Source organism: Sarcophilus harrisii, chromosome 2 (genome assembly GCF_902635505.1).
Source record: "Sarcophilus harrisii chromosome 2, mSarHar1.11, whole genome shotgun sequence".
NCBI classification, from domain to species: Eukaryota; Metazoa; Chordata; class Mammalia; order Dasyuromorphia; family Dasyuridae; genus Sarcophilus; species Sarcophilus harrisii.
The window spans coordinates 323375841-323952556 of NC_045427.1; the positions used below are offsets into that span (position 1 = coordinate 323375841).

General features: G+C 34.6%; 1 protein-coding gene and 2 long non-coding RNA genes across 10 annotated transcripts; 2 read left to right on the plus strand and 1 right to left on the minus strand.

Annotated features, from left to right (window-relative positions):
* The first annotated feature begins 36783 nt into the window (after positions 1 to 36783).
* LOC116421591 lies at positions 36784 to 44000 on the plus strand. The gene is made up of 2 exons (XR_004232036.1): positions 36784 to 37380; positions 43425 to 44000. It is a non-coding gene; the product is annotated as an uncharacterized LOC116421591 (long non-coding RNA).
* Positions 44001 to 52168: 8168 nt separating this feature from the next.
* On the plus strand, positions 52169 to 446354 carry FUT8 (fucosyltransferase 8). Of its 8 annotated transcripts, XM_031952731.1 has the most exons (16): positions 85116 to 85211; positions 86773 to 86839; positions 87263 to 87290; positions 104938 to 105080; positions 121488 to 121576; positions 123612 to 123712; positions 170484 to 170564; positions 212922 to 213363; positions 292015 to 292130; positions 292234 to 292399; positions 318769 to 318883; positions 361117 to 361354; positions 411948 to 412194; positions 415587 to 415763; positions 429038 to 429188; positions 443606 to 446354. In XM_031952731.1, the coding sequence occupies exons 8-16, from the start codon at positions 213161 to 213163 to the stop codon at positions 443921 to 443923; spliced, it is 1731 nt and encodes a 576-aa protein (XP_031808591.1). In that variant the 5' UTR covers positions 85116 to 85211; positions 86773 to 86839; positions 87263 to 87290; positions 104938 to 105080; positions 121488 to 121576; positions 123612 to 123712; positions 170484 to 170564; positions 212922 to 213160; the 3' UTR covers positions 443924 to 446354. The 8 variants fall into 8 exon arrangements, with proteins under 8 accessions (XP_031808593.1, XP_031808595.1, XP_031808591.1 ...); XM_031952737.1 differs by lacking the exon at positions 85116 to 85211 and having other exon boundaries at positions 85938 to 86839; positions 292237 to 292399; XM_031952734.1 differs by lacking the exons at positions 85116 to 85211; positions 121488 to 121576 and having other exon boundaries at positions 85944 to 86839.
* Positions 446355 to 532653: 86299 nt separating this feature from the next.
* Positions 532654 to 551683, minus strand: LOC116421592. Its single transcript, XR_004232037.1, has 3 exons — positions 551593 to 551683; positions 548451 to 548551; positions 532654 to 533310 (listed from the first exon to the last, which is right to left on the minus strand). It is a non-coding gene; the product is annotated as an uncharacterized LOC116421592 (long non-coding RNA).
* Positions 551684 to 576716: the final 25033 nt, after the last annotated feature.

The window sequence follows — 576716 nt, forward strand, 5'->3', positions numbered from 1 at the left end:
GTCTATTGTATTCTTCCTTTTGTCTAGATAGTCTAAGGCTGGCATTGGTCTGGTAGAGAGATAGTTTCTCTGTCTCAGGGTGACAAGATAATGAGGTGACATCAGTCCTTATTGGAAGGGAATATAAAGCTCACTGCCATGATTGTCTTTGGTCTGAGAGAGATGGCCAAGTGACAATCATTTTATTAATAACATGATGGCCTTCTTAATAATTAAATTTTTTAAATGATTAAATTACTCAGAAACTATGTCTCTTAAACATTTTTAAATGCTACATTCCCTCCTTTTCTCCAAGGGAGACTAATTTCTGCCTAATGGGGAACAGAATGTTGGGGCCAGAAGCTTTTTTTTTTTCCTCAAAGAGAGGGATTCCATGTTGTAATCATATTGTTCTATTCCATTAAATATTATTAACATAGGGGATATAATCAGGTTTAATTGAATTTCTGATTATTGTGCCATTAATGGGGGGAAGCCGAACACCAAGCTTTATATCCAAGATCTTGACTTTGTGGACCACTTTCCCATCAAATACCAGTTCCACAATGAACAAATATAGCAAATAGCAAAGAAATCTATTTATCTAAATCATAGCAAAATAGAGATCAGAGAAGGTATACATAAAATATATGTCTAAGAATACAGAGTGAAGGAATTCTCCAGATGGGAGAAAAACCCAGGGGAAACTCCTTAAAGTCTCTAGAGTAGCAAGCTACTATCTCTCATGTTTTCCCAGTCTTTTGCTTCAGCAATATAAAGTGGGGTGCAACCCTTTCATCTTCTTTTTCCAAGTTGGAAGCTAGAAATGACTCAATACTTGAAGACAGCCCCCTTGCTTAGAAAAGGCTGAACCTCTCCCACTCTCAATAGGAAAGAATATTCATCTCTGTCAGAAAAGAGTCTCATAATAATGTTACATCTACATCCAGAACTGGGTCTTCATTGGTGAGTCTCCATTATATAAGTATAATTGAGGCCATCTCTGGGTATGTATAAAACTGACCTTACCACATGTATATGACTTTGTGCTGAGTAAGCTTAGTTCTTTGGGAATCACAAGCTCTTGGTTATTTTAGCAATGAAAGAACTTGGCATTTTGGTATAACAGGGAAATCTGGAGTGCTTTCCTGCTTCCACTCTGTGACAGCAATAGTAATAGGAGTTCTATGTCTGTTAAAACAGAGAGACAGCTTCTGGCTCACTCTCTTCCCTGACTCTTCCATGGTGGCAAATAAACTCTTTCTTACAATAGACTTCCCATAAGTGGGAGGCTAGGGGGGATAGATGACAATATTTCCTCCCACCCAGCATGGCTGCTCCCAGGTAGAATGTAAACTGAATTAGGCAAGTTTATGCTTGGGCTCCTGGCTGCCTTCTCCATTTTGTAATTCTTTTTCCTGAATAGGTAATCACAGAGTGCTCTTGAGTTTGATGTGTCCAGGTTTGGAGGTGACATTGTAAACTGGAGAGGCTCCAAGTCCATCAAATGGAGATGACAAATGGCAGGGGGACTTTCTTCATGGTGGTGGTACCACTTCATGGTGGTAATCTCCCACCAACAGGAGGATTTTCTGTTGATTGGACAGTGCAGAATGAAGTAAAATATGGCCATGTCTATTCAATAGGCTAAAGCTAAAGATTTGTGATTCAACATCCTAAAATAACAACAATAGTAAAATAACAATAATCACTCAATAATATGAGTGATAATAATAATTATTGCTATCATTTAAGTATTGCCTTAAGGTTTGCAAAGCACTTTACAAAACTCTCATTTGATCCTTACAACAACCATAGGAGAGAGTCACTATTATCATCACCATTTTACAGATGAGGGAACTGCCAAAGATAGTGGTTAAATGACTTGACCAGGGTCACACAGCTGAGACATAAATGAAGCTGGATTTGAAGTGAGATTTTCCTGATTCCAGGTCCAGCACTCTATCCACTATACCACCAAACTACTAAAAGTATGGCAGTAGTTCTAATTATTTGTCTTGTGTGCTATGATTCTTTACATCTTTTATCATTTCTCTTGCATGTAGGACATAAACACCTAATATATACATGATTCATAATGTACATGAATATCTTTCTACTTTCCTTTTAGGGAGACCCTAGTTATGAGCTACAACCTGATCTTTAAATAATTTGTCCCCAGGTTATTGAACCAGAGTTTAACAATTCAAAGAATGTAAGAAAAGGGAGCCTCAGCCTACTCTAATTATAGATCAGCTTCCCTGCCTAATTAACTTAGTCTGGACCACATTTATAAAGGTCCAGAGCATAGGAAGATCTTTAGGGAGATGAAAGGGGTACAAAGTTTCATTTCTTAGGCCCAGCTGCAGTTGAAGGATGGAGAATAACATTTTTATTGGTATTCCTTCCTTCAGTCTCTCCCCTCTGTAATCAATCCTTCATACCATTGATAATCTTTCTAATGCACACATTTATTAAATCATTCTTCTATGAAAAGACCATAAGTAGGTCCCTATTAACTGTAAAATAAAAATATTAACTCTTTGTTTCTTTGTTTATCCTAGTGTGAAAGATTCTCCAAAATTTGGATCCCAAATACCTTCCTATTCTTATTTAAGAAAGTTTCTATGTATGTACTTTAGGCTCTAGATAAAATGAACTCTAAGGTATTTTGAAATATCATTTTAACCTCTCCCACCCTCTTGCCCGTTGAAATCCTTGTTCTTTGAAGCCCAGTTGTGTTACCTTCTCCACAATCCTTCTTATTTCACTATTCCACCCCAGTTATTAGATGCATTCTCTGTCTCTCTCTCATCCTCTCTGGAAATCTCCTTTTCATCTTTCTTGTACATTTAATAATTATCAGATGTTGGTTACAAATATTTGTGTATCTATCTTGTAGATAGATATCTTACTCCCCCATTAGAATATAAGATCTTATGAAATAGATTATCATTATTATTAATAAATTATATTTTAAAAATTCAATTGAATCGAATAAGGAAAACCTTTGACGAAAAGGGTTGCTAGCTCCTAAAAGTGGAACCTAAGGGAAGTTTTGAAATTCTCCTTGGTGGGGACCTTTAAAGGGTGAATAATACCTTATGAAAATTGGTTTGTACTCGTATATATAGGGATTTTAAAAAAATCTAATGTGTTCTTTCCTTTCAGTGAAACTAACAGATTCCCTTCCATGCTTTGAGCTTCATTTCCCTCTGTCTATAAGATGAAGGAGCTAGACTAGTTGACATCTAAATTCCCTCTAGCTCTAATTCCTTGTATGTTATATGGAGATGGCAGTCCCTTTTATTCAAATAAGTAATTGAGATTAACCACTATGGAGAACTACAGATTGGGAGATTTTCAAAGGTCCATTCATGGTGTCAAAGAAAAAATAACATATCCTTTGATTGAAGCTCATCTGTGCAGAAATAATTTTAATTAATTTAGCAATTTTCTAAGACATTTCTAGATTGGAGATGTTATGCCATAGTCTCCTTGAATTGTTCTACCTCAGTTTCCCTGCATTAGTTTCTCTGAATTATAATATCTTAATTTCCCTGAGTTAGTATACACTCTTTTTCTGCCCATTAGGCCTGAGATAATTAGGGCTGTCCTAGCCATTCTAACATTCCAAAAGATAAGACTCCAGATGTCCTATCTCAGATAGCTAATGGACATCTTTACCTCTATTTCTTCAGACTTTCTGTCTCTAGCTGGATACCTCCTTAACTCCCAGTTAGTAAGAATTTATAGTTCTTACCCCCAATCTATCAGAACTGAATTTATGGTCCATCCCTGAAAATTCCCCCTTTTTGCCTTCTGCCTTTGTTTTTCTTCTCACTGGAGTCCTATAAAAAATTCACATTCAATATTGGATACTTTGAGACGAGAGTTCGATCCAGTCAATCAATTAAACTCCCCAATAAATAAAATATCAAAAACTCTCTAATCTCTATCTTGCCTCAGTTTCTCCAGCATTACAGAGAGAGAAAGAAAGAAATGTTCAAATTGGAAGTGTCCAATCACAGTTTGGATGCCATGTCCTCCAACCTCTCTACTTCAAGATAATTTTAGTTAAGATTTATAAAAATCTTGAATGAGAAAAATATAATATGTTAAAAATAGCTTAAGATTAACATTCCAGAACAGTTACTACTCAGTTCTTTTCTGGAACATTCTTTTCAAGGATCAAAAAGAGTTTCATTCCTATGATCATGAATAAATGATTGAATGAAGGAATAAAGCATTTAAGTCTTTACTATGTGTAAATCTCTTTTGAGGTATTAGGGATGCAAATAGAAGACAAATCCTGCTTTTAAGGAGTTCACATTCCAACAGGGGAGACACACATATGAAAAGATTCAGCTGTAAATTAATTGGAAAAGTCCCATGGTTTTTCGGATGTAATAGCAAAGCTAATGTTAATTCTTCTTCTTTAATATCATTTCAATTGATAAAATGGTATAAGTTTCAATCAATATCTTAACCTTGAATGTCTTCTTTAGAAAACATCTCTTTAGTGGATCACAGAGCCAATAACATTAGGTAGACAGGAAGTTAATGATTTTTTTTTTTTTTAGATAAAAGCTTAATTTGATTATTGTGATTAATCTGTTTCCCTACAAAAGATCTGGGGTATTTTTGTTTTTCCTGCTTTATTAAGGGGAACAGTACAGAAAGGATTGTAGTCTGGAGAAATATTAATTCTTAATATTTCTAGAGAAATTAACAATACAGAAAGAGCTAGGGCCAAGCCTAAATAAATGCTTAAGCGAGGATGGTGTTTCTGAGGAGTATGTGAATATATTATAGTTTTAAGGAAATGATCCAATTCTGGTCTCTCCTTCCTAATTTCCATTTTTGCTTTTTTGCTCACTAAATGTCTCCTTGGCACTCCCAAGTTCTGCTTATACAAAATTAAACTCATTTTTCCTACCCAAACTGCCACTCCTCCTAATTTTCATTAATGGTCCTATCATCCTCCCAATCATCAGACTTGAATTATCTTTAAGTTATCTTTGACTCTTTCTTTCTTTACTACAATTAATTCTAAAATCCTATCAACTCTGTTGTCAAATTTTCTTTTAACATTGTTCTCTCTTCTCCATTCCCAATATAATCGCCCAAGTTCAAACCCACATTATTTCTGCATTAAAATACAGAAACATTGTGATATATTGATTACGATGTTAAACTTTTAGTTAGAAAGTTGTTTTTCAGTCATTTTCAGTTGTGTTCTCATTGTGTGTGTGTGTGTGTGTGTCCACTTGAGGTTTTCTTGACAAAAATACTAGAATGGGTTTACCATTTCTTTTTCCAACTCATTTTACAAAAAAGGAAATTGAGGCAAATAGGATTAAGTGACTTGCCTAAGGTCACTCAGCTAATAGATATCTGAGGTCAAATTAGAATTGAGGAAGAAAAGTCTTCCTGACTAGAGTTCTATCTACTAAAACTTTAGTCAGGAAAACCTGTCTTCTAAACTTCCTCCCTGTCTGCCCATGAGCAAGTAATCTTATCTTTTTGTTTCCCTATCAGCAAAATGGAGATAATAATGCCTATAACTACATTGTGGGAGTAATATTCTAAGGCAAGCAGCTAAGTCTAGTTTTTCCTTAAGTAATTTTAAAATTATCTAGAGATTTGGGTCATGAATGAGGCTTTCTGATGCCCTAAGTACAAAGTGAGGCTCCTCCCTTGACCTTCAGAGAAGAAGACCACTCCATTCTCAGCCAAAATAATGCTTCATCTTTAATGAATATCTCTTTCTCGTTCTTAATGTCCTTACTCTGTTATAGCTAAGTAAATCTCCCTTTAATGGTGTCTCATTGTGTCTCAAGCAAATCAGAGTTACAAGATCAACTTGAATCAGATCTGGCCCACTATATTTGGCAATAGTTAATCAGATTGGCCTTGCTGAAGGGAAGTAAGGGAGGTATAGAGAATGGGGAGCCCACCTCACTTCTGTGCTTCTGCTTCTGGCAATGATTACCTACCCTGGCTAGGGGATTAAGGAATAAGCTGTTTGTGGGCATTAAGCCAACCAGAGACAGATGTGACTGTGTTTAGCCTCACTCATTTTTTAAGAATAGGGCCCTAAAGATGATCAATAAAAAAAAATCATTGCCTGAATTTATACACTTTTTGTATTGAGGGAAGGAGGGGAGCCCAGAGATCCACTAGCTGCATCGGGCTGGGACTTTTCTCAGGACTAATTTAAGGATCGCCTAAAACCTGCCTTGAAAGCATTGCTTGGGGCTTTTTTAAATAGCGTTTGGGAAGCCATTGGAAACTATGCCATGGGAAATTTGCTAAGTACAAGGTACTGGAGGAGATTTTTGAAAGGACAATAACCTAACCTCAGAACCTAGACTTCTTTTTGAAATTGGAGATATAGACAAATGTGCAATAACAGGGGTGCTCTGCCAGTTTAAAAAGTTGAAAAGAGATAGCTTCTGTTTTTGCTCCAGAATAATGAACTCTTTCTCCTCTCTGTCTCTCCCCTCTCTTTTTTTCCCTCTGTATCTCACTCCCCCAAACCCAAAGGACTATAGGTCACACTCTCCCCCATTGTAGTGGAAATAGCAATTGTTTTCATATGGCAATTAGAACACATGTGCTGGCCTAAACAAGTCTGGTAGTATCTTTTGTTTATATCTCTTTCAGTAAACATGGGTAAGTGATTCTGAACTGGATGTTCTTAGCTATAGCAATAGCCTTCCTTGTGAGTTCTAGGCTTCAAGAATTCCTGAGTCTCTTAGTTAGGGCTGCCTTGAGTAGCAAGAGTTTTCTGCCTGGGAGAACATGATCCCTGACAGGAAGAGCCCAGGCCCAAGCTGGCTAGCAGAAGCCTTTAGGGTTGCCTGAGAGAGACTTTACCTCCTCAGCAGGAGGAGTTAGTCAGGGACCAGGGCAGTGAGACCCTGGCCTTCAGAACTCATAGCGGTCAGTGGGGCCCTGATACAAGCAGATAGTGCCTGGTCTAGCAGAGGGGGTCATGAACAGGCCCCAGCAGAGGGGGGGCAGAATTCAGGTACCACAGCAGCAATAGTTTAGGGGCCAGGAGTCCTCAAACTACCGCCAGTGGGCCAGATGCAGCAGCTGAGGACATTTATCCCCCTCACCCAGGGCTATGAAGTTTCTTTATTTAAAGGCCCACAAAACAAAGGTTTTGTTTTTACTACAATCCAGCCCTCCAACAATCTGAGGGACAGTGAACTGGCCCCCTATTTAAAAAGTTTGAGGACCCTTGAGGTCTAAACTTTAGTCCTTGGAAGGGGAAGTGGTACTCAGGTTCCTAATGGCAGCATCAGGCATTGGGGGCAGAAGCAGCATCTGCAGTTAGGGAGTTACCAGTCTGCTAAGACTGGTAACACAAGGGAACATTGGTTGGTCCAATATAGGTGACCATGCGGGCCTTGACCCTGAGAAAGGCCTCAGTAGGTCCCATTGTCAGCAGAAGAGACATTGGTTCTCAGAGGAACAGGCCCTGGCACAAGAGGGTAGTTAGAGTTGGTGGCGGGGCTCTAACACTGTTGTAGCTACATGGCAGAAGGGCCATGGCTTGAGCCTTGGCATAAAGGTAGCCTCAATCAGCCCTAGCACGGGAGCACAAAGCCCAGCCTCTGCTAAGGCACACGTCTGGCCTGGGTTTGGTAGCAGATCTGGCTGGGAGTATTGTGCTCAGCCTAATACAGGGGCCTTTGGGCCCCAGCATCAGTGAATGGCTAAATGGGAAAAATCATAGGGTCAAAGGCAACCTGGACATCACCCTGGGGTCTAGTGGTATGTGCCAGTATGGGTAGCAGAAAAAGCAGGTTAGGATAGTTTACGTTGTGTGGAACTGATGAGAACCCTCCCATTGCTGACAATAGAGTATATTCTGAGAGATCACTGGGCAATTCTTTCTGGGGATGGTTTGGTGGCTCAAGGCAGAGCCTTTGGGAGATGGCTTGCTTTCTGGTGACATTGGGAGAATAAACTATCTACCAGAACTCTGTGGAAGTAATCTCTCAGCAGAAGTCCCCCTTCTATTCCTCCCTCCCAAAGAGGAAAGATTTGTTATGTTCCTCTCTACAGAGCACCCTGGGAGACTGGTAGTCTGGAGAACCCTGAGTGGATGATACTATTGGGTGACTGTGGTGTCAACACTGGCATTGGGACAGGCTGCATACAAGCTACTTTATTATAGTTGACCTGGATTATTGATGAGGATTGGTCATTATTCATGAAAAGGTCACCATCTGTGCTGTAGCTCTGATGTGCCTTATGCTGCTGTTTTGTTTTTGGGGTTTTTTTTTTTTTTTTTTTTTTGTCTTCACCTCTTTCAATTAGGGGTCTTACCACAAACTGCAAAGATTTGACGTCTCATATCATATGGATCAGATGATTAAGATCTGAGACTCAGTCCTTCCAAAGATAGTCAGGGTGGAGTAGAGCAGGGAGAAGGTAGTTTGAGATTTCTGGTCTTTCATTTCTTTCATATTTGGTTACTCCTTTGGGATACTGGAAGTTTGTTTTTTTTTTTTAACCATCTTTCTGTTTTATTTATTCTTTCCCTTTTTCTGTGCTTCCTATGCCTGGTTTTTTACATTTGTGAAATCAAGGCTTTCCAATAATAGTCCTAAAACTGTCACTTAGGGTCATGATATGATAGGAGCAAAGGTTTAAGGTTCTAGCCCAAGCAGATTAGATTAGTTTTTTCCTTAAAAGGAATTGAAATCATCTTCAAGATTTAATTGACTTACAGAACTAAAGGCTATCATAGAAATAGCTTCCAGGTGCTATAAATGCAAAAAAGTGAGTAAGTCATTTGACTCTTTGATTTTTGAGTGAAAGACCAGCAGCAACATGATGGCCATTAATAAAGACTGAGAAGCTGTGTTTAGCTTCACCAACTCTCCTCTTCCTGCTCTGAATAGCTGTCTGCTTACTAGTAGTAACCTCCTTTTGTAATTTTTGTCAGAAATTATGTCTTCTTCTATTCTCAAAACTGAGTTACCTAATTAGCCAGAATTAAGCTTGGCCTCCTACAAATATCTACTTCACAGGGTTGTTGTGATGGTTGCAAGGGATCAGTGTATGTAAAATGCTTTGTCAACCTTTAGGGGAAAAAGTGATATCCTAGTTTCAACACTTCCTATGAGAGTTTTTAAGCCTCATGAGTTTTCTCATTTCTAAAATGGAAACAAGTATTTATTAAGCTTCTACTATGTGCCAGACGCTGTGCTAAATGCTTTACAAATATTGTTTCATTTGATCCTCACAACAACCCTAAGAGACAGGTGTTATTATTATCTCTCTTACAATTGAGAAAACTAAGGCAGAGATTGTACCTTGCCCAGGGCCACATACCTGGTAAGTGTTTGAAGCTGGTACTCCCAACTCCAGATACAATGCTCTATTAACTGCATCACCACCTGAGCTATCTTTAAAATGGGAGTAGTAAAACTTAGCTTACCTACTCCAATTGATTTTTGCGTAGAAAGCTTTTTTTGGTGAACCTTAAAAAACTCTGAGGATTTAAAAAGTATTAAGATAGTCTCCTAAATGGATTTGCCTCTAATCTCTTCCTATGTTAATCTGTTACTTCAGTAATCTTAGATATCTGGAATGTAAGCCTTGGAAGGAACCTCAGAGGTCATCTAATAACATTTCTAATTCACAGCTCTGATCATGTCATAAACCTGTAAAAAAGTCTTGAATGGCTTCCCATTGCCTGCTACTACTGAACAGAGTCCAAACTTCTTAGCTTGACATTCATGGTTTCTACCGTCTGTCCACAACCTTTCTTTTCAAGCTTATTTCATATTGTTTTCCTTCCTACATACTACCCCAAATGGAGTAATTCCTTTAATTCATCCTGTCCATTTTTTTTCTTGCATTTATGCATTTGGTTTTTATTCTTCTCTTCTCCATTATGTCCTCCCATTAAAAGCCTATCATCCTTCAAGAGATAACTCATATCTTTCCAGTTCTGAGAAAAAGAAATCCAGTTCCTGATCCTTTCAATGTAATTTCTTCATAGATTTAGGGATGGGAAAACATCACAGGCCTTCTAGTCCAATCTTTTCTTTTTACAAATGAGGAAAGTGGGCCTGAGAGAGTTTAATGATTTTTTCAAGGTCGAGTATGAAGTGATAGATTGTGGGATTTGAGCCAGTCTCCTGATTCCCACTCCATTGCTCTTTTCATAGTACTATGCTGTCTTTATCCTTAAACTGTATTTTTCATGTTCAGTCATCATATTCTGATATTTGTTAAAATTATTTATGTATCTGGATTTCCTGTCCTTGACACACTGGACTTTGCCATTTATTTTTGCATTCCTGAACAGAATAATTATTTAATAACTCTTTGAATTAAAAAAATCAGAGGATAGAACCCAACTCTGCTTCTTTAACTCGGAGACCTGTGTAAGAGTCAGGGCCCCATTTGGCTGGAAATGTATTTTAACTTAAATGATCTGCCTGGCAATACAAATTAGCTCCATTGCACCTCCACCTATATAGGTTTATAAGCCTACTTGTCAGCTGTGCCATCACAATTTATAGTGGGTTGTTTCCAGAACCTTAACTCCTCATCTTTCATATCAACAACTGTGATGTATATATAGTAAAATCCTTCTGTGAGGACCAAAGCTGCATTCAGCCCTCTGTCAGATTCTTATCAATGATGCTATTTGCCAAATTATACTCTCCCTTGATCCACATAAAGGCTATCAGTCTAATGTTAGGGGGATCATTGTGTCCTTAAACTCTATGTTTTCATGTAACAATGTCAATCAGCATAGTGCTATCATCATCCCTATTTTGTTTACACAGTTCATTTTCTCTTAAGGTCTCCAATCTCCATAGAAGTATTATTTATTTGCCATGATTAGTAACTGTTATTAGTTGAGTGCCAGTTTGATACATGGTACCATGTTAGATGATATAAATTGACATCACCTGTAAACGTCATTACTCTTTCATTTATTCAACCACAAACATTAATGCAACATAGGTGGCTTATTAGATTGAGTATGGTTCTTGTATTCAGGAGGCCTGGGGTCTAATGTTTATCAGCAGCATGATTCTGGGCAAACCACTTAACTTTTCTCAACCTCTTTTTTCTCTTCTGTAAAATGGTATAATAGTCCCTACTTTGCAGGGTTGCTGTGAGGATCAGATGAGACAGTATATGTAAAGGATATAGAATTGTTTTCCATATGATAATATACAATTTGGCTATCATTATAATAACTGATAACTAAATAGAATGCTAAATGCTAAATAGAATTGGCTATTATTATAATTACAGGTATGAATTCTAACCATTTTGATAGAGTCAAAGAGAACGATCTTTACCATCAAGGCACCTTATTCAATAGAAGGATAAGATATACACAGAAATAATTATACAAAGTAAGATGTTATTTGGGTCATCAAAATATAGTATACCTTGTTATGGAGTGGATTAGACCCTCTCTTCTTTGTTATGGGGACTTGGATATATTCTTTTTTTTACAATTCACCTAGTATTTATTCCTTTTCTAATGTTTTTCTTTTTTATTATTATGAATTTGACAATTATCCACAAATGAGAATATTTCCATATTTTAAAGAACAGAAAAAGACTGTGTACAACACTACAAATATCCATTACATAGAGAGCTTGATTTTTGTTTTACATTCTTTTAAAATTTCACACAGTAGTTCCAACACTACTCTATTTCTCTGTATCCCTTTCCAGACTTCCTTCTGCTTTTTAAAATTTATTTTATAATGCTCTTGTTTTTCTTTTCTTTTCATGTTAGTATCATTCCCTTCCTCTCTCTATTTCTGAAAATACTTATAAATATCTCTACTATTCAAATAAAAACAAAGTTCCTCTCTTGTCCTAAAATCTTAAAAATACTAGTAGCTATCCCCCTTGGAGATTATTTGCTCAACTCTCACTGACATTTGTAGATTGGGCTTCCTAATTTCAGAGTTCTGAGTTTATCTTGTGTGTGATTATCCTCTTAAGGCTAGTTTAGAATTCCCCTCTCCCCCACTTTTTTTTTTAGCAATCAGTCAGTAATTCAGGTTTTCACCAAAGACATTTAATCAAATTTCATAGAAGCCTCACTCTTTCCATGGCAAGGGTGCACTTTCCCTAAATTCACAGTGTGTGTGTGTGTGTGTATGTGTGTGTGTGTGTGTGTGTGTGTGTGTGAGAGAGAGAGTGTGTGTGTGTGTGTGTGTGTGAGAGAGAGTGTGTGTGTGTGTGTGTGTGTGTGTGTAAGAGAGAGAGAGACAGACAGAGAGAGACAGAGGTGGGAGGAGGGAGGAAGGAAAGGAAGGAGAGAGAGAAAGAGAGAACACTGAACATGAAGTTAAAGTATGATAGTAGAAAAGCACATGTATAGGGAATACAGAACTCTAGAACTGTAAGAGTGTGATATAGGACATGACATATGTTGTTGGACTAGTTGTTCCAATGCTTAGAGAGGCTGTTTTTTTGTTTGTTTTGTTTTTCAGGATATAGCATCTCAGGTGGATTGATTGTTTCAACTAGGTTTATTCATCAAAGGGGTAGTTTTCTGCCCTAGATGATTGCATGGCTAATCTCCTGTTAGTCTGGGTCAATCAGATCCCTGGATACCTGCTGGACAGACAGCACTGCTCCTAGACAATGGCTATCAGTCTAGGCCAGGTTCTTATCAGGGTGTGGCATTTTTTTTTAGCTTGGTTGATTTACTACACTCCCTTGACTTTCTTTTTCATGAGAAGCATCAGTCTTTTCCACCTTCAGTCTTTGGTTTGTCTGGGTTACTGTATTTTCTTCAGCTAGAGAGCTACAGGCTCTTTCAGCTAGAATAAAGTCCCTTGATTTGGGATTAGCAGAAACCACTTCTTTTAACTCCCTTAGAATTGATTTGTTAAGGATGTTTGTCACCTCTAGGTAGGCAAAAGGAGAGGCTTTGCTTCTCCTATTTGATAATAAATATTTCCTAGTTCCAGAGTCCCTTCCCTCTGTAGGACATTCCATCTTTCCTAATAGTGATCAATTTTAATTTAGTCAATTGCACTTCCTAAACTCTTTGGGGATCTAATGAAAGTAAATGATAAGGCACAAAGTATAAGAACCATATATTGTCTAGAGTCAAGTTTTCTATCTCATTGGCCTTTCCAGTTGAACTACACAAACTTCTGATACTTTCTGAGATAGAGAATATCTACTTTACATCTGAAGATCTTTCTCTTTACATATCAATCTTACCAACAAACCAGTATAATCAACCAAAAAAAGATTTGTACAGTTTAATGATGTTTTGGGCATATACTTCCAAATTGCTTTCCAGAATACCTGGACCAATTCTATCCTTTCTTTTGGGTTTGATTAATAATATACAGAAGAGCTGTGATTTATGTGAATTTATTTTATATGCAATTACAATTGCATACAATTTATTACAATTAATTTGTAGTTAAGTCCTTAGGGTTCTGTAAGTAAACTACATATCATTTTCAAAAAACAAAAACAACACCTCCAAAAAACAATAATTGTGTTTCTTCTATGCCTATGCTCATCCCTCCAATTTAATTTTCTTTTAAAATTGTTATATTTAGCATTTCTCTCTCAGATAAACCCTTTGGAAATACCCTCTACCCTTTCAGCCTTTTTCTCTGATTTGGTGGCTACTATCAGAACCTCCATTTAAGGAGGATACCCAGAACAGCTCCAACTCATTCCTCTTCAAACTGTACCCCAGAATTCTTCTGCCATACCTGTGCTTAGAGTACCTTTCTCTCTCCTCCTTTTTCTGCTTCCATTTATGTGATGTCTTCTCCATTAAAGTGTAACTCCAATGAGGATAAGGATTGTCTTCCTACTTTATTAGTATTTCTAACACTTAACACAGTGCCTGCACTTTAGTAAATGCTTATTGACTAAGTTAATGCACTGAATTCTAGAAATATATCATGTAGTAATGGTTACCATAATATCCTTGCTTTACCCCTGCTCTTATTGGAAAGGTCTTTAGTCCTTTCCATTACAGAAAATATTAGTACTTGATTGTGGATAGATAGTTGAACATATTAAGTAATGGCACATTTTTGCTTTTTAGTATGCTTTAAAAAAAACATAAACAGGGTATTTTGTTTTAAAAGTTTTTTTCAGGATCTACTGTTATAATCATGCTACTTTTATTGTTTTATCATTAATATGGTTTATTATATAGTTATTTTGCTAATGTTTAACAAATCCTATATTTCTGAAATAAATCCATCTTCGTTATAGAATGTTATTTTTTGAATATGTTGCTATAACCTTTTTGCTAATGTTTTATTCAATATTTTCATCTTAGTATTCTGTAGAAACAAAAGTACATATGGTTTAATGTCAGGAAAACTGGCTTCATTTGACATTCATTGTGTGATCCTGAGCAAGTCACTTTATCTCTTAGTGTACTAGACAACTCTGCAAGGTATAAATCTACTTTGGAAGAGAGTTTCCTTTCCTAGGAATTTCCTATAGTAATGAAATCACAGATCCAATTCTTATCCCCAAACACATATTAGTTATATTGATTTACTGAGGACCATATTTTTCTCAGAGAAAGAGTTGAGTAGAATCCTTCTTTTCTTATTTTTGAAAATCATTTAACATTTAAATGATAACTTCCTAAAATACTTCATTTCTTTACATATTTACTTTATATAGTAATTTTTAAAAAATGACATCACTTATAAATTCTGGTCTTGCTTTTTCTAACCTTGCTTTTTCTTTTTTTCTTTGTAATTCCTTTAAAGCTTATTCAATTGATTAGCCCCCAAGACTGAAATATTTAAATATTTTTATGCTAATTTGTATTTAGTGTTTTCATAAATATTCATTTATTTAATTTATTCATTTGTTAGATTATGATTGGATAAAATAGTCTCTGAGTTCTTTTATTTCCTCTATTGTAATTTTTCTGTTGGATTTTTTAACACTAGCAATTGAACTTTTCTGATTTTATTAAAAATTATATTTGTCCCTTTTTTGTGTGAGGGAATTGGGGTTAAGTGACTTGCCCAGAGTCACACAACTAGTAAGTGTCAAGTGTTTGAGACTTGTTGACTTCAGAGCTGGTATTCTATCCACTGTGCCACCTAGCTGCCCCTATAAAATATATTTTTAAACTTATTTTCTTAGCTTTTTTTTTTAAGTGCTGGACTCCTTTAAAATCTTTGATGTTGTTATCTCACAATGTAGTCCTGAGTTGTATATTCATTTGTGTGTGTGTGTGTGTTAATATAAAAAGGAAAAAAACTTTTCTAGCTTATTGATGAAAATGTCAGTGGGAACAAATCATATGACTTACTGAAATCCAATTAAATCCTAGCAATTGTTTTTCTTTGTCTATATGACCTATTTTTCTATTAATGAAGAAAATGAAATTATGTGCTGATTTGCTTTAAAGTTGTATTAGTTGTCTCATTGTACTTTATGCTCTCCTAGGAAACAACAGGTTGATTATTTGATGATTTGTTTTAATAGCTTTCCAGATATTAAAGTTAGAATGACCTCTAGTTACCAAAATTGCCCTTTTTTCCTTTTTAAAAGATGAGCATTTTATTTACTTTTTCCAGACCTTGAGCATTTCTCATATTCTTCATATTCTCTAGAATACAGTCATTGGGTTCTGTTAAATTGAATACATTCAGTTTATTAAAATATTTTGTCAACTACTTGCTTCTCTACTTGAGTTTGGCTATTCATCTTAAAGCTTATTTATTAAGAATATCAGATAAGAGAACTCCAGAGTTAAAAGAAATCTCAAAGAATTTCTATTCCAACCCACAATTGAACCTTGCAATGTGTCCAGTAAACAGTTACGCAGCTCCTATTTGAAAATCTTCACTGATTAAGAACCTACCACCTCCCAAGATAACTTATTCTACCCTTGAATATTTCTAGTTACTAGGAAGTGGTTCCTTTTTTGGAGCCAGGATCAGCCTTTTTTATACCTTCTCATACTCTGCCATTGAGGTCAAGTAAAATAAGCCAGTTATATAGTTTTCATTACAGACCTTCAAATTCATGATAATCACAATTATATTATTCTCCTTAAATCTTTTTTTCCCTGATTAAATATCTTTATTTCCTTTAACTTGATTACTTATGGTCTTTAGACTTATTATACAAGTCACCTTCCTCTAAGAAACCTAAGAAATATTCTACATGTTCTACATGTAGTCTGACTGGGGTTCAGTACAGTAAGGCTATGTATGGCATTATCTTGTCTGAAAACTACCCCTTTTTTTAAAGGATTCTAAGATTCTATTATTGTTTTGTTGTTTCATCATATAGTTGATTCATACTGAATTAGCAATCTACAACTACATTTCAGATATTTTTTCAAGTAAACCATTTTCCAGTTATGTCTCAATTTTTTTCTACTTTGTGCTTGGTGTTAGGGTAGGACTTTCCATCTTATTTCTCTTAAATTTTAAGCATAATGAGGTACTTTAATAGTAACAACAATCATTAACATTTACATAGTACCTATTATATATATATTATATATACATATATATATAATATATATATAATATATATAACATATACATACATATAAAGTACTAAGTACTTTAAAAAAAACATCATCTCATTTGATTCTCACAACAACCTTGGAAGACAGATACTGTTTTTATTCCTATTTTACAGATGAGGAAGCTGAGGCAAATAGAGATTTAAGTGATTTGTCCAAGGTCACATAGCTACTAAGTGTCTGATACTGGATTTGAACTTAGATCTTCTTGACTCAATTCAGGACTTTATTCATTGTACTTCCTAGCTGCCACATACAAATAATTAGATTTTTATTATCCAACTCTCCTTTTTCAGCTTTGTACCATATACATGCTATATAGCCATTCCATCTGTGTCTATCGAAATTATTGAAAAAATATTGATTATCACAGGAGCAAGGAAACAATTTTGGAGTACTCCCCTAAAGACCTTTCTTCAAAATATTGTCATTCCAGGCACTTAAGAAATTCCAGTTTTAACTACCCATTTAACCATTATCTCTCCTTTTTGTCCACAAGCACTTCATGATAGATTTTGCTAAATGATACATTTATTAAGTGTTTATTATTTGCCAAGTCCTGTGTTGAGCATCATGGATGCAAATAGGAAATAGTGACAATCCCTGCCCTCAAAGAAGTTTCATTTTATAAAAGATTAGCATAGACAGGGCAATATATTTTGGTCTAGGCAATCAGAGATAATAAGTGGAACAATATGGCAGTAGATTGAGATGTTCTTTGAAGTTTTAATTACAATTCTCAGAATAAGGTAGTAGAAAATGGCTAGGGTGAAGAAACATGATTCCAGGAGATTAGTGAGAAGTGAAGAACTCCTGGGCATGGCCTTTAGAAGATTGGTTTAAAAGACCAAGAAGCAGCGGTGACAAGATATGTATAATAGCTGTCTATCAGAAGGTGGATAGCATACTTCTTTTTTAGTCTTCTGGAATTGTAGTTTACCATTTTTCTTTCAAAAATTATTTTTCTTTATAATGTTATCATTGTATTATTCTGGTTCTATTCCCTTCATATTAATTCATATAGGTCTTCCCAGTTTTCTCTAAAACATTTGATACAATATATTCTCTTACATTCATATTTTGTTCAGTCTTTCCCAATAAGTGGTTACTCCTTGAATTTCAGGGTTTTTTGTTTGTTTGTTTGTTTGTTTATTTTGTTTTGTGTTTACTACTACAAAAAGAGCCATAAATATTTTTCTACATGGATGTCTTTGTTCTCTTTCTTTGATCCCTTTAGAGATCAAAGAAGGCATTTGGAGGTCATTGTTGCTGTTCATCCTTTGTTTTCTCAGAGGACCAATGAGATTGTGGGTAATGCACTGACTTGTGAGTGAAGTCCATTTAAGTGAGGCAGAATTGCACACTGTTGTCAGTCTCACTCTCTTCCAAAGTCATTGAAGTCCAGTGATATGACAAAAGTCAAGGTGATTAGCAATGGCTTGGGATTCAGTGGATGATCCTGATATCTTTGACCAAGCTCTAAATGCTGTATAATTCATACTTCTGTACTGACTTTGTGGCTATTGGGCAAATTGTTCTCAATAGTCCATTCTACGGGAAGAAGTCTTCATATGCTTGGGGGTAGACATCCCCCTAACTTACCTACAGGCTTGAGGTCTGTCAGTTAACCTCAATCTGGTTTATAGCCCATCTGTTGAGATGCTTTACCTGGGTATGACCACTGTATATACTATAGCTTCATGGAGCCCTGAAAAAGGCTTAGTAAGTTATCATACTAAAGGTGCTAGTTCTCCCTGAATATTTAATGATATAAACCTAGTAATGGCATCATTGCATCAAAAGGATATGTATACTTTAGAAACTTTGAGAGTATAATTCTAAATTGCTTTCTAGAATGGCTGGACCAATTCACATTTTTATCATTAATGCGCCTCTTTTCTTATAACCCATCTAAGATTTGTCATTTTCCCTCTTTTAAACATCCTTTCCGATCTGATGGGTATGAGAGAGAATCTCAGTGATATTTTTACTTTTCATTTCTCTAATTATTAAAAATTTGGAACATTTTATTCACATGACTGTTGATATTCTGAATTTCTTTGAAAACTTCCTGCTCATATCTTTTGACCTTTTATCTGCTGGCGAATGATTCTTGGAATTTAATAATATATTTTCAATAAAAATCTCTTTGGTTCATTTCAAGTTCTTGATTGAGGTATTCCCCTGTGATTTAGAAAGAGAGCTTCCTTTATTCTGTGTCACTGACTATATAACCTCCCTTGAATAGATCTTGAGCAAATGAAGTTCATAAAGTCTAATCATGCATTTATCATTTGTTAGCTAAGCATAGTTTTAAACTTAGTACCAGATTGTAAGAGACATTAGGTGAACCATAGTGCAAAAATATGTGTTAGCGAAATGGAAATAAACTTTGTAATAGGTGTTATCTCTTAGAGAGAACTAAAATAGCTCTAGTCTTTTCTGCATTGGTTCTACAGGGCTTTTGAATAGTTTACCTCCCTGGTAAAGAAACAGAAGTGCTTACAGCAATAGAAATGGCAGCCTGAATCTTGGGCTCACTTCCTATTTCTCTTTATCAGTTTTACCATGATGAAGTTTATGATTTGGGGGAGGTGAAGGTGGAGAGAGGGTTCTAATTAACTCCATGGTTGAGCCATTTGTACAAGGAAGAAGTGGTAAAGGAGGTGTCTGGTGGTAGCCTTCCTTACCTCTGAGAAACCCCGAGGTCTCCCCTTCTCAAATTGATTCTTTTGAGAAGGCAAACTGGGCCATCTTTTGTCTCAATTCTAACTTAGCTTTTAATCACTGAATGGATGTTGTTTCAGAAAAACTGAGATTCGAGAAAAACCTGAGCTTAAAAAGGTCAAGGTCTCCCTACTGCACCAGGGCCATTGCCAGTTGTGCTGACCTGTGATTTTTCACTGGACTTGGATGATTCTGGAGGAAAGGAGGAAGCTGATAACTTTGTATAACCCTGCCTCATTTAGATCCAATTTACTTAAAAGACAAGCAAGACCTCACCCTCCTGATATCATTGGTGCTCTTTGAGAAGGAAGAAGAACAACAAAAACAACCTTCCCCTCTACATACTGTAACAGTAGCAATATCTCTCTTTGGTAGCAATGGCAGAGCATCTCTCCATGATCTAGAACTAAGACTGTGACTTTGCTCTTTCTAATAGTAGGGAATAATAGGATAACAAATTTAACCTTTCCATCACTGACTTGAGTCCACATATGAGGGTGAATCTTTTGAGGATCAAAATAAGAAACAAAATGAAGACTTCTATTCTGACTATCCAATTTCCAATAAATAATACTTCTTGGTAGCCCCAAAGCACTGCTTTTAAAGCAATGAATTCCTGTTACATTGTTGAGTTTTTAAAATGTAAATTAAATTAAATACAATAGTAACAAAGTTGCCCTATTTGTCTATGTTGCCTTCTGACTGCCTTTATTTCTCTTTGGTATAGATATATTTTAAATGTTTCATTAATATTTCTTTTTTTGGGCATCACTATCACTATTAAACAACTATTTCTTTTTCCATAGAAGCCCTGACCTATCACTAATTAAGCAAGCAAAATATGTCAACATACCTGTCAATGTATATCTTATTTTGCAACTATAGTCCATTATTTGAAGCATGCTTCATTATGTTTTCTGAAATTGATCAGACTTTTTAAGTTTTGAAATTTTTTTTGTATTATTGTCATCAACATATAAATCAGTTACATCTGATATCTACTTTTTGTTTCTTCTTATTTGTCAACTTGCAGTTTTACTGTCCCTTTGGAGCTTTTCTAAAGTTAGTTTTTGTGTTCTTCTGAGGCATTTAAACAATACACCAGTGCCCTAAATTTGTTAAATTATCTTTCCTTTTGTAAATTTCATCTCATTGTTGCTAAATGTGAAGGCTGGGAGGTTTATTTGATTAAAGGTGGAATAAGGTTCACCTGTTGAATTGATGAAGAAAAGGGGGAGTAGTCACTACTTCTTCTGGTCTTCACCTTTATGTGGTATTACTTGCTTTGCTTGGTCATATTTCTTCTTAGAAGAAGAAACTAAGTGGCAAAATGGTTAGACTGCTGAATTTGTAGTATAGAAAACCTAAGTTCAAATCCTGCTTCAAATCCAGCTGGGAGATGCTGGGTAAATCACTTAAGCATTCTCATCTTCTGTTTTATAATCTAGAACATGAGAGTCGGCTTCTAAGATGTCTTGTGTCTTAAAAGCTATAACCTTAAAGGATTTCTCATATACATATACATTCCCACATATACCTTCCCCATATGTTTTATAGCTTAATTATATAATAGCTCATTAAGTATAATTAATTCTCTTTATATTTATTTAAATGTATTTTTTATTTTTTATAAAGCTTTTTCTTTTCAAAACATATGCATAGATTTTTCAACATTCACCCTTGCAAAACTTTGTGTTTCAAAATTTTTTCTCCTTCCCTTCCCCCACTCCTTCCTCTAGAGAGCAAATAATCCAATATATGTTAAACATGTATAATTCTTTTATACATATTTCCACAATTTTCATGCTGCATAAGAAAAATCAGACAAAAGGAAAAAAGTGAGAAGGAAAACAAAATGCAAGCAAACAACAACCAAAAAAAAAAAAAAAAAAGGTGAAAATACTATATTGTGATACACACTCAGTCCCCACAGTCCTCTCTTTGGGTACAGATGACTCTCTCTATCACAAGACCATTGTGGCCTGAATCATCTCCCTCCTGAAAAAAGCCACCTCCATATGATTAATTTTCTAGTCTAGTCTACCTTTATAGAGGAAAATAATGCAGAAAGTATCCTGACCCCCAACAATACCCTATCAACCTAGACATGCTCGTTCTATTTTAGAAATACTGCATTCCTTAAAGGTCCCCATATTCTGAATTTAGTTTAGACATCCAATCAGCATAGCCTAGAATTCCTGAGTTCAAGTGATCCTCCAGCCTCCATCTCCCAAGTAGCTAAGATTATAGACACATGCCACCATGCCCAGTTTGACTTACTCTGAGAACTTTAAAAACAATAGGAAATGAAAGATTTAATTTAAAAAAAGAAGACATCAAACCATTTAAAATCACATAATGAGAGTCATTTTTCAATAAAACATTATTGTTAATGCTAATAATAAAAGGGGCAAACTAAGAAAAAAACAGGAAATGAATATCAATGAAATTCTCTCTTTTATAATTACCTAAGTTCTTTTTTCCCCTTTTTTTTTGAGTAGGCAGACTTTTTATTGTTCATGTTTGAAGTACTGACCTACTAAATGTGGGGCAACTGACCTTCAATATTCAAAAGGGATACAAATTTCTATCTGTAAATTTTCTCTCTTTTGTGCATGAAAATTCAATAATGAATAACTCACAAAATGTCTTACTAAAAGGATAAAATGGGGCCAATTATATTATCCTGTGTTTTAAGTAACTGTGTGTATGCCTCTTACTATTCAGATTAATTTCTGACGTTAGACAAATAATTTAACCTATTTGTATATCATTTGATTCATTAATAAAATGGGGGGAAAGAGACAGATTAAAAAAAGAATAGGTTTGCTGTTCAGGATGATGGGATGATGGATAATGTACAAAAGATAAAGCTGCTCAACTCTTCTCTTGCCCCCACCATAAGGTTGGTTTTTTTCCTGTTTTATTTTTTGATGTTCTAGACTTGAAAAATACCAACAAACATGAAATTTCCACATAGAAATATATTACAAAAGTTCTGGACTCAATTTATCAATTCTTACTTTCAAGTCACCTAAGTTTTTAACCATAGTACCCTGATAAACTTCAGACAAAAGACACATTCTTAGTTTCTCTTCTTGGTCTACATGCACTAATTCTTTTTGCTACTCTATTCTCCATTAATGAAGCATACAGATCAGAAATAGCTATGATCAATCACTTTACGTAACCAACAAGTTCAAACTAATTAAATAGTTTTAACTTTATTACATAAACAGTATTAATGTAACTTTAAAAATCAGAATTATATATTCCTTGAGGGGAGGAGGTGAAGCAAGAGAAAATGGGGAAGAAAGAAAGCAGAAATAGGCAACCATAGTGTTTTTCATTTTAGATCCAGATTTTATTGTGATATTGGCAACAAATATGCCCTCTCTATCTCTAGCTTCTCCAAAACCAAAAGCAAGGTTTAATTTGAATGGCTTACTTTCTCTCATCACTATTCAGTCCAAAATCCCTACCACATAGAACTCTTTTCAACACTCTGCAATCATGCATGTCCTTTCTCTTGGAGATCCTTTCTTCCAGTCTGAGAAGAAAGCAAAATGCTTTCCCTTTAATACGCAGGGTCCCATAGATCCCATTCTGTCCAGAAGAACTTCATCTTCTACTGTGCATTTCTCCATTTAAAAGAGATGTCCAGGTTTACATTCACCTAAAAGCCATTTCTTAGTCCTCATTCTTCTTAGAAATTTTTCTTTTGACATTAATGCATTGTTGGTGGAGTTGTGAAATGATCCACCCATTTTGGAGAGCAATTGGGAACTATGTGCAAAGGGCTCTTCCAGCGGTATTTCTATTGGGCTTATATCACAAAGGGATCTTAAAGGAGGGAAAGGGACTCACATGTGTAAAAGTGTTTGTGGCAGCCCTTTTTGTGTGGCAAGAAACTGGAAATTGAGTGGATGCCCATCAATTGGAGAATGGCTTAATAAATTATGGTATATGAATGCTATGAAAAACTATTGTTCTGTAAGAAACCATCAGTAGGATGATTTCAGAGAGCCTGGAAAGACTTACAGGAACTGATGCTGAGTGAAATGAGCAGAACCAGGGAATCATTGTACACAGCAACAGCAAGATTGTACAATGATCGATTCTGATGGACAGAATTTTTTTCAACAATGAGATGATTCAAACCAGTTCTAACTGTTCAATGATTAAGAGAACCAACTGCACCCAGGGAATTGAGTGTGGACCACAGCATAGCATTCTCACTTCTTCCTTTTTGATCAGATTTTTCTTGTGCAGCAAGATAATTGTATAAATATGTATGTTTATATTCTATTTCCATAATTTTTTTTTTACTATGTTTAACATATATTGGATTACTTGCCACCTATGGGAGGAGGTGGGAGCAAAGGGGGGGAAATTGGAACAAAAGGTTTTGCAAGGGTCATTGTTGAAAAATTATCCTTGCAAATGTTTTGAAAATAAAAAGCTTCAATAATTAAAAAACAAACAAACAAAACTGTGCATACCTTTTGATCTAACAGAGTCACTATTGGGTCTGTACCCCAAATAAATCATAAAAGAGGGAAAAGGACCCACATGTGCAAAAATGTTTGTAGTAGTTCTTTTTGTGGTGGCAATGAATTGGAAAATGAGTATATGCCCATCAAATGGAAGAATGGCTAAGTTATGGTATATGAAAATAATGGAATATTACTGTGCTATAAAAAATGATGAACAGGGGGCAGCTAGGATAGAATGGATAGAGCACCATTCTGAAATCAGGAGGATCTGAGTTCAAATTTGGCCATAGACACTTAACACTTCCTAGCTGCCTGATCCTGGGCAAGTCACTTAACCCCAATTGCCTCAGAGGAAAAAAAAAAGATGAACAGGCTGATTTTAGAAAGGCTTGGAAAGATTTACATGAGTTGATGCTAAGTAAAACAAACAGAACTAGGAAAACAGCAACCACAGTAACGACAAGATTGTGCAATGATCAACTATGACAGACTTGCTTCTTCTCAGTGGTTCGGTAATCCAAGGAAATCCCAATAAATTTTGGATGGAAAGTACCATCTGTATCCAGAGAGAGAAGTATGGAGACTGAAAGTATAGCAACATACCCTATGTTCTCTTTTTTTCTCTCTTCTGTTTTCTTTTTCTCTTGTGGTTTTTCCCTATTGTTCTGATATTCTCTCCCAATATTATTCATAAAGAAATATGTTTTAAAAAATTAACATACATATAATAAAAACAAATGTTGTTTTTAACATATAACTGGCAAAAATTAAAATTTCTCTCTCCCTCTTTATATATAAAGTTTCCCCTTTCTTCTGAATATTTTCTCCTTCAGTTTTCATGAGACTGGTAGGTCATGGTTCTTTACTATCAATATCATCAATTCTTCCCTTTTGCAGGATCATTATCTATATTTTGCCCTACATGTATCCCATAGGGTTCTGTCATAAGCCTTCTCCTCTTTTCATTTTACTGTCTCATAGTAATTCAAACATCATCTCTATATAGAAGCATTCCAAATCTATATATTTAGCCCTTCTTTCTTTTACTCATTGTGCATGTCAAACTTAGTATGTTAAAAAGAGAATGCCTTATCTTCTTCCCCCGCAAATCATGGCTTCCATCTATCTTTTCTGTTCATTATCTAAGATTAAATATAAACTTGTCTGTTTGGCGTTGAGAGCCTTTCATAACCTGACTCAAATCTACCTTTTGACATTTATTATTAGCCCCAGTCTACACTGTATAGCCTAGTCAAATTAGCCTTCCAGGTATTCTCATACTTATATAAAAATGCAACTAAAATATTCAGATGTGAAAATGAAATTAATGTATGATATAACCACTACATAGGTAGTAAAGAAATGGAAGCAAATCAGATATCCATGACTGAAAAATGTCTAAATAAATTACAGTACTTTAACGCAATGGAATATTGCTGTGTTGTGAGAAACAGTGAATACAGTGAATATAGAGAAAAGTGGAAATACTTACATGAACTGATGCAGGGTATAGTAAACAGCTCCAAGAAAGTAATATATACACTGATTACAAAAATCTAAATGAAAATAACCACCACAAAATAATCCAAAGTAAATATTGCAATATTACAAAGAACTAAGTATGGAATCTCTGGGAAATGCCAGAAGAAGGAATAAAAGGAGAAATTTATGGCATGGAGAAACAAAAGAAATCAATAATATATCTCTAAAAAAAGAACCACATAAGAAAGAGGAACAGATTTATAAAGAAATCTTTCCATTAAGTTAAAATCAGAAAATCATTTTTTGTTTTTGTGTTTTGTATAGTGAATAATCTATATACAGAGAAAGAACCACATAAGGAAAGAGGAATAATTTTATACTGAAAAACTTTCTTAACATTTTCCATTGTAACCTGCTATTTAATTGTTTTTCTTCATATTTTTAAATTAAAAAGTATGTTTTTTAAAAAAGAGAAATATTTCTACTTGACTAGTTACATGGATCAAATAAATTGAATAATTATAAGAAACATTATTATTTACAAATATGTACCATCCTCCTGGATATCACAGAAATATTTTATAAAATAAAGTATATTGAATCATATTTTGCTCACCAAAATATTATTTTATGAAAGCACAAAGTTTTTTGCAGTATTGGTAGAAAATATGCTAAAGGTTACTTATTTCACATTTATTTTATCCTTTTTAATGACTATTTTTATATGTTTTATAATATACACATTATAATTTATTGTAAATATAAATGATTTAAAAGTATACATATACTAGAGATGTGCACTTGAAGTTTTTTTTTAATACTAGTAGTAATGAATGATCAAGAAGTTTAGAATCCACTAGTCTCTAAGATTATGTTTGCATGTCTTTACACTGTTTAACTAATTCTTGTTGGTAATGAAAATCTACTTTACTTGGAATCCACCTTCTATCTGTTCATATCTATTTCCTCAAAACATCAGTACTTTGAAATAAGGTTTATCCTCTGGTTTTAAGAGTATTCTTTTACCTTGAAACCTAATTCCAAACCCAGTTACTTCTCCCTATGCTAGTCTATTCAATCCAGTGCCATCCAAAATGTAATACTAATATGTTCTAGTGTATCTGTAAAATTCTCACAAGGGTAACTATAACACTCCATAATTCTCTATACTCTATAACTCTTTTAACTCCAACTTGCCATAACACTAGTTTCAGCTTGGTGAAAGAGGGATTGTCACTTTCCATTAGAATAAAAAACTGTGAATTCTGAAGTTCTGTATAAAATATGATTTCTTTCCAAAAAAAGTGTTTTTCCTGGCAACTGTGCTTACTAAGTCAACTTACTTTTCCCTCTTGGTCTTTAAAGCTGAAAATGGTAAAAGTTATTTTATAACAAATAACTAAAGACTTCACATTTATCCTATCTACTTTAGTAGCTTCCAACTCTCATTTTCATTCCAAAAGAAACTTTACAGTTTTTTTTTTTTTTAATTCTGAAGATTTAAAAGCACATTTACATAGAACATAACAGCTAAAGAAAAAACAAACAAACAGGCCATACAGTGGTTTTCTCAGCTTCCTTTAGAATCTCTAGTTTTTCCACACCCTTTTAAAAGTATGGCAACTAACACTGAACAGAATGCTCCAAGGATCTTAATTATTGAGAAAGGATTTTATTCCTTGGTTTTTGTGTCATGCTACTTTTTTTTTTTTTTCCTGAGGCAATTAGGGTTTAGTGACTTGCCTAGAGTCACACAGCTGGGAACTATTAAGTGTCTGAAGCTGGATTTGTACTCGGGTTCTCCTGACTTCAGGGCCAGTTCTCTATCCACTGTGTCATGATACTTTTAATAGTCAAGTCAGGAGGCATTTAATAAGTACTTATTATGGTGCCAGGTACTGAGTTGTATTAAGTAGTGTTCATATTTTTAACAAGTCTACAACATTGGCTTTTATTCAGTTTTTAGTAAACTTTGACCATCAAATCCTTATCTTCTGTTTTTGTGTGTAATCAGTTCTCTAGAATCACTATTTATATTGTTGAGTGTACCAGCTTGCTTGTAATTTAAAAATTGCTATTAAGTTAAAATATATTCTCTACTTTTTCAAGAACACTTCAAATGATACTTTTTTTTTCTTTCTCTACAGGATCAACTGCTCTTAACATCATGGGATTATGGGTTTAGAGCTGGCAAGGATCTTAGTGGTCAACTGATTGAATCCCTTATTTTATCCAGAGAAAACAAGCTTAGAGAGGTTAGATTACTGATCTAGATCTAGAGATAGTACCTAATGGAAGAGCTGGGAATTTAATTACACTTCTCAGACTCCAAATCCAGCATTCTTCCTACTTGAATAATGGATATCAAGTTTGTTAGTTAACTTCCAATTGACTAGAAATAATGCTCCGACAGAAATGATTTTTAGCTTTATTAAAAACCGAATGATACATTTAGTTTCTAAAAATGTATAAAATGAAATACTTACGACAGAGTAACATAAAGCATGTTATAATACTGTTAATAATATTTCTTTTCTTTCTTTCTTTCTTTCTTTTTTCCCTGCTGAGGCAATTGGGGTTGTGACTTGCCCAGGATCACATAGCTAGGAAGTGTTAAGTGACTGAAAGCAGATTTGAACTCAGATCCTCCTGACTTCAGGACTGGTGCTCTATCCACTGAGCTTAGCTGCCCCCTGTTAATAGTATTTCAAATACCAATAATAAAAAAAATTTTTTTTAATTCAAACTTTATCTAGCTGATACCTAATTCATTATGATATGGAAGTTCAGCCTTGTACACAGTAGGCACTCAAAAATATTTGTTGATTGATTTATTAATCAAACTAGTATAACTTAATTAAAGCCTTTATCCAGGTTTGTCCTAAAGATACTCAATAGTTGTCTTGGGTGTCCAAGTATCACCACCTCCTTTCCTTTTTTTTCCCTTAATTTTCAATAACATACTGTAGTGAGTAACACGTGAAGAAAAAACATGGAACATTAGGCAGAACTGAATTCATTTTGCCTTGGACAGAGATAAGTACTTCTTTTGGGATACCTTTGGCTGCTTCTCTGTTTCAGACTGGAAACAATGAGCACTTTGACAAGTTGGTCCTCTAAATAGCTTTGGAAATCCTTTCACTATTGGCTGAAATGCAATGTTTTCTTGTCCTTAAAATATTAGTAACATGAAGAAATTTAGCTATGTATTTAAGGTGAATTTGCCAGTGCCCTTATTCTTTGCTCTACAGGGCCTGGTACCTTCACACTATTCTCAGAATTAAAACGTTTGGGTTTTGATGAGTCAGAATGGGTATAAAAAACAATTTCTTTTTTTTTTTCGGTTCTGGCCAAAACCTTAAGTCTTCTTCTCCCAGATTGATTTTTTTTTTTTTTTCTTTTTGAGTAGGCAAAGGCATCTTTTGCCTCATTTCTTACCTAGCCTTAAATCACTGTATGAGTATTGCCTCAGACAAATTAAGAGCTGGGAAAGACCTTAGCTTAATAAGACCATGGTCTCCTACTTCATCTGGGGATAGTCCTCCTGATCTATGTCTTGACAGTGGACTGGGTCAAAACTGGAGGAGATAGTGAGGTTGATGACTTTTCACAGCCCCCTTCCCCGCCCGCCCCCCCCCACTTAAATCCAGTTCTCTTGCAAGTCAAGATATCACCCTCCTAATATTATTGGTCCTCTTCTAGAATGAAGCACAGTAGTGTTCCCCAAATGCCCTTCCTTGCAGTGCCAGCCTTTCCTTTTCAGAACAATTGGTTTGGCCAGTGTAGTGGTACATTCCTTCAATCTCTGCTCTCAGGAGAGGCTGAGCACATAGATAGTGCAGAGCCTTCAGTTCTGGGCTTAAGGTGAGAAATACATCTTCCTGAGTTCAATTCTGGCTTCAGATGCTTATTACCTGTGTGACTCTGAGCACTTAACCCTATTCATCTAATCCTAGGACATCCAATTTCCTCATTTGTAAAATGAGCTGGAGAAGAAAATGGCAAACCATTCCAGCCTCTTTGCCAAGTCCAAATGAGTCATGAAGTGTTTGACACAATGGAAACAAAACAACAACAACCAGGTCAAGATCCTTTGAGATTAGGAGTTCTAAACTGATAAAGTGACATGAATCTCTGGAAACAGGACCACAAGGCTAATGAAAGGGTGAATCAGTCCATTTCAGAAATGGACCTAGTCAAAGTTGTGCCAATGAGCAGTAGGTTTGGGCCTGTGAGTGATCACTGCACTTCTAGCTTGGATGATAAGGACAGCTATTCATAAAAACAAAAGTAAAACTCATGGTTCTCTAAACCTCAGCTCCTTAAACAGTGGTTTATGACCTCATATGGGGTCTTGTAATTGAATGTGGGGATTGTCCAATTCTCCCTGTGCAACAAGAAAACTGGTTCTGCACACATACATTATATCTAGGATATACTACGACATATTCAACATATATAAGACTGCTTGCCATCTAGGGGAGGAGGTGGAGGGTGGGAGGGAAAAATCGGAACAGAAGTGAGTGCAAGGGATAATGTAAAAAAATTACCCTGGCATGGGTTCTGTCAATAAAAAGTTGTTATAATAATAAAAAAAAAAAGAATGTGGGTATTGCAATATTATGTTTTTTTTTAAATTAATAAATGTTTGATTTGTATACCTAATTTATAAAAATTTCTCAGGTGAAAAGGGGTGGAAAAAATTTAAGAAGCCTTTCTCTAAATGTTTCTTTCTGTTAAGGAATGGCTAAGTTGTTCCTCTTCAAGTAAAGAGGTAAATGTTACCTCTTTCAAGTAATAATTATTTTTAACAAGGGCTTTTGAAGACAATATCTTAATCTAAAGGAATAGAAGTCTTTCACTACTAGGCACTTCATAAACTGAAAGTAATTTCAGTTACTCAGGTCAATTGTGGAAGTACTTTGGATAAAGCAGACTTTTTTTTTAAGAACAAGGCTTCTTCTTCTTCTTTTTTTTTCCCCCCCCAAAGATATTTGATAGTTTATATATTGATCCATTCTGGCAAAGCTAGTAACATGAAGAAGTTAAACCAAGTCCAGTTATCTTGAGAATATCATCTTTTTTTTTTTTTTTTTTAAAGCTTAATAGTATTCTTGTTAATTATATATAAAGCTAGTTTTCAACATTCATTTTTAAAAAATATGTTAAAGTATATGTTAAATACAATATATGTATATATGTCTATATTTTGCTGCACAAGAAGAATTGGACTTTGAAATAATGTAAAATTAACCTGTGAAGGGAAATCAAAAATGCAGGTAGACAAAAATAGAGGGATTGGGAATTCTATGTAGTAAGAACAAGGCTTCTTAAACTTTTTCACTTGCAACCCATTTTTTTGCCTAAGAAATTTTTTATGAGAGCTCCGGTATATAGGTACATAAAACAGGTATACAAATCAAACATTACTGATGACAAATCATAATTTCATGACCTCCATATTCAGTTATACTATTGCATATGGGATTGCAACACACAATTCAAGAATCTTTGTATTAGAATACCACTTCCTTCCTTCCTCCACATTATATTATGCTGTCTTTTTAATATTGAATTTAGTCATTGCAACAGTCTGATAAAAACAAATAACATTCTGCATTTCTATTTTTTATTTTCCCTGTTTAAAAATCAGTGTTTTCTCCTTTTGTTTCAATTCAACAAAAAATGCTTGTAGTTACTGTTTACATTTCATGAAGACTTGATTGTATAGTTTTATTTTTCTCTAGGCAATGAAGTTAAAGGACTAAAAATGCATTTTTTAGAATAAATAAACACTACATTTCTCCATTAACAGAAATGTAGAAAATAATGGGACCTTAAAAAAAATTCATGTCTTAAAAAAAAAAAAAAAAAAAAAGACATACTTGGGTCCCAGATTTTACATTTGGCTCAGAGGCTAACGACCTGATAAAGTGTTATCTCATAGATCACCAAACCCACTTATAAATTAAAACTTGCATATCCAATATCTCTATGGTCTTCTGAGACTTTCAGCTAAATCTTTAAATGATTATAATTGGGTGGGATTTGAGAAAAGGGGGAAAGGGGAGTTTGAGTTCTCAGAATTGATTAAGTGGTTTGGTTGTAAGCACTTAATCAGCTCATAATAGCATCAGAAAAAAATGCTGAAGGTTTAGAATCAATAGGTTGATACAGCATAATTGTACCTTTTTGAGACAAAGATGAAAGCCTTACTTTTTTTGCCACGAGATGCGAGCTTTATTCTTTATTGTTTCAAGCCATTAATATACACTGAACAATTTCTTGGAACTTGAGTGATGAGAAGAAAAAAAACAAAACACATTTTGGGTTAAATTTTTTAGTTAGCACAATCAGAATGATAGCAAATTGACTCTAAAGGGAGAGGTTTGGGAATTTTTTAAAAAGATGATCTGATCATGAAGAGAAACATGAAGTTTTAAGGTCCTGGTAAATGTTATTTTCTAGTAGAGTTACTTAGATGTCATTTTAAGTGTTGTGATTATTTTTTTGCAAGAGGTGTGGAGGTAGCTAGGTGATACAATAGAAAGCATTCACTGGATTGGGGCCTTGGATATTAGCTATGAGATCCTGATGATGAGGTGGGTGCTGTTGGCAGAGAAAGACTGAAATACTGCCCTGAGGCAAACAGGAAAGGGAACTGATGGGTATTAGTTTAATCTTAGACTCCCACTTTGCTATATCCTGCAGAAAAATGCAATTTATGTTAACCCCCTGAGGCCCACCCTCCGTGAAGTACCTTTCCCTTTTCCCTTTCCACCCTCCACTCCCTTCACTATGGGACTGTATCCAGCCAAGAAATCCTAAATGTCCTTGAGATTGTTTCCCCTTATAAACCTGCTTATGTCCCACACATCTCTTTGGGACTCCCTTGGGTCAGTCACTCACAACACTCTGTCTTTCCCTTCATTCTTCCCCCATGTCATGTGGTATCTCTTGTCTCTTCCCCTTAAGCTCCCTAAGTCTCTTCTCAAACCCTGCTATGCTCTATGGTATCTTTCTCCTCCTTACAGCTAACTCTTTTGGGGTGCTAAAACCCTTTTAGGATTTGGCCTGATAAGATCATGCCCCAATGTCTTGGGGTATTTTTTTTCCTCCTGGCTAATTGTGAGTTCCAATAGGGTACTGGATCATCATTGTTGTTGTTCTTCTTCTTTTTTGGCTGAGGCAATTGGAGTTAAGTGACTTGCTCAAGGTCACTCAGCTAGGCAGTGTTAAGTGTCTGAGGTCAGATTTGAACTCGAATCCTCCTGACTTCAGAGCTGGTGCTCTATCTACTGCACTACCTAGCTGCCCCAGGATCATCATTGTTAAAACCCCTTTCTTGCTAACTATATGCTGATCCACTCTATTTCATATTTACCATTTCTGGTATCTATTGTATCTCTTCATTTTAACCTCTTCTTCTAAAACCTACCTCTTTCCAAAGAGAATGGCCATTGTGAATTCTTCACATGATTGAACTCCAATATTTGGTGCTTCTCCTAAAGCACATCATCTGATGCAACATCATTATAGGGCTCTAAGATTTTTGTAAAGGGCTTTCTTAACAACAGTCCCGTACCCTGTAATCTAGGGACGGTATATTACTATTCTTGTTTTCTAGGTGAAAATTGGGATTGAGAGTGACATCAGCCACATCATGGATCAAGTCAGTTAACCAGCCTGCCTCACTTTCCTCATTTGTAAATAGGGGATGATAACATGTACCTACTTCCCAGGGTTATTATGAAAATAAATGAAATATTTGTAAAATGTAAAAAAAACCCAAAAGTGTTATATAAATTCTAGCTGTTGCTATTATTGTCAGCATGACTGCAGTCATAAGTGGATTTCTTGGACTAAGGACTTCAAAAAACAAATTTGTGCTTAAACATAAGTTTTCTACTGAAGGGACAAGAACTCTGTGTGATTTCAAAACTTCCTCTATCATATCTATGGTGATAGCTTGACACCTTCTTTGCAGCTTATGGTCTTAAAGCCTGTCTAGAACAGAGAAATTAATTGATTTACCCAGAATGTGTCAGAGGTGGGTCTTTAACCCCCATTTCAGTTTTACTCTCTATCCATTATGCTAAACTGTCCCTCTCTTGCTATTGAAAGCATTTTTAAGTGCATTGAATTTGGAAGTGGCTACTAAGTTTTGATAGATAGTTATACAAATCATATGGTAGTAATATTTCTTGTTATAATGGAAAGAGTGCATTTGTAATCAGGAGAGAGACCAAGTTTGAAGCCTTTTTCTGACACTTTTCCTGTTCTGTAAAACAGGGAAGCTAACTGAAGTGTCCAGCAGAGAAATCCAATTTATGTCAAACTCCTGAGGCCCACCCTCTGGGAAGTTCCTTCCCCTTTCCCTCTCCACCCTCTACTCCCTTCACTGTGGAACTATGTCCAGTCACACACAGAGGGTTCAGGTGAGGATTTAATAAGATGATAGATATCTCAGTTCCAAAATATGTAGAGAACTGTATCAAATTTATAAGAATACAAGTCATTCCCCGATTAATAGTCAAAGGATATGAACAATTTTCAGATGATGAAAATAAAGCCATTTATAATCATATGAAAAAATGCTTTAAATCACTATTGATTAGAGAAATGCAAATAAAAACAACTCTGAGATACTACCTCACACCTCTCCAATTGGCTAATATAACAAGAAAAGATAATGATGTTGGAGGGGATATGGGAAAACTGGGACACTGCATTATTGATGGAATTGTGAAATGATCCAACCATTCTGAAGAGCAATCTGGAAGTATGACCAAAGAGCTACAAAACTTTGCAGTATTTTTGATCCAGCAGTATCTCTATTGGGTCTGTATCCCAAGGAAATCAAATGATAAAAAAAGACTCACATGTGCAAAATTGTGACAACAAAGAATTGGAAAATAATTAGCGGCCCATCAATTGGGGCATGCTTAATAAGTTGTGGCATATGAAGGTAATGGTATATTATTGTTCTATAAAAAAGCTGATTTTAGAAAGGTCTGGAAAGATTTACATGAACTGATGCTGAGTGAAACAGGACTATATTATACTTAATAATAGCAAGAATGTGCTATGATCAACTGTGAAAGACTTGGATCTTCTCAGTAGTTCAGTGATCCTAAGCAGTTCCAATAGACTTTGGACAGAAAATGCCATCTGCATTCAGAAAAAAGTGATGTGTATTAAAATAAATTTTAAAAATTAAAAGATAAAATAATGTATATAAAGAACTTTATAAATCTCAAAGGCATACGTGAATTATAGCAACATTCCTCATCACTTTGTCTTCTAATTTGTTTAGAACATGGTAGACATGTTGTTGTTTAACTACTTTTGATTCTTCCTGATATTTCTGTCCACAAGAAGTTCTCCAGCTCATTTTTACAATTGAGGAAACTGAGGCAAACAGTAACTTGCTCAAGGTTAGATTGCTAGGAAGTGACTGAGGCCGGATTTGAACTAAGGAAGAAGAATCTTCCTAACTCTAGCCCCAGCACTTTGTCCACTGCTTCACTTAGCTTGCCAGTTTGTGGCAATATATCTTTCTTCAAAAGTACACTGAGATACTTTAACTGACAAATTTTATCCCGCCTGGAATTTTCCTTGAGAATTTATTTTGTTTGGGTTTCCTTTCAAAAATTAATTCCTCTATTCCATTTCCCCTCCCCTCATCCTCCAACAGTTTGTAAAATATTTTTTTTGAGTAGGAATTTTGTTGTTAAAAAATTAAATAAATTGCTTCCACCTATTAAGTGCTTAATAAATGCTTCATTCGTTCTAAATAACTATACTTGATCGTTTAATTCACAAACAATACACAGGCATGAATCAAATGCTTGTGGAATTGAACCAAGATATAATCCAAGCAAATTTTGTGGGGGAAAATTACCCCCTAAATTTTTAAATGAAGAAAATGAGGCACAGATTGGAAAATTGATTGGAAAATTAATGGCCATTCTCAGAGAGTGTAAAAGAACATGTTTTCGTTTTAGCATTCTAGAGAAGCTATTTTAGATCGAGGCCCTTAATTGCTCTTCCTCAGTTCCATTCTAAAGAATTGTAAATACCTAACACAATTGTGACGTAGGGGCGGGGATTCAGTCTGGCAGCTTATCGTAGCCCCAAGCATCAGCTGCTCTTCGATTCGGCAGTCTCGAAATTTCACCATTCCAGTTCTGACTGTAAATAACCTTGGAGAAATTGCTCCACCTCATAGTAATAACTCATTAAAAATGACTGTAAAATGCAAAATGCTTAGTGAAAGGCGGTGGAGTAAGAGGACAGGGTGTAATTATCACAAAAAAGTTTGGAGAGTGAGTCCAAAACTCTTATCAGGCAGGCTCTGTGATCCCGACGTCCACTCTATCTGAAACCCACCCTATTTTCAAGGATTCCATACAAGACCGTTAACTTCTCTCGGTAACTGCTCTCTGCAGGGTGTCTGAACTGATCAAATCGTGCAGCCTCACATTTTCGAGACATTAATGTCTCGGGGACATGTCATCCTATTCTACAACTCATCCCTGCCCTTCTGGGAATCAAAGATGTTGCGCCCCGGGGCTCGGAGGCAAGAGTTTGGAAAAGGACCACGCTGCTCGGGCCCCTGATTGGGTCTGTGGCGTTCCACTCATACTCTCTCGCTCGTTGATTCGCGGATTCCGCACCCCCTCGCTTTTCGTCTTCTTCCCCTCATTGGGTATTGGCAGTTCCCCTCCTCCAGGCTCTACTCCTTGGATTGGACCGCAGAGGCGGCCCATCAGTCGGCCGGGCTCCGATGCTGCCAACATTTGCTCGCTTCCCTTGCCAGCTTCAGGACTTTTAAATATTTGGGTGGGCGGGGAGCTCTGTAAGAAAAAAGCTGCCCTTTGCTTTAAATGTGCGAGTTGGAGGTCGGGTGGTTTTCACCTTTCCCAGCACGGGAGGTCGCGATGGTCCTGCTCCTTTAAAAGGACTTTTCCTCTGCACAATGGAACAGAGCTTGGGCAGACTGAGTTTTAGATCAGTGGAAAAAGCGATCAGACCATAGGCAGGGAAGGTCGAGCCGTGTTGGGGAAGGCCGGGAGAAGTCTCGCCTAGCAATGCCGGTTGCGAGGTCCAGTGTCCCCACGGGACCGTGCAGCACTGCTCAACGCCAAAGTACCTCAAGCAGCCCAGTACTCCCCGCAGAGCCACTCGGGGATTGCCATGAAGTACCTTTGTTTTCCGATACTGCAGCCTCCCATAGGCGTGTTCTGCCCTGGAAGAAAGAAGCCTTGCTTTTGCCCAGAGCAGCTTTTCTTCACGCTTCCCTTTAAGCCCCGGTATCCAGTGATCCTGGATGAGGATGAGTTCAGCGTTTCCCCTTTACAGCCCGAGTGGGTGTGCATGCGCACGTGTGCGGCTTGATGAACTGCGGAAATATCCTAGCGTCTCGGTGTATTTTCTCCCCTTGGCTTAGATGTGGATGTTCCCGCCGCTACCGCGCCACCCAGGAGTGTGTGTGTGGGGGTAGAGTTAGGAGGGGGAAAAGAGAAGGGGGTGGGGAAAAAGCACTGGCACATGCCAGGGTCGCCGTAGGTGGAGCGGCCGGCGCATGCGCACGCGCACCCTCGCCGGGCCATGAACGCCGAGGGGCGCGCGCCCCTTTCGCGCGCGCATGCTTGCACTATCATAGGCTCCCCCAGCCTGCGTTCTTGTCAAAGCCGCTCCGGCGCGTGCGCGCGTTATCTCCGGCTGACTCGCCTCGGCTTTTTTCCCCCTTCCCCTAGCACTCACAGCCTCTTCAGCCTCCTGCGCTCCACCCCCGCCCCTCGGTCCGTTCCCCTTTCTCCTCCCCCCAGGAATGGGGTTCACGCTGCTCTGGGTCGCGCGCCCAGTGGCTAGCTCGCGCTGTCAGCGTCCGCCCAGCTCGCGCCGCCTCGCGCTCCCCCTCAGTCAGTGGCGCCGAAGGCTCCGTTAAACGGCGGCAGCGGCGGTTCCTGTTTCCGTTTCTTCCTCTCCTCCCCAAGTCGGGAGTAGCATCCTCCTCCACGCCACCATCCCTCCTACTCCTACTCCCCCTTCCCGGGGCAGCGACGGCCGGAGGCGGCTGTGTCTGGAGACGAGCCGCCGGAGTCCTCCTCCCTCCCTCCACGGGTAAGGGGGCGCCGGGGCGTCGCGCGGGGCTGGGGCTGGGGGTCCCCGGCAGTGGGGAAAGCGCGGAGACCCGGGGACCCGGAGGACTTGGGGCCGCTTCTCTCCTCCCAGGCCTGCGACTGCCGCTAAAACAGCGGTTCCCGGAAGAAGCCGGGGAAAGAATTCCCCCTCCCCCTCTTTTCCCCATCCCTCCTGGGACTAGGGGGTAGGGGGCCTGGTGGGGGGGGGCACCCTCGGAGCTCCAGGTGTGGGAGCCCCGGGGTAAGTGGGGCCGGGGCGTCTCCTGCGTGGGGCGGGAGGGGCGCTGTTGCTCTCCTCGGAGGAGCGCATCCTGCCCAGGGGGGCAAAGGAGATGGGTTGGGGGGAGGGAACGCGCGAGCCTTCGGGGGCTCCTCCTTCTCCCACTCAGTTCTCGAACTCCGGCCAGTGGGGATCATCGTGCGCGTTTTGTTAATTAAGTGAATGGAAATGGGGGAAATGAATTTGTACCCAGATCCATCCTGCCCTTCCCCCGAGTGGGGAGGAAGCAAAGAGAATAACCCCTTTCGGGGTTCGGGCTTCTGTAAGAGGAGGTGGGCGCTTTGCTCCTTTTAATGGAGAGGTGGTAGTAACTCGACTCTAAATACTGAAGGACTGGGGGAGTGGGGTGGGGTAGTGGTGGAGACAAGAGTTAATTATCCTTTTCGTGGGGAGGTTTGCCCTTTCTGCGCGTCTGTGCCATGTCCGGTGCATCACCTGTTATTCCCTGACAATTCACTTTGGGGGTTGCAACCTTCTGGCACACTGAACATCAGAAAACTACTGCATAAAAGTACTCTAAAGTTGGACGGCAGTGGCCACATCTGGGTTTAACCTTGATTTTTTTTTTTTTTTTTAAGGGTTGAGATTTCTTTTATATTTGGGCTTAGGAAAATTTTTAAAAAGAGGTAAATACAATTCCATGTACTTTTATTTATTTAAGCCAATTCGGGAGGGTGAAGTCAGAATTTCCGTTCGGCAACTGTAGATATGCAATTGCCAGTTTAAGGTTTCTCAGGACGATTTTTTCGTGGTGTTTTTTACAGTTTAAATCGAAAACTCCTAATTGCTATTTTTTTTTTTTTGCTTAAAAAGTCAATGGATGAAAGAACTAGGTTTCATAATAGATGTATTTTTGTCCCCAGAGATGCTTTTTAAAGTTTGTATATTTGATTTCATGAAATAGTTACACTTCTAAAAAGTATCATGTTGGAAATGTATTATAAAGGCAATTAACTCTAATTACTATAGGGTTATCTATACTTGCTGGGAAAAGTTGTGGTTATCACTTTGGCTAAAATAATATTTCTTCAAAAAGCCATTCCATGAAGTGGACACTAATGCTTCTCTAATCTTTTGTGTTTGTAGCACAACATTTTGAGATTAAAATGTATTTACTTGTGATTCTTGAGGAACTCATTCAATAGCAAGGTTAAGAGAGAATCCATATTTGAAATTGTGAATCATAGAGGCTTAGTTTCTCAAGAATTTAGTAATCAGGAGTGAAAAGGATCTAAAAACTACCAAAGTTGCTTTGGAGGCATAACATTTTCCTTTTGCAGCTTTAAAACTTCAGAATTCTTACATTGAAGAGCTTGCTGAACAGCTGGAAGGAAACTTGCATAGATAGCAGAAACAGATGTAAAAATATTTTCTTTATCTTTGATCAAGCAACGAATTAGTCAAACAAAAGTAGAGTGTTATACAGTGGGATAGAATCTAGTTTATTGGGATAGTGAATTTAGATAAATTTCATTGAAATGTAGAATTATATAAAAATTCTATTTTAAAGTTTTTGTTTTTAACTGAAAAATCATTCTGTAAATGTCCAGATGCATTTTTCTTTGTCATTTCTGTTTAAGATGGATGAGACCATAAGACTCATTCTGATTAATTATGTAATTCTTTGGTACAGTTTTTTCCTCATTAAATTTCAAGCACTTTGATATGATGGTTTTTGAAAAATAATGAATTTTAGTACTTGTCAATGACTTGGTAGAACTAGTGTTTATATCTTAAGTGAAATGCAGTTATAACATTAGTAAGTATGGTCTGGAGGGGGAGCTAGTGCCAAAGCAAATGTATAGCTTAATTTATTCTGGGACTTTTTAAAAGTCTCAAATTTCCTGTGACCAATATTATTATTATTATTATTAAAAGGATGGGGGGAAATTTGCATATATAGTTATTTGTTTATACTAATTAGAAATATTCGAATGTATGAATTGTGTAAAAAAAAATAGAAAAATTTCAATTTATGGCTAAAATTTAGGAAAGCAAATAAAAACAAGTATTTTAATTTCTCACTTAAAATAACTGAATGTGTGATCAAAAACTTAATATATTATCGTGTTTTGTCATTGCCCTTGATGCATTATAGTAGAAACTAACTCTACAAAGAGAAAGGTAATGAGAGAGGTGAAGCTTTTCCAAATCCTTAATGCTTGTTTGTAACCTTTTAAATAATAAATCCCCAATTTTGAAATTTTAACACATGACATAGTTTAGTAGTTCAGAATGTGTATAAGGAAGTGCATTCAATGTGCATAAGTAAATTTGTTTAGTGTTCAGAAACTTTATAGATATTTTTTGATGAGGAATTGGGATGTTCATTGTATCTGGAGAGTAGGGATCCCAAGGTCACTTCTTAACTGCTTCCTCCTGCAATATAGCGCAGTGAGTTAACCAGGTGACCAATTAAATTGTATCAGTACCTTTTGAATATGAAATAAGGTTACTTTGTTATTTTGTATATTTTTATAAACTGTAAGCCAGTTAAGTGTTTGTTCTCTTAATAGTCCAAATTAAAGACTGGAGTCTGGGAGTGATAGCCATCTTAAAAATATTAGAGTATTCATTTAGAAAGGGATGGATTTGAAAGTGTTGGCTGGTCTTCAATAAGCTTATACAAATATATATATATGTGCTTATAAAGTAAAAAAAAATTCTTTGAAAGGTTAACAGTATCTATGGACAACAGAATAATGAGGAATAATTGTATGACATTTTTAATGCCACAAGTTAAACAGTTTTATAAAACGTGCTAGATTTGTCTTACATATCTTTTAGAATAGTTGCTTTGGGTATGTTATACAGTGTGCTCAGTCAATTGATGATCTTTTGAATGCTAAATTTTTTTTTTATTATACCACATTCTTCAAATTGTCAAAAGTGTTGTCTTCATTTTAAATTTATAATCTGTAGTAATAAACAACACTTAAGTTACCTGAATATAATGGATTCAATTTCCCTATTAGGAAACAAACTCAAACATCTTTGAAGAAAAACCATGTCTTAAGAGCCATGACATCATGATGCCTAAAAGCAAAAAAGACTTCTGACATTTATTTGTTTCAGCATTAATGGTGTTTTTTTGACCTTCGAATCTAGATCTAATGACAATTTGAGGTTTTCAGTCAAAATTTAGTGCAGTAGGTGAGGCTGATAAAGGAATAGATCCTGCATCTCCTTTTGGGACTTACTAGTGACTCTGTGCAGTGACTCTGTTTATCATCTGTGCAGTGTGAGATTTTAGTTTCTGCATTCTAGAAGTGATAACTTCCTTGCCTTTAATTAGGCCTTTAATTTCTTGTGCTGCCATTATAAGCTAAAATTTAAGTTGAACTAAAAAGAATTTATGGATAAAAGATATAGCTTTAAATTCTTTTTTTATTTAAATTTTCATTTGCTTTACAGTTAAGTACTTCTATCAGTCTTCTTCTCCCTCCTCCCCCCTTAGGGACACACATGTACACTGCAACCGAAATTAAAACCTTCCACCTTGCCCATACCTTTTTTAAAAAAGGGGAAACAAAGTTAAGCCGTTACCCTTGTGTATGAGTTTTTGGCCCAATGAAAATGTGTTTGTTTTGATGATACTAGAATATACATGCACATAGATAAACGATTAGCCTTAGTTTTAGGGAGAAGAAAAATAAACACATATAACATCATGCAGCTAGTCAGGTTTAATGTGATATTTTTGGACAGTATGTTGAATGTATCATCATCTTTGCAGCAGTTTTTTCTTTTTGGAAAGTATGCCTATATTTTATTTCATATTATGATAGTATTTCCTTTAATATTATGCCAATATTTGTTTGCTATCATATTGAAAATAGTGCATGTATTTTGTGTCCTATTTTTGAGCTTTATAAAAATAGTAGCAACTGTGTACATTGATTTAAGTTTTAAATGGCCACTATTTTCCTATTATAGTCATGGTTAATGGAAAATGTAAATAAAGTTCATAGTTTATAAAATAAGTAATAAAAATGTTGAGGCATTCATCAGTTACAATCATAGATGTGAATAGGAAATTAAGCTGTATTTTTGTTTTCTAATTGGCACTGTCAGAAGCATTTCCTGATGTGAACTTTAAATGGAAAAGCGACCACTTTCTGAATATAATGAATATAAATGAAAGATTTGACTATTTGGAAATAATTCAGACATAAAGACAAGTAAACTGGTCTAATGTATGGGACAATTCCTGCCACTCTCCCTCTCTTTTTAAATGGAAACTACTATTTAAAAAAAATTGTTTCAACTACAGTATGAATAGTAAGGCTTTTTTAAAGTATGATTAAGACTATTAACCAGAATTAAAAGTATAAATTTGCACCAAGCCAGATTTTAGGAAGGACTTCATTACTATCTGTTTTGAATTATGAAATATTTAATCTTTTAGATAGAAAAAATTCTTATGTGAGTTCCAATAAAAGTTATACATATATATGATATATATATTTATTACCTCCTTACATATATGTATACTTTATAGAATGTTGACTACTAAGTGTCCACAAAACTTACTCCAGTTCTGGTGATTTTGGAGGGCAGGGAGTTTGTGATGATGGATGCTGCTTTCAAGTGAGGTAAAATTTGACATGCTAAAACTGAAAACCTGTGGTCTGCCTTAGCTGGAGAGGAAGAGGAGGAGGAGGGGGAGGAGTAAGGAAATGGGGTGAAAAAGTTTCTTCTTTGCTCTAGTTTTCCTTTCTTCTTTCCTCCCTTTCTGTCTTTTTCCTCCTTCTACTTGACCTAGAGTTTTGGAAAAACTACTGGAAGAGATTGAAGATGGGGAGAAGGAGGGATATGCTGTAAGAACCAAAGTCTTAGATGATGGAGGAAGAATGGATGGGCTCAAGGTCATAGGTGGCAAAACCTTAGTAACAAAGAGGGATAGCTTTTCCTTTTATTTGAGTAAGTAAATTTCCTGTACTAAAAATTCCAGTCTTCTTTCTCATTATGGATTTTCCAAAGCTATGTCAGAGGAGCATAAATTCTAGCAAGTGCTATTAAAGCTAAAAAGACTTCAAGAATAGGCCAGGTGATAGTATTTGTCTTTCTTCTAGAACCAGTCTTACTAAGTTCAGAGAGATTGATTATAACAAGGTTGTATTACTTCGTGATGAATTTCCTGCTCCAGCAACTCACTTAATAGAACATTTTACTAAGGCAAAGAGGGGTTATGATCTGCATCAATGGAGAGACTATTCACATTGATCAAATCACTATCTTTTCAATGGAAAATAATGTAGGATTTTAGGAACTTGGAACAATAGATAATTTGAGAGTTAAGGAAAGAGAATTGGAAAGGCCAGAAATTAAAATTCTTGGTAATATCCATACAACTGGGGGCTTAATTTTAGGTGAAATTCTGAGGTAAAAGAGGCATTGATATGCCTTACTTTCATCTCTGAAAAAACACTGCTGATTGGAGCTCTATTTACAAATAAAACTCCACTTAGATGCAGCAAGCCTTAGAAATGTTAATGTTAATCTGGTACTTCTCAGCAGGACAAAAAATACAAAAAATATTCTTAGGATAAGAGGTATGAGGGAGGTGTACCTTTAAGGTTTGAATAAACAGAGACTATTAGGCTATCTTGGATTAAGTCAAAGAAGGGTATGTATACTATTTAAAGAAGCTAAAAATAGGTAAATTGTAGAGAAGCTTTTTAATGGTTTATTAGTGACACGTTTATTTTAATTTAAACACTAACAGAATCATTTTATTATAGTGGCAGAAAGATGTAAGGAAAATGAAATCTCCAAAGAATTCTTCTGTACCTGGAGCAGCTTGGCAGATCTAGAGGAGAGAACCTATCAGCTGTAACTGACTGCAGAGTCCCACCCACAGCAGTGCAGATGGATCTAAAGGAAAGATGATGAATAACCAAAGTTTTTTCAAGGGAAACCACAGGATTCCCTAATCTTCAAGATTACGCACAATTTCTGTAATTCTTGTTTGTAATGGTGGCTTTTGTACCATTTAGTGGCAGGGTATTTTAGTTTGGGGGAATTCTGAAGAGGAAAAAATCTGAAATCGGAAAGAAACAGCAGAATTTATCATTTTACTTTTTTTTTTTTTTGAAAACTTCTTGGACCTCAACAGCTTCATTGTGATATGGAGATTACTCAGAATTCTTGAAGGTTTTGTGTCAGCATACCATAAATGTTGGCCAGCTCACCAAGTTTGAAAGACTTTGAGTATGGCCTTGTCTACAAACTTGTATCTTCTAGCTTAATTTAATTCACAATGGCTTATTGGGGAGTGTGAGGTTGTTCAACTATAGCAAAGATCATTTGGTGAAGAGCATAGAGCATTGTTGTCTATATTGGTGGAAGGATTACCAAAATTTGTGGCTCCTTGAAGTGTTCTTAAAACAACTTTATCATTTCTTGGAGTTTTAAAAATATGACACCAAGCAGTTAAAATGAAGTCTTAGTTTTTATCTTAAGTAATCTACAGCAGTAATTTATTTAATTGTTCTTTTAACAGTGATACTAAATCCTCATATTTATTCGGTACTTTAAGGTGTGAAAAGCACTTTCACAGCTGTGCTGTAAGGTTAATAGTATGAGTATTATTCCCTTTTGACTGAGGAAACTGAGGAAACTTAGAAGGCTACTAATGATACTTGCTCAGGTTCACAGAACCCAAGGGACTCGCTATGCTTCTGAAGGGGTATGATAGAAAGAAACAACAACAGTGAGTCGTGAAGTTTAAGTTCTAGTTCTGACTCTACCAGAAATTACTTATATGATCTAGGATGCAAAAACAAAACCTAGTTACCAGTTTCTCTTTTGTAAAGTACTAAAACTAAATGTCTAGCCATTCCAGATACAAAATTATGTGACTTGAATGGTTTAAAATAAAACAACTTGTCATATCACACCTATTAAACTGGCAAAAATAATTAAAAGCAATAAAATTCAATGTTGGAGCTGTTCTCATGGAACTTTTTGGAAAATGTTTTATTAATATACAATTGTATACAATTGTATATACAATAATATACAATTAATATACAAAAATAATTGTACTCTGACCCAATTAATCCTTTGTTGAATATTGTGCCCTGAAACATCAAAAACCAAACAGTTTTCATAGCATTATAATAAATAATTGCAAAAAACTGAAGAAACATATTTCCAATAATAAGAGAATAATTAAACAAATTGTAGTATATAAATACAGGAATAGTATCATTTGGCTAAATCTCACAATTGTAAGGAATACAAAGTAATCTTAGATCATTATGAAATAATGCAAAATGAAAAAAGCCAAAGTAAAAATGAATGGGTGAAAAAGTCTGATTTTTGGGATCTTAGTAGGAAAGATTGAAAAGCTCTCTTTTCTGTGTTGCAATTAATTTAACTGTAAATGGTTACTAAGCAAATTTAACTGTTGTTTAATATTGTTTTTAACAGATGAATTAAATTTTAAAAACCCTTTACATCTAGCCATTCTGTAACACTTTTCCTTTTTCCTTTTTGGATTGTATTTTACCTTATTAAGTTTTTTTTTGTTGGTCATCTTTTAATTGTCAGATCTCTTAAGAATTAAGTGATAGTTTCCAAACTATGAGGTTGGGAGGGGAGAGAGAAAAAGATGTGAAGTAGAGGCTGAAATAATTGAATGTTTTAAAGTACAACTCTGATGTTGGTATGTCTATTCCACAGAAACAAAGTTAAAATCAAATCTAACAAAACTGAGACTATAAATGAGTAATATCAGAGAGCAAGAATCCATCAGCTCGTGGCCCTTTCTTCACATGTCCTGTCCCCACACATCTGTCTGCTTTTTCTGGGTACTCTGGGTACTGGAAGCTCTAGTGCTAGTTTACTTTGTTTCATTTCCAGGAGAAGGAAGTTCCTGAGTTTTGGAGTGGGTTGGTTATGAATTTAGTTTTTCTCTGTCTCTGATCCCAATTACCTACTTTTATGGCTTTTGTGATTGTTTAAAGATTGGGGGTAACCTTTCTACTACAGTCATGTTCATTCTTTCATCTTTGGGAGGCATTATGGTGCAATGGAGAGAACACTTAATTTGGCATCAGAGGGATTTGAGTTTTTTCAAGCAGAAGTTAAGAGAACTACCGGGCTAGAATATGATAGAGAAACTTTTTTCCAGATAAAGGTTGTGTGTGGTACAGCCTAGAGCCTTTTTCAATTTTGAAATTGTATGATTCTATTTTGTATTTGAATCCCAACTTTACCACTTGCTGTGTGATTGGGCAAGTTATTTAGTCCATCTGGGCCTGTTATCTCATCTAAAATGAAAGGATTACATTAGATGATGTGAAAAGTCCTTTATATCTCTTAAGATCATTAATCTTTTGACATGAAAGTGGCACAATGATTAATGCTTTATTTTATTGTATGTATATCATTTATAAAATTATAATAAACTTAATTTTATGGGAATAAAAATGAACCAAGGAATGTTTATTTTTTTATTTTTATTGTTTTTTTTTTGCTGAGGCGATTGGGGTTAAGTGACTTGCCCAGAGTCACACAGCTAGGAAGGTGTTAAAGTGTTTGAGACCAGATTTGAACTGGGGTCCTCAGGACTGATGGTGTATCTACTGCACCACCTAGCTGCCCCAAGAAATGTTTATTTTATGAAAACCTGGATATTACAATTTTTTTTTCATTTATTTAGTGAAAGTACACATTTGGGAAGCACTGATCTAATACTACTTTTGAATGCTATATAAATTTTATTAGAATTCATTAGAATTTTCAAATGTCTCAAAAAAACAAAACAAAACAAAAAACCGGCATTCTCAAATGAAAAACACATAGCCATTAAGATCAGGCTTAGATGGGAGAAAGTTTTTTTAAGCCTAGCTAATAATAATGAAAAAATGCCATTTCTTTGTAGTGACAACTTCGTAAAAATCCTATTTGATGCAGTAGATAGATCACTCTGGAAATCGGGAAGACTATTCTTTGTGAGTTCAAATCTGCTCTCAGGCACTAGCAGTTTTGACTTTGGGCAAATCACAACTCCAGTTAACCTTAGAATCTTCGTTGTATAAAATGAGCTGGAGAAAGAAATGGCAATTTTTGGTATTTTTGCCAAGAAAACCCCAAATAGGGTGATGAATCAGACATGATTGAACAGCAACAACAAAAAGTTTTATCTTGTTTTTTTTTTTTCCCCCTGTTTTGGTGGGATTGTTCTGTTTGGGAAAATATCAGGCAGCCAAATCATGTCATTATAGAAAGGATTGTAAGATGCAGGACTGGAAGGGGAACTTTTTTACAGAAGAAATTGTCAGAGATGTAATAATCTCATGGACACAAAGGTAGTTAATAAAGCTAGCATTCCAACTTAAGTCTTCTCCAAATTCATTCTCCCCATCTCCCTCCCTCCCCATACTTACTTGCCTTGGGTTGGATTGGACTATGCTTTCCCTGGTTTCCAGGAATGAAAAAGGGTGATTGGTTTTCTAGATCTCTAGGAAATGTGGATCTCTAGGAGATCTCTGAAAATGAAGAAAAAACTTAACTGCATTAGTGGTTTGGAAGTGGGAAAGTATGCTTAAAGGGCAGTTATATATAAATACAATATTAAAAAAGTGACAAGGCTGTAATGAATAAAGAAATTTTACATTGGACAGAAATGTGACTAATAATTCATACCTGAATATAACTTGTACTAGAGACATTGGATGGCTATAAACTACTGAAACTAGATTTTTTTCAATGAATCTAATAGCAAATGATATCTGCTTTTATTAAGTACGTGATATGTGCTAGTCATTTAACCCTGTTTACCTTAGTTCATTTGTAAAATGAGCTGGAGAAGGAAGTGGCAGAATATTCTAGTATCTTTGCCAAGAAAATCTCACAAGAAGTTCAGAAAGATTCAGACATGACTAAAGTGCCTGAACAACAAATGTTCTGGGCACAATGCTTAAAAACCTGGAAATGTAGATACAAGCTTGTCATCAAGCAGCAAGGAGCCTAAATTCTAATGGGGGAAGATGTGCAGGAGACATTTGGTATTCTGGCCAAACATAAATGACCAAGAAATGAGGTGGAGATCTGGAAGAGACCAAGATTGAAATAGGAGGAAGAGGATGTATATTTTGTTCTATGTTAATTTGGAATGTTAGTCTAATGATGGCTGCTATTTTATTGGATAAGAAACAATATTCATTTTTAAATGTGTTTTTTCCTCAAATACTATTACTCAACTTCAGCATATACCTTATGTACCAGACTTGGCTCTGAATTACTTATTTAGAAAAAGAAATTCTTTAAAGGATAAAGATTTGCCACCATTGAGAATATTAATAATAATGCATCAGACTTTTAAAGTAGTTCTAGTTCATTTAATTTTTGATCTGTTTTTGTTTGGACATAGCAAATCCTTCTCAACAAAATACTTAAAATATCTCCTGCCTCCCTAACAAAATCCATTTTTGCAAAATTACTAAGATTTCCAAGGAAAGATCAATGTTTTAAGTGAATAATATGAAATTTAATGTGGTATATTATTTAACTTGGTTTTGTTTTATTGTATATTGCAATCATTACAGTAGTGTGTGACTATTTATAACCCCATTTAGTGTTTTCTTGGCAAAGATATTGGAGTGATTTGCTATTTCCTTCTCCAGATCATTTTGCAGATGAGGAAACTGAGATAACAAGGGCTAAGTGACTTGCCTAGGATAACACGGGTAGAGTCTGAGGCTGGATTTGAGTCAAGTCTATCTATTGTGTCATCTAGTTCCCTGCTTTGCTGTATTCTACATTGGGAGTATTTAGTATATTCTTTGTACTATCACTTCTCCCATATATTAGGATGCAGGCATTTTTATTCTTTATAGGAGTGTCTGGAAAGTTGAGTGTGTGATCAGGAGTAACACCTACTGGGATTGTAGTCTTTGCATAAGACAGTACTTTAAACTGCTTCCCCTTCTTATATTTGGGAGGCTTAGGTTTATCTACTTGAGCACTGCACATAACATGGGAAATTTTCTGAATTCCTTCTCCATTCAAACTATTCACTTAGTGCTTGCTCAGGTTCTATCTCATCTCAGTCTAGGCTTTAAAGAATAAAACCTTTGTTTTAATATTTCATAATTTTATCAAAATGGCTCTTTTTCTCTTTTTCATTAAGTAGTTCATTTCTTACCTATGGAACTCAAAGGGAAATATATTTTCATACAGACTATAAGTATATTAGATGGACAGAATTGGACTCTAAATTTCCTATTGGTTGTGCTTGTTAAGAATTCTTAACTTCATTTTTGCCCAAGCAACAGATTATTTAGATGTTATTTACAAGGAAGAGCTATGAAGTCCTCCAGTATCTGTCATTAAGGAAAGGAATGAAAGGAACAGACAGAAGTGTCTACTTATACCAGGTACTGTGCTAAGTACTTTGCAAATGCTTCATTTTTAAATCTTCAACTGAGAAAGGTAGGTACTGTGGCCCTTATATTACAGTTGAGGAAACTGAGGTATCAGACATATTAACTAGTCTGAGACTGGATTTGAATTCACATCTTCCTAATAGTAGGCTCAGTTCTCTTTCTACTGCAGTATAGTGGGAGGGACAATTGCTTTCTGACTTCTGGTTACTATCTGCCTAAATTTGTAATTTATCCTAGAGGAAATAGGCTGCCACTGGAATCACCATTGTTTTCTGGGGGTCCTTGGAGTTTCTTTTCTCTAAAATCACCTTGATTGCTACTATGAGCATGAAGTTCTCAAGAAATCATATGAATCTGTCAGTTCATTTTAAACTGGCTTCCTGGTTGTCCCACCTGGGTCTCATCTGTGTTTTCTGTAAAGCATTGCATGGTCTTTGTATTAGTTGTCTCAGCATTTCAGGATGTTACATGTTTGTTTTTTTTTTTGTTTTTTTTTTTTCTTTTTAATAATTCCTTTTTCACTAATTCCCTGTGACTACTCAAGCCACGGACAGTAACAATCCTTTTGGTGCTTTCTGGCTAGGAGTAATTTAAAAGAATGATAGATGTGAGGTCCTAATGCTTTCTCTGATTCTTCTTCTTATTCCTCTGCAAACAATGATATCCCCTTAAATTTATCAGTCACTTGCTATCAAAAAGCGTAAGAGACAAAAAAAGAACCAGTCCTTGCTCTCAGGGAACTTCAATTTATACACATAAGGGAAATAACATTAAATAAATATAATTTTCCTACTGTAAGTTGGGAGGAAAGATCTCATGTGGTACTAGAATTTTGAAGGGAGCTCAGAATTCTGTGAGGCAAAGGGAGTTCCTTCTTGGCAGAAAGGACAAAAGCCTTTGTAAAATCACACAGATGGGAAATGGTGCATTGTGAACAAGGAACAGCAGGTAGGCCAGTTTTGCTAGTCTCATAATATATAAAGGGGAGTAATACATAAGCCAGATTGGGAAAGGGTTTAAATGCCAGAGGAGTTTGTAATTTATCCTGGAGGAAATAGGCTGCCACTGGAATTTTTAGAGTAGGAATACAGTGACATGGTTAGAGCTGTTCTTTTAGGATTATCAGTTTAAGCAGCTATGTGGAGTTTGGATTGGAGTGAGGAGACACATGAAGCAGGGACCTATTAGGAAACTATTGTAATTTGTTAAGCTATTCCTTAATTGAGGGGCATATATTTCTACTCATCTTTTTGCTATTATTAATAGTGCTACTATGAGTATTTTTGTGCATATATATCCTTTTCTGTTATCATTAATTTCCTTATAGTTATAAACCAAGTAGTGTGATTGTTGATTCAAAGGATATGGACAATTTAGTAACTTTTCTTGCAACTTCAAAATTATTTTATAAAACATGTCTCTATGACAGCACTTCCAACATCAAAATTCTTTTTTCTGTTTTTAACAATCTGGTGGGTATGAAATTACAGGTTAATTATAGGTTTTATATGCACACATATATGTATGTGTGTACATATTTGATATTTCCCCCTTGAATTGCATGTTAAAACAATTTTAAACTTTTGTTTTAAGTCCAGATTCTGTCTTCTGATTGTAGGAATCTGATAAAGGTTATACATGTGCAATCATGTAAAACATTTCCATATTATTACTTTTTTACAAGAAGGCTAAAACAACAGTAAAAAAGAAAAGTGAAGGATAATGTGCTTCAGTGTACATCAGTCAACATCACTTCTTTTTTTTTGGAGGTAGATAGTATGTTTCATCATAAATCCTTCAGGAATGTCATGAAGTTGTATCTAAATTGTTTTAATTTACATTTTTCTGCGGGTAATTTTGAACAACTTTTCAGATATTTATTACTTGAATTTCTTTTACAAGCTTTTTGTTGATATTCTATTACTGTTTATCAATTAAAAAATAGTGCTTAAGCTTACAGACTTTTGTCAGTCCTCTGTGGGTTTTGGATATCAGACAATGTTAGGTGATGAAAGATTTTTTCCTAATCTATATCTCCTCATAGTGTCCTGTCTTTTATTTCTAGTTTGTGGAGGCTGGTTAAGAATTTCTTTCTATTCATGACTGTGAAAATCTTCCATTCTTTTTATTAAATTTTGTGATGTGACTGTTTATTTGAATTGGTCTGTTTTAAGATTTTAATCTCATTTGTCTGTTAAACTACTATCCAGTTTTCCCCTCATCTTTTTTCCTCCCGCCCTCCTTCCCTTCCTTCCTCCCTCTTTTTCTCCCTCCCTCCCTCCTTTCTTTCCTCTTTCTCTCCCTCTCTCCCTCCCGAGTTTATTTTCCTGGTTTTATTGAATACTTGACTGCTATAGGCATTTGATATTACCTATTTCATTGATCTACTTTTCTATTTTTTATTCTGTTTTAGAAAGTTTTGATAATTATTGCTTAATAATATAGCTTAGGATCTGACTGTTACCTTTATTTAGTTATTTCCTACATTGAAAGATCCCGCTCCAATTTCTTATCTCCTGAATTTTACTTTTTATTTCATCAACTGCCTGTTGCTTTTAAACTCAACATGTCTAAAACAGAACTCTTTATCTCTACTTTTTTCTCCCCTCAGAAAACTCCCCATATTCTTTCCTAACTTCTCTCTTTCTTCTAGTTAGCAAAATGTGTGGTTTTTTTCTTCTCCATCTCTCACATTCATTTGAATTGCCATGTCATGTTGATTCTGCTTTCATAGTATCTCAGATCTATCCCCTAACTATACTGACATGGTTATCATTGCAATTCAGGCCCTCATTATGTCTCATCTGAACTATTTTAGTAGCTTCCTAATTGCTTTCTCTGTTTAGATAATTCCAATATATTCTTAACATAGATGTGAAATGTATAGTTTCCTTTTTTTTTTTTTTTTTTCTTTTTGGGGTGTGTGTGTGTGCTGAGGCTGAGGCAATTGGGGTCAAGTGAGTTGCCCAGGGTCACACAGCTAGGAAGTGTTAAGTGTCTGAGGCAGATTTGAAGTCAGGTCCTCCTGACTTCAGGGCTGGTGCTCTATCCACTGCACCAACTAGCTGCTCCCAAATGTATAGGTTTCAAGTGTAAGACTTACCATATCCTTTTTTTTGATAAAGAAATTCTATTGGTTCTTTCTTGCCTCTAGTATAACATAGAAACTTCTTAGTCTTATAAAGTCCTTCATACTCTGACCCCAACCTCCCTTTCCAGGCTTAGTGCATATTACTGCATCACTTTCCACCTAAACTTCTCTGCTTCCTGTCTCTTAATTAGACATGAGATGTATCTATCCTCCATGCAGGTTAGGCTAGTTTTTCCTTAAAAAGTATAAAACCCAATGTGTTTCTCTCATGGACTTAAGAGTCTTAGTTTATTATCATAATTTTCTTGGTCACCTTGGAGTATAAATTAACCATACTTTTATGCTGAGCTAGTTAAAAAAAACAAACAATGGACAACCCAAACAAAAGAACTTTTGCTCAGTTGAATCAACTCATTTTAAGAATACATATCATTGTTGAATATTCTTCCCTTGTTACACATATGTTATAAATAAATAAATCTCTTTTTGTTAATTTGAATGACCTATAAATGTCTCCAAAGACTGGCCTGACTGTGGCCCAGCCCAGGACAACTGGTATAGGCTTGCAGAATTGGAACAAAAACAACTGGGAATGGATGGACGATTCATCAGAAGGTAAGCCCATACTGACCTTTTGCTTTTGTGATGCTGTTGGTGATGTGTTTAGGAATGGTGCCTGATTATTAATAGATTAGAGAATAAGTTAACAATGGTCATTCAGCAAGTAGAATCCAATGAGTGTATTGCATGTCCTTAAGACCTGTACCTAAGGGCAGCTAAATAGTGTGGTGGAGAGAGCATCAGCCCTGAAGTCAGGAGGACCTGAGTTCAAATTCCATCTCAAATATTTAATACTAGCTATGTGATCCTGGGCAAGTCACTTAATCTCCAGTTGCCTTGCAAAAAAAGGGAAAAGACCTGTACCTTGAAGATAATTGCTGTAAATTCTTTTAGGTCCAGTAGCAGCATTGTATCTGGGTCTGCCAGTCTAGTCATTTAAACTTTGTTTAACTCTGATAGGGAATTTCCTCAGAAAAAAGTTTACCTTTAAAATTCTTGAAGGCATTGAATGTTTGGGGAATGAACATTATTTTCTCTTCACTAACAAGAACAAATACAAAATAATGAGATATCCACTCAAGGCAGGTCACGCATGTGCCCTCTCTTTGTGTTCCTCCTTGCATAGTCTTGGTACGTTAGTGTGGAAGCAGTTTGAGTGAAAGCAAACTGAGAATATAATCTGGGGAAACTTTTCTGGGATGAATTAGGAGTTTATGCTGTGAGTTGTGATCTCTCTGAATAGCCTTAATTGTCCAATAACACTGACCTCTCAGCATACTGTTTGAAAAAGTCTGACCCAGTGTCAGTCTCTTTACAGATTGTCTGCAGATCACTTGAAAAGAGCCAATAACACCATGAAAGCTTAACAAAGAGGAGGAATTTATTAATCAGGAGCTGTACTGAGTGCTTTTACAAATTTTCTTCATATAATCCTCACAACCTTGTGAGGTAGATTCTCTTATTAACCCCATTTTACAGATGAGGAAACTGGCTAACAGAGAATATCAAATGATTTGCCTTAAATCACACTGCTAGTGTGTGAAGCCAGATTTGAATTTGTCTTCCTGACTTCAGCTCAGCACTCCATTCACTGTACCCAACCCAGCTGCTAGGAAGAATAGCAGGCATCTTTTAAAAAAATCATCCTTAGTTTACCCTGCTGTTCCCACAAGAGCTTTAAACTCATAAGACCATTCTAATAGGATCTAGAAGGTTTTTTTCTTTCTTTCTTTCTTTTTTTAAATAAGCTATTGATTTAAAGGTAGAAGTGACCATAGAAGTTATTTTACAACCCGGCAAACTGAGACCTAAAGAAGTCAAGTGACTCTGTGGAGGTAGCAAACAACAGAGTTGAGTGTTGAATCCAGGTTCTCCCTTGAATATCTGAATTAATTGCTAAATAGCTGCGTATTCCAAGATTCTGTGATTGGTAAGGGAAGGTATAGTGATTGTCTCATGAGCTGATTTCTGCCTATGTAAGACAGCAGTACAGAAAAACTGACTGGTTATATGAGTCTTAGTTATGTAAATGAAATTCTTAACTTTTAGTGGATTATTCCTTTTCATCACTATCAACCATCAGCAACCATTTATTAAGCACTAACTCTGTGCCATCCATGTAACTATGTATGATAAGCACTGGGTATAAAAGAAGAGGGAGAGGTCTTTGTGTTATAGCATAGAGCAGAACTTCATAGCCTTTATGGGCTTATGAAATCCTCTTTGGTATTCTTGTGAAGACTGTGGGCTCTGAATAAGGTGGAAAGGGAATATAAGGAATTTTGGGTATAGGGAATATCCAATGAAAAGACCTAGTATATAGTACCTGAAGATGGAGTGTTACATTTGAGGAATACAGATATGTAAAGAGTGTAAAGAATAAGATGGGAGAGTAGGAAGGGTCCAAGTTGTGAAGGGTTTTAAAAAAACAAGTAGAGGATTTGATATATATATATTTGAGCCACTCATTTAACAGTAAGGGGGATGACATGGGCCTATGTATGCTTTAGGAAGATCCTCTCACCTGCTGTTTGGAGCATGGATTGGAGTGGGGAAGGACTTGAGGAAGAGAGACTAATTAGAATGCTGTTATAAGTCAGATATGAAGTGATTCCAAATCTGCACTGGGATGGTGGCTGTGGGAATAATTTATTATGCCCTGCAGAAACCCCAGCTCATGCAACTCCATTTACATATCTATGTTAGATAAGCTAATCTCATATTATTCATAGGTACTGTTGACACAAACAGACGGGTTATTGCCTTTGATTCACACAACAATCCTGTGAAGTTAAAAACTATTTTCTTTATTTTACAGTTGAGAAAAAACCTTGAGGTTAGGTGAGTTACTTCCTCAGTGTTATAGTTAAATGAGATATCTAAGACGATTCAAACTCTGGTGTTCTGATGACATCTGGATGATGTTCAATCCACTGTTTTCCTAATTGCCTCAATAGCTAACATAAAAGACTGAGTTTTGCAAAATGCTTTTTTCATATATTATCTCATCTGATTAGTTTATTAAATAAAGTAGTAAATCAAAAAGATTATTAATAGGTTTTTGACACTTGATTAATGGAAGAGGAGGGACCCTAACTTTCAGTTATGTTTTAGACTAAGCAAGGTTATTTGAATGGGTTTGAACCATGTAGTCTTAAGATCTCTTATAGTTCTAACATCCTGTGTGTATGACTATTAAGTAGATTTGCCCCAGATTGTACCTAGGAAAATTTCATAAGCACAACTATAGCTTTATTTAAAACGTTTTTTGGATAACCTTTTGTTTTTAATATCACCTGTATTTTCTAAGAAATTCATCCCTTCCTTCCCTTTTTAAAGAGACATTCCTAGGAAATAAAAACAATACAACAGAACTAATAAATATGCTGAAAACAGTCAGAATCTGTAAAATCTGTATGCTCTCCCACTCTTCATAGAACAAGGGAAAAGTCATTCTTGTATTTTTTGGGGGGGCAATTTTAGTTATTATAATTTCACATCTTCCATTTTGTTGTTCTTTTCAGTTATGTCATTATCATTGTGTGTATTTAGTTTTCTTGATTCTGCTTAATTCACTTTGTAACAGTTCACAGAAATCTTTCCAGGCTTTTTTCATCATATTCATCATTTCTTACAGCACATGTAAATCTTTAAATCTTTCTGAGTTTAATTTTTCATATATTCATCCTTTGAATAAATCACAAGAATATTTCATTATATTCATATATAACTTATTTTGCCATTCCCCAAGCCCTATATAGGTCTGACTTTAAAATTCAATTTTATTTTTCATTTCTAAATTCTCTCCACATATTGAGAAGGCAAGAAAAATAAAATCCATTGCAAAAATATATAGTCATGCAAAATAAATATTTGTATTCACCATGTCTTCGCTCTCTCTCCTCATCCTGCCCCCTCCCCCAAAAAGAAAATGTTTCATTCTGCAATCTGAATCAATCGGCTTTCTGATTGGAAGTAGATAGCATTTTTTGTCATCCACATTTGGAATTGTGGTTGGTCATTATGTTGATCAGAATTCCTAAGTCTTTCAAAGCTGATTATTTTTATAGTGTTGTTGTTATTGTAAAAATTGTTCTGGTTCTGTTCATATCACTTTGTACTAGTTCATATGTAATCCCATGATTTTCTGAAATTATTTTCTCCATCATTTCGTACAATAATATTCCCTCATGTTTTTATACCATTTCATTATATTATTACATATAATGTAATAATAAATATCATACATTAATTCCCCAATCAATAGGCATTTTCTCAAATTCCAGTTTTTTTTTTTTTTTTGCCACTGCAAAAACAGCTGTTATTATAGAACATTTTTGTACATAATACTTTTTCCTTTGATTTCTTTGGAGATATATAGATTTAGTAGTTGTAGTGCTGGATCAAAGGGTATGTATGCATGTTTCAATACGTTTCTTTTTGTTGGACCAATTTATATCTCCATCAACAGTCTATTAAAGTACCTGCTTTTCTATAATACTTCTAGTGTTTTCTCATTTCCCTTTTGTGACAGTTCAACCAATCTAATGGGTGTGAGATGGTACCTTAGAGTTGTAATTTGCATTTCTTTAATTATTAGTGATTTAGAACACTTTTCACATTATTATTGATAAGCTTGGATTTCTTCCTCAGAAAACTGTCTATTTAAATTCCTTGACTATTTATTACTTAAGAAATAAAGCTCTGACTTGAGAATGAAGATTAAAAGCATTTCTCAAATTTTTTCAACCATAATTCCCTTCCAAAACTGTCTTTCTCTTTGGTATTGAATTTGTCATTTCATTGGTAATGGGCAATTCTGGGGAAAGACTTCTAAATAAGTAGATCAGTACCTGATTTTCAGTTTAAAGTGATTTTCAATTTATTTTTAGAGAGTTGACTGGGAGTGGTTCTCCATAATTATGGAAATATTCTTAGTAATAGGCTGCAGCTGGATCTGAACCTGACTGAGATGGGCTCCATATCTATAATGCTGTTGCTCATATTCCATTTTGTTGTTCATACTTCATTTTTGAAGAGGACAATATGGATGGTGTCTTGATTTGTCTTGAATTGGGTTTAAATGTGGCAGAGTTGTTGCAGACTCGTCAGCCTCACTCTCTTCTTCCAGAGTCATTGAAGACCAGTGTCGAAGTCAGTCATGACTGTGACCTGGAAGTGTAGTAGGTGACCTTGGAGTCTTCAGTGTCTGACTAAGCTCCAAGTGATCCATTCCTGCTTCCTCTACTTTCATGGCCTATGGAACAAATTTTTCTCATCTGCCCATTCTGCCCAAAGAAGCCACATATATATGTGTTGCAGAGAGACAGATTTAGGTTAGATAATGCCATGCTCCTTCTTCCAACACAAAGTTTTATAGAATTAAAAATTATGCTATATTGCCTTTAAGTGAATTTGGGTAGAAAGTTACATGTATTAACATTAACATTAACAGCCAGGAAGTGTTAAGTGTCTGAGTTCACACTTGAACTCAGATCTTCTTGACTTCAGGGCTGGTGTTCTATCCCCTGCACCACCTAGCTGCCTCAGCAATCTTATTTTCAAGGCAACATTGGCCATATACAGTAGCCAACTTGCATCTTTCTCTGGATCAAGAAGAATTTTAATTCTTTAGAAATAGAGATAGTCTTTGATTTTCAGCCTTATAACATTGTATAGGTGTAAATTCCTTGAAGTCAGAAATCCCGTCTTTGCCTCTTTTGTATCCCCAGCATTTAACTCAGTGCTAGGCATATATTAGTGGCTTAATAATGATTGATTAATTTGACCAAGAAAATATTGGTGTTAGAAACAGATGGGGTTTGTTAATAGGTAGGATTTGCCCTTCTCAGTGTCATGGGAGCATTATGCAGTTTACTGTTGTGATTGAGGTTGAGCTTTTCTGATTTAATTTTTGCTACAATTCATTTATCCGTGGAATGTGGGCTTTTAGTGTTCAGTTAAATCATTGTGTGGGTTATCTAGCTGAGTACTATAATCTAGGCATGAGGGATCTTAATTCATAGAGTATAAAGAGGCAATATTGTGTTTTAGATTAATCTCTTTTTTAAAGTAGATTGAGCCTTTGGTTGCAAAGTTTTACATTTTTGGGGAGAGGGGCGGGCAATTGGGGTTAAGTGACTTTCCTAGGATTACACAGCTAGGAAAGTGTCTGAGGTCAGATTTGAACTCAGGTCCTCCTGATTTCAAGGCTGGTATTCTATTCACTGTGCCATGTAGCTGTTCTTACGGTTTTTGATTTATGAAGTATTAGTTTAGTCTTGGAAAATTACAGACATTTATTTTATATCTTTAGTCTCCGAAGCATATTATTTTATTTGAGCCTCAACAACAACCCTGTGAGGTTGATACTACATACATCATTTTACATTTTAATCTAAATCTCATACTTGGACATCAATACTTTAGCTATTTATTCGCTTATTAAGTTGCTTTTTTTTTCCTTTTATATCTCCTACTTAATGCATAGTAGTGAGGGAATTATAGCCTACTCCTTTTATGTCCTTCCCGGTCTTGTCAAAGACCTCTTAATCTTTGGCAGTATTTTCTAGATTCTTTCTGGCAATATCATTTGTGCCTATGTGAATCAACAGAAATGGGTAGTGTTTTGATAGATTTTTGGATGTTCTCTATTATGTCTTGGACAAAGGTCCTGGCAAGACAACAGAGCTCTCTCTTGGTATTATCAGGTTGAAAAATAGCTGCTTTGGTACCCTTGCTCAAGGAGTCACCAGTTACTACAGTTCTTGGCTTCTTCCTCAAAATGATTTCTCCCCTGATAACTTCTGTGGCTCTTTTATATTTTCATTAAAGATAAGAGATCTTTCCCCACTTAGTAGTTAACCATTTAATAAGTTTCTAGTATGTATCAAGCATTGTGCTAAGTGTTGAGAATACAAAAAAGAGGCAAAGGTTGGTTCTTTTCCTCCAGAAACTTAATCTTAATGGGAAACAAATATGTACAAACAAATATGCACATATAATATATTTATACAGAATAAATAAAAACTAATTAAAGTAGGGAAGACGCTAGAATTAAGTGGTTGGGATGGGGAGGTAGGATTTTAGGACCAGCTTCTCCTTTATATCTCTATCTTCTTTAGAGCATCAAATTGAACAGCAGATAAAATAGATCAGAAAATTGTGTAGATATTGTTTATCATGAATTTAAGCAATTATTTAATAAAGTATGTTCCCCCCCTTTTTTTAATTTGAGAAAAAAACAAAACAAAAAGAAAAAGAAATACAAACAAAAGAGAATTTTGTCGTGTGCTCTGCTGAGCACATCATGGAGGATTCCAAATATACAACAAATTACCAGGTCAAGAAAGTATATATATATTAATAAAAAATTATATTTATGAATGACCATTTTTTCTTTACTTCCTTGTAAATTGTTCTTTGCTGTTCACTTTATTTACTTTATTCTTCTTTCCCCCCTTTCATCCCTCCCCATCATTCCTAAGCAAGCTATATTTAAGAAAAGATATATTTGTCTCTCTCTCTATATACATATATGTACATATACACATGTCTTTCTATCCTTGCTGTCTTCTTTAATTAAATTCTGTTTCATAACTTGCTTTGCTATTACTTAACCTCCCTCCACCCAAGGATCCTTCCCTTGTCTTCTCTCCTCACCCTTTGCTTCCCCATCTGCTCATTCTTTCCCCTTTATTTCTTTATAGATTTTGGAGGTTGCTATACTCTTCATGATAGATATATGTTGCCTATTGAATCCATTCTCATTATGAGTAGGTATTCAAAAACTACGCGCCTTCTTCTTCCCTCTATGTCTATCCTTCCTTTGCACCTCATTTGTAAAACATGATTGCTATTTTTACCTTTACTCTGTTAATCTTTCTTTTGAGCTACCCTATTTTTGATGTGAAATATATATGTGTGTGTGTATATATGTATACATACATAAAAACAAATAATTTGTCTATATTTAAACAAGTTTTTCCATGTTAAGTTTCTTAAAATTGATATTTAATATTGGCTCTTATATGTTAAAATTTCTGTTTAAGTTTGAGTTTGGTTGATAGAAAGTCCTGAAAATCTGCAAGGTCGTTGAAAATCCTTTTTTTTTTTTCTCATTCAGCATTATAGATAATTTTGCTGGATAAGATAGTTTTGGCTGCAGGCCTAGTTCTTTTGATTGTCAATAGATAGGATTCCAGGACCTGTGATCTTTTATTGCAGCTGCTAATAAATCTTGTACAATTTTAATTGTTGCTCCAGCATATTTGAAATGTTTTTTTCTTGTTTCTTGCAAAATTTACTCTTTGATCTGGGGTTTTTGAAAATTTGGCACTATTTCTGTGTATTTTCTTCATAGGATCTCTTTGAAGTGGTAATTGGTGGATTTTTTTCTATTTTTACTTTCCCCTCATGTTCTATCATTCCAGGACAATTTTCTTGGATTATTTCCTGCATTATTATATCAAGGTTCTCTTTTTGGTCAGCACTTTCTGGCATTCCAATTATTATATTTTCTCTTCAGATCTATCATTTTTCTTACGTTTCACATTTTCTTCTATTTTATCATTCTTTATAATGTTTTGTTATTTCTTGCTGATAGCATCACTGCCTTCCCCTTTGTCCAATTCTAATTTTTAAAGCATTATTTTTATCTTTGATGAATTTTTTTCTAATTGTTTTTTTTTTTTTTTCCTCCATAAGTTTCTTTTTTTGACTGGTTTTAATTTTTTTCCCCCTGAGGCAGTTGGGATGAAATGACTTGCCTAGGATCATACAGCTAGGAAGTGTTAAGTGTCTAAGATCACATTTGAACTCTAGGCCCTCCTGACTTCAGGGCTGGTGCTCTATCTACTAGTGCTCCACCTAGCTGCTCCGGTTTTAATTTTTTTCTTTAGTTTTTCCTCAGTGTCTTTCATTTGAATTCTATACATTTTCTCTGGGCAGGGAGCCATTTCATGTTACTCTTTGGGGCAGAAGCTTTTTTACTTAAGTGTCTTCCTCTGAAGATGAATTCTGGTCTTCCCTGTTCCCACAGTATATTTCAGTGGTGGGATTCTTTCTTCTTTATGCAAATTTTTTTTTTTTTTTTAAATAAGGGATAGTAGTGTGAACACCTCTGATGATAGAGTGAGGGATGGTGCCTTAAGCTTCTCCTCAACTCTCCTCTCTGACCAGGAACCCCAAACCAAGAGCTCCACTATAGCCATCAATGTCCCTGCCTCAATGCCTCTATACTTAACAGGTGCTAGTTCTTTCCTGCCCAGGGCCTTGTCTCAGAGGCACAGCCTGGGGCCGGGTCTTTCCAGTCAGTTGAGGGTTGCTTCCCTGACTCAGATCCCCAACTCCACAAATAGTATGAGAGGTGAAAGCCTCCGTGCTGAGGCTTCAGCCATACCTCGTTAGCCTTAGCTGTCCCCTTGGTATTTCTGAGCTAGCTGGGAGGTGTTTGTGGGTTAATTCCGGCCTAGGCTTTTTTCTTTAGATCTTCTCAAGTTGTATCTGGAGAACCTCAGTTGTGCTCCAAGCACCCTGAGGCACAAATTTGTTATATTTGTGGGGGAAATGAGGAGAAAATCCCCTAAAGTATGTTATTCTTGTGGAAAAATATGGAGAGATATGGATTGGACAGTAATTATTGGAGTTGGTTGAAAAGCCATACCAAGAGATTGTTAATTATTCCTTGTCAGTTTGGCTGAAAATCTGTAGAGATAGTGTCCCAGGGATCTGTGTTTTAGCCTTGTGGTGTTTAACATTTTTTTATTTTCTTAATATCATTGACTTGGGTAAAGGAGTTTAAGATATGGTCATCAAATTGGCTTTGAGGCATTACAGACATGATTTAGAAGGATCTTGTCAGAGTAGAATATTAAACTAAATCTAACTAATTGAAATACAATATAGTTGAATGTAAAGTCTTCATTGTGTTCAGAAAATTAACCAAGTTTTATGGTATTGGAGCTCAACATGAGTCATCATTGTAATATAACAGCCTGAAAAACACATGGACTGCATTGAGCAGCATAGTTTCCAGGAATAAGGAAGTTTTTTATGTATTGGTTAGACCACAGATGGAGAATTGTTTTTACTGTTGGATATTGATAAGCTGGAGGAGTCAGGATGGTGAAGAATCTTGAGTACATGTTACAAAAAGATCTGTTGAGGAAGTGGGGAAATGACTTGGTGAAGAGAATACTTAGGGGAAATATGACAGGTATGTTGAAATACTTCAGGGACTGTCATATAGAAAAGGAGATTTGACTGGTTCTGTGTTGCTTCCAAGAGCAGCACCAGGAACATTGAATGAAAGTTACAAAGAGGCTTGACATCAGGAAAAGCTGCCTAATAATTACAGTAGTCCAATGGTGGTGCCACTTTCTAGTGGAAAATGTGGGTGCCCCTCTATCCCTAACTGCTCATGCTTGGAGGGCTTCAAGCAGAGATTAAGTAACCACTTGGTGAAATTTTATAGGGAAAATTTCTTTTAGATATGAATTGGACTGCGTGGCTGTCGCAGTCCCTTCCATTGCTGAATTTTGTCATTTTGTAGTAGTTAAGGAGGGTCAGATGTGGCATCTGAATCTTGATCTTTTTTACTGTATGTCTACCATTTCTGTCATTGTGCTGCATAGTTAACTTCAACTTTAAACATTAAGCATTTTACTCTTTACAGAGCATTTTGCAATGCAAATGATGCCAAAATTAAGTTAGGGTAGATAGATAAAATATTAATTATCTTACAATATGCTAAGCACTCTACTGAGGGGTAGGATGATGTAATGTATATGATATAACAATATAACCAATCTATAATAATATAGGCATTAATTATTATATTAATATGGCTGTCTCTACCCTGAAAAAGCTGATATTTTTGTGGGGGAAGGCAGTATATAAAGGCAACATGATAAGGACATACATACATAGTGGAAGAGACCTGGATCTGGGTAATATGATCACCCATCAGGGCTGGATGACCTTGGGGCAGAGTCTTAGGCTGACCCAGTGGTTTCTGAGTTCCTGTTAGTTCCAACTATAGGCTGATTTAACACATTGACATACATAAAGTGGTCCTCAGTTCATGAGGAGTGATGGGGAGAGTCATTTGTGACAGTGGGAACCAGGGAAACTACCTGGAGGCTTCTGGAACATGAGTTATTTGGAGAATTCACTCTCAGGGAAAAGAAAAGACCTCTTCCTGTATTTTACCACTTTGCAAGTGAGATGGAAAGAATTGTTTTTAAGCAATTCTTTTACCTTCTACTTTCATTTGTGGTTGAGTAGAAGTAACTCTAACGAGTTATAGGCTGCAGCTTCCTAATTTCTAAAAAGAGGAATTCAATCAAACCTCAGATACTTTGTAGCTGTGGGGCTCTGTGCAGATAATTCACCCTGTTTTCCTCAGTTTCCTTAAGATATAAAAAGAGGGATTTGGACTTACAAACCTTAGAATAAAAAGGGAATTTAATAGGACCTATGAAGCGCCTTTAGAGCTTGTAATCCTATCTGCCATAGGATTAGAGAACTCTGATTTATTTAGAGAGAGCTTACTCTTTGAAGCAGTAAAACTTGGGTTCAAGTTCCATATGTGACTCGTATTGGCTATTTGACACTCATTTATAAATACACATAAATATGTGTGTATGTATGTGTGTATTTCCAGTTACATGTAAAATAATTTTTTTAACATTTGTTTTTTAAAATTTTGAGTTCCAGATTCTCTCCTGTCCCTTCCTCCTCATTCCCCACTGAAAAGGCTCATGTGAAGTTACACAAAAATTTCCGTATAAGTCATGTTGCTAAAGAAAACATCTCCCAATGCCCTAGAAAAGTTGTAGAGAAGTCCCATACGACTTTGCTTTTGCTAGTGACATCACAGGTCTACAACCTGTGATGTCACCTTTAATGTTTATGTGCCACAAACACTCTACTTATTTTTATTTTCTGATGCTGGGGTGAGGGGAACTATTGGCATGAGGGGGAATTCCCAAACCCTGAAATAAATGAGGTCTTCCACATAGAAGGTAACATATTTACACATGAATGTTAGAGGTTTTAGAGTTTCTAGTTGTGTGTGTTACTAGTTTCTAGTGCATTGTGCTGCTTCTGGGGTTGGACCTGAATTTGAAATCCCCTTTCATTTTGCTACTTGTGTGACTTTGGACAAAACACACTATCACTTTGGGTCTCCTCATCTATAAAATGAAGAACCCCTTTCATCTCTAGATCTGTGATATGTTGTGTCATATAAAAGTCATTAAAATTATGAATAAATGTAATTAAGACATACAGGAGTAAACGAAGAAAGAGGTATTAGCTCTTAGTTGATTTTTTTGGTGTCTTTTTGTTAAAACAAAAGAAAAGAAATTTCTTGTGATTAGATTAGGAATAGATAACAAGATATTTTTAGAGACTAGAGACCATGCTTCACTTCCATCCAGTTATCTGCAAAGCCCATCAATAGGGCTGACTTCTTAAATATCTCACTATTCCTGTGAAGCCCTAAAGCAGAAATGGCTTAGTAGCTATACCTCTCCTATTATACATAGTTTCTTATTCTTGAAATGTAAGCTTCTTGAGGGCAGAGTCTCATTTTTGTATTTGTATTCCCAGGCACTTAGCTCAGTGAATGATTCATAGTTAGCTTAATAATTAACATTTGAGTAAATTATTTTTCTTTCATAAATTCATCCATTGAGAGATCTTTACAGGTATTTACTATTTTATAGTTCTATATTCTTTTTCATTTAGAGGCAACAAGAAGACAGTAAACAGAGTGCTAAACATGGAGTCAAGAAGCCTTGTGTTCAGTTATGGCCTCAAACACTTACTTATTAGCTGTGTAATGCTGGGCAAGTCATGGAACCTCTGTTTGTCTTAATTTCCTCAATTATAAAATGGGAATAATAATGTCATCTTCCTCCCGGGATTGTTGGGAAAATAAAATGAGATAATTGTAAAGCATTTAGCACAGTGCCTCTACACAGTGCTTTTGCGCTTGCGCTCTCGCGCGCTCTCTCTCTCTCTCTCTCTCTCGTGCGCTCTCTCGCTCTCCCTCTCTCTCTCGCGCTCTCTCTGTGTATATATGATTTCTTTTCTGCCTCCTTTGTTTGCATTATGAAATCTTATTTTAATGTCTGTGTCTTCTTAGATTTAATTTAACTTTTTCTTACCTCAATTTCCTCATTTATAAAATGAAGTCTTTTATTAAATGATAACTAAAGTTCTTTGTAATCTATCACATTTTGTTCTGTATATCCCTATAATTAAGGGAAATGATAAACATTTATTAAGAGCTAACTCTGTACCAGGTAGGTCAGATCTGATAGAATATAGATGCCAGTTGAACTATAGTTAACTATACAGTTTGCTGAATTTACATGAATACTTTTATATAGTGAGCATTTTGTGTTTATTTTTTAACATGTTTTTTGGCTAGGAGAGCAAGATATATGAAAATACAATTTATGCCATTACTAAAGAAGAATTTGACCCAAACTTTGGTTTGTGGTAGGTCATGTAGCTCAATATAAAAAGGAACTTAACATTGTGAGCTGTCCAGGAATGAAATGGTCAGTCTTGTGAGGTTATAAATTCTGTGTCAGTAGAATCAGTTGTAAGATTGGGGGTTTTGTAGAGGGGCATATACTTTGGGTAGGAATTGGAATGTTTGATCTCTAAGATTCCTTCTGATTCTTAGATTATGTGAAAAATGTATATTCACAAAAAAGAAATATACTGGAAAATCAAGGTTATTTTGGTGGAAGTCTCACTGAACTTGAAGAAAAGTAGCTATTTCCTTAAGTTTCTTCTTTCTTTCTACATTTAAAGAGTTATAAAAACCTTCAATTTAGTAGAAAGTCAGATTTATTCAAGTACATTCTGTGCTGACTGAATTTAAAGTATCTTTGAATTTTTCATTAGTTTGTGAAACTAATTTAAAATCTGAAGTGCAGGCACTGTTTTTGAAAAGGCATCCAGCAAGCCATTTTATTCCATTAATTGGCTAAGTGACTAATGGAGTATGCTAGTCCAAACAAATGAAGTCCTCTTATGAAGAGGATTAAATGTAATAATGACTTATATAAAATTAAAAAAAAAATGATTGCCCACCATTTACTATTTTGAACTTTTAAAAAGATAACATAAGGAACCTTTTACCTTTGATATTTGAGTCATCATATGTTAGTCATCATATATGAAAACATCCTTTCCTTAGGAGGAGAATGCATTATACTAATAATGGACATAGCATTGAATTTGGAGTCAGAAGACCTAGGTTTAGATTTGGACATTGACTCTAGCTGTATGTCCATGAGTAAGTCACTTAGCTGCAGTTTCTCATCTGCAAAATAGAAATTTATTTTAAAAAATTTTCTTTTTTCATTATGAACTTCACAATCAGCATTTCAGTATACAGATAAGAGCAAAAAAGATTGTATATGAATTAGGAACTTTTTTACATAGTTCATTTTTAAAAGTGAATATTAAATTTGAGGTAGTAACACAATTTTGACTCCTTCTAAACTTTGAAATTTTCCTTCCCGCCCTTCCTGTCTTTTTACTTTCTTTTTCCTCTCATTTTTCTCCTTCCTTTAGTCTTCTCTTTCCACTCTCTATCTCCCTCACCCATTCTCTTTTCCCTTGATTTTTAGTTCCTATAGCTCTCCTGTGTAAGATAAGAATTCTTTTATGCATGACTGTTCCTAAAAGTAAGAACTAGTATACCCCTCCTAACTGCTGGTAATGAAAACACCTGCCTTCTATTGTTATAAGGATACAGACGTGGAACTGTACTTGTCTTTATTATATGCTCAAAGTTCCTCTGCTGCTTTTGGGGTGTAGTGTCTTATATGTGTATTCAAATAGATCTGAAATCTTATTGAGGTGGGGCCTCTCCCCATGTTACATATTGCAGCTCATCTATACCTTTTTATCCTAGTTACCTACTGTCTAGGCCATCCCATAGTGCTTTCTCTGCCAATCCATCCTATGTTCTAGACATTGTCTTCTTGATTTCAAGGTGTTAAGTAGGTACCAATAGAACATGATCCATCTGAAAATATGAAACAGGAAACTGTCAGCTGTTCTTAGTATGTGCTTATGCATCCTGGTGCCTTGGGTCATTACTGCTTCCAAGGAATGAGGTGGGTGTATGTTTGAGACCATATTTTTCAATCCTTAAGCTTCCTCCCACTTTTCTTTGCAATAAAATACCCTCTTTTATTTATTTATTTTTTATTATAACTTTTTATTGACAGAATCCATGCCAGGGTAATTTTTTTTACAACATTATCCCTTGCACTCACTTCTGTTCCGATTTTTCCCTCCCACCCTCCACCCCCTCCCCTAGATGGCAAGCAGTCCTATATATGTTGAATATGTCCTAGTATGTGCAGATCCAAACAGTTTTCTTGTTGCACAGGGAGAATTGGATTCAGAAGGTAGAAATAACCCGGGAAGAAAAACAAAAATGCAAACAGTTTACATTCATTTCCCAGTGTTTTTTTCTTTGGGTGTAGCTGCTTCTGTCCATCATTGATCAATTGAAACTGAATTTTAGGTCTCTTTGTCAAAGAAATCCACTTCCATCAGATTACATCTTCATATGGTATCGTTGTTGACGTATATAATGAACTCTTGGTTCTGCTCATTTCACTTAGCATCAGTTCATGTAATTCTCTCCAAGCTTCTCTGTATTCATCTTGCTGGTCGTTTCTTATAGAACAATAATATTCCATAACATTCATATACCACAATTTACCCAACCATTCTCCAATTGATGGGCATCCACTCAGTTTCCAGCTTCTAGCCACTACATACAGGGCTGCCACAAACATTTGGCACATACTGGTCCCTTTCCCTTCTTTAGTATTTCCTTGGGGTATAAGCCCAGTAGAAACACTGATGGATCAAAGGGTATGCACAGTTTGATAAGTTTTGGGGCATAATTCCAGATTGCTCTCCAGAATGGTTGGATTCGTTCATAGCTCCACCAACAATGTATCAGTGTCCCAGTTTTCCCACATCCCCTCCAACACTCATCATTATTTTTTCCTGTCATCTTAGCCAATCTGACAGGTGTGTAGTGGTATCTCAGAGTTGTCTTAATTTGCATTTCTCTGATTAATAATGATTTGGAACACTCTTTCATATGAGTGGTAATGATTTCAATTTCATCATCTGAAAATTGTCTGTTCATATCCTTTGACCATTTATCAATTGGAGAATGGCTTGGTTTCTTATAAATTAGAGTCAGCTCTCTATATATTTTGGAAATGAGGCCTTTATCAGAACCTTTAACTGTGAAGATGTTTTCCCAGTTTGTTGCTTCCCTTCTAATCTTGTTTACATTAGTTTTGTTTGTACAGAAGCCTTTTAATTTGATGTATTCAAAATTTTCTATTTTGTGATTAATAATGGTCTCTAGTTCGTCTTTAGTCACAAATTTCTTCCTCTTCCCCAAGTCAAAATACCCTCTTTTATAGAGATGAATGAGGTTGCATTATTTGAGTGCTATCATGTTCTTTATCTTTCTTTGTTTTTCCCTGTTTTCCTATTGCTTTAGATTAGAAAAATGTTCTCCTTATTTCCATGCCTGACCCCTCCATTTGTATGTTCTGCCTGGTCTTTTCCAGTTTTCATATTTCATCAGATCCCTCTCTTGTATTTTTCATGTCTCTTCACTGTATCTTTTCTTTTGCCTACAGAGGCCTCCTTTGTCCTTAAATATCCTCCCTAAACCCTGTTTATCCCTTCGTGTACCTTCTATGTCCTTTTTCATCAGACTAAAGGTTTTTCTCCACCAACCATTCATTCCTTAATCTTCTTGAAGTCTTGCTTTTTACCTTTGCAAGTATACTGAAACTTCTTTCTCATACCTTGGTCTACATTTTTCTTTATGTTGCTGTTTCCATGTTGACTATTTTCTTGAATATTTTTCTTTACTGTAACACTCTTCTATGTCTCCTATCTCCTCTGAGAATTCTTTTCTTTTCTGTCCATTAAATACAGCCATTTCTGAGAGTACAGATCAGTACAGATATATAATATACGTCTTTTCTTCTTTGGAAATCTCCTTCCTTGGCTTTAGCTGTTACTCTTTGCAGTTAAATTCAAATATGTAGGTTCTAATCTCTGTTTTCTAGATCCAGTTTTCCAACAATGTATGTAGATATTTACACTTTAATTTAATCTCAAACTCAACCTGCAAAATTCTACATTGTTATCTTCCTCCAAAATCTTTCTCTTGATGTATCTATATGTATTAATGGCACTATCCTGAATGTCTCCTGGGGTAGTATCCTCTGCCTTTGACTCTTTTTATTTTCGTTTGTCTCTTTTTCTCATTAAATTACTTAGTCCTTTTTTTAAAAGCAGTTTAGTTATTGTAATTGTTTCCTTTCTATTCCTGGTTTCTCTGCCTCTTGTCTATCCCCATTTCGATCTGTTATAATACTGCTTGAAGTCATAAGACTTTATATCTGGAATGAAGTTTATTTTATTTTATTTGCAATCTTTAAAGCTTTTTATTTTCAAAGCACATGTATAGATAATTTTCAACATTTACCCTTGCAAAACCTTAATGTTTCAAATTTTTTTCTCCTTCCCTTAGCCTCCTCTCCTAGTTGGCAAGTAATCTAATATATGTTAAACATGTGCAATTCTTCTATACATATTTCCACAATTATATTGCTGCACAAGAAAAATCAGATTAAAAAGGAAAAAAAAATGAGAAAGAATATAATGCTAGGAAACAATTACAAAAAGAGGGAAAATACTATGTTGTGATCCCCACAATCCTCTTTCTGGGTGTAGATGGCTCTCTCTCTATCTCAAAGTCATTGGAACTGGCCTGAATCATCTCATTGTTGAAAAGAGTCTATCACAGCTGATCATCATATAATCTTGCTTTTGCTGTGTATAATGATCTCCTGGTTCTGCTCATTTCACTTAGTATTAATTTACGTGTCTCCAAGATTCTCTAAAATCATCCTATGGAATGTTGTACAGGACAATAATATTCCATAGATTCATATACCCACACTTATTTAGCCATCTCCCAATTGATGGACATCCCATTCCATTTTGGAATAAATTTTGAAAGAATGTCTAGGTATAATCCTTGTGTTAGGAGAAATATCCTGACTACTCCCCACATTCAAACCAACATTTAGAGGACTGAAATGAAATCATGGTGTTGAAGGGAAGGTATAGTTTGACAGATTGGTAGACCAATATGAACTCAGAATGTTCTACTAGAGGTTGGACACATATAGTCCATATCAATATCTGGAGTGGAGATGTCTCTAAAGTTGTGTTATCTCAGATTTCTTTTGCGTTCCTGCAGTTTGGAATTGTCTTGAATTACTGTATTGCTGGGGATAGATAAGTTATTCATAGTTTATCATATAATATTTCTGTGTACAATGTTCTTCTGGTTTTGCTTATTTCACTTTGCATCAGTTTATGCAAGTTTTTTGAGGTTTTTCTGGGAGCTTAGTATTCTATCACAATCATATCACAGTTCAACCACTCACCAATGGATGAGCATCCCTTTAATTTCCATTTCTCACAAAAAGCTGCTATAATATTTTTGTATTTTCCTCTTTTTTTTTTTTTAAATTTCTTGGAGATATAGAACTAGTAGTGTGATTGATGAATGAAAGAGTATGGATGGTTTTATACATACTTTGGACATAGTTTCAAATTGTTCTTCAGAATGGTTGAATCTATTCAAAACTCCACAGATAGTGCATTATTGTCTCACTATTTCTACCTCTGTTTATCATTCTCTCATTGTTATGGGCCAGAACTCAGAACTTAAAACAAGAATGCTTACAAGGTACTAAGTGGAATTGAAGATACAATGGTTATCTAGTGTAGCATGATTCAGTATGATTGATTTAATCTTATAACAAATAATGATATATAATGATTGGTTTATACTCAGTGTGGAGATATAAGCAGGGACTGAGAACCAAAGAGGACAAGCGCACTATAGAAGCTCTTCGAGACAAGGAGACAAGAAATCATTACACCTTCAGTCAGGCTCTTGGTGGCTGGCCTGGCCTGCATTTTCCCCACTGAGACCAAGGCTGGTCTAAAAGGCTCTCCAGAAAGCTGCCCAGGCCCAGGAAGGAGATAATAAAGGATATGGACTTTTAACACCTGGCTTTCCTTGTGGTGATTACTTGAACTGAAAAGAAGGTTGCTTCCAGAAGTCCCCAAGAAACCTGAACCAGAGAACATTATATCTCATCTTTCATCCTGTCTATTATTTTTTTTTTTAATTTAATAGCCTTTTATTTACAGGTTATATGTATGAGTAACTTTACAGCATTAACAATTGCCAAACCTCTTGTTCCAATTTTTCACCTCTTACCCCCCCACCCCCTCCCCCAGATGGCAGGATGACCAGTAGATGTTAAATATATTAAAATATAAATTAGATACACAATAAGTATACATGACCAAACTGTTATTTTGCTGTACAAAAAGAATCAGACTCTGAAATATTGTACAATTAGCTTGTGAAGGAAATCAAAAATGCAGGTGGGCATAAATATAGGGGTTGGGAATTCAATGTAATGGTTTTTAGTCATCACCCAGAGTTCTTTCTCTGGGCATAGCTGGTTCAGTTCATTACTGCTCCATTGGAAATGATTTGGTTGATCTCATTGCTGAGGATGGCCAGGTCCATCAGAACTGGTCATCATATAGAATTGTTGTTGAAGTATATAATGATCTCCTGGTCCTGCTCATTTCACTCAGCATCAGTTGGTGTAAGTCTCTCCAGGCCTTTCTGAAATCATCCTGTTGGTCATTTCTTACAGAGCAATAATATTCCATAATATTCATATACCACAATTTATTCAGCCATTCTCCAACTGATGGGCATCCACTCAGTTTCCAGTTTCTAGCCACTACAAAGAGGGCTGCCACAAACATTCGTGCACATACAAGTCCCTTTCCCTTCTTTATGATCTCTTTGGGATATAAGCCCAGTAGTAACCCTGCTGGATCAAAGGGTATGCACAGTTTGATAACTTTTTGAGCATAGTTCCAAATTGCTCTCCAGAATGGTTGGATTCGTTCACAACTCCACCAACAATGCATCACTGTCCCAGTTTTCCCGCATCCCCTCCAACACTCATCATTATTTTTTCCTGTCATCTTAGCCAATCTGACACATCCTGTCTATTCTTAAAGGTGATTTGCTTCTACCACTTTCCTTAATCTGGTATGCCTTCTGTTACTCCTTTCCCTTTTTCTTCTCCCCTTGCCCTCTTAATTTCCAGTAGGTTAGAATATATTTTTATATTCAAGTGTGTATGTTATTCCCTCTTTGAGCCAATTTTGATAAGAGTAAAGTTAAAATTCCCTGCCCTGCAAATCAACAGGAATTCTTGAAAAATTAATTTCTTCTATATCCATTTTTCCTTTTTCTGGGAAGGTGATTATTGGTTGTCATCCTAACACTTTTCATATTCCAGTCCTCTAATCATTTAATGTATTATCTACTAGGTTTGTGTTAGTCTAACAAGAGTCCATAATATTTGAATTATTTCTTTTTGGGTGCTTGCAATATTTTCCCCTTGAGCTAGGAGCTTTGGAATTTGGCTATCATATTCCCAGAGTTTTCATTTGGGAATCTGTTTTCAAGAGGTGATAGTGGATTTTTTCAGCTTCTGTTTCTAGAGTATCTGGTTTTCCTGGATAATTTTTTGAAAGATGATGTTTAGGCTCTTTTGAAAAAAAATTTTTTTTTTTTAAATCATGGTCTTCAGGTAGTCCAATAATTCTCTCCTGGATTTATTTACCAGGTAAGTTGTTTTTCCAATGAGATATTTATCATTTTTTCAAGTTCTTTCATTCTCTTGATTTTATTTTATTGTGTTTTGATGTCTCATGGAAGCTTTAACTTTTGGTTGCCCAATTCTAATTTTTAAGGAATTATTTTTTCACTGAGTTTTTGTTAACTTCTTTTTCATTTGGCCAATTGTACTTTGAAAAGTTTTTCTTTTTATTGGATTTTATTGGCTTTGTATCCTATTTTACCATTTTACTTGGTTGCCTTTTAAGGTGTTTTCTTCACTGTGCGTGTGTGTGTGTGTGTGTGTGTGTGTGTGTGTGTGTGTGTATACGTACTCCAGCCTCCTGTAAGTAAGCTGTTGATTCTTTTTTTCATGTTTTTTTTCCCACTTTCATCTCTCCCTCCCCCATTTTTCTCCATCTCTTTTGATTTTTAATACTCCTTTTTGAGCTCTTCCTAGAATTCTTTTTTTTGAGGGGGGGGAAGAGAGGGAATAATGTCTGAGACCAGTTCACATTTTTCTTTGAGATTCTGGATGTAGAATTTGACTTTATTAGAGTTTGCATTTTGAGCTTCCTCCTCACCATAGTAATTTTTAATGGTCATGTTCTTGTTATTGTTTGTTCATTTTCTCAGCCTGTTTATGTTAAAGCTAAACTTTGCTCCTAGGGTGAAGGGGGGGGCGGCGGGGTACTGTTTCAAGTTTCAGATTTTTTGTATGCTGTTTTTAGAGGTAGGTGTGGGGTTTGTAAGTTTTGAGTTCTTCCAAAGTGGTATGAACTAAGGAGATAGGTTTACTATTTTGCTGGCCTGTGCTTTGGTTTGTGAGCAACAAAATGCCCTGGCCTTTTCTCTCCTGTAACTGTGACCAAAGTCCCTGCTGCATTGCAGTTACAAGGTCTAGTATGCTAGTCTCTTTGCCTTGGGGCTGGGATTGAGATTTGGAACCAAGATCTGAGTATGGGCATTGCTGAGTCATGCATGCAGTACCATCAAAGGGACCCCTATAATCTCTGCCTGATCAGGTTTCTGACCTTCTACTGTCTATAGATTGAGAGCTCTGGCAAATGATTTGAGTCACTCTCAAGGCTTACTGCTAATTTGGCCTGTGCCACCCCAGTGTGACAGATCTTTCCTGCCAAACTTTTTTTTTTGCCAATACACCTTTCCCAATAAATTCTCTTAAAGAATGTCAAAATGCTTTGTTTTTGTTATTCCATTTTCAAAAACCTTTATTTGATAGACATGAGGGTATTATTTCTTGGCATGATATTAAAGATTGTTAGTAATCTGGCCTGAGCTCTTAACCATTTCAGCTTTTTTCATTATTTATCTTTATGTAGCCTAAGTTCCAGCTAACCTAAAATACTTCTTACCTCAGCAAGTCTGTATTTTCTCCTTTTTTAAAAGTTGTCTGCAACGACTTTTCTCCCATCTTTATTTTCTTTTTGTTATTAAAGCTTTTATTTTCAAAACATATGCATAGATAATTTTCAACATTTACCCTTGCAAAACCTTGTGTTCCAAATTTTTTCCCCTCCTTTCCCCTTGTCCCCTCCCCTAGACGGCAAGTAATACAATATATGTTAAATATGTGCAAATTTTTCTATGTGTTTCCACAATTATCATGTTGTACTTGAAAAATCAGATCAAAAAAAGAAAAAAAATGAGGAAAAAAAACCAAAATGTAAGAAAACAATAAAAATGTAAAAATACTATGTTGTGATCCACACTCGGTTCCCATAGTCCTCTCTCCGGTCCAGATGGCTCTCTCCATCACAAGACCATTGGAACTGGTCTGAATCACCTCATTCTTGAAAAGAGCCACGTCCATCCGATTTGATCATTGTATATATAGTCTTGTTGACGTGTATAATGATCTCCTAGTTCTATTCACTTCCCTTAGCATCAGTTCATGTCTCTCCAGGTCTCTCTAAAATCAATTTCCTTATACAAGAATAATATTGTATAATATTAATAGACCATAACTTAGTCATTCTTCAATTGATGGGTATCCATTCACTTTCCATTTTCTAGCCACTACAAAGAGGGCTGCCACAAACATTTTGGCACATACGGGTCCCTTTCTCTTCTTTCAGATCTAAGCCCAGTAGAAACACTGTTGGATCAAAGGGTATGCACAGTTTGATAGTCTTTTGAGCATAGTTACAAATTACTGTCCAGAATGATTGGATCAGTTTACAACTCCACCAATAATGAATGTATTAGTGTCCCAGTTTTCCCACATTTTTGCAACATTCATCATCTTTTCCTGTCAACTTAGCCAATCTGAAAGATGAAAAATTCTTCCATTTATGTCATTTCATTCATTTTGTATAATGTTTGCCTGGTTCTGTTATTTTATTGTCTATTAATTTATGTAAGAAGCCTTCCCATGCTTCTGAATTTTTTTTATTATTTATTAAACATAATTATATTCCATTGCATTTATCTATTACAAATCGTTTAGTATTTTTCTAGTTGGTGAACATGTACTTGGTTTTCAGTTCTTTGCTACTATGAAAAGTATTGGTATATAAATATTTTGATGTATTTCATTTTGTTTTTGACCACCTTGGAATCGCCTTGAAATAGCTGCCTAGTGGTGAAATTTCTTCCATCATAGTATGGATATTTTAGTCACTTTGAAAAAAAAGTCTTAATTCCCAATTGCTTTCTAGAATGCTTGGATCAATTCAGAACACTATTCTTGTCTTTTTGTAAATGAACTTTTTTTTCCAAAAAGGTCTTTTTTGGTCTTCTCATAAAATTTGCGCAGTAATTGTGGTATGAATTGTCTGCTTTTGATGGTGATGGTTATGATTTGTAATTCCCAGAGCAGTTGATGAAATCATATAAAGCAGCAAGTAACAGATGCATAGGAAGTTAATGTGTTAAAGGAAATGTGAAGATACATATATGTTGCTTTTCTTTTAAGAGGTGTGAAGTGGATTCTTCAGAGGGGGCAGCTTGCTATTGGATGATGAAATCTTGGCCCTGTCTCTGATGGCCTTTACAAAATAAGCTGACCAATCATGACTGACAGTTGAGAAAGAGGAACTTAAGGAGGATGACTCAAACAGTTTAGGGAAGAGGTAGCTATGAAAGACAAAATTTTGTTTTGTTTTTTCTTTTACTTTTCTACCAGAAGCTCTAGTGAATAAAATATATAGCATTTACTTTCTGGAGCTTGCCTATCATTTCCCAATATATGGCTACCCTCTTTGTTTCTAGTTCTTTGTGATTAAACTTTAACTTTTTACTAAAAGCATTCTTTGGTTGATTTTATATGGTTGCAACTTACTGGATACCTTGATAATAATACTTCATGGATTTCATAAGTGACTCAAAAGGAAAGTTGAAAGACAAGTTGCAGCCTTTTTACATCTACCACATCAGTAAAAACTCACACTTGTTAAGTATTGAGGAAAAAAAACATATTAAAGACCAGAAAAAATTGGGTTGACATCTAGTTAGAGTGAAGACAGATACTACATAGGCGGATTGTCCAATTGTACTTGTAGCCATAAAAATAATCTTAGATGAGCCAGTCAATGCTTAGGTAGTGTATTGGGTAGATCTTATATGGAAGTTTTGCAAGAAAGATATTGAAAAACATTACTCAGCATGAGGTGTGACTTGTTTGCCTTTTGCACTGGTTAAATTTTTATTAAAATAAAAATCTTAAGAACAAAGGGATCAGTGAAGTAAAACTGAAAAATCCATTGTAAAGAAAGAAAATTTGAGTAGTCTTTTTACTAAACCCTAGTACATTTGTTGCTTTTGTTTATGCCCCACCCTCCACATTCATTTAAAAAGATTGGCGAGAAAATAGAAAAAAACAAATTTTTGTCTCTCATTTAAAATAACTCAATAGCCATTTAGCAGAAATTTCTTTTTTATTCTGTTAATCCATTATATTTCAGTGCTTAAAGAATTTTCCTAATGAGTTCAAGGTGTTATATTTTAATAACATTTGTACTTTTCAACCTTAAAAACTAGTAGGGAAGAAGAACTGGAAAGAAACCAGATCAAGGAAGAAAATGGGATTAGGGAATAAGAAATTAAAATACCAATAACATTTTCTGCTACTATTCCAGCTGCTTTACTGAACAAGGTAGTACTTTATTGAAACTGACTCTTTTTCTTAAAATAGTAGCTGAAAAATATTTTAGTTAAGAGGTATGTCTCTGATTATTTGAATGCTTGATTCCATTTACAAAATTTTTATGCTGGAATATTTTTATTTTTGTGTGTGCCCAGTTTGTTCATAGCCTGATATCTTCCATATAGTGAAATTGTTAGGCATAGCTGGTAGAATTATCTAATCTTTGATTACAATATAAACGTCCTGAATTTTTTTTTTTTTTTAAATGGAATAACTCCTGGACCAGAATGCATTTAGAGCTGAATACAAACCTTAATTGTCATGTAGTTTATTTTCCTGATTTTGGAAGTGGGGAAACTGAGGTGCATAGATGTAAAGAGACTTGCCAAAGACTATAGACATGAATTATAAAGTCCCAAGATTTGAAATCAAGTTTTCTAACCCCCAATCTAGTACTTTTTATGCAGGATATAAGTGGTGGGTCAGATCTGTGGGAGTGGGTTGTTACAGGCCAATTAGATTATGGAAGATATAATAATAGTATGATATCTTACATTTTTGTAGTGTAGATGTTTCAAAATTCTGCATATTTATTATTTCATTTAAGTGTACCTTTTGTTCCCTTAAAATATAGGGAGATAAAATTGTAATTGTCAGTAAGCAAGTATTGTGCCAGGAACTGTGTTAAAAACTCTGGTCCTTCCCCTCTAGGGACTTGCATTCTAATGGAGGAGACCACATAATTATGTAGATACAAAAATTAAAAGTATTAAAGTTAATGTGAGAGGGAAAGTACTGGTGGGTGAGGGAGTTTCTTTCCTAATGGGTTGTTGAGAGACCAGAAAAGGCCTCTTCTATAAGGTAGGATTTGAACTGAATTTTGAAGGAAACCAGGGAAGATAGTAAGCAGAAATGAGTAGGCAGAAGCTTCCAGTTAAAAGACACAGATGGATGAAAACTGGAGTTTTGTGCTTTTATAAATTCTGAAATCTAATCAAGGCTAATATGACAGGACGTAGACCATTTCTTCTTATTTTGGCATTAATGTTCTAAATGTTTTCTTCTGTTCTTCCCCCTCATCCCCTCTTCCTTTTCTTTTTCCTTTTTGGTAGAAACTCTGAATTTACTTTGTACATCTTTATAATTACAAACCAAGCTTTAAATCTCAAAATGTTATTCTGAAATGAGGTTAATTTTTTTTACTTATTTTTATAGCTTTTTATTTACAAGTTATATGCATGGGTAATTTTACAGATAGCAGGTTGACCAATACATGTTAAATATGTTAAAGTATAAATTAAATACAATATAAATATACGTGTCCAAACAATTATTTTGCTGTACAAAAAGAATCAGACTTTGAAATAGTGTACAATTAGCCTGTGAAGGAAATAAAAAATGCAGGTGGACAAAAATAGAGGGATTTGGGAATTCTATGTAGTGGTTCATAGTCATCTCCCAGAATTCTTTCGCTGGGTGTAGCTGGTTCAATTCATTACTGCTCTATTGGAACTGATTTGGTTCATCTCATTGCTGAAGATGACCTCTTAGCTTGAATATTAAGTAACCATGTTGATGCTGTCCATTCATTTTAATGACTCCATGAAAATATGAGGGAGAGAGAAAACTTACAGATGGCAAAAAGAAAAAGGTAGAGTGCGAGTAAGATTGTTACCTTATGGGTTCCGTTAGAATTTGATGTGCAATTTAGATTTGAGAGAGATTATGGTTAATTGACTGCTTCCTACAATGCAGCCTAATGAAATTAATTGGAACCCTAGTTTGTAGAGTGTAGTGTGCTATTACCAGTCACTTCTATTTTATGGGTGTGAGATACTAAAATAATATAATAAATTTGCAAAATTGGACTGAGACCAAAGCAAAATGAACATTATTTTTTTATTAAAGCTTTTTATTTTCAAAATATATGCATGGATAGATTTTGACATTCACCCCTACAAAACCCTGCATTCTAATTTTTTCTCTCCCTTGCCCCATCCTTTCCCTCTATTGGCAAATGATCCAATATATGTTGAACATGTGCAATTCCTCTAAACATATTTCCACAAATATCATTCTGCTCCAGAAAATTCAGATCAAAAAGAAAAAAAAATGAGAAAGAAAACAAAATGCAAGCAAACAACAACAAAAAGAGTGAAAATACTATTTTGCGGTCCACATTCAGTTCCCACTGTCTTTTCTCTGGGTGCAAATGTCTTTCTTCATCACAAGACCTTTGGAACTGGTCTGAATCACCTCCTTGTTGACTAGAGCCACATCCATCAGAATTAATCATATATAATCTTGCTGATCTCTTGGTTTTACTCACTTCACTTAGCATCAGTTCATGTAGGTCTCCTCAGGCCTCATTGAAATCATCCTGCTGATTATTTCCTGTGGAACAGTAATATTCCATAACAATCATATACCATAACTTTGAACAGACTTTTAAAAATATTGTTAGTAATTTTCAATCATGGTAATACTATTTGAAATGCTAGTTTAAACAGAATAAACTGAAAGAATTTGTGTGATGGAAATCTAATTTTAAGATAGCAATAACAAAAAACAGTTCTTAACCTTGTTTCATATACTTTAAATTCTAGCTCATATATAGTGGGTTTGGAAATATATAATTATGTGTGTCAAAGAAATTGGAAGCTGACATAGAAGTTTTGTGGAAACACCATTAAGAAAGAAGATAGTAGGAAACAGTGGAAAAAGCCCTGGATCTTGAATTAGAGCACTTGACTTGGATTCAACTCTCACCTGCCATCACTGCTCTTTATGAATTTGGAGAGGTTGCTTACCCACCTTGGACCTTGGTTTCTTCATCTGTAAATTGAAGAGGTTGGACGAGATCACATCTAGACTCCCTCTAGCTAAATATCTATAATTATACTATGAACCAAATTATACTATGAATGAATGATCCTCTCTGCCATTCAGCAACAATTTCTTAAAAGATATAGAAATAGAAAGGAATGGGGAAAGGAGAGATGGTTTAGGGGGCAAAGCTTAAGGCCAGCTCAGAGTGATTTTATTGTAGTGATAGTAGAGTAATTGAGGTTTTGTCAGCATGTCAGTTACTTTCTCTCTTTTAAACTAACCTTTAGTTTATGATGTGGAACTGCTTAGGAATTGTTATTATTTCTTTTTTATGTTCTTGTGTCCTCTATATTGTATTTTTTAAAATATATATTGTTATCCTGTTTTTTTACATCATCAGTTTTTCCTCCATATCCTTTCTCTCCCACAGACTGATCCTATATAATAAATACTATTTTTTGAAACAGTAGAAAAGAAAAATAAGAAGGGATAGCCAAACCAATTGATCAGTATATTGAAAAAGTCTGATGTAATTCTTGTTTAAACTCCATTTATTCTGTATATAGCATCTCCCATAGTAGATGCTTAAAATAGTAGATACGTAAAGAATTTTATTGTTTTGATTGACTTAACACCTGTGTACCTCCTATCTCCACAAAAGGCCTTCATGCCCTACCATGGCCTAGATACTAGTGGAACACTATCTCTGTAAATCCTCACATGTCCCACTTGACCAGCCCATCTTCTTTTTTGGACATATAATTCTTTGATGACATCCTTGACTCCTTTTACTTGGAGTTTCTTTCTAGTTATGCTTTGCTTCCTGCTTACATTCACCATTCTGTTACCTTCTATGTGATCATCTGTAGTTCTCTGGAGGAATTGGAGTTTCATATTTTGCAGCCACTATGGGAAGCTTTGAAGGTTAGTAAAAGTTTTTAGGAATTTCTTGGAAATACTTTATTCAGTTTTTTGCCCTGTTCAGTTCTGGGCCTCCCTTATTATATATACATATTCACACATAATGTTGAATAAGTTTCACAGGAACTTCCTACAGAAGTTACTGAAATTTTTAGCAAGCATTTCCATTAATTATTTAATGATTCTTTTACACATAAGCTTCTGGATCTGCCATTAAGGCAACGTAATATAATGAGAATAGCAGTGATTTCAATAGTTGGGAGACTTGAGATATATTGTAATAGGTGTCTTGTTTTTAAACTATAAATCACTTTGTAAACATGGATTTCTAACACAGTAGAGATTTAATATATGGACAGTTTTTGATTACTTGCACTAATAAAGAGGAACAGTAGTAATAATCTATAAACAAATACAATGGGATACATTGTATTCTGTAATTCTTTAGTTTTTTGCCTCTTGTATCTAGCAGTTAGGCTCTCAGTAAATATTGATAAATTTATTCTTTGTGGCTCTTACCTCCTCATATGATTTAGTTACATAATTATATTTTGCTTACCTAATTATAAAATCTCTTCCAAGAAGACAAGATAACAAAAAGCCAACAAAAAAAGTCTGAGAACGTCAGGTGAAATCAAAATATTAAGCAGCTAAGAATGAAGAATTTATTATGGATAATCAATTCATACTTAAGTGTTTACATATGTAAATGGAATAGGAATCCAGAAATTCCAAGATTACCAACATTACCTTTTTCAACTCAAATTTCTTCTCCAATTTGGTAGATCCCTTCTCCTTTCCAGAAACAGATCAGCCATTTGTTAGAATAGAAAGCATGAGTTCTTAGCCATCTCTACCTTGTCCCTAGAGTAGGATACTTTTCAGAATAAGGGTAGTTTCAACCATAATAAATTATTAGCTATTGTGTAAATAAAGTGAGACGAGGAGTCTTACAAACTCTTACTGCTGGGAGGCATTTTTTAACAGGGCCACAGATTTCCCTTCTCCTCCTCTCTCCCCCTACCCCTCTTTTCCTCTCCCTCCCCTTCTTCCTTCCTTTCCTCCTTTCCCTCCCCTCCTGTCTTCAGTGAGCTTCTGTTCTAATAGAAGGAGGCATCTTCATAGCATTATAGATTTACAGCTGGAAAGGACCTTTAAAGACAATTCCACCTTCCTCATTTTACTGATGAGAGAGTAATCTCTTATTGCTAGAGATACCTTTGCTTAGGTCATAGAGGTAATGTTGGAGGTAGGATTTGAACACAGGTTTTCCAGATTCCCAAGGATGAACCCTATCTATTAGGTTGCCCTGCTTCTCATTATACAGTTATTCCTTCCACATCATGGAAGTTAGGGGCAGACTGTCCTCTGCAATCTGGAAAATCTGTATAAAATTTTTTGGCTCTTTCTTCATACCAATTTTTTTCTTTTATCAGGTATTTATGGTACCTTATTAAACTAACCCTTGCCTGGAAGCTTAGATAACTTACCCTGGGGCCCAAAAGGAAAACTGCTATTTCATCATAGCCTGCATGACTAAGTTAGTTTAAATGTTGGGGTGGCACTTCATCTAGTCTTAGGAAAATTATCTTTAGGATCGAGAGGTTAAGTGATCTGTGCAGGACTCACTAGTCTGTATATGTCAGAGACTAACCCTGGTAAACATTTAAGTAACACTCTATTAGGGTATAGGTAGCAAAGAAGAGCAATTAGCAAATTCATGAATGAATTTTGTGCTTACTTTTCAGAAGAGGAATTGTTAGTTTAAGTAATGCTTTTTGCTCAATATTTGCCCATAGATTTTATTGTATGTGTGAAATCGGTGAGTGAAGTTGACTTCTTAATGTGAAATATAAACTTTGACATTTTCACTATTCTTAGGAAATTAAAATGCTATTAAACTTGTTATTGGGTACAGCTTGCCTACAAAGCAAAACACAAAATAACTTACAGAAAAGTGAGGCATAACTAAAAAGACAATTTATTATTGAAATAACTTTTTCCTTATAGATAATATGCCTAGTTATGGCCTACTCATGTATGCATATTTGTATATGACATTGTACAAGGTACTACATATATTTTTTAAAAATTGACTTCTTGGAGGAGTAGGATAATGGCTTACTATACAGTATTTCAAAACTCTTTATTTTAGTTTTATCACAGCCTTGAATGCTTTTAGTAAATAGAACAATTTTTCCCCCATCATGGAGAGTGGCATTATAGAGAATTTGCCTCGGAATCTGGAAACATTCGGGTTTGAATCCTACCTCTATCCCTTACAAGTTGAGTGATCAAATCATCATCTCCATGAACCTTTTTTCTTTATCTATAAAATGGGATTAAGAATATTTGTAGGACCGAAATCTCAAACTTGTGTGTGAGATATCATGCCTGCTACATAGTAGGTGCTTAATAAATGTTTATTGATTATTTATTCCAAAACTGGTTCCTTTCATGACTCCCTGGTTTTTGCTGTTATCTCTTGCAGGTGCAATTAATTAATGTCTCGATTAGAGGAAACACTTTGCTTTGCTTTGGTCCCTGACTCCCCAAACTCTTTCTTGACCTTGGGAAGGAAACTTCCTTTTCAGTTCCTTTTTTATTCATTGTCTTTCCTCATGGATGTAATTCTTGAGGGTAGGAACTAGGAACAAATGTCTTGCTTGATCTGTTTATTTCTGCTATTATTAAAAATGGTATTCTTATTTAATAAAGACATAATTTGAATTCTATTTTGTTTGGGTTTTGGCTGAAATTAAGAATAAAAATAGTAATTGCTTTAAGATGAGAAAACAGGCTTCAAGATAATAAATTATTTTAATTTAAATTGTTTTATATATATATGTATATATATGTGTGTGTGTGTATATATATATATATATACATATATATATATATATATATATATTTATAATATAAAGCAATTTTTTTACAGTGACCAAATGAGGTAGGTTGTGCCAAGTCTAAGAGAGGTTAAGTGACTTTCATAAAAGGTCATTCAGCTATTAAATAGCAAATTTCTAACTTGTAAATCTTTTGATTTCAAAACCTGTTCTCATTCCATTATAGTGTAGATTGTTCTTGACCTGTGATCCATGAACCTTCTTTTAAAAATAATTTTAAAACCAAATTTCAATATAGTTTCCTTTTGCCAGGACAAAAGGTGCCTTCACTAGACAAAAGATGCCATGATTCCTCTCCCTCCCCAAAATGGAAAATCCTCTCTTTTATGTATCTTCAGGTGACTCTGGGATCATTTCTCTCCATTGTTTAAATTGCAGAGCTTTCTGCCTGCAAGGTTATAAAGGGAATGTTGGCTACAATGAAGACTTCCTTCAGGCTCAGGAATCAAGACACTGCCATTTTGTCACAGATGATGGTGATAATGCTGGTGATGGTTGTGGTGTTCTCTTCTTTTTTATATACTTGTTCTCTCTGGGAGCAGGTTTCTTGGGGAGTTAGCCCTAGTATCAGTTCAGATCAATAATCACCCCAAATGCAGCCAGGAATTAAAGTATAGTCTTTTATTGTCTCTTCCAAAATCTTATCTCCTTCACTTGGGTCTTTGCTAATTTTCTTTTTCTTTTTCTTTTTTTTTTTTTTTGAAAATTTTCAATTAAAGAATGTTGGCTTTATTTCAGTATTTCTCAAAATGAAAAAAAAAACACACATTAGACAGACAAATTTTTCAAGATAAAAACTAAGAGTATATATATGCAAATCTTTGCAAATCATGGTATGAGGAAAATACATATGACAGGTTTATAGATACTATATATGTAATTAAGACCCTTTAATATTGCTTGATTATTTTGGGTAGAATGAATCATAATTTACATCTCATTATTTTTCATTGTAAACAATGACATTAAACTATGAACGAAGATAAAAATATGTATTAGAGAAACAAATTTTAAATGGTTTCATATATTACTGGCTTGATCCTCAAATTGGTTTACCTGGAGGAGATTTTTTTTTTTTTTTATTATAGTAACTTGTTAATGACAGAATCCATGCCAGGGTAATTTTTTTTTTTTACAACATTATCCCTTGCACTCACTAATGTTCCGATTTTTCCCTCCCACCCTCCACCCCCTCCCCTAGATGGCAAGCATTGGCTAGTTTTCTGGAGGCCTTCTCTCTCCTTGGTTCCAAGAGCTCTTACTACTAGTCCTTTGCCTCTGCTCCCTTCAGCCTCCAGCCAGCACAAAGATGGAATGAATCTGTCTTGCCTCCAAGATAGGACTTCTGCTGAACTAACCGACTGGCTCACTGAAGCTCTTTTTATGCCCGGTGTAAAAGGTTGACTCCTCCTCCGAGAGTGGGATTATGGGTTTCTGACTTGTGAATCTCTTACTGAATACTAACTTGTGAATCTCCCAAAAGTGTGAACTCCAATGAGTACTTAAATACATTAATGAGCTAGAGGATTTGCTAAGTACCATGATAAATTAGGCAACTAACTTATCACTTTGTAAGGATTTGCTCTAAGGTGTGAACCAATAAGCATTGTATCAATTCCATTGAGTTAACACTAGGATTCTCCCTTGAGTTATCACCTTGTTTCAAGTTAACACTAGGATTCTAACAGGTGGTGATAATAACAGTAGAACCTAGAATTTATGTAGCAATTAAGATGTGAAAAATACTTTACAATTATTACTTCATTTGATCCTTACAACAATTCTGTGTATGGTAGGTTGCTATTAACCCCATTTTATAGATTAGTAAAGTGAGGCTAAAAAAGTTCAGTGACTTGCTGAGGGTCACACAACTAGTAAGGCAGATTTTGAACTCGGCTCTTGACAAGATACCAAATCCATTCCATGCTGTTTCAGGTTTACTCCTGTTTTTCAATTCCCACTACTTCTAAAGTCCTCTTACTCCTAGGCCCATCATTGAGGAAGGTTGAGGGTACTGATGAAGAGGTTAGGCAGGAATGGGTGCAGTTCCTTATCTCCCAAGACCTGAGTTCTGAGCCAATGAATTAGCTTTAAACCCAAAGGCTATGGTTAAAAAAAAAAAAAAAAAAAAAAAAACTTTATTGTTAAAGAAACAACAAGAGGGATTCTCTTTGTGGACATATTCTCAAGGGAGATTTCAAAAGGTCATTTTTTGGAGATCCATTTTATATATGATTCTAAGGGAAGGCTCAAGTAAATGTGAAATTTTGCCTGGGGTTGTAACTTCCCCCAAGAAAGCTTATCTTGCTCTGAGAGGATGTGAGACCATTTGGATTTGTTACAGGGCTCACTCAGGTCATACAGAGTTCACTTTCATTGTCATAATCCTGCCTCTTCAGAGTACCATCCCATTGCTCTGAAGGCTGATGAACAAATGTAGGGAGCTAGATATCTGAAAATATCTTTACAAAAGTACTGAAGAAAGAAATTCAGTAATACCCTATTGCATCTATGAAAGCCTTCTGTATCCTGCTGCCAATTTACCTTTGTAGATTTTATTCTATGTTAATCACTCTTCTTTCCTTTCTGTGTTCCAGGCAACCTGGACTACTAATTGTCCTGAACCTGGCATTTTGGCTCTTGTTTTTGACAGATTTTCTGTGACTAAAAATTTCTCCCATCCTCTTGTATCTCTGCTTTCCAGTCTCAGCTTAGTCTCTCTTATAGAGACTCGATTTTTTAAATTCTTAGTTTGTTGTTTCTTTGTTCTTTTATAATCAATAAATATTAGTGTGAATTGTTGAAGTGTTTGGCCAGTTTGTGAAATTAAAGTTACTGAAATATTTTGCTTTTTTGTGTCCTTTGTTTAATGGTGATTGTAGGGTTTTGGGGCACTTCAATACATATGTAAATGTAGCTTTTGGGCAAATTTCTACTATAAAGTGGTCATTTTCTTATAGAACATGGGCAAATCTGGAATGAAAACAGCAGAAGAATTCTAAGACTTCACCATGTATTGGCTTGCAGGTAAATTTTGATTTCCGGATATGGTTTTGACTTCTTAACCTGGGCCTTAGAATGAGGAGTAACACTTACATAATATTGCAGAAAGTTGTATGATTAAACAGATATCTAAGAAGGAGCTTTCTAATAGTAGAGTATTATTATTAAGGTGTGAGATTAAGATGTGAGAGAATAAGAAAATCTTAATGATTTCAAATATTGAGGTACATGAACATTCTTAACCCAGTAGTTGCCATTGCAGAGAGCAAAAATAGTTCAGACAAGTTGCTCAGAGGTACAGTCTTATTAAGACCTTGCAATATCTGATTGTGCCTATATAATAAACTCTCTTTTTTGTAACTTTTTTAGTTTGGTCCTTAAGTGAGGACTTTTCTTCATCTACACAGGTACTATATATTTTATTTTTATTTGCTCCCTTTTTTTCAGACTGTCATCTCTACCAAAGAATCAAAAGGTGTCAAGTTTGTCATTTTGGATCTTTACTTTCTCATTTCTACATACAGCTAAGTATGGCAAAATTCCAAAATATCTAAATATCCAAAATAAATGACATCTCTTAGCATTTCTGCCTTTTCAGTATCTCTCCCAAATGGTGTCTTCTCTCAATTCATATAGCTACCATCTTATTTTAGGTCCTTGATTATTGCAACAATGTCCTAAAGTTATTCTCTGTGCTTCAAGTCTCCTCTCCACTTTGTCCATCCCATGTACTCTTGCCAGTAATTTTCCTGTGCATATTCCTGTGCCATGTTATTCCTTTACTTGGCAAACTCCAGTAGCTTCCTATTGATCCTAAATAAAATGTATATCCCTCCTGTTTTGTTTTTAAAATCCTATACAACATGGCTCCAACTTTCCAGCCTCATTGGATATTAATTACCCCTTCCTTCCCTCTGTAGTCTAGATAAACTTGGTGTTTTCTTGGTTTCTCATTTATGACATTCCCATATTTGGTCTCTGTTTTTTTGTACTGGCTGTTGCTGATATCTGGAATGTACTATTCATATTACTCATTCTTCTTTCCTTACTGTATTCCAATCAACCTGGTCTACTAATTTTCCTGAACCTGACCTCATAGATTCCCTTTCTTCCCTTAGGATGCAACTCAAGTAGCATCTTCTTTAACTTCCTGCTACCTTGTGATGGTATTCAGTCAATATGATGTTTTTTGAGTGGTCTAGAGGTTAGTGGCAATACAAGAATTGCTAAGAATCCCCTTTAAATCAGCCGCGGGTTTTAGGAGTGAAAGAACTCACTCATTCCCGAATTATTAGTTGCAAAATGAAAACTTGTTGGGTAGAAATCAGTTTACCAAGAGACTGATTTCTATAGTGGCAGATCTATTGGAAAATGGAGTTTTACACTAAGAGAATGCAGTTCTCAGTGGACAAAAGGGTCCTGATTGCTGAGTGAGCTATATGGGTCCATCTGCCAAAGACCTTCAGTGAAGGAAGCTTTGGTCTTAGTGGGGACTGGGACAACCTGAGCAGGTCAGACCCAGTGGGGGCTGGGACAGCCCAATCTTCTATTGGAATTAACAACACTTCAAAAGGGTGCTTTTTGACCAGGATTTCTAATTGAATCAAAGGCTCTGGCATCCTGGAAAGATATCTTATCTAGGGGGTTATGCCTTCCCCAGGAGGAGCTGAGAATCTGAAAGGGTTAATGTTACTTGAAAGATTTAGTTTTGTGTATATTTCTATAGTATGAAATGAGGAGGAATGGCTATATATTTGAAAAACATCTGTTTCTTCAGGAAAATACATTTTAGTAATTCTAGCTGATCTAAGAAGCAGTCAAATATATTCTTATAATATGGGGCCAGTTTTTATCCACTATTTGTTACTCAGACTTTCTATTAACTATTTAGTCTTTCTGATACTTAAGAAAGAATCAATTCTATAGTGACCCCTTTTCACTGATGGTACTTTGTTTCTGGTCTCTGTTTCATTGGGATATCTGGTCAGGGATCTGAAATATACCCAAATTGGATTGCTTGTCTTCTGAATCTCACTGTTCATATTCTACACTTTGCACAATTCCTAGCACATGGTTGGATCTTACTTATTGATATTACTTGATGCTTATTACCAAACTTTGTTACCCAGATTTGTAACCTATGTCATCCTTAACTTCTCACTTTTATCCCACATATTCAATAAATGAATTTTGAAACCTCATTTTTCTTTCCCCCCCCAAATTTATTTATTTTTTATTAAAACTTTTAATTTACAAAACATATGCATAGGTAATTTTTCAACATTGACCCTTGCCAAGTTTTCTCTTCCAAATTATTCCATCCTTCCATCCAGCTCCTCCCCAGATGTCTGATAGTCAGTACATGTTAAATCCAGTATATGTATGCATACTTATGCAATTATCTTGCTGCACAAGAAAAATCTGATCAAGAAGGAAAAAAAAAATGGGAAAGAAAACAAAATGAAACAACAACAGAATGAGTGAAAATGCTATGTTGTGGTTCATACTTAGTTCCCACAATCCTCTCTCTGGTTGTAGATGGCTCTCTTCATTACTGAACAATTGGAACTGGTTTGAATCATTGCATTTTTGGAAAGAGTCATGTTCATCAGAATTGATCGTTGTATAATATTGATATTGTTATGTACAATAATCTGGTTCTGCTCATTTCATTTAGCATTAGTTATGTAAGTCTCTCTAAGCTTCTCTGAAATCATCCTGCTGGTCATTTCTTACAGATCAGTAATATACCATAACATTCATATGCTATAACTTATTCAGCCATTCTCCAATTGATGGGCATCCACTCAGTTTCCAGTTTCTTGTCACTACAAAAAGGGCTGCCACAAACATTTTTGCATATGTGGGTCCCTTTCCCTATTTTAAGATCTCTTTGATTCTTTCTCCTCCATAGATCTGAGAGCTAAACTATTCTATTTCTTCTAATTTATTTATAATATAATTATGTGTAGATCATGAACCCATTTTGACCTTGTGCCTACTTTTTGCCATACTAGTTTCAAATTTTCTCAGGTGTTTTTGTCAGATAGTGAATTCTTATCCCAAAAGCTGAGGTCTTCAGGTTTGTCAAATACTAGATTGTTATAGTCACTGACTATTTAGTCCTGTGAACCTAACCTATTCCACTGATTAACTACTCTATTTCTTAGCTAGTACCAAATGGTTTTGATGACTGCTGTTTTATAAGATAGTTTTAGATCTGTAGGCTACCTTTATTTGGATTTTTTTTATTAGAAATCATTTTTCAAGATATTATACTTTCCATAATAGAAATTCTTGAAGGAAAAGTGCAACAAGTTTAAGACTTTCCATGTTAAATAGTGAATGAGAATGGTGTATGGGACAGTGTCAGAATGTAATTGACTACAAGTGTGAAACAGATACATATTTAAGTAACGTGATATGTAACAATTTTAGTGTAATAGTTTATACCTCAATCTAATGTATATGTTTGTAACCTTTTGTGTATATATAGTAAATTCTGAGAGAGAGTGTGTCTATAGAAGATGAAATTCAATCTTGGTGTCAGAAGACCTTGGGTTCATTTCATGTTCTTGATATGTGCTGTGTGACTATGGATGAATCAATTGCCTTCTCAGAGACCCATCAACAATAACTATAAATTAAAGAAGTTATCTTAGTTTATATTGGCTTTCATACATACATACAAATTGGATTTGTTTGAAGGCAATAATATTTGATATTCTGATATGTCTCTTATAAGCAGTAGCTTTGGCAGTATTGACAAAGTTTGTATTTTGCTGGTTCCTTTCTCAGTAAGTCTAGGTGTTAGTACCATTGTTTTCTTCTGGTTAAAACCAACTTTACTGAAAAGGTCTGAAGTGTCAGTTATTGATAATAGATTAAAATGTGACTGCTTTCAAGATAAATAATCTACATTTCTACAAGGGTCTTAGTATTGTGCTCACACTAAAATTTTTACAGTTCATCAGATACTGGCTTTTAAAAATTAGGTCTCACACATTTGGCTGCTGTCATTAAGGACATTTATTTAGGCAAAATAACAAGAGAGACAGGCTTAGAGGAACAGGTTTGCTTTGAGTGCTAGCTTTGGATCCAAAATGACCTAGATTCTCAAATTTTCCAGACTGGCAAAAACTGGCAGGGGGATCTTGCTTCTTAGTGTGCTAGACAACTCTTTAAGAATGTAAATTTGTAATGGGCTGAAACTGAGCAGATGCACTGAAATCCAAGCACTTAAGGCTAATTATCAAATGGACAATACTCTATTAGCATTTAGTTAGAAAATGGCCTGTCCCACCATTCTGTGTGGCTGGATCTGTTGGTGTATAGGGAGGTGAGGAGGAGGGGAAAAAAGAGGTGGAGTAAGAAAGCCAACATGACTCCTGGCCTGATTCAGGTAGCCATTCCTCTCACTTTGTGTGGCCGTCCACAAAGAATAAAGATCAAGAACTTTTGCTTATCCTGACTCTGACTGATTCTAAAATATCCTGGGTGCTAACACGGCCATCACATAAGTTGACAATTTATTTATTTATTTATTTTTATTTAATAGCCTTTAATTTACAGGATATATACATGGGTAACTTTACAGCATTAACAATTGCCAAACCTCTTGTTCCAATTTTTCACCTCTTACCCCCACCCTCCCTAAATGGCAGGATGACCAGTAGATGTTAAATATATTAAAATATAACTTAGATACACAATAAGTATACATGACCAAAACATTATTTTGCTGTACAAAAAGAATCAGACTCTGAATTATTGTACAATTAGCTTGTGAAGGAAATCAAAGATGCAGGTGTGCATAAATATAGGGACTGGGAATTCAATGTAATGGTTTTTAGTCATCTCCCAGAGTTCTTTTTCTGGGTATAGCTAGTTCAGTTCATTACTGCTCCATTAGAAATGATTTGGTTGATCTCGTTGCTGAGGATGGCTTGATCCATCAGGACTGGTCATCATCTAGTATTGTTGTTGAAGTATATAATGATCTCCTGGTCCTGCTCATTTCACTTAGCATCAGTTCGTGTAAGTCTCTCCAGGCCTTTCTGAAATCATCCTGTTGGTCATTTCTTACAGAACAGTAATATTCCATAATTTTCATATACCACAATTTATTCAGCCATTCTCCAACTGATGGACATCCATTCAGTTTCCAGTTTCTAGCCACTACAAAAGGGCTGCCACAAACATTCGTGCACATACAGGTCCCTTTCCTTCTTTATAATCTCTTTGGGATATAATCCCAGTAGTAACACTGTTGGATTAAAAGGGTATGCACAGTTTGATAACTTTTTGAGCAGAGTTCCAAACTACTCTCCAAAATGGTTGGATTGTTCACAACTCCACCAACAATGAATCAATGTCCCAGTTTTCCCACATCCCTCCAACAATCATCATTATTTTTTCCTGTCATCTTAGCCAATCTGACAGGTGTGTAGTGGTATCTTAGAGTTGTCTTAATTTGCATTTCTCTGATTAATAATGACTTGGAGCATCTTTTTATATGACTAGAAATAGTTTCAATTTCTTCATCTGAGAATTGTCTGTTCATATCCTTTGACCATTTTTCAATTGGAGAATGGCTTGATTTTTATAAATTAGAGTTAATTCTCTATATATTTTGGAAATGAGGCCTTTATCAGAACCTTTGACTGTAAAAATATTTTCCCAGTTTATTGCTTCCCTTCTAATCTTGTCTGCATAAGTTTTGTTTGTACAAAAACTTTTCAGTTTGGTATAATCGAAATTTTCTATTTTGTGATCAGTAATGATCTCTAGTTCTGCTTTGGTCATAAAAACCTCCCCTTCCACAGGTCTGAGAGGTAAACTATCCTATGTTCCTCTAATTTATTAATAATTTCATTCTTTATGCCTAGGTCATGAACCCATTTTGACCTTATCTTGGTGTATGCGTTAAGTATGGATCAATGCCTAGTTTCTGCCATATTAGTTTCCAATTTTCCCAGCAATTTTTATCAAACAGTAAGTTCTTATCCCAAAAGCTGGGATCTTTGGGTTTGTCAAAGACTAGGTTGCTATATTTGTTGACTGTTTTATCCCTTGAACCTAATCTATTCCACTGATGAACTAATCTATTCCTTAGCCAATACCAAATAGTTTTGGTAACTGCTGCTCTATAGTATAGTTTTAGATCTGGTACAGCTAAGCCACCATCATTTGATTTTTTTTTCATTAATTCCCTTGAAATTCTTGACCTTTGTTTTTCCATATGAACTTTGTTGTTATTTTTTCTAGGTCATTAAAATAGTTTTTTGGGAGTCTGATTGGTATAGCGCTAAATAAGTAGATTAGTTTAGGTAATATTGTCATCTTTATTATATTTGCTCGCCCTATCCAAGAGCATTTAATATTTTTCCAATTGGTTAGATCAGACTTAATTTGTGTGAAAAGTGGTCTGTAATTTTGCTCATAAAGTTTCTGATTTTCCCTTGGCAGATAGATTCCTAAATATTTTATATTATCAGTAGTTAAGTTGACAATTTAAAGTGCAAGTTTGAATGGGTAGAAAGAGTTGCCATTTCTGGTAATTCCCTATAGGTCTAGTACCTATGCTTGTTATTTATTTCACAACCAGATACTACTGATAGATTAGAATCCATTTCTCACTTTGTTGGTCAATCATTTTTCTTATCCCCATCTCTTTGTGACTTCATTTGGGATTTTTTTTAGTAAAGATATTGGAATGTTTTGACATTTTCTTCTCCATCTCCTTTTATAGATGAAGAAACTGAATCAAAAGGGGTTTAAGTGAAATGTCCAAGGTTTCATAGCTAAGAAATATCTGAGGCCAGATGTGAACTTAGAAAGATATCTTCCCAATTCTAGGCCTGGAACTCTATCCACTGTACACCTAGCTCCTCTAATTTCTTTGTTACTGTAGTTAAATGAAAGATTGAAATTTTTTTGTTAATAATATTTTTAAAATGCATATTTTGTCATAATTTCTTAGAGGCAGAATGGAGTAGTAGGGAAAAGCCTGAGTTGAGTTAGTAAGCCTTGGATTTATTCTGTTTTGAACTTGTACTTTCTATGCATGTGATCTGTGGTGAAGCCACTTAACTTCTTAGTGGCCTTGATAACTCTTTAATACTCCAGTTTTAGATGAGGTTCCACACCAGGAGTTTCCTGAACTGAAATCTTAGATATAACCTCCCTTCCCCCCCCCCCACCCCCCCACCCCCCAAAAAAAGATCAACACACAACAAACACCTTTTGACTTCTGTTGTCATATACAGGTATTCAAATATCTGAATAAGATCATAAGAAAAAATAAATCAATAAGTCAAACAAATTTGTGTGATTTTTTTAGATGCCTTTAATCTGTTATTTTTTTATTGTTAATTTTTTAAAAGTAATTTTGAAAGATCTTCATGTGTCTATGTGTGTATATACATATGCACACATACAGATATACATATATTTAATTGTATCCACTAGCAGTTGTAATTCTTTTTCTATTCTTTTTGAAGTTTATATGTATTGTGAATTTGTTATTGTTGCTTTTGTTTAAACACATAATTGTGGTCAATGTTTATGTATATAATTATTTGGCCTTTTTGTATCATTTCATATAAATCTTTATATTTCTTTGAATATTTTATATTTATCATACTTAAAACCTAATAATAGGCTATTATTATAGTTCATATAACACAACTTGTTCAGCCATTATTCTTCTGACAGTTTCCTTCCAGTTTTTTTAAACTATTAAAAATAGTGCTGCTAGACTTCTTCCTACTCATTTATAATCCATTTAGTGGATAGGCCTAATAGTGGGATTAATGGGTCAAAGGTGACATTTTGGTCATTATTATTGTATATTTCCAAATTGCTTTCCAAAAAGGTTTGACTAATTCATTTTTCAGTGATTACAATTATATTACAATTAATGTAATAAATAGTGTCTGTTTCTACTGCATTGGGTCCAGACAATAATTTTATTTTTAATTTTGACAATTTGATGGGGGCCAGGTGGAATCTTAGTGTTTTAATCTGAATTTTTGATTTTCAATGATTTTGAACATTTTTTTATATGATTATTTGCTATGTTCTTGTTTGGTTTTCTGGAGGTCTTGGGACCAGTCTTCATTTCAGCAGATTAATCATCACAAGAATAGCCAGGTGTTAAAATCCAAATTCTTTATTGAATCCTTCAAAATCTAGTTTCCTTGCCTGGGGCCCTGGCTAGTTTTCTTGAGGCCTTTCAGACAGGCCTTGGTCTCTGTGGAGAAATGCAGGAGGCCAGCCACCAGGGTGCTGTGAGATGAAGTGAATGAATCTGGCTCTGCCTCTCTTCTGAGTCTGTGTCTAGCCCTTCTGAGTCTCTGAGCCCTTCTGAGTCTGTCTCTTGCTTTCAGTCCCAGCTTATATACTCTACATTGAGAATAAACCAATCATTATATCACTAGGAAACCATTATTTGTTGTAAGATTAAATCAATCATACTGAATTTAGAGAAGTATTAATCACCATGCTAAACTAGATAACCTTCATCAATTCCACTGATTTAACACCTTGTAAGAATCTTCTGAAACAAGTTTCAGAGTTCAGACCCATAACAATTATTGGTAAGTTCCCTTTCAAAAATTGTTCATCTTACTTATCAATTAGATATCACTTCCTTATAAATTTTAGATATTCATCTTTTATCAGAAGTATTTGATGTGAAGATTTCCCTGTCTCAGTTATTTTTCTCATTAGACTAGGTACTTTTTTTTGTTGTGCGGAAACTCTTTGTCTTTTTTTATGTCCTATAACATCCTCTTAGTCATGGCTTAAACTCTGTATTATTTACTAAATTGAACTTGTAGGATAATAGTGTGAGATTAAATTCTAAGAACTCATTAATTCTACAAATAAACTCCATGTATACTTTGAAACTTGGTTACTTCATTGTAAAGATGAGAATAATAGGATAGTAAGAAATTTGATGCAATGAATTAGTAATAAGAATTGAGAAGCCACTACTGACATTGTACATATGATGAATCATGAATATTGTCTTTAAGAAAAAAATTGCTTGTTGTTGGATATGGCAAACATAAAAAGAACATTGCATTTTAGTGGATAGGAAGTATATTGTTACTGACATAGAAGTCATTCCTCTATCAATTTTGTATGTACATTTAGAACACTGATTACACTAATAATGAGGAAAAAAAACCCCATGATATGCAAATGAAATAACTCTATTTGTACCTGACTTTCAACTCTTACTTGTTATGAAAAATGGAATATAGGTAGGAGGAGGACATGAATTTCGTATAAAAATTGAATCCCATAAGTCAGTGATTATAAGGAGACCAAAGCTTAGAAAGCTTCAGAATAACTTCTTCAACTTCTCCACCAAGCATAGAGATAGCAGCCAAAGGCAACACCAATTTATAATGCAAACTTCCTTGTAAAATCTTACAGAGAAAGAGGATGAAAGATTATTAGTGGTATTACCTCATAAAACAGATGCAGAACACAGTTAAACTTGTAGAAAGTAAGCTTAGAGAGAACCAGCTCGGCAAAGTCACTTAAGGTTGTGTAAGTGTTGGTGTATGTAGAACAAAAATTAGAAATTTTATTTAAAAAATTAAGAAAATCTTTTTAAATGTATGTTTTTTTCCTTCTTAAACCATTGAGTAGTGGAGCCAACACATTTCGATTTTAAATATCAGTTTCAAATGATCATAGGAGAAGTAGAAGTAGAACTAAAGAGAACAAAGTTGGGAAATGTATTTGAATCAGATCAAGTATATTTAGAGATTCTTTGTTTGAGGCGATATTTGCGAGTGTGAGGTATTATTCGTAAAGTACTTGAAGGAGGTAGAGACAAAGTTACATAAAAAATCTTGGACCTCACAAATATTGAGAAAAGGTAAAAGGAAATCATGTTAGGAGCTATACACCATTTGTGCTTATTTTCTCTTTTATGTAAGATTTTTATGATCCCAATAACAATAGGTTGTAGTTACATAGTACTTTAAGATTTGCACAGCACTTAATATTTTATCATTTTATCCTCATTACCCTTGTAGGCGGGTGTTATTTTCATCTCCATTTTATAGGTAAGGAAACTGAGGCAAGAAAAGGTCAAATAAGTTGTTCAGGATTACACAGCTAGCAAGTGCCTGAAGTTGAATTTAAACTGGAATTTTCTTGGCTCCAGGTCTAATATTTTATCCACTGAACCATCTGTCTAAGGTGTCTCTGTATTGGAGGCATTGTTGATAGTGGTATTAATAGGAAAGAAATAGGCTTTCACAAAGTGATATTCCACAGAAGAATACATATTTACCTTCATAAAGTTGCCTGACAATGAAAAAACATTTGGTTTATAAAGCTAGTAACTGCTTAAAAGATTCACTTCCAACAAGGTCTCTCATATAGCCATCGAAATTGTCAGATTCCATGAAAGATACAACAGAGATGACTTTGTTCTAGCCTATGATCAATAAGATCAAATGTGACCAAGAGCTGAATGCTCATCAGATGTGTTTGCCATGTTGCAGATGGGATAAATTGCAAATCCCTCCAAATTGAGGAGGGATTCTTTATTTAAGATAAGGTCCTCTATTGCTCCCATTTGAGGATGTGCTCATTGCTTCAAGTATTTCGAACATTGTAGATCCTACTATGAGGTCCAAAAACTAGTCAGAGAGTAGTTGGATAAAGAATTGGGACCAAACATTTATTCAGGAAAAACAAATGGATAAAGTATGTCTGATTTTGATGTAAAGTTAGATGCAACCTTTAGAGCTTGTCTGTAAGTGTGTGTGTGGGGGAGGTGGTAGTTGGGGTTAGGAGTGTGGTGTGATATGTTAAAGTGATGGAGATTTATATAGATTGTACATCTAATTGTATGTTGTAATCAAGGCAAAAGGTATATATTTATTTTAGCTTGATATCCCATGAACAGTGAATTGGGCTCACAATTGTAAAAAAAAAAAAAAAAAAAAAAAAAAAGAGAGAGAGAGGAAGAGACTGGGTTAAATTGTCTTGGGAAACCTCAAACTTCTCCCAGAAACAAAGAAAACAACAACAAAAAGTATTTTTGAAAAGAATCCAGAAATTTTAAGAACTTGAAACAGTATAGAACTTTTATCTGAGGGCATAATTTAATTTTAAAATTAACTCAAAAATAATAAAAATAGGGGAAGATGCTCTACTAAAAAGGATACTGATGAGAAATGACCATAGTGGGTTCCCCCCCCCCCAACTGATGTGAGATATCATTTTTCAAATTTTATAATGGTATAAAGTAACAAAGATGAGGAATTCAGTTAAGACAGAAGTGTAGAACTTATAGAAGAGGATTCTAGTCACAAAAATAGACTTTCACTAATGTGGAGTAAAAATGATATTTCCAAAATATGATTGTTTTACATGGATTGCCATGGAAAGGCCTTGTAATTTTTTGGTCCATTCTTTGAAACAGTGGTTGGTTTAGAAAAGAGAGAGATGAATACTGATAATAGAAAAAAGTCAAAACATTAGTAAGTAATGCTTTGGCTTGTTGGAGGATATTTTTGGTGACTGTCATATGACATTCTTCTTCAGTTTGAAGACTGATTATGGAAGGTGGAAAGCTGATGATTACCTTGACTAACTTTTTGTGAGCTTGCCCCTAAACTGTGTTTTTATTTTATTACTTCTGTCTGTAGGCTTAAAGGTAAGAGAGTAATAAAACTGAAATGGCGAAGTCATGATTCAAATATAACTTGAGATTGTTTCAGTAGAATATTACTTGGAAATGTATCATTGTAGAAAAGGAAAACTTGAAATGGATCAGAAAATAAGATAGGTGATGTTGGGTGACAGGATCACTAACTGGGAGAGCCTATCATATTTCCATGGCTGCTGAAGACAATTTTTACTTAAGCCTCCAACAAAAGTTGTCCATTTTGCTTCTCTGCTCCTCATTCTAAGTAGATATTTCAACTTTGGACCATCTACCATGAGTTCCCTTTGTTTCTCTCCCCCACATTCAACAATCTCCCTACCCCCCCAGCCCTTGTCTCAGTGAAGGAATACAGCTTCCCTTTTGCTGAAACCCTTTTCCCATGTCCTTAAGCCTCTTTCCAACTCCTGGTGAATTTTCAGTGATAGTTCTTTACTCCTTCTCCTAGGTCTTCCCTTCCCTTTCCTAATCCTGCTGTTATCTCCTCAATGTGTCATCCTAAATTCTCTCCTCATCTCCATAGGCAGAATTCTAGAAAAGTTAATCTGAAGTCATTCCTCAATTCTTTGTAGTTTGACTTCTGCTACTACTTGATATTAAAGTTGACTTGAAAATCACTACTAATCTAGTCACTATATCCAAGTGGCGTTTTTTGAATTCTTATCTACTTAGAACACTAATAATTGTTGGCCTACCCTCTAGTTCTTGTTATTTCCTTTTAGTTTATAATGTTTATACTTTCCCGGGTCCTTCCCTATCTTTCTTTGCTGTTTGCTAAGATGGTTTTTCTTTATTCCACTATTTCAGAGATATGCCCCAAATTTTGTCTCTCCTCATCTTTTCTTAGAGATGAGGCACAGGGCATGAGGGAGTACATCACAGAATTGGGGGACCCCATTTGCAAAGCTTTAGGGAGAAGAAGTGGAATGTCTTATATGGAAAACAGGTAGTTAGGGGTCCTAACAGATCTAAATTTGAATTTTTCCATCCTAGATATTTATCAGCTTTGTGACCCTAGCCAAGTCATCCCACCTCTCTCAGTTCCTGTTACTATATTTGTGAAATGAGAATAGCATTTATAATACCTGCTTTATTGGGTTGTTGTGGAGTTTGAGTAGAACAGACTTTGAAAGCCTTAAAGCCTGTGAGACAGTAGGCATAGCCAAGGAGAGGGCACCTCAGTTAGGGATAGTAATGAAGGAAGAAAAAAGGGAGGAAATAAACATTAGTTTAATATTATTTATTTTTTATTTTATAAGACATTCTGCTAAGTGCTTTCAGATATTTATCTCATTTATTTGCAATAACCTTGAGAGACAGGTGATAGTATTATCCTCATTTTATAGTTGAGGAAACGGGGCAAGCAGTGTTTTGAGAATAGCTTTCTAACTCCAGTCCCAAGGTTACATAGGCAGCTTATGATGAGAGTAGTCAGAAAGTAGGAGATAGGGAAGAAGAAAGATTCTGATTTAAGGAAGAGATGACATAATGTAGAGGGAACCCTAGATATAACAAAAATGGGGCAAAAGGAGTATTTCAAATTTTACATCAAAAAGGGCTCAATAAATGGTAGAAAAATAACTTTTAAGCATTTTAACATTAAGCAAGAATTAATTTTTTAAAATGATTGTTTCTTTGGATTATAAGTAATAAAATCATTTCTCAAACAGCATCAGAAAACATATAGAAACTTAACAAATGGTAAACTTGGGGTCTTGCATTTAATTGTCAGCATTTTTCAGTGTTCATGAACATTTATTAACATTGTTTGACACTGTTGTCTAAACTAAATGGTTTATATATTTAAATAAACTAAACTAAATGGTTTATATATTGTTTTTTTCCTTTTGTGAGGCAATTGGGATTAAGTGACTTGTCTAAGGTCATACAGCTAGGAAGTACTAAGTACTAAGTGTCTAAGGCTGAATTTAAACTCAGGTCTTCCCAACTACAGGGCCAGTGCTCTATATATTGTGCCATCTATCTGACCTAGTTGAATGAATTTTAAATAAAAGATTTTTAAAAGATATCAGAACTCACTATTTGACAAAAACTGCTGGGAAAATGGAAACAAGTATGGCAGAAACTAGGGTACTGACCCACACCTAACTGTGTGCCAAGATAAGGTCGAAATGGGTTCATGATCTAGACATAAAGAATGATATTATAAACAAATTAAAACAAAGGATAGTTTACCTCTCAAATTTGTAGAGGAGGAAGGAATTTCTTTTCAAAGAAGAACTGGAGATCATTATTAATCAAAAAATAGATGATTTTGATTATATTAAGTTAAAAAGTTTTTCCACAAACAAAACTAATGCAGATAAGATTAGAAGGGAAGCAATAAATTGGGAAAACATTTTTATATTCAAAGATTCTGAAAAAGGCCTTATTTCTTAAATGAGCAAAACCAGGAGGTCATTGTAAATGGTAACAAGAAGATCATATGTTGATCGATTCTGATGGACATGGCTCTCTTCAACAAATAGATGATTCAAACCAGTTTCAGTTGTTCAGTGATGGAGCGCCATCTACATTCAGAGGACTGTGAGAACTGAGTATTGGATCACAACATAGTATTTTCACTCTTTTTGTTGTTTGCTTGCCTTTTATTTTGCTTCTTTTTATCTCTTGTGCAGCACTATAATTGTATAAATGTGTATATAAACATGTATTTCTACTATGTTTAACATATATTGGACTATTTGCCATCTAGGGGAGAGCATGGAGGAAGCGGGGGGAAATTGGAACACAGGGTTTGCAAGAGCTAATGTTGAAGAATTGACTACATATATGTTTTGAAAAATAAAAAGCTTTAGTTAAAGACATCAGATATCCTTAATCTAATTTAAATCAGGGAGTCATACATCTAAGGCATGCAGCATCCTGGTAATAGATAGAAAGGATAAATATCTAATTTTGAAATAATTATATATTAGCATTTCACAAGCTCTTTCAAAAAACTTTTATGGATATTATAGATGGTATAAGAAAATTTCCTATGCTAGGAATATTTTTGCTTTAAAAATATTAAATAGAAATTAAGTTATTTCAAGAATTTGCGATTTCATCTGTGTTAAAATTACTACAGTATGGCTACAACTTAGAAGTTTTAGAGTTGTTGCTTAAAGAGTAGAAAAGAATAGACATATCTGTGGTTCTGTGGTTTGATATGTGGTTCTAAGTTTGATAATGCCTGTGTCCAGGCTTTCTGTCATGTTTGGAATGATCACTTTCTTCCTCACCTTTGTATGTTAGTATTCCCATAAAAGCTTTGCCCAGGTATCATCTCTTATATTTTTAAATACTATTTTATTTTTCCAAATACATGTAAAGATAGTTTTCAGCGGTCACCTTTGTAAAACCTTATGTTCTGAATTCCCTCCTCCTACCTCAAGAGAGCAAGCAATCTGATATAGGTTAAATGTGGTTTTTCTAAACATATTTCTATATTCATCACACTATGCAAGAAAAATCAGATCAAAATGGGAGGAGAAAAAAAAAAAAAAAGAAAAGAAAAGCAAACTAAAAAAAAGTGAAAATTCTATGCTTTTATCCACATTCGATCTCCTTAGTTATCTCTCTGGATGTGAATGGCACTTTTCATCCCAAGTCTATTGGAATTGCTCAATATCATCTCTTAGATGTGACCTTTCCTGATTCCCCCCAGCTACCACTGGAGGCCCTCTTTATACCCGGTATCCCCAGGTACTATTAGTATAGTAGTGTTTTACTGTTCAGATATATCCAACTCTGTGAAAAACATTATGCTCCAAAGCATGGGAAAAAAGCACACAGCCTTGTTTCACTCCATTGGTGACTGGGAAAGCATGAGAGCATTGTCCATTGTTCAGAACCCACACAAGCATGCCATTATGAAATTGACAGTATCATGAAACCTAGACGGTATATCAGCACCATGCTAGGGAACTCAATTCCCTCCATATGAATTGTCTTAAGAAGATTCTGAAGATTACTGGCAAGAGAAGGTGCCAGACACACTGAGGTCCTTTTTTGAACTAAACTACCAAGCATTCTAACTTCTGCAGAGAGCACAATTCCATTGGGTGGGCCATACTGTCCAATTGCCAAATGTATGCTTGCCAAAAAAATTATTTTATGGAGAACTAACACAGGACAAGCACTCACAAAGTGGTAAGAAAAAGTGATATGGTGACACTCAAGATCTCTCTTAAGAAGTTTAGAATCGATTGGCATAGGACCACCCAACATGGCATGCCTTCATTAGAAAAGGTATGAGCACAGCAGAATAGAATTAGCCCAAAAGAAACGAAAGGTGCACATAGGAGAAGCCACCTCAAATGTTCACATGCATTATTTGTGTCTGATCTGTGGCAGAGCATTCTAAGTTCGTATTGGTTTGATCAGCCATAATCAGACACATTGTAACTTGACTTTAACATAATGGTGTCTTTTGGTTCTCTTCAAGAACAAAGGACAGCAACCAATTCTGGGACCCCATTTGGGGTTTTCTTGGCAAAGATGTGGAGTGGTTTACCATTTCTTTCTTCAGCTCATTTTACAGATGAGAAAATTGAGGCAAACAAGGTTAAGTCACTTGCCAAGAGTCACATAGCTAGGAAGTGTATGAGATTGCATTTGATTTCAGGAAATTGAGCCTATTTGACTGTAGGTACAGCACTATGCTGAGCTATGCCACCTAGTTGCCCTAGATGCAGTGCTCTAATACTTGTTCAGTAAATGCTTAATGATTGAACTATCAGTAGAATTTGAACCTAGGTTTTTCTGATTCTTAGTGTAGTTTGATTCAGTGTCCATAAGAAGGAAAAAATAGATTGTGGAACCATAAAGGTTGTAGAATCATGGAGGCATGTAAGGAATTTGAGAGAGATCATGTGAAGAGATTAGCTTGCCTTGGGTCATAGACCCCTTTGGCATTCTGTTAAAGCCTATGGATTCTTTCTCAGAATAATGCTTTTAAATGCATAAATAAAATATAGAATCATGAAGGAAATTAATTAAATTGAGAATTGTTAAAATACAAAAAAAAAAAAAAAAAAAATTATGGGTCCCAGGTTAAGATCCCCTGATCTAATCAGTTCCTCTCAGAGTTTAAAGGAAGAAAGTTAGGCCCAGAAGTTTTCACTCTCTGATGGCCAATTATTGATTGTAGTGAGATAATGGAGAGCTAGAATTAAGAGGTAGCATTGAACCCAGGAGCTCTGACTATAGAAATCATACTTTCCACTAAACCTTGGATTGTATGAGGTTTTTTTAATCCTCTGGAGGCGTAAATGAAAATTGATTGTAGCCAGCATCATTTCATTTACAGGATTATCATTTTAAAGATAGTTTAACAATTTGTGAAATAGAAGAAAATATGCAAAATTAAAGCTCTTGAACAATTTTTAAAAAATCATATAGTTTCTTTTTTTTCCAATTATATGAGAAGGCATTTGCAAAGCTGAGTTAGCAAAAGTGTTTTGGGATTAAGTCTACTATATAGTGCTAATAATACAAATGCCTTCCATTAAATTTGCAAAACTTTTATGTATAATTTTTTTCCTTTTTTTAGGTATAATTTTGCCAGAAGTTTACTCGTTGAGATGATAGTTTCCTGTTAATTTAAAGTTTATTTAGTTTTGGGAATAGTTATCAGTTTACTTCCTCTCTTGCCCCTTCAGTTTACTTCCTCTCTTGACCCATAACTTGACAAGAGAAAGGGGATGAGTGGGAGGGAGGAAGTCATAAACAAAGAGGTGTCAGGAGTGCATTTTTTTTTTTTCTTTGTTTGCAGTCTTTAAGACATCTTGGCCTCCTTATTCTCAGTCCATATATCTAATCAATTGCCATGTATCGTGGATTCTACTCTCACAGTCTCTCTAAGCATTTCTCCACTCATGTCTTATCATCATATTTCAGGCCCTTTCATCTGGGCTTGTAAATAACCTAACTGATCTCCCTGTTTCAGGTATTTGCTTTCTTCATTCTATTCTTTACACATCTGCTGAAGTGTTGTTCCTAAAAGGCAAGAATGACAAATATAATTTTCTTTGGTATTTAAAGCCCTTTACAATCTGGCTCCAGCTTACTTTTCTAGTTTTATACATTATTCCTCCTCACATATGCCACACCTTGCCTTCTTCCCATATTTCAATTCTGTTACTTTTTACAGATTGTTACCCTATGCTTGGAAGGCATACCTTTCTTACTTCCACCTCTTAGAATTCCTAGGAAGTTCAAAAGCCACTAGACTTGAGGTTTTTCTTGATATGCTCAAAATTAATTTGCACTTAAAAATACATACACATACTCATATGCATGTATATATGTATTTGTATGTGTGTGTGTATATGTGTATGTGTGTGTGTGTGTGTATGTGTATATATATATATATATGCATTGTAAGTATACAATTGTTTCTGCTTTATTCTCCAAGAGAACCAATGATATCATGAGATGATTACTTGACTGGCATGTAAATTGGATTTAAGTGAAGCAGAGTTGCTCAAAGTTGTCATCCTCCCTCTGTCTTCCAGCATCATTGAAAACCAGTGATGGCCCAGAATTCAGTGGATGATTGTAAGTGTCTGATTTCTTACCAAGCTCTAAACACTCCACAGCACATGTTTTAGCCACTTTCGTGGCCTTTGAAACAGATTGTTCTCATTTGCCCATTCCATTCTAGGGAAGTCTTTACTTGTGTGGGCTACACAACCCCCTAATTCACTGAGGACTTTGTCGGTTACTCTGAACCTGGTATAGGCTGTCTGTTCTGACATGGCTTTACCCCCTCCAGAGTGTAGCCTCTATATAGACTATGATTTTTTGGATCCACAGGTGAGAACTGAGTTATTAATAGCTGGAAGATGAGCAGCCCTGTAAAGGGCTTGGCAAGCCTTCACACTAGACCCATTAGTCCTCCTTGAACACCCTATACATATTTATTATTTGCTTGTTGACTGAAGCGACTTTTACTCAGTCACACAGACTTCAGATAGCAGAGCAGGAATTCAAATTTTTTAACTTCTGACTTTGAATCCAAAGTACCCTTCTGAGACCTCAAGTGAAAGTGGGGATTGCTTCTAACTCTATCCTCTCAGATTGTTGAATGCTGGGAGAGTGGAACAAATAGTGGTTAAATTGAATTATTTGCTATATCTATTAAGTAAATACATAAATTTTATGTCACTGAAAACAGAAATTCTTTCTTTCTTTCTTTCTTTCTTTCTTTCTTTCTTTCTTTCTTTCTTTCTTTCTTTCTTTCCTTTCCTTCCTTTCCTTCCTTTCTCTTTCCTTTCTCTTTCCTTTCTCTTTCCTTTCTCTTTCCTTTCTCTTTCCTTTCTCTTTCCTTTTTCCTTTCTTTCTTTCCTTTCTTTCTATAACTTTTCATTGACAGAATCCATGCCAGGGTAATTTTTTTTTTTTTTTAACAACATTATCCCTTGCACTCACTTCTGTTCCAATTTTTCCCTCCCACCCTCCACCCCTTCCCCTAGATGGCAAGCAGTCCTATATATGTTGAATATGTCCTAGTATATCCTAGATACAATGTATGTGTACAGATCCAAACAGTTTTCTTGTTGCACAGGGAGAATTGGATTTAGAAGGTAAAAATAACCCGGGAAGAAAAACAAAAATGCAAATAGTTTACATTCATTTCCCAGTGTTTTTTCTTTGAGTATAGCTACTTCTGTCTGTCATTGATCAATTGAAACTGAATTAGGTCTCTTTGTCAAAGAAATCCACTTCCATCAGATTACATCTTCATACAGGTATTGTTGTTGACGTATATAATGATCTCTTGGTTCTGCTCATTTTACTTAGCATCAGTTCATGTAATTCTCTCCAAGCCTCTCTGAAAACAGAAATTCTTAAGAGGATTTAAATATTTACTGGTTAAATATCTAACTTGGTGGAGTCCCAAAGAAGAGATGAAAAAAAGTTTGTTTTTTTTGCTTGATATGTTGGTTGATTTTGATGATTTTACCCCCTTCTTTCTTACTCTTTGTTATGAGAGATGGCTTTCTGGGTTGAGGTGAGGAGAGGTATATATTTGGAAATAAGGGTCATATAAAAGCAACCTGTCAATAAATTTTTTGTTTTAGTTAAAAAATTGGTGGAGGTAGGGCTTGAACTTGACAGTCTTGACTCCTAGACTGATGCTTTTTTTCTCACTGTAAAATGCTGCATCAGCTTAAGAATAAGTGACCCAGATTTTAATGAATTCATCTCTTCTTTGTGGAATGATTCAGTTTAATAAAAGCAAAATGATAACTTATCAGGATAGAATATTGACTCTTTAGAAAACTTAGGTTCCAGTTTCTCCTCTGAAATTCACTCCTGGGTGGTTCACTTAATTTCTCTAGGTACACATTTGAAAAATGAGGAGTTTGACTTTGAGGTTTCTTTCAGCTATAGTATTGTCCAGTGAATCAGCTTAAAAAAAAGTTTTTTCAAAATATGCTAAACAAATAATACTTGAAAAGAATGTTTGATTTGTTAAAGTAACATCCTTATTTAAAAGCTCTGACTTGAGAGGAATCAATACTTTAACAGCTTTTAGTCTAAATGCTTAGTTTTAAAAAGGATTAATCTGCACATCTCATCATAATTAGAAAGAAAGCATAATATGGCCTTTGTAGTAATAGATCACATTTGTATAACCTTTTGTGGATTATATAAAATAGCTCATTAGTCACAGCAACTCTGAAAAGTAGTTTTATTATTCCCATTAAAATTTTAAAAAATAGTTAAATTGTATTTCCATATTATCCTATCAACTTTCTCCCTTCCCCATAAAAAACAAACAAACAAATAAAACTTTTGTTAACAAGCATGCATTTTCAGGTGATATAATTCCTACATGGACCGCGTCCCAAATATGTGTATATAGTTCTGCATCTTGAGTAGGATCTCAGGAGGTGGGCAGCATGTATCATTATTAAGCCTCTGGAATAATGGTTGGGCATTGTATTGATCAAAGTTCTTAAATCTTTCATTTTTGTTTGTCTTTGTAAAGTTATTATATATATTGTTCTCCTGGAGGATTTCAGAAAGGCCCGGAGAGACTTACATGAACTGATACTGAGTGAAATGAGCAGGACCAGGAGATCATTATATACTTTAACAACAATACTATATGATGATCAGTTCTGATGGATGTGACTCTCTTCAACAATGAGATGAACCAAATCAGTTCCATTTGCTCAATAATGAATAGAACCAGTTACACCCAGGGAAAGAACTCTGGGAAATGAGTGTGAACCACTATATAGCATTTCCAATCACTCTATTTTTGTCTGCTTGCAGTTTTGATTTCCTTCTCAGGTTAATTTTACATTATTTCAAAGTCTGATTCTTCTTGTGCAGCAAAATAACTATGTGGATATGTATACATATATTGTATTTAACATGTATTTTAACATTTAACATGTATTGGTCTACCTCCCATCTGGGAGAGGGAGTAGGGGAAGAAGAGGAAAATTTGGAACAAAAGGTTTGCAAGGGTCAATGCTGAAAAATTACCATGCATTTATCTTGTAAATAAAAAGCTATAATAAAAAATGGTTCTCCTGGTCTTGCTCACTTTCAGTATCATATATTCATCATAACAGTCTTCTCAAGTTTCTTTGAAACTGTCTTTTTTCATTTCTTTCATCACAGTACTCTAATATTCCATTACATTCATATGTTGTAATTTTATTTAGTAGTCATTCTCCATCTGAGAATGATACTCCCTTGATTTCTCATTCTTTACACTACAAAAAGAGGCGCTCTAAATATTTTCGTAAAGGGTGTGTCCTTTTCTTCTTTCACTGGTTTCAGGGAATTGACTTTTTTAGAGGTATCACTGGGCCAAAATATTAGCCCTAATTTGCATGAAAAGAAACTAAAGTTCACAGAACTTAAGGGACTTTTTACGTGGTTGTTTTAGATAACTTCAGGATTTGAAACCAGGTCTTCTGTTCTCTTGTTCCCTTCAGGATTACCCTTCACTAACAATATATACTTACTCCTGTGATTTGTATTTTCAGGTATAAGTCCAGAAATGAGAACATATATATATAAAATATATTTTGCTCAAACAATCAAATCTTTGTGTAATATTTATAACAAATTCAAATTTCTTCAACATAGCCAAATTATACTGATGGAATCTGTTTAGTCATACCTATATTCATTTTATTTGTTAGACATATAACTGTAGGTTTATATTAGTTGGCTAGTTGACTCATCTTGGAGTCAGGAAGACCCAAGTTCAAATCCAGCCTTAGCTCTATTAACTGTGTGACCCTGGGGAAGTCCCTTAACTTTTGTTTGCTTCAGTTTCCTCAGATGTAAAATAAAGACACTTACCTCCAAGGTCATTGTAAGGTTAAAAATGGGAAAAAAATTTTCAAATCTTAAGATGCTATTTAAATACTGTCTTATTCTTAGCTATTATTAATTTCCATAAGTCAAAATGACCACATTATTATCTTATGTCTTATGAAAATCTGGTAAAATATTAATTATTGATAATGTGAAAAAGCTGTTATAGTTCGAGGTAATTAAGGATCTTTTACATAGATTTATTGTCAAGAGAAAATAGAATTTTAAAACTTTCTACGTAGTCTTTATTTTTGAATCTTGTTTCGGTTAAAATTAGTGTTTTTATCAGAAAACTGATTTTCATTTGAATGTAACTATTTTGTTTAGACACTTTCTGTTTTATAGTGTGAAATAAATGAAAATATGATTTGATTTGCAGAAATCTACTTTATAGCCATCTTGTATGATATAGTCTGTTCTGTAAAGTTAAACTTCTCCATCTGTGATTTCCTTAAATGTTAATGAACATACATTCCCATTGGATACACACAAAAATAATGTGCAATTTTTACATTTGCTAATGAATAATTTTTTGCATTTGTAATCTGCCAAATATAAAGTTAATGATTATTTTTGGCTTATCTTCATTTAAGATTCTTTTGAATGATGCTTGAAGTCTGTTATGTGGAATGCAGTAGGGTTGAAGTATCATTTCTAAGATATTTTTCCTCCTAATTTCCTAACCACTATATTCTATTTTTTTGTGTGCTTCTGAAAAACCTGTGAAAAACTTGTGAAAGTTCCATAGTGAACTGCACTCACCCTTCATCCTTTAAGTGAATTGTTAATCTCTGTTACTTAGAGAAGCAAAGAGTGTTAGGAAGAATAAGATTTGCCTATTGCTGTCTTAAGTAGGTTCAAAAGAGGAGCTATTCCAATTTTTTGAGGAATATTTGGGGTTTTAAGCAACTTGGGTTAATATTAACATTATTTATTACTGATTTAGTGTTAATGGGAGAAATAACCTGGAAAATTTTTCACTGGGAAGGGTGAGAGGAAGGGGAAAAGACTCATAGATATGTGTGATCAAACCATTGAAAGACCCAGGAAAAAATGACAAAATTTGTAGAAGAAAGTACTAGCTTATAAAATTATCTATTGGCAACCAACATAATAGTTCCAAATAAATCCTTTGTTTGCCATTCTCTATTTTGCTGGGATGGTAGTTTACCTTGGCTGGGACTTTTTTAGTCTTATCTTGTCTGTTCTATTTCTATGCAAAAGAACCTGAGTTTTTCTTGATGTGTCTGGAGAAGTCCACCTGTCAATTATAGATATTTTATAGATATTGTATAGATATTTTATTATTGTTGCAGTAATGAAGAGATAAATAGGTACCAGGAGTGGTAAATATGAAATAGATTTGGGAGAGCAATAGATTATAAAAGAATATTATATAAAATTACAGTTGAATTGACCTGAAGAAATCAAGTCAGGCATTCATCACAGGGTATAAAAGTTTGCTAGTTTTTTTTTTGTGAGTAGCATTCAGGAGTTAGCAAGGAAAGTAGTTTTTACCAATTAGCAAGAAGAAACTCAAGTTCTTTAGTGGAACTCACAGTTAACCAGAAAGAAGATGCTATTAAAGGGAATAAGACAAGTTGGGAGTATGCCATTGCCTGGCAGTCTAAATCTATAGAACAGTTTAGATCACTAACCACAGAATGGGATTAACAAGGGAAGGGGTTACACTATTTACTGGTTTATCACCTTAAAAGAATTAGCTCTAACAAGGAAGAAAGATACTGTGAGGCAATGGGGTGAAAGGATGAGAAGAAAGACACCATGAGGGGAGATGCCGGGGCAGGCTGATAGTAAAAAGGATTTAGTAAAGATCTACATCATAAGCAGCTGTTTTACAGAAATAGATCCTTGGGGTTTGATGTTACAACAGCTTTCTGATTAGATATCAGAAGGTAAGGTTTTTAAAGACCTGGGATGGGAAGTCCAGTTGAACAAAAGACCTAGTTAAAAACAAAAGATTCACTTAATCCTATCTGTGCTTCAGATTTGCTTTGCTAAAGCCCTTCTGACTACCCAGGAATCATATCTGTGGCTCATACTTATAAACCATTTACAATTTACTACAGGTGAATGCATATTTGCCTACATTGAGATATACTTTAGATATGTTACATTGTCATAAATACACACGATCATAGATTTAAAGGTAGAATAAAATTTGGAATTTTTGTTGAATTCACCTTCATTTGCTTTGCTTTTACTTAGCAGATGGAAAAAATTTTGACTTAATATTTAGCTCAGGATCACACAGTTAATAGAGTTAGGATTTGAACTAAACTCCAAATCCAATGCACTTTCTACAATGTTAGGCTATTAAGAATCTCTAGATTATTTGGATTATAATATATGTGGATCATTCATCCTATCAATTAACCTCAGTATATTGTATAATTTAATTTAATACAGGTAGATTTCATTTCATGAAATTAAGGTATTCTGAAAAAAAAGCTGTGCTAATTGAATCATTGTTTCATATGCCTCGGGGAACTGGTTTTGAAATAAATGATTTTATAAAGCAAAGATTCCTCTTTTTAAATCTAATAACCATCCTCTAATGTGTCATATGTCTAATTAGTTTTTTTCTAATAAAGCAACTGAATAATTTTTGCCCCCTTTGAGTCTTCAGTATTCTTATTTGTCTCAGTAAAATTGTTGTGCAGCAGACTCTATATTCACTGTATACTTCAGTTATTTCCTTTTATTTGAATCAATCTGTTGACAACCGAAAACAGTAAGATAGTGAAAATGAAAATGGAAAAGAGCAAGCCTAGAAATTTGTCTTCTCTGGAGAAAGGAGAAGATGGCTTTTGTGCAGAGTATTACAGGATAAAAAGGGATACCTGCAAACTCAGTTTGACCATAGTGTATGTTATTAATTTTCCCTTGCTTATCATCTTTGATTTTTTTTCCCCTTTAGGTAGGCCCTCTTGTTCGTCTAACTCATTGTGTTAAGGAATTTTATTGGTCTGTTTTAGTGTATACATAGAACTTTCAATGAAGGGTCAAGGGGCTTCATTTTATAAACGACTTACCTGGCATGAATTCTTTTGGAAAGCAGGGGAGGGAAAAAAAAAAAAAAGAGAGACAGAGATAGAGAGGGAGAGGCAGGCAGGGAAGGAGAGTGCTGAGCACTGGAATGCAAAAGGATGTAAAGACAATTCTTGTTTTCAAGGAACTCAAAAACTTGTCTAATGAGGCAAGACTATATGAAAATTGTATACAGACAAGACACATGAGAAAAAAAATGGAAATAATCAAAGGAGAAGGCACTAACATTAGGGATGTTGGGTAAAGATGGTATAGAAGATGGTATTTTAGGGCTTGACTAAGGCCAGTAACTGGGAGATAAAGAAAGAGAGAATTCCTGGGATGGAGGACAATTCGTGAAAATTCTTGGAATTGAGAGATGGTATCTTGTTCCAGGATCAGCAAAGGTAGCCTGTGTTTTATTAGATCACAGAGTGCATGGGAGTAAGATGTAAGAATATTGTAAAGGTAGGAAGGGGGGCCAGGTTAATGAAGTTTTTTGAATGCCATTAGACTTTATTGAATAGTGGAGTGACATAGTTAGACCTTGTGATGCAGAAAAACCATTCAAGAAAGCTACAGCAGTAGACCAGATGAGAGGTGGTAAGGTCCTGTACCTGAGTGTTACTCTGACAATGTCAGAGTAAAGATGTTACAGAGGTAAAAATCATAGACCTTGTCTAGAGCTATGGTAAAGAGTAAGCATTTAGCCAACATCTAGATTGTAATGGGGTATGCTCAACATACATACTCAACAGGGAGGAAGAGCTATGGTAAAGAGTAAGCATTTAGCCAACATCTAGATTGTAATGGGGTATGCTCAACATACATACTCAACAGGGTGGAAACTGGGAGGATAGTGGTACCCTTGACAGTAACAGGTTTTCTAAAGTGGGAGATTTGGGGGAGGCAAAGATAAAATGAATTCTGTTTTGAATTTGTTGAGTTTGAGATACCTAAGAGACATCTTGTTGGTGAAATGTAATTCTTATTCAGAGAGAGATCTAAACATAACATTTTATTATTAATTTTTTTAAATTAGAGCTTTTTATTGAAAGAACATATGCATGGGTAATTTTTACAACATTGTCTCTTGCTCTCACTTCTGTTCCAACTTTTCCCTTCCCTCCCTCCATCTTCTCCCCTAGATGGCAGGCAGTCTCATACATGTTAAACATGTTAAAATATAACATAGATACAATATACGTGTGCAGATCTGTTCAGTTCTCGTGTTGTACAAGAAAAATTGGATTCAGAAGGTAAAAATAATCAGAGAAGAAAAACAAAAATGCAAGTAGTCCACATTCATTTCCCAGTGTTCCTTTTCGGGATGTAGCTGATTCGGTCCATCATTAATTATTTGGAACTGAATTGGATCTTCTCTTTGTTGAAGATATCCACTTGCATCAGAATTGATCCTCATACAGTATTTTTGTTGAAGTGTATGATGATCTCCTGGCTCTGCTCATTTCACTTAGCATCACTTCATGTAAGTCTCACCAAGCCTCTCTATATTCATCGGCTGATCATTTCTTACAGAACAATAATATCCCATAACATTCATATACCACAATTTACCCAACCATTCTCCAATTGATGGGCATCCATTCATTTTCCAGTTTCTAGCCACTACAAAAAGAGCTGCCACAAACATTCTTGCACATGCAGATCCCTTTCCCTTATTTAGTATCTCTTTCGGATATAAACCCAGTAGAAACACTGCTTGATCAAAGGGTATGCACAGTTTGATAACTTTTTGAGTATAGTTCCAAATTGCTCTCAAGAACGTCTGGATCCATTCACAACTTCACCAACAATACATCAGTGACCCAGTTCTCCTGTATCCCCTCCAATATTCGTCACTTTCTTTTCCTGTCATCTTAGCCCATCTGACAGGTTATCTGAGTTGTCTTAATTTGCATTTCTCTGATCAATAGTGATTTGAAACACCCTTTCATATGAGTAGAAATAGTTTCAATTTCATCATCTGAAAATTGTTCATATCCTTTGACCATTTATCAATTGGAGAATGGCTATAGAGTCAATTCTTTATATATTTTAGAAATGAAGCCTTTATCAGAATCTTTAACTGTAAAAATGTTTTCGCAGTTTACTAATAATCTTGTTTACGTAAGTTTTGTTTGTACAAAAGCTTTTTTTTTTTATATTATTATTATTTTTTTAATAGCCTTTTATTTACAGGATTTATACATGGGTAACTTTACAGCATTAACAATTGCCAAACCTCTTGTTCCAATTTTTCACCTCTTACCTCCCCCCACCCCCTCCCCTAGATGGCAGGATGACCATGTACAAAAGCTTTTTAACAATATAATCAAAGTTTTCTATTTTGTGATCAATCATGATCTCTAGTTCTTCTTTGGTCACAAATTCCTCTTCCACAAGTCTGAGAGATAAACTGGCTCCTCTAATTTGTTTATAATCTCGTTCTTTATGCTTAAATCATGAACCCATTTTGATCTCTTGGTGTACGGTGTTAAATGTGGGTCCATGCCTAGTTTCTGCCATACTAATTTCCAGTTTTCTTAGCAGTTTTTGTCAAATAGTGAATTCTTATCCCAAAAGTTAGGATCTCTGGCTTTGTTCAAACACTAGATTGCTATAGTTAATGACTATTTTGTTCTGTAAGCCTAACCTATTCCACTGATCAATTAGTCTATTTCTTCTTAGCCAATACTAAATGGTTTTGGTGATTGCTGCTTTATAATATACATTAGTTTTAGATCAGGTACAGTTAGGCCACCTTCATTTGAGTTTTTTTTTTTTTTTTCATTAGTTCCCTTGAAATTCTTGACTTTTTATTCTTCCATATAAATTTTGTTGTTATTTTTTCTAGGTCATTAAAATAGTTTCTTGGGAGTCTGATTGTTATAGCACTAAATAAATAGATTAGTTTGGGTTGTATTGTCATTTTTATTATATTTGCTTGGTTTATCCAAGAACACTTAATATTTTTCCAGTTGTTTAAATCTGATTTTATTTGTGTGGACAGTGTTTTGTAATTTTGCTCATATAATTCCTGACTTTCCTTTGGCAGATAGATTCCCAAATATTTTATGCTATCAACAGTTATTTTGAATAGAATTTCTCTTTGTATCTCTTGCTGTTTGATTTTGTTGGTGATGTATAAAAATGCTGAGGATTTATGTGGATTTATTTTGTACCCTGCAATTTTGCTAAAGTTGTGGATTATTTCTAATAGCATTTTAGTAGAATTTCTGGGGTTCTCAAAGTATACCATCATATGATCTGCAAAGAGTGATAATTTGGTTTCCTCATTATTGATTCTAATGCCTTTAATCTTTGTCTCAACTCTTATTGCCGAAGATAGCATTTCTAATAAAATATTGAATAGTAATGGTGATAGTGGGCAACCTTGTTTCACTCCTGATCTTAGTGGGAATGGCTTCAGTTTATTCCCATTACATATGATGCTTACTGATGATTTTAAATAGACACTCCTGACTATTTTAAGGAAAAGTCCATTTATTCCTATACTCTCAAGTGTTTTTATTATGAATGAATGTTGGATTTTATCAATCTGTCTACTGAGATGATCATGTGGTTTTTGTTAATTTGGTTATTGATATATAGTCAATTATGCTAATAGTTTTCTTAATATTGAACCAGCCTTGCATTCCTGGTATAAATCCTACTTGGTCATGTTGTATTATCCTGGGGATGATTTTCTGTAATTTTTTTGCTAATATTTTTTGAATCAATATTCATTAGGGAGATTGGTCTATAGTTTTCTATATCTGTTTTCAACCTACCTGGTTTAGGTGTCAGTACCATGTCTGTATCATAAAAGGAATTTAGTAGGACTCCTTAAATCCCTATTTTTTCAAATAGTTTATATAGCATTGGACTTGATTGTTCTTTAAATATTTGGTAGAATTCACATGTAAATCCATCTTGTCCTAGGGATTTTTTCTTAGGGAGTTGATTAATAGCTTATTTTTTCTAAAATGGGACTGTTTAACCAATTTACTTCTTCCTCTGTTAATCTGGGCAAGCTATATTTTTGAAGGTATTCTTCCATTTCATTTAAGTTACCAAATTTATTGGCATAAAGGTTGGCAAAGTAACTCCTAATTATTATTCTAATTTCCTCTTCATTAGTGGAGAGTTCTCCCTTTTCATTTTTAAGACTAACAATTTGATTTTCCTCTTAACTTTTTCTAATCAAATTTACTAAGGGTTTATCTATTTTGTTGGTTTTTTTCATAGAACCAACTCTTAGTTTTATTTATTCAGTAGTTTTTTTAGTTTCAATTTTATTAATCTCTCCTCTTATTTTTAGAGTTTCAAGTTTAGTGTTTGGGGGTTTTTAATTTGTTCCTTTTCTACCTTTTTTAGTTGCAAGCCCAATTCGTTGACTTTCTCTTTCTCTATTTTATGCAAGTAGGCCTCTAGAAATATAAAATTTCCCCTTATTACTGCTTTGGCTGCATCCCACACATTTTGCTATGATGTCTCATTATTGTCATTTTCTTGGGTGAAATTATTAATGATGTCTATGATTTGCTGTTTTACCCAATCATTCTTTAGGATGAGCATATTTAGTTTCCAATTATTTTTTGGTCTATTCTCCCGTGGCTTTTTATTGAATGTAATTTTCATTGCATCATGATCTGAAACAGATGCATTTACTATTTCTGCCTTTCTGCATTTGAGTTAGAAGTTTTTATGTCGTAATATATGATCAATTTTTATATAGATTCCATGAACTGCTGAGAAGAAAGTGTACCCTTTTCTGTCTCCATTTAATTTTCTCCAAGGATCTATCATACCTAACTTTTCTAGTATTCTATTTACCTCTTTGAATTGTTTTCTTATTTATTTTGTGGTTTGATTTATCTAATTCTGAGAGTGTAAGGTTGAGATCTCCCACTATTATAGATTTGCTGTCTGTTTCTTCTTGAAGCTCTCTTAATTTTTCATTTAAGAATTTAGATGCTACACAACTTGGTGCATATATGCTTAATATTGATATTGCTTCATTATTTATTGTTATCCCAGAACTCTGAAACAAAGATTCTTACAAGGTGTTAAGTCAGTGGAATTGATAAAGACAATGGTGAGTTCAGTACATGTATTTAGTACTTACTATAGTTCTACAAGATTCACACCTATGATAAGAGAGCATATAAGCTTGGACAAACTCAACTAGAATCAGAAGTAGAGAAGATAGAGACCGTGGTAGTGTTCCTCCTATCTCCCCCACAGAAACCAAGACACATTCAGGAGGACCTCAAGAAAGCTGGCCTGGGCCCCAGGCAAGGAGATAGTAAAGGATTTGGACTTTAACACCTGGCTGCACTTGTGGTGATTACTGAACTGAAATGAAGGCTGCTCCCAGAGAACCCAAGAAAATCGAATCAAAGAGAACATTACAATCTATGCTACCCTTTAACAAGATATAGTGCTCTTCCTTATCTCTTTTAATTAGATCGATTTTTGCTTTTGCTTGATCTGAGATCAGGATGGCTTACCCTGGCTTTTTTGATTTCATCTGAAGCATAGTAGATTCTGCTTCAGCCTTTTATCTTTACTCTATATGTATCGCCCTGTTTCAAGTGTGTTTCCTGTAAACAACATATTGTAGGATTCTGGCTTTTAATCTAGTCTGCTATCTGCTTCTGCTTTATGGGGGAGTTTACCCCATTCATTTATGGTTAAAATTACTAATTCTATATTTTTTGCCATCTTGTTAGCCCCTGATTATGCTTTTCTCCTTTCCTTCCCCCTTAACCGCCTTCCCAGTATCATACTTGTGAGCACCACTTGCCTCTCACAGCCCTCCCTTTTTAGGATCCCTCCTCTCACCTTAAAGTTCTTCCCCTTTTCTTACCCCTTTTCCTCACAATTTCTGTATTCTATTCTGCTTAGATTACTCTTCCCCCTCCCACTTTTCAATGAGGTGGGAGAAGTTTCTCTGTAAATCAAATGTCTAATATTTTTCTCTTTAAGCCAATTCTGATGAGAGTAAGATACACACTATGTTCATCCCCCTCCCTATAATAGGTTTCCTTTGCCTCTTTGTGAGATGTATTACCCCCACCTTACCCTTTTTCTGGTTCTATCTCTAGTTTTTTTATTATAACTGTAAAACCAAATTATACATGTGTTCTTTATGTATATTTATAGTGGAAATATATTTCTCAAGATTTATTTTTAGCTTTTTATGTTTCTCTTGAGTCCTATATTTGGAGATCAAACTTTTTGTTTCGTTCCAGTTTTTCCATCAGAAATAGATGAAATTCACCTATTTCATTGAATCTTCTTTCCTGGAAAAAAAAAATGCTAATTTTGGCGGGGTAAGTTATTCTTGGCTACATAGCAAGTTCCTTAACCTTTTGGAATATCAGATTCCAGGCCCTTCGATCCTTTAATGTGGATGCTGCTAGATCCTGAGTAATCCTTATTGTGGCTCCTCTATATTTGAATTTTTTTTTTCTGTCTAGCTGCTTGTGGTATTTTTTCTTGGTCTGATAGTTCTGGAATTTAGCCACAATATTTCTTGGAGTTTTGATTTTGTGGTTTCTTTTAGTAGGTGATTGATGAATTCTTTCAATGTCTATTTTACCCTTTGTTTTGGACAGTTCTCATTGATGATTTACTGAAAAATAGTGTCTAGGCTCTTTTTTTCATCATAATTTTCAGGAATTCCAATAATTCTCAGATTATCTCTCCTAGATCTATTTTCCAGGTCTATTGTTTTCCCAGGTAGGTACTTAACGTTTTTTCCAGGTCTGTTGTTTTCCCAAGTAGGTATTTAACATTTATTTCCATTGTTTCTTTTTTTTTTTTTTTTTTTTTTTTGTTTTTACTTGACTGGTTCTTGGTGTCTCCTCGAGTCATTCATTTCTATTTGTTCAATTCTGATTTTTAACGAATTATTTTCTTCATTTACTTTTTAAAATTTATTTTTGTAATTGTCCAATTGAGTTTTTAAGTGAGTTGTTTTGTTCTATAGAATTTTTTTCCATTTCGCCAATTTTATTTTTTAGAGAGCTATTTTCTTTTTCCAATTCACTAATTCTATTTTCCTTGGAATTGTTTATCTTTTCCAATTCACTAATTCTGTTTTTCAGGGATTTGATTTTTTTGTCCACTCTTATCTTTAAATGAGTGGGATGACTTATCCAGACCTTCTTGCCAAGCTTCCCTTTCCTTTCCCCATTTTTCTTCTAGCTCTCTTGTAAGAGACTTTTAAATTTCTTCTATGAGAGTCTTGTGTGGTGGCAACCAGATAACATCCCTCTTTGAGGATTCTTCTGGAGACAGTCTGTTTTTAGTCTTCTTAGGATTTGAAGTCTGCTGTCTATATAGAAGCTATTAGTAATTAGAGCGCACCTTAATTTTTTGCTCATTTTGACAAAAAAGAATCGAAGAAAACAAACAAACAAACAAAAAGCAAATGCAGTCTGCCTTTTGGGCAGTATGGTATTACCAAGCTTCTTCTGCAGACTACAGGAAGTAACAGTGAGGCAGCAGTGGAATGACAAATGGCTGTGCTGCCTGCACAGCGGCCACTCTCTGAGAGCATGCTGATTCACTCTGGGTGTGGTCAGGTCCCGAGAGACCCCAGTGTTTCGGTATTGAAGTCTTTACCCCCTGTGTTTATTGCTTCTCTGCTGATCTACTGGCTTTCTGCCAGGGCAAAGAAGCTCGTACTGGGTGAAGTTCTCCCCGCAACTTTTCCTCCTGCTGGGAGTACATTCCGCCCCACTCCAGTCTGCTCAGTGTGAGTTCGTCTTCCATGCTCTCGCTGCCTGCCTGCAGTCTGCACATGGTCTAACCATCCCTGCCCATAAGCCAAAACAGACTTTTTCTGACGAATTTTGAGGATATCTTCTGTTGGTAATGTATTTGTGGGTTTTTTCAATCAAGCACTAATTCCAAGGCCATATCATGAAAAGTATTCTGAGGGCAAGAAGGAGCCTAGATAGATATGCGTGTGTCCTCTCCGCCATCTTGGCTGGAAGTCTCGATCTGAACACATTATTTTGGGAATTATTTGAACAGAGATGATTCAAGTCCATGGGAATTGATGAGATCACTAAGTGATAATAGTTTAGAGTGAAAAGAGATCAAAACCTGGAGGACACCGATAGTTTGATAGGCTGAGTAGAATGTAGAACTAGTAAAGGACCACTAAGAAGTAATCAGCCAGGAGACCAGCATGTCATAAGAACCTGGAAAAGATAAATTATCCAGGAGGAGATAATATTATGAGATGTTACTGAAAAGGTAAGAAGCCTCAAGATAGATTTTATTGATAACTTTTAAGGGATCACTTTCAGTTTGAGTTCAGAAGTCAAATTTCAAAGGATTTAGAAAAGAATGAGACATGAAGAAGCAGAGGGATTTCATGTAGAAAACTTTCTCAAGGAGTTTAGGCTAGAAGAGGGAAGGATACAAGATAATAGCTTGTCAAGATGGTTACCTCAAAAGAGGATTTTTTTTTTTAAGGTTGGGGAAGACATGGTATGCTGGTAGGCAATAAGGAACCAATCATTATATAGGGATAGATTGAAGAATAGAGAAAGTATGTAAAAATGGGAATAATCTGCTATAAAAGATGAGAAGGAATCAAGATTGACTGTTGGCAAGGAGAGAAAGGTCACCTCTGACATGAATAAAGGAGAAAATAGTGTGAGAAGAAGAGAGAAAGGAGAAGCTCCCTGCAAATGTGAGAAATGAAGAGATTGTTATGAAAGGCTTGAAGAGACACAAAAGCAGTGGTTATGAAGAGTGGGGTGGTGAATTCCTGTTGATTATATTGCAAATGATAATGATTTGGAATATTTCTTGAAAATATGATATATAATGCGGCCAGATTAGCTGAGTTGGCAGAAATAGAGGAATGGCTGGCTGAGAAGGCAATTCATCCTGAAGAAAAAAAAAATCAGAACACAGTTATTATCCAAGAGAAAGTAGTTGAAACATGGTTGTATTGAAGGAGTCCTGAAGTGGTCTTGTTATATGTAAGTTTACTAAGTATTGTGAAACTGAATTATTTTTCTGAATATCATTTTATAGATTGGAAAAGTAATCATTGTAAACATTGAATTGCTTAGAGTTCATCTGGAAATAGGCATTCTGAAGACACCTCCATTTCTTAAAGCTAGTGGGGGGGAGGGGAGGTATTTAAGGAAGAAAAGTGGGGGGGAAATGTAAAAAAAATTAATTGACTGGAAGCAAATTTCTTTTTATTGAAAAGTTTTAAAAACAGACTTGCTAACTGCTACTTCTTACTTAAATGTAACTCTCAGAGATAATTTGTTTAGCATGTTTAGGCATAGGGCAAAATTTCTTAACAATGATGAGGACTTTCTTAGGAAGTAATGAATAATCAGCTCATGGTAGACTCATATGGCATATCAAAGTTGGAAGAAACCTTAAAGGTTATCTAATCTAGTTTACTAGTCAGTGCATGAATCCCCTCTACTATAGCATAACATTGAATTATTGAAAGTATTATCATTTCCAGACATGTTTCTCTTTTTATCCCAATTGACTTATGTATCCTTCCAGACTATGAGAGAGCATTCCTATAGACATTTTAAAACAGTCATCATGGGAAACTCTAGTCCTGAGTCCTGTATTGTCCTGATTGGTTGAAGGTATGAGCCCAAACTCAACTTGTTTAGTATATCTAACTGGTCTCAGCCTTGCCTTTTTTTTTTTTTTTTTTTTTTTGCCACTCTTCTGTTTGCCATTTCCCCTGTGTTTATATTAACATTCCTTTCCCTGCTCCCACCACCACCACCCATGTTTCCAATTTTTCTCTGGGATCATGAATCAGTTAAATCATTATCACCATTTCTATTGGAAAAGATGTGTAAGTCAACTTCTTTTTAAGTGGCCCAAACACCATTCTCTGACTACTTACATACTATATATACTTTTTAATATACATACATATGTATATATTTATGTACTTATATGTTATATGAGATGTCTCAAAAATTTTAGTGTAAGATTCAGTAGCTTAAAACTGAAGACTTTTGAAAGTCAATTTTGGAATTGCCTTTTAGTTACTAAAATTAGCAATGAGTAAAGGCATAAGTGGTGACAGACAAGTATTGTCCAGTAAGTAATTGATCATAAGACTCTTAGAACTGAAAGGACATCTAAGAATCATTTAGTCCAGGCTTCTTTACAAACAGAAAAATCCAGAGGAATGAAGTGCCTGATTTATGTAAAGGCACTTAGGGAATTAGTGGCAAACCTTGGACTAGAACCCATGATTTTTAATTCATTATTCTCTTTGATTCCTGAAAGACAAGTAGACAAAACCATTTATTAATAGTACCTGATAGATACTAAACTCTGTGCTGGAAAGACAAGAGTCTTCTGAATAGCATACTGCAAACCCAAGCTGAAAAGCAGTCATATCATATACCAATCTAGATTTTGTTATTTAAAATTTGAAGGTGGTTTTTTTTCCCCCTCCTTTCTGGATGATGTCTCTAAAAGATGACTTCCCAATGAGTTGCCTGAAACACAGTCTTTTGTTTAATTCCAGTGGGTCCCTGTTGAGTCTAGAGTCAAACATTATTTCATATTTACTTCATCCTTTTAAAATTTCTGCTTATAAAATTCCATAATGCACACAATAATTATTAGAACTATAGCTGGAAAAGTTGATTCTATTATCAGTTCATGGGCAGGAAAAAGATATATTTTTTTTTTTTTTCTTTTTGGATTTACAGGCCTGTATTTGAGAGGTCATTTGGGTCATATATATTTTAATGAGTCATATTTGTTATTAGAAAGAGCTCCTGGGGCAGCTAGGTGGTACAGTAGATAGAGCACCAGCCCTGAAGTCAGGAGGACCTGAGTTCAAATCTGGTCTTAGACACTTAATATTTCCTAGCTGTGTGACCCTGGGTAAGTCACTTAACCCCAATTGCCTCAACAAAAAAAAAAGAAAGAAAGAAAGAAAGAGTTCCTATCTTTTAATATCATGGAGTCGCCATCGTGAAGTTTTTGCCAAGTCTCTTTCTCTAGTTGGACATTTTCACTGACTTCTTGTTTTTGGCTTGGGGAAATTAAAATAACATTGAAGCTTTTCATAAAAACTAATTTTTCCAAATGTCTTTTAAGTAAAACAGTTCATAGAATTCATAGAGCAATGTAGTTACTTAGAGACGATTTATTCAATAAGCAGGTTAAAGGTGCTACAGTGAGTGTCCAGCAGTCTGCTAAAATATGGCTATATAGTAAAAGTTCATAATGATTGGTTGCTTTTCTGGGTGAAAAGGTAAGATCTCAATTCTAGGCAATTAAGGAAAGCAAATTACAACGGAAAAACAAAGGTAGAAGAAACAAAGGGATTTGCTTGTTTTTTTTCCTTAAAAGTTTTATAGATTTGTATTTGACCTGTGAAGGACAGTGATATAGAGTGGTGGTCTTTGAAGGTAATTTGGTAAATAAAGGTTCTTTCTTTGCTAGAAGATTAAAAAAAAATTCTTGATAGAAAAGCATAGTTTATGTCAAGGTGATAAAGTTGCCCTCATTGTTACGGTAAAAATTTATTGTGTGCTTCAGCAAAAATAATAGGAATTGAAGGCTGGGTTTTCATTAGATATAAACCAAAATTATTTGAAATGTGAAGAGAGTACTAAATTTTGGTATTTTTTTTTTTCCTTCCAGATCACTGCTTTGGTCAAATCTAAAGAAGGCACATATGATTTTGATTGTTTCTGTTTCTGAGAAAAATAATCAAATTTTCCAGCACCCCGAAACAAATCCAGGTTAGTATATATATTTGGAGCTTTTTTTCTTTTGAGAGTCTATAAAGCTGAAAGAGTGCTTAATCAATGCATGTGCCAAATGTAGTTGAATGATACAAGTTGAACTGCTTTTTGTTTGTTGTTCTGTTGAATTATCGCAAGCATTTACTCACTTTATGCTATAGTCATGTCTCCTTTTCTACATGGATAGTTTTCCAACGGAATTAAAGTAATCCCTGAACCAGACCTATACCCTAGACTATTGTTGTTTTTTTAGATGAATAATATATACTTTACAGTGTATTATACTAATTTAAATTTAGATGTAGGATTTGCATGAATAGCCAGCATACTTGGGACTTTTGACAGCATCTATTCTACACTTTGTATCAAATATTAGCTTAGTTGATCTTTAAGACTGACATTTTTAACACTTGACTTTTGTTTTTAGATTTTAAGTATCATGCTTGGAATTTGTTATTCTTTCTCTTCTGGTATTAAAATAGGAATTTTGTGTTCTCAAATTAAAAGGCTTTTTTTAAAAAACTCATTTTAAAAAATACAGCATTCAGATTTCTAAAGTGGAAAAAGAACAATTATTAGACAGTTAAAATACTAAAAGATTAGGTGAAATATATATACAGAAATAAACATGGTTTTAAATGCCTTTTCTTGAAATTTTGTGCTGGTATTAAAATTTTTTACCAGATGAGTTCAAAAGAGAAACCTGAAATATAGAGAAAAATTTACATTTTGACATTTGTTGTTTCCAATATTCAGTGCTTTATAAAACCCTGCAAATGGTGAGAATCCTGTTACCTTTATGTAGGATAGTTTTTTGGGAGAAAAAAGATTGTTTTTAGAATTGACTACTTGGATTGAAAATACAGAATGTCCTTCTTTCTTGGAAGAAATTGTGGTCCAAAGAGGAAGCTCTGAGAAACCATTTGGGTTAGTTTTCTTTAACCAGATGAAATATTTTTGAGATATTATATTTTTTAAAAAAAGTCTTTTGCTTTGATATCAAAGCTAAAAAAAAAAAAAACTCGATAAAAAACTTTAACTTTGTCTTGCCCAATTTTTCTAAGTGTTTTTATTTCTACTATACTCTTTTCAAATATTTCTTTAGATAAGTAGGATGGATTCATTTAATTTTAAAGAGTAGCTTCTGAAATAAAACATTTGCAGAAAGAATAAAGAAATTTGAAAAATGTTCTTGAGGGGAGCCATGACCATTTTTCATGGACAGATGCCCAGACACTGATGTGTTGAATGTTATGAATTCATCATAGTTTAAAGAAAGCTTTTAAGGCTATATAAGCTTGCTTTGCCTATATTTTCTAAAAGTCACATGTATTTTTCTAACTTTTTAACATAACATAAAAGACATAGCCAGAAGCAAATTCCTAGGGAAAACTTAACAATATGGAAAAATAGATTCTCCTTACAGAAGAAAATAACTTAGGCATGCTAGAGTAACAGATGAACTTGCTATGGTTCTATAATAATTTTCATGCATGTGATTCCTTAAACAGCTTTATGATAAGCATCATAGTTTGGTTTTCTTCAAAGAACCTAATAAAGTGTTATTTCCTAAGTATATATTTAGCAAATGTCTCTTGAATGAATGAATGAATTGTACTACTTGGACCACTTTGGAAACTAGGAAAAGCAACATAAAACCTGATTGTCCCAACAGTTACCAAAATTAATATTTAAGCTTTGAATTTTCAGAAAACTTCTGAATGGTATCAAGTGAAATCCAACAAAACTGTATAGATTGGTATTGTTATCATATAATTTTGAAGCTGATTGGAGAATTAGAGATTGTTGAGTCTGATTCTTCCATGTTATAGTTGCATAAATTGAAGCTCTACTATGGCCAAGCTGATGTTAAAATCCAGGAATCATAACTCTCAAACCAGTAAGAACCATTTTCCACTGAACTATTACCTCTTCATCTTGTGTCTAATGCTTTTTTCATTGGTGTAGAGATTCAAAGTTAAATTGCTTATCTTACAATAAGTTCTCTCAGTGATATTTAAATTTATTAAATATATTAAAATAGATACAAATATATTCATGATTCTTTAAAAGACAGTGTTCTGAGGTTGAGTGGCTAATTTGAATTGTTCATTTTTCTTGGATTTGTTAATTTTTAAGACTTGGCAGTTTAATGTTTTGGTAGGCTACTCTTTTAAAGTAAATTATAGCATTTTAATAAGAACTTTTACTATACATACTTTTGAAAAAGTATATGGTTCATCCTTGAGGAAGGAGGGAATATGTCTTGGATGCTGGTGGGAGAGGACTGTGAGAAGATCTAAACAAGATGGATAATGTTAGTGACAAAAGGATCATTTGGGTGAAGGTAATATTTTTCTGTAGGCAGCTTGAATGGAACACCTTATACTGAAGACAGTGGGCAGATGTTTAGAGTTTTCTGAAAGTAGTCAGATTTTGATCACCAATGATGGCAAGGGTGGGAACTAAAGAGATCTAGGGTGAAGGGAGAATCTTAACCATTTCACAAGTGTCCCTTTCTACAGAGATAATGGATTAGAGAAAAATCTACAGATGCATTTTTAGGATTTTCCCCGTTATTGATTAGACAATTTTGTCTAAATATATTTGTATGTCTACATTATTTGTTATAAGGGAGTCTTCTCTGGGAAAAGGGAGGAAAAATGAGTTAGTGAGCTGTAATTGACAGTGAAAAAAGTTATGAAAAAAAGGTATATTCTTTTGAATTAATTAAACTTTACCAAAGACCATTAAGTAGTTATACTAATGTTTGATACTGGTTTTTCTGGGTCCCCCCACCCTGGCAATTGCGGTTAAGTGACTTGCTCAGGGTCACACACCTAGAAAGTGTTAAGTGTCTGAGACCAAATTTGAACTCAGGCTCTCCTGACTTCAGAGCTGGTGCTCTATCTACTGCACCACCTTAGTTGCCCCTTGTTACTGTTTTCAATAAAACATTTCTTGATACAGAAATATTTATGTCTATGGTTTGGAGGGGTGGTATAGAGATAAGGAGAGAAGGGTGGTTGTAAAGAGGAAAGAGCAGAAAATTAAAAAATTGCAAACCCTTTGATCCAGAATTTTTAATGCTAAGAATATATCCCAAAAAAGTCAGTAATAAAAAGGCCCCATATATACTATTTATATAGCATATCATTCTATAGTAGCAAAGAACAAGAAACAAAATACATGCTTATTGATTGGGAAATGGTTAAACAATTTGTGGTGAATGAATGTAATCGAATATTATTGTGTTTTAAGGAATATGGAATATTACTTATATAAGAAATGGAAAAAAGCATTCTAAGAAAAATGGAAAGAATTATAAATTGCACAGTGCCCAGTGAACTAAGTAGAATCAGGACAACAATATAAACAATGAAGAGAGTAGTGTAAATGGAAAGAAGAACAACAAAACAATCTACATGAAACATATGAAATTATAATGACCATGTTGGGCCCTGAAGCAGAAACATGAGATTGTAGCTCCTTTTTTTTGTAGAGGGTTGGGGATCATTGGTGTGGAATAGTCAGTCTTGGTTGCTGTATTTGTTAAGTTGGTTGAGTTTTTGATTTGTATTAGAAAATATCCTGGGAGGGAGACAGAGAAGGTGGAAATGCAAGTGCTACAAAAAACAAAAGCTATCAAAAATTTGAAAGTATTGTTGATTTTAAGTCATTAATTTAAGACAGTTCCTTGAAGTAATGTTAGAATCATATGAAAAGAAGATAATGAATACATATTGATATTGTGATTTTTTTTTTTTAGTATAGGGAATTTGAGGGTAAGAAAATACACTCTCCTGTATCTTTGCAATATAAGGTCCTCGCTTCTTGGAACATTGAAAAGTTGAGTGATTTACCTGAGATAACATAGCCAACATGTGTCAAAATTTGAGAGACATGATTTCTGTATAATTTAATAGTTTTATTAATACAATTCTGGCATTTGAATAAAAGCATTTGGTCATCTTTTTCTTGAATCCAAAGACTCTCCTAGCAGCAGGTTCATTGTCTTTGTGCCCTTCAAAGAGTAGGTGTTCCCCCCAAGGTTAGCATTCAATTCTGATTGGCTAATAATGAATGAAAGGTGTGCTTTAAAAAAAAGTAATGAACTTTCTCCAGTGTGGGGCTGAGAGAAAAATCATCTCACTTTTGGCCATTGTATGCAGATCATCCAACCTTGTTTGAATGGAATTCACTGTAGAGTAGAGATTCCTTGTAAGGTTGAGTGAGGTCCGATAGAAGAGGTTAGCTCAGAGATTGAGATTTTGAAATGAGGTTGGAGAAAAGGGAGCACTCTGAATTTCCCTAAATCATTCTTTTTGAATTTCTCTCACATGTCTTCCTGGCTTTGTCTCTACTATACCATTCCCATTCTATATTATGTTATTAGGGTCATTTAATAAGTTACCATTTTATGTTTATTTGTAGCTCGAAAGCAGTGGCCATTTTCTCTTTTTTTATTTTGAGCTAAATTGAGTCTACTGTGTTGACAATAAATACTGGGAAAGAAAATCAGTCACCAAATTTATTAAGTTGCTCCTATTTAAAGAGTACTTGTTTAAGGTGCTGGGGTGGGGAAAAGGAAAGAAAATAAAACCCCAAAATACAGTCCTTGACTTCAAGTGGCTTATAGTGTAATAGAAGAAAAAGTCAGCAACACAAATACCTATAATAAACAGTATTACAAAATAAGTACACTTAAGAGCAAAACAAAATTTTTTTGAGATCTGAAGGGAAACATTTTGGGGGGTCATACAATTAGAAAATAGTCTGGAAACTTCAGAGCTATATTTGAAGTTTTTTTTTTTTTTTTTTTTCTAGCAGGACTGCAGAAATTAGGAAGAATAGAGTAGGTTGCAGGAGAGTGGGATGGGAAGTAGGAAGGAAACTCTGTGGCTGGGGTCCAAGAACCTCTAAATAGGGCTCTCTTGCTTTTAGATATTAGCTGTGTAGGTATTTTGAAAGACTATGACTCAACTGAAACCATTTCAAATTAAGCAGTTTATTTGAGCTTGCCTCTGATCCATTTTTGTCACCATGTAACATCTTTCACTGATTGCAACACACAAACTCTCTCTAATGCTCTTAGAAATATATACTCTACCTTAAAAAGAAGGTATTTTTAGAACTATACAGAGTAAGAGGGGGAAAAAAAGCTACTTTAATGGAATGTATAGTGTCACTCCCTTTCAATAGCATTTCCTTTTCTGGTGGCATGTAAATCACTGGAAATAAACTGTCAGAAGGGGAAGTAATAGGGCAAGTTTGAGAAGCAAGAGGTAGCAAAGAAGAGTCCCATTTTAGGTTGATGTTTACCAAGAGGACCTTTTCAGGTTTTATTCTTAGTGATATTTGGAACCATCCTATAATTAGAAGTTAAATTGGAGGGATTCTCCAATCAGCTAATCAAGTGAGAATGTTTTGCCACAGTTCTCAGTTTCCATAATTCTCCTGACTCAGTCCTGAATCAGTTTCCCTGCTTCTCAGTCCTACAAAACCTCTCCTTCCTCTTTATCAGAATATTTGATAAGGATAAAAGATCTTATATTTTAGTATATCAGAATGTCTCTCCCTATCCCAAGCTATCAGAATGTCAGATACCATCATATCAAGATGCCTTTCCCCATCTCTGGGGTTCCTCCCCCCATGCCCTGTCAGAATTGTATTGTCAGAGTCCTGTTCCCACTCTCAGCACCCTGACTCCGCCCCTGCCTCAGTCTATCCCAAGTCTGGGCCATGTGTATATATGTCATTGAGAACTCTCATTATTTGCTGGATTCTTGGAGACGATAATCTCATTCAGCCCTGGTTCCAAACCATAGATCCATTTGGTCCCAGTATATCTCTCCCATTTAATAAATTATTAAATACTCTCTAATCTTTATCTTGCTCAGTTTCTCCGGCATTACAAGGAGAATTGAGTTTTAATCATTCTTGTCTGTGCTGAAACCCTTTTTTTGGGGATTAAAATTCATCTACTAACTAGCTTAAAAAAACCTAAAACCTCTGGATCTTAGTTTATGGATTTCTAAAATGAGGGGACAGAGATGATCTTCAAGGTTCTCTACAGTTTTATGATTATGTAAATATTTATCAAGTACCTAATATGTGGTTAGTATTATGAGAATTAGAAGAGGGTTTAGTTTCCATATAGTTACAATTTTTGAAACTTAATGAAATTTAAAATTAGAAAAATAAATTGATACTTAAGAAATGGAGGCTAGTGATGCTAGGACACTGAACAAGGAAATAAAAAATAATAAAAAAGGAATGTAATGGGGTGGGAGACTCTGACTTGAAAAAGAAAGTAAAATGAAATGGTAGAGAACCATTTGAAGGGTGGTGGTGCAGATGTAATCAGAGAAGAGGAGATCAGAGGAGGAGACTTAGACTCCTGGCAAATTAGACTCTTCAGATAGAGTAGTATTCCATCAGTAAGGGAATCAAGGAAAGAACTGAACTATGACCAAATGAGATCACCAAAGGAAGAGTAATGATATAATGAGATTCACATTCACATGGGGAGGATTAATACAATCCTGATGGGTTGTGACCTCTGGTACTGAGCCATTGGGGCTTCAAGAAATGGACTTGCATTTCAAGGGAAGGACTTGCCTTTCAGGTATAAAAAAGGACAAGTATTCATTCCAAGAGTTTCTATTCAATAGTTTAACTTACCTCTGCAGTTGTGTAATTTAAAGGCTTTTAACTTTTCCATTCCCAAATCCAGTGGAATTATTTCTCACAGTATCATTTTAATTCTAGTAGAATATATAAAAGAAATTTTGATCTAATGGAGGAGACAAAACTAAAGATATATGAAACAATTCAAAGATTGATTATAACTACATAAGGAGTTCAAAAAAGAAAGATGTTGTTTTGAGCTGTAGTAGCCCAAAAATCTTCATGGAGCAAGCGAAACATAAATATGGCTTCGAATTTGTATAGGTAAATAGAGCTTTTCAGAGGGAGGAAGCACCATTAGCATAGTTTGGTTAATGGAAGAAGGGAAATTGACAGTGAAGACATAGGTATAGATGAAATGGAGAACAAATGTAAGGGGAGTAATGAGAAGTAAATTTGACTTTATAGGTTGGAACTAGTCTAGTGATCATGAATCATGGAGGGCCTTGCAAACTCTTTCATATGGCAGGAAACAGGAAGACATTGCAGATTTTTGGAGTGACATGATCAGTGCTGTGCTTTTGGAATTTTTACATTATTAAAAGGGAGTCTGGTAGAGACAAGGAATTAAATATTTTGAGGCCAAGCTTAAGAAAAGGCTGCACTAGGGTGTTGTGACAGTGAGAATAAAGAGGAATCAGCAATTCCAAGAAATTTTTAAAGGAATAAACCAATCATGGCTGACATATTCATATTGCTAGTTGTATACAACACAGTGGCTTTCCTTTCCCCCTTTTCTCCCACCTCCCTCTTTTAAAATCATCAAGTTCCTCCCTTGATGTCAAGATTAGAAAGTATTATATGAAATTTACAGATGTCTTGAAACTGGTAGTATAGTTATTATGGTGGATGACAATTTGGAATCTAGCAGTATTTTGGCAATTTGGGATGCTTTGATGGTATAAATGGGGAAACACTACACAGAGTTTCAGAGAGTCAGGGATATAATGGGGAAAGCATGTCCAGATAACAATTTTTGACAGGAACTTGGTTTAGTGCATTGCAAGCTTACATAAAACTTATCATTTTCGTTGTGATGTGTCAGACTGAATGGCCTGTATGATTTTAGGCTGCTTTTATAGAAACATTTTAACCTTAGAAAAGATGTTCTAGCTCACTTATGTTCTGTTCTTGAGACTAGATCCTAGAGTACTGGATTCACAAGATAGATTATACCACCACATTTTGTGAAGAGAATTTACCAAGTGAATATGTGTAGAGAAGGTTGAATATGATGATTGAAGGGACAAAAAACCATGACTTCTAAGGTTTGGTTGAAAAAACCGATTACATTTAAGATGAAAGTGGAGACTTGGGAGCAAGAGTAGAAGGAAGGAAGGAAGGAATCGAGTTCAAATATTTATCATGTGAAAGAGATGTTATATATTGTTTTTCTGTTTTATAAGACAACACTAAGGACAATGGGTTGGAAATTGAAGATCTTGGCTTGATACAAAGAAAAAACTCTGTAATTATTAGGGTAGTCCAAAAGTAGAATGTGTTGCCTAGGAGTTTGAATTTCCTTTCTTTGGAAGTCAACTGGAAGCTATGTAACCTACTTGCAGAGATGTAATAATAAAGTCTGTTGTTAAATTTTCAGTGTGAGCATTTATGACTTAGAAATCAAGACTTGATTTATTGTTTTGTTGAATGCCTAGACTAAAGTGACAGAGAATATTTTAATAAAGCAGCTTAAATTTAAAAGTATGTTGTGGATACATTTCCCACCTCTCTTCCCCTGGAGTCCATTGTTAAATATTTATCTGCATACCACTACTCCAGTTAGGAGGAGGATTCTTGGTTGAGGTATGAGATGATTTATTTTATTTATGATTGTATTTATAGAAGATGAATTAGAAGAGGAAATCCAAACAGATTCTCATTATTTTGCTGACAGGTGTTTAAAGAGGATACTTATAATTCTTTTGAGTGTTTAAAAAAAATCAGTGCAGATTCTTATAGACTTGTACTTAATAGAGTCTATGCTGGTTTTCTGCATTCACATATAAAAATAGACGCTGTAATCATTTGAATCCTTTGTTCACCACTTTAAAATAATGTGAGGTCAATTAGAGAGTAGGATACTTTGTTTATAATTTTTCTACCTTATTCCATTTTGTCTCCAAAATATTTTTTATTTTTTTCCTTTATAATATTTATAGACTTCCAATTTAGTAGTAGCATGTTTGCTTTCTTTGTCAACTCATTAGTTATTAAGTGTATTAGTTTTGATCCTTGTATTTGATTTGCTATATATAATTTTTTGGTTTTGATTAGATTATTTGTAAGAATAACATTCTTCAGACCAGTTAATTTAAAGTTAGCAAAATGTGCAATTGCCATAGCCCCAAATCACTCTAGAAAATAGCTAATTAGCAGAATAATAGAGCTACCATTTCACTGTCTTTATATTTCTCTATCATGTCACTTGTTAGTCTTGTGTAGGACAATAGCGACCACTAAAACAATCAGAAGTCCTAGTATGAGTATAGGAAGAAGTTTCTTTCTTGTGAGAAAAGTGCACAGCCTCCAACACACAAAGCATGGTTTTAGAGAGAGAAACCTATCCATGCAAAGGGCATTCCCTTTTTTATTCTCTATCTCGAGCTTTTCCTCCTCAACCCCCTGACTCCTTTCTACATTGCCTAGAGTTTCTAAAGCAGTTTCTAAAAAATGAGGTGAGTAAGCTTGAGGCTCTCAAATGCTTAACAGAGTAGATGTTTCCCACTCAAATCTGTCCTCATTTCCTAGGAACTTCCATTCTAGAAGGGGAAGGTAACAGTGGAAATCCGATAGGCAAAGAACAAAAGATTCTTTTCAAATTTCATACTACCACTATGATTACAAAACCCAATCCCAGCCCCCAAGGAGCTTCCATTCTTATATTTTCTCAGGCCACTCTGGTTATTCCTTGATGCCCTGTGGGTTTCAGTTTTCCAAATTTGTTTCATTTCTCCACAATTTAATTTCATAACTGTGAAACCAAAAAAATCCATCTTTCACATTGTCTTGGAGAATTCTTAACCAAGAATGTTAATTCTTAGATGAATATCATGGGACCAGAATCTTACAGATTCTAATCAAGGGGTGAGTTTATTTCTATGGAATATAAATATAAAGTTTTTAATGCAGACTGTTTCATTTTAGTCTTTGTATCTTCCTTGCCTCAGCAAAGTGACTACTAGTTGAGCTCTTTTAGAAATGCATGTTGATAATTTTGAGATTTAACTTCCTTAGATTTTGCTAAAATCATTGTCTTTTAACTATTCCCAAAGGGTCTGCTAATGAATTTTTGTTACTATTTAGGTCCATGAAATATCCCTTTGATAGTCTGATTAAAACAAGTGTGTGTGTGTGTGTGTGTGTGTGTGTGTGTGTGTGTAAAAACCTGTTCAGTTCTAATTTTAGTTCTTTGGCACATCAATTGTTCTTTTGAAATATTTGTAATACTTGACCTGGAATCCTAGAAATCTAGCCATCACATTACTGGGTGAATTAAATTTGGGTTTTCCTACATGGAGTTGTCTTGTAGTCTTTTACTGTCCACTTTGCACTTTTGAATCCAGTGCTTTTAGACAAATTTCATTTATGTATTTTGTTTCATTGTAGGTTTTTTTTTCCTTTGCTGGGAAACAAATGAGTTTTATGTTATCTTGCTGAGAGCTGTCTACCAAATAAATTGTTGTTGATTGTAGCTATCTAATTTATTCTTTTGAGTTTTGTTATATTCTGATTTTGCCCTTGTTTGCTTTCTTGTTGTCATTGAATTTTTGAGTTCTGTTTCTTCAATTCTTTGCTTCAGGGTGACCACTGCTTTCTTAAGGATTTCTAGCTGCTGTTTCCGGTTGTCTTTCAGAGCAAGTGTCTAACAAATCTTATAAATTATTCTCAGAACTGACCTGCTAGTTTTTGCTTTCTTCTATTTTCTTCTGTACAATTTAAAACTGTTTTTAATGGTTTTTTAAATTAGTATTGTTTACCCTTCTTAACTTCATAACTTCTTCCCTCAATTAAAAAACTGAAAGAAAAGGAAAAATTAGAATAAATAGCTATGAAAAATGAAGCTATAAAATGGTTTTCTACAAAAATATATCTACACCTTGAGTCTGTCATCTCTCTGTTGGAGGGTGGATAACATCATCATTATCCTCTGGAGACATCATTGATTATTGATTGTATTAATCAGAATTATTAAATCCTTCAAAGTTGTTTATCTTACAGTGTCATCCTTGTATAAGTTTTTCTCCCTAGTTTTCTTTACTATATTCTGCTTTTATTGATTATTTCTTGAGATTCTCTTGTCATTTCTTATGGAACAAAAATCATACTCCATTATATTCACATACCACAGATTTTTCAGCCATTTCCCATGGATAGAAATCTCAATAATAGAGTATAGTTTTTGGTTGCCTTTTTTCCTTTTAATATCTCTTCCAGGTTCAATCACATATTCTTTATTATGGACATTAGTGGTAATAGACATGATGTATGACCGATCAATGTATACATAGGTGCTACAGTATTTGAAGTTTCCTGAAGGCTCCATCCAGGTCTGTCAGTGTCAACATAGTAAAATGTCTTATGTGAGTGACATGATAGGGATGCAGTAGCCCATGAATTTAAGAACCATACTTGCCTCAAGTCTTCACCATGCACTTGTTGGTTCAAAAAAGTCTTCAGGGCTTCTGAAGACAGTATTCATCTCATACTAGATAGCCATAGAATGAGAAGTCATCTATTTCTGGTTTATTCCTATAACGGTAAAAAATTTTGTCATCAAGCACCAAAATGCAGAAATGGGACTTTGATTATTTTCTTTATACAGTATACAGTATTATGATTATACAGTATTCTTTGACTATGGTAAAATGATAGCCCATGGAAACGATGCCATCAAATAATGTACCTGCAAGGAGAACATTAATGAAGGGAATTTAAATAATCTTGATCAGAATATGGTTACTGGCTGAGAAACCAAACAAACCTTGATTGTTGTGAGCTCATGATTGCCATACCCAGTGGCAAAATCTAGTTCAGTTAACTACTTCTTTTCAACTTAATGGTGCTAAAAAAAAAAAGTGAGTAAAGTTAGATTATGCTGAAAATATTAGCAGTACTGATGAAATGGGTAGGTGCTACAGTTTCCTGGCCTTACATGTATTGATTTTTGGAATATTTATCCAAATAAAAATATTTGGAATACTTTTAATGTTGTATTATAGGGGAAAGAGAAAACATACAAAATGCTAATGCTACTAAACATTGTATGATCAGAATTAATAGATAAATTGTGGCAATTGACAGCATATATTTAATGATACATAAGTTTTTTAAAATTTTGAAATTATATTTTAATAATATTATTTTTCCAATTACATGTAAATTTGGTTTCCAACATTCATTTTTATAAGATTTTTTTCCTCTTTCTATTTTCTAACTTTTCCTCTCCCCAAGACAGCAAGTAATTTAATATAGGTTACATGTAAAATTATTTTAAACATATTTCCATATGAATCATGTTGGGAAAGAAAAATCAGAACAAAAGGAAAAACCACAAGAAAGAAAAAAACAAAACAAAGTGAAAATAGTACGTTTCAGTTTACAGTTCGTCTCCATAATTTTCTTTCTGGATGTAGATGGCATTTTCCATTTCAGTTCTGTTGGCATTTTCTTGGATTGCTAAGAAGAGCTAAGTCTGTCATAGCTGATCATCACACACAGTCTTACTGTTGGAAGGTTTTTTATTTTTGTCTTTTGGTGAGGAGAGGATTATGTAATTTTAGATAGTATATTTGTGAAGACAATGCCTAGAAGAATATAACATTTACTTCACAGAATTGTGAGACTCAAATGAAATAACATATGTAAAGTACTTTGTAAATCTTCAAATGTATTGTAAATAGTAACTATTATAATTTAAAAAAAGATTTAAAGATATGATTTGTCATAGGGGGTTTTCTGGGAAGGTTTGAGGGAGAATAGCTATTATGATATAAGAAACAAAAGATTGATTAAAAAAACTTAGTAAAAAATAAGACAATGCCTACTATATGTTTGTTTCATAATAGCCTTTATGTAATCAGCATTTAAAAATGTAAGCTCGTTGGGTTCAAAAATCTGATAATCAATTTTTATCACAAATCTTTACTATAATATCAAATTAAGACTTAGTAATAATTATAATCTTGCAAATTCAAAATTAATTTTGATTAATATAGTAATCTTAGCAGATTTATAAAAGTTATGAATAAAATTAAACTTTTTGAAATATTAAAATACTATTACCATTGTGACCACCACATCTTAAAAGGCAGGATATTTTGCAATTAAAGATGTTTTTCAGATCAGACTTGTATCTCTACATTCAGAAGATGAGGAAGGATTGTCCTAGAAATGCCTTTGTAGTGGTAATGCCATTAAAATAAGAATGTTCCTTCAGACTAAGAAATTTGGTGCCCATATACTTGGAATTAGTGAGCCTGGAGGTGATTTTAGAAGACTTAAGAAACCTATAACTAGATATGAATATATACTGGAGAAGAGTAATGTCTTTTATTAGTAGATAGCAAGAAGTTGGTTCCCAGAATTCACTCAGTAGAAAAACTGCCTTTTACCTAGCTAAGTCAGCAATCTACTATATGCTAGTCAGGTTGTTAAACACTGAGGATATAAAGAAAGATAAAATAGTCCTCACTTCAAGGAGGGTCACAAACTTAAGAGAAAGGCAACCAATAAATGACTATGTATAAAGATAGAGTGAGGCTGAATTGGAGTAGTCTCAGAAGGAGGGCATTAGCTTTAAGGGGGACTGAGGTTAAGGTTATTATAAAAGGTGGGCTTTTAGATAGGGCCTGAAGTAAGGTAGGGAAGCCAGGAGCCACACAATGTCAAGAAATAGAATTCTAGCTATAAGCTACAAACAGTGAAAATTCCTCAAGTTGGAGGATAAAGTATTTAATGTGAGGAACAGTAAGGATGTCACTGCTTAGATGGGAGTGTGGGACGGGTGCTATACTTCCTTACCCAAATTAACTAATCAGAGACATCTTCAGATACAAAGGATTTAACTTCCTCCAATTGAGGTATCCCTATAAACTTCTTGGAAATATAAATAACAGGTACAATACCAATCAGGGGCTTCAGGTCCATATAAAAACAAAAAAATCTTTCAAACAGTTGTACATACCCTATCAAATCAGGTTGCTCTAGCTACTTCAAGAAAGCTTTATATCACATTTGTTATCATCTTCATTAAACAAGGAGACCATTATACACTTAAATAAATATTAAATAATTTGCTGAAGACAGATGGAGATCTTAGTAGAAATAATCATTTTCAGAAACTTGCAGTTCCAACAAACCTCTTAAAAGTTTCTTGGATTGCTAAGCAGTGGAATCTCTTGATACAGCATCAAAAATGACCTTGCCTTAAAGCAGCCACAGACATGAAAAATAAAATCAAATATTCCGTTATTAACACCATGTAAATGTAGGCTGTTCCTTTAAGCAATAAAAGCAATTAATGTTTCAACCAGCAGGGAGAAGGGGGGAGCACCAAAGAGTGTAGATTTTTCTAACTTTTAAGAAACAGCCACACCCAGAGGGGAGGAGGATGAGTACAATCTTCACCTTTCCAAGCCAGTCTTTCCTTTCCCTCTTTCCCCCACTCCACCAATTTTCTCGACCCCACTTCTCACAGCTTTTTAGGGTGCCAAGTTCCCCCAAGCATTCAACCTGCCAGACAAGACATGCCCCAACCTCATGGGCTGTCTCCTTTCCTCTGGAAAATGGCAAGTTCCATTAGGAGCTTGTTCCTTTTCATAATAAATTTACATTTTACCAAAGATAATGGCCAATGTGAATTCCCGACATGACAGAATGCCAATTTTGTTGCCTGTTATCTTAATCTGGTGCCTACCTAAACCATGTAATATCTAATAATTTTTAGGTCTCAATATTACAACAAAGAACTCAAATAATTTAGTTAGCAAATTCAGTTTTTATAAGTGGTAGTCAAATAAACATAACCTATCACAAAAATTGATAGGAATCTCATGTAATTTACAGTCATTTCCAATTTTAACATACACACCAATTAAAAAACCAATACTTTACCTCGTGATATTCAGACTAGATGTTCCACATTCATACTATCAATTACTTTTTGCAAATCAGTTTTTCTTGTGCCTTGTCTTTAAAATTACCTCTTTTCCCCTCCCCCAACCTTTAAGATTCACAATTAAATAACTTTGGACCAAATTTCATAAAACATATATATATTCAGCAGAGCTGATAAAATTTTAAAGCATAGCTCATAATTTTTACAAATTACACAATATACATTCATTATCTAATTGTGGGCACTTTTGCTCTGAAGATTAGACTTGGACTGGTCCCTCCCCTTGATGATCCCAGGGTCCCCTATTAGGGCCACCCCTTGATGTTGAATCTCTATGGAGAGGGGATTCAATCTCATGGTTTGAGTTCCTGTAATACATAGAGTTGACCTCTCGACTCAGACCATCAAGCCCAGAAGAAGTCTCCCCCTTCCCTCAGTCAGCCACGGTGTTGTTTATCAGGACTTCCTTCTGGCTCTCCCTTACGCTGGATCGCCAAGCCTTGATGATCCCAGGACCCAGTTCCACCTAAAGACAACCCAAGGACACAGACAATGCTCTGGGGAGAGCAGCTCCACTGCTTCTTCCCCTTCTACTCTTGGATTATACACGCATAAGTTCCCTGACTGGCCACTTGTCCTCAAGCTTCTTCTTTGGGGCCCTGTTTGTTTTTGGACTTCTCTCTTCAGGTTTATGCTCCACAGAGAGGGAGACTTAAGAGTCTGATCTCAAGGATGGTCAGAGAAAACCCAACCTGGCGCCTGCCTTGAATCGGAACCTCAGTCATCTCTCTGGAAAGTCACAGATCTTGGATGAGCCCCCATCAACTGTGTGGGATGAGTACTAGACCCCCTTCCTCAAATTAATTAATCAGAGACATCTTCAGGTACAAAGAGAAGACATTTATTTAGTCCCTGTAGGGAGGGGCCCAGTCATGCACCTGGGAGGCATCTCAGCTCCCAACATGTGCTTGACCTGACAAGCCAGAAACAGTAAAGCTGGTTAAATAGCAAAAGACCCAAGTCTTTTCATTGGATTGACTAAAAGGAAGTGGTCATCAATGTTGTCTGCTTCCTGTGGGTCATGTCACTTCTTGTCCTAGAGATCATGTGACTTCCTGCAACTTAGGCCTAAGGTCTGACCCACTCTCTCGCATAGACTTTTGGAGAAAAGTTTACCTGGTTGTTTTATTATTCAGAAGTAAGGTGTAAAATTTAGGGAAAGAGAGCAGATTATAAAGGGCTTTGAAAGGATTTATTTATTTATTATGGAAGTAATCAGGATCCACTAGAGCTTATTAAGTAGAATGAATGACATGGTTACATTTGTACGTTGGAAACATCTATTTGACAATTGCATGGAAGAAGGACTGGAACAGGGAAAGCCAGCTAGCTGAGTATTGCAGTTAATCTAGGAATGAGGTTATGAAAGGCCTGTCAGGGTGGAGGCAGTGTTAGGAGAAAAGGTGTGTGTGGACACACGTCTGTCTATATATGTGTTGTTTGCATATATACACATTCACATGTATGTGAGAAATGTGAAGGTAAAATGGACAGAATATGTCAGCAGATTAGTTAAAAAGTAGTGAGAATGGCATCTAGCTTGTGAGCCTCAGTGTCTAGGAGGAAAGAAGGAAGAGGAGAGGGTTTTGATGGAAATTATTCAGTTTTGAACATGTTGAGTTTGAAATGTCTGTGGGACATTCAGTTTGAGGGGACAGTCAACAAAGCATTTATTAAGCACTTATTATATACCAGACTAGGGCTGCAAAACAAAACAAAAGAAAAAAATGAAATAATCATTGCCCCCCAGAAGTATACTTTTGAGGGAGACAACATGCACATGCATAAGAAATGCACATATACACATGTACATATATTCAAATACATATATAGAATATATAAAATATATGCAGAAAATATAAAAAATGAAAGATAATTGGGGGGAGATCATTAAGGTCTGGTGAGGTCATGAAAATCTCCTGGTAGAAAGTACTTGTTTGTAGTATAAAATTTTTTTTGGGGGAAAAAAGCTTTTTGCTCTTATTCATGAAGAAAATAAAATTCTAACAAGAAGCAGTGAGATGGGAATGCATTTTATCAATGGTGGTAGCTAGTGCAAGGGCATTAAATAAGAGAGCAATGTGTGAGCACCATCTAGGAAAGCCAGTTTGATTGAAATATACATTAATTTTTGCTTTTCTAAGTAGTACATTTTAATTAATCCATGTGAAATTTAATGTTTGCCTTGCTTGGAAAACTTATGTATTAAACAGTTAATTTTTTTTCTTCTTTGAATCCTGTATAAGGTATAACTTTTAGATATTTGAGCAGGCTACCTACTTTTTTTATTCTCTGTGCTGGAAGACTTAAACTTCTTCTTAAATTACTTCTGCTTGGGAAAATTTTGTCCTCAGCTCACAATAGTTAAATGTTTTAAGGCTAACACAGTGGGTTGGAGCCAGATTGTGAAGGACTTTAAAACTCAGAGGAATTTTATGTTTTCTGTTAGAAGTCCTAGAAAACCACTGGAGTTCACTGAATGGAGAAGTGACATGACTAGACTACACTTTAGGAAAATCACTTTGGCAGCTATGTAGAGGACTGAGTGGAGAGGAGAGACACAAGCAAGGAGGCGAGATAGGTTCACTGTTAAGGCTCTGCTATTTTAGTGGTGGGTTCTTTTTTATTTATCCTTGTGGGAGTGAAGGTCTGATTTGTGTTTTTGCTCCTAGGTAAAAGTTTTGGTTTCAAATTAAAGTTCCTGTTTTTTTTTTTCCCCTTAATATGTCTTTTGCTTTTTAATATGCCTTTTGCTTTTGCTTTTATAAAGAGTTACATGTAGTCTCTTCCAACATTGATTAGTTAGCTAAGATATGAAGACCAGTGTATTTTTCAAAATCGAAGAAAGGGAGCCATGCGTATATTTGTTAGAACAGCTGTACTTAAATAGAATGCCACAGAGCTTTTAATTTCCTCTAAAAGAACTGTAATTCTTAATCACGTGAAGTTACTGTGATTGACTCAAGGGATTAGAAATGAGTGATGAAGCTCTCCTTTTTGTTATTGATTTTAAAACTATCTGATATATATATAGGAATGAACAATAATTGAGAACTGCTGTCTGATATGACAAAATGCATTTTGTGGTGATTGCTACTCTACCTGCATCCTAGATGGAATAGCCAACATTGAAGAGGCCAAGGTGGACAAGCTCCCATTTCTCTAGCAAAAATAGAAAAGTAGAGCCATTTTGGGGGGGCGGGGGGGAAGTAATTTGGAGTAACCTTGAGGTGGCTTTTGAGGCTGTATATTCATTTAATACTGTAATTATAGACCAATTATGTAAACATTTTCAAGGATACAGATCCTTGAGGTTTACAGGATACAGATGAGGTTTTCTTTAATATAAGAACCAATTAATGCCATGTATATATCACATTTATGAAATAAATTAGTTATGTTCAGATCTTACTTGCAATGGCATCCATATATCACCTAAAAAAATGGAATTGGCTGAACTTTTTAAAGCACATCAAAAGAAAACACACTACCAAACAATCCCAATTAAGTAACCTTAGGTACAGAGGAAATCTTAAGAACATAATAAGATCATTTTAGAACATTATTATAAAAAGAAGTTTTGGGCTTTCAAGTGGTGATAAAGATCACTCACTATATCTTGCTTTGGGAGAAACAAGTTAGACTGGCCCCTATGAGATAGCAATTAAAGAGCTAAGTTTGTAGTATTCTTTTTCCATATGCAGGCTCACATTTCAAGGAAGCATGGTTTCAATTTTTTAAAAATTGTTTCAATACCTTATAATTTTGTGATTTAGTTTTGCATTTTAAGAAATACATTGTTGGCATTTATGATGCCAAAGTAGATAAGAAGGTTGAGCTTGGGGTCAGGATGACGTTGTTTTAGAAGTGTTCATAGACACTAGCTGTGCAATTGTGGACAAGTTCTTTTCTTTTTTTGTGTGTGATTTCTTTGTGATACAGATCCAGTAGAGATATTTCTGGATCACAGGATATTCTGTCTCAATCCTTATGGACAAATAGAGTTCGTGACTAAACAACATCATGACATCAATGCATAGAGGATAAAAAAACTAAACTCAAAATCTGAAAATCCTGGGTCCTAGTGCTGCCTCTGACACATAATGGATGTATGACCCTAGAAGTCACTTAATGCCTTAGTGTCCAGAGTAACTCTCTTAGAATATATGTATTCTTTTTTTTTTTTTTAAAGGCAATTCTTTGTCCCAAGTTCTAGTCTATACAAGCTTCTTTTAAATCATTTCTTAGGGGCAGATCTGATGTTGCCATCCTATTATTTCAAGTTCCACTTTGAGATGAAATGAGGCACTCATAAGTCATTTAAGAGTTAATAAAAGGAGATTTACTTAGCCCTAAAATAGATAGAACATGTAACAAGAACACAGGAGCCTTTACTTTTTATAGATGAAGTTCTTCTTATCTTTGTATAATGAGTCTGGTCACCAGGGCAGTGAATTATGAATTATGTTGTCTTCAGATAGCTACTATTTTGGAGAAGTCCCAGTTTCGGGTGGGTAAGACTTTTTAAGTCCTTAAGTAAAACAGGATCCAACTTCAGGGGAAGTAAAGATTAAGTCAGGACCTGGGAATTACTGTCGTCTCTTAGGAAAATAAATTTCTTGTTGTTTTTTTGGGAGGATAAGAGGAGCACCTGATAGCTTTTGGTCCTATCATACCATTCCTTTCATTTTTCATTTCTTACAGTACATTTGTGTGCCTTAATTTGTTCAACTACTCCATAATTAATAGGTATTAGTTTCTAAATTATTGCTATAATGAAAAGGGGTGTGGTGTGTGTGTGTATGTATGTGTATATCTATATCTTTCTATTCGTATCTCTGTCTCTATTTAGTTTATACAAATGCATCCTTTCACATTTTCTTTCATCTCTGGGATTAGAACTAATTAATAATGGGTCAAAAGTATTCACAATTTAGTGACTATTGGGACATAGTTCCGAATTGCTGTAATTGCAAGACCAACTTTTGGAGCTTCACCAACAATACATTAAATATCTTTTTTCCCCTCCAATAATCATCATTTTTATTTGTCAATTTCATTGTTGTGAGGTTAGAAGCACAGAGTTATTTTAAATTGTCTTTCTCTAATTTTTAGTAATTTAGAGTGTTTTTTAATTTAATCTTTGATATCTTTTTTTGAAAACCACTTGTTTATATCCTTGAATTATTCTTCCATTGAGGCATATTCCTTTCTTGTATATTTGAATCAACTTATTATGAGACCCAATCAGGAAAAAACAAAAGCCTTCACTGAATTTTTTCCTCGTTTAACTTTGTTCCTTTTCATTTTAACTGCATTGGTTTTGATTTTGACAAACCTCTTTAATTTTATGGAATCAAAATTGTCTATTTCTTGTTTGGTCAATAACTCTATTACTGACTGGAATTAAATTGATGAAATTAAATTTGAAGACATAGCCCCAGAGTAAGAAACAAAATGAATTAAGTGTTGCATACAATACTGAAGCCTGCATGTCATAAACACTTTATTCAAGAAGAGAATTGGCAGGGACACCAAGTAATAGCATGAAAAATAAAAATGAAATTATATCTTGATAGAAGATAAATGGTTGCCCATGTGGAAATTATTTCTGAATCAACTATTGTGGCACAGTCAGAGCACTGATTTATTAAAGCAAATATCAAAATCATTACCAAATTAGAACAAAAATTGTCTGTGTGCCATTTGACGCTTACATGTAATTGATGCTAAAAAAAAAAAATATGGAAAATTGGTACACAGATATTAATGCAGATTACAACCATTTCCAAGGAAATTTAACAAATACTAGTGGATTGTCAATTGTCAAATGACTTTAAAACCACTTCAGCTCTTGATCATCTTTTCAAATAGGAAGTATCATGAAAAAAGCAAGAAGCGATAGAAGGGAAAAAGACTCTATAGAAAGCTTGGCAGGAGATCCAATTAAGTTTTATCATTTGATTGACATTTAATGAATTAAAAATGGATGATCACAAATGGACTAAAAAAAGATTAATATGAAAAGCTATTATTTTCATCAAAATTAGTTGAACCAATATAACTTGTTCATTCACTTTATAGTCTTCTATCCTTTTCTGTTGATTCTAGCAGGACATGTGATACAAAGAATATCTGATCGTCTGGTTTGGTTTTAACTATATGCTACAAAATTCTTCTCTCCTTCCCTGCCTACTCCTTTTCTTTCTTTCCTCTTTCTCTTTTCCCTTTCCTTCCTTTTTTCTTCCCTCCCCCATCTCCCAATTTTTTTTTTTTTTTTGGTGGCCTTTACTTATAGGTGAGGATGATGATTTGATCACAATTTGATGTGATATTCTTACCATTATAAGGTCCTATTTAGCCACAAGGAGATCTGTTTTCTTCTATAAATATGCATGGTATTTGGAATTAAATTATTCTCATCTTCGTTTAGTGCCCAAATCCTATTATTATATGCTAGTTTGCCCTTGGTTCCTAAGCTAATCACCACTTGGGTTTTTATTCTGTGATTGCATTGGTTAATGAAAACATTGACTTATTAAAATATTTGGAACCTGTGAATAATTGCCAAGACACTATATTGAAATTCAATGATACATTCATTCTTCAGAAAGTAGTTGAAAAGTTTTCATTTTTTGGTTTGTTTTTGGTTTTTGTGTGTGTTGTTGTTTTTGGTAGTCTTGCTCAGGAGATCTTTGCACTTCTAAATGCCCTTTAAAAAATCAGAATAATACATGGGCTATCATCCATATTGGAAATAGTTATGGCAGATGTATTCTAAATATTTTGAATATTTTAAGAAAATTATGTACACAGGTATGTACACAGTTTTGATATGAATCTATTTTATCTAAATCTCAATTATTTATAATAACTCATACTATATGAAATTATTTTAGACTGTTTTCCTTAAATGTAGGGGAATTCTGGGTGTGAAAACACACATACACACACATAAGCCATTTTGACTTTATTTATACAAGAAAAAAAAAGATGTCATGACAATAGAGAAGAATAAAATATGAGTTTCAGCATGAGTGCTTAAAAAGTCAGTGTTACTGTTAAAGTACAGTTGTTTTTAAAGACATTTATTTTTGTGCATTTATTTGATGCATTTTTTATGACATTTATTTCTGAGTTTTTTTCTTCTTATTGCCATGATCTAGTGTGCTTTTCCCTGTAATAAATATTTTTAAAAGAATTTGTTCTTTAAAACTGGACATCAAGACATGTCTCATAGCATATATAACAATAAGATCCCACTATCATAGAATTATAGATTGTTACTTAAGCAGTAATGACAGGAAGGTACAGATATCTCAGCTTTTTTCAGGGCCAAACTTGGTCATTATAATTATATAATATAATAAACATACAGTCACTTCATTCTTCTTCTTGCATTGCTCTTTTTACTTATGCTGTATTTCTGTTTGAGCCATTAGCTCATATGTTCTCATTTTTCTTCTAGTTCTTCACATTTTTTTCTTATTTAGTAATCTTCTTTTATATTTGTATAACAATTCATTTAGCTATTCTACAATTGATGAACACCTGTTTTGATCCTTGTTTTTTAGTACAATAAATGTGCTATGTATATTTTTATTATTATATTTCAGGTGTCAACCAAGATAGACATAGAAGACTGGATTGGAAATCAGAAAAACCTGAGTACAAATTCAGTCTTAGATATCGGACCTATCACTTAGCCCTTTTTAACTCAGTTTCCTCATCTATCAAATGGGGACAAAATAGCACTTACCTATCAGCGTTGCTGAAGGGTAAAATGAGTTAATACTTGTAATGCTTTTTGCAAACCTTAATGTTTTATATAAATGCTAGCTATTATTAATGATCTCCTTGGAGCATTATACTTAAAAAGATCTCTGGGTTAAAGGGTGTAAACATTTTAGTCACTTTTTAGAGTTCTTCCAAATGCTTTCCAGAATGGCTAGCTCAACTCTCAATTCCATCAACAATGTATTTATAAGGAATATATTTCCTTTTAAAGGAATCCAATAAAAGGATGATTTAAAATGCTTCTTGTTCCCCACCCTTTAAACTACTAAGTTAGAAGCAAAGGAAAGATAAAAGACTTGCATCATTTAATAGCTACATAGGCAGAATGGTTTAAAATATGGAGAATTTCTTTCTGTTATTCAGTAGTTCATTAAACCTGTGTTTTTTTTGCATATGATTGAGTCGTTCCAAGAAAAGCTTCAGAACAGCTGTAATTACAGCTGCAGATTTAGTCAAAATAGGAGGTTTTAAGGTCTCTTTACTTCCCTTTTACATTGCTTTTCCTCACCTAAAGTGAAGAAAATATAGTTGTGAAAGTTTTGGTACATTCAGGATTCCTGAAACTCAAGTGCCACATGTGCAGGAACATGCAGATTATTGACAGTGATTGATTGTGCTAGACCATCTTCAAACTGTGCATGGTGAGATGATTTTTGTACTCATCTCCAAAATGAGTTCCAATCTTGTGTATTCTGAATGCATGTGCATTCCAAACAAAATTTGATGATTTAATCAAAGTTCAGGCATTTGTTCCTACTTGTGATCTACTTAAATCTACTTAAAGGAACAATATTTTTTAAGACTAAATTTGGATCTATTTTGAAGTTGCTACTATCTGATCTAAAATGGTTGCAGATGCTTTTCTATTTTTACTTTTTAGATTTGTTTCTTCATATCTGTTGGTAAGAATTTTTATTTAAAATAAGTGGTATCATCTTGCCTAGGTAGCCAACTGGGTGATCCTTCTGACTGATTCATAAAACAAGCTCCAAGAGATATGATAAATCACGCATTAACTATGTAACAGTGTTAAATACCATGAGTTGAAGCATGATGCCTGGCAGCCTATGGCCTGGTTTTCAATATATAATAAGCCTAGGGCTTATAAAAGAAAATAATAAGCCTTAGCGCTTATAAAAAAAAAAGTTTCCCAACTGACCAGTTCTAGTTGGGTTTCCTATGGAGCAGCTCTGCATCAGTCATGGTCTTTGTGGAGAATAAAGGACAAACAACAATCTCTGTGAGCAGAGGTGGAAGCTGTGGGTATTTAATTAAAAGGAGTATATATGAGCAATTGGGGTGGCAGAGTGGACTCGGGAAGACTCTTCTTTCTGAGTTTAAATCTGGCCTCAGGCACTTCCTGCTATGTGAGTTTGGGCAGGTCACTTAACCCTGTTTTGCTTCAGTTTCTTCATCTGTAAAATGAGCTGGGGAAGGAAATGAAAAACCATGCCAGCATTATCTTTGCCAGGAATGTCTCAAATGTTGTCATGAAGAGTTGGATGCGATTGCAATGACTGAACATTTACAGCGTTATTGTCTATAATGTTTTGCTTGCCTGCCTTCTTTACTTTGCATCATTTCATGTCTTTCATTCCTGTTTTCACTGTCATGATTTTCTTATGTTACAAAAATACTCATTTATATTACCCTATTAAAACTTGATTAGCCATTTCCTAATTGATGATCATCTACTTTGTTTTTAGTTCTTTGCTTCCACAAAACATGGTGATATATATATATATATATATATAATATTGATTTATAACGAGCCCTTTTATTTTGCCATCAGCCTCCTGGCACAGTGGTATTTCTGAGTCACAGAGTATATATATTTTTGTCATGTGTGATTCAAATTGTTTTACAGAATGATTATATATCCTTCATAGCCCACTAAAATTCCTGTTTGTCCTTACCAGTTTACTTGATATGAAATGAAACCTCAAAATTATTTTAATTTGCATTTTTCTAATTATTAGTGATTTGAAACAATTATATAATTGTGTGTAGGCATTTTTTTTAAACAAGTTTATAATTTTTCTTTTGAAAGCTATTCCTTTTGAGAAACTTTTTATTTTTAGAGTAATTGATATCCTTTGACCACTAAACTATTGAAGAAATGGCTTTTGGTCTTATATTTTGCTGTTGGTTTCTTATGTATTTTGGGAAATAGATTTTTATCAGAGATATTTAATATTAAATTATTTCCCAGTTGACTGCTTCCTTTCCTATTTGCTTTAATTTTGTCAAGCAGAATCTTTAAAATTTTATGTTATCAAAATTATCCATTTTATCTTTTATAATTGTCCTGTTCCTTTTTAAACAACCCATCCCTTAGCCAAAGCTGTTTTCTAATATTTTTAATCTTTAATCAGACTCTGTATTTAGTTTGACTATATTACTGTATATGATATAAAAACCTATTTTTCCAGACTTCTTTGCTGTTTTCTCCACAATTCTTGTCAAATAATTTCTTTTCTTAACAATTTTTTTAAAATTTTGAACATGAGGTTATTGAATTCAGTTATTTCTGTTTCATTATAATTTTCCTTCACATAGTTATTGTTTCTATGATTTATTCTTTAACCCCTTATCATTTAGGATTTCATTGTTAAATCTCCATTTGGTTCTGTGAGTTCAGTTATTTCTGCCTCTTCCTTGTCTGGTCTATTCCATTGATCTTTTCTTTATCTTTAATTCGGTAACAAGTAGTTTTGATAGTTACTATTTTACATTAGTGTTTGGAGTCTGGAAGTTGTAATATCCCCTTTTATTTACTATTTTTAAAATTAAGTTCTTTTGATTTTCTTGATCTTATATTCTTCCAAATGGATTTTATTATTATTTTGCTTTGCAGTGGCTTTTTGATAATCTGCTTATTGGTATAATACTAAATCTGCCTGTTAACTTCAGTTGTTTGTCATTTTTATTATGTTGGCATGATCTAGCCATGAGCAGTGAATATTTAAGTTGGTTTTTATTTTTTTAAAGACTACTTTGTATATATATCTATGCAAACCTATAGAATGTTGTGGTGGATTGATTCTCAGATATGGTGCAGTAGTAGTATTAAGTGGTAGTAGTACTTAATTGGAATGAAACTTTTTTTTCTATTATTGCTTCCCAGATTTTGTTATTGTTAGATAAAATGGTGTTGATTTAGGGTGTTCTGCTTTGTGTGCTACAGCTTCATTGAAGAGATTGAACTAGTAGGCACTTTAGCGGCATAGTGCATAAATATAATCAGAATTCAAATCCTGCTTTAGATATTGACTGTGTCTTTAAACAAGTAACCTGACCACACTGTTAGACTCAGTTTCTTAATTTTTGAAATGTGAGTGATACTAATACATACATATATATATATGTGTGTGTGTGTGTGTGTGTGTGTATCTCATAGGATTATTGTAAAGATTAAATGAAATATGCAAATCATTTTGCAATCCTTAAACTTTATATTATTTTTATAATTACATTAATTTTATCATTGTGATGTTTTAAGTAAATTCATATGTCAGCAATTAGGGATAGTTTTCCCTTTTTTGGGAAGTATCCTTATGCCTTCGATATTTTTGTTATGCTGTTGCCAACATTTCCAGAACTATGTTAAATGAGAATGATAACTTTGCTTTACTTTTTTATTGATTGGAAAAGTTTCTAATGCAAAGGGTGGTGAATTTTTTGTTTTTTTGTCTCATGCACCTCTTTGACAGTCTGGTGATGCCCAAGGATACTTTAGAATATTTTTTAAAATTCGTTAAATAAAAGGGAAAAAAAAGAAATAAAATTATATTGAGATACAGTTATCACAGTATTTAAAAAGAAACATGTTCATGGATCCAAGTTAAGAATCCCTGATCTATTATTTTCCCATCGTAAATGTCCTTTCTTTTTTAAGATATTTTTTCTCATTAAAAAAGATTCCTCAATGTTTGTGCTTCATAATTTTCTTAAAAAGCATCATTTGAGTGTTATTCTTTGTCAAAGACTATTTCTGCATTTCTTGATATAGTCATGTGAATTTTCTTTTTCAGGATGATTAATTGTATTGATTTTTAATGCTGAGTCATCATCTTACACATCACTGATATAAATTCATGTTGATAAATTGAATTTTAAAACTAATTTTATTTTTTTAAATTAATTTCTATAATCTTAGGATATTATTTTAAATATTTGAATGAATATATATATATATATATATAATCTGTTATGGTTCAAACTGCACTGAGACCTTAAAGATAATCTATATTTACAAGTAATAGACCAATATTACAATATAGAATATAGATTTATACTTGTCTTTCTTTGTTTTAATTTTCCCTTGTTTAGATATTTGGGCTGTATTTTTCTCATAATAGAAGTCGGTAATAATTTTTAAAATTTTTTGAAATTAATTTTATTTTATCCTAGATATTAACTATTCATTAAAATTTGAGACTTAAGATTTTGGGATAAGAATTCATTATCTGGTAAAAACTGTTGAGAAAATTGGAAAGCAGTATCGCAAAAATTGGACATAAGCCTTCTACCATTTAACAAGATGTAAGTCAAAATAGATGCATTATCTAGATATAAAAAGAGATAATTTCAAGAAATTTGAAGGATATGCAATACATTGCTTATCAGACTTAGGGGTAGGTGAACACTTTATGGATAAATAAGAGAGTGTCACATGAATAATTTCAATTACATTAAAACATATGTTTATGTATAATACATATGTATAAATAACATACATATATGTATAAATAGCAAATTTATATAATTTTATGCAATTAAAACAACTATAGCCAAGATTAAAGGGAAAGAAAGAAAAGTGGGAAAAATTTTTATAAATATTTTTTTCAGATAAAGATCTTATATCTTAAATATATATATAGAACTATCAATCTATAAACAAGAACAAAAAGAAATTACTTTCTTATATATTTAAAAGGAATAGCCAATTGTACATAATAGATTTTCAGTTTCATGTGTAATTATCTTTTTCATTAGTAATTATATTATTTTATGGAAATACTTTATTCCATATAGTAAAAATAAAATTAAAATAAAAAAAATTGATAAAATTCTCCTGTAAATTCATCTGGATCTGACTTCCCTCTGTCCTTCACTTCCTTTTAGAGTTACTTTAGGGTTAGTTCAATTTCCCTTTTCTGGGTTAGAGATTGAAGTAACTAATAATATCTAGTGAATTTTTCCTTATTTAAAAACAAACAAAATCATCATTGTGGTATTCAGTGTCGAAAACTGTTTTGATTTTATTTCTGTCTATTACTTTATATTGATGTTTCCATATTTCCTTGTTCTCATATTTATAGTTTGAACCCTGTAAGAGAAGTCAACAGCATGACGTAGTCTAATAGAAAGCATGTCTTGAAATCTGGAGGATGTGAGCTCATGACCAACCCCTGATATATATTGCCTTTATAATTCTGGCAGGAGTTTATCACATGTTCAGAGAGGATCCCTTTTTAGTATATAAATTGCTGAGTAACTGCTAATCTAGATTCCTCATCATCTCTCACTCCCTATATAAACTGTTGTCAAGGCTTGTTGATTTTACCTTTGTAACATCTCAAATTTTTTCCCTTCTACTGATATCACCTTGCTTTTTGATTATTGATTGCAGTTGTTTGCAAGTCTTTCCCCACTTTGTCAAGTCAGTCCTCCATTCAGCCACTATAGGGATTTTCCTAAAATTCTTGTCTAATCATATCACTTCTTTTGTTCCTTACTTTCCCCCCACATCCCTAAGCCAAATTTAATAACCTCTAATGGATTCTTAGTTTTTCTAGGAGCAAATCTAAAATTCCCTGGTATTTTTGCAAAATCCATCCCCTTCCTACATTTCTAGTCTTCTTTTACTTATACTTTTTTACTTTCTTTTATCCACAGACACTGGCCTTTTGGTTATTCTATGAACAAGACATTTTATTTCTTGGCTATAGCATTTTCTCTGACTGTTTCCTCATTACTAGAACATTCTCTCTTATACTCCACTCCAGCAATGGACCTCACTAGTTACTTTTAACCTCCAATCAAAATCCTACTTCTGAAGGAAACTCTCCCTAACTCCTCTTAATTCCCTCTTTTAATTATTTCCTTTTTGTTTTTTATATGTGGCCTTTTTTTGTATATATTTATTTGCATGTCATCTCCTGTAATGTTCTGGTTAGCTTTCCGGAGACTTTGGTACCAGCCTCACCAGGAGAATAGTCAGGAACAAAGTCCAAAGTCTTTATTATCTCTTTCACGGTCTGTCTCCTTTGCCTGGGGCTGGGCTAGCTTTCTGGGGGATCTTCTGATGGGCCTTGGTCTCAGTGGAGAAGTGGAGGACAGGTCAGCCACCACTAAGGTCTCTTTTTTCAAGTTTCTTTGAGTCCTCCAGCCTCCAGTCCTCTGTCTTCTCTATCTCTTAGTCTCTCCTTTAGGTCTGACTCTGACCTCATAAACACTCTATTATAATTAAATCCATTCATCATACTGAGTATAAGCCAATCATTATATCACAAGGGAACCATTATTTGTTGTAAGATTAGATCAATCATACTGAACTTAGAGAACTATTAATCACCATGCTAAATTAGATAACCATTGTTTTATCAATTCCACTGAGTTAATACCTTGTTGTAAGAATCCTTGCCTCAAGTATATTTCTATAGAGTTCTGGCTCATTACAATCTCCATAATTAGATTGTAAGCTCTTTGAAAACAGGAATTGTCTTTTGCCTCTTTTTGTGTCTTCAACACTTATCACAGTATTTGGCACATAGTAGAAATATAATAAATGCTTGTTAAATTGAATTGTTGGAGTTTTCCTCATTGGGATTTCCCTATATCAGTGATATTACAAATCTGGTTTAAAAAATGGCACTATAATATTCTCTTGCATCAATATGCTATCATGTATTCAATTATTTTTAAGTCATGAGATACATGTTATTCCCAATTTTCTTGCTATTATAAAATAAGCAATAATGAATAATTTTGTACACATTGACCTTTTATCCTTTTAAATGATTTTTGAGGACAAATCAAAACTTGATAAAAAATACCACTCAGTAGTCATTTCCAACTTGGTTACTGCTGCCTCCCACCAAAAGATTTACAAGTATTTCTTCTGAGTCAGTAAATGGAAATGCATAAATTATTTGTGACTTATGCTTTAATAGTATTGTTTGGATGTAGTTCCATAAATCTTCCAAAGTAATTAGGAGTTTGGAGAAGAATTGGAGTGTAACTGAAAAGCTGATGATTTAACCAGTTAATAAAACATAATTACTATAGCTCAACCTCAAGAGATGAAATTATAATAATCAAGAATAAGCACAGGTTAATGAATGAACTGCTTTGTATTAATGATGGCTCTGACAAAAGAGTATTTAATATTTAAGCAGTGTTGAGTTTTTTCAACTCATTTTACAATTTTTAATTAGGTTTTTGTTGTTGTTCAGCCATTTTAATTGTCTTCAACTCTTTGTAATTCCATTTGGGGCTTTCTCTGAGAAGGATACTGAAGTGGTTTGCCATTTCCTTCTGTTGCTCACTTTACAGATGACAAACTGAGGCAAACAGGGATAAGTGACTTGCTTAGGTAGATCACATAGGTAGAAGTGTCTGATATCACATTGGAATTCCGATCCTACTAACTCCAAGACTAAGGCTCTGTCATCTGCACCATCTAGCTATCTGAATTAGGTACTCTCTATAATATCCCTATAAAATAGTTGATTGATAATATTATTCTTTTATTAGTAAGTAACGAGAGGATGATTAAGTAAAGCTGTCTGAAGTCACAGAATAATCCGGGTATTTTCAGTCCCTCTTTTTATCCTTCATAGATGACATATATGAGTTACATAACTCTGTTATGAGACACTGTATCTGATAGGCCATAAGGGACCAACTCATGTCATTAGTCCAATTCGTAGTCCATATAGTTAATTTTTTCCCCATCCACAGAACCTAGGAATTAATAAATGTTTCAAAATGCTCTATGATGTTTTCTCTGAAGCATCTGAAGAAAATTTGAGCATAACCTTTTTGTGCTACCCAAATTGTAATTTTTAAAAAGATAACTCTTTGTTGTATTAAAAAGTTTCTCATTGTCTAGTCTTGATAGACTATAACGAAAACTCTTATTATTGAAAAAGTACATGCAATCCTGATTTTTAGAAGGAATTTTAATTTTGTACTAGCAATCTCAAAAGACTAATATTAAGTGGAGAATTGGGAAAATAGGACATTATTAATTATTTACAATATAATGTTGTATTTCAAAACACATCACAAAACCTTTTTCTAAACCAGCATTTCTCAGTGGAAGAGTGATACTTTACAGAATTATTATGCCTCTATTTTACAAAGGGAAAACATCACAAATTAAATGTATTATGTGAAATTCAGTGTTATAAAATGATTATCATCGTGATAAAACTTAGTATTTATATTGTGTTTTAAAGTTTGAAAAACCCTTTACAAATATTATCTCAATTTATCCTTACTTGAAAGTAGGTGTTATGATTTCCCTTCTTTTACAAATAAGGAGTTAACTGAGGTAGAGTTTCAGTGATCTGACCAGGGTCATATGCTAGTGAGTGAAACTAAATTTGAACTCAGATTCTTTCTTGCATATTCTTCTCATATTTCCTTTTACATATATGGTAAAATACCTCCCTACATTGCAGAGAGAAATCACAGAATGAGAGGTCTTCTTATGAAGGTACTTGCAATATGAAAATATGGTGAAGGAACTGAAAATGTTTAATCTGTAGATGAGCCTTATGGTGGACATAACTGTCTTAATATATTTGAGGGACTACCCCTTAGAAGGAAAATTAAATTTGGGTCTAGTTGGGATAGACAACAAAAGTAGGAACAAGTAGAACTTGAAAATTGGGGTCTGATAAAAGGAAAATATTCTTAGTTGGTAGAATTATCTAAAAGTAGAATGGACTGCTTGTATGAGAGCAGGTTTTTCCTCTTTGGGAAATCTGGGTTAACTTCTCTCTACTGAATGGTGCTGGCTGTATAAACTCTTCTTGATGCCTGCTTGTCATTTATGTTGTAGAGAAATTCTTTTTGAAGTTTGGGATAAACTTTAGATGAAGTTCTGCATTCTGTTCTAATAGTGAAATTTTGTAATTTTTCTGCAGGCCCATTAAGAATGGGTAAAAGAATCATTTCTGAAATTTCCTCTTGAAAGTCAAAATTTAAACATGAGCCTAATGTATAGAAGTTTTAGAGAAACAGAGTGGAGTTTAACAATTAGATTGTAGTTTTCACAATATCCAACTGAGGAACTGATATCCTTATAAAGTACTTAGATTCCTATAACTAGAAGTACCCAGGAGGGCCTTCTCAGCTTCCAGTGATCTTTAAAAAAAGAGTTTCTCTGGTGGATGTGAAGTCTGAAGATCTGATGCTAAGCTATTATGATATTACCAAATTACAGGATTTTAGAATTGGATGGGATCTTAACTAGCTAGTGCAGTTTGTCCTCAAACGTAATCAACTATACCATAATAATAAATGATCATCTAGGCTCTGTTTGAAGATCTCCAATAAAAAGGAATCCACTATTTCCAAAGCCCTTTGATTCTTCAATGACTTATTGGTAGGATTTTTTCTTAACATAAAAGTAAAATCACCTCTTTGCAATTTCTAACCTCTGAGGCCAAACAGAACAAATCTATCATATTCCATGTGACAGTGATGAAATTCAAGACATCTATAAGTCATGGAGTAGTCTGTAAAGAATTACTGCCACAACATTTAAATTGTTTCTTTCTGGCTGTTTGTTATATTTTCTTCTTGACCTTGAAACTCAAATTTGCCTTTAGTGTTCCTGGAATCTCTTTCAGGAGATGATAGATGCATTCTTTTTAATTTTTTCCCCTGAGACATTTGGGGTTAAGTGACTTGTCCAGGGTCACATAGCTAGGTAGTGTTAAGTGTCTGAGGTCAAATTTGAACTCAGATCCTTCTGACTTCAGGGCTGGTGCTCTATCCACTGTGCCACCTAGCTGCCTCGCATTTTTAAAATTAATATTTTATTTTCTGGTTCTAAAATATTAGGGCAGTTTTCTTTGATAACTTCTTGGAAAATGATGTCTAGCCTCTTTTTTTTTTTGATCAATTAGTTATTCTTAAACTCTTAAATTAACTCTCCTTTATCTGTTTTTCAAGTTAGTTGTTTTCCCAATGTCTATTTTGCTTTTAAGGAGTTCCCTTCAGTGAATTTTTGTATCTCTTTCTACTATTTGTCTAATTCTGCTTTCGAGGTGTGTTTTTTTTTTTTTTTCCTTTTTTGGGGTGTGTGTCTTTTTTTTTTTTAAACTAAGCTGTTAAGATGCTCCAAATCATTATTAATCAGAGAAATGCAAATTAAGACAACTCTAAGATACCACTATATACCTGTCAGATTGGCTAAGATGACAGGAAAAAATAATGATGATTGTTGGAGGGGATGCGGGAAAACTGGGACATTGATGCATTGTTGTTGGTGGAATTGTGAATGAATCCAACCATTCTGGAGAGTAGTTTGGAACTATGCTCAAAAAGTTATCAAACTGTGCATACCCTTTGATCCAGCAGTGTTACTACTGGGCTTATATCCCAAAGAGATTATAAAGAAGGGAAAGGGACCTGTATGTGCACGAATGTTTGTGGCAGCCCTCTTTGTAGTGGCTAGAAACTGGAAACTGAATGGATGCCCATCAGTTGGAGAATGGCTGAATAAATTGTGGTATATGAATATTATGGAATATTATTGCTCTGTAAGAAATGACCAACAGGATGATTTCAGAAAGGCCTGGAGAGACTTACACCAACTAATGCTGAGTGAAATGAGCAGGACCAGGAGATCATTATATACTTCAACAGCAATACTATATGATGACCAGTTCTGATGGACCTGGCCATCCTCAGCTACAAGATCAACCAAATCATTTCCAATGGAGCAGTAATGAACTGAACCAGCTACGCCCAGAGAAAGAACTCTGGGTGATGACTAAAAACCATTACATTGAATTCCCAATCCCTATATTTATGCACACATGCATTTTTGATTTCCTTCACAAGCTAATTGTACAATATTTCAGAGTCTGATTCTTTTTGTACAGCAAAATAACGTTTTGGTCATGTATACTTATTGTGTATCTAATTTATATTTTAATATATTTAACATCTACTGGTCATCCTGCCATCTAGGGGAGGGGGGTGGGAGGTAAGAGGTGAAAAATTGGAACAAGAGGTTTGGCAGTTGTTAATGCTATAAAGTTACCCATGCATATAACCTGTAAATAAAAGGCTATTAAATAAAAAATAAAAAAAAAATAAACTAAGCTGTTGCCTCTTTTTTCATAATTTTCTTGTATCATTCTCATTTTCTTTCCCCCAACTTTTCCTCTACTTTTGTTATTTAATTTTTCTTCCAGGAATTCCTGTTGGTTTTGTATCTAATAAATTTTTTTATTTGAGTTTTTTTTTAGGGTTTTTGTTTTTGATATTTGGCATGTTATAAGTTTTTGTCTTGATCTTTCCTGTTACTAGAATTCCTATACTATAGCTTTTTAAATTGAGTTTTTTTTGATGATTTGCTTTTTTTTTTTTTTTTAACAACTTATTTCTTGACTTTGAACTTTGTTAAAAGTTAACTTTTAAATTTGGCTCTACTCTCAAGGTAGAGAGGGTACTGTCTCGGGCTTCAAGTTCTGGTTCTGCTGTTTCAGAGTCAGTTCTGGATATCTGTGAGTTTTCAGTGCACCAAAATGGGTTTAATCCAAAGAGAGATGTAGTCACTGCTTTTCTTTCTTTTGGTCTGTACTTTACACCCTTTGCAGTGACAAATGATACTGCTCCTCTTAACCCAGGAACCAGAGCTCCTCTTCTTCTTGGATCACAAGTGTTTAGTGTCTTTTTAGCCCTGAAACTTTAACTTGGGTACAATAGGATTCTGTCCTCAGGTCCATCAAAGAGTTCCTTCTATCTGACCAGTTTTCTGACTTCCTTATAAACTCTGGACTGAGAGCTCCTAAAGCTGCTGTTTCCACTCTTGCAGCTGTATCCAAAACCCACTTCTTGTGCTTCAGGCCATCCCTGATCCTGAACTCACAGATCTCTTCTGCCCTAAGTTGTTTTGGGGCAGGAAAAATATATCATTCTCTCCTTTTGTTGGCTCTGCCTCTCCAGAATTTGATTGGAGTTATTATTTGAAAGTTGTTTGGAGGAGAATGTTGCCAGAGTTCAGCCAAATTGCTGCCTGATGAAGTTCTCTATTTTTGCTCAGTTCTTTCTTTGTGTGCTCAAGACCTAGCACGGTGTCTGCATATAGTAGATGCTTAGTAAGTTGTTATTGGTTAAAAGTCGAGATCATTGGGTTGAACCTGATAAGATGATTGAAACTTAGTGGTCTTGACATTTTGGTTCATAAATACAAGTTGGGGGAAACCCAGATCCATGGCAGTTGTTCTGAAAAATGCTTGAAAGTTTTAATGGAATGCAAAACAGTTTGTGTCGCAACCAAAGAAATGAATAGAATTTTTCAGTACATGAAAAGGAGAACAGTTTCCATCAATTCTGAGGTGATAATCCTATGGTATTTTGCTCTCACTAACTTCATCTGGAATACAACATTCATATGCTGCAGAGTATCCAAAGCCAGATTGTGAAGGACTCAGCTCATTTCAGATGCAAGATGAGTTGAAGGAAATGTATTGTTTTAGTCTAGAGAAGGGGAGTCTCTCTATAAGTATTTGAATGACTTATGTGGAGGAGAGATTAGTTTTTTTCTTTAGCTCTTGTGGGTAAAACCAAGAAGCTTAGAGGTGGTTGCCAAGAGGCAACTTGAGGTTCTAGATCAGAAAAAAACTTTGTAATCTTTAGAATTATTGATTTATGGATGAGCTGCCTTCTAATAGAGGCTGAATGACTGCTTATCCTTTTTTGATGTTACAGTGGAGGATTCCTTTTGTCCATGGGCTTCAGTTCTATGCTGATGCTATGATTCTCTGTAATTTAGTATAAAAATCTGAGTTTTTATCCAAGACTTAAGAATCCAGTTTCACTTTTACTGTTGATCAGCTATTGTGGTAGGCGTTTCTTTGGTGGTAATAATACCTTACATTTACATAATATTTTAAGGTTTCCAAAACAATTTACATAGTTTCTCATTTAGTCCTCACTTGTCCTGGTATTATTCCCCCTATTTTACATATGAGGTGACTGAGCCTAAGGATGTTCTAGGTTGCAGAGCTCTCAAATGTTTGAGCTAGGGGCTGTTGGGGATAAAATTTAAAATATTCTTACTCCAACCTCTCTTTAGGAAATGGGCATCTTGATAGTCCCATTTTACTGAGGAGAAAGTTTTTATTTTGGGATGTTATGATCTTCTTAAGATCCCTTAGTTTATGAATTCAGTTCATTAAGACAAAGAAAAGCATTCTAATTCTACAGCCAGTTATCTTCATAGTATGTCAGTGTTCTGTAGCCTATTAATAGTTTCTTGTGCCCGCTAGTAATGAAGCTGGAGACATCAACAGTTTTAAAAGAACAAGTTCCAGATAAAGGGATAGTTAATAAGCAGGAAGGGAAGTCTGCTCTAATACATGGATATAGGTAGCAGGCCATCCATCATTAATGAGTTTGTTTTGGTTTCAGTATCTTTGAAACAAAATGTAGCCATTTTGAGTGATGGTAAGAATTCTTGTACTTTTATCTTGTATTCAGTGGGGAGCCCTAAAATTTTTTCAGCTGGGAAGTTCAAATCAGAATTGCCCAGAGTTACAGCTAGTAAATGTTTGAAGTAACTAGAAAGCTGGTCTCAAAACCAAGAAGATTTGGGTTGCTCCAGATATATGGGATATGTTATTGGGAAAGGAGAAAGCAAGAAACCAGACTAATTAGGAAGTTCTTCCAGTAGTCTAAGTGAGAGTTGATTAGTATCTGAACTAGATCAGTGTTTGAGTCCAAAGTGAGGGGAGGATGTGTGAGAGAATGCCAAGACAGATTCAACAGTAAGTGGAAACTTTAAATGAGGTCAGAGAAAAGAGTCCAGGAGAAATTTGAACTTTTGAGCCTGATTGATTTGTGTGATAGAAGATAGGGCAGGCTTGGGGGGAAGATGGCAAATTGATGTTTTTGGCCAAATTATAACAAATTTATGTAGTATTTGCTACTGTAATAGTGTAATCTACTATCAGTATAAGTATAGGTAAATTATGTTATCCACTCTCTACCTCAGTTTATTCATCTGTAACATGATGAGGTTGCATTAAATGATTTCTGATAATCCTTGTAGCTCTAAAATTCCCTTATTCCATGATTTTTTTTTAATCTGGCAGTCACTAGAAGTCTGGAAAAGAAGATGACTTGGAATAAATCTTGATAGGGAGAATGTGTGGGACACAAGTGCTAGACTCTCTTACTCAAATTGACTACTCAGAGGCATCTTCAGATACAAAAAGGAAGCATTTATTTGGCCCTTGCAAGGAGAAGTACAAACCACACCAACTGAGCAGACCTCCAAACATACCAACTGAGCAGACCCAGAGCCTTTCAGCTCCCATCTCCCAGCATTGTGCCTGGCCTGGCAAGCCAGAAAGTAAATTTGGTTAAATAGCAAAAAACTTGGGTTCATTGGATGTACTGAAAAAGAAGTAACCATTGACCAGTAGTCAGCAATGCTGTCTACTTCCTGTGGGTCATATAACTTTCTGAAGTTTAGACCAAGGGTCTGACCTTTCCTGCCCTACAGACCCCTGAAAATCATGTGATAAACCTGCAGGCCTATGGTCTGACTCGCTCCATCTCATAGACTTTTTGAGAAATCTTCACCTAGTCCCATTCACTCCCTCCTCTTTATTTCATACATTTGAAGATTTATCACATCAGTCTTGATATATTTCTTCCACTAGGACATCCTTTTTATCTAGGCCTTCAGGCTTGTTCTCTTCAGTATCAATTGTAACCCACCCTCTACCATTTAGAATCAACACTCCCCCCCCCCCCCCCCCCCCCCCCCCCCCCCCCCATCAGTGGAAGTTTTCAGGAATCAGAGACCCACTTTCACCAACTCCCACTATTTGTCTTGGAAACCTTGTCATCATAGACCAACACACTGGCTTCTGGCAGCCATAGAACTATGGCACTGTTGGGGCCCCGGGGCTCAGGGCCATTATTCCATCCTTCCCACTTCAAGCAGTCCAGACTCAGATTCATTTGCGACAAAGGGACAAAGATATCATTTTCTGGAGCTGCTTGAGGCTGATAAGGGATATAGAGCCAGCCCTGCCCAGTGGGGTCCAGACAGAGAAGGGGAGACAAGTGCCTTGTAGGTGGAGTCAGCAACATCTGGAACTGTCAGAATCAGGTCTCCGGTGAATTCAGGCTGACCAAGTTGTTGGAATTTTACGACTTGGAGTCTGGAAGAAGTAACTCTCACAAGCAGATTAAAAATGCAAGGACTAAATGTGAGCAAAAAAAGAAGAATGAACAAAAGTGGAGTTAGTATGAGGATTACTAGGGACAGTGACCAGGAACCCCACCCAGAGGAAGGATGGGGGGGGGAGGGGAAGGGAAGATGAGGCTATCATGAATCTTTCATCTAGACAGCTTTTCCTAGGATAAATACCAAAGAATATTTTCCCCATATTCTTGCTTTTGTTTGCTTAAAGGAGTAGGGACAATGGGTGGGAACATTGTGGCCTTAAGTGAGTATGTTCTCCTTTAGTAAAAACTCTAGGGTCTTTATGTTCCAGTGCCTGCTTCGACTGTTGAAGATGCCAAAAGGAGAAGGAATGATGGCAGTAGCAGTCAGGAACTCATTTATTCGGGGAAATGCTATATCAGGGGCTCCAATTATTAGTGGCACTAATCAGTTACCGAAACCCCCAATCATAATGGGTATCACTATAAAGAAAATTATTACAAAGGCATGAGCTGTGATGATAACGTTGTAGATTTGATCATTGCTGATTAGAGTTCCAGATTGGCCAGCAAGTCTTACAAGGGAAGGCTTTTGCCCAGTTAGTACAGATGTCAAATACAAACCAAAAGCAGTTTGAAGCCTTTGCCAGAGGGCATATGTGTAGGACTTTTGAACCACCTTTTCAGAATTTAACTACCTGGGAGTTATATGAGGGAATGCAGGAGTCAAGAGTTGGGGAATTAAAGGAGCCATGGTCAGGGACAAACAGAAAGCAGCAGGGCAGTTGAAGCTGCAACCTGTTTCCCTTGGCCCGAAGTGAATTCTCCTTTCTTTACAAAACATAAAAGAAAGCTCTCTAGGTCTATGGACCTAAGGTCTGATCTTTCCTGCCCTACAGACCTCTGAGAATAAGTCATGGGACTTCCTGAAACTTAGGCCTAGAATCTGACCCACTCCATCTCATAGACTTTTTGAGAAATCTTCACCTGGTCCCATTCAGGAATGTGTTAGACTGTTGATTCTTCCTCATGAAAATATAGCAGTTTTCCTAGGGAGCATCTTCTTTCTCTTCATGATTAAAAAACAATTCTGCATTTTAGAAAATATTCATTGATGATACTCTTAATTTTTTTAATGTTTTGAGGACACATTAGATGAATAGCTCTGGATTAACTACATTGTGGAAAGGGAATGACATTAATTGAAAATGCATAAATTTATCATCTTTATATGTAATTGGATTTTTATTTTAATGTTCTAATCTAATACTAATACTAATTAGTATTAACATTTTATAAGTTAAACAGGATTGGTGATATGGAAGGTGTGCTGACTGTTTAATAGTATAGCATGCATTTGGTGGTGATCCAAATGAGAAGGAGGAAAGGGGAAAGGAAGAAGCATTTATTAAGTACCTACTACATGCCAGACTCTGTGTTACAATGTTTTACAAATAAAATGATCTCATTTGCTCCTCTCAACAGTCTGGCAGAGTAGCTGCTGTTTTCTCCATATGCAGGTAAAGAAACTGAAATGACCAGGTTAAATGAATTGCCCACTTAGTAAATGTTTGAAGCTGGATTTTAACTCAGGTCTTCCTGACTCTGAGTATAGAATTCCAGCCACTGCATCACCCAGCTGCCATATGAAATGAAGAATTGACCAATAATCAAGGAGAGGTTGTATGTTATAGTAGCTAGAGAAAGCTGGTGTCAAAGCCAAGATCTTGGTTCAAGGATTGCTTCCAACTATATTGGGATATGGATCCTGGAAAAAGTCTCAACTTTTAGATCCTCTGCACAATTCTCAAGACTCTTAAAGTGCCAAGAAGATACTGACCTGACATTTGTAGGAGGAATTTTCTTACTTGGAAATTCCCTTTGCTTTTGAAATCACTGTTACAGCCCCTTTTCCTGTAACTAACAGAATGATTACTTTAAAGATGAATGAAATTTGCATTTAGGTTGGGTTATTTTATAAGTCTCATAAATTTATGAGTCATTTAATAAAAGAATCATAATTAAAGCTTTCAGGAGTGGTAATGTTAGTCAAGGAACATATATATTTTGTGTTTTCTATGTTGCCTGTGAACCGCTGTGTGCCCCTATTATTTAGTTAATTTAAACTTCTGCTCATACATTGTTTCACATAGGCTACTTAAAAATAAAACAAAAAGGGACCCACAGTACTTTCTGTATTATCAGCTATGGAAACAATAACTAATTCAAATCCAACTTGTAGATTTATATATTTTTAAAACTAAAGTTTGTAAAGACTCTATATAACATCTATCATCTATATAGAACTTTAAGATTTTCATAATATTTTTATATTTTATATTTGCTTAATTATTTTATATTTGCTTTTGTAAATATAAGCTCATTTTATCCTCGAAACAATCATGGGAGGGTTGGTACTGTTACTCTTCCCATTATATAAATGGTGAAGCTAAGGCAGGCAGAGGTCAAGTGAGTTATTCAGGATCAGACAGCTAAGCAGTCTGAGTCTGGATTTGAAATCAGGTCTTTCTATTGTTCTCTCTCCATTCTCCACTAACCCCACTTCGAATTTCAACACTCGAGCTACTACATCCCTTAGTTCTCTTTAGTCCACTAGTGTATTGTACCTTCACATTGGTAACTGTGAAGGGTTAAACAGCTGTCTATGTCTAAAGCTTTGCATTTACTTCCTCGGAAACAGTTCCTACATCCTTTTTTCAGAATTCATGAAGTATTGTAGTTTCAGTACTTTTAAAAGAAGCATGCTTGGACTATGTGCAGATAAAATGCCATTGTAATTGTTGCTCTACTGTGAAATACATAGAAGATGTAATTCTGCATATTTTAAACTCAGTTTATTTTCCAAGTACAATGATGCTCTTTATCTCTGAGAACTTTGTTGTATCATGCTATTCTGAATTCACATGAATTATTGAAATCTCTAGTGTGGGCCTGTTAGAGGCAACCACTACCTGACAGTTTCATTTGAAATCTGTCTCAACATTTTCAGAAACAACATTTAGATCTGATTGGAATTGGAATTCCCAAGTCTCTAATAACAAAAAAGTATAGATTTATGACTGGGGAAGGGAGAGAAGGGTAAATGGTGCTGGAGAAGGAGAATACAATGGTTGAGTAGGGACTTGGTTCTGTCATCTTGAGCAAAAAATCCTTCATATTTCTGGAGTTTTTTAGTGTTTTTTTGTTTTTTTTTTTCCTGACTATAAATGGAGCATAATATCGTTAAATAAGAGAAGGAAAACCAAGAACTCTTGGGAAAAATTAATCTGTTAAAATTCTTGAGACATTTCTTTAAAAACACACAAAAAAGAAAGAAATATGGTTCTTTTCCTTCTTTCTTTTTTCCCCTCTCCTATTCCCGCTCAGAGTTTTCTTGTTGGTCTTGATCACATTGTTCAGAACTTTAAAAATCTATTATTTAGAAATTTAATAGAAGCCCTAGAATTGGGACCCCTTTTGTGCCACTGTCATCATTGTCCCAATTTATGAAACTCACAAATTTTGTGCCAATAGTGGAGTGGTTGTTGAAGCCTTGTCTATCTACTTTATGATAGTTTTTTTTAAGTAAAGGAACCCCAACCAAAAAAAAAAAAAATTCTTTCCTGTTATCATTTTCATTACTGACAATTATAATTTTCTTCTTGAATGATTTCCAAACTGTTTGGAGATTCAATTTGTAGTGATCTCTCTACCCACTCAATGAAATTGTATTCTACTTTAGTACATTCTGACAATGGCTTTTAAAAGTGAAAAATCAGCTAATTGAAACTGCAGTACAACCTAAATCAGAAGGAAGTAATTTTCTATTCTGGAATTATCTAAGATACCTGTATGAAAGCCTTTTCCAAAGAATTAGGAAACCTTTAAATGATATTAAAGATTTAACAATAGTGTGTTAATTACCTACATGAGCAATACATTTTTTCATACTTTTCTCTGTTTTGTTTTTCATTTTAAACCCATTTTCTGTATGAAGTTAGAGCACACGTGGTCAAACATCTTTTCTATCTTCAGACAGTCATTAAGTTGTTAAGCAGCTTTTTAAAAAAATAAGTAATTTTAATTATTTTAATTTTGCCTGCTTTTGATCCTTTTAATCTCTGGCACTCTTGATCTTGACCTTATTTATCCTTGTCTTTCTTGAAAAGGTGGAGATCTAAAAAAATAATAGTAAAATTTTTGCCTTAAATTTAAATTTAATTAGGCCTGCTTCAGTGAAGATAAGATGATCTTTTAAGAGCCCTTTCACCTTCTAAATTCTTCATTCTGTAATTTTAAACAAAAGTATTATTTTTAATGTCTTATTTTGTATTATTCTAAATATTTTCCAGTAAGGAATAATTTTTTTGCTGTTGTTTTAGCTCCAGGCTTAATAAGATATTCTACCTTCTTATTCTATTCTATTCTGTTTATAGCTGACTCAACTTGTGGCCCATATTGACCCTCAGGTTTTTAGTGGAGTTACTTGTGTCTTGCTGTTCAGTCCCTGGTTTGTTGGGAAATTATTGGGAAATACCTTGTATTTTTACCCATTAGATATTATCACCTATTTGAAATAGATTTTGGTCAAATAATTTTGAATTCTATTCTATGCAATCATAGCTTTATGATCTTGTTATACTTTTTAGTTAATTTGGTAGGTGAGGATTCAGGGAAATCTAAGGTTATATGCCTTTTGTACCTCTGATAGTCTCAGGTCATATTAATAAAATCTTGGACCTAATTGGGGTTCTCAATATATGAAGAATTCTCCTGTTTATTTTCCCCTATTAATTTTAGATTACTTGCGATGCTATCTCTAAACACAAAAATCAATGTGGAACTTTTTTCCCGGACAGAAATCCTATTGGATTCTTTATGCTTGTATCTGATCATATCTGTCAGTCAAACAATTAGTAAGTCAACATTTATAAAGTATCTACTGTGTATCAGGCACTATTTTGTTTTTGGGCATTCTAGGTATTTAGCAAACACTGATTTTATTTTGCCCAGAATAAAGATCAGATTACTTAATCTAGCATTGAAGACATTTCATAATCTTGTTTTTCCCTTTTATCCTTATCTATAATAATAATTATAATAGTGTTTATGTGGTACTTTAAAGTTTACCAAGCACTCTGTATATATTATTTCATTTGAGCTTCACAACATCTTGTAAAGTAGTTACTGTTATACCTATTTTACAGATAGAAGAACTGAGGTAGAAAGAGGTTGAGTAAATCCGAGGCTGGATTTGAATTCATATCTTCTTAATTTCACTTTATCTTCTGTCTTCATATGCTTTCAGGGTGTTCTCTTCCATATAACTTGTGCTCCAGAGAAATTGAATTTTGTATTTTCTGTATTTTTTTTTTTTTTTTCATTGTTAAAACCATATTTCTTGTTCCTGAGATGCGCTCCCTACCATTCTAATAAGGCAGGTAGGTGGTGCAGTGTATAGAGTGACAGTAGAGAGCTGTATGATCCTGGGCAAACCCCATATCCCTCTCTGCCTCAGTTTCCTCATCTATAAAAATGAACTGGAGAAAGAAATGCAAACTACCCTAGAATCTTTGCCAAGGTGACGAAAAATTGGACAGAACTGAACAATAGCCACCATCCTAATTTATGCCAATTGAAATTCATTCCATCTTTACAACTCAGCTCAAATATCCCATTGACATTTTCCTTGATTTCTGTCCCATATATTCTAGTTATCCAGTTTCATTGAGCTGTTTCTTTCCTTTAAAGCAGTATAATCACCTTGTAATTACTTTGTGTTCTGTTTTGTGTGATTGTTACTTGTGTATATGAAATGCATTCTAATTTTTGGAATATACAAAAAGGCAGTAACTAAGTCTACTTGCTCTTGTTTTCTCTCCCAGCCCAGAGGCTCAGTGCTTTGCATGAAGTAGAGCTTAATAAATGCTTATTGAAATGGAAGTAAGTTAGGAGGTGTTTCTCACTATTTTTTTTTTTCTTTTCTGTATTTACCCCCCTGGTTTGGACAAAAATTCCTTTTCTTTGCAAAATTTTCAAAACACTCTGCTTGTAGGCAAACTGTTAGAGAAATTACTTAACACCTTTTGAAATGTTTGTGTATCTTTGTTAGTCTAAAAAAACCTCTCTAAAGGCAACCAAATTGAGTCAGATTTCTTATTAGACAGAATCATGTGTGGGTTCTCTGTCTCCCCCAGCTGTAACAAGTCTCAAAAGGACTTGTTTGTACTGATTGATATTCTCTGGGTAAGATCTGTTTGGTGAAGTTGCTACTCCAAGAGAGCTGTGGAGCAGGGCAACTAGCTCATTTAGATTTTCCATCATAAGCTTCACAGAATAGTGCAAATATCCTTTAATGATAGGATCCATCATCATTTTCAGTAGAGCTTTAAATTTCTTCTTAATGTCCAAATAACAAGATAGTCCATATGATCATTACTGCTTCAGTTTGTCTGATTAGGGCTCATATCAGTGGTGGCAAAATTGAAGTCATGATATTCTTGAAAATTCATTGAGAATTTCAGATTTATGGATATCAAAGCAATACCTGTTCTTCAAAAGCCCACTCTATATATCACCATTTAAAAATGTAACAAAAAATAACCTTTCCATATCACCCCAGTAAGTAGACATTTAAATTTTTACTTTACTGAGCCATCTACACCCAGAGAGAGGGCTGTGGGAACTGAGTGTGGATCACAACCTAGCATTTTCACTCTTTTTGTTGTTGTTTGCTTGCATTTTGTTTACTTATTTTTTTCCCTTTTTGATCTGACTTTTCTTGTGCAGCAAGATTATTGTATAAATATGTATATATGTATTGGACTTAACATATTTTAACATGTTTAATATATATTGGAGTACTTGCCATCTAGGGGAGGGAGCAGGAGGAAGGAGGGGAAAATTTGAAACACAAGGTTTTGTAAGAGTCACTGTTGAAAAACTATCCATGCATATGTTTTGAAAATAAAAAGCTTTAATAAAAAAAGATAAACAAAAAAAAATAAAGTTTTTCTTACTTTTGTACTTTTTGTATATATGCACTGTATACCTACCGTAGACTGACCCTGAAGTTAGGAAGACTTGAGTTCAGATCCAGAGATAGATACTTCCTAGCTGTGTGACCCTGGGCAAAGAAATCTAAGTTTAAGTCATGACCCTGAAACATACTATATGCTTGATTTAGGTAAGAGACTTAACTTTTCTCCCCAAGCCACTAATACTATAAGTTTTAGACAAATCTTAGACAAGTAGCAATAAATCCTTATCAGCAGAGGGAATTTACACATCATAGAGTAAATACTATGGAGAAATAATAGATCTCCTCCCCACCCTTCCACTCCCCCACAAAAGAAAAAAAAATTAATCATATGATCACTAATAATATTAGCAATTTACAAGTAATACCTTAGCAAGGTTTATAAGGTGGAAAGAGCTTGGAGGATGAACAATTGCCAAATTAATACATTGAAACATTTTACCTTAATAATATATTCAAAAGCTAATTATTTGTGTACTTTAAGGAACTTAGAAACTGATTTCATAAAGTAATTATTTAATTTGATTAAGTGATAGGTGATATACATAATGAAGTCATAAGAAGCTTTCCTAAGCAAACTAAAAAAAATTTTTTTCCTAATGGAACCTTCAACAAAGTCCTTATTTATAAAGTTATTAATAGTTCTTATTGAACTTCAGATGTCTTTCCTTTAACACAGACAATGGTATCTCACTATATTAATATTAAATGTTCAGTTGCTGAAATGTGCTAAAATGTACTTTGTCCCTTCATCTTTTGTATTTAGTATATCAACCTAGAATTTCATGTGCCCTATTCTCTTAATTGATATGGTTTTTATACATCCTTATCTTCAACCTAACATTTTAATACATAAAGTTGTTAGCTGCTGTTTGGTAGTTTAAAATAAGGAATGTTGGTGATTTAGGAGATTCCTAGAAAAGGTAAGCAAATTAGATTTTGGAATTAAAGCATTTTGATTGGCATATACAACTCTGTGCCTGCACATAAACACCCATGCTTGAATATTTATAGAAGATAATCTGTCAAAATTGCTGTTATTTTAATTTGCTAAGCTTGGCTGATTGCTGCAGTCGTGTGGTAGTTGAATTCTAGATGAGGATGTATTCTACCCTGGAACATGCTTTTTGTCCTTTAAAGCCACCTGAATGTGTTGCACTCTCACTATGAAGCCTGCCTTAATAAAGCTTCGTGTTATTTGGTTTTGTTTTAGATAAACTTTTGTTTATCTTCGTGTTATTTGGTTTTGTTTTAGATAAACTTTTTTTGTTAAACGAGAGAGAATAGGTTCTTCCTTCTCTAGATAATTTATTTCAAAAGCTTCAGAAAATCTTTTCTAATAAAGAAAATATCCTTCCAGGGTTGAAGCCTGGGAAGATCTTATATGGCTTACAAATTTCATGCAATTTTTTTTTTAGTTTGTGGGTTCAGTTATGATGATGATTAATAACAATAATAATAATTTTGGTGATTTGCATATATATATATATCGAAAGCTTTTTGGAAGGGGTCACAAGGTTCTACGTTACTTCTTTGATGCTGAAGTTTCAGTTTTGACAGGTGTATTTGTAACAAAGAAAATATGGTTCTACAGATAACTTTCTTCCTTTGTTTCTTCCCTTTTTGAACAGTTGATAATTTCAGTGACTCAGAAAGACCCTCTGAAAACATTTTGTGGTGGTAGTAGTATCTTGCTTATGAAGGAAAGAAAGGTAAGTCAGATTTTAAATTACAACAAAGAATTTAAGTGCTAGTCCCTATGAAATATAGAATGAATAACATTTTAAAACTTTTGACAGTAATAATAAAAATAATATTTATTTACGTAGTGTTTTTATCTTCAGAGAATTTTGTGTCACAAATATATTTTTTTTTGGGGGGGGGATTGGTTTTTGAAAGGTTTCTGTAAACTATTTGTTATTTTCTTGATTTTATAGTCAGCAACTTTTTCAGTCATATAGAACTTTGACATGGAGGACTTCTAGTTTATTACTTTTCCTTTCTATCTAATGTGTTTTAAGTATCTTCCTATTTGAAGGGGATGTTATGATAATACATTTTATTTATTTGTGTGTATATATAGTTACATATACACAATATTTTTCCTTTTTTTAAAATATTGCTTATCATTTACAATCTAGTTTCTTAAACTATGACTTTACTATATTTTCTTTCCTGGTCACTCTTATGTTATAGCTCAGTTGTCCTTACTCATTTTCATATCTCTGATTGGATGGAATAAGACCAGACTTCTGATTTCATTAATTTTTAGGGAACTCCCTCTACTGTCTTAACAATTTCCTGAGGCACTGAGAAGTGGTTTATGAGCTGTATGTGTCAATTGAACTTGGGTCTTCATGGCATTAAGGCCAACTTTCTATCTACTAATCCTCTATATCCCTAATTATTCTAGCACTAAGACATACTCCTAATAATACAAACCTATGGACCCCATCATCTTTTGCTCATCTTCCTTGGAAGATAAAAACCATAATAGTAGCCCTTCTTCCCATTTTGTTTCCTTCACTGAGATTGTGAGCTAGCTTATTAATAATCCCTCAAAATATTATCATAAACCCTAGTTTGGAAATCTACTTATTATCTAAGGATTACATACATAAGAATTCAGAACGCTCTGTAGACTATATTTAAACAGAAAAAATTAAAGTGTCTATTAATAATATTCACACCAACATTAGTATATATATATATTATTATATGATTTTTTTAATTGTTTGTTTTTTAAGGCCCTGGTTCTTTGACCTCTGTTCAGAATTTAATTTCAGACTTATCAATTAACTTTAGACTTACTAATTTCATACTACTTTCATATACCAAATATTTTACTTAAAACACAAATATAATGTGAGTCAATACCTCAAAAATAATGAACTATTTTTGGCACTTCATTGGGAAAAGTTTAGTATATTTCTTACTCACATTACCCAAACACCCACATAGAATGCGCAGAGAAAATTTATTTTGTTTTAAAGCAAATTAGTTACAATAAAAGTTAATCTCTTATTTATAACAGATGTTGCTGTGTCATACAGATGTCAAATCTCACTTAAAAGTTTTGTATGGTCAGATGTTTCTTTATATTGAAGAAGTAGTTCTAATTTATGAATAAAAAAATCTTTTAATTTTGGGATGAGATTTTTTTTTAAAAGAATTTAATAAATAAGTTTATTAAGAGCGTATTATGTGCAAAGTATTATTCTAAGTGATGGGGCAAATATGGAAAATTGTGACAGTCCCTGTTCTCAGTGCACTTATATTCTAATTAGGAAATTTAATGCCTGTAAGAAGGGTTTCTGATGCAGGACAGATGGAAAGCCCTAGAGATTCTTAGGCTGTAGGGGCAGGCAAAGATGGTAAAAGCCTACTAACCTATCATCTTGTTGGAAAGGATTTCACTTGTTGACTCCTTGTTCATCCAAATGATATGACTATCCAAATCCACTTTGCTGGAGAGGAAGAAAAGGTCAAGAGATGGTCTAAGATAAAAATACTTTATAGCTGACTCATTTTAGGAATAAGTTAGTTTAATTTATTTAGGAATTTGAGTAGTAAACTTAATATGACACTTGCAACAAGTCACTTACAAATAATAACTTTTTATAAAGCATTTAAGAAAATTTATGAGTTTATTTTGGAAATGGACTTTTAAAAAATATCCTGTGGTGATCCTAAAATATTTGTTCATCAGATTTCATTGCTTCAGAAAGAGAAGATGAAATAAATTTTTGATATGTTTTTGCATTATTTGTATGGGTAAACTCTGTTATAAGTTATGCTTTTTGAAATTGCTATGCTAAATTAAAGCCTTTTAAAATTTCTAATTACTAATAATATCTTAGTAAACATCACAGGTTAAAAATGAAATATGGAATTTTTGTGGGTAGGGTTTAAGTTCTAAACAAGTAATTAAGAATCAAATAGAATAAGAAAAATGAAGACTACACTTCAAGAATACTACAGTTCCTAATCTTTATTCCATATGTAGACTTATGACACTTTGTGGTCTTTTGATGACTGTGGATAAAGATCACAAACAGTTGAGAAAGGTGTTTTAGAAAGAATTGATAAAACTGATACAAGAAAATTGGAACTGGCTTTAGAAAGCCTTATGGAAGTAGAAGATAGAAGGTAATGAGAACTCATTGTTAAGCTAAAGGAATGGAGATATAGAGGAATTAAATAATAGCTTTCTTCTGACAATTATTTCTAATTTTATAAATAACTTCGCTGTGACTAGTTGCTTAAATGTTGTCTCCTCCATTACACTATGAACTCCTTGAGAACAGGAGCCATCATTTACCTTTCTTCTTATCTCTTGCACTTAGCACATTGCCTGATATATAATAGTTTAATAAGTGTTTATCAAGTGACTGACTGAAGTGAACACTGAACTTGTAGGTAGAAGAACTAAGCTTGATTCTGCTGCCTACTAATTCTGTTATACAGCTTTATATTCATTACTTGCCTCAGTTTTCCTAGCTAAAAAATGGTTATAATAAGAGTACCTACCTCCTAGGATTGTTATGGGGATCAAATGAAAAGATAAGAGTAAAGGGCTTAGCTTAGTGCCTGGCACATAGTAATTTCTATCAACTGTTAGCTATTGTTTTTATTACCATATTGAATATTATTATTAGACTCCTTGCTAGACATTTAAGAAGTGAACTAAAACCTTATGACATATCAGAGCCCACGAGGAGTCTTATTCAGCCATACTCAGCATCTGAAAAAGGGACTTATTACAAATTGGATTAATAGTTTTCTATAACTAATGGGACAGCATTTCTTTGTTTTTGCCATTTGAAAAGGTTTAGTAAGGTGATTGCTGAGGTTCCTTTCATTTTTAGATCTCTGGTCCTGTTTGTCCTGTAATGTGAACAAATTGTTTCACAATTTGGTGACCTGTTTTCTCCCCTCCTTATATTTTCCTTTTTTTTGCCTTCTTTTGTAAAAATCTCAGTTTTGTGAAGTTGTGAGAATATTTTATTTCCTTTTATTATTCAGGATCAGTCCTTCAGCAATTTTTTGGCTAAATAAATCTATTTTTAAAATTAGGTTTACCTAACAAAAGCTAAGTCCTAGTATATAAAAATTTACTTATGAGCTGTAAACATTCCTTATGTTGGATGGATTCCTAGCACATGAACTAATGGACAATGTGTAAATGTGTAAATTCTCACGTTAATTCATGTTGTTTGTTACATTACTACTAGCCTGTGTTATATTGCTATGTGCTTATGTATTGATGGATTTATGTATACCTTGTTTCAAATGAGCCCCTTTAGAAACCTCCTAATCTGATTTGATTTTCTATATCCTTTGGTATTTTCATCTCCCTTCCTGAGATGTCAGAGAAGGCATGATCACCTTTTTGGAATTTTGGAATTCTTACCTCCTTAAGAAGTCACCTATGTTCTAAATCAAAAGAAAGGGGGAGATGTTGGAATCTTTACAAAGTGTTAAGACATTGGAGTTGATTTGATCTTAGAAGAAGATATTTTGGGCCAGAACTTGAAACTAGGTACTAAGTGGAACTGATTGAACAATGCTTGTGTTCACACCTTTAGAGAGCTCATAAGTATCTAAGTACTCAATGGAGTTCACACGTGTAGGGCTTAGTCCGAATTCACACCTCCCTTGAAGTTCTTAGGGCCAGAGAGTACTCTGGGAGATAACCCAGAATCCCTCTCCCTCCAGAAGGTAGAGTTAACCTTTGGGAGATCACATAAATATAGGGAGTTTTTGAAGCTTGAACTTACTTCTTCTGGTGGAACTGACTGGAAGTACAGAGAGATTCATTGCATCTTCCAACTTGGTGCTGGCTGGAGGCTGAAGAAAGCAGAGGCAGAAGCCAAGCACAAAGCTGCAAGATCTCTTGGAGCCAGGCAGAGAGATAGACCTCAACTAACCGGGCTAATTTAGAAGGAGAAATAAACGTTTGCACTTTTATCAGCTGGTTGCGATTTTGGAGTAATTATTTATTTCAATTGAGACTAAGGCTGCCTTCACACCTTAGATAAGAATCCTGAGTAAAGAACTTCTTGGCGCTATATAAATCCTCTTCCTCACTTGGCCTATTTATGAATCCTCTAAAATGTAGTTTAATCTCTAACTTAGTTTACCTACAGAATGAGTCTATTTGTAGAGATTTGTTTTGTTAGGAAATGTATGAGATTTTAACTTTTTAAGTAAGTTCAGTTTTTATCACACTAAAAGAATTCTGGGATTATAATACACAAATAAGATGAATGGTAAATTAAATGTGATAAGGGGAAAAAAGGAATTGTGACAAAATGTTATAAAGAAGAGGAATGTCAAATCACTTTGAGTGGGGATGATTAAGTAAGGCTTTACAAAGAACTTTGCATCTTAGCTGTACTTTGAGAAAACAAAAAGATTTTAATAGATGATGGAAGTGTGGAAGGAAAGTGGTGAGGGAACAAACAGTACATTCTACACAGAAGGTAACCACCTTGATATGGGAGACAACAACACTAGCAGCTAGTAAAAACAGTTTGGCTGAAATGTAAAATGCTCCAAGGAAATAATACTGCTAAGATATTTTGGTGACTTTTTTGGGGAGGACCTTCAACCAATCTAAGGAATTTGTACTTTATCATATGCAGGTTATTTTGACCATCTAACTCCCTTTGCAGGAGGAAGCTTCTTTTGGCAAGGATACTTCTTGCACAGCCAAATGCTTAGAAAATTCTTCCTATATGCATTGTATTCTCTTTTTTACCTCTCACTCTTGCTTCAGTCCTTATGACTCAAATGAAACTTTCTCCAGTGTAATATTTTTCTCTAAAATATAATCTTCTCTCATTGGGGTTTCCTTGGGGTCTCTGGAGGCAGCCTTCATTTCAGTTCAGTAATCATAAGGGCAACCAGGGATTAAGGTCCAAATCCTATATTGTTTCCTTCAAAGTCTTGTCTCTTTTCCTGGGGCCGGGTTAGCTTTAATAGAGGCCTATCTCTCTCCTTGGTTCTGAGAGCTCCTGCTGCTAGTCCTTTGCCTCTGCCAGCTTCTGCCTCCAGCCAGCACAAAGGTGGAAGATGGAATGAATCTGTCTCATCCTCCAAGAGCATCTGTCCTTTCTGGTCCTGAGAGCTCCTCCTTATATGCTCTACACTGAGTATACACCAATCATTATATCACTAGAAAACCATTATTTGTTTTAGGATTAAATCAATGCTAAACTAGATTTAACCGCTGTCTCCTCACTTCCACTTAATTAGGACCTTTCAAGTTCTAGCCCATAACATCTCCTGCTTTCTTTTGTTTTTAGAACATGGGTGGTCATGATCTCCCTACTTTTCAAGGAGGTGAGAACCCCAAAAAGGAAGGTGATCACACCTTCCCTGAATGCTCAAAAAAGGGGTGAAAATACCACAAAAGGAGGTGATCACACCCTTCCTGACCTCTCAGGGAGAGGAAAACACCAAAGGAAATGGGAAATCAAATCAGATTAATGGGTTTCTGAAGGGGCTCACTCTTAAAACCATCAATATGAGAAGTATTACACATAATTACATAAATTACATAAGCACACAGGCTAATAGTGATGTAACAAATTACATGAATCAAAATGAGGATTTATATATGTCCATAAGTGCGATGATCGTGTTAGCACCCTGGATACCTTAGAATCAGCCAGACTCAGGATAAGCAAAAATCCTTGGTTTTTATTCTTGGTCTTTAGAGGTAGGATTGAATTGGATGGAAGCAGAATCTCCACAACCTTCCTTCATTCGTCTCCCACTCAGAAGTGACTCTGGTTAGTCTTACTCCACCCCCTAGTCCCTCCTAAATTCTCTGTATACCCCAATTATCGAGCCAGCACAGAATAGTGGGAAGGGCCATTTTCCAAGCATATGCTTAAAGAATATTGTCTAGTCGATAATTAGCCTTAAGTGCTTGGTTGTCCGACCTCAGTACATCCACTCAAGAGTTTCAGTCCTTTACACATAAGTCCTAGAAATAGTCCAAAAGGAATCTATTGTCCATTAGTTCATGTTCCAGGAATCCAATAATTCCTGCAAGTTTTGAAATCCTGCAATAGTTTCATCTTGTGTTAGGGAATCCAATGATTCCTGCAGATTTTGTTCTTAGGTCTTCTTTGTTTCCAGATTTTTCTCTTTTCCTGTCTCTCTCTGATGGACAAGGCAAATACAGCTCGTTGGCACTCATCTGATTTCTTCTTCATCTGTAGAAGTACAAGCAAACCCTCTTCCCCAAGCAGTTATCTTGTCCCCTCTATTTACTACTTTTAGATTTCTCCTCATCACCTGGGAATTACCTTGGAGCTGCTCGAACTGGACACTGCCCTTATATTCTCTCCAATTGTAATCCCTAGCACTAGGAAACCATTATTTGTTGTAGGATTAAATCAATGCTAAACTAGATGGGAGACTATCTGATTGCTTTTTTGCTGATTGATCACATCAAAAGTCCTGACCTTCTAAAGACTCTGGGTGTAAACTCAGAAGCCATCATGTCCCACCTGTCTTTTGTAAGATATCTTGGGGCTGGGGCCTTGCCTCTCGATTCCCTGGGTCAATCTACATTCTGAGACCCGGTGAAATTTGTCCTGGGATCTGAACTGCTTCACAGTTTGGTGACCTGTCTTCTCCTCTCCTTATAGTTTCCTTCTTTTTGCCCTTTCTGTTATCTAATTGCCTTTTGGCTGATTGATCATGTTCAGATCATTCAATTAATATTGGATTTCTAAAGATTCTCTGGGTGTAACCTCAGCTGCTATCATGCCCCACGTGGGGCCCTGAAGCTGGGCTCTGCCTCTCATTCTCTGGGTCAATCTACATTCTGAGGCCCAGTGGAAGCCTCAGTTGCATTTTGGACATAGGGTTTTAGGTCTTCTCTTACCCTGTCTTCTCACTCTATCTCTGTACCTACACTGGGCTCTCAGATGTCCAACTTTTCCACACTGAAAACATCGATGACTCTCTCTAGAAGTCCCTTGCCAAGAGGGATCCTGTCTTCCCATGTTCATCGTAGTCTGGGTATAATAAGCATTTGTGCCCACTGGGGCACAGAATCTTATGATCTCCTCTAAAGGAGCATCTTTGTGTAGTCCCCATATAATTCTTCTGCAAACTTTATTAGCATTTTTCTTAGCCAGTTGTCTGATCATTATTTCTGTAGCTGCATTTTCTCCAAAAGTTCTTGTGACAGCTGTTTGCAAACTTCCCACAAAATCTGCAAAGGGTTCATTGGGACCTTGCTCTATTTGTGTGAAGGTTTCCCCTCGATCTCTCCCTGGAAGGGTACCCCAAGCTTTTATAGCAGCAGCAGCAATTTGTTCATATGTGCCTATGGGGTAATTAATCTGTGATGAATTCTTTGCATACTGACCTTCATTTGCTAGTTGGTCAAAGGTGATTTGTACATTAATTACGGTTTGCTTATTGGGTTGAGTTTTAATCCTACATAATTCATGATACTCCAAAAGCCACAACAAGTTTTGTCCAGATTCTAAACATGTCCTTGCTATGAATTTCTAATCACAAGGAGTTAAGATTTCATAAGCCAAATTATCTAGTAACATCTTAACATAAGATGATGTTGCCCCATAAAGAGTGCAACCTTTTTTTCAAATCCTTAATTTTTTCCAAATCAAAAGGAGTGTATCTTCTCCTTTTTTGACCTGAAGAGTCAAGCTCTTCAATTACAGGGCATACATTTGTTTTTAAATCAGATATATCCCATTTTTCTCTCTTAGACTTTTGTAATGCCTTTTGTAATCTTGTCATAGGCTGCTTCATAGGTGGTGCTGATTGTATTACTGCCTCTCCCCCTCCTCCTTTTCCTTCCACCCATGAAGGGTTAATTGAGGGAAGTAGGTCAGGGGATGGGGAATGACCTAATTTCTCCTGCTGTGAAGCACCACACTTAAAATTGTACTTAACTTCATTCTTATCTGATTCTTCATCCTTTTCACTAGTTTATTTGAATTCTTTCCCTCCTGCTCTTTCTTCTTTTTCCTTATTCTATAACTTAATAATTATAACTATTATAATTACCTAAAGCAAGTTGTATTAAGTTGTATGTATAAAGTTTATCTTTGGAAGTTGAGTCAGGTCCATTTTCATTGTATAATTGATATAGTTGCTCTCCTACTAATTTCCACTCCTCTAGATCCAATTCTTTTTCCATAGAGAACCAAGGAGATGTGTACTGTACAGTTTTTAAAAGATCAATGATTTGCTCCCACGTTACAATTAAAACTTGATTTTTTTTTTATCAGTCTGACCAAGCTTTCGACACATTTTCCTTGAAGAGGAAAAGAAGACTGTTTTCTAAACATCTGTTCCATTTTAGCTGAAATATTACTTTAGCCCTTAACAAAGTTTTCTTGTTGTACTCACCCTAATTTCTGGATCACAGATGAAGGTTCTTGGTCCCACATTCTGGAGCCAAAATGTACTATTCTTTAAGATGTAATGATCTCTGGGAGCAAGTTTCTTGGGGGGTTTCTGGGAGCAGCCTTCGTTTCAGTTCAGTAATCACAAGTGCAGCCAGGGTTTAAAGTCCAAATCCTTTATCATCTCCTTCAAAGTCTTGTCTCTTTTCCTGGGGCCCGGTTAACTTTAATAGAGGCCTATCTCTCTCCTTGGTTCCAAGAGCTCCTGCACTAGTCCTTTGCTTCTGCTAGCTTCTGCCTCTAGCTTCCTCCAAATGTCTCCAAATCCAAAGGTTTGTGCTTCAGCCTCCAGCCAGCACAAAGGTAGAAGATGGAATGAATCTGTCTGAGCCTCCAAGAGCTTCTAGTGCACCTGTCCTTTCTGGTCCTGAGAGTTCTTCCCTTATATGTTCCACACTGAGTATACACCAATCAATATATCACTAGGAAACTATTATTTGTTGTACGATTAAATCATTGCTAAACTAAATTAATCACTGTCTCCTAAATTCCGCTTACTTAGCATCTTGTTTCAAGTTCTGGCCCATAACACTGAACATAACCATATGTTCAGTTATGATTATTCATTTTTTCTCTTTGTTCATCCTTCTTGTCCTCTCTGCAGCATTTAACACTAATAACTATTCATATTTTATAATACTGCCTTGTCTTATCTCACTTTTTTTTTATGTCTTTGGGACATATTCTTATCCATTATGGGTCTTTTACAAAGTTTTATTCTAGTTACTTCCTCCCTGCTTCCTTCTGTCCTTTTCCTTCTCTCTTTTCCCTTTTCTCTATCATTTCCTCTTTCTATTCCTCCTTCCTCCCAATATCTCAGTAGTTCCCATGAATATACTTATCATCTCTATGTGCTTGAATCTTAAGATTTGTGTACTGTATCTGGCTATTCTCACCAGCTATTTGTAGTATATATATCCTATTGGGTTTATCTTAGATATACTAAATGCAGAATACCTAAAACTAACCTCTTTTCCCCTCTACTTTCCTTATCCCATTTTCATCCAAAATTCTCTATTTTTGTATTGACTGCCCATATTTTTGATCCCTCTTCTCTTTCCCTTGTATCTAAATAGTTTTCAAGTTTTACTGATTCTATTTCTATAAAATTTCTCTCATTTCTTCTTTTTCCCTCTATAACTACCACTTCTGAGGTTTGTCTCTCAGCACATGGATTGTTATACAATCTTTCCCTTTTCCAATTCATTTTCAAAACACTTGCTAAAATCATCTTTCCAATACACAGGTCTTTTCATGTCATTCTCTTCTCCTACTGAGAAATCTTCAGTGGTTCTACATTGCTTCTAGATTAAGATAGAAAGTCTCTACATTGACATTTAAAGTTATTAATATTATGCCAAAGTTTGGATTTTCAGAGGAGGGATTCCATATCTGATGTAATGAGAGTTGGAGTCTGAATGACTAGTCGTCTTCTTTGTCTGAAGATCCTAACACTCAAGCTAGGATTCTATAGCCTGACTACTCCAGGAATCTGGCTATATTCTTGTCACTTGTATGACAATAATCCCAAAATGTATACATTTTTTCTCTTCCTTGCTTTTCTGCTCACTTTTCTTTTTCACTCAAACATTAAGTGCCTAATAAATAACTTATTGCTTTTAGCAGTATCAGTCATTTTTCATTTTCTTTTGAAATCTAAATCCCCCAAAGCAGCAAAAATGGATTGGGACATTATCCTTCCATCTTCTATATGTATCTTTAAAACCACCTTAGTTGGTGTGTATCTTGAAGCAACTTTCTTTTTTTCTTTTCATTGTAATGTGGCACTTAAAATAATTTCAAGAGACATCATTTCTGGATAATTCAATCTTTTTATTAATAGGGCCAGTACTTTCATAATAAAAGAATGGTCATTTGGTAGTCTCTCTTAGACCAAAGATTCATCATAGTAGTGGATTCACAGTTTATATGCCCTTCCAAAGAATTGATGTTTCTTAGGGGTGTCAATCAACTGGTTGGTTAACACAGTAGGAGGTTGGCTATATTAAATTGAGGATCATATCATCTGTCTTGAAAGAAAGAAAGAAAGAAAGAAAGAATTAATATATTTCCATACTTGTCTGAGCTAACACAGTGAGCAGAAATGAAACTGTTAACCAAAATTTAGAATTTCTTTTACTGTCTGATTAGATCTTTGCTTGGGTAAATCTTATTTCTCCACACTGAATAAAATAAGTAGTTATTAAATAAAAGAGAGAAATAGTCATTTTTCACAGTGATTATTTTTCTTTGAGGACAATTAGGTTGTTTAGGAGAGCCTTTATATGTGTGTGTGTGTGTGTGTGTGTATGTGTATAAGTATACATACATGTCTTTCTTGTAATGAGAGACTTTGAGCTAGATGCTGAATTTATTGAGGAAAGAAAGACTGTCTTGTGGTTCAATAGTTAACAACCGTCAAATCTTGACTGATTGATAAATATGGATTGAATGAATATCAAAGGAAATGACATTACTGGAGTTAAGGTGGCAAAAGGAAAATGGACGGTAGAGGTCAATGTGGATCAGAGTTTTCTCATAATAACTAGTGAGTCAGGGCTATGAGTGAAATACAAATACTCCTGGAAAGGGTATCCTGGGAAGTTCTTTCTTTGGATGAAGGCTAGGACTCATGTGTGCCAGAAAATGGAAGGAGAGAGAATACAAAAGGTTTAAGATGAAACCACCCAGATAACAGTGGAATCTTCATTGGAATGTAAGAGGGACCGGGTTGAGAATAATGGAATTAAGGAAGTGGGCATTGAACAATGGGGAAGGGACTTTGTATAGTAATTGTGAGGGCTTGAGAACTTTTGGTGTAGGGAGTGTCATTGAGGAATGACCTCAAGTGACTGTCAATGAGTCCATTGAGGGATTAGGTTGTTCTACATTCTTCTTTGAAGTTTTGACTTATGATAAGTGCTTAGCACAGTGTCTGGTTCATAATAGGCACTTAATAAATGTTTATTGATTGGTTGATTATTTGGGCCCCTTTGATGTCCAGGAAGCCTGATGCCCAGTAAGCAAGAGCAGGTGAAGATACAACCTGGAAAAGCCAGGAATTGGCTGTCCAGAATGGCTTCTAAATTACTGGAAAGGACACTGGGATAAAAATAGAAGCTAGAGGCCTAAGGCTGGGAGTTGAATTGATCCTGTACTTCATGAAAAGTATCAGGGGTGAGGAATTCACTGGTAGAAGAGATGAATGCTGAGTGACGCATTCCCTTGGAATGACGCATTCCCTTGGAAGTCTCAGGGATAAAGTCAGAAGCCATAGACAGACTGTTTCTGGTGTGACACAGAATAATTTTTAAAGTCTGAAAAAGGATGAAGGCAGATGCCGCAGAAAGGTGACTTGGATTCTTGCCTGCCACAGGGTGCCATCTCTGGGCACCCAGGATGGAGGTTTGGGGAAGAGGTAGTTAACTTGGGAAAGTTGCTTTCCTTTTGGCTTGCATGTCTTCTCTTGTTATGGAAAAGTTACACCATTTGTGATACTGGTATGTTGAGCTAACTCTACTTGGACCAGTAGTTTAGGTGATAGGTATGACTGTTCATTTTAGAAAGAATAATTCTGTTTAGGTTGCTATGACAAATTACCCAGGTATATAGAGAAAATAAAGTTCCAGAACATTTATTTAATACTTATCTGCCTTCTGAGGCAGACCAGTACTCTCCTGAATTTAGAAATAGTTAGGGCAAAGTCGTGGCACAGCAATGCTGTTCTCTTTGTGGTATCTCCTCCAGTTTGGCCCTTTTAGCAAACAGTGAATGGTTACTGGTAACTTAGCTGTGTGGATGGGCCAGTGGGATTTTGATAACTGGAGTTTTATGATAGAAGATAAAACTGCAAGGAAGTCTGGGAGTATGATTCTGGTAAAAAAATAAATTGGCAGATTGGGAAAATCAGGACATGAATATTAGGCTGTGGTAAAATGGAGAGATTTAGATATCAGTAATCTTCAGATATGGGAAGATTAGAACTTTGGTGTGCTAATGACTGGTTGACTTGACTGGGCAGCTAAAATTAACTTTTGTAAGGTGTAAGTTTTGCATCTTTCAAGAAATCAACAATTCCTTTTTTTCCTAGATGCCTTTGAGGATGGGGTTACCATTTAGTCTTGGCCATACATACCATTGATATATTTCAGTTGTCTAGTTTCTAGGGATTCCAGGGCAGTGGTTTGAGTGAGTGGTATAAATATTATGGTTAGAATTGCATCTAAAACTCATTCTTTTTAATCTACATTGGGGATATAGACATTTGTGACATGTAGAAAAGAACATTTTTATATTCCTGAAAACAGAATTTCTTGATACTTTAGGAATATAAATAATCACTAAAATTGTAAAAACATTGCATAAGTAAATGGAAAACAAACAATGTATTCGAAAGATTTTTCTGCCTGTTGCCAGCTTGATTAATGTTAAGAGGAGTGGCCTTACAGCATTTTCTTTTGTTGATTTAAGGAGAGCTTCTCTTTAATACATTTTTAGCAAAGTAAGTCAGTTCATTCACTAGGATACCATTTACAATCACAAAAGCCCTAGATTATCTGTATATATTTTATGAACAATGATACAGAATTTTAGGGAATACTTAATGGAGTATTAAATTCCTTCTGGAAGTATCTTTTGTATTCTTGTAAATTGCCAGAAGTAGGCAGTAGTTATCTATTTTGACTAGCATTGGGAGATTCTGTATGAAGTGAGATAGCATATAAAGATAATCTATAAAACACTGTTAACCCTACATGCTACAAGCAATGAGCTATTCTTCTAAAGTTTGCCATTTCTTCTTACTTTCAGTTGACAGTAATGATGAAAATACCACTTGTCTGAAGTCTTCAGATTCCTGCTGAAGATTTCATACCCCTGGGGAATTTTTTTTTAACATTTGTTCTTGAAGTGTTGTATGTCCTCAGGTGAATTATAGCAGTAGCTACACCTTTGAAAAGTATTAGAAAATTCTTTACTAATGTTATTGATGCAGAGTACTAAATTTCAAGAAAGTCTCTACAGACTAGTATTTGTAGTTGATCTTTGCTCTAGAAGCAGCATTATCAAAATTTAAACTAAAGGAAAACAACAACAACAACAATCTTCTCTTTCTTCACTGTACTGTTTATAATGGTCTATTTTGCAATAAAAAAATTAAGTTCACAATAAAATATGGACCAAGCCAGTCAGATATTTTTGTGTATGTCTCTCCTTTTGGAGGAAGCTGATGGTTTTAGTTGTATTTCACTTAGGGGATACTGTCTGGCAGAAATATAATTACAAATTTAATGTTGTATTGTTATTTGTCATTTATTAAGGATCCATCATATGCTCTGAATTATTTGAATTTATAAAAATGATCTGATTTTGTAAAATTTTTCTGATGTTGAGGAGTTGCCTTATACTTAAAAGCAGTTTTTGTTCCTTCTCATAGGCTGCTAGTAAGTCACCTATTGGTAATAAAGCCTCCCTATAAAAGACTGCCATTTAATCACCACAAGTCAACATCTTTATTTATTGTTGATACTAAGAAGTGACAACCTTGTAAGGTAGGATCATCTGAGCACCTGCCAAACAACAGGACACATATAGTGAATGCTGAAAATTATTAGCATAGATGGGAAGCAGGAAGCAAACAAACAGGAACATGCTATCTAGAGGTCATGATTGGTGAAATTAGGTATGCAATTCTCAGAGGGACGGAAAGAAACTTCTTCCAGGAAAGAATGGGTCCAGAATTCATCAATAATAATCTTTGGCCCCCCAAAAGTTACTTTGATGCCAGGCTTTATTTTATCTGGCTATCTTTTAAAGAAGAATTTCTTTTATATTTATTTTTCGATGCTTTTTGTTTATATCACTTAAATTTCTGAATATATTTCTCTTCCATTCCCTATCCATCAAAACTTTATAACAAAGATTTAAAAGAAAGCAGGGGAAAAAAACCCTCTTCTTAAAATTCTTCACTCCCGATTTTCTGACTTTGTTCTCTTTGGGTTCTCTTTCTGTCCATCTTCTTGTGTGGTTCAGAAAATAATGAGGGGTCACCATTAAAAAAAAAAAAAGCTGGAGAGATCTCTAGGAGCAAAACAAAAGTTCACTGTACATTCTTGTGAGAATTGGGGTCCCTCCTGCGAGCAAGCAGTGAAAGGGAGGAGGCACCTTTTGGGGTAGGTTTTACACTTTAAATAATTCCTAATGCAATCACCCTTCCCACCACTGACCATCATCCTCATTGGCTGAGGGTCTTACATTCTAAACTCGGGAACTACTGAAGAAATTAAACGACCAATAAGTACATAATTGCCTATATTTGATTGAAATAGGGAGAAAATGATGTCATGGGAGTATAGCAGAAAAGGGACTTTAAGTATGCCCTTGAATCAATACTCAAAAGACCTTCAGGCCTACTCAAACACTGAAGTAGATGAACCTTTATTCGATTTTCACAACTATCCTGAGAGATCTCACCTCATTTCATTCATTCTCAATCTCCTTTCTTGTATCTTTATCTAACATACTCCTGGTAAAAAGTGTCCTAGATCTTTCTCTCTTTAATATTTCACTTGGTGACCTTATAAAGTCTCATAGATAAAATTATTATCTCTATGCTGATGATTCTCAGGCCCCTTAATTCTCTGCTGATTTTCAGTTTTGCATATTCACCTGCCTATTATATCTTAAATTGGATGTCTTAAAGACATCTTAAAACTCAGCATGTTCAAAACTCCAAGGCTTCCTTATCCCTTTTAGGATCAAATCCTCTGTTGGTGTGCTATGCCTTTCACAACCTATTCCACCCCATAATTCACTTTTTTCTTATACCTTATTTCCCTTCCCACCTCCCCCATGTCATTTTTGATCTGGTGGTACTGGCCTCCTTGCTGTTCCTTAAACAAGACATTTCATCTTTGGACTTTGTGTTGTCATTGGCTGACTGTCTCCCTACTTTATCTTGTTTGTATACAATTATTTGCATGTTGTTCCTCTCAGTGCATTGTAAACTGTTTACAATTAGGGAACAGCTTGACCTTTATATTCCCAGCACACTAACTAACACATGGTAGATATTTAATATTTATTGATTGACAGAGATATAGTGTTTTATTGCTTCAGTGAAAGAAGGGAGGTATATTTTCTTAAATATTCCCTATGACATTATAAATACACAGTATTCAGCTTGTTTTATTGTTCTCAGCATTTAAATTGTTGTGGCCATTATATACTTTTCCTGGTTCTGCCTTAATTTGCTGTATATCAGTTCATATAAGTTTCCCATGCTTCTCTGGATTTTTCAAAGTATTTTTAAAAAAATGATTCATTAATGTTCTGTTATAATCGTGAACTACAATTTGTTTAGCCATTTCCCTAATCATTGGACTTGTACTTGGTTTCCAGTTGTTGTGTAGCAGAATTTGTTAAGCTCAATTGATATTTAAAATTAAATATATTGCCAATCTTATGAGTACACTTAACCATTTTTTGCCTTTGAAATCTCTATGTTATTGACTCCGCACTCCTGAGATTCACTCCTTTTTTATACCTACCTTTGTGCACCTTCCTTTAAGATTCATGAAGGTGCTCCATTGCCTAGAGTTTTTGCCTGGTAGCTTATCTTGTATCTGTCTTACATTCATGTATTTATATGCATGTTCTCCCTTAGATCCCCACCTCTACTTCCACTCTTACCCTTAGAAGTAAGCTTCTTGAGGATGGTCATTGTTTTGCCTTTGTTTTTAAATATCCTGAGCTCTTAGATTCTAAAATACAGGAAAAAGTTTTAACATTTAGCTTAAAATTAACAAAGCTGCTTAATTTTATGTCCTAAGTTTGCAGATAAGCAAAGTGCTTATGTTAATAAGAGTATATCACTATTCTTGTCCTCCTACTCTGCTGGGTAAATTTTAATATATGTAGTTGCCATATGATTACCAAAATTGAATGGAATAAAAAAGATTTAGGAAACTTGCTTGTCACTTCTGTTGACAGTTTGTTGCTTTTATTAGACATTTATTAGGCCTCTAAAGTATGCTATACACAGGAGAGAACGTGTAAAAGAACAGTCCTTGTCCTTGAGGAATAAGATATTCCCTAATAGTTTTAAAAACAATGGTAGTACAATTGTTACAAAAGCTTCTGCTTAGGAAATGGAGTTGGACTTACAGCTCTAACATTAGGAAATGGCATATAGATATGTTAATGCAGACATTTGAGTATTTGGACCATGAGACAAATAGAATATTTTGCAAATTAAAATAAATTTACTAAAAATGTTGCTAAAATCCATGTTCATCTGTTTTTTGTTTTTATTTTTTTTGGGGGGGGAGAGGGAAAGAGGTATTAAGTGACTTGATAGGCTTTTCCTAGGTCCATTTCTATTAATTGAATATTAAGGAAATATTGATCAAAGTTTGATTGGTCAGTTTCTTCAGAAATATAAATTCCTTTATATTGAAAATTTTGTTTTTTAAACAAGCAAGCAAAAAATCTAAATAAAAAGCAGTAACCTGCAAACAAACTTATGGGACTTTGTATAACAGCATAAAGGAATATAACTTCTTTATACTGAAAGGAAACATTGTACTTTAAGCAAAACAAAAATAGCAACAAGCATGCAAACACATGTAAGGGTTTTTTTTTTTTGTAGAAAATAATCTTTTTTAAGACAAGAAATTATATATATAACCGTTCTGAATCGCCACACATGATATTCAGTGTACATTTTGCAGGACTTTTTATTGTTATTTGTATGTGTTGTAATCTTTTATTGGAATTATGGATAAAATTTAATTTAATGGTATAGATAGGAAATAAGATATGTATATTTAATAACATAAATAGCAATTATTTGTTGACAAAGGAGTGGAAGGCCTTTGATTCTCACTTTTTATAAGGCATCTGAAATCTTGTTTTGAAGTATAACCTTCTTAGATATTGAGATGAAATCTCTGAATTATTTGGGGTTTCTTCACCTATTGCTTTGTAGAGTATAATAATACATGTTGTATTTGGAGTCAGGAGATCTAGTTTTGAATCTTATCTCAGACACGTCTAAAGGATTTGTTTCAGTATCCTGGAAGTTTTTTTTTTATATATGTGGGCAATAATCTATTATTTCAGTTATGTAATTGTTTGATTATATATGCCTGGTGACAAATTATATCATTTATAACATTTCTTTGCACAGGTTTCAGTGTCAACCAATTTTGATTCTTTAGAGCCAAATAGTATCTGCTTTGCTTTCAATTCCTGGTGATTACTTACCATAGGGCCTAGGTCATAGGATTACTAAATTCTTGTTGACAACTGGAATAAGTCTGGCATTAAAGAATTTCAGTGCCACAAGAAATGATTAAGTACTATAATATGTAATAGGTCATATGTTAAGTATTAGGTGCTAAGAATATAAAAATAAAGAATCCCTCTGCTGAGGACCTTACTTTCTACTGGAGGTATAGAAACATTTACTTTACTGAATTGCTAGGTGGTAAAGTGGGTAGAACTCTAGGTTGTGGTCGGGAAGAACTGAGTTCACATCTAGGCCCCTATACTATGTAATCTTGGGCAAGTCACCTAAAGTGCTATTTGCCTCATAATGCCTGCTCCGCCTTTTCCCCCTGTTTCTTGTGAGGGTCAAATGAATAATAATTGTAAAGTGCTTTGCATTGTGCTGACCTCTGATAAGTGAAGGGGTTATTCAGTTCAGAGCTGTGATTTTACTGATTTGAGAAACTTCTTGCTGGTAAAACTCTCCATCTTTGTAGATCAGCAGTTCATCAGTAACTTTTTGTCATACAGAGTATGAATGAGTATGTAAACCATGGCAAAGATGGATAAGGAGAATTATAATTGGTTTGGGTCAGGCTATAAATGGTTAAGGTTTACCAATCAAAAAACCACATAGGCTAGAGTAGACTGTAGACTACAGGTACTATTTCTGTGATCATAGGCACTTATCCTTAAATACACAGAATTCTGGTTCAATCTACCCTTTCCTTATGGGAAAGGATATATCACCCAGTTTCAGCTTGGCTGTTTGTATTTTTAATTTGAAATCCTTGGTCACTGAAGAACTAGTGGATAGTAGAGGAAATAAATCATATTCTTCATTTTTGCTATAAATGAGACTACAAAAAGGAAGAAGTCTTTTACTCTTTGGAGAGATAAAGAAAAGGAATTGTCAAGAGTGTATTTTATCACATGATGAGAAGCAAAAAGAAACATAATTTCACAGGCTATTTGATCATCACATATAATATTAGTAATCTATATTGGTAAATTAAAACAAAACAAACCAAAAGTCCCCAAAACAAAAAAAGATAATTGCCACTTGTTCACTAAATTACTGGGGTTAAAGCAATAAAGAAATTCTTTGAAGAACTTGATAATATCTATCTCCTACCCTTCAAATAAAATCAGCAAATACTTTGAAACTTGATGACTTCTTTGAAAAGGTGGAAAAAGGTAAGGATGGGAAGGAGAAGCATGGTTCAGGAAAAATAAGATGCAAGAGATTAAGACTTTTGCATTGTATAGATTAATTTTCTATGAAATGAACAATCCCTTGAAAAAAAGATTTGGCAGATCCTAGACATTCCAAGCAACAAATTAAACCATAAAGAATGGAAGGAAGTATTTCAAACAGGAAAAGTTGTTGTTATTGGTATAGGAGTTACCTTGAATATCTGTATACAGACTGTTAAAATGTCACAATTAAGATCAGAATTTATAAAATAAAACAAGAAAAAGAAAAAAGTATATAGCTAAAATTATTTAATCCTGATTTATTTAAACGATTTGAAAATTTAAAGAATGGGAAATGGACAACAGAAATAACTTTACCACCAGCTATAAAATTTTAATTCAGAAGGTTAACCAATATAAATTAATTGCTTCAAAAAGGAGATCAAAAGAACTATGCAACAACTTAATATCAGCATATATCTGATTCAGATGGAGCCAAATGGACAGAGATGATTGTGAAAGATCAATACCAGTTTAAAATATAAACTTGCCTACAAAATCTTAAGGATGATGGACAATTACAAGAAATATCTTTTTTATAAAACAGAGAGAAGCCCTGGATTAATAAGCCAGTTTACATAAAATTTAGCAAGATATCCAAATCAGCAGTCATCTTAAAACCATTCAAGGATGAAAATGATAGAAGAAAAGCATATAGAAGAGAAATAGAAGAGATTTATTTAAAAAAATTTTCACTAAACTATTTTCTCCATCAAGGGTAATGAAAACATCACATTAGGCCATTAACATCACAGTCTTTGAGATGTTTGTAAAGAAGGTTGGAAGTCATAAAAGAAAACAAAGATGGGAAAAGTAATCTTATTAGACCAAGAATATATAGAAAAATTCTGTACTAGAGGCAATATGATTGTAAGACTATTTGGGGAACTGATGTATAAGAAGAGATGAAGGTTCCTGAACTATGGGGAAAAAATTTATAGCTGAATAATTAGTAAGGAGAAAAAATGACTTTAAAAAAATGTTTTATCTTTAACTCTTTATAAGAGTTATCCATATATGAATTGAGGATTTCTTTATTAAGGATATTAGTAAGGAATAAGCAGGCTTTTCCAAGTAATATTCATCAGTGGACAACAGCTTTACTATTTTTCAACTCACTGAAAGATGTAGAGAACACAAACTCTTACTTGTATGTATTGTTTGTTGATTGCATAAGAGCATTTGACTTAATAGGATAAATATTAATAGGTGTTTTTACTTCAAGATATCTGTAATTCATACATGGTTTTGTTAGGATGCCTTACAAAATAAAGCAATAAATATAACTTGGCTAAAAAAGAATTAATTGACCTTTTGATAGTAAAAGAGGAAGCAAAAAAATTTTTAATGTATGTTCACCAAAGGTATTTGTAACTGTGAAAAAGAGGATCCAACAGAGAAGCCAAGTGGAAAAGGGTTCTCTTTTCATAGAAAAATCTTTTAGATGCTTGCTGTTTGTTTACCTTTGTCATTGCATCAAGCCTCAGGAACTTCCAAGTTGCCTGCAAGAAATCAGTAATCACTTAAAGAAGTCATCCTACACCCCTCCCTCAACTTGTGGATTAATGTTGTTTATTACCTAGATTCAACAGTTATTTGACCGGATACCTTGCAGAAGATGTCTATCATTACATGTCTCTGGGACTGACAGTACAGGTGGACTCCAATATGGATTTAGATTTGAAAATGAGGGAACCATTGGAAAGTTAAAAAGATATTTTAATCACCACACACTTTCCAAAAAAGCAAAAACATACTTTTAGTACTAACATTTTCAAGTTTTGATGTATAAAACAGCAAGACGTGGAACACAACTATCTCCAAAGAATTAAAAATGAATAACTACCAAAGGATAATAAATAGACAGGTACATGGTAGATGAATAGAGCATTAAAGTTCATCAGAGTATAGGTAGTTCTTACTGTTAGTGTTTATATTATTGTTTTCATCATTTATTCTCACTATTCTATTTTCCTCATGCTGTTTTACATCATATATTTTTTCATGTTTACTAGAATTTGCCTTATATATTTTTTTTACTGTAATTAGTATTTTCCTTTTGTTTCTAGTTTCATTTTTTCAGATCATGCTCCTATGAGTATTTTGTTATTTAATTTTTTTCCCTTAAATCTCCTTGGATAATATATTGTTATCTGTAGTTCAGAAGATATTGAATGTTAGTCATTTTTCACATCTAATTCCGAATTGTTCAGAATGGGTTGATTAATTTGCAATTCAATATTATTAGTATTAATAGTGAGCCTCCCTTTCTATAGTTCCTCAAACATTAATTTCTTCCTCCTTTTAAAAATAAGTTTTGCTATTTGAAATGTGTGAAATGAGTCTTTGGAATTGTTTTAATTTTATTTTCATATGCAAATTTTGGAAGCAGTCTTTCATATGGATGTTCATTTGCATTTCTTCTGGAAACATTTTGTTCCCACAAAGTCATTCTATAATTTAGATATTTTTGTCTGTTCTCCATATATCTTGAGTATCAATACTTTTCTCAGAATATTGAATGCAAATATTTTCTCTTATTCTAGTTGCATTGATTTCATTCATGCACAAGTTAGAAGATTTTATGGAATTTAAAATACCTGTTGCTAGCCTTTTCTAGAAGTTTGTTGAAAGGGAGAACAAACGGTTTTGGTTTTAGGATGCTAAGTCAGAAGATAAGGAAGGGGAACTATTGGATGATTAAAGAAGGCGGCTTTTGGTGAAGAACCTAGAAAGGATGTTAGACTAGAGACATAAGTTGAATGATTGACTCTGACAAGGAGGAAGACCATTTTCCTCAGAATGGGAGATGGGGTAGAGGAGTTATGAAATATAAAAAAGGAATAAAGAGAAAGCTTGCTAAGAATATCTTTGTGTCTTGTTCATAAATTCATGGGTTTTTGGCTGAAACTAAGCATGGGTGATAGTGTATAGATTAAAAAAAGTTGTTAACAGGGGCAGCTAGGTGGCACAGTGGATAGAGGACCAGCCCTTAGATCAGGAGGACCTGAGTTCAAATCTGGTCTCACACAATACTTCCTTTTTTTTTTTTTTTTTTATTTAATAGCCTTTAATTTACAGGATATATACATGGGTAACTTTACAGCATTAACAATTGCCAAACCTCTTGTTCCAATTTTTCACCTCTTACCCCCCCCAACCCCTCCCCTAAATGGCAGGATGACCAGTAGATGTTAAATATATTAAAATATAACTTAGATACACAATAAGTATACATGACCAAAACATTATTTTGCTGTACAAAAAGAATCAGACTCTGAATTATTGTACAATTAGCTTGTGAAGGAAATCAAAGATGCAGGTGTGCATAAATATAGGGACTGGGAATTCAATGTAATGGTTTTTAGTCATCTCCCAGAGTTATTTTTCTGGGCATAGCTAGTTCAGTTCATTACTGCTCCATTAGAAATGATTTGGTTGATCTCGTTGCTGAGGATGGCTTGATCCATCAGGACTGGTCATCATCTAGTATTGTTGTTGAAGTATATAATGATCTCCTGGTCCTGCTCATTTCACTTAGCATCAGTTCGTCACACAATACTTCCTAACCATGTGACCCTGGGCAAGTCACTTAACCCCAATCACCTTAGCAAAAAAAAAAAAAAAAAGAAAAAAAAGTTGTAATATTGTTTGAGAAAAAATAATGAGTTACAAATTAAGGAAGAATAAAAGTATTTTAAAGCCGTGAGGGTCCAGTTACAATGTTTTTTGTAAAAGTTGATAGGGCTTTTTGACTTCCTCATAAGCAACAAATAAGAATCAAGAAATTGGAGGATGTAAGGTATCAAAGACTTTGTAATTGAACTGATTAGTTGCATGGTCATGAATTTGAAGTGGGGTAGGTCATGTCAAACCAGGAGTGATGGACTGGGAGAAAAAGAAGGGTTGGGGTGATTGGTATAATGTGCTTTAAAAACAGAAGGAATATAGATTTGTGGCCTACTGTATATATAACTGATCAAAAATTGGCTTTTCCTGTCTCTGGTTAAAAAAAAAAGAAAAGAATAGCTGTCCTATATTATCTTCTCTCACTTGCAGTCTTGAAGTAAATAAGAACTGTTCCCTCATTATCACTGTCTAAGGGTATTCATTGTACTACCTCGTTATCTCTTGTGAATATGATTCTGTTTTCATTTTGATAATGTGGAGTGTTTAAGGAGGACTAGCATCTCTGGGTGTGAAGGCTTACTGAATCCTTTTCAGGGCTGCTCATCCATTTTTGGCATTGATACCTGATGCTCAGTTTTCACCTGTGATTCCAAGAAGCTCTAGCATGCACAGCAGGCACTCCCCTGTAAACGGTCTTGGCAGTTGGCAGGTTGAGGGTAACTGCTGAGCCTCAAGCCCTTTGGTGATTTAAGTGGTGTCTACACCAAGCATGTGAAGACTTCTGCCTGGCATAATAGGCAAATGAAAATAATTTGTTCCAGCACCCATGAAGGCAACTGAAGTAAACACTGTGGAGTGCTTAGAGCTTGGTCAGACTTTGAAGATGCCAGAGTCATCTACTACACACACGTAGTCATCAGTTGGCCTGATATTTTTGTCTTTGGACTTTGCTCACTTAAAATTCTTTTCATTTATCAGTCAAGAGACATCAACCCATGATTTTCTTGATTCTTTTTAAAAACAAAGGATAAACAACAGCAAGAAGGAAGGCAAGTGCTGTTTCTTGTTGATTTATTGATTGAAGTATCTGTATCACGTGGAAAGAGTATACATCTTTTAAAGAAGATTGCATTGGATTAAACACATTTATATGGAATAATGTTGCAAAAATGATAGGGTGAAATTTGATTATAATAATGTTAGCTTTGAGCAGTGAGTTAAAAAATTAACATTTCTTTTCAGGTTTAATGGAACATTTAGAAAGCAATAGGATCAAGGATTTTGCTTTTAGCAAAGCAGCAAATAGGACCAGTAAGTTGCATTGTTTTTGTAAGGGATCTTTTTTCCAACCAAAAAAAGAACAACAAAACCAAAAACTTTTGAAAGATTAATAGAATCATACTTTGAATATTTTAGTAAAATTGGGAACATTTGTGAACAAAATTTATATGAGAGCATCAGAAATTATAAAATGCATTTTGTTTTATAGTGTGGAGCAATGGACTGATGGAATATAATTTTTGTAGTCTGGAAAAAAAGTTAATGGAAGATTGAATTGTTCTAGTTATATAAGTTATTCAAATGGTTGAACTTCATGATCTCTAAGGTTGCTTCCAGGTCTAAATCTATGATTCTTTGCATAGGGGAGAGAAGAAATTATTGTCTTTGTCTGAGAATTATGAGCTAAAAATAGGAAATATTTCACATAAAATTTCCGGAGCCATGTAGTGAATACTACAAAAATGGAAATAAATGGGCACGTGGATATGTTAACCTCATTTTGAGATTAAAAACTAAGTCTCAGGGTGGGCTTAAAATTGAGGAAAAGGATTCTGTTGGTGTGGGTCAGGAATAACCAATCTTTGGAAACCTTTGTTTGTTCTCTGATCTCTGAGAGCATAAAAACAAAATATGAGCTCTAGATAAAACAGATAAATGCTTCTAAACCTCATATTTCTCTCCCTGTTATATTGTAAGGTCAGAAAAGTCTATCACTGCTCTAGGGGAAATTTCAGAGATGAAATGCTTTTGCTCATTTTTTTTGAATGTTATTCCATTAAATGAAATCTTATTGGGGTGGGCAAGTGTGAGAGTTGTGTTTCCTTTTAGGATTAAAGACTTTTCTGTGATTTGGTTCTCATAGGTTTTGTAACCCTTGTGTTCATTATATTTGAAAATGACTTAAAGCAGGCACTTTAGTTTGATCAGCCACATAGACTCAAATTAGTGTGCCTGAAATTCCCCAAACTCTTCTGGTTGTGGAAACTGATTTTTGAGCAAGGCAGCCTTAATTTCAACTGTATCAAATAAATAAATAAATAAATTTAATTTAATTTAATTTAATAGCATTAAATAAAGTAAACTCTTCTGTCATAATAAGACAACCAAAAAGGGAATGCTTTTAGTAAATAGGAGTGTGCCTCTAGATTTAGCTATTTTAGCTCTTTATCAAACCAATTGAAAAAAAAATTGTTTAAAGATTTAGCCAGAAAAGAAGGTGCTTTGGGATGATGTAAGATACTTTACGAAGAATTTTTTGGAGTATGAAAACTTTAAGAAAAATATCCAGCACCTGAGAGATCATTATATTGTATGATCTAAAGATGCCATATTTCTTACTGAGAATGTCCTGCAGAGAACAGAACTACAATGCATGATGAAGGGTAAAAATCAACATTTTTATACACATGAAATGATTCCATTGACAATGATCATTGCAATTATTTGGTTGATTTGAGACCGAGTGTGATCTATAGGATTTCGAATATAATCTATAAAAGGAGGTTGTATCTCCTGGGACAAATGTTGAAAAATATTAATCTTATCACTCATAGAGAAATGATTTATTAATCCCAGTCACAGAAAACAAATTAATCTATGACTTGGGTAATCCTTCCCCCAAAGTTTTGTTTGCTCATTTATTCCAGGTTCCCCTCCCCCCCCCTATAATAATTGTAGAAGAGTGCACATTTTTTTTTTTTTTTTAAGAAATAGTTTTAAAAGAAATGCTAAGATTAGCAACTTGACTGTACTTTGTAAATTAGATTTATGTTTAGGATATACTGAAAAAATTATCAGTTTGAAGTTCTTAATCCCTTTATTTTACAAGGAAATGAAAATAATAAAAAATTTTACATGTAACACCAAAAAAGCTGCATTTTTAAAAATACTATTATCACTGATTGTACTTATTTGTGATTTCAGCAGTGTTTGCTCCCTCCAGTGGTGGAGATTGCAACTATCCACACCTTGTTTTACAAGTGTAATCCTTTTTTGTCTTGTGTCCTTCAGAAAGTTTTCACAAGAAATCCACTTGTTATGCTTGGTGGGAGACTTAGTTTAATATTCTTGACATCAAGCCACCATTCAACAAGTATTTACTAAACATGGACTTAGGCACTGTGCTTGATGTTGGGGAATAAAGTACAAAGAATGAAACCATCTCTGTTCTCAAGGAGGTTACAGTCTAATGGGGGAGAAAACAAACACATAGAAAAATATATGTAGCATATTGCTCTGTACAGGAGGACAAGTGCTTAATAAATATCTGCCAGATTGTTTTTGAATATAATTGGCAATATTACTAAATGTAACTGTGGATCCTTCAAGTATATTTACCTGATGAAGATAGGCCTTATTAGTTACTAAATGTACCATGCTGTGTTTTGGTTTCTTTAAAAATTAAAGTTTGCCCAAGGGAAGGAATTTTGTTTGACTTTGACCATTTTCTGTGCATTAAAGGAAATTAAAATAGTATATTAATCAATTAGGATTATTGTATAGGATTCAATATTTATGCCAGTATTTTTTTTTTTTTTTTGGTTATTTGTAATTTTGTTTAAACTTTTGAGTGAATTATTTGGTAAAGGGAGAATTTTAAAGGAGGGGATTATATGCCCAATGTATTCTATTAAGGTGCGTATAAATGCATTTAAAGAGCATACTATTCATCAAATATTTAAAAACTACTTGTCTTGATCTCCTTAGTTAATCAACTAATTACTTTATTCAGATAATGGCACCAAATTTAAGGCTGAAGTTTCATTGGACTTAGGAAAAAAAAGGGATAAAAAGCAATAATAGCATGGTGTGGTATGGTGAACTGAAGTGAGCCAGATGAAATAATCTTGTAGAAACCAAAAATTGCTTCATAACTAATGAGATTAATTTCTAACATATAGACTGGTTTCAGTGCAACACTATAATATTTTGTAGTATTAACTCAAAATACCAGACCATTTAATTTCATGTGCTCATATAGTATTATTTTAATGGAAATACAAGTATAGAGCAATTGGATGCATGCTTAGCTGATGTGCAAAACTGTTGAAATCAGATTTTATTAACCTAGTATGCACTATAGGAAGTATTTTGGGGGATAATTTGCTCGAGTCAGTTTCATTGACTAATTTTTGCCCAAATATAATGACATTATTGTGTTTTTAGGTCTCCAACCCTTCTTATATTTTTATGTGAGCTAATAAATTAACTTATTTGCTTTTGAGAAGACATTTCTTGATCTTAAGTCAAGATCTTAGTCAGATTTTGACAAAATATTTACAAGAACTCAGTCACAGAACATTGATGAAAGGCCAGTTTCATGAAAATGTTCCTTTTTTGCAAGTCTTTTTAGTCATACATTTATTAAAACTTTGATTTATAGATATATTTGAAGGACTTAAAAGTATTTTCATTTAAGTACTCTTATAGTATTGAGGATTAATGATTATTTTTAATTAATATTTTGATACATTGAGAATTAATTTTTTCTTCTGAAAGCAAATCCCCAGAAATAAGTCTTTGCCTTCTTTGTGTTTTATGATGTAATTTGTCCTTGTTCAATGTTGGCATTCAACATATATTTGCCGAATACATGAATTACTGCTTTTTTATACTGTTGTTATTTTATAGAGTACCAAATTTAGAATCAGTGAAATCTGTTTGAAACATATCTGAAGCTCTGTGATACTTCCCATCACTTAACAAATGGCTTAATCTCTCTGGGTCTCAATTTCCTCATTTGTAATGTAATTTAGTGTGACTCACTAATCTCTAAGGTCTCATTTCATCTCTAAATCCTGTATTTAATTCAAGGAATAGTATCTAATCATTATTCTTTTGTTCTCACTTCTGATAGTTAATATAATAGATTTATTGTAGGATTTTAACTTTTAAAGTACAAAGCTGTATTGTATGCAGTTTATATATTTTGTTGATTCTTTTGGGGGAAGGAAGGTAGGTTGCCATAATAAGTAATTCTATTTTTTTTTTTACTGAGGCAATTGGGGTTAACTGATTTGCCCAAGGTCACACAGTTAAGAAGTGTCTGAGACCAGATTTGAACTCACATTCTTCTGACTTCAGGGCTGGTGCACTATCCACTATCCACTATCCACTATCCACTCTCCACTTTATCCACTAGCTGCCCCCATTATAGTAATTCTTATGATTATTTCTTTTAAGTTGTCTAAAGATTCTATTGAGAATCTCACTGTAATATCTCTGTGGCTTATTAGCAATACCTCTTCAAATGTCTTAGCTCTAGGCCCCAATTCTCCCTGCCTCTGTGATTCTGGTTATCTTTATTATAAAGCTTTATTTAGTGATTATATGATTGCTTAGTTTGAGTTCTTGGTTTAACTTCAACTTTTTGGTTTCAACAAGAATATAATGTAGTATTAGTAAATGATGATAATTAATAGCTAAAAATTTTAAAGCTCCTGAAAGGTTTACCAATCTCTTTACATATATTATCTCATTTTATCCTCCCCACAGCCCTGTCCTTATCTGAGAATGTTTAATTTATTAAACACAGTTAACTCTTGCATTGATAAAGGTATCAGTTTCTCTTTTTGAGATTGCAGAAAACCTCACAGGCTTATAGCACTTTACCATTTGTCTTCCTTCTCTCTCTCTCTCTCTCTCTCTCTCTCTCTCTCTCTCTCTCTCTCTCTCTCTCTCTCTCTTTTTCCTTTTGCTACATTTAGTGTTTACTAAGATCTCATTCCTCTTACTGTGACTTTAAAGGCCCTTTCTTTTTCAGAATCAAAGATAAAAAAAAGTATGAAAAAATATTTATGTTCTAAGTGTGGTTTCTAGCCGGTCTAGGTATAATATTTATCTAATATCTTCCTTCAGCCAGTTTTAATTAATTCAACCATCAGCATAGGTTATTCATATGTTGCTTTTGTTTATCTCCCTCATAATATGTATTTTCCTATTAAATAAAAGCTAATTATTTGTGATGGAGTTTATTATAAACCTCTGTGAAAAAAATTCTTGCAGTTGGAATTGATTTGATTATATCTGCTGAATAGGGACTTCTTAAATTTGTTGTAATGTATCTTTTCATTAAAAATAAGACTATTATGATATAGCTTAAATAATCCTATCCTCTTGAAACGGCATCTAAATGTCTTAATTCTGTCATTTAATGATTTATTAACTAGTTTTTATTTACATCTTATATTAAATTTACAGAGCCTTGTGTGGTTTAAACTGCACTAACACTTTTAAATATTTGCTTAAAGTTAATTAGACTTTTAGTATAATATAAACATAATATCTGAAATCTCATTTTATTCAGGTGTTTTTATTTGCTTTTCCAGCTACATTTCAGGATAATAAATTTTTGTAGTTGTGTTTCTCTTACCCCCTTAGGTGACCTTAGGTCACTCTAACCTCAACTTGCCTTAGTTTCATTAACTGTAAAATGGGTGTTGTAATTGTATTGGAGGGTATTGTGAAGATAATATTAAAAAACTGTTTTTAACGCACTTAGCATAGAGTCTGGCTTATAGTAGGCTCTTAAGAAATGTTCCCCCCCCCCCCTTTCCTTTAAAATAATATAAAATACATCAAAAAGCAAGTATCTGATAATAAGAATCTTTATCATGTTAACGTTGTCCCCTTATTGTTAAATATATCTCCTTTCCTTTATGGATTATATTGTGGGATATAGGAGGATGGGGAGGAAGAGAATCTGAAGAGAATGAAATTTGACTGGATGGAGCCTCCTAGTTCCAGGCATGGTAACTATTGGTAAAGCTAGATACCCTTGTTCTTGAGATCCAATTGCCTTCTTCCCAGACCCTTTTCTCTATTTTTCAAAAGGTGAATCTTGGAGTAGATGTGGTAGCAATTTTCAAAATATAATAGGAGCCTTGTCTTACTTCATTTAACTTACCTCCTTGCCCTCACCTTTTGGGGAGGGGCCAGTAAGGTCAGAACTATTTTCATAATCATACTAATATGTTTTAATTTCTAATGTGATAATCATTGATAGATCTAACCTACATAAACAAAAACTTTGGGGGGAGGGGAGTAATACTTAACAATTTTTAAGAGTATCAGTTCCTAAAACCAAGTGTTTGATAAGATGGCTTCCTGAAACAGAGTGAAGTCATATGGAGAGGGGAGCAGATTATAAGCAAAGCAATATTTAGGAGCTGCTAGGTAGCGCAGTGGATAGAGCACCAGCCCTGTGTTCAGGAGGATCTGAGTTCAAATGTGGCCTCAGGCACTTAACACCTCCAACTGTGTGACCCTGGGCAAGTCACTTAACCCCAATTGCCTCAGCCAAAAAAAAACAAGAGTAGCACTATTTACAGGTCAGGAAGGCATAGGAATGTTGATGTTAAGATTCCTGAAACTGGATTTGAGTGTTAATTGGCTTGAGGGCCCCTACCTTTTCTTTTAAAAACTATTTTGTTAAACATGAGGTCACATGAAACATTTCCATATTTGCCATGTAGCCCAAAAAAAAAAAGGCAAGCATAAAATAAAACAATAAAGATAAGACATTTTTAAAAGTTCAATCTTTATTTAAATAGTTTATTAGTTTTCTCTAGATGTAGATAGCTTTTTTCATCCTAAATCTTTTGGAATTATGATTGATCATTGTATTGTTGAGAATAGCTAAGTTATTCATAGTAGATTTAATACTGCTTATATATATATAGTTCTGTTTCTGTTCACTTTGCTTTGCATAAGTTCATATAAATCTTCCCAGGTTTTTCTGAAATAATCTTGTTTATCATTTTTTACAGCACAATAGTATATTCCATCACAATCATTAATCACAATTTATTCAGCCATTTTCAAATTGATGGACATCTTCCAAATCTTTGCCACAATTCCCAATATAGTTGTGAAAGAAACCTGTGTTAGAGAAATCTGCGTTTCCCATTTCTGATTTTTCTCCTTATTTTGACTGCATTAGTTTTCTTTGTAGAAAAAAAAAGGGGGGGCTCTTAATTTCAAAATTCTTTTTTGCTTTCCATATATATATATATATATATATATATAATATAGAAGCAATTGGGTTTAAGTGACTTGCCCAGGGTCACATAGCTAGGAAGTATTTATTAGGTGTCTAAGACCAGGATTGAATTCAGGTCCTCCCTGACTTCAGGGCTGGTGCTCTATCCGTGGCACCATCTAGCTTCCCTTTTCCTTTCTATATTGTTATTTGTCTCATTTGGTCATAAACTTCCCTTTTCTATAGATCTGGCAGGTACATTTTCCCATGTTTCCCTAATTTGCTTATTCTATCCCCTATGTCAAAATGAATTTTGCATTTTGACCTTATCTTGATGTACAGTATGAGGTATGGATCTATGCCTAGTTTTTGCCAAACTGCTTTCAGTTTTTTCCTCATGTTGAATTACCCTAAAAATTTTTCACTTATCAAATACTAGTCATTTATTGTTGTTATGTATTGTGTGCCTAATCTATTTCCTTGATCTATTGCTGTTTCTTAATTAGTAACAGATTGTTTTGATAATTATACCACTTTGTAATATAGTTTGAAATCTGGTACTGTTAGTCTGCCTGCCTTAACATTTTCTTTCATTGATTCCTTGATATTCTTGATATTTTATTCCAGAGGAATTTAATTACTGTTTTTTTTTTAGCTGTATAAAATAATTGTTTGATAGTTTGATTGGCATGGCACTTTATGGTGCCTTGATAGAATTCTCATTTTTATTATATTGGCTTGACCTTACCCATGAGTAATTAATAATTTTTCAGTTGTTTAGATTGGTCTTTATTTTTGTGAAAAGTGTTTTATAATTGTGTCCATATAATCCATGCTTTTGTCCTGGCTGGTAATCTCCCAAGTATATTATATTGTTTACAGTAATTTAAAGTGAAATTTCTCTTTTTGAAATTTCTTCCTGCTGGGTTCCTGCCTTGCTTTTTCTAGGTTAAGCAGAACCTGGAGTTCCTTTAGGGGAAACTACTGGGCATGAGGGAAAGTCTCTGAGTAATAGGTAATAGTAATAGGTACTAGTAATAGACAAGAATCTTCAAATTTACATCTTGAAATTACTTCATGTAAACTTTATATTTGTGTGTGACAGGAAGCTAGGTGGCCCATGGCTTGGAAGCAGGAAGTCCTGAGTACTGATATTGGCTAGCTGTGTAATTCTTAGCAAATCACTTAATCTATATACTTCAGTTTCATAATCTTTAATAGTAATAACACCCATCTTACAGGGTCATTGTGAGGATCAAATGAGGCCTTAGCACAGCACATAGTATTGTATATACCTCCCACAGAACATAAGTTCTTTAGGACAGACAGTTTAATTTTTGGCTTTTCATCTTTAGTTCTGAGCATAGTGCCTAGCACTTTTTTTTTGGTGGTTCTTCAATCATTTGTCAGATATTTCTAATTCTTTGTTGGGGTTTTCTTGGCAAAACCACTGGGGTGGTTGTTCATTTCCTTCTTCAGCTCACAACTTTAAAATGACTTGCCCAGCTGAGTGAGTATCAAAGGCTGGATTTGAATTTAGGTCTTCTTGACTCTTAAGTACAGCAATTGTGCTTTATTGTTTAGCCAAGAAAATCTAAGTCATTTGTTTCTATGTCATATCATGATTTTTCTTTGAAAGTGGAATCAGTAAATAGTTCTTTCCTTGTAAAAGTGAAGAAAGAAGAATATTGCTGGATGATTGAATTACATGGGAGTATGTTTCATAAAGGAAAAGGAGGAATAGAATCCACTATTGTCAGATTTCACGACTGAGATGGCATTCAAGTACATATGTTATGTCACCATCTCTTTGAATTGTTCTACATCAGCTTCCTTAATTGTTCTGCCTCAGTCCCCTTAGTTGTAAAACCTGCTCTGGTTCATTAAGACTGAGGACCATTTGCTCTAAGGTTATAAATTGTCAATGTGAAACTCAAGATGAGGGTGAGATCAGACTTTCTGGCTTCTAACTCCTTCTGCCCTCAAGAATTTATGACACTACCCCCTCTAAAATATTCCAAAAGATAAGACTATTCCGGATACCTCATTGACATCTTTACTTGTGTTTATTCAGACATTGAGACTCTGGCTTCCAGTCCCGTCCCCCCTCTCCCCCCTCATCCCCCCCCACCTCTCAATGTTCTGACTCCACCCCTGCCTTGGTCTACTCCTGTAGCTGAGGGATGTGGCTATATATGTCATTGAGAACTCACATGCACCACTGGATACTTTGAGACGAGAGTCCTGTCCAGTCAATTATACTCTCCAATTAATAAAATATTAAAAATTCTCTAATCTCTAGCTTGCCTCAGTTTCTCAGGCATTACACATATAAGTTAGGATAAGAAGAAATTGTTCCAGAGGATGTTTTGTTCACAAATCTACAAACCAGGTAGTGTTGTCCCGGGGGAGTTGTTAATCTAGGTCTATTAAGGCTCAGGGTAATTGGTGTGGCATATCACAGCAACACCAAGCTGCAGTAGGTGGTTTCTGTGCAGTGCTGGACCTATAATCACACCATTTCAGTTTGGTTGGAAAAGGCTTACGAGTTTGTGTTCATCTGGGATAGTCCTTAGAATCGTGGTTTTACTTGCTTATCACGATGAGGCCTTAATTGTGAAGAGAAGAAATATATTTCAAATATAATAAACTATTAAAAATATTGATGTATTTTAAACAAAGTTGCTTCCCAATATAGCAATTCATTTTGTTTAAATTTTTTTCTTCATGAACTTAATATATATGAACAAATAGGATTATTTCACTAGGCAAGAACAACATAAAAATGATAGTATTCACTCTGTATTGTGAAACAGGGAATGTCTCTTGCATTATTCTTTTAAAACTAGTTAAATTTGACTAGATAAAACATCCTCTTGCTCATTTCTGTGCATTTATAAAAAAAAGTTTTTCCCTCTTTTCCTTCCCTTCCTCCCTCTTTCCTGCCTTCTGTTTCTCCTTCCTTTTCCAATTTGATTGTTGATGATTTGCAATTGTTCTTCTGAAAACTGCCTGTTTGTTTCTTCTGATTATCTATTAGCCTATTATAGGATGAAATTATATGAAGAAGGCCCTGGATATCCAAAAATGCTTTGAACAGTGGTGTTACTATTACATTAAATGTAGAGCCTCTTAAATTATAAGGCACAATAGCACTTTTAGGTATATTCACTTATAAATTAGCATATTCTGCTAATTCTACTGGCCCTAAACTAGTTCCTCTCCTTAATCCCCAGTTACATTACATGATACAACCTTACCTAGTACATGCTGAGGTTTTCAACATATATTCCCATCTTGTCAGTAGTTGTAACAAAAGAAAACACTTTTCATATTCTTTGCTGTTGCTGTTTTCTGAAATTGACTGCTTTAACCTTGGATTCCAGTCTCTTTTACTTATTTGGAAGAGCTAGTTTTGCATGTTTTGCTAGTTTTGCCTTTCAAAAGGCTTGGCCAGAGCTTTCTTAATATCTCATGTAGGAGGCAGCTAGGTGGTGCAGTAGATAGAGCACCAGCCCTGAAGTCAGGAGGACCTGGTTCAAATCTGGTCTCAGACACTTATCTCTTACTATCTGTGTGACCTTGGGCAAGTGACCCCAATTGCCTCAGCAAAAAAAAAGAAAATCTCATGTCTTGGGAAAGTACATGTCTTTTGAGCACTTTTTCCTGTTCTACAGAAGTCTATCAACTCTAGGCAACTTGGAAACATTGCTTTTGCAGTATTTCCATCAATAAGTAAAACCATAGAGTTTTGTCATAGACTAAATACTACATCATTTTAGTCAGTCTAATGGTATCCATCTGTTCTGTAGGTACTGCTTCCTCAATTCATACAATCAAAAGCAACCTTTATTATTGTAATTAAGAATTAGAGAGAGATTTTTTCTTTCTAATAATAATAATGTATTGAAAAACTTGACATATCTGCCCTTTTAAACTGCCAGCACAACTAAAGGCTCTTCTTTTATATCCTGTATTTCTTTGCCTTGCTTTCCCACCAGTTTTGTGTTATGTCAGTAGCTGAATCTTGAAGAGTACATTATAAGCAATATCGCCTAATTCCTCTACTTTTTAAATTGCACTGGCTTTTCCAAAACTCCTACTTCGTACAGATTAGGCTGGTATTCCTTTAAAAAGATATTGAAAATATCCTCAAGTTTCAGTTGACCCAGAGGACTAAATATTCAAATCATCAGCCTCACTAGCCAATCTACAGGAGTCAAGAACTCCTTGCCTCTGGTTTTCTGACCATCCTGGATAGCATGAGGACTTAGAAAAGCTTCATTCTACAGAATGAATGCTACAGAATGAAATGCTAGTTTTATTGAATATCTTTTCCATATTAGACATAAGTAGATCTTCTCTGTCTGTCCCTTCCTCCCTCCCTCCCTCCTTCTGTCCATCTTTTCCTTCCATCTTTCACTTTGGGAATGATAATTTTACTTATTCCCTTTTTTGATAGTGGCGGATTTATTAACAATTGTTCAGGAATTCCACTTGTTATTTGATTAATATAATGAATGCATCTTATTTCCTTTTTACCTAACACTGCAATTTTCAGCTGTCCCACACTGGACATGGGGCAGTATCCCTTCATTATCACCCTAAACTAAACTAACAGCCCTTGATGAGTGTCAGGCTCTGCCATTGAATTGAGCTCTATTCTGTAGTAATTGGGTAACCACAGTGTCTAAATGTAACACAATACATTTTGACATTTAGACACTAGTTTATACTTGCTCATTTTGTGTCGTTGCTAGAATTTGAACAAGAAAAAAAATTAAAAGTCCTTGCCAAATTGGAGTCTAGAGCTTAAGAAAAAGGATTAAGAAATGATAACTCATGGGTCTCTGAAGTCCTTGTTAAAGATAGTTTGAACTTGATCTATTGATATCACCTGGGTCAGAAATGTAATGGATTTTTCTGCTCTGAAGACTTGTGGATAGGGCTCTCATAGAGAAACACACCATACTCAATTACTGCTCCCCCTCCCCCTCCTCTCTCTCCCCCTTTTTCTTCCCCCCCTCTCCCCTTCTCTGATCCTCTATACCCCTATTTCCTAGCTCTTCTCCCTCTTCTCTCTTCTTCCTCCCTCCTTCTCTCTCTCCCCACCTTCTCCCCTTCTCTCTTTCCCCTTCTCCCTCTACCCCCCTTCTTTCCCTCTCTCTCTCATTCCTCCCTCCACCCCAACCATTTGAATTAGTCCCTGACAGAAATGTAACTGCTCCCCACATAGTATTGAGGGTTAATCCTTTGCCTCTTTGATCCCCACATAATACACAATTTCAACTTGGAAGGAGCGAGATTCAGCTTCTATTCAGTACAGAGTCTATTCCATAACCAGCACCCCAAAAAATAGAACTCACAGGAAAACATATGAAACACAGGTTTTCTGATTGTCTTAAAAACTTGTGAAAGCAGTTATCCTTTCTGACCCCTTTCTGTGTGGAAAAGGGAATAAATGTCCTCGGGGGAGGGAGTGCAGGGGGGTTTTCATTCTCTGAAAACCAGAGGAAGTTCATTTGGGTTTTGCTGGAACAAATGAATGGGAAGGTCCTTGACTCTTAAACTGTGACTTCAGGGAAATTGGAGAGAAGACTGCCTTATTACTCTAGTTTTTTACCCTCTTCATTGTCATCTGAAGATAATTTTGCTTCTGTCACTATCAATCAAATTGATCCCTGCCTCCTAGCTATTGTTATGCCTTGAAGTCCCCTTTCAGACATTAATCCCTTCACTGCACCTCAGGCTTTTTTTTTTTTTTTTTTTTTTTTTTTTTTTTTACTGCCTCTTAGGGGAATCAGTTACTTCTTGTTTGGATGTTCTTCATCTTTGCTTTAGGAAAGTGCTTTTTTAGATTTAGACCTTTTAGACCTTCCAGGCTGTAGGTCTCTTGACAGTTTTCATGACTATAGATTTATATAGGAAGGAATAGAAGCAATTTAGTACAACCATTTCATTTTACAAGTAAGAAAACCAATTCTTAATTAAGTTTACAGAGGTAGTAGTGACCTGCTGGTATTCAAACTCAGTTTCTCTGACATAAAATCCACCTCAGTTTTTCTATAAACCATACTGTCCCCTTTGCTGCTTAATGTCCTTAGTCCTCAGATAAATTCTTAATTTTCTCTTTAGTGTCTGGCAGACTGTATAGTGTATCCTATTCTTCAGGTCTTTTTTGTTTTCCTGCCCCAAAGACAGGAAAGTCATTTCTTTCCACAGTGGGTCTCCAGCCCTAATTTCTGTCTGGCATACTGAGAGTGACTTTTCTTTTACTTCATCCCAATGAAGTACAAACTAAAAACCAAGGCAAATTAGAAGAAGGTAGAGTACTGTCCTAAAGTACCTGAAATTAAGGTACACATCTTACACTAAATATATCTAAAACTGAACTAATCTCTCCTTTCTCCATATCCTTTTCTCTATTACTTTACAGAGTAACACTATCTCTCAGGTTTACAACTTAGGAGTCATCAACTCCTCCTCTCCCTACCCCCATCTAAACTATTGCCAAAGCCTTTTGATTTTATCTAAGAAATAAATAACACTTACACACACACCCTTTTTTCCTCCCAACATTGCCACCACTAGTATAAGCCTACATAAACTCATGCTTGGCATATTTAATCTAGTGGGGATCTGACTGCCTCTAGTCTTTCCTTACTCCAATTCATCCTCCATTCAGCCACTGTGTGATTTTCGTAAAGTACCTTCCTACTTAGTAAATCTAGTGGCTTTCTATAACTACTAGGTGCAAATAAATATGTTTACATTCAAAGCTCTCCATTATCTAAACACATTCTGATGAAGATCTCCAGATGAAGGGGGACAGTAATTCCTAGTTCATAAGGCTCAAGGCATATGTACTGAAGTCACAATGGCCTTCTCTTTTGCTGAAAGGTACTTTTTTATTCAGGAGAAAAGATCATGGACAAAATCCAAAGATGATTTTGTGACATACTTTTGAGGGAAAGTACTTTCATAAGGGGGAAATAAAGGTGGGATCTAGAAAGTGACAAGAATATGTATGGAGATACTGAGATTGTCTTAAAGATATTAGGAAGACAGTCTGTGAAAACTGAGTTCCTATCAAGGTTGTCTGAGAAAATTGACTTTTCAGCTTGGCTATTTTAAAAATGCTTATAAGCAAGTCTGGGAGAATTAACTTTTTTCAGTTATGCTTGATAGAGTTCACATCACGACTTTCTTAACCATGGTAATAATAATTTTTAAAACTGTGGTAATAGGACAGTTTGGATAGCTGATCCTTTTGTGTAGTGATTATGGTTAGTAATGGGAGTGGGCTGGGCTTTTTGCAATTTTTGACTAGGGAACATACTAAGCTGGTTTTAGAGTTCACATCAATGCTACCTTTCCAATCTTCTTATACCTTACTCTTTGCTGTGTACTCTGATTCAGTTACTAGCTTTCCAGCTGTTGTACAAACATGACACTACATCTTTGATGAAGCTTGAGCATTTTCTCTGGCATTCCTCCCTACTTGGAATAATCTCCTTTCACTCTGCCTGCTGACCTCCTTGGCTTCCTTTACTTGCTAACTAAAATCCCACCTTTAATTGGAAGTCTTTTCCCTTTTAATTCTAATGCTTTCTTTTCCTTGTCTGCTTGTTGTTTCCCCCACTATATTATGAACTTCTTGAGGACTTGGACTCTTGCTTGTGAGTGGTGGTATAGGGTATAACCCCCCAATGCTTAGCAGTCTCTGGCACATAGTAGGTGCTTAATAAATGTTTATTGATTAATTCATTCTTCATCATTGATTCTTTCAGCAGCCATTGTGCTCTGCCAGGCATATTGTCTTAAAATTTCTAGAGATCTTTAGGTTATATCTGAAACTGTTATAGGGAAAAACACAAGCAATGAATTGTTCCTTAGCTTTCCTTTGGTCTCAGCAAAGCTCTTTGTTATGTAGTATGCAGTAGGTGGGAAGTATAAATCTACAAATTTCAAAACATTAGGTAAATATGAATAATTATTAAACATAGAAATAGTATGCTTATTTGGTCTTGCAATGGTGAGTTGTTTTTTTTTTAATTTGGAAAATGACTTTCTTTTGTTAAAAGTAATTTTTTCATTTATCACACTTTGTGATGTCTTTTTTTTAAAACATATATTTGATTGCTTTTTCTCCTATTGAATTACAAACTCTTTGAGGGGATTTTTATTTTGTTCTTTTTATATCCCTAGAGTTTAGCAGTTTCTGCTATATAATAGGTGCTTAAGAAAAGTTTATTTACTGACTGGATTATATGTCATGAGATTTACATTTAGGAAGTCACTTTTAGGTGGGAAGGGGGACCATGCTAAGATTCTTTAGAAATGACATTTTCCTCAGTTTCACATTTCTCTCTCTCTCTTATTTAGCCTTGTCATTTCATTTTATCCTGACATTTGAAAAGGAAAATAAAGCCTAAGCAGGAAATATTTTTCCTTAAAGGCTACAATATTGTAGTTTAAGAAATGGAAAATAATGCCAACAAATAGAATTGGCACATATATTGTATCTCTAATTTCTAACTCATGTGACAGATCATGAAACACCTGTGCTTCTTATACAATATGATAATTTACCAAGTCTCAGTATTTTTGCTGGTATTTTTTGTTTCTTTTGTTTTGTCTTGTTCAGTTTCTAAAATCCACTGGTGTCAATTTAAACTAAATTCTGTAGGCCTAATTTTATGGCTCTGTAAACTCCTGTCTCTAAGTGTCTTCTTGTATGTTTTGCCTCTAGCGTTGCAAATTTATGGCTGCTGTGTATCATTGTAATTCTAAGTAAAATGTTACTGCACACACTTTTATTGCTCTTTATTTAAATAGTCCTTTAAGCTTTCCTTTGTTTTTGGAGGGAATTATGGGTTTCACTCAATGTTGATTTGTAGGCTTGCTGCCTTCAAAAGAAAAGAAGGCAGGGTTTTTTGAAGGGCTCTTTGTACAGCATGCTATTTTATAATGGTGAGTTGAAGGGACATTATGACAGGAATTTCAGAATGTCCTATGAACTTATAAAAACCACAGATACTAATGCGTTGCATGTTAAATGATCCTGTTAATGTTGACTGTTTGAAGCACATTCATTTATTAGAATATATTTCAAAGTGTTAATTTTCTCTTTGTTGTTGGGAAATCTTAAAAGGTCCACATTAGGTCAATTGGGGATTCAAAAGGAGATTAAAAAGACTTCACTTAGCAAGGGAACTGATAGGACAGGTAAAGAGTAGTGAAAGAAGAGTTGAACAAATAAGATAAAGTTAATAAAAGCAGCTGGACATAATTAAAGGTTATTTAATAAAAAACCAGAGAAAAGATACCAAACTTTCCAAGCATGCCTGGTTGCTTATTTGGGCCTCCTTTAGTTTCTTATTTAAGTGGGTATAAATTTATTCAATTCCAGTACTAGAGATAAAGTACTTAAGACTTTAAAAATGCTTAATGCAGCTAAATAACATAATGGATAAAATGTCTGAAAAGAATGAATCCAGAAGAGTTCAATTACTGCTTCAGATACTTAACTAGCTATGTGACCACTGGGAAAATTTCTTAAATCTTTCTGAGCTTTATTTTTTTCACCTGTAAAATGGGGATAATAATAGCACCTACTTCATAAGTTGTAATAAGAATCAAATCATTAATGTAAAGCATTTTGAAAAAGAAAAAATTTTCCTACCCTAATTTCTTGTTTTAAGTGTAATTCAGAAACTTAGTTCTAAAGTAGAAAAAGAGAAGTCCTGGAATACTAATTTTTTAAACCTTATTTATTATGTCAGCTCTTTCACCTAGGCACCTCTTCTCTCCCCCCTCCCCTTTTTTTTTCCTGAGGCAATTGGAGTTAAGTGACTTGCCCAGGGTCACACAGCTAGGAATTGTTAAGTGTCTGAGGTCTGATTTGAACTGGGGTCCTTCTGAAAGGGCTGGTGCTCTATCTACTGCACCACCTAATTGCCCCTCACCTAGGCCTTTTTAAAAATTAAAAAAAATTTTTTTTTAACCTAATCATTAAGTTTATCCTTCTGTTACATTCTGTTGTAATATAAATGTAATAAAGTATCAAAAAAGCAAAGTTTAATTTATTGTCCTTTTGGTCACCATTTTCAGAAAAAGATATATGACTTGACATACAGCTTTCTCCCTGTATCTGCAATATTCATGTAATTTTAAAAATTGTCTTTCGTTACTCACTGTCCTTAAAGGGAAAATTTTTGGGTTACCCAAATTATTTCTAAACCATATCAAGTGAAATTGAAAATGCAGTCAGTTCAAAAGGTGCAAAGGCAAAGGTACATATTTTTGTTTTAAATGAGGGAAACTCATCTTGTTTTAGGAGGATCCTCTACTAGGGCTATTCAGTTGACCTTAGCTTCTGTTATTGGGAGAGGTATTTGCCACCTTCTTAATTTCTGTTGTAGCCCCTGACTCACTAGCATGTACTTTATTGTGAAAGTAGCAACCTGCATATAGTCTGCTGAGATAAATACTGTCTATTGTCTAGTAAACTGGGATAAAGGGTCTAAGAGATGGGATTGAAGAGTTGTAGTCATTTACTACTAATGATGTTTTTATTTCTTTTGAAGATAAATAGGAAATAGTACAAAATATGTAGAAGAGGGCATTTTCTGGTTATTATTCTCCACCAAGATAAAAATCTTGTCATCTTCATGTATACAGAGAATGACAGTACTAAGAAGAAAAAAGGGTGATGATGTCTGTGTCCTTTTTAGACCTAGAGCTAATTGTGTTGTTATCTGGGACAGATTGAACTAGTATACAGAGCTGACTTGCTGTGGATACCAAAAACTTTTCCATTTTACTTGCTACACATAGATAGTAACATTATCCTTAGTTTTTCTGATTATACAGTCACCATTGTCTTTCTATTAAATCAGTTTCTTAATTTGAACTACAAAGATAAACCATAAATAGATTTCAGGGAGTCCATGAACTACTATCTTTTAAAATATTTTATGACGTATTTCAATATAATTGTTTTCCTTTGTATCCCTTTGTATTTGTTATTTAAAAAATTGTCTGAGATTGTGATCTGTGAGTTTTTCACCAGACTTCCAAAGGCCTCTAAGATTTAAAAACATTTAATAATTCCTTATTTAAGATCAATACATTCTGTTATCCATAAACTTGCATCATTTCATTAAATTCATTTCTTATTTTTTCCACAGAATGTAAAATCCAAGGACTTGAAAAGAAGGCTTCCTACTCGTAACATTGGAAGGATTTCTGAAAGAAATTGCTCACGCACTCTCGACAGATACTAATTTGTTTGAAGCATCATGTGTTGAAATTAAAAAAAAAAAAAAAAAGGGAGCCAACCCACCTTTGTGCTATCTTCCAAGTCACCATGTTGTTTGTAGCTCTTTGAGCTCTAGGCAAGCAAAAGGAGAGAGTTGAGAACCTGAAAATGAGGCCATGGACTGGCTCCTGGCGTTGGATTATGCTCATTCTTTTTGCTTGGGGGACTTTGTTGTTTTACATAGGTGGACACTTGGTAAGGGACAATGATCATCCTGATCATTCTAGTAGAGAACTCTCCAAGATATTGGCAAAGCTCGAACGCTTAAAACAACAGAATGAAGACTTGAGGCGGATGGCAGAGTCTCTCAGGTAGGTTTCTATAAATGGTTAGGAAAAAAGAAAAAAAATGTGATAGACTTTTCTGGTATAATGTTTCAGTTAGTTCTTGTAAAATATATATGTTATTTCATTTTTGGCAAAAATTAAAATATGTTACTAAGCCACCTTTGGTAATGATGATTCCTGTGTATGCTTTTCATATGTAAAACAGGTATGATTAAAAAAAAATTGGTCATTTTTTTAAATGCATGAGAGTTCAGTTTATATCAGTACTTGAATAAACAATTGAATGAAGAAGTATGCATCTTTAGTTTATGGAGTATGTATTTGAATGGACTGCCTTCAGAGCTGGTGTCTTAAGGCCATATCTTGAATGGACACTGTAGATGGAAATAAATTGGCTCTGAATTAAATAGGAATAGGACCCAGTGGCTGAATTGTATTTAGACTATTGCATGGTGTTTTCATTTCCCCAAACCTCTTCCTGAAGCAAAATCTCATCTTATTAATGATATTCTACATTTGACACATTTTATCTCTGAAACTCTGAAAAAGTTCTTTGGAACTAACCCAATTCCCCTCCCCCGCCAAAAAAAATTACTTAGGTTTCCAATAACCTATTCAATCCTTTAAGACTTAAAATGTTGCATATTGGGTACTAATATTTATTGACAGAAGGTGGTTCCTTATTGGTGGCACAGACATGGTCAATTTGGTATCTTGCCCCACTCCCTAAAAAAAAAATATCTACCAGTTCTGCAACTGATGATAGTCTATGAATAATGTAATACCACAGTTTCTGAAGGTGTAAAATTGAAGGGTGCCTAAAATGCAATGAAGAGAAGCACTGTCCAAACTCAGCTGTCCAAAAGTATTGAATTTTTTGAAGTGGCAAACATTTATTAAGCACTTAATGTATTCCCAACATTTTACTAAGTGCTGGGGATATAAAGGAAGATAAAAGACAGTCTCTACGGACAAAGAACTCACAATCTTATCCCCATAAGTACAAAATATGTAGAAGAGGTCTAAAAAGGAACACATAAAAACACATAACACATAAAAAGAAGCTGAAAAGTTAGAGGATAGGGAGAGGATGCAGGGGCATGATGAAGTTTTATAGTCAAGGGAGGAAATGATAAGGTGGTTGCAGATTACCTTCCTTAAATGGTAACTGTGGGAAGAGCTCTCTTTTGTTCATAGTCTAAGGGAGGGTAGGACCCCAGAGACTGGGTTACTGAGGAAATATGAATTTTAAAGGTGATATGTCATCTTGCAAGTTAATGAATTTCTGGAGATTATAAAGTCTAGGAGAGCATTTGGGTAGGAATTTAAATGCAACTGAAATATCATGTATTTTTTGCCCCTGGAAAAAATTGTTTACGTTAAAAGTCAAAAAAAGTGAGACTAACACAAGAGATTCATCTTCAGTGGATTAGTGAAGTGGAAGGAATCCTGGGTTTGCACTCGAATGACCTAGGTTTGAATCTTGATTCTATCACTTGCTGCCTGTGTAACTTTAGGCTAGCAAATTAGCCTTCCTATGCTTCATCTGTTTCTTCTTCTGAAAAAACCCCCAACAGGGTTGGAGTAGATGTCCTCTGCTGATTCTTTCCAATTCTATAGCTATAGCCTGCAGTTATTATTTATTATTAGTATTAAAAAAGTTAAGTCCCTTGATATCAAATTTGATTGAGGAATAAGGTGGCTATATGAAAATTTTTCAGAGAACATTAGTTCTTTTACTTAAAAAAGTAAGCAAAGACAAACCATGTCTATGATATTAAAAGGACTACTCATATTGCATAAGATTGCTTATGTAATTACTAAGTGTAAAAAGCCTCATTAGGAAGGAGAAATTGCTATCTATAACTATTGATATGGTTGAAATGATGCTTAGCAAATTACATGCAAAAGCTCTTGGAATGGTTCCACTTGGGGAATGGGCCAGGGAGAGAAGAGAAATGCTTACGTATCTGAAGACCTTTGCAATAGATTGAGAAGTTAAATTCTTATTTTGCATTACATGTGAAAAAAGCAACAGATGTAGTTAAAGATGTTCATTTGATTGCATATATGCTACGTTAAGACTGATTTTTAAGGAAATTATTTCTTTTAAAATCTTTGGCAGTGCCATATCAAAAAATTGTTATAATTGACATATTTTAAAAAATAAAAATGTTATAATGTGGGACTGACCTATGGAACTCAATCATTATAAGGATAAAATCCCATTGAAAAGAAGAATCTTTGCAAAATTGTACAATGATATATGGGGGATTAAGATAGCTTTCATGTGCCAAAGTATTTGAAGTGTGTTTGAGTTAGAAAACAAAATTTTGTCACTTTTATAGATTATAACAAATATTAAATATTCATCTTATAACAAAGATTTTCCCCTGAATCTTAGGTGTTTAGTGGATATTTGTGAAAATCATGTAAGATCCTCAAATTCACTTTCTGATCTAGAAAGACAAAGTTACATGTTTGTCATAGATAAATGTGACACAACTTATCACATCTGTATACATTGAAATAAACACAACTGAAAATCTCATGTTTTGGTAGATGAAGGAAGTTCTCAAAGGAAGTGCTACCAGTTTTGCTTCCACTTGTAATATTTGTGTGAAATAGAGTTTTTTGTTATAGCTTTTTAAAAATAAAGCAACATTCTTTAAAATATTGATTTATTAATGAACTAAATTAAGACTACTTATTGAACAATTGAAATGAGAGCTCTGTGAATTACAGGAATTTATAAATGAGATTTGATCAATTTCTTTTCTCCATTTTAGCTCCTAATCGATGGCAAATGACTTTCCATATGTGTCATTATGTGGTAATTCAGCATCTGAATTAGAAAAGGAAAAAAAGGAGAAAACCCATACTTCAGATATATTTGTCCAAATGCAGATTATTATATGATTTTTTTATAGTTATCTAAAGTTCGAGGTCTGATGCTAAAGACCTTTAAAATCTGTATCCATATTGGGTAATTTGGCAGTTCCCCAGATTGTTGTTTGGTAACAGTAAAGGCTTTCCTTTCTTGTTCAGGAAAAATGTCAGCTCTGAAATGTGTTAGAGAAACTTTTTTTTGGAGGCTGAGTATTCCAGGAGTGATAATTAGTGGGGAGCCAGATATTATCTGCTTTGTGTTTCCAAGTCCAAACTTTTAGGATTTTTTTATATGTATTAACTAGTTTATGGGGAATGCAAGTATGAAGATGAAATGTTTTCAAATTTATTTCATAGTTACTTATCTATAACGTAGATAAAGGGTCTTATCTATAATGTAAGGTGTTATGGTGCTATTTGGACCCAGATAGACACTTTAGCTGTAAAATCATTAAGAAAAAAGTGGGAGATGTTTTTGAATACTTTTATGAGTGAAAGCAAAACAGAGAAACACAACAAAAAATACTAACCAGTTGATATGAGTGTGAATTTTTCCTACCCTCTTTTAAAGTTCCACTCTTTTCATAGCCAAACTCCTTGAAAAAACAGTTTATACTTTCTCTTCTCTCACTTAATCCTCAGCCCTTTGCTTAGATTGACTTCTGACCTCATTCAACAGAAACTGCTTTCTTCAAACCAAATCCCTTAATTACCCAAACTTTTTTTTTTTCCTGTCTTTATCCCTATTAACCTTCCTATTGTTTTTGTCTATCCTCTCCTTCTGAATATTCTTTCTTTAGGATTTTTTGACTTTAATGTCTCCTGTTTGACCTCTCCTCTTAATGTTTGACCTCTCTTCACTCTCATTTGATGGCTCTATTCATATTATGCCCTCTATGGTGTTTCTCATGGTTTATGTTCTAGGCTCTCTTTTCTTTTTTTTCCTTTTTTAAAATTTATTTATTTATTTTAAATAACTTTTTATTGACAGAACCCATGCCAGGGTAATTTTTTACAACATTATCCCTTGTACTCACTTCTGTTCCAATTTTTCCCCTCCCTCCCTCCACCCCCCCCCCCAGATGGCAAGCAGTCCTATACATGTTAAATAGGTTACAGTAGATCTTAGATACAATATATGTGTGTAGAACCGAACAGTTCTCTTGTTGCTCAGGGAGAATTGGATTTGGAAGGTATAAATAACCCGGGAAGAAGAACAAAAATGCAAGCAGTTTACATTCATTTCCTAGTGTTCTTTCTTTGGGTGTAGCTGCTTCTGTCCATTCTTGATCATTTGAAACTGAGCTAGATCTTCTCTTTGTCGAAGAAATCCACTTCCATCAGAATACATCTTCATACAGTATTGTTGTTGAGGTATATAATGATCTCCTGGTTCTGCTCATTTCACTCAGCATCAGTTCATGTAAGTCTCGCCAATCCTCTCTGTATACATCCTGCTGGTCGTTTCTTACAGAACAATAATATTCCATAACATTCATATACCACAATTTACTCAACCATTCTCCAATTGATGGGCATCCATTCATTTTTCAGCTTCTAGCCACTACGAACAGGGCTGCCACAAACATTTTGGCACATACAGATCCTCTCTTTTCTCTCTACATTTTCTGGTGACTTCATGTTGCTCCCATGAGCTTAATTACCATCCCCTTGTAGACTATTCCCAGATCTATGTAAACAACTCATATTTCTCATGAGCTTCAGTCTAATATTACTTAACTTGTCTATTGCAGTGCACATTTCATATTGGATGTTCCTTAGACTTATGAACTCAACCTATCTAAAATATAACTCATGATTATTTCTCCAAAACTTTCTCCTTTTCCAAATTCCCCTATTTCTATTGAAGGCACCACCATTCTCCCAGTCTCCTAGTTTTATGACTTCCATGTTATCCTTGATCTTTATGGTCACTTACTCTATAGTTCCAATCTTTTGCCAAATCTTGATGTTTATAACTCCTTAGCATCTTTGATATCTGTCCTTGCAATTCAGATGACTTTAGAAACGCCGCTGCCAAGCAATCTGATGAAGTTTGGATTTTTAAAATTTATATTTACCCAGGTAAAAGGTTGGAAAGGTTCCAGATTGACATTAGCACTTGAAAAAAAGAAGGACATTTTATTTGACAATGAGCCTGAAATCTCTTGAATCTGACAGTATCAAAATCACAGCAATGATATTAGTCAACTATGTCCTACCATAATGGAGGAAATTGTCCCTGCAGGTTCCTATTTTGAGTGTTTCGTTATAGGAATGTATTCTCTGTGGGAGAATCCATAGGACATTGACTAAGGTATTAAGATTACATCAGAAAACCTGAAGGACCTGAAGATATTTATTTTGAACAGGAAAAGACCTGGTTTTGAGAGTCTAGGTTAAAGATGATCTTTGTATTCAAAGACTTTGTATAATTACTGGAAAAAAAAGAATTAAGTTTGTTGTCAGAACTGACCTGGTGGCAAAATTAGAATTCCAAATTGATAGAATTAGGATTCATGTGAACAATGCAGTTGAATAATTTAGTTTTTGGAGGAGACTGTTGAGTAGCTGGGAGAAGAGGAATCATCAAGACCTAAATTTAAATGTAGGGAATTCCCACTTTGAAAAACATAGATCTGCAACTGTTCTTCAGCTTTGTAGAGCTTTAGGGGACAAAAGTTAACAAATATACCCACATATGCACATATGTATTTTTATATATTTATATACATCTCAGAAGTATGACTTAAATCCAGTTCTTAATCATTTCAAGGCCAGCTCTCTTTCTTAACAAGCATTTCTCAAAATGGAACTGGGTACTTTGAGAGGGTAGTAGTAGATTAGTGTATTCTCTTTGGATAGGGAGTCTTCAAATACCAGAGTACTTGTACTGTTTGTTTTCTGTGGATTTTTTTTTTTCCAGGTGTTCATCTAGTAGATGGAGTCAAAGATTCCTTCCAACTTCCGGATTCTGACACAATCAGTTAGATCTATTCATTTCATTCAAATCAATAAGCATTTATTGAATCCTAACTTTGTGTCAGGCACTGTGCTTGGGATGCAAATACAAAAACCAAACAGTCCCTCTTGTCTAGGAACTTAATGTTCTAGTTTGGAGTGATTGGGCAAGAAACATGTATCCTGATAAGTACAGTCATTCATTCACATTCACGGTTTTGGTTATTTTGGGGTTGGGCATTGATAATTAAATAGGAACTTTTGAATATTTTCAGCTTACTATAAAAAATTGCAATTGACCTACATATGTAAAGAAAAAAACCTAATAAGGCATAAATACATAAATATCATATGTCATTAATCTGTTTTGTTTATAACCAGTAATATCTTGTTAAAAGTTTCAGTGGATTAAAGAAATACAGGTTACACATTCTATTTGGGAATGCCTTCTTTTTGTCTTTCTACCATCCAGACTCAGTTACACGATTTTCTTCGGCAGTAGTCATTCATTATATGTTGCACTTTTCATACTAGAAGAAAATTCTGTTGAAACAGTTGCTGCAGCTACATTAGTTAGCTGCAAGGCCTCTGCATAGTGTGTGAGATACTTCTCTCGGATAGAAACTGCAGCTTTTTTTTATGAGTGAAGTATGTTGTTTTACTTGTTTTTGTGTTAAATAAACACAATCAGAATCATTAAAAATGAAGTTTTGGGGTGGGCCCTAGAGTTATTCATGGTTCTTACATTCATGGGGATTCAGCACTCAACCCTTGTGAATGTTGAGGGACAATTGTAAATACAAAATAATTTTTGTGTGAGGTGGATCTTACTAAGCTCTAAGGACTCTGAAAGACTCCCTGTAGGAGACTATATTTAACCTGTATTTTGAAAGAAAATAAGGATTCTGATAGCAATGGGAAGGGAGAACAATCCAGGCCTGAGGTACAACCTGTACAAAGTCACAAAGACAAGAAATGGAATTATTTTTAATGAGGAACAGTGGGTAGATTGGTTATGGAAAACTAAGCAATGTGAATCTGAATTTTCAAATATTTGGTTTGTAGACCTTTTAAGACAACTTGACAGTATAGATAGAGTTCTGTTGATGACTAAGTTAAAATTGCCCCTCTGACTATTTCAGGCCTGGCAAATCATCAAACCTCATGTTTCATTATCTGCAAATTGTGAGTAATACTACCTGTAATTGTTTTGAAGTTCCAGTGAGATATAAAGGATTTTGTAAACCTCAAAATGACATTAATAAAGAAAAGCATTTTTGTATTGTTTATAATATTGCCTATTATGTTTGTGATCCAAATTGTGAAAGATCAGCACAGTAATGTTTTTGGTATTAGCTCTGTAATGTCAGACATAGTGACACCAGTGAGAAGGAAGTAGTTAAATTTTAGTAAGTCTTGGATGTATAGAAACCAAAGAAAAATGAATGACTAAAGCTATGGCCCCCTATAGTATCAGGTGTTAAGAGCATTATCAAGAAATTGTCTTTAAGCTGAACATCCCCATTTATTTTCAGAGTGATAAAGAGTTGAAGTTCTAGGTTCCTGTGTCACAAAAGCTTTTATATTTCATAGGCTTTCTCTTTCCCACCCCCCCACCCCCCTTTCTGCTAAACTGATTTTGCTTCCTGTTAATCTAAGCTGTTGAACAGTTGTTCACTTTGCTGCTAGTTCTCATTGTACTCATGATACATGATTTTCTTGATTTCAGGTAATTTGTTTTCTCTTGCATGGAGGAAATCATGTCTTTAATCTGGGTCCTCCTTTTCTCAGAAAGATCCTTTGTGCTTTATGAATTTAAATCTAATTTAGCATTTTTTTTTCAGTCTAATAAGAAGATAAAATTTCAGCTCTTAGATTAAGTTACTTTATATGGGACATTGATACAGAAACATTTAGAACCAAGGTACCTTGTTGTATGATAATTTGTAATAATATCTGCTAATAAAATAGATCAGAAGTACTTAATGTAGGATTTCCTTTGTAATCCTGTGTATTTTATGCATTTAAAAACATTCTGAGAAGTTGGTCCATAGTATTCACCAGAATGACAAATGAGAGCCCATGTCACCAAAAAAAAATGTTAAAAAGCTTTGGTATAGAGGACTGCAAATGGACTCTGATGATACATATTAAGTTCATACTTTTAGGAAATTATAATGTTAATGGTTTCCCATATTATGTTATCTTAAAATTCTCAGTTACTTGACTCCATCCACTTTCCAGATAGGGTTATGATTTATTTTTTTCTTTTACCAAGTATGGCTTTAGAAAAGCCTGATGTTTAACATAATTTCATATATATATAATGAGCATCATACTTCATTTCTCAATGAGTACAGTAAGCCAGAAGGAGGGAAAGGAAATAGAAAAGGTTAAAAGCCACTAGTTTGAAAGGAAGAAGGGGGAAACATGACTACTGTTCGTATTGGTTCTATGACTTTTTACTGAATCATAATTCTTCCTAACATTTTTGGTACTTTTTTTTACCTTGTGTTTTTCTGGTAGTAACGATTGAGTAAGCCAAAGTATAAAGATGATATCAGATAATGGTAGAACTATGTTAGAATGCTAATTGATCTATCTGTAGTTCATTTTTCGGTTAAATCTATATGTACTAAAAATATGAATCTGGAAGTTTGAAGCATTTTTTTTCTTTTGAGATTTGGGATGTTAATTTTAAAAAGCAAGCATTTTGTTGACATTGTTACAAATTTAGGAAAATAATTTTAAATTATATTTTTCTTGAGGGAAACAAATATGAAAGCTTCATATTGAATAAAATACTAAGGTTTTTTATTTGTTTTTGGTAGGGTGGGCTTTTAGATTTTATTTTTTTTTGTAGCTATACTTTGCTGTTTTGCTTTATTAAATGCATTGTCTTTGTAAAAGATGGTAATCATATGATTACTGGGTTAATTATATTTGCTTTTATCAGAACTTTTCTTTTTTAAGATGGCATTTAAAAATCTTTATATATATATATATATATTTTTTTTTTAACTTGAGGGCTATTTGATTTGGGGGAAGTGAGTATATCTTGTTGCTAACTAGTCTTCTAATTCCCTTAAGGGACATTACCTGAGGTCACATATCATAAAGGGGAAGAGCTAAGATTTGCATGCAAGTCATATAGTAATTATAGAAATTAAGTAGCATGAACCCTATTCTTTATTGAGTCAACAGCAGAAGCAGGAATATAATCTTATTATCCTATGGTAGTTTATACATGTTATCTTTTTTTTTTTTTTTTTAAATCCTCTTCAATATTTTTTTCTTGCATAGCCCATCCATTATGTCTTGGCAACCTGGATAATAGGATCATCAAGCTGTAACAAATTCCAGAGTATTCTACTTTGAATTAAAATAAATGATTTTGTTTCCTGCTTTTCTGAGAAGATGAAGGCTTCAACTTTATTTCCTTCCATTTTAGTTTCAGTAGTTTTGGCCAACCTCTCCTCCTCCTTTCCTGTCTGTGAACAAATGATATCCTTCTTTACACCCTTCATTTTACTTCTGCCTTGGCTCTTCTGGGATATTCTCTTTCTCTCTCATCTTCACTTTTCCCCATTCTACTGATGCCTTCTTTTTGGTTTATGTTATTATTTGTCCTCTCTTATTCTAATTGAGACAAAACAAAGATTCAAACCTTTTTCTTGACCTTCTTTTCTTCATTACTTTCTTAAGGCTTTACAACTTTGTTTTCTTTATATCTTACTGTTGATACTATTACCCCAAAGTTCATCATCAGTCTCTTGGTTTGTAAATCTGGTACCCTTGTTTGGTTCACAATTTTTTTTTAAACTTCCATGAAACATTTGACCACCATTTATTTTCTTAAAACTCACCGCTCCTTTGACTTCTGTAACATTACTTTCTTGATTATTCTATTTAACAGATTTTTTTTTTCTTCTTTTGCTTTTTAACCCCTTGAATATGGGCTGCCTTTTTTTTTTTTTTAAAGCATCTTGTCTCTTTTAGCTGTCTCTTCTGATTCTCTATACCTTTGGTTTTCATCTCATGAATTTATATCTTTTCTTTTGAATTTTCCACTAAACTTGTGATTTGCATATCCCCGGGATTACAAAAATCTTAGATTTGGGAATGACCTTGAAGGTCTGGCAAGTATCTTCAGAAAAATGTGTGTGTGTGTGTGTGTGTGTGTGTGTGTGTATGCACATATAAAAGAATTGTAATGAAAATATTCATTCTTTTTAGAGGATTTTTTTTTGGGGGGGAGTGTGGTTATAGTTAAAAAATATAAATTAGCTCCCATTCATTCTCATATATTAATTTGCATCTCATGGTAGAAGTGGGATCTTTAACATCAGTTCACTTTGGGGCCAATGTCTTCTGCAAGATACATTTTGTCTAATTTATTATAGAGAGCAATATTATTCAGAGTAAGAATTGGGATTTTTAATTGAAGATGGGTGGTTATTTTTATTACAAATAATTCCAAACAATATGTAAGAGTTAACATTTCTTTTTTCTTGGTTCTAGTTTGTTGTTCCCATTGTTAAAGCTAATAAAAACTAAACAGCAAGACCATTTTTCATATGCATTTCAGCTTCTTTGTGTGATAGGAGTACAGATTCATTGGTTGTTTTGCACTCTAGTCCTGCATTGGTACCTACTTTTTGCATGACTTATAGGTATTTCAAACTCTGACATGTCCCAAACATTATTGATTTTCCCCAAGCTTTCTCTTTCTAACTTTGCCTTTATTGTTGAGGACATCATCATCCTCTCAATAACCTACACTTAAAAGTGGCATCCTTAACTTTTCATTCCCACTAACTCCCCATTCTGTTGTCATATCTTGTAATGTCTACCTTCACAAGCACCCTTGTACATCTCCTTCTCTCCACTTAAATCTAGTATAGACTCTTTAGTCCCTCCTTTGTATCGCTGCTAAAGTGATTTCTCTAAAGCACAGGTCACTTCTTCCTCCCCCAATACTCAGTAAATTACAGTGGCTTCTTTTTTTCTTTAGGATCAAATATAAAGCTTGGTATTTCAAGCCATTCACAAATTGCCCCGTTCCCATCTTTATTTATACCCAGCCATACATCCTATAATGCAGCTTATACTAGCCTACTTGTTATTCCTCATACAAATAATCCATCCTGCAACTCAGTACCTTTACTCTAGTTATATGTCATCCCTAGAATGCTTTCCTTCCTCATCTCTGCCCCTTATTTTGCCTAATTTCCGTCAAGACTCACCTCAAATCCCACTTTTTATAGCCAGTTTTTCTTTGTTCTATTCCTTTTTATTATTTCTCCTCTCTCTTCTCTTCCTCCCTTCCCCCATCCAAGTTAGTAGTTTTCCCTCTGCTCTGAAAAGCTTTCTTATCTTTATACCTGATTATTTTAATATTTGCCTTCTCTTAGTATGTGAGCCCCTGGAAGCCAAAGATTAACCCTAAATCATCTCTCTTCTCTCCCTCTCCCAAACCCCCAATATTTGTTTATTTTAGCATTATTTTCAAATTTTCAGTTCCATACCTTCTATCCCCTTTCCCACCCACTAAAAAGGCAAGTGATACAGTATCAGTACATGTAAAATCCTGCAAAACCTATTTCCATATTAGCCATACAGGAATTAATTTTGCCTTTCTTTGTATCATCAGTTCATAGAACAATGTTTGACACATGCTTAATATTTGTTTTTTGACTGACTTACTCTATATAGGAATTATTAATATACATTGATAATTTTGCTACTTCATATTGCCTTGTTGACTTCCCTTGAGGAATGGCATTACCAAAACTTTTGGTAATGACTGCAAAATAAAAAGCGATTTGTGACATCATTGAACCTTCTACAATCATTTCTTGATCTCTACTATACGCAAGTCATGATTTCTGCCTTGAAGGATCTTGTGCTCTGTTTTCTCTATCATATGGGAATTTAATACACAGTCAGGGGAGGGTTAGTCTAGTAATCTTGGACAATTGAACCACATGTGTTATGATGCTGTCATGATTTTTATTAAGGATTAGTTTTGTGAATTCATTGGTATAGAGAACACCCAGCAAGGAAACTTCCTTTACCAATTGAGATTGACAGCTACCAATATATTCTTAGAGCAAGGCCTGGTTTTTGCTTTTTTTTTTTTCTATATTTCCAAGCTTTAAATAGTGTTTGGAACACATTAGAATAGCTTGTTGGCCCAGGGTAGAGAGAAGTTGGGCTTGGAATCAGGAAGCTTTGAGTTCAAATTTGACCTTGGGTACTTATTAGCTAGGTGACCATTAGGGAAGTCAACTTACAAATCTGCCTTAGTTTACTCAATGGTAAAACGAGGACCATAATATCACCTACTTTACAGGGTTGTTAAAAGGTCAAATACTTTACAAAGAGCCTGGCATATAGTGGTTGATTAATAAATGCTTATAATTTTCCTTCATCCTTTGAAGTGCTTAATAAATGTTTGCTGATAGATTGATTTATAACTAGGGAGTTAAGTGACTTGGCCATGCAAGCCAATGTATGTGAGAATTGGAACATAAACATACATCTCTGATTCTGAGGCAAGCTCATTACTGACAACAGCTTCTACTATCAAGGTACTGGAAACTAAGCAGTCAAGTCATTCTTGGAATACAGTGTAACTTGTAATAATAAAGGTTATGAGAAAAATAATGACTATTTTGGTGAAATAAGGCAAATGTTTTCTCCCTCACAAAATTAAAATTGTATTTAAGACATATCCCAGCTATATGAATGTAAATGAATATTTTCTTATAGTCAAAGGCACATCAGGATTTGTATACCATTCCTGCTCCAGATGGAGCACATTGGAACTTCCTGGCAGCTTGTGAAAACATCCTTGCAGGTGGTTTTCCTCTCAGCATGAATTTTCTCCCTCTGCTTGTCTTCTAAGCATGCCCTTTCTGGGTCTTTGCACTAGTGCAGAGCTGGCTTTTGAATACATGGACTTAGCTAGAAGGAGTAAAAGAGATTACATTTACTTTCTTTGTGTCTAGACTGAAGTCCTCTTAATGATCCTTTATTCCTCAGAAGTACATTTTTGAGGGTAGAATATTTCAATATCATTTAACAAGCTCTCCCAAAATGTAGCATAATTATTTTTCTAAATCATTTTCTAAACTTAATTCCTGGCAAAAGAATCACCTCTTTTTTCATGTCTAGTTTACTTAAAACCACATTTAGACCTAACACAAAATCATAAAATCATAGATTTGAGCCAGAAAAAATGCTAGGTCCAGGATAGGTTACTTAACTTCTTTTTTGCCTTAGTTGCCTCAATTGTAAAACATCTAAACTATCAAACTTTGCCTCAGTACTGTTGTGAGGATCAAATGAAATGATGTTTGTAAAAAGTGTTGTGTTTGTGCTAGTATTTGGCACATAATAGATGCTATATAAATGCTAATTCCTTTCCCTTCTTTTTCCCTTTCCCTTTCCCCTTCTTGTATTTTACAGACAAGAACCCCCCTAAAATTCTTGTACACATATAGTAAATGGCAAAACTGACTGAAAATTGCAGTCAGAGTAGAAATTTTCTTAAAGTGAAATTGGGTGACGTGGTGGATAGTTTATTGTCCTTTCATCTCAAAGAGGACCAAAATGACATCACTGTGTCACTATGTGTCTGACTGTGGCTGATCAGACCAACACAAGCTCAGAGTGCTCTGCCACAGGACAGACACAAATAGTCCATATGAACATTGGGACTGGCTTCTTTAATTTTGCACATCTCACATTTCTTTTGTACTAATTCAATTCTTTTTGCTTATAGAGCACAGAGTCTTCTCTTATGAGGGCATGCCATGATGAGGTTCTCTGCCAATTGTCTCCATGTCATACAACTGATTCTAAAGTTCTTAAGAGATACCTTGAGAGTGTCCTTGTATTGCCCTTTCTGATTACCTTGTGAGTTCTTGCCCTGTATGAGTTCTTTTAGCATTTGAACAACGTGGTGGCCAGCCCAACAGAATTGTGCTCTCTGCAGTAGAGTTGGAATGCTTGGCAAATTATGTCTAGAAAGGCTATCTTATCTTTAGAATCTTCCTAAAGACAATTCAAGTGGAAACTTAATTTCCAGGCATGGCACTGGTGTGCTGTGCAGGTTTCACAGGCATACAACAATGAGCTCAGCACAACTACTTTGTAGACCTGCAGAGTCATAGTCAGTCTAATCCATCTCCTCTCCCACACTTTCCTTCGGAGGCTCCTAAAGACTGAGCTGGCTCTGGCAATGCATGTGTCATTCTTATGCATGTCAATGTGGACATTTCTGGAAAGTATATTGCCAGAGTAAGTGAACTTATCCATAGCATTCAGAACTTCATTTACTGTAACTGGTAGTTCTACACGTGGATTGTGTGGTGTTGGCTGATAGAGGATTTGTGTTTTCCTGGTGTTAATTTTTAGGCCAAAATTAGCACTAACAGGAGAGAATTGATTCATAGTTGCATCTCATCTTCAGAGGCTACACTGAGTGACTTAGGAAGTTGTTAGTTTACATATTCCTTTAAGGAAGGTGGAAGGCCACTTATTGGAATTGTGGAGGGGATTCCTGTTAATGTATGGATTGGAGCAGAGATAGACTTCTTAAAACTTTATCCATTCATGACCCTTTTTCACCAGAGAAATTTTTACCTGGGTATATAGGTATATAAAACAGGTATACAAATCAAACCTTTACTGATAATCATAATTTCATGACCCCAATATTCAGTTATAAGACTCTATGTTTCATGACGCACAATTTAAGAAGCTGGGTACTAGATGACCTTCAGAAGTTATGTGGTAGTGAGTAGAGCACGGGAATTGGAAGCCAGATGATCTGGATTTGAACTCAGCTCTTCAGGAGTGGGAACTGTTTGATATTCTATACTCATAACCTCATGCTTTCATGTTTCTTGTGTGAATGAGTGGAAAATTGGAAATTATATCCAGGATATTCACTTTGAAACATTTTTTTGTGCAGAGTAATGATAGCAGCTATAATTGACAATTAACAGCTGACAAAGGTATTTTATATAAATTATCTCTTTTGAGGATCATGATAATTTTATGAAAAAAAGCAGTGAAAATTCTGTTGTTTCTGTTATATATATGTAGAATCTGAGGAGAGAAAGTAGATAATACAATTAGTAAGTGACTGCCACAAGGTTGGGTTGTTTGATTCCAAATTCAATTTCCTGCTCATCAGACTACTAGTCAGTCATGCACATTTACACTGGGGTGCAGAGTTAAACTTACCACTAGATAGATGCATAATAATTTTGTGACTGTAATTCAGCAAATCTTAATATTACCCTCTGATTTTATTTGGATTTGTTGGCCTATGTTTCCTGAGTCAAACTTCTTCCCAGACTTAACATTGTGATTTTTATGATGTAGGTAATGAAATTTTCTCTATAATTATTAGTACTACATAAAGGCTTTTGCTGAAATTGTGTCTTTTTCTGTTGTGAAGGATTTTAAGATACAGTATTGTTTCCATGGGAACACGTATCATATCGCCATAACATTCAGTACTGTGCCCATATATTTATAACTAAGTGTAGGCCTTAATAAATGCATAATGTCTTTTAGGCAGCTTCAGACCATATTGAAATTTTTTTAGATTGCTGGTCATAAGTCATCAAGAAAAGAAAAGAAACCCAGAACCAAATTAAATTCATGAAACCTGTACAATTTCACCAATTTCAGTGAAATATATCTATTTTCATCATCAAGTTGAACTACTAAGGAACTTCATATCCATCCTCAGATACCTAACACTTTCTAGCTATGTGCGTGGGCAAGTCATTTAACTCCAATTGCCTCACCAAAAATCCTCAAAAACCAAAACAAAAAACTTCATATGCTGCAGTTTACTTGGAGGTGTTAGCTTCCGTTCCTATCCATCCATCTTCAGAAACATAAATGACAGAATATCTTAGAATAACTAGTACAACCAAAGTTAGTTAATTATTAGGAAAACCATAAAGTAATAACAAAAACAATAAAAACCACATGATTATACTAATAAATTCATGAAATGATGTTGACAAAATTAATTTAATGTTATTTAGCACAAAAATGAATATGTATAAACTATTTCTTTTTTCTCAGTATGGTAAAACCATATTATCTAAAAACCTGGAGCCACTATTATCTGTAATGCAGAAATGCTAAGGACCTTTCCAGGAAGGTCAGGGTTAAAGCAAGGATATTCAGGTATCACTGTTATTTTGATATAGTCCTAGAAATGCTTAGTATAAATAAATAGAAAATAAGTGTAGAAAAAAAGGAAACAAAATTATACTTGGGTGGTTGGTTTTGTTTTGTTTTGTTTTTTGGCTAATGTGATAGTTAAGTCAGTATAAGTTCACATAAAAATCAATTGAACAATTAAAAACTTCACTGAAATGGTAGAATATAAAAAGAAGGAAATAAAAATCAGCCAAGAAAAAGTTCCATTCAAAATAATTGTAGAGTGTAGAAAAGATTTTGATACCCACTTACTATGTGAATACAAGATAATGTGCTCTACTGATGGAAAAAAAAGACTTTAAATAGATATACTCTAAATCACTATTCATTAAAGAAATGCAAATTAAAACAACTCTGAGGAACTACCCCACACCTATCAGATTGGCTAAGACTGTGATTAAGAATTTCCCATTGGTTTTCTTGGATGTAGTCTGAACTGGGCTGCACACCTCTTTCACCACAGTGAAATTGAACCTTCTTGAAGTCTTTTCCCCCTATTTTGAGCTGAAAAATTGTTTCATTCCATCTCTTCATAGATTGGCATTTCAGAAGCCTGGTTTGCTTCAAGAGTGTCATAATCAAGGGGCAGCTAGATGGCATAACAGATAGAGTGCCAGCCCTGAACTCAGGAGGACCAGAGTTCAAATTCTCCCTTACACTTAAGGCTTCCTAGCTGTGTGACCCTGGGTAAGTCACTTAATCCCAATTACCTCAGCCAAAAAAAAAAAGTTTTGTAACTGATAGGAGTCAGTGCTTCAAGCTTTCTTTGCTATTGCCCCTTCCCACCCCAGCTGCCCAGTACCTCATCATCATGATCATTTAAAAATGCACAGAAAACTTAAAAAAAAAAAGGAACACATTAATGAAAACATAAATAAGTGAATCTTTAATATGATAAGCAATATCCATCTAAAACTAAAAGAATGCAAAACCCATAGTGGAGAAATACTAGAGACGTTTGCATTAAGATCAGGAGTAACGCAGGGATGTCCTTAATGTGTGACAAAAAACTAGAAAGGCTAGCTACTACAGTTAAAACAAGATAATGAAATTAAAGGAATAAGAATAGGCAAGGGAAAAACAATTATTCCTATTTTCAGAATGTGTGATGGCTTATTAAAAGAATAGTACCTTAAATATCTAAATAAAATTTAATTGAAGCAATAAATTTTGTGACACATCAAATTTTGTATATTACTTGTAAAATCTAGCATAAAGAGAAAAAATTAACTCAGAATAACTACAGAATTTACAAAATATTTGGAATTCCATTTACACAAGGTACATATCTATACATATATGTATAAATATAAAGTACTGTCTCTTATGAATGTGGATATTTCATTTACTGAAGAGTGTGTGGGGTGATATTCATGTGAGAACAGCAGTTTGACACGCTCCTGAAAACCTTAGCTGTTCAACTAAAAATACTTAGAGGACCCATTCTAAAGCAATTCATAGAAAGGAGTTCATCTACTGATGTACTGATACATCTTACTTAATGATTTTTAGGGTTTTGTAGAATCTAGATAAGAAAATATAAATCAGGTGATTTCTTGCAATCTAGGAGATGAATAGATAAGTGGTGTTGGGTGGTAAATTCTTAATACAAAGTTTATTTTTTGATTTCCTCTCAAGACAGAGATGAATCAATAAACATAAGCACATCCTATTTTGAGACAGAACAACTCATAAACTAAGCATAAGAAATGATCAGATGAGTGAGGAGCTTTAAGAGTTGAGTGGATCTTAAGCCTGAGAAATGAATGTGAGAAGACAGTTACATTGGCTTACACCAGCTGGTGTCAATGACCTGAAGAAGACTTCTCTTTATTGCACTTGTTTAATGAGACTCATACATAATATCTTCTCCTCTGAAGGGGGAGCAATAACACAAGTCTAGACACAATTGGGGGTGGTGGTGGCAGAAAGCATTCCCTAGGGCATCCCAGGAACTTTTCCTTTAGCCAATTAAAGGCTAAGTAATTAAAGGCTCTGTAGTGGTGTATTCCCGGTCAGAGGGGTGTGCCTGCCTCTCTTAAGAATAGAAGGCTGCTTCCTTTAGTTTCTCAGTCATCCAGTAAAACATCACAGACTTGAAATTGAGTCTGGGATCTTGTTTTAACACCAATAGTTGTTAGCTGATGTGACAAAGGACTAACCCTCAAAGGAAGAGATTATGCCATTGACTGGTTGACTAAACCCTGAAGGGCATTTAGCATCCTAAATGACCTGAGGAAGGAGAGTGTCTGTAGTATGAGCTGATCTTTTACAGGGGAAATACCACTTAGGAAGTTGACATCATAACTGGGCTTTCTGATTGGTTACAGTAATTGTGGGATTATGATGATTTTTTTTTTTTAATGCAAAGAATTCAGTTTAGAATTCTGCTAGACATCTCCACCTGGAGTGGGGCTGTAGTAAAAATTCACTTGAACCAAAAAGGCCTCTTACAATCCTATCCTCCTTGGCTCAGGGAGTAGCTTGGCTTTCTGATTGTATATGATAACTTAGGCTTTCTCTGTCATTGCCCACTAACTACCAAACACCTCATCAAAAATATACTATAACAGTAATTATAGCATTTGGTACTGGCTAAAAAATGGAAAAGCTAATTAATAGAATATATTACTCAGATGAAGCCAATGGCTTTTCTTTAAAAAAAAAAAAAAAAGCTGAAATGATCAGCAGAGAGAAAACTAAACCCATTTGCCATGCAGTCAGTAGCAGGTTCTTGTTTCCAAGGGAGTAGAACACTGCTTATTTTGTCCTTAATTCTAATCTTTTCTGCACAAATTTGCATAACTGACTCTCTTTTCTTTTTTTGTACTCTCTCCCCATCCCATCCCAATTACTTGGTTTGTCTTATCAGAGATTGTATAGGTAGATTTCTTGACTTGGAATTGGGAAGAATGGGTTCAAATTCTATTCATTAGTTATGTAATATAGAAAGTCACTTATTGTTTCCGATCTCCATTCTTTCATCTATTAGATGTTAAATTGTTATGAGTATCAAATGAGCTAATATATGTAGTGAAGAATACTGTGTAGCTTTTGCAGGCATCTGGGTACTACTTAGAGTCAGAAAGAACTGAGTTGAAATCTGGTCCCAGACATTTATTAGTCATGTGATCCTGGGCAGATCACTTTCCTCAACTTAAAATGAAGTTAATAATAGCATCTGTTTTACAGAATTCAAATGAGATGGCATGGCAAAGTGTTTAGCACAGTGCCTAGTACAGAGTAGGTGTCATATTAATACTTATTTCTTTTTTCTTTCTATTCCCCTTCCTTTCTCATTGGGTTTTCCCCTTTCTCATCATAGGGATATATAAATGTCAGCTATTATTATTTATAGCCTTCCTTGAAGGGCCCTGGAATTATGACATTTCTCTTGACAGCATATATAAAATATAAATGTATATTATATTCTCAGGGTTTTTTAAAAAACTATCTTTTTAGAGCTAGTTTCCATTGTAATTGGTTAAAGTGGAGAAATGGAAGGAACCAAGAAATCAAAACTGTCAATAACAGTTATTCTATGTATGAATCAAATATGCAGACATGGAGTTGAAACATAAACTATTAACACAGGTTATTAACAAGAACTGGAATTTTAAAATCTAGACATAACTTCCTTCAACTTCGTCTTTAACTCATTTTCTCTCCCTTTACTCATAATAAATAAGCTTCCTCTTTTATTTTTTTGTAGATCCAAAGACACTTGTTTTTATTGCTTTTGTTTAGTTGTTTTCATCATGTCTGATTCTTTGTGACCCCTTTTGGGTGGTGTTTTTTTGTTTGTTTTTTTGGAGGGGGAAAGATACTGGAATGGTTTGCCATTTTCTTCTCCAGATTATTTATAGATAAGGAAACTGAGATGAACAGTGACTTGCCCAGGGTCACACAGCTAGTGTCTTAAGCCAGATTTAAACTCAGGCCTTCTTGACTTCAGGCCAGGACTCTATTGCTGCCTCACTAGCTTCTCCGAGTCTTTTGAGCTATTCTTTTTTTCTCTTAGTTTAAATTCTCCTGTTCTGATTTTGTCCTGAAAGAAGTTGCATTTTAGGGAGGGGATGGGGGAAAAGAAGGGAAAATTTGGAACACAAGGTTTTGCAAGGGTCAATGTTGAAAAATTACTCATGCATATGTTTTGAAATATAAAAAGTTTTAATAAAAAATTAAAAAAAGATGTTAATCACACACACAAAAAGAAAGAAGTTTCATTTTAATGGGAATAAATAGGGAGTGGTAAATGGAAGATGATCTACTGGGATGTGAAGGCTATGGCCGTTATGAGAATGTTCATCATTAAGTGGAGGGTGCCACTCTTTCCAGTGGAGGTTGGAGTTAGGGCTTGGAGGAAGTACAAAATAAGATGGAAGGACCAGGTCATTTAAGTTGGATGGGCAGTTCTCTTCCCTCAGAAGTAGGAGATGAAGTTTTCTGCATTTAATGGGTAGAAGATGCTCTACAAGTATTCAAAGTCAGTGAGATGTAAAGGGTTGGACCAAATGTGAAAATGCTTCTTGTTCTGGAAACTTACAGAGATAGGTTGTTAGCAGTAAGAGAGAAGATCAACAAGTTTCATCCAGGAAGACTAGTTGGTCTTCATCAATCTGGGGAATAGGTCCCAGGACAGAAGTTTCTCCTGGAGCAGGAAGAGAATGGAAGAGATGACTAGAGGGTCTGAAATGAAGTGAAGCATGACTGGGGCTTTTTCCTGAAATAGTGATCCTTAAAAGACAATCATACTCTAGAGCAGTGGTTCTCAAACTTTTGTTCTCAGTATCTTCATGTTGTTAAAAACTATCGAGGATCTGTTGAGTTTTTGTTCACATGGGTTATATTTATAGCTATTTGCTATATTAGAAATAAAAAATAATTTTGAATTTGTAGACCCTCTGTAAGGATTTCAGAGACCCCAACAATTCATTGGACTACACTTTGAGGACTACTGCGTCTAGAGAGTAGGAGAGAAATTTAAAATAAAAATTAGGTGGGGTAAACCTTCATACCTCATCTGTCACTTCCTGGCTGTCTCCTTTCTATTCCATATCCTTGGTCATTCTTACACTAGAACCTTTTGTTCTTCTGTCCCAATGTCACCTGCTTTACTAAGTGAGCTAGCTTCCCTTAATTTTTCCTCCTTTTTCACCTATATCACTATTCATTTTCTGCAATTACAGCAAACTTCTAATTTATTTAGAAGATTAAGGACATAGTCACTTAAGCGTTACCTCAGCTTCTTTGCCTTTCCTTGCCTCAAAAAATTCATTTTGTCCCCATCCCCTCTCTACTCTTTTACAAGAATTTTTGCCTCACAGACTATAGATTCTTTTTTTAGGCTCCTGATACAACTGTCTGTCTTTAGAGCTTAGCTACTTAAAACCCCTGGATGTATAATCTTTTATTTTTTATCTTGAGTTGTGACCAAGCTTCCCCTATTTCCTTTTAAAAAAAGGGAACACTTCCTTAAATATTACACTTCCCTCCCCATTTATATTAAAAGCTTCATAACTATACAATTAAATTTGTTTAAAGAAAACATTAACCTGTGCTATGCCATGACTCTGGCTATTTAAAACATTAATTAAAGTATTTTTAAATGGTGTCACATGCCACCTGAAACTTGCAAATTGAACATTATCAGCAAAGGAATTCTACTGTAGCTAGTAGAAAACAACAGTAATTTAAAAGCTAATAAATTGCCCCCAAAGCATTTTTGTGTATTTGCTTTTAAAGTTTTTAATAATCCTTACTCTCATGTAAGCTATAATATTATTAATTAATTCAGGCCATTTATAAACTGGTTCTGTATCTGTGAATATTTATGCATGACTGAAATCAGAGGTTCCTTGACATTGTTTCAGTAACCTGGAGCTGTACTGTTATCTCTTTGAGTTCTCATCTTTTTTGTTTATACAATGAAACTCTTGGTAAATAAGAAGTACTTCAATTTAGGCTGTTCCCTTCTATTACAGGCCCCTCTTATTCAACTGCCTATAAATCATAGTTTCATTGACCATATGGTGTGACTCCCTCTTTTCCCATGATCCTGCTATCAAGACAATTGCCACTCTTCATTAAGCCACAGCACAAAAATCATTTATTATAGTTTCCAAAATTGTTGTCATGACCAGGCCCCCAATACCAAATTTTCTCTTCCTTCTCTACAAATAATATTACTTCCAGAATTCCCTTTTCCCATATCTGCTCTGTGTGACTAATATATCAATCAGGTTTTCTCTTAACACTTCCAGGACCAAAATTTTCACCACCACTCTGTGAATACCCAATCTAAAGTTTTCTCTACTACTCCCCAAACTTTAGATTTCTTACATTTCTTAACACAGTTAAAACATTTCTTTTACTTCTTGTATTATGATGGCGTGCTATCATAACATCATATGTAATAACTATGCATAATATAAATGTGTCAACAATATTGTAATCATGAAGTATAAAAATAAACAAAGCTTTCCTCTTTAAAACCAAACTACCTGTATACAGTTATTTCAGTATTATCTTGTATTCCTTAAAAGTAATTTCTGAGGTGATGTTTTTCATTATTTTTTTTTTTTTAATTTCTTCCAGTAAGCCATTGAGCACCAGGTTTTTTATTTTATTTTATTTTATTTTTATTTATTTATTTAATAGCCTTTTATTTACAGGTTATATGCATGGGTAACTTTACAGCATTAACAATTGCCAAACCTCTTGTTCCAATTTTTCATCTCTTACCCCCCACCTCCTCCCCCAGATGGCAGGATGACCAGTAGATGTTAAATATATTAAAATATAAATTAGATACACAATAAGTATACGTGACCAAACCGTTATTTTGCTGTACAAAAAGAATCAGACTCTGAAATATTATACAATTAGCTTGTGAAGGAAATCAAAAATGCAGGTGGGCATAAATATAGGGATTTGGGAGTTCAATGTAATGGTTTTTAGTCATCACCCAGAGTTCTTTCTCTGGGCGTAGCTTGTTCAGTTCATTACTGCTCCATTGGAAATGATTTGGTTGATCTCCTTGCTGAGGATGGATGGCCAGGTCCATCAGAACTGGTCATCATATAGTATTGTTGTTGAAGTATGATCTCCTGGTCCTGGTCATTTCACTCAGCATCAGTTCGTGTAAGTCTCTCCAGGCCTTTCTGAAATCATCCTGTTGGTCATTTCTTACAGAACAATAATATTCCATAATATTCATATACCACAATTTATTCAGCCATTCTCCAACTGATGGGCATCCATTCAGTTTCCAGTTTCTAGCCACTACAAAGAGGGCTGCCACAAACATTCGGAGCACTAGGTTTTTTAGATTCTTCACTGTCTAGTTACCCTTTGGTTGACTCATGAGACTAAGGAGATCTCACAGGAAGCAATAGTATTTCTAACTACTGCTTAGATAACACTATTTTTCAGCCTAATCTGCTCATCTTTCTAACTTTACTCTTTGTCTCTGATACCAATTACTTATTACTCTCCCATGTTCATAATTTTGGGATTACTTTTGGCTCTTCTCTCTTTTTTACTCTCTTTCCCCATCAATTATTAAAGCCTGCTGATTTTACTTCTGTCACATCTTTTATATCTTTCTCTCCTTTTCTATTCCTTATTACCACACTTGTCCAAGCCCTTAAAGCTACCATTAAAATTTTTTCTTTTTGAGATCTTCCTGTTTTGTTTTGTTTTTTCTTCCACTAGTTGATTCTTTGAACTGCTTTTATTTTTTGGCCTCAAACTCTCCCATTTAATAGGCAGAGTAGTACACAGGCAAGGAACTTTTCTTTCTGCATCACAGAACAGTTTATAACTCTTGAGAGACTATTTCTTTATGAGCTAATTTTATCAGGTTTACTTACACAGAAGTTATTTTTCTATTCTTTTAAGCAACTGACCTCTTCGCCATTCCTTATTATACTTATGCCATTCCTCTCTGTTCAAAAATCATTTGTCTCCCTATTGATTATCAAGTACATTAACAATTTCTATATGCCCTTCATAATCTTTTTGCTTTATGTCCTTCATAATCTTTTTGCTATTCAAAATAACCTGTACTCTTATCTCTATGTGGGAAGTAAAAATTAGCAGCTAATTGAAGGGAAATTTTATATAGTACCCATGATGTTATTGGTTTTTATAGTAACATTATTCATATTTCTCAGTTTTGTCATCTGAATTATTGCCTATAAAACATGACTTCTAGTGTTCTTCCTTTTGGAATTTCTGAGAGAGAAAAAAAATTATCAGTTTAAGTTCACATACTGATATCAGATAAAACCCCTTTAAAAATTTTGCATGTACTCTGATCAGATTCACTAAAAAGTACTTTTTAGAAATATTTTTAAGAAATGAGAGAAGCAAGGAAAATAGCAAAAGATTGTCTCTAACAAAAAAAGAAGGGAAGAGTTAGCCTTACTGGGTAGATTTAGCTAAATATCCTGTGACTATTAAAAGTAGTGTGCCATAATTAAAATCGATAGTGAAGCCTTTTCAGGTCCCTTGTAGGAATAGGATTTATAAAATAATCAAAAATGGGAAGAATGTTTCATCTGATTGTGCACTGTGAATGATAAAGGCAATATATCCAGATGATAACTGATACAATTCAGTGAAACTGAATTTCAAAAAGCATAGGTTGTAGGGAAAGCTTGTATGGAAGACTGATTATTGTTTAAGGGTTTAAGAGTGATTAATAGGCAGAAGAAAGAAAAACATAAATAGCTACATTTTTAGATGTGCTTATTAGAAAGAATTCAAGATAAATATCACATTCAAATTAAAAAAAACTTTTTAATTCAAAGTTACATTAAGATTTTAGGAGAAGATTATTTTATGAATATGAAATAATAAATTTGGAGACAGCTAACTTGTTAGCATTTGGATAAAAGAATTTGGAAAAGTCATATGTAGGAAAAAATGGGTGCCATAGTATTTCCATGGCTCCACAAGCCACTTAAAGTTTTTTTAAAAATTCCTTTATTAACATTTATTGAAGAACAAATATACTAGATGTAGTTCAAGACAGTGTATATACATCATGCCATTCAATCAAGTAAGGTTAGCAGAAAAAGAACTTCTTTGGAACCGGAATGTCTGGGGAAGATGGAGTAAAATAAAAGAAAATACTTTACTTTTCTTCTTTTTAAAAAAAAAATAACTTTTTATTTTTCAAAATACTTGCAAAGATAATTTTCAACATTCACTTTTTTTTTTTTTTTAATTTAATAGCCTTTTATTTACAGGATATACATGGGTAACTTTACAGCATTAACAATTGCCAAACCTCTTGTTCCAATTTTTCACCTCTTAACCCCCCCACCCCCTCCCCTAAATGGCAGGATGACCAGTAGATTCAACATTCACTTCTACAAAACCTTGTATTCCAAGTTTTTCTCCTTCCCTTCCCTTAGATAGCCAGTAATCCAAAATAGGTTAAACATATTCACTTCTTTTAAACATTGCCACGTTTGTCATGCTGCACAGGAAAAATCAGATCAAAAGAGGAAAAAATGAGAAGGAAAAAAACAAGCAAGCAAACAACAACCACCATCACAAAGGGGAAAATACTATGTTGTGATCTGCATTCAGTCCCTATAGTTCTTTCTCTGGATGATTCTCTACATCACAAGTCTATTGGAATTGGCCTGAATCACCTTCTTGTTGAAAAGAGCCAAATCCATTGGTTGATCATCACATAATCTTCTTGTTGCTGTATACAATGGAGAATACTTTTCTTATGAACAAACAACTTTTTTTTTTCCCTGATAAGAGTGAGGAGGTAATTGAAATCATAATGACATTATGAACAAATGTACATTTAAAAAAAAATAAACGAAATTCTAAAAAAATTATCTTTTAGTTTAAAAAAGTATGGGTAAAGATGGAAGACATTTGAAAACGATTTATCTCTCAATAAATATTCATAGATTTAAAAAAATGTGAAAGTTTTATGAGTTCCAAAAAATAGCATATGGTTTGTGGTTTATCAATATCTTGTGATTTTTAAAAAATTATTTGTAATTGATAACAATAGTAAAAGAGTATTCTATTTTGATCAGTTTGTTTTCATTCTTTTTTTTTTCCTACTTTTTTTTTTTTAGTCATTAATCATAATGTGGGGCTTTCAAAGAAGCGGTTAATCTCAAAAACAAAAAAAGTATATAAAAAATTAAATGTTTTAAGGAAGATGAGTTAAAATAAAATGTGAATTTGAAAGCTGGAGTGAACATTGCTGCCATAGCACATTTTCATTCCTGTTTATTACTTTCCATCAAATAATTTGGTTTTTAAATGGTTAAACTATTTATTGGCTTATCACCTAAAGAGGAAATCAAATTGCACTAGGATTAATCTTCTAATAGCTGTTGTTATATAACGTGTTTAGTGAATTTGGGAATCAATCTTGTTAACTACAAATCAGTCAGCTTCTATTAGTTAATCTTGCAGGTAGTAAAGAAATGAATATTTATAAGCTATATATAAGGTGTTATAATTATTGTGCTCTCAATAATGGTATTAGTGAGCTTGGGCTTATTTCTACTTTAAATGTGTTATGTTGTTTCCTAGGAGCCTGTGACAATGTATTTAGTACTACTAATAATAATTTGAATCTACCTAATTATGTCAATTCAGCAAACATTTATCCATCACCTATGATAAGCTAAGTACAGTCCTAAGCACTGGGGAAGAAACAAAGACAAAAACAAATCAATTAACTAATATTAAAGAGCAGCCTATATTTGATTAGAGTAGGCAGCATAGATATATGTCTGTGAACATTTTTGTCTGTGTATGTGCATGTGCATCATATTCAGACTACCTCTGAAGTCTACCATCCAAGGATATACAGAAGAACTATGTAAGTACAACTATAAGCATAGTTTCTGAATAGTTCTGAATTCTGAATAGACCTGAATAGTTTCTTTTAAAAAAATTTGCTCACGAGTAAGATGAGACAGTATAATAAAAATATTGTTAACCAAATTATTGATAGAGAAATGTAAATTAAAGCAGTCCTGAGATTCTACCTCATATCTATTTGGAAAAGTTGAAAAAAAGCAAAATGCTAAAAGTTACATTGAGGTATTGTTGATAATAAATGGCTTCACCCCAATCTGGGAAGCAATTTGTAACTAATTTATATACAAAATACTACTAAACATTGTTTTCCCTTTTCAATGCCATTAAAGCTTCTTTGTCTACAAAAATATTAATAGCAGCTCTTTCTGTGGTGGAAAGAAATGAGACACTAAAAAAGTAATGCACAATTGAAGAATGGCTGAATGAGTTGTGTATAGGACATTATATATTACTGTGTTATAAGCATTAAGGAGGTAGATATGGATGACACTGAGTTTGTAAGGAAAGTAAAGGAAGCAGAACTGGAACATCAAATTAAAATGTAACAACTTTGAAGATTTATAAATTGTTGTAGAGAAGAACACTTTATACAGTAATAATGTAAAAGCAAATAACTTTGAAGGATGTTAAGAGCTGTAATCAGTAATTCATGATCCCAGAGAACTGATGTTGAAACTGTCCAGGAAAAAAGTATGTTACATGATGTGTCACTGTCAGAATTTGTCAGTTAGTTGCCTGATTTTAAAAATAGTATGAAGTTTATATTTGATATAAACTCTGTAAAGGAGAAAATATTCACAGTTTCAGAGACATATAAATCTATTTGCTAGGCATTGAGAATCATTAATATTGGGAAATCATTTTTAGTAATTGATAACTAGCCAATTAATAGTGACTTTAAATGTGATAAGATTCTAATTGTAACAAGAACATTATGTAAGTAGGTAGTACAGAGAAACTAAAACAAAAAAGACTGATTTGGCCAATTTGCCTTTAGGATATGGGGTATAGAAATATTTAGCTATGCTTATGAATGAAATTGGATTGAAGACTGATCTTAGAGATAGGATAATTTGGGTTCATGTTTTACATTTGATATAACTTTTTGACAAAAGGCAATTAATTTCACCTCAGTGATTTCAGTCAAGTGTTTTAAAATTATTAGATTAGTCACTGGTCTGAATTAGTGGAAGGAGTTTTCACACTGCAAATACCCCACATAGATGAAATTATTCCTCTTCCTCCCTTCATTGCAACATTCCTCACCCCCATCTGTAGTAAGATAAAAGGGTAACATAAAACTTTTAAAAGTAAGTATATGCAACCCAACAGAAAAATCTTAACAGTGAAATTTTCTAAAAATTCTTAGGAAATAAGTTCTTTTAGGGGGGGAAATCTCTTAAGTGTAGTTTTCTTAAATGTGATTATTCCCAGTCTCAAATTCATTTGTTTTATAAAGTTTTTATTTAAAATGTATTGCGATTGATTGTGTGATTAAAAACCACTAATCTAGAATATTTTGGAAAATGAAATTTTATCATTTTCAAACACATATAATAATTAGGAAATTATACAGAAAATGCTAGGTCTACTTTAATGTTTAAATGGCCATAGTGTGCCATCAAGAGCACTGTTAGTCTTGAAAACCTGGCTTTGAATTTTGAATAGTTTTGAATAAGCCTATTGCTTATGCTTCTATATAATCTTGATCAAATCAATCAATTATTAAATACAAGATGCCTCAAGTCTTTGTTCAGTTTTAAGCTTTAATAGATAATGCATGACACAGACTTGGTACTGAATAAGTGCAGCATCTCCCAAAAATTTTAGTATATTTTAAAATAATTTTTTCAAAGCACTATGCTAGTCTGGATTTACAGTTAAAAGAAATTAAATATTTCCTGTACACAGGAAGTTTACATTCTAATGAAGGAGTTAACAGGTACAATAAAAACGTATACTTCATAAATATAAAACTAATAAGTAGAAATATATACAAAGTAGTTAAATATAAGGTAATTTGGGAGGGAGGGAACTAGTAGTTGGATAGGGAGATTCAAGTAAGGCTTCATGTAGAGGTGGTTCATGGTAGAGGTAAAGTAATAGAAGGATTCTGTTAGAGGTAAAGAGGGTGAATTGTAATGTTTGGGCTAAATTTCTGGGAAGGGCCTTGGTCTCAGCAGGATAGACACCATGAGAATGGACAAGAATAGAGTCCAAAGCCTTTACTGTCTCTTATACAGTCTGTGTCTGTCATAGTCTGATCCAGTCTCCTCCAGCAGTCTGCCAGTCTGACTTCTGTCTGACTTCCTGTCCCCAGTTCTTATATACCCTATTACAATTACATCATTACAGCATACTGAATATGTGTGAACCATCAGAAATAGTGAAGTCTGGAAGAGTTGAGTCTTTAGAGAGAAAAGTTTTGGGTTTAGTTTTGGTTAAACATTGTGAATTTAAAATGGTATATTTAACTTGAAATCTCCATCAGGAAATTGGTGCTGTGAGATTTGTTCCTAGGGAGTAACTGGAGTTGGATATGTAAAGCTGTGAGTCTTCTGCAAGAGATGATAGTTGAACCCAAAGGAGTTGATAAGATTTCCGATAGAGCCTTAGAACAGAACTTTGGGGCAATACCCACAGTTAGAGAGAGAGTGATATGGTTGGTGAGTCTGCAGAAGAGACAGAAAAAGTCAGGAGGAAGAATATAGGTAGGAGTCTTAGCTAAAAGCAAACATAGGGAGGAGAGAATATCTTGGAGATGTTGGTCAGTGAAGCACAGAGATTGAGAAAGATCAACATTGATAAGTTTTGGCAACAAAGAGATCATTGGAAAGTTTTCAAGAACCCTTTTACTTGAGCAATGAAATTGAAGTGTAGAGTAATGAAAAATGACTGAGAAAAAAAAAAGTAAAACTATATGATAGTAGAGTGAAATTCTAGTGAAAAAAAATTTTTTTAAGAATTGGGGAGACTTGAATATCTTTAGAGGCAGTAGAGAAGGAGCCACTTAATATGGAAAGGTTGAAAATTCTTAAGAACGAGTGAGGATGATGTATGCAGTCTCCTGGAGAAGTTGGCAGAGAATGGAATCGAGAACAGTTGTCAGTGGGTTTTCCTTGGCCAGGACAGACTACCTTTTTGTCACATCAGGCAATGTTGAAGTGAAAATGTATCAAGTTTATCAGCAAAGTAAGAGACAAAGTCCTCACTTGACAGGAAAGGGAAGGTACATTAAGTTTAAGGATGAAAGAAAAGGTTCAATGTAGATTCTGTGGGGAGTGAAATCAGGAATCAGAGGAATAAAAGGATTGCCCTGGCCCAATTGAAATTGAATAATACGAATCCATAATATTCCCAGTCATCAAGGTTGTGAGACTTCTAGCTCTGTTTAATTAAGTCTTGGGTGGAAGCAGAGGGTAACCCAGAACTGATATGTGTCAAGAGGAGAGTAGTGATTGGACAAGGGGGCAAAATTACAATGGAGCAAGGAGTACAAGGGCAGAGGATATTGTTAAATTGAAATGGTTAAATTGGGGTGATATTGGAAACATTTATGAGTAGTGGCAGTTTGTTGTATGCGTTCATTGCTGTGTGTGGCTGAGGTGGAGAGAAATTGAAATTCTTTAAGCTACTTAGACCTTAGTTTCCTCATTTATAAAATAAGGACCTTGGACCGGACTCCTTCAGGTTCTAATTTTAATCATGTAAGGCAGCTAAGCAGCACACTGGATGGAATTTGAAACTTAGAGTGAGGAAAACCTTGTTTTGAATCCTCATATACTTAATAGCTGTTTAACCATGGCTAGATCATTTTTAGTCTTCTGTGTCTCAGTTTCTTCATCTATAAAATAGAGAAGATAATAGTATTATCTACTCTTCAAAGTAATGAAAATCAAATTAGTTATCATGTGAAATATTTTGGAAATTTAAAAATGCTATGTATAGTTATTAGTACGTTAATTATATAATAATGTGTCAGTTTTACTAATTCTAACAAACAGCTCATTTGCATGCCAACAAAAATAATACATAAAATTTCTTTTAAAAGTTTATAGATTACATAAGTGTTCTACAGATTTTCTTTTGTCAGTTTGTTTAGTGTATGCTTTTTTTCATAGTGCAGTGATAATCTTCAAATCAAATTAAGTTGAATTATAATTCCCAGATCAGGAAAATCCAAATCATTATTATTTTTTTGTTACTGTGCTTGCTTCATTTAGGAGATCTTTTGTGTTCCCACTGGATAGAAGGCAAGAAATTCTAGTAATAGGACTTAACTGGAGAAAAGATTTCATAATCATTACCATGTTTTTGCTCCTGCATATATCATGGGAGTCTTTTCTCTTGTTTAAGGTTTTTACATGAATGACACTAGTAAATTAGTAGCATTTAAGAGCCATTTAGCTATGCAAAGTAAGACAAGGATAATGGCTAAACTAAACTTTGAAATTATACTTGATTTGGTATCAAAGTGACATAGAATAAACCTTTTGCTTTCTTGTCAAATTCCTTAAATTTAAAAAAAAAATTGCAATCAGCATTCTGTTTGGTGCTCAGTAATATGGGTCAGTAATAATTAAGGGGTGATAAGTCTTTGTTTTCTAGACTGTGGAACTTAACTAATCTATGAGGGAATAAATTAATTCTACATACCAAAGAATTCTCTCATAACTACTGAAATTTAATCATCTTCCTTTTGTCCTTTTTAAGATCATTTGTTTAAGATCATTGACTTATACAAGTTTTTGCTCAGAAATTTCCATCATTTTGAATGCAACTCAGAGCAAAAGTAATTCTTTTAAAAGGTTTCCAAGAGTTGATGAATAAATTTAAAAATGAATTGTGTGAATAACTGATTTAAATGTGACATAACATTAGCTCTTGTTTGAAATATGAAAACATACCTTGAAACTGAACTTAGGAAGACACAGTTGAATTCATCTGGTATGTCTATATGAATCTGGCCATACTCAGAAAAGATCATCTAGGGCATATTGTCCATTTCCCTAATTTTATAGAACAGGAAATTTTATCTATCTGTCTATTTTTTTTTTTTTTTTTGCTGAGCAATTGGAGTGAAATGACTTGTCCAGGGTCACACAGTTAGAAAGTTGTAAGTGTGAGACTAGATTTGAATTTAGGTCCTCCTGACTTCAGTGCTGGTGCTCTATCCACTGTGTCACCTAGCTGCCCTAGAACAGGAAATTTTATATAAATCCTTGCTTGAGAACTGGGATTCAAATTCAGGCCTTTTGATTCCAAGATTAGAAAGTCAAGTTCAGCTCTTTTTCTCTCCTACCAATCATTGATGAAAATAGACTAGTTTTATTAGACGTGGGCTTAGATTTACTATATTTCTCTTCTCTCTATGGTTGGATATAGAAATAGATAAGTCCATTACTCATTACTAAATATAGAGGAATTTGCTGGTCTTAACTTCTATGATTTTTTTCATGATTGTGCAAATCTGATTCAAAAGTATACTTTTTGCTGCAAAGTGACTATCCTTTTATTATGTTCTTGGGGTCTTCAAAACTGAGTCAAAACGAGATTCTTTCCTCTCCCCCCAAATCTATCACCATCTACCCCATTACATCTCCACCTTGCAAAATCCTAGAATCACTTGGTAATAGACAGGGTTGTCTACATTTGTTTTAAGAGTGCATCGTTATAATTTAAAAAAACAAGAGTGCACTGATGAATTCTCAAATCATATTATTCCCTGAATGTAGGTCAGTGTTTGGATGAACTATCTGGCTAAATGGTGAATTTTTATACTGACATGAAGACTAAACATAATGAAAATTCTAAACAACATATATTCTTGCACATTCAAATAGAATGAAATATTTGATAGCACTACAGATTTTCTTTAGGCTTCAGTATTTTCATCTACAGTGAATTTCTGCTTAGAACATTGATGTCCCCCCTCCCTCCCCTTCACTTCCTTGTCATTTGCTGGAAGTGGGTTTCAAAACAATTTTTTTTTTTTTTTTAAAGATTTGTATCATATGCTTTAGGGCAAAGGATAATAATGTTTCCCTTCACCTCCTTCTGCCAATCCATCTGTCTAGAAAGAAAGCACAGAAGGATGCATTCCTGTCTCTTTATTTTAGAATTTTTTTTAATTGGACACATTAAAAAAATAGGGCTTTCTCTTTATAGTATTGCATTATAAGCAATTGAAAGAAAGTAGAAAGTGTTTTGTTGATGTTTAAGAAAGAGAGAGGAGGGAATGCTAGATTATCATTTTGTGAATATAAGTTCTCCATCACTATTGGATATACTGGAGTTGGTTTTCTATTATTTCCAGCAATTGTAGTTTTAAATGAGAGCTGGGCTTTCCCATTGTAAGGGGAGGTAGGTATGCATAGAAATGGTGTTCTGGATCTAGGGAGGTAAATTAATATTTAGTTTTTATTTGCACAAGAGATTTTTCAGATAGGTAAGAGGTGTGTGGTCCTAGTTGAGAAAATTTTTAGAAAACTTAAAGCTTTGAACTTAAACTCCCTGGTACTAGCAATTGTTATTACTTAGTTGGCCAAAAAAATACTATATAGGAAAATACAGGCCTGGCTTTGAAAAGATTAACTACTCAGTTCTTGATAACCCATACTGCTTAATTCTCTAGGGCTTTATAGGGCTTAATTAGCATTAGTAGCTTTATGTCCTTGAATAAAAGACTGTGTTAGAGATAACTATTTCTGATTTCCTAAACTGATTAGCATTTTTTTATTGCCAATCAAAGTAGGAGAAAGAGAAGAACCTGATTTGAATTTGGGCCCTTCATCTCAAATAAGTATTGCTTTAAGCTGAAATGTTTTATAAAGTCATCCCCTCTTTAGTATCCCAGATGAAAATTAGTTGTTGCCTTTCTCCTAAACTACTTTGGTACATTAAGCAGGACAAATGTGCATCATTACAATAGTCATTCTTTTTGGTGTCATGTATAATCTAGTAGCTGCACATATTAATGATTAGGTTAGCACTGCAGGCAAGTCATAGATTGATTATAACAATTCTTTGCATGACTTGGTTGTGATTAAAAAGGAGGTGTAAGATCTGTAACAAGACAATAAAATGTTAAAAAAAAAAATCAGCCATAAACAAAGGTCATTGTCTCTAGATTTCACCTCCTAATTTCTCAAGAAGATTAGAGCAGCTCATTAAAAGAAGGATTAATTATGTCCATGCAGCCTTCTCTGTAACTTTGTGCATTTAGCAGCCATATGTGTAATTGGTTGATTGCCAGATTTATTTTAAAGATGCAAGAGGTAATAATGCCTTCCTTCTTTGTGAAGTGATGATATTGGATTAGATGATCTGTCTGATCCCTTGGATGTGTGTGTGGATTTTTTCCTGTCTTTTTTAATTGTATTTTTTCTCTGTTTGGAAACAAACTATCTTATTATTTAAGAGATTATCTTGAAGTACAGAATTTATATACAAATTTTAGGTTTGAGCACTGCCTGTGAAGAAGACAATATCATTATGAGTCATGATTTCTTAGTTTTCTTCTCCACATAAGAAATTAACCCCCTATAGAAGAAGTAATTTTATGCTGTGTTGTTTTTGAGAGTGTAAATCTTCACCAAAAACTATTATACCTTTGTGACGATGTGTACAGTGCCATGGTGAGCCTGTCCAGTCAACTGCCTGCAAATACATGAAGGGTCTGTGATTATCATAGTGTGAACTCCTTTAACAAGTAGAAATTACAATCTCTAATTTAATAGATCAATCTTAGGGAGTTTTCTGTGACATAAAAATTAAAGGAATTGTTGATACTATGTTGAAAACACCAAAATATATTTCCTTAGAAGTCATATACAGTTGTCCTCCATATTTGCAACCTTGATAAGATAGGGCTGTTTCTTAGCTTCTTTTAAATAACCCACATGAATCAGTTCTCCACTAGAGTATTTAAACAATCTGCTTCATTTGGTTTGTTTAGCCTATATTAACTTTTAGGGGTAATTATACCTACTTTTTAAAAATTTGTCCCAAATCTACATCTCTTTTAAACTTCAAATAGTGCCTAACAATCTTTTTTAAATATTCCTGGATTTAATAACTAAATCTTTGTATATGCTATATCTATATGCTTGTATAATTTCATAGACTCTAACCATAACTTTTCTTTGTCAAAATAAGTGGCTTGACCAGAGTATGTGCTCAAGAAATCTAGTGGAATCTTCAATTGGAAATTATCTACGATAAAGGGAGGAAAAGCAATTTTTTTCCTTCATCAATCACTCTGTATTATGAATGATAACCAGGTTATATTATAGATAATATATATTTTTAAAACTAGCATAGCATAGGCTATAAAAAGACTGTTGCAGTTAATTATTTTAAAAACTTTTAATACGGTGTCCTCAAGATCTTTTCTGTTTAAGCTACATAATTCCATGCAAAGGATGTTGCCTTAGCACACAGGATCTAATAGAGGGCTCTTGACCATGCTTTGAGAATAATTGATCTAGCTATCCTTGAAGACCCCTATCATCATGAAGTCCCAACCTCCTCACATAGCTCAGTTGACCTTTTCCCATAAGTTTAACAGTCCTGATCGTGCAATGGACTTAAAGTTATAAAAAAGCTATAAAACCTATAAAAGTCTGATGTCAACTCTGCCATTCCCTTTGTGATTTTGGGCAAATCATTTGATCTCTGTTGGTCTCATTTTTCTTCTGACAAGTACTATTCAATTAGATGACCTCTCTGCTTCCTTCTAACTCTAAATATCTGATCTTATGATCAGTGATTGACTTCTTTCTCAGAGGGATGAGGAAGAGCTATCAAAATCCTGAGGGAACCAAGCAACCAAGTCTGAGTTATTATAAATACCCAAATTAACTACAAAGATCCTATCAAAGAAGATCCTGTTTGAATTTAGAAAATGTACATTCATACTCATAGACACGTACATTCACATATGTGTATTATCCATATTTGTGTATGTCTGTATACACATACACACATAGAAATTTGTGTCTAATGGTAGCCATTTCAAATTATGGGGTGAACAGAGGAAGGGGAAAATCACCTGGTAACTTTGTTGTATATAAAAAAGAGACCCTGTAGTAAATAGATACATGAAATTGTATTTAAGATGATAGTTCAGCAACTTTTATTTTCATCTTTCCTATCTTTTTTTTCCCGTTTGTAAACAAATCAAAAAGTGAAAGAATGACTTTTGTCATTGTCAGCATAATTGGAAGAATTGACTTGGTAGAGATTTCCACAGGCAGTTTTAAAGCAATTTGAAGTGAATTCAGGCCATTTTATTTTATTTTATTTTTTGAGAAATATGTCTTGCTTTTTTTTTTTTTTTTTGAGTAAGGACAAGTTTTTGAAGATCATTTGTCTGGTCATTTTGCTGCCTTTGAAAAAGAAAGAAACTGTCTTCTTCAGTTATCATCACATCCACACTAATGGATCTTCTGCTCTTATTAACAGCATCCTTAGCTTTAATTGACATGAACCAGTTTTAAAATGGCCTGACTGAATTTCCTAATCACTTTTGTTGTTTTATATGGTCAACACAGCTTTATGTTTTAACCCAAAAGTTGACCAGTTCAGACATACATTGTTGAATATGATCCTGAATCTACAAAATCAAACATTTTTCATTCTCTAGAAGTCAACATTTTTATTTATACTGCATTGTTGTTTTATATGGTCAACACAGCTTTATGTTTTAACCCAAAAGTTGACCAATTCAGACATACATTGTTGAATATGATCCTGAATCTACAAAATCAAACATTTTTCATTCTCTAGAAGTCAACATTTTTATTTATACTGCATTTTAACCATTTGTAGAGCTTTTTCCTTTTAGTCTTTTACCTTCTGGAAATTGTTTGCAGATTGAATACTATGTATAATACAGTAACATTTTATTTTGCTTGACAAATAATTTATCCAAATGAGTTATTGTTCTTCAAATTAATCTATTTGGGAGACTGGTAGAGAGGCAATACAGCATAGTAGAACCTAGTCAGTAAGATTTGGCTTCAAATTATTTCTCTGTTAGATTCCAGGTGCACGAATATGGACAAATTATATAATCAGTGAGTATTTCAAGCAGGTCTCGAAGCCTTTAAATTGCAGAAAAGCTGCTGATCTATATTGGTGAAGGACATTTCCTCACAGGGAGCATCCTGATTAAATTGTTGGTTTGAACAATAATTAAATATTCAAATAGTTTGTCATCACTAAAAACATTTGCGGAAATACCTATTTTCTAATTTCCTTTAGAGAGTTTTTGTTAAATAAGAAAATAAGAATCATTATTTTATTGTCATAGAATGCTTTTCCACAGTCAATTTTCCCTTCCAATCCTCACTTTTTAACAGTGTTTATCCATCTCTATTCCTTTGCATCCAACTAGCAATCATTTTGCTTTGGACTAGGGGCACAAGACGCTTTAGGAGAGGGATAAAAGAGAAAGAGAAACAGAAAGATTGGGGATCTTAGTGAGGAGTCAGGAGGACCTTATTTGGAGTATGCCGCTTAAGTAGATTAACTGACTTAATTTCATGTTTATGCTGTCTATTTTTTTTCATAATATGGATATAATTAGCTTAGCATTGCAGGATGCCTATATGTTCTCTGATTTACTTGGAAAATTGCATTGTTTATATTTCCTGTGAGGGGAAAATTTTTCTTTTGTTCAGTTTATACTAATAATCGAAGCAGCCTTGTCGTAGTAGATTGACAACTAGCCATGGAGTCCAGAAGTCCTGGATTCAAATACATTCTTTTTCATATACTAGCTGTATATTTTGAGGCATATCACTATCAGTAATCAGAAATCAGGTTCAGGCCCTGCTTGTCAGCAAAACTCACAGATTTAACAGATCTAAATTAAAATGTAATGGGGAAATGTTTAATAAATAAATAAAAAGATCCAGCACAGATCATAGTAATTTGTAGTTTTCTAAGTCAGTTGTAGGTTTCAGGGATCTCTTTTTAAGTATGACACCACTGCTCTACACAGCTCTAAAAGACTATAACTTACAGAACAGGTGCTAATTTCCATTTATTAGGCAATTCTGTATATATAGGTTACAGATCTGGTTTAAAAAAATGCTGCCCTTCAAGATATTAAGAGTTTGGTAGATTGATATCTACATATTCTATATATGTTACAGTTCTTTTAAATTAAATTTATTTTCATTTTGTGTTTTCTTTTATTGTTATTGTTGTAGCACATAGCAATATGGATGTTTTGTGTAGCTTTATGTTTTTATACTGCTACTATATCTTTTCCTTTACTCCTAACTGGGATTAATTTTGCTTTGAAGCTGTTAATTAACTCAATTTTGTTGCCAAAGCTTCTAGTGTTTTCCCATTGTAACCAATGAATAACTCTTAATTTTAAATATATAATTTTTATAATATAGTATAAAAGAAGAACCTATGCATGCCTGTGATTTTTAATAGTTTTTTTTTTTTAATGTAGGTGCATATTACAAAAGGCTTTCCCCCCTTTTTTCTCTATCTGTTCAGTCATGTTTGCTTTTCCTTCCCTCTTTCCCTTCCTCCCTTTCTCTCTCCCTCCCTCCCTCCCTTCCTTTGTGCCTTCTTCCTTCCATCCATTGGTTATTTGATTGTAATGTTAAATCATCCTTGCATCTGTAATATAAATCCTAATGGTCATATTGTATTATTTTCTAGATACAGTTCTGTAGTGTCTCAGAGAGAATTTTATTTAATATTTTTGCATCAATAATTGTTAACAAAATTGATTTCTGCTTATTTTCCTCTACTGTTGTCTCTCCCTTGTGCCATAATATAACAATATTTATGGTTTTGATTTGGTAGAATATTGTATGTATTTTGGAAAATAATTTTATATAAGTAGTCATTTTTCTTTAAATGTTGGATAATAATGTATTTGTGAAATATGTATGGTTCATATATTTTTATATTCCTCATCTCATTCCCCAGCAACTCATTTATAATTTGTTAGATTTCTTGTTCCCAAAATTGGGCTTTTGAAGCTTTCTGATTCTTTTTTTTCTCTTTAATTTGGACATTTTATATTTCTATAGCTACTCATAATTTTCCTTTGAATTTTCAGTTTTTCTTGCATTTAATTTTAACTAGTATTCTCTGATCATACCCTCCTACTTCTTTGCTTTTGTTTTCTTTGCTGAATACTATCTAATTTGTTATTTCCCAAGTCTCTGGCTTGGATTCCCTTCTTTTTTTGTCTGAATACTCTTGCTCTTAATGACCATATCTATTCCCATGTGTTTAATTGTTATCTCTCTGTAAAGATGATTCCTTCATCTTTATATCCATTTCTTTTTCTCCCATGAACTTCATTCATCCATCATTAGATAGCTATCTAGGTATATTTCCAAAATATACCTACTGAATTTTGGCCATTAGGCTTATTCTTATCTATATCCCACCATAACTTTGGTCTTGTCCCTATTCTCCTGCCTTTCTGCCTTATATTTGTATCCACCGTGCTTAATTCTTAGTGGAATAACTAGGTTGTTAAGTGGGTAAAGCATAGAAGTCAGAAAGAATGAGTTTAAATATGCCATTAGACACTTAGTAGTTGTGTTGCCCTGGACTAATCATGTATCCTTCCTTTGCCTCGGTTACCTTATCTGTAAAATGGAAATAATAATAGCAGCTAATTCCCACAGTTATTGTGAATATCCAATAAAATAATATTTGTAACATTCTTAGTACAGGACAGCACATAGTAGGATAAATTGTAAGCTATTATCTTATTATTCTTTTCACAGTACCTGGTATATGGTAACAACTTAATAAATGTATTATCATTCATTCATTCTCACTTAAATATCTTAGTCTCAGCATATCCAAGTAGAATCCCTCTTCCTCTCCACCTCAACCCATTCTTTAGAACTTACCTATTTACACAGGCACCATTATTTCATATTCACCACTTTAGTTTAGACCCTTATTATATGTCATTTGAAATATTGAAATGACTTACTAATTGGTCACTCTGTGTCATCTCCCCACTTCAGTACATTCTCCATATATAGTTGTCATTAAGGACAGATCCAACTATGTCATTCCCAACTTGATTAATTTCAGTGGCTCCCTATTGCCTCAAAGATAAATCATAAATTTTTCTGTCTCTATTAAAAAAAAATCTTCACCTATCGACCCCAGCTTCATTATATAAGGATTCTGAATTACTTCTTATTTATTTATTTGCTCAAGTATTTAACCTCTTTTCTGACTCTTTCCTGCACATGTCTCCTACAGAAGCCAAAAGTATAATCCCCTTTTAAACTAAAAAAAACAAAAACAAAAATAGGATTTGTGAGAAATGGACTGGCTGCCATTTCCCCCAAGTGCAATACTGTATAAGGTATTAAGAATGAAGGTTAACAATGAGACAACCACATTCTTGAACATGTTCCTTCCTCTACTTGAAGAAACTACAGTACCTCCAGATTATATATATAGGATGTAGAATGCATATTAAAGAGGCATTTCTTGGATTGTCTGTTCTGTCTTTTCCCCTAAACTTAAAATGCATCTACTTTATAGGTATTTTCTGTGTGCCTTTTTCGTTGTAGATATGTTATTTGCCTATTAGAATCTATGTTCCTAAAATAGTGATTGTTTTTAACTTTTTCTTTGCATTCTTTGTCTTAGCTTGTTTATTGATTGAAGCACATCATCATTACAATTGCTATGATAGTATTAGGATTTACAAAAGAATCAGAGATGTGTAATCTCATTTTAGCCACTAATTTATATATATATATATATATATATATAATTTGATTTTATGTACTTTTTCTTGAACAAAGAGCTGATATATTTTTAAGTTGTGATGAAGTGAGAGGTATAAATAAATCATAATAGGGTTAAATCATAGGAGACTATGCTTACCACTTAATGTATTTTAATTTTTTTGTTGTTTAAATGAAAAAATTGATAAGGAAAAGATCCAAATTTTTTATAAAAATTAAAAGGGTCTATAAGAAAAATGTAAAAGCATGTTCAATTTATTTTAAGATATGGATTTTTTCTTTTATATAATTAGGAAGCTAATTTTATATTCCTCTTAAAATGTTCTCATCAGGAGCACCGGAAGTTTTTTTAATCATTTCCAGGTTAATATAGGCATAGAACATTTTGCCAAACAATAACCAAGTGATTCAATGTGAAATAGTAAAGAAATTTAGGTGGGAGTGATAACAATATTCATAAATGGGTTAGAATTCAGCTTAAAAACTCGAGTGAAAAGATTCCATAAAAATTAAATAGCAAATGATTAGAGTATAAAGACTGTGGATTCACATAATATACACTTTGGTTGAATGCTATATTCTGTTTATTATTAATAAATATTCAGTTAGTACTTTTTGTTGCATTCTTCACTAATCAAAGCCACATATCCATAGAAAGAATCTGAAAGGTTCAGATATTATCAGGGACTTACAGTTCAGGAAATTAAAATTTTAAATTTAATTTTAATCTAATTAATTTTTAATTAATGAATTTTACAATCATAGGTACAGAGTTTTTCTTTTATAAAGAACAGGAAAGAAAACTGTTTAGGGGCCTGGATTTCTGCTTATCTTGTCTTATAAAAAGGAATGTATACCTCCCCCATTTGCCATATAGATATGCATGCATATGTGTATATGTATATATATGAAGGTAAACATATGTGAGTATGTGCATACATACTATATATTTGTTTTATAAGGTAGTAACACAATTGCTATATATGTCCTCTTACATTCCTTTTTCTTACATACATTTTTTTTGTTGTTGTTGTTAAGGCAATTGGGGTTAAGTAACTTGCCCAGGATCACACAGTTAGAAAGTGTTAGGTGTCTGAGGCCAGATTTGAACACAGGTCCTCCTGACTTTAGGGCTGGTGCTCTATTTACTGAGTCACCTAGCTGCCCTTTATACATTTAAAACAATATTTTAGTATTGCTAATTTTATGCCCCTACATATCTTTCACTACCTAATAATCCAATCTCATCCCCTCATTCTTGACTAGAAACTCTCCCTTGTAACAAATATGTATAAAGTATGCAAAATATAATAAATTATCCATTTCTGAGAATTTATGTGTGATTCAGGAAGGAAATTTTAAAGAATAGTGAAGAGTCAAGCTCTAAAACTTCTAAAAGTTGTAGACATTTGGAATGTCTCTTTCTGATTTTGTTACTATTATAGAGAAATCTATATAATCTGTGGATTTATTTTGGTTATTTGGTTTCATACTGGTTATCATACTGAAATTATTAATGAAATTACCTAGGCTTGATTGATGATATTTGCCCTGATTCTCAGGGGTTTTCTATTATCTGATTTGCAAATAGGGATAGTTTTTTTTTTTTTCCTTTCTGCTAATTTTCTTTATGCCTGTGGTTTTGTTTTATTAGTGCTATAACTATTGTTTTAGAACTATGCCAAATAAAAGGAAAGTGGGTATTTTTGCTTTATCCCAGTTCTGTTTTAAAAGCTTCTAATGTTTACTTATTGCAATTGATTGGTTACTTTTTGTTTTATATAACCCACTACTTGTGCAAAGAAGGAAAGTAGTCACATTTTCTTATCTTTGTAGTCTTGATATCTTTATATCACACCTGTCCTCTAATTTGTCTTTGATCTGACTGTCAAAGTGATTGTCCTAAAACTCAGGTCGGTCATATGTCTTCTCAGTAAACTCCAATGGTTTTCTGTTATCTGTAAGAGAAAATATTATAAAGGGCTGAAACTATGAAAAGGTCTACTTGAATCAGACAACCGCGCACTTAAGGCTAATCACCTATTTGAAAATGACTCTATTGGCAATATGTTTGGATAAATGGCCCTTCTTACTGTTTGCTGCTGGCTCAATGTTTGATGTTAAGATAATCGTAGGCAAGGATTAGAGGGTGGGGTGAGACAGCCAGAGTCACTTGGCAGTAGGAAGAGGAGAAGAAAAGTTGAGATTCTGGACTCTAGAATCCAGAAGAGATCTTTTGCAAAACTCCTGACATTTTGCCTGCTTCTATCATTCCTTCTCCTTAAAGACTAAGGACTTTTATTTATCCTGACTCTGGCTGATCCTGAAATCTCTAGGAGCTAGCTTGGACTTAACAAAATATAAATTTCTTAGTTTTTCAGGATATGACCACTTTTTTTTTTTCTTTCTAATTTTTTTTCAACTAGAATCACATCTGTGCATTCTTTGATTATAGCCCTACTATACCACTAGCTGTTCTTTGGACCCATTACTCTATCTCTCAGGCTACCTGCTTTTGTACAAACTATTTGCTGTTCCTAAGGATGCATTCTCTTCTAAATCCCACTTTTTAGTTTTCCTGAATAATTTCAAGACTCAACTTAAATCCTACTTCCTGAAGCAGCTTTTTCCTGGCAATAACTCCTAGTGCCTAATCCCTTTTGAGATTTACCTCCTGTCAATTTTGTGTATGTTTATATGTTGTCCCCTCCATTTCAGGAGGGCAAGCACTACCTTTACTTTTTTTGATATTCTTAGTACTACTTAGACCCTGATATAATGATGTCATTTTGGACTTCTTTCAGCACAAATCATAACAGTCAACTTACTTGGAAACAAAGCCTATTAAGGCTTAATAAATGCTTGTTGATTTCTTGATTGATTAATAGAAAGAAAAATAGTAAAGGTCCTGGAAATAAGATAATAAAATATTATCCTCCACTCACAGTGCACAGGTGTGATACTTTCAAAACAGAATATTGTACTCATTTGCAATTGTAGTCTTTAAATTGAACATTTTAATCTTAAGGGAGAGTTCACTATTTAGAATGAAAAGGGAACAGCTGCGATATAAAGAAGCATTTTAAAAAAGTAAATATATGTATGTACACACATATTTTATGTTTGATTCTATGTAGAATACAGGTACATTTGATCACATATAATGTAGGAATTCTATTTTTGGTCATGCAAATTTTATGTATATGAGTGTGTGTATATATATATATATATATATATATATATATATATATATATATATATATATGTGTGTGTGTGTGTGTGTGTGTGTGTGTCTAGAAAGTTTTTTAAAAAGTCAATGATATTACTAAAAGTGTAGTTTTTATAGCCTCATTCTAGATCCAATTAACCTAAATCATTGAAATTTGATAAGTATTATTTTTAATTAAAAGAGTATTGGTCTTTCCCTTTGTGTCAGAACTACAGAGAATGAGAACATGAGTTGCTGTTGTGGCTTGCTTTTCACATTAAACCAAAAAAAAAAAAAATTTCCATTTTTTAAAAGCACTAATTACTGATTGTATAGCTATGAAAGACTGCCAGTTTGAAACTAAGTAGAATTTTTGTGTATTGTTTATCAAAGAACTCAGAAGAACAATTTATTTATCTACCCTCTTTTCTCTCTTTTATTTGTTTCAACCTAAACCAATTTTTTTGGGTGACTGATACATAATTATGACTTTCTTTGTCCTTTAAAGTATTTTTCGGTTCAAACAAGATCATTGGGATTAGAAAATATATTTATCTCATAACAATGTAAATGTAGTTTGTGTAATGACCTTACAAATTGATGATATGGAATGTAAAGCCTTTGTTAGGAAAAGTGGGGTTTAATTCTAGTCTCATTCAGTTTTGGACTTTGGGTTTATATATAAATGTACAAAAAGATGAATATATGAGCATACATATCTAAATTGAAATGTTATAACTTTGATGAATTGTGAATTAACTATAGATCTGCTATAATATCATTTTTATTCATTCCCTCTGTGAATATACATATTGTGATGAACAATATGCACACTTTATTAATCATTGCTTTGACAACAGATCATATTTAGATAGAGTTTTCTGTCTCTATAATATATATGATTTTACTTCTGAGGCTCTTAATTCATCTCTGGTAGCCTATTGTTCTAGAGAAAGACTAATCCTTTTTCTCTTACAAGATCCGTTATTTCAATAACATTGAAATCGTACCTCTTACCCCTCTCAAACTCAACATATCTAAAACAGACCTCATTTTCTTACCCTTACCTTTTCCTGCTCCTAACCCGCCTCCATGCTCCCCAGACCACCTGTCTTCTGGACTTCCTAATTTCTGTTGAGGAATTAACTCTTCTTCAGGTCACCTCGTCATTCCTCTTACCCAATCTTGTTTCTATTTTTACAACCTCTCATTCATTTTATTCTGTCTACTCACATAGCTGCTACCTTAACTTTGACCCATTTTTTTTATCCATCTTGCACTATTATAATATCCTAATTCATTTGGTATTCCCATTTCAAGTTTTTCCCTTCTAATTTTGAGCTAGTCTGGGCTAACTAGTGTATACAGTTAAGTCATAGCAACTTCAAGTTAAATCTTAGTAGCTTACAACACCTTTGTATAGATGCATCTTACACACAGACACACACAGAAACACACACACACACACACCAGAGTTAAATGAAAGGAAGAATAATAATAAATATGTTTTTTTTATACATTTTTGTGTTTGTGTGTGTGTGTATCTATATCTATGTCTATATCTTCCACCCACATACCACATCCCTTGACAGCCAATGAGAGAGAGGGGAAGGAATAGAAAAGATGTGGAAATGATTAACAATAGAGAATAAGACAAGGGGCACAAAACCTGGGTTGGAGTCCTTGCTAGATTTTTTTTTCCTAGTTCTGTAATTTTGGGGAAGTCCAAGAACTAAACCTAATCGTAACCCTAACCTTGACTGACTCTCAGTTTTCCTCATCTGCCATTTATGGTGCTGACTTTTTTCAGGTATAATTTGCTAAATGTTGATATTTTTGAAAACTATGTAAATCAGATTTGTTCAAAGCAAGTTCAGTAAGTCACTTTTTGGGGGTGGGATGGAGAGGAAATGAGGCAAGCAGGATTAAATGACTTGCCAAGAGACACACAGCTAGTTATTGTCAGGTGCTTGGAAACAGGATTGAGCTCAGATTCTCTTGATTCCAATGCCAATGCTTTATCCATTGCACTACTTAACTGTCCCATTAAATTACTTAAAAAAAATACTTATGTGCAATCTGCTGTTCTGGACATGTGACTGGACAAAATAATCCCTTCCCTTGCAGAATTTTGCCCTATTGCCACATATTGTAATTATAAAAGGGGGAAAAGGAGGGGAGCAAACATTAAGTTCTTGCTATGTTCTAGACACTGTGCTAATCACTGTTTAGATATCTCATTCAGTTTTAAATTTCAGTTAATTTTTTTTCTTGGCCATGAATTCTAATATAGGTGATGTTCTTTCTCATGAAGTTAATGATTCATTAAGTAATATGTTTGTTAAAATAAATCTAGATGAATTGTGTTTTATGTAATCTTTGATTCTTCTTAATTTATTCAACTTTGTTTTTTCTAGAATCTAATCTGACATACCAAGGATTTAATAAGTATCTATATTATGTAAGACCCCTGCCTAGCACTAGGGATAAAAAGATATAAATGCAATATAGTCCTTGCTTTTGATGAGTTTGCATTCTAATAGGGGAATATAAAGTGAAGAGATAAGTACATTCATATGTATTCATAATAATTTGAGGTAGGAGGAAAAAACCAAAAACTAGTAAGGTTTCTTATAAGAAAGGAAAGGTTTCCAGAGAGATTATGAATGAGTGAATCCTTGACAAAATTTGGAGATTCTTAGAAATGTGAAAAGAAAGGATCATAATTCATAGAAAAGAGAAAAGGACCCAGTTTGAGGCAGCCCCTTTTGTAGTGGAAAGAAACTGGAAAATGGATGGATATCCATCAATTGGGCAATGGCTGAATAAGTTATGGTATATGAATATAATGTATTCTATAAGAAACGATCAGCAGGATGATTTCAAAGATGCCTGGAGAGACTTACATGAACTGATGTTAAATGAAGTGAACAGAACCAGGAGATCATCTTACATAGCAACAGCAAGATTATACGATGATCAATTCTGATGGACATGACTCTTTTTATCAATGAGGTGATTCTGGCCAGTTCCAATGGTCTTGTAATAAAGAAAGCCATCTGCACCCAAGAGAGAAGACTGTGGGAACTGATTGTGGGTCACAACATAGTATTTTCACTTTTTTTTGGTTGTTATTTGCTTGCTTTTTGTCTTTTTTTTCATCCTCCCCTTTTTGATTTATATTTCTTGTGCAGCAAGATAATTATGGAAATATGTATGGAAGAAAGGTACATATTTAATATATATTAGGTTGCTTTCTATCTAGGAGAGGGAGTGGGGGTTAGGAAAGGAGAAAAAAATTTGGAACACAAGGTTTTGCAAAGATGAACGTTGAAAACTGCATGTTTTTTGAAAATAAAAAGCTTTAAAAATAAAAAAAAAAGAAAGGATCATATTCTAGGAATGAGTAACACTATAAACTTATTTAGAGATTTCTAAAATTCTTTATTTGAATCCCTAATGCCTGATACATAGTATCTATTTCATAAATAAATCACTGATTATTGTTAATTGATGGGTGGAGGTATTAAATTTTGGAGAACAGCATATCACCCACTCTGAATATAAACAGAGACAGAAAGGCAGAAGAGGTAGCATGAAGGAAGAAAGTTCTCAAATACCAAGCAGAGGAGCTCATATTTTATTGTAGAGGCAATGGGGAATCACTGAGGATCCTTGAGCAGCAGAGTGATAGGAATGGCTGGTATCATTGCTGTGTAGTAAAACGTTTTTAAAAATTGGTTTACCGAATTGTTATCATGTTGACTTTCAACAAATATTTATTGAATATCTACTTTTCTCCTATGACAGGCACTCAGGAAGATATAAAAATGAAAGAAGCATAATTCTATTTCCTTAGCTTCTCCCATCTCAAGTGAATATCATTATCTAAGCAGCTAATCAGTACAGAAGATACACTGGAATTAGGAATACAGAGAAGTGGTAGTTTTCCTTTGCATTTCAGTTACTGAAGATTTGTAAACAGGGCAGTTTCATATAGAATTGCTCCTATTACATCTGTGCTCTTTTTGTCACACCACTTGAGAATTAATTTTGAAATAAGACTGGCCTTAGTGGGTGTAAGGCTTCAAAATAGATTATTATGGGGATTTTCTTCTTATTTCTGCTCATTTTTCTGTTCTTCTTTCCTCTGCCACGCCAAAAACTTCATTCCTTGAATTCAATTTGAAAGTAAATGCAAATTTAGAAAATGTAATATTATGACTAGTTCCATATGTCCTTTTATTGAAAACGAAAGAAGGAAGTTGCAAGTAAATGAAAATTTGACTCAACTTTTCTTTGAAGAAACAAATAAATGAGTTTCTTAAGGATGGTCTTATTATGCATCCAAAGGCAAGAAGATCTATTATGGGAACATTTGGGCATGTTGTAATACAAGATTTATAAGCATTTGAAAAAAGATGAATGTAAAAATAATTATAGATTCTTGCCAAGATTTCTTGTAGGAAATGAAGAGGCCCTCTAAATCAATACATAATTTGCTAATTCCATGCAAAAGTAGAAAGGTGGAGGAAAAAATATTAGAACCTTTGGATTAGTAAAAAGGAATGAGATATAGGCCAAAGACTTGTAGCCTCACACCTGTATACTTTTCACAAAAGAATTGACAGACTTTGAATATAGTGAGTATCATGTTTTTAAAAATGAAAACTCGTACCCAGGCTCTGGCATCAGAGAGATGTATTTATATCTAGTCTTGGTAACTTTGATGATGTTGGGAAAAGTTCTGTTCCCCCATGTATCTAATGAAGATGTGGAACTTTAATGTCTCCCCAATTTTCAACCTATTATCCTGTTTGATGACAGTGGAAACCCAAATGATTTTTAAGAGTCTTTTAGATTCTTTTAGATTTTAGATTTTTTTTTTCCTCAATGCTATTATTTTAGGTCACTAACAATCTTTGATATCCATAAAACTATTCTTCTTTTAAGTTCCAATTTGCAATAAAAGTAAAAAGGCAAATTTAATTTATGAAAAAAACAAAACAATGAAAATTCACTCCATTTTAACCAGCAGGATTTAAATTATTGCTGCTGTATCATTCTTAATTAGTTGTCCGTAATATCAACTAATAAAATGAAGGGAAGTATTTCAAGATTAAATGAAGGTTAATGAAACCTTGCCAATAAATCTATTTAAACAAAGTTAACTTGCAGCAATATAAGGATAAAAATTAAAGTAGAACAATAAACAGAAATAGGAGAACAAGAGGAAAGATCTATAAAGTTCATTTAGTTTTTATAATTTTTTTTTTACTTTCACAGATTCTAAGATGTCATCTCTTGATAGGGTGGAAAAAGTAACTAGTGCTATTGGAGATGTGGATGGATCCAACCTTTCTAGAAAGGAATTCAGAAGATTGCCAAACTGTAAATACCCTTAATGCTCTGACCCAATTATATTACTTTTATTCTTCCTTATATCTCAGAGAAAATTTTTTAAAAAGGCATAGATATATACGAAAATATTTGTAGCAGCTTTTGTTAAGGTACCTAAAATAGGTAATGAAGGATTTGTCCCTATATTTTGGGTATGACTAAAGAAATTGTGTTATGTATTTATGAAAGAATATTATTCCATAAAAATTATGAAATGGACAATTTCAGAGCAAATTGGAAAGATACCTATGAACTTATATAAAGTAAAGTGAGCAGAACTAGGAGAGCAATTTATGTAATGATAATCTTAGAGAAAAACCACTTTTGAAAGACTTCAGAACTCTGATCGGCACAATGGCCACATGAACTCAAAAGATTGAAGAAGAAATATGCCCCTCAATTCCTGATATAGAGATGGTTAACTTAAAATACTGTATGACACATACATTTTAAAACAATTTAAAAAAAATTAAAAAAACATTAAAAAATATAAAATATGTTAATGGGGCAGTCTGTTTTTGTCAGACTGTGGAAATAGGTATTTTCATTTTTAAAATTTCTTTATTTGGCAGATATAGAAGGAATAATATGATTTAGACTGCTTGTTAATTGAAAAGTAAAAAAAAAACATTTAAACATTTAAAAATGTTTAAAATAACTGGGTTAAATCAAATGTACTTAATAGAGACTGAGCTATGCTGGACGTTATGCATCTATAAGATAATTGAGAAATCAAATTATGAAGTACTTGAAGACAGTATGGAAAAGACATTTCTGAACCTATTAATAAAAAAGAAAAAGCATCTACATATAACTAAATCATTTAGTGGGCTTTGTAATTAGCATGATGGCAAAGTAGTTTCTCTCTGTGTTTGTTTTTGTTTTTATTTTTGCCTTTCTTTACAGTCCAAAAACCTTATGTAAAGGAATTATACATCTGATATAATCTAAATAAAGCTAAATCTACAAGATAAGAAGATAGATACATTGTATAAGATTAAGTACCTTACAATTGAGTGTTACATTGCTATTAAGTGATACCTGAAGAAAACAATTATTAGACACTCAGAAAGTAGAAGATAGTGAATTCCTGGAAGGGCATGGACAAGAATCACAGAGGATAGGACATCATGAACTAGTTCCAATCTGATTCATTGAAGATTACATCCTAATTGAATAACTCACAGAACCCTTGGGATATTTGAACATTTTTATTCTGGGTAAATAATATAACTGAAAATACAGGAAGCCATTCATTTGAATAAAATGATTTTGATATTCCCACATGAAGAGACCTTATCTTCTAATTTGACAGACTCTTGCAAGACTTCACCATTAAATGTAATTATGCTTTGCGTTTGTGCCTGAGATATTTTAGTCTCATGAGTGGCCACTTAAAATGCCAACTAAAGTAATGAACATCTGTGAATCTTTGAGTAGAATTCCTATTTTTAACCGGTTCAGCTCATATTTAGCAATATATTTTTATTCTAATAGCATGGCAGTACAATGCCACCATTACATATTATCTGTGAAAGTCTCAAAACTACTTTTATTGGTTCTATTTCAGCACCTCAACATAGTTCATATCTTCAAAAAGAGAGAAGAGATAATTCAATCTGATATTTTTGTAGCTGTGCCATATACATGATAACCACAGGTTAAAAGAAAAATGGCATTATATAGTGGTTATAAAAATCACCATATTTTTATTTAAAGATTTTCTTGCTATCTAGTTAAAAACATTGGATTCTTCTATGATCTTTTTTTTTTCTTTCTCTGTTTAGTTTCTTTTTTTAAGGGAAGAAGTCTCATTTACTAGGATTTTATTAATATTAGTGATGACATATTTATTCATTCCTCCCCTATCTCCCACCCTATGCCCTTAATTTTTTTTTTTTCTTTTCTATATCCTTTTCTGGTATTAGAGACCTCATGTGTCTTATGTAGTTTAACAGAATTTTTTTTTTTTTAAATTGGGCAATTTGTATAGCCTCAGTATTAATTGTATATATTCCTTTAACATTTTAAAAAATAACTGATTGAAAAAAAGCATTGAGTATCTATTAGCCAGGTACCGTACTTATATAAAAGTGAGAAAGTCCCTGCTTTTAAAGAATTTACAGTCTAAAAGTAAGTGACTATATATATATATATATATATATATATATATATATATATACTGGGGTTCTGAGAAAGGTGGTCCCCTCTTTCTTTCTCCAGGTTGTCTCAGGAATGCTGAGTAGAGCTGTTGCCATGTTTTTTCTCAGAAGTAATGATAATATTGATTTGATTATACTCAAAACGAGCTAGAATGGGGTGAGAAGACAAGTATATGTGTAGTTGCATCAAAGGAGTTAGAAAGATGTCCAGAATAAATGGATATGAAGCAAGATCTGGAGTGAACTAATTATAATGGGATGGGTGAATTTGTATTCATTTATTCCATGCTTAAGACAATTCAGTCCTGGGGTGGAATTTCAAAGTTTTCCTCTAGTAAAGTTTCTGAATGTCTGGTGTTGAAGCTCTTCTTCCAAGTGGAAAGAAAGGAATAATGGCAAGGCAGAAATTGTAAGTTTTGGGGGTTAGATGAATTTTCCATAAATGTCTAGATCATGGTTATTTTCAGTTAATGTTTCTTTTATGGCTTATTCCAAATTTTTTTTTTTTTTTTACATTGGATTATTTAAGCTCTCTTGCTTATGTTCTCTCTCTTTTTAAAATTAAAGCTTTTTATTCACAAAACATATGCATGGGGAATTTTTCCAACATTGACCCCTGCATAGCCCCCTGCTGCAAATCTCCTCCCCCTTCCACCTCCTCCCATCTTGCTGGCAGTCCAATACATGCCAAATATGCCGAAATACATGACAGATCCAATATGTGTATACATATTCACACAGCCATCTGGTTGTGCAAGAAAAATCAGATTAAGAAGGAAGAAAAAGAAAAACTGAGAAAAAAGAAACAAAATGCAAGCAAATAATAACAGAGAGAGTGAGAATGCTATGCTGTCTTCTGCCCTGTGTTTCCATGGTTCTCTCTCTGGATGTAAATGGTTCTCTTCATCACTATACAAGTGGAACTGGTCCGAATTATCTCCATGTTGAAGAGAGCCACATCCATCAGAATTGAACATCGTATAATCTTGTTGTTGCTATATATAATGATCTCCTGGTTCTGCTCATTTCACTTAGCATCAGTTCATGTTGGTCTCTCCAGTCCTCTGAAATCATCCTGCTGGTCATTTCTTATAGAACAATAGTATTCCATAGCATTCATATACCATAATTTATTAAGCCATTCTTCAATTGATGGGCATCCATTCAGTTTCCAGTTTCTAGCCACTAAAAAAGGGTTGCCACAAACATTTTTGTACGTGTGGGTCCCTTTTCCTCTTTTAAGATCTCTTTGGGATATAATCCCAATAGACACATTGCTGGATCAAAGGGTATGCACAGTTTGATAATTTTTTGAGCATAATTCCAAACTGATGTGTAATAAGAATGCTGATGATTTATATGGATGGTTGGATTCGTTCACAGTTCCACTGACAATGTATCAGTGTCCCAGTTTTCCCACATCCCCTCCAACATGCGTCATTATCTTTTCCTGTTATCTTAGCCAACTTGACAGGTATGTAGTGATATCTCAGAGTTGTCTTAATTTGCATTTCTCTGATCAATAGTGATTTGGAACACCTTTTCATGTGGCTAAAAATAGTTTCAGTTCCTTCATCTGAAAATTGTCTGTTCATAACTTTTGACCATTTATCAATTGGAGAATGGCTTGAACTGTTATAAATTTGAATCAATTCTCTATGTATTTTAGAAATGAGGCCTTTATCATATCCTTTGGATGTAAAAATGTTTTCCCAGTTTATTGCTTCCCTTGTAATCTTGTCTGCATTAGTTTTGTTTGTACAAAAGCTTTTTAACTTAATATAATCAAAATTATCTATTTTATGATCAATAATGATCTCTCGTTCTTTTTTGGTCACAAATTCCTTCCTCCTCCACAAATCTGAGAGGTAAATTATCCTATGTTCTTCTAATTTGTTTATAGTATCATTATGTCTAAATCATGAACCCATTTCAATCTTATCTTGGTATGCAATGTTAGGTGTGGGACTCTACCTACTTTTCTGCCATACTAGTTTCCAGTTTTCCCAGCAATTTTTGTCACTTAGTGAATTCTTATCCCCAAAAGTGGGGCTTTTTGGTTTGTCAGATACTAGATTGCTATGGTCATTGGCTATTTTAAATAGTTCTGTGAGCCTAACCAATTCCACTGATCAACTAGTGTATTTCTTAGCCAGTACCAAATAGTTTTGATGACCGCTTCTTTATAATATAATTTTAGGGGCCACCTTCCTTCATTTGCTTTTATCTTCATTTTATCTTTTTTATCTTCATTAATTCCTTTGAAATTCTTGACCTTTTGTTCTTCCATATGAATTTTGTTATTTTTTCTAGTTCAGTAAAATAGTGTTTTAGGAGTTTGATTGTTATAGCACTAATAAATAGATTATTTTAGGGAGTATTGCCATCTTTATTATATTTGTTCGATCTATCCAGGAAAACTTGATATTTTTCCAATTGCTTAGATCTGACTTTATTTGTGTGGAAAGTGTTTTGTAGTTTTGCTTATATAGTTCCTGACTTTCCTTGGCAGATAAATTCCCAAATGTTTTATATTATCAACAGTTATTTTAAATGAAATTTCTCTTTGTATCTCTTGCTGTTGGAATTTGTTAGTGATTTATAATAAAAATGCTGATGATTTATGTGGATTTATTTTGTATTCTGCAACTTTGGTGAAGTTGTGGATTATTTCTAATAGCTTTTTAGTTGATTCATTGGAGTTCTCTAAATATACCATCATATCATCTGCAAAGAGTGATAATTTGATTTCCTCATTACTTACTCTAATTCCTTTAATCTCTTTTTCTTCTCTTATTGCCAAGGCTAGTATTTCTAATACAATATTGAATAGCAGTGGTGATAGTGGGCAACCTTGTTTCACCCCTGATCTTATTGGGAATGGTTCTAGTTTATCCCCATTATATATAATGCTTGCTGATCATTTTAAATAGAGGCTACTGACTATTTTAAGGAAAAGTCCATTTATTCCTATGCTCTCTAGTGTTTTTTATAGAAATGGGTGTTGGATTTTATCAAATGCTTTTTCTGCACCTATTGAGATAATCATATGGTTTTTGTTAATTTGGTTATTGATATAGTCAATTATGTTAATAGTTTTCCTAATATTGAACCAACCTTGCATTCCTAGTATAAATCCTACTTGGTTGTAGTGTATTATCCTGGAAATGATTATCTGTAATCTCTTTGCTAATATTATGTTTAAGATTTTTGCATCAATATTCATTAGGAAGATTTGTCTATCATTTTCTTTCTCTGTTTTTGTCCTACCTGGTTTAGGTATCAGTACCATGTCTGTATCATAAAAGGAGTTTGGTAGGAGTCCTTCATTCCCTATTTTTTCAAATAGTTTATATAATGTTGGAGTTAATTGTTCTTTAAATATTTGACAGAATTCACATGTAAATCCATCTGGGCCTGGGGCAGTTAATTAATAGCTTGTTCTATTTCATTTTCTAAAATGGGACTATTTAATTTATTTCCTTTTATGTTATTCTAGGCAGTCTATATTTTTGTAGGTAATATCTCCATTTCACTTAGGTTGTCAAATTTATTGACATAAAGTTGGACAAAGTAACTCCTGATAATTGCTCTAATTTCCTCTTCATTGGTGGATAGTTCTCCCTTTTCATTTTTGAGACTAACAATTTGATTTTCCTCTTAGCTTTTTCTAATCAAATTAACTAAAGGTTATTTTGTTGTTGTTGTTGTTTTTTTTTCCATAAAACCATCTCTTAGTTTTATTTATTCAATAGTTTTTTTTTAGTTTCAGTTTTATTGATCTCTCCTTTTATTTTTAGAATTTCAAGTTTGGTATTTGATTGGGGGTTTTTAATTTGTTCTTTTTCTAGCTTTCTTAGTTGCAAGCCCAATTTATTGATCTTCTCTTTCTCTATTTTATGCAAGTAAGCTTCCGAAGATATAAAATTACCTTTATCACTGCTTGGCTGCATCCCACAAATTTTGGTATGTTGTCTAATTATTGTCATTCTCTTGGATGAAATTATTGATTGTGTCTATGATTGCTGTTTCACTCATTTATTCTTTAGGATGAGATTATTATTATATTATTATTTAGTTTCCAATTTCTTATTTGGTCTATTTTCCCCTGGCCCTTTATAGAATAATTTTTATTGCATTGTGATCTGAAAAAAATGCATTTACTCTTTTTGCCTTTCTGTATTTGATTTTGAGGTCTTTATGTTATAATATATGGTCAATTTTTGTATCGGTTCCATGAACTGCCAAGAAGAAAGTATACTCCTTTTTGTCTCCATTCAATTTTCTCCAAAGATCTAGTTTTTCTAGTATTCTATTTACCTCTTTAACTTCTTTCTTATTTATTTTATGTTTTGATTTATCTAGTTCTGAGAGAGCAAGGTTGAGATCTCCCACTATTATAGTTTTGCTATCTATTTCTTTTTGCAACTCTCTTAACTTCTCCTTTAGGAATTTAGATGCTATACCACTTGTTACATATATGATTAATATTGATATTGCTTCATTATCTATGGTACCCTTTCACAAGATATCAGTTCCTTCCTTATCTCTTTTAATCAATTCACATTTTGCTTTTGCTTGATCTGAGATCAAGATGGCTACCCCTGCTTTTTTTTTTTTTTTTTTAACTTCACCTGAAGCATAATAGCTTCTACTCTAGCCTTTTACTTTTACTCTGTATGTATTATTATTCTTTAAATGTATTTCTTGTAAACAACATATTGTAGGATTCTCGCTCTTGCTATCTGCTTACGTTTTATGGGAGAGTTCACCCCATTCACATTTATAGTTAAAATTACTAATTCTGTATTTCTTGCTGTTTTATTAATCCCAAATTATACTTTTCTCTTTCCTTTTCCCCTTTCCCTTCTCCCTAGTATTTTACTTATGAGCACTACTTCCGTCAAGCAGTCCTCCCCCTTCAGAGACCTTCCCCCTTTCTTATACCTTTCCCCTACTATTTCTCTTTTCCCTTCTATTTAGTCTACCCCTTCCCTTTTGTCCGAATTTCCCCTCCCACTTTTCTATAAGATGAGAAATGTTTCTCAGTGAAACCAAATATATCTGCTATTCTTTCTTTGGGCCAAATCTGATGAAGAGTAAGATTCATACAATATTCATCACCCTCCCTTCTTTCCCTCAATTATAATATATATTCTTTGCCTCTTCCTGGGATGTAATTTCCCTCATTTTACCTCCACTTTCCCCTGCTTTTTCTGTTACAATCCTCTTTGCATCTCTAATTTCTTTTTTATATTATAACAGTAAAATCAGATTATACATGTATTCTCAATGTATACCTATAACAGAAATACAGTTTTCAAGAGTTTTTTATTTTTCTTTTTAACTTTTTGTGTTTCTCTTGAGTTCTATATTTGGAGGTCAAATTTTTTGTTTAGCTCTGTCTTTTCATCAAAAATACATACAATTCACCAGTTTCTTTGAATATCCATCTTCTTCCCTGAAGGAAAATGCTCAATTTAGCAATAATTTATTCTTGGCTCCATTCCAAGATCCTTCACCTTTTGGAATAGCAGATTGTAGACTTTTTGATCCTTTGAAGTGGAAACTGCTAGATCCTGAGTAATCCTTATTGTGGCTCCTCAGTATTTGAATGGTTTCTTTTTGGCTGCTTGTAATATTTTTTCCTTGGTCTAATAGTTCAGAAATATAGCCATCATATTCCTTGGGGTTTTAATTTTGGGGTTTCTTTCTGGAGGTGTTTGGTGAATTCTTTCAATGGTCATTTTATCTTCTGTTGTTTGTATGATATCTTGGCAGTTCTCTTTGATGATTTCCTGAATGATAGTGTCTAGGCTCTCTTTTTTTTTTCATCACATATTTCAGAATCCAATAATCCTTAGATTGTCTCTTCTAGATCTATTTTCCAGGTCGGTTGTTTTCCCCAGTAGGTATTTTACTTTTTTTTATATTTTTTCTTTTTGGTTTTTGCTTGATTGATTCTTGTTGTCTTATTAAGTCATTCATTTCTATTTGTTCAGTTCTGAATTTTAGTGTGTTAGTTTCTTCATTTACTTTTTTTTTTTTTTTTTTTTTTTTTTTTTTTTTTTTTTTTTTTTTACTTCTTTTTGTTTTTGTCCAATTGAATTTTTGAATGAGTTGTTTTGTTCTATGGAATTTTTTTCCATTTCACAAATTCTGTTTTTTAGGGAGTTATTTTCGTTTTCCATTTCACAAATTCTGTTTTTTAAGAAGTTATTTTCTTTTTCTTCTTCATAAATTGTTTTTCTGGGACTTGCTTTCTTTTTCCATTTTATCAAATCTATCTTATATGTTCTTCTGAGTTATATGCTTTTTCCATTTCACTATGTCTATTTTGTGTTGCCTTTTCCAAACTCTCTTTCATTTCCTTTCCCCATTTTTCTTCTAGCTCTCTTTTAAGATCCTTTTTAATGTTCTTCTAGGAGAGCCTTGTGTGATAGGGATAAGGTTATATCACCTTTTGGAGCTTCATCTGGAGACAGTCTGCCTTTAGTGTCCTTAGGGTTTGAAATCTGTTCTTGTCTTTCACCATAAAAGCTGTCAATTGTTAGAGTCCTCTTTACTTTTTTACTTATTTTTCTTTTTTAAGTTAAGGTCTGCCTTTAGGAAGGGAGAGGTTTTCCAAGCAACTGTAGCTACACTGGGTCAGTGCTGATTCACTGTTGGTGCTGGCTTTGCCATGTGGAGTTGTCAGCAATGCCCTGGGGCTCTGTGCTGTCTGCCTTGGTGTTTGTGGTCAGAATCTGCTCAGGCACCCTGAGATTGCATTGCTCCAGGATTCTGAGGTGTCTGTGCTGGCATTTGTGGTCAGCTGCCCGAGCCTCACTGTCTCTCTCTGGCTTCCCATTGAAACAGACCTTCTCTGGTCTGCTTCCTCCACTGAGACTGCGCTTCCTCCACTGAGACTGCTCTCCCTCTGGGCTCTGCAGCCTGGTGTTTGTGGTCAGCTGTTTGTGTTTCGTTGCTTCTCTCCTGTTTCTGATTGAAACAAATCTTTCCTGGTCTGTTTCCTCCCATAAATTCTCTGCCCCGGGACTCTGAGCTGTCTGCGCTGGCATTTGTACTGGTTGCCCTGGCTGCCTCCCCCTCATTTCCAATTGAAACAGACCTTTTTTGGTGATGCTTAAAATTATCTTCTGCTCATAATTTGTTCCCTCATGTATTCCCTCATGTTCTCAAGTATTCCTTCATGTTCTCTTCAATTTGGACATTATAACAATAACAACCATAATTAACATTTATATTGTACTTTAGTATTTGTAAAGTACTTTATAAACATTATTTTATTTTATTTTGTCATTGCAACAACCATGGGAAATAAATGCTATTAGTTGGTCCCATTTTACAAATAAGTAAATTGAGGCAGATATGTGGTAAGTTATTAGCTATGAGTCACATAATTAATAAATGCCTGAGAATCAGGTCTTCCGTATTTCTGGTTTAGCACTCTATCCACCGAGCCAACTATATAATATTTCTAGAAATTTTTAAAATTTTGCTGCCATATATTGTGTATCATGGGTTATTAAAAGTCCTTTTATTTCTCTTTTTGTATTGTCACCTTTTATTTTTGAGAATTGAGTTTTCTTTTTAAATCCTATTACAAACTTTTTGATTTTTCTTAATTTTTTCAAAGAAAGCAAATTTTAGATTTTTCCTAGTCTTTTTGTTTTCCATTTTCTTTTTTCCACTGATTTAAAGATCTTTATTTTTGTTCTTAGTTTGTTATTTTAAAAACTACACACTCAGTTTACTAGTTCTCATTTTCTTTTATAATGTAAACTTTCAGACAGGGTTTTTTGTTTGTTTGTTTGTTTTTTGTTTTGTTTTTTGGAGTCTTGCTTTACCCATATTCAAAAAAATGTGATGTTTTATCCAGTCTTTCCTTTTCACTTAATATTAATTGCTTCTTTGATTTGTTCACTAATTTCATTATTGCATCTTCATTCAATATTGAATCATTTGCTTTGATCTTGATATTTTTAAAATTTAGATCAAATGTATAAAGTATATATTCAGTATTTATGCTGTTATTTATGTTTCACAATCTTCCCAAGGATTTGCAATTCTTGTAGACAGTTCAAATCCTAGGAGTCTGTTTCCAAATATTTCCAAATGTTTCAAATGTTGCCTCATGTCCCCCAGAGTTTTGTTTTAGGAAAAATCTCCTAAATATTACTCTTGTCTAGATCTCATATGAAGTATTGGAAAGTATTGATGATAAGTACTTGTGACATGGATGAAGAACTAGCACGAGAAGTAGATGAATTGTCAGGAAGGAAGAGAAATGTAGGGAGCAGTTTTAAGTAAACAGAGAGCGTTGTCAATGTTTAGGAGGAGAGAGTAATCAATAGCATCAGATAATTTTAGAGAGTTCAAGAAGGATGAGAAAAGACCACTTGTTAAGAGATCATTGGTAACTTTGGAGGGAGCAGTTTCAGTTAATGATTAGTTCAGAAATCTTAGAACTTTATAGGAGAGTGACAGGAAAATAAATGGGAACACCTAATGTCAGTGTCTTGCTAAAAGATTTTAGCTAAGGAGAAGAGAGAGATACGAGGCAGTAGTAGCTAGCAAGATTATTGAATTGGGTGGAAGTTTTTTAAAAATGGGATTTAGGCATAGTTGTGGGCAGAGGGGAAGGAGGCTGTTTGCTATAATAGATGGAAGAGGATGGGATCAAGGCTGCCTGTCGATTAGTCAGCCTTGGCAAGGAGAAGGGCTCCTTTTTATGAGACAGGTGAAAAAGAACTAGTAGGTAGGAATGAATGAGCTGAGAAGTGAAGAATAAGGAGCATTTGACAAATGATCTTGGGATTTTGGAGTAATATGAAGCAGAAACCTTAGCAGAGAGGTTGTATGTGTGTATCTTGGGAAGTTTTAGGAGAGATGAGAAACTTTGAAACAGCTGCTGTGTGCAGTTGGATGATGAATTGATTAGGAAAGAGTAGAATATTAGATAACAAATTTATAGTGGATATAATCAGCATGGTTATATTTTCATAGGTTCTGTTTCTGTAGTATTTGCAGTATTTGAGAATGGGAGTTAAGGAGATGAATGAGAAGAGTTAAGTTAGGAATGGAATTTGGCATGGAGTTATTGGTAATTGATAAGGATTAAAGCATTCTAGATTAGAGAAAATTGGAGAATTGATTTGGTTTTCTAAAATGACAAGATATGGAAAGTTAGAAGAAGGTTCCTTGGTGCTGGAGTGATAGAAAAGAGGGTGTTGGGGGTGTTTGCCTTGGTAGGCTTTAGGAGAGAATAGAATCAGCTGTTCTGTCCAGGGGTCTAGTGAGTTTATTAGGAAGGAGGAGGGTGATTGCCAGTGAGGTGGAGTAAAATTAGGGGTCTTGGGGAAGATGAGCCACCTGATTGGTGTCCACAAAGCATAGGATTAGAAGGAAGAATAAAAGACTTTGAACAAATAAAAGAATTTCTGAGTTTCTGAACCTGAAGTGGAATCCTTGTGAGTGGTGGCAAAGTCCAGGGTGTGACTATCTCTATGTCTAGCTGAGGTAGAGTAGAGGAATAGGCTGTGTTAATTGACTGAAAGACTTGAGAATTTAGGATATTTGAGGAAGCATCAGAATTTATGCTCAAGCCTCCTTAGTTTGAGTGAAGGAGTTGAGTGTGGGAGTCTGTGAGCCAGGAGTTGAACTCATTGAGGAAGAGAGGTGTCTCTAAAGCTCATCATGGCCATTTTCAAAGGAGAACTTGACGCCAAGTGATAGAGACAAAAGAAATGAGATGCCAATTGAGAGCAAGGAGACTTCTACTTACCTACCAGTGACTTGGGCACAAGGGACTTATATAGAAGCCTCTTCTTTGGGGAGTTTGAGTCTTTGTGGTCCCATTTGTTTTTTTTTTTTTTGGCAAAGTGGTTTGCCATTTTCTTCTCTGGCTCATTTTGCAGATGAGAAAATTGAGGCAAACAGGGATAAATGACCTGTCCAAGTTCACAAAGCTAGTGTATGTCTGAGGCCAGATTTGAACTCAGGAAGTTGAGTCTTCCTTTCTCTAAGGCTGGCACACTGTCTATTGCCCCACCTGGCCACCAGAAATGGTCTTAGAGAGAATGCAATGTCTTCAGGAGGATGCCGGGTCTCAGTGCCAGGAGATGGAAGTATCAAAAGAAAAGGTTTAGGATATTTATTTAGTATCCACAAGCACAGTGTTTAAGGGGGTAGCTAAGTCTGACCTGAGTGGTGAAAATGGTAAGGGAATGGGAGTAAAGGAGGATGGGGAATGGAGTTTGTACATTGGCAACTAGGTTCAGAATAACTAAGAAGGGGGATATGAATGTTCTAACTATTGAGGAGCAAGTTGAGACAAAAAATAGTGGTTGGAGAGAGGCCTGTTGAGGGAGAAACTTGATTAAAACATTTCAGAATCTTTCTGGTGGCTTAGGAGAGGGGAGTACTGGGCTGGCCTTGGTTGGAGGGATATCCAAGAAGCAGCTAAGAGTTGGATTTTGTCTGGCAAGGTAGTGGGCTTGAATCGGAGATTTCCCTTCTTGTGGGACAAAGTAAGATTCAATGATGGTAATTTCTGAGGGGACTTGACAGGATCTGCCTCACAAGTAGGTCTAAAGCACAAACCTATATCTTTGTTTGGTTCTGGTGGCTTGAGGCTGGAGACTGAACTTTAGGTAGGTATTGCAGTTGTTGGATATTATTTCATGAGGTTTTTACTTTGTCATATTTTTCTTTCATACCTTATAGATTCAATTTTAGTTGTATATTTCTTCCCTTCCCCCACTCTCCTTTTTAAAAAACTTATAGATTTTGAAGTTAGACATGTTTGCAAACAGCCCCTGCTCCATCCCTCTAATCACGTAATTCATGTGAACCTGTTTTTGATTAGTTGTTAAAACAGTTTTGTGAGACAAGATCTACATTTGTCTGGGAGATTTGTACAATTATCTCATTTGATCCTAGAAGTCACAGTTTTTCATTCTCTGGCAGAAAATAAGTAATTTATTATTTTTTACATTCTCCTGAGGTCTCTACATCTGCTCCTGAATTCCCTAGAACATTGGTGCTTATGCTTTGGTGTCAAAAGGGCAGTTTCTTAACTGAATAAAGATTTTGGTCAGATGTTTTATTCAGCTGATATTTGTTGTTGAAATATACATTAAATACCTTAGGAACTCAGGGACATTGTTTCCTTTTCAATAAAGAGCAGAGGTCATCTTCTGGAACCCCTTATGATTTATGGGTTCATGGTTTTTCCTTCCAAATTTATTCTGAGTGCTGTATCAGTGCTTATAATTAGTAGTGCTACAGACATATCACCAATTTCCCTCTTTAACTTTAATTTCTTAAAATAATAATCTCTTTCTTTCTACTTCTTCTAATTATATCAGGGAGACTGCCTTCAGTCTTTATGTTTACATGGCTTATATTAAGAATTTTATACTTATAGAGTGCAGGTGATATTTTGATATCATTGGAATAAGATTACATGAAGTAAACTAAATTTTTTCAGTGGGGCTACATAATAAATAGCTCAATGACTCCCTTATATGTTAACTGGCAAATTAGATGTTTTGACTTAATTTCTTTTTCAAGAAGCTTTTTTTTTTTTTAAGTATTATTTTATTGGTAGCACATTCTAAGTAGAAAACATTTTTATCTGTGGAAATCAAATCCTCTCCACTGTCACCATGCTTAGATTTAGTTTGTGTATTTCTGCAAATAAACTATGAGAAAGGAACTGAGTCAGACTTAGAAACAACAAAAACAATACATATGTTTTGAGTACTTTCATGCAGCCTTTTAAATAACTGCCATATTAATAATAAATTCCTTTTTTTATACCTTGGTTTTTTTTTTGGGGGGGTCTCAAAACCTCATTAACCAATATTTTTCATTATGAACTTTTATGATTTTTTTCATGTGTGACATGAAGACTTAAGTGATCTTTCTAAAATATATGAACATGTAATTGTTTTCTATTTAGAAAAGTCACTAGTTTCATTATCCTTTTATAAAGATATGTGATGCTTTCTATTTAAAAACATAGGATCAAACTTTGATGGATGTGGCTCTTTTCAACATTACAGTGATTTTAATTTTTAATGGACTTGTGATGGAGAGAACCATCTGCAAGAGTGGAGACTGCATGTGGATCGCAACATAATATTTTCACTTTTTTTTTGTTTTGTTTGCTTGCTTGCTTTTTCTTTCTCAATTTTTTCCCCTTTTGATCTGATTTTTCTTGTGCAACATGATAATTGTGGAAATATGTATAATTGCACATGTTTAGCTCATTGGGGAGCAATGGGAAAAGGGAGGGGAAAATTTGAACACAAGATTTTGCAAAAGTAGATGTTGAAAACTATCTTTGCATGTTTTTTGAAAATAAAAAACTTTTTTTTTTTTTTTTTAAAGAAAATGATCAGACTTAGTTTTCAGATGATGCTGGCAAAGGGTTTTACTTACTAGTCATCCATGTACCAATGGGAAGCATTTGAAATGAGAATTATTATTATTATTATTTTTGCTTTTTATTTTTATTTTTTATTGTTAAAGCTTTTTATTTACAAAGCCATATGCATGGGTAATTTTTCCAACATTGACCTTTGCATAACTTTTTGTTCCAAATTCTCCCCTTCTCCCCTAACCCCCTCCCCTAGCTGGCAGGTAGTTTAATACATATTAAATATGTTGAAATACATGTTAGATCCAATATGTTTATACATATTTACACAGTTATCTGATCGCACAAGAAAAATCAAATCAAGAAGGAAGAAAAAGAAAAAGTGCAAGTAAATAGCAACAGAGAGAGTGGGAATGCTATGTTGTTTCCACCCTCTGTTCCCATGGTTCTCTCTCTGCATGTAAATGGTTCTCTTCATCATTGCACAAGTGGAACTGGTTTTACTTTTCTGTTGTCTCATTTTTTCCCTTTTTGATCAGATTTTCTTTATGCAACATGATAATAGAAGAAATATGTATAGAAGAGCTGCATATGTATAACATATATTGGATTACTTGTCATCTAGAGGAGGGGATGGGGAAGAGGGAAAAAATTTGGAAGACGAGGTTTCGCAAGGATGAATGTTGAAAGTTATCTATGCATATGTTTTGAAAGTAAAAAGCTTTAATAATTAAAAAAAAAAACTAATATGTGGGGACTGTCTTGAAAGTCCTAGAGTAAAATATCCATATTAATTGGTGGGCGGTTTGCCCATTAAAGGTTTCCCTTTGTGACTATGCAGTGGTATACAAAAGAAAGCATCTTTAAGATCTAAAGTAGAAAACCAAATTATTATTATATCATTATATATATTATTATAAAGTTATATATTTTTTCTTTCTATAGTTTAGTAACTAACAATTGAAGCTATTTTTTATTTAGAATGTTTAGCAGAACCTACTGCCCATAATGGTACTTAATTTTTATTTTTACTTTTGATTCATATTTATTATGATTTTCTTCCTGTGTCCAGATATCTCTGTACAGATCATAATTGAGCTTTTAATTGCCATCAAGTTATCATTGTAATTCAAACTTCCTTTTAATTTCTTTTGTCATTTCCTGATTTTGATCTGCTGATTTGCATTTCTTGAATATCTGTAAGCTTGTCAGTGTCTTGCAAGTCTTGCCTGCTTTGTAGCAACTTAACTGCATTTTTCTTTGCATGTCTGTAACATTTTACTTTGCATTTCTTCACATTTCCTCTTCTTTTTATATTTTGTTTTAATTTCTCCTTTTCCATGTTTGCCTTGTATATACAGTAATATACTTTACTTTGTATTGCATTAATAATTATCTCTGTTTTCTTAATATATCAATTTGCTTGGGCTCTGACTATGTTTATCTTCCTTTAGCTTCATATGTGATTTATATTTTGCGATATATTTCATTGCGCATTTTTTAAAATTTCTAGTTGAAGCCTAGATTTTTAAACAGTTTCCTTCTTTATATTGAATCCCCTTGTTACTTAAACAATTATAGTGACCCCATATGTATACATTTTCCTATTTCCTAAAAAATTAAATTAAGCAAAAAAAATTTTTTTTTGAACTGCCTCATATATACAAGTGAAACTTTGTCCACTAAAACATGAAGTTTATTGGCTTTAAAAATTCTGCATAGAATTCTTTCCTAAAAAGAATTGGACATTCTTTTTAGTTTTAAAAATATTCCTTAGGATATGAAACCTTGCTTTTTCCAAAATATCTTCTTCCCTTAGAGCTGTTTTCTGAGGGTTAAAAGAACTTAGTCTTTATTTTGGAAGGGAGAAATTTAAGGAGCAAAAATCTATTATATGGAAGAGGTTAATTTAAATTCTTCTTGCTTGGATTTAAATATTAAATCAGCAGTATTTATTTATTTTTAATAATAACTATTTTCAAAATATATGCAAACATTGTTTTCAATATCTACCCTTACAAAACCTTGTATTCCAATTTTTTCTCCTCCCTTCTAATCCCCCCTCCTCTAGACAACAAGCAGTTCAATATATGTGAAACATGTGCAATTCTTCTGTACATATTTCCACATTTATTATGCTTCACAAGAAGAATCGGATCAACAAAAGAAAAAATAAGGGAAAAAAGGCAAGCATACGATAACAAAAAGGTGAAAATACTATGTTGTAATCCACATTCAGTCCCTGTTGTCTTCCTTCTAGATGCAGATCTCTCTCTCTCTATCACAAGTCTATTGGAATTGGCCTGAATCATTTCATATTGAAAAGAGCCATGAGTTGATAATCGCATAATTTTCTTGTTGTTGTGAACAATGATCTCCTGGTTCTGCTCTGAATTTCACTTAGCATCAGTTCATGTAAGTCTCTCCAGGACTCTTTGAAATCATCCTGCTGGTCGTTTCTTACAGAACAACAATTTTCCATAACATTCATATACCACAACTTATTCAGCCGTTCTTTAACTGATGGGCATCCACTCAGTTTCCAGTTTCTTGCCACTTATGAAAAGGCCTGCCACAAACATTTTTGCATATATATTGATCCCCTTTCCTTTTTTATGATCTCTTTGGGATTCAGACCCAGCTGGATCAGTGGGTATGCACAGTTTGATAGCCCTTTTGACATCATTCCAAATTGCTGTGCAGAATGTTTGGATCAGTTCATAATTCAACCAACAATGTATTAGTGTCCCAGTTTTCCCACAACCCCTCCATTATTTATCATTACTTTTTCCTGTCATTTTAGCCAATCTGAGAGGTGTGTAGTGTTAGTTCAGAATTATCTTAATTTAAATTTATCTGATTAATAGTAAATCAGCAATATTTATTAAATACCTGCTGTGTGCTAGGATCAAGAGATACAAATACAAAGAATGAAATAATCCTTACTTGTAGTAACGATAGATGAACTTACGTATAGCTAAGAAAAGTGGTAAAGCACTTTCCCAACTTAACCCCCAGAATATATCTTTATTAAATAGGAGATTGTAAATAAAGTCATTAAAGGGTTTGAGGAAACTCTTGTATCTCATTATCTGCAAAAGAGAAAAGTAGAAATAAGCTAGTTGCAAGTATATTTCAATTTCTTACATTCCATTTTAATAATCCATAGTAAATTCAGTGAAACTTTACTATGAAATTCCCCATGAAACACAAAATCCAGTAGAATTTTTAGGTTCCTGTTTCCAAGATAATATTTGATTTGATTCTTGTATTTTCTTTTTCTATATAATTATCAACTCTTGAATAGGAAAAGAGGATTTTTACCTCTTAACAATTTTTATGACTTTTCTTCCTGACTCCTGATTGACCAGATAAAGAAAAGGGCAGAGATCTCAACTTAAATTGATTCTGAATTGTCTCTTTTCTCATTTAAGGGTACTCAGAGATGAAAAAACCAAGCACTCTTGCCAATATTGAATTATCTATACAATCACAAAGACAAACCTAATAGTTAAATTTTCCTGGGATCCATTCCAGTTTTGGCTCAGGTACCACAACATTAATTATTTGGGCTTTTTTTCTGTCCTTTGTCACAGATAGTTAACTCTTTCTCTCCACCTCCCCTTCCCCAATTTTAGGCTACTGAAACTTGCTGCCTCTCCCCTTAATCCCACTTTACTTTTTTTTATAGTGCACTTTTTATCCAGCACACAAGATTATTTCTGGTCTTCCTGAGTATAAAAATTCTGCTTCTCCATAGATCCTAGAATGATAGTGGCTGTGCATAAAAGTAACCCAGTTTGTCTTTGGAGGATACCAGTGAATCTGTACAAGGCCACTCTTTACAGGATTGTCTTAGATCTTCCAAAAGTAAAGTGGGAAAAAATCCAACAGAAATACTCAGTGCTTACAGGGGTTAAAAATGATACAAATAGAATCTGACTGTCTCCAACATAGTTTCCACTTCTCATTGTAAGAAACAAGATATCTTACCAAGAATTCTACTGATGAATGCAGGAAATATTTATTTTACATTCTTGCAAGAATAGGTGCCTAGATTAGTAGATTCACTTTTGCTAAGCAACTCCAACATCTACTTTCTTAAAATTAGGGTGGTCTACAATAGATATGACAGACACCAAAGCCAGGGAAATAGACCAATAATATGGTATAAAAATTTCAGGCAGCCAAAGCTAGTAGCCAGAACTGAAAGAGTACCTCCTCTTCTCTCCCTTGCAAAATGAGAGCCCATGATTGTTGATGCAAAACTCTGATGCCAGTTATTAGAGATAGATACAATGTGAGGTTTTTGTATCTGAAACTCTCTTACACTAGAGCCAGCTAATAGGAAACAGTTAAAGATCAGTCTTCAAAAAAAGATATGTCAATTTTCAGATGATAAAATTGAAATCATTACTACTCATATGAAAGTGTTCCAAATCATTATTAATCAGAGAAATGCAAATTAAGACAATCTGAGATACCACTACACACCTGTCAGATTGGCTAAGATGACAGGAAAAAATAATGATGATTGTTGGAGGGGATGCGGGAAAACTGGGACACTGATACATTGTTGATGGAGTTGTGAACGAATCCAACCATTGTGGAGAGCAATCTGGAATTATGCCCAAAAAGTTATCAAACTGTGCATACCCTTTGATCTAGTGTTTCTACTGGGCTTATATCCCAAGGAGATACTAAAGAAGGGAAAGGAACCAGTATGTGCCAAAATGTTTGTGGCAGCCCTATTTGTAGTGGCTAGAAGCTGGAAACTGAGTGGATGCCCATCAATTGGAGAATGGATGGGTAAATTGTGGTATATGAATGTTATGGAATATTATTGTTCTGTAAGAAATGACCAGCAAGATGAATACAGAGAAGCTTGGAAAGAATTACATGAACTGATGCTAAGTGAAATGAGCAGAACCAAGAGATCATTATATACATCAACAACGATACTGTATGAAGATGTAATCTGATGGAAGTGGATTTCTTTGACAAAGAGACCTAATTCGATTTCAATTGATCAATGATGGACAGAAGCAGCTACACCCAAAGAAAAAAACACTGGGAAATGAATGTAAACTGTTTGCATTTTTGTTTTTCTTCTTGGGTTATTTCTACCTTCTGAATCCAATTCTCCCTGTGCAACAAGAAAACTGTTTGAATCTGCACACATACATTGTGTCTAGGATATACTAAGAGATATTCAACATATATAGGACTGCTTGCCATCTAGGGGAGGGGGTGGAGGGTGGGAGGGAAAAATCGGAACAGAGTACAAGGGATAATGTTGTAAAAAAATTACCCTGGCATGGATTCTGTCAATAAAAAGTTACTATAAAAAGAAAAAGTTATGTCAAATATAAATTAAATAGTTTAATTTAGAGAAGATGGAGACATGAATGTTCATTCAATAGGATAAAAATGCCTATAGGACATCTACTTCAACATGTTTCATAGATAGTTGGTAATGTAGGGCTAGAGCTTAGGAGAGACAGTAGGGCTGAATATATAAATCTGGGAGTTATCAACCTGAAATGATTTCCATGTGAGGTGATGAAATCACCAAGAGAGTATGTGTAGAGAGAGAAGAGAAAAGCCAGGACAAAACCTTTGCCAAGGGAGCAAGATATGGATTATGAACCACTAGTGATCAGACAGACTTGGTAAAAGAACCAAGAATCAGTAGTGACACAAAAGCAGAAGAGAGAATATTGAGGAGCAAGTAGGCCTTGATCTCCTGCATTGGGGAAGGGGGGTTGATTTCTAGATGATTCCTAGATTCTTTCTAGCCTCTTATTCAATAATTTGCTTGACCACAGCATCATGAGTATTCATCTCTGTTTTATCTGCTAAATCAATGGTTCTCAAACTTTTTTGGACTCAGAACCCCTTTTAAATTCTTAAAAATTATTGAGGAACCCAGAGATAAAGGTTTTTATCCATCAGTATTTAATATATTACAAATGAAATTGGATAAAATATTAAAATATTTTATCTTAAAGTAATATAATCCATTCCATGCTAAATGAGATTAACAATTTTATCAAAAAAAATTTTTCCAAAGCAAAAAAATTGATGAGTGATGTTGTTTTACATATTTTTACACATCTCCTTAATTTCTCTCTTAATAGAACACAGCTGGATTCTCTTATCTTCTGCACATATTCTGCTTCTTTTTGTAATATGTTGTTTTAAAATTTATAAAGAAAATCTAGTTTCACACAGAAAAGTATTTGGGAAGGGATATTTTAGTAGGAAGGTAGCTTTATTTTATTTATTTTTTTTTTTCAGTTCTTTTTTTTTTTATTTTTTATTTAATAGCCTTTTATTTACAGGATATATACATGGGTAACTTTACAGCATTAACAATTGCCAAACCTCTTGTTCCAATTTTTCACCTCTTACCCCCACCCCCACCCCCTCCCCTAGATGGCAGGATGACCATTAGATGTTAAATACATTAAAATATAAATTAGATACACAATAAGGATACATGACCAAAACGTTATTTTGCTGTACAAAAAGAATCAGACTCTGAAATATTGTACAATTAGCTTGTGAAGGAAATCAAAAATGCAGGTGTGCATAAATATAGGGATTGGGAATTCAATGTAATGGTTTTTAGTCATCTCCCAGAGTTCTTTTTCTGGGTATAGCTAGTTCAGTTCATTACTGCTCCATTAGAAATGATTTGGTTGATCTCGTTGCTGAGGATGGCCTGGTCCATCAGAACTGGTCATCATATAGTATTGTTGTTGAAGTATATAATGATCTCCTGGTCCTGCTCATTTCACTCAGCATCAGTTCGTGTAAGTCTCTCCAGGCCTTTCTGAAATCATCCTGTTGGTCATTTCTTACAGAACAGTAATATTCCATAATTTTCATATACCACAATTTATTCAGCCATTCTCCAACTGATGGACATCCATTCAGTTTCCAGTTTCTAGCCACTACAAAAAGGGCTGCCACAAACATTCGTGCACATACAGGTCCCTTTCCCTTCTTTATAATCTCTTTGGGATATAATCCCAGTAGTAACACTGCTGGATCAAAGGGTATGCACAGTTTGATAACTTTTTGAGCATAGTTCCAAACTACTCTCCAAAATGGTTGGATTCGTTCACAACTCCACCAACAATCAATGTCCCAGTTTTCCCGCATCCCCTCCAACAATCATCATTATTTTTTCCTGTCATCTTAGCCAATCTGACAATCTGACAGGTGGGTAATGGTATCTTAGAGTTGTCTTAATTTGCATTTCTCTGATTAATAATGACTTGGAGCATCTTTTCATATGACTAGAAATAGTTTCAATTTCTTTATCTGAGAATTGTCTGTTCATATCCTTTGACCATTTTTCAATTGGAGAGTGGCTTGATTTTTTATAAATTAGAGTTAATTCTCTATATATTTTGGAAATGAGGCTTTTATCAGAACCTTTGACTGTAAAAATATTTTTCCAGTTTATTGCTTCCCTTCTAATCTTGTCTGCATTAGTTTTGTTTGTACAAAAATTTTTCAGTTTGGTATAATCGAAATTTTCTATTTTGTGATCAGTAATGATCTCTAGTTCTGCTTTGGTCATAAAGACCTTCCCGGAAGGTAGCTTTATAGTATTGTTTTGGTAATATTTTTTGCTGTCACAAATCCCATACAAAAGCTTTGGTGACTCCCAGAGATCTCTAGACCACACTTTGAGAACCACTGTGTTAGGCTGAAATAGCCGGCTGAAATTCCACTGCTTGTGGTATTTTATTGTTTTGCCAGTCTCCTGAAACACAGAAGAACTAGGTGAAATCTTTCACTTCCTAGCTATGCTGATATTCACTCTCTTTTTCTTAATAACTCTCTTCTCTTTAAGATTTCATGACACTATTCTCTTCTTGTTTTCCTCTGTCTCCTTTGCTGGATTTCTTCAGTATCATGTCCAGAAAGACAAAAGTCTTTGTCTTGAATCTTCTTCTCTTTTCCCTCCATATTCATTTTATCAACTTCAACTGTCATTTTTATATGCAAATGATTCTTAAATTTACATGTCCAGTTCTTATTTCTTTGCTGACCTTCACTTCTTTAGCTATCTTCAACTATCTCAAACTACGTCCTATAAATATCCTAAAGTAAACATGCCCCAAACTGAGCTACTTATCTTTCCCTCTTTTCTAACTTATTACTGTTGAAGGATATCATCATCTGCTGAGTCCCTAGGTTTTAAAACTTTACCATCTTCTACTCTTTACTTTCCTCACCACTACTACCTCCCACCTTTTTTCTAATTAGTCCTCTTATTTCTACTGACATTACATTTTTAAAAGTATGCTCATTTCACTCCTCAGACACTGTAACCTAGCCAATAGGGGCACCTTCCCCCTAGACTACTACAATAACCAGCTAATTGCCCTGCCTCAAGTCCCCTTCCCATCCCAATTAATGCTCCACTTATCTGTCACATTGATTTTCCTAAAATATAAGTGTGACTATATCATTCCCCTGTTCAACTCCAATGGCTCCCAGTTATTTCTAGGATAAAACATATATAGAGTCATCTGTTTAGCTTTTCCTTTGAGATTGTTCCCAATTTTTTGTATGTAGGGTTTTTTGTTTTGTTTTGATTTTGCTCTTATCTCTACCATTAAACTCTGAACATGAACACCTTGATGTCTGGGATTTTTTTTTATTTTTTATTTTTGGTATCCTTTGCACTTTAACAGTGTCTGGCCCATTTGTTTAAATAATGTCTAACTTTTGTTATATTAATATTAGTGCCTAATGTAGTATCATCTGTACCCACCAGGCACCTGCCATATATTTATTGAATTGAACTGAATGTATTTTGAAAATCTGAGCATTTATATTATGAATCCATTTGTATCTTAAGGAGTTTTCCATCTTTTTCCTATTAGAATCATGTTTGAATCACTTATACCACTAGAATTGTCTTCCCTTGTAAAACCTCAGTTGATAATTTTCCCTGAAATTTTTGAAATCACCTTTCTTCTGAAGGTATTTGTCATATACGTCTATGTATTCCTTCTTGGCTCATATGAATTATGATGCTTAACCTTTCTATCTGTTTGACTTGTGTAAAATGGGAAAAATAAATAAAATATTCTACTGTTTGTTTTATTGAAAAGCAATGTGATTAAGTAAATAAGTCAACAAACAGAGGTGGAAGGATTTTGAATCCAGAAGAAAAAGGAGGAGAGCTTTCATAAATTCCAGTTGGCAGTAATATTTATTAAAGCATTTCTCTATTAAGTAGACATTACAACAGTGTTTTCTATTTCACTGATGAGATTGAAGTATAAAGGCTGCTTACTACATGTGTAATCTGTAACCTAACTTAAATGTCACTCTTCTTTTCTGAAACATTATGTCATGAATAGTGACCGTGTTTCCTGGCATTTAAGCTGCCAGTATTTTTATTAGTTTTTAAATAAAATAGGCAGCTAGGTGGTATAGTGGATATAGGTCTGGAATAAGAAAAACTCTTCTTAGTGAGTTCAAATCCAGCCTCAGACACTAATTGACTGTGTGATCCTGGGTATCCACTTAACTCTATTTGTCTCAGTTTCCTCATCTATAAGATGAGTTTGAGAAGGAAATGGCAAACACTCCATATATATGTGAAAAAAAAAAACCCAAATTGGAGTCAGGAAGAGATAGAAAGAACCAATAGAAACTAAGCAACAACATAAATAAGGTGGATTTACCACGTAATATTTTTATTTTAATTCTATTAGAGAATTTAAGGTAGCTGATGTAAAAGGATAGTCTTTGGATTTAGAAATGTGTACATAGTTTCTAATATTTCCTCCGCCTTCAACAAGTTGTTTAATTTTCACAAGTCACTTAACATCCTTGCATCTAATTTCCTCTTCTGTAAAATGAGAGGGACTGGATGATCCCTTCCAGCTCTAAAAGTTTTCAATTTTATGGTTATGCAAGAGTGTTCTGCTTGGCTGATGTCTTTCCATATCAGTCGATCTTCTAGTATTGAGATTAGGATAAACAAATTACATTAATCCTTTTTCTTCCCCCATTTCCCTCCCTTCCTCCCAAAATCTTGTAATCATTCTTCAGCACTCCTTGAAATAACACAGCTGAAAACGATAAGTGTATTGGGGAGTTGCATCTAGAGGCAGTGATTCTCTTTTTCTGCCCCCTAGCTGAGGCAGATGGGTGTCCTGTAGATAGAGTTTGGGGCTTGGAGCAGGAAAATCTAGGTTCAAATTCAATTCCAAATACTTCCCTGTATTTGGGTAAGTCATTTAATCCTATCTGCCTCAGTTTCTTCAACTGTGAAATAGGGATAACAGCATCTACTTTGAAGGGTTGTTATGAGAATCAAACGAAACATTTGCAAAGTATGGCATAAAAGAGCTGATATAAAAATGCTTATTACCTTCCTTTTATTTTCTTCCCTGCTTTCTCCTGTATTTTTTTTTTTTAAACCATCCATGATGGGAAGTATGGTATGGGACTTTAGCTGTTGAAAAGAAGAGCAAGGACATTGATCAGTAGTCAATCAACTGTTAATAAGTTGATTGATAAGATCAAGTTGATAAGATTTATGTCATCTTATATAGATATATCTTTATATATTATATAGAACTCACATGATAAGAAGGAGGGATGAAATGTGGCAACAAAAAGGAAGTGTTCATCAGGAAATATCTTCTGCTCAAGACCTCTTTTTGCCCAAGAAATTTTTATGTAGCTTTGGCTTTATGGGTATGTAAAATAAAGAAAGAAATCAAACATTTACTTATAATAAAGCATAGATTTATTTTAAAACAATTTTTGGCATACATGTAATTTTACCATTTATTAAAGGCAAAAGCAAATTTGCATACTGATGAAATAGATGTACTTATTTTTATTTTTACATAAATCTTGGCAAGATATTTAATACGTTTTGCTGTCAATTTTTCTTGAGATCCCCACATTCAATTACATGACTCTGTAAGGGGTTGTGACCCACAGTTTAAGAAGGTTTGCCCTGGGGCAGTTAGGTGGCACAGGGGATAGAGTACTACCCCTGAACATTGGATTACTTGCTGTGATGGGGGGAGGGAGGAGGAAGGAGAAGAGGGAGAAAAATCTGAAGCACAAGGTTTTACAAAAGTGAATGTTGAAAACTTTCTTTGCACATATTTGGAAAAATAAAGTACTATTTAAAAAAAAAAAGGAGAGAGAGTTCTGTGTTCAAATCCTACCTTCAACACTGTGACCATAGACAAATTGCTTAATTTCTGAATTCACTTTTTTCTTTTGCAAAAGAAAATGTTTGGCTTAGGGGTCCTCCAAGGACCTTTTCCCACCTATATCTAGAATTCTTTGGTTGGTCTTATTTAATGCCCCCATACAGGATGAGTGGAATGGATACTAAAGCAAGCTGAAAAATCCCTTTTCTAAATCACCTTTTTTTTTGTTTGTTTTTACTTAAAAGTTTCAGATGCACAACTGCTTAATAGGTGTTTTTTATTATATATTTTAAAAATGATTATGGATTCTATTCTAAGAATATAACATGGTAACATACCTATAGACAATTGATTCCATTATTTGGTAGTCCTTTGTGAGGAGAACTTTGGAAATAGAGCATGTTCAAAGAAAGAGATAGGAGCTCAAAAGCTGATTCTAACTAGAGAAATCCTCAATAATTGAAACCCTTTATTTGGACAGCCATCCAAAGAGAGGTAGAGTATAAGATGGAAGGTCTTCTCTAAGAATAAGGAAAACATTGATGTTTTTTAGCATTCATACTCAACCAGATAAAGCCCCCTATACCTCTACTATTTAAATGGGGATGTACCAGTAATTGATCCCTCTTGTTGAACAAGACTAAAGTAGTAGCTATCAGTGCTCATATAGAATTAAAATTTCCAGATGGAGGAAAAAGTTCTTAGTTGGATTCTTGGTATACGCTGATCCCGTAAGCTTTCCAAAATAAATAAATAAATAAATAAATAAAAAATAAAAAAAAAAGCCCTTACGTATTGGATATCCTCCTACATAGGAGGGCTGTGTATATACAAGAGTGTAATTATAGTTATTTGAAGGATATGGTGGTCAATGCAGGAGATAGGAAAATGAAAAGAAAAGATGTCAGCAGAAATTTAAGAAAATTTAACTATAATATGCCAACCCCTTTTCCTTTCTCCCTCTTTCCCCCAACATACACACACATAGAGTCATCAACTTTTATATATGCTTAAGACAGTTGTCCTCAAACTATGGCCCGCGGGCCAGATGCAGCAGTTGGGGACGATTATCCCCCTCACCCAGGGCTATGAAGTTTCTTTATTTAAAGGCCCATAAAACAAAGTTTTTGTTTTTACTATAGTCTGGCCCCTCAACAGTCTGAGGAACAGTGAACTGGCCCTCTATTTAAAAAGTTTGAGGACGCCTGGAAGATATGTATCATTTTAATGGCTTTTTAAATATGGATTAATCTAAAGTTAGATTGGATAGATTTTTTTTTATCATATAGAAAAGCCAATGTGGCTTTTCTATATATTAAGGTTAGACATAAATACTTGATGGAAATTGATTGCTAAGATCCTACTTACTATATGTCCATTTTGTCCCTGATTTTATCCTATCAGTTTATGATGAAATAAGGGAAAAAGAGACCATGGAAGTAACCTTCCTGCTGTCTTCATTTTTGCAACAATAAAGTGTGTTCTCAGATCCATGATTTTGACATCTCTATCATAGAGCTGACTGCTGCTAAAATAAACTTAAGGGATGTGATTTTTATTTTGCTTTCAAATCATTTTCCAGAAACTGCCCATCCAATTCAAAAAGAGATTAAGATCTGATTTTTCTTTTTTTTTTTTTTTTTTGCAGCCTTAACAGTGGTATACTAGGAGATGCCTCATTTATGAGTATATATATGTTTATGGCCATAAATTGGGTAATTGTGCACCTAAGTGCTCCATTCCTTGTATCATTACCCAGCTTGTGCATATACAAATGAAGGCTTTTTCATGTACCTTCTGCAGTTTGGGACACTTATGATTTAAAGAGAAAGCAATATGTTTTTCTTCTGGTAGCTGGTTATTTTTTATTCATGCATCTGTTCCTGGTCAGTGATAATATGTAACAAGTTAGAGGAAAAATATAAAATATATCCACTAATGGTGCCTTAACTGTTTAAAAAAATAGCCATCTGCTTTGCTGAACAGATGTTCCTACGTGGCCCAGGTACTTAATAGTTCTTTCTGCTTGTTTGGCTACATAAGAAATATTGAAAAAGCTATAAGAGTTTTGTTATCTTTTTAAGCCTTTGATTAGAAATTTGGAAGTTTCCAAGTAACTAAAATAAAATATTTTCCTTAACCTAATGATGGTGAAAGATTGATACATTTTATATCCAATTTTCCTTTGTAAAGTGACTAGCCAGTAATTCAATGAATTTGGAAGCCACTTTTTGTATTAATCAATTAAATAATATGCTAAGGTAACTTATTATGGAATTACAACCTAATGTCAATTTGTTGGGTAGTCACCAAGTGAAAACCACTCTTTTCTTACTTAGTAACTTCTCTATTTTGTTTAATTGGGTATTTCTTTATTATTTTGAACAGGTAATGACATATAATATTGGACTGTGATGGAGAGTCCCAATTTAAAAGTGGGGGAATGGTTGAAAATGGAAAATGAAAAAAAATCAAATACTTATCTGATGATGTGAAACTAGGAATGGGTTCTGCTTGTAAATGTAGTTACTATACATTCCATAATCACTGCATTTATTTGTTGCAAAAAGGCTGTTGAACCCAATCTTATACCTTAGTATAGTTTTGGAACCTTCCTTATCACATTCATATCAGACTAATTTGGGTTCTCCTTGCTATGTTATATTTAAAAGGGATGTATTGCATCCATTTTCCATATTTCTGTGTTCTCTTGAGCAATTATTTAACTTGTTGACTCATTTGTTAATGGGCCTTACAAATTTTTGTCCCACTGGATTTTGATAGTATTGATTATTTTATGTAAAATTCTTCAACATTTCCTAAAGGACAAAAGCTAGTTTAAATTAAAGCAGGCATTATTAGAGTTATGCTAGAATAGTAGCTTTGAATTGAGTTCCATTTATAGATGTGTGAAAGATATTTAATACTGACAGAGACTTTTGCCTTCTTATCTATCCTGATTTTATTTCTTATCACATTCACATTTAGACAATGAAAGTAATTGCCTCTGCTGAGCACAAACTGGCTATTAGATTATAACAGTACACTAACACTTTTGGTTTTTACTGGTATAGTTAGCGTTCTCATTTTACCGACTTAACTGACTTCAGGAGAGATTAATGATGGTGTCATATTTCTAGTGAGAATCTGCATCAAAATTTGGATCCATATCTTCTTGACTTTATGCCCGCTTCTTTCTCACTAGTCCATCTTATTTCTGGATCCTCATGGTTAATTCAGAATTGTATATGACCTCTGGGAGAATGGATGTGTTAGACTGGGGTGGGTGGGAAGAAAGATAGTCAAAGCAGTTCTTTGGGAATAGCGAAAAAGTTGAAAATTATTCTTTGCTTCTTTAAGAACACAACTGTATTATGATATTCCTTTCTATTCTTGCTCCTAATGTTTTTTACCTAAGAAGAGAGAAATTTATTTGCAGTTTTTATTGTGCTGTTTGATATAGTGATTTTCAGTTATTAATAACGCTTAGCAAATATGAATGTATTGTTGCATAATTTGTTATCTAAATGAGTATATTTTGTTTCTTATCCTGTAGGATACCAGAAGGTCCCATGGAGCAGGGACCAGCTGCAGGAAGGGTACGTGCTTTAGAAGAACAGCTTTTAAAAGCCAAAGAACAGATAGAAAATTACAAGAAGCAAACCAGAAATGGTTGGTGACTATACCATTTTTAATTTTTGCTTTATCACAAATATTTGAAATTTTCTGCTCAGCCAAGTTTTGGAAATGCTGATATTCTTATGCTCTTCAATAGCAGGTCTAGGAAAGGATCATGAAATACTGAGGAGGAGGATTGAAAATGGAGCAAAGGAGCTCTGGTTTTTTCTCCAGAGTGAATTGAAGAAATTGAAAAATTTAGAAGGAAGTCAACTCCAAAGACATGTGGATGAATTTCTATTTGATTTGGGTCATCAGGAAAGGTACTCTTATTTTTTTTTTCTGGTTTTGAAAAGACTGATCTCAGAATGGAACACAAATATTATTGTATATTAAGAGTCCATGTTTGGGATAATGACATCATTGATTTTATATTTCATTTCAATAGAATATGCTATATGAATTAAACATAGCATAGGAAAAAATTTTAAACTATAGTTCTTAAAATCTTTTAAAAGTTAATTGCTCATGTTGTTGATGGTAATAATTAACATTTTTCTTTTAAAATTCATTTAAAATCTCTTTTTCATAAGGGTTTATATTAGAATTCTTACAAGGTGCTAAGTCAGTGGAATTGATAGAGACAATGGTTGTTTAGCAGGGTGCTTAACAGTTTTCTAGATGTACTTAGTACTTACTACAGTTACTCAAGATGAATCTTTAAGAGAGCATATATAAGCGAGGAGCTTCAAGCAGGATTGACTCCCGGAAAGTCACAAGCCAGAGATGGCAGTCAGGCAGAATGAAGGAAGACAGAGAAGTGGTGGCAATCTGTCCCGTGGAGAACATTGAAACCAAGATCTGGAAGGCCTCCAGAAAACTAGCCGAGCCCCAATTGAAGGAGATAAGATTTTGGAAGAGACAATAAAGGATTTGGACTTTTAACTCCTGGCTGCCTTTGGGGTATTTACTGAAGTGAAACTAAGGCTGCCTCCAGAAGCTCCCTGAGAAATCTGCTCTCAGAAAACATTATATTTTAGAAAAGAGAATATTTCAGGTTTAATTTTAAAAGAATGCTATTTTTGTTGGATTATAGTACTTTTCAGTATTTACTGACAATGAAATTTTTTTAAAAGAAATATTAAAAATTTGAAAATAGCTTTTGGTTGCTAATTAAAAGTTAATGGCAGATTTTGAATTTAAAAATTCCCACAGCATTCTATTAATGACCTTTCTCTTTCTATGGTAAAAATTGAAACTAGTTATTAATGACTATTTAAATATGATTCTTATTTGCTATTCATGTAGGTAAAAAATAACAAAATTTATCTTGCACATTATTTTTAAAACAAAATAAATCTATTATCCATCATAAATACAGTGATGCTTGCCTTGGACCTCTTATTTTCAAAAGGCTATATTCCCAGTAGTATTCTAATAATAATTATTTTCTTATTAGTGAACAGTAAAAGAAATGTTGTATTTTCACTTCATACTCTTGTGAAGGAGGAAAAGCACTTTTTTTTTTGAAAAGCACTTTTCTAAACAAGAGAGCCATATATACTAATGTCCACAATAATATTATTAGAAATTTAAGAAAACATTTTCTTGTTTTAATAGGAAAGGGAAAAAAAGAATCGTTATTTCATGGACATTTTTTCTTAGTGCTAATAATTCTGCAGGATTATTATTAAAATGAGAATTTCAAATGGATTTAAATTAATTTCAGTAAATATTTTCTATATGTCTGATGAATGAAGCCCTGGTGCAGTGGAGGCAATGCTGGATTTGGAATTAGAGAAATTAAATTTGAATCTCTGTTCTACTCCTGGTATCTGTGCATCCTTAGACAAATTATTTAACTTCTGGTTCTCAGTTTCTTCATCTGTAAAGGAAAGACATTGAACTAGATGATCTCTTAAGTTCTCTTTTAGCTTGAAAATTGTGATCATTTTTCAAGGTAGCTGGTAGTACAGTAACTTAGGGTAATAGGCCTGGAACCAGCAAAACCTGAGCTTAAATCCAACCTTCAAACACTTGCTGATTGGTCTTCAAGAAGTTACTCTTTGCTTTAGTTTCAACTCTAAAATGAGGTTAAGAATATCTCCTACTTTACAGGATTCTTTTGAGCACTGAAGGAAATCATATTGTAAAAGGCACTTAATGCACTTCCTGGCATATAGTAGGCACTATATATACCTATTAGCTAGATATTATCATCTTATCCTAATATATGTGTTCCCTGAAACATTTTAGAGTTGATTGTGTAACATGGGAGACTGACACAGGACCACCCAGCATATTGTGCTTTCATCAAAGAAGGTAGATGAGCAAAGTGGAATTGAAGTAGCTCAGAAGAAACAGGAGATGTAGAAATTTAGACCTGTGGCAGAGTATTCCAAGCTCATACTGGTCTGATTAGCCACAATTACACAGACTGTTACTTGACTCTAACAAAGTAATATCATTTTGGGCCTTTTCAATAATGAAGAACAACAACCAACTAATATTTGTGAGGCACCATGCTAGGCATGGGATTTAGACATATGATTATGAGAGGTGTAGCATGAAAACTAAACAGCACACTTGAAAAAGCCAGAAAAGCCTGAATTAACATCTAGCTTCAGAGACTTATTAGCTGTGTGACTCAGGGTAAATCGTTTTACTTTTGTGTCCTTTAGTTTCCCCTTCTGGAAAAGGAGAACATTCAGTGACCAATAAAGTTCCTTTCAGTTCTAAATCTATGGTAATGTCACATATTAGAAAAGTTTAATTTAAATTCTTAGCACTACTTTTATTCTATATCTATAGCACAGTACAACTGGTAACAGACTTTTCCATACCTGTAATACTCTTTCAGGATATCATACAAGAGCTGAACAAGTTTTCAGCAAGGACATTCATAGAAGAATTCTTGCTCTTGTTCTGATTTTTATGTTGAATTTTCAACTTGAAAGTTAGTGGTATGATAAATTTGTTTATACTTTTTGTCTAATTCCAAAAATTTGGTTGTTCATTTTAGGTTTTTGATATAAGAGGAAACATTTTTTAAAGAATTGTCATGGGGAGGGGAGAGAGAAAAATTTGGAACACAGGGTATTGCAAAAATGAATGATGAAAACTATTTTTGTATGTATTTGGAAAAATAAAAAGCTGTTATAAAAATAATCATGTATTTGATTTAGTAACTATTATCTAACACCTTTATTTGGCATTCAAAACTGCAATGAACTGGCTTTCTCCTACCTTTCTTGTTTTCATGCACTCTATTCTCCTTCATGTATTCTGTGATCCAGTGTTTCTGGGCTCCCTGCTGTTCCTCACATGAGATATCCATCTCTTGATTGCAGATACTTTTATTGGCTGTTCCTCCATTCGTGGAATTTTCTCCCTTCTTTACTCCTTCTCCAGGATTCCCTGGCTCTTTCAAGTTCTATCTTCTGGAAGAAGCCATTTTCATTCCCCTTTAGTGCTGGAGTCTTCCCTCTCTTTATTGTCTACAGTTTATGATATCTATCTATCTATATTTTATGTTTATATTTTTCCCCATTAGACTCTGAGAGCCTTGAGATCGGGAATGGGGTTTTTTGCCTTTTTTTTTTTTTTTTTTTTTTTGTAGGCACTTGAGTGGTTTTTTACTTAACTTGACATAAATAAACTTGTATCATATGCAGGTACCTATCTTTATGCATCACTTCAAAGTTGATAGAGGTGTTACCAGTTTTGTAAATTTAATCAAGTTGAAAGGCACTAGGGAAGCTCATCAAAGAAAAGCTTTGGAGAATTCTTTTTCAAAAAGAATCTAGTTTACTTCCAACTCTGTATATGAAGGACCACCAAGGTGATGGAGTTGATAAAATACCTGAGCTAGAATGAGGAAGACTGAACTCCTCATTTCAGATCTAGCATCATATATTGCTTTGTGGTCCTGAGGAAGTCACTTAAGCTTGTTTTCCTTTGTTTCCTCATCTGTAAGGTAAGCTGGAGAAGGAAATAGAAGACCATTCCAGTATGCCTGCCAAGAAAACCCCATATAAGTTTACAGAGTCAGATATGACTGAAAATACTGACCAACAAAAATCTGCATGTGTAGCTCTCCGTAAAACCAGGATCATTTTTAATGTTTTCATTATGATAGAAGATATCTCTCATTCTCAAGCTTTCTGTATTCCATGATGCCAAACATTTTTGATCCAGTTCTTTTTCAATTTTGAAGTGATGGACTCAGAAGGTTTTCATAAGAAACTTGCCTAAAGGGGAGGGAAGAGCAATGCAACCCTATTAGAATGTCCATTGTCATCTTTATTGCTTTTCTTTTTAGGGTAATAATGATCTTGATCTCTGAAATCATGTACATTTATTGAATAAAAAAATCCATATTAATATTTTAGTCTTCCACTTGATTCACTATTTTTTTTTTTACCACTCATCATATCTTTATCAGAATTAATTATAGTTAATTTTGACCAGTTCTTTAAATTTGACCAGTTCTTTCTTTTAAACAAAACATATAATGGGACAAAAAGTAATTTACACCAAGAGTCTCAAAAGACCTATTACAGTCAAGGGGGGAGCGGGGTGAAGGAGGAGGACGAGCATTGTCTGAAGCTTGATCTCATCAGTTTTGGCTCTAAGAAGGAATAAGTTAATTATTCACTTGGGTATAAAAATTTATCCAGTCCTATAAATAGGAGGAGAAAGAGGAAGGGTTAATAGAAGACAAGGTAGTGGGTGGAGTGAGTTTTAAAAAACCACTATTAAGAGGAGGGAGGAGGAGTGATAGGAGATAAGGTAGTAGGTGGGATGGGTAAAAAAAATACAGAACTAAGGACAGGGTGGAAAGAGAACAAAAGTTTATATAGGGGAGAAAATAGAATGGAAGGAAATACAGAACTGGTAATCATAACTGTTAATGTGACTGGGAAGAACTCTCCTATAAAACAAAAGCAAATAGAATGGATTAAAAAACAGAATCCTACAATATGTTGTTTACAAGAAACATATTTGACATAGACACATACAGAGCAAAGGTAAAAGGCTGGAACAGAATTTATTATGCTTCAGATAAAGTTTAAAAAAAAAAGCAAGGGTAGCAATTCTGATCTCAGATAAAGCAAAAGTAAAAATAGATCTTATTAAAAAGATGAGGGAAAATACATCTTGATAAAGAGTGCCATAAACAATGAAGTAATAACAATACCCAAATGTGTATGTACAAAATGATAGAGCAGGGAAATTCCTAGAGAAGATTTTAAGCCAGTTACAGGAAGAACTTAGAGAGCAAAATTATTTTAGTGGGGGACCATCAACCTTTCCCTCTCAGAATCAGACAAATCTAATCACAAACAAGAAACTAAGAAGGTTAATAGGATCCTAGAAAACCTAGATATGATAAACCTGTGGAGAAAATTGAATAGGGACAGAAAGGAATACACCTTTTTCTCAGCAGTAAATGGCATCTACACAAAAACCTCACAATCAAGTACAAAAAAGCAGAAATAGTAAGTGCTTTCTTTTCAAATCACAATGCAATAAAAATTATATTCAATAAAAGAGCAGAGATATAGCTCTAGTAATGATATTGCTTGGTCATAGGATATACATGGTTTTATAACCCTTTGGGTATAGTTCCAAATTGATCTCCAGAATGATTGAACCAGTATACTGCTACACCAACAGTACATTCTTATCTTAAATTTTCTACATCCTTTCCAACATTTGTCATTTTCCTTGTCTGTCATATAAGTCAATATGATAGGTATGAGGTAATAGCTTGGTTGTTTTAATTTGTGTTTCTCTGTTCAGTAGTGATTTAGTACATTTTTTCATATAATAACTTTGATTATTTTATCTGAAAAACTACTCATATCCTTTGACTGAGGAATGACTTGTTTCTATAAATTTGCTCGAGTTCTTTATTGAGAGATGAGGTCTTTATCAGAGAAATTTTCAAAAAATTTTTTTCACTTATGATTACTGTGTTTTCCTGTTTATACACCACTCTTTTCTCCTTTTAAACTGTCTTCTCAAAAGTATTTTGTTTTTAATTTTATCTCTCCCAATTTACCTTCTTAAAAAAAAATCAGTCTCTCCTCTCTTTACCTTTCTTTTATTCCCTTCCTTTTTTTTTTTTTTTTTTTTTTTTTTTTTTTTTTTTCTAGATGGTAACTTAAATTTCTATACCCAACTGAGTTGGGTATGTTATTCCCTCTTTGAGCTAATTCTAGTAAGAGTAAAGTTCAAGTATTAACACTCTTCCCACTTTCCCCCTTTATTATAAAAGCTGTTTAGTGACTCTTTTACGTGAGAAAATTTGTCCCATTCTACCTCTTCTTTTTCCTTAGTGGGTTTCTCTTTCTTTTTCTTTTCTTTCTTTTTTTTTAGATATGACATCATATTTAATTAATACTCTTGCCCTCTGCCTTTGTATATCCCAATAATGAGAGTTAAGAGTTATAAGTGTCATCTTCCTGTGTGGGGAGTTTTGCTTGTTTGAATCCCTTAACCATTTCATTTTCCTTTTTACTTTTTTATGCTTCTCTTGAATTTGTATTTGAGTCTGTATTTTTCTTCACTCTTTTCATCAGAAATACTTGCAGATTTTTTATTTCATGAAATGTCCGTTTTCCTCTCTGTAGGATCTTAGTTGTAATCCTAGCCTTTTTGCCTTTCAAAATTGAGGCCCTCTTTTTCTTTGATATAGAAACTATTAAGTCTTATGTTAGTTATCCTGACTGTGGCTCCACAATATTTGAATTGTTTTTTTCTGACTACTTGTAGTATTTTCTTCTTGACCTTAAACTCTGGAATTTGGCTGCAATATTCCTGGGAGTTTTTATTTGGAGATCTCTTTCAGAAGAGAATTACTAGATTCTTTCATTTCTTTTAGCCCTCTGGTTCTAGAATATCAGGGCAGTTTTTCTTGATAATTTCTTGAAAGATGACAATAGCTTTCTTTCTTTTGATCATGGGTTTCAGATAGTCCAGTAATTCTTAAATTATTTCTCCTGGGTTTGTTTTCTAAGTCAGTTATTTATAGAATGAAATATTTTATATTTTATTCAATTTTTTTTGTTTTTTTTTTATATTGTTTGATAATTCCACTTGCTCAATTCTAATTTTTTTTAATAACTTTTTGTTGACAGAACCCATGCCAGGGTAATTTTTTCCAACATTATCCCTTGCACTCACTTCTGTTCCGATTTTTCCCCTCCCTCCCTCCACCCCCTCCCCCAGATGGCAAGCAGTCCTATACACGTTAAATAGGTTACAGTAGATCTTAGATACAATATATGTGTGCAGAACTGAACAGTTCTCTTGTTGCTCAGGGAGAATTGGATTTAGAAGGTATAAATAACCCGGGAAGAAGAACAAAAATGCAAGCAGTTTACATTCACATCCTCCCATCCTTCTATCAGAATACATCCTCATACAGCATTGTTGAGGTATATAATGATCTCCTGGTTCTGCTCATTTCACTCAGCATCAGTTCATATAAGTCTTGCCAATCCTCTCTGTATTCACTCAATTCTAATTTTTAAGGAATTATTTTCTATGTGAGTTTTTGTATATCCTTTTCCATTTGGCCAATTCTGCTTTTGGTCTTTTAAAAGGATTTTTTTCCTTCACTGAATTTCCCCCACCCCCGTTTTCATTTGATCAGTTCTGCTTTTTAAAGTTTTCTCTTTCAGTAATTTTTTGTATATTTTTGTCCATTTGGCCATTTCTGCTTTTCAAGGCATTTTTCATTTTATTGAATTGTTGTACCTTTTTTATCACTGGCCTATTTTAAAAAGACATTATTTGCTTCAGGATTTTTTTTGTGTGTGTGTGCATTCTTTATTGCTGACTCTTTTTTCATGATTTTTTTATACTACTCTCATTTTTTCTACCTCTTTTACTTGATATTTAAAAAACTTTTTGAGCTATTTATTGCATGGTCTCAGAACAATTCATATATTTTTTTGAAGCCTTAAATGTAGCTTTTTGACTTTTTTGTCTCCTTTTGAGTTTATCTTCCATGTCAGGCTATTAACTTTCTATAGTCAGAATTTTTTTCTGCTGTGATCATTTTTCCAGTCTACATCTTGACTTTTAACACTATGCTATCATGAGGCTCTGCTTTAAAGATGGAGGGAACACTGTCCCAAAGCTTCATATTTTTTGTGCAGCTGTTTCAAGGGATGATTTGGAGGACCTGTCAGTTTTTGGTTCTTCTTAGGTGGTGGATTCTAGGGAGAGGTATGTTTACTACTTTCCTGGCCTGGGCTCTGATCTGTGAATGTTCATAAGCACTCTATTCTGCCCTGGAGCTCTCACCAGCTCCCCTATGGCCAGAAGCTACGATGGACTAGTGCTCCTTCTTGCCCTAGGCCTGAGACCCAGATTGATTATGAGCAATGAAATGGTCCTGCCACCTGTGACCTCCTTGTGATCAGTGGTCTGACCCCCTGTGGGGGTTTAGTACCTCCTTAGTACCTCCGGCTGGTTTGTTAGGCACAGCATGTGCTGGACTGTGTTCCACTATCACACTAATGTAGTAGATCTTTCCTGCCAGCCTTCTAAGTTGTCTTTAGCTGAAAAATTATTTGACACTGTCCTTTTGTGGGTTCTGCCATGCCACATTTTGTTTTGAGACATTTTGTAAGGTTATTTGAAGGGTTTTGGAGAGAGCTCAGGCAAATCCCCTATTTCTTCATGTCTTCCATCTTGGTTACATCCCCATTATTTGTGTTTTAAAACAGAGATTGACAAAGTATGACCAGAGGGTCAAATTCAGTCTATCCCCCTCTTTTTTCTATGACCGTCAAGCCAGGAATGACCTTTATATTTTAAGATAGAACAGAACTTTATTTTTAAATATGAAAACTTAGCTTGTGAGTGGTATAAAAGAAAAAAAACATCTATCTATACCCATGAGTACCCATTTAATCCAACTCAGCAATAATTGCTAACAGCTCAATATAGTATCTAGTATGCACTACCCATGAATGTGGCATATCTTCAATCCTCTCATGATGGGAAAAGTAAACTGAAGTGAGGACAGCAAAACTTATTTATAATATTCAATCATCATAGAATAAAGTTATTTGAAAATAGAGGTTGGCAAATTACAGCACACAAGTCAAATCCCATCCAATACCTGTTTTTTATACCACTCACAAGCTAAGTTTTCATATTACTTGAATAAGGGAATGATAAAGCTCTTTGCAGGTGTTTTTCTTCATTCAGAATAGCAGATGGAATCATTTACGAAGTTTTCTTGCCTTCTTCTAAGTCATTTGTCCCTAGACTAGTGACATTGTGGGGAATATAGAAATATATGAATTCCTTAGATAATCTCATGTCAGTTATCAAGAGTAGGATCAAATGAAAACCCATGGAGTTGCCCACACCATTCTGTCTAGTTATTATCAAACAGTATCAAAATCTGAAGCAGGAAGGTGGTGAGCCAAAAGATTTTTTTTTCATAATGGAGGATATTGAAGTACCATGCTATATGAACTCTCCTTATAACAACCCTAGTGGTCCATAAGGAAGGCAAATAGCACCTCCTGGATCACATTGGACTAGAAGAAAGTTAAAAAAGTTGTCAACTCACTGTTACAAACATTTCACAAATGATCAATGTAGCCTAATTTTCAGGATTTAATGTTATGATATAACCTTGATATAGGATATCAACTCTTAGTCAGTATTTTTATTTTTATTTTTTTGCTGTATTTCCATGGCTAAGGTTAATAGAAAGCAGTTTCCTTTATCTAAGAAGAAGTCTTCACTATACATCATCACAATATTCCCTAGGGCTGCCTGAACTCTAATGGAGTCCTAAAAAAGAATTCCCTTCTTGAGGGCATTTATATACTCCACTAGATTGACTAGGGTAAGTAGCACTCCAGTGGCAGAAAATCCTGCATTGGATGGAGGCCCATGTGAGGGTCAAATGTCAGGAAATTATTTCAGCCTCCTTAAAGGGTTTTTATTTGACTCTCCCCTTGATAACGAGCATAGAGATTACCCAAAGGCCTCATATAGGCACCATGTCCCTCCACCATAGTGCACTCCATTCCCAGAATACAGTCATTATAACCATGACCCTCACAATGTGGTCTTCCTTCATTTAATCATCAGTTCATCAGAAATTTTTCATGAAACAAACTGTTGTCATCTGTGTTGCTGTTGGAGTTTCTTTCATATAAAGTAATTTGGCTGCCATTTATTTGGAACTCCTCCCTCCCTCGCCACTCCTCCTAAGTCACTTTGACTTGGTCACATGCCTCTTGTCCCTTTGAGGCCCTATTGCATGGCCTGAGAGGGACTGATCCCCGACAGCTGCCAAGTATACAGAGTTTAGGTGATTTAGGATTGCCAGGGTGCGGAGGAGCATTTAGTTTGGACAGAGAAGAAGAACCAACCTTCCTTGCCCTGATCCTGGCTATCATAATAGAGTTTTACTAGTATCCATCTAATCTGGCCAATGATTGATTGCTTCCTTATCAAGCTGCGTTCTAAGAGCCTCATCCAGATTCCCCTGCTACTTCCCACTTAGGGGAGGGCAGCATGTACTTCTCTTCCTTCTGTCTCAATAGTATCTACCTCAACACTTAGCTCAGTGCCTGATACATAGCAAACACTTAAATGTTTATTGATTTTATAATTTTATTGATAACTCTGCTTAGTTGGTCACTGCTATTCTATGCCTATACTTCTTTGTTATGGGAGGTTGTTGGGTAATGTGGGATTTGATGCTTTCTTCATTCTTTCTATTATCCTTATTTGTATCTTTCCATTTTTCTCTTTGACTGGTCAAAGATTTTTCTTGTGACATCCAAAGTATCCTTGCCATGGCCTGTTATGTCTAACTGTGCAGTCTTCCTGTCTTACACATTTGTATTGTACCTTCCTCATTTCTATTGTGAGGTGAGTAATGATGCCTTTTTGATCCAATCCTTCTATGGCTGCCAGATATAATAGGCTGGGCCTAATCCAACTGATAGTTCAGTTTCTTCACTGGAAATGATACACTCAAAAGTTAACAAAAGTAGGTATCCTTAGCCATGGCATACAATAAATGGATACAGCTCTTGTTCAAACTTCTTCATCTCTCTGCAGACATGATTATGTGGGGATGAACATCCACCAGGTCTGAAGGGCCCTACTTTTTAATGAGGTAACCTCTTTTATGCCTTTAGGAAATTGGGAAGCAGCATCAAAAACTTGAAAGTTTTGCCTCTGGGCCAATAAAGTTTCATAACAGTTTTTTTATCTTTTGGGGGAAAACCTGCCTTGCCTTCGATATTGGGTGGCAGATATCACAGAAATGTTACTACAAAGTTGAGTTTATTAGCAGTTTCATTCATCAAAGTGAGCTTTTTTCCCCCAGTGGTCATTAAATAATTTATATTTCTACTTTTGAAACTTATTCATATTCTTTATCTTTTGTGGAATATTACTCATAAATTTTAACTGCTTTTAAAAAATGTTTTTCATACATATTTACCATAAGCATTGCTCTAATAATCTGTTATTTTTCTTTTTTAATATATTGGATTTTGGATTTATTCTAATCCTGTGAAACACATTTACCATATTTTTAAAATCTGCTTAAGTGGGAAAAATAATCATTACCCATCCACTTACTGTGATACTTTGTTGAATCTCTGATCTCATTTATGCAGGTGAATAATAATGGTAACGTTAGCAAGCATTTTTATAATTCTTCAAGGTTTGCCAAGCACTTCACAAATACTTTCTCATTTGATTCATACCAAATCCTTGGGAGGTTGGTACTATTATTATCTCCATTTTACAGACAAGGAAACTGAGGTAGACAAGTTAAGTGGCTTGCCCTTAGCCACAAACCAGTTTAGTGTGTATTTGAACATTTGTATTCCTGATTCTGGGTCCAGTGCTGATTCTATCACTCTCCCTAGCTGCCTCTAAAAAAACTTCTCCATTTAAGAATGCCAGTCACATTTCTTTTCTCTCTTTTCTTTGTCCATATCATCCTGTAAAATTTTAGTATTTGGGTTGCAAGCAATACAACCATCATGCTTGAAGGATTTCTCTAGATCTCTTGCTAATATTGTTGAATATTTGAACGTATCTTAGGTAGTTTAGACATGTTCTACCTAACCAATTTTTTTTTCTAACCAAATATTTTTCAAAAAAATAATAAACGAAAAGTAAGTAGTGAAATCTTATATTCTTAGCTCTTTCAAATTGGTTCTATGATTGTTGCAACATGATGTCCTGTTGAATTCCATTTGCAAAACCTTATCTCTTCTCTTCTTGTTCCTTCACCAAGGATGACCTCAATATTACTGTCTTTTAGAGATAGGAAAGTGGATATATGAATTATTTTAACATGCCAATTGTTATGTATAAAAACCAGTGTTATTAATGAAAAAGTTGATCAGTATCTTATTCAGTAATAATAACACCCATGATTATTTACAGGTGGTTTATCTCCTCTCCTCATTCAAAAATCCTTTCAATTATATAACCCCAGTACCCTTAAAAATCATTTTCCCCAACCTCTTCTGTGTATGTTTGATCTAGGCTAGGTGCTATGACAGTGAGCAATGTGACAAGTGTTTTCTTTAACATCTCAGATCTGTCCTACAGCAAACATATCTAGGGTTGTGATATTTGAATCCAATTGTGACTTCTCCTTTGCCATTCATGAAGAAAATAATTTCTTATACAAATAGTAATGGATATTTTATACTTTGGAGTAGTAAGCTTTTGTTTGTTTTTAGTCTGTTTGTTGTCCTTTCAGCTTATTTTTAAGTGCTCTTGGAATTTTTTGACTCAATTGGATCTCTTATATTGTGCTTTCCTGACTCTAGGCGTAGCACACTCTTTGTTATATGCACTTCCCCTAAAAATGTATAGCTTTCATTTACATAATCATAGATTAAAAGTATATGATGTGCTTCATATATACATGCATATCAACTCATTTGATCTTCATAATCAACATCTGAAATTCATAGTGTAAGTATTATCATCTCTATTTATAAATGGGTTAACTAGGTGGTTCGATGGATGGCAAGTTGAAGTCAGGAAGTCACGTGCATTTAAACAAAACAAAACCAAAAAAATTTTTTTTAGTGAATTACAGACACTCAAACATTAATGGTTAAAAAAAAAAAACTGAACATGTTCTGAATAATCTTCCCTATGAAAAATCGATTATTGTGGGCAAAAAGAGAAAATGCAAGGCCCTTACTTCTTGTATGAGCAGTCATATTGCCATCTCTGTGAGCCTCTGTTTCATCTGTCAAATGAGGATAATAATACTTGATTATTTCACAAGGTTGGGAGTAAAATTATTTTGTCAATCCTAGAGTTCTTTATAAATTTGTTATTTTATACTTTTAATCACTTTTCTCCTTCCCTAGACATTTCCATTATCAGATCAAAAAAATCAAATAAATAAATAAAAACCATTACTCTACCATATACTCTTCTTTTAGTGGAGAATAGATATAAAATTTATTCATTTTTTCCATGTTTGAATAGTCAATGACAAATGGGTCTAAAGACTAAAGTATAAAGACCCTCTGGCTCTTTTTAGGATCTTAAGAAAAAATAAATTAAGGACTGAGATTTTTATAATTGAATATTTGACCTGGCAAAGTGTCCCTCCTCTGTGATTTAGCCAGGCTACATTATGAGAAAATGATTACAAGGTGAATTAAACAGAGATTTCTATAATTGGTTTGCCTGTAGATGAAGCCCTATCTGGATCCACTGTGCATTAACTGTTTCTGCTTTCTTCAATTTGCCTTTAATACCCTAATCCAGAGGCTAGTATAACCCTCAGGCCAAATCCAAACCTGTTTTTGTATAGCCTTTGAGCCAAGAATGGTCTTTTTAAATTAAATAATGTATTCTTGCCTAATTAAATCATATTAACACCTAAAATGCCTTTGACATTTGTTTCCACATTTTATATTTGATATAGAAATGTTACATGACTTGTGCAGGGTTACCCAAACATTTAAATCCTTTTTAAGAGTATGAAAATGATCATTGATCTGTATTTGTTTACACAGAAGATGTAAGATGAAGACAGAAAAAAATACCTAGAACACCTTAAAAAATAGTCATAGATTTGCTGTGCTAACTTCTGCCCAGAATGAAGTCGGTGACCTTGGCCTTTATAACTGAAAATCTGTTTTCACTTTGTCTGAGGCCTTGCACATGAGATGACTAAGGGCTAGGTAGCAATTGAGACAAAAGATAGTCCATTTTACTGACACAAATATTTCACTCTGGGATGGTTAGATGATCCAAGTTTCTGGCCAGAACAGAAAACAATTGCTATTTATACTCATTTGAAGCCATCAAAACCTAAACAATGAACCACTGAGTCTTGGGTATTGGTGTTTTTGGTCCTCTTAAGGAAGGAAGAAGAAGAAGAAGAAGAAGAACAACAACAACAACAAAAAAAAAAAAAAACCAAAAAAACTCTAATGAAAGACTAACTGAGCAGTTTGTTGTAAAGTACAATGTGCCAAAATAATGATATAACAGTTTTCTTACACAAACATCTAGAAGCATCACATCCTTAAGGAGGTTAAAACAAATATTGTTCTTTTTTAGAAGGCAGGGGTCTGTCAGGGAGTTATGTATCAAGAAAATGAATGTCCATAATATTAAATATTAAAATATTACCATACCAACTAGAACAGCTGGGTGGCACAGTGGATAAAGCTATTATTGGGCCTAGAATCAGGAAGTTTTATTTATCTTCGTTAATTTAAATCTAGCCTCAGACACTAATCAGTTGTGTGATCCTATGCAAGTGGCTTTATCCTGTTTTCTTCACTTTCTTCAATTGTAAAATAAGTTGGAGAAAGAAATAGCAAACCACTCCAGTACCTTTGTCAAGAAAACCCCAAATGGAGTTTGGGCACAACTAAATAGCCACCATACCAACTACTTAGATTTGGCAAGAAGGAAATTTTCTTTGCAGGCTCAAGAAATTAAATTTTGATATGGTAACAGCCCCCAATGAAGATAATCACTAACCTTATAATGATTGTATTAGCCCGAGTACAGTAGTAACAACATAAACAAAATAATTAGTCGGCTTATTATTGATTGTCATTTTATGGGGTTTGTTTTATATACAGAAGGAAAAGAAGCTGTTTTTATTTGGGTATTTGAAGATGTTTTTTGTCTGTGATAAATTTCTGGTGTCATGTGATTCAGAAGGGCAATACTTGAATCAGCAAGATTGGTGTTGCTTGTGGCCAATTCTTCACTAATATTTTCATTTTCAATAAAATACTACACTTGAAATGAAAAGAATCCATTTTCTTAATTCAGTGTTACATTATTTTTTTGTGCATTTTCTCAAAGTGCTTATCTAAACCTGTGGGGTTTTTTTATCCTTAGATGTTAGCTTTGTTTCCTGAAGTAAATAATTAATAGGAAGTATTTTCACCACCATAAAGCTTTATATATATATGTAAACTATCATTTTCTTTTTCAAAAATAAGTTTTTTTATTGATGGTTTATTATTTTACATGAACATAGTTTCCTCCAGTATTTCCTCCTTAAGATCTATCCCATTTATCAAATAATATTTTCAAAGACAACAAAAGGAAAAAAAGAAAAGATATTATGTTCATTTTCTAGAAAAATCAAAACTCCTGAAATAGATTGTTAGTTGTAATAACAATTGACATAAAAAAGTATATGATTCTTAAGGCCTGGAAAGATATATCTAATGTGAATTCAGTTACTGACTTAGATAATATATATTAAGTAATTTCATATCCCATTCTTGTTACATAAACATAAAATCTTAGAATCATCTTTGAATTTACTCTCTTCCTCAACAGATACTTCAAATCAGTTGCCATCATGCTTCATCATTCCTTGTTTTGAAGCATCTCTCAAATTTGCTCATTCTCAATCCCCTCAATCACTACTACCCCTGGTGCAAATCCTAATGACTCCTTTTTGCAACAGCTCCTTGCCGATCTCTCTTAACTTCTTTTTGCCTTATTTCTGCATTCTATCTAACTTTTTTTTAGTATTGTTGATTTCTTTTGTTTTGATGTCACAATCATTTCTAGATCTCTTATTTCTTCTTTTCCCTTTCCCCATCTCTCCCTCCAATGAATTTTCCTTAACAAAGAAAAAAATACTTCAATCAACCCAGTTGACAGTAATAAATTCTGGTAGTTTATGTGGCATATACCATATACAAAGCAGGGGATAGATAGCTATATTTCTCTGTTTCTTCTCTTGAGTTAAGCTTGATCATTATAATAACATCATTCACCTTCATGTTTATGGTCTTTTCATTTACAGTATTGTAATCTTTTTGTATATTTTGTATATTGTATATTTTTATATTGTATATTTTTTTGTATATTTTCCTAGTATTGCTTTACTTCAGTGTTCTTCTTATCTCTTGTTTCTTATGATTTGATATTATAACAAACATGGACTTTCCATTTATGTGTATTTGGTTATTATTACTCTTTTTGAAATAAACAAATACTAATTTCTCCCTTTGTGCTTTTATCAAGATATTTAACCTGTCTTTAATATCGTTCTCATATGCTTTAAATATTCAAATCTTGACTATTCAAGACTTTAATTCAAATAAACAAATATTAATTAAGCCTTTCTGGGGATGCAAAAATAAAGGCAAAACTGTTTTTATCTTAGTAGTCTTACATTTTAATGGGCAATGTTGTAAAGGTACTCAGATATATAAAGCCAAGATCTTTGAGGGAATACAAGTAAGGAGATCAAGAAAGGTTTCTAGTAGGAAACTCTTGATTTATTCATAAAGCAGCTAAAAAAAAATTAAGACCTGCATTTGATAAGAGAATCAATTCTAGACACTAAAGAGGAGAGTAGCCTATGCAAAAGCTTATTGTGTAATGCAAAATTTTAGGGAATAACATCTAGACCATATTGTAGAGTGAAAGAAAATAATCTGACTATTTATAAGGGTAGGTGAATATAGGCTTGTGAAGGATTTTAAATGCCTAGAGGAAAAACTGGCATTTTATCCCAGGGCTATAGTGAAGTAATGAAAATTCTTGAGTAGGAGAGTGCTGTGATAAGACTTAAAATTAAAAAAAATGATTTAAGAAGTTGTGCAGCAGATGGATTAACGAGGATAGAGACTTTAGGAAGGGAACTAATCAAGAAGTTGATACAATAGATTCAGTGAAATGTAATGAAGACCTAAAGTAGCATTTTTGCTGTATGACTATAGAGGAGATGAAGTTAATGATGTTGTAGGCATTGAATGAAGATTTAGCACTTGTTTGGATATGAGTCAACCTTTACAGCCCTATTTTAAGTCCTCGAATGCACTCTCAACTACTGTAGCCTCTATTGACACCTTTCATCTTTGAATCCCTACAACTTAGTGGCTGTAGTAGCTTTAATCGGTGTGAGAATTCCTTTAATTGTTGGCCATATCAACATGAGTCCATATAGTACATCGAGATAAGCTCTGGACTAAGATTCACAAGATGGGTTTCAGTCCTGGTTCTGCCATTCAGTAAATATTTAGGCTAATCACTTATGAACTTTAGTTTTCATATTGTAAAGTAGGGTAATAATACCTTCCTAGATACTTCAAGAGGTAATGTAGTAGTGGTTAGAGAACTAATGTTAAAGTCAGTAAGATCTGTTCAGGTCCAGTCTCTGACAGACTAACTAAATATGATCATAGAAAAGTTACTTATGTTCTCATTTCCTTACCCCTAGGCATCTCCTTAAGATTCCACATAGTGATCTTAAACTATGCTTAGGAACGTCATATATGCTATAGGAATTATGCCATTTTGTATTCAAGAAAGAAGTTTCTATTCCAGAAATTTAAGTCTGCTTCTGTTCTGTTCTCTCTGTGGAGAAAAAACATTCACCTTAAAAAATGTGTTTTGCAGCATATGAGGATCATATGAACCATGAAACTATAGAATCACCTACAAACATAAGCATTTAAGAGGTGTCAACTTTTTCCCCCACAGGTATCCATGGCTTTATTCCTCCTAAGTAAGCACACATACACACACACACACACAGCACAGTGGGCAGGATAGTAGTATAATCGCATAGTGGTCTTTATTAGAGCCTTTCTGGGCTGGATTGTTTTGAGGAACTGAGAGTTTATAGGAATCTGTCCGAGATAGTTTTCTGACACAGCAGGGGAAGTCTGGGTTCAATATGTCAATATTGTAAGTAACTTCAGATTCATGAATACTACAAGAAACTTGTGATACGCCCAGCAAGAAATACTCTGTTTCGAACAGATCCAGCCTGGAGAGCAATTTGGAACTATGCTCAAAAAGTTCCTCCTCTCCCTCTTCCTCCTCCTCCTCCTCCTCCTCCTCCATAAATAACTGTATAAATGTGTATGCATATATTGGATTTAACATATATTTCTACCATGTTTAACATATATTGGACTACTTTCCATCTAGGGGAGGGTGTGGGGGAAAGGAGGGAAAATTAGAACACAAGGTTTTGCTAGAGCTAATGTTAAAGAATTGTCCATGCATATGTTTTGAAAAATAAAAAGCTTTAATAAAAAATGAATAAAATGAGAAATTAGATTTTAAAAAAGAAATATTCAGTTTTAATCCAATTCACAGGTCAGTCCATCCTCTGAATAGAAAGGGAGCTTCAGCAAGTGATTAGTAAAGTCTTTAACCATTCCATCTTCACAGAGGACTTCAGTTAGGTCTTGCTGAAGTTAATAACTTCACCCATATAATGATTCACATCTGTGAATCCCCAACAAGTAGTCATCTGCCTGCCAAGCAGATGAACACATGCACATTGTTGTCTCCTTTGTTAAAATCCCTAGTGGCTTAAGGAGAGCAGGAAACTAAAGTTTTTTGCTTTTCTAACTAAAATTACACTGTACAGATTCTTAACTTAGAATAAGAAATAAGAAAAATATTATTAATCATTGCATTTTTCCTCTTCTTTACTTACCTTGTTTATAGATGGTAAAAAAAAAAAATGGAAATAAAGTTGTTAGTGAATAATGTGAACGCATTAAACAAATGCTTAAAATGCAGCACTTGCTAACGACTCTATTGTGTCAAGCCACTGTGTAGAGTTAGTCTGTTGTTAATTTAGGCATGCACAGTAAAAACTTGGCCTGAGAATTCTGAACTGTGGCAGCGATTTTTAATGTGCATGTGTTTTTTATTATTAATGGTGTTACTTTTTTCAGTTGGGCTATTACAAGGCATTATGTATTAGCTATGGACAATGTAATAGTTTTACTTGATGTATAAATATAATAGTTCATTTTCGCTCTTGAGAGGTAAATGTAGAACTGAAAATTAATAATACTGTAAAGTATTCCCTTTAGTAAATGAATTACTCTGTAGCTTAAAAAAGTAGGGATTTAGAAATACTTAGTCTACATTGGTATAATAGAATAGATTGTCATTGATCTTAGGAAATAAGGCTGTGTTGACAACACACAATGGCTGATCATTTCTATGTTTTTAATAACAATTACTCTATTTAGCTTTTCTGTCTTCCAGAGTTCTTAAGAGGATTGAGTTAGTATGTTTAAAGGATTTTGCAAACCTTAAATGAATGAATTGCATATGTATATGTATATTTCAAAATGTCTGGCCTGGAATCAGGAAGACTCTCATCTTCCTGAATCCAGATTTGGCCCTATGTCCTTTATAGCTGTGTGAACTTGGGCAAGACACAACCCTGTTTACCTCAGTTCATCATCTGTACAATGATTTGGAAAAGGAATGGCAAACCTCTCCATTATTTATGATAAGAAAACCCCAATTGGGTGGACATATGAAGAGTTAGACATGATTGAAAACAGCTGAACAAAATCATATATTTAAATTGTATATTATACATAATATATATTACATGCTATATATTGTATAACATCTTATATATCATGTCATGTGTATATTATATGTAATAACATATCTATATAGTCCTCTTAGGAAATGTTTATAGTGAGTCACACTTAACAACATTGGGAATAGGAATCTATTAATATTCAACTTACAGACTAATCAGAAATTCTTGGAGGAATAGAAAATTTTAATTATAACAATTCCTGGTGATGGTACCAGCTTTTATGGTTTAATGAGAATCTTTTTTTTTACATGAGAAGGGGGTGATTATGGAAGCAGTAGTTTCTCTTTATTTGGCTATTTATATACTCGTGAATGGCCTTTGAAAGAGGGCTAATAGATTGCCTTGGGCTAATTATTTTAGTGACTTGTGTGGCAGAGGGGTGGGGTGGGTTGGGGTGATTTGTTTTTTAGACTACTTTAGGCCTCTAGTTCATACTTGGTTTCCACCTTCATCTTGGCCCTTTGAACATCATCTGTATTGATTTTGAGAGTGAGAGAATGAAAACTAAATGGTAAAGTGGTTTAAAAAAAAAAAAAACTGACCTTGGAGTTAGGAAGAAACTGAGTTAATATCCTGCCTCGGACTTTGGGATCTTGGATACATCACTTACTTATAGTGTTTCAGTTTGCTCATCTGTAAAATGGGATGAAGGTTAGATTCAGTTGGCCTCATTGAATGCCTTTTCTAGTGCTGATTCTGAAGGAAACTGGTGGAGAGCTCTGGCAATAACCTGGCTTTTCTCTGCCATTTTGGCTTTGCCTCTCCCCAAAGTCTGTTCCAAATCTAAATCTGATTCTCCATCAATAGAGAAATCGGCAGTAACTCCAAAATTCTATAGATTTGTTATGTTGAGAATCTTTATTCATAGGATCCCAAACCTTTAATCTCCATGGTGATCTTCCCTTATTACCAATCATCATCTCTTATGTGTTTTCAATTTCTGCCTCTCTGATATTATCCTCCACTCATTTCAGAAACATCTGTGCTAAAAATATGACTAATATGGAAATGTTTTACATGATTGCACATGTATAAAATATATCAGATTGTTTACCATTTCAGGAAAGAAGAAAAAGGAAAGGAGCAAGAGCTAGAATTCAGAACTCAAAACTTTAAAAAAATAGTTTTAAAAATGTTTTTACATTTTATTGGAGGGAGGGCATAATAAAATAATATATATAAAAATCCAAAGAACAAGAAGAAAAATAAAATTCTCGACCTACCTTACCTTACTTCCTCAAGCTATTCTCATATATTTTTCCCCTTAAAATTTTACAAAAGAGTATTCTAGTTTTCTACTCCTGACTTCTAATTTCATAATTCAAATTTCATAATAGTTTCTTCACTAATTTACTAAAACAGTTGTTTCAAAGGACTTTGTAATCCAGTCCTCCTTCCACTAGTTATCCTTCTTAATTGTGGCGATTGACCTTGTTGAACACTTCTTTCTTCCTGATACTTTCCTTTCATGGTTCTCCTTCTGTCTGTCAGATTACTCTTCTGTTTCCTCTGCAGTTTTCTTTATCTTCTTCTACATGCCAGTGAATTTAGGGTTACCCAGTGTTCTGTCTTAAGCTTTCTTTTTTGTCCTGCCAATACACCCCTTCTCTCGGCTATCTTAATCCCTATGACTTCATATATGACATATTTGTCATCCCCAGATGAGTCCTAAATTCTTTTTTCTACATAAGCTTTTCTCCAAGTCTCCTGTTCTGTGTTTTAAATCACTTATAATAAACTTGAATTCTCCTCATTCATGTCTAAAACTAAACTCTTTGGTAATAGAGAACTTTTCTTCCAAAAACTGAACTCCCCTTAATTTTTCTATTTCTATTAGTGGCACTATCATGTTCTTAATCATATATTCAGTAATCTTAGCTGCCTCATCAACTCTATCCCCCCCCCCCCCCCCACACACACACACACAACATACTTCAGTCAATAAGTTAAAAGCCCTCTTGATCCTACTTTTTCAGTATCTCTCACTCCCTAGGTTAGGCACTTTTGTTAATCTCATCTGGTCTTCCTGCCTATGACTGTCCCCAGTAGAATTCATTCTTCACAATGCTCTCTCAGGAATATTCCCAATACTATTTTTCATCTCTTGTTTTCATTCTCCTTTATTCTGCTGCTGCCCTTGCTTATGTAGTACCCCATACCTAAAAGAAGCTCCCTCTGCATTTCTATCTGTTGAAATCCCTCTTTGCCTTCCATCTTTTGAAATTCTTTTTTTTTTTTCTTATTCCAGTGCCCAAGTCAGATAACAGCCTTTCAGTTTCTCTTGTTGAAAGTAAAGAAATCTCTTCCTCTTCAAATTTCTATTCATGTTTTACTCCTTTGTACTAGTTGCATACCCTGATGTGTTGCCAATTATATTGTGTATATGTACTCCTCACTCTTCTGTCCTGAATTAGATTGCAAGCTTTTTTGAAAGTGTTTTGGAAAAAGCATTTGATGTTGTATGGCCCTGATCAGCTATTTGATTTTCAGCAAATTAAATCAGCTCTGTGGACGTCAGTTGCCTTCTAAAATGAAGATGTGAAACATGTGGTCCACAGAACTCTCAAATGTTTACTGAACCAGATTTTAATGTTAGTGGGATATATTTAACAAAATAAACAAAACCTCAATAAAATAGAGAAAATATTACATTTTATGAGATGAACCAAATCAGTTCCAATACAGCAGTAATGAAATGAATAAGTTACACCCAGGGAAAGAACTCTGGGAGATAACCATGAACCACTACATAGAATTCCCAATCCCTCTATTTTTGTCTGCCTGCATTTTTTATTTCCTTCACAGCCTAATTGTACACTATTTCAAAATCCGACTCTTTTTATATAGCAAAATAACTGTTTGGACATGTATACATATGTTGTATTGAATTTATACTTTAACATATTTAACATGTATTGGTCAACCTGCCATCTGGGGGAAAGGATGGGGGAAAGGAGGGAAAAAGTTGGAACAAAAGGACTTGCAAATGTCAATGCTGAAAAATTACCTAAGCATTTATCTTGTAAATAAAAAGCTATAATTAAAAAAAAATCAGTAAAAAGGAAAAAAAGAAAATATTGCATTTTAAATCTGAGTTCATATGTAGCCTGCAAGAATCCCTTTATACCAATTAATGGTCTCCATATCTGTTTGAGTTTGACACCCCTGCTCTAGGTGAACTTTTAAGGTACTTTCCAGCTTTACATCTGTGATTTTATTATCTTATATTAAAAATGCGTAATCTGTATCTTCCAAATAGAAGGAATTTCTATCATTTAAAAAATAAATTTTTTAACATGTCTGTGTTACAATTGTTGATGCTGTGTAATATATAGCTGGAGTGTAAGGGGTAAATTGGTGTTTGAATACGGGAAGGGGAAAAAATATCAATTAATTTCCAGAAGTCTTTTCTTTTTTCTTTTGACTCTTACCAGCATGCTTTTTTGTCTTTCTTAAATGAAAACGTCAGAGACATATTCATATTGGGTGGTATAAGTCAAAAAAGAACATCATTTCTAAAAAATCATCTCTGAAGTTTATGTTGCTAGTGTAATTTATGTTATACTGTGTGTTGATTAGATGCCAAGTCTTTCACGAGTTCAAACCAAGTCAAATGTGGAGAAGTTTCTCATAAAATCTGTAGTTAACCTCCTTTCACGTAAGTCAAGAAAACCCTAGAAAAACTGGCATTTGATTTGTTTTGCTTTCCCAAGGGTCTTCAGCTTCCTATCACTACTCATTCTAACAAGTTCTTGAATATAGGACAGATTTTGTCATACTTTCCAAAAATACAAAACGGGTTTGTGCCTGCGTACTTTAACCATTAGAAACCTTCCTCACTTTTGAGAGAAACCCTCTCTCTCTTTTGGTGGGTCTTTTCTCCCCATGACTAAATATGGTGCCAGCAGAGGGTCATAGATTAAAACAGGTCCAACCCCTTCATTTTGCAGATGTGGACATTAAGACCCAGAGAGGTTTGATGACTTGTTCAAAGTTAACACGGGTAGTAGAAGATGGCAAAATCTAGTATTCAAACCCATCTTCTCTGAGATGGGTCCAAAATTCACAACTCTTTCTACTGCACCAACTTCTCTCATTAAAGTCTGGGCTGTACCCTACTGCATGGATTTCTTTAGTACAACAAAGACAAGGTCTACAGGTTTTCTCCTTTCCTTTGTGGTCCTTTGTCTTGTTATTCTCTGAGGCACAGTTTTCTGGCCACATTGGTCTCTCCACTACTATCTAGGACAAGATTCACAGGTTCTAACTTCCCCATTGTATCCCCTTCACTTTTGTCAATATCTCCATTTAGCACCAGTTCCTTAAGGCATGTTGTTCCCTCTGAGACTATATGGATGCACAGGAGTATCTCTAGATCCCTGCACAGTTCATTGTATCAATCTCTTTTTCATGGTTTCCATCCTTATTTATGCCATCTAATCACCAAAGATTTATTTAGCTTTTACTGTGTGCCATACACTGGTTTAATTCCTGGGGATACAAAGAAAGGCAAAAACACAAAGGAACATTTGTAAATAAAGGTGGGAAACTGCATCAATTAAGTAAATATATATAGAGAGAGAGTAGAAAGAAGGTAGCATTGTGAGGGGAGGCTCAAGTTTGTAGGAAGACAAGAAGGCCTTCTGCGGGTAATATTTGTTTTATATCTTGAAAGAATCTAGAGATGTCAGGAAGCAGAAGATGAGAAAGGATTTCAATCACGAGGAACAACCACTGTCAAGGCATAGAGATGGAAGATAGAGTGTTTTGTGTAAGGAACTAGTGTGTAAGTATCCAAAAACAAATGGCTTTGTGCTCCAGGAATGAAGAGAGAGGAAGGGCTTGCCCAAAGAAGACAGAAAGCTTACCTGTAAGTTTCTTTGAGTTATTGTGCAGTCACTTCAGTCATGTCCAATTCTTTGTGAGAACATTGGGGTTTTTTTGGAAAGGGTACTGGAGTGGTACATTTCCTTCACCAGTTCATTTTACGGATGAGAAACTGAGGCAAACAGGATTATGTGACTAGGCCAGATTTGAACTCAAAGACATGATCTTCCTGATTTTCAGATCTAGTACCCTAATTAGCTGCCCCTTAAGCCTCTTACCCTACTTTATTTCTTGAAATTCTTCCTGACTTTAAGAGTGAGTGTGTGTGTGTGTGTGTGCATAGACACATTTTATTCTCAACTTAATAAATCCCAAATAAAATGGGCATTTCCAGAAAAAGCTACAAGAATAGTAAATATATTTTTGCCTCATTTTCCCAAAGTAAGGCTAGTATCATTGTCTCCTTAGAGTACCACTGAGGGCTTGGAGTGTCTCTTTTCTAATACCATTGACTTACGCCTCCATTCTGGTGTGGTCCTTCCCAACCAATTCCATTTAACCAGTTAACATAAATTAGCATTTATATTTGCTTATAAGATATATCAAGAATATAAGTGCTAACATTTCCCCTCAACACCTCAGTGATTCATTCTCCATTATTCCACTTTGGTTTCTGGGGTAGAGTGGGATCAGGTTTAATGCAATTTCTAAAGTTCATTAAAAATTTAATGAGTTCTAAAGGCAGTATCTCTGCTGGATGAGTTCTTGTCTCAGGTAGCAGTGATTTGAGCCCCCAAATTTTCTGCTGCTTGTTCCTCACGACATCCATATTTTGCTGGCTGAAAAAACAAATGTAGACTCCATTTCTTTACTGCTGGTCCTTGGATGGTTAAGTCTCCTGTATTTTGGAAGTGTATAAGTTGTAGTCATTTCCAGTCTTGTTCCTCTGAGATAAAAAAAAACCAATGTCCCATGTCTGCCTCAAAGGGGGAGGGTTTACATCCTCTTCCTTTACAACATAATTTCTTGCTGGAATGCCATCAGTCTAGAAGAAGTTACATGACAAGGTTGAAACCAAGTTGACTGATGTTTTTTAAATGTCTGTCTCCTTTCTACTTTCAACTATGTAGCTGGACCGCCTCAGAGAGACCCCTCATCACTACTTGGTTGGTAGACCAGAACAAGTAACTATCTTCTCAAGATCCAGATCTCTCCAAGGTGCTTCCATCACATAGCATCATGACCATCCCCAGAAGCAGATTTCTCTGCATCTTTCATGTGGGGAAATTGCTCACAGGCATTCTACAAACACTCATAAAAACTGTACTCTTTGACTAGTCCCTGTTACATATGACACTACAATTCTCTGTTGAGTATTAGTTAATTTCTAAGTATATGACAAATTCAATATAAAAATTCAACCTATAATTTTGCTATCTTGCTTGTCGTTTGTGCCTCAGTGTTTTTGTATACAATTTAAGATGATTTAGATGTCTCAAAATCAGTACATTAAATTGAATCCAAATATAGAGTCAAATATAGAAAAAACTTTTCCTTTTTCATATTTCTCTAGCTACTCATGGTGGCTAAATAACAGCATGGATGTGAAAAGCTGGGAAACCATGCTTTTATAATATAGAAATAGGTACTATTTGAAGGTTCATTTATTAATGAAAATATTTTTGTGTCTTTTCTACATTGGGATAACACCTATGCAGTAGACTGTTTCCTGAATCAAGGACAGATGTTTGCTGTAATAATAAGACTTCTTTAGGTGTGAATGTCACAGTAGGTAACAATAGCCCATAGTCTCATTGAAAAAATGTAATAAATATCAATCACCATAAGATGTTTAGTGTATTTGTGTAATTGGAAACTCTAATTCCATTTATGAATTTTACCAAGATTTCTGATCTGCTATCCTTGAATTAGATTTCTGTTGTTACCTTCTTTTTATAGGTCAATAATGACAGATCTGTACTACCTCAGTCAAGCAGATGGAGCAGGTGATTGGCGAGAAAGAGAAGCCAAAGATCTGACAGAGCTAGTCCAGAGGAGAATAACATATCTTCAGGTAAGGTTAGGTTAAGCAGTAAGCTTGAATTAAGAGGAAGAATAACATTGCAAAAAGAGGTTGTTTAAGAAACATTTTAGGTCAGAAAATTATAAGAACAGGAATAATTGGTGATGAATGAATGAAATGAATGACTTAATGAAGCTCTAGTGATACAGATATAAAAACAAAACATTCCCTGCCCTCAAGGAGCTTATATCCTAATAAGAAGAGCCAACACATGTAGTGGGATTAGTGTATGGTATTTTTCTTAATCAAATGTCTGATTCCCACTATTTTGGCTTTCTAACAGAGTAGACTAATAACTGAAAAGAATAACTGTATTAAATTTGTACTGATAATCTCCCTTCCCTCTCCTTTTGAACACCTTTTTATATGGCTGTAGACAGCATAGTTTTATCATGGACAGTGATCTTTTTTTACTTTCTAAGATTGAGGAATGTTAAAATAAAATGATCCTCTTATATATATGTATATGTCAGGGTACAGATTTTCCTACAGTGAAACTAGGAAAGATAGAAAGTCACATTTTTAAGGAGACTATTAAGAATCATACTGATCTAGTTTTGTTCTCTTTTTCTCATGGCCATTCATCAGAGGTGTCTCTAGAATGAGAAACACTTCACCTCCCGTAGGGTAGAGGTAATTATCCCTTATCAACGAGATACTCATTCAATGAACTCTAAACAGCTGGTAGTACAGAACCATCTTCTTCATTTAAAATGGAAATAGCTCTGTTTTCTGAGCATTTTCCATTTCCATTCTGGTCATTAAATTTTATCCCATAAAATTATTATCTTTAAGCTATGATCTGGTCACACTCTAATCCCCACCTCTCACCCCCCACTATAGCATGTGCTTACCACCTGCTTCAGTTAGTTTCTCTGTTTTTCCTCCTGATTTTAAGTGGCCAAATGTTCTTAACTCAAGTGCTAATTCTTACATATGATTGCTGATGATTATTGTTTCATATTAGAGTATATATTCATATGCTTATGAATTCCTTTGAGGATTTTATTCTAGAAGTTAAAAATAAATCTTTTAAATTGCTCTAGTGAATTTGACCTTATGTTATTTTTTTACTTTTAATTTCAGTCTTACCACTGACCTTCCACAAATCCTCATTTTATTCAGTTTTCAGTGTGAATCATTTTTGTGTATTGAGAAAGATTTTTCTACTTTTATGATGAAAAAAATATTTTTTTCAAAAGAACTTTAACTGTGTGACCTTTTTGGTTCTAAATAAGAGAGTTCTTTTCTATTTTTTTTAAAGAGGACAGAAATCTTACAGAAAAAACTTATCTAGAAAAATATTTTTCCTTCAATTATTTTATATGTTCATAGCCTGTTTTCCCTGCTGGAGTTTACAGATTTCTTGGGAATGGAAAACAGTTCCACAATTTAAAATTCAATTGTAGTCATTAGGATAAAAATATTCAAGATTAAAGATTTTACTCCTAAGATAAAAAGGTGACAGTTACTTATATTTTATTGTTCTGGGCCATGCTGAGTCAATAAAAATTTATTAAGCACCTAATTTGTACTAGGTACTGTGCTAAGCCTTAGGATTACAAAAAAAGAAGAAAAAGAACTGCCTCTGAGGAATTTACAATCTTACAAGCTAGATAACAAGCAACCAAATCTATACAAGCTAACAAAGCCATTGTTTGCTTGGATATGTAATTTATTTTATGATCAAGTAGAAGGAAATTGAGATGATATTTCTCACTTACAGTTTCTTAATATAACTTTGTATGAAGTTTGGTTTGGGGCTAACATGCTTTTTTCACAAACTATGATCTAGCCAAAGTGAACTCCTAGTTATCTTGTGATCTTGGCCCTATTACTTTTTGCCTCCATGGATTTGTACAATCCCCTTTTCTCATGTTTGAGATGCACCTCTCCATCTCTATTTGTTCAAGACTTGCCCCAAGCACTAGATATTTGATAAATTCTTCTGTAGTCCCCATAGTTATTAGTGTTTTTTCCCTCTTTAATTGCCTCTCTCTATATATCATATATCTTAAATTCCCCAAGTAGAAAATAGGTCCTTTCTGAGTAAGGACCATTTCATTGTACTTTTCCTGGACCCAGGACCGTACCTAGAAGTCCATTTTCCATCTGCTTAGAGAAGGAGAGAGGTTTCTATCTCTTTGTTGGTCTATTATTTGCTTCTGTTTGATAATCATTTGAAAAAAAAAAAAAGATAAGCATTTATATAGCACCTAGAATGTGCCAAGCACTTTTCACAAATATCTTATTTGATCCTCACAAAAACCCTGTGAAATAGTTGACATTATTATTCCCATTTCTCCGTTGAGGAAACCAAGACAAATAGAGGTTAAATATCTTGCTTAAGGTCACACACTTGTCTCAGTTCAGATTTGAACTCATATCTTATTGATTCTATGCCAGCCTTCTATCTGCTGTGCAACCAGGACCCTCTACTACTCCCCATCCCCTTGTATCAGATAAGAGAATAAAGTGCCTTTCTTTTCAAGAGATAAAAAAGCTGTAGAGCAGGTAATTGAACAGTTAGAGTCATTAATTGAATGGCTAGATTCAAAAGATGAATCATTAATGATTTAAGGTCACCTTAGCAGATGGTCTTCGGTAAAGTGTCTCAGAGATCTTGTCTGGTTCTATGCTGTTTTAAATTTTTTATTTATTTATTTTATTTATTATTTTTTATTATTATTTATATATATATTATATAAATATAAAATATATATTATATATAAATATAAAATATATAAAATAAAAAATATAAATAAAATTTATATTATTTATATATAAATAATAAATTATATTATTATTTAAATTATTTTAAAAAATTTAAATTTTAGATAAAGGCGTAGATGGGATGCTCATAATATTTGCATATATCACAGATGCAAAGGATTGATAATAACATCGGAAGACAGAAACAGAATCCAAAAGGATCTTTAAAGACTGAAGCATTGAGCTGAATCTAATAAGATAAAATTCAGTGAGGATAAATGGAAAGTCTCGCACTTCATTTCAAGAAAATTAACTTCATAAGTACAGGTTTGGGGGTCATAGACAATAATTTGTCTGAGCTTTAGTGAACTGCAAGCTCCAGCGTAAGTATGGAGCAGCATTCAAAAATGCAAATGTGAACTTGGGCAGAATTAAACATGGATAGATACCAGGAATAAGGAAAATGATAGTGCCAGTGTCCCCAGCTCTTGTCAGACCTCATCTGGTAGATTCCATTCAATTGGTAGCACTATGGTTGAAGCAAGACATTGATGAGCTTTGGGGCAACCAGAATGATAAGGGCATTGTGTTCATGTCAGATGGTGTGATCACTTGAGGGAACTGGAGATGTTCAAGCTGGAGAAGACAAGATTCAGTGTGGTCTAAAGATATTTCAAAGTTTGTCATGAGATTAGACTTAGCTGGTTTGGCCATAGAGGTGAGAACCAGGAAGTTTCAAAGAGATCCATTTAGTCTTGTTTTCAGGAAATCTTTGCTTCTGTGAATTGAGTTAAATTGTTCTTAAGTGAAACATCCTTGCAAATTTGAGATTTATACAATTTAGATTATGAAACAGAGATCAACAATAACATTTAAAGACAAGTATCAGGACACTAGGCAATGAAATTGTAAAAGGACAAGCAATATTATACTAATACTAAAAGGCTAGGGAGGTATCAGAGCTGTCTCACATAACAGAAATATCTCACTTAACATAACATAACATAACATAACATAACATAACATAACATAACATAACATAACATAACATAACATAACAACTATGTTAAGTATGAGTCCTGATTCTTTTCCTCAGTAAGTTATATTTGAGCAGTGCTATTTGTGGCCAGATCTTATTAGCTCTAGCCAAAAGCTCAAACCATTTTATTTTATTTATTTATTTTTTTTTGTTTAAAATAAGTTAGCTTCTTTCAAAATTTTTAGTGCTACCTTTTGGTTTTTTATATCATTTTCATTTTCAAATTGATCCTTTTCCTGTGCCCTTCTCTCGTAGCACAGAATGGAAAAAAAAGAGAGATAAATTCAACAAAATTAACTAACACATAACTAGTGTATGCAGTATTCTATACCTAGAGAATCATCATATCATAGATTGAGAGCTGTAAAGATTTTAGCAGCCATCTAATTCAGCCCTCTCATTTTACAGATGAGGAAACTGAGAGAGGGATTGAGTGATTTAGGCAGTGTCACAGAGGTGGTGTCAGAGTTAAAATTTGAATTCAGGTTTTCTAGACTCCAAGCCAATGATGTAACCTTGCATCATACTTTAGTTGCTCCTATGTCTCCAAAAAGTGGGCAGCCATTCATTCATTCATTTCTTGTTTCTTTTTCAAGGACAAACTCAGTCAATTAGTGATTCAGCTTTCATTTAATATTTCTTGTTTTCCATGTTCTATATATGTGACTCCATCAATTCAGAAAAATCTTTCCAGATTTCTCTGTATCATTCTTATTCATCCCTTTTTTTATAGCACAGAAATAATCCATTACATTCAGTTATAACAATTTGTTTCAATTAGCCATTTATTAAATGTTGACACATGGCTTACTGTGTACCAGACCCCATTGTATTGGAAGACCAGTCAGTAGGGAGAATTGCAAGGTCCAACAGTCTGGAGAGTATAACATAACAGTGTCAAGTGAAAGCTTTGGGATCTGCACAATAACCATTCTTAATACTGCCCTTTTGCCATAATGGGAAACTACAAAAGGTAGTTACCTGCTGCCCTCCTCTTTAATTTGCACTTGCAAATCAGAAGCAGTCACTACCATTCTTTAGTATATATGTTTCCATCTGGATGATGACAATCCATTTTTTAAAAATTATCTTTTTTTAACAATTAAAGCTTTTTATTTACAAAACCTATACATGGGTAATTTTTCAACATTGATCCTTGCAAAAAACTTTCTGTTCCAAATTTTTCCCTCCTTCCCCCCACTCCCTTCCCTAGATAGCAGGTAGTCCAGTACATGTTAAAATATATGTCAAATGATATACATACACATATTTTTATACATATATACATACATACATATTTATACACTTATCTTGCTACACAAGAAAAATTGGATTAAGAAGAAGAAAAAAACCTGAGAAAGAAAACAAAATACAAGCAAACAGTAACAGAGTGAAAATGCTATGTTGAACCACACTCAGTTCTCACAGTCCTCTCTCTGGGTGTCTATGTCACTTTACATCACTGAATAATTGGAACTGGCAATCCAATTTTGTTAACTAGAAAAAGTGTTTTCTGAAGTTCCAAAATCTAAATATAATCCATATACTATATACTATATACTATATATATATATATATATACTATATACTATATACTATAATCCTATATACTACAATGAGGTAGAAAAAAGCAGGGCTAATTCTGAGAGAAAGTTTTAGGGAAAATTTGTTTAGACATTGAGGTGGCTCTTATATTCTGAGCAGTTTTAATATTTTTACCAAAATATATTACTTTCACTAATTTCTTATAAAAGTCAAAAATAATTTTTGAAAATGAGGAAATTGAAGCCGACAAACTAGGATTAGGGAAAGAAACTCATTCCCCTATCCTGGTAAATTATGTCCTTCCCTCATTAAAGCCACATGCACAGTGTGGAACCTTTACTTCTGCATACCATTTAATTTAGTCAAATATAAATTATATCTTTCCTTTCCTAACCTTCTTTGTTGGCACAATGTGTTGGAAAACAAGTCATTTCCCTTCTGAAAATCTGTTTCTAATTTCTAGCCTTTCTTCCCCATGGCTCAGACACCTGTTTCAGCAAATGATACTGATATGCTTGACTTCCCATATTGTGCATTTATCAGGAAGAACCAAAGTAGGCCCAGTTAGAGATATTTTACCATATTGCCTCAGCAAAATCTACTTGGTCATTGTCAAAATATAAGCTGATGCTTAATATTCAATAAAGAAAACATAATCACACTGTGAGAAATAAGAAGGCCTGGATTGATTTGTATGATGGGGAGATGGGTAACCCAGAAACAGTTTTGTCATGAGCATTGCAGGAGTTTCTCAGAAATTCAAAAATATGGGCTCATTCCTAATCTTGCTTTTATGTGTTTCTACATTGGTTCATCTTCATTCACTTTCACAATTTTCAGATAAAAAATAAAACTGGTTAAAATCTAGCTTCTTTTTCACAGTATAAGAAACTTGTCTCAGAAGAATTTGTATCTGTAGACTTTCAGAATGTTTCAAAAAAGGAAAAATGTAAACATATGCATTGGAATTCAAAAATTCAGAATTTTCTTTTTCTCTTCTATACTTACTACCTGATTAGGTTGGTAGAATGCATATCTCATTGGGCTTCATTTTTTTATATAGAATAATAATATTCCTAGATTTGTAGAGATATTTTCTGGATGGATGAGGGAATTTTGACAGTGTGCTTAGAAATGCTTTGAAAGGTACATTGGAAATATGAAGAAGTAATTTGCTTTTAAGAATGGAATAATGAACAACAGCATACTAAGGGTGCATGTCTTTAATAATATCTTAAATCTTCTTGGCATGTTTTTGCCATCTAAATGGCCTATTTACATCACTTTTAAATAATTCAAACTACTCCACAGTTTATTTTAGATGATTATTTAAGGATTCAAGGTAGATGATCCATAAGATTTCTAATTTTGTCAAATTTTCACTACTAAAGATAATTTTTCCTTTCATAGTTCATCATTGTCATTAAAAAGTATGTTCAATTCAAAAATCATTGTTTGAAAAATGAAATGAAGGAGTTGAAATACTGTGGCCTCTGAGGTCTCTTCCAGTTCTAGTTCTTTTTTTTTTTTTTTTTTTTTTATTATAGTAACTTTTCATTGACAGAATCCATGCCAGGGTAATTTTTTTTTTTTTAAATATTATCCCTTCCACTCACTTCTGTTCATGTTTTTCCCTCTCACCCTCCATCCCCTCCCCTAGATGGCAAGCAGTCCTATATATGTTGAATATGTCCTAGTATATTCTTGATACAATGTATGTGTGCAGATCCAAACAGTTTTCTTGTTGCACAGGGAGAATTGGATTCAGAAGGTAAAAATAACCCGGGAAGAAAAACAAAAATGCAAACAGTTTACATTCATTTCCCAGGTGTTTTTTCTTTGGGTGTGCTGCTTCTATCCATCATTGATCAATTGAAACTGAATTAGGTCTCTTTGTCAAAGAAATCCACTTCCATCAGATTACATCTTCATACAATGTCGTTGTTGGCGTATATAATGATCTCTTGGTTCTGCTCATTTCATTAGCATCAGTTCATTAATTCTTCCCAACCTCTTGTAGTCATCCTGCTGGTCATTTCTTACAGAAAATAATATTCCATAACATTCATATACCACAATTTACCCAACCATTCTCATTGATGGGCATCCACTCAATTTCCAGCTTCTAGCCACTACAAACAGGGCTGCCACAAACATTTTGGCACATACTGGTCCCTTTCCCTTCTTTAGTATCTCCTTGGGGTATAAGCCCAGTAGAAACAATTGCTGGATAAAAGGGTATGCAGTTTGATAACTTTTTGGGCATAATTCCAGATTGCTCTCCAGAATGGTTGGATTTGTTCACAACTCCATCAACAATGTATCAGTGTCCCAGTTTTCCCGCATCCCCTCCAACAATCATCATTATTTTTTCCTGTCATCTAGCCAATCTGACAGGTGTGTAGTGGTATCTCAGATTGTCTTAATTTGCATTTCTCTGATTAATAATGATTTGGAACACTCTTTCATATGAGTGGTAATGATTTCAATTTCATCATCTGAAAATTGTCTGTTCACATCCTTTGACCATTTATCAATTGGAGAATGGCTTGGTTTCTTAGAATTGGAGTCAGTTCTCTATATATTTTGGAAATGAGGCCTTTATCAGAATCTTTAACTGTGAAGATGTTTTGGTTTGTTGCTTCCTTCTAATCTTGTTTACATTAGTTTTGTTTTGTACAGAAGCTTTTTAATTTGATGCAATCAAAATTTTCTATTTTGTGATCAATAATGGTCTCTAGTTGTCTTTAGTCCAAATTTCTTCCTCCTCCCACAAGTCTGAGAGATAAACTATCCTATGTTCCTCCACTTTGTTTATAATCTTGTTCTTTATGTCTAAATCATGGACCCATTTTGATCTTATCTTGGTATAAGGTGTTAAATGTGGGTCCATGCCTAATTTCTGCCATACTAATTTCCAGCTATCCCAGCAGTTTTTGTCAAATAATGAATTCTTATCTCAAAAGTTAGGATCTTTGAGTTTGTCAAACACTAAATTGCTATAGTTGACTATTCTGTCTTGTAACCTAACCTGTTCCACTGATCAACTAATCTATTTTTTAGCCAATACCAAATGGTTTTGGTGACTGCTTCTTTATAATATAGTTTTAGATCAGGTACAGCTAGGCCACCTTCATTTGATTTTTTTTTCATTAATTCTTTTGAGATTCTTGACCTTTTATTATTCCATATGAACTTTGTTATTTTTTCTAGATCATTAAAATATTTTCTTGGAAGTCTGATTGGTATAGCACTAAATAAATAGATTAGTTTAGGGAGTATTGTCATCTTTATTATATTAGCTTGACCTATCCAGGAGCACTTAATATTTTTCCAATTGTTTAAGTCTGACTTTATTTGTGTGGAAAGTTTTTTGTAATTTTGCTCATATAATTCCTGACTTTCCTTTGGTAGATAAGATTCCAAATATTTTATGTTGTTGACAGTTATTCTGAATGAATTTCTCTTTGTATCTCTTGCTGTTGGATTTGTTGGTGATGTTATAAAATGTTGGGATTTATGGGGATTTATTTTATAACCTGCAACTTTGCTTAAGTTATGGATTATTTCTAATAGCTTTTTAGTAGAATCTCTGGGGTTCTCTAAGTATACCATCATATTATCTGCAAAGAGTAATAGTTTGGTTTCCTCACTGCCTATTCTGATTCCTTTAATCTTTTCTGACTCTTTTGCGAGGCTAGTGTTTCTAATACAATATTGAATAATAATGGTGACAGTGGGCAACCTTGCTTTACTCCAGATCTTACTGGGAACGATTCCAGTTTTTCCCCATTGCATATGATGCTTACTGATGGTTTTAAATATATGCTCCTGACTATTTTAAGAAAAAGTTCATTTATTCCTATACTCTCAAGTGTTTTTATTAGGAATGGATGTTGGATTTTATCAACTGCTTTTTCTGCATCTATTGAGATGATCATGGTTTTGTTAGTTTGCTTATTGATGAGTCAATTAGCTAATAGTTTTCTAATATTGAACCACCTACGATTCCTGGTATAAATCCTACTTGGTCATAGTGTATTATCCGGGAATGATTTTCTGTAATCTTTTTGCTAATATTTTATTTAAGATTTTACCATCGATATTCATTGAGATTGGTCTATAATTTTCTTTCTCTGTTTTCAACCTACCTGGTTTAGGTATCAGTACCATGTCTGTGTTGTAAAAGGGTTTGTAGGACTCCTTAATCCCTATTTTTCAAATAGTTTATATAGCATTAGGTTATTGTTCTTTAAATGTTTGGTAGAATTCACATTAAATCCATCTGGTCCTGGGGATTTTCTTAGCCGAGTTGGTTAATAAAGCTTGTTCTATTTCTTTTCTAAGATGGGACTGCCAGGATATTTACTTCTCACTCTGTTCACCTGGGCAAGCAATATTTTTGAAGCTATTCTTCCATTTCATTTAAGTTTAATTTATTGCCATAAAAGTTGGGCAAAGTAATTCCTAATTATTGCTCTAATTTCCTCTTCATTAGTAGAGTTCTCCCTTTTCATTTTTAAGACTAACAATTTGATTTTCCTCTTTCCTTTTTTTAATCAGATTTACTAAGAGTTTGTTTTGTTGGTTTTTTCATAGAACCAACTCTTAGTTTTATTAATTAATTTGATAGTTTTTTTACTTTCAATTTTATTGATCTCTCCTTTTATTTTTAGAATTTCAAGTTTAGTGTTTCCTGGGGTTTTAATTTGTTCCTTTTCTAGCATTTTTTAGTTTGCAAGCCAATTCGTTGACCTTCTCTTTCTCTATTTTTAGAAGTAGGCCTCTAGGATATAAATTTCCCCTTTTACCGCTTTGGCTGCATCCCACAATTTTGGTATGATGTCTCATTATTGTCATTTTCTTGGGTGAAGTTATTAATTATGTCTATGATTTGCTGTTTCACACAATCATTCTTTAGTATGAGATAATTTAGTTTCCAATTATTTTTTGTTGTACTTTCCCCTGGCTTTTTGTTGAGTGTAATTTTTATTGCATCGTGGTCTGAAAAGGATGCATTTACTATTTCTGCCTTACTGCATTTGAGGTTTGAGGTTTTATGTCCTAATTATGGTCTATTTTGTATAGGTTCCATGAACTGCTGAAAAGAAAGTGTCTCCTTTCTGTCTCCATTTGTTTTCTCAGAGGGTCTATCATATCTAACTTTCTAGTATTCTATTTACCTCTTTGACTTCTTTCTTATTTATTTTGTGGTTTGGATTTATCTAATTCTAGGAGTGCAAGGTTGAGATCTCCCACTATTATAGTTTGCTATCTTTTTCTTCTTGCAGCTCTCTTAATTTCTCTTTAAAATTTAGATGCTACACCACTTGCTGCATATATGTTTAATATTGATATTGCTTCATTATTTACTACCCTTTAGCAAGATAAGTGCCCTTCCTTATCTCTTTTAATTAGATCAATTTTTGTTTTTGCTTGATCTAGATCGGATGGCTACCTTTTTGACTCTACCTGAAGCATAGTAGATTTTGCTCCATCCTTTTACACTTTTATTCTGCATGTTCTCCTGCTTCAGGTTTTTCCTGTAAACAACATATTGTAGGATTCTGGCTTTTAATCCATTCTGCTAATTGCTTCCTCTTTATGGGAGTTTACCCTTTCATGTATGGTTAAAATTACCAATTCTTCGTACTTGCCATCTTGTCTCCTGTTTATCTTTCTCCTTTCCTCCTTACCCCTTCCAGTATTAACTTGTGGCCCTTGCTTCTCCAGCCCTCCCTTTAGTACCTCCTCCTCACTGGTTCCTCCCCTACCTCCTTTCCCTCCGGTTCTGTATTCCTTCTGCTAGCTTATTCCTTCCTTTCACTTTTCCTTCTCCTTTCAATGGATGGAGATTTCCTCCCCGTGAATGTCTAAAATTTTTTTCTCTTAAAGTCAATTCTTTGGCGGTAAAATACCCTATATTCATCCCCTCCATTCTTTCTCTCGAATTGGTTTCCTTTGCCTCTTTGTGAGATAAGTACCCCCATTTTACCCTTTTTCTGATACAATGTCCTTTCCACCTCTAATTTCTAGAACAAGGTATACATGTATTTTTTATATATCTTTACAGCAGAAATATAGTTCTCAAGATTTCTTTTTACCTTTATAGGTTTTTTTTTTTTTTTTTTGAGTTCTATATTTGCAGTTCAAACTTCTTGTTAAGTTCTGGTTTTTTCACCAAAAATAGGTGAAATTGACTTATTTCGTTGAATGACCATCTTCTTCCCTGGAAAAAGATGCTCATTTTGGCTGGGAGGTTATTTTGGTTGCATACCGAGTTCCTTAGCCTTTTGGAATATCATATTCCAGGCCCTTGATCTTTAATGTGGATGCTGCTAGATCTTGGTGATCCTTATTGTGGCTCCCTCTATATTTGAATTGGTTTTCTAGCCGCTTGGAGTATTTTTCCTTTGTTTGAGGGTTCTGGATTTGACTATATTTCTTGGTGTTTTGATTTTAGGATCCCTTTCAGTGGGTGATCGATGAATCCGTTCAATGCCTATTTTACCCTCTGTTTCTATGACTTCTGGGCAGTTCTCTTTGATAATTTCCTGGAAAACAGTGTCCAGGCTCTTTTTTTTATCATATTTTTCTGGGAGTCCAATAATTCTCAGATTGTCTCTCCTGGACCTATTTTCCAGGTCTGTTGTTTTCCCAAGAAGGTATTTCACATTTTTCTCCACATTTTTCTCTTTGATTTTCTTGGTTTTGCTTGACTGATTCTTCTTGTCTCCTCGAGTCATTCAATTCCATTTGTTCTATTCTGATTTTCAATGAAGTGTTTTCTTCCTCCACTTTTTTTTATATCTTTTTCTAATTGTCCAATTTGTTCTATGGAATGTTTTTCTATTTTTGCCAATTTTATTTTTACAGAGCTATTTTCTGTTTCAGTTCACTAATCCTATTTTCAAGGTTTGATTCCTTTATCCACTCTGTCTTTTAAATGAGTGGAATGACTTCTCCAGTCTCTCTTGCCAAGTCTCCCTCTCCTTTTCCCATTTTTCTTCTCCTCTCTTGTGAGAGCCTTTTTAATTTCTTCTATGAGATTCGTCTGTGCTGAGGCACAGATGATCTCCTCCTGTGGGGCTTCACCTGGAGATAATCTGTTTTTAGTCTCCTCAGGGTTTAGAGTCTGTTCTCTGTCTGTATAAAAGCTGTCAATCATTAAAGTCCTTTTTAACTTTTTGCTCATTTTGTCAGAGAAGAATCAGAGACAAACCAGCAAAGAAAAAAAGAAAAAACCCCAAATGGAATCTGCTTTTTGGGGGGAGGGGCTGGGTGGTGTTACCGAGCTTCCTCTACAGACTGCGGGGGCAGCAGCGAGGCACTAGCAGGACTGTGCTGCATCTGGGCTCTGAGACTCTGAGAGCGTGCTGAGATGCTGTGGGGGAGGGGTGGCCAGGTCCCAAGGAACTCCAGCTGTTTGGGGTTGTATTCTTCACCCCCAGTGTTTTTAGCTTCTCTGCTGGGCTACTGACTTACTGCCAGGGCAAAGTATCCAATCCTGTAGCAAAGCTCTCCCTGCAGAGAAGGCTGAGATTACATCCCAACCCCTCCGGTCTGCTCGGCTGTGAGCTGCCTGCTGAGCTCTTGCTGCCGTTGCCCTCAGCCTGTGCCCGATCTAAAACTGTCCCACCCTCGAGAAAAAACAGACTTTTCCTGGCCAATGTCAAGGATGTCTTCTCTTGGTAACAATTTGTGGGGTTTTTTTTCAGTCAGGCATAAATCCAGAGGCTTGTAATGAGATGGATTCTGAGAGAAAACGAGGAGCTTACACAGCTGTGTGTCTCCCCTCTGCTATCTTGGCTGGAAGTCCCCCAGTTCTAGTTCTAATGCTGAGAAGATGCAAAGTTTAGAGAGGGGAAGTAAAGATCCTGTCCTCATGGAATTATATATGAGAAAATCACATAAACATGTATAATTTAAATATCATGTATATTAAAAGCAAATAACACACTTTATATGGCTTGAATGGAAGTGAAAGCCAGTTCATATTTAGGGAAATCAAGAAAGCCTTTGTCTAAGAGGAATAATTTGAATTGGGCTTTAAAAGAAAGGTTTGAAATTAAGCAGGTTAAATTCTAGACATTGGGAACAACTGGTTTTGGTCCCTCTTTTTTTGTTCTCTGTTCACACCATACTGTTAACTGTGTATATCCCCGTCTACTCTGTGCTGGACCTCCATTTCTAGGTCTGTATTCTGTCAATGATTTCACCAGCCCTCATGGGTTTCCTTATTATTTCAGCACAGGTTATTCCCAGATCTCTATGTCTATCCTTAATCTTTTTGTTGAGCTCCTGTCTTACATTACTAACTCACTATGTGGACACCCTCCATTCTTTCCAACTTCTCAGTCATTCAGGGTCACCTTGTTTTCTTTCTTGACTCCTCACTTTCATCTACTTGAATATCTATTCTAATGGCAGATTTTGTCATTTTTATCTTTAAAGCATTTCTCATATACCTCTCCTACTCTTTTTTTTTTTGGTCGGCAATTGGGGTCAAGTGTCTTACCCATGGTCATACAGCTAGGAAATGTTCAAGTGTCTGAGGTCGAATTTGAATTCAGGTCCTCCTGACTTCAGGGCTGGTGCTTTATCCACTGGGCCACCTAGTTGCCCCATCTCCTCTTCTTTAGTCTCACAACCACTACTCCTTTTGAGGCTCTCATCAGTTCTCATTATTGAAATAGGCTCTTAATTAGTCTCAGGTTTGTTAATATTCCAATAATCCTAGTAGCTCTCATTCACCTAGAGAATAAAATATGAAGTCCTTTGTCATTTAAAACTTTTGGCCCCTTTCAGACTTTCTAATATTCTTACATTTTACTTGTCTTCTTGCATTCTACGATCTTACTTGCTATTAACTCAGACAGGATGCTCTGTCTCCTGTGACCCATACCTTTTCAATGGCTGTTTGAAATTCTCTCCCCTTCCTACTTCTCATTAGAATCTCCAGCTTCTTGAAAGACTCAACTCAAGTCTCTAATAGATTTTCCTGTTCCACACAGATGCTTAGTGCCATTCCATCTAAAGTTCCTTCTACCTACTTAGTATATGTTTTGTCATGAACCTGAGAGTCATTGTGGCTTGAAAAAGGTCCAAGGAATAATCGATAAAGTGTTTGCTGCTTAGCAGCTCCAAGAGAAGTGCCTGGAGCAGAACAGAGGCTGTACATATTTGCTGATCTGACCAAGGCCTTTAATACTGTCAATCATAAGGACTTGTAGAAGATCCTGACAAAATTTGGTTGCCCAGAGAAGTTCAATAGTTTTGCAACTCTGACAGTGGCCTGCTTGCATAAGTCTGGGAAGGCAATGTTCTTGTACTTTCCCAGTCACTAATGGGAGTAAAACCGGGCTGTGTACTTGCTTCTATGATTTTTAGCATGCTGCTTTCAGCAGTGTTGTTGGATGCCTTTAATGAAAACAAAAATGGCATCAGTGACCAATAAAAGCACAAATTTGCGATGTTTGATTGTAGATTACTCAACTTGAAAAAATTATAAGTCAAGAGTAATGTGGAGGAAGAGTTGGCACACGACTTTCACAGGTGATTTTGCACTCAGTGCAGCCTCTGAGGTTCAGATGCAACATAGTATGAATCAATTCTCTGCTGCTTGTATTAATTTTGGGCTGACAATTAATATCAAAACAGAAGTTTTTCATTAGCCTACAGCATACCAATCATACGGAGAACCATCAGTTATAACAAATGAAGAAATTTGAATGCTTTGGATAAGTTCACTTATCATTGCAGTATACTTTCCAGGTATGTATACATCAAAAGTGAGGTTAACACATATATTACCAAAGCTCACTTTTCGGGAGGCTTTGAAGGAAAGTGTGGGGGAGAAGAGATATTAGGATGCCTACTAAAGTGAAGGTCTATAGAATCATTGTGCTGAACTCATTTGTTCTTTGCTATACAAACTGGACAGTATACCAGTGCCATGCTAAGAAATTTGAATTTCTTCCATCTGAATTGTCTTAGGAAGATTCTGAAAATCACTTGAAAAAATAAAGTACTGGACACTGAGATCCTTTCTCAAGCTGAACTGCCAAGCACTCAAAACTCTATTGCAGAAGGCACATTTCGAATGGGCTGGCCACATAGTTGCTGTGCCAAATATACATTTGCCTAAAGGACTGTTTTATAAAGAACTCGGAAGGCAAGTGTTCGCATGGAGATCACAAGTACACTCTTAAGTTCTCTCAGAAGAATTTTGGAATTGATTGTGAGATATAGGAAACACTGGCACAGTACCATCCAGCATGCCATGCTCATGAAAGAAAGCCTTGTCCTTTATGAGCAAAGCAAAATTTCAGTATTTTGAAAGAAATATGTGATTTGCAAATTTAGAGATTTCTCCACTCTAGCAGTTGATATATCTTATTTGTGCCTGACCTGTGATAGAGTCTTCCCAGCTCATATTGGACTGATCAGCCACAATTTGACATACTGAACCTTGACCTGACATAATGATGTTATTTTGGTCTTTTTTTGAGCACGAAGGACAACCAGCCATATATTTTGTATGACTTTATTGATTTTTATATGTCCCAAAAGTCTTAGTGAAGCTTTATGTTATTATATTTGTGCTAAGCAATGAGGATATAAATACAAAGTGAAATAGTCCTTGCCCTCAGGACATGTTGTAACAGAGTGCTGAGCAGGAAGTAATATTTTTGTTTGTGTAAGTCACAAAGTAGTGAATGGAACAGAAAGGCAGTCATATTACTTGACTTTTCCAGAAGTAGTGGTAGTACTGATTCTCAGAGTAAGAGGGCTGGAAGGTGAGAAAATGGCTGTGGTGAAAGCAGGGTCCATTCTAGGGCTAGCACCAGTCAGACTAGCCTGGCCTCTGAACTGGAATTTTGGAATTTTTTGGTGAGCTCTAAGATCCCTTCTATCTCTGTTGCAAGCTAATGTTTAGATCTTTATGAAAAAATTTGGACACAGATGAGGTACTATACATACAATGTTTGAAGGAATTACCACCTTGATTTGAAGACAGAATACTTACTTTAGGATGGGGAGCTTTTAAAGGAAAAAAATGTGGAATCCAGGTAAATAAATCAGTTGACTTTGTCTTGTTCTCAAAGAGGGTCATAGGATTGGATCTGTCTCTAATCTTGTCTTACAGAACATGTAGATCTCTAGCATTGATTATTTTCACACTTACTGAGTTTTCACTCTCTGCTGAAGCTGTTTGACTCCTGTAGTCATTGTGCTGCTAATAGAAATAGTGAAGTAAGAATACTGAACCAAGTCTAGGAGGGAAATATAATAAACTGATGTTTGGATTGTTGAACTTCAGACCACACTGGTACATCAGTTGGAAATGCCCTAAAGAAAGATTAGAGGACCACTAAATTTTAAAGTTCAAGGGGATCTTGGTGACTAGTCCTTTTTTGTATATGGATGGATGAATGAATGAAAAAATATTTACTCCTCTTTAAGTTTACTATTTGCCAAGTACTGAGAATAACATTGGGAATCCAAATAATAAAAGCTATATTTTGAGCCTGTTCTTTCAAGGAATTTAATTGAATCTAATTCAATTAATTCAAGGAATCCAATTGAAAAAGACAATACTTAAAAGTAAGTTCAGCTGTTAGACAAATGAAAAGTCCCAGAGTACCGAGTGGGGCAGATGTCAACCCTCAGACTTCTGTAGGTCATATCAGAACCAGGCAACTGCAAGGAAAATGAAAAGGCACACTAATCTTTTATCTCAAAAGAAGGAATAGAGATGTTTATTTAGATCTCATCCAAATCCTGTGATTTGAACAATCAACCAGTGAAGGGGAGGGAAAAGGAAGGATGGAGAATATACATGGTATCCCCAAAGTCTTAGTACAGTTTGCAGCTTTTAGGACTAGAAAACTACATTTAAAACTTTTGGGATACTTTTATTATGTGATCATGAAGAAATCATTCAGCTTCTCAGAACCTCAGTTTACTTTCCTCTAAAATGAGGAGAGTGACAACTTTAATACGTCGCTCATAGGATGATTAGGAGGCTTTCATGTGTAAAGTGGGGAGTACTTGCAGTGGAATTTAATGCTTGTTGACTAGTAGTAAGAACAGTTTTTAGGATGGAGGAGAATATAGAAAGAGCAGGAAAATTTCCAAAGTAACTATTTGACTGGTCTCAAACATTTGAACCACTGAAAGCTAGTTTAGGTCCACATTATACTTGAGAAGAAGGGTTAGTCACATCCTAAATTGGATTTGGATGTCCAAAAGCAATAAATAATACTAGCATTCAGTAGGACACAGTTGCTCATTATATTTCTATTTGATAAATGAGGACTATGTATTTCCCAAGATTTCTTTCAATTAATTTTTTTTTTTTTTAAATCATGTTTGAGGATTAAGAAAACAAAAGGGACTTAATTACAGGTCTTCTAAACTCTAAGTCTAGTACTCCCATTTGCTTTGCCATGCTGCCTGTCTGTTATCACCAGCAATCAAAGAATAGTAGAATTTCAGAAGTAGAATTTTCCTATCAGGAAAGGTAAACCTTATTTTCAAGAAGAAAAAATTGAAAAACACCAAAGATTACATGACCAATCATTTGAAATAGATAGTCATGTAATGTTCTAATCATGCACTGTAAAGAAAACTTTTAGCACACCTTTACTGTATCTTTAATGAGACTAACACTAATATGTTGGCTATAATAAGCATTTATAAAATATTTAATTAATTTTTCTAGGTGCCTTAGATCTTTTTAGGTAAGAGGAATGAGTTAGATTGCTCGTAGCTCATCAAAAGCAGTCCAGAGAAATTTGAATTCTTGCTTTTTTTCATAAATTCCTTAGTAGGAAGTAGGCAGATGGATTTAGAATAATTTAGTAAACATTAAAATTTACAATAAAATGGACATTGACAATTTAGAACAATCTAGAGTTGGGATTTTTTTTCCTTTCAAAAATATCCATTGTGGCAGGTTGAAAAGGTTCAGTCTTTTGAACATAATTAATCAAAGAAGACCAATTAAATAAAAGGACACAAAAAAGATTAGGTAATCTGATTTCTAATTGGAGGAAAGATTGTGATTGCTACTTGACAAGTTTGAGGGTTAAAATGAACAGGTATAGGAGAGGAGTCCCATTTTCCTCTCCCCTCCCCCAGGTGATTATAAACAGTCAAAAAAAAAAAAAATGAAAACAGTGACTTGTCAATACAGGATCAGTTTTCAGATAAGATGTATGGGTTGATAGAGATTTACAATTGTAAGAAAACTCCTTATATTAGTTTTTGAAACTGATTAGATTTCTGGTCAGCCTAACCAAGGTCCTTATTAAAGCTCTCTAAACAGCAGGTTAAGTTGGTCTAGCCTCCCAGCCATACAGAAATAGGATCAAACAATATAATAGGCTTTTTTCCTAATTTCCACAATTGAATGCAGTTTTCTCACAACACAGAATTTAGACTAAATCCGTAAATGAATGAAAGAGAAACTGAACTAGCTGTAAAGTTTATACATAAAATGGAGTCAGTGTAGTTCACTCAATTCCTATAATTAACCACTTGCTGTCCTAATTCCTTCAGTTTCCCCATTATAATAGCTAAACATTTCAAGGCTCAGAGGGAAAAAAAAAAATTAGTTGTTTCAGGGGAGTGTGTGTGTGTGTGTGTGTGTGTGTGTGTGTGTGTATACATACACATATCTATACCTGTATATATTTTTATATTAGCCTTGCTTTTGTCTATTGGGGCTGGGGCCAGAATTTGTATCTTTTACGTCATCAATATCCAGGATAAACTTGAAGGGAAAAAAAAAGATATAAAATGACAACATTGAGATTTGTGAAAGGGAAAAATACATTTTTGTGTTTTACCAATTTAGATAGTATGAAATTTTCTGAAGTTATTGGATATAAGCAGATGTCAGCTGATAGCGTCATCTTTATTTCCTCACTTGCATGTCCTTGTATGGGGTTTTTCCTGTAAATAGGAGTAAATCGGTAAAGGCCACAAGAGCTGTTCATTTGATTAGGGAGCAATGAGAAAGACTTCACAATGTTTACATCTCAAAAAAGTGAGATCTCCCAATTTTTGAGATGATTTCTTCTTGAGTATCATCATTTGGAATACTGTTAAATGATATTGAGTACTAACATATAGAATATGCAGATTCAAATCTATTCTCTGACACATTGTTATCCTTGGGAAAGTCACATAAACTTTCAGTAGGGAATTTTATATAACTATAAATGATGAAAGAATTAATGTTATGTGTAATGTTCTCTTCTCTAAAATATGATCGTTCTCTGGGAGGTTTCTTGGGGAGCTTCTGGAGGCAGCCTTAGTTTCAGTTCTGAGTAATAATCACCTCAAATTGTAGCCAAGGATTAAAATCCAAATCCTTTATTGTCTCCTTCAAAATAGCCCAGTTAGTTTTCTTAGAAGCCCATCTCTCTCCTTAGTTCCAAGAGCTCCTGTTGCTAGTCCTTTGCCTCTGCCAGCTTCAGCCTCCACCTCTCTCTGAATCCAAAGTCTCTAGTCAGCAGAAAGGTAGAAGTTGGAATATCAAATGGATCTGACGCTTCCTTTGAGAGAGTGGGCTTGTGGGAGCTGTGATTTGTGAATCTCCTCCACTGAATCCTGACTTGTATACACGCATGTATATGAATATAAACAAATATACATACATGCACACACATGTGCAGTTATTTCATTCATCTGCATAAAATAGTCCCCAAAACCTTAAATATAAAATAATAGGCTAAAAAGGTTCCTTCAAGCATTTTCTATCTCAACCCTTTCAGAAAGATGAGAAGAGAGAGAATATACTAAGAAACTATGTGGGAGAACAATCTAAAACTTTTTATTTTATAAAAATAAAAATTATCAATAAAATAAAATTTATTAAAAATAAGAAAATTAAAACCATACAGGGGAAGGGTGAATCCTGTGTCATTGCTGTCATCCTATTTTTTGAAGATGCTTTTCCTAAGTCTTTGAAAGACTATATTTCAAATTTTATTTATTTTTGAGTTTGATCAATTAATTAATTCATTTTTAACTTTTATAGCTTTTTATTTTCAAAACATATGCACAGATAATTTGACAACATAGCTTTGTGTTTTAGATTTTATCCTCCTTTACTCTATCCCCTCTCCTACATGGCAAACAATCCAGTATATATTAAACATATTAAAATGTATTTCAAATTCAATATATATAAACACATTTATACAATTCTCTTGCTGCACAAGAAAAATCAGATCAAAAAAAGAAAGTAAATGAGTAGAATGCAAGCGAACAGCAAAAAAGAGTGAGAATGTTATGTTGTGGTCCATATTCAGTTCCCACAGTCTTCTCTCAGGGTGTAGATGGCTCTCTTTATCATAAGATTATTGAAAATGGCCAGAAACATCTCATTGTTGAAGAGAGCCATGTTCATCAGAATTGAGCAAGACTATAGTCTTGTTGCAATGTATAATAATCTCCTGGTTCTGTTCATTTCACTTAATATCAGTTCATGTATGTCTCTCCAGACCTCTCTGAAATCATCTTGTTGGTCGTTTCTTACAGAACAATAATATTCCATAACATTCATATACTATAACTTATTCAGCCATTCTCCAACTGATGGGCATCCATTCAGTTTTGTTTTTTGCCACTACGAATGGGGCTGCCACAAACATTTTTATACACGTAGGTCCCTTTCCCTCCTTTAATATCTCTTTGGGATATAGGCCCCCCAAAAAAACACTGCTGGATAATTTTTTGAATATAGTTCCAAATTGCTCTCCAGAATGGTTGGATTCATTCACAGTTCCACCAACAATGTATTAGTGTCTCAGTTTTCCCACATCCCCTCCAACATTCGTCCTTGTCTTTTCCTGTCATTTTAGCCAATCTGAGAGGTACATAATGGTATCTCAGAGTTGTATTAATTTGCATTTCTCTGATAGTGACTTAGAGCACTTTCTCATACAATTAGAAATAGTTTTAATTTCTTCATCTGAAAATAGTCTTTTCATATCCTTTGACCATTTATCAATTGGAGAATGACTCAAATTTATAAGAATTCAAGCCAATTCTCTATATATTTTAGAAATGAGGCCTTTATCAGAGCTTTTAGTGTAAAAATGGTTTCCCAATTTATTGCTTCCCTTCTGATCTTGTCTGCATGAGTTTTGTTTGTACAAAATTATCTATCTGGTGTTCGATTATGAATTCCAGTTCTTTGGACACAAATTCCTTCTCCACAAATCTGAGAGGTAACCTACCCTATGTTCTTCTAATTTGCTTATAATATCACTCTTTATATCTAAGTCATGAACCCATTTAGATCTTATATGCTGTTAGGTGAGTCAAGCCCTAATTTCTTCCATACTAGTTTCCAATTTTCCCAGCAGTTTCTGTCAAATAGTGAGTTCTTATCCCCAAAGTTGGGATCTTTAGGTTTTTCAAACACTAGGTTGCTATAGTTATTGACTATTTTGTCCTGTGATCCTAACCTATTCTGGTGATCTACTATTCTGTTTCTTATCCAGTACCAAATGGTTTTGATGACCACTGCTTTATAATATAGCTTAAAGTCTGGCACCCCTTGAAATTCTTGACCTTCTGTTCTTACAAATGAAATTTGTTGTTATTTTTTTTAGATCTGTAAAATACTTTCTTGGGAGTTTGATTGGTTATGGCATTAAATAAGAAGATTAATTTAGGTAGTATTGTCATTTTTATTATATTTGCTTGGCCTACCCATGAGCACTTGATATTTTTCTAACTAATTAGATCTGACTTTGTGTGGAAAGTGTTTTGTAGTCATGTTCAAATAGTTCCTGACTTTTTCTTGGTCAGATAGAATCCCAAATATTTTATACTATTGACAGTTATTTTGAATGTAATTTCTTTTTATATCTCTTGCTGCTGGACTTTGTTGGTAATGTATAAAAATTCTGATGATTTATGTGGATTTATTTTGTATCCTGCAACTTGCTAAAGTTGTGAATTGTTTTTAATAATTTTTGGTTGATTCTCTAGGGTTCTGTAAGTATACTATCATATTATTTGCAAAGAATGATAATTTGTTGTCCTCATGCCCTACCCTAATTCCTTTAATCTCTTTTTCTTATTGCCAAAGCTAACATTTCTAATGCAGTATTGAATAGAAATGGTGATAGTAAACAGCTTTGTTTTACTCCTGATCTTATTGGGAATGGTTCTAGTTTGCCCCCATTACATATGATGCTTGCTGATGTTTTTAAATAGATGCTACTGATCATTTTAAGGAAAAGTCCATTTATTCCGATACTCTCTAATGTTTTTAATAGGAATGGGTGTTGGATTTTGCTTTTTCTGCATCTATTGAGATAATCATGATTTCTGTTAGTTTGGTTATTGATATAGTTAATTATGCTAATAGTTTTCCTAATATTGAACCAGCCTTACATTCCTGGTATAAATCCTATTTGGTCATAGTGTATTATACTGGAAATGACTTTCTGTAATCTCGTTGCTAATATTTTATTTAAGATTTTTTTGCATCAATATTCATTAGAGAAATTAGTCTATAATTTTCTGTCTTCACCCTAACTGCTTTAACTATCAGCACCATATCTGTGTTGTAAAATGAATTTGGAAGGACTCCTTTCCCTATTTTTTCAAATCATTTATATAGTATTGGAATTAATTGTTCTTTAAATGTTTGGTAGAATTGACATGTAAATCCATCTGGTCCTGGAGGTCTTTTCTTAGGGAGTTGATTAATAGCTTGTTCTATTTCTTTTTCTAAAATAGGACTATTTAAATAATTTATTTCCTCTTTTGTTAATCATGTCAATCTATATTTTTTGTAGATATTCCTCCATTTCATTTAGATTATCAAATTTATTGGCATATATTTGGGCAAAATAATTCCTAATTATTGCTCTAATTTCCTCTTCATTTTTGAGACTAACAATTTGATTTTCTTCTTTCCTTTTTTGAGTCAAATTAAGTAAAAGTTTATTTTATTTTTTTTCCATAAAACCAACTCTTAGTTTTATTTATTAATTCAAAAGTTTTCTATTTTTCAGTTTTATTAATCTCCCCTTTTATTTTCAGAATTTCAAATTTGGTATTTAATTGAGGGTTTTTAATTTGTTCTTTTTCTAGCTTTTTTAGTTGCAAGCCCAATTTATTGATCTTCTCTTTCTCTATTTTATGCAAGTAAGCCTCTAGAGATATAAAATTTCCCCTAATTACTGCTTTGGCTGCATCCTACAAATTTTGGTATGTTGTCTAATTATTGTCATTCTCTTGGATAAAATTATTGATTGTGTTTATGATTTGCTGTTTCATCCATTTATTCTTTAGAATGAGATTATTTAATTTTCAATTTCTTATTTGGTCTATTTTTACCTGGCCTTTTATTGAATAATTTTTATTGCATCGTGATCTGAAAAAATGCATTTACTATTTCTCCCTTTCTGCATTTGATTTTGAGGTTTATATGCCCTAATACATGGTCAATTTTTGTATAGGTTCCATGTATGGTGTTCTTTTTCTTTAAAATATAAGATCGTTCTCTCTGGGAGAGAGGCTTTCTTGGGGAGGTTTTCTGGAGGCAGCTTTAGTTTCAGTTACAATCAATAATTACTCTAAAATGCAGCCAGCTGGTAGAAATGCAAACGTTTATTTTCTCCTTCCAAAATAGCCTGGTTAGCTCAGAGGCCTATCTCTCTGCTTGGTTCTAAGAGCTCTTTCAGCTTTGTCCTTGGCTTCTGCCTCTGCTTTCTTCAACCTCCAGCCAGTACCAAGATGGAAAATGCAATGAATCTCTCTTGCCTGTGAGAGAAGGCTTGTAAGCTTCCTCCTAGAGTGCTCCTCTCCGACCCCTGGGAATGTTTGCAAGTAACTCTCTTGAAGCTCTAAGAGCTTCCTCTATATATATGATCTCCCAAAGGTTAACTCCTCCTCTGAGAGAATGGGATTATGGGTTATCTCCCAGAGTGCTCTCTGGCCCTAAGACCTTCAAGGGAGGTGTGAATTCATAAAGTTACAAAGTTAACTTTTGTTAATCTCCCATACTTGTGAACTCCAATGAGTACTTAAATACTTATTATATGAGCTCTCTAAAGGTGTGAACACAAGCATCGTTTCTATGAGTTGTACTTAGTACCTTCTTTCAAGTTCTGGCCCAAAATATCTCCATCTAAGATCAAATCAATCATATTGAACCATGCTAAATTAGATAATTATTGTCTCTATCAACTCTAATGGCTTAACAGTTTGTAAAGATTCCAACACCATGAACCACTGAGAAAAAAACTGTACTACTTTCTGTCTCCATTTGTTTTTTCAAAGATCTACCATACCTAACTTTTCTAACATTTTGTTTACCTTCTTAATTTCTCTCATTTATTTTGTGATTTAATTTATCTAGTTCTGAGAGAGCAAAGTTGAGATCCCTCACTAGTATCGTTTTGCTGTCTCTTTCTTCTTGCATCTCTTTCAACTTCTTCTCTAGGAATTTGGATACACCAGTTGGTGTAATTATGTTTAGAATTGATATTGCTTCATTATCTGTAGTACCCTAAAGGGTAAGATATAATTTCCTTCCTTATCTCTTTTAATTAGACCTATCTTTGCTTTTACTGAATCTGAGATCAAATATCCCTGCTTTTTTTATTTCACCTGAAGCATAATAGATTCTGCCCCAGACGTTTACCTTCACTTTGTATGTATTGCTGTGCTTTAAATGTGTTTCTTTTAAATAGCATATTGTAGGATTCTGGCTTTTAATCCAGGCCATTTTATAGGAGAATTTATCCCATTCACATTCCAGTTAAAATAATTCTATATTTCATGCCATCTTATTTATCCTAATTTATGCTTTTCTCTTTCCTTTCCACCTTCCCTCTTCCCTTGTATTTTGCTTTTGATGACCACCTCCCTCAAATTGTCCTACCCCTTTACAGCTTCTCCCCCTTTTTTATATTTGTCCCCTAATTCATTTGTTTTCCCTTCTATTAGTCATTCCTTTCCCTTTTCCACTTTTCCTTCCCACTTCCCTATAAGGTGGGACAAGTTTCTGTGAAATCAAATATGTTTGATGTTCTTTGAGATTTCTTTGTGCGATGTAATTTCTCTTATTTGGCCTCCTTTTTCCTCTCTTTCCAGTATGATCCCCTTTCTACCTCTAATTTCTTTTTAATATTATCATAATAAAATCAAATTATACCCACACTCTCCAAGTATACTCATAACAAAAATATAGTTCTCCAGAGTTCTTTCCTTTTTACCTTTTTATACTTCTCTTGAGTTCTGTATAACTCAAACTGTAAATTTGTTTTCATTTCTGGTTTTTTCATTAGAGATAAGTGAAACTCACCTATATCATTGAATGTCCATCTTTTTCCCTGAAAGATAATGCTCATTTTAGTTAGATAGCTTATTCTTGGCTGTAATCCAAGTTCCTTTGCTTTTAGGAATACCAGATTCAGGCCCTTCGATCCTTTAAGGTAGAAGCAGCTAGGTCTTGGGTAATCCTATTTGTGGCTCCTCAGTATTTAACTTGTTTCTTTCTGACTGCTTGCAATATCTTTTCCTTGGTGTGATAGCTCTGAAATTTTGTCCACAATATTCCTTGGGGATTTAATTTTGGGGTCTCTTTCAGGAGGTGATCAGTGAATTCTTTCAATGGGTATTTTACCTTCTGATTCTAAGATTTCAGGGCCATTTTCCCTTATGATTTCCTGTAAAATAATGTCTAGGTTTTTAAAATTTTTTTATTTTATTATTATTTTTTTAATCATGGCTTTCAGGAAGTCCAGTAATCTTTAGATTATCTCTTCTAGATCTATTTTCCAGGTCAGTTTTTCTTCTATTTTTTCTTTTCTTTTTTTTTTGTTTTTTTTTGTTTTTGTTTTTGTTTGACTGATTCTTGAAGTTCTATTGTCATTCACTTCCATTTGTTCAATTCTAATTTTTAGTATATTATTTTCTTAAGTTACCTTTTTTTTTTTAAGGTCTTTTTGTATTTGGTCAATTGAGTTGTTTTGTTCATTGAATATTTTTCATGTTTCACCAATTTTGTTTTTCAGTGAATTGGTGTCTTTTCCATATCTATTTTGTAAGGCATTCTTTCTTACAATGATCTCATTTCCTTTCCCCATTTTTCTTCTAACTCCCATTTTTCTTCTAACTCCCATTTTTCTTCTAACTCCCATTTTTCTTCTAACTCTCTTTTAAGATCCTTTTTGCAGTCTTCCAAGAAAGCCTTGTGAAAAAAAGGTACCAGCTCATGTCTCTCTTTGGGGCTTTTTCTGGAGTTGCTTTGCCTTTAGGAACCTCAGGATTTGAGGTCTGTTCTCTCTCTCCATAAAAGCTATCTATGGTGAAAGTTCTTTTTATTTATTTATTTTTTTTTTTAGAGCTTGAGGTCTGTTCAGTTCAAAGGGGCAACAGCTGCTTTAGTTTGCCCTGTGGAGTTCTGCTGATTGATTTCCAGTGCTGGGTAATGGTACCTAGGTCCAGAGTTCTTCCCAGGCTCAGTGGTTCACAATTTGCCTTTTGTAGCAAATCTGCCAAACCACATGTTTGCAATCAGGACAGAGGGCCTAAGAGGCTCACAGAAGATTCCCAGGTGGGTGGAAGCTACAATGCTCTGACGCTCTGTTCCAGCTTCTTGCCCCGTCTCCCTGTGCTGCTGTCTGGGCTCCACAGACTATCCCCCTGCCCGTTTGAAAACAGAACTGTTCTGAAGTTCTTCCAAGGTATCTTTTTCTAGAAATGTGTTGTATTCCAAATGTTTGTGGGTTTTTTTTGTCTCTAAAACAAATTCAAAGGCTTGATCTACTGTTGATTTGAGAGAAAGTCAGAGGAGATCACAAAGTTTTGTCTGCTCTCCACCATCTTGGCTCTGTCCCCTCAAAATTTATTTAATGGGAGATAATATAGGAAAGGCACTAAAATTAAAAAGGGAATCAGTAAGGGTTTCTCATAGAAGGTGAAATTTGAAGGAAGTCTAGGAAGACTGCAGGCAGAAATGAAGAGGGAAAGATTTTCAGGCATGTGGGGTATCTGGTGAAATTGCCTGGAGTTGGGAAGTGGAGGTTCTTTTGCAAAGAATAGCCAGAAGGGCTTTGTCACTGGATTGCTGAGTTTCCTATGCTGATGATCTCACTGGTCTTCATTCCACTCACCCTGATTAGCATTTCAAAGTTTGAAGCCTCATCCAAATCTATAAATCTCAGAGAATATGATTTGTTTAATGATTAAGAAGGAAATGACAGAGAATACAAGGTAAATTGTTAATAAGGAAATCCTATGTGGAATCCCAAGTTTTCAGCAGATTCTTATCTCTCAGAATCTGTTTTAGTGAAAGTTACTGGAAATGATTTGTTTGCTCTTAGCTTTAGAAGAAGCTGGATAATTTAATAGTGAAAGATGGTAGAATTATTTGTTAAACATAAAAATCAAAAGTTCAGCTATATATATTATCTATGAGACATAGATATCTTCTAAATTGAAGGAAATACCGTTTTTTATGTAATTCTAATAAAGCCTATCAACAAACATTCAAGAACCAACTTGTGCTTAGTGTTACAGAAACAAAGAATAAAGACAATCTGCCCTCAAGGAGTTCAAACTTTAATGGGAGAAGCCAGCATGTAAAAAGGATCTTAAATATGAAAGGCAACAGTCATAACTGGAATATTCTGTTTACTATGGTTCCTACCACTGAATCCTCCCTGTATTTCTAGTTGCAACCCAATTTCATTACAGTGCATAATTTTTTGATATATTTATATAATTTCTTTGTGACTGTTTTATTTGAGTCAGTTTTTTTACTAGTAACATCTATTTGGAGTTTTCTCTAATTCTTTCTCTTTATTCCTTCCTAATTTGTGAAGTATTATTGAGTATTATTCAATTTTTCTATGACTTTAAAAGTTTAGTTTAGGTAGGCTAATAATTTGAACTAATCACATTTTTTCCTATAAGAACTAATTTATAACTTTCTCAATTTCTTTTCCTAAAATAGAAGTATTAAGGGTTTTTTTTAAATGACTCCTTAAGTACTTGTAATACTGCATTTCAAATCTTATAAATTTTCAGCTATTTAATGCATATATATCTAGTGTCTATAATGTTGCTCATTTGTCATCATGCTAACTACTTTAATATTTCAAAGGGCATATATTTCTGCAATTAATCCCATAAGGCAAAGCATCCAATTTCAAAATTTTTAATACCAAGAACAAAGTTGTGTCATCTCAGATTGTGAATGGAAAACATAAGGTAATAAGACTTATTTGGAAAATTATATTCTAGTAAAATCTCCTTTAAGGAGAATATAGAACTTAAATCAGTATAATAAACAGAAGAAATCTATTAGGAAGACCTTTACTTACTCCCTGAATTAACACTAGGCATGTGCTGCTCATACCAAATACAGATAAAACTTAACTTACTTTGAAACAGTAAGTATAAACTTAATCTTTGCCTGCCTTCATACTAACAGAGAATAAACCTATTTCCACTGACAAAATCTATTTCTTTCTTTCATTCGCTTTACTCTGTTACAAGGAAATGATATTTTTTGCAGAAGGGAGAAAGGGAGGTGAAGAGAGTAAGGTATGAAGAAATAAAGGAAAGAGAGACAGGGTTGAAAAGAATATTATTTTCATGACAAAACTGAACTTTCTCAATTCAAGTAACATTTTTCTAATAAAAGAACACATAGTTATGTCAAAAAGGCACATGTGTGCATGGTTTGTTTTTTTTTTTTTTTGGTTGCTGTTAAACCATTTCTTTGATCTGTTAGTTTCAAAGTAGGAAAGTTTTATGGTCTCCAACTATCATTATGTTTTGTCTTTTGTGGTTCTGTTTAGACTGTCTCTTACAATTTTAACCTGTAAATTATTTGATACATGAATTAGGAATTGCTGCAATTTATTATTTTTTCTTTATTATATTCTAATTTGTCTCTTTAAATTTTTATTCCACTTTTTCAAACACTGTCACTGCCATTCAGGCTCTCCTTTACCCTCCACTCTCCCACCCCTCTTAGAGTTGCATGATATATTTTAAAAATTGTTTTTATGTTCAGTTCCAAAATTCTCTTCCTCTCTTCCCCTTCCCTTCCTCTTAACCCCACATTGAATAAGCAAAACAACAACAACAACAACAAAAACCAGTACAAATGTGAATAGTTATATAAAATAATTATCTGTATTCGCCTAGTTATTCATCTCAGAAAAAAAGCAAGAAAAACAAGTAGAAGAAAATACACTTCATTTTGCACTCTGAGGGCTGTTAGTTTTCTATCAATAGGTGAATAGCACTTTTCATCATGAATTCTTCATAATTTTGGTTAGTTATTGTGTGATCAAACTTACTAAGTCTTTCACAGTTGATTATTGTTATAATTTTGCTGTATATTGTTCAACTTGTTCTGCTCATTTCATTTTGTGCCAGCTCATGCAAGTCTTCCCAGATTTGTTCTGAAACTTATTCCCATCATCATTTCTTAGAATTTGATAGCATTCTATTATATTCATGAACCAAAATTTGCTCACCTGTTGATGAAGATTACCTCAATTTCCATTCTTTGCCATCATAGAAAGGGCTGTTACAATTTTTTTTAACATGTGCATTCCTTTTTCTTTAGTCTTTTGAGGTATAGATCTTTTAGTAGTATCACTTAGGTCAAAGGGTATGCATAGTGAAATAGATTTTTTTAAAAATATATTTCATTCAGCACTTCTGGTGTGGTGGTGTAGATTTTTCTTCTGGTTTTGCCCACTTCATTTTGTATTAGTTCTGTTTTCCTAACTTTCTCTGAATCCCTTTCATATTTTCATGGTATGTGATGATATTCCATTACATCAGGGGCTCCTAATCTTTTTTGTGTCATGGACTCCTTTGACAGTTTGGTAAAGTTCAGTACAGTTTTTAAATGTACAAAAGAAAATGCAAAATAGTACTGAAGAAGCCAGTTATATTGAAATGCAGTTACCAAAACAAAACAAAAATTAATCAAATCAGATATTAATAAATATTAAAAATAAATTCGTGGATCCTCTAAAATTCATGGAGTCTTTATTGTGTGAATATAATTTCTCAGTTAAAAATCCCTGTATTACATTTACACATTATAATCATATACTAATTAAAATGCATCTCTCGGTTTTTAGTGCTTTGTTACAATAAAAATTGGTATTAATAATATTTTTGTATGTATATGTCCTTCCCTTTTTCTTTTATGTTTATGGACCATATATTACCTATGGTATTGCTGGGCTATATTGTATGCATAGTTTAGTGGCTGCCTTCCAGAATGGCTGAACCAGCTCATTTTACCTCAGAGATAAGGCCAGTAGTATTATCTATTCTCCCGTTTAACCTCCAACAATTATCATTTTCCTTTTTGTTATCTTTACCAATTCATTTGAGATAGAACCTCAAAGTTGTTTTAATTTAACTTTCTCTTTTTATGAATAATTTCTTCATATGGATGAATGTCTAATTCTTCTTTGTTTGGTCTGTTGTATTGATATACTTTTTCTAAATTTTAATTGGTACCAAATGGTTTTCATTGCTATTGTTTTATAACATAATTTGAGTTAATGAACTATTATTCATTTCCATTCATTCCTACTTTTTGTACTATATTCTTTTAAATTAATTTTCTCTGTCTCAGTCAAATATTACTTTGGTGATTATTCTAGCACTAAATCCATAAATTAATTGTAATGTTATTTTAATGTTTATCATATTTGATATGACCCAACCATTAGTATGAATTTTCCTCTAATTATTTAAGTTTTGTTCTTCATTTGTTCAAGAAGCATTTTGTAACTATTTTTACAAGTATATTTTGGAAGATTGAATCCCAGATGTTTTATGCATTTTGTGAGGAGTTTTTGAGTGGAATTTTCTTTTCTATATTTACTGCCTGGATTTTATTATTTTTGTGTAATAATTCTGTTGATTTTGGGGAGTTTTTAATTTGTAATCTGATAATTTTTGTAAGCTATTAATGTCAAAATTAGTTGTTATTGGGTTTCTTTATTTTTCCTTTTTTACTAATTAGGATTTTCTAAGTAAATCGCATGTAGACAGAAAGTAGAAACAGTTTTATCTCCTCTTTAGCAGTTTTCTTTGCCTTTTAATTTTGTTATTGAGACCATTTCTAAAAATTGTCAAATAACAGCAGGGAAATGGCACATTCTTGTTTTAGTTCTTTAATCACTGAAAGCTTCTGTTGTTTCTCCATTGCATTGCTAAGGTTCTTAGATGTTTTTATCCTTTAAAAAAAGATTTCTTTATGTCTGTATTTTATAGGATTTGTAGAATAAATCAGTGTTATACTTTACCAAAGATTTTCTGCATCTATTAATATAAATATTGTTTTGTATGCTATTATTTCTAATATGATTAAGTGAGATAGGGACTACACTTGTGATTTCAGAGGTATAGGTACTTCTCAGGTTAAGAATCTTAACTGGCCCTCTGTGCAACATTTAGACTTAGAAAAGGGATATGTATAGTAGTGATGACAAGTTCAAGTAGAATAAGGGCCACCAATTCATGCATAACAGTCTCTATAGTTCTCAATCTGAGGCCCACATATTTATATTATCTATGTTTTATGATTTTATTTATTTTATTAAATATTTCTTAATTATATTTGGGTCTGGGTCAGGCTATACTTATCAGTGTTGTTGCCAGTATGTTGTGGACTGCAGACATGTTTCTCTAATACCTCTGGCCTAGAGCACTGAGAAATGAAGTAGTGACTTCACTTGTATCACACTGCCTGTATGTATATTAATTATGTTCATTGTTTTTGTAAGGTTGAATCATTCTCACATTCTTAGTATTGACCCAACTTGATCTTAATGGATCATTTGGATCCATTAATATTTTAATGGATATTTTAAAAATAAAATGCAGTGGTCTTTTTGCAAGTATTTAATTTAAAAATTTTAGGTTTTTTAATTTTAGGTTCATTAAGGCTTTTGGTCCTTTGTTTGCTTTCTTTGCTTTAGCTTTTTCCCTATTTCGGTATTGAACTAAACTTATGTGATAAAAGAAATTTGAAGATTCCTTTCCGAACTTTGGATAATAATTTACATTACCCTTTAAACTAATTACCCTTCATTACCCTTTAAAAGTTTGATAGGATTTTCTAAATTTCTATGAACCAAACTCCTTTCACCTTCAAACCCAATAGTTTCTGCAAATTAATTAAATTTCATTTTCTGAAATTGTATTATTTATTATATGTTACATTTGTATTGAATCATTAATATTATAATACTAGCTAATTTACTATAATATTATATTAATTTTTATTTGACCTTTGGCTTATTTGAGTTTCAGAAGTATTCTTATTCTCCTGACACATAACTGTGAAATATATGACTAAGCTATAAGTCCTGAATTGACATTTCAGTAATTCTGCCCCGCCTCAAAAAGATAGTGGTTGGCTTGTCTGGTAATCACCAAATCAATAATGAGTTATTCTTTAAATCCTTGGGACATATTGGGATACAATATTATTCTCTATAATTAATTAATTGAATTTAGTAGTTGTTGTTTGCTGAATGTTAATGGATTTTTTTTTCCCAGAGGTAAAAGCTATGAATGTTTTGTATAAAGTACACAAGCATATATGTGACCGATATTTGGAAGTATCATCAGTATTCTTACATTGTTAATAAATGTGTGATACCTTCTATTAAAAGATATGAGAGCACAGTTGTATCAGACAGGAAGCTAGTAAAGTGCTTTGCTAGTAAATCATGCACTTCTGTGAATCACTTGATCAAACACTTTTTTATGAATTTTACTTAGTCCTGCTATTATGCCATTTTCCAAAAAAAGGTAGTTTTAGTTATTTCCTTTAATATTATTATTCTATTTATTATTTTGATAGTACTCAGGATTTTTTATTTCACATTTGGTTCAACTTGCACTCATTATATTGCGTTTATTTTGAGTATAGAACCAGAAGTCTTCCATACCTTTCTTCTTTGTTTTTTTCTCTTTCTTTTCACATTAGTTTGCTTCACAAGAGTAATAGTTTTTGATTGATATTGAAATTTTTTTGTCCTTTGTTCTATTTTGATTCTTAAGTCACGTTAACTTTTGGGCTTTTTTTTTTTAGTTGCTGATTAAATATATCAAGAATTTCTGTTATGCTTTAATTTTCTGTATTTTCCCTATGTTTATTTTTATTTTTTTATTTTTTGAGTTGTTTGGTGTTCAATTTTCTAATGCAACCTGGATAAATATTATAATCTTCTAGTGTTTTTCTCTGTGTTTTCAGTCATTTTCTCAAGTTGTTTCTGCCATGTGACCTATCACATTTATCCTTAGGAATATGATTAAATAATTCCACCTTTTCTTCTGGCTTTCTTAACCATAGCATTTGTTGCAAGATATACCATTATATCTAGGTCATAAAATGTTTTTACATTATATTAATAATAAGCTGGTAGAGTTTGTTTTTCATGTATCCAAAGGGAACAAAAAAGATCATCTTTTGGCACAATAGCGAGATACACATAGAGAGTAAATATTATGTTATCATTAGAGAACAGGAAAAGTACGTAAAAGATATCATCTGATAGGATAGATAAGAAGAGGACCAGTTAGATAGGAAGGTAAATAAGAGATGGCTTATGTATTCCATTGGTAGTTTTGGAATGTCATGAAAACTAGAGAAAGGCCCCTAATATGTTGGTTGTATCTCCTGTGAAGGATTTAGGAGAGGACAGAGGCAGAAGTTATGTATATGAGAGAGTGTTTATAAGTTGTAATCTGTACCATCAGAAGTACCTACATTGATGAAATCTTGTTGGAGTCCTGCTCCAGTAGTGATGAAGGATGAGGGCCAGACAAAAGAATGTCTTATGCAATCTTCAAATTTATTGGTCAGAGAAACATACACACACACACACAAATACATATACACATACATATATACATATGTGTGTATGTACGCATGATTCCAGTGCCTATAGAGTCAATACATTGATATTTCTGTATCCCCTCTAACAAACCCAATGTACCGAGATGCAAATGGTTAGGTCAGGATTTTGGCCACTTCTACAGAAATGTAAATAGTTGTGATAGAATCAAAGCAAAATTATCATACCAGTGTCCTCAAGTACGTTTCTCCCAAATGCCTATAGTCTCCATTAAAGGCTGCTTTTCCTGTCCTAAGTTCAAAGGTATGTCTTTGATCTCTTATATAGCTGAGTTTGCATTTTGCTTCAGTCACCAGGATCTTTATCTATGTGTTAAATAGGTCTTTCTCCACTATTGTTTATTGGAAGGGAAATTGGTAAGCTAGGTTAGTCTAAGTTGCAAAACCTGAAATGGACACTTACCTCCTGGCTCTCTACAAAAATCTCACTGAAACTGTCATGCTCTATCAAGGTTTTTGACTTGAGTATCTTTGTCCAGTAATGGCAGTGGCTGAATTTAACTTTGGCTTTATTGTTTGTTGGAATTTTTGAATCAAAAATAATTGTAAATATAGTTGAAAAATACCAGGCAAGTGTCATTTTTGCTGTGGAGCAAAAAAGTCAGTAATAAAGAATAAGACAATTACAATGATTCAAATCTTAGGTTCCAAGCCCAGTTTTTACCTATTTTGAGTACTTTTCATTTTGAGAAAGGAGTATTTAGGCATCTATGGCATTCCACCTCAGATGGCTCTATATTTCTGTTGTGAGTAAAGGGATTCTTGTATTTGCTATGTAAAATGGTGATTTAGAACCTTTTTGAAGTCAGTAGTGAGTATTTTAGATCTTTAACTTCATGTATTTGTCCAAAGAGTCATGGAAACAGGCCCAAGGGTCATAAACCTGAGGAAAAACTTTGTGCTCACAGAGAGAAGCTTTCTATGGATTTGTGTGAAACTTCTTTTTGTCTCCATTAAAATAAGAATAAAAGAAATGGGTTGATTGTGTCTTATTCTCACCCTGGATTGTGTAAAACAGGGTTTCTTAAATTGAGATTTGTCAATTTTTTTTTTTTTTGAAGAATTACCAGTTCAATATAGATTATAAATCTCATTTATTATATTTTATTTATTTTAAAATATTATAATGAAATTATCTGTCTTCACCAGATTGCCATGGGACCCATGACATATAAAAAGATCAAGAACCCTTTGTTCTAAAACATTCCTAAGTTCTGACAATATTCAGGGAAGAAGATCTAAGGGAAAGCATTTTCCATAGATGGTTTACAGTGTCCTAATTTTTTAAATCTAACAAATGTACTGATTTATGGATCTTAAATATAAACAGTCCCTCTTTTTCTTCAATCTGCTTACTGTAATTTTGGGGTAATTTTGTGGGTATATTTACTGCCAATTCTTTCATGTCTTACATTAAAGTTTTTTTTTTTTTTTTTTTTTTTTTTTAAGGCTTCTAGGCAAGTATTTTAAAAACACAATTGAGATTATTAAGTTAAGATGTCTGGTACAGTTACTTGCAGCTTTAAGTTTCTCTTTCCAAATTGTAAAATATGTTAGGATTTTTATCGACTTGGTTGCATGTGCAGTTGTTTTAAAGTACCAGGCTGTCTAAATAATAAAGTCAGCACATTGTATCGCTTGATATGTTTTCTTCTCATTTGAGTTCTATATTTGAGTCTTAAAGAAAAGCCCAGAGAAGGAGATTTCCTAAAGTATTTGGGTATAGTATATTTGGTCCTGTGCTATTGTACCACATTTTCCGCTTGTAAAAAATGTTTCTGCCTTATGGGTGGAAAGGACATTGAGATAACATCTTGACTTTAGTATGAAAACATTGTTTCTTAGTTTGAGACAATAATTTCCTCTTAGGTTTTAAAAAATAGGGATGCTATATTTAACTTTTCTTATGTGGCTGTGAACTTCACCCAGAGCCTAAAAAGCTTAATTACTTCTTAACAATATCTTATTCTCTTATTTGCTTCATTACCTTCTTTGCTGCATTCTTTTAGATAATTTCAGAAATAATAAAAACATTTTTTCTAGGAAAGTGAAATGGTTATGTTTTTAAAAATCTGTCTTTTATTACCAGTACAAAGTTGAATGTTGTAAATCCTCTTGAATAAGTAAAATTGAAAAGTATTTAATTTTGTAAATAGAGAAATTCTAGGTGATAGTTGAATCTAATAATTTTTTATTAAACATTTTTTTATTCCATTGTCTATTGGAAACAAGAACTATCAATAATCAAACCCTTCACATAATCTGTAGGCAGTTGTTATATAATGGGGCCAATTAATTCACTTCATTAAATAACCTTAGTGTAAGGCTATTATGTAAATCCTAATAGTTCAGTATACCATCCCTTTTTATTCTTCTTTCATGGAAAGGGCTATAGGTCAGTGGAAAGAGGAATGAACTTGTAGAAGTTGTAGGCTCTACTTCTATGCCTGTGAGCAGGCTATTTAACTTTTCTCATTTTCTCTTCATCTATAGCTGATTGAACTAGAAATATAAGGTCTTCTCAACTCTAACAATTTTTTATTTTAAAATCCAGCTAGAATAAATAAAAAGTATTACTTATCAGTTCAGAAGATCAACTGTACCAAGTATAGAACAGGAGAGGCCAAAGTAGACAGCATTTTTTTTTTTTTTTTGAAAAGGACTTAGACATTTATTGAACTGTAAATCAGATTTTAATTTTGTAGTTTAAAATGCTTATATGAATTTGGATAGATATTAAAAGAAGCATAAAATTAAGAATAGGGGTCAATATGGCTCACTGTTTTCGGTTCTCATCAGATCACATCTGAAGTATTGTATTTATTTTATTCTAAGTACCATATTTTGGTAAGGAAATTGGTAAATTTGATAAAGGAGGACAACTAAGATATTATGAAACGATTCACTAAAGGAACTAGAAATATTTGGGATAAGAAAAGACTTAGAAGAGACATGGGTACCATCTTCACATCTTTGAAAGTTGTCATCTGGAAAAGACCTTGCACTTGTTTCATTAGGCCCCAAAGAACAGAATGAGAAATTTTACAGAAGTATTCTTAGAACTGTCTAAAAGTGAAATGAGACAACTCCTCAAATAGGATCTGGAAGTTGGAATTACTTAATAAGGAGCTATTACAGGGGGGATTTATGCATCAAATATAGATTGGACTAAAATATATCTGATACATCTTTTCAGCTCAGAGAATCTATAACTCTTTGTGTATGAGTCTTTTGTTTACTGTTGTATCATCATACCCAACACTACACAACCAGAGCACACAAATGAAGTCCCAGGATATGTGTAATAACCAGTCTCTCCCACTCAGAGTTAGTCTTTGAGGAAATGAAGTTAAATATATAATTCTTTATAATTATCTCACTCATGTTTCCACCTGGTTACACATTCACCATCTATTAGTATTAGATTTTTAATTCATAGAATGTTAGATGTAAAAAGAACCATGGGGAAGTACCCAGGAAAACCCCTTCTGTATTGTATGATTAAAGAAACTGAGGCTTAAAACAGGAAGAAAACCACTTGTTCAATGAATAGAATAAATAACAAATTTGTACAAATATGGGGAAATTATTATGTAATAATACAAAGTACAGAGTTTATATTTGATATAAACTTGGTAGCTGTTAGGATTTTTACAAGGTGCTAAGTCAATGTAATTGATAGAGACAATGCTTATGTACTTAGTTCACACTTTCAAGAGAGTTCACATATTGGTTCATACATTAGAGTTCATACCTTTGGAGAGCGTATATAAGCCAGGAATCTCAACTAGGATTGACTTCCGGAGATTCACAAGTCTGGGAGATTCACAAGTCAGGATTCAGTTGGGAGATTCACAAGTTCAGTGGAGGAGATTCACAAGTCTTAAGAGGAGCTCCCATAAACCCAGAGAAAGCCCACAATCCCACTCTGGGAGGAGGAGTCGATTTATTCCATATATATCACCTTTGTGTGGGCTGGAGGCTTTGGATTAGGAGAGAAAAGAGAGGCTGAAACTGGAAGAGGCAAAAGACTAGCAACAGGAGCTCTTAGAACCAAGGAGAGAGATAGGCCTCAAAGAAAACTAACTGGACTATTTTGGAAGAGACAATAAAGGACCTGAATTTTTAATAGCTGGCTGCATTTGAGGTGCTTATTACTTGGAACTGAAACTAAGGCTGCCTCTAGAAGCTCCCCAAGAAATCTGCTACCAGAGAATGATTATACTTTAGAGAAGAGAACACTACAGGTAGCAGTGGATAGAGCAATAGGCCTGAAGTCAGAAAGATGTGACTTGGACAAAGTTATTTAAACTTTGTTTGCCTTAGTTTCCTCTGCTCTAAAATGGGGATGATAGTTACACTTACCTCTCAGGTCTTTGAGATGACCAAATTAGATGATATAATGCCTGGAGCAAAGTAGGCTCTATGTAAATAATAATTATTGTTACCACTTTGGACATTATTAGATCTTTCTCTCTGACAGTTCTTAAAAGATTGTAGGCCCTGAGAGATTTTCTTTGTTCTCTCATGGTTATTTGCCAGTTTTAAAAAGTGATTTATAAACCCTATCTATATTCACAGCCAAATAGCAGTAGCTGTGTCTACTGTCTCTGGGCAAGTGACCTAAGTTATTCAGTGCCCCCAGACAATGTTCCAAGACAATAGGTTATTTAGGAAGTGCAGTGCTTCTCGTTGGTAGTTTCTTATACCAGTGAAATCATAGGTTCAGATCTCCTAAATACTACCAAAATACTTTAACAATTTCTATCTCATAGTCATATAATGTAAATTATGTCTGCCAGTTTACTTTAACTTACTATTCTTCAATGAAGAGATTTAGTAGATTATGAACAGAGGAATAGGGCATATCACATAGTTTTCTAAAATATTGAATGCTGTGGTGTTTCTACCAAAAGAAATCTGATTTCATTTCATAGATGATTTCGCCCTTAATATGACTTCCATTTAGGGGCAAATTACTTGCAAGATAATTCTCAATGAAAGAAAATGTGTCTTCAAGTTTTGTTTTGTTTTTTAAAGCAGGCTCATTTTTGGGAACTTGAAGGTATCAGAAAACAATAACTTGTATAGCGTCTTTAAAGTGATTTAAGAAGAAAGGTGATAATGATACTTATATAGAATGAAATGCTATAGCTACTTGTTAAAACATTGCTCCACATGATCTTTTCTGGATTTAATATGTGAGAGTTTCCTCATGTGTCTCCTCAAATAAAGTCACTATAATTCAGTAAAAGTCACACATAATAAAGATATTTCATGCCTAGGTGTTAGTCTTGTCTGCCAACATCAACATCATAAAGGAGTTCTGTCGTACTATTGGGTATGGGTACAACTAACTACCATGGAGTGCCTCTCCACTTAAGAGCTTGAAGCAATTTCAGACGTATCCTGAGATATGACATACTATGCCCATGAAGAAATAGAGGCAGATATTTTTATTTCCACTCTATACATTAATAAACTGGTCATAGAGAAGTTGTGTATTCTTTCTTTCCAATGGAACAAACTTTGTTTTGTTCATCTGAGCTCTCCCTTTTGAAACAATGCTTTTCATTTAGATCAGAAGCATGCAGTGTTTGATTTTTCCAGATATATTAATTCTGAATTAACCTTGTCTTATGTTAGTGTTAATACACACACCCAAACATATACACTCATATGCACCATACACACTCCTTTTCTGGTCAAGGTCTTATGTGTTCTCTGTACTTTTAAAATACTACTCTGATAGTAAATTGGATTGTACTTTTGAGTTCTTTTATTTGTGGTTATCAATCTAAGCAGCTCCTTATTTCCTTTTTCTCTTATCATGAGCTCTATGCCTTGAAGGCTTCTATTTGTTTATCTTATACTTTTAGATCTTTTTCATTCCTGAATCAAATATAATGGAATTTCCCCTCCTTCAATGTTACCTATGGTGCTGGAGAGCAAAATCACATATTGAATGAGAGTGTCTTTGAGATACATTTAGATTATATTAAATTTTATTTTATCTAATATTCCTTTTCCCATCTTTCTCTTAGCCCCAAACCCTTGTAACAAAAGTACTGTAATCTAATTAAATTCTTATTATAAAATATGCTATATGCATTCTTTCCAAATGGATGTGTGATAGTTTTTATGAAAAAAATAGAAAAATAAAGTGAAAGATATAAAGCTGCTGAAGTTTTCTGGTCAGATAGCTTTATTCAATTTAATAATGGAAGTCGCAACATTTTTGTTCTTTTTCTTTTTTTTCCATTGTAAGGGACATTTCCTTTTGAATACATATAACAATTTAACTCAGAGCAGTACTATATTTCAAATCACATAAAATCTAATAAATGTTAGTGTTCTATATACTCTTGATAATCTAAATAGCTAATAAAACTTTGAATGCTTGACAATGCTATTTATTCCTAGAATCACTGTTTGATAGGGAACAAAGAATTAATGGTGCATTGCTCATCACTGCCATCTCTCCATTCTCACAAAGCATATACCCTCCTTTCCCCTCTTTGATGCATCTATAGCAGCTGGGAAGGATTGCATGCCATTTGCCTCAGTGAGAAGCCTCAGATGAGTTCTAACAGACTTTTCAGAGGCATAAGCAAAAGAAATCAGCAACTCTCGGTACTTGATCTGGAATAAATCAAATCTGGCTGAAACTTATCTGGGCAGTCCCTTGGGATCATTCAAAGCTCCTGACTTCTAAAAGGTTATTGATGATATTTTCTGAGTATGTTCTTAGAAACATCCTTCTAGCAGGATCACATTTGAATTTGTAAAGCACCTCCAGTTATTTGTATTGCATTTTTATCTTGAATTTTCTCTCCAACTCATGTTTTAGTTTCATATCATTACGTAAGCTCAGCATCTTTGGCCTCTACTTGACAACATTGATAAAACATCCTTTGGAAAGTAGGTGCACACTTGAAGTCTGAGTGTCTAGTTTACCTTAAATCCACACAAAACTGCTGCTTGATATATTGAAGACAAATTTTTGGCATTTCTAACCATATCCACTTTTATTTTCTTCTGAGGCAAAACAGGTTGGAGGAAACTCAGGGTAAAGATCTCAGGAAAGAACAGAGTTGTACTTAAGGAACAACGATACCTCAGGATATTTGACAAAAGTAGAAACATTAAGACAACATTAAAACTAAAAGGAAAAAGATAATTTCCACGTCAGTTAGCCCCATTGTGCCCCCTGTTAAGTAATCTCCAGTGTTTTAATCACATTTAGCCTCTTTTTAATAGCAATTTAATCATTTAAAAAATAATTCCCCAAATTAAAACATGGCATAACACTTTCTTATGAGAGCTAAGACAAAACATACTTTGTATAATGAAAGTCGTTAGCAAAAACTCAGTGAAGAGTGGCAGCAGATAGGACAACTCTGACATCACTGAGGGTTTCTGATTAGAATGTCAGCTTCTGCCTGGTAGCTTTGTCTTTCCGTGTTTTAAATGTTGATTTTGCTTGTGACATTTAGAGTTCTGGTCTCACATTTGTAGTATGTAGAGTTCTGGTTTCATGTAAGTTGTAAGGAAAATTTGAGCCTTTTCACTGAAGGAAAGTTCAGAGCATTGAGATGCTGCCAAAGTAAATCAAGTAATCACTTCATTAAGCTTTTTTCTTCATGATATACACAATTTTGAGTTCAAAGATGATCACATTTGTATGTTCTGACAGATACAAAGCAAAAGAGTAATTTAAAATGCCAATTGTTTTATTTTATATTTGTTCAGTGAAGTATGTGAAATAACTGTCCTTTTTCACTACTATCTTACCAAGAATATACATAAATTTTCACCGAGTGAAAGCCTGCTCCTTTGTTTAATGGCCAATATATTGGAATAGTCATAACTTACATGTGATTTAAGACCCTTGTCATTTTTTCACTTAGAGAAATAAGTCTCTCTATATAAATTGTCTCCAGCTTTACTTCTTTCTTCCACTCCCAGAACCCCAAGGATTGCAGAAAAGCCAAGAAGCTTGTGTGTAATATCAACAAAGGCTGTGGCTATGGCTGTCAACTCCACCATGTTGTCTACTGCTTCATGATTGCATATGGCACTCAAAGAACTCTCATTTTGGAATCCCATAACTGGCGTTATGCTACTGGTGGATGGGAGACTGTATTTAGACCTGTGAGTGAGACATGCACAGATAGAACAGGCACTACTACTGGACACTGGACAGGTAAGAATTCAAGAGGTATTTATTTTCTGAAGTTGGTAGTTTGTACAGCACTGAAGATCTCAGGATCGAATCATTAAATTTCCAAATCTTCAGACGTTTCTTTAGAGCTTTTAAAAAATATTACAGTTCTCTTTCGTCTGTGCTCTAAAGTGACAAGCATTTCTTATGTGAACCAAATTTGAAGAGTATTGAATTTTATAGTTTGATATCCACATTTTTATGTGGAATCAAACATTCCTAATAGCCTTTCTGGAAGTAATAGATTATTTCAGTGCCAGCGAAATTGCACAATGTATAGAATACTGAACTTGAGTCAGGAAGGCCTGAGTTCAAATCCAACTCCAGACATTTATTAGCTATGTGTCCCTAATCAAATCACTTAGTTTGGGACTGCTCCAGTTTCCTCATCAACAGAATGAGGGTAATGATTGCATTTATCTCCTAGGGTTGTTGTAAGAATAAATATTTGCAAAACATTTTTCAATCCTTAAATATAAATACCAGCTATTATGTGTAACTTTGCCCATCTGTAAAACTTCAATTAATATATATATATATTTTTAATATTGGAGTTTTAAAGAAATGTCATTATTAAAATGAAACCACCAAATAATTCCCACAAAGCTAATGTGATACCCTTTTCTTCCAAGATAATGCATTGTACTTGGAATTGGAAGAAATCTTTCTGATCTGTAGCTTACTGATATTGACCATATCCCTAAAATAAGATCTCTTTAAAAAAAAAAAAAAAAGAAAAAGAAAAACCAGATATAACCCAACGAATAATACCAAATATGGGGTATATGGGTGTGGGTGAGTGTGTTGTTAAATTATCCATTTTGCTTCTATGGCTTCATTTGAAAAATTGAAATCATTTTGTCTTGTCACAGTTTTCATAAAGCTTAATTATGTAATGTTTGTAAATAGCTTTGAGCTTCTCTGAGATGGGTGCTAGAGCAATACAAAGCATTTTCTTGTAAGGTAGTTTTTAATCAGTGCTTAGGAAGATTTAGCATCTATTCAGCAATTGGTTCTTAAAGTTCTTCTCATATTTTAAAACAAGCTTCTTCCCTAAAAATCAGAACTAATCTTTAGTTCCAAGGATACATCTCCTGTAGATCAGGCTGGCTGCTTATCATCAACTGGTGCTATCAGATTGGGTATCAAGGTTTTGAAGATGCTAAATCTGTCAGCTAAGAGAGGCAGCTCTTCTTGACTCCCTGTGGCTAACTTTTTCATTTTGTAGACTATATCCAATTTCAAGGTTCTGTGAATGTGAAACTATACAATCAGACTGGCACAAATACTGCTGTATTTCACTGCTTCTAGTAAAATCTGAGTTTTTAGTTGGTAATCACTTGTTAGGAAAAAAAAAAGGTATAATGAATAGATCATAATCTATGCTCCAATCTATTTTTAATTGAGGCACTAGTTTTCAATTTTCTCATTGTCCTTATTTATTGTACATTTGGGAATGATTATGGTAGTGGAAGATTCAGAAATTTAAATTTGTCAGAAGTTCACAGGGCCAGGATCATCTCAATTACTTTTTTCTCCTTTGTCACTTTGAAGATGAGAAAATGGAAGCCCAGGAAGTGAAATGGTTTTCTTGAAGTCACTTGGGATGATTAATGGCAGAATCATGACTCCTCCAGAAGTGGTCAGAACCACATCTCTGGTTCCTACTTCTTCCATTTCATGCTGCTTTGTGTGTAAATACAGATTGACAAATGAAACAATTGCAAGTTTTTTAAGTTCCGACTCTGGTAGTTATGTCACAATTATAGATTCCCCAAATTGGAAGGATCCTCAGAGGGTCATTTTGTCCTGTTTGTCCTCTAGTCAACTCATTTGCCTCCATAGGCTTCAATTTCTTCATCTTTAAAATGGAGATAATTAGATTAATTTAAAATGGAGATAATTCCTAATACTCAAATTGCCTACCTTGAATTGTTGTTGAGGGAAAGATCTTGCAAATTGCTATACAAATATGAGTTATTATTAGAATATAAGAAAGGAGTTAGCCTATTTTGAAAACTAGTCATGTGTAATTGTTACTAAAATTTTCCATCTCTTCTACTCTTTCTATCTCCTCCTAATAAGCCTATCTTATATTTAGTATTCACATGTTCAAACATTTTATTTCAAATCTGCATGAAGCTGAACAGATATTTTAGTTAATCAGCCACAAAAGGAAAGTTGCCATTAGTGCATCTGCATCCATTCTCTCTGTCACTTACATTCATTTTCCAGGGTTGTAAAGGACCCATTTCATGAGTAAGTTGCAACCAATGGCACAGAAGTATTGTTTATAGTAAATTGTATGCTTTTTAATCACTTCAGGTACTCTTTAAAATCGTGCATTTATTTTCATGTTTTTAAATTGAATTGCCTTTCTTAGATACTTTTAATTTATTCAGATTTAGTTTATAGAGAACATTGTAACTGAACTGATACAGACTGTTACTTATTGTCAGAATTTTTCTTTGAGTTTAAGTGATTTTTGCTTTTAAAACAATGGGTACTTTCTTTTGTTGTTAACTTGTAATGTATATTTTTGTTATTTATACATGTATATTTTATATATGCATATTTTTATTTTTTAGTAGTTTTTTCTTTTTTTTTTAGAATTAAGGAAAAGAATGAAGACCAGTAACCACTTTGACATTAATCTTTTAGTTAGGCATAAAGTAACTACATCTGTTATTGTTCTGACTTGTGCAAAGAATCATGGGATAATTCCCTCGGCATCACTGCCATGAATTGTTATTGTTCCTATATATTTAACATGATATGGCTGCAAATAGAATTTAGTGATTCCAACTCAAAACTGTCACTTGTACAATCTTGGAGTGCATAGTTGATGATTTCAGTGATGACATCACACCTTATGGCAGGTTTGATTCTGTTTTTCCTTCATTATTTTATATTTTTTCTGGAACTATATTCTTAGGGTAAGCATTTTGGCTTAAGCAAAATATGAAAGATCATGCTTTCAGTAAAAAACAACAAAAATCCTTTCAACATTGAAAATGTCATGTCTGTTCCCAACAGATGCATGTTCTAAAGAGGTTGACAAAACAATCTATTTATTTTGCTAAACAGAGCCAAAATGTTTCCTAAACTTAAGCTAAAAGGTTAAAAAGCTCCTAATTCTTCTCTTAAGAATGGTATTTTATAATATTTTAGAATGTTAATTTGGCCTGGGTGTTTGAAGATTTTAATAAATGCATTTTTCTATTGGATTTCTCTTGAATTAAATATACTGAGTTTTTAAAAAGTTGTTTCTAAATATAACTTTCAAAATGATTTGATAGGGAGGGGGTGGGGAAATCTGCCAGTTGAAAGATGCAGTGATCAATATACTCCAAGCTAGATTATCCTTTAACTAAATTTTCACATCTGTACTATTTCTTTTTCTTGAAAAAAGTAGACAGTTCAGTTACCTTAGTGTAGCTAAACCAGTTTGATGTTTTTATTTTTGTGTGTTTGTTTTTTCTACCCTTTGTGACTAGCCTTCTTTGATTGATATCCTGTTTGGCTAACAGCTAGAACTGAATCACAATGTCTAGGACTTCTCTTTTTAAGTGGAATTGGTGGTTATATTAATTATAGTAGAAGAGGTTTGTTGTTGTTTTTTCCATTGAGATGTGTTTAATATAAATACCATGATTACATAGCCATCTGCTATATTTCCATAATCAGACTGCATCTTTGGACTCTATGAGCCTTTCATGACCTAAAGAGAGGGAAACAATTGAATACAGAAGCATTTATAGACCAAACTATTCTCTTACACTCTAAAATAGTTTTTTCATTAGAATAGATAAATTTCTTCCTTCCTTTTCATTTGCTTCCCCTTTAGAAAGAAAAAAGATTTATATCCATGATTCACAGAGTGACCTTATAACATCAAAGGTGCATCTTTGCCTGAGATGAGGAAAAAGTAAGTTCCAGGAATGTTGGGGACAGCAAATGAAAATGCCTGAATTCTGGAGATGGGGAGTACCACATGTGGAGAAACTGCAGGGATCATTGAATTCTAGGGTTTAGTAGTGTGGGGAAGAATTGAGATGTGAGAAGACTGGAAAGAAAGGAACCTGGCTACCAACCAGAGTACTATTTTGGATGTGGCCATAGGAGTTGATTGAATAGGGAGGCAGCATGGCTAGACCTAGCACATTTTTGGAATAGACCAGGCATAATCTGATGAAGGCCTATACCAGCCTAATAGCAGTGTTAGAGGAGGTAAAGGGGCTTATAAAAGAAATACTTTGAAGATAGAAATGACATGACCTGGAAAGTGATTGGATATGGAGGTGAGAAGGATTGCCCTTTTTAAATGAATGCCTAGTTGAGACCCAGAAGTGCAATTTCATGATTCTTTTCAGCTTTGCCCAACAGAGTGAAGAGAAGAAAAGTTATCCTCCAGGGGCTGAGACTTGGCAAGCTAACATATTTGATTAAAGGGACAAGGGACTCAAGAGGACAGTGGAGTTGAACTTGTTCCCCAAGGGTCAAGATGGGGAAGGGAGGACAGTGTAGCAAGTGTCTTGATGGAAGATTTGGGAAAGATCTAAGAGTGGAGGCTTTAGATTTTACAATTAGGATGAAGAACAGGTTTAGGGGTTGCAAAGCAGAGAGTGAAGGGGGAGGATAACAGATTATGATCAGAGGAAGAAAATTTGGAGTTCATCAACATGGAAGTGTGTGATGACCACATATTTTAAAATGAGCCGGAGTCAGGAATTCAGGTTAAGGGAAAATCCTTGATCTTTATTCTTTGTGGAAGTGAAGGGGAATGGCAATACAAAGTGAGAGCAGTCACAACAGGAACCCGGCCAGCAGTGCTTCTGCCTCTCTCACTCCACCCACCAAATCTTCTGTATGTCATTTCCTATACAACACATCAAAACTTGCACAGAGGGTAGGCGGGACCGTTCTTTCTCCAATCATATATTAATAGAGTATCGTCCAATTGCTATTCAGCCTCACATGCTTGGGACCTCAGTGCAATGACTCAAGAGCTTTATGGATGATATCATGATCAAGGATATGATCATCTTTGTATATATCGAGGGAGATGAGTTGGTAAAAGGAAGTCATAAGCTTATATACGCATCCTCTTTTCTGTTATTTTAATGTTGAAATGCCCATGTTTGTTGATCTTTGTTCAGTTCATAAGTAAAAAGGATTTTAAAAATAATTTCTTTCATGTTTATAAGCCATTCTTTCCAAGAAATAAAAGAAAATGAACTGAGGGGTAAAGAGAACATCAAGGGACAAAAAATAGTCCTGAGGGGCTAAAGATTTAAGGGGAGTTTAAGGAATCAGGAGAATAGGAAGAAGAGCTGAATTAATAATCTATGGACTTGGACGAAAACTTTTTATGTCAATTATCTCTGATAAGGACTTGATCTCCAAAATATCTAGAGTATCAGTACAAGTCTTAATACTTATAGGATAGGGAAAAACTGTAGATGTTAATAAATGCTTTTCAAAAAAAAAAAAGGAAGAATTGCAAATAATCATGTGAGTTATGGGTTTGAATCACAAAAACGAAAAGGGAAGATGTCTTTTACTATAGACATTCTTTGATATCGAGATCTTGTTCTTTCTTTCCTCCCCTACTCACTTTTTATTTGCCAGGTTGCCCTGAATCTCTTAAGGGTATTGGTGAATTGCAGCCTTTATTAGTCCAAAATAATTGGCATCTTGCTTCCCAGAGGTCAGCTTACACTGCCACTTTATTAATGTGGAAGGCTATTAATTTGAATTATGTTTCTGAACTTCCTTTTATGTGAATGAAGAATTGGCTTAGAGTGTGTCTACAGTACCAACAAAATCTTTCATGGCTTGCTTTTTGGTGGTAGTGTTTTGGGTGGTTTTTTTTTTTCAGGTGGAAGGGGAATTTGCTTTGATTTTGAATTTTCTGTCAAAAATTATTGTCTAATGATCAGTAGTCAGCCATTTAGTCTCTGCTTGAACACTTGTACCAATGGGGAACTCAACACTTCATTCAGTTTTTGGTCAGCTTTCAGTGTTTTTTGGCATCATCTGAAGCTTGCCTCTTAACAACTTCTACCAGCATAGGATTCTGCCACCCAGAGGTCAGTGGAAATCTACTCTTTCTTTGACATATCAGCCCTTCAGATACTTGAAGGCAGCTATCATGTTTTTTCTCTCTATCAAACATCCCTAGCTCCCTCAACCTGTCTCCATATGATATATACTCAAGGCCCATCACCACTTTTGATTACTTTTCGTATAGCACTCTCAGATTAGCTATCCTCTTTGATCCACAGTACCCAGAAAAAAATACATTTCTTCATGTACAAAAGGGTAGAGAATAAAATACCTTCCTGTTTCTAGAAACTATTCTTACTGTGTCACATCACAATACTTACTCACTGAACTTAGAATCCACTGAACATGCAGATCTTTTTTTGAAACCACTGCTTTCTCAACATAGTTCCCTCTCTCTTATACTCAAGAAGTTGATTATTTATACCCCAGTTTAAGATTTTACATTGAATCTATTGATTTTCATCTTATTAAATTCAGTCCAGTGTTCTTAATAACCTGTAAAGATCCTTTTGGATATCAACTCAATCATTTATTGTGTTAACCCTGCTTTTCAGAGTTGATTCATCTTTAAAATTTGATAAGCATTCTATTGTCTATGCCTTTATTAGATATTAGAATCATGAATAAAAATGTTACAACAACATAGGGCCAAAAACAGCTCTTTTGATCCTTTTTACATGCCTTGTAATCTCTTTTGATGCTTTCAGGATGGTAATTGAATACTTAAAGTAGTGACTAAAATGATGAACTGATTGGGGCAGATTAAGGTTGGGTGGAGTGGAGAGTGACAAAATCAAAGAAAATTCTACTTATTGATATGAATTTGAGCGAGATCAGAGCTGCTTTAGTTCTAGAGCTTGAAGGCTCATTGTGGGTCTATCTAGTCCAAATATGTTACAGATGATGAAACTGAGCCCGCAAGAAATTAGGAGGCATGCTCAGTCATACAAAGAGGAAATACACAGTTTAGTATTTGGACACAGCTTTCAAACTCTATATTCTTATTTCCAGGGGACCACACTGCTACTAAAATTTTTTGTTTTACGATTTTTTTTTTTTTAAAGTGAACATTTTAATTAGTATGACATGAAGATGTTGACAAGTGTGAGTGAACTTTGAATTGGAGTTTTCTGTCTAGTTCTCTCCCTCTCCCCTGGAATTTAAAAAAGAGGAAACATTTGATCATAGAATTTCAGAACTGAAAGAGAAAGGGCTAAACCTCTCATTTTAAAGATGAGAAACTCTAAGCCCAGAGAAAGGTTAAGTGACTTGAGAGTACAGAAAGTAATAAAGATACTCTAGATATCTCTTGTTACTTTTTTAAGAAACTTGTTATAATAATGAAATTCTAAGACTCTTCATTTCCTAAATCATTTTTAATACAGGTATACAAGGATTTTTCCTTATCTATAAAACTGAATTCTTGTATATGTATATTTCATTATCTCAGAATCATAACATTTTAGAGCTTGAAAGAAACTTAAATGTCTAGTTTGACTCCACTTAACAGATGAGGAAAAGGCATATCAGAACTATGGCAAAATTATGTCTATGCAGCCCAGATTTCCTGCCTCCTAAATGCAATCACTTCATCTGACCATACTTTAGAGATGAGTATATGAATAGTCTGTATTTCCAAATGGGGCATGGCTCTAAGCCACGGTTTAATATTTGATTATAATATTGCCTCAAGGTGATTCAGATAACTCTGGCAAAAGTTTTAGCCTTTAGAGTCAAGGTTTTGGAAGGATTATTGTCTGTGTAGAGATGTGATAGTAAAAAAGATCTAACAATCACCTGGGGTTTAAAGTGGGAGAGGAGGAAAACACAGAATGTGTGAGAGGGAGGCAGAAAATCTATCAGTGGCACACTTTCAAGTTTTATAAAAATTTTATAAGAATTTTCTAAAAATTGCCAAAAAAAATATCAAGTCTTGATTTGTAGGATTTTCTGGTTTCCAAGGTTCACACTGAAAATTTAATAATTATGGCATGTCTTTCTTCACAAATAATTGTATCAATAAAAAATATAAAGTAATACTTACTAATTAACCTTTTGGAGTAGAACACTATATTACTACTTGATAATTCAATATCAAGTGAAAAAATTATGGCTTTGTTTTAATTATATAATATTAACATAAAAAATTATCATTTCTCTGAAGAACTCAATCTTTTCATACTTATTATCTCAGCAACCTTGTGAAGGCTGTAAAGTATAGTATTTATGTACTCCAAAGTGTCTTTTAAAGAAATAAAAATGTTGTCCAAATAAAATTCATTTTAGAACAGAATTTTTTTTTATTCACTCAAAGTAGTTCTTTAATCAATATTTATAGCATTCAAATGAGTATTTAGTGTGAGAAAATGAGCAATATGCATCAGTAATGGCAACATCAATTATTCAAGTAAAAACAACAACAACAACAAAAAATATTTAGAACAGAATTTCTTAAATGAGGGCCTGTGAATTTGTGTATCTTAAAAAATGTTTGTTTATTATATGCCAGTATTAATTGATACCCCTTGTAACCTCTATTTTATGCATTTAAAAATATTATTTCCCGTTGAGGTCTAAAGACTTCCCCAGACTGCCAAAGAAGGGTTCATGGCACGCAAAAAAACTTAAGAACCCCTGCTTAAGAAAAAGAATTATAACCTATCTTTTTTTTGTTGTTTTTCTTCTTTGCATTACATATAAGCTTATTTACCCTTCTTGTACCATTTTTACCTATTTTCTACCAAAGTATTCTATATGGAGTCCACCAATGTTCTTGGAGGTCTTTCTTTTTTCCAATATTGCAAGGATACCCTAGATGTCCATTTGTTATTAAAGAAGGAGTGTGTGTGTGTGTATGTATAATAAATGTTAATAATTGAATGAATGGATCCATATCTTCAGGATTCAAATTCACTAGGGCTTAGTAGACTAACCTATCAAATTAGAAATTTAATCTGTTGATATAAAAGGAAGGCTCCTTCCTAAAAATCTTTTTTTTTTTTAATATACTGTTCATTTTATTTGGACAGATAACGGTTTTATCTTCATAAAATGCCCAGCTGATATGTTCATGAACCAGTTTAGGTCTTTATACAGTTTTGGAATTTGCTTTTATGAATAATAAGCATAAAAATATAAGTTAGCACTAATTATGAATCTTTATAGTGATATTTTTCTGGCTTTTTGGTTGATTAGGCTTTGGCAGAATGAGTTCAGAAAGTAGCAGTGTATAGTTACAGTAAAAGTCAGTGTATAACAAAAATGGTTTAGAAATTTTCTTAGGTGTGTATATAATTTATATAGCATTTATATAACAATAACTAACATTTATATAGCAGTTTAAAGTTTGCAAAGTGTTTTTATATAACTTTATCCTTACCCCAACCTTGAAAAGTAGGGTCTATTATTGTCCTCTTATTATAATATACCCAATAGGATATATTATAAATGAGAAAACTAAGAAAGGCAGAGGTTGTGACTTTCCCAGAGTCACACACAGTAAGTATCTAAAGTAAGATTTGAGATTTAAGTCTTTCTGATTCCAGGGGCAGAATTATAAAAAAATATAAATTTAGAAACTAATTATAAACAGTCTGCAGATGTAATCTGTTATCATCACCATTATCATGCTTTGGTTCTTAATGGGGGGGAGGTGGTGTTCATAGCTGCCTTGATCACTTGCTTGGAAAATAGAGTTTTTATAAATATAGGTTTACATTATTTCCTGACATAAATATGTTCCTGCAAAGTTGTAAGTTGCTTTTTTTTTTTTTTTTTTTAATCAAGTTATATTTTACATGGTCAATGATAGTTGACTATTAAAATAGGGTTCCTTCCTTGATTCTCCCTCATAATCTTTTTCATTATGGTAATCACTGTTTTATAATGTGAATTTGTTACCTCTTTATTTCATTTTCAGATTTGGATTTTTTTCTTCCCATTTCATTTTATTTTCTTTCTTTTTCTATTCATGCTTATGTTTATCTTTGAGCTTCTCTTGACTTTCAAATTCAGAGTTAAAATATTTCAGCAGCTTTTTAGTAATGGATCCTCATATGATGAAAATTTAGTAGTATTTTAGGCCTTCTTCAAGTTCAGAGTTCAAGTTCAAAAAGTTTGCTTTTTGCCAGGCAGCAAAGGTGGTTGAATGGAGAGAAGGCTGGCCCTGCATTTGGGAGGATCTGAGTTCAAATTTGGCCTCAAGACACTTAACAGGAATCCAAGTCACTTAGCTCCATTTGCCTCATTTTCCTCATCTCACAAAATGAGCTAGAGAAGTAAATGCAAACCATTTCAGTATCCTTGTCAACCAGAGTCTGATATGACTAATTGAATTAAAGAATGATTTATATGAATAAATTTAATAATACAAATGATTATTTCAATTCAACATTTAAGCATCTACTATGTCCAGTGAAATACCCTTATCTCCTGTGCACTGGAGATACAAATATAAACAGTACATGACTTTTGGACGTGGTTTTTACAACTTATTAGAAAAATATGACAAATAACTATGGTGTGTGTGTGTGTGTGTACAGACGGAGAGTTTTTGAAAGAGAGGAGGAGAAAAGACATTTGTCTTAATCATATGATAGAAGAGATCCAAGAAAGAGAAAATCAACAATTCTTTGTTTTTGGTGGTTATCATTTATTTTAAACTTGAATACAAAATTAAAAAAAACAATATCATGTACACAGCAGAACACAAGAGGATTCAAAATAAAGCAATATATTTCCCTTTTAAGAAAACATACAATAAGTGCTATATGTAATTTTCATAACTGTCCAGCTTTTCTTTGCTTCCTTGTAAATTATCTTTTTTCTCTGATGTGCAGTTTTTACTTCATTTTTCTCCTTCCTTCCTAACCTACTCAAAGAAGTTCATAGTTAGGCATGTGCGCATGAGTGTGTGTGTGTGTGTATGGACATTTTATTAATTTACACCCCCCCCCCATATCTACAACCATATACCTACGTATACATTTATATCTATAAACATACACATATATACACTTGTCCATATATGTAAGACCATATTATGCTTGTTTCTATTTGTCATCTGTTTCTTTGGAGGCATCTTCTTTCATAATTCCAAATCTTCCTATGTTTTTATAAATTAACCAGCTTATTATTTTCTAGATCACAACAATATTTCAGTCTAGTCATAGTCTGAGAGATTGTCTATAAAATCCTCCCCCCGTTGTTTTTAACTGAATCAGAAAAAAAGTGTTTTCGTAATTTTATTGGAATAGCATTACATAAATAGATCAGTTTGGTAAAATTGTCATTTAAAAAGTGTATACACACACACACTTTACAACCCATGACCAATAAATATTCAGTTATTTAGATCTATCTTTATTTCAATAAAAACTGTTTTATGTTTATATTTATGTGTGGTAAATTCATCCTATTCATCCTATTCACATTCCAAGGTATAATTACTTGTATAGTTTCCTCCTTCCTATTTTCCTTGTCTTCTGTTCTTAACCTATTCTTGTCCCTCCTAACTCTTCTTACTGTCTTGTCCTCCTATTCCTAAACATACCCAACCCTTTAAGAATCCCTCCCTTATCCTCTTCCCACTCTATCCCCTTGCCCTATTAAAATTAGCAGTTCTTGATATTCATGTGAATGCAGATAAAAAGGCTAAGAAGAAATTAAAACTAGCAAGGGATCACTTGAATGGTAAAATAGTTAAGTCTCAGTAGTCAGTCAATAGTTTATCTCTTTATCACATGGTTAACTACCCAGAATCAATTACAGAATGTCAATACATGCTTCAGATTGGTGATCAGATTTTACGTTACATGCATTCCTTATTATGATTCCTTTCTTTTTTTAATTGAAGCTTTTTATTTTCAAAACACATGCATAGATGATTTTCAACACTCACACTTGCAAAACCTTGTGTTCCAAATTTTTTCTCTCTTTGTTCCCTCTCCCTCCTTCCCTACATGGCAAGCAATCCAATATATGTTAAGCCTGTGCAGTTCTTGTATACTTATTTCCATAGATGTCATGCTGCACAAGAGAAATCATATCAAAAAGGAAAAAATTGAGAAAGAAAACAAAATGCAAACAAACAACGAAGAGTAAGAAACACTATATTGTGAACCACACTCATTCCCCATAGTCTTCTCTCAGAGTACAGATGACTCTTTTCATCACAGTACCTTTGGAACAGTCCTGAATCATTTCATTGTTGAAGAGAGCCATTCCATCAGAATTGATCATTGTATAATCTTAGTGTTGCTGTGTACAATGTTCTCCTGGTTCTGCTCATTTCACTGAACAGTTCACGTAAGTCTCTCCAGGCTTCTCTGAAATCATCCTCCTCATCATTTCTTATAGAACAGTAACATTCCATAACATTTATATACTATAACTTATTCAGCTATTCTCCAACTGATGAGCATTCACTCAATTTCAGTTTCTTGCCATTTCAAAAAGGGCTGCCACAAAAAAATTTGCACATGTGTTTCCCTTTGCCCCCTTTATGATCTCTTTGGGATAGAAGCTTAGTAGAAACACTATTGGATCAAAGGGTATGCACAGTTTGGTAGCCCTTTGGGCACATTTCCATATTGTTCTCCAGAATGATTGGATCATTTCACAACTCCAGCAACAATGTATTAGAAAAGAAATCCTTTCTGGAAGTAGGTTCCTTATTTTCCAGTGGGCTAGTAGCAGGCAGAGTACTCCTGTACCAGAAACTTAGCTAACCCTATTCATATTTAGGGTCTCAGATGTCCTGAAAAACACCATGTTAAAAAGCACCAGAACTAGTACCAAGGTGCTCTTTGCTGCTGGAGTAAATTGAAAGGGTGAATTTTTACTGTGAAGAGCACATTAGCACCCTGGATACTTTAGAATCAGCCAGAATCAGGATAAGAAAAAGTCCTTGATCTTTATTCTTTGTGGACATGAGAGGAATGGCCGCATGAATCTGGCCAGGAGTCACTCTGCTTTCTTACTCCACCCTCCAATCCCTCCTCCTAGTCTCTCTATACACCAACAGATCCAGCCTGCACAGAATGGTGGGGCCGGCATTTTCCAAGCAATAGAGTGTCATTTAATAAGTAATTGGCCTTAAGTGCTCGGTTACCCCACCTAAGAGTGAGCTGCTGCCCAGAAATATAGAAGTCATAACCTATAAGACATATGATGGAGATTTCACATTCAACATACTGGCTACATTTTGATTAGATACTAAAGAAAGATTTTTCTTTTTGGCTTAGGTTAGAAGACTATTAACAGTTTAGGTAAGATTTCCCCAATCTCCTTTAGGATGAATTCAACGGGAGACCTTTTTTTTAAAGCACTGAATGAGGATGTCCTCCAGGCAACAGCACCTAGCATCCCCATTTTGTGCTATGGCCCTAGCAACTTAAACTCCCAAGAATTGAGCATATTGCATATACTGTGTTATGAAAAACAAATTGATTCTGGGCTTCACTTTTCTTACCTGTAAAAAAGAGTTGGACTATGTGCGTCCTAAGAATTTCTTCCAGCTCTGAATACTGTACTCCTAAATCAGAGGTTCCTTTTGCGTGTGTGTGTGTGTGTGATTGATAATCAGATGGACTGCTTCTTAGAAGAATACTTCTTAAATAATTGAAGAAAATACTGGATTTCTATTAGAGGTAGCAACAAAGCAAGATGTTTAAAAAAAAAAAAAAAAACGTAGAGGAACTGATCACCTGACTATTGAATGCCATAATTTTCTCATTTGGACCCCACAAAAAACATATTTTCGATGTCAGCTGCACAAATAGTAAAGGAAACAAGGAAGAGCCTGAGGAACTAAATAAATTGCAGGCTTTCCCTGAAAAAAAAAAAATACAAATGAGAAAGAAAAAGGAGAATAAAAGAAATACAGAAAAGAGAAATTTTAAATTGAAAAAAGTTCTTATGAAAAAGACATTTCAAAATAAAAGGAGCAGAAATCCCAAAAAAATAAAAAGGGAGAAACAAAAAAGGAAACCATGAAAAGAAAAAAAGAAGCAGGAAAAAAAAAGGGAAAACATTCTTCATTTTCTATCATTCAGATTATCCCAGTAATAACTGAAATCTCTGTAGGCCATACTAATGACAATTTATATTTAAAAGGTGAACTTAATTCAGTAATTATGCTTTGCATTAAATTCATATTCTTCCAGGCAAGCATTCCAACATTGTTCTTGACGTGCCCAGGTTTTGTCTATAAAGTAATAAGAAGAATCATCATAAGACTTTTAGTTCAGTCTATTTTATTTTATTTTTTCCTTTAATATTACTTACTTTAAAAATTAATTGTAGTTTTCATAAGAAGGAATCAAACCATTATTAGTTAGATGAAAAAAAGCTCTAAGTCACTATTGATTAGAAAAATAAAAATTAAAACAATTCCAAAGTATTATCTCACACCTATCAGATGGGCTAACATGACAGAAAAGATGAAGGATAGTATAAATATCATGAAGGTAGAATCACATATATGGCAACTAATTGAGACAGCAAGGCAAGAGGCTTTACTTGGTTGAGTACACAGATGATGATACCCACCCTCAGTGAGGGTATCCCCTTCGATATAGAGGTTTGAGAAAGAAGATGATCAGTTCCATTTTGAATTTAGTTAGTTTCAGATACCAGTAGAACAATAAGCAGGTTTTTTTCAACAAAGGGGAAAAAATCCAATAAGAAATTGGAAATGGAAGAACTGTTTCAGAAGAAAGATTAGATGTGTGTGTATATGTGTGGATGTGTGTGTGTATATGTGTGTATATATATATACACACACACACACCTGTAGGAGCCCTCTTCATAGGGTGCTATTTGAACTCATAGCAATTGAGTTAGAGTTAAGCCCTAAGGGTTAGAGGAAAGCTCTTGTCATGGAAGACAAGGAATGAAAGAGTGTTCAAGATTGTGAGGGGTGGTTCCTAATGGTTAAAAACAAAAGAGAAGTTCAGGAAAATGAAGACTGAGAAAAAGCAGTCAAATGGTAAGAAGATTTGGAAGGACAGGTTTATTACAGTGGTGTGGTCAGACGCAGAATGCTGAAGGTAGAGATGAATGTGGAGACAGAATGGATGGTTTTTTTTGTAGGAGGTTGTTAATGAAAGAGAAGAGAGATGAAGCATACCTCAATATAACAATAGAATCAGGTGAAAATTTTAAGACATGTTAAAGCATGTCTTTAGGCAGTAAAAAACGGAGTAAACAGCTTAGGAGAAATTGCTGAAAAGAGGAAGAACAAGGAGGAAAAAGGGGGAGGGGAGAGTTACAGAGTATAGGTGATGACCCTCATTTCCTTGATTTTCTCAGTAAAGTAAGACATAAAGTTATGTATGAGCCAGAGATGATTGGAAAGTGACAAAAATCTTGAAAGAGGAAAAAGTTTAAAATAGCTACTTCATGAAAAATGTTGGAGGGACATACAGAAGTTAAGGATACTGATAGAAGTGAAATTAAAGAATATGATTTTCAGGTTAAAGAATCTGAAAAATGTGATAAATGACAAATGAAATCCTCAATATAAATAGTTTTCTCCAAAGACAGTGTGTGTTTAAAATGTGCAAGTGCAAGTAATGAAGCAAAACATTGGTTGTATAACAAAAGTAATTACATTTTGTTTGGTTATAAATCATGTTTTAAGAAATAAAACCCTACTAGTAAATGGTCAGGTATTTCTTGTGCTAATAATATCATCAGGAGCCTTGAAAAATCAGTGTGATATCTGGGTCTAATGTAGTTTCTAAAAATGCATATCTGTGGCTCAGTGGAGCCCAGCACATTATCTCTTTGCAGTCAGCACCTCTTTTACATACTTGGGGATGTTGAGACAAAAATGAAATGGTCTCTAATCTCTGGAAGCTTACATTCTTTATGTCAAGGGAGACATGTACATTACAATCTTATATTGGGTAGGCATAAAATGAATAAATATGAGGTAATTTAGGGAAAAGCACTAGCTTTCCTACAAGAAGGAAAGGCTTCTTGTACAAAGTGCCAGTTGAGGTGAATTTTAAAGGAAACTAGGGATTACAAGAGCTAGAGGTGAGAAAGAAGAACATTCTAGGCATGAGAAATAACCAGCCTGAAGAAGAAAGGAGAAATTAAGTGTTATGTTTACAGAATCACAAATAGACCAGTATGGCCAGATTGTAGAGTGTTTAATGGGAAATCACATATAAGAAAAGTGAAAAAGAAGGGAGGAGCCAGATTGTGAAAAGCTGTACATGCTAGACAGTGGACTTTGTATTTGATGTAGAAGACAATAGTGAACTACTGGAAAATTCTAGACAGGAAGACAGAATTGAGTCATTGGGTTGCTATTGTATAACAGCACGAAAGATACTATACAGTAAAGAGTTGATGATAATAGTGGCTGAGTAGAGAGAACAGGATATATGTAGGCAAAAAAATTGTGGAAATATAAACAAGGTAATTTATTGGATTGGGGGGAATATAACAGTGAAAAGGTAAGGATGATGCTGAGCTTACAGATCTGAATAACTTGAAGGATGATGCTACCTTTAGCAGTAACAAGGAAGTTTGGAAGAAAAAGAAGAATGAGTTTTGTTTTTGATGTACTGGGTTTGAGATGCTTCTAGAATGTTCACTTCAAAATCTTCTGTCAGTACTTTGTGAGCTTAGGAGGGAGACTAGAACTGGATACAGATGTAGGAGTCATCTATGTAGCAATTGTTATTGTATTTATGACAGCTGATGAGAGTAAGGTTCCTTCACTCATCATTTTCTCCCCCTCTTCCCTTCTACTTTTTTTTTTTACCCCCTTTTTTTATGGTAGATAATTTGTACCATTCCACTTTTCCCTTTCCCTTTCTCCCAGTACATTCCTATCTCACCCCTTAATTTCATCATTTAAAAAAAAATAATAATATCCCTTCACATTCAACTCATATCTGTCTCCCATGTCTATATATAGTCTTCCTAATTGCTATAATAAAATGTTTTATTGAGTTACAAGTACCATCCTCCCATGTAGGAGATATCACCCTCCCATGTAAACAGATAAATTCTATTAAGTCCCTGATTACTTCTGTATGCTTCTCCAGAGTCCTGTCTTTGAAAATCACATTTTTCGTTCAGCTCTGGTCTTTTCATCACAAATGCTATAAAATCCTCTATTTCATTGAATGACCACTTTTTCTTCTGGAGGATTATACTCAGTTTTGCTGGACAGGTGATTCTTGGTTGCTATTCTAGCTCCATTGTTCTCTACAATATCATTATTCCAAGCCCTCCAGTTGTTTTCATGTAGAAGCTGCTAAATCTTATGTTATCTTGACTGTGGCTCAAGTATACTTGAATTGTTTCTCTCTGGATGCTTGCAATATTTTCTCCTTGACCTAGGAGTTCCAGAATTTGGTTATAATATTCCTGGGAGTTTTTATTTTGTGATCGCTTTCAGGAGGTGATCAGTGGATTCTTTCAATTTCTATTTTACTCTCTGGTTCTAGAATATTAATTCTTTTTTTTAATTAATTAATTTATTTTTTAATAGCCTTTTATTTACAGGATATATGCATGGGTAACTTTACAGCATTAACAATTGCCAAACTTCTTGTTCCAATTTTTCACCTCTTACCCCCCCCCCTCCCCTAGATGGCAGGATGACCAGTAGATGTTAAATATATTAAAATATAAATTAGATACACAATAAGTATACATGACCAAAACGTTATTTTGCTGTACAAAAAGAATCAGACTCTGAAATATTGTACAATTAGCTTGTGAAGGAAATCAAAAATGCAGGTGTGCATAAATATAGGGATTGGGAATTCAATGTAATGGTTTTTAGTCATCCTCCCAGAGTTCTTTTTCTGGGCATAGCTGATTCAGTTCATTACTGCTCCTTTGGAAATGATTTGGTTGATCTCGTTGCTGAGGATGGCCTGGTCCATCAGAACTGGTCATCATATAGTATTGTTGTTGAAGTATATAATGATCTCCTGGTCCTGCTCATTTCACTCAGCATCAGTTCGTGTAAGTCTCTCCAGGCCTTTCTGAAATTATCCTGTTGGTCATTTCTTACAAAACAGTAATATTCCATAATATTCATATACCATAATTTATTCAGCCAGTCTCCAACTGATGGACATCCATTCAGTTTCCAGTTTTTAGCCACTACAAAAAGGGCTGCCACAAACATTCGTGTACATACAGGTCCCTTTCCCTTCTTTATAATCTCTTTGGGATATAATCCCAGTAGTAACACTGCTGGATCAAAGGGTATGCACAGTTTGATAACTTTTTGAGCATAGTTCCAAACTACTCTCCAAAATGGTTGGATTCGTTCACAACTCCACCAACAATGCATCAATGTCCCAGTTTTCCCGCATCCCCTCCAACAATCATCATTGTTTTTTCCTGTCATCTTAGCCAATCTGACAGGTGTGTAGTGGTATCTTAGAGTTGTCTTAATTTGCATTAGAATATTAATTCTTGATAATTTCTTGAAAGATGATGTCCAGGTCCTTTTTTTGATTATGACTTTAAGGTAGACCAAGAACTGAGATAGAAAGAAACTGAGATATTCCACAAAATAACTGGTAAGATCCTTCAAACCAGTTCAGTATACATTTTGATAATTACACAACATCATTGCAAACAGAGGAATAGGGAAAAATGCTTTTAAAAAGAGCAAATCTGACTTAGATTTGAAAAATGTAAAGGCCTAAAGCATTTGCACTACTCAGACACATTACTCTTGTATATCACAGAGTAATATGCAGAGAAAATGCAGAAGCTACATCACTAGGAAGCAACAAGGAAACAAAAGAATCAAGGAAGGAAATCAGAAAATATCCGGTCACTACATGAAAGTCATTTCAAAATTGTGAGTCAGTTTGCAGAGTTCAAAATATCATTTAGAAGGATAAATATGAAAAAATACTGCAAACACCTATAACAGTTTCAACCTGACTTAATTAGGATAGTCTTGGAGGCAGGATATAAAGTAGGGAACAGTAAAAAAGAAAAAGGTACTGATTTTCATTATGGGTGTATGTGATTTTTTTTTTTTTTTTTTTTTAAGCACAAAAATTTAGCATGTGTTAAGAAGTTGCCATAGGCTAAGAGAGCCTCCTCACCTTGCCCAAAAGATACTTGACTTCCTTGATGAGCAGAGTGAGAGGACAGCCAAAAAATACTTGAGTTTGGAATGAAACTTGTAAAACATTTTAATTTAAAACACTTTTCATTGTAAAGGAAGATAGCATAAGGTTTCATGCAACATTTAAAGTGAACAAAAACAATTTGTCAAATGTGACATTATGACTCAAGTGAACCACATCATCCCGAGGGAAAACTGCAGGAATAGGCAAGTTGATCAGAAATGAAGTAAATTTATTAATTGATAAATTGCTACATTTGAACCTTAATGTCTTACTATCGTAAAAAAATTTTTTTAAATCACTTATGATCAATCTTCAATGAAAATTGTTTAGATTTCAGGACCAAATGTGTCCTTTCCACAATTCACAAAAGAAAATCTAAATTAATACTACCTTTATGTGCTTTGAACCATAAGAGTAGTTCCTTAAAATTCTTGATGTAAGGAAAATTATGCTAATTATTTATGTTGAAATCTGGAACTTCCTCTAGGCTCACTTTATATCCATGTTATTTAGCTTAGTTTTTCAAAGACAATTCTGATTTATGATTACTGGAGAAAACATTTTATGACTTTTATTGTTACTATGATTTTAATCACAGAAAGAAACATAGAACTCAGAAATTTTACTTCTAGTTCTTCTCTTGACTCACTGAGACAGATTTTTCAACTAATCTGTGTTTTTCCCTGTTCTTGGATTGTTGTATTATCTTGGATTATTATATTGCTGAGAATAAAAGCACAAAAGTGCTTCACAATCATATGTCACAAATTATTCAGCCATTCCTTAAAAGATGGACATCCCTTCATTTCTTAAAAGATGGACATCCCTTTTTAATTCTTTGCCACCACAAAAGGAGCTGCTATAAATATTTTTTTTACAAATAGGTTCTCCCCTTCTTTTTTTAAAAAAGATTTAAATTTTTTTTTTTAAATGTCGTCTTTGGGAATCGTTCCAGATTGCTTTCTAGAATGGTAAGATTAGTTCACAGTTCCATTAATGGTGTATTAATATTCTGATTTTTTCCACATCCCTTCCAACAGTTATGTTCCTTTTCTCTCTTATAAGCTAATCTGATGGTTGTGAGGTGGTACTTCAGAGGTGTTTTAATTTTACATTTCTCTAATTAATAGTGATTTAGAGCTTTTTTTTTTTCCTCTCCACAAGACTATAGATAGCTTTGATTTCTTCCTTTGAAAACTGCCTGTTCATATTTATCTTTTGACCATTTATTACTGGGGGCGTGATTTGTATTCTTTTAAATTTTACTCCATTCTCTCTATATTTGAGTAATAAGGCCATTTTCAGAAATACTTGCTGTCAAAAATTATTTTTCCTTGCTTTCTGCTTTCCTTCTAATCTTGATTGCATTGGTTTTGGTTTTTGCAGAACCAATAATTAAAATATGATCAAAATTATCAATATATGCCTGGGTTTTATTTATTTATTTATTTATTTGGTTGGTTGTTTGTCTGTCTGTTTGCAGAGCATATGCATGAGTAATTTTTCCAACATTGACCCTTGCAAAACCTTTTGTTCCAGATTTTCCCCATTTCCCCCTACCCTATCCCCTAGCTGGCAGGGTAGTGCAATACATGTTAACATATTTATACAGTTATCTTGCTGCACAAGAAAAATCAAATCAAGAAGGAAGGAAAAAAAAACTGAAAAAGAAAACAAAATGCAAGCAAATAACAGAGAGAGTGAGAATGCTATGTTATGTTCCATACTCTGTACCCACAGTTTTGTCTCTGGGTGTGGATGGCTCTCTTCATCACTGAACAAGTGGAACTGATTTAAATCCTCCCATCGTTGAAGAGAGCCATGGCCATCAGAATTGATCTTCTTATAGTCTTGTTGCTGTGTATAATGATCTCTTGGTTCTGCTCATTTTTACTTAGCATCAGTTACATGACTGGTTTTTAATGGAATTGTTCATTTTTATTGAATTCAGTGCTTTTCTTCTACAAGTTCACTAACTCTTATTATATTCAAAAATTTTATATATTCTCTGATCTGTTGTTTATAGATGTCATCAAATCTCTTCCTTTTTTTGAAGATTTGGACAATATTCTTTAGAAACTCTCATTCTCTCAAAACTTGAAGAAATTACTAAGAGAAATTGAGTAATCTCATTTCCACTAATAACAGACTTTTGAATAACTTGCATGATCATTTGCCTAGGCCAGTAATAAATCATTACAAGGTACTCATATCTCCTTACTTATTTTCAATTTCAGGTTACTGTTTAGTCATTTTTTCCCTGCCCTTTCTAAGCTAAGAATCATTTTTCTTGGCAGAAAAAAACAGAAGGGAATAAGAATTAGACTGTTCCACCTCTCCAACATCAGTTATCATTGTCATACATAGGTATCCTATGCAATGATTCTCTTTTCTTTTCCCCTTAGTATTTCTTACTGGACCCAGCTCATTACTTTTAGCAATACAAGTGCTAATCTTAGAGAACTCTGACACACTTTGTTTTCATTCTCCTTGACATCCTTATCTTGATTCTATTTTCTTCACATAGTTTTAAAATGTAGGTTGATCAATAAGCTTTCTGTGCTTTTATGCAGGTCTCTTTTATGCTTTATTGATGGCTTGCTCTTTTACAGTATGGTTGTTTCCCAATATGTCCCTTCATTTATCCTTCCCTTTGTTAAACAAAAATGGTGGTGAAGATAATCATGTCTAATGACATGTGTTATTCTATTCCATAGTCTTTTACTTGTTTATGTAGAGTGTAAAACATATATCATTTGTTTTCCAGTACTAAGATTAGTCAGTTAATCTGAGTTCAGCTGCCTTTTGGTGTTGTTACCTTTCATATTATTGTAATCTTTGTGCATATTGTTTCCATATCCCTTAGAATGCATATCAGATTATAAAAAACTTTCCTCTTCATTTCTATTGCAGAATTCCAATTTGGGGTGATCATTTCCCCACCAACCAAACTCTCTGGTTGCCATCACTTGTACTTCAACAACCAGACTGTCAGAATCTGGTCCAGTTCCTCTTAGTGCTGCTTCTATCTTTAGAAGTTATTATTTAGATAAACCTATAGTTTATATAGTTTATAGCTTCTCTGGCTTGGAGCAGAGAACAAACTCAAGAGGTCCAGACAATTGAAATCCCTTTAAGTATTTATCACCATCCTTCATATTAAGCTTGTAGTCTTTTCCCCGCACTCTTAATCTGCTTTATTCTGTCTAGGTGACCTGTATGTACTCCCAATGACAATGTGACTTTGTTTTTTGCTTCTGTTGGTCTTCACTCAAATGTTTTCCACCATGGTTTTCCCTCTGGTTCCTGGATTTTTCCTCACATGATTATATCATGTTGATACACAATGCTATCTTTTATTTTTGTTTTTCCTTCTGAATTTGTTATAGGTTCCATTTTACTCAATCTTAATAATACTTAAAAGCCAAACTTGCCTCTTTGTATTGAGATTGTAAAATATTCTTACTTGTTAAATAAACTTTTGCATTCAGTTCTGCCCCTAAATTCCAGTCTTTATTGCTAGGTCCCACCTAACTGCTAACAAACCTTTCTCCTGCCAAGCACTAGACTTGTCCACTATGATCTATCTGGCTACCAAGGCATTCATATTGTGCTTCCTGCTTGATCTCTCCCTGATGCTAATTGCTCACCTTACCCTGTTCTCCCCTCTCTCCCCACATTCCCATTTTACTGAATGTTGCTGAATCCTTACTTGCTTATTTTCCTTGCTTCACTCTATGTTTAATTTCTAGCTCCTGACTAACCCTGGTCTGGTTGTTCAGAAGACATAATTCTGACATATTCTATGTACCCATAATCTACATCCAAAATTAATTTATGGTTATCATAAATTTTTTACAACTGTCATGGATATTTGACTTCTATGATGTTGTAAAATAGGCCTCTTAGGGGGATTTGATAAAGCACTTGAAGGAACTAAGTATACTGGGAAGTATGTATATACTAGTTTGTATATTCACTTAGAAATAATATTAAATAGAGGATTGGTGTCACTTTGGAAGAAAACACAAATGATGTCTTAAAGTTCTAAATTAATTTAAGATTTCTATCAGGTACCTAGGGAATCAACAGACATGTTCTTAAAAGCCTTAAGGTTATAATAAGCTAAGGAGTTGCTAGATAGAAGTAAACTTGAATTATTGGTGACAAGTACAAGGAAGATAAATAAAAACAAATTGCCCAATCATAAGAAGCTGGCTCAGTGTGGAGATTTGTCTTATTTGGTTATATATAGTGATTGCAGGGGGGGTTGTTTTCTCTTTTTTGTTCAGTGTGATTGGGGTGGGAGGAGAAGAAGGGAGTTATTGAGAGGTTGCCTCCTCCACCCCACCAAAATAAAGAAACTTTTTTTAATGTAGAGGAGAGAATGGAAGGAAAAGAGAAGTAGGATAGCTTTGAAAATTACATGTTGAATTTCTAATTTATTTGAAAGAAAAAGCAAGCTCTGCATTAGGAATCAATAAACTGCAGTAGTTTTTTTTTTTTTTTTTCCAGAAGGTAATCTAAAAATGGTCTTACATTTTGAAACAAAGTTATATTGTATTTTAAAATGTGAAAAACATTCTTGGCTCATGATCTGACAAAATAATGAGTGGCCAGATTTGGTTCTAGGGCTATGGTTTACCAACTGGTGCCTTAAATAAGAGTGTTGTGAAGTTTTATATTTCTTCTTTTCTACTTTGTACATGAAATGCCCGTTTTATTTCATGTCAAATACAAAATTATTTTTCTAATAAGGGGGTTGGTGTAGATTACTTCTCTTATAAAAAAAGATCATTGGCTAAGTAATCGAATCTAAGAAAAAATCAAAGGGGATGCAAGTAGCATTAAATAAGAATCAACAGTAGTAGTACAATTTTACTGTTTAGTTTAGTCTGACTCTTTATGACACCATTTGGGATGTTCTTGGCAAATATATTGGAATCATTTTCTCTTTCCTTGGGCAAACAAGTGGTAAGTGATTTGCCCAGGATTACATAGCTACTAAGTGTCTGAGACCAGAAAAATCTTCCTGACTTTAGGCCTGATTCTCTATCCATTGCACTACCTAGCTCTCCTGTGTTAATTTTAAAATAATGTAAGCCAACTGTTGAACAAATATTTACTACCAGTGGTACAATTTCCACGTCATTATTCAAACTAAATTCTCTTACCTCAAAAGACTGAGAATATAATTTCAGACATAGATCTATGAAGTCCATAAAAAGCAAAATCTAAGACTCCTCCATCATCAAACTTCAGTAGTTGTATTGTTACCATGGGATCAGAGAAGAGGTTATGGTAAGTTGGTTAGATGGCCAGCCTAGCTTAATTTCTGAGTATTCATTTTAGGCTACAATATTTTTAAAATATTCTCCTTAAATAGAACTCATATTTTAGATTCATACTTGACTGCCCTTGGAGAGGAAAAACTGAAGACAGATGTTTACATTCACAATTACTTGATTTTTTTTTTTAATCAGGAATTTATAGGGATTTTTTGTGTACTTTTTATAACACATTAACAGTAATTTAAGAAAACTAGCAAATGATAGCAAACATGATTTTTTTAGGAAAGCTCACAAAAGTAGACAGCTAACTTAGAATTTTAAGTTGTATTTTTAATTAAATCGAGGAATTGTTGTGGCTCTGTTTATAGAGTTGCAAGGATATGCGTCATATGATATATAAAATATACATAAAAAACCATGCCAAAAATATAAAATGGTAAATGCTGTTCTTAAGGAGTGTCACAGTTAATTAAATGTGTTGGTTTTTAAAGCAATTTGAAAATGCTAATATGCAGTGGAATAGCTGCTGAATACTTAATCCCATGGCTGACTGAATTCAAGTTGTGAAAGGTCAAAAGAAAAGGTAAATTTCTCTTTCTGATTAGAAAGTTATTTTACCTCTTAGATTTCACATCTGAAGACATGAGTCCAAGTCCTAGCCCTGACTAAACCACTTAATCTTTCTAAACACTTCAGTTCCCTCATTTTTTTTATTGTTGTTGAGACAACTGGGGTTAAGTGACTTGCCCAGGATCACACAGCTAGGAAGTGTTAAGTGTCCGAGGTCAGATTTGAACTCGGGTCCTCCTGACTTCAGGGCTGGTGCTCTATCCACAGTGCCACCTAGCTGCCCCTGTTCCCTCATTTTTAAGATAGAGGTAATACTGCTCTCTAGTTACTGTTATACTACTAATATTACTAATAATATGCTGCTACTTTTGTAGTATGATATGATAATACTGATATGTACTATTTTATAAAGTTGTTCAAATAAAACTCTGTGTGTGTGTGTGTGTGTAATATCCTTTTGCAAGGTGTAAAGTGCTATTTAAATAGCAACTCATTTATGTGTCTATATTGAACTTATTTTCCTCACAAAGTAACTTCATTAGATAAGCAATCTTAAGTGTCATTGATCCCATTTTACAGGAAGGAAGATGATGCCAAAAGAAACCATCCTTCTGGTTTTATAATTTGTATATGGCCTTGTTTATTATGGAAAAAACAGTGTTTTAATTTATGGTAATTTTTTATTCTTATAATAACTTCTTTGAAAAAAAGAAAATTAAATGTCCTCTGAATAGTCTTAGTTCTCACTTCCCACTGAACTATTTGATATGTATATGGACAAATTATCAGTCTCTATTCCCTGATAGTCTGTACCTTTAAAATTCAAAATAAATAGTTCTCATTTTAATGAAATGTTTATGGGATAATTTTCCTTTGCCTAAATGGAAAGATATAGACACAGAATAATGCTTTTCCCTTTTTGTTTTTCAATGGTAGCAGTGTTTGGATTGCTGTGCTCTTACATCAAAATAGCCATTAACCTGCCTTTTCTGTGGCTTGAAAAGACAATCGCTAATGCACATTTAACTTTATAATTGTAATGTCTGTTTTACTGTACCTGTATCTATCCATCTTTCTCTCTCTTTTTTAATCAGAATTATTTATTCCAGTGAATACTAGGTTACATTTCTATAGTGTTATATGGTTTTAAACCAATTTTGCATATATTATATCATTTAATCCTCAAAACCGGCTTGTAAAATAGGTAATGAAAGCAATTTTATTTTAATGTCTTTTATAGATGAGGAACCTGAGACTCAGGACACTTAGAGGACTTGTCTGAGATTATTCTACTAATTAGTGACAAAGCTGAACTTGGGACCCAGATCATTTAAACTTTAACCCAATTCTTTTTCCACTATACCATCTTTCTGTAGTCATGCATACATTCATAAGCTTTTATTGGAAATAATTATCTTGTTAAACTGTTTTTAATAAACATTTTTTACAAATAAATAGGCTCAATGAAATTATATGACTAGCCCTCTATTAATAGGTAGCAGGACAAAGATTTCACATTGGGACCTCTAACTCTTTATCCAGTGCTCATTTCACTAGCCATGCAGGGTCATGGCATATCCTCCTATGGATAATGTAAAGGTTGATGATATAAGTGCAGTCTTACTTTTGAAATTATAAAATTATTTGAATGTCTCCTTTTCTAAGAAATGTTTTGGGATGGTAGAAATGGTGGTGAAGAGAAGTAGCTCTTCTCACTTACATGGATCAAGTATTTGTTGTTGAGAGGTATGTACAACTTCAACATCTTCTTTGGAAATATCTTTCCCATAGACAGTTGTATGGAGAAATCAAAGGAAAATCTTCCTGATTTTTTTTCATGTTTAGGAAGACAGTTTAGGAAAGATTTTTACGTGACTAAAGAATATAAACAGTTAGTTCTCGAAATAAAAATTATAACCTATTAACAATATTTTAAAAATGAATAATCACAAGAGACGCAAATCAAAAAAAAACCCTGAGATTTTACCTTATACACAACAAACTGGCAGAGATGACAAAAGATAGAAAATAAGCAGTTTTGAAGTAGCAGAAAGAAAGGAATATTAATACATGATTGGCTAATCTGGGAATTTGTCCAACCACTCTGTAATTATTTTGAAATTATGCAAATAAGTTGACTAAAATGTCTATACCTTTTGACACAAATATATTATTGCATATAACTCAAAGAAACTAAGAATAGAAAAAAAAAAGCCTCATATATACCAAAATATTTATAGCAGCTCTTTTTGTGGTAGCAAAGATTAGGAAAAGTAGACATCCATAAACTAGGGAAATGGATAAATACATTGCAGCATATGAAGGTTATGGATATTACTCTGCTGTAAGAAATGACAACCATGATGAATATTTATGCTAACTTAAACTATGCAAATCAAGTGAAGTTAAGATGAACTTGAAAAACAGTTTTCACGGTGTCTACAAGGTATATGAAAAGAACAACCATCACAAAACAATTTACAATGAATATTATAAAATTAAGAAGTTAGCCTTCCCAAATGAGAGAACAACCCCATTCTACTCCTTTGCAGAGATCACTGCAAATAGCTTCAGATTTTTTAAATATATTAATTGATTTTCCTGAATATTTTCTTTATTTTTATTTTAAAAAATTATTTATTATAAGAAATGTCTTTCTGGGAAGAAGAGGGGAAGAGGATACAAGGGCAGATTTAGAAAAAGATCATTAAAAAAATTCCATGTTAAAAAAAAATTTACTTTATAAACATGGCAGGATAGGTAACATGTCATTAAGAAAAAAGTTTTGATTTTAAAATCAGAAGTGATATTGGTTAAAAAAATCTGAGTTCAAGTGCTTCCTTTAGACCTCTAGTAGTTTTGTCCAATTATGTCATCTGTAAAATTATGACCAATAAGAGCACTAGGTTACCTCCCAGGGTTGTGAGAATAAAAATGAAATATCAATAAAAAGTGTTTTTCAAACCTTTAAGTACTATATAAATGCTAACTATCATCATGTTATCTGTAAAATGAGATAATAACACACCTTTCTCACAAAGTTTTTATGAACCAAATAAAATAATATAAGTAAAGTGCTTTGGAGATCTTAAAACCACATAGGAAAAAAAAACTACTACATGCAGCGGGAGCTTTAGAAAACTTTTCATTCAAACTGGAAATTCTTTACATTGTCTATAGGAGGAAACCTTAGCCAAAATGTCCATTCTTGGAAAAGGTTTCTTACAGGATAAAAACAAAGAATTGAATTGTAAAGGAATTCAATTCTTCCACTTAAAAGATGATATGATTGTCCTTGTTGATATTATTGCCCTATAAGCAAAAGGATGTGCTTAATTTGGGCATGCTTTGGAAGAAATTTAAAAGTTCCTTATCTCTGCTTGTGATGATTAAAACCAGGCAAGAACAGCTTCAAGAATAATATACTTAAATGGTGGTTCACAAAATACAGATACTAGCATGCACAATTTATAGAAAACCACCTTTGTGAATATGTGGAGTACCAATTTCTATTTTATCGAGGAAAAGGAAGTGTTGCCTCCTATCCAGTAAGTGTACCAAAAGGTCCTTTACAGAAAAGTCTCATTCCACTGTGGAAGATTTCTTACCCTCAAAGCAAAAAGAGAATCCCTAACTCCTCCCCCAGGCTACTTCCTTTTAAAACTAAATTTTATTTCTCTTTCATTCAAACACTCCCTTCTTCCCAATTTACCCATTTCTGCCAAAGGTACTACCACCCTTCCAGTCTCATGGAGTTCTAACTTCAGTGTTTTTCTAAACTTGTTACTTTCTCTCACCTCTTATATCAAATATGTTGCTACATCTTGCCATATCTGCCTCTACATGTTAGCTCTAGACTCTCTTTTCTGTTTGCCATAGCTTTCTTCCTAGTTCAAGACCTTATTGTCTTTGCTTTGTATTATTATGCCTCCTAAATGGTCTTCCTGCCTAAAATCTTTGCCTGTTCCAGTTCATTATCCACAAGTGATTTCCCTTACACATAGATCTGACCATGTGACTCCTTTACTCATTCAGTTCCAATGGCTTCTTACTGCCTTTTGGTTAAAGTATACATTTCCTTAGTTGTTTTTTTAACAGCTCTCTACATCCAGATGCCAACTTATCTTTCCAGGATATAAGACATTTCTCCCTCCTGCATTCTGTGATCTAATCACATTCACTTCTTAGTTCAGAACTCACAACCTTTAGCTCATCTACATTCTTTCCTGCTGACTTTCCTTCAAGAATGAAATGTATTTCCCCTTCATGTCTTCCTCTTTTCCCTCAAGATGAGGCTCAGATGTTACTTCCTACATAAAGCCTTTCCTGACTTCCTCCAACTGCTACTACTTTGTATTGATTCTCCTTATATTCTATATAAATCCATAAGTACTTCTTGTCCTAAAGTGTTGTTAGCTACTTGGGAACAAGGATTTTTTTATTTGTTTTGTTTGTATCCCCAAAGCCTACTGTGCTTGGTACATAGTAGATCCTTAATAAATGCCTTATGATTTATCATTTTTTTACTGAGGAAGATACTAAGGTATACAAAACATGGCCCCTCGCCCCATGACCATATCCATGCATATATTAATATCATTAGTGTTTATTATGAACTTAGTGTATGCCAGCCCCTATGGTCAGCATTAAAAAAAAAAAAATTGGAGACAGAGCTCACATTTTAATTAGGGAAGTTATGAAATAAAAGAGTTTACTAGAAAGATCCCAGATGTCTTAAGGATGCTTTGGTGGTCTAGAAATTATAAATCCAGAGATCCCTAGATTGTTTCTGTTATCCAGTCATTTTTCAATCAAATCTGACTTATTGTGACCATATGTGGGGTCACAATTCAGTGTCACAAAGATACTGGAATGGTTTGTCATTTCCTTCTTATTTTACAAATGAGAAAATGATGGCAGGGTAGCCAATGCTAGTTTGAAATAAATATGTGATAAATTCACAGTGGCCATTCTCCATAGAGTTTAGCAGACTAATGAGTTATAAGAAAGAAAAAAAAAGATGCCATTAAAGAGAAGACACTACAAGAGAGACAGACAGACATTTTTATAGGGCAAATATAATCTTGGGGATTTGTCAGGGGAGGACAGGAAGTACCAGCGAACAATTTGGTAGCTCACAGAAAAGCATCAAGGAGCCACATGAAATGCTCCCAGACCAAGTCCCAAGACGCTCTAAAGATGTGCTAATCATTATTTCAAAGGTTGTTTACAGATGCCCAGAGCTTTGAGGGATAGACAATAAAAGTAAATAAAGAGTTACATCTTTACCAATCACTATAATAGCCAGATGTACTTCTTTCTTACAAAGGAAGAGAGGAAAGTCAAAGTCCACACCAGAAACTGGCAAACAAGGTTAAGTGATTTGCTTGGTGTCATACAATTATCATCTGAAGCTAGATTTGAACTTAGGAAGATGAGTCTTCCTGACTACAGGTCCAGTACTCAATCTGTTGTATATTACAGTGCTAAGAGAGGGACTACAGGGCATAGACAAAGAGTAAAAGATGGTAAATAACCCGGTGGAACTCTTACTGGAAGGGACTTGGTGATTCTCATTCTATCTAAGCTGTGGGAGATGTCAAGCAACAAGGAAATGTGGATAGTCACCCAGGAGTTTGAGTACTTCCCTTGCCCTGAGACATCCCAGAGCTCCTCCAAGGTGGCAGGGAGAGCCAGGAGGAGGGAAGCTGCTGCCATCAAAGGTAATCTCATTTCTTATCTTGCTCTTTCACCCAAGCTGCCTGACTCCTCAGATTTTTTCTGATGGGTAAAGAACCCCTAGGACTTGCCAGCTGCCCTATTACTGCTGCTGTCCTGCCTCTACCGTCTTCTGTCCCTCAGCCCTGTCACCTCTACAACCTACTTTTGGCCTTTGCTACGTGCTCTTCACTTGATCTGGTTTGATTTTGATTGTTTTGATGATTTGTGTCTTCCAATTTTCATGTAAGTTTCTTGACAACATCGACTATAAATTTTTCTAATTTATCTCCAGTACTTAGCAGTGTTTGGCATATAATGCTTATTAATACTTCTTCATCCATTTATTACATTCACAGAGTTTCACTTTTCAATAAATTTGTTAGGAATTCAGACTTTGTTTTTATCCCATGAAGATAATGCCATGATGTTTGTCTCTCCCTTATGGCTGGTGTTATTTTGATTTTAAAGGAATTGCATATTTGCTTTTAGGTTCAATTTTTTTTTTCCTATTAAAATTTTAAATATATCCTTATCACCTTCCACCACAAAGCCACCTGTTCTGAATCCATTTTTTAAAATTAGTCTAATATGAAATAAATCTCTTGCCCAATCAGGTTGGATTAAAAGAAAATATGCATTATTACAGTGGAACCTGATCAATCTATTTATGGGCCTAAATTAATGGCTTTGATACTTTTTAATAGATTTGTTGTATTGCATCCAGATCATTCTGGATAAAAGATGAGCATTCATTAAAAGCTGTGTGTTTTTTTTTTTTTTGTTTGTTTGTTTGTTTTTGTAGAAAGCAGCCTGTGGCCAAGATTAATGGAAGAAGGATACAACTTTTAATACAACAAATTCCTTCTGTTACAAAGTTTTAAAAATTATATTTGTGAAGGAATATTTTGTGTGTTTATTATAAACTAGAATATTGGAAAAGTCTGCTTTCTACTTATATCCAATTAGAATACTCAACTATTGACTATAAAATTAACAATTATTAGATACTAGACTTGAAAAAAAACCTGAAGAAGTAAATTCACTCACACTAAGTTTCTCCTCTAGTAGGAGTTTTAGTTAGCTTATGATTCATACTTAATTTAATTTAGCTTTTTTTCCCCAGCTAACTCTTACATTTGAACTGATTATACCTGATCAGGCCCTTGATTTAATAATGTCCTTTTTTGTCTTCCAAATTTGTAGTGTTTGGTCTTAGTTAATTGATTTGGGGACCTCTTTGAAAACTCTCATCTCATTCCTCTCTTTCTCAAAGAAAAAAAAAAATCTTACAATTTTCCCCATTTTAGATAATCCTTAGCAGGTTATTTGGTATCATACTTTTCAGCTTTAAAGATCCTGGCCTATGTGCCTTCACTTTATTCATTCATTGTCCTCATGAAACAGTTCTTATGAGTTAGAAATAGCATTATCTTTAGTTTGTATGAGAAGAACAGGAAAAATTTCTCTCAAGAGAAGAGAGAGGGGAAGATAGGTTAGAGATTTTCCAGGAAAATCAGTGTCAGAAACTTTCGTTTTCTTAAATCTTAGCATCAAATTGGCTATGACTTATATTCTAGAGCCACCAAACTTATCCATTTAATTTGATACTCCCTGTTTGTAATCCATATGATTCTTATCACTTACTGCCCTGCATACTTAGTTATCTTTTCATGTATACATACATGCATTATCATCTCAACTAGAAAGTAAGCTCTTTGATGACTGAAACTAATTATAATTATATCCTAATTATTATTTTTATGGTTATATGCTTTATGACTAGGATAGTAACTTGTATAACAATAGATATTCCATAAATAATTGTTGAATAATAAACTGACTTTTAAAAATTGGTATTTAAGGTAAAAAAAAAAAAAAAACCCAAATTAGCTCTAAGAAGTTTAATTATTTACTTATTACTGCAGTGTGAATCTGACCTATCCCTTTCAAGAGCACAGGTCCCTGAATCTTGAATAATCTATAGAAATGGTTTACAGAATTATTTTAAAACAAACTATGTGGGATAGTAGCAACCACTAAAAGAGTCAGAAATCTGAGTATGAGTGCAGTAAAAAGTTTCTCTCATGAGAAAGGATGTGCAGTCTCTAACACACAAAGCATGATTTGAGAGAGAGACACACACATCCAGGCAAAGGGTTTTTTTAAATTCCCTAACATGTACCCATCCCAAACCTCCAGTTTTTTCCCCAATTGGCTGGGGTTTCTAAGGTGCAGTTTCTGAAAATGAGGTAAGAAATCTTGAGGCTCTCAAATGCTTAACAGAATCCAGTCCCTGCCCCCAAGGAGTTTACATTCTGACATTCTTTTGGGGGAAGACAACTAACCCCCACCCTTGTTTATTCTTTGATGTCCTTGTGGGTTTCAGTTTTCTAATATGTTTCATTTCTCCAATTTAATTTTCATAACTGTGGAAACCAAATGCCCGTCTATTTCTTACACAACCAAGAGGCATTTTAACTTTTCCAAGGCAGCAAGCAAAGGTAATAAAGTACACAAGGATACCTATGATTTCTATAAATGTTTGCTTACATGCATCAGGTACAATAGAGCTGATAAAATATACCAACATTTCTACACTGCTTTAAGCAGTGTACAAAGTACAGAGCACTTTAAAAAGTCCTACAAAATAGCATAATCCCCATTTTAAAGAAGAGGAACTATTAGGGAAGTAATATATCTAAATACACAAGTTGGGGCATAGTAGTTAGAGCACCAGGCCTGGAGTCAGGAAGATATGAATTCAAATGTATCCTCAAACAATAAATATGTGACCCTGAGCAAGTCACTTAACTCTGTTTGCCTCAGCTGTATCATCTACAAAATGAGGTAGAAAAGAAATAGTAATCCACTACAGTATCTTTGTCAAGAATATCCCAAATGGAGTTAAAAAGAATCAGATATAACTGAAGCAAGAATAACCCAAGTGATTAAATAAAGGTTTTTAAAAATAAGATCTGTCTCTTTTTTTTTTTTTTTTTTTTTTTCAAAACAATGATGTCTTTGGTGTTGGTAGCACCATCATTTCCAAATATATCCTTTCCTTCCAGTAATTCTGTTCCTTATAACAGAGAATTCAAATAAAATAGAAACATTTTTAGCAGAATTAACCATAGAATGTACTGTCTGATACAGGCATACATCAGAGATAAAAACATTCACACGATTTTTTGGATTCCCAATGTATATAAAAGTTATGTTTACATTTTACTGTAATGTCTTAAGTGCACAATAGTATTAAATCTTTAAAAAAAAAATACCTTAATTAAAATTACTTCTTTGCTAAAAAAAAAAAAAAAAAAAATTCTATCACCTGAATTTTCATCGAGGTATAATCTTTTTGCTGGTAGAAGGTGTTGCCTTGATCTTAGAATTACTCACTGTTTAGGGGTGATGGTTGTTGAAGATTGAAGGGGCTGTGGCAGTTTAAAAAAAAAAAAAAAAGACAACAATTAAGTTTACCACATCAATTGCCTCTTGCTTTCCTGAAAGGTTTTCTTTAGCATATGATGCTGTTTGATTGCATTTTACCCCTAGTAGAACTTCTTTCACAATTGGAGTCAGTCTTCTCAAATCCTGCCACTGCTTTATTAATTAAGTTTAGGTAATAGTCTTCAATTTGTTCTGTTTCAGGGAATAAGGAGATCCAAGCAAAGAGCCAATTATTGGAGTAGTCCGAACACACAATATTTGTCAATTGTTTTCTCTTTTCTATGGGTTCAGTTCCTGATGCCACAAAACAATTACTATAGTAGCATCACAGATCATCAATATAATAATAATCAAAAAGTTTGAAATATTGTGAGAATTACCAAAATGTAACACAAAGACAGTGATGAGCATATACTGTTGAAAAAAATAGTGTCGATAGTTTTGCTTGATTCAGAATTATCAGAAATCTTTTTTTTTTTTTTATTTAATAGCCTTTTATTTACAGGTTATATGCATGGGTAACTTTATAGAATTAACAATTGTCAAACCTCTTGTTCCAATTTTTCACCTCTTACCCCCCCACCCCTCCCCTAGATGGCAGGATGACCAGTAGATGTTAAATACATTAAAATATAAATTAGATACACAATAAGTATACATGACCAAAACGTTATTTTGCTGTACAAAAAGAATCAGACTCTGAAATATTGTACAATTAGCTTGTGAAGGAAATCAAAAATGCATGTGTGCATAAATATAGGGATTGGGAATTCAATGTAATGGTTTTTAGTCATCTCCCAGAGTTCTTTTTCTGGGCATAGCTGGTTCAGTTCATTACTGCTCCATTGGAAATGATTTGGTTGATCTCGTTGCTGAGGATGGCCTGGTCCATCAGAACTGGTCATCATATAGTATTGTTGTTGAAGTATATAATGATCTCCTGGTCCTGCTCATTTTACTCAGCATCAGTTCGTGTAAGTCTCTCCAGGCCTTTCATTATCAGAAATCTTTAATTTTTTAAAAAAAAAATAAACAACAAAACAAAGTCAAGAACAATAAAATGAGGCATACCTGCAGTTACTGTACTGTATCATGCTCATAATTTCCCACTACTGCACACAAAAGTGAGAAATACATTTTCTTTTGGAGCCAGATTTGTTCATTATAGTTACCATAATGATCATTATGATTTTGTAGTTTTCAGTTTGGTTTTGTTTTCTTTATCATTATTGTTCTTCGGTCATTGATTATGGGACACATACACTCTGTTGCTTTATATGTCTTTTTCATTTTAGACCTATTGTACATAATTTCACTTGAAACTTTCTTGACTTCATTTTACATTTTTATTCCCTTGTTTGTCTTTTCCCTTTAAAAAAACTAGCTTCTCTGTTTTTATTTTACTTTTTGAAATATCTTAATTTTTCTAATTAGAAACATTTTTAACATTTGCTTCTTAATATTTTGAGTTCCAGATTTTCTCCCTCCCTTCTCTCTTCTCTCCTCAATGAAAATTTAAAGTTTGATTTGATTTGTATTCAGGCACCATCAGTTCTTTCTCTGAAGGTGTATGGCATTTTTCTTCATAAATTCTTCAAATTGCCTAGGATCATTGTATTGCTGAAAATAGCTAAGTCATTCACACTTGACCATCATATAACCTTACTATTAACTGTGTATTTTATTGCTTATGTCAAAAGACATACATTTTTTATAACATTTTGGACATAGTTCTAAATTGCTTTCCAGAAGGTTTGGATCAATTCACGACTTCACCAACAGTGCTTTAGTATTACAATTTTCCTACATCCTCCTGAATATTGGTTATTTTCCTATTCTGTCATTTATGCCAATCTGATAGGTATGAAGTGATAGCTTAACATTGTTTTAATTTGCATTTCTCTATTCAGCGGGGATTTAAGAATATTTTTTTTCATATGCCTATAGATAGCTTTGATTTCTTCATCTGACAACTGCCTGTCTTTGCTCATTTGTGGAATGAATTGTATTCTAATAAATTTGATTGTTCTTAATATGTTTGAGAAATAAGGCCCTATCAGAGAAACTTGTTGGAAAGTTGGAAAAATTTTTCACAATTATGATTATTGTGTATTTCCCTCTATCCCATTTTCCCCATTTATCCTTTTTCTTCTTAATTCCCCCCTACTACTTTTCAAAAGTGTTTTGTTTTTGATTATCACCTCATCCAATCCAGCTCCTTTCTATTAACCTCTTTCCCCTTCTTGTATTGTAAAAAAATTATTTTAAAAAGGAATCCTCCTCCTCCTACTTTTCTATAGGGTAAGACAGATTCCTGTTACCAACTGATTGAGGATGTTATTCCCTCTTTGAGCCAATTTCAATAAAAATAAAGTTCAAACATTTGCCACCATTACTCTCCACCTTCCCCTTCCCTGTAAAAGCTCTTTTGCACCTCTTTTATGTAATATATTTATGCCAAAATACTTTTCCTTTCCCTCTTTGCCCATTGCATCCATTTTTCTCACTCCTTGAATTTTTTAAAAATATCATTCCATCATAGTCAACTCACACCTATGCTCTTTATCTCTATAGGTGTTTTCTAACTACCCTAACATTGATAACATTCTTAAGGGTTAACAAATATCATCTTCCCATCTAGGAATGTTAGCAGCTTCACCTTATCAACTCCCTTATGATTTCTTTTTCCTGTTTACCTTTTTATGCTTCTCTTGAGTTTGTATTTGAAAATCAGATTTGCTATCCTGCTCTAGTCTTTTCATCAGAAATACTTGAATTTTTTTTTCTTCATGAAATGTCTGGTTTTTTCCCTGTGAAGGATCATTTTGTTGGTGGGTAATTCTTGACTCAAAGATGCTAACTTCTTTACCCTTCAGAATATTATATTCGAAGCCCTCCAGACCTTTGTTGTAGAAGTTTCTACATTATACTATCCTGACTGTGGCACCACGACATTTAAATTGTTTGTGCCTGTGTATGTATGACACACTTCCCTCACTGTGGCACTCTGAAATTTGACTATAATATTCCTAGGAATTTTCATTTGACAATCTCTTTCTGGAGTTGATTGGTGGATTCCTTGAGTTATTGTTTTATCCTCTATTTCTAGAATAGCAGAGCAGTTGATAATTTCTTGAAAGATGATGTCTAGGCTCTGCCCTTTGTCCCTCCTTTACATGTTTAGCCTTATGGCAACTCTTGAATAAATGGATCCCCTACATTTTGTAGCTGTTTATGCCTTTTCTTTTCTTTTCTTTTTTTCTTCTTTCTTTTCTTTTTTTTTTTTTTTAATAATTATAACTTTTTATTGACAGAACCCATGCCAGGGTAATTTTTTTACAATATTATCCCTTGCACTCACTTCTGTTCCGCTTTTTCCCCCTCCGTCCTTGCTCCCCCTCCCCCAGATGGCAAGCAGTCCTATACATGTTAAATGTCACAGTATATCCTAGATACAATATATATTGCAGAACCGAACAGGTCTCTTGTTCCACAGGAAGAATTGGATTCAGAAGGTAAAAATAACCCGGGAAGAAAAACAAAAATGCAAACAGTTTACATTCATTTCCCAGTGTTCTTTCTTTGGGTGTAGCTGCTTCTGTCCATCATTGATCAATTGAAACTGAGTTAGATCTTCTCTTTGTCAAAGAAATCCACTTCCATCAGAATACATCCTCATACAGTATCGTTGTTGAAGTATATGATGATCTCCTGGTTCTGCTCATTTTATTTAGCATCAGTTCATGTAAGTCTCTCCAAGCCTCTCTGTATTCATCCTGCTGCTCATTTCTTACAGAATAATAATATTTCATAACATTCATATACCATAATTTACCCAGCCATTCTCCAATTGATGGGCATCCATTCATTTTCCAGTTTCTAGCCACTACAAACAGGGCTGCCACAAACATTTTGGCACATACAGGTCCCTTTCCCTTCTTTAGTATCTCTTTGGGGTATAAGCCCAGTAGTAGCACTGCTGGGTCAAAGGGTATGCACAGTTTGATAACTCTTGGGGCATAATTTCAGATTGCTCTCCAGAATGGTTGGATTCGTTCACAACTCCACCAACAGTGCATCAGTGTCCGTTTACCCACCTCATATTTATGCCTTTTCACTTATTTTAAACTTCCTATTTTTTTCTAAAAGAGAATTGATCATTCTGGGATTTGGGTAAGAAGTCCTTGCTTATTGTGTCCTATTTAGAGGCAGCTCAGTAACATAGTGGGTAGAGATTCTGGGCCTGAAGTGAGGAAGTCTTGAGTTCATATTTAGCCTTCTACATCCTAACTATGGGATGATCATTTTTGATGGACATGGCTCTCTTCATCTGTGATGGACATGGCATCTCAACAATGAGATGATTCAAACCAGTTCACATCAGTGATGAAGAGAGCCATCAGCACCCAGAGAGGCCTGTGGGAACTCAGTGTGTACCACAACATAGCTTGATCCAATTTTTCTATGTGACCCTGGATGAGTAATTTCACAATCTGTGTTTTCTTTAGTTTTTCCTAATATAGGGATGATAACACTTACCTCCCAGAGTTTTTGTAAAGATCAAATGAGATCATATTTATAAAGCATTCAGCATAGTGCCAGGCACATAGTAGGCACCATTAATATACAAATTTAGCTGGTAACATAAGTACTGTGTTTATAAAGGAAAAATGAACAGAGGACTATGGTCGAATCCAAAGACCTTAGATCTGTTTTTGACTTGATATGTAACTTTGTTTAGGTTACATACTCACAGTGTTGAAAGGACCCCAGGCAAAGCTGGAGTAGCTTGAACTAACTCTGGAGAGCCAATTATTAAATTTTCTGTGTATTTACACATTTGAAATCAGCAAAAGTTATGAATCATAGTTTGAGTTATCATTTTGTTGTTTGCCTAGAGAATGTTAGTAATTCAGATTAAATTCAACAGTGCAGCATGAATACATTTCATCTCCTGGCAACTTGGGTGTTAAATGTTTATGAGCATACCTGTGGGGATTTCAAAGATCATTTGGCCCACCCAAAGCACTTAATGTTTTTATGCCCAACTAGCCTTAGGAGAAATAAAGGATAGCAATACCTATTCTCTTTCAAAGATTTGTGATCTTAGAGATTTTGAACAAATTGCCTTCTCAGTTTTCATCTCATTTTTTTCCTCCTTTGGACCATTTTTTCTCCCATTATGTCAATGAAAATTGCCTCATAAGTGTATGTATTCTTCACTCCAGTTCACTGACTTAATAGAATAGAATAGAATAGATGTCCTAATCAACACCAATAGTTCCACCTGAGATATTTTAGGAATCCAAAGGAGGGGACTCAAATTATAATCCAATAGAATATCTATATAATCGGGCCACGTGTTTTATATTTATTTCCTGATTTTTTTTTACATATTGTAAAAATATTATATTGTACTAAATTTCAGACTTTGTCCTCAAGCACAATTTACAGAAGATCAAACTCCTCTAGTCTTTATTAGAAAATGTCATCTGCTTATCACTAATAATGTTATTTAAAAGATTAAAGGAAAAATTGTTTTAAGTAGAAAACCTGCTCTTATATCTAATAGTTGAAAATTTATATATAAATGGATTAGCTACAATGAATTATGATAGGTTGAATATATATTTCTTTTTTATAGCTTTTTATTGACAAAACATATGCATGGGTAATTTTTCAACGTTGATCCTTACAAAAAACTTATGTTCCAGCTTTTCCCTACCCTCCCTCTACCCCCTCTTCTAGATAGCAGGCAGTCTCATACAAGTTAAATATGTTAAATACATTTAATAATGTAATACATGTTAATTATTAAGTAATACATGTTAAATTATTTGTCAGTCAACAATGTCTACTGTGTACTAAATATACTGTTACCTTCTCAGTTTCCCAAGGCATCTTTTCTAAGACGTAAGTTACAGATGAATCATAAATCTGTGTCAGTAAAGGGAATTTCCATGCTAGGAATTCCCAATATTGGTAACCTTACAAATTCATTCAGATAGCACTTCATGAAACTGTTCAATGGAGGATGTTGCAATTGGCTGGAATCACAGATATTTTGAAATACTGAATTAGAAAGCAGAACCAGGAGATCATCATACATCCCAACAATAAGATATGGGATGATCATTTTTGATGGATATGGCTCTCTTCAACAATGAGATGATTCAAACCAGTTCAAATCAGTGATAAAGAGAGCCATCTACACCCAGAGAGGTCTGTGAGAATTCAGTGTTCATCACAACATAGCTTGATCCAATTTTTCTTGTGCAGCAAGATAACTGTATAAATATGGTTTATATATAAATGTGTATTATATATATATATATATATATATATATATATATATATATTGAATTTAACCTATATTTTTAACATTTAACATGTATTGTACCTACCTGCCATCTAGGGGAGGCAGTGTGGGGAAGGAGGGGAAAATTTGGAACAGAAGGCCTTGTAAAGGTCAATGTTGAAAAATTACCCATGCATATGTTTTATAAATCAAAAGCTATAATAAAATAAATTATAAAAAATTATAAAGCAGCATACAGGTACAAAAGAGTATCTTCATTTTCAAACAGTATTTATCAAAAAATGTTTCTCAATTTACATTCAGTATTCTTTCTTAATTCTCGTAGCTTTCCTAGTCATGTTTCCTTTCTCATTCTAGGTAATACTTTATATGAGGTATCCCAAAAGATTTAATGTACTTTAATCCTTTTTAAAATCTTTTTTAAAACAGTATTTCTGTCCCCCTACATTTGTTTCACCTCTTATCCTTTCTACGAATTTCAACTAATTGAACTTGATTAAGCCACCACAACAAAAAGGCAAACTGTGAAAAGTATATTTTTGTATGTTTGTAATGTTTCTCTAAGCTGTGCTGCCTGTAGCTATGGATTGTAAACTAGTGGAAGCAGGCTTTGGCAACCTTGTAAGGTATTCATGCCAGTCTGGAAGGCAGAAGAAGATGTGTGAAGCAGGTGCCAATTTGCCAGCAGCCCTGACGACAACAGCTGTGACTTGGCACTAAAAACCAGTCTCTTTTACTGTCTTCTTCCTTCCAAAACAGAGGTGGGGGCAGATGGAGAAGAGCTCAAAGGAGCTGGGCATGTAGAATCGTGGTGGGGAGCAGGCAGGATATCGGCCTGACTGGTATAGCCACGTGGGTCACTGCTTAGGGGGACCCGGCCCGTCAGCCAGCTGTGGGGTCTGTGGGACCGCTGACCCCACATCTCCATTTTAGGTTCATTTTATATGGTTTACACAGCACAGTCATAGCAGGTTTAATATGATAGAAATGAAACATATGCACAAAATACTTATTACATCTTCCAATGCTCTCATCCCAAAGATGTCATTGTTCCTGAGTCTCTTTCTCTTTGTGTGATTTTTTATTATTTTCTTTCCTTAGTGTTGTCAAGATTTTAGGGAGATATTTGGTCAGATATCTTAACTGTTTTTAGTATGAGGCTTTAAAGTCAGTATTGTCCCAAGTAATTAATGATAATTTGTGAATCAAAAAAAAAGATAAAATTAGCATTTAGTTTAAAACTCCCATATCAACATAATCCTTTATGGTACACCTAGTGCCAATAATTTTTCTGCCTCTCAGTGACCTGTGACAAAGGTGGGAAGACTTTAGATAACAAATGACTGTCCTAGTTTATTCTCTCTTTTTTATTCAGGAAGAGCTGACCCATAATAAAGGAGCAAGAGGAAAGAGAAAACATTCACTTAGATATGCCCCCATACCATTGTTTATTGGGAGTTTTTATTAAATTAAGACTGCCATCCCCCCTGTCCTTCCTCTCCCCCCGACTCCCATCCGCAGCCTTCAACTCCTTTCTGTTCATCTACGTTGTTGTATCTTGCCAGTGGGGGTGGAGGGGAGGGAAGGGAGGAGGCTGCTTCTGGCTCTGTCAGGACCAGAAGGGGAGCTTGAGTAAAGAGGAGGGGCTGTTAAGAGAAAGAACTAAAATTTTAAAAGTTCCCCAAGCCTCTTGCCATAGGCTGGGATGGCTTTCTTCCATGAGATTAAGCCAAGTGATTGTTGGCAATCTCCCCGTTATAAGCAAGCTGTCTAGTGGAACAAGAGGCTTGGCAGAGTAACTTTTATATTTTAAAGTAAAATATTCAAATTGGGTTCAGAAGCCTTAAGAATGGCTGCAAGAAACCGCCTTTTTAGCTACACAAAGCAAAGCAGACCTCCTGGGCTAGTTTCTTTTGACACAGCCCTACTTTACCCTGGCCTGGATAACGCACCAAGATAATCACACATTGTGCATTTGTCATTTTCTTAGCACACTCTCCAGAGTGGAGAGAATATCATTGAGGTCAGTGAACCATGAACCCAATGTCTCTGCATTGCATTTTCACTTGCCAGCAAGAATAGAAAGCCCCTCATGAGGATTCTGCTGTTGCTCCCACTGGGTCATATGCTAATTCTTAAGAATGTTGCAAATACTGCACTGTGTTTCATGTGATTGAATTGAGAACTTCTCACTTGATTGGGTAAAGGCTTCAAACTGGTGGTAATAGCTTTTTGGGTTGTTTTTTAAGTACAACAGTGATAGAATTCATATCTTCAGCAGCCACATCAAATAAAAAATAAAAGAAGTGTGGTCCAGATGTACCCCTTCAAGTAATGTTTCCATCTCCATATTTTAAATAACTATTAGATAATTAAAATATCAATATATGATAGCATGTAGATGATTGCCAACAAGGTAGCAATTTGTCAAAAAACCATGCGATATGTTTGATAGGGAGGTTTCTTCCCAATTTCTTTAAGATATTTCCTTGGGGTCTAGGAGGTTAATTTTTTTTTTTCATAATGATGCTGTAGATATTTTAACTTATTATAGTTTATGCATATATAAATATGTATGTATGTCTGCACACATATATCTCATGTACAAGAAAGCTCTTAGGAGAAGGTCCTGAGCAATTTTTTTTGTGAGTATAAAGGGTTCTTGAAACCAAACAGTTTGCGCATTAAAAGCTTTAATGTTGGGAGTATTTTAGGTTAATTTCTTTAGCTTGGGGATAGTAATCATCATTTTTATCCCAAGAGAAATTAAAATTATTTATTCAGAGGTCAGCATATTTTGCAACCAGTCCATTTCATTTATTTATATACATGACTAAAGCTAACGTTCTGCCTCTTCTAGGAATTTTCTGTTAGAGTTTTTCTAGTTAAATTCTAAAATTCTAAGAATATCAGAATCTTAAGAAAACTTGAAGATTATCAATCCCAATTACATATGAGGAAATCAAGGTCAAGAAAGGAAGAAGGACATTCTCAAGATGACACAGCTAGTTAGTTTTAGAACTTAAAAATAGAATTCTTTCCTCTAAGTTAACAAACTATCATCTTAATCTTAATGTCTACCAGACATTAGACATTTTTCTACAGTAAAAACCATTTTTTAACTCATGATTCATTCAAAAATAGGTGGCAGGCCAGATTTGTCCTGTATCCTCAAGTTTGCCCTAACCTGCTGTAGTCTGTGGTAATGTCACCAAATACAAGAAAATGTTGCCAAGTGATCAGTCAGTTACATGGGGAAGTGATGCAAAATGGTTATTTATATCACATATAATGTAAATGCTGCTAATTTCAGAGAAGTATATTATTTATACTATTTAGGACAAGCATTCTTAACCTTGAGTCCTGTTACTATTATCTTTAGTAACTTAATTAGTAATTCCCAATGGGAGGAGGGAATAAAATCAAGCAAACTTCACTGTTGTATCAGAACTTCTAAAAAAAGGTTGACAGTCAACTTGTTCATTTTGGGGGGGTTGAACAAAAGCTGCCTGTTAGTGAAGAAGAATAATTAGGAGAAAATTATATCCTGAAAATCTAGAGAGAAAAAATCAGGAATAAAGAGCAATTTAGTGGTGTTAGAAACAGTTGAAAGATCAAGGACAATGTAGACTGAAAAAAGGGCCATCATCTTTTTCCCCCCTCTATGTGTTAAGGAAATACTTGTTTTATTTAGAAAAAAAGACAGAAAAGACAAATAAAACAAAATATCGTTTTATGTCCAGTAGTACATCAGGGAGGATTCAAAATGTGTAACAATAAAGTTCCCTTTAAAGGAAGCATATATAATAATAGAAGAGATCATATCCATGACTATCTCTCTTTTCTTTGCTTCCTTGTAGGTTATTCTTTTATTCTCTGATGTGTGTTTTTTACTTTATTCTTTTTTTTCCCCTTTTTATTTCCCTACTTCTCCAAAGCAGGCTGCACTTAAGCATGGATATATAGATATATGTATGGATATACATATACATCTATACTAAACACATATATGCCTACATGCACACACATATGCAGACATGCATCTAAAGCAATATTAACATGGCTGACATAATATACATTTCTCTTTTGACTGGTTCTTTGAGATTAGTGATTATTAGCTCTACTTTTTTTCTAATAAATTCTATTCCTAATTTTTGTTATAGTGTTTATGAAAATCTCTTATTTCCTTTAAATTTTTTTTTATTTTATTTGAAAAAAGGAAAAGCAAAAAAAATACAAAACAAAAGAGAAGAGCAGAACATTAGGGAGGATTCAAAGTATATAACAACAAAATACCAGATCAAGAAAGTATATGTATTAGTAAAAGAAATTATATTCATGAATGAATTTTTTTCTTTACTTCCTTATAAATTGTTCTTTGGTTCTCTGTTGTGCATCTTACTTACTTTATTCTTTTTTCCCCCTTTCATCCCTCTCATCATTCTAAAGCAAGCTACAGTTAAGACAAGATATATTTATGTATACATATATAAATATACACACATATGTCTTTTCTATCCTTGCTGCCTCTTTAAGTTCTGCTCCATAATTTGCATTGCTATTACTTAACCTCCCCCCCACCCAAGGATCCCTCTCTTGTCTCATTCTTTGCTTCCCCATCCGCTCATCCCTTCCCCCTTCTTTCTTCATAGATTTATGAGAGTGCTTTCCCCTTCATGGTATATATGGTAGTGTTGCCTATTGTATGCATTCCCAAAGTGAGAAGGTTTTCAGAACTATAAGCCCTCTTCCCCAGTTTAATACCTCTGTATCTATTCTTGTTCTGTACCTCATTTGTATAATATGATTGCTATTTTTACCTTAACTCTGCCAATCTTTCCTTTGAACTACCCTATTTTTGATGTGAATCTTAAAACATATAGGATACATATATTTTAAAACATAAATAATTTGTCCATGTTTAAACAGTTTGTCCATGGTAAGTTCCTTAAAATTGATCTTTCATATTGGTTCTTATATGTTAAATTTTCTTTTATGTTTGGGTTTGGTTGACAGGCCTAAAAATCTGCAAGTTCATTGACTGTCTATTTTTTTCCTCATTCAAAATTATACATAATTTTGCTGGATATGATATTTTTGGCTGCAGGCTTAGTTCTTTTGATTGTCAGTAGATATGATTCCATGACCTGTGGTCTTTTATTGTAGCTACTGATAAGTCTTGTAAAATTCAAATTGTAGCTCCAGCATATTTGAATTGTTTTTTTCTTGTTTCTTGCAGAATTTTCTCTTTGATTTGGGGGTTTTGAAATTTGGCAATAATATTCCTATGTATTCCACAGAAGATCTCTTTGAGATGGTGATCAGTGAATTTTTTCATTTCTATTTTCCCCTCATGTTCTATCACTCCAGGACAATTTTCTTGGATTATTTCCCTCATTATTGTATCAAAATTCTCTCTTTGGTCAGAACTTTCTGGCAGTCTGATTATTTTATTTTCTCTTTTTGACTGGTTCTCCAGATCTGTTGTTTTTCTTACAAAATATTTCACATTTTTGTTCTATTTTCTCATTCTTTATAATCTGTTTTGTTATTTCTTGGTCTCATAGCTTCACTGACTTTCCCTTGACCAATTATAATTTTCAAAGAATTATTTTCACTTTTGAGACTCTTAAAAATCTCCTTTTCTAGTTGGTTAACATTTTTTTTCATAATCTTGTTTTTCTTGGGATGGTTTTTATTTTTATTTTTTTATTTTTCCCCAATGATTCTCATTTGATTTCTAAATTCTTTTTAGGTAAATGTGTAAATATCAAAGAAGAAAGTACAAGAAATTGGACCATTTACAGCAAAACCAGCAAGCTCAAGTAGAGAAAGAGATAATTTCTCTTTAGAAATTAGAGCAGAACACAGAAGCACATTCTCCATATTAGTAAATCCTTTGAAAAAGAAAATAAAAAAAACACAAAAGTACAGAGATAGGAGGAAAGATATCTAAAGATGTAGATAACATAAAGATTGTAAGTTTTCCAGAAAAAAAAGAACTAAATATACTTAAACAATAATATAGAAAAATTGTTGAAAAATATTGGCAGCTGATATCAAAATTCAGATCAGCAAGCACCAATGAAAGAAACCCTAAGTTTAATCACCAAGAAACATTATGGCCAAACATTATGGTACATCATCAAAATATAAATATTCCAGGCAGAGGGGGAAAGCAGCAACTTCAAAATCCAAATAGAAAAAAATCGTAGTAGTATGGGATTATTCTACATTTATACAAAAAAAAAAAAAAGGAACTGTTTGGACCAATTTGTGATTCAAAAAATAGCATCCCACAAAGTAGAATCTAAACATCAAAAAAAGTAGATTTTTAGTAGAAGTGAAGAATTAAAATAATTTCTTCCAGATAATCAAAAATAGGTGAGATACTCAAAATGTGAGCTAACAAAAATGCAGAAAGTTTATACTTCCAAATAGTAATGAAAAACAAACAAAAAAATGACATCTTTATTTTCACTTCTTGATCTCTACTGTGACATGAATGTATTATGGAGGAATACTTCTGTTTGTTGTCATTGGACTAATAAAAATTGTAAGAAGACAAAATACAATGACTTATAGCTGAATTCTCCTGCATGTATTTTGTTAGTATGTAAACTTTTTAAGAACATGAGTTATTTGCACATAGCAATTGCTTAACCAGTGCTCTCTTATTTATTCATTTAAAAAACCAGGTGGAAGAAGCAAACAAATATTTTAAAGTAAAAATCATGCTTCATGATTAATACATTAACATGGTAGGGTCATACAAAAGATTTTATCTCAGATGTGGAAAGAAGGTAGAATGGACCAAGAAATGATTGATCAGGATTCAGATAGAAAGCTACAGAAAAGGAGTCCAATTTCGCCCCTTTTCTTGAGATAAAAAGGAAAACAAAAGAAATATACAAAACTGAGTGCAGGTATAGTATGGTCAGCAGAAAGGGTGTGATGAGTCTGTGTTTTGTAGTAACTGTAGAAGCAGAAGGTGCAAAGACAACTTACTATGAATATTGCTCTGTAGTGTAGAGAGAGGGTCATAGGAGCAGCTTCTACCAGAAAGGGTCATTGATCTCTACATTTAATCCATTTCAATATCTTGTTTATCTATGGTACAAAAAACTTTTTTCCCCTCTTTTTTTCCAGTGAGTTAGGGAGGATAGAAGATAGGTTTCTGTAATTATTTTTTAAATATAAATAAATTTATATATTTTATATATATCTAATTATGATATATATTAGAGATATATACATATATCTAAAAATATATAGATATATATGTAGAAATCACATAGAGATGTGAAATGCATTTTCACATGAGATTACCATATTCTTAGTTTTCTTCCATTATTTCACTTTGTTTATAAGAGAGTTCCCACAAAATTTAAAGTAATCTTTAAGCGTATATATAATAATGAAACATATCAAGAAAACAAAAAAACAACAACAATAACAACAAAAAGCAGAATGAGTAATAAGTAAAAACAAAAAGAATGGGACTTCTTACCTCAGGTAGGGTCACATATGTCTTCCCACTTCATCTTATTGCCTCCCATTGATAATTAGCATTCCTGGGAACTGATTCTAGAGATTCCTAGAAAGGAGTGAAGAGTTGGGGGAGGGGGAAATGTAAATACTTTTCACAAAATAGTATTTTAAATTAATATCACTAAAAGAGAAGAATACATGAGGTTGTGGGAGAGAGGCAGGGAAGATTAAAAATAATACTTTTATCTGAACTAGAAAAAAGAGGATATATGAATTATAGGTAGTATAGCAGTTTAACATCAGGAAAATAAATCAAGCTAGCCATAAATGAATTGCTCTCCTACAAAATGCATAAAATCTCTAGCATCCTATTAAGAGATACCTGAAGTTTTTATAAATGGCATTAAAAGTCTTTACAGAAATTGAGGCTTAAATAAATGAAAAAAAAAATCAGTGATTATAATTGGACCGTCCCAATATGATGGAAATGACAATGCTATCTAAATTAAATTTCATAATTAGTATCATACCAAAAAATTGCCAAGGAGATATTTTTTTAAAACTAGACAAAATAATTGCAGAATTCATTTGGGAAAAAGTGAATCTCACTAGATCTAGAAAGATCTAGAATCTCAAGGTTAAAAATGAAAAAAATACAAATAAAGGAAATATAGCAGACTTCAAAAACAGCATTTTTTTAAAAGTAGATTATTGGAACATACTGGGGATAAGCAAGAAACACCTTTATAAAGTTTGATAAACACAAGAATATAAATTACTAGGGAAATCTTTCCCTTTTTACAAGAACTGTTCAGCAAAAATTACTTTGTCTAAAAACCCATATAGTATTCTACAATAAGCTTAAGTTGGATATGTGACCCAAATATAAGAGTTCATACCGTTAAAAAAAAAAAATAGAAGCAAGAGATTATACTTCTTTCACATACGCAGGTATGGGAATTTTTTTTCTCTATAACAAATTCTAATATTTATTTTGTTTTTGACATCACTATCATTTCTCAAGATATCCTTCCCTTACTTTCCTGAGAGTAATTCTTTGTAAGAGAGATCCTCATAGAAGCAAACTGATAGACACATCAAACAGATCCATCAGTATATAGCATGTCTTGCACTCAAAGGCCACTCCCCCTACAAAGAAGAATTTATAAGCAGAGATATCTCCACATCCCAGTTACTGTCCATCTTTCTTCCAAAACTCAAGGATGATTCTAGTTATAGTAACTGGGGGAAAAAAAAAAAATACATGTGCATGTGTGTGCGTGCGTTTGTGTATGTGTGTTAACTTTTATTAAATTGTCCTAATTACAGCTTCTCATCTAATACATGTACCAAGCAGTTTTTTTCTTTGACTAGTGAACTGTGCAATACCAGTGATAAATTCTTGTCACTTGCCTTTTATTGATGAAACAAATGTCATGTTTCTAAGGCCTTATTTACAAGAGTCCTGAAATTCTGGAACATGAGTGAAAATATTAAGTAGATAATTTTAATTCCTAGTTTTACAAAGCATTATTTCTTTTAGCCAAACCATTTCCTTGACTGACCATATTGGTGAATCATTGGATATTCTTCAAAACATTTTTCAAATGTATAGATAAAGGGAATTTGAAGCCTGTGCTTTATTTTGATGGAAAATCCATTTTAAATATCAAGGTTTATTTGACACAAATGCTTTCTTTCATTAATGGTTCAATGATTAACTGTGATTCTAATTCATTATGCAGAATGACAACATCGTAACTGAAATTATTTCATCTGCTCAGGTTAATATCTTTAGTTACTGAAAATTTAATTCAGTACATTTGGTACTCTAAATCTATTGTCTTTGTTTCTTCTGGTTATTATTCTTACAGTTTTAATATGTAATACCAAACTCTGGGGACGTTGGCTGCTCATTTTAACTTGGATTTGCTTAACATTATGTTATAAAAATTCATTGTGTTGCAGTACCTTTAATAGCATATAAGGGCTAACAGCTGAAAGAAGTAATGTACTACAAAAGGAATATCTCATTTCTATCCTAACTTTCAAATGTCAGGCAGATCAATACACATCAACACTGATTTTATTGTTTTCATTAAAGACCGATTTGTGCAAAAATGAGTCTCTTTGGGTACTGAGATAATTCAGGATTATCCAGTTGTTTTTTAGGAAAATAATTTTTCCTTTAAAAAGAGGCAGATGCTTGGCTTACAATTGGAACCATTAGGCAGTTCCAGACAGTAATGATTTGCAAGAATCACTATTCTCTTTGCTTCCCATTTTCTAGTTTTAAAGCTTCTTACTCTGATAAATTGTAGACTAGTGAGAATGCTCATTTTCATGTTTCAAAAACAGGAACAACAAAAAAAACCCAACACCTTGCAAAGTTCTCTGTCCCCCCCCTGGAAATATGTGAATATTCTTATTGGCCATTTTGAATATTCAGTACAAGCTTCAGAATGTGTCTTGGAGTAAGTCACTAATATGGCATGCCCATTAAGATTTATTGTACATATGGTCTTCTCTTGTAGGTGAGATAAATGACCAAAACATTCAGGTGGTAGAGCTTCCCATTGTTGACAGCCTTCATCCACGGCCACCTTATTTACCACTGGCTGTTCCAGAAGACCTTGCAGATCGACTAGTGCGGGTCCATGGAGATCCTGCTGTATGGTGGGTTTCCCAGTTTGTCAAATACTTAATCCGTCCACAGCCTTGGTTAGAAAAGGAAATTGAAGAGGCCACCAAAAAGCTTGGTTTCAAGCATCCAGTTATCGGGTAAGAATCTGATTTGCTTGTTTCATATCTTAAACTGTATCAGAATTTACAGTGATTGGGGGGATGTCTCGTGCCTTTCAATAACTACCAAGAAATTTGTATCATGCACATGATCACCCTTGAAATAACCGTGCACCCCCTGCATGTTCCTAGAACAGCTGAGATGTTCATTCTTAACTTTGAACTGGCACTAGAACTAGAATGGCCCATATAGTTAGAATTTTTTCCCTTAACTAAAGAAATTAGTCAGGAATATTTTGTTCTGTGGGATAAATTGTGAAATCAGCCTTAATCTAATGGGGCCATGGAGTAAAGTTGTAATCTTTATAACATTTCTTTAACAAGTTAATCAGAGGATCGGAATTTATATCTTCACTTTGTAACTTTGGGCAAATCTCCCAGCTTCTAAATGGGGACTAGATGGTCTATGAGGTTCTATCTCACCCTAGATCTGGGTTCTCTGGTAATGACCTTGTATTTCCCTCTACCCAAATACATAGGCCTACTTGCCCTTGCTCTCAGCTCCCATCTCCTGTCAATGCTTGTGTTCTCCCTATCTCAGTCCTGGACGGCTTTTTCTTCATCACCTCTGACTTTTAGTTGCCCTGGCTTTCCAAAAATCTCAGCTCATGTCTTAACTTTTTAAAGAGATCTTCATGAATCCTCCTTAGCTGCTATTGACACCTTTACTGAAATTACCTCCCATCTACTCAGTCTTTATATGTGACTAGTTATTTACATATCTCCACCATTAGACTGTGATCTTGAGAACAGAAACTGGTTTTACTTTCTATCCCCAGCCCTTAACATGATATCTAGGACACAGTAAGCAATTAATCAGTGCTTTAAAAAAATTATGGTGGTTTGATATTGTTAATATTCTGTTTTATGATCCTTATAAAGAGATTGCTTAAAGGAAGAGACACGGTTGAGTAATGTAAAAAATAAGTTATTCTAGTTACATTAAAAAAATTCTCTAGAGTACTCTCAGATTCACCACATGTACCTTTACTTAACATTATGCTTATGTTAAGGTAGAAGTGTCAAGAAATTTTATAAGCAAGAAGAATCCTAATGAAGATCTTAGAATTGGAATGTCAAAGATATAGCCTAAAGCAGGATCTGACCTACATAAGGTTATTATTTGTTCAGTGGCACATTTCTTTAATAAAAATAACTTAAATTCAATTCATAGACTCATAGATTTAGAACTAGAAGGGAACCTTAAAGATCATTTAGTCAACCCTCTGTTTTCTAACAGGTAATAATTTATATATTTTCTAAAATGCAAATTTGCCCCAGTATTTGTTCTAAAATATAAATTCAATTGAACCTATTACCTGCCCTAGAGATGTATATGGACACCCTTAACCAATATATTGGTTTCCATTTTCTCATGTAAAGTAACCAATGTCATATCAAAGTCAGATTCCTTCTTTCTTTGCTCTCAATGCCATTTCATCATTTCAATTTCTTCTTCCTCTCCTTCTTGCACATTATAAAGAAATCCTACAAAAGAACAGCCCAAAAAATGTATAATCATTAAGTATTGAGAATTACCCACTCTCTAAGTTTTCTTTAGTTTCTGAAAACCAGGTAAAAGAAGCTTTATTGCTTCCAGGCCAGAATTCAAGGAAAAATAATGATAAAGCATCACTCCCCAGTACAAAGTGCTGTGAGCCACTGTAAATGAGGAGACAGTGATATTAGGCTTAAAAGTTAGTATAATTGAAAAGTTACAGCATTTAGAAATTGAAGTTATTTATTTAAATATAAATAATTTAAAAGCAAATTTCACTGGTTGTACTGGTGTTTAATTTATAAAGTTTATCATGAATCACTTAATCTAAAACCTAAGGCTGGCATTATATGCAGTAGGGGAAACAATAGAAAATTTCCTAGTAAGTATAGGAAAGCAAAGATATACCTTTTTCCTGCTATTTTGGCTATGATTCTAGTGAAAGCAAAAAAGACAAGTGAAAGACATTAAAGGCCTAAAAATGGACAAAGAAGAGATAAAAACCACCATTAGTTACTAATGACATAATTTACACAAAAAACCTCAACAAAAATCAACAAAACGGTTAACTGAGATGATAGTTTCACTCAATTAGCAAGGTACAAAATAAACTCATGAAAACCAATACTATTTCTTTGTAACAATTAATGAAACCTAGCATGAAATAATTGAAAGGGAAATCCCATTCAAAGTAACTTAAAAATGCATACAATACCTGAGAGTCACTTTCTCTTTCAAGACATATTCAAAGCTTGGATAGAAAAACTTGTGTAGGTATTTAAAAACTCCATAAAGAAATTAAAAATGACATAAATGATTGAAGTGTTCATGGCCTGGGGTATGTCCAAATGACAAAAAAAATTATGTTACTACATAAAATGATTTATAGATTTACTAACTTAGTGTTATATTGATTAAACTACCAAGAGATTTCTTACATATCAAGATAAAATAATACCAACATAGAAAATAGTAATGAAGGAAGAATAGAACTTGCACCTTAAACTACAGAACAGCAATGAACAACACTTTTTGATAGTAGTTTGAAAATAGAAAAACACATCAGTGGAAAAGACTAGATGAGAAAGAATTAGAAACAACTGAATTCAACAAATCAGCATTGCATTAATCTGAGAAAATAAATTACTTGAGAAAGACTTCCCTAAAGAAGTTTGGCCAAAATTAGATTTAGTTCAGTATCTAATATTTTATGCCACAATAAGCTCAAGATAGATATGGGACTGGAATATTAAAGCTCACACCATAAAATATTTAGAAGAGAAACTATATCAGGTGAGTACCTTTCATATCTATGGTTAGAGCTTATTCTTAACCAAATAAAGAACACAGGTGATCACAAAAGATAAAATAAATAGTTTTGATTTTATGAGACTGAAAAATTTCTGCACTAATGCAGTCAATACAACTAGGATTAGAAAGAAAGTTGTTGATCTAGGGGAAAAAATCTTTCTGGCAAATACCTCCGAAAAATGTTGGATATCAACAAATATATAAAATGAAAAGCTCTTTTCTCAGTAGATATGTAGACAAATAATTTTTAAAAGCTTGTAAGAGAATAGCAAGCTATTAAGTATGTGAAAGATTGCTTCAAATAACTAAAAATAGAAATAAAAATCAAAATAAGAGACTTCCAACTGATACGGTTCTTATTCATCAATTAATTTTTCTGCCAGAAAGCATTTTATGGCATGAATTCTTCTCCCATGGTCCATCTTTCATTTCAGATAGCTATTTTTCAGTGTTCTTTGCAAGTGTTGAGAGAGCAGTGTGTTGGAGCTCTAATATGAATTGCATTTTAAGTTCCCAATAAACCTGATTATTAGAGTCTGTGTTCCCTCTTTTGTTTCCCTAGAGTTCATGTCCGACGTACAGATAAAGTGGGGACAGAAGCTGCATTCCATCCCATTGAGGAATACATGGTGCATGTTGAAGAGCATTTCCAGCTTCTTGAACGCAGAATGCATGTAGATAAAAAAAGAGTTTATTTGGCCACAGATGATCCCTCCTTACTGAAGGAAGCAAAGTCCAAGTAAGTTAAACAAGCTGAGATTTCAAATGATGGTATTTATGTGCAAATGGTTTTTCCATTTGAAAAGAAACTTCATTCTTGAATGTTAATTTTTAAAAAGCATATGTGTACACATATATTTACTTGGGTCTTTATCAGTAATATATAATACTTGCAGTTAAAAATCTAAAATATATTAGTTGTGTACTAATTGTTGTATACTAATCATCACCCAAAGAATTTAAGTACTTACCTAGATTGTATACTGAGTTGTGGATTAATCATCATCAAAATGTACTTATCTAAACATGACTTAGTTGCTGTATACACATAGTTAAATATCCACTTCCTGCTTTAGTAACTTCATTTCTTAGAAATTTAACATGGAAAGTCAGATATTCGGCCATTTTAGTTAAGAAAATATTCATCTTATATACAAACCTTTCATGTACGGTGGTCTGTTCAGAGAAAAGGAAAGAAAAGATTTGTGTATTTTATAGTTTGGTGGAGAAGGCAATCGATGTATATAATCAAATATCTTATGAAAAAGTTTTAATTATTTCAGAAACAATTATGATAAGTGGCTAATTTGGGGGAAGACTTGTAGGTTACTTTCACATTATTTATGAATTGCAAAGTTGGATGGGATCTTAGAGATCTTCTGGTATAACTCGCATGTGAACAAGAATCTCCTTTACATGATACCTGAAAAGTGGTTAACTAGACTTTGCTTGAAGATCTTCATTGAAGAATAAACCATTACATGAAGTAGCCTGCTACTTTTGAGGGGCTCTGATGGTTATGCAGGCTTTTCTTGTATCAAACCTATATTTGCTTTTTTTTTTTTTTTTTTTTGCAAGTTTTAGCCATTGTTTTTCATTCTTTGACTTTGAAACCCAAGCAAAACAAATCTAATCTTTCCTCACAAAAGCCCTTCAGACACTTGAAAACAGTTATCTTTTATGTATTTTTTCCCTTTCAGCTTAAAATTCCTTGTTCATTCACCTGCTGAATCATATCAAATCACACAATATGAGTTAGAAAGCTCAAGTTCTCTTGACAAAATATTGTATGCAGTTCAATTTACTTCATGTACTTGAAACTAAAGAAACAGAATTTGTAATTATACAATTAATTCAGACTAGCCTTACATCCTTCTACATATTACTCCCAAATTAGTGAGTTGGATTTTGTTTTTAATGTAATTTTTAAAAGTTATTTGATTTTGAGGAGTTGGGAGAAGGAATACAAATAGGATATGATGTTATAAGGATCAATGTGCCATTCATTTAATGAATGGTTATGAGAGGCAAATAACAGAGACAGTAAGTTGAAGTGACCTATTTGTGCTTGCCATCTAGGGGAGGGGGTGGAGGGTGGGAGGGAAAAATCGGAACAGAAGTGAGTGCAAGGGATAATGTAAAAAAAAATTACCCTGGCATGGGTTCTGTCAATAAAAAGTTACTATAATAAAAAAAAAAGAAAGAAAGAAATAGAAGTGACCTATTTGCATATAGCAAAGGGCATCTCCCTTCTGAACTTTGGTCATTCATGATTGGTACTTTGGCCAGTCAAAGTGTTCTGGCTGTCAGGGAGAGAAATGACTTTGAAAGAAGAACTTGGTACCTTGACTTATTCTTCTTACCTGTCTGAACTTCATTGTAGATTGACTCTTGATCTGGACAGCTTGATTTTTGGAAAAAGAAGAATGACTCATTTTACAGCCAGCCAGTGACTTGCTGTCATATAATTCCATCAAGTTGACTAAAGTACTTTTTCACACCTCCTAAAGGAAAACAAAAGTGCTATGTTTTATTAGGGTTATTTATATATGGGTTTCTTTCTCCTCTGGTTTAGGGATTAAGACCATATTTATATCATAGAAAGAATTCCAAAATTTTTCAATTTTTGCAAAAAGCTTATGTGCTATTGGAATCAGTTGTTCTTTGAATGATAAAATCTATCTGGTACTAGGTTTTTGTTTTTTTGTTTTTTTTTTGTTCTTTAGTAGTTTATTTTTATATTCTCAACTTCTTTTGCTAAGATTGAGTTACTTAAGTTTACTATTTTACTGTTATTCTGAGTGTCTTATATTTTCTAGACGTGTATCCGTTTCATTTAAATTGCCAATCTAGGGCAAAAGTGGGCAAATCATTTTTGGGCAAAATAGTTTTTAATAATTTCCTTCATCTTTTGCTATAATTTTGCTGTTTTCATTTCTAACATTGACCATTTGGTTTTCTTTTCTTTTTAAATCAGATTGACTAATGATTTATTTGCTTTTTAAATTTTTTTATTTATTCTTATTTTGTTTTCAATTTTGCTAATTTCAGAATTTATTTTGTATTTAGTTGGAGTTTTTTTTAATTATGTTGGTTTTCTAGGTTTTTTTTTTTAAGTTATAATTTAGCAAGTGTTTTCTTCACAGCAGTCCTGAAGGTAGATGGTAGAAAATTTTGTAAAAATTTGTAGAGATGAGTTTTACAGATAAGAAAACTGAGTCTCTGAAATGTCGATTACTTTGCCTGTGGCTAGTAAGTGGTAAGCTAGGACTAAAACCGAGGTCTTCTCACTTTGATTTGTGTATTTTTATTGCCATATATAAGTATCACAGGATTAGATATTTAGGGCTAATGGGACCTTAATGATCAAGACCAATCCATCATAGTATAGATGAGAATGCTGAAGCTTAGAAAATTTGTAATTTTCTCAACACAACACAATCTGTAAGTGTCTGAGGTGGCATTTGAACCCTGTTTTCCTGACTCCATGTCTAATGCTTGGTCTAATATTTTTTTTGTCATATAAGTGATAACCACAGCAAACAATGTATTATCCCAGTAGTTATAAACCTGTTGTATGGGAAATTTTTGTAAATATAATTTTTTTTTATTTCATTCAGTTCTGTTACAGGAGGGAAGGAACAATATCCTGTCACCCTTCATTTTAAGACAGATTAGATTTATATATTGCTGGATACTATTCAATTAATTTATATAGGCTCTATCTAGTGTCCTGTGATTGCAGCACAATTGCACAATGTAATTGCAGCACATTAATGACAGAATTTACTTTAATTGTGAGAAGAGTAAAGCTAGAGTCTTCCCTTTTTTGTCACTAGTGTAGCAATTTTCAGAACATTTCTCCATACTTAAATATGATAGAGCGATTTCACGATACTTCCCATTCTTCCTTTTATATTTTCCTGAGTGTTAGTTTTGTCAGTCTCCTCCAAGGTTTCAATTCTTTTTCCTTTATTCCTCATTTTCTAGTTAAATGTTTTGTAGCGCTGGTTTAAGTTTCTCAGGAAAATTGATATAGGTAAATCTAAGACAACAAATCATGATTTTGACCTTCAGTTTTGGAGTGCTGTCCTTTCACATGCTATCCAAGGCCAGGGAACCAGAGGAACAAATACATAATGAGTATCATAGCCCCTGAAAATTCATAAGCAAACACATTATATTTTATTGTTCAAACTCATTTATGTGACACCAAAAATAAGATTTTTGGAAAGGGATAAAGTTTTATCTCGTACAGACTTTATATAATTGGTTGCTAAGTGGAGATGAGCAGATGATATTTTATGGATGGAAAGCCTTAGGATTCTCGTTGTTAGCAATTGCTATTGTTAGAGAAGCGGTTTCAGCTTGGTTATGTTGATGACTTATAGCTGTACCTAATCTGGATAAGTGGTTCTTATATACAACAGTAGTAAAGTTGTTTAAAAACCAGTCCAAAAAATGAATCAAACCTAATCCTTTTAAGGTTATACAGGAAAATACTGCCTCCCAAAATTGTGTGATCACTAGAAAAATTACAAGTTGTCTTTTCATCTCATATGAATCAGTTTGCCATAGTGGCAAAAGTACTGCTTATATGTTCAGCTTTTATCTTTGAAGAAAAAAAGAGCATTTTCATACTGATTTCCATAGTGCCTACTATGTGTCAGGCTCTCTACCAAGCAATTTTTATAAATATCTTATTTGATCCTTTTGAAGTAGGTGCATTTTACAGTTGAGGAAATAGGTAAATAGCAGTTAAGTAATTTGCCCAGTCACACAGCTAATTAAGTGTTTGAGATCAGATTTGAGCTCGGGTCTTCCTAACTCTACACTGAATGTTCTCTCTTTTCTGTCACCAGTTCCCCCAATAGCATTTTTTAGGTTCTTCTTTGAAATAAGAAAATTATCTATTCTACCCTATCACATAGGGTCCTTTTGAGGATGAAATGAGATAATGTATTTAAAAATGTTTTTCAAATTTTAAAAGAGTAATTATGATGATAATTATTGATATATTAAATTGTTAACTACTATTACTAAAATGCCCTGGATAGTGATGATTTGTGATGATTTGCTAAACAATGGATATGAGGTATGAATACACATGAAAGTAGATTCGTACAATTGTGTGATAATAGGAAAGAAAATATAAACTTATCTCCTGGTTTTAAGAATTTCTCTTTTTGAAGTGTCTAAGCACCTAGTTTAGAAGTTTGGAGTTAAGAATTGTAAAAAAAAAAAAAAAAACAAAAAAAAACAAACAAAAAATTATGCTGAAACATCTTATAAATAGAGCCATAGAAATGAGCAGAATTCAAAGGACTGTGCTAATTTTAATAGATACTTGATTTTTTTTTTATCATATAGAATTGCAAAATAGGACTAATCAAACTGTTTTCATTTTACAAGTTTAAGCTAGTTCTTTGGATTGGAGAGGAGGGAAATTTATTTAAATTGAGAAAAAAAAGATGGTTTGCAGTCTTTGTTGCTTTGTGTTATGTGAAACATCCTTAAATTACAGGGATACCTTACCTAACATCATTCCATGGTTTTGTGAAAACACAGTAGGAGAAACAACATTTTAGGTGACAGTTCCCATAAAAATGATGCTATAAGTAAATAATTGACCAAATGACGTTACTGTGGACTTAATGGCTTTAGGAAGTTTGATTATAATGTATTAAAAATCTTATCATAAAATGACAAATGTTAGTCAGGGCAACTTAGGTAAAATATGCACAGAAAATGATTTCTATGTGGCATATGTTTTTGCAAAAAACAAAACACTTCCAAATCATTATTTCATAACAAAATTCAGACTATTGAATATTGCCACTTGGAGGCAAGAAATCCTCCTCTCCTATCATTCCTTTACTTTGGTTCTTCTCCCTTGTCATTTTAAAGAAGTCAGCGTCTCCTATTGAATCACTTCCAGTTTGCTGAATTCTGATCTTCTAATCATGTACTTCAATTAATTTGGTGACCAGATAGATCCCAAGTGATTTTAGTGTCATCTTTTCAAAGGTTTCATCATACCCCCTTCTTTTTGGCTTCACTTAGTACCTAAACTCAACTAGCAAGATTAATATTTATTCTAGGAAGGAGATGCTATAACTTCTCTTAGTAACCAATTCCAGTGTGTCTAACAACCTCCCTTTCATATTTATTTAGAGCTGTTTCAGCCCCATTCCTGAGTATGCAGCTTCACAGGGACCATATTAAAAACTTTCCTGGCTGTTTTCTTTTCAGAACAAGTGTGACATTTCCTTCATCTCCCAAAGTCTGAGCTATAGTGAGCAAAATGTCAAAAAATAATGAGGCCAAATGGAGCTATACAATGAATGCCAGTCTAAAGCAATGCTCAAAGGCTTTACCTTTGCAGCCATTATCACTGAGAGGCAATGGGGAGAAAGCTCATCAATGGTAGTGAAATGGACAGAATACTAAAGTCATTGTTAAGGGATGAGACCAAACTCAGGTAGTTAAGCTTCATCCTGAAAGTAAATAAAGTAAACACCTTTACAAGCTGAATTAACTTTTTTAAATCTATAAGGCATAGTCCTATAAATGACTGCTCCAGGTTTACTGAATGATAGTTAATATAGTTTCCAAAAATGTTTCATTACTTCAGCGGCCTATTTGAGTTTGAATGAGAGATACTCAGAGCAAAATGAGAAATTTTGGTTCACTGTGTTTCCATTAGCATTGTTGTGCTAGCTGTAAAACTTTTTAATACCTGGCCAACAGTTGTGGTGAACCTTGAGTGTAGCTGGATGATTCAGCACTGAAATGGTGGACAGCACCAAGCAGCTCATCACTGAGTTGCAATGAAAGGTGTTACCAGGGATATTCAAGGAGTTGGTAGCAGGTGGTATTTTCCCATCCATTCAATTTAATTAGGCTGTCCCACTTCTTTGCATTTTTGGCATGCTGCATTGTCCCAAATGCTAGAGACCCAGTTAAGTCTGGGCATAAAAAGGGGTCATTGTTTTGATTTCCCTAAGCAAACATCCTATGAAACCTCTAAGGTTTCTCTATATCTTTTTAGTTGACCCATAGGGAAGTGGTAGAGTTTCTGTCTGCCTTCCACAAGTGTCTGGTGTCAAATATTAGGCACATGGTCATGGGGTCTATAATGAGAAGTGTTTTCAGAGAGCTTACTACAACTAATTAGTAAATTGTAAAATGTCATAATGGATTCATAAAATATAACCCCAGCTTAAAATTTGGGGTTTTGCAAATCCCATTTGCAGATATGGGATTTAAACCTAGGTCCATCAACTTCAGTTCCTGGATTCTTTCCACTGTATTAACTGTACTAAACTTTTCTTTTAAAGCATTAAGGTACTAAAAGAAAATTACTTACTCAAATAAGGTGAAAAGGCTAGCTTTTAGAGATTACTCCTGCAGAAAGATAGAAGAATAGCCCTTTTATTTTTTGGCAAAGGAGACTTCAATGAATTATATATTTGGCATCCCATTAATTTTTCTTTAATGTTCCAGTTAATCTCAACTGATGAATTGAAAGATAGCTTATTGATTTTTTTTAAGAAGTTAAGTTTATTTATTTTTATTATTATTATAGCTTTTTATTGACAACATGCATGGGTAATTTTTCAACATTGACCCTTGCAAACACTTCTGTTCCAACTTTTCCCCTCCTTCTCTCCACCCCCTCCCCTAGAGAGCAGGCAGTCCCATACATGTTAAAGTATATGTTAAGTACAATATATGTATACATACTTATACAGTTATCTTGTTGCACAAGAAAATTCAAATTTAGAAAGAAGGTAAAAATAATCTGGGAAGAAAAACAAAAATGCAAGCAAACAACAGTAGAAAGAGTGCAAATGCTATGTTGTGGTCCACACCCACCCATGTTGTGGGTGTAACTGGTTCGTTCATCACTGATAAATTGAAACTGATTGGGATCCTCTCATTACCGAGGATAGCCATTTCCATCAGAATGGATCCTCATATAGTATTGTTGTTGAAGTATATAATGATCTCCTGGTTCTATTCATTTCATTTAGTATCAGTTCATGTAAGCCTCTCCAAGCCTCTCTGTATTCTTCCTGCTGATCATTTCTTACAGAACAATAATATTCCATAACATATATGAATATACCATACTTTACTCAGCCATTCTCCAATTGATGGGCATCCATTCAATTTCCAGTTTCTATGACTTATTGATTATTGAATATCAAGATTAAAATCTTTCTTTGTTGGTGGAAAAGATACAGCCTTGCTAATGGAGAATGCCAGAGACATTCCATCCCAAAAGTCATTGTGATGCCAGAGAAACTGAGGCAAGATAGAGATTAGAGGTTGTTAATATTTTATTAGAGGGAGAGTTTATTAGAGGGAATCCAGAGAGCTGGATTCCAGAGACTCTTATAGGACTCCAGCAATCAGGGAAACAAAGGCAAGGTGGGAGTAGAGCACTGGTGAGTGGGAAGTTCCAAGAAAGAACCATAAATTCAGTTGTGACCGGTTAGGGGTGAAGAAGGATCATAAATTCTAGGAGCCAGCATATGAGGCAGAAGATACCCAAATATTGAGATAAGCAAACTGGAGTTTTATGACTCTGGAATGCTAGTGGTCAGGGCTCCCAGCCCTAATTATCTTAGTTCTAATGGCCAGGAAGAGGGGTTGCCACCAGGGACACTGAGGCAGAACAATTTAGGGAAACTGAAGCAGAACAATTCAGGGAAACTGAGGCATAACATTCTATACTCTCTCTTCTGAAAATTCTAATCATTGAATTATCTTGGAGGGTCTCAGCACCATGATTTTGACCAACCCTATTTGGAGCAGATAAAACAAAATAAAATTAGAAAAATGCAAGGATAAGTCTCTCTCTGATAACCTCAGGGTTAACAGCAGTACAAAGGCTTCCTGTAGCAAGCATGTCAGGTCCTCTGAAGTTCTGAAGCACTATCTCAGCCAGGGAATCTAGCTTGAGATGTGAGTTCTACAGTCCTTTGTGTACTTAACTCAGGATCTGTTTATAGAGCAGCAGCAGTGCTCAAGACAGTTTGTGCTAGCCTATCCTGGGGGATAGGGAGTGGAGTCACTACAAGGCTGTCCAAGACTTTAAGGGAGAAGGATAAGGCTTGAACAATTGTCCCCTTGTCCCCACCTAGAAGAACAGACAGACTAGCAAACATTGCTACAGAAAGGATCCAGATTCCTTAGCAGAGTATGCACAGTTAGATCATCAAGGCAGGCAAACCATGAACTTTTAGAGGCCTTATACCAAGGTGCAACACCCTCTGAGAATGCTGAAATACTAATTAAGGAAATGGGATTACAGGACTTGAGAAGTGGATCAGAGAGACTGCCAGTCACAAGATGCTTGTACCTTGGAGATTTCCAAGGATGATTTCTTGTAATTCCTAAAAACAGGCAATCAGAAAATAGTCCCAAAAGCTGAGTCTGCCAGGGCAATCCCAACAGAATAAGGGGTTTCAAAATTAAAGCATAACCAGCAATCACAGTCCAGTTAAGGTTTAAATAATAAACCAAGCAGGCAGTAAAGACAAAAAGGGACTGCTAGAAAGACTTCCAATTTGAATTGGGTGGGGGGGGTGGAGAGGGGGATAGAGGTGTCTGAGGCCAAGTGAATAGGAAACTAGTGGCAATTGGAGTTCCCATTCTTTCAGGTACCTTTGGAAAAAATCCACCAGCTTTCCTGGTCCCTATATCTTTTATCCTCCCCTTTTATTTTATCAAAGAGATCATCCACGGAGGAGTAAATAAATAGTCAAGTAGCATCCCACATACAAGTCCTGAAAGTTAATTAAAATTCTTGTACATAACAGACTAGTATAGCAGGATTTTTCTACTCTGGAATTTATCTAGAGATCCCCAAACAATTACATGTTCTGAAGGAAACATTGTGCTCAATTAGATAATGCAGATAACAGCAACAGTTACCCAAACCCAACATTTTTCATCCCAAATCCTAAACACACAGTAATAGAGGATACATACAAGATTTTACAATAATACACAATAAGGGGACCTAGTCAGAATTTAACAGTCATTCATCAATCATTTTCAGTTCCTTCCAAATCAAGTGAGGCTCAAAGACCATTAGGGGCAGGGGTTACATCTATTGCAAAAGTGCTTCCTGCTGAGATGGGTGAAGACTGAAATCCTATTCCAGGGAGTGGGGTGGGTGTCACAAAAGCAATAAGTGAGCTGATCCAGGTCCCAGAAGCAGGTCAATAAATATAGCTGTAATTTGACCAAAATTTAGAATAGAAAACAAATCTAACAAAGAAAGGTTAGAACAGTCTAAGATAGAAAGACTGGTTCAGAAGGACTGCTACAAAATGTAGAGAAGCCAATATAGACTGGCCAGCAGATTCCCATGTAAGGAAACAAGTTTGCCTCACAGGACAAACGGTTGTCAATCCCAATAAACAAAATAGCAATTAGGTCTTACAGACAACTATGCCAATTGTCTCTCATTATTTCAGAAACCTTTTAAGACCTGAATATAGACACAAATATCTAGTAACTGATAGATGACCAGGCTAAATACTCACCTGCCTAAGTTTTTAGGATGTAATGATTACAGATAGTCAGATTGGAAACAGCAAGGTATGACATAATTGAATTGCATTAATGGTTTCTATTCATTATTGTTTCTGATCATAGAAATCAGTCACAAGACGAAAAAGCAAGGATATGACTATATCATATTATAATCAGTCAAAACTGATTCTTCAGTATATACAGGACACAGGATAAAGTAGCCTTAACTCAGTTTTACTTCGGGTAATTGTCCCAGTACTTTCAGAAGATGGAGCTTTAAAACTCCCAAGTAATATTAGCTATAGACCCAAGAAATTTTACCTTCAATAACAAATCCCATTAACCAAAGCTTCAGATGAATTCTAAACAGATATTTACCATGACCTTATATTGATAAGTCAGAGATTTGTCCCAGAAAGTTCATAACTTATCTTTCATATTTAAGTAGATGTTTTATAAGGTGAACATTATGCAAATCATTTTGCTATAAAATGCCCAATACATAGAAAAATAGGAAATTTAGGAAATTGCCTGTTGTCTATAACAGAAACATATTCAAAAGGACAAAGGAAAAAACTATCATTCCAGAGGCCCTTTAATGGGCACAACCTCAAGATGACTCAATACAATCTATTTAAACTCATACAGAATATTCTAATTCCACATAAAAGAATCTGAAAGATTCTTTAAAAATATCAATTAAACTTTTGGAAACAGTGCTGCCAAATTATAGATCACATTTGTTATCATATCCCTTAAACAAGGAGACCATTATGCACCTAAAAAAACAGTCAATTAATACCATGTAAAAGCAGACTATCCCTTTTAAATAATAAAAAATGCTCTCTGCATCAGAGAGCCAGCGAGTTTATCTCGATTTCCAAAGAAGCAGCCGAAAGCAGTTGGGGGAGGAAAGGTGAGTAAAATTTTCACATTTGAAACCAAAAGATCCTTTGCTGTTTTTCCTTCTCCCTCTCAACTTCTCTTTATAATTAAGATAAATGGCAAGTTGATTAAAAGACCTGCTTTTCTTTTTTTCTCTCTCAACATCCTCTTTCCCTTTGTGACATGCTTTTCCCTTCTTTTCTCTCTCTCCAATTTCCTTCCTGATACTCTCTCCCCCTTCTCTCTCTTCCTTCATGAAATAATTCAAACTGTCAATTGTTTCTACAAATCAGTCTTTCTTATCCTGTTTCTTTAAATCATCATCTTTTCTCCTTTCCTTTTCTTTCAAACTTTTAAGATTTCCAATATAGTGAACAACTCAATAATTCCATAAAATTCACATATATGTTCAGCAGAGCTGACAAAATTTAAAGCATTTCTTATAACACATATAAATTACCCAATATATGTTTCAGAAGGTAACATATTTCATCTAATTAGGAAGTATGTGACTTCTTCAAGTGAATTATCAAAACTTTGTGCAGCTTTTTAAAAGTTTTTTTTTTCTTTCAGTAATAAAGGTTCAGTATTCAAGTTCCTAAGATCTTATACTCAGAATAAACAAATCTAGCATGTACAAGGCAACAGTAATTATTTCCCACAATTTCAGAATTACAGTACCACTTTTAAAAAAAATTAAGTTCCCAAAATCAGTAGACCAATAAGCTAAAAGGATATGGCCTTTTCCCACCTAAATAAGTTTCCTAAATTCCTAATCAAATGTTGCAAACAAACTGAATTACCATTTGGTTGTATGTATGGGTGGGTATATATATACATATACATATACATATACATATACATATACATATACATATACATATACATATACATATACATATCTCAGAAACTTTTTTTTCTGCCTGAGTTTTTTTTAAAGGAATTAGCATCTATCTCTTTTGTTAGCTCTCTTACCTTTCCCCCAGGCAGAGCTGCAACTTACATCAGATAAGGGTTTATTGCCCTCTTTCTTTTCTTCTACCAGCAGGCTTTTCTGCCAGAATTTTAAAAGTAGCCAAGCTTTTCTGTTCCTTTTACTTTCAAATTAGTGCAAACAGATTAAGAAGTTAAAAATCACAAGCAGTTTTTTTTTTTTTTATGCTAAACGCCTTTGCAACATTGAAATGACCAATTGCCAGATTTCTCAATCATTGTTCTTAAAACTTAACAGACCTCTTTAAATCAACAAAATAGACCGACAAGTCACAAATACTGAGTACACAGACACAACATTTAACACATAACAAGCTAGGGGCAAGCTCTTGATACCTCAGAAATGCCATGAGGGGAGTTTCAGGTGGACAATCTCTACCTCTCAGAAATTCAAATGGAGCCTTTTAAACAGGTTTCCAAACTCCAGTTTGGTGCGTTCTTTGCCTTCATAGAGAGTGCCCAGATGTAAAAAATACCCAGAACCAAATTGTGTCCTAAGATATCCAGAGTTGTGCTAACAGTGCGGCCACATAGTAATTTTAAAAAGCACCCAGATTTATTGTCCAAAGACATTCAGTCCAGACATGTGTCTTAATAGACACCAAGAACAGAGGGCACCATGCAGCATCCTATTGGTACCTCCCAGATTATTTACGGTTTATCAACCTATCTTTTGGGGACCCAATTATGTTAGAAAAACAGAATAGAACAGAAAAAACAACATACTCTCCTGTTGCCTAAATAGAAGTATCTACAATGAGCCTTGCCAGAGCCCAAAATTTCTCTCTTCATGGGAACTCTGCAACAAGGCAGAGGGCTAGTCTCCTCAAACAAAGAGCCAAGTCTCAGTTGCTCCAGGGCTCCAGGCAGAGACCCAATCTCTAATCCTGCTCTCATATCTCATGGGGAGCCTCTAAAATGTAATGCCAGAGAAACTGAGGCAAGATAGAGATTAGAGAGTTTTTTATATTTTATTAGAGTGAGAGATGGATTAAGGGCAAAACAGGATCCATGTTGAGCCCAGCTGGCTGAATTGGACTCTTGTCTCAAAGTATCCAGCAGCAAATGAGAGATTCTAGGGATTCTTATAAGACTCCGGCAGTCAGGGAAATGAAGGCAAGGTCAGGGTAGAGCATTGATGAGTGGGAAATTCCAGTTCAGTTCTGACAGGTTGGGGATGAAGAAGGATCATAAGTTCTAGGAGCCAAGATGTCTGAGTCAGAAGATATAGCAAATATAGCAAACTAGAGTTTTATAACTCTTTGGAATGCTCCCAGCCCTAATTATATCAGTTTTAATGGCCAGAAAGGGAGGTTGCCACCAGGGACACTGAGGCAGAACAATTCAGGGATACTGAAGGAGGGAAACTGAGGCAGAACATCATAAGAATTTGCTTTTTTAAAAAAAGACATTGTGAGCTTTAAAATAACATGGAAGCTCCTTGAGGGGCTATTTAACTTTTTTATCCCCTGCAACCAAGATAGTTCTTTGCACAAAGTAGGTGACTTATTAAATGTTTGTTGATTCATTGCACTGAATTTGAAAATAACTAATCAGTATATTTGTGCTATATTTTTTTTTCAGGTACCCAAATTATGAATTTATCAGTGATAACTCCATATCCTGGTCAGCTGGACTACATAATCGATACACAGAAAATTCCCTACGAGGTGTGATTTTGGATATACACTTTCTGTCACAGGCAGATTTCCTAGTCTGTACATTTTCATCCCAGGTAAGTAGCAAAGGAACATTTCTAAATGCCCAATGCATTATGACAGATTGGTTTATTTTTATTTTTGCTTAATGCTGGTTATTGTGATTCAAATATAGTTTTCCTGATCAGTAATGATCTTCTATGGAAGAATGAAAAGATTCAATAAAATTTGAGAGCATTGTATTGGGTATTGTAGTCATTTTGCAACCAGTAGCTGAATATTCTTCTGTCAAAGTTAGTCATTATGTAATGATTAAAATATTTAGTTTGTTTAAAGAATTTAACAAAAGCAGCAAGTAATTAAGTACATTTTATTCTTTTTTTTTTTTAATGCAGTCAATATATAACTATCTTTTCCCACACATCAGCATACTGATACTGGAAAGTTTTACTAAAATTTTGCTTAAGAACAAAAAAAAAAAAAAACCAGACACAATTTTTCAAGTCAATTATATTACTTGGTGACAAGAAACTGTAGGTTAAATTTAAATAATACCCACAACCATCCATTTAGTTTAGTTAATGCACATAATTATGTTTACAAGTTTGATTTGTTTTGGTTTGGGGAGATTAGATCAGGCTTGAATAGTCAGTGGCAATTTCAGTTTAATGGTAGTTATTGAGGGCTTTATTTTATTTTATCACTACATATGTCATATTTATTTGTTCTTACTTCATCCATTCAACAGGCAGTTAATAAGGTCCTACTAGATGCCCTAGAGCCCAGCTTCTTAAACTGTGGTTCGTGACCTCATATAGGGTCTCATAACTGAATGTGGGGGTCACAAAAATTTTATTTATTAGCAGTAAATATCAGATTTGTATGCCTATTTTATATACTATATACTATATATTATTGAATGAAAAGGGGTTGTGAGTAAAAAAAAAAATAAGTCCTTCTGTAGAAGAGTTCAAAAGAAGTCCCTTGTTCTTTTATGGCGTTTATAATAAAATCAGTGTGCATATATGAAACAACAGAATAAGAATTAACACATGAACAAGTGTATTTAAATGTATCATCTGAATAGAGAAGAGTTCTAGAATATCAATGTTGGGTTTCTGACTCTGAGAGAGAGTGTTCCAGAAAATGTATATGGTAAGAACTGCTAAGGTGAAATTAATGTACCTGTTCAAAATCTCCCTTAGCTCTAGTATGGTTATGTCTAATTCTAGGATAGATTCTGAGATAACAAAGACAAAACTATTCAAAGTCTTCCTCCCCACTAGCCTTTCTTTCTCATCCCCCTACCTTGTGCCTCCCCCCCCCCCTTTTTTTTTTAAACAGTGCCTTACTTAGGCTTTTCCTAGATAGATATAGGTTTTTTTTCTGTTCCTATAGCCCTGGCTCAGTCCACATAGATCACAATATGTCAGAAGAGACAAAATACAATTAAGAGTATGTTGACTTTTGACATTTTATTCGCATCTAGGACAAAAAAGAATTTTGTTCTTCCTTTTAAATTCTGTTTTATACTATAATATCCCCTCTTGTTGAAGTATTTGGAGCCTGAAGAAGCAATAAGAATAAGATGGAGATCGCAGGTTATGCAAAAGTAAAAGTTGTGTTATTTCTGATACTAGAATAGTAGAATCCTACTAGAAATTAGAATACTGATACTTGGGAATTCAAACTAGATTCAATAACAATGAAGTAAAACATTATTCAATCAAATAAAAACTTTAAACCAACATTTAAAAAATTTTGTAAAACTAAAAATGGACTCAGAGAGTACTTTGAAGTGTTTAGGTTGAAGTTCAGAGTAAAAACTCAACACTAAGTTATTGTAGCACCCAGAGACAATGGACTTATATTTGTTAACTTTTTATTTTTATTCAAAGATTTACTTCCTGTCTTCTTGTTACCAAATTAAAAAAAATAAATAAAAGTTTGGGGCAGCTAGTGGATAGAGTACCAGCCCTGAAATTAGAAGGATCTGAGTTCAAATCTGGCCCCATATACTTAACGCGTCCTATGTGTGTGACCCTGGGCAAGTCACTTAACCCAATTGCCTCAACAACAAATGAATGAGAATAAATGAATGTGGTACACAATTGAAAAATTTCCTAGTAACAATAAGGATTCCTGATTAATAGTGATTCTTCCATAGTATATTGGAAAGAGTACTTTATTTAGGGTCAAAGAACTTGGGTTCAGAATTTAGCTGTGCTCTTGTGACCCTGAGTATGTCATTTAAATTAGATTGGATTAGGGAAGAGGTAGATAGCAATAATCTGTAGGAAAACTGATGAAAGGTTGAAATAAGATGATAATTTTATGAATAGAGAAAATAGGAGATGATATGCAGTTAGAATCAAGATTTGGCAACCAATTGGAAATGTATAATAAGGAAAAGTGAGAAAGAAAGGATAATGCCAATTTTGTGAACCTGGAAGACGAACTATGGTGGTGCTTTTGAAAGAAATAAGATTTAGAATATCGTTGGGGTTAGAGGAAAAAGATAGACTTTATTTTGAGGACATCCAGTGTGAAATATCCAATTGAAGATTTGGGATAGAAATTCAAGGGGAAAAATTGAGACTAGATTTATTTGGAGTCAATGATTTAGAGATGGTAATCCAGTAGAAACTAATAAGGACACCAAGAGAATGTAGAAAGAAGAGATTTAGGACATACCCTTGGGCAATTTCTGTATTAGGGGATTGCAATCTGAATGATGAGCCAGAAAAGGAGAAGGAGAAAGATCAGTTTTGATAAGAAAATCTAGAAATGATAGAGATTGTAAAAAGTTGGAGAGTTAGTTTTAAGTGAGGAAGCTGAGGAAGCAAGCATAGATAGCTTTGTTTTGGCATTTAACTGACAGAGATTAGTAATGTGTGGCAGGATCTTGAGGAGCTAGTAGAATTTAGTGAGTTTTTTTAAAGAATGGATTGGAGGAGTTGGTCATTAATTAAACATTAGAAAGAAGTGATGATAGTTTACAGTCTGTTGGAGTCAACAGAAAGGGTTGGGGATCAAGGGCCATTGTCAGAGATTAAGGGAACTGTAGGAGGTGTCAAAGGAGTTAGATATTAAGTGAGCAGAAGCTAACAGCAAAGAATCACCCCAAGTTACAACCCATTAAGTCAGGATTGTGTCCTGTTTTCATGGGCAACCTGGCTATGCTTTCAATAGCATAAATAGCACACTTATTTCTAACAGAGATGTCACACTATATGTGACTAATCTTAATCTGAATCAGATGTTTACTTAGGGGCCACAGATGGTAAGACCAAGACTTGTATTTATTTCATTACAGACAGATGCTCAGCTTAGGAATTTCCACTTTTGTAGAGATCATAAAACTACATTGAAATGTTTATGTAAATTGAAGGCTTCACAAAGAGAGGACAAGAGGTTCTCAGTAAAGTGAACTCTGGAGGGTTAGAACAAACATTCTCTGAATCTATACAGATCCTTATTCTTTGGAGTAAAGAACACCGTAACACATGGGCAATAATCTCATCAGTACTCTATATCCCTCAGAGATATAGAAAACATGCCTTCTCCCTCTTTGAGCAAAACAAGGGTAAGGCAAACAGCACAAAGATTCCATTTGGAGAACGAAGTGGAAGGTTAGATACCATTTAATTGAGTCCAGTGCCTTTATTTTATGGATGAGGAAACTGAGTCCCCCTGAAGTGAGAGGAACTCATATGAAATCACACATGAGTAGCAGAGTCCAAGTTCATCCCTGTGCTCTTTGAATTTAAACCTACTTTTCTCTCTACCACACTATGCCATGCAGGATGGGTTGGATCACTCAGTGAATCTAGAACCCATTTTCCCTGACTTTCAGGGCTGAGGAATCTTCCTTGTCCTGATTGTCTTTGGGAGTTCTCATTGAGCCAATCTTCAGGAGTGAAATTCAGCCTCTGCAGAAGATCTGCTTTTTTTTAGTGTTTTTCTGAAATAGAGACACATCTGTGTTTTATCATCTGACAATATTTTTCCTGTTACCACTTACTGTGTGCCTAGCGGTATGCTAAAAAGGATATAGTACCATGTCAACACAGGATGAAATAAAACAGGCGCCACGCAGTTACAGAGAGTCTCAGCTTTTGAAACTCCAATTTGCCCCCTCTCAACAATGTCACCTGTCAAAATCAAACCTTGCCTAGTGTTGGCATCAGCTGGACAGGCAAGCTATTTACATTTGTAAGGAGAAGGCTGGGAGAAGAAACCAGAGGTAATTAAACACAGCAGCTTTGTTTTGTTTTGTTTTTCATGGGTGATTTTTAGTAGAGCCTTCAAGAAAAGCAGTTTCTGGAATTTACACTAACTTGTTACACCTCTATGATTAAGAAGGAGACTTTTAGTTTTTGTTTCTGGTTATTTGAACAATTATGCTTGGATCTTAATTTTTGATTAATAACTGTGGGGTGCATAGTGGCTGTGAATTAGCATTTCCCTGTAGGGCTGGCTTTTTGTACAGGTGTAGTGCCAACCACCTATATAATCCCAACCTCTCTAACCCTCAAAATCTCAAGGCTTTAAATTTTTATGACTGCCTTAAGCATCCAAAATTTTCAGTTGTTCATTCCATCAGATGAGGCTTTAAATGCCCCTGTTAAAATATGAAGGTTACTTGGGGAGGGTAACATACTTTCATGTGTGTTAAAAATTGTCAGCTATCATTTGGTGCATACCTAGTATTTATCAGGTACTGTGCCAAATGCTGGATAGTTTAATTTAATTTATTATACTTACCCTAGCAAAAGGAAATAGAATGAACAAGGTTTGATCAGAAGCAGGGGATCAGAAAATATCTGGACTATATGGCACTCCTGGGGCAGATATGCTGAATCAGTATACCTTGACTTCATGTTATGATGACCAGGGTCCACATTAGAACACATAGAATAAAGATTACAAGGATTTAAAGCTGGATTCATGACTGAGAAACTAGATCACTTTATAGCTCTTGAGTTGATAATTTTTAACAGTATGGCATTCATTATTTTCTTTATAGTGAATCAGCAGAACATCAGGCAAAACCATAATCAAATGTATTTTGAGTGCTAAATATAAATGAGTTTGGATTATCAGCATTTTATGACTTTACTCCCTCTCATCTATTAATTCAAATAAGTTGGAAATTATTTTATAAATGTAGTTCACTTTATTATAGTAATGATATTATTATATATGGTATGCTACACATCTTAAAACCAAATTCTGGCTAAATTTATAGTAGCCTGATTCTCATCATAATGAATTAATGATAAAATGAAAGAATGAAAGTGTTAAGCACTTATTTTGTTCAGAGCACTATCCATACTAAGTACTGAGGATACAAATAGTCAAATAAAACTGTGCCAGTTCTCAAGGAGGTTATATTCTAATAAAGTAATACAGTACAAAAGGTGTTCCAACTTCAGGAAAGAGAAATGCCCAGTGTTCCTTAGACCACTCACAATCAAAAGTTGGTATTTCTTCTTTAATGTCATTCCTTTGATAAAACTATTTCTGGAATAGAACTGACAGTGCCATAGACTTATAAATTATAGAGAGGACTTGAGAATTAAATGGAGTTGAAAAGAAATTTAGAATACTAAGAGAAAAATCATCTCCTATTAGTATACTTTCTAAAAAATAGAATGGATTGGTCAGCTCTATGATAATTTTATGAGGCAACAGGAATATTAGAACAAAGCCAAAAGGAAGTCAATGGAAGAAAATATAAGGTACCTATAATAAAAAAAAAAAAAAAAACTGACTTAGAAAGTAGATCTAGGAAAGCTCATTTAACAACCATAAAACGCTAAAATACCTGATTAAATAAAAACTTGGCACCCTATTTCAGGAAATCAAAAAAAGAAAAAGAAAAGAAAAGGGCAAAATAAAAATAGAAAGACTAGAAGGATAGAAAAGAAAGAACCACAGGCAATAAACTGAATATTTTTCTTCAAACAAAATCAGTTTAGTCAAAGCTTGAAGAAAAAGAGTTAACATCTTTGCAGCAAATATATTTGATAAATATCTGATATCCAAAATATTTAAGAAACTAATATAAATATATAGGAATAAAAATTTACTCCTTTTCATTTAAGGATATGAACAGAAAGTTCTCAAATGAAAAAGGTAAGCTGTTGAAAAATCATATGTACAAATGCTCCCAGTCACAAGTAAGAGAAATATAAATTGAAATAATTGTGAGGTGACATCTCATACCCATTGATTGGCAAAGATAACCAAAAAGGATAATAGTTATTGAAGGGGGACAGGCATGTCAATATACTATGGATGGAGCTGTGAATTGATCCAACCATTCTGGAAAGGAATTTGTTATTCTACTCACTAAGTTATTAAGTTGTATATATCTTCTAAACTAGCAATAACACTATAAGGTATATATTCCAAAGAGATCTAATAAAGAGAGGAAGGACCTATATCAGAAAAAATATTTATAACATCTCATTTTATTGTAGCAAGGAACTGAAAACAAAATGGTGATCATCATTTGGGGATCAATTGAATAAATTATATCATTTGAACATAATACAATTGGACTGTAAGAAGTGATGGAAGGTATGGATCCAGAGAAGCTTATAATAATACAGAGTGAAGTGAAAAGAATCAGTAGAACAATATATTTAATGGTTGCAGTATTTCAAAAGAAATACAAATCTGAAAGACTTAACTCTGATCAGTGCAAAGGTCCATTACAGTTTCAGAAGATTGTCAATGAATCATGCTTCTTATCTCTCTTGACATAGATTATTAATTGGTGATATAGAATGAGACATAGATTTTCAGACTTCACCACTATGGATTTATTTCTCTTGACTATCTTTTTTTCTTAAACAAGGGAAAGACTTTATTTTTGTTGAGGGAGAAAGTTGTAGGGATATATGAAAGGAAGTAACAGTAACTTCCTTCTCCTCTTCCCTGCCCCCCTAAAAAGAAAGAAGTGTCAATAAAATATTGTTTAAAATATTAGAAGAGAAGCAGTGTTCAACTGCCAAGTTTCACATGTATTTTTCTTAGTAATAATAGCTTCTTATTTTTCAAAATAATTGCAAAGATAATTTTCACCATTCATCCTTGTAAGCAAACAACAACAAAAAAGGTAAAAATACTATGTTTTGAACCATATTCAGTCCCTGTAGTTCCCTTTCTGGGTGCAGATGGCTCTCTTCATCATAAGTCTGTTAGAACTGGCCTGAATCACCTCATTGTTGAAAAGAGCCACGTCCATCACAGGTAAACATCACATAATCTTGTTGCAGTGTACAGTGTTCTTGATTCTGCTCACTTCACTCAGTATTAGTTCATATAAATCTTATCTAGGCTTTTCTGAAATCAGCTTGCTCATCATTTCTTATAGACCAATAATATTCATATACCATAACTTATTCAGCCATTCCTCAACTGAGAGGTGTTCACTCAATTTCTGGTTCCTTGTCACTACAAAAAAAGTAGTTTGGAGCTACTACAAATATTTTTGCACATATGGGACCTTTTCCCTCCTTTATGATCTCTTTGGGATATAGACACAATAGTGACACTACTGGGTCAAAGGGTATACTCAGTTTTATAGTCCTTTGGACATAATTCCAAATTGCTTTTCAGAATGTTTTTTATCATTTCACAACTCTACCAACAATGCATTAGTGTCCCAATTTTCCTGCATCCCCTCTGACATTCATTATTATCTTTTCCTGTCCTCTTAGCCAATCTGAGATGTGTGTAGTGGTACCTCAGAGTTATCTTAATTTGCATTTCTCTGATCAATAGTGATTTATAACATTTTTTCATATGATCAGAAATGGCTTTAATTTCTTTATCTGAAAATTGTCTGTTCATATCCTTTGACCTTTACCAATTGGAGAATGGTTTGAATTCTTATAAATTTGAGTCAGTTCTCTCTATATATTTTAGAAATAAGGCCTTTATCTGAAACTCTGGATATAATTACCACCCTCCCCCCCGCCCCCCATTTTCTGCCTTTTAATCTTTGCTGCGTTGGTTTTATTTGTACAAAAAAAAAAAACATTTAATTTAATAATCAAAATTATCCACTTTGCATTTCAAAATGTTTTCTAGTTCTTCTTTGGCCATAAATTCCTTTATTCTCCACAAATTTGAGAAGTAGACTATCCCTTGTTCTCCTAATTTGCTTAGAGGATCACCTTTTATATCTAAATCATGCACTCATTTTGACTTTATCTTGTTATAGGATGTTAGGTGTTGGTCAATGCCTAGTTTCTGCCATATTATTTTCCAATTTTTGCAGCAATTTTTGTTAAATAACAAGTCTTATCCCAGAAGCTGGAGTCTTTGGATTTATCAAATACTAGGTTACCATAGTAATTGAGCATTGTGTCTTGTAAATCTAACCTATTTCACTGATTCATTGCTGTATTTTTTTAGCAAGTACCAAATGGTTTTGATGACCACTGCTTTATAATATAATTTTAGGTCAGCTGGGCTACCATCCTTTGCATTTTTGTCATTAATTCTCTTGAAATTCTTGACTTTTTGTCTTGGCACTTTGATTGGTATGGTCCTGAATAAGTAGATTAACTTAAGTAGAATTGTCATTTTTATTATATTATCCTGGCCTACTTATAAGCACTTGATATTCTTCCAGTTGTTTAGATATAACTATTTGTGTGAAAAATGTTTTGTAATTGTGTCCATATAGTTCATGACTGTGTCTTAGCAGGTAGACTCTCAAAGTTTTATATTATCTATAATTATTTTAAATGGTATTTCTCCATTTCTTACTGCTTAACTTTGTTGGTAACATATTATAAATGTCTATGATTTATGTGGGTTTATTTTATATCATCTTTGCTAAAGTTGTTGTTTCTAGTAGTTTTTACTTGATTCTCTAGGATTCTTTAAGTATACCATCATATCATTTGCAAAGAGTGATAATCTTATTTCTTCATTACCTACTCTAATTCCTTCAATTTCTTTTTCTTCTCTTATTGATAAAGTTAACATTTTTAGTACAGTACTGAATAGTCGTAGTGATAATGGGCAACCTTGTTTCACCTCTGATCTTATTGGGAATGCTTCTACTTTATACCCGTCACATATAATGCTTGTTGATGATTTTAGATAGATACTACTTATCATTTTAAGGAAAATTACATTTATTCCTATATACTCTGGTGTTTTTAAATAGGAATGGGTGTTGGATTTTTGTCAAATACTTTTTATGCATCTATTGATATAATCATGTGATTTGTTAGTTTGGTTATTGAAACAATGAATTATGCTAATAGTTTTCCTGATGTTAAACCAGCCTGGTATAAATCCTACTTGGTCATAGTGTATTATTCTGGTGATAAGTTGCTATAATCTTTTTGCTATTATATACTTTAAGATTTTCCCATCAATATTAATTAGGGAAGTTGGTCTATAATTTTTTTTTCTGTTTTGACCCTTCCTGGTTTAGGTATCAATACCATATCTGTGTCATAGAAGTCATAGTAGGACTCTTTTCCCACTATTTTTACAAATAGTTTATATAGTATTGGGATTAATTGTTCTTTAAATGTTTGGTAGAATTCACTTGTGAATCAATCCATCTATTATATTCTGTATTAAACTAAATATATCTTATATTATCTCTTTGAGCCAAATTCAATGAGATTAATGTTCACACAGTGCTAATCCTCCTCCCTTCTTTCCTTCAGTTGTAATAGATCATTTTTGCCTCTTCATTTGATATAATTTACCCTATTTTATCTCCCCTTTCCTCTTCTTCCAGTACAATCCCTTTTCTACCCCTTAGTTTCTTTTTTTATATTATCACAATTAAGTTAGATTATACCTGTATCTTCTAAGTATTCCCCTAACAAAGAAACAGTTCTCAAGAGTTATCATCATCTTCCCATATAGGGATGTAAACTTTTAACTTTTAAAAAACATAGTGGTTTTTTCCCTTACCTTTTTTAACCGTTTATGTTTCTCTTGAGTTATGTATTTGAAGATCAGATTTTCTGTTCAGCTCTGGTCTTTTCACAAAAAATGATTGAAAATTCCCCTATTTCATTGAATGTTCCTCTTTTCCCTCAAAAGATAATGCTTAGATTTGTGGGTAGTTGATTCTTGGTTGTAATCCAAACTCCTTTGCCTTCCAGAATATCATATACCAGTCCCTTTAATTCTTTAAAGTTGAAGCTCCTGGACACTGGGGAATCCTGATTGATATGCTTGCAGTATTTTCTCCCTGATCTGATAATTCCGGAATTTAACTACAATATTCCTTGGAGTTTTCATTTTGGTGTCTCTTTCAGAAGGTGATTGGTAGATTCTTTCAATAGCTATTTTACCCTCTGGTTCTAGGACATCAGGGCAGTTTTTAATGATTTCTTGAAAGATGATGTCTAGATTCTTTTTTTCATCATGGCTTTCAAGGAGTCCAGTAATTCTTAGATGTATTTTCCAGATCAGTTATTTTTCCAATGAGGTATTTTTACATTTTCTTCTGTTTTCATTTTTTTTTGGTTTTGTTTGACTGATTCTTGATGTCTCATTGAGTCATTCACTTCCATTTGCCCAATTCAATTAGCTTTTTTTTTTAACCTTTTGCATTTTGCCAATTGTACTTTTAAAAGATTTGTTAGTGGATTTTTTTTTTCCATTTTGTCAGTTCTGTTTTTAAAGTGTTGTTTTCTTTTCTCCATTTTACCAAATCTATTTTTTAAAAAGTTGTCTTCAGTGCGCATATATATATATATATATATATATATATATTTTTTTTTTTTTCCCTTTTCACCAAATGTATTTTTTCAGGATTTACTCTAATTTCTATGGTTCCTTTCCCAAACTTTCCTGCAAAGCTCTCGATTTTTTTCCTCCATTTTTCTTCTAACTTCCCTTTTCTTCTACTCTCTTTTAAGATCCTTTTTGAACTCTCCCAAGAGAGCCTTCTGAGCTTGGGACCAGTTCATATCCTTCTTTGAGGCTTCACCTGCATGTGTTTTGCCATTGTTGTCCTCTTCTGGGTTGTGTTCTGGTCTTTCCTGTCTCCATAGTAGCTCTCTGTGGTCATAGCTCATTTTGTTTTTTTAAAGGTTGAGGTCTGCTCCTAAAGCACAGGAGAAATTGGCCGGAGCTTCCTTCAGAGGGCAACAGGGGCTCCTCACTGCCAGTGCTGCAGGCTTCCCCCCTGCACTGGATGCGTCTGGCCAACCCTCACCTGTTATGTGGGGTTCACAGACATATTTGCCTTCTGTAGTTGTGCTGGAGGTCTCACAGCTTGTCTGCCAACTCACTGCCCTGAATCATGACAGTGTGGACCAGCATGCTGCTGTATTTTGGCTTAGAGCCTCCCATTAGATTCCCTCACTCTCCGCTCTAGGCCACTCTGTGCCAGGCACACACTGGGCTTTGTTTCCCCTGCCCAATTGAGAGAGACCTTTCCTGAAGTCCTTTTTGAGGTACTTTATGCTGGAAAATTGTTGCAACTCTGAATATTTGTGGATTCTGTCACTCTAAAATTCAATCAAAGACTTGATCTGGTGTTGAATCTGAGGGAAGCTCAGGCAAAGTCCTGACTACTCTCTGCCATCTTGGCCTCCACCTACATATATTTAAAAAAAATCTATATGTAATAGAAAATCATAGTTTCATATACAGTCCTCTTTTTCTATCCTTAGTATATAGAAATATTCATATTTGTCAAGTTCCTAAGCAAAAATAATAATAATGAGTCTGCTGCCAAATTAATTTAATGAAAATATGTATCCTACCATGTTACTACTGTTCAGAAATCTCTCTCTATGAAGCCTTCTCTCAATTCTTCTTACAACTTATCTTGTGTACACTTAAATATGTGTTTGAGTTATAGCCTTTCATTGGAATGTTCATCGAGAAACAGGCACTGTGACGAGGACTACTATTATTTTCTCCTCTTCCTCCTTTTTTTCCACCTCCTTCTTTTCTTCTTCATTTTCCCTCCTTCTTAGTATAATTCCTTAATTAATTTAATTAAATTGTTTTAAGAACTTGTACCAAGTGTTAAAGTTTTAGAAATATGCAGGATATGATGAGATGGTTGTAGCACATAGGCACTTAATAAATGTTTATTGACTTATTGATAGTCTGGATAAAATTGATACTGATTGGGTTTTGTACTTCAGCTGTGTTGGGTTGTTTTGTGTTTTTGTCATGCTATATTTTATTAACAATTTTATCATCATACTTGATTTGAACATTTTTTATCTACAGGCCTGGGGCATGTTTTGAAATAAATAAACTGTCTTGATGCTAGCAGCCTCTCTGGTCTGTGTCCTTTCCCTACCATAATATTTTCTTCTGATGTTTCCCAGATTTTTCTCTCTATAAAAGTTTTTCCTCAGGAAAGAACTTGAAATTGCTTTATATCAGGGGGTATGGAGGAACCTTTGTATTCTGTATTTTAGTCAAAATATATCATAGTCTGTTGGCTAATACACAAGCAGTCCCATTTAGAGAACAAGCAAACAGGCAGTTTATTCTATTAACTGAAATTTTCTGTCCCTCAAGTGATCTCTATATTTTATAATAGTTCTAAAACAAAAGATAAAAGTCTGTAGCAAAGTAAAACATAGATATGTGGTTGGGGAAAGGGGAAAGGATTTACCAGACAGAATAATAGTAACATTAATATTGGCATGTTTCTGAAAAATTTCTCCCTGAATCCAATTACATTCTTTTTTATTACTCTTTCATTCTGGTTAAAAATGAACAAAGAGTTATTTCTTTTTAATTGAATTAAATAGAAACATTGTTATTCCTGAGCTGGTATCCATAAATAAGAAAAACTTTCTAATCCTGATTTCAGAGAATCAAGATCCTTTCGTGGAATTAATTCTGTTCAAAGAAGACTAATTAAGTCTTTGATTCAAATAAAACCAAGTTTAGGAGATCATGTTAATTCTTTTATTATTATTATTTTTAACATTCATTTTCTAAAATTGAATTTCAAATTCTCTCCCTCTTTCAAGCTCCTCTTCCACCCATTATACATGTGAAATCATTTAAAACGTGCATGTTATTTCTTAATATTTTGTAGCACTGCCAACCAAGGTTTCAATGCACTATGTGTCCATAATACTATGCTATAAATGAATTATAATAATAATAGTTGGCATTTATATGATGCTTTAAAGTTTGCAGACCATTTTAATTATTGCTATCTCACTTGGTCTTCATGATAATCTTGTGAGGTAGATAATATTATATAAATGAAGAAACTGAGGAAAGTGAGGACATAGAGGTTAAGTGCCCAACCAGAGTCAAGCAGCTTCTAAGTACCAGGGGCTGGATTCTAATTAGATCTCTTCCTGACTCCAGGGATGGGCTACCGTCCCCTTTCCACAGCACAACATAGCTGCCTATCACATATTAAACTGCTCTCTCTCCCAGCAGAATTTAACAGACGGAAAAGATCTTGAGCTCAAAGAATGGGGTTTCAGCTGCAAAGTGAAAGATGTAGTTCTGAAAGGGGTGAGGCAGGGGGCTTTTATCATCAAAGGGCTGCTTGGCTTGCCATTAGGTAGCCTATCTGGAGCCCAGCTTTGTTGGTCAGCCATCCAGCCATGTCCCCAGGGTCTGTGTGTGAATGTTGTCCGCAAAGATACTGGAGGAGTTTGCCATTTCTTCTCCAAAGGATTAAGACAGACAGCATTAAGTGACTTGCTCAGGGTCTCACAGCAAGGGAGTGTCTAAACCAGATTTGAACTCAAGTCTTCCTGACCTCCAGGCCCCGTGTGCTCTCTGTCCATTGAGTTATCTAGTTGCCTCATTCAACCCTACCTAAGATTATTTCATGGGCAATGGTATGTAGTGGTATGATAGAGTCAAATGCCAGGCCTGGAGTCAAGAAAGATTAATATTCCTGAGTTCAGATTTGCCCTTAGACACTGACTAGCAATGTGACCTTGGGCAAATCAGGTACCTGTTTGCCTCAGTTTCTTCATCTGTAAAATGGAGAAGGAAATGACAAACCATTTCCAAGAAAACTTCAAATGAGATCACGAAAAAGTCAGACAAGACTGAAAAACAACTGAACAATATATATACATACTCTTTTTCATGCTCATAACTATTTTCCTCAGGTGCATTGTAGAAGCACTGTTTTGTTATCATTTTTGTAGACAAGGATACAAGTCAGTGAGGTAAAAATCAAACAATCAGTAGGGATTTATTAATAAGCACATATTAAATATGTGCCAGGCACTGGAGATACAAAAAAAAAAAAAAAAAAAAAAAACCCAAAGACAGTTCCTGCCCTCAAGGAACATACAGTCTAATGCATTGGAAAACTATAAAATCATTTGCTATATCATAATAGACCAGATTTATGGCATACTTCTTAAACCAAAATCTAGGTTTGCTAATCCAAACCTCTTCCAAGCTGATGGTTTTCCTTGAGTGGCTGTCTCTGACTTGTACTACTCTATACTAATGGTTCTTTTCCTTCTTTTCCAAGGTCTGTCGAGTTGCCTATGAAATCATGCAGACACTCCATCCAGATGCTTCTGCCTACTTCCATTCTTTGGATGACATTTATTATTTTGGGGGCCAGAATGCCCACAACCAGATTGCTGTTTATGCTCACCAACCACGAACTGCTGATGAAATCCCTATGGACCCTGGAGATGTTATTGGTGTGGCTGGAAACCATTGGGATGGCTATTCTAAAGGTGTCAATAGAAAACTAGGGAGAACAGGCTTGTACCCTTCCTATAAAGTGAAGGAGAAAATAGAGACAGTCAAATACCCCACATACCCGGAAGCTGAGAAATAGACTTGCAGGCAAGGAAATGGACGAAACTCACTCGGTTCGAACTGTTTTGAGCCAAACAGCATACTAACTAAATTTTGAATTTACGTTTTAACTCAGAGTTAAACAAATGAAAAAGCCTTCAGGACTGAGACTGAATGAACAGCTTAAAACGGTTGGATGAACCATCGCTGGATTTCCTCCTTAATGAACACATTTTGTTACAATGCACTTGCCCCTGTGCGCAGACCAATAGCCTACTCACATGCAAACAGTTGTTTTTTTTCCCTTGCCCCTTCTTTCAAGGTTTCATCCCCGTCATTCATCACCAAGTGAGCATTTGGCCTACACTGTCTCTGTCATTAATTGACTATAATTCTGACTTTTTAACACTGCCACGTTATGTAATTTGAGTGACATGAACATATTTTATATGTGTGAGATTTCAAACATGGTGCCTATATTTGAGAGATCTATGTGACCTGTTCAGAAGAATCAAACTTTACCCCGTCTCTTGGTGGGGGAAGAGTTGGTTCTTAACTTTTGGTGGTGCCATGACCACCAAACCTGCTCCGACCAACAGATTCAGAATGAGAATTCGATGTTCTTTTCTTTAAATTTTTTTTAAGTAATTGCATTGATTCATCACATCATTAATAAGTGAAGGATACATCTGAAAATAAACTATTCACCCTCCATTAGGAACTTTTGTAAAACAATGCCATGAACAAATTCTTTAGTACTTAATGTTTCTGGACATTGTCTTTGATAACAAAAAATAAATTTAAAAAATAGAAGTTTTGTAATTTCTTTTCATATTTCTGGTCAGTAAGAGAACTGGCCATCAGCATTACAATGAAAGAATACAGTAAAATGGAAGATAATGTTAAAAGGAGGAAGGGCTGGAGTTTTGTAGCTTTTTCCTCATGCCTATCTTCAATTTCTCTTACTTTTTCTCATAAAAAAATCTTTAGGGATCAATTAGACATCCCTATGTGATCCCTAAATACAACCGCCATGTTTTGAGAAGCAAGGCTAAGTTTACCCATGTTCTTATTATAAAGTTGCTCAGAACTTTTTTTATCCTAACTTTTTTTGAGGGAGAAGTTGGTGGGACAAGGTGTTAAAATAAGGAAGGGCTGGAGTTACAGCAAGAATTTAGTTTAGTATGATATAGAAAACTTGAATGAACTAATTTTCCTTTACCACCAGAGAGGGAAAACTAAAGTGAAAATGATTCCAGGTTCAGTTATGTTTATAATTACTGGAATTTTATGTATTGTATATATGTTTGTGAAGTCATAAATATCATCAATATATGTCTTGTTGGATCAGATACCTTAGTGGGTGTGCCTGAGAAGAATTTTGTACTCCTTGGCCAGCTTCTGAGAAGAGGATAACTTTAGATGTCCACTGACTAAACATGGGAAGCTGTGATTTCCATTATCTCCCACAGTATATGAAATGTGTTATCATCAATAAAGCAATTTTTATTGGTGGTGAAGAGGGATAATAAGAGTCTACAAAACTAAGTTGAGTCCAATAAGTCCCTCTAAATTCTGTATTTACTATCTCAAAATCAAAAGAAATTTCAAGGGATAGAAATTAATAAATTCTTTCTGGACATCTTTAAAAAGTCACCATTCTTTAAAAAAAAAAAAAAGTATACTTCACTTGTGTGTAATGAATTTGTTGCAAGTATCTTTTTAGGGACTTTTTCTGGTATATATCCAGGTTGCAAATGAAAAATCTGAATGTTTTGGAGGATGATAACAGATTTCATGTTAAGTATCAGAGAATTCAGTCAGAAAAGAATTTTATTGTATCTTTTCTCTCCCCTTGCCTTTCCTCTTCTCATCTTCTTTGTTTAAAGAATGCCAGGTGAACAGTATAGATTGGCATTTTGTCTATAACTTGGAATTCTAAGAATTAGTCTTAGAAACTTATCTAGAGTACTGAAAGTTTAAATGACTTTTCCACGCTCACACGTTGTGTGAAAGTCAAAATCAGAACTTGGACCAGATCTTCCTGATTCCAAGATCAGTCCCCTTAGGTCATGATGTCTCTGATAGTCATTCTCTTGGAGCTGCACTAAAACAAAATGAAAGGACTGTGTGCATTCTTTTTTCCAATTGCCTGACAATGTTTTTAGCCCTCAAGCCCAACAAGTGCAAAAAAAAAAAAAAAAAACAATTGTTGACAACTTTACAGTTACTAATTTTAAATGTTTGTTTTGATAGAAATGAAAATTGAATGTTAGAACTCTACCCTGATGTAATTTGGAATTTGTAAGTCTTTAGACCGTATAATTGTCTGACCTGTCATTAAGTTTGAGTTAGACGAAACCTGCAGGAAGAATACTGTGAGATTAACTTATTTAAATCAGAGCACTGGGCTAGATGTCAGGAGATCTGGGTTCAAATTTCTGAATGCCACATTAAATGCGTGAACTTGAGGAAGTTTCTCCTCTTTGAGTTTGTTTCTCTATCCATAAAATGTAGGGCTTGTACTAAATTATTTCTAACAACTTTTCTAATCATTAGGGAATAAAATTTTTGGATGCTTGTTTTGAAATAATATCTGGACTCCACACACAGTTTAAATCATGTACATGATTTGCTCTCCACAGCATCATTTTACAGATGAAAAAACTGAAGCAGCCAAGGTTAGGTGACTTGCTCATAATCCCTTCCCTCAGAAGGAGAATAGTGAATGTGCCACAGAAATAGCTGAAATGAAATGACTGGTGTATTCATAAGGATGGCCCCTGACACCACAAGACTTCTACCAACCATGTTTATCTTTATCTTGCTCATGCTGGTGTTTTCTGAAGCAACTAAAGACTACTTGCCCTAGATTGGTGCATTTATAAAAATTGCCACTTCCTTTGTCTTTCTCATCAATCCCATTTCCCAGGTTGTGATTACATATACAGTTCATATCTCAGCCCCAAAGCAAGACTGGCATCCAAGGGGAATAATGAAGCAAGAGCAGATGTCTCCTGGTTTTGGATTTTGTTTAATCAGTAGTGTGGAGGCTGTTCATAAATGGTGTAGTTAGAAGTGGGTGTGACCTTGTGTCTGGTCCTTGACATCTAGGCTCAGCCATAATCCTAACTAAAAGGCCAGTTTGAGCACAAATGACATGGCAGCGTCCAGAGAGTAAGCGTGGCAGTTTTGTCAGGCAGCTGCCAACTGCATGCTGGGGGTAAGGTGCAGATTCGGAGGGGAAGAAGCAGAAATTGGTTTGACTCTAGGAAGGTTTAGGAGTAACTCAGGGATGGAGAGATGGAGGCCGGAATCAATGTAGGCAATAGGAAGAGAGAGGAAATGTTATAAGCAACAAAGTCCTTCATTATGGATTAGAAACAGAAGATGAACAGTGAAGAGTCAAAAATGGCTTTAAAACATTTAGTCAGGATACAGAAAGTGGGTCTCACCAATGCAAAAATGGGGTCAGGGCAAGGGAAAGATGTATTTTGCTACTCAATTTTGAGGTGACAGTGGGACATCAAAGTGGATCACAAAGACCTGAGTTCAGATCTTGCCTTAAGCACAAGTTTGAACCAGTTGTTTAACTTCTCTCTGTCCTCAGATTCCTCTGTAAAAATGAGGGAGTTGTAGTTCATGGTGTCCAAGGTCTCAATCTGTCTATGATGTCTATGATATAACAGTATCTATGATACTTTTTCTCCTATTCTACCTATATGGGGCAGCTATGTAAATAGTAGGTAGATATAGATACAGATAGATATAACACACACATGTATACCATGTACATGTTATACATATGCAATATGTATTATATGTGTACATGTGTACATATAACAGTGCACCATGTATTATGTGTGTATATGTGTATGGATGTCTGTGTATACACACAGGGTACAGCATATAGAATTCTAGGCCTGGAGTTGGGAAAACTCATTTTCCTGAGTTAAAATTCAGCCTCAGACTATTACTAGCTGTGTGACCCTAAGCAAGTCACTTAACCCTGTTTGCCCTCAATTTCCTAATCTGCAAAATGAGCTGGAGGAGGAAATGGCAAACCACTCCAGCCAAGAAAACCCTAACTAGGGTCTCGAAGAGTCAGGCACAGTCATAACAAATGAGCAATAACATATTGGACTATATTAATGGAAAGCATAAACAGCCACACAGATGAAAAGAAAAATGCATGCAAACATTCTAGGCTAACTATATGCAGGGATATAAAATGGATAATAGGGTAGGCTTGATCCTATCTTTTTGTGTTTGTATTCCCAGCGCTTAGGAAGCCCTTAATAAATACTAAATGACTTGTTGGCTTGAGTATGACAGACTTTTTTTTTTTTTTTAAATTTATTTAATAGCCTTTTATTTACAGGTTATATGCATGGGTAACTTTACAGCATTAACAATTGCTAAACTTTTTGTTCCAATTTTTCACCTCTTACCCCCCCACCCCCTCCCCTAGATTGCAGGATGACTAGTAGATGTTAAATACATTAAAATATAAATTAGATACACTATAAGTATACATGACCAAAACATTATTTTGCTGTACAAAAAGAATCAGACTTTGAAATATTGTACAATTAGCTTGTGAAGGAAATAAAAAATGCAGGTGGGCATAAATATAGGGATTGGGAATTCAATGTAATGGTTTTTAGTCATCTCCCAGAGTTCTTTCTCTGGGCGTAGCTGGTTTAGTTCATTACTGCTCCATTGGAAATGATTTGGTTGATCTCGTTGCTGAGGATGGCCAGGTCCATCAGAACTGGTCATCATATAATATTGTTGTTGAAGTATATAATGATCTCCTGGTCCTGCTCATTTCACTCAGCATTAGTTCATGTAAGTCTCTCCAGGCCTTTCTGAAATCATCCTGTTGGTCATTTCTGACAGAACAGTAATATTCCATAATATTCATATACCACAATTTATTCAGCCATTCTCCAATTGATGGGCATCCACTCAGTTTCCAGTTTCTGGCCACTACAAAAAGGGCTGCCACAAACATTCGTGCACATACAGGTCCCTTTCCCTTCTTTATAATCTCTTTGGGATATAAGCCCAATAGTAACACTGCTGGATGAAAGGGTATGCACAGTTTGATAACTTTTTGAGCATAGTTCCAAACTGCTCTCCAGAATGGTTGGATTCGTTCACAACTCCACCAACAATGCATCAATGTCCCAGTTTTCCCACATCCCCTCCAACAATCATCATTATTTTTTCCTGTCATCTTAGCCAATCTGACAGGGGTGTGTAATGGTATCTTAGAGTTGTCTTAATTTGCATTTCTCTGATTAATAATGAGTTGGAGCATCTTTTCATATGACTAGAAATAGTTTCAATTTCTACATCTGAGAATTGTCTGTTCATATCCTTTGGCCATTTTTCAATTGGAGAATGGCTTGATTTTTTATAAATTAGAGTTAATTCTCTATGTATTTTGGAAATGAGGCCTTTATCAGAACCTTTGACTGTAAAAATATTTTCCCAGTTTATTGCTTCCCTTCTAATCTTGTCTGCATTAGTTTTGTTTGTACAAAAACTTTTCAGTTTGGTATAATCGAAATTTTCTATTTTGTGATCAGTAATGATCTCTAGTTCTGCTTTGGTCATAAAGTCCTTCCCCTTCCACAGGTCTGAGAGGTAAACTATCCTGTGTTCCTCTAATTTATTAATAATTTCATTCTTTATGCCTAGGTCATGAACCCATTTTGACCTTATCTTGGTGTACAGTGTTAAGTGTGGATCAATGCCTAGTTTCTGCCATATTAGTTTCCAATTTTCCCAGCAATTTTTATCAAACAGTAAGTTCTTATCCCAAAAGCTGGGGTCTTTGGGTTTGTCAAAGACTAGGTTGCTATATTTGTTGATTGTTTTATCCCTTGAACCTAACCTATTCCACTGATCAACTAATCTATTCCTTAGCCAATACCAAATGGTTTTGGTAACTGCTCCTCTATAATGTAATTTTAGATCTGGTACAGCTAAGCCACCTTCATTTGATTTTTTTTTCATTAATTCCCTTGAAATTCTTGACTTTTTGTTTTTCCATATCAATTTTGTTGTTATTTTTTCTAGGTCATTAAAATAGTTTTTTGGGAGTCTGATTGGTATAGCGCTAAATAAATAGATTAGGTAATATTGTCATCTTTATTATATTTGCTCGCCCTATCCAAGAGCATTTAATATTTTTCCAATTGGTTAGATCAGACTTAATTTGTGTGAAAAGTGGTCTGTAATTTTGCTCATAAAGTTTCTGATTTTCCCTTGGCAGATAAGATTCCTAAATATTTTATATTATCAGTAGTTACTTTAAATGGAATTTCTCTTTGTAACTCTGACTGTTGGATTTTGTTAGTGATATATAAGAATGCTGATGACTTATGTGGGTTTATTTTATAACCAGCAACTTTGCTAAAGTTGTGGATTATTTCTAATAACTTTTTAGTAGAATCTCTGGGGTTCTCTAAATATACCATCATGTCGTCGGCAGAGTGATAATTTGGTTTCCTCATTGCCTATTCTTATTCCTTTAATCTCTTTCTCAGCTCTTATTGCCAAAGCTAGCTTTTCTAATACAATATTAAATAGTAACGGTGATAGTGGGCAACCTTGTTTCACTCCAGATCTTATTGGGAATGGTTGCAGTTTGTCTCCATTACATATGATGCTTACTGATGGTTTTAAATAGATGCTGCTGATTATTTTAAGGAAGAGTCCATTTATTCCTATACTCTCAAGTGTTTTTAATAGGAATGGATGCTGGATTTTGTCAAATGCTTTTTCTGCATCTATTGAGATGATCATATGGTTTTTGTTAATTTGGTTATTAATATGGCCAATTATATTGATAGTTTTCCTAATATTGAACCAGTCCTGCATTCCTGGTATAAATCCTACTTGATCATAATGTATTATCCTGGAGATGATTTTCTGTAGTCTTTTTGCTAATATCTTATTTAAGATTTTAGCATCAATATTCATTAGGGAGATTGGTCTATAATTTTCTTTCTCTGTTTTCAACCTACCTGGTTTAGGTATCAGTACCATGTGAGTATGACAGACCTTAAAGAAACTCTAGCTTTCTTAGCACAGTTAGCAAGCATCACTGTTGCTACAAACTGTGCACTTGGGGCTTTAGCCCATCTGCCAGGAAAGGGAAGAACACATTCTAGAGATTTCCTATGCCCATTGACTATTTTTACTTTGCTGCCTCAAAGCTGTTCTAGGCCACTTATTTGCAAGGCCATCCTAACCAACTAGTTATTTTTCATAGCCACCATGTCATCCTGGGCCACTTTCAGCTTGTCTAACCATATCCTCTGCCCCACCAAAACTTCACTTCTTCAAGGAAGAAAGGAATGGAATAAGTATTTTTTGTTCTGTGTTCAGTTATTTTTCAGTCATGTCCAATTGTGCATGATCCCATTTGGAGTTTTCTTGGTGAAGATACTAGAGTGGTTTGCCATTTGCCTTTCCAATTCATTTTATAGTTGAAGAAACTGAGGCAGAAGTCTTGCACGGGGTCGCACAGCTCACTTGAAAGATGAGTCTTCCTAATTCCAGGCTGGCATTCTAAAAGCATTTATATAATGCCTTCCTTTTCCAGGCACTTTTGCTAAAGCATTTTACAAATATCTCATTAAATGTTCACAATAACCCAAGGAGGTAGATGCTGCTTTTATCTTCATTTTACAGCTGAAGATACTAAGACAAATGGCAGTTAAATGACTTGTCCAGGCTCATATAGCTAGTAAGGATTTGAGGTAAAATTTGAATTCAGCTCTTTCTAATGGAAGAAAGTCCAAGAGCAAAATTACAGGAATTTGATATTTTTCACAACAGGGATGGCTTCCAAAAAAAAAAAAAAAAAAACTAAACAAAATTAGAGAACCAAATGATTAGTGCTGTTCTTGGGAATCGTACTGTTCTTATTAAATTTGAGAAAATTTAGAAGCTACTAATGCAACAGGTTCCTTTATGGAATCATATCCACATGACCCAGGTCCCATGCTTTTCTGTGCTTCAGACAAACTTGAAAAGCTAGAATTACCTCTACTATACCACTGACCTTCATTGGAGTCTTCCCTCCAAGGCCAGTGTCAGAAAAGACCTTGGAGCATCCAGATTATTGTGATTACTATTTTATCCTCTGAGAGAAAGAGGTCATTGTATATTCATTATGCAGATAACATTCATCTGATCATTAATTGTTAGTTGTTATTAAGCATCCCCAAGTGTTTTTCTCCCTTTTTTGGCACCTTGTTTTCTTTTGCAAGTACTATATTGTCTATGGGTAAATCTCACTTAGCTAGAGATTGAGCCTGGGCATGGGTAGAGCTACTTAACCCTTTTCTGGCAGGCCAACTGCCTTATTTTTCTTCTGTGCTCCCTGGAGGCCATGCAGTAACTGGGATTGATGAGGCTTTAAGTCTTCCATGTATGACTTGGGGAGTAGTGAATAGATAACTTTGCAGTGGATGAGACCTTGATTTATTCCAGACAGACTCAGGGAATTTCTCTTCCTAAACCATGTACACATGCCTGTGGCTTGTTTCAGTCAACAGCCAATTTCTCAGACCAGAGACAGTTCTTTAAAAAAAAAAGAGGCATAGGTGAGACAGGGAGCCTAAAGACAATTACATCTAAATCCAGCCAGAGCTGCCATGATCTGTGTAATTGCCCCTCTCTTGAGTTTTTGCATTTTCCAGCGGTTCACACAAGTTCACTGACTTTGGTTCCATAGCTCTTGTCCAACTATTCTTAAGAGAGCTATAGATCTTTTATATTTGAGTTCTGGCGGCTATACCTCAGCATGTCAACTATTCTTGAGCAGGATGACCCATGGCCTTACCATTTCATTTCTTGTCCTATGGACTCTTCTATCTTATGTCTATATCTTGATTTACTTAGATTGCATATTGTTTAATAAAATACATTGTAAATCTTAAATTGAAAATCTTCAAGGTCTCTGTAAATGGAAGCTGCTGTCTTTATTATTTCATAATTGGCCTTATTACCATATTAAAGTGAGGTCCATCTGCTATTCTTAGTGAACTACTTTTGTTTGTAAAGTGTGGGGACTAGACCTTGTGAATAATCATGAAAGATTTTCAAGTACTTCACAAATAATCACCATTCAACCCCCTGTGTAAGTGGGGAATCTAGACCTAGCAAAGTAAATGATTAAATCTTATAGGTAAATAGAAATTCCAGACGACAGTAAACAGAATGACCTCAAAAATACCTGAGAATTAATTGAAGGAATTGAGGGCGTTTAACCTGGAGAAGTTTAAGGAGGGATATGGCAACTGTCATCAAGTATTTGAAGAGATGTCATGTGGAAAAGGGATTAATCTTGTTCTTCTTGGCACTTTCAGGCACAATTAGGAGCAAGAGGCAGAAATTGCAGAGAGGCAAGTTTGGATTTGATATAAAAAACAATTTTGTAGCAATCAGAGCTATTCAAAAGTAGAATGGCTAGCTTAGGTCATGGTGGAATGAATGGGAAGGTAATGTGTTCCTCTTCCCTAGGAAGCTTTCTATTCAATATACCCTTGAGGATTGTTGACTATAAGGTTTTTAAAGTCCCTTCCAATTATAATATTCTGTCTCGGGCTCAAATCACTCTTGCCAGAGTGTTGTGTTTTTTTGGCTTTGTTTTAAACCAATGACTTTCATTTTTATATCACCTTTGTTTCTGAATTTGTCTCTCCTATCTATCACCAAAGAAAGAAAGACTATATTGTCTTAGAATGGTGGCAGTGAGTACTATCATACCCCACTATTGCTGTAAAGGAAGGAAAGTAAATTTTTGCAACTCTGGGGCCAAGATTGGTCATTATAGTTGCAATGTTTCAGGATTGTTTTTTGCTGTCATTGTTATTCTTTCAATTTGCAGTGTTTAATTACATTTGTTGTTTTCCCAGTTCTGCCTATTTTACTCTGAATTAATTTATGCTTTCTGAATTCTTCATATTCATCGCTTCTTATAGTGCAGCAATTAATTTTGATTGTATTAACATACCACAGTCTCGTTAGCTAAGCCCCAACCAAAAGATACCTATTGCCTACACCATCAAAAAAAAGGGGGGTAGGAGGGGGAACCCTGGATATTTTAGTATACGTGGAGCATTTCCCCTAGTATTGAACGATTAGGGTATATAACCTCACAGTGGGATCTCTTAATTAAAGGTATTGGCAATTTAAGCATTTTGGTCAGGTTTTGTTTTGCTTTTGAGTTGTTTTTTTCTTTCTTTTCTTTTTTAGCATCATTTCAAATTGCCTTTGAGAATGGTCAGACCAATTTACAGCTAAGATTATGTGCCTGTCTTTCTGTATCCCTTGTAACACAGAAATCTTTTATCATCTTTGCCCATTTGCTGGGTGTGAGGCAAAACCTCAGTGTCATTTTAATTTGCATTTCTTTTATTATTAGTGAATTACAGCAATATTTCATTTGGTTGTTAATAGTTTGCAATTCTTTTGAATAGTTTGTTCATATCCTTTGACCTCTATTTGATAGGAAATGTCATACATTTCTAAAGTTCAGGACTAAAGAACTTGCTGGAGCTCATAGAATACTTTAGTCACAAAGCAGGAAAGCAATTCCAGATTCCTAATGACCCTTATCTTTTTTTGTAAGCTCTCAGCCTCATCTCTTTGGAGTCTCAAAATAGATGTGAATAGAGTCCATTAAGAGGAGACAAAAGGAGTTTGCTGGTACATAACCCAGCTATGTGTGAGGGCAGCTCTGGAGGTTGGGAATTTGCAGAGCCCTAACATTTCAAACTGTGGGTGTAGAAAACATCCTTTGGACTGATGGGATTAGGACAAAGGATTCATCCTCCTTAACAAACTGTTTTCTATGTTACTATTCATTGGAATCTTTAAGCCTTCATTCTAACACATGACTTACCACACAATAAATACTTTTATGCACTAAGGAATATACATTGCTGACATTTAAAATACGTACATTTAAAATAGAGAGCTGACATAGTAGGTGGAGAACTGTCTGAAGCTACAAAAATGAAAACCAGAAGATTTGGATTTAAATTTCCTTATTATATAGTGCCTGTATAACCTTGAGCAATCACTTAAACTCTCAGTCCCACCAAGTGACTCCAATTTGCAGAAAAGATAAGATCTGCTTATTATTAGAGAAAGGTCTATACCAGGAGTTTCCTATGTTCATGAAATTATAGACTTTTAGTTTAAAAAATTAAAGAATGTTCTCCAAGTTTTGGTTTAGGAATGCTCTCTCTATGAAGTAATATCTCAAAATGGCTCTCCAGCCTCTACCCACAGACCTCCAACTGAGAGGAGGAACATTAAACTTCCTTTTGAAACCTAAAATTACCTTTTTGCAACCTCCCTCCACAGTTCTTTATTCTGTCTTCTGGAGCCAAACATAATCATTCACATTCTCCTTCAACATGACAACCCTTCAAATACACAAAGATAACATACCGTTTCCCTCTTCCTTCACCCTAAGTATTCTCTGTGGTAAACATCTCTAGTTATTTTAAAATAATCTTTGTATGCCATATTCCCCAGTCTTCTTACCATCCTTGTCTTTCCTAAAATGCAGTGTTTGGCATGAAACTTAATACAAGACCAAATACAACCAGGGCAGCATAATGGAATTATTACCACTCCCTTTTTGGCTGCTGTAGCTCTTTTAATGCGCTATCCAATTGGATTAGCTTCTTGACAACTCACATTATCAATTATACACAAATCCACTAAAATCCCCAAATCTGTTTGAAGAAGCTGTTTTTATGGGTGTTTTTATGAATGTTTTCAAGTCAATTATATAATTTTTTGATTAATTCAGGACCGTGGATAGCTCCTTGGGGATATTCCACTAAAGAACTCTCTCCAATTTGACAACAAACTATTAATGATTACTAACTGAGTCCTGTCATTCAACTAGTTCTAAATTCACATGTCATCTGGCCCCATTCCTTCTATCTTCTCTATCAGTCAGCAGAGAGCATGAGAGTTCTATTGAAATTTAAGTTGTCTAATTACTCTGCAACCTAGCTATCCTGTCAAAACCCAAAACATTTGTAATAATAAATGTTACTGATGAAACCAAGGTAACTTTTATTAATCATTGATTCTCTTTCTAAGTGTTCACTCTGTATCTCTTTCCTAGATTTAGAATTAAGCTTAGCTTTCTCTCTCTACATGATAAATAATATCTGAGAATCAAATTGATTTGATAAACACATAGACAGCTGTATAGTTCAGTGGACTTGGAGTTAGGTCTTCCTAGCCCTGAGTATGACATTTAATCTTTCTCAGCTTCAATATTCAAATGCAAAAATGAAGATAATAATGGCATCTACATCAAGGGGTAATTGTGAGGATCGAGTAAAAATAACAAGTGCTTTACAAACCTTAGATTGCTGTATAAATGCTAGCTATTAATATTATTCTTAGACTTGAAGGCCAAAACATATTGAAAAGCAAAGACTGTGGGTCTGTTGCTGCTCTGACTTGACATGGGTTCTTGGACAGATAATTTTATTATGCTTCAGTTTCTCTGTCCATAGAAAAAGAGCAACTGTATTTCTCAACGATAAGCTTAGAAGTGGAAACCAGAACACCTGGGTTCTACTTCTGGCATTGTGATTGACTAGCCTTGTGATATTGGGCAAATGATTTAATCTCTTTATGCTTTAATTTCCTCATTTGTAACACAAATAGTTTGTGGATGAATGAAGAACACTTTACCAATGCTTGTGCAACCAAAAATAGTGTTTTTATTAAACAAATTAGGACTCATGAAAATAGCTTGCTTTGCCAGGAATCATTAAGTACCCTGTATGAAAGAGCAGACCAAACCCCAGAGTATCACCAATCTCTATCATCACCGTCATATTGGTATTTACTAAATGGCTTTTTGCATGGAGTGCTGTATAATAAAAACCTGATCTCTTCCCCTAGGGGTTAGTTTCCTGAAGCCATCATCAATTAACACATTTAAATAGAGATAAAGCAGATTGGCAGAGGGAGAGTAAAGTCAAAGAGCTGGGCATCCTAGGTTACCAACTCCAAGTTCATTAGCAATGACATAACTAAGAGGCTTATTGACTATCCTGTGTGATAGGACTGCAATTGTCCAAAATTCCTCCTTCCTTTCACAACAGGGATGCAATAGGGATTAGTTTTCCCTAAAAGATTAGTTTTCCTAAAAGCTGTCCCTGGAAGCTAATTGGCCACTGCCTCTGTTATCTAAGGGCATAAAAAGAATCTTCTAGTTTGGTAGATATCTAAAAACCATAAGTCTCCATGATCTACCCTGCTGAATAGATGCACTTCCAAATAAAGATGGGGGCAAGAGAAGAAAGGCCTTTTTAGAAGTTTCTTGCTGCTATATTCTTGTTATGCTAGGAATGAGTAAACTTTTTATTAGCTATTTATTCAGTTACAAATTGTCTCATTTTATCCTCAAATCCAACCTTAGTAGGGTGCTAGCTTCATGTATGCCCCTATATTCTGTCATTCTTTAATTTTGTATATATCATGCATGTGTGTATATATGTGTGTATGTGTAAAAAAACTTCTGTACCACTGAGAGATTAAGTGATTTGCCTAAGATCATGAAGATAGTTCCCAGACCCATATTCTAAATATAACCTAATTATCCTTCATAAATAAAGGCCTTTAGGGGCACCTAGATGGCATAGTAGATAAAGCATCTGCCCTGAAGTCAGGAGATCCCGAGTTCAAATCTGGCCTCAGACACTTAACACTAGTTGTGTGACCTTGGATGAGTCACTTAACCCCAATTGCCTTTCAAAAAATAAACAAATAAATAAATATAGGCTTTTAGAAACCAAACCTCCTTTCAAGGCTGAAACTTTGGACAAGCAGCTATTTAAGACACATCTTATCAGAGTCTATCTAATGTTTTGTTTACCAGTCTAAAGTAGAAAGTATATTAACTCAAAGCAAAGTCATTTTATTAAATAATAGAGCAAGGCAAATAACAAGGAAAATATCCCTATATATACTGGAACATACTTCCACAGATTCTCACACACTACTTTTTGAAGTTGGGACATGCATAGTCTGGAAGTGATTTTAGGATTGTGTCCCTGATGGAGTACCTCTCTGCCTCTAAAGCTTATCCATGTTTCACTACAGAGCTACTGTTATCATTTTCTTGGCTGCCTTTTCCAGCCTGCTACAATTGGATGGTGTCATTGACTGAGCTGCTTTCTCTGCTGCACTGTCACATATTGGCCCTACACTAAGTAGTTTCCACTTCCATTTGCCAGCTCTCCGCTGAACTGATTTTGCTTTGTAGACATTTCTCTTCGGGAAGGTGTTAGTAGCAATTTGAGTGTTACCCATAGCCTGAAGTTTATTTCAGTTCTTTTTTATTTTATGTCAAAATTGTCTTTTGGATTCATTTTGAACTCTTCAATGAAAGCTTCTTTTCCTTCCTCCCCTAGGCTTACTTGATATTTAAGTAAAAAGATAAAATTCTTTTCTACTATAATCATGCCCTGGGTCGCTTAATACTAGAGCCATGCAGATTATCCAAGGGTTTGACTTATTAAAACTAGAGGGAGAAGTAGTGATCTCTATACTGCATTCCTATAATAATACTCAAATCCACCCTAACAAACTAATAATTTTCCTACCATCACAATGTATCTGCACATGATACAGTTTTTGGGGAAAAGACAATAAAATGCCTTCTCTGCAAAACTTTTCCTCTCTCCCAATTTGTATTTATTCTTCAAAATAGTAATCATGCTGTTGTCCAAATAGGACAAACTTTGTCCTTGACAGGAAAGGTAAAAGCCCAGAAACCATGTAAGCTAGTCTCTCAAAAACATTGGGGATTCCAAAAATCAGAGACAACAGACTGCATTCTTGGCATGGGGGTAGCTTTTGTGAAGCTATAAAAAACAGGAAATGTGTCAAGAAGTGACTAAAGGATAGTTTGACTGGAAAGCAGTGTGTGAAGAGAATAACATAACATACACCTGGAAATGCAGGTGTAATCCAAATTGTAAAGGGCTTTCAATGCCAGACTAAAGAGTTTATATTTTATTCTAGTGTATATAAATATGGATTTTTAACAGAAAAGTGGCATATTCAGACCTGATTTTAGGAAAATAATTTTGGTAATTTGGTGGAGAAGGGATTGGAGAGATAAGGAATTGGAACAAACAGACCAGTTAGGAAGCTATTGTAATAATCCATGTTAAGGCTCTAGGATAATGGCTATATGATGGAAAATAGAATTGACAAGATATGGCAAATAGATTAGGAGAATCTGATATAAAGGCAAGAGAAGAGAATGATTATCAGGTTATAAACCTTCAAGGAAGGTAGCATCCTTCAAAGACATAAAGAAGTTTTTAAAAAGGGCAGGTTAAGGGGAAAAAGGTGAGTTCTTTTGTGGATAAGTTTGAGGTGCAAGTAGGTCATTCAACCATTTGAATGACTTGAGTTTGTTATATTTAATAACTAGTAATTGAATTAGGACCAATGTTTTTTCCCTTTTCTACTTCCTCGTTCAGAAATCAGTTCCTATAGATTACTTAGACAGCCTTTTGAAGTGCTGGACTAATACTGAGAGAGAACTCAGATCTGTTCAAAAGGTAATTGGGTTAATTGATGGATTCTGGGCCATTGTGTTTTATTCAAACAGATCTGGGGAAATGTGATTTCTCCCTTTTAAAAGTCAGATGGATGAAATAGATACATATAATTCTCTTTGACCAAAACTGAATGATCAGAGTCATGTACCCTATACCTTCATTAGAATAGAATATTTCTTATTATAATATTTATTCTTCATTAATTGTTAACCAATCAGTCACACTCAATCTTCTGAGAGCATATAAGCCTTAAATGGTTCCATGATTTGTTTTTGGCTAAGAGAGACAGCCAAGTAACTACCCTTTTATTAATAATATGCTAGCATCATTAATAAAATGATTAATTACCCAGAAATTATGTCTCTTGAACTTTATATACATTACAGCTGTCCAATGAGCAATTGGTGCAATATAACTTGAATTCAGAAAATAAATTAGGGATGGATGTGTAAATGTTCCAGCCATCTGCATATAAATTATAATTAAATCCATAGAAAGTCACAGAGAGATGTTACAGAAAGAGAACAGGACAGAACTTCTTTGGGGGCCCCCAAGAAGACTGGGGAAGAGTAGTTAAATAGTGGGAAAGAGAACCCAGGGAAATCAGTAACATAGAAGGCAAAGAAATAATGAGGAGAGAGTAGTCGACAGTATCAAAAACTATAGAGGTGTCAAGTAGAAGGAGGAGAAACAAGAAGTCATCAGATTTAGAAGCTAAGAGATCACTGGTAATCTTAGAGAAAGTAGTTTTAGCAAAGTGCTGGCATGAGAAGCCAAATTGCAAGGGGCAGAGAAGGGAGTAAAAGATGAGGATGTGGTAGCATCAATTATAGGTTATTTTTTCTAGGAGATTGGCAGGTAGAGAAAAGAAAAAGGTGGGATGATAGCTTAAGGAGATAATAGGATCAAATAAATACATTTTTAAAGTATGAGGAGGCCTGGGTTTATTTGCCAGCAGCAGGGAACCAATCAGTCGATAAGGAGCTATTGAAGATGAGAGAGGAAAAGATGGTGTGATTTAAAGGGCAGGTTCCCAGAGAAAATAGGAGAGAATGGGATCAAATGTATAGCAAGATTGGTCTTTGCAATGAGAAACACCAAACACAACTCAGAGAAGAGAATGGGAGATGATATAGAGGAGATCTGAGGCATGAAGTTAGGGACAAGAGGGAATTCTCTATAAATAGACAAGGGGACAAGGGACTTAAGGGTAAAAGCTATACCTTTATAGCTGACATAATTAACAGTAAAGTCAAGGGAGGAAAAAATGGTGGTAGTCTAGGAAAAGAGAAATGCAAAGGGATTGGAGTTTATAATGAGGATAAAATAGGTTAGAAAGAAGGAGAAAAGGAAAGATAAGAGATTATGATAAACAGGAAAAGTTTCAGATTTCATGATCAATGACAAAGCACATTTGTTGTTGGTAGTCAAATTAAGGGTATAATGAGTGACCAATGTGAGTGACTTGCACAAAATGAAGCTGTAAACCTGTAAACCTGGGAACTTAAAAGAGTTTAATAAACATGAAAGCCAAGGTGTTCGAGGTAACAGTAACATAATTTTGAAGTTTATAATAAAGAAGTAAGATGTTTGAGTTGAATTGATAGTGAACTTGAAATAGTTGAGAGAATGACTTGAAAATGAATTTCTGCAAGAATCTGGATAGGGCAATATAAAAAGGCATGAATTTCAGATGATGAGAAGTTGCTGAGTAAGAGGCTCACAGCAATGCTTCAGAAGTCATATTGAGCAAAAAAGGATATGTCTACATCTCCTAGCCCAATGTATTGGCAAATAATCAAAATGGGAAGGAAAATCCAGAGATACTGTGCCAACCAGAAGGAGCCAGTTTTCCAAAGATACAAGAAGAAGGAAAGATTGTAACGGGTTTGGGATGTAGAGAAGTTTATAAAAATCCCAGAGAGAACAATGGAAAGAGAGAGTAGGTCATAATAGAAACTTGAAAGTTTAAGAATCAAGAAAAAGTGTTGTTTGAACCTTAGAAAACTCTAAGTTTCTTCCATAGAAATTAAAATAGACAAGGATGAGAGTTTGCTAGTCAAAGGATTGAAATATTAAACTAGTAAGTTTTCTACCTTTCAAGGATCCTGTAATAATGGAAGGAACCCTAAGCTTTTCTTCTCACAAACACCGGTAAAGAAAGAGTCGAATCCCTAGGGAGATTAGGACCTGGATCTATGTCAGTAAATATCTGATGTAAAAACCCTTTTCACCTAAACAGGCCTTCTTCATTCTGTGTTTATGGAAATAATTTTTTAAATCCATTCATAGAATTTTACATTTATCTTTGATAAATGTAATATTATTTATAACATGAATTATAATTGTCAGACGTTAATGGGAACTCTCCTGCTTAGTTTCATGCCCACAAGGATAAAGCAGAGGACCTGATCTTCATTGAAGGAAACCTGGACTTTAGGGAAGAATTTTAACTTGGATATGAGGATTTCATTAAGGTACAAATTCAAAAAGAAAGGAAGATAGAAAAGAAGCCACATTGAAAAACAAAAAAAACAAAAAACGAAGCTTTGAAGGAAGTCATAAAGATTATGAGTAGGACAATATGGCAGTTATTTGATTTTTGTTTTAAAAACAATGATAATGTTGATTTAACTGTAGTTTTCAGAACAGAGGTGGAAAGTGAGCCATCAGGGTGGAAAATGGCTAGGAAAAATATGAACCTGGATGGTCTTGGACATTGCATGGTTTAGTTACTTAGCAATGCCTAGGAATGATCGCTGGTGTCCCAGTTTAGAATATGATGGGATAGCAGTAGCGAGAGTAAGAGAGAGTAGCAAGAGAGGAATTAATATGAATTGTTAACTGGGCTCAATGTCTGGGAGTGCTGGGGAATTCCCTGAGCCATGAGGAGACAAAGATGGAAAAGTAAAATGAAAGGAAAAGGCAAAGGAATGGTGCTGCTACAGTATTCCTAAATATGTGAGGTCCCAGCAGGATCTAAATAGCCTCAAATCCAAACAGAGTGTGTGATAGCCTGCCCTAAAGAGATGTCCATTTTGGTAGCTGCAAATATGTTGTGAGGAAACATGGGACCCATAGATAGTTTGCTCACACCATATGCCCATGCACTGAAATAGCTTCTCCACATCTGTGTAAGGTTTTCCCAGGAGGATCCAATGTCATTTTCTCATCATGGAAATTGTAGGAAGTTATGTCTACTTGTATGGGCAGAGAATGATTCTACTACTTGGCTTTCTTTGTTATTTACAATACTTTCTCTTTTTTTTTTTTCAACTGGATCAATGTTGCTTGTATGGTCTTGATAATAGACAATTATGCAGGATGGAGGCTCAGGCCTTGTGTAACTGATAACTCAGAACACTGCATCTAAGAAAAGCACTAAAAGACTCTAGTTCCAGAAGTCTCAGGGATTTCAAGGACTTTCCTTTTATATGTTGATCTTACCCATTGTAACTTATAGAGAACATTTCAATTCTTTTATTTTAATTTGTGCACAATCCCCACACAATCTGAGTGGCCTGATATTTCTGCTATCTCCTCCTTATGTAGAGAAATGTTGCCATACAGAAGGGTGGAGCTGGAAGATAGCCGATTAGTAACTTTTTCCCTAGTCCTTTAACTCTAAGTTTCAAAAAGAAAAAAATAAAAAGAAATATTCACCGGATGTAGAGCAAGTACAGCTTAATCCACAAGACAAAGGAGCAAAACCCAGTAAAAATGTAAAGTCTTTTGAATGAACACCAGAGAACACAGCCTAGCTCTCCCATCAGACTTTATCTTGCCAGTATGTTACTGGGGACTATCATGGCACTCTACCTGTAATGTAGAGCATAATCCCTGCTTTCCACAGGATGCTATGCTATCAAATACTGACTTCCTAGTCATATAAGGATAAAAGGGGAAAAGGCTAAAACATATAACTTGCTAACCCTAGGTTAGAGATGTCCAAGTCCTCAGGGATTCTCTAAGATATACCCTCCCTACAGCCCCCATATCCTGAGAAAAACAGCGTCTAATTCACCCCAGCCAGGAGAAGAAGGCAGGGATGGTGAGGAGGAAAACTGAAGTGAGAAATTATGGCGAGAGACCAACATGAACTGCTGCACTGAACCTGAAAAAAGGCCACCTAAACTCAGATCCAAGAACAGCATTCTCAGGTCAGCGAGTAGGTGAGCACCCCCTTGGAGTATACTCAGGTCAGAAAGCCAGGCCAGCACACCTTATATTCCCTAACACCAGATATCTTAGGTAACCTTACATTCTAGCCACAGAAGTAAGGCCCCCTTCCAGAAAACAAGGAGGAACCAGAAAGAAAATGACAGCATAATTTTTAAAAATTTGGAAAACCAAAGATTTCAAGGGAAGAGTCTTTATTAAAAACCCAAAACTGAAGCAAATGATTCCTGTGTCAAACCAAAGAAACATTTTACCATTTCCTGAGAGTAGGTAAAGATTCTATCAATCTCTCTGGGTCTAATAATTACATAAATTCCAACTTATCAAGAATCCAATGAACCAAAAAGCTCATAATCAAAATTGTTTTCTCATTACCATAAACTTGAAGTACTTAGAGATCCCGAAGTACCAGCTGGAGCCTGTGACTCTAGTCCTTGCTTTGCCATTAATCAGTCATCTGAATTTAGATGTCATTTTGCCACTCTGGGACTCAGTTTCCTCATCATTTACATGGGGATAATAATATTTCACTCCTAAACTCACTGATGAAACTACCTAAAATACATCATAACTTTTTTGGCCTGTTTTACAATTTTGTTTTGAGACTTAAATAATACAAAAGAAATTTAGTTGCTTCAAAAATGCTAAAAGCTCTATAAAGTCAATCAGGTGATATTTATTTAATGCCTACTGCATACTTGCTACCATGCTATGTAGTAAAAGATAAAAAATAATAAGTATACTGGGAGAGCACAAGTTATGGAGTCATCAAGCTTATGTTCCAGCTCTCCCTCTGACAGACAAGTATGATCTTGAGCAAGTCATAGCCTATATGTGGGCTTCAGTTTTTTCATCTATGAAATGAGGGAAGTTTGACTAGACAATTATTTTATCTCCTTTCCAGCTCTGTATCTATGATCCTATGTCTCCTGTTATCAAAGAATTTACTCTTCAAGAAATTTAATAAATTAGAGTAAGAAATACAAAACAATAACCAATTAAATGCTAAATTGTTTTATAGATGCAAAATACAATTCATATTATTTGGATATTGGCAATTCACTTGCAACATCCAGAAAATCCATGATATTCTATATACTCCCATTCTTTCCATTCTCTATATTCCCATTTTCTACCATATTGGATAAATGGGAATTGACTATATAACTCTCGAACTGTCATTGTTAGCCACAGCTCACAGTTAGTGAAAATGTTGGCTACAATATCACTAGTATTGGAGATGGCTGAAACGATCCAGTCTCATTTGAGCACAGATGGGTCTTGGCTATTTTAGGAGAAACTGGATGACCGCTTTCCTGGAATGTGGGAGAGGGGATTAATGTTCCTACCAGGTGTTGAACTAGATGGCTTTTGAGGTCCCTTTCAGCTCTGGGGTCCTGTTGATTCTTTGATTCTATCATCCAATGATTTGGTAGCCATTTGCTTGCAATAATGAGAGCCCTGGCTGGCAGTCTTCTGGCCCACAGTGCCAACCGGCCCAGATGCACTTACCCAGAGAAGCTGTATTATGATAAATGGATGCTCAGGCTGCTACTTACACAGCAATAAAAGCAGCTCCTTAATTCAGGAGGCAAACTGTGGGTGAGCTGCTGCTATTCACCTTCTGAGCTTAACAAGGTACACCACTGGGCAGAAATAATTTCCCTGGATGTGCTCCAAAGAATAAGTCATCTGGTGAAGGTAAACGTTTGTACTAGAGCTGAAATTGCTGTTGGAATTATATTTTCAGTTAGGGGCACAGTCTTTTAATAAGAGGCTTTGCATAGCATGTATGCTTCACTTGAAATAATGGTTTTTAGCCACAATTTCCCAACTGAATTTCACACTCCATTGCAAGGAGATGAAGGACCCTGCTTTGTTTGTTGCTGACTTTGTCCAACTAGCAGGATATACGGGAGAATCCCCCACACCCTTTACTTCTGATAGAATGTAAGCTTCTTGAAGGCTCAGTCCATTTCACTTTTTGTCTTTGAATCCATAGTTCCTAGAGGCCCTATGTTTTTTGATTGAATGACTATAGTTTGAAAGATGTGAGTGAGAAATCTTATAGATTTTACAGTGTTTAACTTTTTCAAAGTAATCTCACAAAAACTGTCTCATCTCAATTTCCCAACATCACAATGAAATGGGGAAAAAAGTTTCATTGGTGAGATTGGTTATATAAATGTTATATCTGTGATGAGGCACCTAGGGCAAGGTTGATAGCCATTGAAGTATCATTTGTCCTGGCAAGGTCAAGCCTAAATGTCAGCATTGTAATTCTTGATTTACATTTGGGCTTCTGAAGTCCTAGAGGCCACTCTTCTTCACCCATCTCCAGGAACAGAAAGCCAGCACTTGAAGTGACCCTTCAGAACAGGAGACTCAGGTCTACTGCTTCTGGATGACTAGCCAAGCCATAATTGATTTCCCTTAAAGCCTCTCTTTCTCTCTGGTATCATTCTCATTTGCTGAGAAGTGCAGGTGCATCAAGAAAAATTTAAAAGCTAATCTTCTACCATATATTCTCTTGTCTCAAGGTTTTTAGGACACTGCTCTCTCTTGGATCTCTGACCACTGCTTCTCAGTCTCTTTTGCTTGTATATTTTCTATATAACACCCCAATTTCTCTCTTTTGTCAACAAATAAACTCTACTTGATATTATTATGTCTATGCAGGTAACTCCAAATAAATACCTAGTTTAGTCACTCTTCTGAGCTGCCTTTTAAATATTTCCAATGGGATGGATATCACATAATCATCTTGATCTCAACATGATATCATGCACACTGAATTCATTATTTTTGCCCCACAAACTCTAGGATTATTATAGCCAAATTCCAGACTTCTCATTTCAAAGAAAAAATACTTTAAGTAGCTAGAAAGGAACAATTGAAATACAAGGCAGTATAGTCATGATTGCACAGAATTTAGCAGCTTCTACATAAAAGGACTGGAGGGCTTGGAATATCATATTCCAGAAGGCAAAGGAGCTTGGATAACAACTAAGAATCAACTACCTCACAAAACTTAACATAATCTTCTAAGGGGAAAATGAATAGTCAATGAAATAAGAGACTTTTAAAAAAATGCACATTGCTTTATGAATCATGTTGGGAGAGAAAAATCAGAACAAAAGGGAAAACCCATGGGCGAGAGAAAAAAACAGGAAAAAGAAATGAACATAGCATGTGTTGATTTACATTCAATCTCCATAGTTCTTTTTCTGGATGCAGATGGCATTTTCTATTTACAGTCTATTGGGATTGCTTCATATCACTAAACCACTGAGAAGAACTGAGTCTTTCATAGTTGATCATCACACATTCTTACTGTTTTTGTGTACAATGTATTACTAGTTCTGCTCAGCATCAATTCATGTAAATCATTCCAGGCCTTTCTAAAATCAGCATATTCATCATTTTAATAGAACAAAAATAATCCATTACCCTTATACACTTCCACTTGTGCAGCCATTCCCCAAATGATGAGCATCTACTCATTTCCAATTCTTTGCTACCACAAAAAGAGCTGCTACAAAAAATTTTGCATATGTGGGTCCTTTTACCTCTGTGATTTCCTTGGGATACAGACCCAGTAGTGTCATGCTGGTTTAAAAGATATGCACATATAGCACATACTATAAAACTGTGCATACCCTTTGACCCCTCAGTGATACTACTGACACTTAGGGCATAGTTCCAATTTGCTTTCCTTTTACAACTTTATTTATTTTGCAACTCCACCAACTATGCATTAATATCCCAGTTTTCTCACATCCTAATTAATATTTATCATTATCTTTTCCTATCATCTTAGTCATTTTGAAAGATATGAGATGCTACCTCAGAGTTGTTTTAATTTGCATTTTTCTAATAAATAGTGATTTAGAGCATCTTTTCATATGACTATAAATGACTTTACTTTTGTCATCTGAAAATTGTTTATTCATATCCTTTGACTATCAATTAGCTATAGCGAGAAGAAAAATAAATTTTTAAAAATCAGAATATATAGTATAATTAGAAAATTCTAGAGAGTTAATTTAAAGAAGTATTTGAAATAATTAAAAATTTTAGCAAAGTTTCAGGATATAAAGTAAATCCATACCAGTCACCAGCATTTCTATATTTCACCTACAAATTCCAGCAGCAAGTGATAGAAAAAGAAATTCCATTTAAAATAGGTATAGATAATATAAAATATTTGAGAGCCTACCTGCCCCCCAAAACAAACTCAGGAACTATATAAGAATATCTTTCACACAAATAAAGTGAGATCTAAATAATTGGAAAGATGTCAATTGCTCCTGAGTAGGCTGAATCAATATAATAAAAATTACAATTCTATCTAAATTCATTTATGTACTCAGTGCTATACCAAACTAACTACCAAAAAATATTGGTTTCAAGCTAGAAGAAAACAAAAGAATCAAGATTATCCAGGGAATTAATGGAAAAAATGCAGAGAAAGGTAGTCTAGCCATACCAGATCTCAGTATATTATAATGCAAAAAAATCATCAAGGCTATCATACTAGCCAAGAAATATAATGGTGGATCAGTAGAAGAGATTGAATAATAAGACACAGTAGTAAATGACCACAGTAATTTTGTGCTAGATAAACTCAAAGACCCCAGCTTTGGGTTAAGAACTCAATATTTGACAAAAACTACTGGAAAAACAGTATGGTTAAAAACTAGGTATAGATTAACATCTGCTACACCAAGATAATGTCTATATGGATAAATGATTTAGACATAAAGGGTGATACCATAAGCAAATTAGAAGAGCAAGGAATAGTTTATCTATCAGATCTGTTTAGAAAGAAATAATTGAAGGGATGACCATCAATTGGGAACAAGTCATGATATATGAATGTAATGGAATATTATTTTGCTATAAGAAATGATGAACAGGTGGATTTCAGAAAAACCTGGAAAGACTTCCACGAACTAATGAAAAGTGAAATGGAACCAGGAGACCATTGTACACAGTAATAGCAACATTGTGTGATGATCAACTATATAGGACTTGGCTCTTTTCTGCAACACAATGATCCAAGACAATTCCAAAGAATTCATGATGGAAGATACACTCAGAGAAAGACCTGATGGAATTTGAATGCAGATCAAAGAATGCTATTTTTATTTTCTTTCTTTTTTGTATGTGCTTTTTTCCCCTTTTGGTCTCTTTCTTTTTATCACAACATAAATAATATGGAAATATGTTTTATGTAATTGTACATATATTACTTACATCAAAGTGCTTACCATTTGGGGGAAAGAGAAGGGGTGGAAAGTAGGGAGAAAAATTTGAAACTCAATTTTTAAAAATGAATATTAAAAATTGTTTTTTCATGTTAAAGGGTTTTCCTCACCTGAACCTTTTCTATACTAATGAAATAACAGGTCCAGACTTTGTGCCCTAAACTTTCTTAGAAAATGGATGTATTATGTTTCAATATCTTATCCTTGATCCATTTTCTACTTTTTATGGCCAACAGCTAATTTAATTGAAAGCCTTATCTTCTCATTTTAATTCTTCTTTCTAATTTGGCACTGATTGTGATTTTTCTCTTCTAAATTTTTGGTGGTCTGACATTGCTAATTTGAAAATAAATTACACATCAGCAACAAGTCATCTTCTGTCTCACCATAGAGTGAATTTGTTTTTATGGTGTTACTTGGTGTTTGCCATATTTAGCACCTCTGAATTCCCTTCTTTGTTAATACTAATCCCTTAAATTCTAATAGAATGTAAACTCCTTGAAGACAGGAACTATTTATCTTTTATTTTCTATACCTAGTGCATTGCCTTGAATAATAAAAGATATATGAGTAATATTTGTTGAATATATAGGATTATAGATCAAATGATGGAAGAGATTTCAGAAGCCACATTGCTTAACCAATTTTACAGATGAGGACATTGAGAACCCATGAGAAGAGGTGACTTTCTCAAAGTTACAGAAGCAAGTGTAAGAGGCAGAATATGACCAAAAGTGCTCTGACTCCCACATCTTTTCTTTGAACCACACTGCCTGTGAATTACCCTGTTTTTTCCCATCCTTGACTGCTGGTTGAGCTGAGTTCTCCTAGGGAAATTCTGAAGTACAATTGAATTAAACCTCTCACCAGAGTTTTCAAGTCATTGGGCTTTTCTCCTTTCTATTCCTTTTTTTCTCTTCAGATTCCACCTTTATTTTTATATTTATCAGGACATTCATGCCAGAGACAGAAATAAAGTCCAGGTGTCTTCTAGCTTCTAATTACATTTATAAAGCTTTGGAGCCTTTACATCAAAGGAGCATTACATCAAAATTCCAGGGACCATGATAAAAGGACTAGGGCAGGTGTACAGAGGGAAGGAGGAAGTAGTGGTCAGTAACTCCAATATCTCATCCCTGAATGGGACTAGGTGAAGAGACTGTAGGTAAAGTAGGTCAGACCTCAGGCCTAAATTTCAGTAAGTCATGTGATCCCTATTCTCAAAGGGCTGTAGAGCAGAAAAGGTCAGACCCTAGGTCTAAGCTTCAGGAAGTAACAACCTCCAGGAAGTAGACAGCATTATTGATCATTGATCAATAGTTACTTCCTTTTCAATCCATCCAATGAATTTAAAAATCAACAGGAAAGGGAGTTGTACTCGCATCTTTTCTGCTATATAATCCATTCTCTCCTTGTAAGGACTGAATAAATGCTTTCTCTTTGTATCTGGAGATGCCTCTTAATAGTCAATTTGGGTAAGGGGGTCTAGGGACCCCCCAATCTACACAGTTCATGGGGGTTCATCTGGGATCTGTGACTCCTGGAGAGATGGCTGGGGTTTTGATATGAGGGCAGGTGCTAGATTGAGTTTTTCTCCAACAGTCCTCAAGATCAGACTCCCAACCTTCCTCTCCATGAAGTATGGGCTCGAAGTGGAGGTATTTGTTAAAAACAGAAAGTAAAAAGTAAAGTTTCTGAAGCCCAAGGGCGAGAGGACAGTCAAATAATTTATGTTCATATAATCCAGAAGTAAGAGCACTACCTGTGCTTTTGAGCTGTTCTTAGCTAAACGGGACTCTGGGATCATGCTTGACGATCCAAGGAAAGGGGTAGCACCTAGTAAGGAAGAAAGGAAATCCTGAATGGCATAGAGCAGGGGTGCTCTAGATGACTGTTGAATGATCTCATCAGGCTTAGGGATCTGAGTCAAAAAGTCAGCTCTGTGAATTACAGGATTACAAGTCATTAGACTGGAGCTGCTCTCTCCAGAAGGATATGCAGAAAGAGCAGTTCAAACCCAAATCTTAGGAGCAAAAATCTAAATACCACCAGATAGTGCACTTGATGAGATATTGTTATTTTGCATGGGGAAGGGATGGTCCTTCCATGTTATTTTTGTCTGTGTCTATCTTTATGTAAAATGTTTGTCATGTCTGTTCTGTAAGCTAGATGTTGTTACCTAGAAAGATTTAAAATGCAGCCAGCAAAAAGAAAAAAAAAAACTTCCATGCTATAGTTAGAACACTGGGAAACATTTCTTAACATCCTTGATTCCTGCCTTAAAAAGGAAAAAAAGCCTGACTTTTTCCTCTGGACTTTAGCTCTGACCAAGCTAGGGGCTAAAGAAATAAAGTTAGATAATTAAAATTAAAATAACATCTTAGCAGATTTTCAAGGTTGTGAGAGCAATGATTAAGAAGTTTGGCAATTAGTCATTTTGAAATTTTAAGAAAAATTTCTGAAACAATTGGGAAAATTCCAGGAATTTATTCCATTCTGAAAGAAAAGAAATAAGAAAAAACACTAAGTAAATAGCAACTTTTTGCTGACCCTTCCTTGACTCCTATCTTGTCCAGAGTCCCCTTCTGCTCCTTTGGGAAAACATCCAGAAGGTATTAAAAGACCCTTTTCACTCTATTCCCTGGAGTCCTGAATGCATCTCAGTTGTGGGGACTGCTAACAAGATTGATATAGCCCAAGTCCTTCTGTTTGCTAACTCCTCTCATCTCAGAACATATTAAAAAAAAGAGAATTGCTAAATTCTGCCTCACCCATAGAAATAAGGAAGCAGCAACAGCCATAGGGACCCATATAACCTTGCCCAAACACTTCTCCAACCCAGTTTGGGGGAGTAGGGTTGGAAAGAGGGTAAGGGCCAGTGATCAGTACTCTCTGGGCCCTGGCACCTAAACCTACCATTAAGGGGAGATCCTGGCAGCAGTCACCTCAGCCTTCAGCAGATTCTGTCCAGGAACTTCCTGGGAAGAATCTGGATGCCCCGGCACCATCCAGCATGGCAGTGTGAAGTGAGAAAGCCGGTCAGCCTCTGCATTTGGTAATCTCACCATTCTCTGTTTTAGTTGTGGATATGTATTAGCTATGCAATTTATGGCAAATTATTTTATCTCTGCCCAGTTTCCTAATTTGTAAAGAGATGTGAAGATCCCATGATTGCAAGACTGCTTAGCATAAAACAAATGTTATATGAAACTGCTATATTGCTTCAATATATTTGATAACTTTACATGGGTTTTTATATGTGACCAATATACAATACCAATGTTGAAGTAAATGATTTTTTTGTGTGTGTAATTTGGAAGCAAATTCAGCTAAATTAAGGCCTCCCCAGGACTAGCAGGACCATGCAGAGAGGAAAGAGAGTCTCTTTTTCTTTCTTTTCTTTTCCCTCCTTCCCTGATCGCAGCAGGGATATATAGCCAAAGGGATGAGAAGGAGAGTAAGAAAATATACTCAGTTCAGTGAAATTTGTTATTTGAGATATAATAGTAAAAGCAGTTTTAAAGGAGCTCTAATCAAAGCCCACAAAAGGAATGTGTAAATTGTAATTTCTTTTCACTGACTATGTTAATAGAAAATTTAAGAGTTTGGGAACTTTAGAAAAACAAAAAGGCAGTTTGCTGCTACCCTAAAAACACTGGCAACAAACAGCCTGCTTTTGAGTTATTGAGAGTCAGTCTTTTAAGGGACCTGCCAGTAAAAGCTGGCACATTAACCTTTTCCTGGCTTACAAAAGAGAAATAGTTTGTGTGAATTGTAAAATCAATAGCAATTCAATTTGTCTGGAATATTTAATTAGAATTTAGAGAATCTCATAAATTAAAGTTGTCATGTTTAAAATCTGTTCTATCTCAGCTTTAAGAATTGTCTTGTTTTCTCCCTAAAACAAAAAGGAAAATTATTTAAGGGAATGGAAATCCTCCCTGAGATTTTCCAAAGCTCAATAGCTTAGGAACAGAATAAATGCGACAATTGAAAAAAGGTAGAAATTTTACTTAGCCTTGCTAATCCCATTTTATAATATTTTGCAAATGTAATTTAAGGAATTAGGTATTTTCACTTTTGCTAGAAAATTAAGAGGAAATTACAGTGGAGACTATTTGGCTATTACTTAGGAAAAATCTAAAATTGTTAAAACAGTTATTTGGAGTTATTGTCATCATGTTAAACCTAAACTTGATAATTCCTATGTATGGAACCAGAGGGATGAGGCGAAAGCCTTATCAATTCACCTGCACATATGAGGGGGGTGCAGCATCTTTTTCCCCTTCACAGAGCTGGGGACAGTATCACATAGCCCAGCTCACAAAAACACTAAGAATAGTTGGAGTGGGTGGGCAACAACAAGCTCAGCCCCTTCTCTGGGGTCTCTGTCAACTCCCCCTACTTTGTAAACTTGTCAGCTTTCTTGAAACAATCAGGGTAAGCAAGGTCATCATCCCTGAAAAATGAGCCTGTTTAGGATGTATAGTTCCTAAACAAGCAATGTGTTTACTAAAAATCTATAAGCTTGTTTAATAATTGATCCTTTGCCCCAGGAGGAGTTTAAACTTGAGAAAAAGAAAAGAAAAATATGTCAAACAAAATCTCCTATGTGTTTAAGTCCTGGTAAACTTTTAAAATAATGTGTCTAGCCATAAACTGTCATTAAGAGAATTTGTTGTTATAGATAAAATCTCTAATTTTTGAGTTTTGAATTTTGAATTTGGGTATACTTGCCTGGTGGATCAGTAAGTCAGTAATCCACCATTAAAGAGAAATGCCATAAGTTACTCAGAGGGATGCCTTCCTGGACTGTCTCAGATTGATGTCTTATCTGGTCAAGAGCTGGGAGGACAACTTTAGCCTCTGCTTAAGACGAGATCCTTCTGACTCACTTTCCTAGTTCTACTGCATGATTGGTTGTCAAACAGAACTAAGGATGCTTTATCCTGTCATGGGTGTGATCTCAGACTGAAGCCTGAAGGACTTATTTTGTCACTATTGTAATCAAATCCCTGCTTTTTTCTCTTATAGAAAACTTCTATAATCAGAGCAATTGGTCAGAAGCCATAAGCACAATACAAGTAGATGATATTTTGATCTGCAGCCCCTCCCTGAAGACTTCTATGGCTTAAAAACTCTTAACTTCCATAAAAACTCTTAACTTCCTGGGGTCAGAGTTTCTCTGTCTGAAGGTCTACTTTTCCTATCAGTCTGTTAAGTATTTGGGCAATGAATTAGTTCCTACCACCCTTTTGCTCACTGCAGAGAGGAAGCAATTTTATCACTGCTTGAACCTTCCTCTAACAAATAGTGGCTAAAAACAAAACAAAACAAAAAACAAATAAAAAAACCCAGCGGCTTACTTCCCTGGGTATACATGGATTTTGTAGAATCTGGATACCTAACTTTGGTTACTGCCAAGGCCTTGATCAGGTCAAGGCTTTTTAAGACCTTGACAGTTAAAGAAACTTCTTCCCTGGCCTTCACCCTACCTAAAGCCTTTTGCACTTCTCAAATAAACTTGGTGTTTTGGGGGTTCCCGCCTTAGAGCAATGGCTTCCATAGTCTTTCTACTTGAGAAAGCCTCTAAACTTACCCTAGGGAATCATTGGAGATTCTAATTCCTTCTGAGGTTCAGAGCATTTTTTCCCTCACCAGAGCTTTAGAATTGGGGAAAGGAATGAGAGTGAATATATAGACTCCAAATATGCCTTTCATGTTTTGCATGCTCATGGGTTATATGGAAAGAAAGGGAATTTATTTATTTATTTTGATAGCCAAACACTCCCCCATTAAGTATGCAGGGAAACAATTACTACAGGCTGTCCCTGGACTTAGAGAGATTTCTGTTATGTTTTGTAAAGGACAAAAGAAGAAGGATTCACTCCAGGCCAAGAGAAATAGGCTTGCAGGTTCAGTTGCCTGTGCTACTACTGTCTGTTTGCCCCTGACCATGGCACCGTAAGCCAACTTCTAATCCCAGAGCCCAACCAGTAGAAATTTTTTTTTGGCCAACACTGAGCTACTCATTTGGAAAATAAATGTTATCCAATCCCTTGAGAAACCTGTTTTCACAGGCTAAAAGAAACAATTGAACAGATCTGTTAGGTCTGCCCAGTTTGTGCGCAAGTAAATTCTGAAAGGTCTGTTAAAAAGGGCCTATCTGGGGGCAGCTAGGTGGCACAGTGGATACGAGCATTAGCCCTGAAGTCAGGAGGACCTGAGTTCAAATTTGATCTCACTTAATACTTCCTAACTGTGTGACCTTGGGCAAATCACTTAACCCCAATTGCCCCTGGGGGGAAAAAAAGACCTTTTTGGAGGAAGGATACAGAGGGAAGGACTGACAGATGGATTTTGCACATATGTCCCCTGGCAGGGACTTCAAACTGCTTTTAGTTTTTGTTGACTCCTGTACTAATTGCTAAAAGCCTTCCTTTGTAAGAAAGGAGATCATACCCACGTAAGATTATTATTTCCACTCTGCATGTCATCCTCTCTACACAATGCCTTTTGAACATTATGGTGCTTGCACCCTAGACCACCTGAGCACTCCTTTCACTGTGTACAAGGCCACATTGTTCCACCCATTGTCCCTACTCCTTTGAGAAAACAAAAGTAGGAATTGGGGGAAAATAATTTTGGGGATTTATTCGAGGAAAAGCTATTTGAATGAGAGACATCCATGATAGCTTCATCTTCCCCTGCCCCTGCAGTCTTCCTCTAGTCACTGTCCTAGTAACTCCCACACTAACTCCACTTTTGTTCATTCTTTTTCTTTTGCTCATATTTAGTCCTTGCATTTTTAATCTATTTGTGAGAGTTACTTCTTCCAGACTCCAAGTCATGAAATTCCAACAATTTGGTCAGCCTGAAATCACCTGAGACCTGATGCTGACAGTTCCAGACGCTGCTGACTCCACCTACAAGGCACTTGTCTCCCCTCCTGTCCGAACCCCCCTGGGCTCTACATCCCTTATCAGCCTGAAGCAGCTCCAGAAGATGAGACCTTTGTCCCTTTGTCCCAAATGAGTCTGGATCTGGATTGCTTGAAGTGGGAATGATGGGATAATGGTCCTGAGCCCCCAGTGCTCCTACAATGCCGTAGTTCTGCAGATAACACTGGTTGCCAGATCCAAGTCAAATGGTGGGAGTTGGTGAAAGTAGTATCTCTGGTTCCTGTTCATTGCTTTAAGGAGCAATATGCCCTTAATCACCAGAGTAGTTCAAGATTTCTTAGCTAAAACGGTTCCTGAAAGCTTCCACTGATGGGCAGGTGTTGGTTCTAAATGGTAGAGGGTAGGTTATAGTTGATACTGAAAAGAGAGATGAGCCTGAAGGCCTAGATAACAAGGATGTCCTAGTGGAAGAAATATATCAAGATTGATGTGAGAAATCTTCAAATGTATGAAATAAAGAGGAGGGAGTGAATGGGACCAGGTGATGGTCAGACCTTAGATCTAAATTTCAGGAAGTCACATGACCCTATTCTCAGAGGGCTGTGGAGCAGAAAAGGTCAGACCCTGGGTTTAAACTACAGGAAGGCACATAATCTTCAGGAAGTAGACAGCATGGCTGACCACTGACCAATTGTTATTTCCTTTTCAGTCCATCCAATGAATTTAAAAATCTACAGGAAGGGGGGAGTACCTGCATTTTTTCTGCTTTATAATCTATTTTCTGCTTCTGCCATGTGTCACAAAGTCCATCCTGGACTTTGTCCAGTTGATGTGCTTGGGCCTCTCCTTGCAAGAACTGAATAAAGGCTTTCTGTTTGTATCTGGAGGTGCCTTCCAATAGTCAATTTTGATAAGGGGATCTAGTATCCTGTCCCACACATCATCCAGAAGCCATCAACAATCAAATATCCCATAGAGTAAAGAATAAAGTTTTTCAGATGATAATTGTGCTCAGATATAAAAAAAAATTACAAATGACTCCATCTCTCTACATGATTTGGGTGATTTTCTTGTGGAGAAAAATCTGGACTTAGAACCAAAGGTAAATTCACCATTGATGACCATGAGGCAAGAAGAAATATAACCTAGGATAATTTCTTCTATTATATATCCTTTCTTGAACTGATAGTTTATTGTTATATATTTTGAATCCTCCCTGATGGTTTGCTGGGAACATGACATGTTCTGTTCTGTTCTGTTTTATTTTCCTTTTCTGTTTTTCTCTTTTTTTTCTATTCTGTTTTTTTTTTTAATAAAAAGGGAGAGGAAAAGAAATACAATCTAGGGTCTAGGTTTCTCTTCTCTACATTTTTTGTGAGGATTCATCCTCTTTCTCATATTAAACCAGTGCCAGTGTGAAGGGAAAATGAGGCCAGGCTTAGAGGCAGAGTCATGACTCAATAAGGGGGATGCAGAATCATGGATGCAAGAACTGAGTCATTTTGGCACTGATTGTGATTTTTTCCCCTCTCTAAATCTTTGGTGGTCTGATGTTGCTAATTATCCCTACTCCAATGACCAGCTAGCCACCTTTTCTTTTTTGTAATTCTTGGCTCTTGTTTCTTCTCCTCAACATTAGCTTTCTTAATATTATTGTTCTTCAGGAGTCAGGTTATTTATTACCTGACCATGTCTCCTTATTAATGTAACAGAATTTTAAACATTATGCATCCCTGTGGCCTAGTTTGCCAGGGCAGAGCTAAGTGCTTATGAGCTTTGCAATTAGATTGAGCCTATGAAGTGTTGAAACATTTTCTCAAGCTGCTTTTTCATGGAAATGGGGTGAAGGGGAAAGAAATGGGAGATGTGAGAGAAATGTGTGGTGGAGGAGGAGGCAGCAACCCCTAGGAACTTCTCCTTGGCTGCCACTTACTTGAATAGTATTTGCATGTTTCTTTTTAACTTTATCTTGAAGTGAAATACTCTTAGTCTAAGACTGTGATGCTAAAGAAAGGACTATATAGTTAACTCCCCCTAATTTTTCTCTTTCTACTTAGAATTTCTAGTTTCTTCCTCCTCAGTTTTTTCTTGTCTCCCTTGGAAGGCCAAAAAACCAGATAATGTCTTGCCATTATTAGTGTTTTATGAAAGAGAGAATATGATATGCGAGATAATTGGAACTCTCCCCTCACCCAATCTTTCTCATGGAACATTACAAAGTGCAATATAATGAATGTCCAGATGATCCGCCTACTCTGTGGACAATTACTCTAGCTGAGCTGGGAAGTGTTAGAGAGTTGAGTGGAGTGATACTTGCCTGGGGAATGTGTCTGTTGTAAGAAGAATACTGAGAAAATTCTTGAATTGATTATTAAAAAGATGGTTAAATAGAGAACAGTATGAAAGGAACAATGGACAACTTTGATTACATTAAATCAAAAAGGGTTTGCACAAACAAAATCAACAGGAACAAGATTAAAAGGGAAGTACAGAGCTGAGAAAAAAATCTTTACAGCCAGTGTTTCTGATAAAGAACTCATTTCTAAAATATATAAAAAACTCTATCAAAATTATAACACGTCATTCCCTAATTGATAAATGGTCAAAGGATATGAATAGATAATTTTCAGATGAGGAAATTAAACCCATCGACAGTTATATGAAAAAATGTTCTAAATCATTATTGATTAGAGAAAAGCAAATTAAAACAACTGAGGTACCATCTCATACCTCTCACATTGGCTAAGATGACAGGAAAAGATAATGATAAATGTTGAAGGGGATGTAGAAAAACTGGGGCATTAACCATTAACATGGTTAATGGAGTTGTGAAATGATCCAACCATTCTAAGGAACAATCTGGAACTATGCCCAAAGGGTATAACTGTACATATCCCTTTGACCCAGCAGTGCCATTACTGGATCTGTATCCCTGGGAAATCGTAAAGGAGAGAAAAGGACCCACATGTACAAAAATGTTTGTAGCAGTTCTTTTTGTGGTGGCAAAGAATTGGAAAATAAATAATGACAAAACTATAAAAAAATAAATAAAATGTATAAAACATATATGTAAAAATGATGAACAAGATAATTTTAGAAGGGCCTGGAAAGATTTACATGTCCTGATACTGAGTGAAATAAGTAGAATACAATGTATTTCCATACATTGTACATAATAGCAGCAATAATGTGTGATGATCAACTATGAAAGAATTGGTTCTTCTCAGTGGTTCAGTGATCCAAAGCAATCCCAATATACTTTGGACAGAAAATTCCATCTGCATCTAGACAAAGAAATAAGGAAACTGAATGTAAATCAACACATACTATGTTAACTTCTTTTTTCAGTTTGTTTTTTTTTTTCTAAATCTTTCCCATGGTTTTCCCCTTTTGCTTTGATTTTTCTCTCCCAACATGATTCATAAGGCAACATGTAATAAAAATAAATAAATTTTAAAAATAAGATGGTTAGTGGACATCTGAACTGTGATCAAGGATAGTTTGTGCCAAACTAATATCATTTCCATTTTCTTTTTTGATATGTTATTAACTAGTTTGATGGGGTGAACTCTGAAACTGTCCTTGACTTTTGGGGTGAACTCTTAAACTCTCCTCTGACAGGGACCCACCCTTCAAGGCAGTTAAGTGGTTTCATTAAGATTAACCCAGGACCACTCCCTATTTAGTCTCATTCAGCTAGAAATCTAGACCTGGGGGTAGTGACAACTTTGCAGGAATCTCATTCAATTGAAACCCCAGTCTCCGATTTCTTCTAAAAAGACAATTTTAAACTCATATCTTTGCAGAAGTCTGAAGTAGTATTCTTTGCCAAGGGACCTCTCCTCTTATCACAGCTGCCCACCAGGACTCCTGCCCGCTGTGAAGAGACCTTCTTCTCAGTGATAACCTTTTGTTATTTCTCTGCCAGGACCTTGTCACTAAGAAGTCTGCCTTCCTAGCAAAGCTGACTTCTCAGTGCCAACACAATAAACTTCCCTTTTGACATTCAAACTTTTTGGGCTCGTGAATTCTTTTCATGTTGGACCTGTGTCTACCAGAGGGGGTTCCCACAATTCTCTGCACTGCAACTAACCACATCAGTTAGATTAAGGAAAGGTCATAGATTTAGTTTATATACATTTTAGCAAAACATTTAATAAAATACCTCTCTCTTTTTTTATGGAAAAGATGGAGAAATATAAGTTTGATAATAGCATACTCAGATGGATTTGGAACTTACTGAACTCAATGAGTAGGTGTTAATGGTTCAATGTCATTGATGGGAAGTCTCCAATAGAGTACCCAGGGTTCTGTGCTTCTGGTTCACAATTTTTGCTCATAGTTTGGATAAAGACATGGATGGCCTATTTATCAAATTTGCAGATGATATCAAGCTGGGAGAGAGAGAAGATTCAGTAGATGACAGTCAGAATCCAAAGAGATCTTGATAAGTTATAACACGGAAAAATCTAATACAATGAAATTCAATAGGAATAAGTGCCATCCGAATGTTTGTGGCAGCCCTTTTTGTACAAAGTGGCTAGAAACTGGAAACTGAATGGATGTCCATCAGTTGGAGAATGGTTGAATAAATTGTGGTATATGAATATTATGCAATATTACTGTTCTGTAAGAAATGACCAACATGATTTCAGAAAGGCCTGGAGAGACTTACATGAACTGATGCTGAGTGAAATGAGCAGGACCAGGAGATCATTATATACTTCAACAACAATACTATGTGATGACCAGTTCTGATGGACCTGGCCATCCTCAGCTATGAGATCAACCAAATCATTTCCAATGGAGCAGTAATGAACTGAACCAGCTACGCCCAGAGAAAGAACTCTGGGAGATGACTAAAAACCATTACATTGAATTCCCAATCCCTATATTTATGCCCACCTGCATTTTTGATTTCCTTCACAAGCTAATTGTACAATATTTCAGAGTCTGATTCTTTTTGTACAGCAAAATAACGTTTTGGTCATGTATACTTATTGTGTATCTAATTTGTATTTTAATGTACTTAACATCTACTGGTCATCCTGCCATCTGGGGGAGGGGGTGGGGGGGTAAGAGGTGAAAAATTGGAACAAGAGGTTTGGCAATTGTTAATGCTGTAAAGTTACCCATGCATATATCCTGTAAATAAAAGGCTATTAAATAAAAAAAAAAGAAAGAAAATTAAGTTTTGAAAAAACCTTGAAAAAAAAAGGAATAAGTGCCATCTTACACTTGGATTTTTAAAAAATCACCTTTATCAAGTATAGGAATACGGAAGGATATTAAGATAGCATTTTTCAGGAAAAGATCTGGGGATTTTAGATGTCTTCAAATTTTAATATGTCCCAGCAGCATTTTTTTTTTTTTTTTTTTTGCAGCTAACACAGCTATTGCAATTTTAGACTACATGAAGAAGGGCATGGCTTCTACAGATCATAGTCTGTAAGAAACAAAATATCTTACCAAGAACTTCGCTGACTCACTGATGAATGTAAGCAAGTTTTATTTTACATTCTTGCAAGAATGGGTGTCTAAGTGAGTAGATACACCTTTGAAACTCCAAAAGCAGCATTTTATTTCCTATCCTGAAGAACAAGTCCCTACTTTGATTCCCCATTAATTGGGAGTTACAGAAGTTACAGGACATAAATCTCCACCTTTCATTACATAGCTAGTTTCTGCACCAAAGGAGTTTACATTCTATAAGGAGGAAGCTAACAGAGATAGGCTAAGGGCAAAAAATAAAATTCTTTTCAAATCTCAGGCCACCAGCCCTAATTACAAAAATCAGTGTCTACCCCCGAGGAGCTTACATTCTTTTGGCATAAGATAACCTCCACCTTTGATTATTCCTTGATGTCCATGTGGGTTTCAGTTTTCTAATTTAAGTTTCATTTCTCCAGTTTAATTTTTATAATTGTGAAACACAAATGCCCAACCATTTCTCAGCATAGTCCCATTGTAAGCTTCACTGTTCAGATGTCATCTGGCATATAGTGTTCAATTCTAGGTACCATGTTTTAGGAAAGATAGACAATTTCTAGAAGACAGCTATCAGAATGTAGAAGGACCTGAAGTACGTAATGTGTGTGACTGAAAGAATGACATGTGGGACCTGAAGAAGAGAAGAGTTGGGAGGGACATTGACTATTAGTACTCTGTATGTGAGATTCTGGCCAAATGATCAATGGGTAAACACATTTCTGGAGGAGTTGAGTCGTTAGAGACAGTTAGGTGGCACAGTGGATAGAGTGCTGGCTAGAGTTTGAGACAGGAAAATCTAAATTCAAATCTAGCCTCAGACACTCATTAATGTCTATACTAACAATAGTTATGTAATGCTGGGAAGGTCACTAACCTCAGACTAATATATTTTTATCTATAAAAATCTATAAAAATTTTTATCTTAAAAAAAATAAGTAATGGCATCTACCTCAAAGGGTAGTTGTGAGGATTAAATGAGATCAAATATTTAAAGTACTTAAGGTACTTTTTTTTTATTCTTGACATTCTTGCAGAAATAAATCAGGAAGAAAGAAGTTAAAGTCAAATGGAAAGATGGACCTTAGGTACTCCTTGGAGAGACAAAGAAAAAAGTTGACAGAATGAGTTTTATCATTCACCTAGAAAAAATTGAATATTATTTAATGAGATATTTGATTTTTACATAGCACTAATATAGACACTAATAGTAAGTATGAGGATATTAATGGCAATATAGATACTAATGGTAAGTAGAGAAATTCTACTAAAAATTTTTTGCTAGAACAATTTCAAAGCAACATGTTCTCTGATATTGGTGACTTCAAAGCAAAGGAGGAGAAGAAAGAATAGAAGGATAAAGAAGAGAAAAAAGAACAGGAGGTAGAGAAAGATGAAGAGAAGGAAGAAAAAGAGGAAAAGGAGGAGAAGAGAAAGAAGAAAAAGCAGTAAGAAGAAAAGGAAGAAGAGGATAAGGAAAGGGAAGAAGAGAAAGGGAAAAGATGAAGAGGATAAACATAGAAAGATATGGAATATAATTAAGACAAAAATATTGAATTATTTGAATTGTTTAACTGAAAAGAAAAAAGGATAATGAACAATAAAATGACACTGTCATTGACAATAATAATTTCATTCAGAAATTTGACCAATGTAAATTAATTGCCACAAAATTTTAGAAGAGCTCAGAAAACTTGTTAGTCAGGAAACATCTGAATTACTTGCCAAATGAACAAAGATTGCTTGCTAAAGATAATTCTGCTTTATGATATAAATTCATTTGTAAAATTTTATGAAGAAGGATGATGGACAATTATGATTAGCATTTACTCATAAAGCTGCAAGAGAATCAGGGGAAGACAAGACCAATCAAGCAAAGTCATTCAGAGATGTAAATGGAAAAAATAATTACAAAGGGAAGAAAAATAAAAAAAAAAAGATTTGCAAAAACCATTTTAACAAACTTCTGTTCATCAACCATAATAGAATGATTATACTTGGACCTCAGCATCACAGTTCCAAATGTGCTTATGGAAAAAGGTAGAAAAATGTGCTTGTTCTAAAAAACAAGGATGGGAAAAAGCAATCTCATCAGATTAAGTTAATGTTGAAAAGAACCATGTGTGTGGAGGGGAGGGCATCAAAGGACTGATATTTAAGATAAATGATATTTAAAATAAATGATAAGGTAAAAGATAAAGATATGGGAAATGTTTTAAATTTTGAAAAGGTGACTAAGAGAACTTCAATATTTACTGACCTATATGCTTACTATATATAAAATCTGTATGAGAATTCTCCCTTAAGAATCTCACTAACATAGGGTATCATCTGTAAGGTATTAATAGTGAACAAGTAGACAGTTTGAAGCCTGTTTCCAAACGTTAGACCATTATATTTACCTTTCACAATTAACTAAAAGATGATAAGAATCAAAAATCCATTTATGCTTGTTGTTTGTTGATTACAGATAACAAGAGATATTTGACCCAGTAGAACCTTATGGCCTTTATTACAATAAACTGTGTCCTATGTATACATAAAGAGCATTCAAGATTACTTGGGAAATGTAATAACATAAATAATGTTTTATTTATTTTATAATGATCCATGATGATACCCTGATGATAAACATTAGAAAAGCATAATACAGAGAAGTGCTCACCAAATGTATTTGCTGTTATGATGGAGGAGATCCCATAAAGAGTCAAAGTTGAAGAACATAATAAGATCTTCCAGATGGCTCCATTTGCAGATAACATAATGCTGATTACACAAAGTTCCAAGACATTTCAGAACCTCCTGGAAGAGAGCAGTAATTTTGTAAAGGAGTATGATCTACTCATCTACATAGGAAAGACCAAATATATAAAGACTGACTATTGCTCAGATTTCACTATATATTTGAACAAGATCCAATAGAGTCTGTCCAATAGCATATAATTTCTGTGGCATATTATAGCTAACTACTGGGCTCAAAATTGAATAGCATTGGAAAGGGGACTAGGTTATTTTTGGGAAACTACTAGCTTCTTTTACTGACCTCCAATTCATCATAAGATCAAAGACTTGTCTTTTAAATATTAATATTGCTTATGGGACAGCAAGATGGAAAACACTGCTTCTGAAAAACTCTATGTGAAGTCTCACATAGAGGATAATGGAAAGGTTTATGGTAGGTGCAAGCTATCTACAACTTATAACAAACATGGAAAAGAATCAGTAACTAAAGGTGTACCCATAAATTGGGAAATGGCTGAACAAGTTTTGGCATATGAATATGATGGAATACAATTATACTGCAGTAAATTATGAAGGGGATAGTTTCAGAAATTTATATGAACTTGTGATATGGAGTGAAGTGAGTAGAATAAGGCGATCCATTTATTCAATAACAATATAGTAAAGATTATCACCTTTGAAAATCTTGGGAACTCTGTGCAACATAATAACCAGTCATGATTTTAGAGACCTCATGATGAAAAAGCTTCCCAACTTCTGATAGAAAGACTCAGAGAATAGATTGCAATCTTTTGGTTATAGGTAATTTGGGGTTGAATTCTTTAACTTTCTCAGTGGGAGGAAGGTGAAAAGAAGGGAAGGCAGATCTTCATTTAAAAAATAATTACAAAAATCCAACAATAACATATAGCCAATAAGGTACTTGGAAGAAAAGGAATAAAAATTTATCAAAGTATTATATGCTAGAAAGAGAAGGTGATATATAGTTAGATGATAAGAATGAGGGATGACAATTAGGCAAAATGTTGCATGAGCTAGTAGTATGCTGGAAAATATTTAACAACTGGTTCTCTAGAAAACAGTATATGTACACGCAAATTTTATAGTATATAGTATTAAGATTTTCTATCTTACTTTCTTAAATCTAGATCAGAAGTATCAGCAACACTTTTAGGTAAAGTAAAAAAAAAAAAAAACATTAAAATGTAATTGGGAAAGAATTAAGAAAATAAATCAAAATGCAATAAAACAAAGATAACATTATATTTAAATTTTTAAAATTTATTTTAATCTGAATTTAAGAAATAAAACATAAAATTTCCATAACATAGTAGAATAGAAAAAAAGATACAGGAAACTTCAAGTTTATTATGTACAACTAGCTATTCCTTTTAAAGATATAATAAAGTTACCATATAACCTCCCTCCCTCCCTTTTTTTTCTCTCTCCTCTCCTTTCCTCTGCTTTAACAACTTAAAGTTAACTTATTATGTGGCCAGGAGGGATTCTTCTGTATTGTTCTTTTTAAAAATTACATTACTGGGTTAGATAGTCAACAAAAGAATAAAACAAGCCCTGATTTGCTATATTTGCCAATTTCCAAGTCATAAATGTTTGAGCTGACTTCAACACACTGATGTCCTCAACACACTTGGAATGAGGAAGGTGTTGAATGGCCAACCTATAATGGACTTTTCTAATGGACAAGAATCACACAAGATAGGTTGTGATTTGTATTATTGGAGGGAATTCCTGAAATGACAAGATGTAATAGTCTTTTGAGTTGGAGTCAGGAAAAACTTCTTAGTAAATGGCATTATTCCAAAGTGTAATGAGCTGTGTCAGAAGGTAGTAGGCTCTGCCTCATTGAAAGTGCTCAAGCAGAAGCTAGATGACCATTTGTTGGGTATGTTATAGTTGATTTATTTAGGGATTATAGGTCTGTAGATGCTTATAGGTCTTTTCCAACTCTAATATACTGTAATAGTGTGTGTGATTCTATGATCTTTAGTTATTTCACTTTGTTCTTTCCTCAAATGGGCTTTCCCTAAATGAGACTTTCTTGCAATTATAAGGCTTTGCTGTCCAAGAGATCCTCAACATGGTGGTGATATTAAAGGAAGTTTTGAGTGGAATCCCCCAGGATTAAGCCTAACAACACTATCCCAGCTACCACTAGATGGTGCAGTGGATAAGAGTACTGGGATCAGAGTCAGGAAGACCTGAGTTCAAATTTAACTTTAGATATTTAAAATGTAGTTTCTGGGCAAATCACTTAATATCTCTGTTTTGGTCTCCTTAGCTGTAGAATGCAGATAACAGATAACAAAGGGAATTATGATATGAGGGATTGTGATATGAGATAGCACTTGGCAAAGGCCTGGCTTGTAGTAGCTAAATAATGTTCTCCTTCCCCCTCCTCCTAGCATAGGAAATCTAAGCCTGCTTATCAATAAGTAGCAGCTCTGTATATATGACATCATGGGGCATCCCTCCAGAGGAAGATTTACCCAAGAAAGAATCCCCATTTTCTCCTAAACCTGGCCCTTTTACTTGCCTGCACAACCTAGAGATTCAGTGTGGTAAAAAGAGATTGAGTATGGGATTCGCATCTAAAACTAATTAAAGATCTACAATGAGAAGGGATCTAAGAGACTATTTTGACTAACCCTCTAATGTTACAAATAAGGAAATTGTATTCTACTGCCATTAAGCTTCTGAATACCAGGCTCTGGATTTCAGCCCTCTAATTCCAGAGCTTGCCATCTTTCACCTTTACCAGGCTGATCCCTACAGTTTATATCCTTGCCCTAAATCTTCCTAGGTTGGTGATTTTAGGTAAATACTTTTATTTCTCTGATTCTTGTTTTCTTCTTTGTAAAATTGGAGAGATGGTATTTTCTTCTATATAATAAAAGTTCTTTTGTAAAACTTAAAAACATTATATAAATGTGAATTGTTCTTTTCACCTATAAATTGATCCATTTTCACCCAGTTAATATGAACCATTCAATCCCATCCAATACAATAAGTGTCTACATAAGATATTGCATTTAATAATAATAACTATAAGCTATATTGTGCTTTATGATTTGCAAAATGATTTTCAAATATTATTTCATTTGATACAACTACTCTGGGAGGTGCATGCTATTATTTTTCTCACCACTCTACAGTTGGGAAAACTGAGGTCAAGAGAGATTAAGTGGCTTGTCTGGAGTCACATAGCTAATAAACCTCTGCAATGGGATTCACAATCAGTTCTTTGAGTTTGAAGACCAATATCTGATGATCCTTGCCCCATTTAAACTCTCCCCCCCCACACACCTTTTTTTTTATTTTTAAGAAAGAGAAGAGAGGGAGAGAAAGAAAGAATGAGAAGAAGGAAGGAAGGAAGGAAGGAAGGAAGGAAGGAAGGAAGGAAGGAAGGAAGGAAGGAAGGAAGGAAGGAAGGGAGGAAGGAAGGAAGTGAAAGGGAAGGAGGGAGGGAAAAAAAGGGGAGAGAAAAAGAGAGGAAGAAGGAGAGAGAAAAGGAAAGAAGAGAAAAAAGGGGGGAGAGAGAAACTATAACATTTTGCTATAACATTATATTTTGGTAAAGGGGCCTGAGCTAACTAAAGAAAATTATTCATTTTCCTAACTTCCCCAAGTAGAGTGTTCAAAAAAACTTATTTATGAATTTATATAGAATTAGTAGTCTAACTAAGGGAGACTATGGCTTGTTGGGATGCATTGAAAGAAGAATTTTTGACAAAGTTCTTCCCAACTGAAGCCCAATTTGAAATGAAAAACCTCTTTCTGAGGAGAATTGCTGAAGAAAAGTCACACGCAAGGAAAGAGTAGCCCACACTAAGGAGGAAAGGAGTAAGAGTAACACTTTTCTTCAGCAACATAGTTTAGAACCACCCCCCACTAAGGTTATGTAGTTATTCACTGCTTCCTCAGTCCCTTTTCTATAGTTCTCCTTGTGAGCTTGCTCTTTCTGGCTGGAGGACTCTGGACCAAACAGACTCCCAGTTATTGCTACTGGATCTGAATCTATTGATATATGAGTACCTCACCTCTGGGGGCAGCCTGGGTTTCAGAGGGCAGATAAATCTTTAGGGAAAAGAAAGCTCAAATAAAGAGGAAGGACATTAACAAAGGCAGAACCTTGGTTACCTCACCAGGTTCAATAAAAGCCATTTCCCCAGATCCATGAAAGGTGACAAGTAGACAAGTGCCCTTGTTCACTGGAGATAACAGCCTCAGGAGCTATTATCAGCCTAATTCCTTTTTACGCTGATGTAGATTTGATGCCTGCTAATATATGTCTTGTATATTTAATGGCCTTTTAATGATGAAGTGGATCAAAAGCATTTGAAATCTGAACCTTAACCATTAATCTCCATTCCAGAAATCCATGATAATTATTGCAGCTGCTTTGCCAAACTCTGTGCTACCATCAGGTCACCGCAAATATAGACACACTGTTTATCACAATCAGGCAAAGAGAATCCATTAAGGTGCTCAGGCCCTAGAGGGAGAGGACAAAGAGCCTGTCTTGAGTATAGGCAATTGGCAGAAACTGTTTACCCATTTCACCGAGCCTGTGGAACAATAAGGCTGATAATGAGAGCTTGAAGGTCTATGTCAGGGAGTCAGGATTTTAGAATCATTTGATTTAGAGTCAACCCTGCAATGTCTGCCAAGGAAAAGTTTCTTTTATTGGGCTGGGGAAGGCAGCAGGTGATTTTGGGAGCAAGTGCCAGAGACATAGGTAATAACCACACAAGACACTTATACCAACTAGGGGCACTTCATTATAGGTACTAAACAGAGGGAATTAAACTGACTCCAAGGAATGCACATGGATCTCGATTTTTTGATTTTATAAATTTAAATCCTAAGCTTAACCTTGGATAGCTAACTGAAAATTCAGGATTTCTAATTCTAACTTCTCCACCAAAGGATGGGCTTACTTTTCCTAATTGTTAAATAGGTATTTTGTTTAATATAGGCTTTATCTTCATAACTGGCAAATAGGGATTTCCATTAGGTTCTGAACACAAGGAAATTAATTGATTTTCTGTCTGTTTTCTTCTCAACTTGGGAGTCAATCCAGGTCATATAATGAATGCAGTAGATGCATCCTACCAGACAGAGCTTTGAGATCCCTGTTCTGCCACTTCCCAGATACCCTTTTTCAGATCCCCTTTACTTCACTAGGATATAACTTTCTCTTTCTACAGTTTAATTCTTTTAAATAAATTAATACATTTTAAAAATATTACCTTTATTTTTAAATATATCCCTTCCTTTGGCCTGCCCAGAGAGCCTGTCTTATAACAAAGGAAAAAGAGCAAAAACAAAATGACAAACAAACAAAAACATAGCAAATCTGAATCTGGCAGTATATGCAAAACTATCACCCACAATCCCCCATTTCCTGCAATTGAATTCAATTCACCATTCTTCAAGTGACTATTGTGTGAAAGGCCCTGGGGATGTTCAGGCAGTTTATAAATAACAAATATTTCTATGGTACTTTCCATTCTGTGGGAAATGATTAAGTTAGATCCCCTTTTATCCCTCTATTTTATTCCAATCAGTATTATTTAGTTTAGTGTGATTCCATAAGAGTGGTGATTATTTCTGTTATATTTGTCTCATCAATTTACAATTAGTCAGTCTATTGATTAATAAAGCTATATAATTCTTTCTTATTATAGGGCCTAGAACTTTGAACTACAAGATAATAAGTTGACTTGCTTTTTATGAAATTCACTTGATTAATCATAAAAAGCTAACTAAAGGACCTCTACCCTTTCTTTTTACTGAATAGGTGACTAAGCCCAGTGTAACTAAGATTAACTAATAATATGGAAAGTCCCTCAACTATTTTTGATTTTCCTTCCAGCTTTATTGTCCTTTTGTTAGAGAAATGAATCTATGGCACTTGGTCAATAGACCTGTGAGCACTTGACAATGAATGATGCGGTTTTCACATTGCTATAGCTTTCTATTGTCCATTGTCTCTTGTCCAATATGGGGCTAGTGAAGGACTTGCTCTGTCCGTTTTTGGATATCCTTTACTGATATTGACCATGAGCATGAATTGAAGGTTTTCATATATATATATAGGTTTATTAATCAAGAGATCCTGTATTTTACTTTGCCTCATCTGTATCATCTAGGCATTAATAAGACCCTGAAAATAAAAGGAGCCATCTCAGATTGTGAGAAAATCTGAGGTCCCATTCATTGAAGGAGGTCATATCCCTTTAATAGGTGGTTATTGGCTCAGAACGCTGACTCAGTTATCTTTTATTGCCTATTGGACATTTTTGGGACTCTACAATACATTGCCCATTTATGCAACACAACAAACCTGAGGTAGATAATATAACATCCCCATTTTACAGATGAGGCCCAAAGAGCTAAGTGACTCGTCAACAACATCTCACATATCTGTTAAATAGCAACCCCAGGATTTAAATCTATATCATTTGCTGCCAGATCTTTTGCAATTTCCATTAAATTACAGTTGCTTCTCATCTAATACATTCTCTACCTTCAAAGAATTAACAAATATATTATACATAGCTATTGTACAAGAGGGAAAATGGAAGTAATGGAAAGTAAAGTAAATGAGAAATCTTGGGAATATGCCACAAGAAATTTGAGGAAGGAGAGATCAGTTTCAGCTGATGGGATCAGGGAAGGTTTCATGGAAGAGGTGGGCCATAAAGGAAGGGAGGCCTTGCTTTTAAATATAGAGATGGGAGGAGGGAAATTATGAGCAATCACCATTCACCTATGCTATGATGCATCTATGTAGGATCACAGGGAAGTTAACTGTTAAGAAACTATGCAGCACCAATGGAGCACTTTCAAAACCCTGGGCAAACTATAAAATTTAAATTTATTTATTCAATACTCAAATATTGAGTGATATTATAGGGCTCTTCTGGTGATTTGGATTTGGATTAGGATGAAATGAGATACTTATAGATTGGCTAATAGTTAACAAAAGTAGTTTATTTAGTCATAACATTCTAAGCAAGGAAATACTCTTGATTTAGCTGAATGTAATTTCCAAGCTTCTGTATTACCTATGCTGGTCTGTAAGTCTACTAATCAGAAGTCTGAAGGAGGAGCCCCTGGCTCTTCATGAGCTGGAATTTTGTACTTGGGCTACCAGGAAGTTATATGGTCTAAGCTATGTGATTCAAAGCTCAATCCTTTGGATCATTTCAATCCTGAAGAAAGTTTTAATATCTTAAAGGAAAATTAATCTAATTTATGTGGCAGGACCTTAGAAAATATTGTTCTTTATGATACTCTGCCCTTTAGTAACAAGACCCTAAAGCCTTCTGGAGCAGAGGTGTCACAGGGCTTGAGCATGCTTGAACATGGACAATATCCCAGAATATGCTTGGATTAAACACTCTCCTTATTTACTGTAGGGTTTGAGACCCCTTGGTTACTCTTATCCTGGTTTAGCCCATCTGCTATAGCTTCTTGGAGTCACAGATGAGAGTTAGGTGGATCAGGTGGACACCAAAGGAACTTGTATGGAAAACTCAACCAGGACAAATGCTCCTAAGATGGTCAGAAAAAAAATGATACAATGACACTATCAAGGTCTCTTTTAAGAACTTTAGAACTGATTGTATGACATGGGAGACACTGGCACAGGACCACCCAGCATGGTGTGCCCTTCATCAGACAAGGGGCTATACTCTATGAGCAAAGCAGAATTGAATTAGCTCAGAAGAGATGTGAGATGCACAGAGTTAGGGAAGCCAGCCTACATGTTCATGTGGATATTTGTGTCTGACCTGTGGCAGAGCATTGTGAGCTTGTATTGGTCTGATCAGCCACAGTCAATACAGCCACGTTGTAACTCAATTCTATCATAGTGATAGATAGATAGATAGATAGATTTTGGTCTTCTGAAAACAAAGGAAAGCAACCAACCCCTGAGTGTAGCCTGAACTACAATAAAATATAATTGGGAGACATTTAACAAAATAGACAATACATTAGAACACAGGTAACATTAATATGTGATTTTTTTAAAAGTCCATATTCATCCAGACAGCTAGGTGGCACAGTGAATAAAGCATCATCCTAGAGTCAGGAGGACTTGAATTCAAATCAAATACTAACTGTATGACACTGGACAAGTCACTTTACCCTGTTTGCCTCAGTTTCCTCATCTGTAAAATGAGCTATAGAAGGAAATGGAAAAAAACCATGCCTGTATCTTTGCCAAGAAAAACCCCAAATGGAGTTATGGAAAGCAGGACATGACTAAATTGTCATAACAACAACTTGTATAGAGTTTACTGTTCTATGGAACTTTCCACTCCTTAGAGCTGTTATTGAACCCCCTTACCCGCAATATGTTTAGTTTAACAATTGACTCTTCAAAAACAGACAGCACAGCTTTAAGATTTAACCTGCATTATTAGCACTTTCTCTATCACGTTTTATGTCTAGATAATCAACAAAACAATAAATCAAACCATGATTTGTAGTATATGCTGATTTCTGAGGTATAAATGCTCACCTCGAATATTTAAGAAGCAACTTTCACAAACTGAAACAAACATTTTCCTGTGTATCCCTAATTATAAGTCCGATATAGTGAGCATTATAGTAGGAAAAAACAAAAACAGAAAGCAACACTTTCCCTACTATTCTTCTTCCTTCATCCCATCAAATTATGTTACAAGTCCCTGAAGAAGTGTTGTTGAAAGTGTTGAATATTGAATGAAGATTCAAAATCCCAAACTTCTTCTCTTCTCTCTTCCTTTGGAAGGACTGACTTCTACATCTTAATGGCCTGTTCCTCAGAATGAGGAATTCTACATCTTTGTAGCTTATAGAGGTTCTCTGGATATAAAGTGGTGATGAGGAGTAAGAAAAACACCAGAAATTTCAGTGCTATAGGGCAGACCATAACATTTCTGGTAGAGTCATTAATTCTCATCATGGGTCAAGGTTATGTCTAATAAGGTAACTAAAAGGTCATTATCCTCTTATGATAAAGACAGCTAGATGGCTCAATAGACACAGTGTTGGCCCTGGAGTTAGAAGTCTTTGCTATTTAGTCATTTAATTGTGTCTAACTCTTTGTGACCCTATGGACCATGCCGACTGGGTAGTTTTCGTGGCATAAATATTGAAGTAGTTATGTTTTCTTTCTCCAATGAATTAAGACAAATATAGGTTAAATAACTTGTCTGTGGTTACACAGAAAGTGTCAAGTTGAATTTGAATTTAGGTTTTCCTGACTCCTGCCCAGCTAGCCCTAACATAGTGTAGTAGATGCTTAACAAATGTTTGTTCCTCCTCTCCTCATTCCATCATTTTTTCCAATCCAGTTCTGAGGATCAAACATATTGTTTGTCTGATTCAGGATGGGCCGATGCTTCAGGCTGAGACTGGAATGAAATGAGACTCTCATGGAGCATCTAAAAGCTAACAAAGAAGGCCCACTTAGCCATAATATAAAAAGGATATACAACAAAGATACAGAATTGATTCAGTTGAGCATGACTGCCCTACCTCTGTGTTGGTCGTATTGGAAGACCTGTGCCTCCCGGGCTGATTTTTATGTACTTTTAGGCCACACAGAAACTACATTGATGGTTCAGGCCTTAGTTCCTTAGGTCATTACTTCTTGAGGTTGGTTTAATACCTTTTAGGAAAAGGAGTCTAGCCTGCATGGCAAAATCTTAAGAAATATTGCTTCTACTATGGGTGTACCTAGTATACAGGTGCTGCATGGAGGCAGCATAGGGATATTTGATTCCTAAACCCAAACTCTTCCACTAATGATTTATGCAATTTTCAATAAGTAACTTTCACTTTCTAGATCTCATTTTTCCTCCCCTGCAAAAAAAATGAGGACAATGGGAAAGATGGCAACCAAAGTCCTTTCTATAGTTAACATGCTATAATTCTGTGATTAGCATTGTCATTCATGATAGAGTAGACCAGATGTTCTAGTATGGCCAATCCTATTTTCTGCACATTTTTCGACCCTGGCATGGGATAAAAAGCCCTGTATCAGTCCCCAAATCATAGAATTTCAGATGCCAGATTGCCAAGCCTATTCTTTAGCAGTATTCAGAAGAGGGAAAAAACCACTGCCTTGGAGCTTTTTTTAAAAAGGCATTTATTAAATCCCTCTTATGTTATTAAATCCCCCCACACTAAGCTCTTTATACATAGTCTAAGGTAGTTATTATCATTATTTTACAGTTGAGGAAACTGAGTCAGAAGTTAAATGACTTACTGAGATTCACACAGATAATAAGTATCTGATTTGGACTTAGCTTCCTGAATTTAGGTCTATTTCTAAATCCACTGTAATTCCTACTTGCTTTTTTTTTTTTTTTTTTTTAATCAAAATAGGTTTCACGGGGGAGGTGAGATTCTAAGTGAGTATTGAAGGATTTATGGCAATTTGTTTTTCTTTATGGTGTCCCCTACCTCTCAGATGACATCTACAAGAACTTGAAGAGCTTTCTGTCCCTATCCATTAACCTGCTATGACTCCAGAGTGAAGTGTGGCCTAAATTGTACCCTGAGATCAGTAGTGTTTTTTTCTGGGGTGTATTTGGGAGGGAAGGCAATAGGGGCTAAATGATTTGGCCAGGGCCATACAACTAGTAAGCTTAGTCACCTGCTTTGACGAAGGGAGATGTACATGCGACATAGTTTTAAATTTTATCTGCATTATTAAATTTTCTTCATCACTTTCTTAAGTCTACACAAGCAACAAAACAATAGATAAGCCTTTATTTGTGGCTTTTGTTGATCTCTGAGATGTAAATGCTCAGACTGAAGATTTAATAATGGGCCGTCCTGAGCCAGTTAAATCTGGTGTCAGCATGCCCCCACTGACATATGTGAGTGCTTTAGAGAAGAAAGGTATGATGTAGTGGAAACAATCCTGAAATAAGAGTAAGAATTCCCTGGATTTGAGATCTGACTCTAACACATTCTTGTTATAATCTTGGATAAATCACTGTACTTGCCTAATATTTATTTTCCTCATCTATAAAATAGAAATCATCTTACTCCCAAGAAGATATTGGGAAGTAAACACTTCGTAAATTGTAAAGCAATAAGGAAACATGAGGAGTATTGTTGATAATCACCAATACCTAATGCATTGATCTTCCTGAATAGGTTGTCATGCTGTTGCTCCCCCTTGAGACCAATTCCTTTAAAACAGAATAGATGTCCATTTGTTATCTATTAAGAAGTGACCTTGCCAGTGGAAACCAGGGCCCATAAGACTTGCCTGTAGGGTTAAAGCACGTCTTTGGTTTTTTTCTGCAGGGGATATTAATCCCAAGCATGTATAGGATAGATTTGTATCACAGGCAGTTAGATAAGACCAACCAATGGACCTAGAGTCAAAAAGGCCTGAATTCAAATCCAGTCTCAGACATTTCTTAGCTGTGTGATTGTCAGACACTTAACTTAGTTTATTTCAGTTTCCTTAACTGTGAAATGGGTTAAATAATAGTACCTACTTTCCTTCCCCTTTCCCAGGGCTGTTGTTTTCGAAGTGCAGCTAGTGCTTGGTACATAGTAGGAATTACACAAATGATCATTTTCTTCCTATTTTCTTTATTCTCATTCACATTATTGTCCTCTAGATAAGGGGCTTTTGTTATCTTAATGAGAGAAAATTCACACTTTCTCTTTTCTTTCTTCATGTACCTTTTCCTTAATGACACCAAAAGGGTCTTGTTTCTTTTAATCAGCTATCTAGGTGAGGAAGGGAGGGGCCAGACTGTGAGGAAGCAAATTAAGAAATTCCTTGCTCTTTTGCTCTGACCTTGGTTTTTCATCTCCCTGTCCATCCAAGCCAGAGACCCCCAGTCCCACTTCCTCAGAGGCAGTAGTAATATACTGTCATCCTCCTTGACAGAGGCCATCTGCCCAATGATTGTATTAAGAAGGTAACATATCTCCCTTTTCTCCCAGAGGTCAACTTAATTTACTCCTGTGTGAGTGAGGCCCATGACCTTGTCATTGCCCGACACTATCGCTGATGAATGGGGAGTCATGGCAATAGCTGCCTATTCCTAGTAACCGGCTTGGGAGTAGATGGCCATTTTGAGGCTGAGATATTGTCTGTGTGAAAGTTCAATGGAGTGTGGTAATAGCTGCACCATCATAAACCCTCCTGATTAGCTGAGCCTGCAGCAATTTGCACCCCCCTCCCCGAGTCTCTCAATCACTTCCCCAGAATCACCTGGAAGCAATCTGGGCTTGTCTAGCTTCAGGTCTTTGCTCCAGCCCTGGGAACTGTAGCCGGTTCTCCATCATTGCAGCAGGTGTCACAGGCAGAAGAGGGCTGCTGTCCATGGTTCCCTTTCTTCTGGAGGAAAGGCTGTTAGGGACTAGAGTTCTCTTTTTTGTTTTGTTTTATATTGTGTGTTTTTGTTTTGAAATGGCACAATTATAGAGTTGGGACCTTGATTTCTTCTCCCCAACCTTACTTTCTAAAACTGACAGGTGATTAATGTTTATAAGACATAGCACCCACCTCAGGTTCAACAAAGTGGTAATTACGCTGTCTCTGAAATTCAATCGCTTTCTTTGTCCCTGACACTGGATGGTTGATGTTTTTTGGATACCCATCAGTTTCCAAAACCTTAAGAGGACAATACTATGTTTTGGGAGCTGTGGATATCTCATTTTAAGGATGAGGAAACTAACATTTATAACAGTGCCATTGGAAAGAACTTGTAATTCTATAGTCTGGTCCAGTGACCGTGGCCTTCTCCTGAGAGATGTCCTGAGAGGTGAATTTGCTAGCAAGAGCTAATTGTCAAATTTTCAGTGTGAACATTTACGCCTCAGGAATGGACAAATCAAATTAGCCTTGATTTATTGTCATATTGATAATTATTTTATTTTTTATTAAAGCTTTTTATTTTTAAAAACATATGCATGGATAATTCTTCAACATTAACCCTTGCAAAACCTTGTGTTATAATTCCTCCCCCTTCGTTCACATTCTTCCTTAGTTGGCAATATATGTTAAAGATGGCAGTAATATATGTTAAATCCAATATATGCATACATCTTTATACAGTTATTTTGTTGTACAAGAAAAATCAAATCAAACTGGAAAAAATAAGAATGAAAATAAAATGCAAGCAAACAACAACAAAAAGAGTAAAAATGCCATGTTGTGAACCACACTCAGTTCCCACAGTCCTTTCTCTGGGTGTAGATGGCTCTCTCCATTGCAAGATCACTGGAACTGGTCTGAATCATCTCATTGATGAAGAGAGCATATTGATCATTTAAAATTAAAATGTATCCTGCTTTTTTTCATAGAGCCAGTTTTTAATATTTATTAGCATACCCTTTCCACTTTTCTCCATTGACTTAGTAATAGAGATTTAATCCAAGGTATGGTTGTAAGTAACTTCAGTGCTTTTATCCTTGGTGGGTAGAGAGGCCTATGCTAAAAAAACCTAGTGTCCTGGTTCCTAAATCTGTGTGCTTTATGCACATTTGGAACAAAGAGAGAAATCCTTATCCAGGATCTTTTGATGAAATGACTTTTTTTTTGGCTATATTTGATTGCTCAAAGACAGATAGAAGAAAAGATGGAGTTGTTCATTTTCAAAGAGAACTGATGACATCATGGGGTGATGTCTTGACTCTCTTGTGAATTGAATTTAAGTGAGATGGAGTTGCCCAGGGTTGTCATCTCTCTCTCTTCCAGAGTCATTAAAGTCCAGGGGCAAGACAAAAAAGTCAGGACGACTAGTCTGGAATGCAATAGAAGATCTTAGCTTCTTTGATGTCTGACCAAACTCTAAACACTTCACAGAGCCTGCTTTAACCAGTTTCATGGCTGTTGGAACAAATTGTTCTCATGTACCCATTTCACCATGGAAATCTTCACATGCTTGGGGTAGACATCCCTTTACCTCACTGATAGGTCTGAGACCTGTTGGTTACCTTTAAACTGGATTAGCCCATCTGCCAAGTTGCTGTGTATGCTACAACTTCTTGGAGCTACAGATACGAGTTGGGAGTGCCAGAGGGGACACCAAAGGTGGATGAGCAGCCCTGAAAAGGTGCCAGTCCTCCTTGAACTCTCCGTACACCTGAGACATTAAGAGAAGAAAATATGTCATCAAACATATTGGGACATTCTCTTTCTCGCTTCTTCCTCTACATTTGTTCTGGTTTATCTTCCTCAAGGTGGATAAGGGAAGAAGGACCAACTCTTCAGGCTCCCTAGCTTCTCATCCCTGCATATAAATTGACTTTGAATGCCTTAAAGGTATGTCTGGGCCCTCAGATTTATGACAGATCATCTGAGATAGTGAGAAAGAATGATGCACTTTCATTTAAAGGACCTGGATTCAAGGGCTACCCTGTCTCCCAAAAAGCTGCATGGATATAATGGAAGAAGCATAGGATTTAGAATGAAAGAACTGTTCAAATCCTAATGCTATTACATAGATATAGGCCTTCAGGCAATTTATTCTGCTTTTCTGATCCCCAATTTCCTTATCTATTGTGGCTCTAAATCTTATCTCAAGATAGCAAGGTGATACAGTGGATAGAGTGATAAGCCTGGAGTAAGGAATATTCAACTTCCCAAGTTCAAATATGCCCTCAGATATATACTAGTTATATGACCCCAATTGTTTTGGTTTCCTTGTCTTTAAAATGATTTGAAGAAGGAAATGGCAAATTACTCCAGTATCTTTCCCAAAAAAACGCCAAGTGGGGTCACAAAAAATTGGAAATGACTGAAACAATGGGACAAGAGAAATAAAACTCATTTCTCTTTCTCTCTCTCTCTCCTCTCTCCTCTCTTGTCTCTCCTCTCTCCTCTCTCCTCTCTCTCTTCAGTCAGCTGCTCACTGGCCTGAGCCCAGAGCATCCATGTAGTTAACATCTATGTCACATACTTGGGGCATGTTTTCTGCTGGTGTCATCACTGCTTTGCTGGTCTCTGCCGGCATGTAGGTCTCCATGAGATGTTCTGTGATTGACATAGCCTCACTGGACATGTGGCTGCAGAGATTTTCTCTGCCAGTTTCCTTGGCTATCTCTTCCTCATTCAAAGAGAGTAGCTCTGCAATGGTTATGCAGTTCACAAGTCAGAGGCTTCTCTTTATAGATCTTCTGGGAAAGCAGTCACTCTCAGCCAGTGCACCAGCAACAGCCCTGGGCACAAGGATCCAGTCTTTTCAGTTCTTTCAATTACTTTCAGTTTTATATACATCTTCAGAAGACTTTCAATCCCAGGCACCCATCTCTTTAGGGGGAAGAACAAATTCACTCAACTAAAAAGCTGTTGCCCTCAGAATCAAGTCTTATCTTTTCTTTGAATTCAACTTCTAGGTTCAGAGGCTTGGATTGATCTGGCAGAGACTTCATCCTAACTTAAAGTAAACATTCCCTTTGCTTCCCGATTTTAATTTCTGTAGGCCATAATACTCCATGCTCATTATCCATGTAAAGGACCTTTGCCCAATAAACTACTAGACAGATCTAAGGTTTTAAGATTCCCCATTTTTCCAGCTCCAAATCTCCTTTTCCATGTAGTGAGCAGATAGGAGAATGGTCCAGAGACAAAGTTATGACCATTGTCTTCTCTATGTGCTTCACCTTTTGCATGTAGATATAGACAGCAGAGTTTATAATTTATCTGAGTTCACCTTTTCTATAATGCTTACAAAGTTCTTTCTATAGAACCACTTTGGAAGACAGGCACACAATTATAATGCTATCTCCATTTATAAATGAGGAAACAGAGAATCGATCATTAAATTGAACTAGTAATAAGGCTAGGATTTGTATTCAAATATCTGGACTCAAATTCAACTTGCTTTTCTTTATACTACACTAATATATATTTATTAAAATGTAGTCCCTAATCCTTGATCCAGTGGTTCAAAACTGTTTTCACAATATTATCGATTTTATTTGCTCTTTTTATTCTCATTCTTTCATGAACATACAGTAGAATTTTTCCACTGGCTTCGGGGCCTGTGAATTAAAGTTTTAGTTGCAAAAATGAAGGCTGAGTCCCTTCTTCAAAACTGGATTTTGCATTTACAAATGGACAAATTCCTAGAGCTGTTTTGCTTGTATTTCTTTGATATCAGCATCAATGAATGATTAAAAAAAGATCTTTTACATGAATACTTGGTAACAAACACAAGTAGAACTACAATATTCAAAGTATTGAGTTGCCTTTTTTTTTTTTTTTTTTTTTTTAATTCTCATGGTTTATCCTGGAACAATTGTGTTGACATGAATCATTTAGTGACACCAAACTATACTAGTAGTCATTGTATTGTTTACCTTTGCTTATTCATGGCAAAAAAAAAACCCAAATTCTCCAATTTTACCTAAGAATCTTTGATATAGAAATAAAAATGATTAATTTTATTAAATCTGAACCCTTGAGTATATACATTTAAATTTTTTCTGTGTGATAAAATGGGAAGTATTCATGCAATACTTCTGCTGCATATAATGACTGGCTTGAAGAAAAGCACTTAATGTGATTATTTGAGTTTTGAGCTGAACTAGTCACTTTTTCCCTCCATGAAACATCATTATTATTTGAAAGAGCTATTGATAGATATAATGCAGTTATTCAGTTACTTACATTGAGCATTTGGCAGACATTTTCTTGAAAATGGACAAAGTGAGCTTGTCACTTCAAGGAAAACAACTTGACAACATTTGTTGCCAATAATAAAATTTGAACTTTCAAGGGAAAATTAGAATTTTGAAAAACTTGTATCTACCACCAGGAACTTGACAGCTTTCCGATACTCAGTGACTTTTCTGAGAAGACTGGTAATGATATTAACAAAGTGATTTTTTTGGTATTGTATAATGAAGTATGTCAATGTTTGGAAGATCTGTATAAGTCAGTGAACAATATTTTTTCCAAATGACTGATACCTCATGTTACAAAATCACACATGAGTAAGAGAGCCATTAAAATGCAAGAAAGACCATGGGATTTTAATGTAACACAGAAGCATGAAGCATTGATATGGTTTCATATTCCACATGACCTTTAAGAAACTACCACTTGTTGAGATTTGGTGTAGTATTAAGGAAGACCCACCATGATGATCTGAAAAGGCTATTAAAATACTGTTCCCTTTCCCAACTTCATACCAGTGTGAAGCCAGATTTGATTTCTATACTTCAACCAAAACAACATATTACAGAAGCAGATAAGAGATTACAGCTGACTTTTAAAAAATCAGACAAAGATTTGCAAAAAAAATACAAAATGATGTCATTTTCCACAAATTTTTATATAGTTATTTTACATATTTTTCATAGGTTAACAGGTAATGAGTTAACTAGTTGTGTTTTTAAATGAACTAATAAATAATTTTAACTGTATCTACTTCAATTTTTAATATGGTTAACATCAATAGAAATATTCCCAATAGGTAAAAGCTCTTTGCAGATCTCAATTATTAAGAGCATAAAACAATCTTGAGATCAAGAAGTTTAAGAACCATGGCATTTTCTGCAAATTAAGACAACTCTAAGATACCACTACACACCTGTCAGATTGGCTAAGATGACAGGAAAAAATAATGATGATTGTTGGAGGGGATGTGGGAAAACTGGGACATTGATTCATTGTTGGTGGAGTTGTGAACGAATCCAACCATTTTGGAGAGTAGTTTGGAACTATGCTCAAAAAGTTATCAAACTGTGCATACCCTTTGATCCAGCAGTGTTACTACTGGGATTATATCCCAAAGAGATTATAAAGAAGGGAAAGGGACCTGTATGTGCATGAATGTTTGTGGCAGCCCTTTTTGTAGTGGCTAGAAACTGGAAACTGAATGGATGTCCATCAGTTGGAGAATGGCTGAATAAATTGTGGTATATGAAAATTATGGAATATTACTGTTCTGTAAGAAATGACCAACAGGATGATTTCAGAAAGGCCTGGAGAGACTTACACGAACTGATGCTAAGTGAAATGAGCAGGACCAGGAGATCATTATATACTTCAACAACAATACTAGATGATGACCAGTCCTGATGGATCAGGCCATCCTCAGCAACGAGATCAACCAAATCATTTCTAATGGAGCAGTAATGAACTGAACTAGCTATACCCAGAAAAAGAACTCTGGGAGATGACTAAAAACCATTACATTGAATTCCCAGTCCCTATATTTATGCACACCTGCATCTTTGATTTCCTTCACAAGCTAATTGTACAATAATTCAGAGTCTGATTCTTTTTGTACAGCAAAATAATGTTTTGGTCATGTATACTTATTGTGTATCTAAGTTATATTTTAATATATTTAACATCTACTGGTCATCCTGCCATTTAGGGGAGGGGGTGGGGGGGGGTAAGAGGTGAAAAATTGGAACAAGAGGTTTGGCAATTGTTAATGCTGTAAAGTTACCCATGTATATATATCCTGTAAATTAAAGGCTATTAAATAAAAAAAAAAAAAAAAAAAAAAGAACCATGGCATTTTCTCCCTTCTTTGTTTCCTTCCCTCTTTAAATAGGTAAGTCACTCTTCCTAACCTCTTCAATCCCCCACAGGTCAAAAGGAATGTAAAAAAAGTACAGGTGCTTTTGAAAGGTTAGCACATACTTCATGTAGCTTAAGTCCCATGATTTTCCTGCATACCAGCCTTGTGGTAAGTGGAAGAAGGCTTCTTTTTACCTTCAATTTGACTATAAGAACCTTCATTATTCAGGATAGTTCCATGAGAAAGGCCAAATGAAATGTGAGGGAAAGTACTTCTGAGGGGTTTTTATTTTCTTAGGTATAAAAAGGGATAAAAATATTTCTGGGGAGTCTTAAGATTATAACTAGTTCCTTGCTAACTGTATTTTCTTTCACTTAGTGATGTCATTTGGACAACAATTGACCGAATTTTTTCCCCCTGAAATAGTTTAAGCCTCAATAAGTTAGATCTGGATCTAATTATTGGTATCTGGATGATGTACCTCAAAAGGCTTTGACTTTCATTACCAGTTCTCAAATAGTTGTTCAGGGTCTAATTGCTAATAATAATAATAATAGTTATCAGTTATATAACACTTTATAAGTTTTGGAAAGTGCTTTATATTATCTCATTTGATCCTCAAAATAACTCTTTGAAGTTATTATTCTCATTTTACAGATGGGGAAATTGAGGGGAAGTGATTTGCTCAGGATCACATAATAAGTATAAGAGGAAGAATTCAAACCTAGCTTTTCTGATGAAGTGGAATTCTCTATCCCCTATGGCATCTAATCAATGCAAAAGGCACAGAAGGAAGCTCAAAAGCAACATCTATAGAAAGACTAATTCCAGGGAGCTGAGCTAATAGACAGAGGAGGTCCTCCCCTTTACCTTAAATCCTGCCTAGCGAGCTCTTTCGTGGGAGATGGACTCTATGAAAATAGACTGAAAAAGCAGGTGCAACAGCTCCCTCCCTTATGAATGAACACCTGCTGGTCATTCATTACCTTAACAGCATCAAGACAGCAAGTTTCCCAGGTGAACATAGTTTCTTGATTTCAGGCCTTGTTTGCCAAGTCACCCTAGGTGTTTAATACCCATGATAATGTTTCCTTGGTTACTGGCCAGATGCAATTTTCCCATGAGGCTGTTGGGAGCTCCCAGGAGTGTAGCATTTCGCAGGTGGTGTATGCTTAAATGATGGAAGTATTCTTCCTGTACAGGGTGTTTGCTGGTGTCCAGAGCCAGAGCATTTCCAACTTTAGGCAGGGTTTGCAAGAATAAGTGCCTCATTTAGGAGAGCAGGTGCTTGTCTTATGCCAATTAGGCCTTCAGGAGGTAATGACTCAGCTGAACAATCATATGGGCCCTAGGAATTGCTAACTTCACAAAGATGAGGTTGACAGAAGATGGGGGCTGCAAAGGTAGAGATGTGTGTGTGTGAACAAATAAAAATGTGGTTTACCTTTGGATATCCACTGCATATGTGTGTGTGAGCAGACACAAAGTAAACCTCCATTATAGGATCACTCGTGATTGTATTAAGTCACATATGTCCTCAACCCTCCCTTTACCCCTCACTGTCTGTTTTGCAGAATGCTATCAAGCTCCTCTGACATTCTTCATGATACATTTCTGGGGAAATCAATGGGCAGCTAGAATTAATGATTGGATCAAATGTGAGTCAAATTCTAGGAATCACAGAATTCACAGTAATAGTATCATACTTTGAAGACATCCATTCCTATCTCTTTCATTTTATAATGGAAGCCCAGAGAGATTAAGTGACTGCCTTGAGTCATATAGGTAAAATGGGGCAGAACCAGGATTTGAACCTCAGTCCTTTCAAGCAAAACTCAGTACCTTTTTTTCACTGTATCACACTGTCTCACATAGGAATCATGAAGCAGGGTACAGAACAGATAGTATGTATAGGCAGGTTATTGGGAATTTGGCCGGCAGGCACACAATTAAGAAAAGGTTTTAATAAAATAAGATCAGAGGCAAAGTTTATATATCATCCTGTTTCTCTTCTATATTATATGAACTTATAAGCATTTTTTTAAAGATATGTAGAGAGCTCCAATTGAGGAAATTCCAGTGAAGATCATTAATTATTCTGTAACTTAGATATTACCTCCCCTCCTTTTACCCAATCCTTGCAGGCAGCTGCAGGAAGCCCTTTCCCCTAATCTTCCTATAAATCCTTCTTTTTCAATTCCTTCACCTGGATGGATATTGAGCCTTCAATCACTGCCCCTGTGAGAAGGATCCCAGAGATGCCATCCCACTCTTCTTTTTCCAATGGCAGTGGGTGGTTCTCTGTATTGATCCCTTCCCTTTGCCAGGTGGACATGACCATTCCCACCACTTAAATGAGCAGCAGTCTCCAACAACAATTCATCTTGTGAGATCAAAGATTACTGAGCTTTCCCATCCAGATGCTAATAGTCTTTGTAGACATTATCAACTGAATTTTTAGGATTTGATACTATTAGAACCACTAGACCCACTCCAAAGCTGAATTGTTCATTAATTGTTATTTTCCTTCAATTTGAATATGTGCTCCTTGAACAAAACAACTACTTCACTTCTTTTTTGTGTCTCCAGTGCTTAGCATAGTATCTGGCACATAGTAAGCGCTTAATAAATGCTTTTTCATTAATTGCTTCATTTTTTACATTAGGTGGTGCTGTTGGGCAATGTTGGCTCCAGAGGTGAAGGATTATTTCCCATTTCATGATGACCCCTACTTTTGGAATATGGGAGCAATTACTCTTTCCTCAAGTCTTACTTTACTCCTCATGGAATGTGACTATGCCTTATCTATTGCCTCACCAGGGACAGCCCAGTTTTAAAAGAAAGAAAACAAGGAAGGGAGTGAATTTGTTTGAAGTTCTTGCCTCAGAGAAATGTCCTGCATTCATCAAGTCATCTCATATGATCTAAATCCATTTACTCCTGCCTAATCTAAGATAAAGGTTGATTTTAAGTCATATGGTTTAATCTCATCTGCTGTTGAGAGCTTTTAATTTTTTTTTAGCTTTTTATTTTCAAAATACATGTAAAGATAGTTTTCAACATTCACTATTGCAAAACCTTGTGTCCAAAATTTTTGTCCTTCTCTTCCCATCCCCTTTCCTAGGCAGAAAATTCAATATATATTAAACATATGCAATTCTTCTATACATATTTCCATAGTTATCATGCTGTGCAAGAAAAATCAGATAAAGAAGGAAAAAAATAAGAAAGAAAACAAAATGCAAGCAAACAAAAAAGTGAAAATACTATGTTGTGATCACACTCAGTCCTTACAATACTCTCTCTGAGTGCAGATGGTTCTCTTCATCATAAGACCAGTGAAACTGGCCTAAATTACCTCACAGTTGAAAAAAGCTACTTCTTGCAAAATTGATCATCATATAATCTTGCTGTTGCTATGTACAATGTTCTCTTGGTTCACTTCACTTAGCATCAGTTCATGTAAGCCTCTTCAGATCTTTCTGAAATCATCCTGCTGATCATTTCTTATAGAACAAGAATATTCCATTATATTCATATATTATAACTCAGGGGTCCTCAAACTACTGCCCCCGGTCCAGATGTGGCAGCTGAGGACGTTTATCCCCCTCACCCAGGGCTATGAAGTTTCTTTATTTAAAGGCCCACAAAACAAAGTTTTTGTTTTTACTATAGGCCCTCCAACAGTCTGAGGGACAGTGAACTGGCCCCCTATTTAAAAAGTTTGAGGACCCCTGTGACTTATTCAGCCATTCCCCAACGGATGAGCATTCACTTAGTTTCCACTTCCTTGCCACTACAAAAAGGGCTGCTAGAAACATTTTTGCACATATAGGTCCTTTTCTTTTTTGTGATCTCTTTGGGATACTGACCTGGTAGAGACACTGATGGATCAAAGTGTTTGATCCAAACTACAGTTAGATAATCTTTTGGGCATAGTTCCAGATTGCTGTCTAGAATGGACAGGATCAGTTCACAATTCCACCAAAACCAGGTTTTTTTTTAAGTAAAAACTCTTAAGGATCTTTTTCATATGACTATTGCCTCAACTTGGGTTCAATAAAAATCTTTTCCCTGCTATTCTAACAATCCTAAGCATCAGTTTTCTGCTTTTCTCTCTCTAATTCCAAACCATTTATTAGTTCTTTACTTTGCAATCTTGCTCCTCTCTTTCATAATTAAGAATATACACAAATTTTAAAGAGGTTATGATCAGTCATAACTGTATATCAAAGGTAAAATAATTTTTAGAAATTATGACTTTAGAAAATAGAAAAATCTTTCAATACATACCAGCCAGGTGAGGGGGAAAGGAGAATTAAACATTTTCACTACACCTTTGTAGATTTCATATCTAGCTCATTATATTTTGACCCTTTCTCAGTAGGTTTGAATAAGTAGATAGTGAGCTGAGAATACAGATTGGCTCAATACCACACTCCCAGGCTCACCCTGATACATCTGCTAAAGCTGTAGCAACTCTTTCTCTCTTCTAATCACTAGTCCTAAGTCTACCACCACACTTCTGCTACTACACTCAGTCTCGTTAGCAAAAATGAAACCAAATTCTCTGTCCTTTGAGATAATTTAATTTTCAATTTAAAGGTTAGAAACAGACTCAAAGAGGTACTATGACTTCTTATCCCTCATTCTGTGATTCCACCAAACCTGCCTTCATTCTGTTCCTCATTCTTGACACACCATTTCCTATGTCCATGCCTTTGCAAAACTGTCCTGTATGTCTGTAATTCCTTCCCTTGCTCAGGGTCCTTCTCTTCATTTGAGATACAATTTAGGCAATATCTTCTTCATGATCCTCTCAACTGCTACTACCTTGCTCCTCAAACTACTTTATCTTGAACTCCTTTGCATGTATTTGTATTTATTAACTTTGCATTTATCATATATATGGACATATTTGTTATCTTCTCTATTTGAATGTAAACTAATTATTTTATTGTTGCTGTTTTTGGTCCTTAATTCTCTCTTTTTTTTTTTTTTAAATTTAATAGCCTTTTATTTACAGGATTTATACATGGGTAACTTTACAGCATTAACAATAGCCAAACCTCTTGTTCCAATTTTTCACCTCTTACCCCCCCCCCCCCCTCCCCTAGATGGCAGGATGACCAGTAGATGTTAAATATATTGAAATATAACTTAGATACACAATAAGTATACATGACCAAAACATTATTTTGCTGTACAAAAAGAATCAGACTCTGAATTATTGTACAATTAGCTTGTGAAGGAAATCAAAAATGCATGTGTGCATAAATATAGGGATTGGGAATTTAATGTAATGGTTTTTAGTCATCTCCCAGAGTTATTTTTCTGGGCATAGCTAGCTCAGTTCATTACTGCTCCATTAGAAATGATTTGGTTGATCTCGTTGCTGAGGATGGCCTGATCCATCAGAACTGGTCATAATCTAGTATTGTTGTTGAAGTATATAATGATCTCCTGGTCCTGCTCATTTCACTCAGCATCAGTTCGTGTAAGTCTCTCCAGGCCTTTCTGAAATCATCCTGTTGGTCATTTCTTACAGAACAGTAATATTCCATAATTTTCATATACCACAATTTATTCAGCCATTCTCCAACTGATGGACATCCATTCAGTTTCCAGTTTCTAGCCACTACAAAAAGGGCTGCCACAAACATTCGTGCACATACAGGTCCCTTTCCCTTCTTTATAATCTCTTTGGGATATAATCCCAGTAGTAACACTGCTGGATCAAAGGGTATGCACAGTTTGATAACTTTTTGAGCATAGTTCCAAACTACTCTCCAAAATGGTTGGACTCGTTCACAACTCCACCAACAATGCATCAATGTCCCAGTTTTCCACATCCCCTCAACAATCATCATTATTTTTCCTGTCATCTTAGCCAATCTGACAGGGGTGTGTAATGGTATCTTAGAGTTGTCTTAATTTGCATTTCTCTGATTAATAATGACTTGGAGCATCTTTTCATATGACTAGAAATAGTTTCAATTTCTTCATCTGAGGATTGTCTGTTCATATCCTTTGACCATTTTTCAATTGGAGAATGGCTTGATTTTTTATAAATTAGAGTTAATTCTCTATATATTTTGGAAATGAGGCCTTTATCAGAACCTTTGACTGTAAAATATTTTCCCAGTTTATTGCTTCCTTCTAATCTTGTCTGCATTATTTTTGTTTGTACAAAAACTTTTCAGTTTGGTATAATCGAAATTTTCTATTTTGTGATCAGTAATGATCTCTAGTTCTGCTTTGGTCATAAAGACCTTCCCCTTCCACAGGTCTGAGAGGTAAACTATCCTGTGTTCCTCTAATTTATTAATAATTTCATTCTTTATGCCTAGGTCATGAACCCATTTTGACCTTATCTTGGTGTACTGGGTTAAGTATGGATCAATGCCTAGTTTCTGCCATATTAGTTTCCAATTTTCCCAGCAATTTTATCAAACAGTAAGTTCTTATCCCAAAAGCTGGGATCTTTGGGTTATGCAAAGACTAGGTTGCTATATTTGTTGACTGTTTTGTCCCTTGAACCTAATCTATTCCACTGATCAACTAATCTATTCCTTAGCCAATACCAAATAGTTTTGGTAACTGCTGCTCTGTAATATAATTTTAGATCTGGTACAGCTAAGCCACCATCATTTGATTTTTTCATTAATTCCTTGAAATTCTTGACCTTTTGTTTTCCATATGAACTTTGTTGTTATTTTTCTAGGTCATTAAAATAGTTTTTGGGAGTCTGATTGGTATAGCGCTAAATAAATAGATTAGTTTAGGTAATATTGTCATCTTTATTATATTTGCTCGTCCTATCCAAGAGCATTTAATATTTTTCCAATTGGTTAGATCAGACTTAATTTGTGTGAAAAGTGGTCTGTAATTTTGCTCATAAAGTTTCTGATTTTCCCTTGGCAAATAGATTCCTAAATATTTTATATTATCAGTAGTTACTTTAAATGGAATTTCTCTTTGTAACTCTGACTGTTGGATTTTGTTAGTGATATATAAGAATGTTGATGACTTATGTGGGTTTATTTTATAACCAGCAACTTTGCTAAAGTTGTGGATTATTTCTAATAACTTTTTAGCAGAATCTCTGGGGTTCTCTAAGTATACCATCATGTCATCGGCAAAGAGTGATAATTTGGCTTCCTCATTGCCTATTCTTATTCCTTTAATCTCTTTCTCAGCTCTTATTGCTATAGCTAGCGTTTCTAATACAATATTAAATAGTAACGGTGATAGTGGGCAACCTTGTTTCCTCAGATCTTATTGGGAATGGTTGCAGTTTGTCTCCATTACATATGATGCTTACTGATGGTTTTAAATAGATGCTGCTGATTATTTTAAGGAAAAGTCCATTTATTCCTATACTCTCAAGTGTTTTTAATAGGAATGGATGTTGGATTTTATCAAATGCTTTTCTGCATCTATTGAGATGATCATATGGTTTTTGTTAATTTGGTTATTAACATGGCCAATTATATTGATAGTTTTCCTAATATTGAACCAGCCCTGCATTCCTGGTATAAATCCTACTTGATCATAGTGTATTATCTTGGAGTGATTTTCTGTAGTCTTTTTGCTAATATCTTATTTAAGATTTTAGCATCAATATTCATTAGGGAGATTGGTCTATAATTTTCTTTCTCTGTTTTCAGCCTACCTGGTTTAGGTATCAGTACCATGTCTGTGTCATAGAAGGAATTTGGTAGGACTCCTTCATTCCCTATTTTATCAAATAATTTATATAGCATTGGGGCCAATTGTTCTTTAAATGTTTGGTAAAATTCACATGTAAATCCATCTGGTCCTGGGATTTTTCTTAGGGAGTTGTTTAATTGCCTGTTCTATTTCTTTTTCTGAAATGGGACTATTCAAGCAATTTACTTCCTCCTCTAGTTAATCTGGGAAGTCTATATTTTTGGAGTAGTCATCCATTTCACTTAGGTTATCAAATTTATTGGCATAAAGTTGAGCAAAATAACTCCTTATTATTTCTCTAATTTCCTCTTCCTTGGTGGAAAGTTCTCCCTTTTCATTTTTAAGACTACTAATTTCATTTTCCTCCCTCCTTTTTTTAATCAGATTTACCAAAGGCTTATCTATTTTATTGGCTTTTTCATAGAACCAACTCTTAGTTTTATTAATTAGTTCAATAGATTTTTTACTTTCAATATTTTTAATTTCTCCTTTTAATTTTAGAATTTCCAATTTAGTATTTGATTGGGGGTTTTAATTTGGTCTTTTTAGTTTTTTAGTTGCAAGCCCAATTCATTAATCTTTTCTTTCTCTGTTTTATTCAAGTAAGCCTCTAAGGATATAAATTCCCTCTTATTACCGCTTTGGCTGCATCCCACAAATTTTGGTATGATGTCTCATCATTGTCATTATCTTGAGTGAAATTATTAATTGTATCTATAATTTGCTGCTTCACCCAATCATTCTTTAAGATGAGATTGTTTAGTTTCCAATTACTTTTGGTCTATTTCCCCTAATTTTTGTTGAATGTAGTTTTTATTGCATCATGATCTGAAAAGAAAGCATTTACTATTTCTGCTTTCTTGCATTTAATTTTGAGGTCTTTATGTCCTAATATATGGTCAATTTTTGAATAGGTTCCATGAACTGCTGAGAAGAAAGTATATTCCCTTCTATCTCCATTCAATTTTCTCCAAAGATCCAACATACCTAATTTTTCTAATATTCTGTTTACTTCTTTAATTTCTTTCTTATTTGTTTTGTGGTTTGATTTGTCTAATTCTGAGAGTGCAAGGTTGAGATCTCCTACTATTACAGTTTTGTTGTCTATTTCTTCTTGCAACTCTCTTAACTTCTCCTTTAGGAAGCTGAGTGCCATACCACTTGGTGCATATATGTTTAATATTGATATTGCTTCGTTGTTTATGCTACCCTTTAGCAGGATGTAGTTACCTTCCTTATCTCTTTTAATTAGATCAATTTTTACTTTTGCTTGATCTGAGATAAGGATGGCTACCCTTTTTTGACTTCACCTGAAGCATAATAGATTTTGCTCCAGCCTTTTACCTTTACTCTATATGTATCCCCTGCTTTAAATGTGTTTCTTGTAAACAACATATTGTAGGGTTCTGACTTTTGATCCAGTCTGCTATCTGCCTCCTCTTTATGGGGGAGTTCATCCCATTCACATTTACGGTTAGAATTACTAAATCTGTATTTCCTGCCATCCTAATAACCCCAGATTGTGCTTTACTTATTCTTGCCTCCCCCAACCCTCTTTCCCCCTTTTAAACTTATGTACCCCTCTTGTATCACGATACTTATCCTCTTTATAATCCCTCCCTCCCCCCCTTTGAGTCTTTCCCCCTTCCTTCCCTTATTACTCTTTTTCTTTTCCCTTTTCCTCTCCCCCGTTTTTAATGAGGCGAGAGAGAATTTTCTCTAAAACAAATGTCAATTATTTTTTCTTTGAGCCAACTCTGATGAGAGTAAGATTCACACAATGTTCCTCCCCCTCTCTAAATTCCCTCAGATATGATAAGTTTCCTTAGCCTCTTTGTGGGATGTGGTTTCCCTCTTTTTATCCCTCCTTCCCACCTTATTCTGCCATCATCCCTTTTCCATATCTACTTCCCTTTTTTATGTTATATCAGTACAATCAAATTATACATGTATTTTTTTTGTATATCCACAACAGAAATACAATTCTCAAGAGTTATTTTTACCTTTTCTGCATCTCTTGAGTTCTATTCTTGGAGATCAAATTTTTTGTTTAGTTCTGGTTTTTTCTTCAGAAACAAATGGAATTCATTTGTTTCATTAAATGTCCATCTTCTTCCCTGGAAGAAAATGCTCAGCTTAGCTGGGTAGTTTATTCTTGGCTGCATCCAAGTTCTTGTGCCTTTCGGAATATCATATTCCAGGCCCTTCTTTCCTTTAATGTAGAGGCAGCCAGATCTTGGGTGATCCTTATTGTGGCACCTCGGTATTTAAATGGTTTTTTTTTGGCTGCTTGTAAAATTTTTTCCTTAATCTGATAGTTCTGAAATTTTGCCACAATATTCCTTGGGGTTTTTATTTTAGGGTTTCTTTCAGAAGGTGTTCGATGAATTCTTTCAATGCCTATTTTACCTTCTGATTCTATTACATCTGGGCAGTTCTCTTTGATGATTTCTTGTAAAATAGTATCTAGGCTCTTTTTTTCATCATAGTTTTCGGAAAGTCAAATAATCCTCAGATTATCTCTCCTAGATCTATTTTCCAAGTCTGTCATTTTAGCAAGTAGATAATTCATGGTTTTTCCAGTTTGTCATTTTTTTGGTTTTGCTTGACTGATTCTTGCTGTCTCAATGCATCATTAGTTTCAATTTGTTCAGTTCTAATTTTTAAAGAATTATTTTCTTCATTAGCTTTTTTACTTCTTTCTGTATATGTCCAATTGAGTTTTTGAATGTATTGTTTTGGTCTGTGGAATTTTTTCCATTTCACTAATTTTTTTAGTGAATTATTTTCTTTTCAATTCACAGATCCTACTTTCTAGTGAATTCTTTATTTTTCAATTCACAATTCTTACTTTCCTGTGATTTTTATATTTTTCCAATTCACCAATTTGCACTTCCTAGGGAATTTTTAACTTTTCAATTCGTATTTCAGGAAGTTGTTGCTCTCTTGTAAGGCTTCTCTTTCCTTTCCCATTTATCTTCTAACTCTCTTTTGAGACTTTTAATGGTCTCTTCTATGAGAGCATTATGTAAAAGAGGACAGTCTGATGCATTTTGCTGTTTGAGGTCTCTTCAGGTTTGCTGACCTGCTCTTTTCTGCATAGAAGCTGTAGATCGTTCTTTTCATCTTTTTATTCATGTTTTAAAGCCTTTAGGGTAGGTCTCCTAGGCAAGGGGTTACCAGCTTCCTCTGCAGAGCAGGGAAAGATTTAAAAGCATTTCCGGCTCCAAGGTATGGGAGTGCTCTGGTGAGAGTTTTCCTTCCCCAACAGGAAGTGGATTCAGCACTGGCCGAGCTATCAAACTGCTTAGTAGGGCTGAGTGGATTACGATTGCCCTGGCTAGAGACTAAGTGGTGAAAGTGTCACTGCCCCAGGCCGGAGCCTCTTGTGGGACTGTGAGTATTAGCAGCTGAGTGCAGACCAGCAGACCTGGAACTCTGCCCCAGTGTCTCTGCCCAATGCAAATCGCCTTGGAAAAGCTCTATGGCCCCAAGCCGAGCTCCCCACTGTGCAGATTGGAGGCTAACCAGCTCGTCCTCCTGCCGTGCAGGATCACAACTGCCCCAAGGAAAAGCCCTTACTGCGGGTTGGGGCTGCGCGCTTGTGCTGAGATCTGTGCTTTCACCCTCCGTTTGAGACCCTCCTCGGAACCTAATTTCTCTCCCTGTCTGCGCCGATCTCCCCCCTGGCCCCGGAACCAACCTTTTGGCGAGACTGCAGATTTTCTTGCACGGTGAGTTGTTCTACTTCTTATCTTTACGAATTGTAGCAGTCAAGACTATTTTTGAGGCTCGATATAATATTGATAGAGGGTAAGAGAAGAGCTTAGAAAGTCGCGTGTGTCTTCTCCGCCATCTTGGCTCCGCCCCCCTTTGGTCCTTAATTCTCAAAGAGGACAATGATAGGGTGATGTCTTGACTTGCAAGTGAATTGGTTTTAAGTTAATTTAAGAAGGAGATTGCATAGGCAGGGCTGTGAAAAGTTACCAGCCCCACTGTCTCCTCCAAAGTCATCAGAGTCCAGTGGCAGGATGACTGGTGGTGGCCTTGGATGCAGTGGGAAGCCTAGGCCTTTTTAACTTAAGGCCTTTCCCACATCTCAGTTTGTCTGAGATAACACCTTTCCAGTAGTTAAGGGCAAGGTAAGACCTGCAGCAAAAGATGGTCTAGTTTGCTTTCACAAGAGAATCGATCAGGAAGGGAAGGGAAGACCCTGAGTACTTAGTATAGTGCCTGACACATAGGTGTTTAATACTTTTTGATTGACTTGCCCCAGGTTAGATGGGCAGCCAGTGACAAGGCTGAAATTCAAGTCAGAATCTCCAGCTCCAGATTCAGTGCTTTTTCTGCCATACCCTTATGTCTCCCTGGGGACCTGATGCAATTTGAATGTAATGAAATCTCACTTAAAGCCCAACTATTTCCATTTCTCAAGGGGCCTACTATTAGTGGCCATCATGGCCCTTTCAAGAATAACTCCTTTACTAAAAGATACATGTAATCTGACTAGATTTAACCATCATGCTTCCTTGTTACTACACATTGGACTGAAAGGGAAACAGGCTCATATAAAATCCCCTAATATCTTTAAAATAAGAGGTTCAGTACTTTCTTCAAACCAGAAAAGGGAGCTGGAAGGCCAGGAAGAGCCAGTCCCAGAGATGAGGGTCCTGAGTACTTCTCTGAGATCTTTCCTTCATTCTGAACCAAAGCCCAGTGTATATGTATGCATTGAGGAAGGAGCTGGTATACTTGGAAAGTTTCCAGGAAATAAAGATTCCTTCCAATTCTCAGCTCAATTGCTTATGAATAAATTAGCCTTGGAACTTGATGAAGCTGCACAAAACCTAGAGATGTGGGAAGGGGTAAAAAACATGCAGTGTTGACGCTTTCCTCTGCTACTCATAGGCTGTTTGGGTAACAGGGCCTGCTGAGCCAGCAGCACCAATATATTCCACTTGGTAAGAGAGAAGACTGGAACTTTTTCTTGGACTGCACACTGGGGCTTCAGACCAAACTTGACATGTCTAACACAGAACTCATCACCTTTACAGTAATACTGGCTCTCCCTCCTGACTTCCCTGTCAAGAGTGCAGTCAGAGCAATAACAATGCCAGAGAAACTGAGACTTTGATCCAAAGCATTGAAATTTAGAGAGTGTTGATAACACTTGAATTCATTTGGCAGGTAGAAACAAGTGAACCTAGCTTCTAGCTAGCAAGAATCATTGTTTAAAATAGCAAGCTTTGTTATTACCTCATTCTTTTTTTTTCCTCATTCTAGCAGCCAAATCCTAGATGATCCTCCCCTATTTGTAACTAGCTTTTTCCTCTGCTTCTGGTGGAGATCTTTACATCAGCAGCCTCTCAGTACCTTTCCTAAGAATATCCTGACAATCTCTCCTAGAGTTTTCTTTCTTCTGTCCCACATAATTGAATTTGTCTTTAAATTTTGATTTGAGAGCTGACCCTGGGTATCAGCATTATTAATCATGACTCTTTTTACAAGGGTCAGCTTGGAATCAGAAAAATCAGAATGTGAATCTTGCTTTTGAAACTTCCTAACCTATGTGTGACCACAGGGAAATTGCTTTCCTCAGTCTCAAATTTCTTTTTTGTATAACTTCACTTTAGCACTTACTTCATAGGGCTGTTTGGAGTCTCAAATGACATGCTATATATAAAGTAATTTGCAAACTTTAGAGCATATAAGGTATCTCAATAGTCATTGCACTTTTAAGCAATTAAAGCTTTTGTCAATAATTATTACCTAGCACAAAATTCGGGAATTGTCTTTAACACCTCTTTCCCTTATACCATATATTATTGATTCTGGAATTATGTTGATTCACATTTGCCATCTGCTTTTTCCATTCCCTCTGCCACCAACCTAGCCCAGACCTTAGAGCTGGCTTATTGTGATTACCTTTTAACAAATCTTCTTGTCTTCATTTCCCTCTCTTCAGTCCATCTGGCACAATAAATCACTACTTTCTATGAATTAAACAGATAGTTGTTTCCCATAGAGGAAATACTAGCTACAGATAGGAACTGTCCACAGCTGAAATTCCTTAAGAGCAAAAAAAGGGAGGGCTTTCAGAATCATTCTTTAGAGGTCTTTCAGCTGCAACTCCCTGACTGATACTGCCATTGCACCCACATCTTGGATAGAGCCATGGGGAACAATTTCATTGCTCTTTGGTCTGGCATTTATTGTCTTCCACTCACTAAGGTTTTCCAATCTTATTTCCCATTGCTTCCCAATATGAAACTTCTACTCCAGGGAAGCTAGCCTTCTTATAGTTCCCCAGAAATGCCTTTTTCATTTTCATCTGCATGTTTTTGATTATGCCATGCTTTCTCCTAGAATGTCTTCCCCATTTCTTTTCCTATATTCAAAACCTTCATTCAGTTCAAGCCTTCTCCTCTTCTCAGACTTTTTAACTTCTACTCCATCACAAATAATTTCTCATTGTTTGGAACTCCTATACAATTTATAGAATATATCAATCGTCTTCAAACCTTTTTGATTGCATAATCCTATCAGTAAACAATTTATAAAAATGCAACCTAATGTACATATGCTACTGTGCTAATAGTTTTATATACCTTATAAAATATACAAAAATAGAAGTCAAAAGAGAGTGAGATAAAGATGAAATAATAATTGATCCTTAAGTCAAAGAGGAGCCATTGGTGTTTATTGACAAAATGACATAGTCAGATCTATATTTTAGGGCAGGGGTCCTCAAACTTTTTAAATAGGGGGCCAGTTCACTGTCCCTCACACTGTTGGAAGGCCAGACTATAGTAAAAAACAAAAACTTTGTTTTGTGGACCTTTAAATAAAGAAACTTCATAGCCCTGGGTGAGGGGGATAATCGTCCTCAGCTGCTGCATCTGGCCCGCGGTCCTTAGTTTGAGGAACTCTGTAATTTAGGGAAATCACTTTGGCAACTAGGTGAAGGATTGATTAGAGCAGGAGAAAACGGAGGCAGGGAATCCAATCAGGAGGCTATTGCACTAGTCTGGGTGAGAGGTGGTTAGTGCCTGAAGGAGGACAGAGCTATGTGAATGAAAGCATAGAAATGTGTTAAGAAATGTTATGGAAATAAAATCTACAAGATCTGGCAATTGAATGGTCATGTGAAGTGTGAGAAAGTGAAGATTTTAAAATGGCACTAAGGCCATGAACTCTGGATATCTGGGAAAATGGTGGTGCCCTTGGAAAAATTTGGAAGATCAATGGGTGGCTTTGGGCATAGGGCATAAATAGCATAAGGACATCTACAATCTGTTGAAAGTCATTCATTGCGCTCATGCTGCGCAAATCACCATCTTCCCTCTCCCAAATTGGATGCTATTTGGTTATGGCTTTTACTTATTAGTCAGTGATGTGGAGTTTTGATGCTATATTCTAAGGGTTGATTGGTGGAGTAGGAGATGAAAGGGAGAATGTCTCTTATGAGAACTTATCAATGCAATTCAATAATCACAGACTACCAGACAGCCGAGAGATACAGTGGTTAAAGCATTGTACTTGAATTCAGGAAGATCTGAATTAAAAGCTTTCCTAGTTGTGTATACTTGATCAACTCACTCCATCTTTCTGAGCTTGTTTTCTCATCTATAACACGAGGATAATAATAGCATTTACCTTACAAGTTTGGAATAAAGATCATATGGAAGCATATTTAAAGCATTTTGCAAATCATAAAATATTACATAAAGACTAGCTATTATGATCCATAAACATTTACTATAATAAGCACTTTGAAGTCTGAAAAGGGTTTTACATACTTTGTCTCAATTGTACCTCATAACAACTGTGTAAGATAAGTCATTCCAAGTGTTATCTCTCTTTTACTAAAGAAACTGAGGCTTAGAGAGATTTAAGTGACCAAAATAATACAGCAAGTGTTAGGTAGATGTTGAACCCAGATGTTCCATCAGTGCCTTCTGTTTCTCTGTATTGCTACTTTAATTTTGACTAGTGCTTACTTTTAAAAAATCTCCAATTTGGGAAAGATTCTTGTATTTCATATCTTTTAGGAGACAGAGTAGGCATTAAAAACTTTGAATGTATTTCAATGTATTTAACATGTATTGGACTACCTGCCACCTAGGGGAGGAGGTGGGGAGAAGGAGGAGAAAATTTGGGAACAAAAGGTTTTGCAAGGGTGAATGTTAAAAAAATTACCTATGCATATGCTTTGTAAATAAAAACCTTTAATTAAAAAAAAAAAAAAAACCCTGAGTGAATGAGAATGACCATTTGCCCCTTTTGGTAGCTAATATCCAAGATTTTAAAGAAAGGGACCTTCAATCCCATCCCAAGCAAAGTTGATCCGGAAGATGAGAAGGGAAATATTACTCCTTGTTTCCTTTATGGCACTTCTAATGCTTTAGCATTTCCCTACTAAATTTCCTAAAAACTGCCCAAGAGACAGCACTTGAAACTCCTGTCACTTGACTCTGAGCTAATGGAAGCCAGCCACCTGGAGACACTAATTGCCATAGATAATGCCAAGACTTCATCTCACCTTCAGCAAGTTCTTGGCCATAGAACTACCCATCCTCATCCCTTCCCAGCATGTAAGCTTTCTAGTATGTGGGAGGTGTGGTTGGGTCCTCAGTGGGAGGTGGATGACAGCTGTGAAATAACTGCAGAGAGAAGAGGAAATCACCCCCAGAGTCAATCTGCTGCCAAATCCTGTTGTTTTTACCTTTCTAGCCTCTCTCACAAATGTGCCCATCTCTCCTCCGACACTGTCACCCTCCAGGGGCAGATCCTCATTACCTCATTCCTGGACTATTGCAATAGCCTGCTGCTTGGTCTCTTTGCCCTAAGTCTTTTTCTACTCTGATCTTCCAGCAGTCAAATTGATTTTCCTAAAAGACATGTTTGACCATGGAATTTCCCAAATCAGTCACTGACAGTTGTCTTTAAGATGAAATATAAAAAGAAAAAAAAGAAAAAAAAAAAGCTTGGTTTTGAAGTCCTATATAAGGTGGCCCCCTTCTGTCTTTCTAATTTTCTCAGACTTCAACCCCAAATGCTTTGTAATATTGTGAAATTGACATCCTTGATGTTCCTCCTACAAATCACTTGATCTCCTGATTGCATTCTCAATGGCTATCACTGAGTCTTAGAATTCTCTTCCACCTCATCTCAGCTTCTTGATTTTCTTAGTTTTCTTAAAGTCCCAGCTAAAATCCCATTTTCTACAAGCTTTTTCCAATCCTCCTTAATACTAATGTCTTTCCTCTGTTGATTGTCTCCAATTTATCCATCTGTATGTTGTTTTTTCAGTTATTTGCATGTTTTCTCAACCTTTAAACATGAGCTCCTTGAAAGGATTGTCTATTCTAAAAACCATTACATTGAATTCCCAGTCCCTATATTTATGCACACCTGCATCTTTGATTTCCTTCACAAGCTAATTGTACAATAATTCAGAGTCTGATTCTTTTTGTACAGCAAAATAATGTTTTGGTCATGTATACTTATTGTGTATCTAAGTTATATTTTAATATATTTAACATCTACTGGTCATCCTGCCATTTAGGGGAGGGGGGGGGGGTAAGAGGTGAAAAATTGGAACAAGAGGTTTGGCAATTGTTAATGCTGTAAAGTTACCCATGTATATATCCTGTAAATTAAAGGCTATTAAATAAAAAAAAAAAAAAAAAAAAAAGGATTGTCTATTGCCTTTCTTAGTATCCATAGCACTAGATCCCTATGTAGATCTCTATATAAGATCTTAATGTTTATTAGCTGTTAAAAAAAATCATATTATTCTATAGGCAGAAGCTATAACTCTGACAATGTTATTTCATCCAAAGTCATGTTTTCACAGAACCAGTTAAAAATGTTAAGTGGGATGAATTTATATTTGAAATGAATGAAAAGGCATTTATTAAATATCTACTATTTTCAAGGTCGAGAGGCAGCAGGCTATAATAGAACAGAATTAAGAAGACCTCGTTTTAAATTCTGCCTTTGACAAATATTGGTTGTGTGATTTGGGGCAAATCACTTACCATGTTAGTGCTCCAGGTAGTTAGGACTATAAATTGCTAACTTGCTTTGGTAGAGGAAATTTCCTTATACTTCCCTATATAATGAAATCAGAGATTTCCACCTTATTCCTAGTTTCTGGGGTTGTAGATACAAGAGCAAAATCATTCACACCCTCAAGAAGCTTATATTTTCATTAAGGACATAACCTAAATATGTAATAGTGATTGGGGAATTTATATCTAGGGAATGATAGGGATGGTAACTATTTGTATTGATTTTATCACTGTTACCAGACCAAGAACTGTATTTAATATTCGGTGTTAGGACAGTTGCTAAGCTACCCTCTTAAACCTCAGTTCTCTATTAATTGGGTAGGATCAGAGAAGCAGGGTCTTTAATGGTCAGGCTCCAAAGATGGCTATTCTAGGTAAGGACAAAGATTGTCACCTGCTCTGTGATCGAGCAGGTAAAAAGATAGTGAGGAAGGCCAGTTGGACCAACTGGTACGTACAGTTTAGAGGGCAGGATGAACTAGGAGACCTGGCTAGGAAGAGTGAGGGAGGTGAACTTGGCAGTTACTCGCTGATCAAAAACTGCCTAGCCTCAGGGCAGAGTTCTAAAATTGAGTGAACTAACTCCCTCAGGGAATGTAGAACAGTCAAATCAAGGTAACAAATATTTAGGATTTAGGGCTGAAAGGGACTTTAGAGAGTATCTAATCCAACCTTTTCACTTTGTGGATGAAATTGAGGTCCAGAGAAATTTTCAATGATTGGTAAAAGGTCACAATTAGTTAAGTAGCCAAGGCGAGGTTGAAGTCATAATTTCTGACTCTAAAGTCCATACTCTTTCCACTTTGTTATATCTACTTTGGACAAAGTGACAGGAAATAATGATATACTCTATCATTAGAGTATTTAAAATAGTAGGAAGTAGATTGGGACAGGTAGGAGAGTTTTATACTAAGAAAGATGATAGTAAGGATACATGATAAAGACAATAATCTAATTATTTGAGAATGGCTAGAGGGGAATCAAGAGGGGACATACATGGTCCCATGTGTGTGAAGCTATAAAACTCAATGAAATAACAAATTACTTTTTCTATTTTTAAGTTTGTAATTTTCCAGGTCATATCCCCTGCCGTAGTTTCTCACTACTAAAATGAAAGGGTTGATTAGGTGACTTCTAAGGTCATTTCCAGATTTTAAATCCCATGGATCCTAAGACTTTTGAATGATGGTAGAGATAGAATACTTCTTTAAATGCCTTTTGTTCCTAGTACATCATTAAAATCCTTTAGGAAAGGATATATATCCTTTATTTCTTTGTTGCTCTTGTTGAGTTATTTTAGTCTTGTCCAATTCTTCATGACCTCATTTAGGTTTTTTTGGTAATGATACCATAGTGCCCTATAGTGCCTGGTACATAGTAGACACTCAATAGATGTTTATTGACTAACAGTCTCTTGTCAAAAGGAGAGGAAAAGAGTATTGGTTTGAAATTGGAGGATGTGAGCTCAAATCAGTCTCTCATTAAATACCTCTAATTTTGGAAAAGCCACTTAAGCTGTTGGTTTCTAAAATGAAGAACTTGCGTAGGATGACTTCCAAGGTCCTTTGGGTAGGTAGATGATGTAATGGATAGATTACTCCTCCTCCCGAGTTCATATCTGGCCTTTGACATTTACTTGCTATATGATTGGGCAAGTCACTTAACATTGTTTGCCTCAGTTTCTTCATCTGTAATGGTCTAGGGAAGAAAGTAGCAAACCACTCCAGAACCTCTGCCAAGAAAATCTTGAACTTCAGGAAAAGCCAGACATGACTAAACAACAACAACCAAGGCCCCTTCCAACTCTACATCCATAATTACTTTTGGTTACATTGGGAGAACTCAGTGAAAGGAAGCTTTTGAAGGATCTAAAGCCATTCCAAATCCAAGAATGTTAGTATTTGAAAGAATTTTGGAGATCATAGATTCAGAGCTGTGAGCGCTCTTGTTCACTTATCTTGTAAACATCAGGGAAGAGGTTTAAGGATAGCTCCTCCAAAGCCATAGCCAGTAGTCCATCTGCCTCATTCTAGTTGACTAGATAAGTAGCCCAATCTTCATTTGCAAATGAGGAAAAGGAAGGTCAGAGAGGTGGAGTAAATTGCTTCTTTCTTTGATAAAGAATGATAAACATTCATGATAAACTTTATGCTCCGAGGAATTCTTAAAAATCATCCTTTGGCTCACCTCCTAGAGATTAAGATGCAGGGATAACCAGGTATTTTGTTGGTGTTGGACAAAAATGAAAGTTCCAGTGCTACTAGGGCAACCCTAGGCTAAGCCATGAGTGCTAAATGCTTATCTTATCTCCAACACAATTTTAAGGGCACCTTCTGGGGACAAGTGGAGATCCCTAGTTCTACCAGGTCTGAAATTTTGAGCTTTTGTGTTTTCTCTCTGCAGGCTCCATTTTGGCGAGATTAGTAGGCCATACAGCAATGGATTTCTATAACACTTGATTTAGACAAATGGCACCAAGAGGTCAAGAAGAAAAAGCCAAGAAAGAAGCAGGCCAAGATTCAATTTAAAAAGCCATTTAATAAACATTTATTAACCATATACCACATTCCATTTGCAAAAATTGATGACATAGACTTGTTCTTAATCAATTTACATTCTAATAGCATAGTATGATATAGAGAAGAGCATGATAATTGCAAAAAAAGGTCCAGAGAAAGTTCTGTGAGAACTTTGGGGGCAAGATACAGAAATTTGAGAAGGAAGAGATTTCATTTAGGGGAGGGGAGAGGGAAAAAAGGTCAAGAAAAACTTGGAAGCTGTAGTAGCTGAATTTGGCCTTGAAAGGGAAGGACTTCAACAAGATGGTGATAAGTAACAACAAATTATTTATATGGTAATTTAGGCTGCTAATCACAGGTCAACGTTAAGTGGGAATATATTCCAATGTGAGCCAAAGCAGAGAGATAACAGAGGAAAGGACAAGAATAGGGGATAGAGAATGGTCATTATTGGCTGGAACAAAGTGTATGTGAAGGTGAATAATATGAGCTAAGACTAGAAAGAACCAGGATGCAAAGGGTCTTCAATGACAATCAGTATTGTGGTAGGTAAAGTGCTGGACATGGGTCAGGAAGACTTCAATTTGAGTCTTATCTCAGACTTAGCTTAACTCTGCTCCTACCTTTTCCATTACTGTAGAGAGTAATACCATCCTCCCAGTCCCCCAGAATTGCAAGCCACATGTTATCTTCAATCCTTCTGCTTCTCTTGCACTCTACTCCCCTGCTCCTACATAGCCAAGTGATTGCCAAGGTTTCTCAGCTTCCCCTTTGCAATCTCTCCTCTACACCCCTTTCTCTCCCCTGATACTGCACAGGCTCTCATAATCTCACACCTGGACTATTGTAATAGCATGTGGGTCTGCCTTCCACAAGTCTCTACCCACTCCAGGTTATTTTCCATTCAGTAACTAAAGTGTTTTTCTTGGTCTGGTCATGTTACTCCCCTACTCAATAAGCTCCAATGGCTCCCTATTGACTCCACAATCAAATATAAGATGCATGGCATTCAAAGCCCTTTAAAACTTAGCTCCCTCCTGCTTTGCAGTATTTTTGTACCTTACTTCCTGCCTGGCTGTTCCACAAATAAGACATTCCATCTCTTGACTCCAGTTTACTAGGTGAGGTAGTCCAAATCTTCATTTGCAAACAAGGAAAGGAAAGGTCAGAGATGGAGTAAATTACTTCTGTCTTTATCACATGATATGATTCTCTTTAGCTGGCCCCCCTCTCAGGGGGCTTCTGCTCTGACTACTGACCTCTCTGGCTTTCTTTAAGTTCAAAATAAAATTACAGTCTTCTACAGGATGTTTTCTCTAACCTCTCTTAAAACCAGTGACTTCTCCCTTTTAATTATTTCCTACTTTTCTTGTATATAGTTTATTTGCATATTATCTCTCTCAATAGATTAGATTAAGATTATTTCTTAAGGCCAAGGACTGTCCTTTGCCTCTTTTTGTAACCCCAGGACTTAGTACAGTGCCTGGCACATAGTAAGCACTTAATAATTGTTTGTTGATTGAATGACTATGAGCCTGGGCAAAAATCTTACTAAATCTTATTTTGAATTTCAGTCTTCTCATATATAAAATGACTAAACTGCAGGTGATGGCTTCTAAATTCCCTTCTTAGTTAAGAAGAGATGATGATGTCTACCAAAGGTTGCAGTGGAATTGGTAAGAAGAAGGAAAACTATGGAGTGAGAGAATTTGCTGCTAGAATGTGTTGACTTGACTACTGATTGAATGTGTACATGTCTGGAATTAAGCCACAATGATGAAAAGGCAATACTAATGTTCTTTGGTTATGGCAAAAAATTATAACAGGATGGGGGCAAGATAAAGCAACAGAGGGTAGAGCTCCCCAAGGTTTCATTTCTACTTTTGTGAACAGATTGTTAGTTGGTATAATATCTTCCCCTTATAGTCAGGTAAAAGTTTCATTTCCTGAGGGAAATGTCCATTTCAAATTAATTATTTGTTTAACAGAAGCAAGTACTGGATGGAAGAGCTCCCACCAGACTAGAAGGGAAAGCTCCAAAGTGCTGAAAAATAATGGTTGATTTAGGATGGATGGGTACTGGACTTATTTCATTATTAAAAAAAAAAAAAAAAACTCTTGGATGATGAAATTCTCTTTACTAATGCAGACTGGCAACTGCTCTGCAATTTAATTTTATTGTACTGGGAAATTAAATGATTTGCCAACAGTTATGCAACCAGAGATGTGACTTTGGCTCCAAGGTGTGCTCTCTATCCATGATGATAGGTGATAGACGTGAATGGGAAGATTTGAGATGGAATTGGTAGAGATGAAAGCAGACAGAAAGGGAGTGATGGTCATAACAGCAACAAAAATTGCAGCAGCAATTGCCAGTCTATAACTCAATAAGCACTTTTCTCACTCCACCTCTGTGAGTCAGAGAGCATCACTGCAGCAAGATGGGGGGTGTTGGAGGTGGTGGGGCAAATTTGCACCTGGGATTTCATTGTGATCCCAGTTGTACAGAGGAGGAAGCAGGTTCGGAGAGGTAAAGTCAAGCTGTCTGGTCAGCCAGTGATAACACAGCTAGGACATGTCAGAACCTGAATCTGAAACCAGGCATCTTGACTGTCAATTCACACTCTTTCCATTACTGTCCAGTCATAAATGGGACAGCGTCACAAGGCACTGACATGGAGTGGGGAACGTTTTTCCTCCTTCCTGTTCATTCTCCCAGCCTTGGCCAGGATTAGGATCCAGCCAGTATGGAGCCCTTTTCCCAAGGATCATTTTCTCCCCACCTGCCCTTGTCTGCCAAATTCCCACCACCCTTAGCTAAAATAAATTCATCACCCGATGGTAATCATTCTGGGAAGAAGCCTCTACAAATTTAGCTTGGTTGTTCCTCAGAGTACAAACATCTGGTCTGTGACTCATCTAATTTGGTAGAACCAGTTATGGCTTATACTCCACTGGCATAACCTATGAGAATCCAACACAACTTTTACAACATGATGAGAAATTGAAGTACAATTTTGTTGTATTAAAATAGATTTTTACTGATACCTTCTGTTTTTATATCACCTACTCCTTTTTAGGCTGGTGCACTGGATAAACTACAGGGTTTGGAATCAGAAAGATTAATCTTCTTGAATTAAAATCTGACCTCAGACACTTGAAAACCTTTGTGATGCTGGGCAAGTCATTTAACCCTGTTACCTCAGTTTCCTCTTCTGTAAAATGAGCTGGAGAAGGAAATGGCAAAAACTCCAGTTCCACTGCCAAGAAAATCCCTAAAGAGGTCGTTAAAAGTTGGACATTATATTCCTTCCCCTCCCAAAGAGCCTTCTCTTAACAGAGAATAAAAAAGAGAGAAAACAAAAGTTCAGCAAAGCTAACTGACATACTGAAAAAGTCTGACATTATATGCAGTGATTCATATCCATGGATCCCTCCCTACCTCTGTGAAGAAAATTGGAGAGGTTTCTTCTCATATCTTTCTTTACCCATAGGCTTCAATTTTGATTTTTTTTTTTTTTTTTTTTTTTTTTTGCCATTTAAATTGCTGTAATAGCTGTGTATATTTTTCTTTTGTTCTGCTTACATTGTTACACATCACTTCAAAAATCTTCCTATGCTTGTGTATTCAACATAATCTTTCTTTTTTTTTTTCTTGTGGCACAGTAATATACTATTATATTCATGTACCATAATTTGCTTAGCCATTGTTTAGCTCATGGACATCAATTTTGTTTCCAATTCTTTGCTCTCACAAAAGTATTGCTATAAATATTTTGATGTTAATGAGACCATTAAATTTTTTTTTTTTGGTCATTGACCAAGGTATGTGCTTTGGGATATATAGCTGTCAATAGAATCTGGGTCAAAGGATATGGATGTTTTTGTCACTTTTTTGCATAATTCCAAGTTTCTTTCCAGAGTGATTGAATCAATCTAATGCTCCACCAACCATGAATTACCATTCCTGTTTTTCTACAAGAAGTACTTCCCAAAGTAGGTGAGAATTTATAAATGTTTAGTTAAAAATAAAAGGGGAAAAGTCCAACTGGAATTTAATAAATTGGATTTTAGAATTTTGAAGGAGGCAGAGCCATTCATTTTATCAGAGAAATGATAGCTGATTAGGCAGAAAGACAAATTTCTTTATACTGTATAGTACATAGTGGACAGGTGGATAAGGAGGACTAGGGGATTTTATCTGAGGTAAACAAAAATTTGAATATAAATAACTAATACAAATTAACTTGTGCTTTGATGATGAGTCCCTTTATTGGCTACTCAGGCAGAATTTCTGATGAACTCTACAGATTTTCAAATTAACTCTACCCTCAATGTCCTCTTCTCTTCTGGTTTAGATTCTGGTAGGGGACCATCTGAGTTGCTTCATAAGAAGGGTAAGGTGGCTTGTCCTATTTTGGCTCCCTGTTCCTGGGGTGCTAGCTATAATTCCATAGTTTCTTACAAATCTTGCCTAAAATCAGAGTCTGAATTTTGGGCTTCCTCCTTCATATTTATTCTTTCTTGTTTGAAGGTGAATGGATATCTCTCCTCAGATTGTTATGTCTAGGTTTGAAGGGGATTTTATAAATATTAGAGATCCAAATGCCTGAGGTCCTTTTGGTCATAGCTGATGAGCAGCACAGGCAAGAGAGCCCAACAGCTACTTCAGTGCCCTTGGAAAAGACAGCCACCACAACAGTATAGACTTGGCCCAGTTTCCAGATCATATAGCTGAGTTTATATAGACAGTGCAAAGCTAAGATGAAATACAAAATACCTAATTAATTATCCTACAAACTGTTTTATGTTCAGATGAATTTTAAGTATTAACCTTTTGAGATAAAATATAATCTTTGTTATATTACTGTTATTTTATATTAATTAATAAATTAATTTATATATATAATAAAAATTAATAAACATATTACTGGATTGTTTAAATTATTCTGTTAATGAACAGTCTTTTGTATTCATTTGAATACAAATTTCTCTTGAGTGTAAGAAACAAACAACGATCCCATATTTGGTTTTTAGTATATTATATTGTATATTGATTATGTTTTTCTTCCCCACGGGAAGGGAAGACAGTCAAAATCTAAGTTTCAAATAATGTATGGCCACAACATTAGGGTCAATGTATGTTTGTTGTCCTTTGTTTCCACGAAGACCAAAATGATATCACTATGTTAGAGTCAAGTTATAGTATGCCTGAGTATGGCTACTCAGACCAATATGAGCTCAGAATGCTCTACCCTAGGTACAAATAGTCCACATGGACATTTGGGGTGGACTCTAACTTTGCACATCTAATATTTCTTTTGAGCTCTTTCAAGTCTGCTTTGAAGGCACGCCATGCTGGGTGATCTTGGGCCAGTGTATCTTATATCATGCAATCAATTCTAAAGACCTTGAGCTTGTCCTTTTATTGCTTTTTCTGACCACCACATAAATACCTGCCCTTTTTGGCAAGCATACATCTGGCATTTGAACAATGTGACTAGCCCAATGGAACTGTGCTCTTTACAGTAGAATTTGAATGCTTGACAGTGTAGTTTGAGAAAGGACCTCAGAATCTGGTACCTCATCCTGCCAGGTGATCTTCAGAATCTTCCTAAGACAATTCAGATGGCAGCGATTCAGTGTCCTGGCACAGCACTGGCACATTGTCCAGATCTCACAGGCATGTGACAATGGAGTCAGTTGGTAGTCAGTCTAATACCTCTCCTCTCCCACATTTTCATTTGGAGCAAACCAAATGCCTTGACAACCTTATTATTGATTTATATATCCCTGGATGGAACCACATTGATTATTGATAAGGACGTGATCCTAGACAGATGGGCTGAACACTTGTATAAATGTTCTCAACAGACTGTCATTAATCAATACTGAAGCCATTGACCGTTTACCTCAGGGTCGAAGTCAATCCCTCCCTAGGTGAAGTTCCAATTGAAGAAGAGGTTTTAAATGCCATTAGGCTCCTTTCATGTGGCAAAGCACCTGGTGCTGTTCTATTCCTCCTAAGATTTACAAGCAAGGTATTTATTGCTCATATAAAACTGAAATTTTCCATATTATACGGCAAGAAAAAATTATTTCAGAGGAGTTCCAGGATGCCCAAGGGTGTGTGTGTGGGGGGAGTTCTCTCTTTTAGTTAGTGCTAACAGGATTCTTGCCAGGGTCCCCTTTAATAAGCTGAATGTTTACCTGGAAGATGGTCATTTACTTGAGAGCCAGTGTGACTTCCCAAGGGGCCGAGGAACAGTTGTTCTGGTGTTTGCTGCCTGACAACTCCAGGAGAAACACCAGGAGCAGAACAAAGGCCTATGTACAAACTTGTAGATCTGACCAAGACCTTTGATACTTTAAGGACTTATGGAAAATTATGTCAAAATTTGGTTGCCCAGAAAAGATCATCAGTATTGTATGTAAACAATGCTTGCCTGCATTTTGGATAATGGATGATGTTCTTGCATTTTCCCAGTCACCAACAGAGTGAAACAAAAGATGAAAGTTAGAAAAATAGAGGAGAGGAAAGAAAAAGAGACTGAAGGAGAGAGAATGAAGAAGAGATAAAAAGAAAGGAGAGGAGAGAGAGAGAGACAGCAATAGAAAGACAGAGAGAAATAAAGAGATAGAGAGAGAAGAGATAAGAGAGAGACAGAGAAAAGAAACAAAGAGAAATAAGAGAAGGAAAAGAAAGGGGGAAAGAGAAAGAATAAACTTCTTCAAGCCTTGCTTGAAACCTCAAAAATCACAAAAAAAGATGACCTAGTAACATATGATCAAACAACTTTTGATATTTCAGGATAATTTCATTCAATTCGGATAAAATGAGAAAATACCAGCTTGATGAATGTTGAGTTGAATTGGATTCAATAACCAAACTGCAAAATAGTCAGTTTATTAGAAGGAGAATTAAGCCTTTGGCTTTATGATCTCTATGTCCATTGTCTGTCTTCTAGGCCTTTCCTATCACTCATTCCCTCTTCTTCCCCTCCCCCTGTCCCCTCCCTCAGGAGAGACCCTCCCCCACCCCGAAGGATTAGAAGAACTGAAACATTTATTAAGTCAAGTCAACAAGCCAGGCCATCTGCTAAATGCTGGGGGTGCAAAGAAAGAAAAAAAAAAAAAACAGGTCCTACTTTCAACATGGCCTAATGGGGAAGAAAATACACAAAATATTTGCATGAGAACTTGGAGATAGTTGCCTGCCTTTGTAACCAATGGTCGATCTCAGAGTCTGAGGACAGGTTCTTCCCGTGAGAGGAGAGGCCTAGATCAGGAAGAACAAAAGCAATGTAAACCTAGGGCTAAGCCCCGTGAGGGCCAAGGATTCTTTCAATGTCCAGTCTAAGAAGCTAGGGTGTGATCAGAGAGCAGAAAACACAAGTACCGACTTCCAGAGGCCAGGGAGATAACACAGGGTCTGTCAGGGACCATCTGCCTCTCCCTGACTTTAGTGATAGTGTGTGTTCAACACCTCCATGCTTCTCTGAAACATCAGCTTCATCATGAATTGGACTCTGACACTTTGTCCTGAGCCCAGACCTCATTTTTGGAATATCCAAGAAAACACTGATACAGTGTCTTTTGTTATGGTAGAGGTAATGTCTGTGATATCCTGGGTTTCAGTTTCCCAGGAACCTGAGCTTTCTTGGCTTAGGAAATTGAATTTTTGGTGAAATTCTACCTGAGCTGGAGATCCAGGAGATGGCAACAGAAGAGGTGAAATTCTGAGTTCAAGGTTCTTTTTTTTGCCCCCTCTTACTGCACAGCTTTATTTTAGTTCTATATTGTTCTCTGTCACAGAATCATACAATCTTAGGATTTGAAAGCACCTCAGAAATCATCTATTCCAGGGATTCTTTGTTTTTTTCTTATTAAAATTTTTAATTTTCAAAATATACACATGGATAATTTTCAACATTCACCCTTACAAAACCTTGTGTTCTAATTTTTTTCTCCCTTCCCGCCACCCCCTCCCCTAGGTAGCAAGTAATCCATGTTAATCATGTGCAGTTCTTCTGTACATATTTCCACAATTATCATGCTCCACAAGAAAAATCACATCAAAAAGGGAAAAAAAAAATGAGAAAGAAAGCAAAATACAAGCAAACAACAACAAAAAGAATGAGAATATTATATTGTAATCCACATTCAGTTCCCACAGTCCTCTCTCTGCGTGCAGATGGATCTCTTCATCACAAGACCATTGGAACTGACCTGAATCATCTCATTGTTGAAGAGAGTTACATCCATCAGAATTGATCATTGTATAATACTATTGCTCCTGTGTATAATGATCTCCTGGTTCTAATGCAGGGATTCTCAATGTGAGAAGTCATATAAAATTTTGATAACTTTTATTTTAACATAAATGATATTTTATATGTATTTTATCTTCTGCATTCTATGATCCAATGACACTGACCTTCTTGCTCTTCCTCACCTAACATTCTATCTCTCAACTCCATGCATTTTTCCTTGCTGTTCTTTATGCCTGAAATTATCTCCCTTCTCCTCTTCATCTCCTGATTTGCCTGGTTTTCACTGAGTCAGCTTAAGTCCTACCTCCTGTAAGAAGCATTTTCTGATTCCCCTTAAAGCTAGTATCTTTCCTCTCCAATTTATCTTGCAGGCTGCTTGCACATGTTTGCATGTTGTCTTCTCCATTAATCAGGGAGATCCTTGAGGTGAGAGACTATTTTTTGCCTCTTTTCAAATCCTTAGCACAGTTCCTGGCACATAGCAAGTGCTTAATAAATGCTTGTTGACAACCCAAAAGGTTTAAAGGCTTCATCAGACTGTCAAAGGGGTTAAGAACCCCTGACAACATGCACTTGAAGGGGAATTCCCTTTACAACATACCAGACAAGGATGATAAACCAATATTTTCTTGGAGAACTTTATTTTCATTCCTTTTTAGTCTTCAGGAGCTGTTCTGCCTTGACTCTTTGATCACTATTTTTTTTTTTCTTTTTTCAAAAGAGGGAGAGAGATATGTATTGTGAACTTGCTATCCGAGGGAATTTCAGGGAAATTTGTAGTATAGAAAAAACATGCAGCTTTATCGAAAATAATTTCTCTACATTGAAAACATGACAATAACCCTGAGGACACATACACTTACACACATACATTTCTGCAAATAGAATGGAATTAGATTGCCAACTGATACATGTCCTAAGTCCAGGCAGACCTCCCATGTGATTGCCAGTGGGAAGCTTAGTGCTGCCAGCTGTTGATTCACCTTCCAGGAGGGAAGTAGCAATCTCAAAGGAAGAGAGAAAGAACTTCAGACCATAAAGGAAAGGCCAAGGGTCAAGCAGAATAAGGTTACTCATTGTTTTATCTATCCATGACTTCTTATTCCTTTTCCTCAACTGACTGCATGAGTGTTTTTTTTCCTTAAATTTTTTTCTATCACTATCTTTGATTTCACATTGTCTACATTTCTTCCTATTCCTTTCAGAAGTAAGTAGTTGGTATAGGGGAGAGAGCACTGAGCCTGGAGCCAAGACCTGAATTCAAGTCTAGACACAGATATTCCCTACCTGGATGAATCAAATCATTTAACTTCTGTCTACCTCGATTCATCATCTGTAAAATGGGAAATATGATAATAACATCTTCACAGGGTTGTTGTGAAGATCAAATGAGATAATATTTGTAAAACATTTGCTTGGCTTGCAGTAGGAACTTGCTAAATGCTTTCCCCCTTCATCATCATGTAGGGTGAAGGGGAACCCTTTTCAACATGGGAACAAAATCAGAATGTCTGGGTTATCCTTGAGGATGTCCAGGAGGATGCCTACATTGGGATAATCTAGTTAAAGTCCCTGCTGTCCGCCCCCTCCTCCCCACCTCCCAATCTAGCAATTGCTAGTGTGAGCTGGATTTAGGGATGTATGGCTTGGCAGGGTGCGTCAGGAGAGCAGCTCCTTCTAAGAACCAGCAGAAGAGAAACTGGGCCACTCTCAGACTCAGCTGGCAAATTGCTTCTTCATTCAGACTCCTTGTAAAGGCCCATTAGAGCATAATGGAAAAAATACCCCACCAGAATCTTGGTGTGTGCCAAGGGCTCTGATCAGGCCAGATGGTGTCGGATCCATCTGCAGTGTGGCTGACTTTCTGTCAAGGATGCTTCACGGGAGTTTGGAGAGGAGCTTGAACAGCTTAGTGATTTTCCTGAGCAGAAAGGCTTGCTGGTTGGTGCTGGGCTGCTCATCCATCCAGAACTAGCTTGTGATTCAGTGACACCTCCGGCACCGGGGCTATAGCTCTCCGATGGCCAGAATCTTTCATTGCCATAGCAACGCCCAGACTGGCTTTAAGTAAGAATCCTTTGATCTGTTGGGTTGGAAAGGATAGGTTTTTTTTGAATGGGGCAGGTGAGGGCAGAGGAAGAAGGAAGGTGAATGCAGAGGGTGACATCAGTAGCAGAGGTAGCCCACTCCCACTCCCAGAGACAGGTAGTTCTCTCAATCCCCTCCTATGATGTTTAATTCACTGTGAAATACAAAAAAGGTGAGAAGGAAGGAATGATTCTCCAGCTAGATTGAGAGTCTATGACCTGTGGTAGTGTAGACCCCCATGCATAAACCTGAATTAGGAAAGTGCCTAAGAGTAGATGACAAATGGACCCTTACAGGTAGAGACTGGCGCTCTCCACAGGTGAAGTCAGATCTGCCAGGACTGTAATGGGCACCTAGTACATATAAAGCACTCTGCTAAGTTCTAGGCATACAAAGCTGGACCCCCCCTAGTCACGGCGATGTCTGCTTGCCAAAGGACTCCGATGAAGAGGGAATGAGACTGATGACTTTGTACTGTTCTGCCTCACTGAAAACCAATTCACTTGCAAGTCAAGTCAATTTCCTCCTGTTGCCTTTTCAAAAACAAAGGAGGAACAACAAGCAGATATACAAAGAATGACAAAACAAAAACAAAAACAAAAAACAAAAACCCTTACCTATTCTTAAGAAGAAGCTCACAATCTAACTGAGGAAACAGCATGTAAACAACTAGGAACAAAGAAGACATGTATAAAGTTAATTGTAGATAATCAATAAAAGAAAGGAACTTTTATTAAGGGGGAAACAGGAAAGGTCTCTTGTAAGATGTGGACTTTGAGTTGGGACTTGAGGAAGTCGGAGAAGCAGGAGAAGAGGAGAGAATTTCATACACATATGTGAAAAAGAGCAAAGACATAAAAAGGATGGGGGAAGATCTCCCTGCTGATCCATTTCCCTCATGCTCCTTCTCTGTTCAGGGGTATTGTGGGTGGTCAGACCACGTCTGAGCCATCTCGAGCAGCGTGCATTATTGCTTGCATTATATTGTATATATCCTATTAGGGTTCTGGTTTTTGATGCCAGGTGTTTGGATATAGCCAGTAGGCAATTAAGTGCTCTCCAATTTGATTTGGGGGATGTCCTGAGTTGGTTTTTAGACAAATTTTAAAGTTTACTGAATAGTGGTGATTTGTGAACCACCAGGTAGTTTAAAAGGACATAGAGAACTGTTCAGCTACGATTGGAGGGTGTGACCCTGCTCTGGCCCTGGGAGTTCCATGTTACTCTATACCATGGAAGAGAGCCCTTATGATGTGGCAGACAGGACTGGATCTTCAAATCCCTTCTTTGTCACTGAATAGCCTGTTCGAAACTGGGCAAGTTATAGTCTCTTTGAAATTTATTTTTCTGTAAAATGAGGTTAAGACCTAGAGTATTTACTTTATAAAGTTTTTATGGGAAAAATATTTTTTAAAGTTGTAGAATGCTACACAAATGTGATCTGTTATTTTGAAAATGAATGACAACTATGGTTGATGGAGAGTCTACTAGTGTTTGAGAGAGATAGAGGGATGTTAGAGTGTATGTAAGGGAGCTGGCAGGAGGGAAGAAGGGTGGGGAAATGAAGGGAGAGGGGTGGGGGAATGCAGGAGCAGGAGGATGGCAGGGTGTAGAATTTGAGTTTTAGTTCTGCCTCTGAGACATACTAACTAGGTAATTCTGGACAAGCCACTTTTGTTTCTCAATGCTCATGGCAACTCTTTAATATTATAAATTTCAGAGCAAGTTTCAATCCATATTAATGGAGGGAGTTTCCTATATGATAGTTCCCAATATCAATGAAATTGCAAATCTAGTTTTAAAAAAGTCAATAATTTGCAAAGCTATGAAGACCACAGGAATAGGAGTTTGTCCTTTGCCATTATATTTAGGGGACTTTGAAGAAGGATGACTTAGCTCTTTTTATTTAAAAGAGTTAAAACTAGAGGGCTTAAATCTTAGCTATAATAATAATTAATTATAATAATAGCTAACATTTACATCACACTTACTATGTGCTAGGCACTGTGCTAAACCCTTTAGAATATTTTCTCTTTTGATCCTCACAATAAACCTGGGAGGTAGGGTGCTACTATTATTCCTATTTTTATAGTTGAGGAAACTGAGGCAAACAGATTAGATAATTTGCTCAGGGTCACATAGATAGTAAGTATGATTCCGTATGTGAAGGCAAGTCAGCCTCTCTAGGGCTCATTTTTCTTGGGTATAAATAGCTGATCTTTAAGGTCCTTTCTAGTTCTAATTCTATAATCCCAATAACTTTTCCCCTTGTTCTTTAAAGTTGGTCAAAATACAATTAATTTATTGAGCCAAGTGGGTGTTTGAAAATTCCAAGGACCATTTGTCAGTTGGTTAAATCCTATCTCTTTTCTGTGCATCTGGTTTTCCATCATTGAAATGAGATTTAGGTCTTCATTATTTCTGAGAATGTATTTTCTATAAAAAGAGCTGCATTGATCAGAGAGAAGTACCTTGTAAATAAAAGGCATTCATGTCCATTTCTATAATTTTTCAAGGATGTTAAATACCTTTCACCAAGCAATTAGATGCAGGGGGGATTTTATCTCTTCATCTTAGGGAGAGATAAAGAGAATAACCTCCAGAAGCTGGAAAGATACAGAAAATAAATGTCAGACCTTTCTATCTACTATGATTTCACTCATTCAGATAGTTTATAGTCTGTATGTTGGAATTTTGGTGCAACTAATGGATCAGTGTGGGATTCTGGCAAGTCCACTGACCTGGAATCTCTAGCTTTCTCATCCATTACAATGGGGATGCTCTCATTTGAGGTCACCTCACTGGGGTTTGATAAGCAATGGACAAATAATAAAGTGATTTTTTTTTTCATGTGCTCTTATAATTTAACATACCAACTAGTAATGGCTAGCTGTTATGGTGACAGGTTGCCATAAACAATGAATCTACCCGCCTGACACACATAGGGGTTTAACTACCCTATTATTTGCTGAGTTACCATTGGAGCATCTGAGAGTTTCTTAGATCACACAGAGGAAAATTTTATGACTTAGAAAGGAGAAAATGCAACAGCTCTGAACCTGCTGCTTACCAATAGGAAGAAAATGATTGGGAAACATGAGAACAACAGGGAAGCTTAGTATCAGTGACCATAAACCGTATGGATTCAGTAGGAAGAGAAACTGTTTCACAGACTCCCAGGCCCCAGGAGGGGGGTTAAGAGAACCAGGTAGCCAAGCTCCAAGAATAATAAGGGAATAGGAGAATATGAAATCTTGAGATAATATACTAAAAATTGAAATTATGAGAGGAGAGGTAAAGATTTGGGCCACAGCAGGATGAAAGTGTAATTAAGATGATTATTCAAAGGAAGAATATAGAAGAAAGGAGTATATAATCTGGTCTTATAAAGAATTGACTCCTAGAAGATCTGTGGTTAAACTGTTGAAATAGAGAATAAGAGATTTTAATACTCAGAGGGAAAAGGGTAACAAGAGAGCAGAGTTCATTAACAGAAAGTAGGAGGAAGTTATGGAATATTCTAAAGCCAGAAGGAAAGATAAAGAGGTAGATCAATGGAAAATTAGGAAGAAAGTTAATTTAAGGATGAATTTAAAATGACTCAGACCTACTCTTCTAGCCAGTAATATCTATCCAGATTACAAAGCAGATACTGAGGTATCTGGAGGCAGCTTTAACCAGCTTGGGAGAACTGATTATTAAACTTTCAGTATGAACATTTACACCGTGGAAATTAGTAATTGCTATATCTCAGAACTGATGGAGGGGAGTAATATGCAATAAAGTCAGAAAGTTAGGTTGGAGTCAGATTGTGAAAGACTTTTGAAATAGGTTTTATATTTGATTCTAGAAGTAATAGGGAGCAGTGGAATTTATTGGGTAAAGGAGTGACATGGTCAGATTTGCCATTGAGGAAAAGCGTTTCGGTAACTGTGAAAAGGAAAGGGTTGGAGAGAGGAGAGACTTAAGCATAAAAACCAATTTGGAGACTATTGTGATAGTCTCAGGGAGAGATAATGAAAGCTTCAAACAGGGTGGTGGCTCAGAGAAAGGAGAAAAGGGGAGAGACACTGCAGAAATAGAAACAAAATATAGTAGCTTATTGGCTATGTGGAATAAGTAAGAATAAGGGGTCAAGGATGATACCAAGACTGTGATTCTGGGCAAGCCATTGAACATCTTTGACCTCAGTTTTCCATATCTGTAAAATAAGTGCTTGAAAGGCTGCATGACTGACAAAAATGACTAATTAGGTGCTTTCAGCATAATCTTTCCAGCTGAATAACTTTTTAAAAGAAGAAAATGAACCAAATCTATACAAATTAAAGCTACATTAAATGCGATTAAAAAAACAGAAATGCCAATGAAAGTAAAAACTCTCTGGAATAACAGTTTAGACTTGGAAAAATTGAAAGCTCTCACTCACCTTGCCTATCCCTGATCACAGGGTCAGATGCAGCTTTACACGGCACAGGATTGTAGATTTAAATCTAGAGGGGACCTTGACAAGCTCATTTTTCAGGAATCAGTTGTGGTGGTCTCTATGTAGTCCCTTCATGGAAATGATTCAAGATAAACTACTCCCTTTCCCTCTGGTCCATAAGAAGTAGGAAACACTGATTTGGAAGTAGCTGGGGTGGGGTGGGGTGCGGTAGATAGACTGCCAGGCCTGAAGTCAGGAGGCTTATGTTTCTGAGTTCAAATCCTGCCTCAGACATTTCCCCACTGTGTGAACCTGGGCAAGTCACCTAACTTTGTTTGTCTTAGTTCCTTATTTGTAAAATGAGCTTAAGAAGAAAATGGTAAAGTACTATAGTTTCTCTACCATAGTTGATGGAGTCACTTCAGAAAGGATGAGAGTTTATTTGTGCACATGCATAATTTGAGGTAAGTCACAAAATCTTCTCCCTTTCTCAAGTGAGGCCCCGGTCTCTTACTTTACTTAAAGAAAAAATATTGGAGCCATTCAAGATAAGCTCCCTTTGACATCATATTTCACTTTCTCCTCCTTTCCTTTGGTCCTAAGCAAACATGTGGACCTTCTCCTACAAGGGCAACCATTCTCATATGTGCCTGATCCCAGCTCCTCATTTCTTCTCTAGCATATCTCATCCTCAAGTAATTCCTCCCTGTCCTTGTACTTTTTGTTCCCAGTCTTTACATTTTTCTTCCTTCTCTACATTTTCAAAGATTCCCAATTTTCTTCCATTCTTAAAAAACAAACAAATGCCAACTGATATTAGGTCCTCCCAAACCTTCTAGCAATCATCCCATATTTGTTTAGAAGGATCAGTATCTCTGGTATGAGGGCTTGCCAAGCCCCTTTTCAGGTTTGCCCATTCACCTTTAATGTCCACCTGTCACCCTATTCTTACCTATGGCTCCAAGGAGCCTAGTCCTAGTAAACCATCTTGGCAGACAGACTAAACCAGTTTGAGGGTAATCAACAGGTCTCAGACCTGAAGATGAGTAGGGGGATGTCTGCTCCAAGTAAGTGAAGACTTCCCTGGTGGAATGGGCAGATGAGAACAATTTATTCCAATAGCCATGAAAGTGGCTGAAGTAGGTACCAGGGAGGGCTTAGAATTTGGTCAGGAATCAAAGAAGCCAAGGTCGTCAGCTATATCCTGGGCTATTACCAAAACTCTTGACTTTTGTCATCCCACAGGATTTCAATGACCCAGGAAGAGTGGAAAAAGCACTGTATTTGGGATCAGAGTTTGGGGGATCTGCTAGGTATCCAGGCAAGTCATTTTCCTTCCCTAGGCTTCAGGTTTCCAATATGTAAATGAGTAAGTTAAATTCTAAATTTCTTTCTGGTTCTAAATCTAAATGATTTCAAAATCTAAATTTAAATGATTCTCAAATCAGTTCTAACTCTGAATCATATATGAGTTCCTCTCATTCAAGGATCCCTTAAAAATAATCCTAGATTTAAAGCATACTTTGGATTAGAATCAACTCAAAACCATAGCTCGTGGATACCCAATGATTTTCCTTTAACCAGAGCAACTATAAGATATTCTAGTTCAAAGCAAAGTACAGCATAGCAAAAGATATGTCAGGACAATTCCCCCTATACACATTCTTTTTATATATTTCTGGAAGAATGAGGCAGAGTGGGAGAAAGTGACATTTATCCTGCATTTTTTGTCAATGACAAAATCACTGTTCTTACACCTATGATCCTATTATTAGAAACTTCTGAGACTCATTCAAACACTCCATTTATATACATATCTGCTTTAGCTAACCCCTCACTACCTGTGAAAGGTTAACATTAGCAAAGATCAAACTTGTGGTTTGACTATTTTGCTGCACTGGGATATAATACAAAGGATTTCAAGTAAGTCAGATATAGATAGCTGCTTTCTACTTTCTCTAAGTCATCAATAAAATGAAACAAACAAAAGAAACCTCAGCCCAAATGGAATCAGTATCATATTGAACTTAAAGATGAATTTTGCAATTAATATAGAATGAGAAAGCTTTTTTTGAAATTTTTTTGATGTTTCCAAAATGTCCAATCTGAGAATCTCTACAATAGTTGGGCATATTCTTGCTAAGTATTTAAATAATATAAGCAGCAGGGATAATGGAAAGATTCTAAATTTGTTTCATTAACAGGATAAGAATATTTTAAAATAGTATTTATTTGCTTTAGGGTTTAGGGCAGAATCCACTCGACTCAATTTGCTTATCCAAGAGAGTCTATGTTGTTCTTTAGCTAAATTGGGATGACTTAAAATAATCTAAAAGTGCATTTATGTTTGTATGTAACCACATAAACGTTGCCTAAGGCCAAATAACTTTAATAAAACAACCAAATGTCATATAAAATATAAGTAGGACCATAGGATAAATTTAGTTGTTATAATGTACAGTCACTAACAATTCAGTTTTCTATAAACAAATAAATCAAATTTGGATAACCTGCACATTTGGATGGGAAACTTAGATAACAAACTAAATAGAAAGAGAATTGTCAATTACATAGGACTGAAGGGAAGGAAAAAAATCCAATTTGGTTTTGCTCTTTGAGAAAGCTTATTAGAGATCTTCAAAACTGCTACCAAGGTAATCTAATGTTAGTGATTAGTGATTAGTTCTGATTACAACAGACCTGGTAAAATGAGGGAGAGGATCCTGTAAATCTTTGAGAATATATTCCTGAAGCAGTAATGAACTGAACCAGCTACGCCCAGAGAAAGAACTCTGGGAGATGACTAAAATCCATTTGAATTCCCAATCCCTATATTTATGCCCACCTGCATTTTTGATTTCCTTCACAAGCTAATTGTACAATATTTCAGAGTCTGATTCTTTTTGTACAGCAAAATAACGGTTTGGTCATGTATACTTATTGTGTATCTAATTTATATTTTAGTATATTTAACATCTACTGGTCATCCTGCCATCTGGGGGAGGGGGTAGGGGGTAAGAGGTGAAAAATTGGAACAAGAGGTTTGGCAATTGTTAATGCTGTAAAGTTACCCATACATATAACCTGTAAATAAAAGGCTATTAAAAAAAAAAGATTAAATCAAGTATAAAAAAAAAAAAAGAGAATATATTCCTGAGCAATTAAGCACTCTGGGCACTTGAGGTAGTTGAATATAGTTTGGGGGACACTGGTATGCAACAGGGAGTAATGGTTGTGATAGATGAAAGCACTGTTTTTTTTTCAGGAAAATTAATTTTTTTCTACAGATATATTTGAAGAGACTAGGTGACAAGACTAGGTGACTTCCCATAGGGAGTGGGTGGATTTTTGGAAAGGAAGAAAGGATTTAAATTATTAAGTGTTGGGAAAAGAGAATTTATAAGGAGAACTGAGAATGTATTTCTTTAGAAACATATTCATTCCTTACCTGCAAGTACTTCTGAGAGGGGACTGAGAGTAGTCTTTGTTTGATAGGCATTCATATTCTTAGATCATAGAAATCTTTGTAGGAAAATATAATGGAAGCATACATTTAGATCTGATGAGGAATTATTAACCTGGGATCCATGCACTAAAGGGTACATGGATAGATTTCAGAAGGTGTATGAACTTGGATGGGGAAAAATTGCATCTTTATTACTGAAATTTAACTTTTCCTTCTATTATTTAAAGCTTTTTGAGAAGGGATCCACAAGATTCAGCAGAATGTTCAAGGAGTTTGTTACACACACACACACACACACACACACACACACACACACACACAGAAAAGAAAAGAAAAAGAAAAAGAAAAAGGGAAAAAAAAAGATTAAGAATCCCTGCTGTAGGAGCAGCTAAGTGGTATAGTAGATAGAGTACCAGCCCAGAAATCGGGAGGATCTTAGTTAAAATTTGATCTCAGACACTTAACACTTTCTAGCTGTGTAACCCTGGGCAAGTCACTTAACTAATTGCCTCTGAAAAAAAACAAAAACAAAAACAAACAAAAAGAATCCCTATTGTAAAATCAGGAAAGCACTTTACATAGTAACAACAAGACTGTGTGATGATCAGCTATGATAGATTTAGCTCTTCTTAGCAATATTTCAATAATAATTTCAATAGACTTGGGATGGAAAATGCCATCCACATCCAGAGAAAGAACTATGGAGACTGAATGCAGTTTGAAGCATACTATCTCCAATTTTTTTGTTTCTTCTTTCTTATGTTTTTCCCCTTCAGTTGTGATTTTTCTTTCATAGCATGACTAATATGGAAATATGTTTAACATGATTGTAAATGTATAACCTAAATCAAACTGCTTGCTGTCTTGGGGAGTAAAATGGAAAGGGAGGAAGAGAGAAAAATTTGGAACTGAAAATCTTAAAAAAAGAATGTTGAAAATTATCTTTACATGTAATTGGAAAAAATACAATTAAATGTGAAAAAAGAAACAATAAAGCAAAATAAAAGCCAAAAAAAAAAGTATCCCTGGTATAGACCAACCTGATGATGACGACACTAGCTAGCACTTATATCAGACTTTAAGATTTGTAGAACACTTTGTAAATACCATTCGTTTTACCCTCAAAAACCATCCTTGGGAGGTAGGTGCTACTATTATCATTTTATAGATGAGGAAATTGGGCCTTTCAATGTGTCCAAGTTAAGTCACTTGGCTAATTAGTATCTGGTTATATCTAAACTCAGGTCTTCCTGTCTCCATGTGTAGTGGTCTAGTCATTGTCCCATCCATCCGGGAAGCAGAGAGGCAAAAAAATGAAGAATTGCCCAAAGTTACCCAAATAGTAAGCAGCAGAACTGAGATTCAGTTTCAGGTCCTATGTCTCAAAAATCCAGTGTCCTTTCCGCTTTTATTAGTAAAATGTTTAGCACAGATTAACATGTAGGAGGTGCTATTTAAATGCTTATTTCTTTCCCTTTCCCACACTACACTATGCATAGTAGAAAGATTCTGTTAGAAATTGTCATCTAGTCTCTTCTTGGACAGGCTTAGAGCCTTGATATACCCACTTAGCAATATTCAATGAACATGACATTAAATTTGCAAAATATAAAGTTTGTAAGATGCTTCTTATGTTATCTCACATGAAAATAAGTGAGATAAGTACCAGAGCATTTATGACCCTGATTTTTTTTTTAACAGATAATGAAATTGAGGCACAGAGCAGATAAGAGGCTTGCTCAACATCACATAGCAAGTAACTGTCACAAGCTGGCAAAACTGACAGATTTTTCCCTCTTCTTCTCAGTTCCAAAATTGTATCTATCTTAATATAATTGTGTCATCTTAGCTCTTGCTCTTAGTATTCACAGCCCTTCACAAAGTCTCACAAGTGGAATAATAGACATGAAAATTTTAAAGCATATTTCCCCCCCTCCCTCTCTCTTTTTTAAAGTGTGGAAATTATTTAGGGCTTTGGGGAAGTTGGGGCAGCTACTTGCTATTCAGAAACTCATCCCCTTAACCGTCACCCCTGCCATGTTCAGCAAATGACTCTTCTATTCTTTCCCTGGCAGGTGGTCTCATAGCTACATGTGTTCAGTGCATCCAGCCGTGGTGCTTTGGGGTATGCAACATGGCATTGATTGCTGTTTCTAATTACTGCCATACCAAGAGGAGAGAGAAGGAAACTCCTCTCTCTGCGTGGATAGCTGTGGAAAACACCAAAAAATTCTGGTCAGTTGGCAGCTAGGGAAAGGTATCAGTTCGGTTGCCCAGATTCTTGTTCTGGAATGTAGAATTCCCTTCCTGGAATGTGGACCTTCTCAGGTTTGATGAATCTCTGCTTTGTACAATCTGTGCTAAACATCCCCAGTACCCATAGCAATCCACTGACAGTTCCCTGGGTGATGTGCCCAACACTGGACAAGGCACCTGTAAGGAATACACCGGGATGCTGAGGACTTTTCTTATGGAATATGTGATTCAGATAAGAAGGCAAAAGAAAGAGGTATATATGGCAACTAAAGAGAGAGAAATACTGACATATCCTTGTGAATTCAGTAGAATAGAACTGACTATGAGTGCAATAGAGTTCAGAGAAAAAAGACCCTTCAAAGGATCACAATGGGATCATGGAAGGGAGGACTAAAACTGGGTCTTGAAGAATGAGTAGGATTTGCATAGGCAGGATGGAGAAGGGACTATCCAAGTTGCAAGAAAACATAGCAGTGATTTGCATGACTTTTTGTGGGGGGCCAATTAGATTGGGACAGAAGGCTTGTTTGGGAATTGATTGCATGAGCAGGGTTGAGCCAGATTATGAAGGGATAGGCAGAGTTTAGACCAGACATAGTAGGCAATTGAAAGCTGTTACAGGTCCTTAAGCAAATGAGGGACATGATGAAAACAGTGTTTTGAGGAAATTAGTTTGGCTGTGAAATAGGGGATGGGGGGAGGGGAATGAAGAAAGACTGGTGATAGGGACACTAATTTGGAATCAGTTGTAGTAACCCAGACATGCTGTGATTGGGATCTAGACTAAAGTGATTGCAATGGAAATGGAGGAGAAACTCAGGAGGCATTTAGAATGAAGAATTGAGAAGATTAGATACATAGGATAAAAAAAAAAATGGATGATGGAACATGGCATAATGGATAGCTATTTTAACACAGGCAATTTATTTGCCCTCTGTTTCTCAGCTTATTCACTGTAAAAAATGGCGATAATAGTGTGAAGTTGAAATGAAATAACACACTATATAGCACTTTGTACATTTAAAAATATTATTATATAAAGTGCCCCAAAAGTTTTACTGCATCTGTAAGCTTTAATATGTTAAAATAACAACCACCACATGATGATGATGATAACTTTTGTGATATCCTTTGTACATGCAGGCTATTATGATAACTCTACAGGCCTGGAGACAGGAAAATTTATTTTTCTGAGTTCAAATCTAGCCTCAGACATTTACAAGTTGCGTGATCCTGGGCAAGTCACTTAACCCTATTTTCCCTCAGTTTCCTCATCTTTAAGTTGAGTTGGAGAAGGAAATGGCAAATCATCCCAGTATCTTTTTCAAGAACACCGCATGAAGAATTGGAGATAATTGAAAATGACCGAACATCAAAAATAATGACTGAGATTTCTAACTTGAAACATGGGGAAAATCGTAGTACTATTGACAAAGTTAAGGCAATCAGGAAGGGAATCCTGCTGACAGCAGTGGTGGAGTGGAGTGTGGGAAGGGAATTATTGTAAAAGTTGGAGAGAGGAGAGAGGGGGAGAAAGAGAGAGAGAGAGAGAGAGAGAGAGAGAGAGAGAGAGAGAGAGAGAGAGAGAGAGAGAGAGAGAGAATGTGTGTGCAGACTTTATCTTTGTGAAAAAGGGAGCTCTATTGATCATTCTATCTACTTTAAAAGTACTTACTTCTTGATTGATTGAATCAATCATACCAGGAATGTGCCCGAATCAATCAAAACCATCAAGTGAGAGACTTGGTCATGCTCTAAGGAATTTGTATAAAGGCAAAGAACTATCTCCAAACCATTTAGAGATTCTGAAAGTCTGAAAGGAGGTTGGAGCAAGTGTGGTGATCAGCTCTGTCTAATTTTAAGAGCAAAAGTTCCTTCAGCAAAGTAGAAGATCTGGTCGAGGAGGTCCTGAGAAAAGGCTGGTTCTTCTCTCAATTTCTCCTCCTGGTGCCACTCTATTCACAAATAATATGATATCATTAACACAATATAATAATATATACATATAATTATGATTAACATATATACATATATGCTGTAAGATAATCTGATGTTTTGCTGTCCAAATATTTTAAGTAAACCAAATTTTGACTCAACCACAAAGAGGCCAAGGAGAGATATAAGCATAATTAAATATAAATGTAAAAGTTATACAGAAAGCTAACCTCTGCCTAAGGATTATATTTCCTAACTAGAAGTTTGGAGTGATTTTGTCTGAACTTATAACTTTTTGTTTAAAATAAACTTCTTAAAGTGGAAGATTAGAGAATTATATAGATATTAGGGACCATTAGGGGGTTTAAAGTGGGACAATTAGGTGGTATATCTGGTGAGTTCTGAGTTCAAATCCATCCTTGGATTTTTTTTCTAGCTATGTAACCCTGGGCAAATAACTAAGCCTCTAGTTTCCACAATTGTAAAATGGAGATAATAATAGCACTTCCCTCTCAAGATTGAGGATCAAATGAGGTAGTACATCCTTCCCCATTTTACAGATGAGGAAGTGAGGCTCAGCCAGGGAAATTATTTTACCTCCATTTGCTCAGATAATTAAGTACCCAAGCTAAGAGATGATGAGTTCAATTTTTTATATCAATCAATCAACCAAAATGTATTAAATACTTCCTTTGTGCTGAACATTGTAATAGGAGCTGGTGATACAAAGACAGTAATGAAACCATCCCTGACCTCAGAGAAATTATACTCTGTTGACATATTGTATTGAGAAGATAGAAAGTGATCCTTGTCTTTAGGTAACTAGAAATAAGGGGAAAGAGCAATAGAAGAGAGGTATGTGCTCTAATTGGAGACCTGGGGGTCATCAGTAGAGAAGATTTAGCTGAAGCAATGACTAGATGAACTATCAGAGAAGAAGCAAATGGGTAAGGAGCAAAGCAGATGGTCAAGGATGAGACTTTGGGGAATGTCCAGTATAATATTAAGTATCACTGTATGCAAGCCCCTATGCTACTGTGGGGTTTGCAAAAAGAGTTGGGGTTACAATTCAGACTTATGATATCCAGCAAAAGGCTATAAAACTCTGTAAACTTACCTCCTTTTAGTAACAACGTGAAAGCCTAGGTGCTCTCATTAGATAGCCCATCTGTCTGACACTAAAGAAGGCAGCCCAGCCCTTGGTTAGCTATGAACTTAGGCTCTGTGGTGCTGATTCATTTCAGAAACCCCTTGCTTCACATGCCCCTGTAGGTCCAAATCTAGTCTCTCTTACTTTCAGAATCTATTGTCCTCCCTCTGGGTGTTTTGTCTACAAATAATTCTTTTTTGCTTAGGGGCCTGACTCTACTTTCCGCTGCTTTGCCCTCTCCTCCAACATAGATTTTTATTTTCTTTAAAGAAATATGAGAAGAAATGATTTATATTTACAGATTTTGTGTCATTCTTTAGAATAGAAAGTTACACTAGGGCAAAAATTTCCAACTTCAGACAAAGAAAAATGTTGGACTCCAGTTTAATTTTTAGTAGGGAGAAAGGCAAGAAGAATTTCAGTTTTGATAAATGTGGGGAAATCTCTTGAGAGTTAACCCATCTTAATCACCATCCTAATGAGAGCGTTTGATTTGTTCCTCCATGTTTTTCTTTTTTTTAATTACCCTGGAAAGTTCCATGGATGTATTAATTGAAAAAAAAGAGATGTTGTAACCCCTGCTAGTGGGGTTACATACTAAAGCAAAGGAAATACACTTTGACAGATATAGTCAATCAATCAGTAAAGCATTGATTTAGTATGGACTATGTGCTAGGCACTAATGCTAAGAACTAGAATTACAAAGAAAGGCAATAACATGTTTCCTGCCCTCAGGGAGCTTATATTAATGGGAGAGATAACATGCAAACAAGTATATATACATACACCTCTATATGTATTTGGCAAATGGAAGGTAATTTTGGAGGGAAGACATTAGATTAGCAATGTATGGGGATGGGGCCTTTTTGTAAATGCTATTAGGATTTGAGCTGAGTCTTGAAGGAAGTAAAAAATGTCAGAAAGATATGCTCCCTCCTATTTCCCATAAATAAGAGCAGATAGTAAAGGTCAATTTCACTATAGGAATCCACATGGGTAGGGATAGAGTCTTTATTTCATATGATTAAAGAAGAAATTATGGTTTCAGGGAATTACCATTTGGTTAGAAGAGAGCAAGAAGTTATAGAGGCCATCCAGCCAAGGCTTTCCAGGTCAGTTTCCATTTCAAGAAAATAAAATAAAATCTCACTTTTAGTGAGATTTTACAAAAGAAACATCATTTTTCAGACCAAGTGTATTGATTATGATATAGGAAGCTTTATAGTATTTTTCAGGTTGACTGAAATTTGATTGAATAATGCATATCATCTGCTTTAAATTCAGGGAGTGAAAACAGCTGCTCAATGTGGAAACTCAGACCAACCTGGGAAGAAAAAATACTTTTCTATTTTTCCTGTCCTGATTCAAGTCTTTGGTATAGTTTGGATTATGCCAAAAAACATAGTTTCCCTCAAGGGAGGTATAGTGGAAAGAGAACTAGATTGAATATCAAGGGAGAGACTTGGATTCTCATTCATTTTCTGCTGCTAATCTCCTGAGAGAACTCAGGTAAATCTTTGAGTCTCTAATGGACATTGGTTTTAAATCATGGATACTTAGAGGAATCTCAGTGGTCATCTCATACAATTAGGACGAGAACAGGAATCCCTGATAAGTGGTCATCCAGATTCTAAAATTGAAATAATTTTATGAAATATTTATTTAAAAACTGGTATGTGCAAGTAATTGGTAGGTGCTATGGGAGTTATAAAGAAATAGAATCTACTCTCCAAGACCTCACTATCCAGAAGAAGACAAATACACAGATAATTGTGCTATAAAGGTTGAGATAAATGCCAAAAAAGAGGTTTGAAGAAAGTACTATGGGATTTCTGAGGAAAGAGACATATATTCTGGCTTATAATGATAAGATGTTATGATTCTGAAAAAGAACAATAACAGTACCTGTCCACCAGAAGCCAGGTAACATGGTGCATAGAGTGGGATATAGAGATTTGAACTTGGATCCAAATCTATCCTTGACTCTTCTGAGACTGTTTCCTCACCTGTAAAATGAGCATAGTAATACCTCTATTACCCATCCCAATAGTGTAGTTCATGGGCTCCAGTGAGATAATGTATAAAAAGGGCTTTGCAAATTTTAAAACACTATAGTATATATGTAACTTATTTTTACCTACCTAAAAGGATTCTTGGAGAAAATCAAATGAAAATATAAATTACTATGTAAATGTATATTACAAATATAGTAGGAATGCATAATGTAGCTAGAATCTGAAAATTTGGTCTCAAGTTTCAGTTCTTCCATTTTCTACCTATATGACCTTGGGCAAACAACTTCCCCTCTTGGTTTTATAATTTATAAAAGGAGGGAAATGGATCTTCTCTTAGGCCCCCTTCCAATTCTAAACCCTATGTTATTGTAATCAGATAGGACACATAGTTTCATCCCATACATTTAGAGGAAAAGGTCTTACCAGAAATAGTAACAGTGTAGTCTTAGACATGCATTGCACACTATCAATTCAATTGGATACAATAAGAGTTTATTAAAAGCTGACTATATGCCAAGAATTGTGACAGCTTTTGGCAACACAAAGATAAAAATACAATGGTCCCTTAGAAAGCTACCATTTTACAGTGGACACCTTTTCCTACTGCAAAATGCTTTGATTTGAAGAGAAGAATTAGGTACACACACACACACACACACACACAACTATTCTCAGGATAGAGAATAGTTCGAATGAACAATAAGACTAAATTATCCTTTTCTGTAAAGCTTTTTCTATACTCCATCTCCATATACTGCTAATGCTTTCCCTCTGATGTTACTTTCTATTTACACTGTATACATCCTGTATGTATATAGTTATTTTCTATTGTTTCCCCCTATTAGAATGCATTCATTTTGCGAAGTTATTGGTTGGTTTTTTGGTTTTTTTTTTTGAGCTATGTTGTTACTGTTGATTTTGGCCATATCTCCACTGCTAAGCATAATACCTGGCACATAGTAAGCTCTTAATAAATGCTAGTTTACTGGCTTTAATACCTGTGATAGCACAGGATCAAAAGGACTATCATTTTGCAAACACTAAGGGATGATAATAATCAGCAGACATCAAAGATTTCCTGAGTATAAATTATGGCTCAGTTTCTTTCTTTACTGAATACTGACTTTGGTTTAAAGGATAAGGAAGAAAGGAAGGAAGGAAGGAAAGAAGGTAAGGAAGCAGGGAGGAAGAAAAAGAGGATGGGAGGAAGAAAAGGAGAAAGAAAGGAAAGGAGAAAAGGAAGAAAAGAAGGAAAGGGGAAAGTAGGGGAGGGAGGAAGAGAGGGAGAAAAAGAAAAAAGAAGGAAGATAGGGGAAAGGAAGGGAAAGAAGAAAGAAGATTGGGAATTGGGGGAAAGGGAAGGAGAAAAGGAGAGAGAAAAGGAAGATAGGCAAATAAGGAAAAGAAGGAAGAAGGAAAGGAAAGAAAAAATGAAATGAGGAAAGCAGAAAAAGGAAGGAAGAAATAAAAGAACAAGAAAGGGAAAGGAGAAAACAAAGTTAATTTAGTCTTAGGAATGAAATTGTTTAATAGAAGAAAGATTTCCTTTTTCTGCTATCTTTGAAGTAGACCCTGGGAACTTGCATACACACTGGCATCTTCAATTTGGAACAAAATGTTTCTCAGCTGGAATTTGCAGATAGAAATGGGTAGTCCCATGTCTTCTTCTTTCTCCCTGAATGTGAGATGATGTCTCCTTTCTTCAGACCACAAAAGCTGCTTTAAGAAGAATGTTTATTCATCATGTTCATGCATTTTACAAGGGGGAAAATGCCCTGGATTGTTATAAACCTACTTTATGGACTAAAGCTTATTCCTTGTAACAAAGTAGTTTGCTTTTTTGCACAGTGCTAGACAGCCCACTGGCCCTCAGTTGCCTAAGGCCAGAGCTTTGCATTTCTGAATAGTTTCTAAATTAAAAATGAAGAAATTTCAGGCAGATGTAAATACTACCTCGGACAAACTTAGAGGCATAAGTTGCTTCAAAGCTTTAGCCTCTTTTATTCATTCCAATAACCAAGTTTGTTCCCTCCTGGGAGCACTGATTCTGGTCTTGTGGTTTATACCATTCCTTTCATTGTATCTTGCAGATTCTTGTGTTTGTGGAGCTCAAATGATTCCTATGTTCTAGGTATTCTGGTGGGCACTGGAAATATGCAGAAAAAATGACAATGCCAGAGCTCAAGGAGTTTATATTCTTTTGGAAAAGACAACAAGGATACATTTAAGTATATGCAAAATAAATATTAAGGGGGTTACTTATTTATTTTTTGAGAGGGGAGGAACTAGTTAAGGTGAATAGGGACCATTCACATGCATTTAATCCTCCCAATCTTGTGAAATGAAAGAGCATGCTGCATGTCTGAGAGTTAAATGATTTTCTATCATATACTCAGAGCAACTTTCTTGGTCAAAGAATTAGTACTTAGGATTTGAATCTGGGTCTTTTGATACCATATTAAACTACAATATTTTTTCCTAGAGGAAAGCTTGACAGCCCAAAAGAAGAGTCAAGTTCTTTATCCTCCCATCCTGCAGCTCTAGGGTGAATGACTGAAAACTTAAGTTTAACTTCTGTCTAGGGTCTCCTCAAAAGTGAGGAGTCGAATGATATTCAATGGACAATGTAGATCAAATTTAGGACAGTTATTTATTGTCTCTATATAAAAGAAATTCTAAGAAGAGATTCACAAATACACATTAAAAGAAAAAAAAAACAACAGCCTTGAAACAGCTGTGAGGTAAGTATTGTTATGTTACTCTGGAAAATTGCAATTTAAACATCTAAACATAAAACAATTTGCAGAACTGTTGAATAAGCATTTTACATTTTTTTAACCTTGGCTTTGCACTGTCCAAACAATTCTATTTAAGCCCACATTTTCTGGTAAGATAGGTCAAGGATTCAGCTCATTCTCATGGTGTGGTATATTCCAAAAAGCTCTAGAATAAATCACCTACTGAGAAACACAAAGCAGAAAAGACAGCCAGTGCCCCACAGTGCAGACTCAGTTCGCTTAGTAAAACCTTACCTTGTTTGCCATATAACCACAGTTGCTATGCTGCTGGATTGGAGAAAGACTATCTTTTCTTACCCTTCACTGGGAGTTTGAGTTACATTATGTCCTGGTAAGAATCAAAGGAAAAAGCAGAAAATCTAGTCATTCCCTTTTTAGGTCCACTGTGCCAGTCTTCATTGTTAGTTTGACATAATTTTGACACATGCTCCCCACTTCTTCCTGTCATAGCGTGGCAGATCAGTATACCACCCAGCATTTGCTTCATCATTCAAAGTGATTATTCCTTCAGAGGTAAGCATATGTTTCTTTGTAAATGGATAGAGCAACTCAAATTAAGTTACAGAGGTTCAAGCCCCATCACATATACAAGATAGAACAAATAATAAGCATAAGGAGGAAAGCCCTCCTATAGAAGGTCAGAATCTTGAAGGAAGTCAGGGATTGTAAGATGTGTATATGAAAAGTTATATCATTGAATTCATTATATATAGTTAGTTTAAAGGAAGAAACATGAGATATATAACCTTGTGTGTAAGGACCATCAAATATAGGCCAGTATGGTTGGGCTATATAGAATGTGTGGAGGAGAGAATTTATATAAGAAACCTAGAAAATAGGAAAGGGCCAAGTTATGAAAACTTTAAATGCCAGAAAACTTTATATTTTATTATAGAGTTGATTCTTGGGTCACTAAAGCTCCCTGGAGGGAGCCACCAGAATTTATTAAGTAGGTGGCTGACATAGTTAGACCTGTGATTTAGGAAAAGCACTTTAGCAGCTATATGGAGTATGGATTGAGATGGGGAGAGAATTGAAGGAGAAATGTTACAGAGAGAAAGAAATCATGAGTGTAACTAGGATTATCTGGTCAATGGAAGGGGCAGTCCTTGGAGCATGCATAGATATTCCCTGTTTGTGTCTAGTTCAAGAAACTTTATGAAGGCTTATAGTGAGCTTACTTTCAGTTAAGATTTCTCAGATTTTGTTTTGTGTGATAATAAAGAATTCTCTATGTAAGAGATTCTAGAATAGAGATTTCTCTGAGATCTAGAAAAATTAATGACTCAGGGGTTGCTGTAAAAGGATTGATCCACCTATATTTCTCACTCTTTTTCTCATGGCTTTACATTAAGGAAGACAATATTGAGTTACCTCCTGAGATCTGGGTTGGAGAAAGAATGGGTGCAGTTTCTGTCAAACTATTGAAGACCTTAGCTTAAAAAGGCCAAGATGTCCCACTAAATCCAGGTCTCTGGACCCAGATGGCTCTGGAGGAAAAAGTGAGGCAGGTGACCTTACAGAGCCCTCCCTTCTTAATCCACTTCACTCGCATTTTATGGTATCACCTCCTCAATGTCATAATCTTCTTCAGAAGGACAAACATCAACAATAATGACAATAATGAACTTCTTAAGGCAACCTATATTTCATGTGAGAATGTCTCTTTTTTGTATTTGTTCTTTCTGGATCTTAGGTGAGTGAATATTCTGAAATGGGAGTGTCCGGGCATTTTTGGAGTTCAGGAAGTGACCAGACCTCAGGATCCATTCTGCTGTTGGAAATGAATACTGTCAGCATCCAGTGGAATTGATAAATGCTGTTGCCAGAATAATAGCTGAAGAAATAGAAGCAACTGCAAACATGTATTGAAAGAAACATGATCTCTTAAACTAAAGAATAATGTTGGTTATGGATTTTAGAAAAACATTGACTGTCCAGAGCTTAGCAAAAAGCTACACATAGGGAGAACTTTATAAGAATTCCACAAAGGAGGAAAAGGAGTTGTGAGGTACCTTTTTGCCATATATGCTTTGCACAAGTAGGCTTCACTACCACCGAATTCTAAGTTTAAGCCTACTCTTCCCATGGATGTTGCATTTGTGGTAGAGTAGGTTTTGGTGGAAATTTTTATATCTGAGTAAATGCTTTTACTAAAATCTAATTAAGACTGGCTAGGTTATTTAGTTAATATGGAACATATTAGTGGGGTTCAGGAACAATAATACTAGAAATCTAGCCCTTCAGTGTTAGCCCTAGAACACTGAGGGAATAGTAGTTAACTGTCCCCTAATAACTCCAACCTGATTATGAGTACACATTGGGAATGTAATCCCAGAGAAGTGCCTTATGATTTGGCAATTGGTTGAATATGTGGGACAAGCAAAGTTGAAAGGTTAAGAATGAAAAAAGGTTTCTAGTCTTGTTGAATTGAAGGATAATGGCACCCCCAACAGTAAGAGGGAAGTTTGGAAGAGGGAAGGGTTTTGAAGGATATTTTGAGTTTCAGATGTCTTGAGCTATCCAACTGAATATGTCCAAAAGGCTGTTAACAATGCAGACTGAAACTGGATTTATAAAAATGGAAGTATTCTGTATAAAGAGGACAACTGGGTTCACTGGGGAGCTGGTGAGATCATCAAGTGAGGGAGTATGGAAAGAAAAGAGAATTAAAACAGAAGTGAGTAACAGTACATGCAATCTTACACTTTTATAGATTTTATAGATTATAGATATAGATTACATTTTTATAGATATAGATTTAGTACTTTTTTACTTTAATAAGTTAGTATGAAGGTTGTTCATTGTTTTCTTAAATTTTATTAGTATTTGTTGTCTTTTTTTAAGTTTAATTGACGTTTCATTTTTATATTACATTTACATTATAATCGTTCCCTATCTCAGTCTCAGACTAAACTCATCACTGTGACAAAGAAAAATACTTAAGAACCCCCCCCCCCATAACCAATAAAGAGATTATCTCTGACAATGTATATAATGTTCTGTCCTAGTCTGCTAACTTTCTGCCCTCAGGGAGGAGGTACATTTCATAATTTCTTCCTGGGGTCTTCATTATTTTTTCATTATGTGCAGTTTGACTTTGCTTTAGTGATTTATTCATTTACACTGTTGTAGTCACTGTGTATATTGTTCTCTTGGTTCTGCTTATTTTGTGTGGCTTTTTCCATTATGTTTATCTTATTGCTTCTCTCTTCATTTATATTATTTTAGTCATTGCAGATATTGTTTTGTTAGATCTACTCTCTTCTCTCTGCATCACTTCATTAAGATCTTCACACATTTCTTTGAAGTCTTTATCTATGTCATTCCTTCTGGCATAGTAATACACCATATTTATTTCCTTCAATTCACTCAGTCATTCCCCTATCATTGGGGGGACCATTTGTTTCCAACTTAAACAAAATACAAATAGTGCTGCTATGAATATTTTTGTACAAAATTCTATTGGTTGACAGTAACCTTAGAAAACTTCTAATCCAACAAATATTAAAAAGAATTCTCTTTAAAACATATCTGATATCTCAAATGTTACACAGATTTAACTTAAATATCTCCAGAAAGAGAGACCCTTCCCAGGCAGCCCTTTCCACATTTGGATAATTCTCATTATTAGAAAGTTGTTTTTGTTGTTGTTGTTATCCAAATTCTAAATGTATTTCTTTTCAACTTTCACCCATTGTTTCTGGTTCTGATTTCTGGGGCCAGGAAGAACAAGTCCATTTCATTTCATTCCGTCTAGCAATCTTGTTGGGAGGTATAAGCCCATTAATGGGAACGTTGGGTCAAATGGTGGGAACAATTTTGTAACTTGCATAATTTCCAGATTGATTTCCAAAATGGTTGGAACAATTCCCAGATCAGTCAGCAGTGGATTATCATGCTTGTTTTTTTCTGCATCCCTGTCAACACTAAATTTCAAAAAACCTTTATTTTCTTTGCAAATCTGATAGGTACAAGGTGATACCATGGATTTGTGTTACTTTGTATGTCTATGATTATTAGCAGTTTCTTAGTACTTTTCTGGATGATGTGGATCATTTGTGTTTCTACCTTTGAAAGTCTTTTATTCACAGCCCTTGACCACAAATCTATTGAGGACTAACTTTTATTCTTATAGATTTGTGTTAATTCCCTACAAGTTTGGGATTTCAGATGTTTATCAGAGAACTAGACTTAGAGCCAAGAAGTGCTTTGTTCAAATTTTACCCCTTATACATAATGACTGTGTGACTCTGGGCCAATATATGGGCCTCTTATTGCACTAGTTAGCACTCCAAGGCTGTACTTTATAGAGAATGTGCTTCCTTACCCTGCTAATAGGAGTTGCCTTAAATGAGATTTCCCTCTGCCATTGAAATCACAGATCTATCCTTATTTTTGTCTAATATAAAAAATTTCCCCAGATTATATTTTTTATTTTTATTTTATCTGAATTGACTTTACTAGCAGATTTTTTTTTCTTTTGGAATTAGAACATCAGAAGCTATCAAATATAACCCAATCCCAAAAATTCCTTCCTGTTTCAACATACCTGATAAATGGCCATCCAGTCTCTGTTTATAGAACTTTTATGGGGGCAGCTAGATAGCCATCTATATTGTGAATAGAGCACCAGCTCTGAAGTCAGGAGGACCTTAGTTCAAATCTGGCCAGAGACACTTAACCCTTCCTAATTATGTGACTCTGGGCAAATCATTTAATCCCATTAAGTCATTAATTTTGCCTCAGCAAAAACAAAACAAAACTTTGATGAGGTAATTCCACTTTGGGATTGCACTAATCATTAGGAAGTTTTTTTTTCTTACTTTTAGCTTATATTTGTCCATTTATATCTTCTATTATTTGCTTCAAATTCTTCCCTCTGATGGGGCACAGAGACATAAAGTGACTTGCATAGGTTCACAGAGCCACCACATATAAGAGTTAGAATAATTGACTGGGAGGTCTGCTTTCTATTCACTATGCCACACTTTTTTTCAATGAAATTTTATGCATAATTTCAAAATTAACAAAGTACTTTGGACAACCATATCAATGAAGGCTTATCACAACACTGTAAAGTAGCTGTTATAGGAATTTTGGAATTTTTCATCTCCATTTTACAGATAATTAATTTCTCTGAATCTCAGTTTCCTTTCTGTCCACACTAAACAACTAAGTGTTGGGGGCAGAATTTTAATCTAAGTTTTTATTTGTTCCAAAATCATGAATCTATGCATTAAGCCATCCCATCTTCCTCATAAACATGTATCTTTGCAGAAGCTATGACTAGATGGAGGATCTGGGAGCAGATAGTGGTAGTATATGTGTGTGTGTGTGTGTCTGTGTGTGTGTGTCTGTGTGTGAGAGAGAGAGACAGACAGACAGATAGACAGACAGACAGACAGGCAGAAATGGAGATGGAGACACAGAGAGAAAGAACTAGATGTACAGATAACTAGACCAGAAGTATATCTGAATAAAAATAAGTAGTGGGCATCCAGGCAATTTTGTCATAGAATTTTAAAAAAGGAAAAGAGAATCCCTTCTCTAGTGAATAAATAACATGTTAGTGGAGGTCATTTCTTTTGCTCTATGTTAGGTTTCACTCTCCAAGGGATTATAAAATTTAAGTCTTCCCAAATTTTATTATATACCACAAAATATGGTAAAAATTCACTGGATTTCAGCTAGCCTGACCTTTTTGTTGTCCTTTACACATGAAACTCTTTCTCAGTTATCAGTATTATTGCACAGGTTGTCTCAAGCTTGAAATGCAATACTTTCCCCATCCTCACTTCTTAAAATCCTGAGCTTCCTTCAAAATTTGGCTTTTTTTTTTTTTTAAAGGAACTACTCTATCAACCTAAAGCACAAGCCCTTTAGCATAGAGCCAAAGCAAATAGGACCCCCAACAAGGATCTAGAGTATGGGGTCAATGCAATGTTCCATGGGATTCTCACAGTTCCCTCCTGTGAGCTACCCTCACAGTTCCTATTTCAACAGATTATGGGACTCCTCTTATTGCTCTCATTATAATAACAAAACCTATCTTATCCACTTCACAGAATAATTATGAAGATCAGATGAGATACTGGACAAAGAGTGCCTTGTAATGCTAAAACACTATAAATATATGAGTTATGACTAATAATATCAGTCTCTTGAGTTGAGGTACCAGGCAAAGTAAGTAGACTAGATATAATTTCCAATTGACAAATGAAAAAAACTAAAGAACAGAATGTGGTAGGCAAAGCTTAATCCCTAACTGGCAACTTCTGTCTCTTAGGCAAATATGTGTCCCACTGGACCACTAAAATATGTCAGATTCTTACTTGTAGTAAGAGGGACCTCAAGGCATACAATTTATTTAGCAATAAATGCTGCCTTAACAATAATTGGGGCAGGTCGGTGGTATAATGTTTGAACTCCTGGGTCTTGGAGTCAGGAAGACTTATCTGATCTCAGACAATTATTAGCTGTGTGATTCTGGGCAAGTCACTTAATCCTGTTTGCTTCAGTTACCTCATCTTTAAAATAAATTGTAAGAGAAAATGGCAAACTACCCTAAAAAGGGTCATGAAGATACAATTGAAAACATGACTGAACACCGTAACAATGGAACCATCCTTGCCACTTTGCCAGTCTCTTTTCTCTGCCCTTTATTTTCACCTTCTGTTTCTTCCTTGTTCTTCTGGCTTTGTCTTGAGCCTTGAAGTGTGAAAATGGAATACTCTAGTCATCAATTAGAGGCAGTTCTGTTTTGTGGGCTGAATAGTTCCTTGTAATTTTAATTAATAGATAGTACATTGTCGGCAACTTCTAATAGCAGTACTATCCATTTATTGGAAGACCTTTTAGTTCCAAGTGATGAGAATCATTTTGTAGCCCTGTATGGCTAGAGCTGATGATGAAGGACGTTAGGAATACCACTTCAGTATCTGCCAAGAAAATCCCAAAGAGTTGGACCTGACTAAAATGATTCAACAACAACAAAAAACTCAACAATATAAGAATAGGATGTAGGTTCTGATTCTGAAGAGCTTATAAACTTGCTAAAGAAGGCAGACATGGATGAAACAGGATAATATAATATCATTCAGTCAATAAATACTTATCAAATGCCTAGACATTGTGCTAGTCATGAGGATACAATAATAAAAATGAAATAATTTTTTTGTCCCCAAGGAATTTATTATTTTGGGAATAGGCAACAAATTTTACATGTTCAATTATCAAGGCAGGGTCAGAAATCATCCCATCCCCATTTAGCTCTAACACATTAATTAGGTGATTATTTAGTAGCTATGAAGAAGGTCTGAGAACTTCCTTAAATTAAGTAACAACATTTCAACTAGGTATGACTCTTCTGATTGCATGAAGAACACTTTGGGGAGCTTATATAAAAACTAGGGATCTGCTTGAGAAGTGGGGAAATTTGAGTAAGTAGAGAAGTGAGAGCCTTCTACCTCTAGTACTTGAGAGAGAAGGAATCAATGGGGAGAGGAACAGAAGGATACCCAAGTTACAAATATGAATCGGGATGGAGCAGGTAGTTTATTTCCACATAGAAAAAGGGATAATAAACAATAAAGAATCATAGAATGGTAATATTAGAATCCATTAACTTATCACTACAATTATATGTACTAGTTCAAGGGACTTTATTTAAACCTTGTTAGGACATAAAGAATTTGTGCAAGGTGACCAATTATCTAGTTCCTATCTCACTTCCACTTAACATGGTTTAATCAAATAACCAGAGAGATCATCTTTGGGCACAGTGGGTAGGATGCCAGCCGTGGAATTAGGAGCCCCTTAGTTCAAATCTGACTTCAGATACCTACATTATTGTAAGAATTAAATAATATATATCCATAACAGTCACTGTAAATCTTAAAGCTATTTAAACTTTAAAAAATTATCATCTTTCTGGCAACCTCCTTCTCTGATGTCAAATGCTTTCCTGCTCAAAAGCCCAATTCTACTACTGCTGCTGTAACCCTATCCACTGGGGTAAATGCTGCCCTTGTAGCTGGCATCCACACGCCTTCTAGGACTTTATTATGTTCAGAAAGTTGCTAGAGGAAAGGAAGCACAAAATAAGAAGTCAGCCAGAGGCCCCTGGCAGAAGCCTAGCTAGTTGAATGCACATTGTTTTGGGGTTTTGAGGACACAGAGGACCCTCATTCTGTAGTCAAATGGAGTCTTCTTCCCTTCCACTTCCCACCAAAGTCAAATCTTATTTTCTTTGAAAGCTTTCTCCAACAGACTTGCTAGCTAGGAGTTCATCTTTTATAAAGTGTGTGATCCTGAATCATCAGCTTTTCCAGCTCAGCAACCAGTTGGGGGTCTTAACTCAGCTGGAAGTAGTCTGAGAAAATCCACACATACTCTAAAGGGAGGGGAGAAAATCCATGTGCTGGGCTGGAATGCTGATTGAGCATTCCCTAAGGAAGAGCACCACAAGGAGGCCATACAGGAGTGAATGGAAAGTAATGAAATGGAACAGAACATTGGCTGGACTCTAGTGAAAAAAGTTTCATGCAGGAAGTAACTTTTGATCTGTATCTTGAAATACTGCTAAATAGAAAGAAGGATGAAAAAGGATCCACAGCAGCATAAGAAAAAAATTAAGTTACAGACATAGGAACAAAGGGTATTCAGTGAGGAAACTAGAAACGTGGCTGGAACAGAGGATATTTGCATACAAACATACATGTATCTGAAATGAATGAATGAATGAATGAATTTTTTAAAAGCATTTATTAAACTCTTACTATGTGCAAAGTACAATGCTAAATGCTGAGGATAGCCCTTGCTCTCAAGTAATTCATATCCTACTAGGAGAGACAGCACATATAGAAGGTTTCAGTTATAAGTCAGATGGAAAAGTCCCATGGTTCTTAGGATGAAGCAACAAAGCAGACTCTTTCTTTTTAAGAATATATATATATATATATATATATATATATAATTTATTTATTATTTTTTTATTAAATAACTTTTTATTGATAGAACCCATGCCAGGGTAATTTTTTTACATTATCCCTTGCACTCACTTCTGTTCCGATTTTTCCCCTCTCTTCCTCCACCCTCTCCCCAAGATGGCAAGCAGTCCTATACATGTTAAATAGATTACAGTAGATCTTGGATATATGTGTGCAGAACCAAACAGTTTTCTTGTTGCTCAGGGAGAATTGGATTTAGAAGGTATAAATAACCTGGGAAGAAGAACAAAAATGCAAGCAGTTTACATTCATTTCCTAGTGTTCTTTCTTTGGGTGTAGCTGCTTCTGTCCATCCTTGATCAATTGAAACTAAGTTAGATCTTGTCTTTGTTGAAGAAATCCACTTCCATCAGAATACATCCTCATACAGTATCGTTGTTGAGGTATATAATGATTTCCTGGTTCTGCTCATTTCGTTCAGCATCAGTTCATGCAAGTCTCGCCAATCCTCTCTGTATTCGGTCATTTCTTACAGAACAGTAATATTCCATAACATTCATATACCACAATTTACTCAACCATTCTCCAATTGATGGGCATCCATTCATTTTCCAGTTTCTAGCCACTACAAAAAGGGCTGCCACAAACATTCGTGCACATACAGGTCCCTTTCCCTTCTTTATAATCTCTTTGGGATATAATCCCAGTAGTAACACTGCTGGATCAAAGGGTATGCACAGTTTGATAACTTTTTGAGCATAGTTCCAAATTGCTCTCCAGAATGGCTGGATGTATTCACAATTCCACCAACAATGTATCAGTGTCCCTGTTTTCCCACATCCCCTCCAACATTCTGCATTATCTTTCCCTGTCATTTTGGCCAGTCTGACAGGTGTATAGTGGTATCTCAGAGGTATCTTAATTTGCATTTCTCTGATCAATAGTAATTTGGAACACTCTTTCATATGAGTAGTAATAGTTTTAATTTCATCATCTGAAAATTGTCTGTTCATATCCTTTGATCATTTATCAATTGGAGAATGGCTTGATTTCTTATAAATTAGAGTCAATTCTCTATATATTTTGGAAATGAGTCCTTTATCAGAACCTTTGACTGTAAAAATGTTTTCCCAGTTTATTGTTTCCCTTCTAATCTTGCCTGTATTAGTTTTGTTTGTACAAAAACTTTTCAATTTGATATAATCAAAATTTTCAATTTTGTAGTCAATAGTGATCTCTAGTTCTTCTTTGGTCATAAATTCCTTCCTCTTCCACAGGTCTGAGAGGTAAACTATCCTATGCTCTTCCAATTTATTTATGATCTCATTCTTTATGCCTAGATCATGAACCCATTTTGACCTTATCTTGGTGTACAGTGTTAAGTGTGGGTCAATGCCTAGTTTAAGAATATATTTTCATCTGATTAAATTTTTTCTAATCACATAAAAATTTTAAATATTCATTTTTTTTGAATTTTTTTGAGTCCTTCCCATTCCATCCCTTTTGAGGTCATCAATATGATATACTACATGTTAAATCATGCAAAACATATTTCCATATTAGCCATGTTGAAAAAGAAAACATATACACAAAACCCCTAAGAAAAGGAAAAAAAGGACAAAAAATGATGCTTCAATCTGCACTTGGTATTCCTCACTCCTTTCTCTGGAGATAGAATTTTTCATCATAGGTCCTTTGAATTTGTCTTGAACTGTTGTCTTGATCAGAACAAAGGCTTCTTCTTTAATGTCTTTTCCAATGATAAAATCATATCAATTTCTGATATTGAATGATTTTGACAGTACTAAAGACTATGGTCACATGAACTTTATTGTCTGAGTCTTCAGTAGTTATGGCTGTAACACTTGCAGAAGCTGCCTCTCAGGGATTGCTTCTCTCCTAAGGCTCTTGGGTTCAGGATCCTGGGCTTTCTCCATCAAGGTCTGAGGACAGATAGTGATGAAAATAGTGATATAGAGGGTTTGAGTTGCCTGGAACATGCCATTTAATATTTCCTTCTCAGGATGCTCTGCTGATTTAGTTAGGTTGACTTAGGTGTCCTGTGAGACAGCAATCATAGCCTCAGTTTTTACCACAGGAAAACATGGTTGTAGAGACAACAATTTGGCATGGTGGATAGGGAGCTGTTCTCAGTCTCACCCCACCATCATGTTTATTATTTTTTTTACACAGTTGTCAAGATTTTGCAGAGAGTCAGATAACTGAGGATGCCCTGGAATATCAAAGATATTAACACGATACACCAAAATGTCTTGATACTTTGAGAAAAAAAAGTCTAGAACAGATGGGAATACAGTGACTATAATGGCTATTAGTCATGTAATGCTATTAAGTCTGTGAAACACTATATATTATCTTTCATTTAATCCTCACACCACCATATTGTCTTGAATTAGAATCTGAGGGCAAAAGAAATTAAATGTCTTGCCTAGAATCGTATAACTAACAAGTATCTAAAGCAGGATTAGGATCCAGATCTCCCTACCTCCAAGTCCATTATTATATTCATTATGCCATATTCCTTCCCTAGGGACCTTGATTTTCAAGCATTGTAAATGTGTCTCATAGTGAATTTTAAAACCGAAAGGGAGTGAAATTGCCAATACTTAAATATAATGTTGGACAGGACCTATTTTGATTTCTCAAACAGATAAATTAATAAAATCAATCAACAAATATTTATTGACTCCTATAATGTTCAAAGAACTTTGGCAAATATTTTGAGAGACAAAAATATTGATCTGTGCTTAAGGAGTTTATGCTTTAGTTGGAGATATCACACACACACACACACACACACACACACACACAAATTAGTTCAACAACAACATAATAAAGCTATGTTAAAGACATTTCAATGAATCCATGATTAATTGCCAAATGAATGATACAGAGAGTGCTATGAGCATAGAGGAAGGAGAGATAAGTTTAGATCAGGTAATTAATGTTAAAGGTTTGTGGAAATATATTTACACTATCTTTATCTCATGACTCCAACCAAGAAGGAAGATTCTTATTTCTATAAGTTATCAAGTCTAGGCAATTAGTAAGTGTCAAAGTCCAAAACAGTAGTCATTAGAGAGGCAGCTACATGGACCATATTTAGCCTGGAGCAATGGAAAAGATGCTGAATTGCAATTTGAGGTCCTTGGTTCAAATCTGAATTCCAAATTTGAATATATATTATTTCTATGACTCTGGGCAAGTCACAACCTCGTCTTGATTTCATCATCTGTAAAATGAGGGAGGTGAACCAACTAATCTCTAAGGTCTCTTCTAATTTTAACTATATTTAATGGAAACTCAAAAATTACATGTTTGGGTCTAGAGATAGTATGGCCATTTTATCCTCATATCAGTAATCTCTAATGTTTCGTCCTTGAATCACGTCTAGGAGGGGGCTTTTAATGGGATGGAAAATGTCTTTCATGGGCAATGTCTTTGGGGAAGTTTTTCCATCAGTTACTTTGAAACACTTTGTTTCGAAATTTTTAGGATTTTCTCTTTGTGCTAAAGACGGAATGGGAGGAAATCAGAGGAGAAAAAAACTTTCTGATACACACTTTGAAATCAAGTCATAAGTGTTACAAGAGAGAATTCTGAAACACCAGTGATGAGAGACTCCATCATCATGAATGAACGTGGTAGGAACCAACTCTTATTAGGTCCTAAGGGTCCCTGAACGTCTCTAGTCATCTCTTCAGTTCTGGAGCTCCCCAAGAAGTGAAATCAAAGAGACGACTCAGGATCATTAACAAACTGTCAGACTGTCAAGCTCAGAAAGTAGCAAACTGTCCCTGAGTCTGTCCTCTGACTGCGGGCAAGGGAGGATGGAGGTAAAGAAGCAGAAGACAAATGGCTGGGAGAGGGGAAACCCTCAGGTACACCCCAGAGCCACTGGCACCTGCTTTCCGTGAATGGCTCATTCACCTGCCCAACTGCTAAGCCATAGCAGCAGCTCCCAAGCTGCAAAAACAGCTGGGTAACTGAGGCCTGGAGGTAACACTGAGTGGCCCTGCCAGCCTAATACTCCATGATAAAGAGGGTAATTGAGTGTTGAGTGCTACGTGCTGAGCCAGCAGTAAAGCCCTGGCTTACAATAGCAGCCCAAGTACTGAAGAGGATCACAAACCTAAGTTCCATTCACAGGAAGCAGAGGAATGAAGCTTGGTTTGTCTCTATTCTCAAAGACCTTATTCCAGAATATTCATTATGAGCTTTAGATCAAATGTATCTATTTAGCCGTTCTGCCTCTTAGGTCTTATATGATTTGCTTGTGATACAGTAGGAAGACTCGGGGATCAAAAAACCCAAGTTCTAGCCTTAATTCTACCATTAACTTGTGTGCAAGATCCTTGAGAAAAACCTTTTACTCCCTTTATTCCTCTACCATGTCTTTGACATGAGCTGACCCTTAATGAATTAGTTAGTTCAATAAATGACTATTAATAGTCATTCTAGGTTCTAGTCCTGGTTCTCTTTCTACTTGTCTGAACCTTATTTCTCCCTTTCCATTACTGGATCTTTATCTAGGACTTCCAGGACACTAAATGTTGGTGATTCTCAAGTCTTATCCCTTAGCTTTCTTCTGCTCCTTCTATACTATTTTCCTTGATGATCTCATTAGCTCCCATGAATTCAGTTATCTCAACACATGATTCCCAGATCCATTTTACCCTATTAGTCATATCAAATTGGTTGTTTTGTCAGACAACTTAAAACTCCAACATGTCTAAAACAGAACTCATTATCTTTCTCCTGTAAATCCTTCTCTCTTTTGAGCTTCCTTGTTTCTCTGAAGAACACTAGCATCCTTTCAGTTACTCAACAACAGCTTTGATTGCCCACTCAAACTCATCTCAAATAAACATTGTGGTGTCAAGCCCACTCATTTCTACCCTCATAATACTTTTTGCTTATGTCCTATTACTCTCTCCACCAAGAGGAGCAAAGGTATGTTTCATCATGGAGCCTTCAAAAATTAACCTTAGTTCAGCTGATTTTTAGCAGTGTTTTCCTTTATTTATATAATAATTCCATATATGTAGTATATATACTACTAATTATATATAGGTAGTACATATATATTATACACACACACACATATGTCATTATGTTCATTGTTCATTTGCCTTTATTTTCTTCACTTTGTATCACTTCATACAAATCTTTACCTTTAGACAAAACACTGCATAGACTTCGGAAAATGAAAGAACAAATTGTCTTTGCTAAGAGCAGCTAATTTAGTTGGTTATTTCTTATAGCCAGATCTAAAGGGACATCAAACATCTTTTGCTCAAGTATCTTATAGCTCCCATCTCCTTCTCAGGTCAGCTTATCCCTCCTTATCCACATGATTAGCCAGTTTCTTAGAGACTCAGACACTACTAGGGAATAGATGAGTTTATATATAGACTTGGGGAGACAAAGAAAAAACACAAGCTAGTTTCTACTGATGATGCCTGAAAATAGACCTACAGAAATCCCTATGAATTAAAGGCTTTTCATTTCTTTTGCAGGGGAAAAAAACATTAATTAAGCTTGAATAATCCATTTCCCTTATTTTAAGTCTAAAGAAAATCATCAGAAATCTGCTGAAATTTTCTTCCTTAGCTTTGATCATTTATTATCTTCAAGTTCTCTCCTTCCCAAACAAAACAAAACAAAAAAATCCTGCAACCCATTGCTGATTCTAGCATGCAAAGAAAACATTTAATGGTCCAATTTTTCAGTACTGAGAGTAAGAAAGTCATTAGATCTGATCTTTTAAAATACCTAATCTGTGTAGAAAATGCAGATACTCTATGTTTAAGGTTAGTTGATTCAGTAGCATTTTCAACAGGTTGACCTTCCTCCCCCCACCCTCCCCATCCCCACTTTCCCTGCCCCCTCCTTCTCTTCTTCCTCCCTTCCCTTTCCTGCCCCTTCTTTCCTTCCTTCCTTCCTTCCTTTATTTGGATGCTACTTCAAAGGCTTCACTAATTAGAATACACATTGTGTATGAAAGACAGATAGACAAGAGACCAGTGAGACACACACACACACACACACAGAGAGAGAGAGAGAGAGAGAGAGAGAGAGAAGAGGGAAAGAGATAGAGAGAGAGAGAGAAAAGAGGGAAAGATTCACAGATAGACAAAGAGAATCATGAGTCGGAGCATCTTCTGAAGGAAAATAGGTTCTGTAGTGAAGACACTATTTCCTCTCATATGAACCAATTTCCTTGTTCAAGGTTAAATTATTCCCCCCAGAGAAGTGATATACTTATTATAGTTGTAGGAATTTTTGTGTCCAGGGTAAATTCACTCGATAATGGTGGTGGTTAATGTAATCAAAACCCATCTGGGTCCATTCTTGAGGTGAAAGTGTCATGATATTAGAGCACACTAAACAACAATGTACTTATCTTGGTGGGGCATGTTGTTCCCTAAGCAGTGTCCACTCCCGACTTTTCACTAGGTACAAGAATGGACACCTGATAATGGTAGATGATAGATCCTGGGAGCAGGGTGTTGTAAGAGCTGTGGGAAGGATCAGGTTTGGAAAAAGAGAACCAGAATATAACTATGGGAAGGAAGCTTTTCTTTCATTTAGTGAGTGCCTTAAGTCAGAGTGCCACTCACCTCTGCTTTAGTTATAATTCTGATAATTGGTTTTGGCTTAGTGCATTTAAATCAATAACCATACATTTCTGGGGATTATTACTCTAACGTTGCTAGATCCATAGAACATGTCCATCACTGGTGAGGTCACAAGGCAGACTCTAAAAGATATTATCCATATCTCTCTCTCTCTCTCTCTCTCTCTCTCTCTCTCTCTCTGTGTGTGTGTGTAAATCAATAAACATTTAGGTTAAACTCATGATTGCTATTCTCCCCATACGATGCCTCTTGTGCTTTTTTATTGTTTCTGCAAAACTGACTTCTTTCTAAGGCTCATCATTCCCTTCACCCATTCCTAGGTTATATACTGCATCAATCCAGTGGAGCCTACCTGAATGGATAGCTTCCTGTTCTGTCCTTGACTGTTGGAAAATGGAATCCCTCCTGATTTAGCTTCCCTGGGCTTACCCTTCCTATTCCTGGGACCTTACTCTGCTGACTTTGAAAAATTGAATACCTTTCTACCACTTCCTTCTTTCCCTCCCTTCCCCAGTCTGCTGGTGGAATCCCCTAGGTTCACCTTCCTGGGTCTCCTGGTGTCGTTCTCATTTTTCTCTGAGTTTCTGCCAACCCTTGTTCTTCTGGAGCCAGAAATTTGGAGAGCTAAGGACACAGAATAATAAATAGGGAGTGCATTTGAGGACGCTTAAATACAATCAGACCAGCGAGTTAAAAGCTTTCTTCAGAGACTATGACTGAGAACGGTTTTGCCTTGTTTAATGAAAATGGAGTAGAAGAGTTAGCCTTAAGAGAAAATAGCTCAGATTCGAAAAATCAGAAATCATCACCAGGTTTTTAATGTAAGGCATAGACAGTTCACATGGAAAGTTTTAAAGGTCCTGCTGAGCTGTCAGCATTTGTGTTATTTGTTAGCTTTTTTTTTTTTTTTTTTTCTCTTCAAATTGCATTTTCCTTTGGGTGGACAATGAAGTCTGAAGTGTCTACTTTACTTGCAGTGTGCATTCTCCATTTTGCTCCCCAGATTCCCTTATCTTAGCCAAACTGCCTTAGTGTTCCTTGCACTACAGGGGAGATTGGAATCTAAATAATAATATTAAAGCCTCTGCTTTTTATTGAATTTTTAAGAAATAAGTTGATGGAAACATTTCATATTCACATTAGGTTTTGTAACCCAATCTAGATACTAACTGAGCTTATAGTGTTCCCCAAGGGCTGTTTCTTTACTAGGGACTTCCCCAGAGTTTACATTATATTGCTATGGAGAGAAAAATTGCTTTGAACTGAGCCAGACTTGAAAAGATTCACATTTCAGACAGTATGTACTCCCTCCACCCACCATATATATTTATACATCCATACAGAAGCACTTACTAGTCTGTGTGTATGCCCATGTGTATCAAGAGGAAAAATAAGGGGAAAGAAAGGAAGAAATGGAGAGAGGGAGAGGGGGAAGGGGGAGAAAGAGAATGGGAAAGGGAGGTTTCAGGAAAGAAAGAGAGTGGGGAGGAAAGGGAGAAGAAAAGGGACAAAAAGAAGGGGTAGAGTGGGGGAGGAGAGAGTCATACAGAGATAGAGAGATAAAGAGACACACAGACATGAAGAGAGAGAGAGAGAGAGAGAGAGAGAGAGAGAGAGAGAGAACCTTCTTTTTCAGTCCTTCCTTCTCTTTCTTCTTGCCCTGGAGACAAGTATAACCTGTAAAGGGCACTTCTAAATAAGGTTCGTTAGAAATCACATTTCCTAAACAGATTTCTGGGTTTGGCCTGAGGAAAATTCTCACTAAAGTGTGCAGAAAATCCTTCATTCAATTAAACATAAATCTAGTTTTAGCCCTTTTTCTTCTTACTCTACAGGAACTCTATTTCTGAAGATAGTAATGCGCAAAGGTTTCAGTATCTTTCTCTGTCTCTCTCTGTCTCTCTCTGTCTCTCTCTCTCTCTCTCTGTCTGTCTCTCTCTGTCTCTCTCTGTCTCTCTCTCTCTCTCTCTCTCTCTGTGTGTATCTCATTGGCTTTCTTTGAATGTGTTAGTTAACTGTATTTATCAAGGAAATAATTACATGGTATTGGTGGAATCCTCTAATGTCTGGTGTCTGGCAGCAATTTAGAAAGTGCTTTGAGATCTTTGAATGATTTGGGTTAATATAACCACAGGTTTTGTTATTGAATTGTGTTTTAATGGGATTTGCTTAACATAGGAAGTGTTTCTGACAATTGCTTAGTGATTTTAATTATAACAAAAGAAATAAAATTATTTAAAGGTAGAACATCAATTAAACTAACACATTACTTAGCAAAAGGATTAATTAGTATTTAATGACTAGAAATTATTATCAATTACTACATATAATTGCAAATTACTTGTGGGATTGAAAAGTTATTTGGATACTGTTGGTATATTGTTACCCTCCTGTTATTATATGTCACATTTAATGAATCTTATGTGCCCTCTCTGGTGCATTTTGTCCTGTGTTATTGTACTGTATAATTCACTGCTGAAGGAGAAGTCTTTATTCAGATAGTATTTTAACAGGACATTTCCCCTGGTTGGTTCAGTATTTCAGTATTGGTGACAGAACTCACTGTCTCATGCAAATGTTTTGGAGAGAGTTGCAAATTCACTTTTTTTTTTTTCTGATTTCACTGTGTGTATATGTATGCATACATATACGCACACATAATACATACATGCATATATACACATTATGTATATAGAGTACATTTACATATATGTACACAAATGTCACATCACAAATCATATTATATATCATATCATATCAATTAATAAGGCACATTTAAAAGCCAGAATGGCATTTTGGAAATATGAAGGCATCTAGTCTTTTTCAATCTATGAAAATTCTATAAATTTACCATGACAAATTGAGTGGAAGTGGAACATGTGTGTGTGTGTTTGCTCCTGTCTCATAGATCTTTATACCTTTGTCTGCCCATACTCAGCAATCCATACCAATAATTCATCTACCCTATACTTATGCAATACTAATTTGCTTGCAAATTGGTGAAGAGGACCCAGCCAAAAAACAGGTAAAAGTTTAATTTTGCTTAATAAATAATTTTTGTTCAAAGTTTTAAAACAAAATAATTTAAAACACATTTTTATTACAGTGGAAAAATAAAACAATTGAGTTAATAAAGTCTTTTAGAACAAAATCAGATGTTTTAAAAGTAATTTGTCTTTTAATTTATTTTCATATTTCATTATAAAGCTTTTGTACACACACACACACAGATACACACACAGACATCCTCTCTCATGAAATGCTAATATATATTGATACCATGACTGGGAAACAGGGGGCAATAGAGTTACATACTTTCTATACATGGGTCTTACTGTAGAAAGTTGTTGTTTTTTTTGTAGGTACATTTCTTCTTTGATCCAATCTTATAAATAGGTATATTGCTTAGTGCTATAATTTGTAGGACATATTCTTCCAAATATCTCCTTACTTCTGTCAAGAATGAAAGATTCTTAAGAACTTAAAAGGTTTTTCAGTCTTTCACAGAATTTGAGAGCCAGAAGTGACCTCAGCAACCATCTGGTTCATCCTATATCCCAAATATAATTCTCAATACATTATACCTGCTAAGTGAAACTTTTTCTTAGACACCGCTAAGGAGAGGGGAAATCTATTACTGCTAATGACAGAGTCCTTTGTACTTTCGGCTAACTCTAATTGTTAGGAAATTGTCCTTACAATAAACTTTAATTCTCCTTGTTGTAATTTCTATCCATCATTCCTACTTTTGTCATCTGAGGTAAAGAGTTATTTAAAGATAGTTATCACACCCCTCCCTAAATCTTATCTTCTCTTGGCTAAATTTCCCTCATTTCTTCAATTAATTATCATATGGAAAAGACTTGAGGACTTTCACCATTTTTATTTATTCTTCCCTGAATGTATTGGTACTTTTCGATGTCCTTAAAATTTAGCACCTAGAACTGAACTCAGTATCTGAGATATAGTCTGAGCAGTAGACCGTCATGTTCTTATTTTTGGAAGTACAGCTTTTTTAGTATAGCTCAAGATCAAATTAGCTTTTTTATCCCTTCCTTAATATGTTACTGACTGAAAATGAGCTTACTTTTCATTAAAATTTCCTAATCTACTTGAAAAAAGGTGGTGTCCAACCATGTCTTTCCCATCTTATATTTGTGAAGTCAATTTCTTGAACCCCAGTCTAGGATGTTAAATTTCATCTTCTTCAAAACAGTTCAATTTTCTGGTCTGTCAAGATATTTTTGAATTCTGACTCTGTTATCTTATGTGTTAACTTTCCCTCCCTGCCCTTTGTTAGATCCATATTTCACAGTATTTCAATTCCTTAAATGGCTTCTTTATAACAGACACTGTGTTAAGCTTTGGGGATACAAAGGGAAAAAAGAAGAAAGGACCCTATTATGTGCTAGGCATTGTGCCAAGCCCCTCCCCTTTTTAAACAAATACTATTTCATTCAGTCTGCACAATAACACCCAGAAGTGAATGAGATCATTATTTCCATTTTATGGTGGAGGCAGATACAGGTAAAGTGAGGTGGGAACTCAGGTTTTTCTGAAGCTAGTTCCTGTGTCACCCTAATGAAACAGCCTCTGCTTCATTTATTTATTTTTAAAAATTCTATTATTATTATTTGCAAGACAATTAGGGTTAAATGACCTGCCCACAGTCATACAGCTGGTAAATATTAGGAGTCTGAGGTCGCATTTGAACTCAAGTCATCTTGACTTCAGAGCCAGTGTTTACACTGCACCTTCTAGCTACCTTATTGCCCCTGATTTAAAGAGGCTTCCATTCTACTGGATGTTATCCATTGCTGTTATTGTTCAATCATGTCTGATTATTCACGACATCATTTGGGATTTTCTTGGCAAAGATAATGCAGTGATTTGCTATTTCCTTCTCCAGCTTGATGAAATCTCATCCATATGAGAAAACTGAGGCAGATTAACTTGCCCAGCATCACACAGTAAGTGTCTGAATCTAGATTTGAATTCAGGAAGCTGATTCTCCCTGACTCCAAGCCTAAAACTCTATCCAATGAGTCACTTAGCTGCCACTTATGTCTTTATCTAAATCATTAATAGAAACGTTGAATCACAAAGGGCTGAGCTAGTGTGCTCCACTGGAGACCATTTCAATCTGACATTGAACAATGAATAATTACTTTTTGACATTGTCCATTCGTTTAATATTGAATTAATTGAATTGTACTGTTGTCTTGTCCATTTGTCCATCTTTTCCACAATAGTATGAAATAGTTATCAAATGCTCCACTAAAATCTAGGTAACTCATATCTATAACATTAACATCATTAGTAATTATTAATTCCATGTAAAAGGATATAAGGTTAGTCTGGCAAGATCGAATTTTGATGAATACATACTGCTTCTTTGTGATAACAGCTTTATTTTCTAAATTTTTACTAAGCTCCTCTTTAATAATATATTCTAGAGTTTTCCCAGAAGTCAAAGTCGTGTGACTTTAATGTTTTATACTCTTTTATACTCTTCCATGTCCTTAGCTTTTGTTTCCAGCCTTAGCATATTGGAGATTTAAGAGTCCTGATAATAGTCTTATAAGATTGCACCAGTCTTTTAAAAAAATTAATTGATCAATTCTGATGGACATGACTCTTTTCAGCTATGAGATGATTTGGGCCAGTTCTAGTGACCTTGTGATGAAGAAAGCCATCTATACCCAGAGAGAAGATTGTGGGATCAAAACATAGCATTTTCACTTTTTGTTGTTGTTTGTTTGGATTTTATTTTCTTTCTCATTTTTCCTTTTTGACTTGATTTTTCTTGTGCAGCAAGAAAATTGTAAAAATAAAAAAAAATAAATTGTATAAATGCATATATTAGATTTAACATATATATATTTTACCATGTTGAACATATATTGGATTACTTGCCATCTAGGGGAGGGGTTAAGGAGAAAGGGGGAATGCAAGGTTGTGCAAAGGTTAATGCATATATTTTGAAAATAAAAAGTTTTAATAAAAAAGTTAATTAAAAATTATCAGGTTAACAAACATCAACATAGACATTTCAATCCACAAAGAATAAAAGAGCCTTGTATATGAAGTTATGAGCTATTTTATACAGTTTTAAAAGTGAATATTAAATTTTAACATGATAGTAACAAAGCTGTCTTGCTTGTCTATATTCCCCTTTTGACTCTTCTTCTGGATCTTTCTGTGTATTTAAAAACTTTTTTTATTGATATGATTTTTTTTTTTTTTGGTTGTATTTGAGGAACTGAAAGTAGGCCAGTATCTCTGTAATACAGAGTGGTTGTAGAGGGAAATAAATTGTAGGAAGACTAGAAAAGTAGGAAGGGGCTAGGTTATTGAGAGTTTTATTTTATTTCAAATAAAATATGGTAAGATGTGTATAGTGTTTTCCAAAAATTAAAGTATGATGCTGCTTCTGATGATAATAAGTGGGCAGCTAAGTGGAGGATGGACTGGAGAAGAGAAATTTAAGGCTCAGAGATCAACTAAAATATTGCAGCAGTCCAGGGGAGGGTGTTGAGGTTCTGAAAAGTTATTCAGCTATTATTCAATTCATGGGCACCAATGTTGTTTTTAATTCTTTGTTATAATAAATGCTTAAATATTTTTATATTTTTGAGTTCCTTGTTTCTGTTTTTGACTTCTTTAGGGGTGCTGAATAACAATACTTAGTACTGCTAGGACGGAGGGCATGCAGATTATTATTATTATTGTTATTACTATTACTTTGGTAGAATTCCAAATAGTTTTCCAGAATGGTCACAGTTGCACTAATAGGAGACTAGTGCGTTTCCATATCTCCTCTAACAATGGCCATTTTCCTATTTTTGTCATCTTTCCCAAATTGATGGGCTTGAGGTAGAACCCTGGAGTAGTTTCAATTTGCTTTTCTTTTATTATTAAAGATAGATGCATTTTTATGGAATGGTTGTTTGTAGTTCATGTTTCTTCTTTTGAAAACTGACTATAGCCTTTGACTATTTACAATTGGAGAATAGCTCTTGCTCTTATATCAGACTTTATAAGGGAAATTTGTTGCAAAGCTAGTTCCCCAGTTAACTCTTTCTTTTCTAATTCTAGCTGTTTTGATTTGGTTTGTGCAAAAGTATTCTGATTTTACATAATCAAAATTATCCATTTTATTCTTTGTGATTGTCTCAACTCTTTATTTGGTTAAAAAATTATTGTCTGGCCATAGTGACCTTAGATTTATTGAACATCATTCTTCTATTTTTGCTCTTAGATCTAGTTTGCTTAATCTTTTCCATTGATTTTTTCCATTGATTTTTTCTGGTTCTTGATTAATATCAAATAATTTTGTTGATAGTTTGAGATCAGATACTGCTAAGTTCCTTTTATTCCTATTTTTAAATTTTCTTTTTCCTGAAAATCTTGATCCTTTTTTTCTTCTGGATGAATTCTGCTATTTTTTCCTGGTTTTATAAAATATACCCTTAGGTAGTTTGTTATAAACACTAAATTTAGATAATATTATCCTTTTTATCACATTGGCATGGTCCAATCATGAACATTTAAGACTTTAATGCCTATTCTTCTGGAAAATATTTGTATTATGTTGACCTTACCATTAAACTATTTATCCTCTAACCCATTTTCATGGTGCTTCAATGTCACTAAAATATTACTAAGAGTTCTAGAGAGTCAACTAAAAAATCAGTGGAAACAATTAACTTCAGCAAAGTTGCAAAATATGAAATAAACACACAAATCATTACATTTTTACATATTACCAACAAAAACCAGCAGGAAAAGAGAGACATTTTACTTAAAATAACTAGAGACTAAACTTAGAGAGCATATTTGGGAGTCTACTTGCCAAAATACACTTAGAAACTATATGCATACAATTTAAAAAATTGTTCATGGGTAGGTCAAGTCAATATAATAAGAATGATAACACTATCTAATTAATTTATTTAATGCCTTCCCAATCAAACTACTAAACATTTACTTTATAGAGCTAGAAAAATAATAAAATTCATCTGAAGGAACAAAAAAAAAAAATCAAGAATATCAAGAAAATCAATGAAAAAGAGTGGGAAAGAAAGGAACCTAGCAGTACTAAATCTCAAATTATACTACAAAGTGGTAATCACCAAAACAATTTAGTAGTGGAGGTTGCTCTATAGAATAGATCAAGTACACGAGATACAGAAGAAAATGAGCACAGTAACCTAATCTTTGATAAACCCAAAGATTCTAATTATTGGGTCAAAAACTCATTATTTAACAAAAACCATTGGGTATAAAAGAAAGCTGTTTGGCAGAAACTAGGTATAGATTGACATCTCCCCATATGTATCAAAATAAACTCAAAATGGGTGCAAGATTTAGACATAAACAGTGATATCACAAGCAAATTAGGAATGCATGCAAGAAAATACCTGTCAGGTTTTTGGATACATTTCATCACAAGATAAGAGATAGGGAAATTTGTGAAAGGTAAAATGGATAATTTTAATTATAAAAAATTTAAAAATTTTAAAATATAAATACAACCATTGTAGTTAAAACTAGAAGAAAACCATGAAATTGGGGAAATATTTATAGTAAATTTTGCTGTAAAGATCTCATTTCTAAGACAGAAATGGAACTGAGCCAAATTTTAAGAGTTTATCCTATTCATATTAACAGTTTTGATTATTTTGTATTTCCCTCTATCTTATTTTCCCATTGTTTATACTTTTCCCTTTCTCCTTTCACCCTGTCCCTTTTCACCAGTGTTTTGCTTTTTACCTTTTTGACGTTGACCTTTGCTTTTGTCTCCCTCAATTGGTCTTTTCTTTACTTGTTCCTTCCTCGCCTACTTTCCTATAGGGTAAAGATGGATATCTATACCTAACTGAGTATGTAAATTATTCCCTTTTTGAGTCAAATCTGATGAGAATAAGATTCAAAAAATACTCATGCCTCAGTCCTATTTTCCTTCCACTGTAATATTTTCATCAGCTTCCTTTTTACCTCCTTTTCCATTTATCCCATTCTACTTTTTAAGTAGTTTTTTCTTCAGTGAATTTTTATATTTGGGACTTCTTTTAGAAGCTATTGACTTTTTTCATGATTTTCTGGCATAGTTCTCATTTATTTTTCAATTTTTCTTTTACTTCTTTTATTTGATTTTTAAAATCCTTTTTGACCTTTTCACAAAGACTTTTTGGGCCTTAGACATACAAAATAAATACAAGATAATATGATGATGGCAGGCTCTAGGAGTTAGTAGGTGATGCTGAAAATCAGGAAAGTCTTTACAACTGAAGCTAGGCATTGTACTGAGTCATGCATAAAAGCCAGCAACACTTTGTCATCACCCATCACTTCTTGGCTGGGTGGAAAATGAACTCCACCATCCGATCCTATAATCATAGGAGGGGGACAAATTGGGGAGATGGAATAGAAGATCTATAGCTGCAAATGTGGTCTTTTTTTCTCAAAAAAGCTGCCTTTAATTTTATTTTTTCTTAAACTTTATTTTTATTATTATTAAAGCTTTTTAATATGCATAGATAATTTTCCATATTTACCCTTGCAAAATCTTGTATTTCAAAAATTCCCCCCCTCTATCCCTTCCCTTAGATAGCAAGTAATCTATGTTAAATGTGTAATTTTTCTATATATATTTCCACAATTATATTGCACAAGAAAAATCAGATCATAAAGGAGAAAATGAGAAAGAAAACAAAATGTAAGCAAACAACAACAAAAAGAA

What these genes read in the sequence shown, in the direction of transcription:
- FUT8 (XM_031952733.1), top strand. Translation starts at nt 213,161, where the DNA reads ATGAGGCCATGGACTGGCTCCTGGCGTTGGATTATGCTCATTCTTTTT. An exon ending in CTGAAGGAAGCAAAGTCCAA is followed by an intron (nt 415,764 to 429,037) that starts GTAAGTTAAACA and finishes TTTTTTTTTCAG; the next exon opens with GTACCCAAATTATGAATTTA. An exon ending in TCTGTACATTTTCATCCCAG is followed by an intron (nt 429,189 to 443,605) that starts GTAAGTAGCAAA and finishes TTCTTTTCCAAG; the next exon opens with GTCTGTCGAGTTGCCTATGA.